The sequence below is a fragment of the Phacochoerus africanus genome, chromosome 4 (assembly GCF_016906955.1).
Source record: "Phacochoerus africanus isolate WHEZ1 chromosome 4, ROS_Pafr_v1, whole genome shotgun sequence".
Lineage (NCBI taxonomy): Eukaryota > Metazoa > Chordata > Mammalia > Artiodactyla > Suidae > Phacochoerus > Phacochoerus africanus.
The window spans coordinates 80,456,112-80,984,347 of NC_062547.1; the positions used below are offsets into that span (position 1 = coordinate 80,456,112).

The 528,236-nt window shown below is 48.7% G+C and overlaps 20 protein-coding genes, 1 non-coding gene and 1 pseudogene across 59 annotated transcripts; 11 read left to right on the top strand and 11 right to left on the bottom strand.

Moving 5' to 3' along the window:
• Window positions 1-9,112: 9,112 nt before the first annotated feature.
• On the bottom strand, window positions 9,113-19,592 carry B4GALT7 (beta-1,4-galactosyltransferase 7). 5 transcript variants are annotated; one of them, XM_047777958.1, is made up of 7 exons: window positions 19,449-19,592; window positions 17,497-17,652; window positions 15,114-15,476; window positions 12,072-12,297; window positions 10,695-10,778; window positions 10,325-10,429; window positions 9,113-9,794 (listed from the first exon to the last, which is right to left on the bottom strand). In XM_047777958.1, the coding sequence occupies exons 1-7, from the start codon at window positions 19,496-19,498 to the stop codon at window positions 9,639-9,641; spliced, it is 1,140 nt and encodes a 379-aa protein (XP_047633914.1). In that variant the 5' UTR covers window positions 19,499-19,592; the 3' UTR covers window positions 9,113-9,638. The 5 variants fall into 5 exon arrangements, with proteins under 5 accessions (XP_047633914.1, XP_047633913.1, XP_047633915.1 ...); XM_047777957.1 differs by having other exon boundaries at window positions 12,072-12,315; XM_047777959.1 differs by having other exon boundaries at window positions 10,296-10,429; window positions 12,072-12,315.
• Window positions 19,593-24,093: 4,501 nt separating this feature from the next.
• Window positions 24,094-27,996, bottom strand: TMED9 (transmembrane p24 trafficking protein 9). Its single transcript, XM_047777962.1, has 5 exons — window positions 27,779-27,996; window positions 27,513-27,613; window positions 26,662-26,787; window positions 26,158-26,304; window positions 24,094-24,976 (listed from the first exon to the last, which is right to left on the bottom strand). The coding sequence occupies exons 1-5, from the start codon at window positions 27,960-27,962 to the stop codon at window positions 24,827-24,829; spliced, it is 708 nt and encodes a 235-aa protein (XP_047633918.1). The 5' UTR covers window positions 27,963-27,996; the 3' UTR covers window positions 24,094-24,826.
• Window positions 27,997-29,372: 1,376 nt separating this feature from the next.
• On the top strand, window positions 29,373-40,126 carry LOC125124694 (transmembrane emp24 domain-containing protein 9-like). The gene is made up of 6 exons (XM_047774725.1): window positions 29,373-29,378; window positions 37,554-37,884; window positions 38,298-38,398; window positions 38,678-38,803; window positions 39,338-39,484; window positions 39,620-40,126. The coding sequence occupies exons 1-6, from the start codon at window positions 29,373-29,375 to the stop codon at window positions 39,767-39,769; spliced, it is 861 nt and encodes a 286-aa protein (XP_047630681.1). The 3' UTR covers window positions 39,770-40,126.
• Window positions 40,127-55,381: 15,255 nt separating this feature from the next.
• On the top strand, window positions 55,382-88,720 carry FAM193B (family with sequence similarity 193 member B). Of its 9 annotated transcripts, XM_047777968.1 has the most exons (13): window positions 55,484-56,713; window positions 61,986-62,046; window positions 65,303-65,368; window positions 65,637-65,676; window positions 69,708-69,950; window positions 70,767-70,998; window positions 72,618-73,005; window positions 76,269-76,470; window positions 77,391-77,630; window positions 84,125-85,148; window positions 85,299-85,374; window positions 86,467-86,564; window positions 88,335-88,720. In XM_047777968.1, the coding sequence occupies exons 5-12, from the start codon at window positions 69,837-69,839 to the stop codon at window positions 86,561-86,563; spliced, it is 2,373 nt and encodes a 790-aa protein (XP_047633924.1). In that variant the 5' UTR covers window positions 55,484-56,713; window positions 61,986-62,046; window positions 65,303-65,368; window positions 65,637-65,676; window positions 69,708-69,836; the 3' UTR covers window position 86,564; window positions 88,335-88,720. The 9 variants fall into 9 exon arrangements, with proteins under 9 accessions (XP_047633921.1, XP_047633922.1, XP_047633920.1 ...); XM_047777969.1 differs by lacking the exon at window positions 65,637-65,676; XM_047777967.1 differs by lacking the exons at window positions 65,303-65,368; window positions 65,637-65,676.
• A 3,792-nt stretch (window positions 88,721-92,512) lies between these two features.
• On the top strand, window positions 92,513-97,797 carry DDX41 (DEAD-box helicase 41). The gene is made up of 17 exons (XM_047777972.1): window positions 92,513-92,593; window positions 92,681-92,791; window positions 93,073-93,232; window positions 93,313-93,387; window positions 93,518-93,578; window positions 93,706-93,842; window positions 94,212-94,284; window positions 94,402-94,555; window positions 94,646-94,782; window positions 95,615-95,777; window positions 95,922-96,053; window positions 96,330-96,401; window positions 96,506-96,602; window positions 96,742-96,891; window positions 96,976-97,047; window positions 97,163-97,273; window positions 97,438-97,797. The coding sequence occupies exons 1-17, from the start codon at window positions 92,567-92,569 to the stop codon at window positions 97,572-97,574; spliced, it is 1,869 nt and encodes a 622-aa protein (XP_047633928.1). The 5' UTR covers window positions 92,513-92,566; the 3' UTR covers window positions 97,575-97,797.
• Window positions 97,798-97,913: 116 nt separating this feature from the next.
• On the top strand, window positions 97,914-104,412 carry DOK3 (docking protein 3). Of its 3 annotated transcripts, none has more exons than XM_047777973.1 (6): window positions 97,914-98,345; window positions 99,774-99,885; window positions 100,805-101,110; window positions 103,020-103,119; window positions 103,235-103,407; window positions 103,524-104,412. In XM_047777973.1, the coding sequence occupies exons 2-6, from the start codon at window positions 99,820-99,822 to the stop codon at window positions 104,196-104,198; spliced, it is 1,320 nt and encodes a 439-aa protein (XP_047633929.1). In that variant the 5' UTR covers window positions 97,914-98,345; window positions 99,774-99,819; the 3' UTR covers window positions 104,199-104,412. The 3 variants fall into 3 exon arrangements, with proteins under 3 accessions (XP_047633929.1, XP_047633930.1, XP_047633931.1); XM_047777974.1 differs by lacking the exon at window positions 97,914-98,345 and adding an exon at window positions 98,580-99,044; XM_047777975.1 differs by lacking the exons at window positions 97,914-98,345; window positions 99,774-99,885 and having other exon boundaries at window positions 100,967-102,085.
• A 7,706-nt stretch (window positions 104,413-112,118) lies between these two features.
• Window positions 112,119-131,766, top strand: PDLIM7 (PDZ and LIM domain 7). 7 transcript variants are annotated; one of them, XM_047777976.1, is made up of 13 exons: window positions 112,119-112,220; window positions 113,190-113,295; window positions 117,283-117,434; window positions 117,516-117,546; window positions 117,989-118,107; window positions 118,782-118,918; window positions 119,080-119,116; window positions 120,070-120,140; window positions 120,297-120,534; window positions 121,520-121,700; window positions 130,971-131,091; window positions 131,181-131,296; window positions 131,427-131,766. In XM_047777976.1, the coding sequence occupies exons 2-13, from the start codon at window positions 113,200-113,202 to the stop codon at window positions 131,511-131,513; spliced, it is 1,386 nt and encodes a 461-aa protein (XP_047633932.1). In that variant the 5' UTR covers window positions 112,119-112,220; window positions 113,190-113,199; the 3' UTR covers window positions 131,514-131,766. The 7 variants fall into 7 exon arrangements, with proteins under 7 accessions (XP_047633932.1, XP_047633933.1, XP_047633935.1 ...); XM_047777977.1 differs by having other exon boundaries at window positions 120,079-120,140; XM_047777979.1 differs by lacking the exon at window positions 117,989-118,107 and adding an exon at window positions 118,495-118,511.
• An 8,013-nt stretch (window positions 131,767-139,779) lies between these two features.
• On the top strand, window positions 139,780-154,912 carry DBN1 (drebrin 1). Of its 2 annotated transcripts, XM_047777986.1 has the most exons (15): window positions 139,780-140,027; window positions 144,569-144,624; window positions 145,234-145,346; window positions 145,506-145,580; window positions 145,658-145,804; window positions 145,946-146,023; window positions 146,290-146,441; window positions 146,527-146,590; window positions 150,669-150,728; window positions 150,824-150,947; window positions 151,736-151,873; window positions 152,209-152,379; window positions 152,773-153,488; window positions 153,791-153,890; window positions 154,042-154,912. In XM_047777986.1, exons 1-15 carry the CDS (start codon window positions 139,942-139,944, stop codon window positions 154,110-154,112), a joined length of 2,151 nt encoding a protein of 716 aa, XP_047633942.1. In that variant the 5' UTR covers window positions 139,780-139,941; the 3' UTR covers window positions 154,113-154,912. The 2 variants fall into 2 exon arrangements, with proteins under 2 accessions (XP_047633942.1, XP_047633941.1); XM_047777985.1 differs by lacking the exon at window positions 151,736-151,873 and having other exon boundaries at window positions 139,782-140,027.
• Window positions 154,913-155,215: 303 nt separating this feature from the next.
• On the bottom strand, window positions 155,216-164,850 carry PRR7 (proline rich 7, synaptic). The gene is made up of 3 exons (XM_047777992.1): window positions 164,725-164,850; window positions 155,995-156,650; window positions 155,216-155,785 (listed from the first exon to the last, which is right to left on the bottom strand). Exons 2-3 carry the CDS (start codon window positions 156,407-156,409, stop codon window positions 155,388-155,390), a joined length of 813 nt encoding a protein of 270 aa, XP_047633948.1. The 5' UTR covers window positions 156,410-156,650; window positions 164,725-164,850; the 3' UTR covers window positions 155,216-155,387.
• Window positions 164,851-169,281: 4,431 nt separating this feature from the next.
• GRK6 (G protein-coupled receptor kinase 6) lies at window positions 169,282-186,822 on the bottom strand. Of its 5 annotated transcripts, none has more exons than XM_047777989.1 (16): window positions 186,606-186,822; window positions 182,818-182,913; window positions 181,763-181,875; window positions 181,567-181,644; window positions 181,115-181,215; window positions 180,688-180,780; window positions 180,527-180,590; window positions 180,254-180,394; window positions 179,809-179,999; window positions 178,971-179,008; window positions 178,780-178,869; window positions 175,733-175,941; window positions 175,504-175,641; window positions 170,505-170,642; window positions 170,284-170,418; window positions 169,282-170,091 (listed from the first exon to the last, which is right to left on the bottom strand). In XM_047777989.1, the coding sequence occupies exons 1-16, from the start codon at window positions 186,655-186,657 to the stop codon at window positions 170,086-170,088; spliced, it is 1,683 nt and encodes a 560-aa protein (XP_047633945.1). In that variant the 5' UTR covers window positions 186,658-186,822; the 3' UTR covers window positions 169,282-170,085. The 5 variants fall into 5 exon arrangements, with proteins under 5 accessions (XP_047633945.1, XP_047633944.1, XP_047633947.1 ...); XM_047777988.1 differs by having other exon boundaries at window positions 169,282-169,619; window positions 186,606-186,808; XM_047777991.1 differs by lacking the exon at window positions 186,606-186,822 and adding an exon at window positions 182,021-182,252 and having other exon boundaries at window positions 169,282-169,621.
• A 200-nt stretch (window positions 186,823-187,022) lies between these two features.
• Window positions 187,023-204,295, top strand: F12 (coagulation factor XII). Its single transcript, XM_047777993.1, has 16 exons — window positions 187,023-187,122; window positions 194,606-194,723; window positions 195,381-195,509; window positions 195,866-195,923; window positions 199,832-199,931; window positions 200,588-200,658; window positions 200,934-201,044; window positions 201,178-201,309; window positions 201,447-201,551; window positions 201,704-201,869; window positions 201,977-202,191; window positions 202,295-202,526; window positions 202,806-202,942; window positions 203,037-203,186; window positions 203,728-203,876; window positions 203,967-204,295. The coding sequence occupies exons 3-16, from the start codon at window positions 195,453-195,455 to the stop codon at window positions 204,132-204,134; spliced, it is 1,851 nt and encodes a 616-aa protein (XP_047633949.1). The 5' UTR covers window positions 187,023-187,122; window positions 194,606-194,723; window positions 195,381-195,452; the 3' UTR covers window positions 204,135-204,295.
• Window positions 204,296-204,999: 704 nt separating this feature from the next.
• PFN3 (profilin 3) lies at window positions 205,000-206,025 on the top strand. Its single transcript, XM_047774462.1, has one exon. The coding sequence runs from the start codon at window positions 205,562-205,564 to the stop codon at window positions 205,973-205,975; it is 414 nt and encodes a 137-aa protein (XP_047630418.1). The 5' UTR covers window positions 205,000-205,561; the 3' UTR covers window positions 205,976-206,025.
• A 1,362-nt stretch (window positions 206,026-207,387) lies between these two features.
• On the bottom strand, window positions 207,388-222,764 carry SLC34A1 (solute carrier family 34 member 1). 4 transcript variants are annotated; one of them, XM_047777994.1, is made up of 13 exons: window positions 222,673-222,764; window positions 221,635-221,764; window positions 221,332-221,481; window positions 221,119-221,247; window positions 220,904-221,047; window positions 219,885-219,996; window positions 219,565-219,760; window positions 219,386-219,481; window positions 211,438-211,507; window positions 211,014-211,181; window positions 209,498-209,614; window positions 209,261-209,385; window positions 207,388-208,417 (listed from the first exon to the last, which is right to left on the bottom strand). In XM_047777994.1, the coding sequence occupies exons 2-13, from the start codon at window positions 221,741-221,743 to the stop codon at window positions 207,914-207,916; spliced, it is 1,920 nt and encodes a 639-aa protein (XP_047633950.1). In that variant the 5' UTR covers window positions 221,744-221,764; window positions 222,673-222,764; the 3' UTR covers window positions 207,388-207,913. The 4 variants fall into 4 exon arrangements, with proteins under 4 accessions (XP_047633950.1, XP_047633951.1, XP_047633952.1 ...); XM_047777995.1 differs by lacking the exon at window positions 209,261-209,385 and having other exon boundaries at window positions 222,673-222,731; XM_047777996.1 differs by lacking the exons at window positions 207,388-208,417; window positions 209,261-209,385; window positions 209,498-209,614; window positions 211,014-211,181; window positions 211,438-211,507 and adding an exon at window positions 214,933-216,070 and having other exon boundaries at window positions 222,673-222,731.
• An 11,070-nt stretch (window positions 222,765-233,834) lies between these two features.
• Window positions 233,835-249,422, bottom strand: RGS14 (regulator of G protein signaling 14). The gene is made up of 15 exons (XM_047777999.1): window positions 249,213-249,422; window positions 242,215-242,236; window positions 241,847-242,025; window positions 241,441-241,533; window positions 241,215-241,358; window positions 240,711-240,854; window positions 240,482-240,593; window positions 239,938-240,047; window positions 239,280-239,483; window positions 236,635-236,711; window positions 236,272-236,398; window positions 236,118-236,199; window positions 235,958-236,004; window positions 235,764-235,878; window positions 233,835-235,496 (listed from the first exon to the last, which is right to left on the bottom strand). The coding sequence occupies exons 1-15, from the start codon at window positions 249,255-249,257 to the stop codon at window positions 235,294-235,296; spliced, it is 1,704 nt and encodes a 567-aa protein (XP_047633955.1). The 5' UTR covers window positions 249,258-249,422; the 3' UTR covers window positions 233,835-235,293.
• Window positions 249,423-254,351: 4,929 nt separating this feature from the next.
• Window positions 254,352-295,459, top strand: LMAN2 (lectin, mannose binding 2). 2 transcript variants are annotated; one of them, XM_047778000.1, is made up of 8 exons: window positions 254,352-254,677; window positions 254,836-254,954; window positions 261,373-261,490; window positions 262,113-262,192; window positions 262,335-262,496; window positions 262,584-262,698; window positions 265,312-265,431; window positions 266,928-267,598. In XM_047778000.1, the coding sequence occupies exons 1-8, from the start codon at window positions 254,473-254,475 to the stop codon at window positions 267,086-267,088; spliced, it is 1,080 nt and encodes a 359-aa protein (XP_047633956.1). In that variant the 5' UTR covers window positions 254,352-254,472; the 3' UTR covers window positions 267,089-267,598. The 2 variants fall into 2 exon arrangements, with proteins under 2 accessions (XP_047633956.1, XP_047633957.1); XM_047778001.1 differs by lacking the exon at window positions 266,928-267,598 and adding an exon at window positions 295,343-295,459 and having other exon boundaries at window positions 254,458-254,677.
• On the bottom strand, window positions 268,164-271,293 carry LOC125123884 (heat shock protein HSP 90-alpha A2-like; annotated as a pseudogene).
• A 1,011-nt stretch (window positions 295,460-296,470) lies between the features above and the next one.
• On the top strand, window positions 296,471-300,537 carry MXD3 (MAX dimerization protein 3). 3 transcript variants are annotated; one of them, XM_047778003.1, is made up of 6 exons: window positions 296,471-296,662; window positions 296,928-297,033; window positions 297,698-297,727; window positions 297,858-297,972; window positions 299,794-299,977; window positions 300,052-300,537. In XM_047778003.1, the coding sequence occupies exons 1-6, from the start codon at window positions 296,593-296,595 to the stop codon at window positions 300,165-300,167; spliced, it is 621 nt and encodes a 206-aa protein (XP_047633959.1). In that variant the 5' UTR covers window positions 296,471-296,592; the 3' UTR covers window positions 300,168-300,537. The 3 variants fall into 3 exon arrangements, with proteins under 3 accessions (XP_047633959.1, XP_047633958.1, XP_047633960.1); XM_047778002.1 differs by having other exon boundaries at window positions 297,698-297,972; XM_047778004.1 differs by lacking the exon at window positions 297,698-297,727 and having other exon boundaries at window positions 300,052-300,300.
• Window positions 300,538-301,045: 508 nt separating this feature from the next.
• PRELID1 (PRELI domain containing 1) lies at window positions 301,046-305,652 on the bottom strand. The gene is made up of 5 exons (XM_047778012.1): window positions 305,362-305,652; window positions 304,553-304,778; window positions 301,979-302,092; window positions 301,782-301,860; window positions 301,046-301,570 (listed from the first exon to the last, which is right to left on the bottom strand). Exons 1-5 carry the CDS (start codon window positions 305,451-305,453, stop codon window positions 301,422-301,424), a joined length of 660 nt encoding a protein of 219 aa, XP_047633968.1. The 5' UTR covers window positions 305,454-305,652; the 3' UTR covers window positions 301,046-301,421.
• Window positions 305,653-305,678: 26 nt separating this feature from the next.
• On the top strand, window positions 305,679-307,948 carry RAB24 (RAB24, member RAS oncogene family). The gene is made up of 8 exons (XM_047778013.1): window positions 305,679-306,236; window positions 306,321-306,389; window positions 306,592-306,670; window positions 306,776-306,843; window positions 306,929-307,028; window positions 307,252-307,302; window positions 307,414-307,476; window positions 307,595-307,948. The coding sequence occupies exons 1-8, from the start codon at window positions 306,120-306,122 to the stop codon at window positions 307,657-307,659; spliced, it is 612 nt and encodes a 203-aa protein (XP_047633969.1). The 5' UTR covers window positions 305,679-306,119; the 3' UTR covers window positions 307,660-307,948.
• A 1,200-nt stretch (window positions 307,949-309,148) lies between these two features.
• NSD1 (nuclear receptor binding SET domain protein 1) lies at window positions 309,149-466,229 on the bottom strand. Of its 8 annotated transcripts, none has more exons than XM_047778011.1 (24): window positions 466,098-466,229; window positions 464,060-464,173; window positions 463,230-463,319; window positions 405,073-405,208; window positions 392,541-392,713; window positions 388,063-390,634; window positions 372,250-372,374; window positions 370,185-370,455; window positions 368,453-368,562; window positions 361,561-361,636; window positions 360,285-360,403; window positions 359,206-359,349; window positions 355,539-355,662; window positions 348,798-348,998; window positions 346,456-346,635; window positions 337,898-338,054; window positions 335,050-335,255; window positions 331,539-331,651; window positions 329,201-329,470; window positions 327,065-327,181; window positions 325,864-326,005; window positions 320,178-320,284; window positions 317,097-317,301; window positions 309,149-315,585 (listed from the first exon to the last, which is right to left on the bottom strand). In XM_047778011.1, the coding sequence occupies exons 2-24, from the start codon at window positions 464,087-464,089 to the stop codon at window positions 313,955-313,957; spliced, it is 7,299 nt and encodes a 2,432-aa protein (XP_047633967.1). In that variant the 5' UTR covers window positions 464,090-464,173; window positions 466,098-466,229; the 3' UTR covers window positions 309,149-313,954. The 8 variants fall into 8 exon arrangements, 6 of the variants coding, with proteins under 6 accessions (XP_047633967.1, XP_047633966.1, XP_047633965.1 ...); XM_047778010.1 differs by lacking the exon at window positions 466,098-466,229 and adding an exon at window positions 465,304-465,490; XM_047778009.1 differs by lacking the exon at window positions 466,098-466,229 and adding an exon at window positions 465,304-465,490 and having other exon boundaries at window positions 463,740-464,173.
• Window positions 466,230-472,034: 5,805 nt separating this feature from the next.
• LOC125126566 (U6 spliceosomal RNA) lies at window positions 472,035-472,136 on the bottom strand. The gene has a single exon (XR_007134675.1). It is a non-coding gene; the product is annotated as a U6 spliceosomal RNA (small nuclear RNA).
• A 25,694-nt stretch (window positions 472,137-497,830) lies between these two features.
• FGFR4 (fibroblast growth factor receptor 4) lies at window positions 497,831-510,090 on the bottom strand. The gene is made up of 18 exons (XM_047778014.1): window positions 509,939-510,090; window positions 506,730-506,873; window positions 505,758-506,021; window positions 505,585-505,665; window positions 505,298-505,464; window positions 504,614-504,737; window positions 503,769-503,959; window positions 503,505-503,643; window positions 502,698-502,891; window positions 502,445-502,590; window positions 502,237-502,358; window positions 500,886-500,996; window positions 500,607-500,797; window positions 499,819-499,941; window positions 499,662-499,732; window positions 499,287-499,424; window positions 498,618-498,723; window positions 497,831-498,519 (listed from the first exon to the last, which is right to left on the bottom strand). The coding sequence occupies exons 2-18, from the start codon at window positions 506,818-506,820 to the stop codon at window positions 498,376-498,378; spliced, it is 2,403 nt and encodes an 800-aa protein (XP_047633970.1). The 5' UTR covers window positions 506,821-506,873; window positions 509,939-510,090; the 3' UTR covers window positions 497,831-498,375.
• Between the last annotated feature and the right edge of the window lie 18,146 nt (window positions 510,091-528,236).

The following is a 528,236-nucleotide window of genomic DNA, read 5'->3' on the forward strand; positions in this document are numbered from 1 at the left end:
TGGATTGTGATGATCATTGTACAACTATAAATTTAATAAATTCATTGAGTAATTTTAAAAAAATAAATCAAATTTATGGTTACCAAAGGGGAAAGGGGGGATATAAATTTGGAATTTGGGTTTAACAGATACACATTATTATATGTGTGTGCTATATATTTTATATATAAAATAGATAAAGACCTACCTTATAGCACAGGGAACTATATCCAATATCTTGTAATAACCTATAATAGTATAATTGTGAAAATAGATAAAGACCTACCTTATAGCACAGGGAACTATATCCAATATCTTGTAATAACCTATAATAGTATAATTGTGGAAATGGCCTACATCTCTCTGCAAGGCAGATCTGTGAGGCCCTGAAAATCATCAGCAAGCTCTAGCAGACTTTTAGGTTAACACTGTTGACATGATGAGGTAATATGATGCTCTCTGAAGATAAAGATGCCCTTGTTCATAGTTTTGAAGCCTTTCAATAGTAACAAAAGCTACTACTTATTGGATACTTCTTATGTATCAAATGCCATATACTATACCAGATACAGATATTGTTTATTCTCAGCAGCCATGCAAGGGAGACAGGTATTAAATGTTCCACTTTATGTTTTTCTTTTCACAGCTGCACCTGTGGCATCTGGAAATTCCCCGGCCAGGGGTCAAATCAGAGCTGCCTATGCCTTGACCTATGCAGCCTATGTCTCCACCCATGCTGCAGCTTCCAGCACCAGAATGAGGCCAGGGATCGAGCTGGCATCCTCTTAGAGACAATATCAGGTCCTTAACCCACTGAGCCATAACAGAACTCCTGAAGGTTCCACTTCAAAGGTATAGAAACAGAGTTCTCTTGTGGTGCTGTAGGTTAAAGATCAGCATTGTCAGTGCAGCAGCTTGGTTTGATCCCTAGCTTACGAACTTCCACATGCTATGGGTTCAGCACCCCCCCAAAAGTGGAAACTGGACACTGCTGCATCCAGCGCTGCAGGGCAACAGGAGATCCTGGAAGAGGGACGGTGCGGCATACAAAACAAACAAGACTCTTACATCTAGAAAGTGGGGGGCACTCTGCTCCATAGAACAAAGGCGCCTAGGCTTTAGCACACACGATTTTTATTAGGGAAGGTGATGTGGGTTCATGAGCAAAATCAGGTGCAGGTAATGATAAAGCTCTCTCTTAGTTGTTCTTTTGCACATGCACCAAATTTGTTTGCACCAAATTTGTTTACTGCATCGTTCAGCAGTTTCAATGTTTTGCAACAGGAAACCAAAGTTCGGAGAGGTTCAGTAACTTGCCTGTGGTTGCAGTGAATTCAGGGTAGAGGTGGGATGAACACCCCATCTGGCTGAAGCCAAAGTTATAGTCCCAGGTTCCTGGCTGATTCAGCCCCAGAAATTTCTCCTCTTCCAGGTGAACCTCCTGGGCCCTTCCGTTTCTGCCTCCCCCACTTCCTGCCTTAGCTTCATTTCCATGAAAAGCAAGATGAATTAATTATGTGCTAATGAGTCTTCAGCAGCAGAAAATGAGTAGGTGGCTATGACAATGTGCTAGGAGAGTCTGTGTCTTCCGCCACTGGGGTGAGATTCCGGGACACGACACAGGAAGGGCAGTGCTGGTTGGTGAACATTTCTATTGAGGCCTTCTGATTTTGCCTGCTGTCAGGGTGAAAAGAAAACCTTCCCTGGGGCAGGGGCACTGTTGCTGAACCTCCTTCTCACTCCAAATTCCAGAGAGTAGAATAGACCATCCTCCTGCGTTATGGGCCCCAGGGCTGTTTGAAGTCTAAAGTCCCTGATAGGAGGATGCCAGAAAATGCATTCATGTGCCCAACTCACATGTAAGGCCAAACAAACTGAAATATTGGAGTTTGGAGCAGAGAAAGTTTTATTGCAGGGCCGTGCAAGGAGAGGGGTAGCTCATGCCCCCAAACTCCAAATTTCCTGAAGGGTTTCAGCAAAGCATTTTTTTTTTTTCTTTCCTGCACCTGCAGCATACAGAAGTGCCCAGGCCAGGGACTGAACTTGTGCCATAGTAGTGACCTGAGCCACAGCAGTGACAACATTGGTTCCCTTAACCACTAGGCCACCAGGGAACTCCCAGCAAAGCATTTTAAAGGCAAGGTGAGGGAGGTATGCACGTGCGTGATTAGCTCCTGTACAATTCTCTGATTGGCTAGTGGAATGGTAACAGGGCTGTGTCACAAGGGTTAACATTATCACTCCTTAAGGTCTAGGAAGTCTGGGGGCTATGTGCTCAGTCAGGGTCATCAAATAGTTAACATCTTCCATTTGGTGGAGGGTTTTCACATCTATAAAACAACTCAGGAAATGTGCATCAGATACTGTTATCTAGGTACTTATGAGAGATACCCAGAGAAGGGCCCATTGGGTCCCGCTCAGTTAGAAGGACACAGGGTGTCATAGCTATAAGGGAAGAAAAGTCACCTCAGGAGTCAGGTCAGCCCCCAAAGCACTTTGGACTTCCCATCTCCTTAAATTCAGAATTTTCACAGAATGTCCCACTGACCACAAGCCCGGGTAGGAACTGAGCATCTTGAGTCTCTCTAGGCTTCCTCCTGTCCTGGCAAAAGGACTTTCTGGGAAATACTTGATGTTGGGCCTGTGACCTGGGCTCTGCTCCAGCAAGTTCCCCGAGGGGAGGGAAAGGGAGCATTTCTCTACTTGGCTCAGTGCTAATTAGGAAAAGGGAAATGGCCACCCAGAACAGGTGCTGCTCTTCAGGGGACTGCAACGCTTGTTCTTAAAAAGGAAATTGGTACAAATGAGCTTAAATGAAGCAGAATTAAGGTTGGCAGGGAGCACTGGCAGCGGCTGGCAGACAGGTGAACAGGGCGGAAAGGGTGAGTGAACAAAGATGGAGCCCATGTGTGGGGGAGGGGTGGTGTCCACTCTTCAGGGCAGGGGGAGCAGAACATCAGCTGTTAGGGCAGAGGAGGCCTAAGCAACCGTGGCTGAAGCTGTGGGCTAGAATCTGCACCAGGGAATCTCAATTCAATTCTATAAAAACTGGGGGCCTATGGGGCAGCAGGTACCATCTCTAGGCGCTGAGGCTTCAGCAGTGAATCCAGGCTCTGAGCCCTGAGTGGTGCGTGTGTGTGAATGTTCCAAAGGGATGGGGGAAGAGGGGAGAGACAATAAATATGATTTCATTTTGTGGTAATAGCTGTGAAAGCGCTGAAACAGGGAGATGTGTGTGTGCCTGTGTGCGACATATGAACTCTTTAGCATGGGTAGTCAGGGAAGCCCCTGTGAAGGAGGGGACATTGGGATGGGTCATTGAGGACAAACTGCTTCCTCCCTTCCGAGGTAAAGGAAATACTCAGTGCTGCACTATCAGACAACAAAATTCTTACCTTTCAACTATATGAAACAATAGTTCTTTCTAATCCAATATCACAGCCTGAGAAGTCCACAACTAAACCTTATTTGTGGTGAGGGAAACAATTAAATTTGTGTGTGTATATACATACGTATATTTTTCTTTTATGGCCACACCTGCAGCATAATGAAGTTCCTGGGCTAGGGACTGAATCCAAGCCACAGCTGTGACCTATGCCACAGCTGAGACAATGCTGGATCCTTAACCCACTGCACCAGGTCGGAGATTGAACCTGCAACTCTGCAGCTACCTGAGCCGCTGCAGTTGGATTTCTTAACCCATTGTGCCACAGCAGGAACTCCAGTTGTTTTTTTTTTTCTGATTGCCTACAACATATGGAATTCCCAAGCCAGGGATCAGATGCAAGCCACAGTTGCAACCTATGCCACAGCTGGGGCAATGCCGGATACTTAACCCACTGTGCCAGCTCAGAGATCAAACTTGTGCCCCAGCACTCCAGGGGTGTGGCCAATCCCACTGCAGCAAGTGGGAACTCCCCCAGGTTTTTTTTGTTAATGGCCCAACCCATGGTATATGAAAGTTCTTGGGTCAGGGGTCAAATCTGAGCTGCCACAGAGATAACACTGAATCCTTAACCTACCACACCAGAGCAGAAACTCCTACACTGACTGATTTTTTTAATGTTGAACCTGTCTTGCACATAAGTTCCATTAGGTTATAGTATATAATTGTTTATATACATTTGGTAAATTAGATTTGCTAAGATTTTGTTGAGGATTTTTGCATCTATATTTTTCCTTGTGATATGCCAATTGTTCATATATTACGCCTTTTGAAATTGCCCCAGATATTCTGTTCTTCTCCCTCCCCCTCCATTCTCTTTGCATTTCAATTTGAGAATTTTCTTTCTTTTTTTCTTTTCTGTTTTTTGTCTCTTTAGGGCCACACCCAAGGCATATGGAAGTTTCCAGGCTAGGGGTTGAATCAGAGCTGTAGCTACAGGCCTTTGCCACAGCCACAGCAATGTCAGATCCAAGCTACATCGTGATCTATGCTGCAGCTTACGGCAACACTGCATCTTAACCCACTGAGTGAGGCCAGGGATTGATCTCCCCCATCCTCATGGATACTAGTCAGGTTCTTAACCCACTGAACCACAATAACAACTCAGTTTAGGAAGTTTCTATTGACACATCTTCAAGATCACTGATCCCTTCCTTGGCTTTGTTCAGTCTGTGATGCTCCCATCACAGGCATTATTCATCTCTGTTACTGTTTTTGCTTTTGATTTCTAGTATTTCCTTTGATTCTTTGAGTTCTACCTCTTTGCTTAATTACCCATCTGTTCTTGCATATTGTCTACTTTTCACATTAGAGCCCTTAACAGGATTCTAGTCATAGTTTAAATTAGTCCAAAATCTGTGTCACATATATTTTTTGGGGTCTTTTTAGGGCACAGCATATGAAGGTTCCCAGGCTAGGGATCAAATAGGAGCTATAGTTGCTGGCCTAAACCACAGCCATAGCAACACTAGATCCGAGCTGTATCTGTGACCTACACCACAACTCACAGCAACGCTGGATCCTTAACCCACTGAGCGAGGCCAGGGATCGAACATACATCCTCATGAATGCTAGTCAGATTCGTTTCCACTGAGCTATGATGGGAACTCCTCTGTGTCATATCTTGTTTGGTTTGATTCTTGCTTTGTCTCTCCAGTCTGCTTTCCCCCTGACTTTTAGCAGGCCGTGTAACACATGATTTATTGGATAAAGGGAGGTCTGTAAAGAGATCTTTTATGTGAGATCTGATGTTAAGTCTGGTTGGGAGTTGGACTGAGTTTCACATTTTCCATAGCTTTAAGTACCAGTGGCTTTAAATTCCTCTAGTGAACTTGGTGTTTTTCTCCTCTGATATCTTTGGGTTTCCCCAAGAACTTCTTAAAGTCTGTGCCTTGAAGCTCTTTCAGCTGTAATCCACTATTAATACACTGGGGCCCTGTTGCTGCATTGGTAAAATTTGGAAGGCGAAGCATTTTATCATTTTATGATTGAATCTCAGTCTTTAATTTAATCTCATCTTTGGCGGGGGGGGGGGGGGGGGGGAGGATCAGTGTGCCTGAACTGTGCCCTTCAGGGTGTCTCTTAGCTTTGTCCTCCCTCCCTTTGTGAGGCAGAAAGGCTAGAGGGGGCCAAGCTGGGTGACTGTCCTACCCTCCTGGGTAAGATAAGGCTCTGATAGTCCTTTTACCTGGAGAGTAGGCTTTCGTTAGGAAGATGGCTCTGGGCATATGTTTAAGTAATTTCTTTTCTCCTCCTCTTGTCCAAGCCAGGAGGAGATTTTTCTTGGTTCTTTACTGCACTGTCTCTATCCATTTGTCAAAATTACCGCTAAGTACTCTACAGTTTTGGCTCTAGCAGCCTCTACTCTAGGTCAGCTGATCTTGAATGTGATCTTATCTGTCTGTCTCTCTAGGTTTGGGGGACGGCAATTTGCCCTGCAACTTCAATTCTCTGATGGTCCAAGAGAAGGGGTTGCATTTCAGGTTGATTTTTTTTTTTTTTTTGTCTTTTTGCCATTTCTTGGGCCGCTCCCGCGGCATATGGAGGTTCCCAGGCTAGGGGTCTAATCGGAGCTGTAGCCTCTGGCCTACGCCAGAGCCACAGCACCGTGGGATCCGAGCCGTGTCTGCAACCTTACACCACAGCTCATGGCAACGCTGGATCGTTAACCCACTGAGCAAGGGCAGGGACCGAACCCACAACCTCATGGTCCCTAGGCGGATTCGTTAACCACTGTGCCACGACGGGAACTCCTAATTTTTTTTTTTTTTAATTAGAATTAGAATGATGACTGACAAGCTTTATATGTTGAAGCTGAAGCAAGAAATTGCTTTTCTTTCTTTTGTTTCTGTTTGTTTTTCTTTTTACATCCTCTCCTGGGGCATATGGAAGTTCCCAAGCCAGGGATCAAATCGAAGCTGCAAACGCTGGTCTATACCACAGCCGCAGCAATGCCTGATCCAAGCTGAATCTGCAACCTATGCTGCAGCTTGTGGCAACACTGGATCCTTAACCCACTGAGCAAGGCCAGGGATCAAACCCCTACCCTCACGGACACTATGTCGGGTTCTTAACCAGCTGAGCCATAACAGGAACTGTTTGGGTTTTTTTGTTTTGTATTTTTGTCTTTTTAGGGCTGTACCTGCAGTATATGGAGGTTCCCAGGCTAGGGGTCTACTTGGAGCTATAGCTGCCAGTCTACACCACAGCCACAGAAACACCAGATCCAAGCTGCATCTGCAACATACACCACAGCTCACGGTAACGCTGGATCCTTAACCCACTGAGCGAGGCCAGGGATTGAACCTGCAGTCTCATGTTTCCTAGTCAGATTTGTTTCCACTGTGCCATGACAGGAACTCCAGGAACGTTTGTTTTTAATGCTCTCAAGGCATGAAGGCTGAGATGGCAAAAGGCCATGACTGTCCATTTGGCCTTTTGTGAGAGTGCCAGAGAGCACCTCCTCTGTGAAGGGAAGGCCCAGTGGAGCACCATTGATCCTGGCTCCTACAGCCCCTAGGGCTCAGCAGATCCCCTTCCCTGCCTTCACTGTCTCATCCTGGCTTCATCATCTCATTTGGCCTAGGCTCTCTCCCTTGTCCTAATTCTATCCTATAGTCCAGCATGAATCCTCCCATCAAAGATCTTTCTGTAACACAGACCTAACACTGTATCTCTCCCTGCTGGAAAACCCTGCACCCATAGAATAAAGTACAAGTTGCTCAGTGTGGCCTTCACAGATCCTCATGGTTCACCCTTGCCTTTCCTCCACTGCCACCCGATTTCCCCAGTATTGGGGTACCAGTACCCTGAACTACTTCCAGGTCTCTGAACATAACATGCTCTCTCCGACCTCTCTGGAAGCCCTCCCCATCCTGACTACATATGAACTGACCCCCCCAGCAAGACCAGCCTCCTTGAGGAGGCCTTCCCCAAGCACCTTGTATATTCTTTATGCAGGGAGGCCTGAGCTGAGGAATAAGGTGGGGCTGAAGATTTGGGCAGCATCTGGCCTGGCCTGGGGCACCTTCTGGTGCCTGGATGATGGAGGTGGTGGCAGCAGCCATGGGAAGTGAGGGAGCACAGGGTTAGAGATATGCTCAGCTCCAGCTGAGTTGGCCAATCCTGCTTTTCTCCTGCTCATCCCATTCCCCGGTGCAGGTGGAAAGGGATGCCCCCCACCCCATCTTTTTTGTCTTCCTACCTGCCAGGTGAGCACAGGGCTTTGTTGTCACATCCACTTCCACCAGCTCCAAGAGGCCGGCATTAGGCCTTCATGTACCTAAGTCTAAGATGATGCAGTCAGGGCTGTCCAGGAGGCCAGCACACAGAAAGCACACAATCCCCCTCGCCCGGGCCTCAAGCTGAGAAAGTCCTTTGACTACCCTTGCACTGTAAGCAAGGCCTGCTTGCCCTTCACTGTACTGAGTGGAGCTGAATTGTTGGGGGAGGTCAATTTAGTATTGTAAGGACCCTTTCTTATAAGTTTAAACAGTGGAATCTGAAGCTCTTCACTCCTTCCACTCATCTCTGCTTAAATCCCTTGGTTTATGCTCAGGTTGTACAGTGTACAACCCACACAACTGCACACAGCAGCCCTAAGATCATCCTCAGAGGAGGAGCCTTTTTGGAGCAGAGCTGTTCAATCTACCTTCCTAACCTCAATCCCTTGCTCCAACAGTTCAAGGGTCCTATTTATTGTTTTTGTTTGTTTGTTTGTTGTCTTTTCTAGGGCCACACTCACGGCATATGGAGGTTCCCAGGCTAGGGGTCTAACTTGAGCTGCAGCCACCAGCCTACGCCAGAGCCACAGTAACACTGGATCTGAGCCATGTCTGTCACCCACACCACAGCTCACAGCAACTCTGGATCCTCAACCCACTGAGCGAGGCCAGGGATCGAACCCACAACCTCGTGGTTCTTAGATTCGTTAACTATGCCACTACGGGAACTCCAAGGGTCCTATTTATAGTTAAGCAAACTGGTCTCAGTCTCCTCTGACTTCTGCCCCAAATCTTTGACAATCAAATGCCTTGAAGGAGTGATTTACCTTTCAGGGCTGCTCCCTTCCCTCTCTCACTGGCCCTGGGCATCCTCCAGATGTTTCCTCCAAGATCACATCCCAGCTCCACCATCTTCCTTGGCTCCCTTCCTTCTATCTCCGTGGTATCTGGAGATCACTGGCCATCTCCCTCTTGCTATGGGAACACTCCAGGGACTCTCCTATTTCCCATCTTCCTCCTGCCTCAGAAACATGGTCTTCACTTCCTACCTACCCTCAGTCCAGTCCTGCCTACCCACCCTCAGTCCAGTCCTGTGGATCTATTTCTGTCCGTCTCAGTGAGGCAGGATGAAGCACCTCTTCTGGTAAGAGCCCACCAGGGTCTGATGGTGGTCAGACTGTCCAGAAGGGCAGTGAAACCTGGAGGGCAAGGAGAGGTGGCAGGGACCTTGGGTCTTTGGCTTCTCTTCCACCTGAGTTTCCCCTGGCCCTGTCATCCCCAGCCCTGCTCCAACTCCTTGCCAGCTTGTAACTAAGAGCTAATAACTAATTTATATCTTTTGCCCCATTTGCTTCCTCTCAGCCACAGGTGACAAACTGGTGGTTCAAAACTCATTTGGTTTGGCCTGCCACACTTTTTTAAAGTTTCAATTAGTTGCTATCATTTAAAAATTAACCAATTTCACTTAAGAATCCATAATTCTAGTTTCTTTTGAAAAATCAGAAGATCTGGCCATGCTTGGCCCACATTCCAGACAACCAGCCAGAGCTGGTCTCAGCTGCTCTTTCTATGGAACTTGCATGAAGTCTCTGCAGTCTTAACCCTCCTGATGACACTGGCCACCCACGTCAGTGGCCCAGCTTCTAACTGTATCTCGGCACGAGGCAGTCCAGAGGAAGGAACAAAAGCCTGCATATCACAGCACACGAAGGAGGGCAGGGCAGGGCGGAGAGTCCCAGTTGGGAACTACGTTCATCCCAGCCTCTCTCCATCACTGTTTATTGCCAGCAGCGTCCCAGGCACCCTGTGTGTGTCTTGTCCCGGCTCAAGTCTGCCTCTGGGGGCTGGGCTGCTGCAAACACATGGCTTGCTGTCCATTACTTCAGGCCACTCCATGTTCTACTGGAGCGGAGCCCGGGGCCTGAGGCTTTGTCTTGGACCTGAGTAGCAACGTGGCCTGTAGGCACAGGCTTCCTTCCTGTCCAGCCAACTCAGCCAAATGTGCACCAGGGAGTGGCAGCCTTGTCACAGTCCAACAGGATGTTGAGAACAGTGCAAGGGGCCCCGCCCACAGACAGGGCTGTTCTCGAATCCACACGGTACTTCACGGTGCTCAGGCCTCCCTCCCGGTCCACCTTGAACTGCTCCTGGGAAGGAAATGGGGAGAGGGCATGTACTTACAGCTCCATAGGTGCCAGCCATCCACTGATCACCTGTGACCTCATCATCAGAGGTCCTATGATCGTCACAGAAGAGGGAGGAAAGTAAAGCTCAGGGACAGGAAGGCTCTTGCCCATGGCTGTACCCCCTGCTCAGCAGGAGAGCAGAGATTTCCCAGGTGATCTTATCTGGCTCCTAGAGAAAAGGCTGTTCAAGGGATAGGGACTTCTGTGTCACTGGTCTGCCTGGGGATCTGGTACCTTCAGCTGAATACTGTCCCCACCCACCATATATACCGTCTGCAGAGACTCTGAGGTCTTGGCTGACCCACAGTGCCCAGGGGCTGTGGCAGCCACCAGAGCAGGGGACGGTGCCCAGGCAGAATGTCCAGCAATAGACCTGGGCCGAGCAGGGGAGGATGGGGTCACTTGAACTCAAGGAGAACTTGGTGAAATGCTTGGGCTGCCAGCTCCCCACGTACCACCTACCCGTCCCTGACCACGAGACCGGCCAGCACCTGTTTTTGAGCTGCGATGCGCTTCTGGTCCCTCTTCCTCCAGGCTGGGTCATGCAGGTGGCGAAAAGTCTTGTACCCAGTTGTGATTCCCGAGGGGCGGAAAAGCTAAGGAAGCCGAAGGAAGGTGGGTCAGGCTGCCTCTCCTGGTACCCTGGCCCTCACCACTCGTCCTCTGGGGTCCTACTGCCTGCCACAGCCCACAGGCAGGGGCCTGCAATCCCACTCTGCAGCAGAGGTGTGCTCATCGGGGGCGGGGCTGGGAGAGGAACCAGGGCTGCCATCTCCCAGCCCTGGAACTTCATCTGAGGGCAGAGGGGAACATCAGGGCACCCGTGATGGCTGAGGAGGTGGGGGAAAGGGGGAGCTTTACCTGGAGCCCAGCTCCTTTGATGCGTCGGTAGAACTCATCATCTTCGCGGCCCCAGCCCCAGAAGCGGTTGGACATCCCATTGCACTGACACAGAGAGAGGTAGTGTCACCTGCCCCATCCTCCAAGGGTGCCCTCTGGTCAGCTACCACTCAGCAGTTCCTAGCCCGAGGCAGGCCAGGCCAGGCCCCTTTTCCTCCTCCTCCCTGGCAGTTCTGTTTTCATTTTCTTTTATTTTTCTTTTTTGGCCACACATGTGGCATATGGAAGTTCCCAGGCCAGGGGCTGAATCTGAGCTGCAGTGGCAACCTACACCACAGCCGCAGCAATGCTGGATCCTTAACCCACTGCAATCCCTGGCAGTTCTGAGTGGACACTCACATACTTAGTTTCCACGACTTCTGTGGTATTGGGGAAATAGTTAGCATACCCCAGTCCCTCTGCCTGTTCTAATGGGGCCTTGAATTTTTATGAGACGAATGATTTCTCAAAAATGTCTGACTGGCGGGAGGAGACCTCTGGAAAGTTGGTGATGGGCAGAAGTGCCACCTCCTGCTCCTTTTCTGCCTGGCCCCATACTCCCATTTCTCCAGGGGTGGCTCTGCCTTGGCCTCTTCCTCTGTGTGGGAGAGGGACAGTGGGCTCTATAGCAGACATCTGGTTTTACCACCCAACTTTGGGGTTTATTTACTTTAAGCTGGCTTTAGCCACAGCTTGAAGAGAGGAGCAGGAGAATAGGGATGAAGGAGAACGGAGGAGCTGGGGGGAGGTGGTAAGTCCTGCTAAGCCACTTGATTCTTCCCACTCCACACCCCACCCCACAGTGACTGATTCAAGGCTGAGTCTGTGACTCAAGCCAGGCCAATCAAAGGCCAGTGTGGAGGAGCCGTGGGCCTCCTGACTGGGCTGTTGGAAAAGGGGGCTCCATCTTCCACTGGGCCTAGATGGATGCAGGTTGCAGCTAAAATCACCACCTTGCATCCTGAATGCCTGACAAGAAATCCAGTCTGGGGAAGGCAGAGCTGAGATGGAAGGTGAAATGGTGTCCCAGTGACACTGTCTGAAGCTGGGCAAGATGAACCTGAAGCCAGACCTTGCCCCCAGCCCCACCTAGACTTTTCCACTTTGAGAGCCAACGATCCCCAGGGCCTCTGAAGCCGGCCTGCAAGGGGGTTCTGTCCCCGCCGTGGTAGAAACATCCCTAACTGGCTTGCCCTGTCCTAGTCCTCTCTCTCGCCTCTAGCTGCTCCTGGGCTCCCTTGCTGGCCTTGCACAGGACTCCCCTGTCTGCTGGGCCCCAGGACTGCTGCCCCTCTTGCCATTTTGCCCCCACCCAGGGGTACTCCCAGGCTTTGAGCAGAGCCGGCAGACAGGCCTCACCAGCTGGTAGTGCTGCTTGGAGAGCAGCAGGATGCCGCCGACATAGGTCTTATAGTGGTAGAGCGGATGGAGCTCTGGAGAGGCCACATGGAAGGGCCCAGCCTCCGGGAAGCCATAGTCGAGCTCCTCGTTGAGAGGGAGCAGGTCCACGTCATGCATGGCGATGTAGTCCGTGCTGTTGCCGCTCTCCAGGAAGCCCGCATTGATGAGTGCCGCCCGGTTGAACCTGTGCAGGGCGCCGAGGCTGGGCAGAGGGCGGCGAGCTTGCCCTCGCCCAATCTCTGCGTGAGAGCCCATCCTCCATGGCACCCACCGCCTTCCAGTCTGACACCAACTTCAAAGTGGGGCTGCCCAGCTGCACATCTGTCCCTCCACTCATCTCATGAATGGCTGCTGAGTATCTACTATGTGCCAGAAACTGTTCAGAGCACTGGAGATACGGCAGTGAAAAATCAAAGCCTTGCCCTCAAGGAGCTGACATTCTAATAAGAGAATAAACAAGTAAATATGTAACAAGCCAGGCAGTAGTCAGTGCTGGAAAGAAGAGTAAAGTAGGAGGAAGAGGAGGATAAAGCCTGCTGGCGGGTGGAGGGTGTCCTTTTATGACGAGGTGGTCAGGGAGGGCCAGCAGAACAGGGTGACCCGTGAGGAGAAACCTGAAGGTCTGAGGGAAGGAGCCCTACAGAATCGGGAGGAAAGGGGCAGAGGGGAGAGGGACTGAGAAGGCCCAAGGCAGGAGCTGACACCAGTGAGTGAAGGGGCTGAGGTCAGAGGGTGACAGGGCCCTGATGGACTTGGACTTTGAGCCTGGATGAGATGGGAAGCCACTGAAGGGCTTAAGTGAAGGCATCATGTGCCGTGGCTCAGGGTTTAACAGGATGACTAGTTGGGGTGCGCAGAAGAGCCTGGAGGTGAGGGGTGGAAGCAGGGAGACAGGTTGGGAGGCTGTTACAACAATTTAGGCATGAGGTGATGATGCCTTCACTCAGGGAGGCAGCAGCAGAGGGGGAAAAGTGGGCAGACTCCAGAGGCATATTCTGCTGAAGCACTATACATGCTGTAGGGAGGGTGGAGCGTGACTCCAGGGCTTTCTGGTCTGAACACGGCTGGGAGCATGAATTCCATCCCCTAAAAATGGGAATGGGGCAGTGGAAGCAGGCCTGGGGTGGGTGGGAAATCAGGAATTCCATTTTGATCACGTTAAGCTTGAGATGCCTGAGACCACCAAGTGGAGGGCTGCTCAGGGGGCTGGCTAGATACGAGGGTCTGGAGTAGAGGAAAGACTCTGGGCTGGGAACACAGACTCGGGAGTCATCAGGTCAGGGTAGAGATGGGATTTGACGCCCTGAGTTGGATAAGCTCCATGGAGAAGGGATTGGAGCTAGAAAAGAGGGGGCCCATGCACTGACCCCTATGGAGCACCAAGGCTGAGACATCAGGGAGATGAGGCGGAACCAGCAAAGGAGGTGGGGAGGTGTGGTCAGTGAGGAAGCAGAAGCAGAGCACTAACCAGGAAGTCAAGCAGAATATTTCAGGAAGAAAGAAGTAATCCACCTGGCAGAGGCTGCCGGAGGAGCTACAGGATGAAGCCTGAGGATGGGGCTTTGGATGACTGAGGTGGGCTCAGTGGTGATGTCAACAAGAGCTGTTTCAATGTCATCACGAGGGTAAATGTCTGAGTGGAATAGGTTCGTGAGAGAGAGATGGAGGAGAAAAGGAAGTTTTGCTAGAAAGGGAAGCAGAGAAAAGGTGATACTTGTGGGTGATATGGGGATCAAGGGGAGGGGTCTCTTTTTTCTTTTTAGATGGGAGCTAGTTCAGGATGCTTATTGACCCGAATGTTCCAGGAAGAGGGAAAATTGATCATGAAGGAAAGAAAAGCGCCAATGGCTGGAGTGACATCCTTGAGTAGGAGAGCAGGAAAGGGACCCAGTGCCCTAGGAGTAAAAGAGTGGGCCTGGAGGGGCTGGGCCGGGTATCCGAGGCAAGAAGCAAGGATGCCTGCACAGAATCAGCAAAAGGAATCCAGGGGTGGGGACCTGGGCCAGTTCTCTTTCCAGTTGGTTCTATTTTCTCAAGTTGAAAGCAAAGTCATCAGCTGAAGGTGAAGATGGGGAGGAGGAGAGGAGTGGGTGTGCAAAGTGGCGGGGGTGGGGGAGCAGCTGACCGGAGGAATAAGAGCTTCTGGGCCAGCAGGGCTCAACGTCAGGGAGATGAGCAGTGTCTCCAGACACATCCAGCTGCCAGGTGCCTGTGTGGAACAGAGCCCAGGCAGAGCCCAGTTTTATCCAGCGAGAATTATGCCAGGGAGAAAGGGGAAGGGAGTTGAGGTGTATGTGAGGGACCATGAATCCAAGTAAGGTCAGGACAAAGTGAGGACAAGGAGGGAGGTGCACACTGGGAGGATTGTGGACTAAACGGTCTGGTGGGATCCAAGCATTGCTGGAGTCTGTCTCCCAGGGGAAGCAAGTTGGAGGGAAAGGAGGTGGGGATGGAGCGTAAGATGCTTGGATTGTGATCATGGAGGGTTGTGGTTTGGGGTGAGGGCAAGGATTTTAGGATAATGCCAGAGTGCGAACACCTTTAAAGCTGTGGCCTTGACCGTCCTTTCCCTGATCCCCACAGCCAATCCACCAGCAAGCCCCATCTGCGCTCCCTCCACATCACTTCCCGCCAACCCCTCTGCTGTGCAGGCTGAGCCCCCATGAGCGCAGGTGACTGCAATGACCACCCAGCAGGTCTCCCCACTCTCCCTCTTGTCCTGGGATGATCTAGTCCACAGATGGCAGCCACAGGGACCTCTGTAAAATGGAAATGAAATCAAGGGCCTCCCCAGCCCCAAACCCTACCTGCAAATTCCTGTCACCCTCTCCCCAGTGAGAGCGGTCGAGTACCTCCTGTCCTCTTGCCACTGCCCTGGATGGCCTTCACAGGCCTGGACCACCGGGCATTGGACTGCTGAAGGGAGAGGGTACAGGGCCCGAGAGGCCAGGGCCCCATGAGGCTCAGGTGAGCAGGGCTGGCTCAGCAGCTGGCCCCTACCTGAAATGATCCACCTGGTTGAGCACATAGATGTGGTGTTGGATCTTCTTCTTGCTTAGGAAGCGGTGCATGTGGGGCACAAAGACCAGGAGCTCCTCGAAGCGTTCTCGGAACGGCACCAGCACTGCCAGACGGTGGGGGCCCCACGACTCATCTTCTTCCCAGTGCTCTGGGGGCAGCTCTGGTGGGCAGGCCCGGGATGGGCCCAGGGTCTCCTGCCCTTGTCCCCTGGCTGCCTGGGCCACGTCCCCAGAGCAGCTAAGCTGCAGCCAGAGCAGAGAGAGGAAGCCCAATAGGAGACAGGCAACGAAGAGGTGGAAGACAGAGCATTTCCTGGGGAGGCCGCTGGGGATCAACCTGGACCTGGGACAAGAACAGGGAGTGGGTCAGAAGGGCAAGGCTGAACCGAGGTCATGTAACAGACACCTTCTTTGGCTTCCCACAAATAAGGCACACATGACTGGTCCGCCCCAAGCACCCAGGAATTAGTGCAGAAGCAACTTTAGTACTTTAATTCGTGCTCCTACCATGCATCAGAATCCTGCCTACAGCTCTAGGCCCAGCTTGAGGCACACTATCTCCAGGAGGCCCTCCAAGCACTCCCAGGCCTTGGAGCTGCCCCACTTCCTCGATGCTCTCTTACTGTCTGTGCCTGAGTCCTGGCTAGATCAAGAGGGCAGGGATGAGACTCCTTGTCCCTTGCACTTGCCCTTTCCCAGAACAATGGCTCATGATGGCAGGAGCCCCATCTTTGAGATCCCACCCACTTCCACTTCAGGGGAGATCCACCTTCTCCCCTGAAGGTTCACCCTCAGCAAAAACATTGGGTTCATCCTGCTTCTCACTTCAGAAAGCTCCCCAAAACAAGCCTGTGTGCTGGCATCAAGCCCCCTTGAAAAAATCACTATTTACTCTGGGATGATCAGGTCTGTCTCCAAACTAATGTCAGGCCCAAAACAACAGTGGTGGTTCACTAAATGTGTCTCAAAGCTTCAGTCCAAGGGGCAGCCCATGTGACAAGAGATGAGAGACAGAAGAGGGAAAGAAAGATGAGGGCCAGGAACACGCTCAGGCTCACTTCAGAAACTGGAAAAATAGTGGAATATCTTAGACTTTGAGGTAGTGCTGGGAGAGACTGCCCTTTGGGCTGTGAAGTACAAAGAAATGGATGGAATTCACCTGATTTCTTTGCCCCTCTTCCTTCAAGTTCCTGAGGACAGTGAAGGAGCTGAGAAATCCAAGAAAAGGAAAGCTCCTCTACTCTGAGGTAATCTGCAAAGCAATCTACTGTATAAGCTCTGAGAGTCACCAACTAGCTACCAGGTCATATAGACTCACCTCCTTAGTGCCCTTGATCCTTCCTCACCCATTGCCTCTATTTTATCTCAAGTCTCATCTGGTCCTTGCCTTGTTCAGACCCATTCAATATCATGGATGATCCTCCTTTGCTCAAGAGGTAATGGCCAAATTCCTTGGCCTCAAGGTCACAATCCTGTGTGACCCGGCCCATCTCCAGTTGCTCCTTGTTATTCACCCAGTGCTACACATAGGGAAACTCAAACTTTCTCCACTCACCAGATTCCTTCCTGTACCAGCCCTCACAAAGCCTGCTGCTTCTGCCTAAAATGACTTCCCTTATTTTATCTGCCTGGAAGCACCCCAATGATCCTTCAGGGCCAAACTCCAACACCATGGCCCGCACTGCGACCCCTGCTCCTGTCACATGGACATAAACTGAAATACATATATCCTCCTTTGTGTTCCCATGGTATCCAGTAGTGCCCTCTTTGAAGCCTTTATATATATATATATATATACATTTTCTTTTTTTTTTTTTTTGTCTTTTTGCCTTTTGTAGGGCTGCTTCCCGTGGCATATGGAGGTTCCCAAGCTAGGGGTCTAATCGGAGCTCTGGCCGCTGGCCTACGCCAGAGCCACAGCAACACAGGATCCGAGCCGCGTCTTCGACCAACACCACAGCTCACAGCAACACAGGATCCTTAACCCACTAAGCAAGGCCAGGGATCAAGCCCGAAACCTCATGGTTCCTAGTCGGATTCGTTAACCACTGCGCCACGACGGGAACTCCAAAGCCTTTAGAATTCTGAAATCATCTGTGTCCCTGCTTGTCTTCCCCATTGGTAATCGGATTCATATCTGTGCCCACAGCACAAGTCACACAGCAGAGGACTTGCTAAGTGAGTTATAGGAAGGGTTCAAGCATTCAGATCATGCTTGCCAAATACAAGAGCCAGATCAACTTCTGCCTCTCTCTTGAGGCACAACTGCCAACTTGGAAGCCAGCAGCCCTGAGACCAGGCTCGGGTCCCATACGCAGCAGAGAAGGGGCCTGGTAGGACACCCTCACAGGCTTCTGACTTACCCCCCGTTGTCCTGTGGTGGGGGTTTCCGCTGGGGAGGAGCAAAGGCCAATCCTGCCAGTGGCCTGGTAAGTCTGGAACCTCTACAGATTCTCTCTTTGGGTTCTTTCTTGGGGTGGGGTAGAGGCCAGGGAGAGGGACACTGGGCAATATCCCACCTTGGGGAAAGAAGCAGTGACCATTATCTGGGAGAATGGCATGGATTGGGCATTCCATGCACTTCCACATGCTGATCCCTCAGTCCAGCCTTTCCTTCCTCCCAGGATACATACTCATGGGCACTCTCTTCCTGTGCCCCAAACCATTGAACAACTGAATTTAGAGCCAAGAGTCCCGATTCCTCTGGACCTTGGACACTGAGAAAAGTTGCTCCTTGTGCCACCTGGTGGCAAACTTTAGATCTGCAGTCTCAGCTGCTCCCAGACCCAGGCCACTCTGGTTCTGGGGAGGCAGACTGGAAGAGGTTTTGTCTACATCATCAATCTGTGCCCAAGGCTAATGAGAGGCAGGTTCAAACCCATACAGACTGGTTCCAGTGCCATAATTCTTAACTGCTACAATAGCCTGCAACTGTTGCACGGATCTTTGTACCTGTGGGTCAAAAGTAGCACTGACATTGGTAAAGTTTTCTGGGAGCATGGTTATGTTCCAAAAGTTTAATGGAAGGAATTGGAAACTGGACATTCTCCTCCATTACCTTTCCTTTCTTCTCTCACACAAACCTTCGTGGTACAGGTTTGACTACTCAGCTGCTCTGGTGTCAGCACCTTCAAACTGCAAAAGCAACTGGAAGTCAACTGGCATCTCCTCTATGCCAAGCAGTGTCAAGAGTTTTACATATATGACTTCCTTTCATCCTCAGATAGACTTGAAGAGCAGATATTATGATCCCTGTTTCAGAGATGGAAAAGCTGAGGAGAAAGATTTAAGTCTGCTTCTGGTCACATGGCTATCAAAGAGGATTCCTGTCCAGGCCTAAATCCACAGTCCAGGCTTTCTACCATAGTCCTGTCTTCTCGCTTCAACACAAAGTCTGAAAAATCCCCAAAGATTAAAGAGTTGTGCCCACTCTATTCCAGTCGTTAGGCATCTGGCAAACTTAAGAGACATAAAGAAAATGAGGTGTCATTCACTCACTAGGTAGATCCACCATCATGTGTTCTAGTGAGCAGAATTTTGGCAGTTCATCTCAAAACTGAAGTGTGGGTGTCCTTCCAAATGTAAACGGCCAAATAGCTCTCCTCCACCCCCCATTCTGCTTTAGTGGTCATCACTAGCTAAGGTCTGGGTCAAGCTCACACCCAACACAAGGGGCAGACCACATTCAAGCACAGCTACACCGGAAATGAACTAACGTTGCAGTCTGAGGAGTGTTTAGTCTCCGCCAAGCAGTGGCCAGCCAGGCAGAGCATAGAGCTTCTGTTGGGTCTATTCTTCTGGGCAGTCAGAAAAGACTGGGGAAGCATGAGGAGGGAGGGTAGGGTCTACGGCAACGTGGATGTGATGCGGGATGCAGAGACCAGAGACGCAGAGACCAGAGAAAGACAGAACCTCTGAAACCAGAGACAGACAGAGAGACATCCACTGAGGGAGGCCAACGAAGCCAGAGACCTGCACGATGATAGTGGCCAGTGGAAAAACACAGAAACCCATGAGAGAAAGAGACTCGAACAGAGGGATAGAAACTCACAAAGGGAAGTCAACGGAGAAATACAGACCTGCTGCGTGAGGAAGACTTGCGGAGTGACGGGGACTGGTAGAGACAGAGACCTACACACAGAGAGACAGACACGCGAATACAGAGACAGCGGTGACCCACAAGGAGAACCACAAACCCTCAGAGAGCCCCGCAGAGACGGAGACGCGACGGCCTCGGGCTGCTGAATCCCGCGGGGCGGCCCGGAAAGGATCGGCACCCGGGAGGACGTGGCCCGGGCCGGCCACCGCCGCTCACCTGCCGTCCTCCCAGGGCAGCTGCGCCGCTTTCCTCCGGGAGGGGAACATCGTTGGGGGAGGCGGCGGCGCATGGAGCTCTAGCTCCCAGCCGGGGCAGCCCGGCCTCCCCGGCCTACGCGGCGCCTCCGCCTCCCGCCCCGCCCAGGCCCGTCCGCCCCGCCCCTGGGTCCGCTTGGTCCGCTGCTCCGGCCGAGCCGTGTGCTCCCCGGAGCTGCGACGTCAAAGGTTCCGCGTCCGGAGGAACACGTGAGCGCTCCAACCGCCTGAACTGCTGTTTTCCGAGAACCGCTTAACATCCCGAGAAACTGGGGCCCCAGGGAGGGCTCAAGTCAATGGTCTGGGACTGGACTAAGACCACAAACTTCCAAATCAGCGCCCTGGATCGCCTGCGTCTTCCTCCTCTTCCCAAGGGAGGGCAGGGAGCGTCTGAGCCGCGGTCAGCCCAGGTGCAACAAGCTTGGATGGGGACAGAGCCAAGTGCAGGGTTCATCTGGGGTTCAGGCAATACCCTAAGTGATACCCCAAGTAGTAGTTAGGAGCGGCACTAAAGGCAAATTGACTGGATTTGAAACCTGATTCTGCCAATTTGGCTGTTTGGGAGCAAGGCACAATATTTTGCTTCTGTTTCCTCACCTAAGTAAATTGTTCTGATCTATATGGTTACTGTGAGGATTAAAGGAGAGAAAATGCAAACACTTGGTACAGTGATGGGCACAATAGTCAACGCTATATAAATGACAAATGTCATCCAGGGGAGGAGTACCTAGGTGGAGCTGAGGTGAGTACTTAAGAAGGGCATAGGAGATAGATTTCCCATATCTGACCTGTCACTGTAATTTAGCCCTATGCTGGGCCAGCTTCCCTCCTGGGAAGAGAGAGTGGCAATGTTATTAGACTGTTCTTCCAGGCAAATTTTGTTTCCTAATAAATAGCTAACATGCATTGAGTTGTGACTATGTGCCAGTCATTGTTTTAAATTCTTTGCTACTGTCAGAGTTCCCATCGTGGCGCAGCATTAATGAATCCGGGTCTGATTCCTGGCCTCGCTCAGTGGGTTAAGGATCTGGCATTGCTGTGAGCTGTGGTGTAGGTTGCAGATGTGGCTCAGAGCTGATGTTGCTGTGCCTGTGGCATAGGCCGACAGCCATAGCTCCAATTCAACCCCTAGCCTGGGAACCTCCATATGCCTTGGTTGCGGCCCTAAAAAGCAAAAATAAATACTTTACTACTGTTAACTCAATCTGTTCTTGTGAGTATGGTACTTACTATGCCCACTTTTTTTTTTTTTTTGTCTTTTTGCCATTTCTTGGGCTGCTCCCTCGCCATATGGAGGTTCCCAGGCTAGGGGTCCAATCAGAGCTGTAGCCGCCGGCCCACACCAGAGCCACAGCAACTCGGGATCTGAGCCGCGTCTGCAACCTACAACACAACTCAAAGCAACGCTGGATCCTTAACCCACTGAGCAAGGCCAGGGATCGAACCCGCAACCTCATGGTTCCTAGTTGGATTTGTTAACCACTGAGCCACGACGGGAACTCTGTGCCCCCTTTAAAGATGAGGTAACTGAGGAGCTTTCTAGGTGGCTCAGTGGGTTAAGTATCTGGTATTGTCACTGCTGTGGCTCGGGTCACTGCTGTGGCACAGATTCAATCCCTGTCCTGGGAACTTCCACATGCCCTAGGCAAAAAGAAAAAAATAAATAAAAAATAAAGATGTGAGGAGTTCTGGTTGTGGCGCAGCGGAAACGAATCTGACTAGGAACCATGAGGTTGCAGGTTCAATCCCTGGCCTTGCTCAGTGTGTTAAGGATCTAGGGTTGCCATGAGCTGTGGTATGGGTCGCAGATGTGGCTCAGATCTGGCGTGGATGTAGCTCTGATTTGACCCCTAGCCTGGGAAACGCCATATGCCAAGGGTGTGGCCCTAAAAAGCAAAAAAATAAATTAAAAAATTAAAATTAAAAAAAAAAATGTGGAGTTCCTGTCTTGGCGCAGTGGTTAACGAATCTGACTAGAAACCCTGAGGTTGTGGGTTCGATCCCTGGCCTTGCTCAGTTGGTTAAGGATCCGGCACTGCTGTGAGCTGTGGTGTAGGTTGCAGATGCGGCTCGGATCCTGCATTGCTGTGGCTCTGGTGTAGGCTGGTGGCTATGGCTCCGATTAGACCCCTAGCCTGGGAACCTCCATATGCCCCAGGAAGCGGCCCTAGAAAAGGCAAAAAGACCAAAAAAAAAAAAAAGTGAGTTTCTGCTGTGGCACAGTGGGATTGGCAGCATCTCTGCAGCACCACGACACTAGTTAAAAAGATCCAGCGGAGTAGGTAACAACTAAGGCAGGAACGAAGGGAGGGGGGAAAAAAATTATGAGGGAACTGAGGTGGTTTGGTTGCACAAACTATGGTCTCAACAACTCTACTTCTGAGCCAACTTTACTATGGGTGGGAAATTATTTGTTCCCAGCAGTGCTCTTTCTTCTTTTAACCCCACATACAATCCACCCATCCCCTTCTTGCTGATCTCTCCTGGGGCACTGTACCTTATACCAGATCCTTGACAAGTTCAGCCTCAATTTCACTGATGACAAAGGCGAGGCCAACCCCTGCAGAGACCAGTCAGGTAAGGCCAATGTTGGAAGCAGGGAGATGGGACTGACCTGGAAAGCACGAGCCCCTCTAAAGGGGACAGTTACCCTTCAGGCCAGCTAATTGTTGTTGCATCAGGATGAGGCCCCAGTAGTATCAGATCTCAAGAAATCAAGTTTCATGTTAAAAATCCAGTTAACTTTTTTTTTTTTTTGCTTTTTAGGGTGGCACCCAAGGCACATGGTGATTCCCAGGCTAGGGATCCAATTGGAGCTACAGCTGCTGGCCTATGCCACGGCCACAGCAATGCAGGATCCAAGCCATGCCTGTGACCTACACCACAGCTCACAGTAATGCCAGATCCTTAACCCACTGAGAGATGCCAGGGGATCAAACCCACAGCCTCATGGTTCCTAGTCAGATTCATTCCCACCACGATGGGAACTCCCAATTAACTCACTTTTAACTGTGGCACCCACAGCCATGTTGGTAATTACTACCCTTACTATGATGGGGTGAGACTGGCACGTTCCTTCTGTGGTCTTTCTTTAAAAAAATCCACGACCCCAGTCTAATCCTGAGAAAAACAGCAGACAAGGTGCAATTGAGGGAAATTCTACAAAATATCTGACAGTATTCCTAAAAACTGTCAAGGTAATAGATGAGGAAAGTCTGAGGAAAGCTGTCACAGCCAAGAGGAACCCAAAGAGATAAAACAACTAAACTTGGTTTCTCCTAGATGGGATCCTGAAACAACAAAGACACTAGGTAAAAACTAAGGAAATCTGCATCAAGTATGGACTACCTCTATTGGTTCATTAATTTTTACAAATGTACCATATATTACATGATGTTAGTAATAAGGTAAACTTCACAATTTTTCTATAATTCTAAAGCTGTTCTTAAAAGTTTTTTTTCTAAATGTGGATGGACATCTAGGTGGCAACATGAGCTCAGACTACATTCTACTGGCAGTTCAAGTAGTCCCCAAACTTGTCTCCCTACACTTTTTCTTATACAATGTTGGATTAACCATCCTCAATTTTGTATTCAGGGGGTTCTAATACTCAGAACTTTGTTCTGGCCACGGTGTGCAGCAGCTTGATATGGGATCTCAGTTCCCAAACTGGGGAATGAACCCGAGCCACATTGGTAAAAGTGCCAAGTCCTAACCACAAGACCACCAGGGAACTCCCCAAAACTTTTTTCAATATGGGTAATGATGGAGTTTCCGTCCTGGCTCAGCAGAAACAAATCTGACTAGTATCCATGAGGACACAGGTTCCATCCCTGGCTTTGATCAGTGGTTCAAGGATCTGGTGTTGCTGTGAGCTGTGGAGTGGTTTGCAGACACAGCTCAGATCTCACGTTGCTTTGGCTGTGGTGTATAGGCCAGCAGCTATAGCTCTGATTCAGCCTGTGGCCTGGGAACCTCCATCTGCTTCAAGTGCAGCCCTGAAAAAAAAAAAAAAAAACAGACAGAAAAATGGTAATGTTTAAATCTCTTACCTGGGGTTCAGGCTCTTCTCTAACAAATCTTCCCAGTTTTCTCAGTAGTCCTCTCCTACAACTCCAGCTGTTTGCTTCTATTAACCCCAACCACCACATCTTGCCTTTCATTAGAATCCTTCCTCTCCTTCAAGGGCCTTGCTGAGATCCCATGCTAATGATAAGCCCATCAATGTCCTTACCCACCTCAACTCAGGGCCTCCTGTCCTTCCCACACCTGCAGCATTCCTCTGTTCAGTGCACGCTACCTTCTCTAACTCCCTTGCAGCACCACAATTCTGTCCACCTACTCTGGAAACAGCAACTCACAGGGGAGTTGGCACATAGGAAATGGTGTAGATTTGAGCACCAACCCCACAATCTACTTGTTTGATCACCTTGGGCAAAACCTCTACCCAATGCCCCTGGAAAGTATGGAGAGGATGGCAAGAATGAAGTTCACAGGTAGGGATGCATCTTAGAATGTGAAGTATTTTGCCCAGTGGAAAAACTTGACATTCCCTCAAGCACTTTGCCGTGTTATGGCCACGACAATAGAGTAATTTTACAATGGACAAGAAGTCAAATTTTTTTTATTGGGAAACCAATGTAACAAACCTAGACTTGTTGAAAATGAAATCAGTAACTAAGACTCTGCAGGCCCCATCCCCAACCAGCACCAAGGCCTATGCTTGGCCTGACCCCAGTTTTTCTACCCTTCAAAAGAACGACCATGTGAAAAATCCGGGGTCAACCTCAGGGCTACTTTCCCACACTGCAACCCCCTCTACCCCACCCTCAATTGACACTCACCCCCCGGATCAGCAGGCTGGGTCTAGGCCCAAGGAGGGAATAGTGAGGTTTCCCCGAGGGGCAGGGAATCACAGCTACACCCCAACCTGGTCAAAAATCCAAGTTAGCAAAGGAAGACAGAAGGAAGACTGGCTCGCCCACCCGCTCCCCTCCCCCCAGCCACCCCAGACAACAGCCTCACATCCCTGATCAGTAAGTAACACTGTGATTCTGAGGTGTCAGCAGAGCTCCCAGGGGCTTTACCAGCCCCTGGGAGATTACTGCAAAGGGCCCAGGGCCCAGGGGAGGGGGCAAGCATTTGCCCCACCACCTGCTCAGTATTAGCCAGCCAAGCTGCTGCCTTCAGCTTGTGCTGTGGCCTCTCTTCCCTCCAGAACACTCATGGCTGGGAACCAGTCCTCCTGCCAGAGAGAAGTCAGTCCAGGAGGCCCGTTCTTCCCAGGGAGTCCAGGAGGCCCAGCCAGGGAGGAAGGATGGCCTGGGAGGCCTGGGATGGCTACACCAGCTTCTTGGCTTCAAAGAAGCTCTTGAGGTGTCGCATCTGCCAGACGCCGATGGCTACGAGGATGAGGGTCTGCAGAATAGACCACCACAGCACCCGCTGGTTGGTGCTCTCGCTGGTCTGCCGGAAGCGCTCCTCTCGCCACTGTGGGAGGGGAGAATGGAAGAGGAGCCTGAGTTGAATGCGCCCCACCTGGGGCCACTAGAACTGCTGGGTTCCCGCCCCAGGGCCAACCGTCTACAGGTTTGAGTCAAATGCCTGCAAAAAGCCATCCCACTGGGATCTGTCTTTACCCTCACCAGCCAGATGACCTCAGATAGCCCATTTATTTCTCCTAAGTCTCTGTGCTCATCTGCCAGGTACAGGCCTCACCTGGCCCTATCCTGGTACCTAGGGGAGCAGTAAAATGGTTGTGGTACCACCCTATCAGAGCTGTCCTGGAATGTTCAGAAGTGGACTTGCTCCAAGCCCTCTGCCCACATCTCCCAAACTGCTCCTTTTTTTTTGCTTTTTAGGCCTGAACCTGAGGCATGTGGAGGTTCCCATGCTAGGGGTTGAATCAGAGCTATAGCTGCCAGCCTATACCACAGTTACAGCAACAGAGGATCCTAGCTATGTCTGCGACCTACACCACAGCTCACGGCAATGCCGGATCCTTAACCCACTGAGTGAGGCCAGGGATTGAACCCGCAGCCTCATGGTTCCTAGTCGGGTTCATTAACCACTGAGCCACAAAGGGAACTCCCCAAACCGTTCCTTCAAGATTGTCGGCACACGTTGCAAACTGGTGGTCCAGGGGTTGGATCTAGCCCATACATGTGTTTTGTTTGGTTCGCAGTGTTTTAACAACATTTAAAACAAGAAAATTCCACAAAAAAGCTCTGGAGCTCTAGCTCCTCTTAAAACCCAAGCCTAGCATTTCTGCAAGCAGCCCTCAGCTGACAATATGAGCTCTTCCTACTTAGATCACTATTCTACCAGTCTTTATGGTCACACATCCATTTACAGTACCTGCCTGGCTCCTGGTGAGTTTGAAACCCCTGGTACTGGGAGCACTGAGAACCATGGAAATAGCACTCTAGGTGTTGGTATCAATTCCTGCTCTGTCATCTTGTGTGTCTCCTAATTAGACAACGACAGCCTCTTAAGAGACTTGTCTTCTCAATTACAAAGTAGATTTAGTAATATTCATCCCATCTTTTGGACCTGCAATGGAGCAGACATATAAGTCCCTTGGGTTCATAATGATTTTGACATGCAACGCCAGGCTAGTCCAGTAGGCAACTTCTGGGGAGAAGCCCACTGCTGCTGGGCTAACCACTCACCCGCTGGTAGTTCTGTTCTTTCTGGATCTGCTCCACTTGCTCCACTAGCTGTCGCACTCGCAGTTGCAACTCACTCAACTTGTCTTTGGCAGCAATTTCTGCATAGTCGTTGGCATGTTCACCCACCTGGATGTCCAGATGAACTCTCTAGAGACAGACAAGGAAGATAAGGAGTATCAGGTAGCCCTGCTCTGTCTTCCTGTCAGGGCCTAACAGCTGGTCCTCCCACTTTTCTTCATTTGTTCATTTATCCAACATTGACTGAGGCCTTGTCAGTGTCCAGCCCCATTTAAGCCCACAGGCAAAAATAAGCTTTGGCTGATGCTTTGACCAAAGTATATGTGAAAAGCTCTGTGACCATTCCCTGAATATTCACTGGAAACCCAGTCTTATTAGGAGACACAAAACCTGACACAGTCATCTCACACCCCCTGTACCACTGGTCCCTAGTTCCCACCAAGGGATAGAGGCTGAAAGCAGTAAGTCCCACGTGGGTCCACTTACCAGCATACCTCCAGCAAAAAGGGAGAACTTTGTGGAATTGGAGTGAAGACAGATCTGGTGCTCACCAGGCGTATGGGAGGTGAAGGTGAACCTGCCTTCAGAACCATACTGCCGGGCCAGAATGACCTGGAGAGAAGGGGCTTCAGTGAGTATTATGGTAAGGATGAGGCTGAACAGTGCTTAAGTGCCTCAAAAGTTGACAGCTAGAGCCTCAGGCATCCCACAATACTGAAAGGTCCAAAGCTGCTTAGCAGCAGTTGCCAAAAACTTGTCTTCAAACTATTTGGAACAGGGGTGAGGAATCTGACATTAAGTTGGCATGTGATCACTCTTGGAAAGGGCTTTCCCTTATTCATAGCTCATACTCTTTCAACTCTTTTGGTGTGACTTTTTTTTTTAAGTGAAAAGTGACATCTGAACTTTTTTTTTTAAATCCTTATTTGTCAAATTAATAGCTGTTCATTCTTTTTGGAACGCTGTGTGAAACTTTTTGGATTTCTGTGAAATCCAAAAGTTTATATGCCCTAGCTTTAGAGTTGACAAAACTCTTTCCAGAACCACAATTAATCCACCCAACACATCTATAAAGTAGACGGATTTCCATTTCACATACCAGAATGGCTCGGGGAAGATAACTAACTTGGCGGAGTCATACATCGGTCACTAAGAAGTTGAGAGAAGTAGCCAGCACTACAGCAGCCCAAGCTTGCTCTCAAGTGAAAACCCAGGATCTTCCCGCAACACCAACTGTTTTTACCAGTTTAGCAGATCCGGAAACCAAGAGAGGAAGTACCAGCGCCTGCGCTCAAGTGCAGGGTGGAGGGCTCGGCGGAGCTAAGGAGCCAGCTCACCTTGTCTTCTGGGTCCTTCACCTCCACGAACATGCCAAGCCCGGGGGTGGCCGGCTGGTACTCCTCCCGCTGCTTGTCATACAGCTGAGTCCGGTAGTTTCCTGGAAGAAAGCAGGGCAAGACCAGTCAGAGGAGCGCTAGGTGCTGTCGGGACCGCTCCCACCAGGGCACGACGATGCCGGGAGCTCCCGGCACTGAGGTGACTTTCCCACACAACCCGCCCCAAGACCGCGGTCTTGTTGAAAACTCTCTCCCTTCCCCCGCACCTATAACCATGGTCTCGTCCGGAATCTCCTCAATAAAGCACTTCTTTTCCGTCTCCCCAATGTGGAAGTAGAGTGCACCTCCGCGGGCCGCAAAGCACAGCAGCAGCAGGAGGGCCCGAACGACCCTACCCAGCCGGGCTCCGGGACAGGGCCCGACGACCCACACGCACTGCTCCGCAGCCATCTTGCCCCACCTGCCCGCGCAGTCGCAGCGGGCCGCGCCACGTAGCCCTGCCGCCGCTGCCGCCGCGGGGCCTGCCGGAACAGCGAGTTCCGAAGGGTGGACTACAAGTCCCGAGATGCCCCCGAGGCCACGGCGCGGCAGAGCATGATTGGGGCGCAGCTTTTACATAGGAGTAAACTGGAGCTGCAGAATTGAAAATTTTTTTCTGCTGACCCTTGTCGCAGCCCGGCTACTGGTGATGATGATTTTTTTTTTTTTTTTTTAACCGATGATGAAACTAACGAAGTTTGAGTCGCGGAGCGAATTAGGAGCAGGGAGGAATATACACAAAAGGAAACAATACAAACATTTCCCTCCAGGAAGTAATGCAAAAGACAGTAAATTCAGGAAACGAGGGACAAAAATTATAAGGGAAATAGAAAAAAATAGCAAAATGACAGAAGTCCTTTTGTGTAAGTAATTATTTTAAATGTAATTTACTAAGTATAAATAGGAATTCCTGTTGTGGCTCAGTGGGTCTTTGTGAGGATGTGGGTTCAATCCCTGGCCTCATCCAGTGGATTAAATATCCAGCGTTGCTGCAAGCTGCAGCATAGGTCATAGATGCGGCTCAGATCAGGTGCTGCTGACTGTGGTGTAGGCCTGGAGCTGCAGCCCGGATTTGACCTCTAACCCAGGAACTTCCAGTTTTTTTTAAACTGTTTAAAAAAAAAAAAAAAAAAAGATTTTCCTACTGTGGCTCATCAGTAACAAACCCGGCTAGTATCCGTGAGGATGATCCCTGGCCTTGCTCAGTGGGTTAAGGATCCTGCGTTGCCAAGAGCCCCAGTGTAGGTCACAGACATGTCTCAGATCTGGCATTTCTGTGGCTATGGAGTAGGCTGGCAACTGCAGCTCGGATTCAACTGTTAGCATGGGAACTTCCATATGCTGCAGGTACGCCCCCACCCCCCTCAAAAAAATTTAAAGTAAAATAAAATTGACAGAATTGAAGAGAAAAATAAACTTCTACAACAAGGGATAAAAAAATAGACAAAAAAAAAAAAAGTAAGGAAACAGATGGCTTGAACAACCCAATAAGCCAACCAGATCTAACAGACATATTTAAAACATTCTAACAACAACAGAATACACATTCTTCCCAAGTGCATATTGGGCCTTTCTGAGGGTAGATAAAATATTAGGCATATAGTAAGATTAAATCTACTAGATTTTAAAAGATAGCATACAAAATATCTCCTCTGATAACAACAGAATGAAGCTAAAAATCAATAGAAGGAAAACTGGAAAATTCACAAATTTGTGGGAATTAGCATTTTTTTGTGAGTGTTTAGAGCTACTACTTTTTTATTTAATCATTGTGACTTGTGCACATATTTTATGCCAAGTCCTATGCTTGGTGTTAGGTATATGTTGGTGAGTCAAAAGCAGATGCATTCTCTGGCCATATGGCACTTACAGTCTAGCAAAAGGGACTGCATGATTGTAATTATAAACTTTTTTTTCTTTTAAACAACATTCTCAAACAATCAATGGATCAAGGAGAAATCACAAGGTATTTCTAAGAATATACTCAGAGATGACTGATAACAAAACACAATGCACCCAGATTTATGGGACACAGAAAGCAGGGCTAAGGAGAAATTTTACAGCTATAAATGCTTATCGATAAATAAGAAAGATCTCAAATCAACAAGCTCATTTTACAGCTTAATTAGAAAAAGAAAAACAAACTAAACCCAAAGCTGGCAGAAGGAAAGAAATAATAAAGATTAGAGCAGAGGTATATAAATTAAGGAATAGAAAAATAATAGAGACAATCAATGAAACCAAAAGTTGGTTCTTTGAAAAGATCAACCAAATTAATGCATCTTTAGCTAAATGGATTAAGAAGAAAAGAGAAAAGACTCATTATTGGTGTTCCCACTGTGGCTCAGCAGGTTAAGAATCTGGTGTAGTCTCCATGAGGATGCAGGGTTTTGGGGTTTTTTTGTTTTTTGTTTTTTGTTTTTTTGTCTTTTTTCTTTTTAGGGCCACACCAGCATCATATGTTGGTTCCCAAGGTAGGGATCCAATCAGAGCTGTAGCTGCTGGCCTATGCCTCAAGCCACAGCAACGCTGGATCCGAGTTGTGTCTGCAACTTACACTACAGCTCATGGCAATGCTGGATCCTTAACCCACTGAGCAAGGCCAGGGATCGAACCCACATCCTCGTGGATACTAGTTGGATTCGTTTCTGCTTGGCCACGACAGGAACACCACCCCTAAGTTCTTTAAGTCAGAGTCTCTACATTGAGAGCTGGAGTGGCAAGATGTAGACAATTCTTGGTGCATTCTGTTTCTGTGGCTGTGGAGAGAAAGAGAACAGTTTCTCTCCAGATCCTTCCTTTCCCGTCTTGTTGGAAAGCTCTCCAAGTGAGCATTGGACACAGTCAAAGCAGCAGATGGGCTCCCTATCCCAAATAGTTTTCCTAAATCCAGGGCCAAAGCTTAAAGGACACTCAGAGATGGCAGTCTGAACAGCAACAGAAAAAGAAAGTTCATGAGGGATTAAACAATATGAGGAAAATACAGAAGGCAGCAGAAGGAGAATATGAATGTGTAAGTATGAATATACAATGTGTTTATTTGTATGTGTGTGCTATTTGGGGCACAGGAATTTATCCCTGATATATATATATATATATTCAAGGGAACAGGGAGATTGGAAATCAAATAACATTAATCAGTGTTGATAGTTCTGAAGAACTTTTCAGTTTACTTTGATTCCATCCCCTTAAGGCAAAAGGTCCCTTAGGAGGAGATTCCCATCTCAGGAAGCAAACACTAGGACCACCTCTTCCACACACAGGGAGCAGTCCTGGGGTTCCCTTCCTCTTCTCCAGTGGTGGCAGTCCCCGTTCAACCAACAAATATTCACACAGTTGGGGCCTGTAAGCTGGATTGATTGACAGAGCCCTCTGAGAGGCAGGAAGCTCTGCCACATGGACTAGGAACAAGGGAGTTAAGCCCTTGTCTGAAGCATCCCTACGGGTGGGAAAACCTGAAGACAAGAGAAGGGAAGCAAGTCCATGGTCACACAATCAACTAATGATAGAGCCAGTCCAGAATTCTGAATTCTAGTTTGGGGCATGGGGAGGGATGGAGACCAGGACCCACCTTGAGTCATTTGAACCCATTCTTCGAAACCAGAAACCAGTCTGGGGCTTGCCAGACTGGGTTCAGCAGTATTCTGCCAGTGGCAGCAGTAGAAACCCAGTCGTCTTAGTTTCTTCTTAACCTGGGCCACAACCTGTTATAGGCAACCTGTGACACACCTTGCTCCTCACCCTCCCTCCATCCTGATCCTCATTTCCTGGCTCGTAGAGCCCTCAGAGTAGGCCGGATGAGAATGCTGCCTTGATCTTCTGGAGACTCAGTGGTGCAGACTCTGGTTGGGGGACAGTATTAACTATATTTTCCTTTTTTTTTTGTCTTTTTGCCTTTTCTAGGGCCGCTTCCTGCGGCATATGGAGGTTCCCAGGCTAGGGGTCGAATCAGAGCCATAGCCAGTGGCCTGTACCAGAGCCACAGCAATCCAGGATCCAAGCCGAGTCTGCAACCTACACCACAACTCACGGCAACGCCGGATCGTTAACCCACTGAGCAAGGCCAGGGATCAAATCTGCAACCTCATGGTTTCTAGTTGGATTCGTTAACCACCACACCACGATGGGAACTCCTAACTATATTTTCTTATAGTCTGTGTTCTTTTTTTTTTTTCTTTTGTCTTTCGAGGCCAGGGATCGAACCCACAACTTCATGGTTCCTAGTCAGAATCCTTAACGACTGAGCAACGACGGGAACTCCCTAGTCTGTGTTCTTGATGCTCTGGCATCTGCGGCCTCAGACTGGGAGGGCCTGTCCCTCCCAGGTTAGCCAATTCCTTAATATAGCAAAGGACTTCCCTCAGGGGTAGCTTTCATATGCAAACCAACCAATCCAAAACCCATACTCTCCTAACCACCATCTGTGTGTGTGTGTGTGTGTGTGTGTGACCCAGGCCGCTGCAATCAGGTCCTTAAGCCAAACCCTATTCACCACAGTGGGGACTCCTCCCAACCCCACCTTTGTTTACCTCTCACGTGCCAAGCTAATACACCCCCAACCCTAGTCACCTCAGGGCCAAGTATCAGACAACCTGTGGCAGCCCCTACACTACCAACCCTGCTGAAATAATTCAAACTAACCAATCACTCATTCCTTCCCATGAAAATCATAATAAAGCCTTTGACCCATGCTTTTCCCTCACACCTGCCTCCTGACCAACCCTGGTACTTCCCCATGTGGTCCTGCATAACCTAATGTACCCAGTCCTCTTGAGAACTGTAACGAATTATCTTTTCAATAGCAATCATCTCCTGATTTGTTGGCCTCCCCATGTCTGAATAGTAATAAGACCTACATTACATTTATTTACTTATTCATGCATTCATTTATTTATTTATTGGCTTTTTAGGGCCTCATATACAGCATAAGGAAGTTCCTAGGCTGGGGGCTGAATCAGAGCTGCAGCTTCAGGCCTACATCACAGCCACAGCAATGCCAGATCCAGATCCGAGCCGCATCAGTGACCTACACTGCAGCTTGTAGCAATGCTGGATCCTTAACCCACTGAGTGAGGCCAGGGACTGAACCCTAGTCCTCATGGATACTACTTGGATTTGTTACCACTGAGCCACTGGGAACTCTAAGACCTACATTTTAAAACAGAAAGAGAGGAGGGAGATGGGAGGCTCTATGGGGAGAGAGGGGAGAAAAGAGTGGAGAGGAAAGAGGGACAAAGGGGAAGTAAGGAAGTGTCACTGTCTGCATTTGCCATCTTCTTCCTCCCTCCACCTTGGTCTCCCCATCATGTCCCCTCCCTTCCCTTTCCCCTGGGTTTTACCTCACCATAGACAATAAATGATCTTTGAACCAAAAGAATGAGGTTTCCCATTTGCATGCAAGACTGAAGAGAAAGCCTTCATTCTAAGGAAGGGGTGGGTACCAGTTAGGAAATTTGATGGAAAGAGTAATGATTGATAGAATATGTCTGAGAAAGCTGCATCTCATGAAAATATTCATCTATATAACCTCTGGCATGAGGGGAGAATATATGTCTTGATGAGAATGGAACCCAGAGAGAGGTCATGGTGCCTCAACCAAGTCTGTGCATTTCTTTACCCATCCAGAAAAGATGTTTAGAAGGACTTTGAGGATGCCACAAACAGTTCATTGTGGAAAAGTGTAATGGTATTTTGGCTGGAGTAGAGTTGAGACTTAGGTGAGCTGGTATGTTGCATTTGGCCACACTAGAAGTCCTCTGAGTCCTGGGATTAATGGTGTCCTAATTCTCAGGGACTGAAGCACAGCCCAGCCACTCCCCTTGGTTTGCCCTCCTTATGGGAACCCCCACAGTGCAGGAGAGAGAACCAAGTTGGGCACAGAACTGTGGAATGGACTGCTTGAAGCCCTGATAGACTGGAGAGAAAAATGAGACCTCTGAAAAAATTCTCCAGGAGTGGAAGGATTCAAGTGGAAGGATCTGTGTGAGCCTAGGGGTGGGGTGGGGTTAAGGGGGAACACTGATTGGTTCCAGGTCCAATGTGATACTGTTCTTGATGTCCCTGGATTCAGCACATAACACACCCCTCAGTGTCTAGGTGTTCTAGGACAGAAAGCACAGGGAAAAGAACTCTCACAGGAAATTCTTCCGTGGAGATGGTCAAAAGGAACAGAAGGAGGTTTTCTACAGGCCAAGGAGGAAGAGAAATGTAGAGGCCAGTGGTCCAGAGGAAGGGACAGTGGCATGGTGTATCCTGGGGATGAGGTGGAGGTCACCAGCAAACCAACACAATCCACCCAGCACCAGAGCAGAAGAAGTGCACATGGAAGATTTGATTTTATGTGCAGAATATTCTAACTCTGATGCATCTTCACCCCCACCATTCCTAGCTTGAGAGGCCTAATGGGAATAATGAGGAGGGGACTTCACAAGAAAAATCAAGAATAGGGTGTAGAGATTTTGGCTTTTCATGCACTCATGATTCATCATTACTCTTCTTCCTTCTTTCTTTCCTCCCTCCTTCATCCTTGTCTTCTTCCTTCCCCCTTCCTCCTTTCCCTCTTACCTCTCTCTCTCCCTCTTTTTTTCTTCCTCCAACTTCTCTTCTCTATCCCCCCTTTTCCCTCCATACTTTCTTTCTCTTCTTCCTCTCTCCTCCCTTTCTCTAACCACACATCTATTGCATGGTCATGTTGTTCCTAGTTTTTTTTGTTTTGTTTTGTTTTGTTTTGTTTTTGGCTAGGCTTTGGGAAGCTTAGAGGTAACTACGTGGCAGAAACCTATCTCTCCCAGCTATCAACCCCCGGGACTTGCACATGAATGGATAATTATGATTCAATGTGGTTAATAAAGGCTCCAAGCAGCCTTTATTAACCACACCTGAGAGGACAGGAAACACCTGAGAGTGCTGCTGTGCTTGAGTCTTGAAAGGGTGAATAGGTATGAGGAAAGCGGAAAGGGGGGCAGCAATGGGAATGCAGGACATTCCCTAGAAAGGGCACAGAATGTGGTAGAGGGGGAACCACAGGGAGGGCAAGTCAATGCAGCTCCCCTGTGTCTCTTTTGAATCTCACGAGTGGCACCCAGGTTCAGTGGTCTTGGCAGCCAGTGTTGAATGAGATCACTGTCAAATAGGAGGATCCCAGAATGGTGGCCTCACCTTTCTTATATGCTCGGCCCTGTAATCACTCAGAAAATGATTTTATCATCAATGCAGTACTTTTCCTACTTGGGAAACCATGTCACTTTTCCTAATGTCTGGGTTCTTGGCTTTGAAATCTTGCTGTAAAGTCACTGGTGCACTATCTCCTCACATGCATATCACTGCAAGCCCTAATAATCTTCCACTTTTGTCCCTTTAGAGGACTCTGTGGACAGTCTGACTACTGGACCACTGCCATGGAATAGTACAGCTTCCTGTGGGCCATTGCTGGTCCAAGAGTGTTTGTTAAAGTTCTGTAATGAGAAAAATATAGAAATTGAGGAAGTGTTTGGAAACTTTTATAGAAATTTAACATATGTGACATCCAATCACATAATCAGTTTCATTTTTAATTTTATTTTTCAAAAGTACTGGTTCATGGAGTTCCCATCGTGGCTCAGTGGTTAACGAATCTGACTAAGTACCATGAGGTTGCGGGTTCGATCCCTGGCCTTGCTCAGTGGGTTAACAATCCATCATTGCCGTGAGCTGTGGTGTAGGTTGCAGATGTGGCTCGCATCCCGAGTTGCTGTGGCTCTGGTGTAGGGCTCCGATTGGACCCCTAGCTTGGGAACCTCCATATGCCGCAGAAGCAGCCCTAGAAAAGGCAAAAAAGAAAAAAAGAAAAAAAAAAGTACTGGTTCATGAGGGATTGGAAATTTTTAAAAAAACAAAATACTAGAGTTCCCATCATGGCTCAGCAGAAACAAATCTGACTAGGATCCATGAGGGCGAAGGTTAGATCCCTGGCCTCAATCAGTGGATTAAGGATCTGGCATTGCAGTGAGCTGTGGTGTCAGTTGCAGACACAGCTTGGATCTAGTGTTGCTGTGGCTGTGGTATAGGCTGGCAGCAGCAGTTCTGATTTGACCCCTAGCCTGGGAACCTCCATATGCTTCAGGTGAGGCCCTAAAAAAGACAAAAATAAATAAACTTCTAAAACAAAAACAGAATACCAAAACCAGTCCTTCACTGCAGGCAGCGATAGCAGTAATCATGGTTCAGGACCGTGGACAGCACCTTGTTCTGCCTGCCAAATCCTGCCTGAGTGATCGATCACCCCTGCTCCCAGCTCCTGGTGAATGCCCTTGGTGAACAACTAGTTCCCAAATCCAATGGGTGCGTTTTAGCTCTTGTATTAGTTGAGCTTTCTAAAGCATTTGCCTTTGTTACCTGCACATGGCATTTTGTTCAAAGATCATTCCCAATGAAGGAATAAAAAATGTTACCCTAGAATTACCAATAGGCCACACTACTAAAATGAGGGGATAATTCCTGGTAGCTAAAACATATTATTAATCTTAAAACACTGGAGTTCCCATTGTGGCTCAGGGGTTAACAAATCGAACTAGGAACCATAAGATTGCAGGTTCGATCCTTGGCCTTGCTCAGTGGGTTAAGGATCCCATGTTGCCACAAGCTGTGGTGTAGGTCACAGATGCGGCTCGGATCCCGCATTGCTGTGGCTGTGGTATAGGCCGGCAGCTAGAGCTCCGATTAGACCCCTAGCCTGGAAACCTCCATATGCCGCGTGTGAGGGCCTAAAAACTACAAAAAAACAAAAAACAAAAAAACAAAAACAAACACTATATTGACACTGCTCCTTTGCTTTTCAGTGGGCTCTTAGAAGGTGGGAGACAGGTCTCATTCATCTTCGTGTCCAATACATATTATTATTATCTTTTTTAAGGCTGCACCTGCAGCATATGGAGTTTCCCAGGTAGGGGTTGAATCAGAGCTGTAGCCCGTGGCCCATGCCACAGCCATAGCAACTTGGGATCCAAGCTGTATCTGCGACCTACACCAAAGCTCATGGCAATGCTGGATCCTTAACCCACTGAGGCCAGGGATGGAACCTGTGTCCTCATGGATACTAGTCAGATTCATTTCTGCTGAGCCACAGTGAGAACTCCTCCAACACATTTTACGAAATCTGTCCCAGATCTATTATCACCAGACACCTGATAGCGGAAGACTTCATCCACCACCTGGGTAGGTCTAATGCATTATATTGATATTTGAGTCTACAAGCGCTACTCAGGGCACCGTGAGCTTTGGAATTCCAGAGATTTGCTTTTCCTGGGTCCCATCTTGTCATGTTGGCCCCACTCTGCCACACTTTTCAGTTGTGTATTCCCTTTCCTTTTCCAGCTGCATTCCTGCAGCCTTTTTTCGTCCTCAGACTCACCCACAATCTCTTCTTTCCATCCCACTGGATGAAGGGCTCCACCTGTGCAAGCGGGCCTGGCAGTTCCTGCCCTCTCTGTGATTTGGCCCAACTTAGCTCCTCCCTCCGTGTTCCCATAACCTTTCCTCCCATAGTCCCTTAGCTGGCCTGCTGGCTGCTAGGCAATTCTAGGTCCCTCAAGCAGAATTGTTTTTGCTCCCCCCGCCCCCACCCTCTGCCTGCTCAGGGAGATTTTAACCATCCTTCAGAGCTTGAGTCAAATTTACCCCTTCCATAAAAGCCGAGACCTTTCTTACATCAGCCTCTGAACCCAAGCTTCTCTGCTTTCTCATTATGTCTCACCATTCTATCATCAATTCTGAATTCCTTCAGGTTCAGGTCCAAATCATGCCTGGACCTACCCACACTCTCAACACCCATCTTGGACAGCCACTCTACAAGTTTCAGAGGACAAGCCCCTTCCTCTCTTTCAGGCTCAGTTACTCCATCAAGACCGGGCTTAGGAGCCCTGCTCCCCTGGGTTTCTGCGCGCATTAATCAAGGGTAGGTAAGGAAAGCGCTCTAGAGCTCCTCACTGATAGGGTGGGGACTCGCGTGGCCCCTTCACAACGCAGGTCCGTGAGAACGCGCCTGGGGCGGGGCCACGCGGGGGCTCCTGGGAGTTGCAGTCCGTGGGAGAGGAATTCGCAGTCTCCGCAGCCCCCGAGCGGAGGCTTGCGGACAATCCTGGGAAGGTGGCGGGGGCCTACAGGGCGCGAGGCGCTGGGCCCTGGGCCCGCCCCAGGCGGGGATGGGACCGAGCGCGGGCAACCGGACTGGCCCTGCCGCTGCTGCTGGCGCTTCTGCTAGCGCTGGCGGGCGGCGGGGACGCGTTCTACCTCGAGGTCCGCGAGCTGGAGGAGAAGTGCTTCATCCAGGAGATCCCCGATGGCACGGTGGTCATAGGTGCGCGCGTGCGCGCGGCTGGTCCCAGCCTTGCCCTCCCCGCGCCCAGAGTCCTGAGAGGGGTTGGGGGATGAGGACTTGCGGATCAGCTCAGGCCCACACCTCTCCTCCGCTGCCAGGGGCTGGGCACGGGTGGAAAATGGGTGGACAGCAGTGTGACCAAAGCATCCTTTGCATTGCCTGTACCGCGGTTGGGGCGCTGAGGAGGCAAGTCTGATGCAGACCTGATGACAGCAGAAAATTGGGTCTGGAAAGGGGAGAAGAAAGGCGGAGGGCATGGTCAGGCCCCGCAATCAGACGCCCACGCCCACGTCTTCCTGTTCCTTCCCTGACCCCCCTTACTCCTAGAGGTCCTGGGCGGGCTCTTGGTTGTGGGTGTGGCTGGGAATGCATCCAGGCTGCCTCTCCATTAGGTAACTACAAGACTGAGCTATACGACCCCGCTGTGGAAAAGTACCAGCCTTCCCCGCAGTGGATCAATTTGTTCGTGTTTGTGAAGGACCCTGAGAACAAGGTGAGGCAGGCCTTGACTCCCTGCAGCACCCCTTCCAGACCTCCCTAGTCCTCCATTTCTCTCTGGAGGACTCAAGGAGGGCTCAAGGAAGGCCATGTGAACCGTAGTGTTGTGTATTGATAGTGCTGGGATCTGAGCTTTTCGAGCCCAAACTGGTGCCATTTCTTTCCCACCTTCCTCGCTGGTCTGGCCTATGGGGGTCAGGACCTGGGATACCCCCAGAATTCCTCTAGGTGTCTAATCAGCTTCTCTGTGCTCACTGGAGGCTGCTTTCTCTAGAACCTGCTGTCCCGTCAGTATGGCCCTCGGGGCAGCTTCACCTTCACCTCCCAGTCTCCTGGAGAGCACCAGATCTGCCTTCACCTTGAGTCCATCCGGTTCGCCCTCTTCTATGATGGCAAGCTGGTGAGTATGGCAGGGGAATGTCACCAACCCTGAAGCTCAGCGTCTCAGTCCCTAGGGTAAGAAGGATGCAGGATGGGCTTTCCATGAAGTAAACATACAGAGGATAGCTCCTGAAGAATGAGGGGGGACCCAGGAGGGAGTCCTCTCGGCTCCCTGCCAGCCCTAGGATAAAGACCAAGCTTGCTAATGTGAAATTCAGAGCTGTTCAGCAGCTGAATGCTCCTAGGCTCTTCATTGCCACCTCCCACCATTACAGGACTGATCAGAGCTGCCTGTCTTAAACACTGAGTCATACCTCTGTTTCTCTGCACATGTTGTTCTGTCCCTTCTGTCTTTTGGCTATAGAGCTCCGTGCATGCAGTTCTTTGATCTGGTGTTTTGGCACTCAGAACAGGGCTAGTCCCTGCATCAATAAGTGTGAGGAGCTGAACTCTGTTCACTGTTAGACCCAGACTGGGGTGTGGAAGCTGGGTTTCTGGCAGGTGAGTGGAGCTGAGCTTCCTGACCCCCTCCCTTGGCTCCCTTGTGCCCCAGGCCATTCACTTGGACATGCAGTTGGGTGAGCGCACCAACGATTATACGGAAATTGTGGCCAACGACAAGCTGAGTCTGCTGCATCTGCGCATACAGCAGCTGGTGGAACAGGTGGAGAAGATCCAGAAGGAGCAGGAGTACCAGAGGGTGAGGGGCTGGGCTGGCCCAGCTGGGACAGGGGATGTGTAACCTTCCAGGGAGTGACTCTTCCAGCTCTTCCCCTAGGGGCAGGGGGTCAGTTCAGTTCTAGCCAGGCACCTTTTCTGTTCTCCCCTCCCACAGTGGCGAGAGGAGCGCTTCCGGCAGACAAGCGAGAGTACCAACCAGCGGGTGCTGTGGTGGTCCATTCTGCAAACCTTCATCCTTGTGGCCACTGGCATCTGGCAGATGCTGCACCTCAAGAGCTTCTTTAAAGCCAAGAAGCTGGTTTAGATGGACTCCAGAGATCAGAGGCCTAGCCCCCACCCACTCCCCCTTCTGCTGGCAAAGGGAAGTAGCCTGGCCTGGCCTGCTCCTGGCTTCTCCCACCCCTCCCAACCCCACAGGGCTTCCTTGCTACTGGCAGGGGGAGAGAGGACCTCTTTAAACTGGTTTCTCAGCAAAGACTTGGGAGAGGATGGGTTTCCAGCTGGAAACACGTGGGTGGGAGGGGCTGTAGTTTCTTTTGTGGCTCATGTTGCTGAGCAGAAGGGGGTGAGTGTTCCCCCAACCCCCATGTTAAATAGAGTGGGTGACTTATCCCAAGAGTGAATATAAACTATAACTGTCAAACTTTCTGACCTAAACATTTATTGCCTCCTACTCTGCAATTCATTCTGCGTGTCCAATCAGATGTTAACATTTCAGGTCCTACATGCATTGGATGGGGTGAAAAGTGCTTTTACCCCGGAAGCCTTAGCAACATGTGGAAGCTTTTCCAGAAAAGTCCACTTAGGACCTATCTTCTGGGTAACCTGAGTGCTGATGGTGATCCTGTGCCTCCCTGTCTCTCTGGGCTCTGGTCAGGCTCATGCACTCCCTTTCGAATCACCTGGACTTCTGGGTTCTTCAAGGAGTCTGATGGGCACTTCTGTCTTCCTGCTATTTTTCAGTTGACCTATGTCTCTTTCTAGGATGCCATTGGCTGATCTTTTCAGGAGATCCCCAAGTCACTGTTCCCATTATATTCTGCATCTCCTATAACTTAGTCTTCACAGGTGGACACAAGAGGAGATGCCCCCATTGCTTCTGCCTGATCTAGTTCACATTCTACCAAGCCCTGTGTTGGCTGCTCTGTTGGAACTTCTCTCATGTGAATTTGACATTTTCTGCTATAAAGAAATTCACTAGTTGGCCCCATCAATAAAATCAAAGTCCAATCATCAAGACCATGGATATCAATAAGGGAGATTCCCCATGCAGAGGGGCAGGTGTGACAACCCTGGCCTCTTAGCCCCTGAGATAGACTCACCTTCCCCTAGGATACTCCTGAGGGATGACTGCAAGCCTCGGGGGTGCTGCTCACTTGTGTGTCTGGCCCCAGTTGGCCTCTGAAAGTATGAATAAGAATTAAGTTAAGGCTGGGGGCAGGGACCATTGGAGAGGAACTCCTGACCAGGGAATGTGACCTTAGGGTCATTTCCCTCATCTAAAGCTAGGGGAGGGGTTGGGGAGGGTGCTCTGCTCTCAGCTGCAAGGGAAGTAGAATGACCCAGATGGGTACATTCTTGCCCACAGAACCTGTGGTCTGACACCAAATGAGGAGGGACCTTGAGCATGCATAAGAATGATGCATGCTTCTGAGGAGAAAGCCTGGGCTAAGGGCAACATGTCAGGAATCCTGGCCTAATCCAGATGGCTGTAGATGGCTGCATTTCATAACTGGGACTCAGGATAGGAGTTAGCTGGGGGAAGAATGGTCTAGGTAGTGGGAATAGCACATACAGAAGCTCTCAGGCAAAAAAGGACATGGTTATTGGGAGAAGCCAAAAGAAGGCCAAACTATATCAAAATCCCAACTCCAGAGAGGCTATCTGCAGCCTGCTTTCCAAATTATGATTTCCTATCTAGGACCTGCCTCTTCCCCAGTGATTAACCCCAGAAGGACCACTCTATTTATTTATTTATTTGTTGTTTGTTTGTTTGTTTTAGGGTCGCACCCTCGGCATATGGAGGTTCTCAAGCCAGGGGGTCCAGTCAGAGCTGTAGCCACCAGCCTACGCCACAGCCACAGCAACTCAGGATCCAAGCCAAGTCTGTGACCTACATCACAGCTCACGGCAATGCTGGATCCTTAACCCACCGAGATAGGCCAGGGATCGAACCCGAATCCTCATGGATGCTAATTGGGTTTGTTAACCACTGAGCCATGACAGAATTCCAGGACCACCCTTTTTAGAGGGATCCTGTCTTCTGCTCACAGCTGTGAGACTTTATCCTGATGATTCAATAGGGAAACAAGTCACAGAAGAGCAACAGTGAGTACATGGGAGAGCTGCACACACACAGTAGAAGGGGGTTCCTTTGTGTCAACCTCCCCATCCATTTCAAAATGGAACCTTCAGTCACTCTGTGGAGGAAGGGACACGTGTCCCCTATTTAGAGAACAGAGCCAGCTAGTAAGGGACAGGCTATTCTAAAACCTGGCCAATTTGACTTAATTCTTTTTTTTTTTTTTTTTTGGTCTTTTTGGGGCCACACCCATGGCATATGGAGAGTCCCAGGCTAGGGGTCGAATCAGAGCTGTAGCCACTGGCCTACACCACAGCCATTGCAACACAGGATCCGAGCTGTCTCTGCGACCTACACCACAGCTCACAGCAACACGGGATCCTTAACCCACTGAGTGAAGCCAGGGGTCGAACCCGCAACCTCATGGTTCCTAGTAGGATTCGTTTCTGCTGCGCCACAACAGGAACTCCTCAACTCAATTCTTGGTGTTCTTTTCTCTATCCCAGCTACTTTTCTCCAGGTAGAGAAAAGACCTCATACAAAGAGGTAAGACTTACTGTCTCTGTTTTGAAAGAGCTGGATGTTTGAATAAGTATATTAGTTTCTGTGGCTGCCATAACAAATTATCACAAACTTGGTAAATTAAAACAATAGAAGTTTATTCTCTCACAGTTCTGGAGGCCAGAAGTACAAATTCAGGGTGTCCTTCCAAAGGCTCTTAAAGAGAATCCTTCTTCCTCTTCCAGCTGGTGGCTCCAGGAATCCTTTGGTTTTCATCTGTAAGACTCCAATCTTTGCCTCCACTTTCTCCTCTTGTGTCTGTCTCCTCTTCTATGTTTTATAAGGACACTTGTCATTTGGATTTAGAACTCACCTAGGTAATCCAGGATGATCTCATCTCAAGGTCCTTAAATAAATTATATTGGCAAAGACCTTTTTTCCAAATAAGTTCATATTCACAGGGTACAGAAGTAAGGACATAGGTATGGCTTCTGTGGAGCCATAATCCAACCCACATCAGAAAGCAACAAGTGTACACATGGTAAGGTCCTAAGTGATCTAACAAATAGGGTGCTAGGAGCTCTCAGAATTCAGGATGGGGTGAGACATGAATGGATGGATGGATAGATGGGAAAGGGGATGTCAAGGAAGTCTTTACAAAGGAGATATTGAGTACTTGAGTATTTAAGACAAGGAGTACTTGAGTAGACCACTAAAAGATGGAAAGGGTTGAATATAAAGAATGGGGAAAAGTTCCAGTTTGGGGAGATGGAGCCTATGAAGATGCAAATGCAAATTTGCAAAGGATTTCTTTTCTTTTTCTTCTTTCGGCTGCACCTTTGGCATGTGGAAGTTCCTGGGCCAAGAGATTGAACGCATGCCACAGCAGTGACCCGAACCACAGCAGTGACAACACCAGATCCTTAAGCCCCTGAGCCATTAGAGAACTCCCCAAAGGATTTCAATATAATTCAACATATAATCCAATAGCTATGAGTTATATAACACTGTAAGACAGAGACTTAGAAAAAGAAAGGAATCAAGAAAATAAGTATAGCATGAGTAGGATGAAGACAGGAGGGAAGTTAGATCAAACAATGGATGGGGAGTTCCCATCATGGCTCAGCGGAAGCAAATCAGACTAGCATCCATGAGGATGCAGGTTCAATCCCTGGTCTCGCTCAGTGGTTAAGGATCCAGCGTTGCTGTGAGCTATGGTATAGGTCATAGTAGACACAGCTCGGATCTGACATTTCTGTGGCTGTGGTGTAGACCAGAGGCTACAGCTCTGATTTGACCCGTAGCCTAGGAACCTCCATATGCCTTGGGTGCAGCCCTAAATGATTTAGAAAAAAAATTTAAAAAAAGGAAGGATGGAAGTGAATACATACTTACTACACGTTGAACAATCAGAAGTAGGCTGTTAACAGAGGCTGCAGACTGGTGACCTGCAAATGTGTTGTTTGTCCTTCACAGTGTTAATCTTTTTTCAGATTAGTTGACAACAGTAACTGCCATAGTTGGGATATATTTGGGACATACTGCATAGGCAAACTGGTTGGATGAAGGAGCTTGGAGCTGTTTTGCAACAGTTGACCTAAATGTGAGAAAATGATGGTTGTGCATATCTAGGAGGTGTGATAAAAATTATGAGGAAGGAATGGGCCTCTCTCCCTGGGGAACACTGCCTTAGACAGTTACTCACAGATGGGAGAGCATTTATGGAAGTCCAGGTTTCCAGAAGAGAATTCCAACACATGGTTGGAGCAGAAAAATACACATTTGGACACACTGGACAGGCTAAGGAACAGGTTGACTTTACCTGCATCACCTGCCCCCCCCCCCCCCCCCCCGCCCCAAACTGGCACAGTTCAGTGTCAATCATTTTCTGGCGTTCCCGTCATGGCTCAGTGGTTAATGAATCTGACTAGGAACTATGAGGTTGTAGGTTCAATCCCTGGCCTTGCTCAGTGGGTTAAGGATCCGGCATTGCTGTGAGCTGTGGTGTAGGTCGCAGATGCGGCTCAGATCCATTGTTGCTGTGGCTCTGGTGTAGGCCGGCAGCTACAGCTCTGATTCGACCCCTAGCCTGGGAATCTCCATGTGCCATGGGTGTAGCCCTAGAAAAGACAAAAAAAAAAAAAAGATTTTCTATTCTTTTTTCTCTCTCTCTTTTTTTTTTTTTGCTTTTTATGGCTGCACCTTCAGCATGTGAAAGTTCCCAGGCTAGGGGTCAAATTGGAGCTAGAGCTGCCAGCTACACCACAGCCACGGCAATGCCAGATCTGAGCCACATCTGTGACCTGTGCTGCAGCTCACGGCAGCAGCGCTGGATTCTTAACCCACTGAGCAAGGTCAGGGATCGAACCGCATCCTTATGGATACTAGGGAGATTCTTAATTTGCTGAGCCACAATGGGAACTCCAAGAAAAAATTTTCTTGACTAGTGATTTCTCCTGCAAGGTAAACTGAGAGTGAGCATCCAACTTCCCCAGCAGTGCAGGATCCTCCCAAAGAAGCCACTTCTCTTTTGCTCCATCCAGGGTACTGAATAGTGTGCTGTATTACTGAGGGGTCGGAAGAGGCTGGGAGAGAGCAGATAAGACTCTCAGAGGACATTAAAGGGATGTGTCACAAACTCCATTAAGAAGCCTGTCCACAAACCGCCGGGGACACTTTACCTTTAAACCTCCCCATATGGCCCAAGGGCACCACCAGGGTGGCTAGTTCCATAACTCCACCCTGTGGCTAGCTCCCTGTGTGCACTTCTGAGAGCAGTGAGCAAGCTCTGGTAGACAGTAGCGAGCATGTGTAGAAAGATGGCCTAAATTGGCTGGCCAGAGAGAGACCACAAATTTCAGCTTTAGCTCTACCCCTTGAAAAGCAAGAGTCTGTCAGCCTCTGGTCTGGTGCATTGCAGGATGGAGAGAAGGCATACAAGCTTAAGAATTCTGCCACAAGAGGGAGCAAGAAATGTAGACCAAGCATATCCATAGACAGTCTGAGGAAACTGCACTATTCATAGCGGGGCTGATGGAAAGTTATTTCTTTCCCAAAGTCAATGGGTAAAGGCTGGAGGAGGTGACTGCTACTTAACATGTGAAGACAAGATCAAAAGATTACAAGGAACATGAGGAGTTCCCGTTGTGGTGCAGCAAAGGATCCAACTAGGAATCCCTGGGATGCAAGGATGGTTCAACATGTATGCAAACCAATAAATGTGATACACCACATTAATAAAATTAAAGATAGAAATAAGGGATTCTGGGAGTTCTCGTCATGGTGCAGTGGAAACGAATCCGACTAGGAACTATGAGGTGGTAGGTTTGATCCCTGGCCTCGCTCAGTGGGGATCGAAGGATCCAGTGTTGCCCTGAGCAGTGGTGTAGGTTGCAGACACAGCTTGGATCTGGTGTTGCTGTGGCTCTGGTGTAGGCTGGCAGCAACAGCTCCAATTTGACCCCTAGCCCGGGAACCTCCATATGCCATGGGTGCAGCCCTAAAAAGCAAAAAAAAAAAAAAAAAAAATTGGGGGATTCTGGAGCTCTTGCTGTGGCACAATGGGAGCAGAAGCATCTTGAGAGTGCTGGGAAGTGGGTTCAATCCCTGGCCCGGCACAGTGGGTTAAGGATCTGGCATTGCCACACCTGCAGCTTAGTTTGTGGCTATGGCTCAGATCTGACCCCCGGCCTGGGAACTCCATATGCCATGGGGTGGCCAAAACAATCAGGAGTTTCTTTGTGACATGGTAGGTTAAGGACCCAGCATTGCCACTGCAGTGGCTTGGGTCATTGCTGCTGCATGGGTTCAATCCCTGGCCCAGGAACTTCCACATATCATGGGCGTGGCCAAAAAAATCACATGATTACCCCAACAGGTACAGAAAAAACATCTGACAAAATACAACATTCTTTTTGTTTGTTTGTTTGTTTGTTTGTTTTTGGTCTTTTTAGGGCTGTACTTACGGTGTATGGAGGTCCCCAGGCTAGGGGTTGAATTGGAGCTGCAGCCACTGGCCTACACCACAGCCACAGCAAGGTGGGATCCGAGCCAAGTCTTTGACCTACACCACTGCTCATGGCAATACTGGATCCTTAACCCACTGAGCAAGGCCAGAATACAAGTCAGATTCGTTTCCGCTGAGCCATGGCAGGAACTCCATAACATTCTTTAATGATAAAAACTCTCAAGAAATTGGGTGTAGAAGGAACATATCTCAATGCAATAAAGGCCATATAGGATAGCCCATGGCTGAAATCACAGTTAGTGGTCAAAGGTGGAAAGCATTTTCCCTAAGATCAGGAATAAGACAAGGGTGCCCCCCTCACTACTCCTATTCAAGATAGTACTAGAAGTCTTAGCCAGAGAATTTAGCCAAGAAAAAGAAATAATAAGCATTTGAATTGAAAAGGAAGAAGTAAAATTGTCTTTCCGGATGATATGATCTTATATATAGAAAATGCTAAAAGTTCCATACACACACACACCAAAAAACACGCTGTTAGAACTAATCAATGATTTCAGTACAGTGCAGGATACAAAATCCATATACAGAAATGAGTTGCTTTTTTTTTTATTTTTATTTTAGGGCTGCACCTGAGGCATATGGAGGTTCCCAGGCTAGGGGTTGAATCAGGGCTGCAGCCGCCAGCCTACACCACAGCCACAGCAACCCGGGATCTGAGCCAAGTCTGCGACCTACACCACAGCTCATGGCAACACTGGATCTTTAACTTACTGAGTGAGGCGAGGGATTGAGCCCATATTCTCATGGATACTAGTCAGGATTATTAACTGCTGAGCCAGGAGGGCAACTCCCAGTTGCATTTTTATTTTTTTTATTTATTTTTTATTTTTGTCTTTTTGCCTTTTCTAGGGCCGCACCCACAGCATATGGAGGTTCCCAGGCTAGGGGTCTAATCAGAGCTGTAGCTGCCAGTCTACACCAGAGCCACAGCAATGCAGGATCCAAGCTGAGTCTGCAACCTGCACCACAGCTCACGGCAACGCCAGATCCTTAACCCACTGAGCAAGGCCAGGGATAGAAACCACAACCTCATGGTTCCTAGTCAGATTCATTAACCACTGAGCCACGACAGGAACTCTCCAGTTGCATTTTTATATCGTAACAATTAAATATCTAAAAAAGAAACAAAGAAAATAATACCATTCAAAATAAAAAATAAAATACTTAGGAATAAATTTAACCAGGGTGGTAAAATATCTACTACACTGAAAACTATAAGACTCTGATGAAAGAAACTGAAAACACAAATAAATAGAAAAATGTCCTAAGTTCATGGATCATAAAAATTAATCATGTTAAAATTTCCATACTGGAGTTCCCATCGTGGCTCAGTGGTTAACAAATCCAACTAGGAACCATGAGGTTGTGGTTTCGATCCCTGGCCTTGCTCAGTGGGTTAAAGATCCGGCGTTGCCGTGAGCTGTGATGCAGGCTGCAGACTCAGCTCGGATCCTGCATTGCGGTGGCTCTGGAGTAGGCCGGCGGCTACAGCTCTGATTCGACCCCTAGCCTGGGAACCTCCGTATGCTGCAGGAAGCAGCCCCAGAAAAAGGCAAAAAAAGACAATAAATAAATAAATTAATTAAATAAAATAACATTTCCATACTGCTCAAAGCCATCTCTAGAGTCAATGCAATGTCTATCAAAATTCCAATGACATTTGTCATGTAACTGGAAAAAAAAATCCTGAAATTTGTATGGAATCACAAAAGACCCTGAATAATCAAAGCAATTCTGAGAAAGAAGAACAAAGCTAGAGGCACAACACTTCCTAATTTATTTTATTTTATTTTTTGCTTTTCAGGTCCGCACCCATGGCTCCCAGGCTAGGGGTAGAATTGGAGCTACTGCTGCCAGCCTATGCCATAGCAATAGCAATGTCTGCAACCTACACCACAGCTCACGGCAATGCTGGATCCCTGACCCATTGAGTGAGGCCAGGGACTGAACCCACATCCTCATGGATACTAGTTGGATTCATTTCTGCTATGCCACAACCGGAACTCCACACTTCCTAATTTTAAACCATACTACAAAGCTAAAGTAGGCAAAACAGTATGGCACTGACATAGACCAACAAAACATAACCAAGACCTCAGAAATAAACCCTCTCATACAGTCAACTAATATTTGACAAGACAGCCAAGAATACTCAATGGAAAAAGGATAGCCATTTCAATAAATAGTGATGGAAAAACTGGACAATCACAAGCTGAAGAATGAAATTGCAACCCTACCTTACACAGCTCACAAAAATTAACTTGAAATGGATTAAAGATTTAAACATAAGAACTTCCTGTTGTGGCTCAGCAGAAACGAATCCAACTAGTATCTGTGAGGATGTGGGCTCAATCCCTGGCCTCGCTCAGTGGGTTAAGGATCCCACCCTGCCATAAGCTGCAGGGTAGGTTGCAGATGCAGCTTGTATCCAGTGTTGCCTAGGCTGGCAGCTAAAGCTCCAATTTGACCCCTAGCCTGGAAACTTCCATATGCCACAGGTATGGCCATTAAAAAAAAAAAAAAAAAAAAAGGTTGAAGCTGAATTTGATTAAGCCTCTAGAATTCATTTCTCTTTGTCAAGAAATCAAGGTTAATGGAGTTCCCATCGTAGCCCGGTGGAAACGAATCTGACTAGCATCCATGAAGATGTGGGTTTGATCCCTGGCCTCACCCAGTGGGTTGGGGAATCTGGTATTGCCGTGAGCTGTGGTGTAGGTCACAGAAGCGGCTCACATTCTGCGTTGTTGTGGCTGTGGTGTAGACCAGTGGCTACAGCTCGGATTCAGCCCCTAGCCTGGAACCTCCACGTGCCACAGGTGTGGCCCTAAAAAACAAGAAATCAAGGTTAAAGTTAAGTGACACTCTAAGGAACAAAACAGAATTGGGTCTCCTAGAAGCACAGTTTTCCACCTTAGGATTCTCATGCAAGTGATCTCAAAAGAATCCTACGAGAAAGCGAGGGAGGCAGTACATGACAGGGGAAGGAGCTAAGGGAATGAGTGCTTTCAACTGAAGTCTAGGCTCTGCCTAATCTCCTGGAAAACTCTGGAACATGAACACTGCTATAATACTGTCCTCCCTCAGGCCAAGGAAGCTAGGCTTCAGTACCTTTATATCAGTCTGTCATTGGCTTCAGGACATGGTGAAGAAGGTGAACTCCGGCTGGCCAAAAGCAACTTTCTAGAAGCAATTCCGGCTGAGTAGAGGGTAGCTGTGAGCCCTTAGCAGCCAATATCCCCTGCTGCCAGAAGTTGGGTGTGCCAGGAAAGGAAATTTGGAATCTGGGCAGGGTAGCAACACCAGCTACCACACAAACAGATTAAGAGCCACTATGCAGAACGACCAGCCACAGCAACACAAGTCTGCAACCTACACCACAGCTCACAGCAAGCTGGGTCCTTAACCTGAGCAAGGCCAGGGATTGAATCCACATCCTCATGGATCCTAGTCGGGTTCGTTACTGCTGAGCCACGATGAGGATTCCTTTGCCGAAGTATTTTGCAGACACTGCAGGGGCTCCAAAGAGCACCAGGTGAGAGATGACTGTAACACACAGTGACTGTCCTCAGGGCCCTGTTCTTTTTTTTTTTTTTTTTTTCTCTTTGCTTTTTAGGGCTGAACCCCCAGCATATGGAAGTTCCCAGGCTAGGGGGAATTGGAGCTACAGCTGCTGGCCACAGCCACAGCCTCAGCAACGTGGGATCCAAGCCAAGTCTGAGACCTACACCACAGCTCACAGCAACACCGGATACCAGACCCACTAACCGAGGCCAGGGATTGTCCCTGAATCCTCATGGATACTAGTCAGATTTGTTTCCACTGCGCCACAGTGGGAACTCCCAGGGCCCAGTTCTTTTTTGTCCCCCCATGGTTGCACCTGGGGCTTATTCAAGTTCCCAGGCTAGGAGTTGAATCAGAGCTGTAGCTGCCAGATTTGAGCTGCATCTGTGACCTACACCACAGCCAGATCTGTGACAGACACCAAATAGCCAGATCCTTAACCCACTGAGCAAGGCCAGGGATTGAACGCACATCCTCATGGATACTAGTCGGGTTCTTAACCCACTAAGACACAACAGGAACTCCCTAAAGGCCCAGTCCTAGTGGAGAGTCTGTTTCCCCAAAAAGGGTAAATGCCCAGGACCTGGTCCAGCCGGGCCAGATCCCTGTTGTGACTGGGAAGGAGATGAAACAGAAAAACCCAGTGCTGATTTCAAATGGGAGCAAACTCCTTGCCAAGTGTTTTACAATCATGTCTCTTTATATAAAGTAATATTTCTGCTTTTCTGTAAGATAACTGTTTGCTACCAGTTTGTGGAGATGGCTGGAGTTTCTCCAAATTTGGAAGCAATGTTTGGCATAGTATGACTGAGAATATCTGCTGTATAATACAGCTATACGATACAGATGAAATTTGGTTTTAGAGGCATTCATTTACTTTTACTATCATCAACTGGAGTGTGTGGGTGGGGGATAGCCCTGTAAAGATTTTGAGCTGAATTCAGAAATCTACACATATTTAATTTTGCCTGCATTGTCTAGTCTGAGAGGGAATGATAGCTCCAAATCTTCATTCCTTTTTCCCAAGCACTTGCTTGTGGTCATTTTTTATTGGAACTACAGGTGAGGGAGGATCCCTTATGACCTCTTGTCTGCCTCTCCCCCAGAACCCACCAGAAGCAGCAAAGAAAATGAGAAACGGGAGTTCCCGTTGTGGCTCAGGGGTAAAGCATCCAACTAGTATACAAGAGGACGTGGGTTTGATCCCTGGCCTCCTCAGTGGATTAAGGATCCCAAGTTGCCGTGAGCTGCAGTGTAGATCTGAGCTGCAGTGTAGATCGCAGATGCGGCTTGGATCTACTGTTGCTGTGGCTGGCAGCTGCAGCTCCAATTTGACCCCTAGCCTGGGAACTTCCATATGCCAAGGGTGCAGGGGGGCAGCACTAAAAAGAAAGAAAGAAAGAAAAAAAAAAAAAACTTCTCATCACTAAGCCTTCAGTCTGTTTCCTTCCAAGTAACAGACTAAACCATTATCCAACGCCCAGGAATCAGTGTATCTTCATTCCAGGGCCTCTGGATGCACTTCCCTGTTCTAGGCCCCTCAGGCCTTCTCAGAGGAAGACTGGAAGACCTCAGCAATCCACTTCTGGCCAGAGCCAGCATAATGTGCAAAGCTAGCTATAAACAGGGCTTTCAATTCTTCTTCCTCAGTCAGCTTATCATAAACAACCCTCCACGAGACCATGAATATCAGTAGTAGGAGAGGAATGTAAACAATTTGCTCAGGCAGCCTCCTTGTGCCTTTAGGGTATGCTGGACCCAGGCCATATATGTCACTTCCTCTTGATGATAGAATGCTGCTGGTGACCCCTAATTTTATGGCTGGGTAGATCAGATAACATGGTAGCTCAGGTCATGTGGTCACTTGCTAGGCCCTAATTAGGCATCCAATTTCACCAGACCTCTGGGGCCAGCCAGGAGCTGTTTCTCAGAAGAAAAATAACTGCTGAAGGAGATAACTTTGATCCAAAATCCAGTACCTGAATATAAAGGCCAAAGGCAGAACTACCTACTCTGCAGCTTGATCCAGTAAGAAAACCTCTCCATGTATGGTCCCCCTTAAAGTTGTTGAATGACTCAGTAATAGGTAAAAATAATGTACCTAAATATGGCATATATTATACCCAACTCTAAAAAAGCCCACCAAGTACTGCACCTTTTTCTTAGGTTAGGAGTGTAATGTTCAGTAGATTGTCCTTTATTTGGGGCAGCATATCACAACACACCCCAGACCCACAGAAAGTTCACTGAGTAGATGACAGACCCCTAAATATTCATGGGGTTTATTATCTGCCTTCAGGCACACACACCATGCTTACTAAATCACCTAGGGTATCTACAACTTCCTGTCCTCAAGGTCCATCAGGATATTGTCATCATTGTCACAGTAGCTTGGCTGATATCCAATGGAATGGTGATTTGGACAAAAATTTCTGCAAACTCAGTGCATCCAAAGAGTGACCTATCCTAGAAGCAAGACAGTAATGGTTTACTGCCACTCCTGCCGGAGGAACACAAACTCCTCCTGAGGTTTGGTATAGAAGAAAAAGCATTGGCCAGACCTATAATTGTGGTTGAACAATTTCACCAATCTGTTCCAAGAATGGCCACTCTGAAAAAGTCCTTGCAGTTGGATTCCCTACCAGAATGAGTTTATTATAACATCTGGTCATTCTTTAGGACCATCTATCTTCCCTGTGGATGTATGAATGGATAAAGAAAATGTGATATATGTCTAGATAGAAAGATATCTGGGTGTGTATGAATATATAAGTATATACAAAATATATAGGAATATATAATAACACAAATATAAAGGAATATTATTCAGTCTTAAAAAAGATACTCCTGACATTTGCCATATGGATGAAACTGGAGGACATTTTAAGTGAAACAAATCAGTCACAAGACAAATATTGCATGATGTCACTTATATGTGGAATTACTATTATTATTATTATTTGCTATGTCTATGGGATATGGAAATTCCAGGACCAGGGATCAAACCTGTGCCACAGCAGTGATGATGCTGGATCCTTTAAATGCTAGACCACCAGGGAACTCTGGAATTTTTTAAAAAGCTAAGCTCATAGTAACAGTAAAATAGTGGTTACCAGAGGCTGGGTATAGGGAAAAGACAGAGTTTTTTTTGTTTGTTTGTTTTTTTGTTTTTTTTTTTTAAGTAGAATGGTAGTTGCTAGGGGCTGGAGGGACAGGAGAATGGAGAGTTATTATTTAATGAGAACAGAGTTTCAGTTTTGCAAGAAGAAAAGAATTCTGGAGATGGGTGGTGGTGATTGTTGCACATCAGTATGAATGTACTTAATACCAATGAACTCTACACTTAGAGATGATTAAGACAGTAAGTTTTATGTTACCCATATTTTACCACAATAAAAATAAATAACTGGGGAAAAAATACCATTTATCTTCTATTCTGGTGAAGTTCCCATTGTGGCTCGGCGGTAATGAACCAAAACAGTATCCACAAGGATATAAGTTCGATCCCTGATCTTACTCAGTAGGTTAAGAATCTGGTGTTGCCGTGAGTTGTGGCGTAGGTCACAAATGCAGCTCGGATCAGATCTGGCATTGCAGTGGCTGTCGTGTAGGCTGGGAAGCCTAGCCTGGGAATTTCCCCATGCCTCAGGTATGGCCCTAAAATGCAAAAATAAATAAATAAAAATTAAAAATAAAATAAAATAAAATAAAAATATCTTCTACTCTGGGCAACCTGAAGAGGTAATGTCGATATAGTGGGAATCACCTTGAATCTTTCAATTCTCTGATGGTGGTGTTAATGTGATAAGATGAAGTATTTTTTTTCATTTCCTTTCTTGGTAGGGAGAGCTCCAGGGCCTTCTTCCACTTATCCCTTGCTTCCCGGGTTGAGTCAACATCAGAACTCTGCCCTTGTTGATGGATGGATAGAAACTCTATATATAACCACCATATGGTTTCAGGGTACCACTGCCCCTGGCATGAGACAGACTGTCCTCAAAACTATTTTTAAAAATTTGTAATGCTGCAGGTGTGGCCATAAAAAAAAAATTTGTCCTATGTGCATGTCTTATATATTCAAAAAAGAAAGGGAGGGAAAATAACCCATTTTGACAACTAAATACATAATCATTTTATATATATATATATATTTTTTTTTTTTCCTGCTTTTTTCCATGGCATATAGAAGTTCCCAGGCTAGGGGTCCAATTAGAGCCACAGCTGCCGGCCTACACCACAGCCACAGCAATGTGAGATGGGAGCCGAGTCTGCGACCTATACCACAGCTCCAGGCAACGCTGGATTCTTTTTTTTTTTTTTTTGTCTTTTTGCCTTTTTCTAGGGCCTCTCCCTCGGCATGGAGATTCCCGGGCTAGGGGTCTAATCGGAGCCGTAGCCACTGGTCAGAGCCACAGCAACGCGGGATCTGAGCCGCGTCTGCGACCTACACCACAGCTCACGGCAACGCCGGATCCTTAATCCACTGAGCAAGGCCAGGGACCGAACCCTCAACCTCATGGTTCTTAGTCGGATTCGTTAACCACTGCGCCACGACGGGAACTCCAGGCAACGCTGGATTCTTAACCCACAGAGCAAGGCCAGGGATCAAAACTGCATCCTCATGGATCCTAGTCGGGTAAGTTAACCGCTGAGCCAGAAGAGAACTCCATAATCATTATATTTTTAAATGTTCCTTTGTGTACCACTCAAAATTCTTTTGCACACATACCATTTTCTTGGAAACACTGACCTAGTACGTACCCCAGTCATCTCATCTTTATCTCACTTGTAATTGTGTATTTCCCCACTAGACTAAGGAAGAAGTCAGGTCTGTGTCTCGCTGTCGCAAGCACCAAATGCTAGACTCTGAGTGGACCATACACTGAAAATAAAGACCTAGACAATCCCTTCGTCCCCTTCAGCTCAGGCTATGAACGAACCCATGAGTTCTCGCTACGATGTTGAGCAACCATTTCACCATCTGTAGCCTAGGTTTTCTCTACTGCAAAATGGGAACTATCATACCTGTCACACCATGTGGGTGCGAGGAGTCAGGTCGAGGCCGTGAAAGTAGCGCAGCACTACATAAATTATTAATTCACTCACCCACTTAACAGCAAGTTATTAAGCGCCCAGGGCTTGTAGCACTGCTACCACAGCGTACACACTCTCTCATTCCTTGGATCCCAGGGTGGGCGTTTCCTGACCAGGTTCATTCTCCCACGAAACTCCGGGTGGTGACCTTATTCAAAATGGCGCAGGCAGCCTCGAGGGGCTAGTGCGGCGGCGCGGACTCCGCGTGCCCTTTGACCTGCTGGCAGCGGCGGAGGGGGAGTCGGGCGCCGCCATATTGGCTGTTGTCCTGTGAGGGGAGCGGCGGCGGCGGCGGCGGCGGCGGCGGCGGCGGCGGCGGCGGCGGCGGCGGCGGCGGCGGCGGCGGCGGCGGCGGCGGCGGCGGCGGCGGCGGCGGCGGCGGCGGCGGCGGCGGCGGCGGCGGCGGCGGCGGCGGCGGCGGCGGCGGCGGAGCGAGTTGAGCGATTGAGCGGAGCGAACAGCAGCATGACTCGGAGGCGGAGCAGGACGAGCGGCTGCGCGGGCCGGCGCGAGCGGGCGCGGGCCGCGGGGCCGCAGAAGCCCCAGGCGCCGGAGCCCCCGCCGCCGCCGTGCCTGGAAGCAGGAGCGGGTGCAGGATCCCCGGAGGCGCCGGCCGAGCCCGACCGCGACGGCCCTAGAGAGGACGACGAGCTCCAACTGGCGCCCGTCCCCCAGGTAGGAGCGAGAGAGGCGAGTCTGGCTGCTTGGGCACTTTCACACCCCGGAACGGAGCTGGGACGGGCTTGGGGGTGGATCATCCTTATCCGGCCGGAGTCAGAGCCTTACTCCTTAGGACCAGGGCTGAGGCTTTCTCCCCCAAGTTGGGAGTGGAGCCAGCACCCTTATGTCCAAAGCTGAGGCACGGCCCGACCTGTCCTGAGGCCAGGCTGCCTACTCTCTCCCACCGCCTCCGGGAAACGTTCTGGTCGCACACCCACTGGGACTGCGCTTGGATCCTGGGGCCACAGCTCAGCCCTGTGCCCTTCATCTCCCCTGGGCCCACATGCTCCCCCACTCATAGGCTACCTCGGGGCGCTGGGACCTGGAAGGCTGCAGCCTCTTCCCTCTCCCCCTGGGAGCGGCTCCACCCCTTCCCCTCGCTGCCCCCTCGGCAGCTGTGCTCCCAGCATATGTCTCCCGAGGCCTCCCTCCTCTCCTTGCCCAGCAGAGCAGTTGCAGCCGACAGCCAGGCTGCCCAGAAGACTGTTTGGTGGGCCTCCTGCACAGAGGTGGCAACCCAGCAAAGCTGCTCTCTCCCCCTATACCCGCTCCCCCGCCCCGCCCCGCCCCGACCCCCAAGGCGGTCCACCCAGACCCTTGGATCCCTGGGTTTGGCGATCCTGCTAAGAGTGAGCAGGAGGAGGATTCTCCAAGGCTTCCAGCTTGCCACCTGGAAGAAGGTCACTTTCTTTTGAGCAAAGGAAATAATAGGAGGTACCCTGCCAGTGTTCACTGTGAAGCTGGGGCGGCGTGAGCCACAGTTGCTCTGGGAGGGTTATGGCACCTGGGGCTGGGTGGCTCTCCCTAAGCTTGCTCTGACAAAAGAGTTTTGAGTTGGTTTTTTGGCTGAGCCTGCCAAGAAAGGCAGGCTCCTGCAGGAGTCTTGGAGGGTCGGATGCAGCGCCGGATGAGGATGAGGCGTGGCGGAAGATGCGTTTGGCTCTGCAGACACTGCATCGGGCAGCAGGGGACTCTGGGAGGCTGGTGCAGCCAGAAGGCATGGCTCTTGACAGCCTTCTAGTAGAATCCCTGGAATTGTGCATGTGAGTGGGGATGCTGTTTGGGGTACCATTCCCAGAAAGCCTTCCCTGACCTCCCCAGTTGGGTGAGGTTCTCCCTCTGTGCCCACAGCCCCCTGTGCTCTCCTCTGGTAGCACTCCCTATTCTACAGTGAGACATTCTGTTGATGTGTCTGTTCCCGGCACTGAACTGTGAACTCCACAGGAGCACAGATCATGTCATATATCTCTGGTCTTCCACCCCTAGCCCTGGGCCTTGCTGACACGTAGTAGGAATAACTAGGTGAATGAGAGAGTGAATCCTTTGAGAACCTGTGCTTATCGTAACCCAGTTTTGATACTGGTCTCCTTTGTGTCTCAGATCACAGTAAGATTTTTAATTAATGAAGATGTCACCAGTTATTGAGTGTCAGAGGCCCTAACCTTCACCCCTACACCCTACCCTGAGCTGGTTGCAAGGGATTTGACTCTTCGGGTTGGAAGTCAGCTCGCCTGGTCTGACTTCCAACCCTGAAGGTGCTTCTCCCTCTAGCCTTTTCTTTCCTGCCTCTGGGCTCCCCTGAGAGTGCTGTTCTGCAGAAGGGGAGAGTGGAGAAGGGAGAGCCAGGGAGCTGTTGTCTTCTCTTCCATTCAGACCATAAAATGCTTTAGGGTCCCCTGCCATTTAGCCAGCTTGTAGTTTTCATGGCTGGAAAGTTTGGTTGATGGGTTAACCATTAGGACCCAACTTTTCTAAGAGTCATAAGCTTCATTGAGGGGATAGGTTCCCACTGTGTTCTTACCTACTCTACTGCTTGACCTGCCAGTTCGTTCATTCATTCATTCATGCCAGACATTTTACATACCTTCCCACCACCCCTGTGTTTTCCTGAACATTTAGCACAAATGTGATAAGTTAATTCATATAATTTTTGGTCTGCTTTTTCTATGTAAACTCTGAGAGTGCAGAAACCATGTTAGTTACCTTTGTACCCTCATGCCTGATGATTAGCAAATTTTAATCACAAATTTTAAATAGGATATAAATACTGTTATCCCATTTTTCAGATAAAGAAACAAACTCAGGGCAACTAAACATTTGTACAGATAATTCCTACTACAGATACCCTTCCTTCTCCACCCCCCCCCCCCCCCCCCGCGAAAAAGAGACTCTTGTGTACTTTGGGAGACCTAACAAGGCTTTTTTTTTTTAAACTGTAGCCACAATAAGTGAAACAAACTGACAGTCTTTCTTCTGATTGTGCCCTATTTTTTGCTATGGAAGGGGTTTCTGGATGCTAGAAGCAGGCTTTTGTGCCTTGGTCAGAAACACCCTCTGAAAGGATTGGCATCAGTCATTGCTTTGCCCAGAGGCGTGCCTTCGATGAGGATCTCTGGCTCCCACCACCACTGAGAACCCTGTCTTAGGTACTTAGAATGGGAAGGTAAGGTGAAATTCAGTGTCACCTGCCGAAGTGAAGCCACAGACAGCAAATAGGACCGCTTTTAGTCCACACACAGATTCTAATGCCCCAGGTCACACATTATTTTCTTTCTGTTTTTGCTTTGATTTGAGCTAATTGGCACCACACGTGCAAGTTCCCAGGCCAGTAATTCCAAGCCACAGCAGTGATATCTTGAATCCTTAAGTGCTAGGCCATCGGGGAACTCCTGAGCCAATATTTTTTAAATCAAAGGTTTCTCAGAGAATTCCATCTGTACCATCTCTTAAAACTAAAAATCTGGTGCTGCTGGGACCATATATCTGGGAGACAGTAATCTGCAATCTCTGAGTAATGTCTCCCCCCTGTAGCATATGCAGGACACCTGATCCGTTCCAGGCCCTGGGGTAGCTGGGAATGCAGAAGTGAATCAGTAGTCCCTTCTCACAAGGGGCTCACAGTCTAGAGAACATGTATATAGTAATTGCAATAAGGCTAGAAGAGCATTGCTTCCTCTCAGTTAAGGTTCATGGGCCACCCCAGTTCTATCCAATCCGCTTTGTTCATTTTCAGAACCTGTACACATTTAAATGGAGGACCTTGAGCTTAATTGGAATCCCAAAAGCTCTTAATTCTAATTGTTTAGGCCACTAAATTACATTGATACATTCACTAAGAACCCAAATCCACATTTACTTCACAAGAAGAGTAGAACAGTCACTTCCTTATTGGCAAAGAAAAACAAAAAACTTACAAAGCAGTTGAAGGAGGCGGTGAGACAGTATTTAATGTTATGGACTTGAGGTGAGCTTAATGCTCAGTCTCCTAGTCTTGTGACTCTGGGCATGTTTCTTTCCCTTGCTAAGCCTTTTTGGCAACTTCACAAGAAAATGTGAAACAACCCACGTAGCACCTAATGCTCCTCACATAAGAGCAGGAATTGGACGTGGTATATGGCAGGAGCCATTTGGTCAGTCAAAGCCTGAGTGTTTTCACCAGCCAGTTCTGCTGGCTGTCTCTAGGTCTCTTGGGCTACTCAGCTTGTAGACCAGGTGCACACTCAAGAAACCCCCCAGGAGATGTGCTATACTGTAAACTGGCAGTTGCTGGGGGTTGAGATCATCCTGTTCTTCCCATCTTGTCACTCCACAGCATCTCCTGGGACTTTGCCCAGTCTAGTTTAAAAGGACTCTAGCGATTTGGCTCTCCCACTGCTCAGAATTAAACCTGTCCGCTCAAGGGACTGGAGTAGATAATCTTTATTAAAATCATCTCATTATGTTTAATCCACTCAGCAAGCATTATGACCTCTGTGCTAAGGCCTCTGTTTGAGGCACATAGATGACTGAGATAATCTTTATATCCGGGTACTTCCCCCTTAAAAAATCACTGCCCATCCAACCTGGCCAGTTTCACTGTAGGTGCAAGGAGATGAGGGGAGATAGATCCCTCTCTCCTCTGGTTCTTTGTAAGCCAGTAGAGATTCACTATGTAGAAATGCCAAAGGCCTTTGAAGATGAAGACTTACCTGGTAAGAATTTAATTTTCTTAAAATGTCCCAGAGCTATAAGCTTAATATCTGATATCAGTTGTACTGTTAAGATCCTAACGCTGTATTTACTAAATCTAGAATTTTTGAGAGCATGGGCTATGTTTTAATTCATTTCTGGTGTACCTGTTATGTGTTCAATGAATGGCAGTTAAAGTAAATTATAATAAAATGTTAAGTTTCTAGCACTTTGTTCTTATCTGCCTACACTACTAAGCCAGGCTGACTTTCATTCATTCAGGCCAGTTGCACACCCACCATGCCCAGCCTTCTTCTTACCTGTCCTGGTGTTCATTTATTCTGTCAACACTCATGGGCACCTGGACACCTGATCTGTCTAGGCCCTGGGCTAGCTGGGAATGCAGAAGTGAATCAGACATGATCCCTGCCCACAGGGGCTCATGGTCTAAAGAATATACATATAATAATTGCAGTTGGACTAAGAGAACATCACTTCCTCTGAGTTAAGATTCAAATCCTAGATCCTAGTATGGACCTTTCAACCTTTTGGTTTATTTTTTCACATATAAAATGACAGTGATGCTGGGCTCACATCACAGTTCAGCAAGTACTGCATGTCAAGCGCTGAACACAAGTAGCTATGATTATTACGGATGCTTTGTTCTGAGGATGCACAGATGTGATAGCCTAGAAAAGGCATCTGGGACCTGAGGCTTCAGGGTCAAGTAGAAGTTCCTCCAGAGAAGGTGAGAGAAAGCGTCTAAACAAAGTAAGCTATGTAGACAAAGATCCAGAGGCGAGAACTGGTCAACTCATGGAGAAAGGCAAGGGGTCTAGCTGGAGAGGTTAGCAGGGTTCTTGAAAACTACACCAAGAAGTTTGGGCTTTATCCTGTAGGCAATGAGGAATCAGTGAAAGGTCTTAAGTAGGAAAGTGAAGATGATGTGCTTGGGTACATTCTCTCTGATAGCTTGAGAGGAAGTCATTCTCAGTGGTAGAGGCAGCTGGGATGGCTTGAGTCTCTTCCCCCTCACCCAAGCCTAGCTAATCTTCAGATCCCCTGTGCTTTGCTGGACCCTGTCCCAGACCTAGAGAATTAAGAGTCTCTAGGTCTGGAGTTCCCATCCTTGAACCTGACTAGCAGCCATGAGGATGTGGGTTCAATCCCTGCCCTCGCTCAGTGGGTTAAGGATCCAGCGTTGCCGTGAGCTGTGGTGTAGGTCACAGACGTGGCTTGGATCTGGCGTTGCTGTGGCTGTGGTGTAGGCCAGCAGCTATAGCTCCAATTGGACCCCTAGCTTGGGAACCTCCATATGCCGAGGGTATGGCCCTAAAAGGGAAAAAAAAAAAAAAAGAGTCTCTAGGTCTGGAGCCTGAGAGTCTATTATTATTGAATTGCCCCAGGCAATTCTGATGTGTGGCTGGGTCTGGGAACTTAGGTGCCTGAGATCTTCGAGGAGGCCTAGGTTATACTTTAGAGAATGGGGCTTTCTGGGGGAGGAGGGAGCTTTTCCATAAACAGGAAGAGAAACAGCCTTAGTGTTAAAAACTTTTCCCAGTTCTCCAGTTGTTGCCCTTATTCTCCGACTGCTTATCTTTCTTTGTATATCAAAGCACGTAAGTGCTGCCACCTTTCCTGAACCACTGGGGTGCAGTGACCCATGGGACGCAGGCCCTGCCCTTGAAGAGCTCACGGTGTTGTGGCAAAGACAAGTTTTCAACAACCAGGATACATGTGATAAACTATTCAAGGGATCTGTTAGGGTATCCCAGAGCAAACCACAGTTCATTTTGCCTCTGGACTTAGGAGAATTAACACCCAAATTGAGCCTAAAAAAGGAAGAGGCAGAGGGAGCAGCATGAATGAAGATGCGAGTGCTTTATGTATTGAGAGAAAGGAACAGATACTGTGAAAAGAAATGATTAATGGTTCTTTGTGGCAGAATGTGCAGAACAGAACAGGACTGCAGAGAGACATGTTTGTGTCCTTGGAAAGGCCCTGTGTTTGCACCCTTCAGTTACGTGCCCATGTTCCTTCCCTCTCTCATCCTTAAACTCTAGGTGGATGAACTTGGTGCCACCCTATAGGCCACCTCCCCTTTATTCCCTACCCAAGGCTCTTGGCCCTCCAGCTCCCTTTGTGGGTTCCCCCTCTGTTCTGAAGTGAATAGATAGAGAGAAGCTAAGGAAGAAAGAAGGGCCCAGAAATATTGAAGGTTCTTGTTAGGAAGTTGTAGCCAGAGATGTGGGCTGGGGGTTCAAAGAGGCCTCGACAGTCACCTGTCTAGTCTTCTGTCCTGTGCTTCAAGTAATAACTTTGGATGGGCAAGTCTCACTTAGTAAGTTTCCCTGTCATTTCTTCCAGGACAGAAGAGGAAAGAAACTAACGGGTATTGAGCACCTACTGTGTGCCAGGCTCAGGCCAGGTACTTTACATAATTTATTTCCTTCTTTCCTCACAACTCTGTGAAGTATGGTTTTATTCTCATTTCATAAATGAGGAAATTGAGGCTCAAAGAAACTTAATAATCCAAGATCATACTGAAAATGGCAGAACTGGGATTTGAGCTCACAACACTCTATCTCCAAAGTTCATACTCTTGCACCCGTGAGAAGCCTGTGTTGCAATTACAGAGTTGGCGGTAATAAGGTTTGCCTGAGGTTCCAGGTAAATAAGCAGCAGCTTAGCCTTCCTGTGGCTAATTGCATGCAGGAAGCAGGTTCAACAGACAAACTAGCCTTGGCGGGTAGAGGGCCACAGAGGTCAGAGAGACTCACTGCCCTCTCCTTGACTCAACTTGTACACCCAGCAAGAATTCTCTACAAACTGGCTTTATGGTATGAAACAACTGTCCTACCTCCTGGAAGGACCTGAGCCAACAGCCTGAAGTGGGAGTTTAGATGACAGCTCCAGGGCACTGAGGTGCGGTTGTATCAGCTCCCTAAGAATTAACTGCACCTCTGATTGCCAGCATAAGAATGATCTGAGATTCTCAGCACCGATGCCCTCTCATTAGTGGCCTGGAGAGATGCAGCCATGCCTTTTCAGCATGGTATGTTGGGAAAGGGGCTGGTTCAGCTGTGTTTTGGTCTCTATCCTTTGTGTAGAGCAGCTGAGACATAGCCAGATGGACTTTAGCATTCGTTCATTTATTCAGTGAATGTCTGCTATGTGCCAGGCCTTAGCCTATCCCAACCTAGGTTCCTGACACACTTAAATGGCCAAAGTCCACCCCCTGCCCCCAAAGAGCTCCCATTCTGTAGGGGTTTGGGAGTAGGTAGAGGATATATGTCTTTGACACAATGTGATGGATGATATAGCAAAAGAATTCTACGAAGCCTGGTTCAACAAAAGCTTCAGTAATCTTTTACCAAGGTCTTAGGGGATAAGTAGGAATTTGCTGAGGAGTAAAGCTGAGGTTTGAAGGGGCAACGTGTATCTGAGGAACAGTATGAATAGAACTTGTGGCTCTCAGGTGTTAAGCATGGAAATGAAATAAGGAGAGGTCCACTGAGGCCAAGTCTAAAGGGTGCTGTAGTAGGTGAGCTCAACCAGAAGGGAGCCTAGAGATTAACCAAGGTAGGAAAGAAGAGGTAAAGGAAGGAGATCCTCAGACTGGCTAGGCATGCAAGAAGGCACATAAGCTTACTTAAGTAGAGAAGCTCAATATCCTAATCACTTGTTTTTAATTTGTGTATTATTTTGTTTACTAATTATAATTGTATATTATCTTAATTTGTGTTCCTGCCCAATTCTCCAAAGTGAATATGATACCTCCTTGGAGTTTGGGAGCATTGACAACCCCTTGCACGAACCTGCCTGGTTTACACATGTGTTCTTAAGGCAGGAACTCGATTATTATGTTTCCCAGCACCTAGCACAATAGTTGGCACCAGGTAGGGGCTCTGAGAATGTTTGTTGAGTGAGAGAATGCATGTGTAGATGGAAGAGTGAGTGGTGGTGACTGGGCTGATCAGTTTTTCTAGGCTGAGGATTAATCATTTTCTCTGCTTTTGGGAGGGAATTTTAACTGTTGTCCTCTGCCTGCCTTGGTGACAGGGAGTCTCTTGGAGCTGGGTGACTTGAGAGTAGAGTGCTCTCTTGGGCCATGTCAGAATAGAATTTGGAAACTCGCAGGGCTGCTGGTTAGATATAGCATGTGTCTTGGAGGAATCCTCTACAAATACATTCAAACTCTTGGGAGAAAAAGGAATTCATGAAAGGAATGAGAACAGGTTTGATTCTGGAAATTAGATCTAGCTTTGAGAGCAGTCCTTGACAGCCATCTGGCCTGGTGACACTTAATTCCCAAACCGTGACCAGAAAGGCTGAGGTGCAAAATTAACTAATGGCCCTGAAGAGCTATCCAGATAAGCCAAGAACTATACAGTTGTTAATAATCACTATTGCTTGAAGGGTGCCTTCTGTGTGACAGGCATTGTTAGATGCTTTACATCAGTGGTTCTCAAAGTGCTTGGTCTTAGGACCCTTTTAAGCTCCTAAAAACCTAAGGACACAAAAGAGCTTTTTTTGGTTAATCTACTGATATTTACCAAATTAAGTATTAAAATTGAGAAACTTTAAAAAATATTTGGTTAGTAATTCATTTCAGAACAGCAGTATTAAACCTAGCATATTAACATAAATAACAACTTTAAGTGAAAAATAACTTTTCCAAAAAAAATGAGAAAAATGGCCTTGTTTTCATTTTTGCAAGTTTATATCTGCCTTAATAGAAGAACATTAGGTTCTGCTGTATGCTTCTGTATTCAGTCTGTTGCAATACCTTGTTTTGATTGAAGTATGTTAAAAAGAAAATCCAGCTCCACACAGATATGTAGCTGAAAAAGGTAAAAGTATTTTGATAGCCCTTCCAGATGATTGTTGGTATTCTTCTTTGCAATATGGAATCTGAGACCATTATCAATAAAGCCTTTATACTCATTTACGTTAAAATCTGTTGGTTCATCTAACATTTTGATGTTTTTTTTTAACCAGTGTATGATTCTGTAATATCATGCTTTGATCACTTGCAAAAATAGGTCCATTGAGTTTTATGCAGATCTTCCAAATGTTTTTTCATTTCATTTTATAATATCAAAAGACAGCATTTGATATCACTACGAGTTTCATCATAAAGTCTTTAAGTTTTGGGAAGCTGTTAAGATCATGGTTGTGTATACAAGTTTTCCAAAATTCTGATTTTTGCCTAAAACTTCTTTTTTTTTTTTTGTCTTTTCTAGGGCCGCTCCTGCGGCATATGGAGGTTCCCAGGCTAGGGATCTAATCAGAGCTGTAGCCACTGGCCTATGCCAGAGCCACAGCAACGCGGGATCCGAGCCGCATCTGCGGCCCACACCACAGCTCACGGCAACGCCGGATCCTTAACCCACTGAGCAAGGCCAGGGATCGAACCCGAAACCTCATGGTTCCTAGTCGGATTCGTTAACCTTTGTGCCACAACAGGAACTCCCTTAAAACTTGAATTTTATCACTGACCACAAATACAGTTGTTTTCCTTGAAGTGACAGGCTCATTTTGTTCATTTTTTTGAGAAAATGTTTGCCAGTACCCAAGTTTGAATAACCATAGGTTGTCAGTCCATCATTCTTTGAAGTAAAAATGGTATTCCATGAAAAAATTGGCTTCCCCTTCCTTTGATTTTATCTCTTTTTTTCCAGGAAAAACTAGAATGTCCTAGCATAATGCTTCTCAGATGAAGACAGAAAAGTCTTGGGCCTGGTCAGGTGAGGGAGCAGATACTGGTTTTAATGGCTATACATGCCAGTCCCCTGGGCTGGGAGTGGCCAGAGCCTAGGGTTCCCTTGGCTCCTTGACTGCTCTGGGGTTATGTGTGCTACTGCATGGATCCCCTGGGTGAATAACCCCACATTGTCCAGAGATTTGGGGTTTAATCAGAGAGTGAAGCAAAATTACCTTGGAGCTTTTTTGAGCAGGTCCTAAATCTAGGGAACCCCTAAAACCTTTCTTTTTCTCCCTCATCTTTTACCTAAGGCTAGACTGGGATCTGGACAAGCTCTGAATTTAAACTGAGGTAAGAGGGAATAATCAGCTTTTTGCCCAGGGTTTCTGGGTTTAAGAATCAGTGTCATCAGCCTTTGTGATGAAGAAACATAATTGGAGTTTTCATTCATTTAATAAACACTTATCATGTTCTTTGTGTGGAAATACTGTGCCAGCTGCTAAAACGTATAGCTGGAGAACAGCTAGTTGAAAGCCTGAATTGACTGCAGGGCCTAAGAGACCATGATTGCCAGGAATTTGGAAAATGGCAAGAGATTACAGTCAAAGGAACTATAAACCAAGAGCTTTTTTCTGCCAAAGCAAATATTTGAAAAATTTGGTAGTATTAACTGCATATACCATCTCCAAGGCTAGGGAGCCTCACCACCCTCTGGCAATTAAAGTGGAGATGAAAATGGCAGAGAGAAAAGTCCCCATGCTCCACTGGGAATTTTACTGAGGGGCAGGCACCAACGCTTAAGGTTAAGACAGCTTTGAGGGTGGCCCCCAGAACTGCCTGGGCCTAGAAAGTATCTGGTATACCAAATGCAAGACAGTGGATAAGCTGGTTTCCAGTATGGACTTACTAAGAGCATACTGGCCAAGGGGCTTAGATAATAGATTCAGTGCCTCCTGCATGGATCCCTTGAGCTAAGTGCATCTCTAATGTCACTCAATCCTCTGGGTTATCCTTATGCAGTGTAGATGGTATTATCTCTGCTTTAGTTCAGACTTAATTAGCTTTCCAGCACTGTGTTTCTTCCTTTAACTAGAAAGACAGCCTGCCCTGTAAATTCACTTCCATTGATGGTTAATCTTATTTATCATCTGTGCCATTTTGGCTCTTGGGGAAGTCAAGGTATTTCCACGAATGAGGAATCTCATTGTAATCCCCAAGGCATGCAGTCTCCCACTCTTCCATACTTGAGATTGGAACTATTTGGGTGGAGGTCCAGGGTGGGAGAGAGCCTTTTACTGTGGGAAACAATTTCTAACAATGTCTCACCAAACTGCCTGCCAGCTCTACTGCCATAGGGACACTTGACAAACATGATTTAGCCACTGTGTGCCCAGGTGAGCCCTGTGTTACACAGAGAAGAATCAGACATACTGCTTGCCTTCTAGGAGCACAGTCTAATAGAGGGGACAGAAGATGCAGGTAAATAAGTTAAGTGGAAGGCACAAATGCTGTGACCAAGACACAATGTGTTTTGGGGATATGGCAAAGAGAGGTGAATTGAATTATAAGAGGGAATCTCTCATCTAAGCTTAGATGAGATTGGATCCAAGCTGGGCCTTTTTTAAGCCCTGCCCATCTACTTATTGGTAAACACAGGGAAGAAGGGGAGAGGATCCCTTTTAGTGAAGGCATGAGATAGGAGAATTCAGGGAGTATTTAGGGAATTTAAGGGATGATTTCATGGAGTGGGGACAGAGATTAAGATGCCTAAAAGTCACCTTTAGTTCATTGCATGTGAGAGATTCTTGCATTCTTATAAAATACAGTGACTGTATATTCTGTATTTTCAACCTTAGTGCTGATTTTAAATATTATTTCCCATTTCTCCCACCATGTTCACAGTTAGTACCATATGTTGAGTAACATATGTGCCTGGCACTGGACTAGGTGCTTTATCACGATGCTCACAGCCAACTCTACAAATCAGGGCTTAATCCCATTGTATATATGAGGAAACAGAATAAGAAGAATTTGCCCAGCATTGTACAGCTATACACCTGGTAAATGATGGAGGCCCAGGATTAATGCCAAAGCCAGTGTTGTTTCTACTACACTCCGGCACCTTCCACAAGTACTTTGGCAATATAAGTACAGTCACACTGATCACATATTTAACTTGGAAGTATTTGTTTTCACTTAAAAAAAAAAAAAAACACTTCTTATATATTTATCTTTTACATTATACATTTGAGTTCTCAGGTGTACCTGCAAAACCATATATACTGTACTTTACAGGCCATAGAAAAAGTTTCAAGAATAATTTTACTCATACAAGATTTTCATTTCATGTAATAACTGTAGAATCTAACATTAGAATGAAGTGAAGCTCCATTGTGGTAAAATTACATGTCCTGGTGTTTGGCCTAAAAACACGGCCACCTTTGTATTTCTCATGGGGAAAGGGACTTGGACATTGGCTTCCCCTCCTCCTCCTGGAGTTACTATGGTACCTTGTTAGCTATGGGAGGTTTCCTGGGCACACATCTCAGAAAGGCCTACTTTGCCTTAACTTCTCTGAACACCATTCTTCTCTAGCAGCCTTTCACCCTCTCTGAGATATTCACCACCATGGATTCTAGAAGCCTATATCCTTTAGTAGCTGTCATTAAGCAGCTGACTTGCTCACTGAAATGTCCGACTGGCAGAGACGGTTTAGGCAGCAGCACACATGAAAGATTTCTCTCTCTCTCTCTCTGGTACTCTTTTCAAGGTCCTTGAATGTTCCCAAATGTTTCAGCTTGCTCCTGGTGCTACTGTTTGGTTCCTTTCTTTTTCTAGAAACCAGGGACCCAGGTCAGTGTAATTGTAACACTACAGATTTAAGGATACCCTGATGCCAACTTATTGTGAGAAGGTGATTTTATTCAGAAAATATGATGCCATTTATTGGTAGAATGAAAATGATACTCTTATTATTCCTTTGCTTAGGCCTCTGCAAATACCTGTTATCTAGTGGTGGGTAAATTTGGAAGGTATATCAGTTAACTATTGGATGCAACAAACCACCCCAAAACTTAGTGGCTTAAAGCAATACCATTTTTTTATTTGTCTCTGGGTTCATTTGGTTTCTGCTGATCAGGGCCAGCTTGGCTGATCTCAGCTGGGCTCACTTGTTTATCTGATCTGCTGGCCAGTCAGCTGGGAAGACTCAGTTTTCCCCTCACGTCTCTCACATGCTTCCACCAGCTAACCTGGTCATACTTACATGACACGGCAGAGGTGCAAGAGCAAGCAAGCCCAGCCATGCAAGGAAACAAGTAGAAATGCATACACACTTTTCAAGCTTATGCTGGTAGCATGTTTACTGGCATCCTGTTGGCCTAAGAGAGTGACATGAAAAAAGAAAGTGACATGACAGTGTCAGAGTGAGAAGGGACTTGAAGTTGCAGGATATATAGCAAAGCCATTAATTGGGGTCATTAAACAATCAGTTCCCAGTCAGTAACCCTCAATGTGACAGAAAATGTATAGTCATATTTCTAGGTCAAGTGTGTCCTAGGGAAAAAAAAGGAAAAAAGTCCAAACAATAATTACTGTATATTGGGACTATGCTGTGGGCACACACAGGGCTAGGCACTTTGCCAGTTTATGCACCAGCCCTCACAACTCTGTAGGAAATCAGATCTCAGGAAGTTCAATAACTGCTCAAGGTTACCCAGCTAATTTGTGATCAGGGAGGGATTAGAATGTGTATCAGTCTGACCCCCAAAGCCCAGCTTTTTTCACCACAACTCACTGCCTTCCAGAAGTAGCAGACCAAGGTCTGCCTTACCCTCCAACTTAGTTTTCAGTTGAGTTGCCCTTATACTAGCTCCTCCAAAATGCTGCTGTGATCCTGATGGAATTGTGTAGCTCTTCAGGAAACCTACATGTTCTCCCATCTGTTAACTGAAAGCATTTTTTCCTTCCAGGTAGGAATTGGCCTGTAGACTGCACTGTGGCCTCTCTCAGATATGCCACAAAAGGAAGGGCCATCTTCTTATTAACCTTCAAGATTTGGGGACATCAGGGCACTGGGGCATTTGAGCATGAACTTTGGAGTCAGCCACACTAGGATTCAAATCCTAGTTCAACCACTCACTAACTCTATAACCTTGGGCAACTTATTTAACTTCTTGAAATCTGTTTCTTCTTAAAAAAAGAAAGAGAGATGAGAATAATAACACCTAGTTTGCAGAGCTGTTACAAGGACTAAAATTAGGTAAACAAAGTGCCTAACCCAGTGCCTGCCACATAATAAATGACATCATTAGTATTGTTAACTTTATTTCTAAGCAGTGCCTTTCCCCCTCTGGGAAACCGTGTTTCTGTCTGTTGGACAGGTTCCCCCCACCTCCAGCCAGTCTGTGCAGACTTGCTGCCTGCTGTGTCACCGGGAACGCAAAGGCTGGGAAGAAGGCCCTTCCCAAAACGGACTGGTGTTGCAGGGTGAGAAGCTGCCCCCTGACTTCATGCCAAAGCTCGTCAAGAATCTCCTAGGCGAGATGCCTCTGTGGGTCTGCCAGAGTTGCCGAAAGAGCATGGAGGAAGATGAGAGGCAGACAGGTCGAGAACATGCAGTGGCGGTAGGTAACCGCTGAGAAGGGGTCCCTGAACACAGGAGCACTGCCTGCCCATGGAAGTCAGGCTGTTGAGTTATCCCTGCCCTGTCCTCTCAGGTGGCTCTCTCCCCAACCAGCCCCTGCACCCCTGCTGAGAGGCTGCTGGGCTGCATCCACACAGCATTAGCAGCTTGGGTTCACACTGGGGGAAGACAAGCAAGGCTTCAGGCAGCCCACAAGCCTCTGAGGACAGTGCACAATGTGAGGGCTGGCTCAGTGGCACTGGTAGATCAAGATCCTGCCCCTTCCTTTTGACCATGCTGTCTTCAGCTCTGTGGCAGCTCAAAAGCCAACCAGTATGGCATGGAAGGCAAAGATCAGTTGGAAGGTCTGCAGTGTGCCTCTGTTAGAAGGCCTCCAAGATGCCTGGGAGCACAGAGGTCAGACTCAAAGTGCCATCTCCTGAAACACAGAGGTCAGACTCCTTGTTTCTCATTCCCCTCCGGTCTCTCTCTTTTACCCAGAATCAGTTCAGCTTGAGGACTGCTGACTTAAAGACCCTTTCTCCCCATGGCAGCTCCCAGGACTCCCCAAAGGCCCACAACTGACAGGCAGTCTCTGCCCCTACCAGAATCTCCCACCATATCTGCACACTGGGACAGGCCCTCTTGGAAGAGGTCTGGCCCGAGAGTGCCGTTGCACCTGGAGCTGTGGGAATTGTGCTTTGGCCACGGCATGGGGGCCTGGAGGAGGAGCTGCTTCTGGGGAAGTTAAGGCAGGAGGGAGTCAGCTCTGATGTTCGCTGTTTTACCATGAGCCTTTTTCTTCCCCCTTCCCCAGATCTCCTTGTCACACACATCCTGCAAATCACAGTCTTGTGGGGGTGATTCTCATTCCTCTTCGTCCTCCTCTTCATCGTCCTCATCCTCGTCCTCCTCCTGCCACGGGAACTCAGGGGACTGGGATCCCAGCTCGTTCCTGTCAGCACATAAGCTCTCGGGCCTCTGGAACTCTCCACACTCCAGTGGGGCCATGCCAGGCAGCTCGCTCGGGAGTCCTCCTACCATCCCTGGTGAGTTTCCAAGCTCAGAGGAGAGCCAGGCCCCATAAGTGGAGAGAGCTGTGTTTCCCTAATCACTTTGTTCAAACAAATCAGACCAGTTATGGAGTCCCTGTTATGGGTTAAGAACCTGACTTTGTGAGGATGCCGGTTTGATCCCTGGCCTCACTCAGTGGGTTAAGGATCCAACATTGCTGTAAGCTGTAGTGTAGGTCACAGATGCAGTGTGGGTCTGGTTATGCCGAGGCTTTGGTATAGATTGCAGCTGCAGCTCCGATTTGACCCCTAGCCCAGGTCTGGCCCTTTAAAAAAAAAAAAAAAAATCAGTTATTAAAATAAGAAAAAGTGGAGCTCTTCTGGTGGACGCCAAGTGGGAAATCTAGCTCTTGACTGTCTCAGTGGGAATCCTTTCCCCAGGACTCTGAACTTGAAAAAAATGCTGCTGTCATTGGTTCTGATAGCTATTCCCACTGGATCCAGGAGGGGACCTGGTGAGTGTTGACCCTTAGGGAATTAGGACTTGGCTCACCTGACTCCTGCAGCGCACAGAAGGCCTAGGTGCTTTGGTCTTCCTAGGCCTCTTCACCTCAGGATGTATACTTTTATAAAAGCATGCACTTCCATCCACAAGAAATTGGCAAGTATGAGCCACCTTGATTAGTAACCAATTTCATGGCTATATATATATATTTTTTTTTTGTCTTTTTTATTGTTATTGTTGTTGCTATTTCTTGGGCCGCTCCCGCGGCATATGGAGGTTCCCAGGCTAGGGGTCGAATCGGAGCTGTAGCCACCGGCCTACACCAGAGCCACAGCAACGTGGGATCCGAGCCGTGTCTGCAACCTACACCACAGCTCACGGCAACGCCGGATCGTTAACCCACTGAGCAAGGGCAGGGACCGAACCCGCAACCTCATGGTTCCTAGTCGGATTCGTTAACCACTGCGCCACGACGGGAACTCCTCATGGCTATATTAAGCCTTTTTTAGACCGTGAGATGATGCTTAGAGACCCAGAGAAAAAAATCTTGGGTTATTGATGTACTGTATAAATATGAATTATTGTCTGCTTCTAAATGGAGGACCTGAATTCTTCAAAGGGATGCTGCCCTCAGAATTGTGAGTGAAGCAGTACATAATTCTAGTTGTTTTGGTGCAAAAGCCAAAAGCCTTTTCCCACTTGTCCTCTGAAATCGGGGGCCACCCAAGGGTCTGGCATACCCATGGCCCAGACTCAGAGCCTGGGCTTGCTCCTCTGCTGATTGCTGTAGATTTTGCCCTGGGCCTGAGGAATGTTTGTTGAGAAGCTGGTCCTATAGGGACACTGAGAGACAGAACATGTACCCCCTGTTTATGCCAGCAGAGGTGTTGCAGCCTTGTGGCACTCCTGGTGCCTTCTCCCTCAGGCCTGGGCTTCTCCACCCTGTCCAGACGCTACCTGCAAAGAAATCTCTCCTGCCCAAGGCACTGCTGGACTTTTTCAAAAGCTCATGGATCCACTGTGCTGAAAGGCTGTGCCCAGACATGTTCCCTCTGGTCACAGTAAGCAGAATGTGGCAATGAGCCCTTGGGCTTTCATTCCCAGAGTCTGGGCTCCCACTCTGATACCTCTCTCCCCCATCCACCCACAGGTGAGGTTTTCCCCATCTCGGAGCACCACCGGCACTCAGACCTCACTGCTCCACCTAACAGTCCCACCGGCCACCACCCCCAGGCAGCGTCGCTGATCCCATCTCACCCCGGATCCTTTGGCTCACCACCCCATCCTCACCTGCTGCCCACCACCCTGGCAGCACCTTTCCCTGCCCAGGTTTCAGAATGCCCTGTTGCCGCTGCTGCTGCCCCTCACACCCCAGGGCCGTGTCAGAGCCCCCACCTTCCCTCCACCAGCATGCCGCTTCTGAAGATGCCTCCACCATTCTCGGGTTGCAGTCACCCCTGTAGTGGGCACTGCAGCGGGCACTGCAGCGGACCTCTCCTCCCACCACCCAGCTCTCAGCAGCTCCCTGGCACTCACAGGTAAGTGAGCAACAGAAAGAGCAAACTCCCTGCCGACTTGAACTTAAGAGTTTTGCGAAACTTTGCAAAAGGGTACCTTTGGGGTGGAAGTTAAAGGGTAGACTCTGTTCATGTTTTTTCCATAGTTTTTCCAACTATAAAAGAAAATGTGTGGGAGTTCCTGTCATGGCTCAGCGGTAAGGAACCCAGCTAGTATCCATGAGGACTCTGGTTCAATCCCTGGCCTCAATCAGTGGGTTAAACAATCCGGCATTGCTGTGAACTGTTGCTGAATTGGCTCAGATCTGGCATCGTGTGGCTGTGGTGTAGGCCAGTGGCTACAGCTCCTATTCAGCCCCTAGCCTAGGAACTTCCATGTGCCTCAGGTGCAGTCCTAAAAAGACAAAGAAAATGTGTGGCTCAGTGGGTTAAGGACCTGGCATTGTCACAGCTCTGGCGTTAGCTACAACTATGGCACTGGTCCGACAGCTTCCTTGTGCCACTGGCACAGCCAAAAATATATATGTATAAAAGAAATATGTGTTTATTATTTTTTAAAAACTTGGAGGGAGTTCCCGTCATGGCTCAGTGGTTAACGAATCTGACGAATCTGACTATTATCCATGAGGATGCAGGTTCCATCCCTGGCCTTGCTTTGAGCTGTGAGCTGTGGTGTAGTTCAGAGACATGGCTGGGATCCTGGGTTCCTATGGCTGTGGCATAAGCCAGCGGCTACAGCTCCAATTTGACCCCTATCCTGGGAATCTCCATATGCTGTGGGTGCCGCCCTCAAAAAAAAAAAACCCCAAAAAACAAAAACTTGGAAAAATTTAGAAATTTATAAAAGAAGAAAAAATTCCTGGCAACCTAAAGATAAACTTTAATACTGCAGTATATTTTCTTCCTGATGTCTCTGTATATAAATAAAATGAGGTCCACATTCTATATATTTTTGTGTAGTTGTTTTCAACACTACACCATGATCATTTCCCCAGTTGAAATTCTTCAGAAAACTTTTCAGTAGCCATATAAGGTCTTACTGTATAACGCTAGCATAGTATATTTTACTATTCCTTTCTTCTTGGTATTTAGTCATTTCTAGTTTTTAGCTATTATAGACCAGGCTGTAATAAGAATCCTTGCACCCAAATCTGGTGCAAATCTGTGTTTGAGCCAGGAGTTCTGTCCTTAATAGATTCCTGGAAGTAACTCTAAGTACTGAGAAAGTTTATATTATCATATATATTTTTTATGTTATAAATTAGATCTGTGTTTATTGTGCATTTGTATTTTCCCCACTCTAAAAATCCCGCCACCCCAGTACAACCACTTCTAAGCAGTCTTCCCTCGAGTGTCTTTACCACATGGTGGTGGCGGCATCTGCACGATTTTTTTGTCTTTGGGCTTCACTTAGTACTGTTAGGTTCCTGTGTGGCTTCTGAACCTCAGCTTTAAAGGCTGGTGTATTCTCCATAGTGCACTTTGCTGTTCCCCAGTTACTGACCATTTAGGTCATTCTAACATCATAACGTGATAAATAATGTCCTAATGATATCTTTCCCCTTTATTTCTCTCCTCGGAATATATTTCTCAGAATGAAAAATATTCTCAGTTTAGAAGATTTTGGGGGGTTCCTGTCGTGGCTCAGTGGTTAACAAACCCGACTAGCATCCGTGAGGATGCGGGTTGGATCCCTGGCCCCACTCGGTGGGTTAAGGATCCGGTGTTGCCATGAGCTGTGGTGTAGGTCACAGACTCGGCTCGGATCTGGCGTTGCTGTGGCTGTGGTGTAGGCCGGCGGCTACAGCTCTGATTGGACCCCTAGCCTGGGAACCTCCATAATGCCATGGATGTGGCCCTAAAAAGACAAGAGACACAACACAGAAAAAGATTTCAGGGTTTTTTTGGTTTTGTTTTTTTGAGACAAGTTCTTAATAGACACTGCAAATTTGTTTTCCAAGGAGCTTTCCAAATTGATGTAACCACCAATTTTAGAGCACTAGGTCTGTTAATTTTGCTAGTAAAGTACATGAAGAGTGGTCTGTTGGTGTTAAGCTTCTCTAAGCACCATGATAATGGTTTCTGCCCTGGGGCACTCCCACTGCTGATGGCCAAACCAGGGCTCTGACTCTTCTGGCTCCCATTCTGGAACCTTGCAGGCCTGTCTTTTCCTTACCGTGGGAAAATAGTCTGTGTTACAAGATGCGCCCATGCTTCCTGAAGTCCAGAGGCAGAGCAGTTTAGTGGAAGAGGATGAGCACTCAGCCTTGTTTTCCTCCACTGCAAGATCTGCTTTGCGGACTTGGGGAATTGTTAGAAATAATACACTGAATATGGTACCTGGTGCAGATAATAGCTCTTAGAGTCTGTGGCCCCCAAAGCACATTTGCTTTTGTAACTTCAAGGCTTCACAGCTAAGACAGCTCTGTCCTGTGGTGCAGACTCATTTCTAAGGATTTTAGAGAATAAAAGGACTTTGACCTCCTTTGGATGTTCCAGGGAGCCATTAGCCCACTAATCTGTTCGGACACCCACTTTATTGAGCACCTTCTGTGTGCAAGGTTGTTATGCTACACACTGGGATCCAAAATTAGAAGTGGCAGAGTCCCTGTTTTTGGTTTTTTGGTTTTTTGGTTTTGTTTTGTTTGTTTGATTCCTGTCCTTTTTTTTCTCTTTTTGCCTTTTTAGGGCCACACCTGTGACATATGGAGGTTCCCAGGCTAGGTGTTGAATAGGAGCTGTGGCCACTGGCCTACACCATAGCCACGGTAACTTCAGATCTGAGCTGCGTCTGTGACCTACACCACAGCTCACAGCAATGCCGGATCCTTAAACCCACGGAGCGAGGCCAGGGATCAAACCTGCGTTCTCATTGATACTAGTTTCCACTGAGCCATGATGGGAACTCCTGGTTCCTATTCTTGAGGAATGCACACTGTGGTCTGAGAGACAGGTGGGCAAAAAGACCGAGTGTGAAGTGTGATGGACGGTAGAATAGAGATATACCTGGTGCCCTCAGAGTCCAGGAGGGTCACATGGTAGGTATGACCAAGGGAGGCTCAGGGAACCTTTCCAGAATGGTACCATAGATCTGGGCCCTGAGGGACATTGAGGGTGTTTGCCCTATTGTTGTGAGGTGCTGATGCAGTGTGACTGCTTTGGCCTTTGTGGGATGAGGCAGGTGAAGGGTAGTTGGGATGGTGATGGTCGGGATACTTCTTGGGCTCTTCTCCGCCTTCTCCTGCCCTGCCATTCCTCACCTTTGGGCCTTTCTCCCCCATCAGCAGGGACCCAGGGTGCAAGGGGCACAAGTTCCCCCATAGTGGCCTGGCCTGCCAGCTGCCCCAGCCCTGCGAGGCAGATGAGGGGCTGGGTGAGGAAGAGGACAGCAGCTCAGAGCGTAGCTCCTGCACCTCGTCCTCCACCCACCAGAGAGATGGGAAGTTCTGTGACTGCTGCTACTGTGAGTTCTTCGGCCACAATGCGGTGAGTGAGCCTGCCCAGGCCAGAGTGGGCTGGGGGCTGGCCAAGGGGAGCCAGAGGAGCACCTTGCTCTCCCTGAGGCCCCCTTGCTCATGGGGGCTGGTAATCACACCTGGACCCTGTGAGTCCTCGCACCTGCGCTCACTCGCTTGCTCGCTCGATCCTCACAGCACATTGGTGAGGTAGGGATTTCTCAACATTTTGCTACCTTTGCTCTTCTTGTGGTTTCTCTTAAGATTGACTTTCTTTCCTTAGGCAAAAAGAAAGCAAATGGCAGAGGAAGGCTATGATTCTGATGAGTATGTATACATGTATAATCACAGAGAAGTGAAGGCTTGTGCGTAAAGGCAGAGTGAAAGCAAAGGCTCTCAGTCCCCAGTGTGAAAGCCAACTGAGGGACAGGCCGTGAGCACAGATGGTGCCAGGAAGGAGGCTCAGAGCAGAGTATATGCTGTCTCTGGACAGAGGGAGAAAGCAGTTCAGAAATCTCATAAGGTGAAGAAGAAAGGGCTGCTGGCTAGGGGAAAGCAGTTGAGGACAGAAGAAATGGAAGTAGTTACCTTGCTGGTCACCTTTGAGCTAGGGGTTGTTATCCTCATTTTAGAGATGACAAAATTGAGGCTCACAAAAAGACTCAGTGAACCTGCCCAAGGTCATACAGCTTCCAAGTGACAAAGCCTGGGCTCAAACCTGCTTTCCTGGCTCCCAAGTCAGTATGCTCCCGACACTGCGGCGTGCCTCCCCCTCTCTCCGCCCACTGCTGCTTGGCTCCTGGCCTGGATGAGGGCAAAGCCATTTGGCCTTTGTGGCTGTGGTAGAAAGAACAGTTGTCTCGCTTCTCACCACATGTTTGGTGCCAGCGGGTGGGAGTGCTACGGGCTTCCAGGCCCAGGGTGTAACATCAGCACCTCCCCCTCCCCCAGCCACCCGCTGCCCCGACGAGTCGGAATTATACCGAGATCCGAGAGAAGCTCCGCTCGAGGCTGACCAGGCGGAAAGAGGAGCTGCCCATGAAGGGGGGCGCCCTGGGCGGGATCCCTGGGGAGCCCGCCGTGGACCACCGAGATGTGGATGAGCTGCTGGAATTCATCAACAGCACGGAGCCCAAAGTCCCCAACAGCGCCAGGGCCGCCAAGCGGGCCCGGCACAAGCTGAAAAAGAAGGTGGGTGTGGGGGGAGCCCAGCTCTACCACCTCTTCTCCCCGAGGAATCCCTTGTCCCAACCCCCAGGACTTCTGGGCCATGAATGGTGCTGGCTGCCAAAGGCCTTGGCATGGCTCACTGCTCTGGGAAAGTCTGAATGAGTTTGGGAGGCATCTGGGTAAGGGAGCCTGGGGACCAGTGATTGGAGGAAAAACAAGTCCTGGCGTCAGAAGCTGCTTGCTGGATTCCTCAAAGCCCAGGACTTGTTTCAGTCAGTCATTGATATATTCATTCAGCAGACACTTCTGCAAATACTGGGAGCCAAAACATGACGCAGTTAAGTTCTTATCCAGGAGAAGCTTAGTCCAGTGGAGAAACTGACACAGAACTGGGCAAGCACATTAGTATGTGACAAACATTGGGATGAGGGAAGCCTTCCATCCTACCTGGGCATGTGGGAAATGGCTATACTATGAGGCTGACTCAGGCATGAGCTAGGCATTAGGGAGTGGGTACAGATTCATTAGGAGGGCCCTCCTGGCAGCGGCCCTAACACATCCACAGCAGCTTTATGTAGCCAGAGCTCAAACCGAGGAGAGGCAGGGTAGAGAGTAGAGGTACGGGAAGGGCCTTCAGGCCCTGCTGAAGTGCTTTGATTAATTCCTACACCTGGAGCGGCCAGGGTTGGGAGATGGGGTTCACTGGAGGGGTTTAAAGAATGCACTTGGTCAGATCTGTATCCCAAGAGACCGTGTAGCAATATGGAAGGTAGCCTGAAGGAGTGATACTCCAGGCCAGAAAGCCAAGAGCTGGGACAGATGACTGATGGTGGGGCTGGAGCAGGAGGGATGGATTTTTCAGAAGACACAGGTGATCTGAATGCAGGACAAGGAGATGACAGAGTCAGGAGTCTCTCCCAGCTGTTTGCTAGGGTGACTGGCAGGGTGGCTTGCCTTTTACTGAGCAAGGAGGGGATTGGCAGAAGATAGGGAATTCACTTGGGGCACGTTGTCTTGGAGATTCTCATGAGACATCCAAGTGGAGGTAGAGATGTCGGGCTGCGATTTGCCAGCATGGAGACATAATTGAAGCCATGGGAATGACCCAGCCCGAGGGCAGTGTGAGTTCCTCTCAGGGGGCTGAGGGTAGAACCAGGTGAGCTATTCCCAGGGCAGCCCCAGGACTTCATGGCTCGTCCCCTGCTGCCTCATTACCTCTTGGCCTGCATGCCCCCAGCTGCGCCTGCACAGTGCCATACTCAGGAACTCAGCAGCCAGAGAGTGGCTTTGACAGCCAGCTAGCTCCAGGTCCTGGGTGGTCAACAGCCCTGGTGCTCTGGAAAGCAGCAGTGATTCTCCATCTTTTTCCAGCCCAAAGGACAAACCAGGCCCCCCTCCCTGCAGCCTGAAGTAGTAAACCAGAGGGAAACCACCACTGCCTTCAGAAAAGGGCCGTCACTTTCTGTCTTCCAGCCAGCATTGCATGGCCAGAAGTGTGCAGTGGGCAGCAGTGGTCTCTTTGGCCTCTCCAGGCCTCCTAAGGCAGTAGTTCCCAGTGAGGGCCCCCTGAGCACGCTGTGTAGCTCCCAAACCTGGTGTGCTTTTCATCAGTCTTTGTGCCTGGATAGCCTTTCTCCTTCACCTCTCCCCACTGCCCCTTTCCTCCTGACAACCTTCTTCCAAGCCCAGTTCAGGTGTTTCCTCCTTTGCGTTCTTCCTCAGGTAACATCTTCCACTGTGCTGTGGCTCTATCTCACACGTCTCTCTGGTCTGCCATTTATCATTCTCTACTTGTTGAAAAACTTCCTGCACAGCTGCTCTCTGCCTAGCCCAGTCTAGAGGCCAGGATCCAACATGAAAGTGGGCAGTTCCCATGTCCTATAACTAGTGATCGTGGTTGTTATCTGCTTATACATCAGCCTCCTCCCCAGTGCCCCTCCTCTACCTCCCAGACTTAACTGCAATCTGGCTGTCCACCAAAAACAGCTTCCACCAAGAACTGTCCATCCACTACCCACCTGAGGAGATGGATAAAGCTGGGTGTCTTTCTGCTCCTAATACCATTTCTAGACCATGACTCTCCTTGGTGAGAGAGTCCTTCTTCTTTGAAACTGACCCCTGGCTTTATCTACAACCTCCCACCACCACTCCTCTTCATCCACTGAAGACTATCACCTGTCCTTATTCCCTTCCAGGCCGGTCGAGAGTCCTGGGCCGCCATCTGCTCACTCTCCTACCAGTCCTCTCAGTTCCTTGCCCCATTTCCCTTCCCATAGGCCCACTCAGAGAAAACACAGTCCTGGGTTCAACCCCAACCTGCCTCTCCCCTTCTACACTGTGAGGAAGGCCCTGGATCAAATCCATCTGTGGCACCCAGGCTGAGAGGTCTCCCACATGCCAGAGCCTCCACTTTGCAGTGCTCCAGTCTTCTGATGCCTCATCACTTCCACTCACCACAGCGCCTTTGTCAGACCTCTGTTCTCTCCAACTGCCAGGCTCTTCCCACCCCCACCTGATTTTTTGGCAGATAACCTCAACTTCCTTTTCTAACGAGGATTAAAAGCTAAGTGGACAGGCACTCAGTGTCTTACTACCTCACCTGAGTCTTCCTTCTTGTCATGAGGGAAGAGCTGACTCTTTTCCTACCTAAGGCCTCTTCAGTCCTTCCTGCCTCCTTAGTCTAACACCAACTTCCTGCTGTGTGGCTCCAGTCTCTCTGGGCTGTTTCCCATCAGCAGTGCTCTCTTTTTTGAAAGCAGACAGTCCTTTGAGCTTATAACCTTTTTGATCACCCCAGTTACTTTCCTCTCATCACAGAAAAATGTCATCTGCATTTACTCCTATCAGCTCGGGGCAAATTGTCTTCCACTCACATCCCTCCACAGAACAGCCATCAATGACTTCTTTGTTGCCAAATCACTCTCTCCTGTTCCATCTTCTTTGCCATTTTGCAACATCTCACATTTAGTGTTTGTTCTCCTTTTCAAACATTGTTCTGGGAGTTATTGTGGCTCAGTGAGTTAAGAACTCTACTGGTATCCAGGAGGATGTGGGTTCCACTCCTGGCCTCGCTCAGTGAATTAAGGATCCATGGGCCGCTGCGTAGGTTGCAGACACAGCTTGGATCCCGAGTTGCTGTGACTGTGATGTAGCCCGGTAGCCACAGCTCTGATTCATCCCCTAGTCTGGGAGCTTTCATGTGCTGCATGTGCAGCCCAAAAAAGTTTAAACAAACAAACAAACCCAAAAACCTTGTTCTCATTGGCTCTTCCAACCTTGGCCAGGTGGGGGTATGGAAAGGGCAGTGAAGAGGTCATATTCTTCACATTTCTCACTTCCTCTCTGCGCTCTGTCCTGTCTCCTGTGCAAGCTCCTCTTCCTTTGCCTGGCCCTCCCCTTGAGGACAGCTCCTCAGGAAAGAGCCATCTAGATAGTATTGCCTCCCAGGTTGTTATGTCCATCTGTCTTCTCCCTGTGCTCCACAGCAACGTGTCCGGCTGCTGCTGGGCACTCCTAACAGACTCAGCATATCCCAGACCGAGCTTGTTATCTTTCTCCAAAGAGCCTGCTCTTCCTTCTCCATTGTCTATCTAGTTAATGGCACCGCCATCAACCCAATTGCTGAACCAGGACCCTGGGTGCCATCCTCCGGGGAGTGCATCATGGTAATTGAGAGCAGCGGGCCTTGGAATTGGACCCCAGTTTGAAACCTGGCTCTCCCACACTTGCTGTATGACCTTGGGCAAATCACTTAACCTCCAAGCTTCAGTTTCTTCCTCCATAAAATGAGAATAACAGTAGAACCTGACTCAAGGCTGTTGGGAGAATGAAAAGGAGTGATGCACAGAAAGGTTGGGCAGAGTGAACACTTGGTCGGTGTAGCTGCTGCAGCAGCAGCAGTGGTTGTCGATGTTGTTTTCATGACTCATCTCATTCTCTCCCCACCCATCACCAAAACTCCTGGCCATGCTATGCCCCAAGTAGCTCACACCATCCATTTCTCTCCACCCTCCCATCACTGCTTTAAAAAGCCTTCAGTGGCTGAACATTACCGTTAGGATCAAATCCAGGCTCAAGCATGGCCTGTGGGGCTCTTCAAGACTGCTTAGCTTGCCAGCTTCATCTCTCAGCCTGTCGCCATGGGCTTCCTGCCCACCCACCAACCCCCTCAAAAGAAATCAGTGCTCTAGCTGTCCCTCTGAATGTTTACATTCCCTAAAGAGTTTGCATATTCCCATTTACCAGCCTTTCTACTTGCACTTCCTTTTATCTAGAGTGTGTTCGTCTCACCCTTTCCAGGAAAATCCTGCTCGCCCATCAGTGCTCAGTGAAATATTACCCTCTCTGGGAGGCACCCCCTCATGGCCCAGTCTGGGTTCCCAGAACACTCTCTGCTTTTTTCCCCGTAGCTCTTGTCACTGTCACTCAGAATTAAACAGCCTGATTGCATATCTCTTTCCCCCCAGCAGACTCAATTCGGCAAGCAGAGACTGTCTCATGCGTGGCTGGATTCCCAGAGCCCAGCCCAGTGCCTCACAGAGTTGCAGGTCAAGAAATGATTGTCAGATGATATTGAGAGGAGTTCTCCTGTGGTTCAACGGGTTAAGGATATAGTGTTTACACGGCAGCAGCTCGGGTCCCTGCTGTGGCACAAGGTCTGTCCCTGACCCAGGAAATTCCACATGCCACAGGCACGGCCAAAAAAAAAAAAAGAAAAGAAAAACACAGGAACTTCTGGAGATCACTTCTGGGTGTGCTGTCCTGACTGCCACTTACTAGCATGTAATTGTGGGCCAGTTCCTTATTCTTTCCAAAGTCAAGTTTTCTCATCTGTAAATTGAGGATAATGACATAGCAAGGGCAGTTGTGAGAATTAAGTGAGACAACATGTGGGAAGTACCAGGCTCATGGTATGTAGCAGAAAATGTGTGTTTCTGTGCTTTCTCCTCCTCTCGCTACCAAATTATACGTGATTCCATCTGCACCAGTAGTTTTCAGACTTCTGCTTGGTAGCAAAACTCTTTTCTGCAATTGAAATCTTCCTTGGAACCTAAATTCCCAACAAGTAAAAGCAAAGCTGTTCTAGTGCAGAGGAGGGTCGACGTGAAGAGCCTTCCAGTTCTTTGTCCATCCCCATGGCCTCAGAGTTCCCAGCACAGAGCTGCTCCAGACTGAGTTTCTTCCTCACCTCAGCACCACAGTGTGAGGCACAGCCTTATTAGTGCCCAGGGAAAGGGACACACACCACTCAGGTGTCCTCATAGTGACCCCACGATCTATCTATATAGGTTGGTAGTTTTTCTCCCAAATTTACAAATGGAGATAGTAAAGGTTCAGAGAGAATAAGTGATTTGTCCAAGGTCCCACAGTTGTGGTCCTAGTCAGCTGCAAAGCCAGTATTCAAAGAAGATGAGAGAATAAGTAAGTGCACACCCACTGGGACATGGGGTCAGCCTCTTTAAGTTGACCTTGAGATGGTGGCAAGCCCTCTTTTCTCATTTTCTCCCACTCCATTCCCAGATCAGCTGGAATTAAGTAAAATGGTGAAGTCATCCAGCCCTTGGCCTACTTCTCACTGACTTTTGACATCTATCTCCTGTTTCCCTCTAAAGGCCTCCTGGGCCTGCTGGTGCCTTGAGGTTAGGCAGAGGGCTGGGCTGACTCAGAGCCCACAGACGTGTTTTCATTCTCCACATCTGACTCTCTCAGTGCTGAGTGGCAGGGTCCAGCCTCCCTCGCCCTCCTGGTTCTCACCTGGGCAAAGGAGCTACTTTTATGTCTTGCTGTTGGGGTGGGGCATATCGCTGTCCTTTGTATACCATTAGGCACACTTTAGGCATGTCCTTGACTACTTGAGGCCACCTCGGCAGCCAGTGGTCTTCCTGTGGGAACTTGGACCTCTCCACCAGCACCCACAGGCAGCATCAGGAGGGCACATACATTCCCAGCCACCCAGAGCAGTCTCATCTATCATGGCAGTCTCACAGCCTCATATCTTCCTTCTTGAAAGACCTCCATGTTGTCATGGCATTTTTCCCCTACTAGCTGCAGAATTGGAGAGAATGCCTCCATAGCAGCCGTCTTCCTTACATGCATCTCCACTTTTGTTTTCACTCCAGAATTACTGTTCCCATTTTGCAGATGAGTCCACTGAGACTCAGCAAGTGAGTGAATTGCTTAAGCTTATGCCTGGAAGGAAAGGTCCAATTAGGTGCATCCCTATCACTTTGAGTCCTAGCCTCTTAGGCCCTAGGACTGATACTGGGGCCCTGGATGAACAAAATGTAAAAAGCTTATCCTCTGTGGGTTGTGGGTGTAACTGCCTCCATCCTTGGGACAGGTACCTATCTAGTTATATTTGATTCTCACTACTGCAGGGTGGGTGAGTAGGCCCAGATTGCCAGGCCCTGCCTTTAGCCAGTTAGTGGCAAAACTGGGCCTGAGATAGATGTCAGGTGTCACATTGTGCCCGGCAGCTGCCAGGCCCATGCTGAAACTGCCTCTTGTATTGGCAGGAAAAGGAGAAGGCCCAGTTGGCAGCAGAAGCTCTAAAGCAGGCAAATCGTGGTATTTCTGGAAGCCGGGAGCTGAGGCCTGCCAGGGAGAGGCTGTTGGAGTGGCCTGACCGGGAGCTGGATCGGGTCAACAGCTTTCTGAGCAGCCGTCTACAGGAGATTAAGAACACTGTCAAGGACTCCATTCGTGCCAGCTTCAGTGTGTGTGAGCTCAGCATGGACAGCAATGGCTTCTCTAAGGAGGGGGCTGCTGAGCCAGAGCCCCAGAGTCTAATCCCCTCAAACCTCAATGGCTCCTCAGAGCAACGGCCTGACATCAACCTTGATCTGTCCCCTTTGACTTTGGGCTCCCCTCAGAACCATATATTACAAGCTCCAGGCGAGCCAGCCCTACCATGGGCAGAAATGAGAAGTCCCCACCCACCATGGACAGAGGTGAGGGGCCCCCCTCCCGGTATCATCCCCGAGAATGGGCTAGTAAGGAGACTCAACACCGTGCCCAACCTGTCCCGGGTGATCTGGGTCAAGACACCCAAGCCAGGCAACCCTAGCTCTGAGGAGCCAAGCCCACAGGAGGTCCCCGGCTGCAAGCAGGAGTTGCCTGAGCCTGTGGCCTCAGGTGGGAAGCCGCGGAAGGGCAAGAGACAGGGCAGTCAGGCCAAGAAGAGCGAGGTGAGCCCACCCCCCCAGTCCCTAGCCTGCCTTGAGGCTCCCAGTGCCAAGGGCCAGACCCCCAGCCCCAAGCAGCCAGGCAAGGCCCTGGAGCCTCCCAGAGTGGACAGCTGTGCCGAGGCTGGAGAGGGGAGCCGGGGGGCCCAACCAGGATCAGGCTGGGCTGGCAGCCCCAAAGCTGAAAAGGAGAAGGGCAGCTCCTGGCGAAACTGGCCAGGTGAGACAAAGGCACGGCCTCTGGAGCAGGAGTCTGTGCAGCCCCCAGGCCCAGCAAGGCCACAGAGCTTGCCACAGGGCAAGGGCCGCAGCCGCCGGAGCCGCAACAAGCAGGAGAAGTCAGCCTCCTCCTTGGGTGAGTGCACCAGCAACTGAGTGGCTGACCCCCCCACCCAGCCAGGCCACGGGGTGGAGGGCAGTCCTCACGTATGAGCAGCGTTGCCCTAAGAACATGACCCAGAGGCCTGGCCATGAGCGCTGAGCCCCCCTGGCTATGTCTCCCTAGACGATGTGTTCCTGCCTAAGGACATGGACGGGGCGGAGATGGATGAGACTGACCGGGAGGTGGAGTACTTCAAGAGGTGGGTGTGAGGCCGCCTGCTGTCCTGCTCGCAGTGGACTCCAGGGCCTCCCATGTGCAGGACTCTCAAAAAGGCCTCACCTCAGCCCTGAGCCCTTGGAGGGAGGCTTTCTCCAGCCCTCAGGCTCTCTCCCACCAGCCTATCTGTTAGAACGCTAGTGGCCAGGATGATTTTGCAGAATGGGTCACCTGGGACGGTGCAAGGGACAGGGAGCAGGAAGCATGTCAGGCCCTGTGAACAAGGGCTTGCTCCAGTTTTATTCACCTGCGCTTCCTCTGCTCTGCCTGGGCTAATTTCTGGGGGCAGAGGCAAATCAAACATAGTCTGTCTAGATGTGGGGAGAGAGCCATAAATATGCAATACAGTGATATGTGCTGTTAGAGAACTAAGAGCTTGGGGCTGGGGCTGGGGAATGGCCAAGCTGGGGTGAGGGCTGTTCTGGGAGAGGTGGTAACCAGGCTGAAACCTGAAGAGTAGGAATGAGTGGGCTAGGTAAAAGGGAAAGCGTTTGGGGGCAAAAGAAACATCATCCTCGGAGAAGCAGAAGGCATCCATCCCAGTGCAGCTAGAGTAAAGGACAGGGGGAGCGAGGAGGTTGCATCCCAAGGTAGTGTCACTCTCTTTGCACATCGTCCCCTGGGCTTGTGGGTGCCTCATCCAAGGAGCCCCATTCTGCTGGACCCCAACATCTGGGAGCCAGAGGCCTTGTACAGGACTGGCCTGGTTTTTTCAGGGGCCAGGACACAGGTCTAGAAGAGCGTCCAGGAGTTCCCATCATGGCGCAGTGGTTAATAAATCTGACTAGGAACCATAAGGTTGCGGGTTCGATCCCTGGCCTTGCTCAATGGGTTTAAGGATCCGGTGTTGCTGTGAGCTGTGGTGTAGGTTGCAGACGCGGCTTGGATCCCACTTTGCTGTGGCTCTGGCTTAGGCCGGCAGCTACAGCTCCAATTCGACCCCTAGTCTGAGAACCTCCATATGCTGTGGGAGCAGCCCTAGAAAAGGCAAAAAGACAAAAAAAAAAAAGTGGTCCAATGGGGGAGAGGAGGAAACTTCTGACTATGCTTCTCTGGCATCTTGAAAACCCAATAGGTTCTGTTTGGATTCTGCAAAGCAAACACGTCAGAAAGTTGCCGTGAACTGGACCAACTTCAGCCTCAAGAAAACCACTCCCAGCACAGCTCAGTGAGGTATATAGACCTCCCCTTTGAGTGTTGCATGCACCCCATCTTCCCATGCTCTGCCACCTTCCGTGCCCCAGCCAGGCCATTTCATGCTCTGGGGCACAGGGAGTTGGTCTAGGTGCTTGGCAGGCCTTGTCTCTTCTCCTGAGAGCCCTCCTGCCCATGTTCCTGAAGGGCTCTCCAGCACTGCCATCCCCTGGGGATCACTTCCCTTACTAGATGCCTCCCAAAGTGCCCAGGAAGCCATGGGCCTCAGAGGGCTGCCCCCACCCCTGATATTTTCCATCTCAGGGTTAAATCTCACTTGCCTGGCCTGGCTTCTCCATGCAGGCTACCAGAGGGCTTCCTAGCTGAAGCCATTTGGAAAGGGGCCAGCCCCAAGGGAGCAGTGAGAGGACAGCCAAGCTGGAACAAGGCCTTGGAGGTTATTTAAGCACAGGGGAATTGATGGGTCCTCTTCTCCAAGCACCACAGTTTCCATGAGGAAATTGGTAGCAGAGCTGCCTCCTAGAAGAAGAGCCTGGCCCCAGTGGGCTGTGGACTTCCCTCCCAGCCACCTGCACAGGTCCTTTTGTCTGAAATACTGACATAAAGGATGATGTTCCAAGCTGAAAACAGAAGACGGGGATGGCAGTGGGCTGAGAACCCTGGGCAGAAGAGAAGGCTGGCTGGCGGGCCTTAAGTGCTGGGCTTGGGGCTTAATAATAGCTGTGCAGTGCCACAGCTCACCCTAAGCTGCTTCCCTGGGATCAGGCCTTTTCTGGCTGGCAGCCACACAGTGGCCCTTAAGCAATAGGAAGCTGGGCGAGGTGGGCCGAACTTGGGTACCCCCTCTCAATAGGATGTTCTCACCTGTCCTCCTCTTCTTTCCAGTACCAGGGCAGCAGACTTCCTGGACCCTTGGCTGAGTACCCTAGTCCCTTTTTGGGTCAGGATCCTGCCACCCTTGACGCTAGCCCCAGCTTCCCAGGGGCAGCCTTCAGGGCTGGGCTCCCTCTGGCACCTTTGTAATACCCTAGAGTCAGGGCTGTCCTCAGACTCACCTCAGCCCCTCTGCTCTGTGGGCCTGGGCATCCCCATCCTTTGCCAGACTGAGTTGTCCATGCCCCCAGGAGCTCCTGCCAGGGACAGGGTACCCTGTTGCCTTTCTTCTCCACCTCCACAGGAACCAGGAGCTACACCTGGAGTTATACCCTCATCTGTTGCCCCTTCTGAGAGAAAAAGGGTCACACCTCCTCCCACAGCCCAATGCGCCAGTCACCTAGGAAACCTTCTTCAGCCTCCTTCATCCACTCTCTCTTGACTGATCTCTTTGTCAAGACAGGGCATGCTCCCCACCAGTAAATTTTCTCCTTTGACCTTCCCCACCCTCCTCAGAGTATGATTGGGAGCCCTGAGCGTGTGAGAAAGCAGCGCTGGCACTGACTCGGGACCTAGCCCAGGCTGTACCTGGAGCCCGAGGCAGGAGTCTGAGTGCTTAGGTGTCCTCTCATTCCACCCTGGCCTGCAGGAGAGGGCTGTGGCTCCTCAATGATTGTCCACCTTCCTTGAGATTTAGGATGAGGTTGAGGTTCAATGGGGCTGTCTTAACCTTTACCCTCTGTTGGAGGTGATCAAGAAAGTCTGTGTGGTGTTTTCAGCTCAGGGGATAATAATAGCAGGCAGCTGTTCTTGCCTCCATCTTATAAATTGGATCTGTGGAAACCCAGAGTCAGTGTGGGGGTGCTGTAGTGGGGGCTACTGCTCACCATATGGACCATGCTCTTGTTTTTTCAGCCCCTTCCAGATTGAGCTTCTTCAGGGTGTCCTGAGACCCCAGTTGCCGGCTGAAGGTCTACAGTTTTTTCCTCAACATCCCCATCCACCTGCCCAAGACCCTCCCCACCATCCCGGACCAACCAAAAGCTGAATAGATGCCGTGCATGCTGGGGCCCCTCGGGACCTCTGCAGAGCCGCTTCCTGGTGCTACGCAGCCTCCACTCAGAGCCCGGGGACTGGGCTGGCCTGTGGGCTTGGGGGCTGATGGTACTGTTGGCCCAACACTGCTCTCTTTGTGTTTAGTTTTTTGGGGGTTTTTTTGTTTGTTTGTTTTTTCCAATTCTTTACTTTTGATACTGTGAAGATCTTTCCTGCCGAAAGATAAAGCAACATTTGGACACAGAGTCAGTGTGTTGGTTTGCTTGTCTGGGTGGAGGATGAGGGTGAGGGATGGATTCAGAAGCATTGGAATCTGTCTTAGTCATTTACCTTCAAGAGCATGTGTCAACAGGTTGGCATTGTTTTGGCTTAATTCTTGCACCAGTGTTAAATAGGACTGCTTATCACGTTTTACAGTTAAGGAAACTAAAACTAAAACAGGAAAGTGACTCTACAGAGCTCGTCTGGCCAACTAGAACTAGAGTATAGGCCTGTATGACAGCAGCATCCGTGCCCTTTTCTTCTATTGGGAGGACTCAGGTATGGAAACCCTGAGCATCCCCTCCCCCACTGTCTCAGTTTCCCTCCCTACAAGATGGGACTTGGTCTCTAAGCAGCTGATGTGAGGAGTCATCAGGAGAAGGCTTGAGGCCTTTGTGGGCTCCACATGCACCTATAGCCTGGACAGTTGGTGTCTTCAGGGGAAGTTGGTGGTAAATGGATTTTCTTATAAATTGGATCTGACTTTCCAATGGGAATGGACCATGTAGCCTAAGTACTTGGTACTTGAGGGTTAGGAGAATAATTATGTCTTCTGTAGTGCAAACTACCTCATCTCTCCCTCCCCACCATGGATCTGCTTTGTGAATTCAGGTTTTAATATGACAGGCTTGCTAGAAATGCCTCACACACATTCAAATGCCTTTGGATCCCAAATCCTTGCCTCCAGTGTCATTTTTATCTACTAAAACCAACTCATAATTTGAGCTTATGTGGGGAGCAACAGTGGCAGTGGCCACAGAGTCACTAAGAGCCCTTTGTGAAGTGTTGGGACCAGATCAGAAACCACTCCCTCCTACCCCCTAGGTTGAGCCCCCCCCTCCCCCCTGCCAACTGCCCCCACCCAAGACTGGCAGTACCAGCTTCCTCTTCTAAAGAGGTGAAACAGCATTGACCAGAGGCTCACAATTCCTGGTTCCCTGGCCTTTCCTAATCCCCAAGGAAGTGTGGACACTTCCCTCTGAAACCTTTCTCTGTATACTTACTACCTGTGTTCCTCTCTCCCTTCAACTCTTGCACCAGGCTCTTGTCCTGCAGTTGAATTGTCACAGCTGTCTAAAATTCTGCTTCATCAGAGTTCCCATTGTGGCTCAGAGGTAACAAACCCAGTTAGCATCTATGAGGACTTGGGTTCAATCCCTGGCCCTGCTCAGTGGGTTAAGGATCTGGCATTGCCCTGAGCTGCAGTGCAGGTTTCAGAAGTGGGCTAGATCCCATGTGGCTGTGGCTGTGGTGTAGGCTGGCAGCTACAGCTCTAATTTGACCCCTAGCCTGGGAACTTACATATGCTGCAGGTGCAGCCCTAAATAAATAAAATTCTGCTTCATAATTACAAGTGCAGGTCTACTCAAGCAGCCAGCCACTTTACCTACAGAGAAAGACTTCCATCAGTGTCATTCATGGCCCTCTAACCCTGGCCTCTGCCTCTGGCACACTCCAGCCACACCTAATGACCTCTGTCCCCAGCTATGCCTAGCACCTTCAGACCTCCTGGTTTTAGCTCACTTATTTCCCCCCTTCTCAGATAATTCAGAATTCTTCATGAATCCTACCGTATCCTTCACATCACAACTAAAAAGCCACTTTGACTATGAAAATCAGTTTGCACTGCCTTTGTGCTAATTCCAAAAGTAGTAACTTTTGTGTCTTATGAGATTTCCTAACCTCAAGACCAGTTTTCTATCTCCCCTAATCAGTAAACTCACAAGCCATGTTTGTGTCTTGGTCATCTTTTATCTCCTTCGACACTGGGCACAATGCCCAGCACATACTCATATTTAGTATATGAAGGGGGAGTTCCTATTGTGGCTCAACAGGTTAAGAACCCAACATAAGGTCCATCAGGATACTGGGTTGATCCCTGGCCTTACTCACTGGGTTAAGGATCACTCATTGTTGCAAGCTGTGGCATAGGCTGGCAGCTGCTCCGATTTAACACCTAGCCTGGGAACTTCCATATGCCACAGGAGTGGCCTTAAAAGGAAAAAAATCATATATATGAAAAATCATATATGAAAATCATGTATAAGTATTTATGAAAAGAACAGCACTAACATGTCGCTCCTTTTAAAAAGTCCTCAGTGAGGAGTTCCCGTCGTGGCGCAGCAGAAAAGAATCTGACTAGGAACCATGAGGTTTTGGGTTCTATCCCTGGCCTCGCTCAGTGGATTGGGGATCCAGCGTTCCCATGAGCTGTGGTGTAGGTCGCAGACGCAGCTCGGATCTGGCGTCGCTGTGGCTGTGTGGCTTTATTCTTCATCACCGTGAACATAAGGTATCACAGGGAGGACGCCTAGCCTGGGAACCTCCATATGCCAGTGGGTGCGGCCCTAGAAAAAGACAAATAAATAAATAAATAATAAAAATAAAAGTCCATGGAGTTCCCGTCGTGGCGCAGTGGTTAACGAATCCGACTAGGAACCATGAGGTTGCGGGTTCGGTCCCTGCCCTTGCTCAGTGGGTTAACGATCCGGCGTTGCCATGAGCTGTGGTGTAGGTTGCAGACGCGGCTCGGATCCTGCGTTGCTGTGGCTCTGGCGTAGGCCAGTGGCTACAGCTCCGATTCAACCCCTAGCCTGGGAACCTCCATATGCCGCGGGAGCGGCCCAAAGAAATAGCAAAAAAAAAAAAAAGTCCTCAGCGGATAGTTCCTATTGTGGCTCAGTGGTAAGAAACCTAGTATCCATGAGGATGTGGCTTTGATCCCTGGCCCCGCCCAGTGGGCTAATGATCCGCAATGTTATGAGCTGCGGTGTAGATTGCGGAGGAAGCTCTGGATATGGCGTGGAGTGGCTGTGGTGTAGGCAAACAGCTGCAGCCCCTAACCTGAAAACTTCCATATGTCGTAGGAGCGACCCTAAAAAGAAAATAAAAATAAAAGGTCCCAATGAAGTTGAAATTACTTACCCTGACAGTCTCGGCCCTGCATGCTCTGGTTCTACCTTTCCAGCTTTAGCTCTGACTATCCCCATCTGATACAAGCCAAGTGATGTCTTTGTTCCCTGAGGAACTTGCACATGGCCAGAACTTCACTCCCACTGGACCCTCTATCACGAAGCCTCTCTCTTCCTCTCCTGCACTCCCAACTCTGAGACTCCACAGATCCAGTTCTCCTAGAAGACTTCTCTGGTTCTCCAGTCACTGTCTGAGCTCTGTTACAGCATTTACAATAATAATCGTTTACATACAGGTACAGGCCCTCAGAAACCACCGTCATCAGTATTTCGTTTATTCTTCATCACCGTGAACATAAGGTATCACACAGATGAGAATCCCAGTCAGGGCGGCAGCATGTGTTGAGTCATTTATTCTGCAAGCCCCACCCTGACCCCTGTGGCCCGTGAGAGTTAATGGTGGCTGGAGAGAGCGGGGCGGGATCCCAGCTGGCCCGGTCCCAGAGCTCCCTGGCCACGAGAGGACAGTGTCCGCTAGCGGGGGCGTACCAGGTAACGTCACGCCTTAGGCGAGGCTGGGCACCTGGCAAGACGCCCTCTTCGGAGTCTGCAGATTCCACGCTTCAAACAGGATCGGCTTGAGCCTTTAGCGCATGCTCCAAATTTTGCAGCGTCCAACGGTGTCTTGCCTGAGGCTTTAGCTCTCAGCCCTGGCAACAGCTGCGTAGCCGCCCACAGGGAACTGGGATGCCGCTCCGCCAGACAGGGACTCAGGAGAAAGTTTGTCCCTCTGCGCGATCCGGCACTCAGAGGTTGTTGCTAGCTGCCGACGTCTGCTTCTTCACATCTGATTGGATAGCATCATAGGAAAGGCGGGGGCGGGGGGGTTTGCCGTGGCGCGCATGCGTATAACAAAGAATGGAGGACTCCGAACCGGAGAGGAAGGTGGGAGCTTTCCTCGCTGGGGTCCGCGTGGGTTGCGAGTGGTAATGAAGTCGGGGAGTCTGGGCCTTGACTCGTGTGTATCTGCAGCGGGCTCGCACCGACGAGGCAACTGCCACAGGAAGCCGCTCCGAGGCGGAGGATGAGGACGATGAGGATTATGTACCCTACGTACCACTGCGACAGCGCCGGCAGTTGCTGGTCAGGGCCCTGGGTCGCGGGACGAATGAGGGCAGGAATGAGGGTTTGGCTGTGGCATGGGGGATGGCCCCAGGTCTGCAGAGTGAGGTGTCATTATACAGGAGCATGGTCCCCAGGCAAAGGGGGGAACTGGTGAGGCGACGTGATCTGAGGGATGGGGCAGCTCTGCACCTCGGGGCACAGGATCCTCTCCCAAGAGCCAGGATCCTGACACCTGCCCCTGGGTCCAATGCCCCACTCTGCATTGGACTCGGCTCTGAGAGGCGCTCGTGGACCCTCAGCTCCAGAAGCTGCTTCAGCGAAGGCGCAAGGGAGCTGCGGAAGAGGAGCAGCAGGACAGCGGCAGCGAACCCCGAGGAGATGAGGACGACATCCCGCTGGGCCCTCAGTCCAACGTCAGCCTTCTGGATCAGCACCAGCACCTCAAAGAGAAGGCTGAAGGTGAGTTGGGCAACAAGAGGGAGGCTCAGCTTGGTACATTGCTTTAGTGTCTTTCTGACACCTTCTGCTGCTTTTGTCAGCCCGCAAAGAGTCTGCCAAGGAGAAGCAGCTGAAGGAAGAGGAGAAGATCCTGGAGAGTGTGGCTGAGGGTCGAGGTATGGTTGTAGGCAGGTTCAGAGAGGAGATAGACTGCCTCTCCTCCTCCACCCCCAGGCATGTTATATCTCAAGGGGGTCTGGCCTCTGGGAAGCAGTAGCCAGCCCTTAGCCACATCTCTCTCCTCAGCCTTGATGTCAGTGAAGGAGATGGCTAAGGGAATCACATACGACGACCCGATCAAAACTAGGTACGTCTTTCTGGCCTGTGGAAAGTCAGTAACCCTTACTTGGGACCGTATTTGGGGGACACTGGCAGGGACACCCTAAAACCAGCTGTGTCCAGGGGCTCTCTTGACCCTTGCCACCCACCCACAGTTGGACACCACCCCGGTATGTTCTGAGCATGTCTGAAGAGCGGCATGAGCGTGTGCGGAAGAAGTACCACATCTTGGTGGAAGGTGATGGGATCCCACCACCCATCAAGAGTTTCAAGGAAATGAAATTTCCTGCAGGTACTTGGGAGCTCGGAGCAGTACCACACTATGATAGTGGAACATTTGTGCAGTTGCATCCTTGCCCTCACTGAGCTCAGCAGCTACATCTTTGGGTCCAGTCAGTGGGGATGGAGGGATTGGTCTTGATGATTCTTTTTCAGTTGGTGCAACTATACATATGTACTACTCTCTGCCGTTAGAGAATTTTAGTGAACAGGTAACAATGGCCTTCAACAGACCTGGCTGTGAACCCTGCCTCCACTTTACTTGAAGGCCTTGGACAAGCCTGTGTCTGTCTTTCTCTCTTAGTTTCAACATAGTGCCAGTTTTATGGGCTTTGGGGGGCCTGATGAGACACAAGGATGATGGCAGGGTTGTTTTCTGTAGCCATCCTGAGAGGCCTAAAGAAGAAGGGCATCCACCACCCAACACCCATTCAGATCCAGGGAATTCCCACCATGTGAGTGTGAACCTGCTGGTGTTGAGGAGGGTGGTGACAGGGAGGAGCGGTCGTTAGATGAGAGGCAGTCCCTTTATTCTACTGAACCTGACCCTCAGGTCTGTCTTCTCTCAATAGTCTCTCAGGCCGAGACATGATAGGCATTGCCTTCACGGGTTCAGGCAAGACATTGGTGTTCACCCTGCCCGTCATCATGTTCTGCCTGGAACAAGAGAAGAGGTTACCTTTCTCTAAGCGCGAAGGGCCCTATGGACTCATTATCTGCCCCTCGGTAAGATAGGCTGGCTGGGGTTGGGAGTGGGGGAGTGCAGGGCACCAACAGGGCCACCTCTGGTAGCAGCCACTGCCCCTGTACCTACAGCGGGAGCTGGCCCGGCAGACCCACGGCATCCTGGAGTATTACTGCCGCCTGCTGCAGGAGGACAGCTCGCCACTCCTGCGCTGTGCCCTCTGCATCGGAGGCATGTCTGTCAAAGAGCAGATGGAGACCATCCGACAGTGAGTATAGGCACCCGACCCCCAGGGCATCCCCAAAGCCCCTAGACAAGCTAAAGGACCCTTTGCTTTAGCTCCTCGACAGATCCTTGTGGAAGCCTCCTGTGGGCCCAGCCAATCTAATGGGGAGTCCCCAGTCTAATGGGGAGGCTGGCTGGAGTGGGACAGAGGGTTGTGGTGAAGTACTGTGGGAACACTGGGAACACAGCATATGGAATGGAGGCCTCTGCCAGGTCAAGGAGTCAGGGCCTTCCAGGCAGAAGGCACAGAGGTGGTGGGCCCCAGAGTGTCCAGGGACCTCAGGGTTGTTCAGCGTGGTCTCTCCAGGAGGCTGAGGTACTAGGGCATGGCTGGACCTGTGCACACAGTGCAGTCCCTGACAGACATTCACCAGATGTCTGTGGTTACAGACCGGCCAAACCCAGTCCCTGTTGCGTAGGCATTTGCTAGTCAGAGAAGATGCAGACATGGAAAAAATGAATTCGGTATAGCAGGAAAGTGAGCCCATTTAGGCCTACTCGGGAGCTGCAGGAGCATAGGCTGAGGCCGATCTGAAGATTCAGGACAGTCCTCCTGGGAGTGATCTGGGAAAAGGGGGAAGGGTGTGCGAGGCTGGGGTGACCACATGGCTCGAGAAGAGCTGTGGCACAGAGCTGACTACAGTGCCCTCCAGAAGAGCTGTGTGCTGTCCACAGGGAAAGGTGGTAGCAGTGACAAGGAAGGACAGGTGAGGAGAGACAGGAAGGAGGCCAGAGGGCAGAATGAGGTGGAGTGCCAGCCTCTGGGTAGGGCTAAGCAGGTGGCCCTGACTTCAGGATCTCTGTTTGGTCCCCAGTGGCGTGCACATGATGGTGGCCACACCCGGGCGCCTCATGGATCTGCTGCAGAAGAAGATGGTCAGCCTGGACATCTGCCGTTACCTGGCCCTGGATGAGGCTGACCGCATGATCGACATGGGTTTTGAGGGCGACATCCGTACCATCTTCTCCTACTTCAAGGTGCTCCTCCCCATCTGGCCAGGCTGCTCCTGCCACCCTCCCCCTGCCCACCACCTTCAACTCTAGAGGGCCCTGCACTGCCCACCCACTGTCCCAGCTCCCCAGCCCCTACTTGCCCTCAGCCCCAGCCCTACTCTTCCTCAGGGCCAGCGACAGACCCTGCTCTTCAGTGCCACCATGCCTAAGAAGATTCAGAATTTTGCCAAGAGCGCCCTGGTAAAGCCTGTCACGATCAACGTGGGGCGCGCCGGGGCTGCCAGCCTGGATGTCATCCAGGTGGGCACGCACTCCTGATGGCCAGCACCCGTGAGGGCTGGAGCTGGCGATGTTCCCTTGAGGCTGATTGGAGCCGGGTGAGGGGGCCACCTTGTGGGCACTAGGGGTTCCATTCATAGCCCTGGCCCTTAGCAGGAAGCCTTCTTAGGCTGCTCAGCCCTTGGCAAGGGGCTTCTGGTTGCCTTGTAGCCGGGACTGGGGGCCCGTCCTCTGTGGCAGGGCCATGGTTGGTGAGCCGGTTCTCAGGACCACCTGACCTGTTCCTGGTGGTGGCAGGAAGTGGAATACGTGAAGGAGGAAGCCAAGATGGTGTACCTGCTCGAGTGCCTACAAAAGACACCACCGCCCGTGAGTGCCGCCAGCTAGGCCGGCCCAAGGGCAGCATCCCCCGGGCAGGTCGTGGGGGCCTGAGGGAGTCAGCCCCGGTGTCTAGAATTGGTTTTCCCGGACAGGTGCTCATCTTTGCAGAGAAGAAGGCAGATGTAGACGCCATCCACGAGTACCTGCTGCTCAAGGGGGTCGAGGCTGTGGCCATCCATGGGGGCAAAGGTCAGAATGGCACATGCATAGGCATGGACCCTGCTGCCATAGCAGCCCCTCATCTTATCCCTTCCCCTGCCTGGCTGGCCTGCTGCTACTCCCCAGACTCCTGCTCTCACTCTAACAACTCCTGCCTGACCCTTCCCAGACCAGGAGGAAAGGACCAAGGCCATCGAGGCATTCCGGGAGGGCAAGAAGGATGTCCTGGTAGCCACAGACGTAGCCTCCAAGGGCCTGGACTTCCCTGCCATCCAGCACGTCATCAATTATGACATGCCTGAGGAGATCGAGAATTATGGTGGGGAGCTTGGGGGGTCAGGGGAGTGGGCTAGGCCCGAGCACCTGGGCAGCGGGCCAGAGGCTCTGTTCCCTCTCTCTGCAGTGCACCGTATCGGCCGCACCGGGCGCTCAGGAAACACAGGCATCGCCACCACCTTCATCAACAAGGCCTGTGGTGAGTCTGTTACCAGGACCACCTCAGCTGCCTTCCCAGTCCTCCACCTGTGACCACCCAGGTCCTGGCTACAGGGCCCAGGGCTGGACCTGATGGCTCCCTGCTACCCCAACAGATGAGTCGGTGCTGATGGACCTCAAAGCCCTGCTGCTGGAGGCCAAGCAGAAAGTTCCACCTGTGCTGCAAGTGCTACACTGTGGAGACGAGTCCATGCTGGACATTGGAGGTGACGTGGGGTGGGAGTCTGGTGGGGGTGTGAGGGGAACACCACGGGACAAGTCCATGCTGCCCCTCAGTGCACTGTGGGTCTGGTGGGAGGGCTGAGGTTTAGGGCATGGTGCCTGGGCCCATCACCTATGCTGACCCTTGGCCCATGCCGCATGCCCCCAGGAGAGCGTGGCTGTGCTTTCTGTGGGGGCCTGGGCCATCGGATCACTGACTGCCCCAAACTCGAGGCTATGCAGACGAAGCAGGTTAGCAACATTGGCCGCAAGGACTACCTGGCCCACAGCTCCATGGACTTCTGAGCCAGGTGTCATCCGCCCTTCTCTCCAAGGGGCCTCCATCCCTGGGGCTCCATCCGCCTCCCCAACACGCCAGCCCCATGAACAAGACATTGGCATCTTTGGCCCAGCTGGCCTGGGTTGGGCCAGGCTGGACCTGGCTACCTGCTCCCTCTGCTCCCCGGAATTACTATTTTTGCTCCCCTTTACCCTAGCTACCATTAAAGCACAAGCCTTTCTGGTCTCAGCCTCTGTTTCACCTCGTCTGCTCCCTGCTTCCTGGGGAGGTCTCACCCACTGACCTCCAGAGCCTCTCTGAGGTAGGGCCTTGGCATCTCCCACCAGCACCACCAATAGCCAGCCTGCTGGTACTCAGTGTGGAAGGAACTGCCTAACTGGGCCCCTCTCTGGGGACCGAGGGGATCTCCTCCAGGCTACCTGGACTCATGACTCAGGGAAGGACCACATTGGTGGACCAAGGGGAAATGGGATCAGGGTTTTTCTGATCTCTCTGGTTGGCTGGTATAACCTCCAGCCCTGCCCCAACCTCCCTCTTCTTGTCAGTGTCTCAAGCTCTGGGGGCTTTTCCCAGGGGCCTCTTGGGAGGCGACTTCCTGCCTCAGGCCCCTGCCCATGCAGGCTTTCAGTAGGGAACCCTCTGCTCCATTTGCTGAGGGGGAAGAAGATGCCACAGGATTCAGGCCACAAGCACCCACTGACCCAGCTCTGTGCCCAGCTATGAGTGGGGCTCAGGACCCAGATGAGCCAAGCAGACGCCCTCTGAGAAGTTCACAGGTAAGGGGACAGACAGGTCAGCCTTGAATGAACATGGGCTGTGGTCATGAGACTGCTGGCATATGAGCCAGGATTTCATCATCTGGCAAGGGGTAGGCAGAGAAAAGCGCTGGCAGCAGCTCCTCTGCGCCTGGTACTTCATGTATGAGGCCACAGGGTTATCCCAGCAGGACAGAAGTTGCTCAAGCCTTGGGCAAGTTACTTAATGTTTCTGAGCCTTGATTTCCTCATCCTTGAACTGGCAGTGAGAATGCAAAGGACGTGGTATCTGAGGCTGCTGGAGCTCGCGACTGCCTGGGCCACAGTGGGCACAAAGCCAGTGAACAGTGCCCTAGGAAAAGATTTCCTGCCTGAGAAACTACAAACCCCACATGTGCCACCCCCCGACCCCCCTGCAAAAGAAAACCAGTATTTCTCAACCTGTTAGATGTTCCTTGGCAAAGGTGGCACTGAATGAATGACATGAGGCTGTCCCCAGAATCCAGGTCCTCCCACAAGCCCTGGCCCCAGGCTCCCCCAGCAAGAAGCAAAACTTAAAAAGCGTGTGAGCTCTCTAGGGGGCCTGCTAGGGGTGTGTCACCCACGCTCACGTGGCTGGGGCCCAGTCATGGGGACTGAGGCCTTTGTGCTCTCAGACAGCGTGGCAGTCAGGGGAGGGCTCCTGGAGGAAGAGACCCCAGTGCGCCGAGCAGCCCAGGGGTGAGAGGTGCCCTGGAGGGGCCGGGCTAGGGGAGGTGGAGGCCAGAATGCACAGCACCTTGAGTGCTGGGCCAAGGAATCCAAGCTAGACCCAAGGGCACTAGGAGCCAGAAAATGTTTAGGGAGGGGAGACACAAGTAGGTTTGGGGTTGGTGGAGAGGTCCGGGTGGGCCCAGGTGGTCCCAGGTGGGGCCATGGTTCAAAGGAGAAATGCCAAGGCTGGCAATGGGCAGGGGCTGTGAAGATGGGGAGGAGCAAGAGAGTATTAGAACCCTTTCCAGGATAAAGACAAGCAGACTAACCAGGACTCCAAGTGGGAAAGCACAGAGTTTGCCTGTCTGGCTAGAGAAAGGTCCTGGAGGGCACAGGGTGGTGGGAATGCCAGGCCCCTGTGTACGGAAGAGCTCCTGCATGGGGGAGGGGTCAGAGCTCATGACTCGAGAGCCAGCTTGTGGTCAGATGTTCACACCCAGCTGACCTGGGCTGGGACGGGTCATCTGTCCTCGGGCGGGGGGGGGGGGTCTGAGGCCCCTGCCAGGCACTAGTGGGCACCTTGGGTCAGCTTGAACCCCAAGAAAGGAGTATGTGATACCCTCCCCCCCCATCCTAGCTCCTTTACTGCAGGCAGGGCTCCCCTCCCCCCAGCCCTGCAGCTGCCTCTCTGGACAGAGGGAGGGGGAAGTGGCCAGAAGGGGAAGTATAAGGAGTTCCCCTCCGGCCTGTCACCAGTCTCCTCAGGCCCTCAGAGTGGCGGCCCTGAGTCCCGGCCACGGCCATGGAGCCTCTAGAGACCCCCATCAAGGACGGCATCCTCTACCAGCAGCAAGTCAAATTTGGCAAGGTGGGGACCCTGGCTGCCAGGCAGCTGCCTAGGACAGGTGGTGGGCTTCTGCCCCTGCCCACAGGGACCTGGGAGGGTGGGGGAGGGAGTCAGGCTCTGGGAGCCAAACCGGGTGTGGGGGAGTGGGACAGAGCCTGTTCCTGTCCTCAGCCCAGCGTGGGGCTGAGGGAGTGCTTTTGAGACCCTGCCTCATTACAGACGGGAGCGAGAGTGGGGAGGGTCTAAGAATACAATCTTTGGGGCAGGGCAGAACCCAGGGGCTGGCTAATCCAACAGCCTTCCATCCCAACTACTAGTGAAACCGAGGCCCCCTCAGGAGGTCTGCGGGCTGAGCTGGAGGAGCTCCCCACCTCCAGGATAGAACCCCATCCTTCAGAAGAGGGCTCAGCTCCTCCCAGCCCTGTCCTGGGGTAGCAGGCACTGCACACCCTCAGCTCAGCTGCAGCTGCTGCCCAGGCAGATAAACCGTCTGTTTCCTTTGCTCGGTATTATTTGCATGTTTCCTTCCTTGCCATCATGAGACTGAGGCCTCCTGCCTGCCCCAGCCTTGTCCTGTGGTCCAACTGACCTTTTCTTTGTGGGGGCTGGGCATTAACATAACTGTCAGGTGCCATGCTCCAGCCACTAGATAACTTTATAGACATTACCCAGTACAAGTCCTAACCCTGTGTTCTCATGGCCTTTGGAGAGACGAGGACTCTAGTGCCTATGGGGATCACAGGAAAGCATGGGGTGGATTTGAACCCAGGATTGAATGACCCCAAGCACAGACTCTTCCCCTTGCCAGGCTGGCTCCAGAAAGACACCTGCTGCCTGAGGAGGTGGGGGAGGCAGAGGCCAGTGTGGGTGGCCAGTTGGCTGAGCTGCTTGTGCTGGGCTGAGCTGCAGGGAGCCCCTTCCCCATCTTTGTCTCCCGCAGAAGTCTTGGCGGAAAATGTGGGGTCTGCTGTATGCGGGAGGCCCATCAGGCGTGGCACGGCTGGAGAGCTGGGAGTTTCGGGATGGTGGCCTGGGGCCAACAGGTGACAGGTCTGGGGGGCCCAGCCGGCGGGGGGAGAGGCGGGTCATCCGCCTGGCCGACTGTGTGTCGGTGCTGCCGGCTGATGGTGAGAGCTGTCCCCGGGACACCAGCGCCTTCCTGCTCACTACCACGGAGCGAAGCCACCTGCTGGCTGCACAGCAACGCCAGGAGTGGATGGACCCCATCTGCCAGCTGGCCTTCCCGGTGAGCACGAGGCAGGCGGGCAGGGACTCTGGGGGCTGGCCAGGGAGACCACCTCACCCGACCTGGTTCATCTCCATGCTCACTCATATCCTGTCACTCAGCAAGCACCTGCCAAGCCCCTACAAGCCTGGGAAACAGCGCAAGCCCACATTACAAGTCTTAGATGACCACACGTGCTTTGGAGAAAATGAGAGGCTGGATGGAACCAGAAGTGACGGGGGACGTTAGACAGGATGGTCCAGGGAGGAGAGGGCACCTCAAGGACAAATAACCCCCCAGGCAAAGATCTGAAGACAGAGTGTCCTAGACCCAGGTCTGAGGGGTCTCCTAAACAGACGGAGCGGCATGGGCAAGGGCTCTTTGACAGGGAAAAGCCTGGTGTTCAAGAGGCAGAAGGGCAAGTGTGGCTGGAGGATAAAGGGGGCTGATGCCAGGAAGAGGCAACAGCGGAGAGTTTGGTGGGAGCCCAGCTGAAACTGCCTTGGGCCGGATGTAGAGTTTCTGGTTTTATTCCAAGGGAGTAGAGAAACCTTTGGGGAGTTGGACCCAGAGACTGAGCTTCACAGGGTCTGTGATGGACCAAAAGGAAATGAATGGCGGTTCCTCAAAAATTAAACATAGAGTTACCATATGACCCAGCAATTCCACTCCTGGGGATTTATCCAGGAGAACTGAAACAGGTGTTCAAACAAAACTTGTACAGGAATCTTCAGAGCAGCGTTATTCACACTAGCCCAAAGATGCAAACAACCCAAATGTCCATCAACTGATGAATGGATAAACCAAATGCGCTTTATCCATGCAACAGAACATCACTTGCCCATGAAAAGGAATGAAGCAGTGACACATGCCATGACATGGATGGACATCGAAAACATGCTAAATCAGAGAATCCAGACGCTAAAGTCTTCACATTGTATGATTCTATTTACATTAAATAGCCAGAACAGACAAATCCATAGCAATGGAATGCAGGTTAGTGGTTGCCGGGTGTTGGGGAGAGGGGAGAATGGAGAATGACAGCTAATAAGTACGGGGTTTCCATTTGGAGTGAAAAGGTTCTAAATTATACTCTTTCTTTTTAGGGCCCATGCCTGCGGCATGTGGAAGTTCCCCAGCCAGGGATCGAACCCATGCCACAGCAGTGACAATGCCAGGTCCTTTAGCTGCTGAGCCACCAGGGAACTCCCTATACACTTTAAAGTGGTTAAAATGATAATTTTTGTGTTGTGTATTTTACCACAACTCTTATTTTTTTGTAAAGGACAAAGTTCCTTGGTGGTCTAGTGGTTAGAATTTAGAGCTTTCATTGCTTTAGCCCGACTTCAACCTTTGGTCTGAAAACTGAGATGCCACATTAAGTCGCTGTATGCTGTGGCCAGGAAAAAAAAAAAAAAGGAAATAAGCAAGACAAGGAGACTGGTAGGGGGACTGCCTTTGCCTTTGACCCTGACCATGGCCCCATGACCAAGGTGGTCATGATGGAAATGCTCAGGGTCAGAGCCCAAAGGATGCCAGAGGAGATGGGGAAAGAGGCCTGGGGAGGAACATGTAGCCATTCACTCATGGGTCCCACTCTTAAACTCCCACGCCTTTACTGCTCCAAGCTGTCAGGGACACACCCATGCTGGCCCAGTCCCTGACCAACCTCAAGGGAGATGGAGGGCATCCTGTGTGCCTTCTGCTTTACAGCTCTTAGCACCCTCAAGGGGTAACTATTGGGGATTGCAGGTAAGGAAGCAGTCTCTGATAGATGCCCAGGGTCGTGCAGGGTTGTTTGGGGCTGAACTGGGACTGGTCACCAGTGTGCCCTTGCTTGTTGCAGAGTCCTGGGTTTCAGACCCCAGGGAAAGGATGTGGGAAGAGGAGCGGGTGGAACTCTAACCTCTGACCTTGTCCCATTCCCCAGGGCACAGGGGAGAGCTCCTCAGGATCAGGGGAGGCGGAGGCTCCCAAGAGGGACCGGGTTCCCATGGAGGAGAACTCCATCTACTCCTCCTGGCAGGAATGTGAGTTGGGAGGTACAGGGGCAGGGTCAGCCCCAGCCTACCCCGGGCTGGGATCTTGTGGGGGGCGCCGGACTCCGAGGGCTATGCTTGCGCCCTCACCGCCCCCTGCCTGCAGTGGTCGAGTTTCCGGTGGTGGTGCAGAGGACTGAGGCCGCGGCCCGCTGCCAGCTGAAGGGGCCCTACCTCCTGCTGCTGGGCCAGGACTCCATCCAGCTGAGAGAGCCCCCCAGCCCCCAGCCGCTCTACACCTGGCCCTACCGCTTCCTGCGCAAGTTCGGCTCCGACCAGGTGAGGTGCTGGGCGGCCGCCCCATCGGTCCTGAGGGGAAAGGCGGCGGGTGGCGGGGTGGCGCTGGGCGGCGGGTGGCCTCGCAGCCGCCGACGCCGCGTTCCGCCCATGCCCAGGGCGTGTTCTCCTTTGAAGCCGGCCGCCGCTGCGACTCCGGCGAGGGCCTCTTCGCTTTCAGCAGCCCCCGCGCCCGCGACCTGTGCGGGGCCGTGGCTGCCGCCATCGCCCGCCAGCGGGAGCGACTCCCGGAGCCGGCGGGGCCTCGTCCCTGCCCCCTTCCCAGGGCCACCTCCCTGCCCTCGCTGGAGCCGCCTGGGGAGCTGCGGGAGATGCCTCCGGGGACCGAGGCGCCCGGCTTCCGGAGGGTGCGCGAGGCCGAGCCCGGGCCCCAGAGCCTGCCCCCACTACTGGGCCACGCGGCCGCCGACGAGCCGGTGCTCTATGCCTCGGTGTGCAAGCGGGCGAGCGGGCCCCCGACCGCCGCCCACCACCTGTACGAGAACCTGTGCATGCTGGACACCGGCGGCCCAGAGCAGGAGGCCCAGGGCAGCAGCAGCATCCCCGCCAGCCCCATCTACCACAACAGCCAGGACCCGGGTTGGCCCGGGCAGGCCCTCGACCCCAGCCTGGAGGCTCAGTACCGGAGGCTGCTGGAGCTGGATCTGGCAGACCACAGCGAGGACGCCGGGGGCCTGGGCCATCCTGGCCTCCACTCCGGCTTCAAAGCCAAGCTGGTGACCCTGCTGAGTCGTGAGCGGAAGAAGGGCCCGCCCCCCTGCGACCGGCCCTGACTGAGGCTTGGCTGTGGCAAGAGGAGAGAAGGGCACTATCCCTCGAGTAGAGGGCGCACCCACAATGGACATCTGAGGACACACCCCCAACATTCACTCTGGCCTGGGCCCCTATGGCAAGGCAGGAAGCCGGGGGAGGACACCCTCACATGCCCCGCAGGGCCCCCAGTGTATAGTGTACAGATTTGCTGATAATAAAACCTTTAGGTTCCCATCTCGGTCCTACCTCATTGTCCACAGTCTGTACCTCCTGGCTAGGGCTCCTGGCAGTGGCACAAACTGGTCCACACGGACCCTCAGTCACAGGTGTTGCAGCAAACACCAGTCTCCTGTGTTCTGTTCCAGGAACACATGTGACCTGGATCTGACCTCTGCCACCAGTAGGCTCAAGTGCATTGGAGCAGGCGGGTGGAATGCAGATAATTATGACTCCATATGGTCCTGTGCAGCAGAAACGGCTCAGACAATAGGGCAGAAGGAGAAATAAGGCTTGTGGATAGGAGAGCTGCCCTCTGAATCGAGTGTGAAGGGGCAGGCAGGGCTTCACCAGGCTGAGGGTGGGCACAGTGGGTGCTGAGGGAGAGTCGGCCGAGGATGAGAGCCCTGACCATCTTACAATGAGGTCGGTCTCATGTGGAGTGGAGGGGCACCGTCAGACCAGAGAAGTGTGTGGAGGCTGATTTTTGAGGGTGTTGGAAGTCTGAGCTGGGGTGGGGGAGGAGCTGGTGGAAGGGACTTCAAAGATGTGCACATCCAGACACTCCCCGTTGAGACTCACAAATGTGCAGACACTTCAGGGGAATCCCTGGCCACAGTCCCCTCCTCAGCTGTCAAAGATAAATATCAAATCATACCAGGCATATGTTCATTCTTTTATCATGTGCCTGCTCTGTGCCCGGCACTGGGGCCCCAGCCATGTTCAAGACAGTCGCAGTCCTGTTCTCAATAGCCCACATTCTAGAGGGAAATAATGAGTCTCTTGAAGACTTTAGTGCCTGCCTTACTGTCCTCCCTTCATGCTACTCCTGTCAGCATCCCAGAGCCTCTATGCCCACAAGCATTGTGCCCTCCATGATCTGGCCTCCTGGCCCATTCACTGCAACTCTATGTCAGTCACTCATACCCCTGGCACATCCTGAATCTCATTTTTTCCCCCTCTTGTGGCCACACTTGCAGCATATGGAATTTCCTGGGCCAGGGACTGCATCCGAGCCACAGCTATCCTTAACCCACTTTGCCACAGTGGGAACTCCATCCTAGTCTTCATCTTTATGACAGCGACACTCCATTGTCACTTCACAGTAATCCGATCTTATTTCAAATGTCTGCCTCTGGCTACCTCCTCACCTCCTTCTCTCCTTCCAGCCTGCTTCCTCTAGTGTCACCCATATGGTTCCTCTTGAGCTACATTGACATTCAGTGACCCTTTTCTCACTATTTGCACTACTCCAGTCCACAATTCCATCCTTGCCCAGCTTGGATTCTGCACTCCACCAATGGAGTCAGACCCTCCAGCTCCCTTCTCCTTCCATCCTATTTGTCAGGCAAAGTGCCCAGGCTCAGGTGAACCCAAATCTCCTCTGTTCCCCAGGTATGAGAAATTCACATAATCTAGCTGATTGCTGTCTCTTTAATAGTGTGATCTCAAACCTCAGTTAGGTAGGCTCTCCAAGCTGCCCAGAGATTCTCAGTGGCTGCTTTTCTCCTCTGAGTCATGTGGAACTAGGGATCAAACCTGTGCCTCTACAGTGACCCAAGCCAATTCAGTGGGATTCTTAACCCACTGTGCCACAGCAGGAACTCCTCCCCAAGATTTTTTTTTTTTAATTTGATGTCTTCCCCCTCCCCTGCAGCATATGAAAGTTCCTAGGCCAGGGACTGAATCTGATCTGCAGCTTCAGCAGTACTGGATCCTTTAACCCACTGCATTGGGTTGGGTATTGAACCTTCACCTCTGCAGTGACCCAAGACACTGCAGTCAGATTCCCTTTTTTTTTTTTTTTTAATTTCTTTAGGGCCTCACCTGTGGCCCATTCCTGGGCTAATGGTTGAATTGGACTACCCCAGAAATGCGAGATTCAAAGCAAATCTGCAACTTACACCCACAGCTTGCAGCAATGTTGGCTCCTTAACCCACTGAGCAAGGCCAGGGATCGAATCCTCATTCTCACGGACACTATGTTAGGTTCTTAACCTGATGAGCCACAACAGGAACTCCTGCAATTGGATTCTTAACTCACTGTGCCACACTGGGAACTCCTCCTCAAGACTTTTATATCTTCTTCCTTCCAACCCTGACCATTCTCATTTCACATATTTACTGGCGAAATGGTGGCCAATAGATGTGAACACCCTTCACCTCCCAGTGCCTCCTCTACAGGAAAACCCACCTCTGCACCATCTCCCTTCTGCACTACAACCAGAGAGTGTCTGTCCCCATGGAGTTCCTATTGTGGCTCAGTGGGGCAAGAACCTGACATAGTGTTTGTGAGGATTTGGGCTCAATCCCTGGCTTCACTCAGTGGGTTAAGGATCTGGTATTGCCATGGCTGTGGTGTAGGCAGGCAGCTCCAGCTCTGATTTGACTCCTAGCCCAGGAATGTCCATATGCCTCAGGTGCGGCCATAAAAAGAAAAAAAGTGTTCCGAGCTCCTCTCACCTCCCAACCACTTGACAAATCCACCTCCGCCCTCTCTCTTTGACTCATTAAATCCAACGCCATCATCATTGTTTCCAGCCACACACAAACATGCTCTGTCATTTTATTGAAAGAAACCCTCCCTTGACCTCTCGTTCTCCTGCAGCCATCTCCCCCTTGCTTTGTTCCTCTTCACTGTGAAACTCCTCAAAAGAGTTGTTGATTACTCTCATTTCCACTTTCTCACCTCCCATGGTCCCTTTGGCCCTGGCCAACTCCAGTCTCCTGGTGGTCCCATGACTGCTCTTATCAGGGTCCTCAACCTCCTTGTCCCCCCAGATAAAAGCAGCCTGGACTCCGTTGAGCTGGCAGTGGCATTCTGCCACCTCCTTTCTTGGAACATGGTCCTCATTTGGCTTTCGTCCTCCTCACGGGTCTTTCCTTCCCACATTTTGCTGTCTCCTCCTCTGCCAGAGTTCTGCCCCGGGCTCTGGCTCAACACTAGTTGCCCATGGAATCACCTGGGAGCCTTTAAAAAATGCCCATGCCTGGGCCCACAACCAAGGGCTCAAATTCTCTCCATCCATGCGGGCCCCGGGCACCACTTTTTTTCAGTTCCCCAGGTGATTGTCGTGGGCACTCAGGTGGAGAACCACTGCCGTTAAGTGAGCCAAGGTGGTCTCAGGTCTCACAGATCATCTAAAGGCTGATGACTCCTAAAGATCTATCTTCAGCACAGATCTCTGCCCTGAGCTCCAGAGTTAGGAATTCTACTGCAGGAGTTCTGGTTGTGGCTCAGTGGGTTAAGACCCTGACATAGTGCCTGGGAGGATGTGAGTTCGATCCCTGGCCTTGTTCATCATTACATAACATTGGTTTTGGATCCCGTGTTGCTGGAGCTGTGGTGTAGGCAGGTAGATGCAACTCTGATTTGACTTCCACATGTGGCAGATGTGACCGTAAAAAGAAAAAAAAAAGAATCCAATTGCACACTAGACTTTATGTCTACAAGGCATCTGTGAATCTAATGTGTGAAGGGAGGTTGAGGGGAGGCAGGTTCTGTGGAGTCATGTCCCAGGGTGTCTGTGGCCACAGAGGACAAAGCCCGGAAAGATGTTGGCACCACAGAGAGGCAGATTTCAGCTCCACATATGGGAGAATCCTCCTGACAGGTAAAGTCTTCCCATAATCGATCAGGCTGCCACAGAGCAAGCTGCGGCCAGGAGATTCCATCAGTGTGCCTGCAGCAAGGACCTCTCAGCTCCACAGTGACAAGCCAGCCCTTGCCAACTCAGCAAATCCTAGGACGCACTATTACCCAGAGTCAGGTTCATGTCCAGAACTGGAACCCAGGACTCTGGGAACTCTGTCTAGCATGGGATTTTTTTTGTTTGTTTTTGTTCGCTTTTTGTTTTTGTATGTTTGTCTTTAAATAAAAACAACCCCAGGGAATTTATTGTCATGTGGTAATAACATAGGTTGATTAAAACAATATGAATATATGTTTTAGAACTGCACTCCTGGGAGCTCCTGTTGTGGCTCAGCAGGTTACAAACCTGACTAGCATCCATGAGGACTCAAGTTCCATCCCTGGCCTCGCTCAGTGGGTTGGTGATCCAGCGTTGCTGTGAGCTGTAGTGTAGGTCAAAGACTCGGCTCTGATCCCATGTTGCTGTGGCTGTGGTGTAGGCCGGCAGCTGCAGCTCCAATTCAACCTCTAGCCTGGGAACCTCCATGTGCCCCAGGTGTAGCCCTAAAAAGCAAAAAACAAACACACAAAAACTGCACTTCCAACAAAGCACACTCGAAAAAACAAACTGCCTTGCCTTTTCAGCAGTTTTTCACTTCATTGATCATTTCTAGTTGGAGACACTTTGGGGCAGAGGAATATTGTCTCCTTTTAGCATGATTCAACCCAATTGTTTTCTTTTTTTTCTTTTATTTTTTTTTTTAAGGACCTCACCCATGGCATATGGAGGTTCCCAGGCTGGGGTCTAATCGGTGCTGCAGCTGCCAGCCTACGCCACAACCACAGCAACGCAGGATCCAAGATGCATCTGCGACTAACACCACAGCTCACAGCAATGCTGGATCCTTAACTGGGCCAGGGATCGAACCCACAACCTCATGGTTCCTAGTCGGATTCGTTTCCTTTGTGCCACAATGGGAACTCCAACACAGTTGTTTTCTTGACTTTGTTTTAGAATGAATTTCTTCTGCATCATCTAACACAAGGTTCATGTACTCATCAAAACCAATGACACAGCCCTCTATCTGCAATTCACTTGCTCATAAAGCCACACCTGAATCTGAGATCTATTTTGCAAGTATCTGAAGATGAGGTTGATGGACTGCACTTTCTGGCCCTGGCCACGGTATGCCGTGGTGTAAGCTTACAAAGACCACGCTACCTCAAAATGCCTGGCATGATTTTTTAAAATTATAAATCTAAGCCTTTTGTGGCAATTTTTCTGAGTTTCCAACCACACTGTAGAAGAGAAATTCTGGATACCTCTAGGACTCTAGGGACCTGACTCTGGAGCTGCAAGTGTCCTGACCACTAGGGGGCACTGTGTCCCAGCCCAGGGCGGGCTCCCACCCAGGCAAGGCCTGTGCAGGGATGTCTGGTGGGTCCATCTACACCTGAGCCTTACAGGGCCCCAAGGAATTGGACCCAGGAGCTTTCTCTGCTGAAGGACTCCCAGGAGCCCCAGGCTACCACTTTTTCCTTTACTCATTTGCTGTTTCACTTTCTCAGTCCTTCCTTCATCTGTTCATTCATATCCACTGTGTGCAGGCACTGGGGAAATGGTGGACAAGACAGACAAGCCCCTGCTCTCATAGGACTGACACTCTAATAGGGACAAAGGCAACGAAGAAACAAACACTTAATATAATGTCCCATGGTAGTTAGTGCTATGGAGAAAAATAAAGCAGGATAAGGCACTAGTACGTGATGTGGGTGAGGAGTCAGGCTGCTGTTTTAGATAGGATGACCAAAGAAGGAGGAGGCAACATCTGAGCAGAGAACTGAGCACAGTGAGAGAGCTTGTTGTTTATTTTATTTTAGCTAAAAAAAATTTATTTTCTTTTTCATGGGTGCAGCTGCAGCAAATGGAAATTCCTGGACCAGGGGTTGAATCAGAGCTGCAGCTGCCGCCTACGCCAGAGTCATGGCAACACCAGATGTGTGCTGCTTCTGTGACCTATGCCACAGCTTATGGCAACGCCAAATCCTTAACCCATTGAGCAAGGCCAAGGATCGAATCTGCATCCTCAGAGAGACAATGTTAGGTCCTTAACCCACTGTGCCACAACAGGAACTCTGAGAACCTATTGTTTAGATATCTGGGAGAAAGTGTTTCAAGCGGAAGGAGCCACAAGTGCAAAGGCCCTAAAGCAGGAATGTACTTGCTGTATTGGAGGAACAGTGAGGAGGGCAGAATGGCTGGAGCAGAGTGAGCCAGGAGAAGGGGGGGAGGTAGTTTATTAGTGTCTGAAAGACTTTAGTTTTATCTTAGGTGCAACTCCATCCCACTGAAATGCTAGAAGCCGAAGGTGTATGGTGTGATTTCTGCTTTAAAAATACCACTTTGAAGAAGACTGGGGACTGGGCAAGGGTAGAAAGAGGGAGATCTGTTAAGAGACTGCTGAGATGTCCAAGCACGAGACAAGTAGCAAGGACAAACACGACAGCCAGGTGTGGAACAGAGTCAGAAGGTGGAATCTACAGAATCTGAGGTTCTCAGAGTTCCTGTTGTGGCACAGTGGGTTAAGGACCTAACATTGTCTCTCTGAGGATGCAGATTCGATCCTTGGCCTTGCTCAATGGGTTAAGGATTTGGCGTTGCCATAAGCTGTGGCATAAGTCACAGATGAGGAAGAAGGAAAACTTCATGATTTTTACTGGCCTAACCAGATGAACACTGTTTTTATTTTTTTTCCTTGAAGTAAGGAAGGAGTTAGGGAGGTGGGGAAAATGAAAGTTTAAATTAGGACGTAACTGGAATTCCTGTTGTGGCCTTGCTGTGGCTGTGGCATAGGCCGGCTATAGCCTGGGAACTTCCATATGCCCCTGGGTGCAGCCCTATAATGAGAAAAGGCCAAAAAAAAAAAAAAGTGAAAATTCTTACAGTTTATATTATGAGGGGAATGATGCAGAATAGGGGGAAATGTAATGATGATGGTGGAGGTAGGAGAGTAGCCACAGCCATGCCCTAGAAGGAGGTGAGGGGTGGATGCCCGTCCTGATCCCTGGTCAATTTCCGCCCACTGCGCTAGCGTTGGGACTGTGGGGACTGTGAAACCCCCACTGGAGGCGCTGCCCACTCTGGAGTGGGGTACCAGGACTATCTCGACAGTTTGGGGGTCAGCCCTCAACCTTCGGAGGGTCAGGGGGTAGGAGTGAGGGCAGGGCATAGGGTCGGGGCCGAGCCAAAGGCCTTTATACCTCTGTCTGCTGCCTTCGGTGGAGTGTTCTGCAAACTTAACTGTAAGCTCCCCCTGTGTCGACCTCAACTAACCCCACCTCCAAGGTTCACCCCCTCCCTCTTCCAGACCAAGTCTGTCCGATTTAGATATTCCTTTTGTGTGTGTGTGTCTTTTTGCCTTTTCTAGAGCCGCTCTCCGCAGGAGCAGCATTATGGAGATTCCCGGGCTAGGGGTCTAATCGGAGCCATAGCCACTGGTCAGAGTCACAGCAACGTGGGATCCGAGCCGCATCTGCGACCTACACCACAGCTCACGGCAACGCCGGATACTTAACCCGCTGAGCAAGGCCAGGGATCAAACCCGCAACCTCATGGTTCCCAGTCGGATTCGTTAACCACTGCGCCACGACGGGAACTCCCGATTTAGATATTCTTGAGCTATCAATGGCTGTGCCTTACGCCAAACTATGCCTATCTTCATGGTGGCCTGTGAGGCGAGTATTACTGTCCCACTTTCCCAGTAGGAATCTAGGGTTCAGAGATGACTCAGGTCCAGATCTGCCTGGTTTGCTTGGCGACTTGCTTTTCACTCGGCCAGCGGGAGGCGCAAGGGGATGGGCGAGCCGCGGGTTGGGCTGTCCAGCAGCCCAGACCCCCCCAAACCCTACCCAGGCCCCGCCCCATTAAGGGGACCAGGGAGAGCCTTGCCTTACAGCTCAAAGAGAGACGGGACTTCGTGATTGGGCGGAACGGAAGGATTCGGCGGGGCTTCCTACTGCCTGGGAGACTGCTCATGGGCTCAACTTTTGACGGAGGCGTGGCCACAGGCCACGCCCCCTTTCGCGGGCTCATAGCGGACGTCTGCGGCGGGGGCGGGGCCAGAACGCGGGCGGTGGATCCCAGCGCGGCTCTCTGGAGCCCGCTGCTGAGCAGCGCCCCGGAGGGGCCGAGCAGGTACAGGCGACTGTGCGGGGCGTTTCGGGCTGGGCCAGGCGGGGGGGGCAGAGGCCTGTTAGGGGCCACAGCGGGCACTAGGGGTCGTGGCCAAAGCTGCGCTTCCTCCGGCGTGCGGGAGCCGCTACCCCCGCCCCCGCCTTCCTGAGGCGAAGCCGGCTGCGGCGGGGCCGATTGGCGCCTGCGCCGCTTCCTGCCCCCGGGACTCGGCCAATGCATGGGGCCGGGGCGGGGAACGAGGGGGAAACCGAGTCACGTCAGGAGGGTAGTAGGCCTGTGGGGGAGGCATCACCCCCACTGAACTCTAGGATGAATTCCCTTCCTGTCCACGCTTTGAAGTCCCAGTCCCCACCGACCTACGCAGGGGCCGCGCACCCGCCCAGTTCCCCCAGCGCTCAGGGGTCCCGCCCTGGGTCAGGGCAGCTTCGACTGGTCCGGGAATGGCTAGTACCCGCTCCAGCCGCCTCCCTCCCTTCCCCTCCCCCTCGCGTCCCGAGCCCCCGTGTGTTCCCTCCGTTGGCTCTCCGCACAGTGTCAGCTTACACGCCTTATATAGTCCGAGCAGGCTCCAGCCGTGGCCTGCCTGCCGGGACCTGGGGGCGGGGGGAAGGAGGAACGCCGGCCCCGGACTGGCCTTGCCGTCTAGTTCCAGGCTCAAGGATGGCTTGGGGGGAAGCCAGAGCCAAATTAGCCCTGCGATCCACTCCTGGATGAAAAGAATCTCAAGGCTGGATTCGGGCTCCCCTCACCCACCCTGTCCCTTGGGGAAGGGGGGTTGCCGCTGCCTTTCCAAAGTGAAGCCTGCCAGCTAGCAGCCCAGCCAAACTTAACAAGTTACCCTCCTACCCTTGCCCTGGGTGTGCTCAGCGTCTGCTCGTGCCTTCCTGGCACTAGTCCAAGCCTGATGTCCAGAGCTAGGCCTGCCTGTGTACCCACCATGCCAGCTGCTCACCTTTTCTCTCCTCTCAGGAGCGGCACCATGGATTCCTTCAAGGTGGTGCTGGAGGGGCCAGCACCTTGGGGCTTCCGGCTGCAGGGGGGCAAGGACTTCAATGTGCCCCTCTCCATCTCCCGGGTGAGCCTAGATTGAGGGAGGGGCTCCCCCAGGGGTCTTGGGGTGCTCACATCTCCAGTGGGTGACAGAAAGAGCCTGAAGAGGAGTGAGCCACGGCCGGTAGGCCAGGAGGTGCCCAGGTCCAGATATGTGGGCACTGCCATGAAGACTACCAACCTAACTAGGGAGATACTAGGAGAGGAGCCCCCACACTTCCCTAGCACTGCACTGTACCTGATGCTGTTCCATGAAGCTCCTGTGGCCACCTCCAAGGCGGGATGCCCATTCTGAGGTCTCCAGGAAGTGTCTAAGCTTCTTGAGAGAGCAATGCTTGGAGCTAGGCCCCAGGCAGGGCTCTCTGACTGCAGGATCTCACTTCATTCTCACTGCCACCCAGGGAATAGCAACTGTCATCCTGTTTTTCCAGATGAGCTAACTCAGGACTCGGAGAGGTGAAAGGGCTCCTTCAGCAACTCCGTGGCAAAACAGGGATTGGAATTCAGCCACAGGGATGGCTGGCAGTCTGTGTGTGTGAGGGGTGCCTCTCCCCAGCCTGTGTGAGGACCTTCCATCCCATCCACTGGTCACATTCAGGATGGAGTGGCCTTTGACCCCAAGCAGGGGTTGGGATGGGTCTCTAGGACTCTGACTTCAGCTTCTGAGATCCTGTCCTGATGGGGGTGGAGCTAGGGGCCGGCTCCTCCCTGTGGCAGGGGGATTGCCTTATAAGCCCAAGAATGCAGCCCCACGCAGGGATGGCCAACTGTTGGCTGGAGTCTGCAGGGCTGAAAAAGGCTGGTCTGCTGGACCCCTGACCACATCAGTGGGCCCCTCAGCTCATCGCCCCCAGGCTGTGGCTCTAGCCATGGGATCAGCCATGGGACATGTAAAACAAGCTGCCTGCCCTGAGAGAGTGAGGCCAGCCCTTGGGCTGGTATCTCTCACTGTGGTGGGGGATGGAGGGTGGGTTCAGGAGGAGGTGGGGACTTCCTGCCCCCATATCCGCTTATCCAGAGAGGCCCACCCAGACTCCTGGTGGGCAGGCAGCTATTGGCAGGAAGCCCAAGGCAAGCACAGCCTAGAGGGGGCCGGAGGGTTGTCCAGGTGCAGCTGAGCTCGAGGGGGCTCCAAAGCAGAGTCTGTCGGAATTGGACTTGGTGGCCAGAACAGCTAGGCTGTCACTGTTCTCAGGGATCCTACCCTGGGAGCTGCGCTACCAGAAGGGTAGCTAAGGGCAGTGATCTCCGTACCACATATACCCACCCTGTACACAATTCTCGAGTCTCTCCAGCCCTGGAAACCTCCCCCTGTATACCCCTTCCCTGGGAAAGTGCTAGCCAGTGTGACTGGGTAGCTGTAGGCCTTGGCTTGGCCTCTGAGCCTCAGTTTCTTCCTTGGTGAGGATGGGCAACAAAGTAGCCTAGGGGATGGACTTTCAGATGTGGCCTGCTGGGGGCACCCTGAGCCCAGGCTCCCTTGTCAGCAGGCCCAGCATGTGGGTGGGGCTACCAGCTGAGCCCAGCCCTGGAGTTGGACCTAGGCCCTGGTGGGTGGGCGGGTGTGTGGGGTGGTCTTTTCTGAGCTGGGCCCTCCCTCTCTCCCTCTACCCTGACCCCAGCGTGGAGTGGGGAGGGAGGGGCTAGGGCTGGCTGTGGGCCCGAGCCTGGGAGATGAGGTAACGTCTGGGATTTGGGGGTTGGGCTGCTCCGTGGAGCCCTCAGGCTGACTCACCCCCCACCTCCGTGCAGTGTCCAACCCCCTGGCTTTTCCCCTCCCCGGTCCCTTGGGCCTCCTTGCTTCTCTCTTCAGACACACCCGACCCCCCACCTCTCTTCTGCTTCTGTCTCTACCTCTCAGACTGCTCCCCTATCTCTCCTGTGCTTCTTGTCCTCCTCACTCCAGAGGAGGAGTAGTCCCCAGCTCCCCAGCCCCTCCCTGGGAGCCAGCTGCTTCTGCCCACCCCATACCCCCCACCTCAGGCTTAGCTCACACTTCCCAGGACCCAATGTGGGGAGGGAGTGGCCAGACCTGGTTTCCCTTCTACTGACTCACCATGACCTTGAGTAAGTCACTTCCCCTCAAGGGTGTCACTTCCCCATGCCCATTGTAAGGGGTTGAATTGAACTGGAGGTAAGATAGGGGATCCAAACCCTAAACCCAGCCAGAGGGTCAGGGAGTCTTTCCAGCCTGAGTTGGGCTCCAGCCCTCAGCAGAGGTAGCCTGGTAGGGTCAGAGTCCTGGCACTGCCTCTTGAGTTGCTAGCTGGGTGACTTGCAGCAAGTTACTTAACCTCTCTGTTTTCCCATGTGTGAAATAGCTATATTCCTAGACTCTACTCCACAGGGTTGTTGGAGGATTCAGGATGTGGCAGTACTAGGTACTCAATAAAGTAGGTAGGCTGCTCTTCTAACTATTTAGCTGGTGAGCAAAGGGTCCTCCAGTTGTCTGACTCTTCTAACCTCCCAAGAATGAACTAGAGCCATCAAGCCCAGCTCTCCCTTCTTACCCTAGTGCCATCAGACTCTGCACTATGAGCCCTGAGCCATCTCTCTAGAACCTCTTACCTGCCTCAATGCAGTCTGAGCATCAGCCCACCTGAGGAACCTCCTGGGGCCACAGGCAGCCTGTACCCCTCAAACCCAAGGAGGTTAAGGAGTCTGTGAAGTGTGAATCTGCCTCCCAGCACGTCACCCTGAGCCTGCTCAATGCCAGGCCCCTTGCCAGATGGCCAGGCAGCCCTGTGAGCTTAGACAAATGAGCAGCAGTTCCACTCCTGCCTGTGTTGCTGCCACCAGGCTGGAAGGCAGGGAGAGCCCGGTTGGGTTCTTCAGGGTCACCTCTGTCAGGGCCCTGGGAAACACCCGACCCCGGGCCTTGATACTGCTATTGGTTCCTCCTAACCTCAAGGCCAGATCCTGGTTCCTTCCAGCATTCAAGTCCTTCATAAATCACCGGACTCTCTCACAGCATAGGCAGCCCATTCTACCCTCCTTTCACCAAAGCCCACCACTTCCCAGAAGTCATCTTGATGGTTTCAGGTCATGCTAGTGGTGACCCTTCCACTACTACTATTGCTCCTCATTTGCCACAGGAACCAAAGATTCCCAGCCCAGAGGCTGAAGGATTGTGGGGAGAGGGTGATGTGGCAGTCTGGGGTGACATATATATTTACAGCCCATGAAGCCCCAGCTAACACATTGAGCCCCATTCAGGCACTGATCACTGGGAACCTAGAGGTGATGCGACCTCTTCCTGGCTCTCAAAGGGTCCTGGTAGATCCCTGCACATGGCTCCAGGACAGAGTGCTAGGAATGTGAGAGGTCAGTGAGAGCACCCAGCAGTGGTCAGGGAGGAACTTGCCACACAAACAAACCAGAGGGCATGTCTGGTGGGTGGGACGGCCTGGGCAAGAGGCCAGCAGGGGCCTCAAAAGTCTGCGGTTGGAGCTGAGAAGCTTGGGTTTTAGCCTGAAGGTGGTTGCTTGTTGATGTCAGCAGTTTCTGGACTGAGGGGAGGTCCATGGAGGTGAACAAATAACTAAGCAGAGTAACTGAGTTGATGGTGAAGCTCATATGAAGCCCTACCCTCTCCTAGATCGATTTAGTATCGGGTGCTGCCCAGAATTTTTTTTATTTTTTTATTTTTTTTTATGGCCACACCGAGGCATAAGGAAGTTCCCAGGCTAGGGGTCGAATTGGAGCTGCAGCTGCTGGCCTACACCACAGCCACAGCAACACCGGAGCCAAGCCATGTCTGCAGCCTACACCACAGCTCACAGCAATGCTGGATCCTTAACCCATTGAGCGAAGCCAGGGATCGAACTGGCATCTTCATGGATACTAGTTGAGTTTGTTACCACTGAACTGTGATGGGAAGTCCCCAGAAATGTTGAATGAAGAGAACTCTGGTTTCTGCAAGTGGGGCAGCTTAGGAAGGGTAAGGTTGGTGGCTGTTAGCCTGAGTTTGGTCAGCAGTCTTGGGCTTCCATGACATTCCATCTCTCCTTAGCTCACTCCTGGAGGTAAAGCTGCGCAGGCCGGTGTGGCAGTAGGTGACTGGGTGCTGAGCATCGATGGCGAGAATGCAGGAGGCCTCACACACATCGAAGCCCAGAATAAGATCCGTGCCTGCGGGGAGCGGCTCAGCCTGGGTCTCAGCAGGTCTGTAGGCACTGAGCAGATCCGGCAGGTGGGGGCGCCCGTGGGTCCGGCCCGTCATCACCATTTCCCCTTCTCTTCTAGGGCCCAGCCAGCACAGAGTAAACCGCAGAAGGTAGGTGACGGGCCTGGGACATCTGGGCAGTGGGTTGGGTGGGTCTGGAGGTCTGGGCTGACCTGCCCTCCCTGGTGCCCTTGGTACCGCATCCCTGGCCATGAGAAGAGGGAGGAGGCCAGAGCTGGGGAGTAGGAACTGAGAGTTGGGATGGGGGCTGCCGCACGGTCAGGGCACCACGCATGCCTGCCTGGCTGTCCGTCCGCCTGCCTGCCTGGGCTGCAAGCCGCACTCGTTTGCCCGCCCTCGGGCCGCGTGGGCTGAGATCATTGCTCCCAAATGGGCCCCTTGAAACCTGAGTCGCCCCCTCCCCGTAGCCTCAGGCCAGATGTGTGGGGGTGGAGCTGGGGCGCCGCCGTCCTTTCCGAGCCAGGAGGGCGCCCCAGTCCGGCCAGGCCTCCTCCGCCCCCGCGCCCGCCCTGCCCGCTCTGTCTCCGCCCAGGCCCTGGCCCCTGCCGCGGACCCCCCGCGGTACACCTTTGTACCCAGCGCCTCCCTCAACAAGACGGCCCGCCCCTTCGGGGCGCCCCCGCCCGCTGACAACGCCCCGCAGCAGAATGGGTAGGTCCATCCTGCCCGTCCACCCACGCACCACCCACGCCATCCGTCCACTGCCCCACGCCCGCCGGCTGCCCGCTGCTGCTCCGTCTGCGCTGCGCCCCAGCCCGGCCGGAACCGTGCGGCAGCGACCCTTGGCGGCCAGGGTAAGGACTGCAGGCACAGGGCTCCTCCAAGAGTGTGGCTCCTGACCTGGCCACTGCCCTCTTGGGGGCTCTGAGCGAAGCAGTGCCCCTCACCGGTGGCCTGGGGTTGGGGTGTGGCCGGCTGAGCCTCAGACACTCAGTGCAGCCTTGCCCCCTGGCTACTCTGACCCCTTACCATCTTTCTTCCTCCCCTGTGTCTGTTCCTTTGTTCCTTTATCTGTCCATCTGTCCATTTCCTTCACAGGTGCAGACCCCTGACAAGTCAGTGAGCCCCCTCTGCCTGTCCCTCCTTTTCTTCCTTTTTTTTTGGCACTCTGGGCGGTGGCCCCTCCCCACCCTGGCTGCCCTCTCTCACCTTGACTGCCCTCCTCCCTTCCCACTTAGTTACCCCACCCCCCACCCAACAGGGCCCCTGGCCTTGCCCTTCCCCCCTCTCCCATCACCATAGCCCACATGTGCCAAATCTGGGGAGGGGCTGCCCCCCAGCTGCCCACCCCTAGCATGAGGTTCTGAGCCACACCCTCCCCACAGACAGCCGCTCCGACCGCTGGTCCCAGATGCCAGCAAGCAGCGGCTGATGGAGGACACGGAGGACTGGCGGCCGCGGCCTGGGACAGGCCAGTCCCGTTCCTTCCGCATCCTCGCCCACCTCACGGGCACCGAGTTCAGTAAGTGCCAGCCCAGGGAAGGGCAGACTCTCCTCCTGGCCACCAGTCCAGGCCTAGGCTCAGCTGGTGCCTGCTCTGGCAGCATGTGACCCCCTGCCAGGGCTCACGGCTGGGGTGGGCCTCTGTCTTCTCTTGGTCAATGCCTGTCTCTGCCCTCTCAGTGCAAGACCCGGATGAGGAGCACCTGAAGAAATCAAGGTAACAGGAGGAGCGCTAGTCCCTCTTTCTCACCTCCTGTCTCTCCCATTCCAGCCACCACCCTGAGGCTGCTCCTGGCTGCCCCTAGCCAGACTTCTTCATTCTCCTTCCTTCTGTCTGCCTTCTTCCCTCCCTCCCTCCCTCCCTTCCTTCCTCCCTTCTGTCTCTCCTTCCTTCCACTTCCTCCTCCTTCTCTCTCTGCCCCTCAGGGAAAAGTATGTCCTGGAGCTGCAGAGCCCACGCTACACCCGCCTCCGGGACTGGCACCACCAGCGCTCTGCCCACGTGCTCAACGTGCAGTCGTAGCCTGGCCCTCGCTGGCCAGCTGCCCTCTGTGCCTCTCTCTTTCTATTCCTCCACCCAGGGCACCCCACCTTGGTGCCTCCAGCTTCTGCCTACCTCACCCATCCCTTTCCTGCCCCTGGACTGAGCCTCCTGCTGGCCTGGCCCTGGCTACCCTCCTGGCACAGGGTCCAGCTCCATCTGACACTGCCTTCCCTCTTTGCCCTATGGTACTGCTGTCTGCCAGGTCTGTGCTGGCTTGGGCATGAAAATAAACATCCTCGGCCCTGCTTTCTCTGCCTCTGTCTTCTATCTTTGTGGGCTTGGTTTGCATTTGGGGTGAGGGGGTGTCAGATAAGTTCGGATCCAGTGTGGGCCCTGCCAGCCTGGGTCTCAGTGGGTGGGTACCCAGCAAAGAGGGCCCTGCCATCAGAAGGAGCCCCAAGAGCTGCCCCAGAGTCAGTGCCCTACCCTACCTCGTAGCCCTGTGCAAGTGGCCAGCCAGCTGGACCCCAGCTAGGAAAAGCTGCCCTACCCATCCCTACCCCAGGGACCTGGAGCCCAACCTGGCAGCGCATGCACCCAGGCATCTCCCATGGGGCCAGCAGGACCAAGGTGGGGTGGGAGGGGCCATGCCAGGAGTCTCAGCAAGGCAGGGCCTTGAATGGCAGATCTTGCAGCCAGGTGCCCAGGACAGAAGCCCCAGCCCCAGCCTCAGCTACACCCCAGGAACCCTGGCCTGGTGAGAGAGAGTGGGCTTGGCTTTGGGCCTGGGGAAGGGTGGGTAACCTCCAGGGGGACGGGGGCGGGCTCCTCCAAGTTGGCCCAGGCTATCCCCCTCGTCCTGTGGTGGGGTCCCTGGGCACACCCCCTGGAGCCACTTTCCTGGCCTTGGCAGGCCCTCCCACCCCCAGCCCCACCAGCCGCCCACCCTGGGCTGTGGACCCTGCATTTGCTGAGCGCTACGCCCCAGACAAGACCAGCACGGTGCTGACCCGGCACACCCAGCCAGCCACACCCACGCCTATGCAGAACCGCACCTCCATCGTGCAGGCCGCTGCTGGAGGGGGCCCTGGAGGGGGCAGCGGCAGTAATGGGAAGACTCCCGTGTGCCACCAGTGCCACAAAGTCATCCGGTAGGTGGCCCTGTTCTTTTCCTACCCTGGCCTTTCCTGACCTAAAGTCCAGCACTGGTGTCTTTCCAACCTTTGTTCCCCCATCCATCTCCCCACTCATCTCAGCTGCCCCTATACAAGGATAAGGATCTGATCCCCAGTTGGAGTGAGGGTAGGGGATCTGGCCTGAGTCCTTCAGTTCTGAATCCTGCATTACTTACCCCTGGCCCAGCCCCATCAGCCTCTGTCAGCATTTGCCCTGGTGAAAGGGTGGAAGTGCCAGCCACACAGCCAAGCTGCAGCCCTAGACTCGCTGCTCTCTGGGCGAGGAAGGGCCTGCCCCCTCCCAGCCCCTCCACCCCTCTGTCCTGCTCTCTCTGCTAAGCCTCTGCTCTCAGAGCAGACAGGCCAGAGGTCCCTCCCTCTCTGCACTGCTCCCCCGGGGACCAGCAGAATCAGCCAGCCCCCCTAGGATCAGCGTGTCAGATTCGAGACCCTTCTTCATTTTCATCTCTGGCCCTATGCTGCTCTCAACTCCTGTCAGCTCTTGGGCTCTGTGAAGCAGTCCCTTCTTCAGATACCCCCATTATCTGGGACCAGCAGGGTCCTCCCCAAGCCAGATGGAACAGGCAAGCAGGACAGGGAAGATACCAACTCAAGTGTCCACTGGTCTTCAGGGCTCCCGGGCTCTCCGGGCCTCCTGCCTCCCAGGGCACCAGTTCTTAGTTCAACTTTTCAGGCCTAAGTCAGCAGCTCCCACCCAGTGTAACCGTCCTCCCAGTTCTAACACTGCCCTTGTCCCTCATCTCCCATCATCAGAGTGCGGCAGCCTCAGTCTTGCTGTGTGACCTTGGGCAAGTCACCTCCCAAGCTTGTTTCTTCCCTATTTGGAGGTGGAGAGAATGAACCTTCCCTTTGAAGCTTCAGAATAGGCACTGGGTACACCCCCTGGGGCTCCGACCCGGTTTGCCTCTACTCCCACTCACTGCCCTCACCTCCCCCTCAGGGGCCGTTACCTGGTGGCCCTGGGCCACGCTTACCACCCCGAGGAGTTTGTGTGCAGCCAGTGTGGAAAGATCCTGGAAGAGGGTGGCTTCTTCGAGGAGAAGGGCTCCATCTTCTGCCCGCCCTGCTATGATGTGCGCTATGCACCCAGCTGTGCCAAGTGCAAGAAGAAGATCACAGGCGTGAGTGGGGCTGGTGGGTGAGTGGGAGGGCAGGTTCCACCCTTGAGCATTGGGGTGTGTTGTTGAGCAACTCCTGGGCCTGGGGACTCTCCCTGCAGGAGCCCTTTGGGTCCTGAGCCTAACCATCGGGCTGCTAAGTTAACTCCTCTTTCCATCAGCAAGGATCCTCTTAATAAATGACCTAAATACACTCAAAAGGGCTCAAGCAAGAAAGTTTTGGTGCAAATAATCAGAATGGTCAAGGGTCGCTCACTTCAGGTCCAGCTGAATGAAGGTGCTTGAGGTCTTCAGGAGTCTTTCTACCACATGCCTCTGATTTCATCTGTGTTGGTATCATTCCTGGTATGCTTTTCCCTGGAAAGTGGCAGAGGTGGTGGCACAGTGGCTCCAGGGTTATATCTCCCCAGGTTAGCACCACAAAGTAAACAAGAGTATCTCTGTGCTAGTTGATGCATCAAGAGTCCCAGCGCTGGGGAGTTCCTGTTGTGGTGCAGTGGAAATGAATCCGACTAGGAACCATGAGGTTGCCGATTCGATCCCTGGCCTCCATCAGTGGGTTAAGGGTCTGGCATTGCTGTGAGCTGTGGCTCGGATCCTGCGTTGCTGTGGCTGTGGCATAGGCCACCAGCTGTAACTCTGATTCTGCCCTTAGCCTGGGAACCTCCATATGCCTCAGATGCGGCTCTAAAAAGTAAAAAAAAAAAAAAAAATTTGGAGTTCTCTTCATGGTACAGTGAAAATGAATCTGACTAGGAACCGTGAGGTTGCGGGTTCAATCCCTGGCTTCGCTCAGTATGTTAAGGATCCAGTATTACTATGAGCTGTGGTGTATGTTGCAGATGCGGCTTTGATCTGGTGTTGCTGTGGCTGTGACGCAGGCCGGCAGCTGTACCTCTGATTCGACCCCTAGCCTGAGAACCTCCCTATGCCACGGGTGCGGCCCTAAAAAGCAAAATAAAAAAAAAAAAAGAGTCCCAGTGCTGGGAGTTCCCTGGTGACTCTGGTCACTGCTGTGGCACAGGTTTGATCCCTGGCCCGGGAACTTCCACATGCCATGGCTGCAGCCAAAAAAAAAAAAAAACAAAAGGAGTCTTCATTGCTAATGCTCATTGGCTTGGCTTGGCATCACATGCCCATCTCTGAGCCAACCCCGTCACTAATTGACCAGACCTGGGTGACATCCACCTCTGGAGTGAGAGGTCTGATTGGCCTCACCTGAACTGCAGGACTGGCTCCGTGAAATAAAACCTAAAGTGGGGAGGTAAATGCTGGTCAGGCCAAAACAAAGGATGGCTGCTGGGAGTTCCTGTTGGGGCTCAGTGGTCCTGTGCAGCAGAAACGGCTCAGACAATAGGGCAGAAGGAGAAATAAGGCTTGTGGATAGGAGAGCTGCCCTCTGAATCGAGTGTGAAGGGGCAGGCAGGGCTTCACCAGGCTGAGGGTGGGCACAGTGGGTGCTGAGGGAGAGTCGGCCGAGGATGAGAGCCCTGACCATCTTACAATGAGGTCGGTCTCATGTGGAGTGGAGGGGCACCGTCAGACCAGAGAAGTGTGTGGAGGCTGATTTTTGAGGGTGTTGGAAGTCTGAGCTGGGGTGGGGGAGGAGCTGGTGGAAGGGACTTCAAAGATGTGCACATCCAGACACTCCCTGTTGAGACAAATGTGCAGATGGAATTCCCATTGTGGCTCAGTGGTAATGAGCCTGACTAGTATCCATGAGGATGTGGGTTGGATCCCTGGCCTCGCTCAATGGGTTAAGGATCAGGCACTGCTGTGAACTTGGTGTAGGTCGCAGATGCGGCTCGGATCCTATGTTGCCGTGGCTGTGGTATAGGCCAGCAGCTGCAGCTCCGATTTGACCCCTAGCCTGGGAACTTCCATGTACCTGGGTGCAGCCCTAAAAAGCAAAACAAACAAAAGAGATGGCTGCTTTGTTGGGATTGCATTTAGCTCTGATAATGGAAAAACCCACTAACAGAGATTGAAACAGAAGGGGTAGGATTTACTTCCATTGCAGGAATTCCAGGGGTAGAATAGCAGCTCAGGGGTGCCTGTAGGCTTTTCCTGTCTCTTACTTCTGAAATCCTTAGCATGTGGGCCTATGTCCCCAGGTTTATTGTATCATGGTTGCCAGGTGAGTCCTCAAGCCCCAGACCTACTTTCTTGTTGCAGGCAGAAAGGAGAGAGAAGGGGCAGATGCTTTCCTTTTGACTCTGGAAGGAAAACCAGGAGCTTGCATCTTTAACTCAGTGGTTGAAATTGTTATCCTCTGAGCACCTGGGCTGTGGGGGAAGCTGACAAATCCAGTGTTTTAGCTTCCATCCTCCATAAGAGAGGAACGCAAAAGAGAGGAGGGTTATGACAGGCTTTTGAGAGGCTAATCCGTAGTATCTGCTGTTCCTAATGTATGAGAAAATGGAGACCCTGAAAGATGACTTCAGGTGCTTGAAAGGGCACAGGACTATTGATTGGCAAAGCCAGAAATTTAGGCTAAAAAATTTGTGATTCAAAATCCTATTCCTGAAGTTGTCTTATGGCACAGTGGGTTAAGGATCTGGCACTGTCACTTCAGTGGCACAGGTCACTACTGTGGCATGGGTTTGATCCCTGGCCCAGGAATTTCCACAAACCATGGGCATAGCCAAAGGAAAAAAAAAAAAAATCTTGGAGTTCCTGTTGTGGCTCAGAGGGTTAAGGACCTGACTTTGTCTCAGTGAGGATGTGGGTTTGATCCCTGGCCTTAGTAGGTTAAGGAAGGATCCAATGTTGCTGTAAGCTGCAGCGTACGTCACAGATGCGGCTTGGATCTAGTATTGCCATGGTTATGGCTGGCCACAGCTGCAATTCCAATTCAATCCCTGGCCCAGGAACTTTCTTCCATATGCGCAGGTATGGCAGTAAAAAGAAAAAAAAAAAATCATATTCTTCCCACCGAAGCTAAATATACAGCACAGCCTGGCTAGGTCTCCTTCAGGGCAACCTAGCTGCCACTGGAGCTGGGCTTGGGACTTGGGTCAGCACATGTCATGGGCTAAGAGTGATGCAGCATCTACCTTCTCCTACTCGTTCTCTTTATTATCCCCAGGGTGTCCACGCTGGGGACACCCCATGAAGAGACAGCCGTGGACCTGCCCCCAGGAACTCACACAGAAGAAGGGTAACAAGGGCTGAGCAGCCCGAGGAAAGGGGGGTGAGCAGGCAGCATGACAAGTTGAGGAGGTTCCATTTGTACCTGAATGAAAACTGAAGCCCAGAGAAGGGCAGAAACTGCCCAAGGCTACAGAGCATGAGGGCCCAGCCACAGCAGCCCCAGGCATTGCCGACTTCCAGTGTGGGCTGTCTTGCCACTCACGCTTCTCCCTCTTACTGGATCCATAAGCAGAGCTTCCAGATGTGACCAGAGAGTTCTGTGGTGTTTTTCATATTAATGACCATTACCTTGAACTCAAGTGCTGGAAAACTCAAAATAATGGCAGCTATCTCTCACTTAAGGAAGTCCAGAGGTGGGCAGTCTGGGGCTGTAGGCAGATCCAGGCTCCTGTATCTTCTTTCTCGGACATGCTCAGCATTAGCTTACTTAACCACTCATAGTCCAAGATGACTCTTAAGCCTCAGGCAAAATTTCCATGTTCCAACTAGCAGAGAGTTGAAAAGGCAAGAAGGAATGGAAGCCATCTTTAGAAGATGCTGCCACCCAACCCTTTTATTTCCATCCTATTGGCCAGAACTCAGTCACATGACCATGTTCAGCTGCAAGGGAGGGCGGGAAATATAGTCTATTTTGTATAGCTATATGCCCAGCAAAGAATGGGGGTTCTATCAGTAGACTGGAAGGGGAGAATGGATATTATCACAGTCTCTGTTTGCATTGTAGGGCACTTACTGTGTGGAGACATCCAGCTTCACAGTCATACTGTGAAGTCAGTTTAAAGTTGAGTTTTCTCATCTTAGCAGATGAGGACATTTTGGAGTGCCCAATGGGGTACAGTGGGTTAAGTATCCAGCATTGTTTCTGTGGTGGCGCAAGTTTGATCCCTGGCCCGGCACAGTGGGTTAAAGATCCAGTGTGGCTGCAGCTGTGGTGTAGGTCACAGCCAAGGCTCCGATTCCATCCCTTGCCCAGGAACCTCCATGTGCCATGAGTTCGGCCAAAAAAAGAAAAAAAAAAAAAACCAATGCAAAAAACAGATGAGGGAAGTTTTGTCCAACATCATAGTCATCTCCCCACCAGACTAGGCCACGCCCTATTGGACTTTTCTAGCAGGATGGGCTGGATCCCAGAAGCTTTCTTAAGCTGGGCATCTGGATTTGCTTTCCACAGATCAAGGCACAACTGTTTGCTGACGGCTCTGCCTGCCTTATACCACACTCTTATCCCACCCTGTCCTAGTTCTGAGTGGGCAGGGTTATCACCCAGACCACAGATGAGGTGCCAAGGCTTTCAGTGCCTGGCTGGCTCCTGGGTCCTAGAATAAGCCCAGAAGAAGGTAGCCAGCCCTGCTCCTACCCCAGCCCAGGCCAACAGTTCCACAGTGTGGCTTCCCCTCTGCAGGATCTCCAGAGCCTAACAGACCCCAGAGGGCCCCTTCCTCACCCTCCTATGGGGCAGGAGGCTAACCTTCCCAACTTGCCGTGGGCCTCAGGCTGTGCCTGCTCCTGGTACTTGGAACTGTGCCTGCTCTTGGATCTCAGAGTGGAACGCAGGGAGAGAAACACAGGGCAATCAGATTGTTTCAGCAGAGTTGGAGGGAAGCTCTGGGGGATGGGAGAGGGCATATTAGAGGGGACACATCTAGGGTTCCTGCTGTGGTGCAACAAGATTCATGGTGTCTCTGCAGTGCTGGGACGCAGGTTTGATCTCCAGCCTGGCACAGTGGGTTAAGGAACTGACATTGTAGCTGTGGCTAAATTGCACCTGTGGCTTGGATCTAATTCCTAACTCCATATGCCACAGGGCAGCTAAAAAGAAAAAAAGAGTTCCCATTGTGGCTCAGCAGTAATGAACCTGATTAGTATGCATGAGGATTCGGGTTTGGTCCCTGGCCCCGATCACTGGGTTAGGAATCTGGCATTGCTGTGAGCTGTGGTGTAGGCTGGCAGCTCCATCTCTGGTTTGACCCTTAGCCTGGGAATTTCCCATATGCTACACATGCAGCCCTAAAAAGAAAAAAAAAAAAAAAAAGGACATGTCCTGGTCTGGGGACCCTCTGGTGCTCTATGCTCTCAAGGCTCACCACTCACCATAAGCACCCCTTACTCCAGTGCTCCAGCCACGGAGGAGTAAGTTTTGCCAGTGTGTGTGCTGCTCCCCTCACTGCAGGGCCTTTGCACAGGCTGTCCTTTCTGCTAAGAAGACTCCTTAGTGTCCTCTTTACCTCATTCCTTCTCATCTGGGACACTAACGGCACTTCCTTGGGGCACTTTCCCTGACACCCACCCTCTCCACCAGGCCAGGCTCCTCACAGTTTGCTCGCTAGCCCCCAGGCCTCTTGTCTCCTATCTTCCCCAGGGGTGAACTCCATGGGCTGGGACCAGGGCTATTTGCTCACCAATAATACTGTGCCCTGTATATATGAAGTGGTCAGTAAACACTTGAAGGAGTGGATGCTGGAGTTCCCTGGTAGCCTAGTGGTTAAGGATCTGGTGTTGTCAGTGCTGTGGCTGGGGTTTGATCCCTGGCCTGGGAACTTGTGCACATCAAGGGGGTGGCAAAAAAAAAAAAAAAAAAAAAAAAAAGGGTGCATGGAAGTGGCCTTGTAAACAACTTAAAACTTGAGTAGGAATTAGCTTGGAAAAAGATCGGGGGAGAATGCTCCATGCTCCAAGCAGAGGGAACAGCTTGTGTCACAAGGCAGCACCCGGGGAGGGTGTGAGATGAGGCGGAAGAGGTGGGCAGGAGCTGTGTTAGAAGTTTGGCGCTGGGGACTAATGAGGTCAGATGTGCCTCCTTGGAGTACAGGGAGACAGCTGGGGGAGGGCTTGGGTCAGGGCAGTGAGGACAGGAGAGGCAGGCAGATTTAGGAAGCTCTGGGGGTAAGAGACATGGAAAACTGGCTCATGGGTTTTTCTGGATGCTGGCAGCAACCTACCTCCATGCCACATGCCCACTGGGCCCAACCCCAGGCTCCCCACACTCCAGCCCCAGCACCCCCCCTGCCCCGGTTCCATCAGCTCACAGCCCAGTTCCTTCCCTGGACCCCATGTCTGGTCCTTGAAAAGAAGCAACACCAGACAATGGGAAGAGCCAGCTTTGGAGTGAGCCAGACTTGGGCTCAAAACACATCTCTGCTGTCTATTGGCTGTGTGACCTGGGGCAAGTCACTTTCTCTGAGCTGTGCTAAAATGGGGGTGGCAGTAACTTCTCAGCTGGGGTGTATGTGAGATGTGACATTGCTCTTATAGAGGGCCACCTGAGAGCCAGGTGCTTCCCATGCTTATGTCTTGCTTGGTCCACACTGTTTTTTTCTTTCTTTGTTTCTTTCTTTTTCTTTTCCTTCCTTTCTCCCTCCCTCCCATTTTTCTTTTTTCTTTGTTTTTTTTTTTTTTTTTTTTTTGCTTTTTAGGGCCGCATTCACGATATATGGAGGTTCCCAGGCTAGGGATCAAATTGGAGCTGTAGCTGCTGGCCTACACCACAGCCACAGCAATGCAAGATCTGCCCCATGTCTGCGACCTACACCACAGTACAGGGCAATGCCAGATCCTTAACCCACTGAGCGAGGCCAGGGATCGAACCCACGACCTTATGGTTCCTTGTTGGATTTGTTTCCACTGCACCATGATGGGAACTCCCCTCCCTCCCTTTCTTCCTCTCCCTTCCTTTCTTCCTTCCATTCTTTCTGCAGTGACAAGGCCAGATCCTTAACCTGCTGAGCCATAGGAGAATCCAACTCCGTGTTTCCTTTTTTTCTTTCTTTTTCCTGCTACAGCTACAGCATATGGAAGTTCCCTGGCCAGGGATGGAATCTGAGCCGCAGCTGCCATCTATGCCACAGCTGCAGCAACACCATATCCTTAACCTACCTACTGCACCAGGCAGGGGATCAAACCTGCGCTACCTGAGACAACGCCGGATTCTTAACTTGCAGCACCAGAGCAGGAGCTCCCTATGTTTCATTTTTAAATTAATGGCCTATATAAAAAAATCAGATGTGACTTTAACACTGAGATTTCAGCCTGAGCCTTCCAGGCATGCCTGATGAGATGGTCAGCAGCATCCCTGCAGGCAGAGCAGGTACTCCCCCACCACACAGTCCCAACCCAACTTGCTCCTTTGTGGAAGGCACCTGGCCCTGGCAGGCACTAGGTTTGGGACCCCCAGCTTCCGATGTGAGGCCATCTTCACAACAAGTCTGCAGAGCTGGGATTAGGTTCCCCATTCATGAAGGGAAGGAGCCAAGTGTCAAAAGAAGGTAAAGTTATTGGCCAAGCCACCAGCTAAGCAGCAAGGTCTAGTGGGACCCACAGATCTGATCTGACCGCCCCCTCAGGGCTCCCCACTGCTCTCTGCCTCTGCTGCCCAGGGAGAGCTCAACCCACCAGCAAGCCCCTGCTCTGTCAGACCTCCAGTGAAACAAGTTAACCGAAGTCATGAGCACACTCACAGGCCAGGCACTGTTGGGATATATCAGCTAATAGAACAGTTGACATTTTGTGCTTTCCTTGGCCTTATGTTGGGGCAGGAAGAAGAATGGGGTGAAGCAGACAATAAGCAATAGACACAATAGGTAGGGAGCTCCCGTCTTGGCTCAGCAGTTAACAAACCCAACTAGCATCCATGAGGATGCGGGTTCGATCCCTGGCCTCGCTCAGTGGGTTAAGGATCTGATGTTGCCGTGAGTGTAGGTCGAAGATGCATTGGATCCTGCGTGGCTGTGGCTGTGGCTAGGCTGGCAGCTGTAGCTCTGATTTGACCCCTAGCCTGAGGAGCTCCATATGCCACGGGTTCAGCCCTAAAAAGACAACAACAACAAAAGAAAGGGAGTTCCCTAGTGGTTTATGGTTCAGTGATGTTCCTGCTGTGGCACAGTTTCAATCCCTGGCCCAGGAACTTCCACATGTCGTGGGTGCAGGCAACAAAAAAAAAGAGAGAGAGGGAGAGAATAAAAAGAGAAAAAGGAGAGAGAAAAGAGACACAATAGGTAAACCACCTGGTGGTATGTTCATATGGAAAAAGAAGTGCAGGTTTGAGCTATTGGGAAGGCGGGTTGGCGTATGAACTGATGGTGTCAGAGTGGGTCTCCTGGAGGAAGTGACATTTGAGCAGAAACTTGGAGAAGCTGAGGGCTGAGCCTTGCAGATATCTGGGGCAGAGCAGTCCGGGTAGAAGGACAGCTGGTGAAGCCCCAAGACGGTGTGCCTGGTGTGTCAACTGTGGGCGAGAGGCCCTGTGGGGAAAACAGAGGGACAGGCCAGACTCAGACTGCAGGCCTCTTGGCCTTTCGGAGGGCTTTGGCCTTTTTTTTTTTTTTTTTGGGTCTGCATCCTTGGCATATGGAAGTTCCCACGCCAGAGGTCGAACCCATGCCATAGCAGTGACCCCAAGCCACTACAGTGACAATGCTGGATCCTTAACCTGCTGAGCCACAAGAGAACTCCGGGGCTTTGGCTTTTGCTCAGAGAACTGTGAAGCAAGCAGGGATTGGAGCATAGAGAATGTGGCCTGGCCCAGGTTGCCGTCAGTCTGGAGCCACCAAGGGAGGAGCAGAAGCGGTTTTGTGCAGCAACCCAGGTCAGAGGTGCCGACGGCTCACATCCCACACCAAGGAGGCTGTGAGGGAGCTGCCTCATAGTCTGGTGGCTCAGTGTGTTAAAGATCCAGTATTGTCACTGCTGTGGTGTGGGTTTGATCCCTGGCCTGGGAACTTCTTAATGCCCAGGCACAAGCTCTCCCCCCCAAAAAAGAAGGCTCTCCGAAGTGGTCAGATTCCGGATGTATCTTGAAGGGGGACCCCAGCAGGATTTTGTGGTAGACCCGAAGTGGGGTGTGGGAGAAAGTGGGCATTTGGCTGGAGCAGATGGAGTTGCTGTCAACTGAGATGGAGACAGCTGTGGGGCTGGGGGAGGTTTGTGGCGACAGGGAGCTGAGGTTTAGATGTGGTGTAGTAGACAGCCACAGGGAAACCTCAGGGTTGGGGGCTGTGGGTGTGCAAGCAGTGGGTGTGCACATGTAACATTTACCATGAAAAAAGAGGGCCAAGCCTGCCTTCCTGGGTCCTGGGCTCTGGAGAGGAGGGTGCTGGGTGCCAGGTGACTCTCATTTCCTTCCAGGAGATCATGCATGCCCTAAAGATGACCTGGCACGTGCATTGCTTCACCTGCGCAGCTTGCAAGACACCCATTCGGAACAGGGCCTTCTACATGGAGGAAGGGGTGCCCTACTGCGAGCGAGGTATGGGGTGGAACGGGCAAGGGGGTGGGGCAGGGTGAGGGGGTCGGGCAGGGGGACATGCTGCGCCCCCTTCCTCGGTGTATCTTTAGACTATGAGAAGATGTTTGGCACAAAATGCCGAGGCTGTGACTTCAAGATCGATGCCGGGGACCGCTTCCTGGAGGCGCTGGGCTTCAGCTGGCATGACACATGCTTTGTGTGCGCGGTGAGTGCCCCTCCCCAGAACCCTGTTCTTCACTGGTCTCCCTCCCACCCCTGCCTCTGAAAACAGAGATTGGGAAAGGGCCTCTCCTGCTTCCCCCAACCCCATGTGACTGGACCTTGGCTGTCCCCAGATATGTCAGATCAACCTGGAAGGAAAGACTTTCTACTCCAAGAAGGACAAGCCCCTTTGCAAGAGCCACGCCTTCTCCCATGTGTGAGCCCCTCCCATGGGCTGCTGCCCACCCAGCCCTGACTGAGGGGTCGCTGGTTCTGGAGTCATTGCCCCAGATTTCTGGGTAGGGCTAGCAAAAGTCACCCCAACCCCAACTCCTGGCCCGAGCCCGGGGTTCCCTGGGCCCTGCCCCACCTCTTTCACCTCTCCTCACTCCCTCCACCACCACCTCACACTGGTGCTGGCCACACCGGCCCCTGTTCACATCCAGAGCCACAATAAACCTGTATCCAGCCGTGTCCCTTGTGTACTTCCTCCTACGCATCAAGAAAGGTGGGTTCTGGAGTTCCCACTGGGGCATGGTGGGTTAAGGATCTGGCATTGCTACAGCTGTGGCTTGGATTCAGTCCCTGGCCTGGGAACTTCCATATGCTGTGCGTGTGGCCAGAAAAAAAAGTGAGATCTGAGGCATGGAGCAGAGGGCTCACGGTCAGCAGGAGGTGGCAAAGGGGAATCCGCTCTGCTGGCCCAGGCGGGTGCAGCGTCGAGGAAGCCTGGTCTGGCCCTGGAGGTGAGGTACGTCTGTAGAGGTGGGATGTGGAAAGTAGTGCCCCAGAGTGAGGGCCCATCATGTGGTGCAGCCGGAGAAGGCGGGGCTGGAGAGGGCAGCCCTCAGGTCCTAGGAGGCCACACGTGTGAGGCCAGGAGTGGGAACAACCTCCTGAGGACAAGATGGGGGTGGGGAGACCAGGGTACAGGAGAGTTCAGGTTTGTGTGGTAGAAAGAGCCCCGAGAGCTGTGAGCAGGGCAGACGGAAGAAGGGAGACTAGGACAAAGGCCGGGCACCAGGGGAAGGAAGGAAAGCCACATGGCAGAGATGGAGCTCAGTGACAGTTCCCAGGGAGCCTAGAGCAGAGGCCTGGGCTGAGGGATGAGGAGAGGAAGGGAGATGAGTTTGCCAGGTGTCTGGAATATACCAGCCATTCCTTACATTGATCCTCCCAGGAACCCTGTGAGGTGTCTGCAGTTACTCTCATTTTACACAGGAAAGCTTAGGAGGCCTGATCAAGGTCATGCGGCCACTGAGCCACAAGCCACGCAGGAAGCCAGGCCCAAAGCTGGGTGCACCATCCTGGCACTGGCTGGCCCTGAGTGCCATGCTCCAGGAACACCCCTCAGAAGCTCACTTCTGGGAGTTTCCTTTGTTGTTCAGCAGGCTAAGAACCCAACTAGCATCCACAAGGATTCAGGTTCCATCCCTGGCCTTGCTCAGTGGGTTAAGGATCCAGCATTGCTGCAAGCTGCGGTGCAGGTCGCAGGAGTGGCTCAGTTTTGGTGTTGCTGTGGCTGTGGTGTAGGCTGGCAGCTGCAGCTCCAATTCGACCCCTAGCCTGGGAACTTCCATATGCGGCCCTAAAAAGAAGCTCTCTTCTGCCTGTTACCTCAACACTTGGAGGCTCTGTTTGTGGCCCCCTCTTTCTCTGGGGCCTCTTGTTTCCTCCTGGTGCCCTCCACTACTCCAGGGGGACTGTTATTTCTCGTCTTCCAAGCTTGGACTGGAGAGGAACCGAGGAGAGTTCCCAGACTAGGCCAGGACAATGCAGTGTGCGCAAGGCCGCCTGCCCTCGGGCTCCCTGGCATGAGGACCTTCAGCACGTCTGAAATTGTTGGCAGTCTCAACAGGTGCTTGGGCCTAAGCCCTTTAAGAGAAGAGAAGGGCCTCTCTGTTGTGTTTGTCTCAAGGACCCCTGGAGCATGAGGGCAGGGCTTCCTGGTCATTTTCTTGATGTCTTGCCCGAGCCTAGGATGGTGCCCAGCACATGGTGAATGCCAGGCTGAATGAGGTGGCTGTGAGATAGTTAAGAGACAAATTCAGGGAGCAGCTGAAGACTCAAGTCCAGGTTCACCTTGGGTTCAACTGGGGCAGATCCAGGGCAGTTATCACAGATGGTCATCATTGATTCCCAGAGAGGGGCCCAGGCAGGTCACATCAGAGGTAAAGCAGGTAGGATGTGGTTCTCTCTCAACCTAGACCTCCCTGGCATATTAAATGTATAATACCTTTCATTTCCACAAAGCAAAGTACTCTTTCCCACTTCTCTTGAACCATGAAACCCTCTCAGTCCATCCTTGGTTTCCATGGATACGAGCAAGCAAGAGCACAGGGGCGGAGGGTGAGTGCTGCTAGGAACCAACTGTGGGGAGCCTTCTGGGGGCAGCCCTGGGAATGCTGAGCTCTGGCCAGATCTGCTAGTTTACCAACAGCATCCAGAGATTCAGATTTTTATGTGAAATCTGGTTTTTCAATATTGGCAACTGAGTTAGATTTTTTTAAAAAATCCTATTTCACAAAAAATATTAAACATGGACCAAATCCAGTGTGAAGATGGCCAGGACCCCAGCATGGAAAAGAGACAAAGGGTGGGGATGCAGCAACATCACAGCACAAGGCAGAGAAAGCAGAAGGGGCAGCCAGAAGCAGAGCACCACAGCCTCCCGAGAGAGCTCAGGGCAGGGAAGCCCGGGTGGGGCAGGAGTGTTTCCAGAAGTCACTACGCATGTCAACCAGGCAGATAAGGCCAAGGAACCCCTGTGGCATTTTGCAACAAGGGGCTGTTGGCCAGACCAGATTAGCAGAGAGCTGGGGCCCCTGCCAGGCTTGGAGGATCAAGGGGGAGAGTGTAGAGAGAGTGTAGACAGCTTAAGAGGCCTGGCCATGGTGGGCCCAGAGGACCACTAGCAGCTGTGGTCAGCTGAGCAGCCAAGAGGGATGGAGGAGGCAGATGGGAGGCTCCTGCCTGGGGAAAGTAGTTGAAGAAGTTGGAAGGTGGATAAAGAGAGTAGAGGGAAGGGCAGAGAGTGGGGGATTGAATCCCAGAAAAGCAGAGCTGGCCTAGACGGGAGTAAAACAAGCATGGGGACATGCTCTGAGTGGCCATCTCTCTGCTGAGAACCACAGAGAGCAATTGCTTAGATAGCATTTAATCATCAAAACACACTCGGAGTTCCCATTGTGGCACAGTGGGCTAAGAATCTGACTGCACGGAGTTCCCGTCATGGCACAGCAGAAACGAATCTGACTAGAAACCATGTGGTGGCGGGTTTGATCCCTGGCCTCACTCAGTGGGTTAAGGATCCTGCATTGCCGTGAGCTCAGTGTAGGTCGAAGACACTGGCGTGGCTGTGGCTGTGGCTGTGGTGTAGGCCGGCAACTGTAGCTTTAATAAGACCCCTAGCCTGGGAATCTCCATATGCTGCAGGTGCAGCCCTCAAAAGACAAAAGACAAAAAGAAAAAAAAAAGAATTTGACTGCAGGAATTCCTGTGGTAGCTCAGCCAGTAATGAACCCGACTAGTGTCCATGAGGATGCAAGGTCCATCCCCGGCCTCACTCAGTGGGTTAAGGAACTGACGTTGCAATGAGCTGTGGTGTAGGTCACAGACACAGCTCAGATCTGGCACTGCTGTAGCTGTGGCATAGGCCAGCAGCTATACAGCTCCCATTTGACCCCTAACCTGAGAACTTCCATATGCTGCAGATGCAGCTCTAAAAATGCAAACAAAAAGAAAAGAAAAATGGAGTTCCCGTCGTGGCACAGTGGTTAACGAATCCGACTAGGAACCATGAGGTTGCGGGTTCGGTCCCTGCCCTTGCTCAGTGGGTTAACGATCCGGCGTTGCCGTGAGCTGTGGTGTAGGTTGCAGACGCGGCTCGGATCCTGCGTTGCTATGGTTCTGGCGTAGGCCGGTGGCTACAGCTCCGATTCAACCCCTAGCCTGGGAACCTCCATATGCCGCGGGAGCGGCCCAAGAAATAGCAACAACAACAATAACAACAACAACAACAACAAAAAAAAAAGAAAAGAAAAAAAAAAGAATCTGACTACAGTGGCTCTGGTCCCTGTGGAGGTTCAGGTTTGATCCCCAGCCACAGGATCCAGGATTGCCAAAACCATGGCTCAGATTCAACCCCGGCCTGGGAATTTCCCTATGCTGAGTGTGCAGCCATTAAAAAAAAAAAAAAAAAAAGGTGCTTAAGAGAGATGTCATTAAGAGATGGCATTCAGATGAGAGATCTGAGGGTCAAAGAGGGAAAGTGACCTGTCCAGAGCCACCTAGCTGGAATGGCCTGAGTCTGCTGCTCCAAGGATTAAAGGCCAAGGCACTCGCCACTGCACCCCGGCAATGAGCCGGCAATGAACAAGGATCACCGTGTTCCCAAGCTTGGGCATGAGGCTACGTGAGTGGAGGGTGAGGGTACTGGGAAATGTCTCTGTACCAGGCAGGCGAGGCCATTAGCGCTCTTGGAGCATGCAGTCTCCCCAGCCGAGGGGGCAGAGCCCATGCCAGGGGGCTGAGTGGGCAACTGGAGGTATAGCAGGCTGGGAGGGGCTTTTTCCAGCTCAGAGCGGCTTGAGCTCCTTTGAAGTCAGCAGGGAGACAGGCGGTGGAGTACAGGGTACACACAGGCAGGAACTGGATTCCGCTGCTGCCTTCTCAGCGCTGGGCCCCACATGGCCTTGGAACACTCGTGAGGTACACAGGGTCCTGCTCCCAGAGGGGAGCTGAGCTTGGGGGCTAAAGGGCCTGGCCCCGTTGCACACAGGGAGCAGCAGCTGTGGCTGGCAGTCCAACCTGAGTTGGCCTGAGTCCCAAGCCAAACCTGAGAGTAGAAGAAAGGTTTCTCCTCAGCTGGGGCCTAAAGGTTTGGGGGCAGCCCTAGGGGTCCAGAGGCTGCAGTGGGGCAAGAAGCAGCTTGCTGGGAGCCTGTGGAGAACTCAGGAGGCTGGGCCAGCGCTGGGAGACTGTGCAGTGTGGAAATGCCCAGGAGGGTCCCAGGACCAGCCTGGGTTCTCCTGCTTAGGGGCCAGGGGCACTAGAAGGTTTCACCCATGTCTCTTGCCAATGACAAAGATGACCACTACTTAGGGACTAGGTCTACTGGGAAGGGCTCTTTCAGGTGTAATTCAAACTCATTTAGCAAAAACGGGTAATTTGTCTCATTTAACTGAAAAGGTTAATGGCTTCAGACATGGCCAGATCCAGTACCCATGGGTGTGACAGTGGTATCCGGAGTCTCTGAGCAGCACGTGTTCTCTCTCTTTCTCTGCACCCCCCCCCCCCCGCCTCCCAAGCAATCCCTTTCTCTCTCCATCTCTCAGTTCTGCTTTTCTTAGTGCTGGCTTTATTCTCTCTCTATTATCAGGAAAAATGCCCCTCAGCCAGCTTCAAACCCACATCCTGCCAGCTCAGCTGCCCCACTGGAGACGTTTTTTTTCCCCTGTCTTTTTAGGGCTGCATCTGCCACATATGGAGGTTCTCAGGCTAGGGGTCGAATCAAAGCTGTAGCTGCTGGCCTACACTACAGTTCATGGCAACACCAGATCCTTAACCCACTGAGTGAGGCCGGGGACCGAACCCTCATCCTCATAGATACTAGTCAGGTTCGTTAACCACTGAGCCACAAGGGGAACTCCTAGATATTGTTTTAAATCCTCAAACAGACCCATGAGCTAGGTACCATCATTATCATCCCCATTTTATAGTTAGAGATGAAACAAGAAAGGCCAAGCAGTCTAAGGTCACATGGGTAGCAAGGTGAGAGCAGGGCTAATGTGGTGAAAGTGGCTCCTCCCTGCCCCAGTTCCCTGGTGCCAGGGGCAAGACCTGGGAAGTGCTATGAACACTGTAAAGATGAGGGGGCACCTTTTGAAAGTGTGCTTGCTAGGAACTTGCAGAGGCAGGGTGAGGGCAGAGAAGACTCCAGCAGCTGGTGCTGAAAGAGTCCTGAAACCTATGTGTCAGCCTTGAAGCCTTCCCTGAGAGGAACACAGAGCAGGAAGGTGGGTGTGGGAGGGAGGAGGTTGGGGCTTCTAGAAGGAAGAGGAAGGGGTTCTCTCACTCTCCAAGCCTTCATCCACACTTGCATTTCACTCTCACGATATTATCAAAGAGGAAATTCGGAGAGGGAAAGCATTTTACCCAAGGTCACACAGCAAGTGACCAGCTTCTGGATATGAATCCTCCCTCTCTCTTGGCTCTTCCAATTTGAGGACCCAGAAGCCATTGGACCAAGCTCCCTCTTTGGGGTGGGGTGGGGGGCTCAAGATCTAGGGTTGGGAGAGACTTGAAGGGTGATCAGTGCTGGGTAGACATGAAAGCCTGGGAGGGCCTCCAAGGACACACCCAGCACCCACCACCAAGGCTGAGCATGTGGGTTTCAGGGGCAACAGGCGGCTGATGGGAGGCAGGGTTGCAGAGGAGAAAGTGATCGGTGGTTGCCCTGCTCCCAACAGTTGACAAAACCCAAGACCACAACAGGGGCAATGAATTTGGCACTGTAGAGGTCACTGGTGCCTTTGGCTAGAGCAGTGCCAGGGCCAGTGCAGGAAGGTCAAGACAGATTATAGATAGACAAATTATGGGATAATGAGGATGTGGAGGGGTGACGGGCAAGAAGACCAGAAGGAGTGGGCTTTTGGGGGAATGCCAGCAGGGAACCTTCTTGCTGCCCTGAAAATAGAGAAAACTGGGCATGGGGCATATGGGGACTCTCTGCACTATCTTTGTAATTTTTCTGTGAATTTCAAACTGTTCTAAAATTAAAAGTTTATTTAAAAATATAGATGGCAAAGAGGTAAGAGTGGGTGTGGCTGGAGTCTGTAGGTGGCTGGGGGAGGCAGGAATTTGAGGAAAGGAGAGCGTGCAGGTAGGGCTTCTGCTGTTTGGATGTGAAATTGAGTGAGCTGGGGAGGGGGCTTTGGGTGGAGAGGTTCTGAGCTGGGATAAGTCAAAGGAAGCAGGAAGGGACTGAGGCCTGAAATCCTTCTCCCAGGTACCCTGGGAGAAGCCCCACTGTGGGGGTCTCCTCTCTCCCCAGAATCTTAGTGACTCTGCCTGTGACCTGCTCCAAGTGGGAGCCACGAAGAAACTGCCAGGGCCAGGGGTCCATGGGCATAATGGGTGCAGAGAGTTCTCCAGGCAGGGGCCTGTGATGTGTCTTAAGAGCTTTTTCCTACACCCAAACACTGTGACCCACTGCTGGAAACCAATGCACAATGCCCTCCTTCTCTTGACACAGCTGGTTACCCAACTCAGAACTCAGAGACCCAGCCCAACCACCTTCCAGATTGGACCAGGAGTTTTCTCAGGTTCTGTCACCTCCTTTGAGAAGATGGGGTGGAAGACCTTGTAGCTGATGGTAAAGGCTTCTGAGAGCTGCAGAGGGTTTCGGGGTCTCAGCTCAGATGGGAGCGGAGATGCTACAGGAGGCTCTGGCAGCCCCATTTCCCTGCAGAGGACTCTTCTGAGGCCCCAGTGTTGCCTGTGCTCAGAGCTTTGGGAAATAAAGGTGTCAGGAGGCTGGCCCTGGAGTGTCCTTGGAGGAGCCCTGCCCTGGGAATCTGGGGTTAGATGCTACTTCTGGAACTCGGAACCAACTTGGGATTCCTCTGGGAGGGCTGAGGCTTGGGAGGGAAGGCAAAGGATTTCCTGGGCTGGCCCCATCTGAGAGGGCTCAGGGGGTGGCTGGTAAGAGAGGGGTGCACAGCATAGGGTGGGGCAAGGAAACGGTAGAGGTTGGGAGTGCTGAGGTAAGAAACTGGGTTGCAGCTGGGAATGGTTTAGGAGGTAAGGATGGAGAGATGTGGTTAGGGACAGGGATCAGAATGGGAACAGCATAGGCTAGACGGAGGAGGGTCCGGCTAGGGATGGGGTCTGATGAATGGGTAAGGGGTGTGTGTCTAGCACTGGGTTGGGAGTGGGGCTGAAGCTGGGAGGGGAAAGAAATGGTCTGGATTTGGGGTGGAGATGAAGAGGGCAGCGGACAGTGATGAGGATTGATTAGGAACGGGCCTTTCAGAGGTGGGGATGGGCTGCAGATGAAATGGGTTAGGGCTGGGAGGTTGGGATGGACCAGGTGTGGGGACGAGGCTGGAGTAGAGATCAATTAAGGATGGAATGGGGCTGGGCCGGATTGGAATGGAGTGGATTTGGGACCGAAGCTGGGCCTGCACAAGGGGTTGGTGAGGTGGGGACGGGCTGCGTTTGCGTCTGGGGGAAAGGGGTGAGGGCCTCAGGCGGGCTGGAAACACCCTAGGTGAGAGTTTGGGACGTGGGAAGGACAGCCCCCGGGCGCAGAGGAGTAGAGCCGCCCCGGCGAGGCGCGCAGGGGCTACGGGCAAGGGGCGTGGGGGCGCCCGGGGCAGGCCGGGAAGGGGGGGCGGGCCTCCCCCTGGGCTGGGCCGGGGCGGCGCTAGGACCGAGCGCGCGGAGGGAGCGAGCCGGGCGGAGCCAGCGCCCCCCGCCCCCCGCCGGCCGGCTCCCCTCCCCCGGCCGCTGGCTCGCTCAGCTCGCAACGCTGCAGAGGCTCTGAGGCGGCAGCGGCGGCGCGGCGACTCCCTCTTTCCCTCCCTCCTTCTCCGTCCGTCCGTCCGTCCGTGCGTCTGTCCGTTCGGCTTCGGTCCGGCCCGCAGCATGGCCGGCGTCAGCTTCAGCGGCCACCGCCTGGAGCTGCTGGCGGCTTACGAGGAGGTGATTCGGGAGGAGAGCTCGGCCGACTGGTGAGCCCCCCGCCCCCGCCCCCCAGCCCCTTTGTCCCCGCGCTGCCGCCGCCGCCGCGCCTTTGTTTCCACCCGGCCCCGCCGCCCTGCAGCCGGGAGGGAGGGGGAGACCCCGAAATGGTGCAGCGGCCCGGGAGGGCTGGGGAGGGGCTGCCTTTGTGCGCGCCGGGGGAGGGGCCAGGCGGGGCACCGGCCGCCCCGAGCGCCCAGAGGCGGCCCCAGCCGCGCGGTGGGAGCGGTGGCCGGACGCGAGCTGGGGAGACGCAGGGTCCAGATGTGTGGTCCGGGGCCTCCTGGCCCTTCAGGAGCCCATCCCCCGCCCCCTTCCCTCCGCCCCGGACCCGGGGGACAGGTGTGCACCGGGCGGCCAAGGGCACCTTCGCCACCTTCGAGCGGGCAAGGACCGGGCAGGGACGGGGCGGGGACCAGCTATGAGAGCGAGTGCAGTCTGCCCGGCCCAGCCCGGCCCGGCCAGAGCACAAAGGAAAGCCAGGGCGGGGGGAGGAGCAGAGCGGGCTGGGGGCCGGGGCGCCCCGCCCACCGGGGGGCCTCTCAGAGTTGGGGTGTGATGGAAAGACGTTCATTGCCACATAGCCACCGCCAAGTGACTCCTGTTCCCTCAGGGGTCGAGGAGTCAGGGATCCACAGCCCGATGGGGATTGCAGGGACCAGGCGGCTGGGTTGGGACATGCCAAAGGGACTGAACTGCCTGCCTAGGGAACCAGGTGGGGTTCCCGCGAGGAAGACCCCAGGGGCACTAATGTGGAGGGAGTTCCTGGAGAAGGATGAGGGGGTGAGTAGATCCACTGAGCCATAACCCAGTGGCCCAGTGGCAAGGGGCTCTCAGCTTTCTGCTGGGGGAGGAGCTGGCCTGCCTTCTCCCCCTCGTGCCAGCTGTTGTCTCCCACTGGGCTATGGGAGGGGATAGACCACCTGCTCAGGGGATGGAGTCCTCAGTGTGGCAGGAAAGCCGAGGGGTTCCTCATTGCCCCATTCAGAAATCATCAGCCTCCCAAAATACTCTTCTCCTGGGGAAGGTGCCCATTCTGTTCCCTAGGCTTCTTCTCATGGCAGGCAGGAAACTGAGTCACAGAGTGAAGGCAGGTCTCAGGGACCTCACTTGGGCTGGCCCCACTCTCATGCTGAGAGGGCAGTAGGGTAGGGACATTGACCTGGGGGCTGGAGGAGGGGACAAGATGGCCAGGCGTCCATGCCACGCTACTGCAGCACTGGCGGGAGGCCAGGCCCGGAGGGATGGACTCAGGAGACAAGCAAGCTCTCGTGTCTTGCGGGTCAGTCACAGGAGAGGCCAGCACAGGCTAAGCGGGCAGGCGGCCCACCCGTTGTCCCAGCGCTGCCCCAGGGAGACTGAGATCATGGGAGGAGTTCAGGGCAAGTGGCCGGCTTGGCCTGGTGGAGGAGCTCGCCTTGGGATATGGGCTGTGCCTCTCTCAAGCTCACTTCAGAAGGCCCTCCTCTCCAGTCTTGGGGGGCTGCCTGCCACCACCCAATTTCCCCCTACCCTCCCCAAATCAGAGCTCCCACAACCACTCCTGGCCCACATCCTGCTCAGCAGAGTCCTGGGCTCCCACCCCACAGCAGCATCCATGTGGCCAAAGCCAATTATTCATCACTCGCGTGCGTCACCCCCCCCCAATCTGGGTTGTGTGTGGGACACACACAGATGTACACATGCACCCTCGCACATACACACATTTGCTCACTCCCAAGGGCCCAGATAAACATTTGGTAGAAAAGATGTGAGGATCATCCTGCAGAATAGGGCACTAGTGCCCCCAGCACAGAGCCAGGGGTACAGTGGGGTCTCAAGACTCAGGGGCAGACCCTGTACTCAGGCTGGAGGAGGGCATCTTGGGTAAAATTGCTCTCTGGACAGAGGCGGCTTGGCCCTGCCCTCCCTTCCCTTGCCTCTGAAGGGATAGATGGCTCATAGATGCCATGGCCTCAGAAATGGACCATTGCCCTGGTGCTGGGAGCAGGGGCTCCAGGAAGTCAGGTTGTGTAGTGAGAAGAACTAGTATCCTGGATGTGACCCTACTCACTGCGTGACCACACACAGCTCTCTGCTCCTCTCTGGTCCTCCTGAAAAGGGGGTTGGGTGCAGCCATATCTGGGATACCCAAGACCCTTCCAGTTCTGACATCCTGAGTGCAATTGTCCTGAGGAATCCACCTGCCCAGAGCCCCCCCCCATCCTCAGCTGACCCCCAGGATCTCCCTGGGGCTACTACATTCCAGCTCCCACCTCACCCCAGTCCAATTTGGCCCAGATGGTTTCTCAGAGTTTGTGTCACTATTGCAAACACCTGCTGGTATTGCTCTGTGCTCTGTGTTGAGAGACTGAGACCTCCACAAAGCTCACGGTCTAGGGCAGTGTCTGTCTCTGGGGGTTGGAGGTGGTGAGACATGTAGATTCCTGGGCTCCCGCATTCTGATTCCTTGCAGTTTCACCAGCTCCTGCCCACCCAAGGCTTAGGCCACCTCTAGTGAGTTTGAGAAGCACTGGTCTAGGGAGATCCGGGGCAGGTTCAGGATCTCTTCCCATCTCTGCTGGGGTGTGGCAAGTGCTCTAGGGGGCTGTGGCTCAGAGCAGGGCTTCCTGGGGAGCTGGCATTGGGGCCCTGAGGGCATGGGGTGGAGAATCAGGTCTGGCCTTCCTTTGAAGGGAACCACATATGCAAAGGCTCCAGGTTGGGAAAGAGCCAGAACTGTGCTGGGAATCAGGGAGCCATCCAGTGTGACCCAAATGTCTGTTGTGGATACAGAGGTCTGGCTAGAAAGGCAGGTGGGGTGGAGCTCAGCATCGAAGTCCTGCTGAAGTCTTTGAACTTAGCTGTGGTTTTTACCAGGTGAGGGCCAAAGCTGCAGGAGGGAAGAGTGGCTGGGAGTAAAGAATGGAAGGGGCAGGACAGGTGTTCCTGGGAGGAGCCAGGGTTCCTTGGAGAGCCTGGGAGAGGCTGACAAGTCACCCCAGGGAGGTGTGACGGCCAGACAGTGTCTGGGACCCAGAATCTTGAAGCTCTGCCTCAGTTTCTCATCTCTGGGATGGAGAGGGGCAGACCCTGCTTCTCTGAGGGCCCTTTGTTCTGCGTGGCGGGTGAGGGTGGCTGGACAGGTGGTGGGACAGCTGTGTTGAGAAGCAGCTGCCAGGGCTGGAGCTCAGGCAACAGTTGGAGCAGGAGCTCCCGGCCCCACAGCCCACCTGTGTCCCTTTTAAGAGGGAGGGATCCTGAAAAGGAGGAGTCTGGGGGGCCATTTATCTCCCGCAGTGACTTGTGCTGACCTCATGGGGCTGGGCCTGATACAGGCCCTCCTTCCTCCCTCCTTCCTCTTTCCTTTCCTCCCTCCTCCCTCCCTCTGTCTCCTCCCGCTTTCCTTCCCTCCCCCTTGTCTTCCTCTCTCCCCGCTCCTACATTTTCTCTTCATCCCTTCACTTCCGTCCTTGTCTTGCCTTCTCTTTCTGCCTCCTGTCCCTGTCACTCACCGTCTTTCCCATCTGCATCTCTCCAGTGCTCCTGCCTCCTCTCCTAGCCCCCTGCCTCTGCAGTAGGGAGAGGGGAGCTTGGGGGAGGGGCTGAGCCTTCTGCAGCCCTGAAACTTGGCCTTTCTTCCTGCCTCAAGCCTGTCCCCCAAGTGGGTCCTGGGGGGGAGGTGTCGCTGTCTTCCCTTCTGTGTAATGGATGCTGTGTCCCTGTGGCCTGTGGAGAAGAAGCTAGGGAGGAGGAGGAAGGAGGAAGGCTGCTAGGTCAGCTGAGAGGGAAGGAGACCAGTGGTCCCAGGAGGCCAGAGCCTTAGCCAGGGCGGAGGCGGCCTAGGGCTGGAAGGCCAGGAGAGCACAGCCCCCCAGGGGCCAGAGTCCAGGCCAGAGTGACCATGGTGACCTCATCCCCATTTCAGAGAGGCGGAGATTGAGGCTGAGGGCGTGTCCCCAGGGTCCTTTGTGTTCTGGTGAATGCAGCTGGGGTGGGCCAGTCAAGTGCCAATTGCTGGGTTGCCATGGTTACCAGGGGATGCCCAGAGCTTTGCAGCACCAGGTTCTCTCTCCCCGCCCCCCACTGTGGGGGGAGGGGCGATGGGTACTGAGGCACGCGCCAGGTAGGTTCCTGGCAACGGCCAATGGGGGATGAGGAGCTGTAGCCAGGGAACGGTAACCAAGGAACCGTCGCCTTGGAATCTCCATCTCACACCGCTGGTTGGATTGCAGGCTGCTAGGGCCAAGGCTCTGAGGATGCCATGCATGGGCTCGCTGGAAGTGAGGGATTGGGCAGCAGTTTCTCCCCTATTGCCTACCCGCCACCTGACCTGGCCTTCCTCCATCAGATCCCCAGGCTGTCCCCCACTGGGTTCCAGCCAGAAACAGTGCTTAGCCTTGTTGTCATGGAGACAAGGCTCAAGTGCTGGGCCAGAACCCCCCTCCTGTCCTGCCCCCTCTGTGTCCCTCCTACCCCCTAGAGCTATCTCCACCCAAAATTGGCTGCCTGGGCCCTGACAGTTCTCCGAGCCACCCCTCCCTCTCCCCAGGGCTCTGTACACATATGAGGATGGCTCAGATGACCTCAAGCTTGCAGCATCAGGAGGTAAGAATTCCAGCCATTCCTTTGCCTTCCTCTCCGCCCCCCTCCTCCGGTTGTTTTCTCCCCCACCCGGTTGTTTTCTTCCCCACCCGGCTGGCTCCAGGCCACCTCCCTGCCTGCGTCCGGCAGACCCACACTTGTCTGGCGTGAATGTCCGTCCTCCCATCATCCTGAAGATCCCCAGGGAGGGAGGAAGGGAGCCTTGTTTCCTGTTTGATTATGAGAAGACTGAGCCTCAGAGAGGGAGAGTCACTTGCCCAGAGTCACTCAGCTCGGCAGCAAGGGGCCTGGCAGGGATGGCCCAGATCACCTCACTTTCTCCAGAGCCCAAAAAAGGCTTTAATTTATCTCATCCACTGGGTGTTAGCACCACGTGAGACTTGATGTGTGAAGAACAAACACTTTCTCAGTCCTTCTTCAAGGTCCTGGGGGATTCAGAGGCAAAGCTCACACCTGCCTGCTGCCTCTTTCACACCAACACAGAACTCTGGGTCTTCCTGATCTCTGGTGGTGCCTTGGGGGCCTGTGAGAGGAGTCTTTGCTTAGGGTTCCAGGCCCTTCGTGGGGGAGGGGCTCAGGGGATGGGGCCTGATACCCTCCTGATTCCCCCAGATGGGGGCTTGCAGGAGCTCTCGGGCCACTTCGAGAACCAGAAGGTGATGTATGGCTTCTGCAGCGTCAAGGACTCCCAGGCTGCTCTGCCGAAATATGTGCTCATCAACTGGGTATGCAGCTGTGGGCTAGGGAATGGTTGTCCTCCACCCCATTACACCCCCTGATACTGCTGGAAAGAACCCCACTTGCCCCAGGAGGAGAGCCCGGGGCCTCAGCCTGCCACCAGCTCTTGTCCTTTCCCAACCCTCTCTTTTCTGGGTACTTTGCAGGTTGGTGAAGACGTGCCCGATGCCCGCAAATGCGCTTGTGCCAGCCACGTGGCGAAGGTGGCCGAGTTCTTCCAGGTACGAGTGCGGCCGGGGCTGGTGGGATGGTGGCAGGAGGGAACTCTGCTGCCATAACACGCCTTTTCCTGCTGCAGGGTGTGGACGTGATCGTGAACGCCAGCAGTGTGGAAGACATAGATGCGGGCGCCATTGGGCAGCGTCTCTCCAACGGGCTGGCTCGGCTCTCCAGCCCCGTGCTCCACCGACTGCGGCTACGCGAGGATGAGAACGCTGAGCCAGTGGTCAGTGAGCACCCGGGGCAAGCTGGCCCTGCCTAGGGCTCTTCCACCCAGTCCCCCTCAGTCTTTACCCTTTGCTCACGAGGGGGCTCCTGAGAACTCGGCTTGTGGGCTGCGCTCACACCTGGCTGCTTGACTCTGCAGGGCACCACCTATCAGAAGACGGACGCAGCTGTGGAGATGAAGCGGATTAACCGGGAGCAGTTCTGGGAGCAGGCCAAGGTGTGGACTCTGACCCCGGGGTGCAGGCTGAGCTGCCTGACTGCCCTGACCCCTTGGGGTAGCTCTGGCTTCTCTCCCTAAGTCCCTCCCTTCAGCAGCATGTCTGCATCCCTCATGCTTCCCCCGAGTGAAAGGATGAGCCCTTTTGGCCTTCCGCCCATGGGGCTCACCCCTGAGTCCTCAGAACCCTGGGCTGGGGATGGGGGGGGGGCAGGGGGCGCTGCCCAGGCTCAGGGCCTGCACTGCCTTGGCACGGGGGGCTGCAGAAGGAGGAAGAGCTGAGGAAGGAGGAGGAGCGGAAGAAGGCCCTGGATGAGAGGCTCAGGTTCGAGCAAGAGCGGATGGAGCAGGAGCGGCAGGAACAGGAGGAGCGGGAGCGGCGTTACCGGGAGCGTGAGCAGCAGATTGAAGAGCACAGGTGTGTCCAGCCCCGCCCAGGGCCCCGGGGCCCCAGCCTGTGTGCATGCCCGCCCTAAAGGGGTTCCCATGTCTTGTCATTCCAGGAGGAAACAGCAGACTTTAGAAGCAGAGGAGGCCAAGAGGCGGTTGCAGGAGCAGTCTATCTTTGTAAGTTCTTAGCCAGGGCTCCTGTCTCCTGGTCAGGGAAGTGAGGATGGTCCCTGTGTTCCTAGGCCTCTTGGTGGGAGGAGGATCAGCATCTTGGGGACAGTGCTGGACATGCTAGGCACCACTGCATGGGCATGGGGCGCCATGCAATGTCAGTGTCAGGCCTGGAACCTGATCGTGCGGGGCTCTGTTTCCTGGCTCTAGAAAGAGACCTCCTTAGAGAAGCTTATGCTCTAGGCTGAAAATCTACTTTGACTCAGACCATCACTGACCAGGCTCTTCCTTCGCCTCCCCGCAGGGCCCGAGGGGCTCAGGGTGGATTAGACATGCTTCCCGCACTTATAAAGCTTGAGGCCTGGTCCCTACACCAGAATGCTTAAGAGCCACTGAATGAATCTGGCCTGGTGCTCTGAGCATCTGTGTACACATATGCATAGTGTCTTCTTCAGAGCAGGCCCTTGTTCCAAGCATGCTGTCTGAACCTCCAAACATTGGGATGGCCTGTAGGGTCATCATGGGTTAACCTTCTCACAATCACATTGGCGTCAAATCTTCATGCTTTAAATTGAATTTTATATGTGAGAACTAGGTAAGGTCATTCAGAGCTGAGAATGGTGCAGTTCAGGACAGGAGATGGGCAGCACTCTTCTGGATTGGGACTTTGATGGTCAGCTGTTGGTCTGTGGGGACTCAAACTCCAGGGTCACACCCACAGGAGGCTGGGAGGAGGGGGTAAGACAGCCCTGCAGGCATCAGGTGGCTGTCATAGGTCATTCCACTCACATTAGCCCCTGGGGGCTGGAGAGGATGTGGTGGATTATAAGCTCCAGCGTCAGTCATTCGTTCAACAAACCCTTACCACCTGCCTTGTGCCGGACATTAGAAACACAGTGGAGAACAAAATAAACAAGGCCCTTTTAGAATTGATTGGTGAATTAGTGTGTTTGTAATTGTGGCAAAATGTGCACAACATAAAATGTGCACTTTTAAGCATTTTTAAGTGTATAGTTTTGTAGCATTAAGTGTGCTTTTATTGTACAACCATCACCACAGTATCTCCAGATTTTTTTTCATCATCCCATACTGAACCTCTGTACCCATTAAACACTAATTCCGCATTGACCCCTCCCCCAGCCCCTGGCAACTGCTCTGCTTTCTGTCTCTATTAATATGACTACTCTTAAGTACTTCGTGTGAGTGGAATCATGCAACTATTTTACCTTTTGTGACTGGCTTATTTTACAGCATAATATCTTCAAGGTTCATCCATGTGTCAGAATGTCTTTCCTTTTGAAAGCTATTAATATTCCGCTGTATATGTATACCAGATTTTGTCTACCCATTCAGAGCAAGGGCTTTTTGAAAAAACTTATTGTTGTGAAGAATTTCACACACACACACACATACACGCACGCACACACGCACGCACGCAAGTAGAACAGTACAGTGAACTCCTTGAACTGATTCCTCATCACCAGTTACCAGTATTTCAGGCAAAGGCCTAAGGTCTTATATCATTATCTTATAGTGTCATCTGGCCCTTCAAGTATGGCTCCTGTGACAGTGACCGTAGGTGTTCTAGCAGGTCCTTGTGGTGACCTAACAACTTCAGGTCCTTTAAAGAAGTTCTCACGTGAGAAACTTTGGGAATGTAGAATCTTAAAATGCTTTATCTTGGCTTAAGGAGCTATTGACCTTTCTTTGTTCTGATAAGAATTGCATTCCTTGGGACTTCCCTGGTGGCCCAGGGACTAGGACATTGTGCTTTCACTGCTGCAGCCCAGGTTCAGTCCCTTTATGGGAATTGAGATCCCACACCAGGCCAAAAAGAAAAAAAAAGAATTGCTTTCCTTATCCGAGTTCCCTTTTTACCTGCGCTTCCATTTATCTGAGGATGCTCCGGCCCAGCAATGCTGTAAACCTTTACGGTTAGTGTACTGATGTCCCTTTCATACCCCAGCGCTAATTTGCTTCTGTTCCTTTCGCAGTGTTGGTAGTTAAGGCTTTTGTGTGGTAAGCTGCCTCTGGTCCTTTTTCGTTTGTCTTTTTGTGTTTTAGGGCTGCACTGTGGCATATGGAGGTTCCCAGGCTAGGGGTCAAATTGGAGCTGCAGCTGCTGGCCTACACCACAGCCACAGCCACACCAACACCAGATCTGAGCCACATCTGCAACCTACACCACAGCTCATGGCAGTGCTAGATCCATAACCCACTGAGCAAGGCCAGGGGTTGAACCCGTGTCCTCAGAATTCCCGTCGTGGCACAGTGGAAACAAATCCGACTAGGAACCATGAGGTTGGGGGTTCGATCCCTGGCTTCGCTCAGTGGGTTAAGGATCTGGCATTGCTGTGGCTGTGGTGTAGGCTGGCAGCTGTAGCTCCAATTGGACCCCTAGCCTGGGAATCTCCACATGCCACGGGTGCAGCCTTAAAACCGAAAAAAAAAAAAAAAAGGAACCTTTGTTCTCGTGGATGCTAGTCAGATTTGTTTCCATTGAGCCATGACAGGAACTTCTGGTCCTTTTTTGAACGAGGCAGAGGAACCTAGTGAAGTCATACTAGGCTGGGGCAAAGGCTGGTGGGATGTACATTTTTGGGGATGGCAAGGAGCCTTACTGAAGACCTTTGGGAAGAGAGAGTGAGGTCAGAGGGAGGAGTTTAGATTCATTCCGAAGACACAAAGTGGTGGTTGGGCTGAAAACCCCCTAGAGGCTTTGGGTGTGGTGAGTTCAACTGAGTCAACAGGTACCATCTGAGGTGGGCTGGCCACTCACACAGGTACATGAGTTCTCATCCTGTATCATCCACAGAGGGTGGGGAGATGATTCAGAAACAGGAAGTTATGACACGGTAATCTGTGGTGTATGCTTGGAACTCCTTATGGGACCCAGAGAAGGAAATGACCTGAAAGGGCCAGGGGATCTCTTCTCCAGGAGGCAGTGCCCAAGCTGAGGTTGGAAGCAGGAAGAGTTGGGCCCGAGGTGGGGGGTGAGGCACGTGGGGAGAGAGATTCATGCCAAGGCACGGAGGTGGGAAATGGTACGTATGTTCTAGGAACTGTGACTACATGGTGCTGAGGACTTTATGTCTGCATCTCACAGGATGTGAGCAAGTGAAGGTGGCAGGGGACTGTTGGGGGAGGTGATGGACTAGATCAGGCAGAGAGGGGAGTATGGGCCAAGCAAGGGGCCCCATCTGTCTTTATTCCCAGGGTTGCAATCTCAAAACAGTGAAGTGGGCAGGTGAGGGGCAGTAGGCAGTGGTGGGGACTGGCGATCCAGACAGCACATGCCCCATATAAGGGCAGCTGCAGTACAGCTGTAGCCTCTGGCTGCTTTGGGGTACACAGGCCCATGTTGCCAGAAGTTCTGGCATTTTAAGAGAAACTGAAATTTTAGTGAGAAACCTGATTTTTTCTTTTTTTTTTCTTCTTTTTAGGGCCGCACTCATGGCATATGTGGGGCATATGGAGGTTCCCAGGCTAGGGGTCTAATCGGAGCTGTTGACCCAGCCTGCACCACAGCCACAGCAACGTGGGATCCGAGCCATCTGTGACCTACACCACAGTTTACGGCAGTGCCGGATCCTTAACCCACTGAGCAAGGCCAGGGATCGAACCCGCAACTTCATGGTTCCTAGTTGGATTCATTAACCTCTGAGCCATGATGGGAACTCGAGAAACCTGATTTTTAAGTGGTGGTGACTAATGTTTTGGAAAGGTCCTTTCAGGGTCTATAGAGAAGAAATGGGGAGAAAGAGAGCAAAGAAGTAGGAGACTAAGGAAGGAACTTTAGTCGTGATATCAGGATCTAGGCAGCAGTCTTGGATTGGGTGTGTGGTTGGCCAGGTGCTGAGGTAGGAGGTTGGAGAAAAGTTAGCTACAAGGTGGGGAGCTCTTCTGGATGGCTTTGGGTGCTCAGGGGCCTCTCTGGACTGGGGATGAGGCGGCTGGAGGCCTTGCAGATGGAGAGAAGGTGCTGTGTGACTGGGTCGTGATGGTGATGCCAGGTTGTGGGGGCTCTAAGAAAGCCAAGAACTGTAGGGATGGGGGCTCAGAATACCATCCCTTTGGTTTCCAGGGTGACCAGCGGGATGAGGAGGAAGAGACCCAGATGAAGAAGTCAGAATCGGAGGTAGAGGTGAGAGCTGGTGGGACGGGGCAGCTGAGTTTGGCACAGCTGCCTCAGTTGGGCCCGGCCTGGCCCTGACTTGGACCTTTTCCTTGTGCCTCCAGGAGGCAGCGGCCATTATTGCCCAGCGACCTGATAACCCACGGGAGTTCTTCAAGCAGCAGGAAAGAGTCGCATCGGCCTCTGCAGGCAGCTGTGATGTGCCCTCACCCTTCAACCACCGACCAGGTAGTCCCAGGTCCCACCCCCACCCAACCCCCACTCCTCAGGTTTTGGCCGTGAACCCCTTTGGAACCTTTCTTGGAAGGGAAGCCTTGCCCGAGGACGCCTTGGAGAAGGCAAGGCCATCGTCAATTGTGCTTCCATCCACTGCCCCCAGGCGGCAGGGCTGAGAAGAGCTCTGGTGGGGTTCACTTTGGGCCTGGGCTGGATAAGGGGTTGTGCTAGAGGCCATCTGGGCAGCTCTGACAGGGGCTAAAGCGTGCACCTCCCCCCCTCCCCCGCCCCGCCGCTGCAGGGAGTGGCCTGGCTGGGGTTGAACTAGGTCTTGTCTGAAGGGCTGTGGGTGCATGTGGGGTGGGCTTTTGCCCCGGCCTTGAGTTTGAGCAGCCAGGAGCCTGTACCCTGGGTTCCTGTTTGGATTCTCCCCATGTGGCTTCTGCGTCTCCCTGAAGCACCCCTCCACTCCCTCTCTGCTGCTCTTGAGTGTTTGCCTCATCCCTGTGCTTGGCTCTGTGCTGGGGTTCCAGGGGTGGGGCAGGCTGTCCCCAGGCGTGTGCTGCCCAGAGGCTGGCTGCGTTGTGGTGTGTCAGGCTCTTTGCTGTGCACAGCTGGTGCTGCTGGGAGTCGTCTGATGGCTTGAGGCTCTGGCCCAGCTTGGCTGAATGTGCGCCCTGGCTGAAGGCAGCTTGAACATCCAGGGCCAGCCCTGGGGGTGGGTGAGGCCTGGGGAAGGGGGTGGGGAGACTGACCCTCTCTTGTCCTCTGTCTCTCTCTCTGTCTGTCTCTCTTGGCAGGTCGTCCGTACTGCCCTTTCATAAAGGCATCGGACAGTGGGCCTTCCTCCTCCTCCTCTTCCTCCTCCTCCCCTCCACGGACTCCCTTTCCCTATATCACCTGTCACCGCACCCCAAACCTCTCTTCCTCCCTCCCATGTAGGTAGCAGCCCCAGGCCTCCATGGGGGGTAAGGAGGGCCCCTCTTCCCAGCAGCCCCCTGCCCTCACTCCCCCAGACTGACCGCTGATCTCTGGTGTTTGTCCCTAGAGCAGGTACCACCTGTCTCTTTCCCCTGGCCCTGAAGGGGCACTGGCCCTTAGGGGCCTGGTTTACAGGGTCTGGAGCTGTGGTCTGGCCCCTCGGGGGCCTGGGGAGCTCCCAGCCCCCACCCAGACTCCAGAGAGGAGGTGCTGGCCAGGCCCCAAGGTGGACAGTCCTGGTTCCACCTGGCTCCTTGGCCCTCACTGACTAGCCTGGGGGTTTGTTCCACAGGCAGCCACCTGGACAGTCACCGGAGGATGGCGCCCACCCCCATCCCTGCCCGGAGCCCATCTGACTCCAGCACGGCCTCTACCCCTGTCGCTGAGCAGATCGAGCGGGCCCTGGATGAGGTCACATCTTCGCAGCCTCCACCACTGCCACCCCCACCCCCACCAGCCCAAGGTGAGTGAGCAGCCATGACCCCTGGGCTGGGAACCCAGATGGCCATAGTAACAACTCCCAGGGATCTGGGCCACCCATCACCCAGACTGCACTGCCCTGAGAATGGTTGTGTGGGGGACCCCTGGTCAGACCTGCCCTCTGTGAACCTCAATGTCTCCCTGGAGTGGGGACTGGGCCTTCCTCTCAGTGCTGCTGAGTGGTTTAAAGACACTAGCAAAGGGGCAGCGGGCGCCAGTGGGTGCTAGAAGGCACTCTGCATGTAAGTCTTAGTGGAGGCCTTCTTTCCTGGAGGTGGCTGATTCCTCAGCCAGGGGGCAGGGAACTGTACTGGTGGCTGCCCAGGGCTCTCATCCTTTGCTGGGAGCTGATCATGTCTCTTTTATGCTTTGTCAGAGACCCAGGAGCCCAGCCCTGGCCTGGATAGTGAAGAGACGAGCAAGGAAGCCAGAGAAGCAGCCCCTCAGGCCTGGGCTGGCCCTGTGGAGGAGCCCCCTCAGGCACCGGAGCCTCCTCAGGGCCAAGGCAGCCCCCCGGAGGACTTGATGTTCATGGTGTCTACAGAGCAGGCCGTCCTGGCCGCCCCTCTAGAGCCTGCCATGGCTGGAGCCTCTGCAGCTGACACCCTGGTAGCTGATGCCATTGAAGCCGACACTGCCGCTGCTGACACCGCTGTTGCCAACACTGTCAGCCCTGCAGCTGCCAGCCTCATTGACCTATGGCCTGGCAATGGGGAGGAGGCCTCTGCACCCCAGGCTGAGCCTAGGGCCCCCACACCACCCTCGGGTGCTGAGGTCCCTCTGGCAGAGGTGCCCCTGCTGGACGAGGTGGCTCAGGAGCCACTGCCACCAGCAGGTGAAGGCAGTGCTAATCTTCTTAATTTTGATGAGCTTCCTGAGCCGCCCGCTACCTTCTGTGACCAAGAGGAGGAAGTAGAAGGGGTGTCGCTGGCTGTCCCTCAGGCTCCAACTCTGCCCTCAGCTCTAGAGGAGCTGGATCTAGAGCCGGATCGGGAGCCAGAGCCGGAGCCGGAGCCGGAGCTGGAGCTGGAGCCAGAGCCAGAGCCCCACCTGCTGACCAATGGCGAGACCACCCAGAAGGAGGGGACCCAGGTGGGGCTGGGGCTTCCTGGTGGGAGGGGCTTGAGCAGGGGGCTAACCCTGCCTTCCTCAGGCTTGCAGCAGTAACCCCGTCCCACTCTGACCCACACTGTAGGGAGTAGGGGGAACAGCTCTAGTTCATTCCCCCTGCCTGGGCCACTCTGTTTTATTCCCAAGGCAGGCATCTGTGTTTCCCTGGCAACCACTGATGGAATCACTGGTTGCTGGGTTGCTGGGGAAACGTGTTCAGACTTGGTAGGTCAGCCCTAGTCCTGCTGGGTGGGGCCCAGTAACATGGGGCTTTTCTCCTGCAGGCCAGTGAGGGGTACTTCAGCCAATCACAGGAGGAGGAGTTTGCCCAATCGGAAGAGCTGTGTGCAAAGGCCCCACCTGTGTTCTACAACAAGCCTCCAGGTAGAACTGGGAATGGGTGGAGCAGGGGTACTGCGTTTGGACAGGCAGCAACCCCTCATACACAGCTGGCACAGCTCCCTGGGGTTAGGGGGTCATGGGCACGGATCTGCTGGGCCACCTCCTTAACTTGTTTCCCTTTCCCACACCATAGAAATCGACATCACTTGCTGGGATGCAGACCCAGTACCAGAAGAGGAGGAGGGCTTCGAGGGTGGCGACTAGCGGTGGTGCCCGTCCTCAGGCTGCCCTCGCCAAGGCCTCACACCTGCGCTGGCCTCTGGCCAGACGGCCCGCAGTGCCTGCACTTGCAGCAGCTCCGCCTGGCACCCTCTGGACTCCGGCCCTGGCCGGGGACTTGGCCGCTTCCCTACCCACAGGGCCCAACTTTTACAGCTTTTCTTTTTTTTTTTAAAGTTGATAGGAGACTTGTACAGTTGACCGGTTTTCCTCCCGTTGGTAGTTGAGACGCTGTTGCAAATTCCATCCCCTTCCTGCCCGGTCCAGATTGTAGATCTTAGTCCTCCCTGGTCACTCAGCTGGCCGGGGTGGAGGCCTCACCCTGCTTTGGGGCCTGTGTGGGGGGATGCTCTGGTGGGAAAATGTTCCCCCCACCTCTTTTCCTAGTTTTCTGTTTCTTGGAAAAATATCACTTTGTATTCTCTGTCCAGGGCTTCAGATATTTTGCACGAATTTTAAAACATGGCAATAAACGGCTCGTGGGCTCTGGTTCCCTGGGACCCCCCCTCCCCACCCTTCTCTTGACCTCCCCACCTGGCCTGAAGGAAGTAGCAGGCCCAGCTGGGGCCCCTCAGCTTCCTGGCCCTTTCCTGCCCCCTCCTGCTGGGCAGGTCCCAAGCTGGAGGCCCTAGGCGTGATTCAGGTCAGGGCTATGGGTGGTCCCTCTTCACCTCCTCCCTCTTTGCTTGGGTTCCTTTTTCACGTTCAGTAACTGTTTTTTGGAAAGCACAAACTTCTGTAACAGGTCGTGCTCATGTCTGTTAATAAAGAAATCCAGATCCCTTCGGGCCTGCTGCTCCGGGCCTCCAGGGGCTGATCCGGGGTGGGCTGCCTGCCCTAACCCCATTCCCAGCTCTTCCCACATCTAAAGCTGCAGGGGGTGCCTTTAATCAAGACCTCATGGGCAAGGAAAGTGGGGTCTGAGGCTCCCGTGGGGGCCAGCCTCTGGTTTGAAGCAGGTTGACCTCAAGTTTAGTTCTGTATCCCCAGGCCAGTTTGTAGCTGAGAGGTGCATTTAGGTTCGGCCCCACCAAGGCCCACAGTTTGGCCACCAGAACCTTGGGCGTAGGCAGTGGGTGCCCCTCCGCTTGTACCAAACCAGATCACACACCTTTATTATCCTCAAAATGTAACAAACGGGGTAAGAAATCCCTCCCCCCAACCCCCCACTCCCACGTCTGCAGTCCAAGGGAAGCGTTTAAAAAGCCCCGCAATCAGGCCAGGAGTCCGCGGGTGGGGCCCGGGACGCCGGGCGCCCCTCTATACGGCTGTAGTCCTCCCGAACAAGGGGATGGAGACCGGCAGGCGCCAAGCTCCGGGCTCCAGTGGCTCTCGGCTGCTGAGCTCCGAGTCGGTCCAGCTGGGGAAGACCCGGCGGCCGCGGTCCGCCTGCAGGCAGAGCGCAGGGCAGGGCTGCGCGGGCCGCGGGGCACTGGGCAGATGCAGCGCCGACGTGTAGCCCCGGTCCAGGAAGAGCGGCTTGTAGCTGGGCGGTGGCTGTTCCTGTTTCTCCGCGCTGTCGCGGCGGCTCAGAAAGGGCGTGACGATCTTGCGGTAGAGGCCGCGCGTGTCCGTGAGCACCTCGCTGTAGGGCGGCGGCGGCTCAGCCATCAGCACCGCCTCTTCGTAGCACGGTGGCTTAGACATGTCCGATTCCGCTGCGGAGTAAGAAGCGGTCGGAAGGCGTGAGGCCACCTTGTCCCCAAACTCCGGCCGAGGCCTTGGCCAGCCGCCAAGCCCAGACCCCGTCGGCTTCCTCCTAGGGTCTCCGGGAGGCTGCCTAGTAGAAGCCCCACGGGTCATCAGCGAGCCTGCCCCCTCCCACCCTAGTGGCCCGGGCCGCCCCTTGGTAGAGGTTGGGACTTACCTTGGCGCGGGTAGCTCCAGGGTCGCGGCGGCACTGAGAGGTGCGGCTGCGGCGGCGGGTGCGGAAGCGCGTGGTGGTGTGCGTGCGGGTGCGCGTGCGGCTGCGTCGGCCCGTGATGCAGCAGCGGGTGCACGTGCACGTGCTGATGGCCGTGCGCCGGCGCCTCGAGGCGGCCGCGGTGCGGTGGTGGCGGCGGCGCTAGGCCCGGGGGGCTCCCGGCCAGACTACCCTCGAGCTCGAGGGGTTCCAGCTCAAGAGCGCGCAGGTTCTGCTCACGCAGTCGCTCCTCCTGGCGCCGCTTGAGGCGGCGCCGCAGGAAGCTGCAGAAGCAGCACAGTAGGACGATGAGACCCCAGATGAGCCAAAAACCGGCAAAGCACGTGAGGAACGTGTAGGTGCCCTGGGACATAACCATGGCGGCGACGCGAGCGGCGGTCCTCTGCTGCTTCACTGGACAATGGGCTCTTCTACGTGGCTCCGGGCCCGCGCCACGCTCCCAGGCGCCGCCAGCGTCACTCGGGGACCCGCGGCCGGGGGCTGCCCACAGCAGGGCTCAGGTCGTGCGTGCGCCGGCGAGGGGCAGCAGCAGCGGCGCCGGCTCCTTCCCATGGCGTCGGCAGGCGCGCTGACGGGCCTCACCCGGGGCCGCGTGGGACCTGTGGGACAGACAGGGCGCGGTGAAGGCGCGCTGCAGCCCCCGACGACTTCCCTGCCCGCTCGGGTGCCCCGCGCAATCCGGGGGAAGCCTCCTCTGCGGGAACCCCTGCACTCCGCGGGGCCCGGTGACGTCACCGAGGGGATGACGTCACGCCTTGAGGTTTCCCTGGTAGGGCTTTCCCGGATCTGAGCCCAGGCCGCCGCCGCCTCCCAGACGAGGTGTGTCCAGGACGGCCAGCAGAGGGCGCGCGAAGGCCAGGCTCGGTCTCAGTACGAGCGTGAGATTCGCATCCGTGGGCTTCAGGGTTCCCCGGCTCCGAAAGGGATTGAGAGGCCCAGAAGCAGACTGCCAAGGCGCTGAGGAGGAAGCACGGCGCGGCTGTGCGGCGGGCATAGGGTGGTCCACCTCCTAGAGCCCCACTAGCTGCCCTCCCGCGCCCAGCTTCAGCTCTGTGCATACACACCTGGCAGCCCCTGGCGTCTTAGGCCTTGTACCCGCTGCCACTCCTGGCTGCTCAAAGCGTGGAACATTCCGGCCTGCGCTGTGGCCTCCTGGTTGCCGCCACTATTGTACCGGTGGCTCCAGAGGGTGGTTCCCGCGGCTACTACTTACACCAGCCTGCTTTTGTCTGTGCCTTACGCTCCGCGGAGCGTGGGTCATCCCTCCTTTTCCTTTCCTCTAGGCGCCTCTGCCTGCTGAATCCCAGCTCCGTCTCTGCTTCCCGAGCCTCCTACCCATGCGCAGCCCCACTAGGCCCTGCCCTCCTAGCTCCAGCGGCCCTTCCCCCAATTCCTCTCCCTCTCCGTGGAGGGTAGGACAACTAGCTCAAATCATTGGTACCACCTGGTCCCAATTCACTCCAGATGGGCACCTCTAGTTCCACCTCCCCCTCTCCACAGCCATGGTTGAGAGGGGAGCCGTGCATCCTAAGAAGTATGTAGGAGGCAGCCCTGACTGCGGAGGGACAGTGGCAGGTGACGTTTCACCACCCCCTCAGAATAAAAATGAGTCCTTCTCGAATGCCTTATCTGCAGAGGCTTTCACACACAACCATTTGAAGTAACTGGAATTATTCCTGTTTTACAGCTTCTACACAATTAGGCAAGTGGCAGTGCCATAGTTTGAACCCAAGCGAGCCACAAACCCCTAGCCTGTGGTGAGAGAGTGCTGCTGTTTGAGCTACTTTGTGAATCTCTTCCAGGAGCCCCATGGACGCCCCCATCCTTAGTATGGCCAACGGAGCACACATGCATTCAGCTCTGGGGCCTGAGCCTCAAGCTGAGGACCCCACATGAGCTGAGTCAGACTGTTCCAAGAGCAGGCTGGGGGGAAGCCAGGCCACAGGGGCCACTCTACACTTCTCCTCAGATGGCTCCTGTCTAACTCCATGGCTGCTTTGTGCCATATGCCACTTGGTGCCCGTGCCAGTCCCTTTCTCCTGGGCCTGCGTTCTAGAACAGACAATGGCAGGAACAATAGCTCCACCCGCCTCCTCGACAACCCCACCATGAGGCTGCCATGGCGACGCAGCCCAGATAAAAACACGATGCTGCCAGTCACTGGGAGTTAATTAAATCTGTTGTTCTCCTTTTCCTGAGCCCACAGGAATTTTCAGGAATGCTCTGAGGGAGCTGGCACTAAGCAGGGGGCTCCTTGGCCTGCAGGCCCAGAACAGCTCTGGGTCAGAAAAACACTTCTGGGGCTGGAGGTGGTGGAGTTTAGCTGAATTAGAAATAAAAATACCAAAAGCTGTCTGCTGTGTGAGGCCTCTTTCTAGGCCCCTTCCATGCAGAATCTTATGTAATCCTCAACACCATCTTCTCGGGGGCGGGGGGGGGGGGGGTCAAGCCCGTTTGGTGGATGAGACAGGCTCAGAAAAGCAAATGACTTGCCCTGGGCCACACAGCTAATAAGGGGAAGAGCCAGGATTTAGCCTGAGTCTGAATCCAAAGTCGAAACACTTTCCCCTAAGTGAGGAGACGTAACTAGGTGCATGTGAGCATTCAGGAAATGAGAGCCTGGCAGCCATGGGGACACTGGGCAGCCTGGCCAGCTTGTAGCCCAAAGGTGCCTTCCTATTCCTTCCCACTAAAGTCCCAGGGCTTCTGGTGACCAGCCGTCAATTCAACAGGCTGTAAGGTAAAGGAGTGATGGAATGGCAGTTCTGGGGTTAACAAGGAGCAAAGCACAGGGACTGTGTCCTGAGGGGCCCAGTTCAGCTCAGTGGGCATTAGGATAAACTGGGATAGGCCAACCACAAGACCCACTGGGTGCCACTGTCACCTCTCAGCCTGTCTCATCTATCAGATGGGTACAACTCCCAATGAGAATGCGGTACTGAAGATCACGTAAGATTCTGCATGGAGGGTGCCTAAAACCAGCCTGATACATAGTAGACAGTCCTTGGCATGGACTTTTATTTCTAGTTCAGCTAAATCCCAGCCAAGAGGCAAGAACCACTGCCACACTTTGCTGACCAGGCCGCCATGGGTCTGAGAGAGGAAGGCTGCCTAAGGTCACACAGCTGAGCTGACCCTCTGACCCCACACTGGCTCTGAAGCCCGGTTTGGTGTGGAGTGGGGACCACAACATTCACCCCAGGGCTGCTGCTTCACCCTGGAGCTCCTGCAGGCCCAGGGGGAAGGGATCCTGCCCTGTGTCTGGCCCACAGGTGCCACTCAGTTAACATCTAATCCACAGCAGGTGCTCTCTATATAAACATCAAGGGATTCATTCAGACCTTTCCAAGTGCTTTTTCTGACCAAGCCACGCTTCTCAAAGCCTTTCCAAAGGGCTGTTCCTTTACCCTTCACACCCTGTGCATACTCCTGCCCAGGCCTGGGCAGCCCTTCAGATGCAGAACCTGCCTCTTGCTCACAGCCACTCACCTCCGCCCCAACACATGTCTGGTCCCTAGCAAATGCCACCTCTGACTGTGTGCTGGGAGCAGAGTCTTCAAAAGGACTCAACCTTAAGTCTGCCGTTTTGCAATTTGCTTTCTGTTTGTTTCCTCTTTCTCACCTGCTTGTGAATTATTTGGACACTTTTCAAGATTCCTTCTTGATGTACTTGTGGCATTTGTGAGCATATCTCTTTGGAGGGTTTTCTTAGGCCACACACTCAGCTGGGGGATGGGAGCGAGAGCTGGGGTGTGAGCTTCTTAACCTCCATGTTGCCTCGGTTCCCTCATCAGTGACCTTGGAGAAGAGTGAAGTAATCCATGCAAAGGGTTTGGAGATGCCCAAGAAACATGAGTGCTGCTGAGCACAGCTTCGGAGCTGGGGGTGCAGAGGTGCGCCTCCTCAAGGCGTGCTCTGCCCCAGAGTTGCACACACAGAGTTCTCTCAGTCACCCTGTGAACTAGGCGCACATCCTGCCCATTTGACCGATGAGAACACTTGGCTCAAAGAGATATGACCCCCAGGGTCACACGGATCTCTTACTCTGGGGTCTGATGCACTGCTGAGGGCACCTCCCACTCTGCTCCTCTGCATGAAAGACCTTGACGCCCTAACCTTAGACCCCACAGATTTGCTGCCAGTTTATTATCTCAACAAAGGGCCTGCCATTTACTCCAGCTGCCAAACCCTGGGGGTTTGTTTGTTTTTGCTTCTTTTTTGGCTGCCCCAAGACATATGGAGTTTCCAGGGGCCAGGGATCAGATCCGAGCTGCAGTTGCGACCTATACTGCAGCTGCAGCAACACCGGATCCTTAACCCACTGTGCCAGGCTGGGGATGGAACTTGCAACCCAGCACTGCAGAGACACCACAGATCCTGCTGTGCCACAGCAGGAACTCCAAATCCTGTTTTTGTTTGTTTTTTTTGTCTTTTGTCTTTGTTGTTGTTGTTGTTGTTGTTTGCTATTTCTTGGGCCGCTCCCGAGGCATATGGTGGTTCCCAGGCTAGGGGTCGAATCGGAGCTGCAGCCACCGGCCTACGCCAGAGCCACAGCAACTCGGGATCTGAGCCGCGTCTGCAACCTACACCACAGCTCAGGGCAACGCCAGATCGTTAACCCACTGAGCAAGGGCAGGGACCGAACCCGCAACCTCATGGTTCCTAGTCGGATTCGTTAACCACTGCGCCACGATGGGAACTCCCCAAATCCTGTTTTTAACTCTCAGTGCATTGTCTTCATCGGTCCACTTCCTTTGGTCCCCCTGTGTTGGCTTGGCCAGGCCACTGTCATCTCTCACTTGGGCCCCCATTACCACCCTTGCCACCACTCTCTCTCCGGCTCTGCTCCTGCCCAGCCTGCCACTCTCCACATTGCCTGTGGCCCCAGGCCCTCTCCGGACACAGCTGCAACACAGCCTCACTGCTCTTGCCCCAACACTTGCTCCTCAGCCTCTTGGCCTCACCTGTCACTTCTATGGACATGTCAGCCTCCAGCTACTCTCCCCGCCGCCCCAGGGCTGGATGAGAAGCCCAATCACAGAGTTCTGTTGTGGCCTATGTCCAACACAAGAGGCTGCATCTGTCTCGATCATCTGGCATGTAGTAGCTCAAAAACCACTTGTGGAAGGAGTAACTGGAGGCATGCAGTTATCTGTTTGGTCTTTTAGCTCTGAGACAAGGGAACATCTCAAGAGCTGGGTTGGCATCCTGTGCATTCCTGGGAAATGTTGGCCATTCCCCAAAATGTCACAGAGAAAGAAGCCAACACCAGTTTTCAGCCCCGGCAGGGAGGTGTATAAGGGAGCCAAGACCCATACCTCCATGTGAATAAAAGGAAAAGTCAGCATGGAGCATCTACTAGGGGCTCGGCAGTGGACACAGGGAATCCCAAACAACAGGGGCTCTGAGTCACAAGGGGAAGCCTTGGACATGAGGCCAGAGCTGCTGGTCAAGGGAAGGGACAGGAACTCAGGCCAAGGGACGGAGAGAGGGGGAGAGTGTGGCGAGTGGAATGAGGGTGGGGTAGGAGATGATGACTTCTCCCCTGTCCTGCATGTTTTGCATGTGCCAAGCCCCCTGCTAACCTCTTCAGGTTCATTTCCTTGGTCAGGAGGGAGCAGCTGCTATCCCCATCCTACAGGCAAGGAGCTGGGGCCAGCTCAGGCCCACATGGCTGGGGGCTTGTGAAGTCCAGGCCACTGCAGAGCCTGCCGTCTTGGCAGGAAGGGCATTTCAGGGAGGCACTGGTGACATTTCCACACTCCTCCCACACCAAGACAGAGGAACTGAAACCAGAGAGAGATGACAAGGACTGTCCCAGATGTCATAATTGGCCAGGCATGGAGCTGGCCAGAGCTTCATTTCCAGCAAGGCCAGTGTACTGGCTTTGCACCCTCACCTGCTGGCAGCATCTCTGTGACCCAGCCTTGGCACCGGGCCACAAACCCAGGGCTTGGGAAACTGCAAATAGGACAACAGAGACTGGGGCTCTAGTGGGTTGGGGTCTACTGTCCCCAGATCTGCCCCTCCAAGGGAGCTGGCCACACCTCAGGGGCAGGGGAGGGTGAACAGGAAGCAGAGGTAATGAAACCCTCTTCTGTGGGGCAGCCTGGTGAACACACAGGGCACTGAGCGGGGAGCCCTGGGTTCAAATCCTGCTTCTGCCCTGCCCCGGCTGTGTAACCCCATCCCGGTTAGTCCCAGGCCTGAACTGAAGTTTCTTCACCTGCAAGACTGAGATGATGAGACCTGCCTGGCTGCGCCAAGGGAGGAGCAGAACTGATGGGGTGTGAAAATACTTCGAGAGGAACATACACTGCTGCTCGTGACAGCCCAAATCCCAGCACCTTGCAGCCTCAAGAGGCTCAAATGTGGAAACCAGCTTGTGGTGCCACATCTACACAAACCTGGAGGTGGTCTGGCCAAAACTGCCATCTCTTTCCCATGGACCAGAGGCCTCAGCCTGGTGACTCTCAGGTTGGACACAGTTCATAGACATACTCTGTTGGTCCACAATCATTTTTTTTTTAAATATTACAATTAGTTGCCAACATTGAAAAACCAGGAGATTTTAGCTAAAAGTCTAGATTTCTGGCTCACCTTGGAAACTGGACAGGCTGGTCATACCAAGTTCACATTCTCACTTGGTGAACAATGACTAGTGTTCTGGTCCACCTGGGCCCTGGTGGCATTTGGGTTTCCAACCCCTGAGCTACACTGAGCACCCACAGGGGCCAGCACTGCATGGGCCCACCATTGCTAAATTCCTTCTGCTATAGCCAGGGCTGCAAGCTGACCAGGCCACAGAGCCCAGAAGCTAAGGATTAGGGCCTTGGGGGTCCCCCAGGTGACTGAGGTAGCCCTTACTGCTCAGCCTCCTCCAGAGAGAGAAGATGGAGGGAGGGAAGGAAGGAGGCAGCCCAGGAGAATGGCCCCTATAGAGCATCTAGGGGAACGAGAATCTGGCTGATTTTGCCGGAAGAAGGAAAGGTGTACCTAGGCCTAAAAGACGGGATTTCTTCATTAGAGGAAAGTGGAGGAAGGTTAAGGATGCTCCTTTAGAAGGCTTCACAGATCTTTTCTGCCAGGGTGGTAAGAGATAGTATGCAGCAAGCAAAGAGGGGCCAGGCCAGCAGAGAAACCTGCACTGGAAGCCTAGCTCCACTACTTCCTGGTTGTGTGACCTTGAGTAAGTCGCTTTACCTCAATGAGCCCTGGAGTCCTCCTCTCTAAAATGGGGATAATAAACTTACCTTGTACAATTGTAAGGACTAGGAGATAATGGATGCAGCGCACTCAACACAGGTCTCATACAGAGCAGGAACAGAAGGAAAGGAGCCTGTGAGTAATTGCAAAGGCACTCTTGTCTGTGGGAGACTCAGGCCTGACTTAGGACACCATCCATCTAGGGGCATCTTATGCCAAGGCCTCAAATGCCCAAGAATAATGGTAACCTCTGGTACCCAGGGCACCTCCCTGGATGGAAAAAGAAACCCAAGTGTGGTTGTGGTCATTGGGGTGTTGGGTCCAAGGCCTGTGGTCGGGGCTGGCAACTGCTGAGTCAGGCCCAGGAAAGCTGGCAGGAGGACCATTTCTCTCCCCAGCATGCTGCCCGCTGAGGGGAGGTTGGGAGGGGAGCCAGAGGTCATTTCCTCTGACTCAGCGGCCATTCTCCTCCCAGGGGAGCTCCCCTGGAGGACAGAGCATCTCCATGTGGTGTTGGCCTGCCTGCTGGCCAACCTGCACGCCACCCAGGACAGTCTGGGCTTTGTGCTCGGACAAGAAAGGGACACTTGTGATTCAGACAATGGGCCGGGGTGCCCCCATTTGGCCTAGGCTTCAGCTTCCTTGGGTCAGCAGCATCCTTTCCTCTGCTCCTGCCCACGCTGCTCGCGCCCCTCCCTGGAGAATGGTGGCTTGGGAAAAGGTGCAGAGACCAATCGCGGGCCCAAGCCGCGGTTTGGCATATGCTCTGGCCATTAGGAGGGATGCGAGCTTCTTTCCTCTCCCTAGGTAGGGAACATCGCCTCTGGGGCACCCAACTCTTGGGTCAAGTCGTTTTGCAGGCAGGGGATGGGGGTGGCGGTGGGGGTGGCGGGGTACAGACCCTGGACCTATGCTGCCTCCTCCTGCGGCAGGCCTAGGGGCTGGGCCGCCCCCACGTTTGCAGCCACCCCAAGGAGCCCTGCTGCGACGACTGCAGCCACGTGGGAGACAGCTCGTGCCCACGGGGCCGCTCGCCCCCCACCCCCACCCTCGACGGCTGTGGAGGCAGGCACACCCAGGCGGGCCGGAGGAGCGAAGTTCTCCCCACCGGGAGAGGGGTAGTCCCCTTTTCCTTGCGCCCCCTCTTGGGGTGGAGGAAGGGGGAGGGGGCGTCGCCGCCCCGCAGCCGCGTTGCCGGGGAGCGCAACCCCGTTGCTGTGGCAACCGTTTCCAAGCGAACCGGTGGCTGCTCGCGCCCCGCTCTGGGTCCTTGGCTCACTGGCGCCCTCCCTCTCCCTCCCTCCCTTCCTCCCTTCGGTGTGGGCTGGGGGAGGGGCTGGCCGGGGCGGGGGTCCGGGGCAGCGACCCGGGGCCAGGGCGCGGAGCCGGCCGCGGGGAGGGGCTCAGCCCCGGGACCATCTTCCGCCCGCGCTCCGGGCCCGCCCGGCCCGCCGCCGCGGTACTCACGGGCCCAGGCATCCTCCTCGAGCTCGTCCTCCTGGCTCGGGGCGAGCGGCGCGGGCCCCACGGACAGAGCCCCCGGCCCGGGGGAGGCGGTGGCGGCCCCTGGGAGCTGACTGTGGCAGCGAAGGCGGCTCCGAGCGCTGGGCTGGAGCCGCGGGGCGCGCGCACGGGCGCGTACACGGCGCGTACCGAGCCCGGCGTGCGCGCGCGCGGCAGCTGGCAGAGGGCCCCCACCCACTGTCACTCGCCGCCAAGGAGGCTGTCCCAGGAGCGAAAGGCGGAGGTCCTGGCGCTCACCTGCCACACCGAGTCTCGGCAGGCGCGGCGCCGGTCTCACCCTGCAAAGGGAATGCCCACGCCGCACAGCTCTTGGCAACAGGCTGTCCGGACCGGGCACACGCTGGCAGACCCGGTGCACACGATCGTGGGTCGCGCACACAAGATGCTGAGCCAAGCAGCTGAGACCGAGAACCTGATACACATACACACACAGCTCAACCCGGAGAGCAAGTGCACACGTGTCCAGGCCCTGGCCATATCCTGACAGTCACTGCACACCCGCAGTGGGCAGGGGTTGGAGCAGGCAGGCACCCCAATGTGGCTCCAACTCACAAATACATGGCCTACTCCCCCTGTGTCCCCATTACACACCACCACAAGTCTAGTAAGAAGTAGCAAAGGGAGAACCTAGTGCTGGATCCATAGCCCTGGCCTCCATGCGCTCTGCTCATCCTCAGGGAACAGAGGTGAGCTCTAGTGAGGACATCACTATCCAGGCCCAGTTTGAACTTGGGTGTCCCCCAGCCTCTTAACTGGGTTCTTCATTTCCAGTCCCAACTCTCCACCATACTTAGGGTGATCTTCCACCATCATATCAGCTGGGACATTTTTGGGGTTGTAAGTGACAGAACCCCAAAACATATGGGCTTTAGCCCAAAGGCATTTGGCTCACGTAATTGGGAAGCCCAAGGGTAGACTTTAGAGTGGTCACAATTGCTTTCAGCTGTCCCAGCAGTGGTGCGAGGGATGTATCGTCTCTCCACTCAGTTTTCTTCCGCTCACATCATTTTCAGGCAAATTTCCCCCCAGGTGGTTAGTGAGGATGATCCCACAGCGCTAGGCTTATGTCCTGCCACCCACCCCCAGAGGAACTGAGGATCCCAATTCTCCCCCCACAGTTCTAGCAACCCGCCAGGCTCTTTTGAATTGGTCTTAGCCGAGTGTCCATAGGTGAACCAATGAAGGTATGAGGAAGGGGATACTGGGTCTTCAGCCACATAGTATCTAGTCCTTTTTTTTGGGGGGGGCACCCTGATTTCTTAGGGGGGACTCATTGCACCCTATAGGTGCCATCGTGGTGGGTCTGTGAACCCAAGTGCCCTGCTCCCCCAAAGTACAGTGGGTAGGTTCCCAGCCTCACCCTTTGGACTCCTTGGGTTTGGAACTGAGCTCAGTGATGCAAAGACATAGACGTGACTGTAGTATCTTGCCTCTGGGCATTGTCCCCGATGAGAACGGGATCTTCAACTATGATCCCAAAGCTGCCTCAGTTCCTGTTCTTCCTGTCCATCAGGCCTTCTGTAACTTTTTAACACTTTCTAAGTTAGCTTTAGGACAGCTGTCACTTGCAACCAAAGATCCTTTACAGCCACACCTGGGTCTCATGCTCTGGGTGCATGTGTATGCAGGGGGTGCGAGCCCAGTCCCATCTAAATCACAAGGACCAAGAGGGCAGTTTACCCAAAGGAAACATGGGGTGCTTTATAGATGCTAGGCAAACACCCTGACACAACAACCTAAAACTCTTCAGGACTGCTCCTCATCCTAACACAGCCTTCGAAGCCCCCATGTCTGATCTTGCTTACCTTGGCTCTAGCCACCCCCTTCTTCCACCCCTACCCCACGTTCTGCCATCCTAAACCACTAAAGGCTCTAGACCGTCCATCTGTCTCCTCCCCCTGGGAACATCTGATTCTGTATCCTGGGAGGGGTACCAACTTAATACCTTTGTGACAAGCCCCCCCCTCCATTGGTGTTGGTCCCCAGCCCTGTGGCAGTCCTAGGCCTGCCAGCTCTAGAATCATCTCTGCCACAGTGCTGATCACACCAGGTCCCACTGTTCCCACGTCTGCCTGCCCACCAGACTGAGCTGCAAGTTGGCAGGGGGCCTCATCTCCATCTGGGTCCCCAGCTCCCATCATAGAGCTGAATGGGGAGGAGCTTGGGGAAGGCTTGTTGGGAAGCAAGTTCTGGGAGTTTCCTCTGCCAAGGATCCACTGTGGTAAGAACTTTAAGGTGGGCTGAACTCTAGCCAAGTTCCCTGGGTGCCTACCTAGCCCAAGAGGAGCCTGGTGGGAGGTCTAGACCCACCCATCTACCTAGCACTCACCCCTGTACACCTTCCTGGCATTAAGCCATGGCCTCTGCCTATCTTCCCCCAACTCCTGCAACAGAGCCTGGAGCACCTCAGGCCCTAACGTCTCATCGCCAGCTTCTTCATCTTCAGCTGGCTTTCTCTCTACCCAGTATCAGCCACTCACCAGCTGGAAAACCTGGGTAAGACCCTCTCCCTAACCTTATTCATTCGTTACTAGAAGCAATGGTTCATACAACATCAAAAGCTGGGCTGCCACTAGAGGCACCTTCTACTAAGTTGGTGCTTAGTATCTCTGCCTGCTCTTGAGAAAGTGGTCAGCCAGGCACCCACTCCCCAGTCAAGTCCTTCCAGTGACCCAGGGGCTTAAGGAGATAAACTGGCTGCTTAAGTGGATTCTAATAGCTGTCCTGTGAGGTGACAATTATCACACTCATCTTTTTTAGACATTGAAGGGCCTATGGAAAGCCAGCTTGAAAAGTGGCCAGGCTGGGACTTGAACCCAGAACTGTCCAACTGCAAAGCTCATGTGGCCTCTGTGGCACCAGGTGTCCAGCACAGAGGCAAGGAACGCTTATGGTGGTTATAGGGCATTCCTGGGGGCTGGGGCTACTGGGAGGCTACGGACAAGGAACAGGTTTGTGAGATCTGGGACACACTTGTGGTCAACGTCACCCCCACAGGTAGAATGCTCCCCAGGTCCTCCTTCCCCCAGGTGAATGTCTCCTTTAGGACCTAGCTCAACTGCCACCTTTAGAGAATCCTCCCTGATGCCCACATGGCCGGTCCCCACCTACCACTGCCACAGCCTAACTCTCAGCATCACCACTGTCCATCTCTGCCCAGCCACATTTCCTGCTTCGAAGGCAGAGCAGATGAGTGCTTCTAATACAAGTGCACTGCCCCCCCCCCCGCCCCCGGCAAAGCACACAGCAGGTGTCAGGTCAGACAGACTGGGCAGGCGTTCCTAACAGCCATTCCCACCTCACCTCCCAGGCTGCCCCAAACCCACACCTGGCAGCTAGGCCACCGTGGCCTTGGAGAGCACCCTGCCAGCTGAGCCTGCCTCTCCAGCACAGGCAGAGCCAGACCCGCACCCTAGTGAAGACCCAAGGCTTTTCCCTCAGGCTTCACCCCATTCAGGAAGCTGGTAGGCCCAGAGGGCACCAAAGCCTGGCTGCCTGAAGAGGTTACCCCAAGATCAGCCAGGGGGCTCTTAGGCCTTGCTGGAAGGGCAGCAGCCGCCAGCCCCATTTCCAATCCCTTCCCACTTCCAGCAGGGCCAGAAGACCCCCGGACCACCAGGGGCAAGAAAGAGGCAGGCAGGGGCAGCTGGCCAGGTTTGTGCTCAGACTGTATTCACAAAGAGACACATGGCAGCTTACACTGGACGAAATGAGTAATAAAAATTGGCTTTAAATATGGAAAAACTGGGGCCCTGTAATCCCATGCTACCCTAACACTGGGACCAGGGTGGCCATCACAGTCTGGGAAGGACCAGGGCTGGGGCCTGGGGGTGCAGGCACACAGCCTCAGCCTGCTCCCCCTTCACTCTCTCTCTCTCTCTCTCTCTCTCTCACACACACACACACACACACACACACACACACACACACACACACACACACACACACACACACACACACAGGGAGGGGTGGATTATTGCTGGGCACATGTGTTTGTTGTTATGAGGGGAGTCTGGAATGTTTGAGGGTTGGCCAGGGACACCCCTGCCCCACCTTCTTATGGCCTGGGATGGGGTGTTTCTGCAAGAGGTGCCTTTAGGGCAGAGCCCAGCACGAGGGACGAGGTGCCCCGGGAGCTGGAAGGCAGAGGCAGACCTATCTGGAACAGCCTGGGCAGTGGACTGAGGGGTCCCAGGGTCAGCCCAATCTCTGGTCACACTTTGGCACAGGCCTAGGGGACACGGAGGCCCCAGATCCAGCTCTGACAAGTGCTGAGAAGGAACAGCATTGGGCCCCAGAGGCGGGCAGCCTGAACCCAGGGCAGCAGGGGCAGGCACGAGTCTCACTCAGAGGTCAGCGGTGGCAAGCACAGTGCTGGGGGCTCAGGGGCCTGGCCTGGCCCAGTGTCACCCGTCCAAGCCGCGCCTGAGGAGCCTGGAGTTTGGCAGCGGCCCCTCCGCCTGCTCCAGGGTGGGTCTTAAGAACACTCTGGTCACTATATACATTCGTACAAAGACATAAATACAGAAAGCCCCGAGCTCCACAGACAAGAGCCGAAGGGACGCACCTTTGTCCCAGGGACAGCCCAGGCCTTGCCAAACTCAGCCAGACCAGGGGCTGAGGGGCAGAGGGCACTGGGGACTGCTTGGCTGCGTTCCCCAGGCCACGACTTGAGTGGACAATGGGGAAGACCACTGTGCAAAACTGTAAACAGCGCTCCGAGTAGCTGCTACCGCCAGCCGCCCGGGGGGGCCTCAGGCTGGGGGCTAGAGGCGGGTGGGGAGCTCGAGGCGGGCTGGAAGCTCTTCCTCGCTGTCGCTGCAGTTCCCACAGCAGTCCTGGAGGGCAGGGAAGACACGGAGGAAGAGAGGCAGAGCGGGTGCCATTAGCCACCAGTGCCGTCACCGGGCTGGTGCCGCCCGGGCAGACCGGGAGCTGCCCGGGCCGTGCTCTGAGGAGGGGGCTCCCCACGAGGGCCCTGGAGCAGCAGCTCCAGCCCGACATGTGTGGACATCAGTGCAGAGGCGGCTGACAACAGGCTGAAGTAAGGGGGACCAGGCGGACCCCGGTCTCGGCCAGGGCCCTCTCCCCTGGGACTGGCGGAGGCATGGCACGGGGACACAGATGGCTAAGCAAGGCTAGCAGCTTGCAGGTGCCAGGGTGCGGGGCACAGAAGCAGTGGGGAGGGGGGTGGGGAGCGGGCACCAGACTTCTTTCGCCCACATCTCGCCTCTGCCATGGAAGGGCTGCCTGTGGCTCCCCGAGGCCAGGCAGCAAGGCCAACCCACGGGGAGCCCACACTGCTCACCTCTGGAAAGAGAAAAGAGGCCGTGAGCCCAGCCAGGGGTGGGGGACAGGTGGGAACGAGGCCAGAGACCCTGGGCACCGCCGACACGGCTAGGGGATGCCCATTCCCCGCGCATGTGGGCACTGGCTCTGCCTCCCACCCACCGTCCCCTGCAGCCAGGCTGGGGGCCCAGGGAGAACACTGCTGGGGGTTACCTGGCGACTGAATAGCCTCTGCAGCAGTCCCTTCTTGGGAGGTGCGGGCGGCTGGCCCTTCCAGTCCAGGTCTGGGGGAACCGAGCCATCTATCCCAAAGACATTTAGCTCCTGGAAGCACTCGGTCTCCACCATCTGCCGCAGAACAGGCAGCTGTGAGCACTGGCCCCATAAGGGCCCGCCCCTCTGGAGCCCACCCCACTGGCTGGGCAGGCCCCCACCTCGTTCTGCCAGGGGATGGGCACACTGCCTGTGGCAAATTTCTGGTAGAAGTCCTGATCAGTGGCCTCCAGCTCCACACCCTTAACTGTGGAGAACTGTTCGATGTCCAGAACATCCTTGCAGTAAATGGCCTGGGGCTGAGGGGACAGAGGCAGCAGTCAGAAAGCAACGCCACCCACACCCACACCCACCCACACACCACAGGACAGCTCAGCCCTGAGCTGGGGCTGGTTGTGCCCAGACCCTTGCAGCTCTCTGGTTTGGAGTCAAAAACCCAGGGGTTCCATTCATTTCCTGAGCACAGCAGTTCCCTCTCTCTACGGCCCAAGTTTCCCCTCTGTAAACTGGGGACCATTATCTCACTGCTCCCTGGCTGACAGGGCTGCAGAGCTGAACTACTGCAGCCAACCAGCCCCTACAGTGCCATGTGGAATCAGTAACATGCACCCCTGAGGCTGCCTGGGTGCAACTGGGTGAGGAAGCGCAGGCTGAATCTCAGCTGACCCCATCAGCTGGGTTCCCCATGCAGGGCCCAGAGATGATGGGTCCTCTGGGATGTCTAACGGCTTCCTCCAACCCTCCTGCTTCATAGCCAAGAGAGGATTAGAACAGTCCTCTCACCTCCCTATAGCCCAGCCCCCTGCTGGGAGCCCAGCTCACTCCAGAAAGCCACTTCTTTTTCATCTTTACATCATTTCCCACAGTTAAGAATGTCAATTAAAACATCATCATGTAAAACGGTACAGCTGCTTTTTGGAAAACACTCTGGCAGTTCAAAAGGTTAACCAAAAGGTTAAACATAGCGTTACTATATGAGCCAGCATTCTACTCCTAGGTGTATACTCCAGATAAATGAAAACGTCCCATGAAAACTTGTATGTGAATGCTCGAAACAGCATTATTCACCATAGCCAAAAGGTGGAAACTACCCTAATGTCCGTCAACTGATGAATAAACATCATGTAACATATCCATACAATGGAATATTATTTAGTCATAAAAAGGTACACAGTACCAATAAAAGCTACAAAACTGCTGAAACTTGAAAACATGCAAAGTGCAAGAAGCCAGTCACAAAGGACTACATATTGTATAAGACCATTAATATGAAATGTCCAGAACAGGCAAATACGGAGAGGCATAAAGTAGACTAGTGGCTCTCAGGGGCTAGGAGGAGGAGGGGAGAATGGAGAACGACTGCTAATGGGTATGGGGTTCTCTGGCAGGAGGAGTGATGAAAATGCTCTACTTTTTTTTGTCCTTTTAGGGCCGGACCTGCAGCATATGGAAGTTCCCAGGCTAGGGGTCAAATTGGAGCTACTGCTGCCGGCCTATGCCACAAAAACACGGAATCCAAGTCACGTCTGTGGCTTACACCATAGCTCATAGGCACACTGGATCCTTAACCCACTGAGGGAGGCCAGGGATCAACCCTGGAACTTCATGGTTCCTAGTCAGATTCTTTCCCACTGTGCCACAATGGGAATTCTCTAACTTTTTTTTTTTTTTTTTGGCTGCACCCGAAGCATCAGAAGTTCCTGGGCCAGGGATTGAACCTGTGCCACACCAGTGACAATGAACACTAGGCCACCAGAGAACTCAGAAACTGTTCTAAAACTGATTGTGGTGATGGTTGCACAACTCTGAATATGCTAAAAGCCATTTAATTGCATACTTTAATAAAGGAGTGTGTTGTATAGCATGTGAATTAAATCTCAATAAAGCTATTAAAAACTATGTCATCATCAAGCATGCTTTTTCATCTGCTGCTTCTACAAGTTAAACTTACAGGAAAGGCCACTAAGGAACTTCTTTATCTTCTAACATTTTTTCTTTTTTTTGTCTTTTTGCTATTTCTTGGGCCGCTCCCGCGGCATATGGTGGTTCCCAGGCTAGGGGTCGAATCGGAGCTGCAGCCACCGGCCTACGCCAGAGCCACAGCAACGCGGGATCCGAGCCGCGTCTGCAACCTACACCACAGCTCACGGCAACGCCGGATCGTTAACCCACTGAGCAAGGGCAGGGACCGGACCCGCAACCTCATGGTTCCTAGGCGGATTCGTTAACCACTGCGCCACGACGGGAACTCCTAACTTTTTTTCTTAATGGTCACACTTGTGCCATATGGAAATTCTCTGCCCAGGGACTGAATCTGAGACACAGCTATGACCTAGGCTACAGCTGCTACAATGCCGTTTAACCAACTGCACCGGGGGAAGATTGAACTCACGCCTCCACAGCGACCCAAGCTGCTGTAGTCGGATTCTTAACCCACTGAGCCACAGCAGGAACTCTTCTTCTTCTTCTTCTTCTTTTTTTTTTTTGGTCTTTTTAGGGCTGCACATGTGGCATATGGAAGTTCCCAGGCTAGGGGCTGAATTGGAGCTGCAGATACCAGCCTACACTCTGAGTCTGCAACCTACACCACAGCTCACAGAAATGCTGGATCCTTAACCCACTGAGTGAGGCCAGGGATTGAACTTGAGTCCCTTATGGATACTAGTCGAGTTCGTTACCGCTGAGCCACAACGGAAAGTCCCTCCGTAACTTTAAATGAAAGACAGAGGGGCAATGGGATGATTTCGAGGTTACCTGAGATGATATGCGAGGGAAATAGTAAATTTGAGTGGCAGGGCCCCCCCACATGATGCAGTCCTGCAGAGGCAGCAGCCCCCTAACTGGTCTCCCTCGCCCACTCTCTTGCTCTATGTGTCCCCATGGACACCTCACATTCCCCAAAGACCCCCTGACACACTTAGCCTAAGACCAGGCACCCCCTCCCCTGCACATGCTCACCCCAACCACAGTGGCCTCTGCTGCTGTTCCACCTCTCAAAGCTGGTCCCCTCACCGGGACCTCAATGCCTGGCTATTCCTTCTCCCTGGAATGCTCAAACCGCAAGTCCTGGCGCGGCTGCCTCCTTCACATACTTTAGGCTTCTGCTTAACCATCAGCTCCTCAGACACCATCCTGTCTGAAAACACTCCCACCCCCACCATTCCTTTGCACTTACTGGTTTATTTTGCTGTGTCTTCCCACTAGAACGTGAAGGTGGGACTGGATCCTACCGACCCTATTTTTTTTTTTTCTTTTCTAGGGCCGCACTTGCGGCATATGGAGGTTCCCAGCTAGGGGTCAAATCAGAGCTGCAGCTGCTGGCCTACGCCAGAGCCACAGCAACACCAGATCTGAGCTGCGCCTGTGACCTACACCACAGCTCACAGCAACACTGGATCCTTGACCCACGGAGCGTTAACCACTGAGTCACGATGGGAAGTCCCTATTGACCCTATTAATTCTGAGATCTGGCACATATGGGCACCCCGATTTTTGTTGAATGAATAAACAATCACATGCATGATTGACAGCCACCCACCTGGCCTGGCCATCACCTTCCTGCCTCTCCCATGTTCCTGGTGAACCATCAGTCACAGGACCCAGCCTTCTTTCCCATGAGAGAAGGAAAAGCCGACGACCTAAGCTTGGCCAATCAGAACCTTCCCTGTGACTCTATACAGAGAAGCCTGAACTCAGCGGGAGAACAGTTGATGGGTTGAAGCAGAGCCAAGAAATGGAACCCTGGGAACAGTGTGAAACCCTGACGTTGGCCCCTACTCTGGGACCAATAAGCTCTACCACGCGCGTACGTCTGAGTTGGGTTTTTGCCACTTGGAATCTGATAACTTGAGGACATTTCTGCCAGTAGGATGCCTGACCCACTGAGATGCCCAGTAAATGAGGGAGACTTTCTACATGTGGGAGTGTCTGCCCACCAACGGGAGGTTGATATTGCCAGGTGCGAAGGGCAGAGACAGTCTGCCAGCCCAATGGCCCTACCAGCTGCTGGCAAGGCATCTTGGCTTTCCTTTGGGGAACTGAGCTCCCCCACTGGCAGTGGCTCAGGTGAGCATATGACCCAGGTGTGGCCGATGAGGGCCTCTGAGCAATCAGGTAATGAGCATCAGCCTGAGGTCTTGTTTTTTTTTTTTCCTTTTAGGACTTCTCTTGAAGTTATTGGGCAAGAGGCACTTTTTTGTTTGTTTTCTTTTCTTTTTAGGGCCACACATGGAAGTTCCCAGGCTAGGGGTCAAATTGGAGCCACAGCTTCCAGCCTACGCCACAGCAATGCCAGATCCGAGCCGTGTCTATGACCTATACCGCAACACTGGATCCTTAACCCATTGACCGGGGCCAGGGATTGAACCCGTATCCTCATGGATACTAATTAGGTTCGTTACTGCTGGACTACCACAAGAACTCCAGAAAACTGACTTTTAAGTGGTGGCAATTAATGTCTTGTAAAGGGCCTTTCAGGGTCTATAGATAAGAAATGGGAAGAAAGAGAGCAAAGAAGTAGGAGGCTAAGGAAGAAACCTCGGTTGTGAAACCAGGAGCGAGGTAGTAGTGTTGGGCGTGTGGTCAAGAGGCACTTTCACTGGGGTGGCTGAGCTGTTAGGCTGCAGGCCTGGCCCACCCTGGGGACAGCTGCCCAAGAGAGAAGGCTGCACACTGACCAGGAGGGAAAAAGAAGAGAATTCTTCCATTGTTGGAGCCCCGGATCTGGTATGTCAAAAGCCAGACCTATCCTGGAACTTTTTTATGAGCCAGTGAATTCTGCCTTATTGGTTAAGCCACTGAGGTTTTCTTTTTCTTTCTTTTTTTGGTGTGTATGCCTTTTTGGGTTGCACGTGCGGCATGTGGAAGTTCCCAGGTTAGGGGTCAAATCAGAGCTGCAGCCACCAGTCTATACCACAGCCACAGCAATTCAGGATCTGAGCTGCATCAGCAAGTTACAGCACAGCTCACAGCAACTCTGGATCCTTAACCCACTGAGTGAGGCCAGGGACCGAACCCCGCATCCTCATGGATAGTGGTTGGATTCATTATCGCTGGGCCATGATGGGAACTCCAGCCAGTTTTCTGACACTTGCACTAAAGGGGTCCCAACCAATCCTCCAAGAGCCCCTGGCCCCGGCCCAGGCTCGGCCCAGCACTCACATCAGGCTTGAAGGGCGGTTCTAGCATGCCAGCTCCCAGTCGCTTGAAGTTTAGCTTCTTGAAGAGGGGGTGCTCCTTTACTTCTCGGGCACCGCCCCCACCACACCCCAGGCGCTCAGCAGGGTCTTTGCAGAGGAGCTGCAGCAGGGCAGGAGCAGTCAGGGTAGCCCCAGGAGAAGTGCCCCCAGCCCCAGCCCTGGCTAGTTGGGCCTCCCTCTGGCTGCGGTACCTGGGAGCAGAGCGAGCGGGCCTGCGGGGAAAAGTGCTCCGAGTACTCCTCGGGCACCTCCTTCACCAAGCGCTCCACCTCCTCCCGCTTGATCTTCTTTTTCCTCTGCTGGAAGGGCGACTGGCCTGCGATCATCTCATACAGGAGGCAGCCCAGAGCCCACCAGTCTGGGCTGAACGTGTACCTTTCGTTCTTCACCACCTCTGGGGCTGGGCAGGACAGCACAGGTGTTAAGACTGGGCAAGAGGTGAATCGAGCCCTGGAGCCCCAGAAATGCCCGACAAGCACATTAAGGTGGGGGACCAGCTCAGACAACTGCCAGCACCAGCCAGGCAGCCACCACCACTGGGGTGAGTAGGAGAGCACACATCTCATCATAGGGAGGTACTGCGGCCCTGCAGGGAGCCAGGTCTTTTTTTTTTTTTTTTTTAAGGGCTGCACCCGAGGCATATGCAGGTTCCCAGGCTAGGGACTGAATCAGAGCTATAGCTGCTGGCCTACACCACAGCCACAGCAATGCGGGATCCATGCTGTATCTGCGACCCTATACCACAGCTCATAGCAACGTGGGATCCTTAACCCACTGAGTGAGGCCAGGGATCGAGCCTGCATCCTCATGGATACTAGTCAGATTCATTTCCACAGAGCCACAATGGGAACTCCGAGAAATCCATATTTTAACCATGAAGTTGTCTGGGTTATCAAATGTTGGCAACTAATTCAAAAAAAATTTTTAATAGGGCCACAGGTGTGGCCTATGGAAGTTCCCAGGCTAGGGATCAAACTGGAGCTACAGCTGCCAGCCTACGCCATAGCCAGAGCAATGCCGAATATTAACCCACTGAGTGGGGGCCAGAATTTGAATCCGCATTCTCATGGATACTAGTCAGGTTCTTAACACACTGAGCCACAACCGGAACACCAAATTTTTTTTTTTTTAAATGGCTGTACCCACAACATATGAAAGCTTCCGGGCCAGTGATTGAATCCAAGCCGCAGCAGTGACCTCTGCCGTGGCTGCAGCAATGCTGAATCCTTAATCTGGTACTGGTAATCTTGTACGAATCTGGGGATCAAACCAGTGCCGCCAAAGAGACAAGCCAGGTCATTAACGCACTGAGCCAGAGCGAGGACTCAAAATGGTTATTTTTTTTTAATGGCCATGGGCACCCGTGGCATATGGAAGTTCCCAGGACAGGGATCAAATCTGAGTCATAGCTGCCATTTATTTCTGCTATAGCTATAGCAATGCTGGATCCTTTAACTCACTGGACAGGGTAACCCACTGTGCAGGACTGGGGATCAAACCTGCACCTCTGCCGTGACTCAAGCCACTGCAGTTGGATTCCTTTCTTTTTAGGTCTGCAGGAAATTCCCAGGCCAGGTGTTGAATAGGAGCTGCAGCTGTTGGCCTATGTCACAGCCAAGGCAATGCCAGATCCGAGCCTCATCTGCAAACCTATGCCACAGCTTGCGGCAATGCTAGATCCTTAACCCACTGAGTGAGGCCAGGGATTGAACCCGTATCCTCATGGACACTGTGTCAGGTTCTTAACTTGCTAAGCTACAATAGGAACTTTGACGTCAGATTCTTAACCCACCGCACCATGGTGGGAAGTCCTCAAATGGTTTTAAAATCAATTTGTGGGAGTTCCTGTCGTGGCTCAGTGGTTAATGAATCTGACTGGGAACCATGGGGTTGTGGGTTAGATCCTTGGCCTCGCTCAGTGGGTTAGGATCCAGCATTGCTTGGTGGGTTATGGATCCGGCATTGCTGTGAGCTGCGGTGTAGGTCACAGATACGGCTCGGATATCGCGTTGCTGTGGCTCTGGTGTAGGGCAGTGACTATAGCTCCAATTAGACCCCTAGCCTGGGAAAATCCATATGCTGCAGGTGTGGCCCTAGATTAAAAAAAAAAAAAAAGACAAATAAAATCAATTTGATTTAAATAAAGATGCAGGCCAAATTAGGCCTACTTTGCAACCTCTGGAATTTAATATCAGAGAGAGGAAAAAGGCAACTCATTTGCTAAATACCGACTGCCTGGTCTGTGGGGATTTTTGCCTCTACTGCCTCTTTTCATCTTCAAGGCAACCCTGGGAGCAGATATGATGATCACTTCATAGTTGGGGACAGTGGGGCTGGGAGAAGCGGAATGTCTGGCCAAGGATACCTAACAAGGAAGAGGTGGAGCCCTAAGGAGCTCGGTCTCCCGGTCATGTGGTCCCAAGGAGAATACAGGGCCACATTTTGGCTCCCACTACAGATGGCACTTCTACCCCAAGTGTGAGCAGCTCTGGGGAGCCGAGGACTGGGACCATGGGAACAGGTGTGAGATCTTTCGTCCTTCACTGGTAGCCACCTGCAGGCCTGGGCAGTAGAAGAAGCTGTGAGGAGTTCCTGCTAAGGTGCAGTGGGTTAAGAATCTGACTGCAGTGGCTTGGGTCGCTGAGGAGGCTTGGGTTTGATCCTGGCACAGTGGATTAAAGGATCCAGCATTGCATAGTTCAAAGCTGCACTTCGGATTCAATCCCTGAACCAGGAACTTCCATATGCCTGAGTGTGACCTTTAAAAAAAGAAAAAAAGAGAGAGTTCCTGTTGTGGCACAGTGGAAACAATTCTGAGTAGCATCCATGAGGATGCAGGTTTGATCCCTGGCCTCGCTAAGTGGGTTGGGGATCTGGCATTGCCGTGAGCTGTGGTATAGGTTGCAGATGCAGCTTGGATCCTGCGTTGCTGTGGCTGTGGCGTAGGCCGGCAGCCATAGCTCTGATTCACCCGTTAGCCTGGGAACCTCTATATGCCTCGGGTGCAGCCCTAAAAAGCAAAAACAAAACAAAACAAAACAAATGGAGCTCAGTGAATATGCAGTGAGTGAATGCTGTGGATTCGAAGTGTGTGGGGCCTCAGCTGAGTCTTGGTCTTCTCATCCATAAAAGAGGAACATCAGCTCTTTCTATTCTGAGGCACAGGAGACTTCCAAACAGAAGGTGTGGGATTAGCAAAAAAACCAGGAGCCTAGGGGGCTGGGGGAGGGAGACTCACCCATGTAGCCCACGGTGCCCACACGGCCCTTGATCGTCTGGCCCTCGGGTACATGCACTGCCAGCCCCAGGTCAGAGATGCGGATATGACCTGGATGTGGGTGGAGAAGCAGGGAGGCCCATTAGACAGATGGACCAGGCCGCCCCCCCCCCCCCCCCCGCCCTCCCGACCCTGTGGCCCCACCCACCCACCATGGTCATCCAGTAGAATGTTCTCTGGCTTCAGGTCCCTGTGGGGAGAGAAGGTCAGGGTCAGATGCTGCTCAGTTTGCCAGGCAGCCAGATGGGACCATCCCTGCCCAGCTCACTTGCCTCCCAGAGTGGGATGTGCCGCAAGCTGCAGGAGCCTTCTGCTGCCAGAGGCCAGAGAGCCCTGCCTTCCCACCCGGCAGCCCCTACTCGAGGAAGCAGATAGAGGATCTATGCAGCCAGCACTCCTGCAACCCGCTAGGCAAGTGGAAGGCAGCTCCCTTGGGCAGGGGGTGGTGGGGGGCAGTGGTGAGAAGGATGGGGGACAGGGATGGGGGTAGGACTTCCTGGATATTATCAGCAGCCTTGCTCACCCCTAGTATCAAGGGGCTTCTGCCCTTCCTCCACTTTGGTGGCTGACTCTATACTTTTTCCATCTGCCAAATGGGGCTACTCATCCATCTCTTCATGGGGCTGCTGTGGGGCCCAAATGAAATTATCACCGGCTAAGCAGAGCTGTGTGCTCTGTATGCCGGGCTTTGTACACCTAACAGCATTATCTCATTCATTCCCTACAACCTGCAAGGCAAGAATTATAGTCTCTGCTTCCCAGGAAAAGGAAATTGTGTTGGGAGCAGAGAGCTGACTGGCCAGGGTCACACAGAGAGGGGTGACAATGCCAGGATTTGCACATGGGTCAACCAGACCCCAGAGCCTGGGTTCTGAGTCTAATGTGGATGTGGAGCCCCCAGCCAGGGCCCACAGACTTGCGCCCGCAGTGACAGCCCCAGCACACCAACATCCCTCTGTAGCCCCTGGCTGGGAGGGCCGTGTCCCATACCTGTATACGATGCGTTCCCGGTGCAGGTCCTCCAGGCCACAGCAGATCTCCGCTGCATAGAAGACTGCCCGCGGCTCTGGGAAGCCAGCCTGGCCCATGTGGTAGATGTGGAACTTGAGGTCGCCCCCGTTCATCAGCGTCAGCACCAGGCACAGCGCATCCTTGGTCTCATAGGCGTAGGCCAAGCTCACCTAGGGCCAGGGGGACCCAAGCTTTCAAACAGGGGCCATGGGCCATTTGGTGGTGGGACTGGTGCCAGCCACCCCCCAAATCCTTCTTAGTGCCACTCCGCAGGGCCCAGCCTGCTCCCCAGGCCAGGTGTCAACACCCCAAACCCACCATTCCCAGGCATCTCTGGGGGCAGGGTGGGAAGAGACCTTGGTCCAGTGAGTGGGGAAGGCAGCGTGTGGCCGGGAGAAGGGAGGGGTCTCCTGTCTGTACTTACTACAAACCTACTGTTCACTTTCTCCAGGATCTGCTTCTCATTGAGGGCCATGGCTTCCCCTTTCCGCTTCTTGATCCGCTTCTTCTCCAGCTTCTTGCAGGCATACATTTTGCCTGTTGCCCGCACCTGGCAGGCGCATACCTGTAGCCAGGACCAAATGGGGACCAGTTATGCCCTCCCTGGGGCTAGTGGGACTCAGAGCTGGGAAGGAGGTGGTCAGGACCCACCCTACCCCAGCCCTGCCCTCTGCCGGGCTCTGGCCTGGCCACTCACCTCCCCAAAGCCGCCTTTGCCCAGGACACGGTACTGCCTGAAGGTGTTTTTGGTCACTGGCTGCCTGTGGGCAAGGGGTCAGGGAGCAGAGGCTAGCTGAGCAGGGACCGTGAGAACCCCAGCAACCTGGCCCACACTAGCCCAGCCTTCAAGGAACTCACCTTTCCAGCCACTTCCACTGCAGGAAACGGTTGAAGTAGATGCTGTCGAGGTAGTCGGCAAAAGGGGCCACGCTCAGGTACTCATGGGTCAGCCTATTGAGAAGGGCCAGCCTGCCGGTCAGCCCCTGATTTCCCAGGTTATCAGCTTGATGGGCCAGGCCCCCCATTATGTGTATGCTCAGCTGGAAAGGCATCGTCCTTGGCCAACCCTCCTGCTAACCCACTTAGGCAGGGGGCAGGCATCCTGTGCTGAAGCCGTGGATGCTACAGAGAGGAGGCACCCTGCCCAAGGCCACACAGCAGGGGCAAGGCTGGGGTGAGAGGCTGAGCTCCTTCACCAGCTGCTGAACTGTTCGCAGCCTTCTGGGTCCACAGAAGCCCCCTCTTCAGGACACAGTGCTCAGCCTGTGGGCAAGGAGAGGCTTACCGGGTGAGCTCCTGGAAGAGGTCTTTGCAGGGCCCTTGCTCCAGCCGCTGGGCACAGTTAGTCACCAGTTGCCGGGGAACCTCGGGGATGAGGTCAGGACCCTGGGGACAGGCCACACACAGGTGAGTGCAGAAGGGTCCCTCGGCCAGCTGCCCACTCCAAGGGCAGACACGGCAGAGATCTCAGGCCTCTGCTAGGGGTGGCTGCAGCTGGCGGTGCATCAGCCTGCCCAGTTGCTGACCTTGGTTCCTGCCGCTCCCCTTGAGGCAGCATGAAGCAGAGCTGCTGGCAGGCTGCGGGGCCCAGAGCCCTGGCCCACCCTGCTGGGCTCCATGCCCACAGCGCTGCCCAGTGAGCCTGGAGCAGCTCCAGGGCACTCTCTGCCCAGAATGTGGTCATTCCTCTCCCCATCGCTGAGCTCTGCCCTCATCCCTCCATCAGTGCTCACTGACCGTGTGGCTCAGAAAATTCTGCATCAGCCGCCGCCCACATGCCTTCCGCTTCTCATCTGGGGTCACTTCATACTCAGCCTGCAGGGTGGGAGGCAGAGCAGCTTGGGGTTTGGGTGGAGCAACAGGTGTGGGGAGACAAGGCACACGTGGCCTGAGACCCCTGCCCACCCTCAATGTTGGGCTGGGCTGCACTCACCACCCCGTCCAGGAAGGCAGTGCAACGGGTCAGCTCGGGCCTCGTGGCGCAGAACTCTCGGAACAGCAGGCGCCCAATGGGCTGCCGCTCGCACAGGCTGTGGTAGTCACGCTCTGCAGGCAGAGGTGGGAGCCGCTGGGTTCCCGGACCTGGAGCCTGCTGGCAGGGCGCTCCTGTCCACACTGCCAGGCCCGGGGCCCCCACCAACAGCTTCCGGCCCCCCAGTATGGCAACCGTTATCTCCTTTAGAGCCCTCACCACAGCACTGAGGTGGCACTACTGTTATTGCCATCACAGCTTGGGACTCTGAGGCCCAGAGAGGCTAAGTGACTAGCCCAAGGTCACACAGCCAGGAGTGTGGCTCCAGGGCCTGGGTCCTCACTTCCGGCCGCTGTCTCCTGGTTCACACCACTTGCATACGTCACAGTGCTGGGGTTGGGTGCGGTCTGTGAGGTTCCGGCCCGGCCCGGGCCCAGCCCACACCTGCTGCCTGCCTGGCGAAAGTGTGGGAGGAAGCTGTGGCTTCCGGCAAGCTCGAGGCTAGGCCTCCGACCCGGGGATGGTACTCCCAGCCCACGTGCAGGCTGTCAGAGGGGGCCTGGGTCCTTCTGATCAAGGCTTTGCTGGGCACCCCCAGGACAGGGCTGGGTGGAGCTGAGCACAGGCCTGGGGTTCCCCGGGCAGTTGATCTGTGGGCTGACTCCAGCCCCCGCCACACCCTCCGTCCTCAGCCCTGCTCATCCGGGCCTGGCCCTCCCTTCCGCTGCTTCCCGCAGATGGCCCCAAATCTGACCCCGTCCCACCCTCCCCAACACCTACCCCAACCGCCCCCTGCTGTCCTGTGTGCTCTCTGCCCTCCACCCATCCCAAGCCCAGGAACTGAAACTGGGTTGGGTGGTGCAGCCTCAGTCTCTCCGCTCCCCGAAACCCCTCAACCCGGCCCTCCGCCCCAAAGCAAAGTCTCCAGGGGGGCTGCCCCGGCGCCAGCAGGATCCTCTCACCTCTGCATGGCACTGCCCCCCTGCCCTACCCCCCAGTCTCTACTCAGGCCTCACCAAGGCTGAGCCGCAGCTCTTCACACTGGCTGATGTGGGGGAACTGCAACATCTGCCGCCATTTCTTGCTTTTGCCTTTGCGATTCCCGCCACCGCCTGTCGGAGTAAACAGCAAACGGATGCTGGGTCGGGCACTGGGTCTCAAGTCCTGCTATGGCCTCCCGGCCACCCTCAGTGTGGTCCAGAGGCCTTCAGGGCCTGACCTAGGCCAAGCCCACTCTGGGAGGCACCTCAGGCCTTCCTTCCACATGCTCCAACATGTCCCCACCGGAGGACGCACATGGTCCCCTGGGCCTTCCTGCTAGGGGCTCCTGGGCTGGAAGAGCCAGGAGAGGCAATGGAGTCCAGGTGGCTGGGGGAGGGAGGAGTTCCAGGAAGCTCTGGCAAGCCTCAGCTGCTTCCTACCCGGTAGGACTTTCCCAGGTGGAGAAAGAGAAGGACAGGACAGTGGTGAGAACTGTGTAAGTCATGGCCCAGAAGGGAGACGTTCCAGGACATGGGGACCATGCCTGAGAGATGCCAGAGGCAAAGGGCAGCCTGGGGCCCAGGGAGGCTCTAGGCCTCTATTCCAGGCCCTGCACCAGAGCTATCACAGTCTCAAAGTGGCACCAGGAAGGCTGGCACTCAGGATGCCTACCCCTGCTTTCCTGGGTACCTGCCCCATTTTACCTAGCTGACCCCTCATCTGTAGCTGTTGAGACCAGGGTAGCAGTGCAAATGCCTACAGAGCCAGAGCCAAGGTATGGTAAATGGGAGACAACAGGGAGGGGTAGGGAGTGTGGTGAACCAGACTTGGCTTGCCGCTTCAAACAGGGGTAGCTGCAGCTGATTGCTTGACTGTTTCTAGGCAGGAATGCTGGCTCAGGGTGGCCAGCTCTTCTGACTTTCAAAATCAGTTGGGGGTCCAGGCTGTTATATGAAAGATTGGTTCCTGTATTTTAAAACCCACTGTAGCCAAATAAACACAACACATTAAAGAGCTAGCCAGCTGTGGCCTGTGGGTCATGGAGTTGAAAATAGTGGAAGGGGCCTGAGTCTTGAAATCTCACAGACCTGGGTTTGAACTTCCACTTTACACTTCAAGCCCATCGCTTGTCCTCTAGGGACCTCAATTTCTCCATGTGTACTTGAGGTCCAAAGCCATCTCCAGAGGTATTGTGAGGGTGACCGAGAGCCTGTCCAGGATCCAGCAGAGCTGTGGCTAGAGGTGGGCCCCAGCTCCAAAACTCAAGGGTGACCTCAAGCCACCCCTTTCCCTTGCCTGGCCTCAGTTTCCCCTGTGGTTTCCCCAGCTTTGTTTCCATCTGGCCTGGCCGAAGGCACGTGGTGCAGGAGGAGGAGCCATCTTCTAGGGAGAGGGCAAGGTTGTGTCCCCTGATGGGCTCTCTGACCTAAGCTGTCTGGAGGAGGAAGTCTTGCAGGGTACCCATTGGGAAACCTGCTAGCGGCTCTCCTGCAGCCCACACCCAGCATATGCCAGTCATTGCTCCACTGTAAGTGAGCAACAGACCCCCCACCCCCAATCCAGGGCAAGGCCTCCCCAGAAGGGGAACTCCTCCCCCACCCCCGCAGGTCCCTCACCCAACCCTCCATCCGCCTGCTACCCCCACCAGTTACTTCCTCCTCCCTCCTCCCAGCCACATCAAGGCAGCAGCAAAGAGTCACATGCAAATATCCTGTCCTGGAACTGCCACCAGAGTCAAGGGGGCTCCTCCCCACCCAGCCCGGTCCCCTCCCTGTGCCTCTGAGAGCCTGGGAAAGGAAGGGGGACTAAGCGAGGATTCGCACCCCCAGTGCCACCCCACTTCATCCTCACAGCAACTCTGCCAGACCCGGCCCAATCTTATGAGAAAACAGGCCCTCAAATGAAGAATCGATTTGTCCAAAGTCCCAAAGCCTGGAGGAGTCCAATCCAGCTCACTGGGACCACAACCGAAGCTCCTCTCCCACCACAAATGTGCGAGGCATCTCTCAGGTGTTCTCTGAATACATACAATCCCAAACCACTCGGAGCCTCAGATCACTTAGGAAGCTGGCAAAAGCCCGGCCCAAGCTGTTACCCAACTCACGAAGGGGTTCTGATGCACCTGGTCTATGGACCAGGATTCAGGACTCAGTGACAAGCGGGGCTTCCTTTAGTTTTCAGTTCCCATTCCCAACCCTTTCACAAAAAGAGTTACTGAAGTTCAGAGAGAAGAGACTTGTTTACAGCTACCCAGGTGGGAGGGGCAGAGCCAGTTCAGATATTCCAGCCAAGACATGGGTCCCAGTCTGGCTATAACCCCCTGTGCATCACCCATGGCCTGTCAGAAAGTGCCCACACTCTCTGGCCAGGCAAAGCACTGCTCTCAGTAGGACTGAACGGACTACAGCCCTGGGGAGGGAGGTCTGGCCAGGCTTTCCCCACCCCTCCTCCCTGGCTGGCTGGATGACAAGGCAGAACAGAATCAGCAGATGCCCCCAGAGGCTGGGAGGAAGGCCTAGCCCCAGGACTCGATAAAGGACAGGAGATAAGGAAGGCTCTGGGCACTGAGGACCCAGCCTGCTGTGCCCATTTCCAGGCAGCACCTCCCCAGGGTCAACCTGCAATGGGCAGGCAGGGGGCACCAGATGCTGTGCCAGTTGGGGGTTCCTCTGGTTTTCCTACAGACTGCGCTGGGGACATCCTATGTCGTAGGCCTGGGTCAACCCGTCTCATTGCATCCTGGGGGCTAGTCCCTGCGCCGAGCCTGGGTTTCCCACTTGTAAAATAGATCAGAAAGGTGAAGCAGATGGCTCTTTCAGCCTGGAAGCCCAGCAAAGAGTAGAAAAACTGCCCTGACCTCCCTGCCCTAGAGTTCCAAAAAGAAGTGTCTTCTCTGCTGGTCCCCAGCACCCTGGACAGGACAGGACATAGAGTAGGTGTTCAGTGATTACATTACTGAGGTGGTCAATGGCAGGTGAGGAGCAGACTGACCACAAGGCAATGGGGGCCAGTCTGGTCCTTCTGTGTCCCCAGGATCCTTATAGAGCAGGTGCCTGGTAACATCTGAAAAGCTCAGCAACACTAGGTTCACCCCGCCAGCTCCCTCTGCCAGGCCTTGCACTCAGTCCCACCAGCCCAGCATGCTCCCTTCCTTCAGAGCTCAGCTTCCAGTTATTTCTGTGCCCCTCTGCCCCACTAGTCTGGGCTTCCTGAAGGCAAAAACAGTGACCCATTCCCCTCTGTCCCCAGTGTCCTGAGGCACTGAGCAAGAGGACGTCTTGCTGGTAGTCTATGTGACCAGCTTTCTCCACCTCGGGTGGGCTATGCTACTGCAGAGTCTTAGTTAATTCATTCTCCAAACCTTTTACCCGTGCACTAACTTTGTGCCGATCCAGGCTGGGCGCCAGAGTTTGGGCCCGGGGCACGTGGGGAAGGCTGCCCCTTCCTGGGGCATCTTCTTACCTCTCACCTGGGAGAGGCCTCAGAGAGGCTCTCCCAGGACTGAGGTCCCACCCTTCCCTCTTCCCTCCTCTCTCCTTCCCTCACCCCCTCATACACACACGCACGCACACACACACACACACACACACGCACGCGCGCGCGCGCGCACGCGCGCCTTGAGGGCGGCGGCCTGACCCCCGCCCTTTCCTGGGCTCCGGCTCCCTGGGGGCAGGTGCGGAGGAGAAGGACCATGGGCCGGAAGGGCCCCTGTCTGAGCGAAATGCTGGGCGCAGAGAGAGCTGCCCTAGGGGTTCGGGCGACTAGGGTTCCCAGCGGAACTCGGAGGCCGCGCGACCGCGTTCTCCGCACCCGATCGCCTCACCTTCCCGGGCCTTGAGTAGCACCGTGTTCGCTACAATGTTCTCGAGCTCCATGGGCTGCGGCGCCGCCGGGCCCGCCGGGCCGCGCCACCGGCCGGGATCGCGCGAGGGAGCCGGGGCCGGATGGCGATCGGCGCGGCGCGGCTCGGCTCGGCTCGCAGTGACCGCGCCGCGGCCTCCCGGGCCTCCCCGGCCGCCGCCGCCCGCCGCGCACTCTCCGCCCCCTCCCGGGGGCCACCCCGGCGCCGGCCAGGCCCGCCCCGGCCCGCCCTCTGTTTACTTTACTCGGCCAATAACCGGGCGGGTGCTCCCCGCGCCGTCTTCCCATTAGACAACTTCTTCATCATCCCCCGCCCCCAGAGACAGGGATTCGTTCAAAGGAACAGGGGGGCGGGACTTAATACGTCACATCTTCCTAGTTGGTCTGCGATGGGGTTCAGCCTCTATGTTCGAATTTCTGGGCCTTCGTAGGATACCGAACTGCCAATTAGGGACGAGCCCTCTTCTGGGACAACGGAGGTGGGTCCTCTGGGTCACGCCCTGGACTTCTGGTACTTGATTGGATGAAGGAAGCGTCGGTCAGCCTTAGCACTGCACTCTGATTGGGCTGTTAGCTGTGGGTGTGGCCCGGGTCCCTTGGGCTCGCCTTGGCTTTTCCAGGGTTTTTAGGGGATGCATTTAGTGTTCTGGGCCTCCTCCCGGCCGGCCTCCTGCAGGTTCGGGCCGTGTATCCGGCCGTATACTTTTGGGTCGGCCCATCTTGAAGGGCGCACATCGGAAGCGGGGAGAGGCCCAGAGAAAGCTGGGGGCCTCCCTAGCTGCTCCTCGGCCTCCGTCCGGGCCACCGCGGGCGCCCCCGCCCTACCCCCACAGCCGGATGTTGTGATTTCTCTCCACCCACAGGGCCTCGCCCTCCCTCGGCCTCTGCTGCCTTATAAGGCAGCTCTACCACCCCAAGACGTAGGGACGAGCTCACACCCATTGTACAGGTGGGGAGCTGAGGTCTAGTGGCTGGCTCTAGGCAGAAAAGTTGGGAGAAAATAAGGCCGAAATTTTACAGCTGATCACACCTTCTAACTCAACATCCTACTCCCTCCACTCTCACTTCACACACCAGGAAATGGAGGCTTGCCCAAACTTGCTAGTAAGGCAGAGCCAGATTCAACTAGGCTTCTCAGATCCCTATCCATTCATTCATCCAAAAATACAGAGAACAGCACCTTGTGCCAGGCCCTGAGCCAGGTGCTGGGGAATACAGTAGTGCCAGTAAGATAGCCAGTCTCTCTGCCTACCTTCTAGGAGAGGGATAAAGATGATAATCCTATAAATAAACAAATAAGTGGGATGGTCTGAGGGAGTGGTAAGTGCTGATAAGACATCAAGACAAAATAGTGAGGAGAAATGATCTCAGGTTGACATTTGAATTGATTCAACCACGTAAAAATCTAGGGGAACAGTTTCAAGCACAGGCAACAGCAAGTGCAAAACCCTGAGCCTAGAGTAAGTTTGATATGTTCAAAGAACAGGAAGAAGGCCTGTATAGTTTCAAGGCCCAATAGTCTGAGATGAGATGAAGGAGCAAGGATTCTAGGTAGATCCTGGAAGGCTTTGTAGATCAATGATGAGGAGTTTGTTGTTTTCCCTAAATAAAATGGGGAGCCTTAGACAGGATGATTTATGCTTTAAAAAGATCACTCTAGCTAATGGACTTTTAGAGGGGCCAGGAGTGGAAGCACAGGGAGCAGTTGGGAGAAGACAGAGTGCGGCGGCTTGGAAGAAGGTGGCAGTGGAGATGGAGAAAGTGCATGGATTTAGGATACTCTGGGGAATAAAGATAAGTACCTTGAAAAAGGGAAATCCAGTGGCCAGCAGGACAAAGGGCAGGTACTTCACCCAGTGAAGCCTGCTGTGTCCAAGTGAGATCTAAGAGTTGAGTGAGAATGTATAGGTTTCAGAGGTAACATGAGTGGAGCAGGAAAGAGCCACTGGATGCAAGTTCATATTCAAAATTCTGTAGAGGAAGTTAGTAAGGGCTCAAGCATTTGGTCAGAGCACTGAAGTAGAGTTTCAGGTGCAAGGTGGAATGCGCTTGAGGGACAAGAAATGAGGCTCAGGCCTTGAAGAGGCCTGGATGAGGAAGGTCCTTGGAAGCTAGGTAAGGAGGTTGGACTTTATTTTGAGGGTAGTGAGGAGCTGTCCAGGGTGTGTTAAACTAGGGACTAACTTGATCAGAATTGCTTATTCCGTGCCACACTGTGGAGGATGTGCTGGAGTGAGGGTGAAGTGTTGGGAGAGAGGGGCTTGGGCTGACTTATAAACACCTATTGTTTTGGTGCCCAGCTTCTAAGCACCCCTCCCCTTTGGGAGGAAACCTATAAAATGCAGAGGCATGCCCTGGTTTCCACTAGGGAAATCAGAGAGGAGGCAGAACTTACTCTCCAAGGTCCGTGGTAGCTGGAGCATGTTTTCAATGCCTGCAAGCAGGTCTTTGAAATCCAAAGCAAGTGATTAACATAGAAGCATCAGAGGCCCATTTAGGGTTCATTAAGGTGGCAGTGGAAGAAGAAGGAGAGGTGGTCAAGCCAGGTCCTTTCTGGGGCCAGGGGATTCAGCAAGCGCCTAAGAACATCAAATCAATTCCTTGTCTGCCCAAGTTACCCAGAATTTTCTCCATTGTTTGGAGCCACGTGTCCTGAGTAAGAGAGGTGGGAGGTCCTTTGAAGAGGAAATATAAAAGAGAGGAATGATGCCCCATGCTGGGGCAGTGGCCAGGTTAGAGCTATCATGGAGCTGGGATAAATAAGACTTGGCGACTGATTTGGGGTGAGGAAGGGAAGGTATCACACATGACTCTCAGGTTCTGACTCTTCAGACCCATTCTCTGTCTTTGGACAAAGTGATCCTTTTTATTTATTTTTCTTTGCTTTTTAGGGCCATGCCTGCAGCATACAGAGGTTCCCAGGCTAGGGGTTGAATCAGAGCTATAGCTGCTGGCCTACGCCACAGCCACAGCACCCCGGGGATCCGAGTGGTGCCTGCCACCTACACCACAGCTCACAGCTCACGGCAATGCTGGTTTTCCTACCCACTGAGCAAGGCCTGGGATCGAATCTGCATCCTTATGGATAATAGTTGGATTCATTTCCATTGGGCCACAGCAGGAACTCCAAAGATGATCCTTTTTAAAGGGCAAATATTTCACTATTCATCTGACATATGCATATGCATTTCTAGGGTTTAACCTATAAATATAATTGCACTCAAGCAAAATAAGAAATGAATGTTCAAGGTTGGTCATTGCAGCATGGTCCAGAAATTCCAAATGTACTGATTGTACTTAATAGGGACTAGTTAAGATTTGGTCCTTTCCTGTATAGGAATACTATGTTGCTTTTTATTTATTTATTTATTTATTGTTAATATATAATTTTGAATGTTTATTTCTTGTTTTCTTTTTCTTTTTTTGGCCATACCCATGGCATGTGGAAGGTCCCAGGCCAGATGCAGCAATGGTGGATCCTTAACCTGATGTGCTCACCACACAGGAAATTCCCTACCTAGTTTTTTTAAAAGTGTGGGGGTCCAAAAATAAATAAATAGATAAATAAATAAAATTAGGGAGTTCCCTGTGGTCTCGTGGTTAGGACTCAGCACTTTTTTTTTCTTTTTACAGCTGCAGCAGCAGCATATGGAAGTTCCCCAGGGCAGGGGTTGAATTGGAGCTAAAGCTGCAGCCCATGCCATAGCCATAGCAACACAGGATCCGAGTCACATCTGTAACCAACACTGCAGCTTACAGCAAGGCCAAATGCTTAACCCACTGAGCCAGGGCAGAGATTGAAACTGCATCCTCACAGAGACAACAGCTCAGGTCCTTAACCTGCTGAGCAGCAATGGGAACTCAGCACTTTCACCAATGTGGCCTGGGTTCTATCCCTAGTCTGGGAACTGAGATCCCACATCAAGCCACTGCATACCATAGCCAAATATAAATAAAGAAAGAAAGTGTGAGGGTGCTCTTCATGAACTGATATAAACAATCTCCAAGATGTATTGTTTTTTGGTCTGTTAGTTTGTTTTGACTCTGCCTGAGGCATGTGGAAGTTCCTGCACCAGGAATCGAACCCGCACCGCTGCTGCAACTTGCACAGCAGCAGTGACAACCCAGACCCTTAACCTACTGAGCCATCAAGGAATTCCTTCAAGATTATTGTTAAATGAATAAAACAAAGCGTGGAACAATGGGTAAGGTTTCTACTGGTTGTATTTAAAAGAAAAAAAAAAAAAAGGTCAGGCTAGTTTAGATTATGCTGCCCTAACAGACAATCCCTAAATTTCAGTGACTTAAACAGAGTTTATTTCTCAGGTATACTCTGTGTCCAATGCAGGTTGTTGGGATGTGGGGAAGTTTCACTCAGAGTAGCCACTCAGGGACCCTGACTCCATCTCAATCTGAGCTTCTACAATGGCAGGAATACAAGGAAATATGATAAATCATATGGTAGCTCTTAAAGCTTGCACCTAATGGAGTTCCCACTGTGGCTCAGGGGGAAAAGGATCCAGTGTTGCTACAAACTGTGGTGTAGATTGAAGATGCAGCTCAGATCTGTGGCTGTGGCGTAGGTTGCAGCTCCACTTCGACCCCTCGCCTAGGAACTTCCATATGTCACCAGTGTAGCCTTAAAAAGAAAAAAAGGGGGAGTTCCCATTGTGGCTCATCGAAAATGAATCTGACTAGTATCAGTGAGGACACAGGTTCGATTCCTGGCCTCTCTCAGTGGGTTAAAGATCGGGCGTTGCTGTGAGCTGTGGTGTAGGTCACAGATGCGGCTTGGATCTGGTGTTGTGGCTGTGGCGGAGGCCAGTGGCTATAGCTCCGATTGGACCCTTAGCCTGGGGACCTCCGTATGCCACAGGTGCAGCCCTAAAAAGACAAAAAAAACCAAAAGGTTGCACCCGAAAGCGACATAACACTTCTGCTCATATTTCATTGGTCAAGGCAGCCATATGGCCACAACTAACCTGAGAGGGGTGAGGAGGTCCAACACTGTTGTGAGAGATTGCCTCTGGTGTGGCTTTAGTGACATTCATCATCATTCAGATATGGTGGAAGTGATGCACAGGAGGTCTGAGGCCAGGTCACCAAAGGCCACACAGCCTGGTTCTTTGCAATGCATTTTCTCCAGAAGCTTCTCTTGGAATGTTCCCTCAGGATCATCAACCGAGCTCTGATAAGCCCACGTTGAATAGACAGGTCACGTGTAGATCATGCTCTGCTATGGTTGACAGTTCCAGCTGAGCGCAGCCTTTCAGTTGTCCCACCCAGAGCACCAGACAGATGAGCAGAGAAGTCTCTGGGCGATTCCAGCTCCTGGGCATTCCCATCAACCCCAGCTGTTCAAGTACCCCCTGCTGAGGCCCCTGGCTTTGTGGTGCAGAGAGAGCCACCCCTGCTGTGTCCTGCCTGAATTCCCAACCCGGAATACTCATCAGAAAATAAGTTGTTGTTTTATGCCACTAAATTGGGAATGGTTTGCTATACAGAAACAGATTCTGGAATAATTTCTTTTCTTTTCTTTTCTTTTTTTTTTTTTTTTTTTTGCTTTTTAGGGCCGCTCCTGAGGCATATGGAGATTCCCAGGCTAGGGGTCCAATTGGAGATAACAACTGCCAGCCTACACCATAGCCACAGCAACACAAAATCCAAGCCACATCTGCGACCCATACCACAGCTCACAGCAACGCCAGATCCTTAACCTACTGAGCGAGGTCAGGGATTAACCTGCAACTTCATGCTTCCTAGCCGGATTCGTTGCTGTGCCATGATGGGAACTCCTCAGAGGCTCTAGTCTTGAGGCATAAGGGAGAGTGAAAATTCTTGGCTGCGAGCAGCGGAACATGACTCTAGCTACTTAAACAAAAGGAATTTTACTTTATGGGAATGCACTCAGTGGTTCATAGTATCATCTAGAAGGAATAGTCTTGGAAGTAGGCAGGAGTTAAGGACCACCAGAGAGAATCAGGAAGCAGGAATTATAGCAGACACTGTGGTTGTCCACTTAATGTATGTACTACTCCCCTTCCTTGTTTGCAGAGTACCAGTTCTCCTCCTGTGGGCACTTTACTTCACACCCCTCTGATGTGGCTCCAGGGTTGATTGGCCTAAGACAGTTATGGAGATTCCCTTACCTTTGCCAGAGATTGGTTTAGGAGTCTTAGGAGACCCAGTTCTGGCCATTGAGCCATGAGAGGAGATCAGCTTGAGATTTTTTGGAAGAAGGTTTCCTCATTTCTAGGAAGGATCTAATGGAAGGAAAAATCCCCCTTCGCTGGAGTTTGTACGTGATACCTAGAGCTGTGGCAGCCATCTTGTGACCATGAGGGAATCAGCCTGAAGGTATGCACACGGAGGACTATATAAACAAAAAGAGGAAAGAACTTAGGTTCTTTTTTTTTTTTTGTCTTTTGTCTTTTTAGGGCTGGACCCACGGCATATAGAAGTTCCCAGGCTAAGGGTCAAATCGGAGATTTAGCTGCTGGCCACAACCACAGCCACAGCCACACCAGATCTAAGCCACATCTGCAACCTATACCACAGCTCACGGCAACACTGGATCCTTAGCCCACCGAGTGAGGCCAGGGATCAAACCTGCGTCCTCATGGATCCTAGTCAGGTTCATTAACCACTGAGCCAAGACGGGAACTCCAGAACTTAGGTTCTTGATGATGTTGCTAAACTCCTGAAATCATTGTTCTTGGATTCCTTTCACTCTAGACCTCTTCTGTTGAGAAATGATAAATTTGAATTTCCTTACTGCTTAGGCCTGGTTTTTGTTGAAAGCCATCCTGACTTATGCCATGTAGCAAGGACTATCAGGTTGGGGTACAGCTGTGCAATACCAGACTTCCAACTCCAACTCTTTTCACAATCCCTGCATGGTCTGCTCAGGATTAAGAGTCCTGGGAGAGAGCACTCATTGGCCGCATTAGGTACCTCTGACTATGTTAATATAGGGAGAGAGTGATCTGGTCCTTTGGGCTTCCATAGTAGGAGGTGGTCACTGGAAGTTACCTTTTCCCACACAATGGGGGGAGGGATGACCCCCAACGGAAACTGGGAGACTAGAGGAAGAGGAAGGAGGAATAATGCTGAACATCCAAATACCCATGAATGTCCACATCTGGTCCCCACAGACCTCTTGGCTCATCTCACATTCCATACAAAGCACCCTGTGCTCACCAGATTCTTCATCTGACATGCTGCATTCAGGCTTCTGTGAATTTATAGTACTCACTCTGCCTGGAAGCCCTTCTCTCCCTTTCCCGTCTGAAAATCCCTATTCATTGTGCAGACCTGTTTAAAAGGCCCCTTCCATTTGAAAGGAATGCTGTCTTCTCATCAGGAGGAAGGAGCCAATACGGGGCCAGCTCTGGGCCTTGGACTGTATTCAGGTACAATCAAGAACTGAGGGAATTCCCTGGTGACTCACTGGGTTAAGGACCTGCTGTTATCACTTCTGTGGTGCAGGTTCAATCCCTGGTCCAGGAACTTCCACATGCCCTGAGTGCAGCCAGAGAGAGAGAGAGAGAACACTGGGGAAGGTGCTTTCACTTTAATGAGCTCATCTATCTATCTTATAGTTTGTTTCTTTTTTTTTGTCTTTTTGCGTTTTCTAGGGCTGTACCTGTGGCATATGGAGGTTCCCAGGCTAGGGGTCTAATTGGAGCTGTTGCTGCTGGCCTATGCCACAGCCACAACAACACGGGATCTGAGCCGTGTCTGCGACCTACACCACGCTGGATCCTTAACCCACTGAGCAAGGCCAGGGATCGAACCTGCAACCTCATGGTTCCTAGTCAGGTTCGTTAACCACTGTGCCACGATGGGAACTCCTAGTTTTAGTTTCATCATGGTCTTAATAGCTATCACATCAACTCTGGAAAACAATTGTTGAAATAGTGACTCTACCCTTGCTCTCCTATTGCTGTGTTTCTATTCCAGGAAGTCTTCCATGGTCTGCCTCTCTTCCAGCAGAATTAAGGGAGATTATCTTTGGTGGGCCTGACCTAATCAGAGCCCTTAAGTAATGGGGTTCTTTCTGGCAAAGGAAATTCTACAGGTAAGAGAGAATTGATGTGGGGGAGATTCTCTGTTGTTGGCTGAGAAGATGGAAGAGGCCCTATGACAAGAAATGTAGGCAGCTTCTAGATACTGAGGGCAGCCCTGGCTGATGGCTTGCTAAAAACAGGGACCTCAGTCCCACAAAGGCAAGGAACTGAATTCTGCCAATGACCTGAATGATCTTGGAAGGGGATTTTTCTCCAGCACCTCTAGAGAACTCAGCCTTGATCTCAGATTTGTGAGACCCTGAGCAGAAAACTGAGTCACCCAGTGCTGGACTTTTGACCTACAGATTGGTGAACAAATAAATGGGTATTGTTTTAAGCCACAAAGTTTGTGGTTAATTTTAGGGAGCAATAGAAAACAAATATACTCCCCCATGGACTACAAGTTTCCTCAAGTAGTGAGCTTCTGTTGGATTTCTTTAACTTCCTTGTTCCCCAATAGGACCTGGAACATAAGAAAGGCACCCCTTTCTTCCATCTCCACTATCTTGGAAAGCAGGGGAGATGCTGTTCCTTATTAGCTACTCCAACCCACCAACCCCCAATTTTCTCTTCCTTGGGGGCTTACTGAAGAAACTGCTTGGCTTTCCATAAATAGCCTGTGCCCCACCAGGCCCAGAAGGGCAACTTGACCAATCTCTGCTTCTCAGGCCTCAGGGACCTTTGACCAGTTCTATTGATCTGGACACCTGGGCAAGTGGTTGAACCAACCGACAGACGCCATGAGGGCTCTGCTGCTCTTGGGGATCCTGCTGGTGAGCCTGGAGTCAGCGCTTTTGGTAAGGGCTGTGGGAACCAGGAGGTTTGTCCTGGGATGGCTCTGGGGGTGGGGGAGTCCCTATCCCAGTCTTGGCCTTGGTCTATTCCCATGACCTTTTAGTCCAGGTGATTGGAAGGCCTGTTTGGAAAGATGAGACCAGCCCATAAGGCCCAGGTGGAAGGGAGAGAGACAGCTGGTGCTGGTGGATATGAGGACGTGGCCTACATTTCTTGTCACCTTGAGGAGACAGTGGGAACAGGAAGGATCCAGGCCTTCTGTGTTTCTGGGCTGTGAGAGGAAGCTGGGAACCAGCATGGGATCAGGGCAGGCCTTTTCGTCCTGGGTAAATTCCCTGCTCTCTTTTCTGCCCTGTAGATTCCACCTTGGAAAGACCCCAGGAAGCATAAGGTCATGGCGAGTGAGCACACAGTGGGTAAGTGGGCTGGTCCACCTCGTGAGAGACCCTTGGACAGGGATGAATACAGTGGGGAGCACGCTGATGATCAGTCTCCAGTCCTTGGAATGAGGATGGGGAGCCTGGACACTCTTTACTCTTGCCCCCAGAGTTGCCTGGCCAGCATTCCGACTTCAGGGCCTACTATGTGCCAGGTCTTGTGCGCATGCATGCTGGGGACCCAGAGAGTCAGCTATGGGCTCCTTGAGAGTGGGACTGGGGCTGTATCTGAGTGCCTTGATCCAGCACCTGCCAGACTCCCTCAGTTTCATGAGGGCCCTTGATGGACAAGGAGGGATTAAGAGCAGCGCCACAGAACCCCAATGCCTCTGAACCCCATCTGTGCCACCTATGTGCTGGGCAACTCTGGGCCAGTGACTTGACCTCTCCAAGCTTCAATTTCCCCATCTGTAAAGCCAGGCTGGTAAAAGTAAAACTCTTAGGATTGTGAAGAAGGAGAAATGAGTCATTAACCCTGGTGAGGCACTCAGTCTAGTATGATGCATGGCAAATGCTTAAAATATACTGGGGAAAAAAAGGAGTTCCTGTTGTAGCACAGTGGAAATGAATCCAACTAGGAACCATGAGGTTGCGGGTTCGATCCCTGGCCTCGCTTAGTGGGTTAAGAATCTGGTGTTGCCGTGAGCTGTGGTGTAGGTCTCAGATGCGGCTCGGATTCAGGGTTGCTGTGACTGTGGTACAGGCCGGCAGCTGTAGCTCTGATTGGACCCCTAGCCTGGGAAACTCCATATGCTGTGGATGTGACCCTAAAAAGCAAAACAAAAAATAAATAAAATAAAATATATTGGTTTTGGAGTTCCCCTGTGGCCCAGCGGGTTAAGAAACTGACTAGAATCCACGAGTGTGTGGGTTCGATCCCTGGCTTCGCTCGGTGAGTTAAGGATCCAGCATTGCTGCAAGCTGTGGCATGTGTCACAAGCTGTAGCACAGGTCACAAGTGCAGCTCAGATTCAATGTTGCTGTTTCTGTGGTTGTGGCATAGGCTGGAAATTGCACCTCTGATCTGACCCCTAGCCTGGGAACTTCCATATGCCTCAGGTGCAGCCCTAAAAAAAATAATAAATAAATAATTAAAAAAAAATATATATAGGCTTTTATTATCAAGCTCCCTTTAGATAGGGGATGTCTGCCATCTCGCCCCTGCCTTAGCTCCCCATTGCCTTTATCCTGCTAGGGCACTAAATATTTACCTAAAGTTGTGAACTAGATTGATCCTGGCTTGGTGGGATCAGACCCAGCCCCTTAACACGGCCCTCAGGCCAAGCACAGCCAGCACTCCACACACAGCCATACTGCACTCCTCCCTCTAGCCTGACCCAATCTAGCTGCCTGGATCTTGCCTAAAACCATCAATTTAGGGCCCTCCTCTGTGTCCATTCCATTTGCATCTTAAAAGTCCATCTCAGACCCTTCTCTCTTCCTTATCGTCCTGCTGATTTGGTCTTTAGTGCAAGTGCCACTGTGCTTTTAACAACAAAATAGCAGCTAATGTATACTGATCAAGTACTATGTGCCAGACTCTGTATGAGTGTTTTATAGACACGATTTCATTTAAGTTTCACAAGGCTTCTCTGAAGTCAATAGAGTCAATTCTTATTATTTGTGGTAGCCATGTTCTATAAAGTCACTAAGAACACTAAATTAGCTGGAATTCCCATTGTGGCTCAATGATAATGAAACCAACTAGTTTCCACGAGGACGTGGTTTCAATCCCTGGCTCGGCTCAGTGGGTTACAGATCTGGCGCTGCCATGAGCTGTGGTGTAGGTCACAGATGTGATTCAGATCCTGTGTTGCTGTGGCTGTGGTAGGCAGCTGCAGCTCCAATTCAACCCCTAGCCTGGGAACTTATGCCACATTTGCAGCCCTAAAACAAACAAACAAAACTCACTGAATTAGCAAAAATGGAACTGTTGTTCCTAGAGGAAATATAGGGTTAGCTTCTTGTGAGTTCTGGTCACAACATTTTCATCAATCTCATCAATATATAACCTTGTTTTCATGTGTGATTCTCTTTAATGACACTTTGCTTAATATATATTGTTTATTCATTGATATTGAGCTCACTGCCAGCAGCACTATTGCTCATGCCTGAACAAAGCTTACGTAACACACAAATATTCTCCTAAGGCACATCATGGCCCTCTTGCACTGGACAGCACTTCAGCACTCTATCTGGGGGTCATTTTCAACAGCAAAAGCATGTACCAAAAGCACACAATTTGGGGAAAAAAAAGTGTCACTAAATAGGGTGTGAAAATAACACTTGTTTATAACAGGAGCTGAAACAAGAAGCATGGTGTCACCTTGTTTGACCTTAGCTGGGAATGTGTACTTCAGGTGACTCAAATTTGTCACCACTCTGCACATGTCCACAAATGACTGTGAAAGCACCTTGAGCTTTGGTTTGAGGTTACAAATAAATTTCAGCAAGAAGGGCAGAAAATTCAGAATCTGAATAATGAGGCTCGACTATGATTTTTTAAAAATTATAATAGCAGGAGTTCCTGCTGTGGCACAGAAGGATTAGTGGTGTCTCTTCAGTGCCAAGATGAAGGTTCGATTCCTGGCCTGGCACAGTGAGTTAAAGGATTCTGTGTTGCAAGAGCTGAGGCGTAGGTGGCAACTGTAGCTTGGCTCTGACTCTTGGCCCAAGATCTCCATGTGTCTCAGGGTGTCCAAAAAAGAAAAAAAAAGAGTAAAAATAAAATTATAATAGAAATATTTTATTGTAAAAACTTTAAAAGCTACAGAAATAGAAATGAAGGAAAAGTAACCCCTAATCCATTATCTTCCAAAAACCACTTTTACAAATTTTGGAGATTTGTCTCTAGATTTCTTCTTTATGCCTATGTAAATATATTTGTACAAAAATAGAACCATACTAACATGCTGAGGGATTTTTGCTGCACCTGTGTCATGTGGAAATTCTTGGGCCAGGGACTGAACCCATGCCATAGAAGCAACCCAAGCCACTGCAGTGACAACACCAAATCTTTAACCCATGGCACCACAAGGGAACTCCCTAACATGCTGGGTTTTAATTTAAAAATTATGCACACCTTTCTGTATTAATAAATATATATCATTAAGTTTTTTTATTGTGGTAATATACATATGACATAAAATGTACTATCTCAACCTTTTTTAAGTTTGCTGTGCAGTGGTATTAATACACACATATTGCTGTGTAATCATTACCACCACCCTTCTCCAGAATTCTTTTCATCCTGCAAAACTGACAACCTTCAACTGTACTCTGTTTTATTCATTTACTTACTTATCTTCTTTTTAGGGCCATACCTGCAACATATGGAAGTTCCCAGGTTAGGGGGCCAGTTGGAGCTGCAGCTAAGGCCTATGCCACAGCCACAGCAATGCCAGATCCAAGACGCATCTGCGACCTACCCTGCAGTTTGTGGCAATGCTGGATTCTTAACCCACTGAGCTAGCCCAGGGATCCAACTCAAATCTTCATGGCTACTAGTCATATTCTTAACCCACTGAGCCACAATGGGAACTCCTGTACTCTGTATTATTATGGCCATTTTACAGATGAGGAAACTAAGGCTCAGAGTGGTCAAGTGACTTCAATATTCAGTAAGTATTCATTAAGTACCTACTTTGTGGCAAGCACTCTTCTAGGCCTGGGGGCTGCAGACTTGCCCAAGGTCACACAGGTAGTAGGTGGTGGAGTCAAGTGTCCACTCCAATATCTGACTCTAGAACCCAACTCTTAAGCAGGCTGTGGCCTTAAAGGCACAGTAATCTTTTCAAAGGTCTATGCTTCTCCACCCAGACCCCGAGGGATGGTACCTGGGCAGTGGGGCTCGGGGAAAGTCATCAAGGAGTATGTTATCCCTGCAGTTCTCACCGTCACGGGGGAGCCCTGTCACTTCCCCTTCCAGTACCGCCGGCAGCTGTATTACAAGTGCATCCAAAGAGGCCAGCGTGGCCCCCGACCCTGGTAAGACTACCTGGAAGGGGTTGGAGCAGGGGCCTGGGGGAGGTGGACTCTATCCTTCTTCCCAAGGAACCCTGCTTGGAGAAAGGGGGCTGTGATAGGGGAGGGCAGGCCAGCCCCTGGGCAAGGAAGCCTCATCTCTCTCTCTCTGTTAGTTTCAGGTATACAACAAGGTGATTCAGTTATGTACACTTTTTTTCAGATTATTTTCCATTACAGTTATTACAAGATACTGAATATAGTTCCTCATATTATATAGTAAATCCCTGTTATATAGTAAATCCTTTTTATCTAGTATATGTACAATAGTTTGTATCTGTTGATCCCATACTCCTCTCTACCTCCCTTTACCCTTTGGTAACGAGAAGTTTGTGCATCTGTTTCTGTTTTGTATATAGATTCATTTGCATTATTTTTTAGATTCCATATATGTGATATCATATTATATTTGTCTTAGTATGATATTCCTTAGGTCCATTCATGTTGCTGTAAATGACAATATTTCATTCTTTTTTATGACTAAGTAATATCCCATCACATATGTATGTAGTGTGTATATATATACATACACACAAATACACCACATCTTCTTAAACCAATCATCTGTTGATGGGCACTTGGGTTGTTTCCATGACTTAAGGTTTATGTCTTTCATGCAGGTGTGCTACAACCCCCAACTTCGAGAAGGACCAGCAATGGGCATACTGCCTGGAGCCCATGAAAGTGAAAGGTGCCACACAACCTTTGGGGTGGCTCAGGGCCTTTTCATTACCCGTAGCTACTCTCCTGGGTATCATCAGACCCTAAACACCTGGGATTCTGGGCCCACCTAGCCCTTTCCCTCCCTCCAGAGGGAAAGGTTCTAAGAGGGGCTGGCCCCATTTTGCAGGTTGGTAGACTCCTCAACTTTGGGAGGCCAAGCTCACAAGACAAGCAGGTTTGGGACTTGGCCCCTGTCTGTCTGACTCAGGTCCCTCACTCTTTCCCCCACTGTCCATCTCACAGACCACTGCAGCAAAGGCAACCCCTGCCAGAAAGGAGGGACCTGTGTGAACATGCCAAATGGCCCACACTGCATCTGTCCAGATCACTTCACTGGGAAGCACTGTCAGAAAGGTAAGGAGATGCTGAAGCTGGGGGCGCTGGGGAGCAGGGGTGGCCATGGGCCTACTGAAGAGGTCCAGTGGATTCCCAGAGGCTTGGCCTGGTCCAAAACCCTCCCGAGGCTAACCCATTGCTTTGTCACCAGAGAAGTGCTTCGAGCCCCAGTTCCTCCAGTTCTTTCAAGAGAATGAAATATGGCATAGGTTTGAGCCTGCAGGTGTGTCCAAGTGCCAGTGCAAAGGTCCTAAGGCCCAATGCAAGCCAGTGGCCAGCCAGGGTGAGTGGATTGGTGGGGAGATGGACAGGGAGGAGGGAGGAAGGTGGGGAAGAGAAGCCAGGTGGAGTGCCAGTTTAAGAGGCAGCTCTCTATGGGGCTTTGGGCCTGGGGGTGGGCCAACATGCATGTTCTCCCAGTCTGCAGCACCAACCCGTGTCTCAATGGGGGCAGCTGCCTGCAGACTGAGGGCCACCGCCTGTGTCGTTGCCCCACTGGCTATGCAGGACGTCTGTGTGACGTGGGTGAGTCAGGGTCTGGGAGAAGCAGAAGCCCCACCCCACAGGGGAAGGGCTTGTGGAGAGCAAGGAGGGAGACTGGAGGATTGGGTGAGAAGGCGGAAGGAGGTGGGAAACCAAACCATCACTTAGCTGCAGGGAGCCTTTACTCTCTCCAGACCTCAAGGAGAGGTGCTACAGTGACCGGGGGCTCAGCTACCGCGGCATGGCCCAGACTACGCTCTCGGGAGCACCCTGTCAGCCGTGGGCCTCGGAGGCCACCTACTGGAACATGACCGCAGAGCAAGCTCTGAACTGGGGACTGGGCGACCATGCCTTCTGCCGGTGGGCCGGGTGGAGCCAGGCTGGGCATCCCCCTCCGCCTCAGGGCCATTTGGGCTTCTCATGCTCTAACAGCGCCTCACACACCCCATCCCCAACTGTGGTCACAGGAACCCGGACAACGACACCCGCCCGTGGTGCTTCGTTTGGAGAGGCGACCAACTGAGCTGGCAATATTGCCGCCTGGCACGCTGCCAGGCTCCTATCGGGGAAGCGCCCCCAATCCTTACTCCGACCCAGAGCCCCTCCGAGCACCAGGACTCGTCCTTTCTCTCGCGGGAGCCTCAGCCCACGACCCAGACCCCGTCTCAAAACCTGACCTCAGGTAGTTGGGAAGGGTTAAGAAGTCGGCGCGGAGAGGGCGCAGGGCGAGCTACATTCCAACCGATGGTGGGTCTCCCTGTGCTCAGCCTATGTTCCTCCTACAGCCTGGTGCGCGCCGCCGGAGCCGCGTGGTCCTCTGCTCAGCGCGGGCCTGGTGGGCTGCGGACAGCGACTCCGCAAACGGCTGTCTTCTCTGAACCGCATCGTCGGGGGACTGGTGGCTCTCCCCGGGGCGCACCCCTACATCACCGCGCTGTACTGGGGTCAAAATTTCTGCGCAGGCAGTCTCATCGCTCCCTGTTGGGTGCTGACCGCGGCTCACTGCCTGCAGAACCGGCGAGTGCCCACGCGCTCAGTTCCCGGCCCGGGATCCCTAGCGCGTCTCTCCTCTGTGCCAGCTTCCTTGCTATACCCAAACACATGCCCTACCTCCCCGCGTCCCTGCTCCACCTTTCCCTCTTCTCCCTTTCAGAGCTCCCCAGGAGGAAGCTGAAACCCTAGGAGGGGCTCCCCAGAAGAAAGCTGAAACGCAAGAAGGGGCTGGGAAGAAGGGGTTTCCGGAGGATGCTTGTGGCCCGCAATGAGCGCTCTTCCTTTTTCCAACCCTGCCCGCAGACCGGCGCCGGAGGAGCTGACTGTGGTGCTCGGCCAGGACCGCCATAATCAGAGTTGTGAGCAGTGCCAAACGCTGGCAGTGCGCTCCTACCGCCTGCACGAGTCCTACTCACCCGAGACCTACCAGCACGACCTGGGTGCGTGGGGGCGCCCCGCGGGGATCAGAGGAAAGGTGGGCAGGGCTCCGAAGTCCCAGCATCCCGGGCTCACCCTCCTCCCGGGCTGGGTTAGCTCTGGTACGCCTGAAGGAGACAGCGGACGGCTGCTGCGCACACCCGTCGCCTTTCGTTCAGCCGGTATGCCTGCCAAGAAGTGTCGCCAGCTCCGCCGAACCCGAAGGCGCGCTCTGCGAGGTGGCCGGCTGGGGCCATCAGTTCGAAGGTATTAGAACGGCTGGGTCGGGAGGGAGACTTCTGGCCACCAGAGTAGCCAAGGGAAGCCCGAGTACCACCAGGGACAGATGGGGCTGACCTGGTGGGTTGTTCAGGGCCGTCGTCTCTGCAGTCTTCTACAAAGGCTTGGTTCACTGTTGGGGGGGGTCCCCAAATCGCTTGAAAAGTACCAGGAGAATCACACTTGATTTTCTCTAGGCACTGGGCTGCAAGGGCTAATTAGGACGCCCGACCCGCGCTGGAGCAGTGGGTGGGCAGGTTGGGGAGCAGGGTTTTGAGACAGTGGATGGGAAGTAGGGGTGGGGTTCCAAAGCCACCCTGCTTCCACCTGGTCCATTCACATCCCTGCTCCTCTCTGGCCTCAGTTTTCTCGTCTATGAAATGGTGTTAAAAGCAACTCCCTCCCTCTGGGGATTTCTGCGGAAAGCAGGAGATTAGCAGGGTTTAGAAGAGCCTGACACAGCCGGGTCCGTGGCCTGGACAGCGAGCGGAGTCGGGAGGGATGTGAGGAAGGCGCCCTTGGTTTGCAGGGGCGGAGGAATATTCCAGTTTCCTGCAGGAGGCTCAGGTGCCGCTCATTAGTCCGGAGCGCTGCTCTGCCACGGACGTGCACGGAGCCGCTTTCACTCCCGGCATGCTCTGCGCTGGTTTCCTCGAAGGCGGCACCGACGCGTGCCAGGTGAGCCCTCCGCCTGATTGGCGCCCTCCCCCAACCCGGGCAAGTCCAGACCCCAAGCCAAGGGCACTGAGCCGCGTGTCCTCGACCCAGGGTGACTCCGGTGGCCCTCTGGTGTGTGAAGACGAAACCGCAGAGCGCCAGCTCGTCCTGAGAGGCATCGTCAGTTGGGGCTCAGGTTGTGGCGACCGCCTCAAGCCTGGTGTGTACACGGACGTGGCCAAATACTTGGCCTGGATCCAGGAGCACACCACTTCCTGACCTCCCAGGGACTCGTCTTTCCCTTCTGGGCAGTTCTGGAATGGAAAGGTGGCTGGGGCGTGATTATGGACAGCAAGTATTGTGTTCTATTCCCCCCAGCGCTGCCAGCCCGGCTGGCTCCAGGAATGTCATACGCACTCAATAAAGTGCTTTTGAAGATGCTTGAAAGGCACAGCTAACTCTTCAGAGGCCCCTTTGGGAAATGCCAAGACTGTAAACCGATGCTCAACTTCTCCACATCCCCTCAGAGAACATGGAATCTTTTGATATCTTATACAAGATTTAGATTCATGTCCAGCTGACGTTTGCTGAGCCGCACTGTGTACCAAGCCCTATGCAGGGTGACTCCTTATACTAGTCTTTGTCTGAAACTCGTGTTTTAAGTTTGTCGAACAGGAGTTCTCAATCTCCACTGTACATCAAAATCACCTTGAACCTATGACCAACAGCCACTTCAGATCAATTAAATCAGTATCTCTAGGGATGGGGTCTGGGAGGGTAACAGTATTTTAAAAACACTCCCCAGATGATTCTATTTGTGGAGAGTTTGAGAACGGTGGTTGGAAGTACTTAACATTAAAACAGTTGTGTAGGGAATTCCCGTCGTGGTTCAGCTGAAACGAATCTGACTAGTATCCATGAAGACGCAGTTTTGATCCCTAGCCTTGTTTAGTGGGTTAAGGATCCAGCGTTGCTGTGAGCTGTGGGGTGGTCCCTGAGGCAGCTTGGATCTGGTGTTGCTGTGGCTGTGGCATAGGCCGGCAGCTGTAGCTCCAATTCAACACCTGGGAATCTCCATATGTTGTGGGTGCGGCCCTAAAAAGCAAAAAAAAAAAAAAAAAAGGTTGCATGGACCCTTAAGGCTGACATCGTGGAAGACCATCACTGCTGCCCCAATTCTCATTAGGGCAGTGGGTCTCAAAGTACGGTTCCTGGACGGGCAGCAGCATCTCCAGGGAACTTGTTGGAAATGCATAATCTCTGCTACATCTCACACTGCAGAATAAGAAACTCTTGAGTCGGGAGCCTAGCAATCTGACAGCTTTCCAGGAGATTCTAAGGCTCCTCATGTTTAGGAAACACGTTCTGGGGGCTGAAAGTTTACCAGGCCTAGAGGTCCGGCTGTTTAGACATGGCCCTGTTCTTTTTGTTCTTAAACTCATGTGTGCTGTGCTCGATGGGCCATTTAATTTTTATTTTTGAGGATTTTTTTTTTTTAAACGATTCGCTCCTTCGGGCTAACTTTAGAACGTCATCAGACATAGGATACCAACGCCACCCACCCCCCACCCCATTCTCCAGCACAGGTAGCCTCTCTGTGACATCGCCTTTATGTCAACGTCACAACCCCGCCCCTCAATACGTCATAGTAGCGGAGCAGTCCAGGAGGACAACCCGCGAAAGTCCACCGCGCACTCTGAGCCGGAATGGGCGACTGGAAAGGCTACATTAGTGCAGTGCTGCGGGACCAGCGCATCGACGACGTGGCCATCGTGGGCCACTCGGACAATCGCTGCGTGTGGGCATCGCGGCCCGGGGGCCTGCTGGCAGCCATCTCACCGCAGGAGGTGGGTGTGCTCACAGGGCCAGATCGGCGCACCTTCCTGCAGGCGGGCCTGAGCGTAGCGGGCCGCCGATGCTGCGTCATCCGCGACCACCTGCTGGCTGAGGGCGACTGCGTGCTGGACGCACGCACCAAAGGGCTGGACGGGCGCGCGGTCTGCGTGGGCCACACGCCGCGCGCGCTCCTAGTGCTCATGGGCCGGCGTGGCGTGCACGGAGGCATTCTCAACAAGACCATGCACGAGCTGATCCATGGGCTGCGCTCGCAGGGCACCTAGCAAGACTGCCAACCAGCCCCCAAATAAAGTCTGATCTGGGCATGGCAGACCAGTCCTCCGATAGCGAGCGACTGGCGGGGTGGGCGTGGGGTTGCAGATGAGGAAACCAGTTTATCAGAAGATCCTTGTAGAAGGATTACCTGGTGAAGTTGGAAGTTCACTCTTCCCAGTCTCCTGAGCCCTACACCAGGCCCTGCCACGAGTGCCCTGCCCCTGGCCTAACTCCTTAGGCCAGAGTCCAAGGGCCTTGGCACCTTCCCGGGGTACTAGGGACACCCAAGCTGAGGAAGGGGCGGCCTTCTCAAATCCTCTAGTTCAGTCTTGGGCATCCTTTCTTACAAAATTTTACACAAGTCTGTGCAGAACGAACCGTGAAGGAAGTCCCCCCACCCCCCACCCCCCACCACTGCCCAGGCTGGAGGCCCTCATACTTCTCACCCTCTCCAGGTGACTAGAGGAAGAACTAGCAAGGGTTATGAGTGGGTGGCAGAGTGGGCCTAGTAGCTTGGAGAGCAGCTTTGGGGCTCCAAAGCCCTTGCATCTCCCCCCACATAATTCAAAGGGGCTGCAGGTGGGGAAGGGGGAGGCACACGCTCCAGACCATCAGAGCTGAATCTGGGGCCCTACAGCCTTCCTGCTCCCTTGGGGGCCAAAGGCTCCAGAGATGTCCCTAGACAAGAGGGAGGAAGTTTAGCACCCCCTAGTCCTTGACCCTCCCCCTGCAGGCCTCAGCTCAGGGGGCTCTATAAATGAGGAGGAGGAATTGGAAAACTTGAGTGGGTTTAAATGAGGCCTGGTTTATTGCCCAAAGGTAGAGGATCAAGGTGGGAGTGTAAGTAGCTGGTCTCTGCTCCACCGAGACCTAGAGCATGGCCTCTCTTGCCCATCTCCACCTCCCTGTCCCTTCCCCCAGTGGCCCTGACAAGCCCTCACCTGTCACTTGTTTTCTGGAGAACTGATTTTATCCCAGAAGGAGGCAGAGAGGCAATGAGGTGGGTGAGTGCAAAGGCAGATAGAGACTGGAGGAGGGCAGCTAGGTGGGATTGGGGAATGGAGATGCAGAGAGCCTTCCTTATGCTTGGCCCTGTTGGGGGCTTCCTGGGAGTTTGAATTGTGGATTGGACTCATTAGGCAGGGCCAGGACGATTGCTGGGATGAGCTTACAGGCTGGCTCCTCCAGGACGTGGCAGACTATCTTTGGAAGGGGAGATAGTGCTGCCAAACCCCAAACCATTATCTCTCCTTCCCCCCAGATGGAAATCAAAGACTTCTAAGAGCACAGTGAGAGTTTGTGAGGGGGGAGTATTTTGGCCGCACCCAACAAATGTGGAAGTTCCTTAGGCCAGGGAACAAACTGGAGCCTCAGCAGTGACAAAACAGAATCCTTAACTACTAGGCCACCAGGGAACTCCCTCTTTTAGTTTTTTTTTTTTTTAATCAGGGAAGGGGAAGGGGGTTGTAGCAGTGATGCAGAAAACCTGGGGTAAAGGTGAGGAAAATAGCTTAATAGAGGAAGGAAGGTGGCAGGGAGGGGGTGAGAATTTAGGCAGTGACTCAGGCACCCACATCTATGCATGAGCAAACAGGTGCTGGTCACATACTCAGACTCATGCTTACTCCCACCCAGCCCAGTCAGAGTTGTGTGTACACAGGACGCAAGCGCAGGCCTCCAAATGCATGTGCAAAGTACTCAAAATCATACCCAGGTACCCTGCAGCTAGCACACAGCAGCCCCCCTGGGGGGTGCATATGGGCAGGCTGACACACAGGCTCACCCCAACATGCCCACATGTACATGTGCACTGACTCTCAGTCACACAAGCCCAAGCCTCCCAGGACCTGCACAAGGACAGGCACATGCCCAGAGCTCACAGACACACCCTGCTGCCCTTCCACCCAGGGCACCAGGCACAGGCCCTTCCCAGTCTGGGCCAGAGCCTAGAGACGGGTGGCATTGAGATGAGCAGGCATTGCGAGGCGAGGGGAGGGTGTGGCAGGGGGCAGCTCCTCCAGGAAGACTCTGGTAGGCAGTGGGGGTGAGCGGGGCTCGGGCCTGGCACAGCACAAGGTGGCACGGGCGATGAGGCGGTCCAGGGGCTGCAGGGAGTGCATCCACCGAGGCAGGAAGTCCCACGTCTGTAGCCACTTGGGCAGGTGCCCGGGGCTGCGGCTCTGCAGCATGTTGACAAGCACCACAAAGGCCAGCAGGGCTCCGAAGGGTGCGCCCACACCTACCATGGCCTGCCAGCCTGCCATGGAGATGCCAAACACCAGCGAGGGCAGCAGCAGGAAGCACAGGAGGAGATAGAGGACGGCGAACCAGCGGTATTTGGCGGTACGTTTCCCCAGCGCCTTGGCCATGCGGATGGGCAGGCGCATGCAGGGCACTGGGTACCACAGCAGGATGCCCGAGATGTTGAAGAAGAAATGGCAGAGGGCGATCTACAGGGAAGAGGGCAGAGGAGCTGAGGTGAGCACCGGGCTGTGTTTCTGAGTCAGGATCGAAAACAGGGCCTCACCTAGTGTAGGCGCAGAAAGTCAGCACTTGGGGTCTGGCCTGGCCCCAGTAAAATATTGAAACATTTCTAGACTAGTAGATAAATAACTGCTGCCCTGAACTCTCCACATTTCCCCAGTGACCCCTCTCAGGAATTCCCTAGCAGATCCTGCCCAGATCCAGCAGCTGAAAGAGTCATACTGGTTTCTGGTTCAGAAGCTCTGGCTCCCTGAGTGGTCAGTGCCCTGGCTTATCAGATATTCCTTTGCTCCTAGAACAGCAACCCGTTTGCTGTCTGCCCCCAATTCTTTTTCTTTTTTGGCAGTCCCATGGCACATGGAGTTCCCGGGCAGGATCCAATCTGAGCCGCAGCTGCGACCTACACTGAAGTTGCAGCAACACTGGATCCTTTAACCCACTGAGCCAGGCCTGCATCCTGGTGCTGCAGAGATGTTGCCGATCCTGTTGCACCACAGCGGGAACTCCTGCCCCCCAATTTTTGATCCCCCCAAACTGGGCACCCTCTTACAGCACCCCTTCCTCAGAGTGCAAATCCCACTGGCTCTTGTTCATCCATTGGCATGATTTTCAGTAATGTCTCCTCGTTAGACACTAGGGTTTTGAGGGGGCACTAGGTATACTTTGCCCATGGTTTCTAAGATCTGGCCTATCAGGTGGCTCCTAGTAGGGAGTCAAAAACTGATACCCATTGTCCTATGCTAGATCAGGCTCCAGGTGCCCGTCCCAGCCCTGTCCTGTCTCTGGCAGGGCTCCTCTCCCAGTCGCACCTGGAAAGCACTGGACAGCTTCTCCCGGGGGCTGGCCAGAGCCGCCAGGATGGCTGTGGTGGTGGTGCCGATGTTGGAGCCCAGTGTGAGCGGGTAGGCGCGTTCGATGCTGATTACACCCAGGCCTGGGGGCAGAGGGGAGGATATGGTCTCTCCAGCTCCCTCCTCCTGCCTTCTCCCTGCCAGCTCTGCTCCGCCCACCCCACGCGACGCTGCCTCCTTAACTTGGGGACTCACCAATGAGTGGGGTGATGGCCGAGGTGAACACAGAACTGCTCTGGACGACGAAAGTCATGCCGGCGCCCACCACCATGGCAAAGTAGCCTGTGGCCCAGGTGAAGGGGGCGGGGAAGTCTGTGAGGAAAACCATCCCAGGAGGGTCAGTGGGTCCTTGGGGAGGAGGTATCAGATGCCAGCTTCCAAATGGGAGCTTGTCGGTCCCCTGCTGAGCTGTGGTGGCTTCTCCTGGTTCTCTTTGATCTTGGATTAAAAGCCTGTCTCAGCCTGGTCCTATCGCCGGATTGCTGAGGCTGTTCCCTCTGCCCAGGACATCCTTCTCCTAAGTATATTTGTTCTCACGACTCAGCCTGAGTATTGCTGCTGGTAGAAAGTGCCCCCTGACCCCTGCTTTGCTTTTGCCTCCTCTGGCCTCCCACAGACCCATGGATGCCCCCATTCCAGCTTTTGTCACAAGGCCTGTCCCAAGAGCTCAAAATGAGGCTTAAAATGAAAGTCAGATGGGGGTCACCCCCCTGCCTGAACCCCCAGGCCCCCCCATTACCCTGGCTAAAGTCTGAGTTCTGAGCACAGCCTGCAGGGCCCTGACCTGCTCCATCCCTGTTAGCTCGCTGACCTCACCCTGCGTTGCTCACAGAGCTCCTGCCACACTGCTGGCCACCTTTCTGTGCCACAAGCCTGCTCAGCTGAGTCCTGCCTCTGAGCCTTTGCAAGTACTGTTCCCTCCACCTGAAAAGCTTTTCAGCCACCCGACTGCCTGCATTTAGGTCTCTGCTCAAATGTCACCTCTGCACAGAGGCCACTGACCACCCATTGAAAGTAGCCGCTTCCATACTCTATTTGCCACTTTTGTTTTCTCCTTGGTAGTTACTGCTCTCTTTATCTGAATTTATCCCCCCTCAACCTTTTTTTTATTGCCCATCTCCTCCTCTGGGCTGTGAACCCCCTGAGGGCAGCAGCCATCTCTGTGTGGCTCACTTCTGTATCCCCTGGCACCACACCATGCTTGGCACACGGTAGGGGCTTAATAACTATTAGTTAATTGGATCAAACACTGGCCTCTGAGAATCTCCTTAGAACCACCTGCTAGAATAGAACCACAGCTGGACGTGGCCACAGGTCCCCAGCTGTAAGCCTTAGGAGCCTCAGAAATGACTGGGCCCAGGAGTTCCCATTGTGGCACAGTGGAAATGAACCCAACTAGTATCTATGAGGATGTGGGTTCCATCCCTGGCTTCACTCAGTGCGTCAAGGATCTGGTGTTGCTATGGCTGTGGTGTAGACTGGCAGCTGCAGCTCAGATTTGACACCTAGCCTGGGAACCTCCATACGCCTCAGGTGCAACCCTAAAAAGACAAAGAAATCACTGGGTCCAACATCTTTGTTCACATGGAGAAACTGAGGCTCAGAGATGGTAGGGCTTTACCCACAGATTGCACAGCAAGTCAATGGCAGGACTTAGCAAGATCCAGAAGGGCCTCTCCTGGGGCCTGCCCACCCACTGCTTGGGGCTCACCGGTGTTGATAACCTTCTGAATGACCTTGGCCACCTGGCCCTTGAGCAGAGAGTTGAGCATCTTGACGAGGAGGATGAGGCAGGTGCAGAGGAGTACCAGGGAGCCAGCCAGCAGGATGAGCCCCACCGCCAGGTCAGGCAGCCCTGTGTCCACGAAGATGTGGTTGCCTGTGGATGGGTGGAGGTGGCTGTCAAGCTGTTGAGAGCTGACCTTCCATCTGGCAACCAATCCCCCACCCTTGCCACCCTCTTGGTCTCAGAGCCAAAGACCCCACCTCAGGCTCCTTCAACCTCTACATCAGAGCCTGACCCAGGCCCAGGAGCTGGGCTGGTTGGCATCTGTCCTTCTGGGGCTGGAAGCAGCAGTGGCCAGGCGGGAGATGGCCCTGCCATGCTGGACATCTCCCATGCTGCAGGCACTCACATTTCTCCATGGTAGCATTTCCGAGCATCCAGCTGGTGTTGGCCTGTGCCCTGGGCATGGGGGTGGGAGCCTAGATTAAGAGGAGAGTGACAAAGAATTCAGGAAAATGCAACCTGGGGTTAGGGCTAAGATGGGGGTAAGGGAGAGATGGGGATGGAGGAGATACGGGTGGTCCTCTCTGTTTTTGGCCATACCCATGGCATACAGAAGTTCCCTGGTCAGGGATTGAACCTGCCCCATAGCAGTGACTCAAGCCACAGCAGTGACAATGCCAGATCCTTAACCCACTGAGCCACCAGGGAACTCCCAGGTGACCCTCTTGACTACATGCCCTTGGATGGTTTACCTGTCCTCTCCAAGTCTCTTTCCTCCACTGAAGAAATGGGGGTGAAAATATCTGCCACAGGAGAATTTGGCTTTAGTCGATGCTTAGAATATTCTCCCCCGGAGTTTCCGTCATGGCTCAGTAGTTAACGAATCTGACTAGGAACCATGATGTTGCAGATTCGATCCCTGGCCTTGCTCAGTGGGTTAGGGATCCAGCGTTGCTGTGAGCTGTGGTGTAGGTTGCAGACACGGCTCGGATCCCAAGTTGCTGTGGCTCTGGCGTAGGCCAGTGGCTACAGCTCAGATTTGACCCCTAGCCTGGGAACCTCCATATGCCGCGGGAGCGGCCCAAGAAATAGCTAAGACAAAAAGACCAAAAAAAAAAAAAAAAAAGAATAGAATATTCTCCCCCATCAACCCACTGATCTGGCTCTCCCTGGGCCTGCAGGGGCCTCTTGATCTGGTGGCTTCTTGTCCATGTTTTCTTTCATCCTTCCTTGGCATGGGATGCTGTTGACCATGGCCTGCTTCTTCTGAACACTCTCCCTATCTTTATTACAATCCCTGCCTTGGTGACCCCCTCACCCCCTTTAGCATCCTTGGCCCATCCTCTCCCCTGAGCACCTAGCCTAAGTTCCACTTTCCTCTCTTCAGTTCCTTATCTGGAGGGGATGGGGCCGAGGGCCCAAGCCCCACATCTCTTCCCTCCCCCACCTACTGTCAGTAAAGACATGGGGATTCCTGGGGAGGCCCCTTAATTCAGAGGGTGTGGGGCTCAGGCTGTGTGTGGAGGTGGTGGGGAGTGTGCAGGGCCTAGAGTGGCAGCAGCTACTCAGCACCAGGCCAGGGATGCAGCCCAGCATGGCTGAAGGGCCCAGTGCTGCAAGAGAAACCACAACCCTGAAGGTTTAGATAAAATCTCCCAATTGTAAATGTTGGCAACCACGACATACTTTACAAGTCCGTGAAGGCCAGTCTGGCCTGGGGACCACTCATGTGTAGCCTTCTTGGCTTAAGGAGTTGTGGGGGTTTTATTTGTTTGTTTGTCTTTTTAGGGCTGGACCCACAGCATATGAAGTTCGCAGGCTAGGGGGTGAATCGGAGCTGTACCCACCAGCCTACACCACAGCTCATGGCAATGCCAGATCCTTAACCCCCTGAGCGAGGCCAGGGACTGAACCTGCATCCTCATGGATACTAGTCAGATTCGTTTCCACTAAGCCACAACAGGAACTCCAAGGAGTCATTTTTAAAAATGCAATTTGGGGAGTTGCTTCTGTGGTGCAATGGGACAGCCAGCTTCTTGGGAGCACTGGCATGCAGGTTTGATCCCTGGCCCAGCACAGTGGGTTAAGGATCTGGCATTGCTGCAGCTCCGGCTTAGGTTGAGACTTCAGCTTGGATTTGATCCCTGGCCTGGGAGCTCCATATGCTGTGGGGCAGGCAAAAACTGAAGAAAAAAAAATTAAATTTAAAAATAACTGAAAATACAAACTGGGGTTCCTTACTATTCTCCCAGGATCCCACCAGGATCCCAGCAGTGGAAGGAGAAAGCAGGCTGGGCTTTTTGGGGAGAAAGCATCTCACAAAGGAGGAATTAAGCCCTAGAAAGGGGCAGTTGCTCCTCAGGTCCCAGACAAAATGCGAGAGCCACAACTTCTCTGGGTTACCACACTCTGCCTCCTCTGGGAGCTGATGTGGGCCCTGGTCCCATTCCCCTGGGAAGTCTGCAGCCCACAGCCCTCTGACCTCCCTGTGTGCTGAGGGCAGGGGCTCAGGTGGGTACTGCGCTTGGATTTATAGCTCCTTTACATTTTATTCATTTTGTAGTTCCCTTGTGACTCAGTGGGTTAAGGATCAGGCCTTGTCACCACTGTGGTTCTGGTTTTCTGTTTTTGTCTATTTTTTTAGATCCGAACTGTGGCATATGGAGGTTCCCAGCCTAGGGGTCAAATTGGAGCTGTAGCTACTGGCCTACCCCACAGCCACAGCAACGCCAGATCCAAGCTGCGTCTGTGACCTACACCATGGCTCAGAGCAACATCGGATCCTTAACTCACTGAGCAAGGCCAAGGATCGAACCTCTGGCCTCAAGCATACTAGTCAGATCCATTTCCACTGAGCCACGACAGGAACTCCTGTGGCTTGGATTTGATTCCTGGCCTGGGAACTTCTACATGCTGTGGGTGCGGCCAAAACAAACAAACAAACAAACAAACAAAGAAGTAATTTATGTTATTTAAAAAATAGATAATAGAGATGAGAACTATTTATGGTGCCTGCTGATACTGGGGTTTGTTTCAGTGGCATGTAGTCCCTTGAGCAGGGCAGCGTGCTGATCCGTGCACCGAGGTGGCCATACAGGGCTTTGGGGTGCCCTCAAGCCTGGGCTAGAATTGCAGGTTGAGACACCAGGGGAAAATAGCCTCTGATGGGCTTGATTGGAAAAGACGAGTGGGAAAATGATAACTGGGGGAGAGCCAGGTGTTTGCTATAGGGCAGATCTGAGATCAAAACTTGCTGCTTATCCCTCTACTTTGGATAGGTCATGCCACCTGGCTGAGCCTGTTTTCTCCAAAGAAGGATATAAAAAGAGCTACTAACAAAGGTTACAGGAAGGAGTTCACATTGTGACTCAGTGGGTTAAGAATTCTACCAGTATCCATGAGGATGTGGGTTTGATCCCTGGCCTCACTCAGTGGATTAAGGATCCAGAAGTGCCTAAAGAAACAATGCAGATCCTGTGCTGTTGAGGCTGTGGAGTAGGCCAGCAGCTGCAGCTCTGATTTGACCCCCTAGCCTGGGAACTTCCATATGCTGCAGGTGTGGCCCTAAAAAAAGAAAAAAAAAAGCAAGAGGGAGGAAAAAAACACAGTTTAGGAGTTCCCGTCGTGGCGCAGTGGTTAACGAATCCGACTAGGAACCATGAGGTTGTGGGTTCAGTCCCTGCCCTTGCTCAGTGGGTTAACGATCCGGCGTTGCCATGAGCTGTGGTGTAGGTTGCAGACGCGGCTTGGATCCCGCGTTGCTGTGGCTCTGGCGTAGGCCGGTGGCTACAGCTCCGATTCAACCCCTAGCCTGGGAACCTCCATATGCCGCGGGAGCGGCCCAAGAAATAGCAACAACAACAACAAAAAAGACAAAGGACAAAAAAAACAAAACAAAAAAAAAAAAAACACAGTTTATAGGAGAAAATATGTGTGAGGCACTCACCACAGGGCTTAGATCGTGACAAGCCTTCAGTAAATTGTGCCTCCAAATAAGGATTAGACCCCTTCCCTCCTTGGGCCCCTCTAGCATCATGTGGTAGCATCACATGGAGTGTGTGTATAGCTGGCTTCCTAGGTCAGGATCAATGGCTCTTGTAGCCATGCCTGAAGCTCCTGGTCCTGCCCTGGGGTGGGGAGCTTGGTGGAGATAAACTGCCCTGAGCTGGGCCCAGGGGGTGTCTTGAGGGAGGGGTTTGTGGCACCTGGCGAGGCTGGAGGAGGAGGAGAGGAGCTCCACTGGGCTGGCAGTGACAGGGTATGGCAAGGCTGAGGGCTAGAACTTTTGGGTTGTGGAACCTTGACCTTCCTTCTGGGCTTGGGCCCTGGATGAGCTCACAGTGGGGAGTCTAGAGACCCTAAAGTGCAAGGAAGGGGGATGTAGAAACAGTGGAGGGGCAGGGAGGAGGCCAACTGTGTTGCCAGGGTGGGTGGACAGGATGGAGGGGAGGGAGTAGGCCCTGGAGCTTCCCTACCAGGCAGAGGGAGAAGTTAGGAGCTCCAGCCTAGATAAAGAGCTGGCAGGCCCAGGGTCTGGGGCACACCCTCAGGATGTGCCCATCCCTCCTGAGCCTGGGGGTAGGTGGGAGCATGTGGAGGAGGTGGTGAACTCTGTTGGAAGAGCAGACTTAAGGGGCCTCAGTCAGCCTTGGGATCAAACCCCAGCTGAGCCCAAACCCCAGCTGAGCCCCTCCAGCTGCGTGACACTGGACCAAACATGTAACCTATCTGGACCTCAATTTCCTCTTCTGCAGTATGAGGGCCATAAGGCTGCCTACTTCTCTCCAGGGCCTAGTTGTGAGGAATCTGGGAAGAGAGAGTTTGGGATTTATGTGCCTGTAGAGACAACCCAAATTAAGGAGGCACTTCTGGGAACTGAAGATGATGATTAAGCTCACAGAGGAATGTGGGCCCCAAGAATCCTTCTCCAGGAGAACGGGCAGGATATGGGCATGCTCAGCAGTCTTCCCCTCCAGAAGGGGTGTTCTCTGGTCTTTTATTTTTCTGGGAGCAAAGAAGCACCATGCTAGCAGCGCCATCTGCTGGTGAAGAGGAGAACTTTTTACAGCCACACCTACCACCCCTGGAGACTCTGTCTCCAAGTGGCTGTGGTCACTTGGTGGCAGTCACACCTGATATGGGAAATGGACACATCAGAGATGGAGACTCAGGAGTGTGGGCTCCAGATGCCACCAGAATTTTTGTCCTACCTTAATTAGTATAGACTTGGACAAGCCTACCTGAGCCTCTGTTTCCTCATCTGTAAAATGGGGTGATAGTCCTCAAAAGAAGGTTGTTTAGGAGTTCCCTGGTATCCTAGTGGGGTAAGGACCCAGCGTTGCCACTGCTGTGGCCAAGGTTCAATCCCTGGCCCAGGAAACAGGTTGTTTAAAACTGGCAGGTGGGATCTGCCTTCTCAGCGCAGTTGGCATCGCATGAGTCTCATCAGCCAGGTAGGTGGAGTTGACAATTCACAGGGTGACCACACAAAAAGGTAATTCCCAGGACAGTGTCAGGACCCCAGAGCATCAGGAATTGTTGGAACACTAACACCATCTCTGGTTTTTCTTTCACCATCTGGAAAACTTCAGCTTCCCAATCACATAAGTGCCCTGGACTCTGGTTTGGGTGAAGTTGGGCCCAGCTTGGTCAAGGCTGGAGGCAAGGAGAGCAGGTTGGAAGGGGCCAGAGGGAGACTCAGTGGCCAAAGAAAATTCGAGTCTTCAGTGCTGGAGGAGATGCCAATGCATGTGGCTGCATGAGCCACTTTTCCAGGGGATTGTCCCAGAGAGAGGGCCAGGGCAGGGAGTTTGAGGAAAGGTTTCCTGGGAGAGCTGGGATGAAAAACCAGTACTCAGGCAAGTGGTAGCAGTGGAGAAACAGCCCTGGCCAGGCGGGTTACTTCTGGTCGCTGGGCCTCAGGTTCCTCCCATGGAAGGTGGGAGCCCCGCGTCCATCTCACCATCATCACTGAGGATTCCATCTGGTGAGAGCCACAGCTATTTGCTGGTGCGTCCTGCGGGGGGAGGTGGCCTGAATGCAGCTGCAGGTGGGCAGCAGGGGTTTTGTAGGAAACGAGGATCCCCATGGCCCAGGAGCTCCCTCCACAACTTGCTTTCTGTGAAGATGAAAGCGCGTCACTTTGCTCTTTCAGGTTTTGCTCTGAAGCAGCATTTTGCTGATTCAGAGAGCTCGGGGGGAGCCCAGAGAGCTCATGAGAAGGGGGAGCTGTGTTAGAGGGGTCACAGAGACAGCATGAAAGCTTCCTGCATGGGCTTTTTGATGTCCCACTGCCTTGAATGCTCAGAAGGACTTAGCTGGAGCCATGTGCCACTGAGATGCAAAGGAACCTCGCAGGGCCGGATGAAATGATGCTCTCTGTTCACACTGGGCTAAAGTCCCAGAACATCAAGTAGAAAAGTGGAGAGGCTGTACTGTGCCCTGGGCTTCTGGTTTCCTGGTCTCTCCTTCAAATTGAGTTACTTCTCAAACATCATAATCAAGGGGAAGCCAATACTGTGGATTGTGGTTTGGATGAAGCATTTTCCTTTTTTATGGCTGAGTGAGAAAGTGAGTTAATGGCTGGCTTCCTTGTTAGCCTAGCGTAAAGGCCAGTCCACGAGTGTCCAGCTGATCCAAATGGAGCCTCATTCCAGGTGGTAGAAGTCAGGGAGCAGCAGGAAGAGTGTGGCAGGACAAGGAGACATAGGTCTGTGATGCCTCCGGGCGAAGGAGCCCATTGTCACTGCAAGTGGCTGCTGTGTCTCCACGGCCCGCTTGTCTTTCTGGGCCAGTTTCCATCTGGTCCTACTTTCCCAGGCATCTTTATAGCATTCTCTCCCTGCCCCTCCCACATTACCTGAGCCTCCAAACACGGCAGAGCTGAGCCACTGACCCCCCTGGAACCCAGGGGAAGAGAGAGCCCTAGACTGCAAAGCCTGTGCTCGGGGCCCTGAGGCAGTAGAACAAGTCCCGGAGAGTTTCTTAGCCCCTTGGAGCCTATTTCTCTACCTGTGAGACCAGAGAGTTTGTTCTTAAAATTCAATGTGGAACAGCCCTGATTTAATGGGTCTAGGGAAGGGCCAGATACTCTGCATCTCTAATAGGTTCCCAGGTGGTACCTGTGCCACTGGCCCACACTTTGAGAACCGATCTTTGGGCTAACTCGATGACATGTCAAATCTCATTGATCAGCAATGGCTGCTTGAAGCCAGTGTGAGTCTGGGAGGAGTAACAGTGTAACTGCTTTTTCTTCTTTTTTTTCTGGCCACACCCACAGCATGTACAAGTTCCCAGGCCAGAAACTGAACCTCTGCCACAGCGGTGATCCCAGTTGTTACAGTGACAATGCCTGATCCTTTAACCCTCTGCACCACGAGGGAACTCCGCCTGCCTTTTTTTTTTTTTTCTCTCCCCCTTTTTAGGGCTGTACCTGCAGCATATGGAAGTTCCCAGGCTAGGGGTTGAATTGGAGCTATAGCTTACCGGCCTACACCACAGCCACAGCAATGCCAGATCCGAGCCACGTCTGCCACCTACACCACAGCTCACGCAACGCCTCAGTTCTTAACCAACTGAGCGAGGCCAGGGATTGAGCCCGCATCCTCATGGATCCTAGTTGAGTTTGTTAACCCCTGAGCCATGAAGGGAATTCCTGCCTGCCTTTTGTCCATGAAAAAACTTCAATCAAAGAATACATTTAATCAGAGAAGTGAGAAAATGCAGAAAAGAGTCAAACAATACAAAATAATAGTTTAGCCATTAAACAAAGTCAAGGACCTTTAGTTCCTCCTCAAGGGCTAAGGTAATATTCTGAGCCATGTCCTTTGAGTTGTTTTGCAGATACTGAATCCCCACCAAGGGGAAGAAATTAACTGTGTCCTGCCCACAAGCACGTAGATCCCAGACAGGTTGGAACCAGAAGTTTGATGTTGCTTCCTGATTACCTCACCACCAACCAGTCAGAAGACTGTCCATGAGCTGATCACACATTCAACAATACCTCTCCCTTCCTCTGTCTTTAAAACCCTTTCCTTGAAAGGCTTCAGGGATTTCAGGCCTTTAAAGCACTACCTTCCCAGGACTCCTTGCTTGGTGCCCTGCAGAAGTTGCTCTACTTTCATTCATCAAAACCCGGTGTCATTAGTTTGGCTTTACTGCACATGGGCGAGCAGACCCAAGTTTGGTTCGGTAATAGCAGCATCTGCCATAGGCACAGTGTACTGCAGAAGTGCCCCTTATTTGTCCTCCCCAGGCGAAGTGACCCCCAAGATCTATGTAAAGCTTTTGAACAGATGATGATGTCAGCAGTCAGCTGTGTGAAGAGGGAGTTTTCTCACTGAGGCCAGACTCACCTGCATGGAGTCCGGGTGGCACCAGATCCTGATCAGACTGTGATTTCTCAGGGACTCGTCCCCCATGGCAATGCTGGTAATCACAGACTTGTCCAGCTGTGGGCAAGATGTTGGTAGAGGGAGTGAGGGTGAGGTTCCCCAGTCCCTCAGCCCCCGCCCAATGCCAGTCCTGCCTTCACCTGGATGATGAGCTTAGTGAAAGGCTCTGTGATGATCTTGAGCAGGTCAGGGGTGTCACGGCCACCACGGATGTTGAAGGAGGCTACCACAAGTCGAGTGACGTGGTGCAGGTACCCGGTGGCAGCTTCCAGGGGCAGTAGGACCACAACTGAGAGCCAGTTAAAGCAGTCGTGCACGGTGGCCCCCGCGAAGGCCCTGGGCAGGGAGGCCGTGTTGCAGGATAGGCTCAGAGCCAGGATGTGCTCAGCCTGGGGGCTCCTGGCCTGTGGGACCACCCTCCCCCTACAAGGACAGGGCCCTCACCGCTCTACCCCCTTACCGCCGGAAGTCAGTCCTGTCCCCCGCCTGCATCAGGGCCACGATGGTGTTGGTGACCGAGGTGCCGATGTTGGAGCCCATGATGATGGGGATGGCAGAGCTCACCTCCAGCACTGATAGAAGAGCATGCCTCCTAGCTAACTGTTCAGGGACTACCCACCTCCTGCCCCACCCCTCCTGCCAGAACCCCTACCCACATCCAGGCCCATGACTCTGCCCAGCCTTGACCTCACAAGTTCATGGGGGCACAGGCTGTGTGTTTATGTGTGTGCATGCTTGTGAGCCAATATACATACACTGCACCTGCATATGTGTAAACATGTGCATGGGTATGTGTCCACGAGGGCATGGGTCCTATATGCAAATAATATGCAAATGTGCTTGTGTGTGCTCATGTGTCAGCTTAGCTAGTGCCCAGTAATTCAATCCAACATGAATCTAAATGTTGCTGGGAAAGTATTGTGCACATGTGATTTGCCTCAACTGTTGATTGACTTTCGGGAAGGAGATCAACCTCAGTAATCTGGGTGGGCCTCATCCAATAAGATTAAAGGCCTTCAGAGTAAAACTGAGGCTTCCTTAGGCAAGAAAAAGTTCCAGCTGTGCACTGAAACAGCAGTTTCTGCCCAGGAGTCTCAGCTTGCCCTTGCTGACAACCTTCACTACAGATTTCAGACTTGCCCAGCCAGCCTCACATTCAAGTAAGCCAATTTCTTGCAATAAGTCATAGATCTGTATGTGCTTCCTGCAGCTTTGGTTTCTCTGTTTCTGTTCCCCTGATGGATGGAATGAGTTACTGTGTGGTGACATGAAAGTGCGCCCTCCTGAGGCTCTGTTCCTAATCCGCCATTCTTCCCAGCTCCTGGGATATCTCCTCCTGGCTGAGATTCCAGGCCATGCTTTGGAGGATGGAGTGCAAGATGCCAGAGCTGCCCATTGCCCTTTGGCCCCCTGTTCCCACTCCTGCCCTTCCCATCCCAGCCCCCTCCCTCTTTCCCTGGCCCTGGTGGGCCAACTCACAGCCAGAGGAGACCATGCTGACAATGATGGATGTGGAGGTGCTGGAGCTCTGCACCAGCACGGTCACCAGGATCCCCACCACCAGCCCCGCTACTGGGTTGGACAGGATGGCGTTGTCCTTGAAGATGTCGCCAGCCACCTTTCCTGGGGAACATGAGGCAGCATTGTCCGAGACTCTTCAGATCCCTTCCCTGGTCCCCCCACCACCACCCTACCTCCAGCCAGCTGGAAGGCTGAGCTGAGCACGTCCAGGGAGCAGACAAAGAGGTAGAGGAAGGCAAGCATCAGCGGCACCTTGAGGAGCATCGAGCCAGCCTGGCGCAGCTTCTGGGCCAACCCTGGCTCTGGAGACAGGCCAGCGGTGAGCACAGTGGCCAAAGTCTGAGTCAGTGACTGGCGGCCCACCTTCCCCCCTCACCCAGGCCCACCTGGCTTCTGTTCCTCCTCCAGGGCCAGCTTGGAGGGCAGCGGGTCATGGCGCTCCAGAACCTCCCCATAGGAGCAGCCGTGCTCGGTGAGGGCCACAGGGCCCAGGCTGGGGAAGGCATAGGCTGAGGTCCCTGGGATCCTGTGCAGGACTGGGGAGGGAGGCCGGTCACAAACTTCCTGAGGCCCCGTGTCACTTCGGAGGAGCGGGGAGGGGGGAGGGTGGGGGAAGGGGGGAGGCCTCACCCGGGATGTGGGCGACCAATCAAGGGCAGGCAGGGCCTCAGAGTAGGAACAGCACTCACCCTGCGGGCTGGGCACGTAGGCAAAGGCCGCCCCAGGCATCATGTGCCCCCCGCGGACTGGGAGCGGGGAGATAGCCGGGCCCCCCAGCCTCTCTGCGTAGGACATCATCCTGGGTACACTCTGTGGGCCCTGCACATCAGGGGGCCCAAACTGAATGACAACTGCTGTGTCACGGAAACACACACACACACAGCCATTCCCCCCCACATCCACACACCCATTCACTCATGTGCACAAACACCCATGGTGTGTGATCCCAAACACACACCCAGAAAAGCACACTCAGGTGGTTGTCACAGATTTGGGGATTCGTTCATTCAGTCATTCGTTCGTTCATTCATTCATTCAGCAAGTATTTATTTACTCTATCTCAGGCACTGAGCTCAACGCCAGGGTACAGCTGGCTAATACAGATGCAGCTCTGCCCCCATGAAGCTCAATGTCTAGTGGGGAGACACATGTCAATGAAATAAGCTCTCAAATAGACGGAACATGACAATGGGAACAAGTGTCCTAATGACAGACACAGGTGCCACCAGAGTGCTTCCTGGGGCCAAGAGATTCACCCTCACAAGTGAACTGCTTTCCCCATCCATTCCCACCCCCAAGCAATAAACAAATGTTGGTGGTCTTTTTGCCATGAATGAGGCTCAGACCAGGACTGGTTTAGTTAAGCAGGGCCCTCACCCTGTCCCCAAGTCTGGGAAGACCTCGGCTTGCCTTAGGTCCTCCTGAACTGCCCCAGGAGTTCTCTGCTATTGGGGTGGGAGTGCCCCAGTCTGCTTCAGGACCTCCACCCTCCACCCCAACATTATTCCAAGGGTCCTAGCTATTAGGGTTGGGGGCAGGTATGCAGAGCTGAATGCTGGGCCCTGGAAGAGCATGAGTCCTTTTCACTCTGGAGGAGTGAGCCAGGCTGGGATGGGACTAAGATGTGGTAGGGGACAGGGACAGAGGCATGGTGAGGACAGAGGTAAGGGGCTTGTTTTCACCTAAGTGTTGGGGATGGGTTTAAGATGTAGGGACCCTGGACTGACCTTGGTGTTCTGTGTTTCAGCTCCTGTTCAGCTGCTCAGGGAAGCCCTAGGAAGGGCTGGGAGGGACCAGGAGGGAACCTGGGACCCTCCCCTTTATACCCTCGGGTCAAGGGCAAAGTCCCTAGAACCCTAGCTGATCTCCCTCTGTTGCCCCAATTAACCTAACCCCCTAGATTCCTCCCAGTTAATTGCTAATCGTCTGCTCTGCAGGGGGAGTCTGTGTCAGGCTCTCTCCTCCCCCGCACAGATACTCAGCCTGAACTATGATCCAGATTCAGCAAGGAGGGCACTGAGGCATCCCACACCCCCAGGCAGAGACCCTAATATCAGTCAGGTGCCTTGTTCCGAGGGTCCCCTGAGATTTCATGGCTCTGGCCCGTTTTCCTTATTCTTGGCCTGACAGTGCTCCCCAGGGAATGGCCCAAACACCCTTGAGTCTTGCCTTCCATCAGGGTGTCTCTGGGTTTGTCTGTGTGACTTGAGTGGCATTTGGAAAAGAGGGAGAATGTGAGGGAGGAAGCAACAGAAGACACACCCAGAGAGGCTATTTGTGCTGAACTGTGGGACGTCCATGACCACAGATCCAGGATGTGAGCCTGGAGAATGTGAAGCCTCTGGCCAGATAAGGCAGGGCCTGGTCTGCACTTTAGAATGGTCTTGGGGTTGGGGGTGGGGTGGCGTGGTATGTGTCAAAGGGAGCAAGTCCAGGGTGGCACAGCAGGTTAAGGATCTGGTGTTGCCACTGTAGTGGCTCAAGTCACTGCTATGGTGAGAATTCCCTGGCCCTGGAACTTCCACATGCTTCGGGTATAACCGATAAAAAGGCAGGGGGTGGGAGGTGTGAGTCTGGAAGGAGAGATTGCTGATGTGATGGTCCAGGTGACAGATGATGAGGTCTGAATCAAAGTGGAAAGAAGAGGGATGGAGAGGAGAGAATGCATCCTAGGGATACTTGGTGTATCTTTTTTCTTTTTCCTTTTCTGGGCCATACCCGAGGCGAATGGAAGTTCCCCATCTAGGGGTTGAATCAGAGCTGCAGCTGCCAGCTTATACCACATCCACAGCAACACCAGATCCGAGCTGCCTCTGTGACCTACGCTGCAGCTTGTGGCAACACTGGATCCTTAACCCACTGAGCGAAGCCAGGGGAGGGTGGGAGCAAGAGGAAGTATGTAACGATTGGGTTTCTGGATCAGGAAGCCGATGATGACACGAGGTCTGTTGCAGAATTCCTGAAACCCAGACAGGAGGGTTAAGGAGACTTTTTTCTCTTTCTTGGGACCTTGGAGCCTGAGTTTGGGCTTATGATCACAGAGAGATGAGAAGGGGGTGCCCCTTCTAAGAGATTAAGATTTTATCTGATCAGGAGTTCCCGTTGTAGCTCAGCAGTTAACGAATCCGACTAGGAACCATGAGGTGGCGGGTTTGATCCCTGGCCTCGCTCAGTGGGTCAAGGATCTGGTGTTGCCATGACCTGTGGTGTAGGTTGCAGATGCAGCCCAGATCCCAAGTTGCTGTGGCTTGTGGTGTAGGCTGGCAGCTACAGCCCCAGTTAGACCCCTAGCCTGGAAATCTCCATATGCCTCAGGTGTGGCTCTAGAAAAGAAACACACACACACACACAAACACGATTTTATCAGATAAAAAAAAATCAAAAGCATAAAGAACTTAAAAAAAGTAGGGAGAGTTCCCTGGTGGCTCAATGGGTTAAGGACCCAGCATTATCATTGCTGTGGCTCTGGTCACTGCTGTGGCGGGAGTTTGGTCCCTGGCCTGGGAAATTCCATATGCTGCCAGCACAGCCAAAATAATACATATTTTATCAGATTCAGGAGTGGTGGGTCAACAACTCCTCCTGGCTCACCAGCCACCCTTTGATCCCTCAGGACCCCCTGAGCTATGGCCCTTTGCAACATCTTACACATTTTAGGGTCACACAGACCCAGCCTTCTCCATCAAAGAGGATGGACATTTTTGAATAGTTCCACCTTAAATATGAGTGCTTAATTCACAGAACTTTGGGGAGTTATCTACCTCATAGAGCTCACAATTGACTCTTTGTCAAAGTGGCTAAAAGCAGAGAAGAGGTCAGCCTGGGTTTTGATCCCAGTGCCACCACATTGTGGTCATAGCAGTTTAGGCCGCAGAACCCACAGGGGAGAGGGGTGGGGAGGAGGAGGGAGGGGCAGAGGTGCAGCTGGGATTGGGTTGGGGTGGAGTGACCATAAGTCCTGGCTTGCCCGGCCAAGTCTGCATTTATGACTGTTGATTCAGGGTTCCCTTTCACTCTGCAAAGTGCCCTTGTTTGGACAATAAAGCCATGTGGTCTTACGTCTGTTCTGGGAGATTCTGGGGAGTGAAGGCAGGGAATCAGCCACTTGGTGCTTACGAGAAAGGTCTCCATTCATAGCAAAAAGGAAAATAAAAACAATCCTGCTTCTGAGAAACATTGCTGTGATGTTTAGAACAATGACACCTCCTTTTTTAAAAATGAGTTGCCATCTTTATTTTATTTTATTTTATTTTTTATTTTTATTTTTTTCCTTTCAGGGCTGTACCTGTGGCATATGGAAGTTCCCCAGCTAGGGGTCCAATTGGAGCTGTAGCTGCCAGCCTATGTCACAGCCACAGCAATGCGGGATCCAAGCCGCATCTTCAAACTACCTCACAGCTCAGGGCAACACTGGATCCTTAACCCACTGAGTGAGGTCAGGGATAGAACCTGCATCCTCATGGATACTCGCCAGATTCGTTTCCGCCGAGCCACAACGGGAACTCCAACAACTCCTTTTTAAGAAGATTCAGATCTTTGACAGTTTTGAAACTTGCCTTCCTTGCCCTCATGGAGTATGGGGTTTAGCGGGAGAGGCATTTATCAGTCAAATGCATTGCAAGATATAATTGCAAAATGCTGTGGACACCCACCACTTCCGAGGATATTTGGTGGCAAGTGGGGTGGCCACTGCCCTAGCAAAAAACGTGGAAAACTTGGGAACTGACCACGGTTGCCTTGGGGGACTCCTGACAGCCTTGGAGATGGTGGCTCTCCATCCCCAGGCGGCTCCGCCCCTCTGATTCTCTCAGCCCAGGCCTGCTCACTGCCTGCCTCCTCCGCATCTGCGACAGCCTCTGGGTGTCTCCCTGAGTGGTGACTCCTGCCCTGTCTGCTCACCTGCACTTTGGCCACCGCCTCCCCCTGGCCTCTGGGCCAGGAGCCTGGAGTGTATGCATGGATGTGGGGGAGGTTGGTGGTGAGGTCTCACACTGAGAAAAGGCAGCCAGGAGGAGAAGCAGTTTTGGAGGAAAGATGCCAAGATCCGTCTGTACTGAACTGTGCCGCTGTGCCTGAGGTGCCTCTGGCGTGAGCAGTTGGAGCTGTGGGTCTGAAGCACACAACGTGCTCCTTCCCCAAAATGGGGCCTCCTGCTGGTTCCAACCTCAGTGAGCAGCTTGTGATCCAGACACAAAGCCAGACACTAAGCAGGCATTTTTTTTTTTTTTTGGTCTTTTGTCTTTTGTCCTTTTAGGGCCACACCAGCGGCATATGGAGGTTCCCAGGCTAGGGGTCTAATGGCAGCTGTAGCCGCCAGCCTAGGCCAGAGCCACAGCAACACCAGATCCAAGCTGTGTCTGCGACCTACACCACAGCTCACGGCAACGCCGGATCCTTAACCCGCTGAGCAAGGCCAGGGATCGAACCCGCAACCTCATGGTTCCTAGTTGGATTTGTTTCCGCTGCTCCACAGTGGGAACTCCCTGAGCAGGCATCTTTGACACGTGCTTCTCCTCCACCTCCTGATCTCAAATCCATCCCCCAATTCTCCCAACTCTCCTTTTCCGGATGCTCCCTAATCCCTTCTCCATCTCTCTAGTCCAGGCATCACCTCTCACCTGGGTTAGGGCCATAGCTTTTCTGTCCTTGCTTCCCCCAATCCAATCTCCAAAAATGCAGCCAGCTAGCTGTTCAAAACACCAATCTCATCTTGTCACCCCTCTCCCCTTTAAAACCTGCCCCTAAAAAAAAAAAAAAAAAATTCCAGTTGTGGCTCAGCAGTAACGAACCTGACTAGTATCCATGAGGATGAGGGTTCAATCCCTGGCCTTGCTCAATGGGTTAAGGATCCTGAGTTGCTGTGGCTGTGGGGTAGGCCAGCAGCTGTAGCTCCAATTCGACCCCTAGCCTGGGAACTTACATTTGCCACAGGTGAGGCCCTAAAAAGCAAAAAAACAAAAACAAAAAGAAAAAAACAACCAAGGAGTTCCCGTCGTGGCGCAGTGGTTAACGAATCCGACTAGGAACCATGAGGTTGCGGGTTCGGTCCCTGCCCTTGCTCAGTGGGTTAACGATCCGGCTTTGCGTGAGCTGTGGTGTAGGTTGCAGACGCGGCTCGGATCCTGCGTTGCTTGTGGCTCTGGCGTAGGCCGGTGGCTACAGCTCCAATTCAACCCCTAGCCTGGGAACCTCCACATGCCACGGGAGCGGCCCAAGAAATAGCAACAACAACAACAAAAAAGACAAAAGACAAAAAAAAAAAACAACCAAAAAAACCCACCTGTCCCTGCTAGCCTGAAGACCAGCATCCTGTCACAGCCTTGGGGCCCATTGTGACTTCGTTGCCTTGGCCGAGCCCAGAGGTGCACTTACATGTGAGGGAGGGCAGAGGAAGAGGGGCCCGCAAAGGAAAGCCAGAGGTGCAGCAGGGAGCAGGAGGAAAAGCAGATGACCCAGAAGCCAGTATTGCCCATGTTTTGAAATACACACCCTGGTCAGCATGACCAAATGCTGCTGAGGTGTCAGGAAATGTGAGAACAGAGCAGATTTAATGACCTGGGAGACCGGAGTCAGGACAGTGCTGGAGGAGGCGGGGGGCTTTCAAGGTGCTGAGAAGGAGCAGGAGGTGGGAACATTGGCTATGTGAGTGGGACAGGCTGACAGACACTGAATTTCCTCACATTAATGACAAGGATTTCCCCAAGAGCAGCATGACTGCTGAATGGAATAGAAAACGGTTCCAAGAGCAGGTGTTTGATCCAGAAAGGGGGTGAGCTGTGGAAGGCAGCACAACCACCTGTTTCCTCAATTTTCCATTAAGATCCATTTGCTCCTGAAATACTCACAGTTTGACAATAATCAAGGGAGGAAAAGCGAGCATTCCATATGGGCATTTGTCTTTCTCTTTCTGACTTACTTCAGCTAGTATGAGAATCTCTAGTTGCATCCATGTTGCTGCAAATGGCATTATTTTGTTCTTGTTATGGCAGAGTAATATTCCATTGCATATTTGTACCACATCTTCTTAATCCATTCATCTGTCGATGGACATGGAGACCAAGAGGTGGGGGGAGTGGAATGGACTGGGAATTTGGGGTGAGTAGATGCAAAGTATTACATTTAGAACAGATAAGCAATGAGGTCCTGCTGTATAACACAGGGAACTATAACCAATCACTTGTGATAGAACATGATGGAAGATAATATGAGAAAAAGAATGTATATATATATGTATGACTGGGTCACTTTACAGTAGAAATTGACAGAACATTGTAAATTAACTATACTTTAATAAAAAACATTTTTTAAAAAGAAAGAAAAACTAACATTCCAGACCATTTGTTCATGAACTGGATTCTTCCCCCCCCTTTTCAGAACCCCCCATTGGCCTGTGGAAGTTCCTGGGCTAGGGACTGAATTCAAGTCGGAGCTGCTATCTACGCCACAGCTGCAGCTACTTGGACTCCTTAACCCACTGCCCTCGGCAGAGACACCAATAATCCCGTTTTACCACAGCAGCAACTCCATGAACCAGATTTTTTTTTTTTTTGCCTTTTTGTCTTTTTAGGGCCGCACCCTCATATGGAGTTTCCCAGGCTAGGGGTTGAATAGGAGCTGTAGCTGCCAGCCTACACCAGAGCCACAGCAACGCAGGATCTGAGCCGTGTCTGCAACCTACACCACAGCTCACGGCAATGCCGGATCCTTAACCCACTGAGCAAGGCCAGGGATTGAACCCGCAACTTCATGGTTCCTAGTTGGGTTTGTTTCCACTGAGCCATGACGAGAACCCCTGAACTGGATTTTTTGAGGGGATCTGGTTAATGACCACAACAGGGTTCCTCATCAGCCTAGTTTAGAAATTCCTGCCTCTTCTCATCAACATATTTGTATATTCAACCAACATATAAGCCCCATGGAGGTGGCACAGTTCTGTGTATTTGGAATATGGCCAAGGACACTCCAGCCCAGCATGCAGTCAGCACAACTGCACACCAGCACAGCATAGACGTATATTGCACACCCAGATACACCCTCTCTGTATCTGTGCTCAAGGCAGATGCTCTCACCAGCAGTCTGGGTGACCAGGGGGTCACCTGTCACCTCCCTCTGGGGAATGGAGCAATCCCTCCCCTAGTCCTCTCGACTGTCTTTCTTGGAGAGCCTGAAATCCAGGCTGGATTTCAATCTAAGTTGCCTGGCACAGAGCAGGCAGGGCCCTGAGATATTTTCGCATCTGAGCCCCGCTTGCCAGAGGAGGAGCCCAAATCTTCATTAGCGCCTGTGGGTCCAAGGCAGCTGCGGCTAACTTGAGGATGCCTTGTCCTTGTTTGGGGGATAAGTGCCCTGTATAATGATTAATTCTGGTGGCCCAGGCACTGGTCACTCATTGACTGGTGAGGCCAAAGTCTGTGGCCAAAAGAGCTGAGGCTGCTTTGGGCTTTTCTCAGAAATCGCCTCTTCCCCCGCAGCCCCCTTCCTTATGTGGCTCCAGCCCCATGCCCTTCATGCTGGCATCAGGGACCGGGCCTGAGTGGGAGGCTGTGGACTTCCAGCAGGTGGTTCCAGGCTCTGGCTTCTGGGTTCCAGACCTGAAGCTCAATGATCTGGCTTCAGACTTCATGGCCTGGCCACCATGCTCTGGGCCTGAAGCTTGTGTCCAGCTTCTGGGGTCCTCCAGAAGTGGGGGGTCTTGGAGTTCCTGCTGTGGCACACGGGATTGGCAGTGCCTTTGGAGTGCTGGGACGCAGGTTCGATCTTCAGCCCAGCACAGTGTGTTAAGGATCTGGCGTTGCTGCAGCTTTGGCTTAAGTTGAAACTGCGGCTCAGATCACAACTGTGGCTCGGATCTGATCCCTGGCCCAGGAATTCCATATGCTTAGGGACTGCCAAAAAGAAAAAGAAAAAAAAAAAAGAAAAAAAGAAGAGGGGTCTGGTTCTCGCCTCCAGGTGGGCTCTTGGATTTGAGCTCCCATCTTGGGCTCCAGTTTTAGGCATCAGGATACCAAGCTTGGGGCTCTGGTTCTCAGCTCCAGGCTCCTGGTTCTGAGCCCTAATCTCCAGTTTCAGACTCCAGACACCAGACTGGGCTTCTGGCTCTTGGCTCCAAGTTCTGGGACTGGGCTTCAGGCCCCAGATCTAGGCTTTGTGCTCCAGACTCCAAACTCTAGGTTTGGAGTCTGTGTTCTGGGTTCCTTTGGCACCTCGGCAACCAGGCAGAAAGACAGTGGCCTCCATGGCTAGTGGGTTTATCCCTGCCTACCCATCTTAGCCTGTACTCCATCCTGGCAGCCGGCACCCTGGGCCGGCCTGGAGGTGGGATGCTAGTTCAATGGCACTTCTCTTTGGCTCTCTGCCTCTGCTCTATCCCCCAGGCCAGTTCTCTGGAGATAAGAGCTGAGATGGTTACAGAGCACCCCTCACTCAGACCCTGCAGGAGTTATAGGACACATACACATATTCATGTTCCCAGCTCTTCTTGGACCCCATGGTGGACATGAGTGGCGCCCCCTGCAGCTGTGCAGTGATCTGGGTCTGTGCTCAGCTCTGGCTGCATTTGATTCAACAGAACCCACCATGTGTGTTTCTCCCCATTGGGGCCTTCCTTTCCCTGTGAAAGCTGAATTCCAGCTTCTAATCCCCCAGAAGTCCAAAGTTACCTGACCACCCAGCCAAGTCCCCTCCTGGGTGCACCTTGCGCTCCCCCTTGGGGGGTGGTGGCTGCCCCCAGAGCTCCCACCCACAGCTGCGTCAGCACATGCAGCCTGGTTCCAGGTGCACAGCTGGCACCTCTACCTGCCCCCACCCTGGCCCAGAGCCGAGGTCACTGTGTACCCTGGGCTAGCCCTGTGCCCATCCTGTACTATCTGCTTCCCCAGCCCCAAGGCTGTCAAGATGGGGGTGGGGACAAGAGACAGGTGGCTTGATTCTCTCTTGGAGCCTCAAGGGCTTGGGCCCAGAGGTGTCCAGAATAGTCAGCAAAAGTGCCTTCTCTACTTCCTTCACACCTGGCACCAGGTACACAAGCCAACTCCCTGCTGGGCTTCCCCCCAGTGGGATGAGAGGAAGCAGGTCTGCTACCTTTCCTGACTGTCCAGGAGTCCAGTTCTGTGCAGTGGCTTTGAAACATGGTCCTGGGGATTGACCAGCTGACTGGGGCCTGGCCTGGCTGGGATGGTGAGGGCCCAGGGCTGCTTCAGGGGACATGTTGGGGATGGGCTCTTGAGGGAACGGTGGCAGAGGGACACACCCAGCCAGCCAACATGAACTGAGAGGGCAGTGGGCTGAAGCCCCCAAAGGAAGAGTTGGGTTCCACTTCTGGATAAAATGATGGCAGGCCAACAGTGACAAAGAAGTGGACTTGGGGGAGTTCCCGTGGTGGCTCAGTGGTTAACAAACCCTGCTAGCATCCATGAGGATGCAGGTTTGATCCCTGGTCTCGCTCAGTGGGTTAAGGATCTGGCATTGCCATAAGCTGTGGTGTAGGTCACAGATGCAGCTCGGATCTGGTGTTGCTGGGGCTGTGGTATAGGCCAGCAGCTGCAGCTCTGATTGGACCCCTAGCCTGGGACCCTCCATTTGCCATGGGTGTGGCCCTAAAAAGACCAAAAAAAAAGGGAGGGGGACTTGGGAAGTTCTTTGTGATATTGTAATTATTTTTAATTGCACTTTCTTTTTTTTGCCGCACTTGTGGCATAGAAGTTCCCAGGCCAGGCCAGGGATGAAAACTGAGTCACTGCAGTGACAATGCTGGATCCTTAATCTGCTTCACCACAAAGAGAACTCCTTATTGCACCCTTTAAAAAAAAAATTAGGATTCTTGCTGTAGCACAGTGAGTTAAGAATCTGATTGCAGGGAATTCCTGTTGTGGTTCAGCAGGTTAAGAACCCAACTAGTATCCATGAGGATTCGGGTTCGATCCCTGGCCTCGCTCAGTGCATTAAGGATCCAGCGTTGCTGCGAGTGGTAATGTAGGTTGCAGATGCAGTCAGATCCCACATTGCTGTGGCTGTGGTATAGCCCTAAAAAGAAAAAAAAAAAATCCAACTGCAGCAGCTTGGATGGCCATGGAGGCATGGGTTTGATACCTGGCCCAGTGCAGTGGGTTAAAGGATCCAGCTGTGGCATAGGTCACAGCTGCAGCTTGGATTCAATTCTTGGCCCAGGAACTTCCAAATGCCATGGGTGCAGCCGTAAAAAAAATATAATAAAAAAATTTAAAAATTAAAGCAAAGGCAAAAGTTTCTTTGGACCACTGCCCGCAGTCCTAGTTCCCTTCCCATCTCCCTGCCAATTTGGTATGTATCCTTCTAGAACATTCTCTCTCATTTTTGTACACTTGTAAGTGCCTGTGTGTTTGTGGTTTATATAAAGGTACCATGCCATATTCATTGCTGTGCTATCTTTTACCAAACAATAACAGGTCTTGAAGAACTTTCCACGGCAGGACTTACTGCACCCAATTCTTTGTCTGCTGTGTGGTATTGCACCTGCTGTTACCCCACACCCCACCCCTTTCTACTTTTGCCAGTTTTTCAGGTCACAGACAACCCTACTGGGGGGGGGGTCTCCTCGTGCCTGGATGTGAGTGATTCTCTGGTGGCACAGTTTTTAATTTTTAGCAGAAACTCCCAAACTTCCCCACTGCAGAGTAACCCTACCAATGTGCCCTCCTCTGAGCGGGCCTTGGCTCCCCAGTAGGGGATTCTACAGCATCCAGGCCCTTCCCAGTGTGTATCTCTGGGTCAGACAGTCTAGGCGCTGGTAAGGGGATGGTGATGCCCAGTGACAATTCCCTGCATGACCCTGGACAAGTCACTTCCCCTCCTGCAGCTCTGGTTTCATCCTCACCAGCTGTTTTGTCGTGAGGATAAAACAAGATAAAGGATGGAGCAGGCCTAACTCAGGGACCTTGGTAGATGTGAATTCCTCCTCCTGCAGGGGGTGACCTCTACAGAGGCTCTTCCACCTGGCCCACAACCCCCCTCTTCTTTTTTTGTCTTTTGTCTATTTAGCGCCGCACCCATGGCATATGGAGGTTCCCAGGCTAGGGGTCCAATCAGAGCTGTAGCCGCTGGCCTACGCCGCAGCCACAGCAGTGCCAGATCTGAGCTGCATCTGCGAACTGCATTACAGCTCATGGCAATACCAGATCCTTAACCCACTGAGCGAGGCCAGGGATTGAACCTGAGTCCTCATGGATACTAGTTGGGTTCTTTAACCACTGAGACATGGCGGGCACTCCCTGTGATTCCCCTTTCTCATGAAACAATCTTGTTTGTCCCTAGGAGTAATAGGCATCATTGCTGGGATTGAAGGAGGTAGTTTGTGGAAGGGTGGGCTTAGCCTGCAGGATATTCCAACTTAGGGAAGACACCTCATCTCTCATATGGTGTCCCCACCTCTCTATCGTAGGGCACACAGAAGAATGTCACAAGGTAGATGCGCCGGGGCGGGAAGTATGAGTGAAGTTCTGCAGCTGATCAGGGAAGGGATGTGGCCTAGCCTCCCTGCCTGCGTCTCTGGCCACAGACTGTAACCCTGCTGTGATGCAGCCCCCTGTCCAGGACCCCTACTGCCCTGCTGCCCTGCATGCTTCCCTGGAACTATCTGAGGCTATAGCATCCTTTGACACCCTGCTAGGCCAGGCATATACAGCAGTGACTAAGATGAACAAGGTCCCTGCCATTAGGGCATACACATCATTTTGTCAGCAAACAACTATAAATAAGCAAACAAGGTCATTACAGAGTGGGCTGTGTGTTGTAAGGGAAGAAAACCAGATAAAATGGTAGAGAACAAGGTTGGGGAGCACTTTTATACAGGCTGTCTTGGTCTGGTTGACTAGTACTATGTTCTGCTGCTATAACAGAAGTACCAGCAACAAAGGGGCTTGTAAACAAGAAAAAACTTTATTTCTCAGAGTTCTAGAGGTCAGAAGTCCAAGATCAGGGTGCCAACGTGGTCAGGTTCTGGTGAGGACCCTCTTACAGGTTTTAGACAGCAACTTTTTTCTCACGTTCTCTCCCCCAAATTTCAACGATGAGGACCCAGTTATAAGATAGGGGGTGGACGAGGGACAGCAAGTGCAGAGCTGGCCTGGGGAAGAGAGCCTGACCTGTTGAGGGTGGTCAAGTGGGCCCCTCACTCCCCAGGTTCCTTCTCAAGGCTCCTGCATTTCCTGGTTTCCTCTGTCACAGCATTCTGGGCACTTAGTGGCTTAGTCTGGCTTCTAAACCACTAAGTCTGGCTTCTCTGCCTGCAGGTTGGGGCCCTCAGTCTGGGGTCTTCTCTGCTCCCCCTTCCCACAGGGGCTCCAGGCTTCCCTGGCTGCCTCCTGGGTACAGAGAAGATTACGCAGCCAAAGCAGGCAAGGGGCAGAACTTCCCCCTGCCCCCCGCCACGAAGACCAGCGCTCTCCTCAAGGCCTTTGATGCATCCATAGGAGCCCAGCACCATGTCTACAGAGTCACACTCAGCCCCCAGCAGAAGCAGAGCACCGTGACCAGACACTGCACTCGGATCCAGAGATCAAGGAACAGCACAGTGACACCAACGGAGGCCTAGCTCTCCAGAAGGATCTACCCCTCCCCTGCCTTCCTCCCTCCCTCCCCCGCTTCCTCTTTCCCTCCCTCCTTCTCTTGGGCTGTTTCTGTCTCTGTCTCTCTCACACTCACACCCATGACTCTGTGCAGTCAGGAAGAGAGGTTCTGACAACAGGAAGCCAGGGGGCACATCCTGAGGTCCCCAAGAACTTCCTTGCACTGACCTTGGTGACAAAGGCAGTGCAGTTTGGGGGGTAGGGGTGGCGCACAAGGAACATGCCCCATGGCAGAATAATAATAATTATCATTATAACAATATACATTCAGGACAAATCTTGCTGTCCCAAGCCCACTGCCAAATCCTTAATTCCAGTTGTGTCTCTGTGGGTAGAGGGAGGGGCTGCCTGCCTGCACCCCCAGGCCTTGCTCATTCCAGCTCCTCTAGGAGGGACTGGCCCCTCCTCCTGCTCCCAGCTGAAAGCTGACACACGGTGGGGAGGCTGGCACTGCCAACGCCATCCCTCCGTGTTGGGCACACCTGCACTGAGAACTAGGCCCACCTCCCTGCTGTGGCGTGGCGGCGGGGGATGGGTGAGCAAGCCTGTAAGGGATCATGTGGTGGCCGCCGTGGAGTGTCACTCCTCTGAGTCCCCTCTCCACCCTCTCCCAGCTCCTCCTGCGGGCCCGCCCGTGGCAGGAAGGGGCCAGGGATATTCATGGCACAGACAGGGCATGCAGAGCGGGCCCGTGGCATGCTTGGCCCGCCAGGTGCCATGCAGCTGGCTTGGACTGCTGGGCAGCTGTCAGAGGGCTGAGTGGGCAGTGGAGTCTGAGGGGGCCCCCTTAGGCTGGGCCGCTGATTCAGTCTGTGCTGGGGCCTCCTGGGAGTTATTTCCTTGGACAGGCAGCTGCAGAAATTCTGGAAGCACCAGGTCCTCTTTGCGCAGAAGGCCCCTCTGATCATGGGCTCCGCTGCTCTGCACCCGGTTCAACAGCTCCACCAGGCCTGGGGATGGCCACAGAGTCATGGAGGGAGACCCACCTATGCCAGTACACCACAGTTCCACCACCCTTACTACGGCCACAGCCTCCATGAGCCCAGCCCCCCTTCCACCTTCTACCCCAGCCTTTCTGGTCCCTTAACCTCAGTGGATCCTGGTCCAGCCCCAGGGACATCCAGGCCCCTGACTCAGCACAGGCTTCTCTGATGCCACCCACCCTCGATGGTCCCCAACTCTTCGGGTCCCTAGCCCCCCCGTTATCCCCAACATACCTTCAATGTCACAGGTCTGCCGCTTCCCAGTGATACTACTGGATGTCTGGGCCAGTGAGTTCAGGGACTGTGAAGGGGGGTGGGTGGCTTTGTCCTGGATCCTGGGGGGGCCACCCTAAGAGAATGTGGGATCAGAGCCATAACCAGGAGGAGAGTTACGGTGGCCAAAAGAGGGCACCCCGCCCCTTGCTCACCTGGCTGCGGCAGGGGGGTAGGTCGCCAGCTTCAGGGATCTTCACACCTGCAACAGAGAGCGACACTGTTTTTGTTTGCCTTTGGAAAAGACCCTCCTCCCCCTTCCTCTTGGGCCTGAGCTGCCCTGGGGGACCAAGCCCCAAGGCCAGAGTCCCCTACCTGGGAGAGTGTCCAACACCAGTCTTTGGGCCGCCACGGAGCTCACCAGCTTCCCTAGATCCAGCGGCTGCTTCTCACCTGGCTGCAAGGACCGGTCAGCCCGCCCCTGCCCCTGCCCCTGCCCCTGCCCCTGCCCCACGGCCCTGCGGCTCACCAGGCGCAGCGCCACCTGTTGCGGGCTGAGGCCATGCTTCGCCAGGATGGGCTGCAGCGCGTCCTGCAGCCGCTTGGTGGGCTTGGCGGAGATCCGCACCACGCGCTCCAGCGCCGCCAACTCCAGCCTGCACGGGACGCTAAGCGCTGCGGGAGGGCAGAGAGCCCGCCCCACATCTCCCGCAACCCACCTGGGACCAGCCCAAGAGAGGACAGAGCCTGAACTGGGGAGGCGGGAAGGCTGGGGCCTTAGCACAGCGGGCGGGGTTAGCACAAATGGCAGGAAACAAGGGAAAACCGAAGCCTGAAATGGGACGCAAACCAGGGTCGGGACCCCGGACTCCGCTGGGGGAAAGACCCTTACTCGAAGGTGATCCTGTTCTCCAGTCGCACTTCCTGGTCCGCCAGCACGGTGCAGTCCTGATCCAAGACCAGGGCCTTCTGCGGACGACAGGCAGGGTGAGGGTCTCATAATCTCTTCTCCTCTCCCCTCCCCCTTCCCCGGGTCTGAGGGAACTCTCATTGTCACTTCCTCCCAAGGCCGCCATTGAGGCTCCCTAAGGGTCAGAGGGAAGGGCTGATGGACGGGTGAGTTGTAGAGATGCAGACAGAGTAAGAAACCAGGCTGGGGAGTTTCCGCTGTGGCTCAGTGGTTAACGAATCCGACTAGGAACCATGAGGTTGCGGGTTTGATCCCTGGCCTTGCTCAGTGGGTTAAGGATCTGGCGTTGCTGTGAGCTGTGGTGTAGGTTGCACACTCGGCTCAGATCCCGAGTTGCTGTGGCTTTGGTGTAGGCCGGCAGCTACACTCCTATTCGACCCCCTAGCCTGGGAACCTCCATATGCCGTGGGAGCAGCCCTAGAAATGGCAAAAAAGACAAAAAAAATAAAAAAGAAAAGAAACCAGGCTGGGTCAGAGCCTAGCTTGGCCAAGTCCAAGGAGAAAGGTGGTAAGGATGCTGGAGAGACTTGGAAAAGGAACAGTTATGGGAAACATTGGGAGGGGGCATGAAATGGTAATGGGGCTGCTTGGCTAGGGGGCAGATTTAAGTCCTGGATCATGTGGCCACCTCTTCCTGAGCCAGATGAGCACCTGCCTCCTAGAGGGCTGCCCCTTGTCCCTCAGGTGTGTGAAATCCAACCAGACCAGCTGCATGCATTTCCTCCCTCACCACCCACCTCTAGTCAGCCACCCTGGCCTTGTCCCCCTTTTTTTTTTCCCCCTTGCTTTTTAGGACTGCACCCAGGGCATATGGAAGCTCCTAAGCTAGGGGTCTAATTGGAGCTGCAGCTGCCAGCCTACGCCACAGCCACAGCAACATGGGATACAAACCACATCTGCGACCTATGCCACAGCTTGCGGCAACACTGGATCCTTAACCCACTGAGCGAGGCCAGAGATGGAATCTGCATCCTCATGGATGCTAGTTGGATGTGTGACCTGTTGAGCCACAACAGGAATTCCCGCCTTGTCGCTTTTTTTGACACTTGTCCACTTCTCTCCATTCCCACCTCCTAAGGAGACTTCTCGTGGCCTCCCTGCAAAAAGGGCTCTTCCCTCCAAGACACCTGTGAGGCCAGAGGATTTGAATCTCCGGCACAGTGCCTAGCACACAGTAGGTACATAAAAGGAGTTGTGATTACCACCTCTGGAGGCCCTGCTGCGCGTACCAGCCCAGGGCAGGGAGGCAGCCTCTCCCAGGCAGTAGGCCTGTGCTGTGCTGCAGGGACAGGTGGAGTGTGGGTGGTACAGTTATATTTAGCAGACATGAAAACCCATCTGGGTTGCGGAGGCTGCCTGGGCGGCCCAAGAGAGTGGGCAGTTTCTCCCACTGCTGCCCTCACACTCCATGCTCCAGACCCCTGAACGTGCCCTGCATTTCTTACCCACCTCTGCCTGGAATGCCCCCCACCCTAGCCCTGCCAAGCAAACTCCTCATCCTCATCAACTGCTGCCTCTTCCATGAAACCTCCTGGGACCAAGCAGAAATGCTTCCCTTGCCCCAGAAACTCTCTGGAGGTTCAATTCCTCCTCCCTGATCACATCCTGCTTGGCCCACCTCCAGCCTTTGGACCTGGAGGACAGAGCTCAGCCTGGATCCCTTTGCCCACCCACCCGACAGGGACTTAGGACTGTTTACTGGGTAAATGAAGCACTGAAAGATCTTCCTGGGAGCATCCTTCCTTTACAGCCCCGCTTACTAGATGCTTTGGTTTAAGGGACTTTTCCCCTAGACCCCTCTTTAAAGCTATGCTAGTTTGTACCTAAAGGAGTTTTTCACAGGTTGGGTGCAATTCGGTGTTCAAGGTGGTACAGGAAGTGAGGGCGCCCCCAAATGGCCATTTCTTTCTTTCTTTTTTTGCTTTTCAAGGCCGCACTTGTGGCATAGGGAGGTTTCCCAGGCTAAGGGTACAATTGGAACTGTAGCCGACTGCCTACACGACAGCCACAGCAATGCCACATCTGAGCCACGTCTGCGACCTACACTACAGCTCACGGCAACACCAGATCCTTAACCCACTGAGCAAGGCCAGGGATCAAACCCGCAAGCTCATGGTTGCTAGTCGGATTCGTTTCCGCGCTGCGCCACGACGGGAACTCCCAAACGGCCACTTCAGGGATGGTAATCCTGAACTGGGAGCTGGGGGTGGGGTGGGTACAGGACCAACGCCAGCAGTGGTTTTCTCCCACTCTGCCTCCCAGAGAACATCACATTGAGGATGACAGATAAAGCTGGAAACCCACGTGGGAATAGTGTGGGGATAGGATTTTCGTGGGATGAGAGCGGATATTTGAGTTGGAGTGAAAAATTGGTGTTGGGTTGATTTGGAGTTGGGCATGGGGGAGGTTGTGGCGGGGGCTGGAGTTAGGAAGGGGGTGAGGATTGGGGATGTGGTTGGAATTAAGAATAAAATTGGGTTGGGTGTCTTGGCTAAGCCAAGACAGGAATGGGGGTGGAGTCAGGATTAGGAAGGGAGTCAGAGTAGGAGACCAGGCTAGGTTCATACCTGCTCATTGCCCACCAGGTAGACCTTGATGTCAGGTAGAGAGAGGCCTCGTTTCTCACAGATGCCTGCCAGCATGTCACGGATAGTGAGGCCAGGTCGGGCTAGGGCCAAGGAGGCTGTGCCATCAGGCAGGTACACGCAGCAGTACTTCCCTGGCCGGCTTTCACTCTCACCTTCTGAGCTCCCAAGGCTCTTCCTGTGGCTCTGATTCACAGAAGGTGTCAAAGGAGGTGATGTGTTCACATGCAAGGACACACAGACAGGCACACAGACAGGTAAGCTCATGGGGGAACACACAGGCACACACATGCCCAAGGGCACACCTGTAGGCAGGCAAGATGTGTCCTTCTGTACGAATAGATGTATGCTCACCCAAGCATAGGGGCACCCAGAGATAGGTCCACCTGCTGACTGCTGCACACGTGCTGTATACACCTGGGCACCCACACATGCACACACATTGGCTCCAGAGGATGTACACTCATGAAATGCACAGGGCCCAATGTGGTGAGGACAGGAAGAAAGTAAGGAGGCTGAGGGGCTGGCTAGTGGATCAAGTGGGGAGATGAAGTAGGGCCAGTGACTGGGAAGGATGGCAGCCACACAAATGGGCCTGAGCAGTGGTCCCAGGCCACACCTCCCATGGCAGTCAACTCACTTCAGACTTGCTGCTGACAAAGGCAAGGAAGCCGAGGTCCAAGCTGGCGGAGGAGTTGAGAGATCCCTGAGACTCTCTGCGCAAGGCTGAATTTGCCGCTCCACCTTGTTCTAGGGGAGGGGGAGAATGAGCAAGACAGCCCCCCTACCCCCACTCATCAGCTGAGGCCTCTCCCCAGCCCAGCCAACCCTGCTGGAGTTCAGGGATCTGAAGTGGTTTGGGTTCCTGGAAGTTTCTCTACTGAGGGGGCTTCCCAAACTTCTGGCTCTAGCGTGGGAACTGAATCACCGAGGGAACCTGGGGGGGTCACAGGGACCTGCATTTCTTTTTCTCTCTTTTTTTTTTTGGAAGCATAGGCAGAAGTTCCCGGGCCAGGGATCGAACCCATAGCCACAGCAGTGACCCGAGCCACCAGGGAGCTCTGTGGGACCTGCATTACGATTTTCACAGACTTGAAGACTGCGGGACCAGTAAGAGGAAGGTGTTCTCAAAGCTGGTCCAGACGCCGCTCCCACTCATCTCAGTGGCCCGCTCCTGCCCTCACCCTTGCGGAAGGACTTGCGGAGAGGGCGGCCCCCAGGGCCCTCAGCCTGCGGCTGCTGCCCCAACTCCTCCACACCCAGCGGCAGCGACTTCCCAGGCTTCAGCTTAGGTTTCTGCAAGATAGAAGGAAGGCATTGGCAAAAGGCCGGACCCTAGCCCTCAGGCCGACCGTGGACACACCCCCACAGATCTACACCTGGCTGCCAGCCCCCACACCTCCCAGTCCGCACCTTCCTTGTGGCTTCAGGGCTGCCGAGGCGCGAGGATCCAGGTTCCCGCAGGGGGCGACCCTCGGCCTCCGCTAGGAGGCACTCGCGGTACATCGGGGATTTGACGAAGCGCGCATAGCTGTCGAACTTCATCAAGTTGAAGATCTGCGGAGCCAGCGCCGGAGGGGTGAGCCGGAGGGGGCTCTCTGAACGCCGCCACAGTCCCAGACCTGGCTGGCCTTCGGTCTTGGCGGGGTAGGCAACCTACGAGCGAGGCCCTACCCCCTCCAAGATCCAGACCCTGCCCCAGGTCCTCCTTCACCGCAGCCATCTGTATACCCTTTGATCCGCTCCCTGCCCCTACATTAGCTAAATCCTAGCGTCTGATTTACGCTTTTCGCTACCCGATCCCACCCTCCCTGCCGTTCAGACCCCGCCTCTGGATCCGGCCCCGCCTCTGCTCTTGGGCGCTCCCTTCCAATGCCACGCCCCCTCATCCCAGGCCATGGCCCCGAGACCGCTCACCTGAAGCTGCTGTTCCCGGAACATGTCCGGTCGGGGCTCCGCCAGCACCTCCTCGCCGAGCCAGGCCTGCCGGTCGATGTTCACCGGGCTCAGCGCCTGGCTGGACAGGAACTCCTGGTAGATGTTGCGGGCCTCCTGAGCTAACTGGGGCAGGAGGGACAGGCGATCAGGGACATGGCTCAGACCCTAGTCCCACCTTGATGCCTCAGTTCCTCCTTCTCCCCACCTGCTGGGTGTCGCTGGCTGGGATCTGCTGGAAGCGCTCGCAGGCCTTCCAGAAAGTCACGTTCTCGGCACTGAACTCCTTCTTCAGGAACTCCTGGGGGTGGGGAGAAGGAGGAGGCAGCCAGGGGATGTGGTCAAAGAGATTAGTATAGAGACAGGGCCAAGAAGCCAAGCCAGACAGATAGGGCCAGACAAACAGATGGGATCGGATCCGGAGGCACAGAGAGAAAACAAGAGGCAGAAAGAAGGAAACTTTCCAGCTGGGAGAAGAGCAAGAGAGTGCCAAAGAAAGGCTGGATAAGGCAGATGACAGAGGAGTCCCACTCTGGCCAGTCGGGAGCTCCCCCCACCCTTCCACCCGTGGTGGCCACTGCCATCCACCCTCCCTATCCCACCCCAGGGCTTACAGTGAAGTAAGCCAGGCCCAGCGGGTCCTGCAGCAGCCGCTCGAAGGACAGGCCCCAGCTGGCCACAGGCTGCTCCTCGGTGGGGTAGGGGCTGCTGGGGCCACTGGGGAGGCTGTGGATGCTGAGGGAGCTGCCTCGGCCCTCGCCCTGGCCCTGGGGCCCTGCCGTGCTGCTTAGCTCTGCAGGGGGGTGGACAAGTGCAGGTGAGCCTTGCGGGCTTTCCCAGCCCCTGGCCCCACCTCATCTGCAGGTACTTTCCCTGGAAAGACAGCAAGTGGCAGGGGTATCCCCACCCTGTTTCCACATATACCCCCCCAGTCCCCACCCTCACCCCCAGCCAGGCTTCTTCCACATACTCTGTCACTTACCTCCATCAGAGACAGCCAAAACCTACAAGAGACCCGAGATGGAAAGTCAGGGTAGAGCCCAGAATGGCTTCTCAAGGGACATTTCTAGGCCTGGCCTGCAGGACTGGAGCTGTGTTCTCCTCGCCTGGAGGGCCAGGCTGGCATTCTCAGCCGGGTCACTGCTGGCTCAAGGTTTTGCTCAGACTGCTCCAGGCTCCCCTTCCATCATGTGCCAACTTTTGTGTGCTGGGACTTATTGCCAGGTCTCCTCCAGGCACCCCTGGTTGACCCCCAGCATCCACCTTGTGAGCCTGGGTACAAAGCATGGTGGGGAGAAGCACAAACTTTTAATCTTGTCCCTGCCACTTCCTAGCTGTGACTCTGGGAAAATTAGTTGTCTGTAAATAAGGGATGATGATAATAGTATCTTACTTCCTGGGCCTGCTGGGAGGATCACATCAGTTTACTATATTTCCAGCCTCTAGAACACTGGCCAGCATGTGGCAAGTGCCATAGCAATGTTTGCCTCTGTCTTTGAGGAAGAAGGGCTGTCTCTGATGATTTCCTTATGGCAACTGCTTCCTCTTGGGAACACCCCACCTTGGGCAGGGCACAGGGTGCTTTTTTATAGGAGAGAGCAGTGGTTCTCAAATTTTAGTGAGCATTAGAATGTCGGGGGTAGAGGAGAACCTCCAAGGGATTCAGGTTCAGGAGCTCCAGGATGGAGCCTGAGACTCTCCATATCCATCAAGCTCCCAGGCCATGCCGATGCCACCCACTGGTTCTGGCCCACACTGTGAGCAGCTGTAGAAGCCAATCCCATCCTCCCCCACCACCCCATGTACAACTCCGGTTTCTCTGGGAATCCCAACCATTAGTGAAACAGAAAAACCCTCCTTTCAAAATGACTCTCACAGTGGTTTCCCTTGGCCTTCCTACCTTCCTATCAGCATCTCCAGCTTCCTCGTCATCTACACACGCAAGGTGGCCCCTACCCCTCCCTGACTTGTTCTGGGCCCTTCCTTTCTCCCTCCCACATCTCCGCAGCTTCAAACGCACATAGCCAACTTCCTGCTGACATCTCCGCCCAAGCGGCCCACAAGCCCTCCCAACTCAGCCAGTCCCAAATGGAAGCTACCTCTGCCACCACCAGAGCAGGACACGGAACCAGCTTCCCTGCATCCAGTTTTCCTTCCATCACCTGGGCTCCCAACACCAGGGCTTGACTCACCCCTTCCTCCCTCTCTCCCACCGCCTACACTTTCGCTCACAGGAGCTTCCACCACCTGTGCCTTCGTTCCATCCCCACTGGAAACAGGTCTGCAAACATCTCCTCCCTAGAAAGCCTCTCCCCCCTCCCTCCAGGCTGGAATCTCCTTCTTTGTTCCTCAGTCCCAACTGGGAGCCCCTGGGTCACCCATCTGTGGGCCAGAGCTGGCCAGCAAGTAGGTAGGGCATTATTAATATCAGAATTTTTTTTTAAACATTTCAGGGGTTTCCCACATTTAAGAGTCTGGAGTTTTACATGAAACCCCAGCTTTCTGCCCCAGCTGCCCTGAGCTTCTTCCCAGCATGGCAACCTTGGCTGGCACTAAGAAGCAACTGCTTTGCCTAGAAGGGGTTTGTGCTCTCCTCAGGTCTCAGGGGGCGGAGGGGGCCCTGTTGGATGTATTTATGTTACTTATGGAGGCAGGTCCTGCCCCAGGTTGTCTGAGTTCAAATTTGTGCTGTGTGACCTTGGACAAGGTACTTCACCTCTCTGTGCCTCACTTTCTCCCTCTGTATGGATGGGGCAAATAATGGACCTGACTTCAAAGGGTTGCTGTGATTAAACAAGTTATATATATGTAGAGAGAGAACTCAGAACACTAACTGGCATGGGGGAAATATTAAAGGAGCATTACTATTATTGTTGCACTAGTGGTGTCTAACCCTGCTCCAGCTTTTGGCTTTGCCAAGCCCTGCTGTTGAGGGAGGAGCACAGCTATCCAACTGTCAGACCCAGACCCGGATTCAAATCCTAGCCCTGCCCTTTTCTAGTTTTACAATCTTGGGCCCCTCCCTGAGCCTGTCTCCAGACTGGAGTGTGGGGATAATGCTGAGGAGGAGGGAAAGTTTGTGGGGAGCTGGGCTGGGCATGGAACCGCCCCACGCACCCTTCGGGGCCACCCCAGCCTCACCCTGCTGCCTCAGCACTTGCCCACCTGACACCTTCATCCGAGGCTTCTCCTTGGGGCTGCAGGACAGGGTCCCAATTCCTGGGGTGTGCAAGGGGGACAAGTTGAAGCCCTAGCTGCTTTCTCTTCTTGGCAGCTGCCTTCATGCCAGCACCTGCCTGCACCAGGTTCTTCTCCCCAGGCTGCTCTGTGACTGTACCCAGCCTCAGTGCCAGAGTCACTGTCCCCAGGCTGCTCTGTGACTGTACCAGCCTCCACCTAGGTCTCTGGGACCCATCCTGACCCCCCCCCAGCCCTCCATGGTGGCCACCTGGCCCCCCCTCTTCCCGCACCCACCCATCTCTCTCCGGCCCCCTTCCAACCCAGGGTTCAGCCACTCCCTTGCTCAGAGCTCTCCACCATGCCCCTCCTCCACTCTGCAGGCTTACAGTCCTATTTTGTTTTATTCTTTTTGTACCTTTTTTTTTTTTTTGGCTTTTTAGGGCCACACCTGCAGCTTATGGAAGTGCCCAGGCTAGGAGTCGAATTGGAGCTATAGCTGCCAGTTTACACCACAGCCACTGCAAAGCAGGATCTGAGCCACGTCTGTGAGCTCTACCACAACTCATGGCAATGCCGGATCCTTAACCCACTGAGCGAGGCCAGGGATCAAACCTGCATCCTCATGGATACTAGTCAGGTTCGTATCTGCTGTGCCACAATGTGTCTGCTGTGCCACAATGGATTGTGTCTTTAGGTGGGGCCAGGTCCCAGGTCCTCTCCTGGCCCCGCTCCTCGCTCTGGGAAGTAGAGCAGTTGCTGGGTTACAGCTGAAGCTCTGCCTGGGCCTGACTAATGAAACCCTTCAACCTCCCCCATTGCCTCCTCCTCACCTCCACCCTACACTTCATCAAACTTCTATTTTCCACACACCCCTTCACACTCCCGCTTCCTGCTTTGCTGTTTCCTCTGCTTGTTATCAGCTCCTGATCCCCCTGCTCCAGTCTCAGCCCGTTGACATCAGTCACCCCCAAACACCAGTCACCTGAATCCCACTGCCCACTCTGCCACTGCGCACCCATGTCTGGGCCTCTCCCCTGTCAGCCTGCTGGCTTCTGGAGGGAACCAGCCTGAACCCCCTCCTCACAAAACACTGTCTTTGCTCGGGTGCTCCCAAGCAGCCAAGAGGGCCCGAGCAACCCTTCTCCACCCCCAGCAGGAGGCCCTGGCCCTCGTCAAGGATGCTCTGTCTCTGAACCATCTCAGTGGCCTGCAGTTCTTCCTGGCCCCTCTTGCCCCACTAGATATTAACCCATGTAGTTGGGGCTGAGGCAGGATGGTGATCCAGAAGTGGCGGGGGGTGAGGAATGAGACCAATTCCAGATCCAACATTCTGGGGCAAGTAACTTCCCTTCTCTGGACCAGTTTTCCCCTGGGTAGCACGGGGGCTCAGCCTACCCAACCTCCTGGGGCTGCCGGGAAGAGGGAGCGAGGCCCCATTTGTGGCAGCAGCAGGTGTGCAGCTGTGAGAGCAGTGAGATGCTGCTGGCAGGGCTTGGATCTGCCCAGGCTCCCAGGTCTGGGGAAGTTGTGCTGAGTGGGGCTGGCCTTGCCCCACCCTGGCCTGCCTGAAGAGAAGTGGTGAGTGAATGGGAGAAAAGGGGAAGAAAGGATGAGGAAGGGTGTGGTGCCAATGGCACTCCCGACCCAGGTCTGGCCTCAGTTTGCCATACTTTTTTCTTTGGAAATGGGCCCTGGGGGAGCCGCGGGTAGGTGAAATACTACGCTGAGGGTGGCCTGACATTTGCTGAGCCCTGACTCTGTGACAGGTGTTCTCTGATGGCGACAGCACACATCCATCTTCTCCCTCCATCCTCACATCCCGACTTTGTCTGGCAGGTATTATTACTCCCATTTTACAGGTGAGCAACCTAGGCCCAAAGAACTCACACAGCTGGGAAGTGGCTGAGCTGAAATTAGTTCCTGACTCTGGAACCCGAGTCTCTGGTCTACTGAGCTGCCTCTCTGGATGGACAGGAGACATACCAGGGAGAAGGGAGGCCCAGGGCCTCACCCCTTGCAGCACAGATGGGAGAAACAGACTGGCGGGAAAGGGTCCAGGGTCTCCGGGTGAGTTCCGCCCTCTGAAGGGGTCCGACTGCGAAGGGAGGGCTGATTTTCTGAGCATCTTCTAGGCAGGGCCCTCTCTACCATCATCTCATTTCATCCTGGCTTGGGGATACTGGGGCCCCAAGATACTTTCTGGGTAAGCCTGCAGAAAACCCTGGCTGCCTCATTCTTCAGCTCGAGGCAGGCCTGTGCAGCCCCAGGCTGGACTCCAGGAATGTAGGCTGAGGTACAGTGGGCTCTGCCCACGGAGAATGATTAACTGCCCCTCTCCAGGCTTCAGCCTCTCCAGCCCTTGAGCTGTGTCCCTGTTCACACACCCTGTTTTCCTGCATGCATTCCTTTCCCCACGCTGTTCCCTCCTCTGGCTGGCACATCTTTTTAGGACATCGTCAATGCCAACCATGCAGGAAGTGAGTGGTGAAGTTAGTTCTCCCTCCCAGGTCTGCCTCCAGCTTTCTCTATCCCTGACCCCACCCTCCACTCTCACCCAAACCTGGATTTGATTCTGCTCTTCGTGCCTGTGCCTTTGCTGTTCTCCAACAGACCCAGAGCTGTTTGAGGGCCAGGGCTAGGGTGATGGGCCTGGGTCTTGATGCCCCGGATAGGGCCAGCACTGAGCGAGCCCTGAGGAGGGGTTGCTGAATGAATGAGTGAGTGACCAAGTGAAGGGGCGAGATTGGGGCTGTATGGAGGCATGTCTGGGAGGGGCTGAGAGCCATCTCTAAGTGACAGGTTTCATTGCAGCTGCCTGACTAGCTGAGTGGCAGAAAGATGAGGCTGACACATGAAGCTGCCTTGGCAGGGAACGATGGTGGTGGCGGGTGCGGGTGCCGGCAGGGGGAGGTGGGGGAGGACAGAGCCAGGCAGTTCTGGGGGGTGGAGGGGCCCTGGTACGGAGTCAGATTGGTCCGTTCAAACGTGAGTCCCTCTACTTGCCAGCTGCCCTCAGCATGTCATGTACTCCATTGATCTTCCGTCAAGAGGCAGCTCATGGAAGGAGACTGACAGCTGGCCCACAGATGCTGATGCCTGTTGTCCCTCCCTGTCTCAGCTGAGCATGGTCTCAGAAAGCTGCCCAATGGCCAGCAAGTGGCCAAGCAGTAACCCTTGGGATTCCAAGAGGCAGCACAGAGAGTTTAGAATGAGCCTGGGAAGAGCAAAGATAAAGCTGCGTGTGAAAGTCTCGGAAAGGGGCCAGGGCATCCGTGGGCTTGCCAGGGCTGGGGGCAGAGCTTGGGTGCCCTCCCTCCTCTGAATGACCTTCGAGCATAGTAGCTATGTGTTGACATGGGACGGGCAAGGGCTGGATCTGTCTCTGGCCCCCTCAGCTGCCCTGCTGTTCTGGGCACTGCTTGGAAGCATCTACCCAGCTGCCCTCTGGGGTGGGTGTGGGAGTGGGCATGTTCCCCCTTGGCCTGGATGCCCGGGGAGGAGTGAGCCAAGTGTCATGCCTCCAGAGTGGGAATGCGAGGCCCACCGGTGCTTGAACTTTCAAAGTTAGGTTGATGGTATAGATAGTGGTAGGGGGGAGGGATTGGGCCAGCTTGGAGGGGTTCATCTCTCTCCTACCCAATAAAGAGATGCTGGAGGAAGGGGTGTAGAGATAGGTCTTGGGAATTAGGAGGAGGAGCAGGGTTTGAGGTGGTGGCTCAGCTTCATGGTGAAGCAGAGTGTCCTTGAAGAGGGGCTGAGAATGAAGTGGGGGGCATTGGGGCTGACAGTTATAGAACCCCCACAATGGATCAGGGGCCTCATATTCATCATTCAGCTTAATCATCTAAACAAGCCTTTGAAATCCATTCCAAACTTCTCATTTTTATAGAGGAAGAATCTGAGGGTCAGAGAGGACCCTCTAGCCAGGGACAACTGAGCTGAGATTGGAAACCACATCTCTCTGGACCCACTGGCTTTGTCCCACAGTACTAGGCTGGGGCTGGGTAAGAAACTAGGACACTGTCTGGACTTCCCAGAGTTTTTAGGAGGGACTGGGGTTCTGCCAAGTGGGCTGTTGTCCTAGGGATAGAAGAGAAGCCCCGGCACAGCCTGTCTCATCTGCTGAATGAATAAAGAAGCTGAACTCTAAGAGCAGCTCTAACCCAGATGCCAAACAGCCAGGGAGAGGTTTGGGGGAGGGGGCAGCAGCCAGGGGCATCCCAGTACCCAGCTCCCCCTACCCTTCCTAGTGGTCCAGGAATAGAACAGACAGAAGCTCTATCAACTTGGCCTGACCCTGCAGACCCATCCCCGGCTGCCCAAGGGCTCCTAGTTCTGGCAGGAAGCCTTGGGAACAGGTCTAGGGGGAGGGCAGTGACCCAGCAAGGGCTGCACCTTACCTGACCTTGAGCATCAGGACATGGGGGGCGATATTGCTGAGGCCGAGTGAGGTATGGGAGCTCAGGCCAGTACAGGGGGTGTCAAGGGGCAAAGGCCATGCCCAGTCTCCCTGCTACCCCAGGTGATGCCAAAGTAGCAAGGAAGAGAGCAGTGGGGACTGGGCCAGAAGCCTCTCCTCTAGTCTCATCCCCAGGGCGGCCCCAGGTCCCCAGCAGAGCCATCTGGAAGGTCCTGTGGTGAGGGCGCCAGGTCCCACCACCTGCTGCTATCTGTCCCCAACTTCTCCCGCCCGCTGGCAGCACACAGGCTGTTGCCCAGCCCTACCGGGTGTGCCTCTCGGGCTCCACCCTGGGTGTACCCACCTCCTCCCCGTGGGCCTGGCCTAGAGCCCACACTCACCATGCGTCCGTTGGGGACGCCCAGGTGCTTGGGCTTCCCCGGCATGCCGCTGCTCTTCACGGGTCCCTGCCACGGGAGGCGCCCACCATGGGGACTTCGGGCAGCGCCGGTCAGAGCTTTCACGGTGATGGGCAGGCGGCGGAGAGAGCCCAGCTCCGCTCCTGCGGGCCCTCACATCCTGAAACACCAGCTCACTACCTCTTTTCTCTGCCACAGGAAGCGTCTCTATAGAAACCGAACCACAGAAAGAAGCAAGGTCTAAGAGAGCGAATGCTTCTTCCTACATTCACACACACACACACACACACACACACACACGCACACACACATTCACGCGCCCGCGCGCACATGCTGCCAACACACCCTTGGCAGTGCTCTACTCAGGCACCAACACAGAGCAGGGGCCTCTGTGTGCCCAGTGAGGAGCCCAGCCTGGTCCGGCCCAGACCGGGGAGCTCCATAGGCATGTCTGGGCACAGAAGTGCCCGTTCACACACCTGGGCAACTTTGTACACCCTGCTGGGGCTTCTGTGGACATGGGAACTTGTGCACCAGGACCTGAATGTCCACTCGTCTACATTACTCAGCACACACCTATCCCACACCTGCTGTGTGCTGAGCATGCACACACTCAGTGCCCCTCCCCCTGGCAGCTGGGTGCATTACTACCTCTGTCCTGAGACACCTTTGGGCTCTCCCTCCCAGGTCTATGCCCAGGTGTACAGACAAATGGATACATCTCATGCATGGTCACATACACACAAGATCCCTCAGGTGTGCAGGTTCTCCCTTGTCAGGTATACCTGGGCCTTCAGTCATGTGTGTGCCCAGTCCCTCGGACAGATGCATGTGACAGGCACACCTGCACAAGGCTCATATGAACCCAGTGACCTTTGCAACCAGGTGTGCACGTGCTTGCCCAGCTGGGCAGGGAATGGACCAGGTGCATCTGTGCCCAAAGATGTGTGTGTGCATTCATAGTCATTCATAAAAGTCCCAATTTTGTGAAGTACTGTTGACTGAAGAGGGGTAGTCTGCCTCCTCAGCCCTGGCCCAGTCCCAGTCCCTTTAGCCAGGGTCCTTATTGGTCTCTTTCTTTTTTGCCCCCCCCCCCTTTTAGGGCCACACCCATGGCATATGGAGGTTCCCAGGCTATGGGTGGAGTTGGAGCTACAGCTTCTGGCCTACACCACAGGCACAGCAATGTGGGATCCGAGTCACATTTGCAACCTACACCACAGCTCATGGCAACACCAGACCCACTGAGCAAGGTCAGGGACTGAACCTGCATCCTCACGGATACTAGTTGGATTCATTTCTGCTGTGCCACAGTGGGAATTCCCTTTCCCTTTTTTCTTTCTTTTTTTTTTTTTTTTGGCCATGCCTGTGTCATGCAGAAGTTTTTGGGCCAGGGATCGAACCTGCACTACAGCAGTGACCTGACCCATGACAATGATAATGCCAGATCCTTAACCCACTGAGCCGCCAGGGAAATCCCTGGCCTCTTTCTTACATATGTATGTACCCACTAAGACTTGTATTTTACTGAAGTCTGGGCTTTCCTAGAGCCCTGAAGTTACCTGGCACTACAGTTTGGGCCCCACTTTCTGCAAGGAAAAGGTGACACCCCATCTTTCGTATTCTGCCCTCTATTCCACACCCCCTTCCTTCTAGGGCCATGACCTGAAGACTTCAGAAGCAGAAAATAAGTGACTCTTCACCATAAATTCAGGTCCTTTTCCTCCTGGGCACATTGCTAAACTTTAATTTCCCAGGCTTCCTCACAGTCAGGTGTGGCTATGTGCTGCCTAGTTCCTACCAACTGAACGCGAGTGGAGTGATGACGTGTACCAAGGCTATCGGGTGCTCTGTGCCCTCTGCCTTCTCTCCTTCCCCTTTAGCTGGCTGGATACAGGAGATGATGAAGCCCTAGGGGATGGTGGAGCCGTAAGAAGGAAGGAGCCTGGGCCTCTGCATTTGTGTAAGAAGGCAAGTCCACAGGCACCAAAAACACAAGCTTTGGACAGTTAAGGGAGAGAGGAAAATTATCTTGTTCAAGCCATTGTATACATTAGGGTCTACTTTTTTTTGGTCTTTTGTGTTTTTAGGGCCGCACCTGCAGCATATGGAGGTTCCCAGGCTAGGGGTCTAATCAGAGTTGTAGCTGCCGGCCTACACCACAGCCACAGCAACGCCGGACCCTTAACCCACTGAGCGAGGCCAGGGATCGAACCCACAACCTCATGGTTCCTAGTCGGATTAGGTTCTGCTGCACCAGGAGGGGAACTCCCTTTAGGGTTTACCTGTTGTAGCAGCTAGTGTTATCCTAGTTAATACATCTTTTACCCAGTCCTAACTCACCTTTTTCTAGACACCTTTCTCCAGCCCACCTAGATAGAGGGTGGTGTGTGTATTGGAGGTTGCTTTGGGGCCTAATGCAATGCCAATGGTGGTCTTAATAAGGTGTGTGACAGTGTCAATATACCTGTGATGGGATGGTAGGGTGAGTGATGGGAGTGGAGATTGCCTGCCTGTCTGCTAGGCCGTGGATCCAGGCCTAGCTTCATAGGGGTTTTATGGTTTACAGACCATAATTACCTCATTGGATCCTCACAACCTCTTTGTGAGTGGTGCTCACTATTCCCATTTTACAGATCAAGAAACTGAGAAGTGAGTTGTCCAAGTTTACACATCGAGTTAGAGATAATCTAAGCTGTGAATGTGTGCACTTAGGGCGACAGGTGCTAGAACTGGGCCACCACCTGTCCAGGTACCAACAGCTCATCTTCTTCCCTGAAAAGGCCCAACCACATCCTTCCTAAGCACATCCCTTCCTGCTGCTGCAAAGATGCCTCTTTGTACCAATCCGCCATGAATGCCAGTTTCAGTTCTGACCACATCTTCACCCCAGGGACCCCAGCCAACCCTAGGATTTCCCATCTCTTAGCCCTTCGTTTTTGCCACCTCACAATCTTGATGTCACAGATCACTGTTCTCAACTTTTCTTTCCCTGGCTTCCCACAGGGGATTCATTACCTATGTCTGGTTTACCTGTGGGACTTCTGACCCCCCCTTCCCTGTGGAGACCTCCCTGGCCCAGGCCCCACCCTCTCTTATGTGGTCATAACACCTCCATTGTCTCCTTACCTGTTTCTTCCCTCTAGTCTCCTCTCACCAGAGAAACCCAGGTTGGTCAGTCCCATGCTTAAAGCCATCCCACTGCCTTCTGGGGAAAAGGCCATGCTCCTTAGCGGGGAATTGAAGCCTCTTTGAATTCTGGCCTCAGCCAAACTCTCCCCAGTGACTCCTCAGCCATTCCAAACCGCTTGTATTCCTTATGCTTTCAGGGGTCCCTCCTGGCCTTCGCATTTCCTGTTCCCTTTGCTCAGGAAGCCTCTCCCCTCTCTACTAAACTCCTACTTACTCATCATGACCCTTTTCCAGGTTCTAGAACAAATATTCATTCCTTCACCAATTACTTATTAATCATCTGCTAGGAGATCCCACTGTGGTGCAATGGGATAGGTGTTGTCTTGGGCATGCTGGGACACAGGTTCAATCCTCACCCCGGCACAGTGGGTTAAGGATCCAGCGTTGCTGCAGCTCAGGCCGCAACTGCAGCTCAGATCTGATCCCTGGCCCAGGAACTCCATATGCCGAGGAGTGCTCGCCCCCCAAAAAAGGAAAAAAAAAAAAATCACCTTCTATGTGCCAAGTACTTTGCTAGATGCTAGGGAATCATTAGTGACAATAGCTGACAAAAATTGCAGCCTTGGAGTTCCCACTGTGGCACAGTGGATTAAGCACCTGGCATTGTCTCTGTGGTGGCTACTGAGGTATGGGTTCAATCCTTGCCTTGACACAGTGGGTTAAGGATCTAGTGTTGCCATAGGTCACAGCTGTGGCCTGGATTCAATCCCTGCTCTGGGAACTTCCATATGCTGTGGGTGTGGCCAAAAACACTGCAGCCTCTTGGAGGCCTTGTGGAATGCCCAGGTCTTTGCAGAGACACAGATAAATCTCTGGAAGGGTGTACCCCTGGGAAGAGGAATTTTGTTATATCTATAGATATTTAGACATAACAAACATAGCTATATGACACACACACATATATAGCTAATTTTATAGCTAATTTTAAAAAGATGTCTCAGCACTTAATCCTGAATAAGTTCATTCATTCAAAAGGAGCAAGCAACCAACTAAACCACCCTTTGCTCTATAACAGGGGTCATTAACTCAACGGGCTAGAGGGGCCAGGCAGGTGCTGTAAATTAGTGGCCAGAATGGAGATTAGTTTAGAAAAGGAAGGAATTTCTATGAGGGCAGCTCTATGAGCCTGGTGTGGTCGGGTCTTACGATTTTTCCTTAGAAGCTGGAAATTTGGATTTTTAACGTGTATTTGTTTCCTGATTTAAAATAACAGTAGTTATGTCCTTATTGAAATACCATCAGCAAGAGCTCTATTTGGCTGTGGGCCACCAGTTTTCCACCTTTGATCCACAGTTGGCTTTCCTGGATGCTTCTTGTTGCAGCAGGCAGGCACAGCAATCATTTGGATATTAACAGGTCACAGTCATCACTGGGAAAGGATTCAGGTCTGCTCCTTCTGATGAAACCCAACTGGGCCTGAGGAACTGGAAGGAGTGGACGCCATCTAATAACAGAATTCTAAGTTGCTAAAGGTGTGGAGCTAGGGTGGGTGAAGCCAGAGATGGCTAAAGGCTCGCCTGGGATCACCCAATGAGTTCCAGGTGGCGCGGGAGTTGGAATTCAGGCCTCCGCCTTCAGTTCAGAATTCCTTTCTCCTCGGACTGGAAAAGGTTACTCTAGGGATCAGACCAGTGGCCAGAGATCAAGAGCTTTGTAGATTTCTACCCAGCCTGCACGAGAGGCCTAGAAAAACTACAAGTCCCAGCATGCCCCGTTCCACAGACGACCCTAGCGCTGCTCGCAAATCTTCCCTCTGCTCCAGGTTGGCACACAAGCCGAACGTGCTGTTCCATGATTGGTTGCTGTTCTTTTCGCCCGTTAAAACCCATTCCTGAGTCTAGCTGACAGGCGCCTCGCAGCCTCCAAGGCACTCTACTAGAATAGAGGTCTGCTCAGCAAATAAAGACCCCATTCCCTCAGCAGCGAGGCTTTGTTTTTGCTAGAAGCTCCCAGATAAAGCTAGGGTTGGAGCGCTTCCGGCCGGAGGCCATTAGATGGAACACCCGGAAGGCGGAAGTCCTAGGACGGAAGTGCCCGAGAGGAAAGGGGAATGGCGGCGGCGGCGGCGGCAGGCTGGTTTTGGCTCTGGGGCTGGGGCCGGCGGTGCCCGGGGAGGCCTGGGCTTCCCGGCCCCGGCCCTGGCCCCATTACACGTTTACTCTTTCTACTGTTGCTGGGGCCAGTGACTGCGGATATAACTGACGGCAACAGCGAGCACCTTAAGCGGGAGCATTCGCTTATTAAGCCCTACCAAGGTGAGGCCTGGGGCGGGAATGAGTGCAGGGTGAGGGCGAGGCCGGGTAGAGTTGGGGAACGGGTGCCTTTTTTCTGGTCAGGGCATCTTTGTGAGTTTCCTGTCTCTGGCAAATCTCGGCCTGGCCTGGCCTGTGTGTGCCCATGTCTCTGCCCACAGGGGTCGGTTCCAGCTCCACGCTCTTCTGGGACTTCCAAGGCAGCACCATCCTCACTAGCCAGTACCTGCGTCTGACCCCTGACGAGCGCAGCAAAGAAGGCTCTATTTGGAACCACCTGGTGAGTGGCTCCCAAGAGGCTGGGTAGACCATTAAGTAAGTTACTACAGACAGTCTTCAGCAGCCCAGACCTGAGCTTGGTTTGAAGGCCCGCTGCCTTCTCCATCTTGATCACACCTGCCAGTAATAACAGGTAATGACTTTTAGAGTTACCATGTGTCAAGAGCTGGGCTTGACACTTTGTACACCCTTCTCTGTTCATTGGTTCAAAAGCCATGTGAAGTAACTGATGTTATCTCCATTTTACTGATTAAGAACTTAACACTCTTGAAAGTGCCTTCCACGAAGTCACATAGCCAGTAAGTAGTAGAGCTATTGGCTGTCTGAACCGAACCCTCTCATTAGTGGGATAAATGGAACAAATAGGGTCTTTATTGGGTATTTTGTGTGTGTTAGGCACTGACTTTAACATGCCTTATTGCTTTTAATTCTCATAAACAAACTGATACAGATGGTTGTTGTGATTTTATGCAAAGCTAACACAGACAGCCAATAACATAAACAGTTAAATTCTTTTTTTTTTTTTTTTGATGGGCAAGAAATGGATTTATTAAGATAGGACGCTTGTGAGAGATGCAAGCGGGCAGGCAAGGAGGCTCTACAACAGTTAAATTCTGATCTGTCTCATGTCCAAGCCCAGCAATTCGCTTGCTACGCTTGACCCTAGCCCGGACAAAGGAGGAGCCCCTTAGAAATAGTTGCAGACTCAGTCCCCTTCCCCAGTGTTTGATTGAGGATCTAGTCAACAATAGTAATGTAGGGGCTGAACTTGTGGACAGTTTTAGTTTCTGTGACCTTTGGCGTAGAGGTTAGGGAGCCTCAGTTGTCTCTGGTGTGTCATACTTGGGCAGCGGCCAAGATCAGCTGCTGTGCAGACTCCACACGGAGGAAGTTCTGGAAAGGGGTGAAAGGGGAATGATTTGGGGCAAAGCCTACTCCTCCCCAGCCTGCTTGATCCCTAAGCTCTTGGCCGCTGTCCTAGTTTTCTCCATCACCCTGCTCTTTGGTCCCTTCTGGATGACTTCCCCATTTAGTTCTGAGAGCCCACGCTGTCCTTGTGTTGCTTTATCTGCCTGTTATCTCCTTGCCTTCCTGCTAGGGGCATCTGGGGCTTTAACTCTGATCCACAGAGCCTGAGGTCTCCGGTGAAGAGATAAACGTACGTTATGCATGTACAGCCTGGCCCCTGGTGCTTGGCATCTCTGGTCATTCACTCTTAATTTTGTTCTAGCTTCTCTGGCTGCCTTCTTGACTCAGGACCTTTGCACTTGTTCCCTCCATCTGGAACACTGCCTCCGGACTCTTCATGCCCGCTTGGTTCCTTCTCATCTGTTAAGACTTAGCTTTAGTGCCACCCACTCAGAGTATGTCAATAACTACCTTATTTCCCCCGAGTCACATTCTGTTATGTTATTCTGACATAGGGTTTTTGGATAACATTTTAAAATGATAATGTATCCTTGTATTTTTTCAAAGAAGTGAGTTCAGCGTAGCATTAGAAATTTTTTTTTTTTTTTAAATGAGGTACAAAGAGTGCCAGAACTGTTAGAAATTGATTCTAGGAGGTAGTTGGTGGTTGGCAGTGTCACAGGGCTGAGAGAATTCTGCACCTTGCCTTCATCAAATTTTCATAGTCTGGAATATACTTGTCCTGTCTTCCTTCCCCCACCTCTTTTTTCAGCTTCAGGGACCTTTTTTATTAGGCCCTGCAGGTATTCCTCAAAGAGTTGGAGTGATTCCTGTAATTCCTGAAATTGCTTGGAATTCTTAAAATTTTCTGCCCAGAGATCCCCCGCCCTGTGTTATTTATTTATTTATCGAACTATAGTTGTTTTATAGTCTTGTGTTTAGTTTCAGGTGTACAGCAAAGTGATTCATGTATATATATATAAATATTTTTCAGATTCTTTCCCCATATATGTAATTACAAAATATCGAGTATAGTTCCCTTGGCTATATAGTAGGTCTTTGTTGTTTGTTTTATATATACTAGTGTCTATATGTTACTCCCAAATTCTTAATTTATCCTTTCCCCCAGTACTTCATTCCTTTTTATGGCTAAATAATATTCTTGTCCCGGTGTGTACACTGCATTTTGTTTATCCAGTCATCTGTTGGTGGACACCTGGGTTGTTTCCACCTTTCAGCTATTGTGAATAGTACTACAGTGAACACAGGTGTGCATGGGTGAGTGTTGGGGGCACCTGCTTTCACTTGGTATATACCTAGGAAGTAGAATTGCTGGAGCATATGGTAACTCTGTGTTTAACTTTTTGAGGACCACCAGACTATTTTCCACAGCAGCCACACTATTTGACGTTCTCACTAGCAATGCACCAGGGTTCTAATTTCTTTACATATTCACATACTTATTTTCCATTTTTTCCCCCATTTTTATTTAATAATAGCTAGCCTAACAAGTTAAAGTGGTGTCTTGTGGGCTTGATTTGCGTTTCTCTAATGATTAATGATGCTGAGTATCTTTTCATGTGCTTATTGGCTATTTGTATATCTTCTTCTGTGAAAATATATCTGTCCAAGTCTTTTGCCCTTTTGGGGGGGGTGGGGCGAGGGGCTGCACTCACGGCACTCGCAAGTTCCCAAGCCAGGGATCAGAGCCGGGACACAGGTGTAGCCTATGCCACAGCTGCGGCAATGCCGGATCCTTAACCCACTGTGTCACAAGGGAACTTCCAGTTCTGACCTTCTTACTGTGTTTAGCCATGGGCCGAAAACTAGGTCTGAGCCCAGAGAGCACCTTCATTCTTGAAGGATATATTTGCCAAGTATAGGATCCTATGCTGATTGTTATTTCCTTTCAACTCCAGATATACCAGTCGGTTTGTCTTCTTGCTCCTAGTATTTCTGTTGAGAATTCTGGTATCAGGCTAATTATAGCTCCTTTGAAGGTGATCTGTCTTTTTTTCTTTCTGGTTGCTTTTAAGAGTATCTGGATATTGTTATTGTTCTCTTCCTACCTCTATCCTTCCATCCTTCCCCTCTTTTCTTTTTTTCCTTTTCCTTTTTTGGCTGTTCTGAGGCATATGGAGTTCCTGGGCCCGGGGTCAGGTCCGAGCTGCATTTGTGAGCTACTCTGCAGCTGTGGCAAGCCTGGATCCTTTAACCCACTGTGTTGGGCCGGGGGATGGAACGTGCATCCTGGAGCTGCAGAGATGCTGCCAATCCTATTGTGCCACAGCGGGAACTTCACTCCCTTCCTTTTTGTTTATTTATTTTTTTGCTTTTTCAGAACTGTACCTGCAGCGTATGGAAGTTCCCAGGCTAGGGGTTGAAGCAGAGCTGCAGCTGCCTGCCTACACCATAGCCATGCCAGATCCGAACCATGTCTGCGACCTCCACCACAGCTCACAGCAACGTCGGATCCCTAACCCACTGAGCAAGGCCAGGGATCGGACCTGCAACCTCATGGTTCCGAGTTGGATTCATTTCTGCTGTGCCATGACAGGAATGCCTGTAGTGTGATTTTTTAAAATTTCAGTTATCTACCAAAATTCTCAATCTTTTATCTCCTTGAACATAGTTACCTAGTTATTTAAGAGGCCAGTGTCTGGAGTTCCTGTTGGCCTCCCTTCCTACTTTCCTTCTCCCTTCCTCCTTCCCTTTCTTTGATTTTTGTTCATATCTTATCTCTTTATGTATCTGGTATTTTTGGTTGTGTCCCAGATGCTGTGTTTATAAGTTTTTTTGTTGTTAAAAATGTGAGGTTGGAGTTCCTATTGTGGTGCAGTGAGTTAAGAATCCGCCTATAGTGGGCTTAGGTCCCTATAGAGGTGTGAATTCAATCCCTGGCCTGGCATAGTGGGTTAAAGGGTTCAGCATTGCCACAGCTGCAGCTCAGATTCAGTCCCTGGCTTGGAACGTCCATATGCCATAGGTGAGGCAGTAAAAAGGAAAAAAAAAAATAAGTGAGGCCTTGATGAGTCTCTTTAGTGTCAGGGATTCTGAGGACTGAGAGCTGAGTTCTGATCCCCACAGACCCTTTCTCCTTCCTTCTTACTTCTGGCTTACAGTCTTTGTGGTGTCAACCCAAAGCAAGACTGGTTCACAGGCCTTCCACCCCCTTAGCGGGCCTTGAACTTGGATTCCTTGCCCATCTGTCCTTGAGAGCTGGTTCTCATTGCCTAACCATTGCCCCTTCAGAATCTGCAAGTCCTCCCGGGGCCCCTGCACTATCAAGACCCTGCACTTATTTCACACTGTGCAGGCTGGCGTGCGGGCACCTGCTAACCCGTGTATTCAGGGTCCAGGTCCCTGCAGCCGTGTTCCTAGTGCCCAGGCCTGGAACAGTGAGTCAGTGATGTACAAGCCAGATTGCCCATGGTGGGACGTGGAGTTTTTTGGTTTTTATTTTTAGTTTTTTCCCATTACAGAAATACTGTGTTCAGTATAGAAGATTCAGACATAGAAAGTCAGTATTCCCCTCCCAGAGTTAGCTTCCATTAATATCGGTTCATATTATGTTCATCTCTTCCTTTCGCTAAACATATACTAATTCCTCTCCTTTTTTTTTTTTTTGTCTTTTTGCCATTTCTTGGGCAGCTCCTGCGGCATACGGAGGTTCCCAGGCTAGGGATATAATCCAAGCGGTAGCTGCCAGCCTACGCCAGAGCCACAGCAACGTGGGATCCCAGCCGTGTCTGCGACCTACACCACAGCTCACGGCAACGCCGGATCCTTAACCCACTGAGCAAGGGCAGGGATCAAACCTGCATCGTATGGACACTATGTTGGGCTCTTAACCTGCTGAGCTACAACAGGAACTCCAGTTTCTTTGATAGCTTGATCTTGAAGTGTAAATGCTCATGAATCTGCCTCACTCCATTAAAAAGCTGTAGCAGCCAGATTTCCCCCAAGAAGATGGGGGCATCCATAGTCTCACAGGTTGTTTGAACATGTGTCTCTCTCCACCCTTGTCTGCATTGCTATTAATTGTCTCTTTAAGACTTGCCAGGAGTTCCTGCTGTGGTGCAGTGGGTTAATGAGTTGGCTCATCTCTGGCGTCACTGGTTCGATCCCTGGCCCAGCATGGTGGGCTAAGGATCTGGTGTTACTGCAGCTGTGGGATAGGTTGCAGCTGAGGCTCAGATTTGATACCTGGCCTCAGGATCTTCCATATGCCACAGGTGCAGCTGTAAGAGGAAAAAAAGAAAAAAAAAAAAGACATCCCAATCTGATAAGTTAGCAATGTCTTGTTTCTGTTTGCCTTTCTCTCTTTTTTTTTTTTTGTCTTTTTGCTATTTCATGGGCCGCTCCCGCGGCATATGGAGGTTCCCAGGCTAGGGGTCCAATCGGAGCTGTAGCCAACGGCCTATGCCAGAGCCACAGCAACGCGGGATCTGAGCCACATCTGCAACCTACACCACAGCTCACGGCAACCCACTGAGCAAGGGCAGGGACCAAACCCGCAACCTCATGGTTCCTAGGCGGATTATTTAACCACTGCGCCACAACGGGAACTCCTGTTTGCCTTTCTGAGAGGCCTTTGTTTAATTACTGGCTCACACACCTATCTGCAGACTTCCTCTAAGTAGAATCTTGTCAAAGTGATGTCGACACCATAGTTTTCAAGAGCAACTTCCTGGTGTAAGGCCTGGTTTCCTTGCTGTGGGGCAGACCTAGCTCTGCACCTGGTATTCCTGGGGGTGGGGAGTGAGCTGCCTTCCCTCACATCCCAGTAGCCCAGAGGTCCCAGCCTCTGACCCATCCAGCCCCTCACCCTGATGCATTTACCACCCTGGGGCTGGGCTGAGTCGGCCAGAAGCTGGAGGTGTGCTGGCTGAGACCTGGGGATTTGGCATCAGCCAGACCTGGGTTTGAGTCTGTTTGAAAACTCGGTTAGGAGGAAAGACAGTGGGGGTGGAAGGCCAGGAGGGAGTTGGAACAGTTTGTGTTCTGGGCCTGCAGGCTGTGGGAGGTGTAGACGACAGCACGAGTTTCCAAGTCAGACAGCCCTGGGTGTGAATCAGGACCATCCACCTACCTGCCGAGGACAAGTTATTTTGCCTTTGAATGTGTTTTCTTTTTCTGTAAAATATGTGACTCAAGTAGTGGTAGTAATCCTTCCACAAGAGCGCAGGGCAGGAGCAGTGGGGATGGAGAGAAAACAGGCCTCACGGGTTTGGCTGGTGTTGAGGAAAGTGAGTCAAAGTGTGAGAACTGGTTGGGAGAAGGCTGGGGCTGGGGCGGGTGGAGCCTGGGCCTCGGGCAGCCTTGGGACAGTGTGTGGCCTCCCTTGTCCCCACCTGGGAGGTCCAGCCACCCCCTCCCTTCCTGCTGAGAACACTGGGGGTTGGTCAGTGGCACTTGGGGCCCTGCTGCTGGCCCTGTTCTGAGTGCACAGGGTCCTTGCAGGGTCTGTACTGGGCTGTGTCCAGCAGCCCTCTCTGCTCTCTCTCTAGCCTTGCTTCCTCAAGGACTGGGAGATGCACGTCCACTTCAAAGTCCATGGCGCAGGGAAGAAGAATCTCCATGGGGATGGCATTGCCTTATGGTACACCCGGGACCGCATGGTGCCAGGTAGGGTGGCCTTGCACAGGTGGGGGCGTCTGCGGCCAAGGATCCTTCACTCTGCATCCTCCTGTTGGGGTGCTGCTGCTCCTCATCAAGGAACTTTGGGACCTGGGTGTGGCTGGGGGAACATCCTCTTAGAAGATGATCCTGCGGCCCAGCTCAGTCCCCTGTGTGGCCTGGTGTTCTGTACCAGCTGACCGCGGGTCTGCCATCCTACCATTTTAAAAAAGCAAAAGCAAGGAAGACTGTATGACAAGAACCATCTGTGGCCCACAAAAACCTACGGTGTTTTCTCCTTGGCCTTGGACGCTAAGTTGGTGACCCCTGGGTTAGGGGATGGTCCTTACTGACACCTGGTTTTTGCAAGCCAGGCATCCCCTTGTCACCTGACACCTCAGAGCACGTAGCAGGTGCTATTCTCTCAGTTCAGGTTTCAGACTTGAGTCCTCTCTGCCACAGCCCTTAGACCACCCTCCACCCCCCTCCCCATCCCCACTTAGAGATCCCCTCTTGGGAGAACCATGACGGAACAACCTCTCTTGGCCCCACCCATGCTGGCATTACCTTGTCCTTCAGGTACCCATGGGCAGCTCCAATTTCTCCTGTTACAGAAATTCTCTAATTCCAGGGCCTGTGTTTGGAAGCAAAGACAACTTCCATGGCTTAGCCATCTTCCTGGACACATACCCCAATGATGAGACCACGGAGGTAGGTCCCCGCTCTCCCACAGAGCAGGACAGGGCTTCTCCCTGGTCCCTGCTTTAGAGGAGCCTCCAGGGATGGGGCGGTTGGTGCCCTGCGGCCTCCCATGGCCTGGGCTGGCCGTGGAGTAACCAGTGTCTTGTCTTAGCGCGTGTTCCCGTACATCTCCGTGATGGTGAACAATGGCTCCCTGTCCTACGACCACAGCAAGGACGGCCGCTGGACCGAGCTGGCGGGCTGCACAGCTGACTTGCGCAACCGCAACCACGACACCTTCCTGGCCGTGCGCTACTCCCGGGGCCGCCTGACGGTGAGCAGGCGGGTGGGGGGCCCCGCGAGGGCTCGGGGAGGCGGACAGGCTGGCCCGGGCTGCCCTTGACCTGCTGGCTGGCCGTAGGTGATGACCGACCTGGAGGACAAGAACGAGTGGAAGAACTGCATCGACATCACGGGTGTGCGCCTGCCCACCGGCTACTACTTTGGAGCCTCGGCTGGCACCGGTGACCTGTCTGGTGAGCTTGTGGGCTGGGGGCTCAGGTCTCAGTCTGCTCTTTCCTGGTCTGTCGGGAACCTGTGACACAGCCGGTCCCTTTCCTCCTTGACCTTCCTTCCTTTGGTTCCATACTCGCCTGGTTTTCTTCTTCCCCATCCGTTTCCATGAGCGGTCCCTCAGCCATCTTCCCTGTCTGTCATCTGGGAGCTGGGGGCTTTGCCTCTGAAACGGTGACCCCTAACTTCCCATCTCCAGGTCTGTGTCACCAGCAGCCTACTCAGCACCCCCACCTGGTGCCCAGCAGGCCTCTCAGCCTTCACACACCCACAGCAGAGACAGAAACCACCTCTGTCCTTGGAGTTGCTTGGGTCAGAACACCTGGTGTCACTCCGGCCTCTGTCTTTTCTCTCACATGCCACCTCTCGTCCATTGGCGGGTCCTGCTGGCTTTGTCTCCACCCCCCAGCAGACCACTTCTCGCCCCTCCTTTCCTGCCTCAGGTCTGGGCCACCATCCTCCCTCGCTTGATGACAAGGGTCCCCTTCTCCGGGCCAGCCCCGACAGTCTCCTGGCACCGCAGCAGAGCCGCCTGTTAATGCTGCTCCTCTCGCCTCACTCAGAGTCAGGGCCACCATCCGTCCCTGTGGTGTCTGGCAGGCCCTGTGTGTGGCACCTTCCCACCCCATCCCCTCAGCACTCCCTGCTTCCCGGGGACAGGGCCCCCAGCCTCTCTTCAGACCCACTACCACCTCCTGCCTTAGTGCCTGGGCCTCTCCCTCGGCTCCTCCATGTCTCCCTCAGATGTCACTGTGGGGCCTTCCTCTTTTAAAGTCGTGCACACACATCTGAGCCCCTTGCACACTTCCCATCACTTTTCCCTTTATTTTTTTTCTGGTAGCACTTAACCGTCTTAGAACGGTTGAAAATGTGATTTATTTTCTGGTCAGTGAGGGGAACACAGAAGTCATGCCAAGAAGTCAGGGCTCTGTTTTTTTTGGCCCACAGTGAGTGCTGGAAGTTTTGGGGCACCGCCTGCCTGCACAGACCTCGCTGGGACACCAGCCTGTGTGGCACTTGATGGTGGCCCTTGCCTGTGGTCCTCAGTTCCTTCTCAGGGCCCTCAGGAGGCACCAGGCCCAGGGTGGGCTCCTGCCGCCCAGCACTGGGAAGCAGCATGGAGGACCAGACAGGGCTGTTGATTGTCAAAATAAACATTTCTGGGGCCTTTGAGCCAGCCTCCGTCCAGGAGCCTCCCCCTCACCACAGAAGGGTCTGAGTCTACTTGGTCCCCAGAGTGTCTGTTGTTTGGGGGTTTTACTTTAAAGCTTTTCTTCTGGAAATTCCAGTTCCACAAGAGGGGAGAAAGGCCCCTTGTTGCTGTTACCCAGCCTCAGTAATTACCAGCTCACAGCCAGTCATACTCGTATCTGAGGATCCACGACAGACCCTTCCCTGAGTTAGCTGGAATTCCATCATGACAGGTGTCATGAGAAGGTTCTGGGAGCAGGGCCAGGTCTGTGACAGGTGGGCGTTCTCTCAGGCTGTTTGGAGAGGCCCTGGGAAGGGTGAGGGAGGGAGCTGTGCACACAGTCGTGTCTGACCACAGTGGGTTGTGCACGCCAGCCTCCCACCAGGCACAGTGTGGGTGAAGGCACACAGGGTGTCCTTAGGTAGGTAGCGGTTTCTCTCCCCTTTCACACAACTGAGACTGCTGGGCATTTGGGAGCTGAAAGGATCTCGTCAGGTTCACATGCCCAGAGAGTGGAGGAGCTCAGACGGGACGTGCCATCTGACTCAAGTCCGTGCTTGTTGTTGGGCTTCTAGGGCCTGTGCAGGCCGGGTGTCGGGTACAGCAGGGTGCTGCCTGACAGAGCTGCCGGGTCCTTGCTTTTAAGCTCTTCCTTTTCTGGGCCCTTCCTTGGACTGCAGCTGGTTAGCTGAGCTGATCATGGGTCAGGCTGACCGGGACCCTCATCTTGGATCTGAGCCTCAACATCCCCACCTCAGAAACAGGGTGATTAGTTACTGTCAGCGTCAGGCAGAGGTTCTCTCCTGCCCATACCGGTTGGACCTGGGCTTTTCCCAGGTCTCCTCGGGTGCACTTGCTGACCATGTCTGAGGCTGAGCTCTCAGTCGCTGCCCCAGGTCACTTGTCTGCATCCAGTACTTGGGTCTCTGACAGGAATGTCTGGCGGCTGCCTGTCCTTGGGAGGATCAGGCTTCTTGACCAGCCGTAGAACAGTGTGTGGGTCCTTATCTGGGTCTGTTTTCAAGGACACTGCCTGCAGGCAGTACACCTTCTGCCTTGTATGTCCTATCTCGTTTAGGTGCCTCGGTAACCATGCACGATGGAGATTACCACCCCATTTACAGATGAGGAAACAGAGCCTCAGAGAAGGTGGCAGAGCCAGGATTAGACCAATGATTTCGATTTTAAAACCTGTGCTTTTCCCTCTCCATTCTGCCTCTCCCACATTTCCTATTGATGAGTTCTGGAGGTTTTCCAGTCCCTGGAATACTGCCTGCTGGGGGCTGAGCACTGGGTTCTTCTGGGGGGAGCTGGCGGGGGCTGTGGTTGGGCCACGAGCACTGGGCAGCTGCAGGGCCCTCACCAGCTAATTCTTGTTCTGCAGACAATCACGACATCATCTCCATGAAGCTGTTCCAGCTCATGGTGGAGCACACGCCTGATGAGGAGAACATTGACTGGACCAAGATCGAGCCCAGTGTCAACTTCCTCAAGTCTCCCAAAGGTACACGTGTGCAGCCTTCCTGGCTGGGGTCCAGACCAGCTTGGGCGAGTGTGGGGTCTGCCTGCCTTTCCCTGGTCCGGCTAGGCCCATCGACCTGCAAACAGCACTCATGAGCTGTATGTGAGCACCTGGTGTCTGTCCTTCTGCGTCCAGTGCTGAGATGGTGGCCATTGGAGCCAAAGGGATGGTTTGTTGGTGTGGGTGGCATGCAGGGCACTCTCACCGTCAGTGTGTGATGCCTTGGTGTGTGGCTTCAGTGAACGGCCTGGAAGGAGGTCCTGCCACTGCCAGGGGCCTGGATTCTCAGCTAGAAAGAGGTAAAGAGGCGAGATGTGAACTTGAGTGTAGGCAGAAACCCCAGTCTTGGAGTTCCCGTCGTGGCTCAGTGGTTAATGAATCTGACTAGGAACCATGAGGTTGCAGGTTTGATCCCTGGCCTTGCTCAGTGGGTTAGGGATCTGGTGTTTCCGTGAGCTGTGGTGTAGGTTGCAGACGCGGCTCAAATCCCGCATTGCTGTGGCTGTGGTATAGGCCGTTGGCTACACTCCGATTAGACCCCTAGCCTGGGAATCTCCATGTGCCGCGATAGCGGCCCAAGAAAAGGCAAAAAGACAAAAAAAAAAAAACAGAAACAACAACCCCACTCCTGAGCTCTTCCCAGGGCAGTAATCAACCAGCACTCCATCCTCATGGAGCGAGGGTCCTCGTGAGGGACGTGAGGCGCACACGCACGTGTGTGTGTGTGTGTGTGTGTGTGTGTGTGTGTAGAAATCTATCCACAGAGCCCCAAAGTCGTGTGGGGGTCCACCAGGGGGTGGAGCTCCGATGGAACCCAACATTCTGAATCAAGTTGTTTTTAAATGTTTTGGGGGTCTGACACATCCTGCTGTAGACCACTGTTTTGCAGCCTTTGGTTGAAGGCTTCTGCTTCTGAGGGCTTTCAGAGACATCTTCTGCTCCAACCCAGCCAGCAGTCCATGTGGCTGGCCAGGCAGGAGTTAACTCGTTTTCAGTCTGGTGGACCCAATGGGGTAGAGGGTCAAAGCAGGACAGGGGTTGGGGGCTGGGGGCCTCGGAGCCCCCCTAGGGGATATCAGATGCATGCAGGTGTGAGTGAGGGCAGTCTGTAGCCAGGGCCATGCTTCTCCAGATGGGACCTCGGGCCATTGCTTGGGGCTGGGGCTGGGGCTGGGCTGTGAAAGCAGACCTCGGCCCTCCACAGGCAGACTCAGGGTCTCAGGGAGAGCCCAGGAAGCCGGTGCTCACCAGCTTCTTGCAGCAGAAGGCACCCCAGGCCTTGATCCCTGGGGGCTGTGATCCCTAGGAACCTCGGCTTCAGTGAGACAGCCCCTCTGTCCACACCCCTGCCCCTCCGTGGTGTGGCGGGAGCAGGCCCCAGCTGCCATCTGCAGGGTGGGTATGGGAGCTGTCACCCTGCTCCCCCGTCTCCTGGGAGCCCACCCGCCCTCTCACTGCCCCCTCTCTCCCTCCCTCAGACAACGTGGACGACCCGACGGGGAACTTCCGCAGCGGGCCCCTGACAGGGTGGCGGGTGTTCCTGCTGCTGCTGTGCGCGCTCCTGGGCATCATCGTGTGCGCCGTGGTGGGGGCCGTGGTGTTTCAGAAGCGGCAGGAGCGGAACAAGCGTTTCTACTGAGTGGTCGGTGCGCGGCTCGCAGATGGGCCCCAGTGCTAATGTGAACTTTTTTTTTTACCGGGATTGTTAAAAGACAATTAAGACGATCTTATTTCTTAACCATTTCAAAGAAATAATTAAAGTATTTTCGTACATTTTGCTTCTTGCCCGGTGGGGACAGGCAGGGCTGGGTAATCAGTTTGATGCACCCTCAGCTGGGGGTGGCGGAGGCCCTGGCTCAAAGCTGGCCTCACAAGAGCAGGGGGCTGTGCCTGGAGCTGGGCCAAGACCCTGGCAGGTGGCTGTTGAACACTGGAGGTCCCCAGAGCACACTGGGACGGGTGCCTGAGGACCCGAATGGTGATCTTGTTCTGTGCTTTGTGTGGCCAAGGAGGCTGACTGGGGAGCCTGGGCCTCCTGGTCACCCTCCAAGCTTCTTCCCAAGGTTTACCCTCCAGCGCGGCAGGAGGAGCGGTGTGGTGGGGCCCAGAGTGTGACCGTTTGCTAAATAAAGTGAAATCACCAACCTCAGCTGTGTGGCTGTCCTAAGAGGCTTGTTTCTCTTTCCTTCAAATGACTTTGAGCCGGCCCTGCTTTCTAGCTGCTGTCCTCATCCCCTCAGGTTGGTGGCACAGCCCCAGGAGGCAGGTGGTCTTGTCCCTGTTTCCTAGGTTGCAAATCACAGCTCTTGGAGGTCAAGTGGAATTTGCCCAGTGTCGCACAGCTGGTGGCTTCGTGGGGTGGGACCTGTGCTGTCTCCATGTCCCCTGCGCCTCTGCACCCAGGGATCTGGTTTGGGGATGGTATGGGTCCCACGCTGAGGGTGTGAGCTTGGCTCAAGGCAACTCTAGGGGCTGGGGTGATTGGGAGGTGGGAGGATGGGTGCAAGAGGGCAGGTTGGGGTCAGTGGTTGTGTATTCCCTTTGGTGCTGAGAAGGGTCAAAAGCCATACAGGGAGTAAGGAAAACTGGCAGTGGAAGGAAAGTGCCACATGTAGCAGCCTCCGATCCTGCTGCGTCCATTCCTCCCCTGACCCCCTGACTGCCACAGTCTGGCATTCAGTCCGGTTTCTTCCCACACACATTTCAACAGGATTTCAGTTATCACTGACTTCTTTATCATCTTCCTTCTCCACATAAAGAGTAATGAGTGGGATAGCCAGAACATTGAGAGTGTTTTTTCACGATCTCCTTTATTGTTTTCTCCCAGGACTCTGTTTGGTCTCCTTACAGATGCAGAATAACCTTTGTGCCATGACCCATAGGTTTGCCTGTGTCAGCCCCACCTGGACTGTCCTGCAGAAGATTCCAGGCGTGCTGCTCGCTCTCTTTGATGATAACAGACACTTTCTCAGCAACTGGATCGGCAGAATAAAACCTGACACCAAACTCGTAGATCTGTACCAGCCTGCAAAGCCTCTGTGGACCCTTTGGTCTCAGACTTGCCCATAGCACCAAGGTTGTTGGGCAGATTGTCCTTGTCATCTTAGTTCTGGTATCTACAATAGCGAGGGTTTGGTCTTCTTTGTCTGGAATGAGATTAATGTGCAGCTCTTTCCCAGAGTCTGATTTACTGGGATCTATGAAGCTTTCATAGCCTCTTTTGTCCAGTGCATCCAATGAACTTGAAATAAGCTGCCTCAGAGAGTTCTTGATTCGAGTAGAAAGTATTATGGTCAGTGACATCAACTGGGCAGTTCTGCCTGAAAGGGAAACGTCTCAACCTCTTCCATCAACTGGTCTTGGGTCTGGGTTTCCTCCAGTATCTTGGCTGAAGGACCACACGGGCTTGTAGTGACATAGCACCAGGATGCAGAAGCAACTGAGCGTCGTCTTAAAGCAAATGCAAACCCTCGCTTCCTGTTGCAGCCAGGCTTTTTGTAATTGACATTATCCATGAGATTCTCATTGTAAAATGGTGTTCAAGTAGATGAGGTGAAGAATGAGAACTTATTTTCCCCTTGGTCTTACAGGCTCACACTTCAGGGGCTCTTGGTTGATCTACTTTTAACCATCTTCTGCTCGGTGTTTCCTGTGAGGATACAGCTTAGGTGTTGAGAGGTGGTTCACTAGCTCACAGCCACTGAGAGGTGTCGCCTGCATTTCCCTCACATGGGTCTGGGGGACTGTTCAGAAAGGTGGAGGAGTAACATAATCCTCCTCATCAAAATATTTTATTGAGCACTTTCCTCAGAACACTTTCTTTAGGAGTTCCCTTGTGGTGCATTGGGTTAAGGACCTGGTGTCATTGTAGTGGTCACCATCGAAGGGAATTTCCTCCCAGACTGCCTTTTTTTTTTTTTTCCCTTCTCTTTTTAGGGCCACACCTATGGCATATGAAAGTTCCCAGGCTAGGGGTCAAATTGGAGCTGCAGCTGCCGGCCTATACCACAACCACAGCAACCCCAGATCTGAGCTGCATCCATGACCTGCACCCCAGCTTGTGGCAATGCTGCATCCTTAACCCACGGAGTGAGGCCAGGGTTCAAACCCACATCCTCATGGACACTTATCTTGGGTTCTTAATTTGCTGAGCCACAGTGGGAACTTTGTGGGTTGCTCTTTGTAGCCTCAAGAGTTGTGAGTTGGAGCTAAATTTTTTTTTTAAAAAATTGTATTTTTATTTTGCTTTTTAGGGCCATACCTGTGGCATATGGAGGTTCCCAGGCTAGGGGTCCAATTGGAGCTGTAGCTGCCGGCCTAAGCCAGATCCGAGCCACGTCTGCGACCTATACCACAGCTCATGGCAACGCCGGATCCTTAATCCACAGAATGAGGCCAGGGATTGAACCTGCATTCTCATGGATGCTAGTCAGATTTGTTTCTGCTGAGCCACAGTGGGAACTCCTGGAGCTAAATTTTAATCCAGCCCTAAATTAATTTTTTCCCTGTGCAGCCTTGAGCCATCTGATTCAGGATTTTGGTAAGGAGACTCTCCCTTAAATCCACTCATAGAAATTTAAACCTGCAATGCAAAATAAATGTTTTTAGGATGCAATATAATTCTTATTTATTTATTTATTTATTTGGCCATGCCCATGGCATTCGGAAGTTCCCAGGCTAGGGATCAAACTCAAGCCACAGCAGTAGCCTGAGGCACAGCAGTGACAACACCAGATCCTTAACCCACTCTGCCACAAGGGAACTCCTCAGTCTAATTCTTAATAACTTGAATTGCTTGTGTTTATGTTCATTCCTGCATGTGATTTGAGAACAAATTTAATATCACCCAGACTATGCGTAGCAATTCAAGTTCCCTTAAATAAGCTGACTCTCTGTTTAAGTGAGAGGGTGTCACCCCCCCAACAGACAAGGGAGTCGTGCCCCCAGAAACTGAAAAAAGATGAGACATTTTCTCAAAGTAGAAACTTATCATCTGATTACAAATATAAGTTTTCACCAAGGACAGAAAAGAGCTTGCTAAATACAGGACTTCCCATCATTGGCTCAGCAGGTTAAGAACCCAACATAGTGTCCATGAGGATGTGGGTTCAATCCCTGGCCCCACTCAGTTGGGCTAAGGATCTGGGGTTGCTGCAAGCTGTAGCCTAGGTCACAGATGCAGCTCGGATCCAGTGTTGCTGTGGCTGTGGTGTAGGCTGGTAGCTACAGCTCCAATTCCACCCTTAACCTGGGAACTTCCATATGCTGCAGGTGTGGCCCTAAAAAGAAAAAAAAATTTACTAAACACAATCATGTGGGTTAATTAAAATAATTTACAGGTTATTATCAATCCTGCTCTGTGCTTATTTAAAAACATCTCAGATAATGTATGCAATGATTTCCAAATCAAATATGCCAAAGTCCACAGCAGCAACAGACATGGCCACCCTTCCGTGATCCCCAGATCTGCTCTCCAGTGGCAGTGATTTTCAACTTTCTTAGCTCTTTCTCCTGGCAGAGACTCAATTATATGCTTGTTTTGTCTTAAATTTGTAAGCATTCAGCATTATATATTCATTTCCTTGTATAATAGTTGAGGTTTAGCTCTTTTATATCCGCCTTCTCTCCAGCCTCCAAATGTGATTATGCCTCTATTTTTAGCTAAATAAGTGATCATTATCACGATGAAAATGTATTCCACTCTCGAGCCAGGTAGAGCGCCCCAGTTACAGCACCCTGATCGTGCGGCTTTGAGCTTTTCCTTGAGTTGACATATACCTCACTTTTAACTTGGATTATTTCCCACCTACAGATCCTCAGTTCTTCCTGAAGCCCCATCCCCATCGTGCTGTCTTCGCCTCCTTTCCTGGGTTCTTCCCCTCTAGCCCAGGGTGGCCTTGTACCTGTGCCAATTGCCCAGGTCTTGGCTCTTTGCCCTCCTGGCTTGGAGGCAGGTCTCCAGGGCCTCATTCTCTTCCCAGGCACAGATTTTGCTAGAATCTAAATTCTGGGGGAGTTACATGAAATTTTAGATAGATTGAGATCATGACAGTGCTGTGGTTAGACATCTGGCTGTGCTTGAATCCTTCCTCCATCCTTTTCCAGATGTGGGAAAGGAAGAGACCAAGTTCAGCTCCTATGTGTCTTGGTGTCATCTTTTTTGAGGGGTAGGGGGCTTGCCTACAGTCTGCAGAAGTTTCTGGGCCAGGGAGCAAACTCATGATACAGCAGTAGCCTGAGCCACAGCAGGACACCAGATTCTTAACCTACTGAACCACCAGGAAGCTCCTTGGTGTCATCTTAAATAGGGGCTCATGTTAGCATCTGCCTTAGGATTGCTGAGAGTAGTGAACTCATCACACGAAGTGATGTCTGTCTGCCACAGACTGAGCCCCGAGTAACTGTTGTTATAAATTATTTTCACGTTGGAGTTTTCTGTTGTGGTTCTGTGGTTAAGAACCCGATATAGTGTCCATGAGGATGGGGGTTCGATCCCTGGCCACGCTCAGTGGGTTAAGGGTCTGGCATTGCTGTGGCTGTGGTGTAGGCCAGCGGCTATAGTTCTTATTCAATCCCTAGACTGGCAACTTCCATATGCCACCATGTACAACCCTAAAAAGAAAAAACATTAAAAAAGACTTGTGAATTTTTAATCCCTGTGACACCCCCATCCTGCATGCAGGTGGTGTTGGGGCAGCTCTCCTGGCTGTCCCACGAGCCTTCCCAAAGGTTCGGGGGCAGAACCCAGCCTGTCTGCTTCTGTTCCCTGCGCCTTTTCTATTTCCTTGAAGCTTTTCAGCGCTAACGCTTCTATTCCCCGGAATGTTTGCCGTTTTCCCTACTCTGGTCCACCCCAGGATCTGCTGACTATTTGTAGAGCAAATTTCATGGCCACCACCCCAGACCACACAGATGAACACTGGTGTCTTATTTCAGTTCTCTTTCCTTGAGTGCTGTCCACTTGAGTCATTTGCTACCAAATTCTTGGGCATTGTGCTTTACTTCTGAACAGGGTCATCCTGTGGGTTTGGGTTTTTTTTTTTTTTTTTTTTTGCTTTCATTTTTCTGTTAATCTGTACTGAATTTGTAGAACTTTCAAATTATGGGATCTGACAGTACAGTTTCTGGAAATTTCGCTCAAAATTATGGGATTTGAACACTGTGTGTGTTTTCTAGTGATCTTTTTTCCCTTTTTTTTTTTGCTTTTTAGGGCTGCACCCATGGCATATGGAAGTTCTCAGGCTAGGGGTCAAATTGAAGCTGCAGCTGCCAACGTACACCACAGCCACAGCAACTCAGGGTCTTTAACCCACTGAGCGAGGCCAGGGGCGTCCTTGTGGATGCTAGTTGGATTCGTTTCCACTGCTCCACAATGGGAACTCCTTGCTTTTTATTGATTTTAATGGGGTTTTTGGAAAGAGGAGATGTAGACACATGTGCCTTCCCTCAGGGTCTGGTTTGTATTCTGCAGATGATCAGCTGTGCTTTTCCTTGTGGTGTAAAATAGTCCAGTTCTGGAAATAGGCCTGTGTATTGGGATTGTACGGTTTGTTTTTAGAAGTGGAGCTTGATATGTCTGTGTTAGATCAGCCTTATTCTGTTGCTCAGATAATCTATAGTTTTTGTGGTTTGTGTGATGAACAATGAGAAAACTCAGTTGAAGTAATTTTTAGAGTACTTTTTTTTTTTTTTTTAGGGCTGCACCCATGGCATATGGAGGTGCCTAGGCTAAGAGCCCAATTGCAGCTACAGCTGTCAGCCTATGCCACAGCCACAGCAACTCCGGATCTAAGCTGCATCTGCGACCTACCCCACAGCTCATGGGCAACGCTGGATCCTTAACCCACTGAGCTAGGCAAGGGATCGAACCTGCAACCTCATGGCTCCTAGTCGGATTCATTTCCGCTATGCCACAACAGGAACTTCTAGAGTACTGTTGGTATTTTTCTTTTAAATCAGTTAATTTTAGGTGCCTAATGCTTTATTTATTTTTTATTGGCTGCACCCACGGTGTTTGGAAGTTCCCAGGCCAGGAGTTGAACCCAGGCCACAACAGTGACCTGCGCCACAGCAGTGACAACACCAGATCCTTAACCTGCTGAGCTACCAGGGAACTCCACTGTTGGTTTTTTTTTTTTCTTTTTTTTCCTTTTTTTGCTTTTTAGGGCTGCACCTGCGGCATATGGAGATTCCCAGGCTAGGGGTCAAATCGGAGCTACAGCTGCCGGCCTATACCACAGCCACAACAACACTGGATTCGAGCCACATTTGTGACCTACACCATAGCTCACGGCAATGCTGGATTCCTAACTCACTGATTGAGCCCAGGGATCGAACCTGCGTCCTCATGGATACTAGTCAGATTTGTTTTTGCAGAGCTATAAACTCTACTGTTGGTTTTTTTTTTCCTTTGTTTTCTGTCCTTTATTTATTTTTATTTATTTATTTGTTGTCTTTTCTGGGCCTCACCCACAGCATATGGAGGTTCCCAGGGTAGGGGTCTAATCAGAGCTGTTGCTGCTGGCCTACCCCATAGTCACAGCAACGCAGGATCTGAGCTGTGTCTGCGACCTACACCACAGCTCACAGCAACTCAGGATCCTTAACCCACTGAGCAAGGCCAGGGATCGAACCCGTAACCTCATGGTTCCTAGTCAGATTTGTTTCCGCTGCGCCACAACGGGAACTCCTACTGTTGGTATTTTTGATATATTTTTATTTGTACAAAGCACTTGACCTTTTCTCTTGCCTAGCTCGAGTTTTTAGTTTACCAGGCTGTCCTTGTACAAACTGGAATGAGGCAATCTTTGAATGATGTATTGTTCTAAATGAAAACAATCAGTACTAAGGAAGACTATCCATTGGGAGATCATATAGATTACAGGCTAATAAATTATCAGGGGAGATCAAAATAAGATACCGATTCTTTGAAAATATGACATATTGACTTGCCTTATCAATAAAACTACCCAAGTTAGTGGTCAAATGTTAAGTCACTTTACTTAAAAAAATTTTTGAAAATGTATAGGAGTTCCCGTCATGGTGCAGCGGAAACAAATCTGACTAGGAATCATGAAGTTGCAGGTTCAATCCCTGGCCTCACTCAGTCAGTTAAGGATCTGGCATTGCCGTGAGCTGTGGTGTAGGTCGCAGATGTGCCTTGGATCTAGTGTTGCTGTGGCTCTGTTGTAGGCCGGCGGCTACAGCTCGATTAGACCCCTAGCCTGGGAACCTACATGTGCTGCAGGTGCAGTACTAAAAAGCAAAAAAATTTAAAAAATGTGCGTAACATTAAATTGACCATTTTAACCATTTTTCAGTGTACAGCTCAGTGGCATTAAGTTGTGCATTCAAGACTTGCGAACTCAGTGTTGTCACTGCAGTAGCTTGGGTTGCTGCTATGGCACAGGTTCAATACCTGGCCCCAGAACTTACACATGCCTTGGGTGCCAGGAAAAAAAAGTAAGCTGTGCATTCACAATGTTATGCAGCCATCACCACCGTCCATCTCCAGAACTTTTTCATCATCCCAAACTGAAACTCTGCACTCTTTTCCCCCTACTTTAGCCCCTGGGACTCTGTGTTCTACTTTCTCTCTCTGAATTTGCCTGTTCTAGATACCACATTTAGTGGAATCATACGCAATTTGTCCTTTTTGGTCTGGCTTATTTCATTTCACATATTTTTAGGGTTAGAGTTAGGGTTAGGCTTTCAGTGTCATCAATGTTAACAAGTATCATCAGGGCTGAAACTGGAGACTCATACTAAGTAAGCCAGAAAGAGAAGGGCAAATACCACATGATATCCCTTATATCTGGAATCTAATATACGGCACAAATGAACCTATCTATAGTAAAGAAACAAACTCATGGACATGGAGAACAGACTTGTGGTTGCCGGGGGGGGGGGGGGGAGGGAGTGGGATGGACTGGGAGTTTGGGGTTAGTAGATGTAAACTGTTGCATTTGGAGTGGATAAGCAATGAGGTCCTGCTGTGTAGCACAGGAAACTATATCTAGTTACTTGTGATGGAACATGATGGAGGATAATGTGAAGAAAAGAATGTATATTTTTGTATAATTGGGTCACCTTGCTGCACAGTAGAAATTGACAGAACATTGTAAATCAACTATTTTTTTAAAAAAGTTAACAAGTCAGAATATGATGACCGGGAGAGTTCCTGACGTGGTTCAGTGGAAATGAATCTGACTAGCATCCATGAGGACGCAGGTTTGATCCCTGGCCTTGCTCAGTGGGTTAAGGATGTGGCGTTGCCGTGAACTTTGGTGTAGGTCGTGGATGCTGCTTGGATATGGCGTGACTGTGGTTGTGGTATAGGCTGGTGGCTACAGCTCCGATTCAACCCATAGGCCTGGCAACTTCCGTATGCCTCTGGTGCACCCCCCAAAAACAAATAAAAGAATATGATGACCAAGTAATGCTCCATTTTATGGATGGACCACATTTTGTCTATTCATCTGCTGATGGACACTTGGGTTGTTTCCACCTTTTGGTGGTTGTGAATAATGCTGCATTGAATGTGGGTGGCAAGTACCTGGTTGAGTCCTTGCCTTCTGTTCTTTTGAGGTGTTTAACTAGGAGTTCTATGGTAATTTTGTGTTTAACTTTTTGAGAAACCTCCAAACAAGTGCTGGCTTTGTCGGCATTGTGCTGTAACTGTTGGCATGGGCCCACTCAGTCTGCCCTCCTTCCTACAGGATGTTGCTGGATAGACAGGACTGGTGACCACGCTGTGCCCAGCCGTGTCCCTCTCTCCCAAGGCTGGATGCCCTCCCTAGGCGCACCTGTGGAGAAGGTGCCTGCAAAGTGCCTCAAGAAACTGGCCTGCTGCTGCTTTGATGGCCTGTGAGGTCCCAGGCTATGGACAGTAAGGAGGTCACCTCCTGAAAGTTGGGCTCAGTGGTGAACCTTGGGAGCCCAAGAAAGATGATGCCCCTCCAGTGAAAGGTTATGCCCATGATAGCCGGTAGAGACTAGTGTGATAGCCCTTGGTTCCTGAACTTAAGGTGGAGGAACCTTAGAAAATACTCCAGCTTGATGGAAGTTGGAAAAACTACGACTGTGGGGGCTTTAACAAGCCCCAGCCTCAGTGCCAAGGTCGAGTTTTGTCAGCTGCCCATTGAGGCCCTAAGTATTAAAGAACAACTTTTGTTCCACCACCATAGGGAAGACATCCCCAATAGCACTGCATATTAAGGTCATTATGTAAGTTCAAAGAGTTCCCATTGTGGCTCAGTGGGTTAAGGACCCGACATAGTCTCTGCGAGGATGCAGTTTTGATATCTGGCCTCGCTCAGTGCGTTAAGGACCCAGCGTTGCTGTGAGCTGTGATGTAGATCACAAATGCTACTCGGATCCTGCATGGCTGTGGCTGTGGCATAGGCCGGCAGCTGTAGCTCTGATTTGACCCCACATGCCGAGGACTTACATATGCTGAGGGTTCGGCCTTAAAAAAAAAAAAAAAGAAAAAAAGAAGCCACTTGCACACAAGCCCTGACTGCAGCCAGAGCTTTTCAGGGATGGGGAGGACCCAGCCTAGAAACGCATTTGAGACCAACCTAGGAGTACCCATTGTGGCGCAGCAGAAACGAATCTGTCTAGGAACCATGAGGTTGTGGGTTCGATCCCTGGCCTCGCTCAGTGGGTTAAGGATCTGGCGTTGTCTTGAGCTGTGGTGTAGTCTTGGGAACCTCCATATGTCATGGGTGTGGCCCTAAAAAGCAAAAAACCCAAAACCAAAACTAAACACAAAAAAACCAACCTAAACCCCAGCACTTAATATATGTTCCCATCCCTGCCAAAAGCAGAGTATGGCCAAAAGGGGGAAACCAAGGAAGGCCCTGACCATAGCATGTGTTGGACCCCATCTTTGTTTTGGTTTGCTGCTCTGGGTTGGCTCTGCCACCTTCAGGAGAGAACAAACAGTACAGGGGCACAGCTCCCAGAAAACCCAAAATGTAATAGATGAGATTGACCAACATAGTCCTTAGAAAAACCACAAGTTCACAGATCAGTAACCAGCCCAAGCTGCACCCAGCTGTCCTGAATGGACCACCCATGGGCCTCACTAAATGGACCATTCAGTCTTCTGTGTGGATTTTGATTTTTGATCTTTTGGCCTCTGTAACCCTTGTCTTTGTATTTTGTTCTGGAGAAAGTCTTAAGAGAAGCTCTTCTCTCTGGAATGAAAAGCATTAGTCCTATGGTTCCCATTTGCCCGGCCCAGGGAACCACTTTTTAAACTCTTCCAGTTGTTTCTTCCAACCCAGGAGCATAGTAGCAGGAGGATGGAGCTCACAAAGAGGCAGAGGCCTGGGAGCACCTGGCCCAGATGGGAGCAGAATGACACAGGATTCAGGTTTGGGGCTCAAGCCAGGGTAGACTTTGGGGCAGCATATCCTGGGGGCAGAAAGTTTGAGAGGAGAAACGTGTTAGGTTAAGGAAAATACACTCCAAATATATTTGGCTTTAAGATTTATTAAGGCATATTTATGTAACAAGATGACCTTAGAAATAGTCTGTATGAGGAGTTCCCATTGTGGCTTAGCAGGTTAAGAACCTGACATAGTGTCCATGAGGATGTAGGTCCAATCCCTGGCCCGGCTCAGTGGGTTAAGGATCTGGCGTTACTGTGAGCTATGGTATAGGTTGCAGCTGGAGCTCGGATTTGACTCCTAGTCTGGAAACTTCTCTAGGCCGCAGGTACTGCCATAAAAATAAAGAAAAGAAATAATCTGTATGATATGCTTGGAGAAACAGATTGAATAGATTTGTGAGGTTATAGTTTGGTCCATGAACCTGTTTTCTGTTGCTGCCACAACAAATGCCTGCTGACGTAGTGGCTTAAACAACACCAGTTTATTTCTTCCAGTTGGGTAGGTCAAAAGCCCAAGCTGGGCCTCCACCCACTGATATCAAGGCGTCACCAGGACCATGGTCTTTTCTGGAGGCTCTGGGGGAGAGTCCTGTGCTTGCTCATCCAGATTGCTGGCAGAATTTGCTTCCTTGTGGCCGTAGGGCTGAGTCCCTGTTTGCTTGCTGGCTGTCTCCTGTGGGCGGTCCCCTGCTTCTGGAGGCCACCCCTATTCCCTGGGTCACAACCTGCTTTCTCCATCTTCAAAACCAGCAACAGGGGTTCCTGTTGTGGTTCAGCAGGTTAAGAACTTGGCATAGTGTCCAAGAGGGTGCAGGTTTGATCTCTGGCCTTGCTCAGTGGGTTAAGGAGCTGGTGTTGCCACAAGCTGCGTTGTAAGTCGAGGATGTGGCTCAGATCTGGCGTTGTGGCTGTGGCATAGGCAGGCAGCTGCAGCTCCGATTCAACCCCTAACCTGGGAACCTCCATATGCCAGGGGTGTGGCCCTAAAAAGCAAAAAAAGGAAAGGAAAAGACAAAATGTCATTATTTGCAAATGATTTGATCAACAATATGGAAAAAATAAAATACAGAATTTCCAGATACAAGATCAATTTCTTTTTTTTTTGTCTTTTGTCTTTTTTGTGTTTTTTTGTCTGTTGTTGTTGCTATTTCTTGGGCCGCTCCCGCGGCATATGGAGGTTCCCAGGCTAGGGGTTGAATCGGAGCTGTAGCCACCGGCCTACGCCAGAGCCACAGCAACGCGGGATCCGAGCCGAGTCTGCAACCTACACCACAGCTCACGGCAACGCTGGATCGTTAACCCACTGAGCAAGGGCAGGGATCGAACCCACAACCTCATGGTTCCTAGTCGGATTCGTTAACCACTGCGCCACGACGGGAACTCCCAAGATCAATTTCTAAATGTCAAAATCATTTCTCAACACCAGCAACAATCAGAAGAGATAACATAACAATAACAATAGCAAAAAAGAAAAAAAAACAAAAAAAACAAGAACCCTATATGCCAAAAAGCATTAGAAGTTTTAAACTTTCTTAAGTATCATTGAGGTTAGAGAGTCTAAACTTTACACTGAGTAGTTCCCATCGTGGCTCAGTGGTTAACGAATCTGACTGGGAACCATGAGGTTTTGGGTTCGATTCCTGAGGGAAGGAAGGATGAAGAACCATGTGGGAAAGTCTCAGACTGCAGCCTGTTTCCAAGAGAGGTTCAGTCCAGCACTGCAAGAGTTCTCAAGCCAAAGGGAGATTCCCACCTCCCTTATTTTTTTTTTTTCCTTTTTAGGGCCGCACCCTTGGCATATGGAGGTTCCCAGGCTAGAGGTTGAATCGGAGCTTCAGCTGCCGGGAACTCCAAGACTGCTACCTCTTGCTCAAGTGGGCTGCCTTCCTAACCTACCTTGTGCTCAGGCTTTGGCTCAGGGACATGTGGCCTTAGGGAAGGCACAGTGGTGGGTCTGGGGGGTACAAGGCTGGGCCATGTTCACACCTTCCAACCAGCACACATTGACAGCCTCCACATTCCACCTGTCACACCACACAGATCTGCAGCCTCAGGAAGACCTCTTCCATCGCTTCTCTTGGCCTCTTGTTAAGACAAGCAGGAGGAGTTCCTGTCATGGCTCAGTGGTTAACAAATCCGACTAGGAACCATAAGGTTGCGGGTTCGATCCCTGGCCTTGCTCAGTGGGTTAAGGATCTAGCATTGCCGTGAGCTGTGAGAGTAGGTTGCAGACGCAGCTAAGATCCCACGTTGCTGTGGCTGTGGTGTAGGCCAGCAGCTGCAGCTCCGATTAGACCTCTAGCCTGGGAACCTCCATATGCCGCGGGAGCAGTTCAAGAAATGGCAAAAAGTCAAAAAAAAAAAAAAAAAAAAGGCAGGAAAGTAATTTAGAAAAGGAAGGTTTATGAGACAAACTGTAGTCACCATTGCTGCAGTTGGTCTCAGGGCCACAGCTGGCTTCCACCCTCATCTTCTGGTATCCATTCTTTTGTTTTGGCCACGCCCAAGGCATGTGGAAGTCCAAGGGCCAGGGGTCAAACCTGTGCCATAGCAGCAACCCAGCTGCTGCAAATGACCACACCAGATCTTTTTTTTTTTTTTTTAATTTTTATTTATTTATTTATTTATTTTTTGTCTTTTTGCTATTTATTTGGGCCACTCCGTGGCATATGGAGGTTCCCAGGCTAGGGGTCGAATTGGAGCTGTAGCCACTGGCCTACACCACAGCCACAGCAACGCAGGATCCGAGCCGCGTCTGCAACCTACACCACAGCTCGTGGCAACGCCGGATCCTTAACCCAGTGAGCAAGGCCAGGGACCGATCCCGCAACCTCATGGTTCCTAGTCGGATTCGTTAACCACTGCGCCACGACAGGAACTCCTTTTTTTTTTTTTAGTGATTTTTATTTTTTCCATTATAGCTGGTTTACAGTGTTTGTCAATTTCTGCTGTACAGCAAAGTGGCCCATTCACACACACACACACACACATATATATATATATATATATATATACGTTCTTGTTCTCACATTATTCTCTATCATGTCCTATCATAAGTGACTAGATATAGGTCCCAGTGCTATACAGCAGGATCTCATTGCTTATGCACTCCAAATGTGATAGTTTGCATCTGTTAACCCCAGACTCCCAGTCCATCCCACTCCCTTCTCCTCCCCCTTGGCAACCACAAGTCTGTTCTCCATGTCCATGAGTTTCTTTTCTGTGGAAAGCTTCATTTGTGCCTTATGTTAGATTCCAATTATAAGTGATATCATATGGTATTTGTCTTTCTCTTTCTGACTTAATTCACTTAGTATGAGAGTCTCTCGTTCCATCCATGTTGCTGCAAATGGCATTATTTTGTTCTTTTTGTGGCTGAGTAGTATTCCATTGTGTGTGTGTGTGTGTGTACACTGCATCTTCTTAATCCATTCATCTGTTGATGGACATTCAGGTTGTTGCCATGTTTTGGCTATCACAGTGCTACAATGAACATACAGGTACGTGTGTCTTTTTCAAGGAATGTTTTGTCCAGATGTATGCCCAAGAGTCGGGTTGCTAGATTGTATGATAGTTTCGTGTTTAGTTTTCTGAGGTATCTCCATACTGTTTTTCATAGTGGTTGTATCAATTTACATTCCCACCAACAGTGTAGGAGGGTACCCTTTTCTCCACACCCTCTCTAGCATTTGTTGTTTGTTGACTTGTATCCATTCTAAACTGTCTTTATCCTCAGCCATAGCCTTAGCAGATCTTGAGGCTTACCTGGTGGTGTAACCCAAATATTCATTTCTGAGCCATCTGGACTTCTGGTAATCACACCTTTCTCGGGCCAGGCTTGCTGCCTGTGAACATAACTTGGACCCCGTCCTCAGGGGTTCTGGGAGAGCTGGACCCAGATATTCCTGTCCTTTCCCCTGTTTCATTTAATGTTGAGCCACTGGTTTCCAGGGATGGGCCCTGAGAGCCCATTGGGTCAGAGGACAAATGGCCGCAGTAGTAAGCAGACAGCGGCAGAGAGGTTTTGCAACCCAAGCAATGACATTTACAGGGCGTCCTGAGGAGGATACCCTTATGCCCATGAATGGCCTGTGATGCAGACAGGAGTGTATAGGTGGAGAATCTCCCACTTCTCCGCAGGACAGGCCAGAGTTTTGACTCTGCAAAGCTCAGAGGGAGAAAGGGAGGTGGTTTATCAGGTGCCCCAGGAGCACATAACATCCTAGACCATAGGCACTTTTTTTTCTTCTTTCTTTTTTCTTTTTGCTGTTTAGGGCCGCACCTGTGACATTTGGAAGTTCCTGGGCTAGGGGTCAAATTGGGGCTGCAGCGGCCGGCCTACACCACAGCCACAGCAACGCCAGGTTCAAGCCATATCTGCGACCCATGCCACAGCTTGCAGCAACAACGCATCCTTAACCCACTGAATGGGGCCAGGGATCAAACACATGTCCTCATGGATGCTAGTTGGGTCCTTAACCTGCCTGGCCACCACGGGAACTCCAGTAGGCATTTTCTATAAATGACTCAGTTGGCCCCACCCATGGTCAGTGCTGCCCAGCCCATGGATCAGATCAGACTTGTCCCATGGCACCAGGAAAGTAGTCACTCCTTTTTGAGAAGCTGATGTATGTGGTTCCATATACACCCCAGGCACTCTGTCCTGGACCCGACGCTTCACCTGCTTGGAGAAAGATGTTGAGTGCCCGTGGGCACTCAGTCCCAGACACTTGATTCTGTGGCCTATGCAGCAGCTTGAGGAGGACTTAGTTTTCAGCATGCAAAGTTTAGGTTGGGAATCCGTAGCAACACCCTGCAAAAAGCAACGTGAGGCAGAAGCCAGCAAAGGGCAGGCTCCTGGCCATGGGTGCTGTCTGGTGGATCCCTTAGTAAGCAAAGAGCAGTTTGTAACCATTCCCGCTCACTGCGCCAATTGCTGTAAAGGTTCCTGAGATTTGTTTTCATCAGATTTGGTAAGACACACAGACACAGAAATGATGGCCATAAAGGAAGAAGTCGATACTCACAGTTCCCTAAAAACTGGAGAGATGCCAGGCCATGAAGGGCCACATGGGGAAGTACCAGGGTTAGTCAGGAGGCAGAGAGAGGGAGGAAGAGGAGGAAGTGTGGGCAAGAGACTTTATTGTGGTTTCTGCAGGAGGGAATGTGTGAGGCATGGTAATGAGGCTTAGAATTGGCTAATTGGAATAGTTTCATTGGGATATAGGGGCTGACCCGAGCTGTGTGGGAACTGGCTCTGGGGTGATTAGGATAGGGGGAGAGTGACCCAGATTGTGAGGGTGGTGGTGTGGGCTCTGGGTTGGTTGGAGTATGAAAAGTGTGCTGGTGGGTGAGTCACTTGCTGTCTCTGGGAATTGGATGAGCACGTGAGGTAAGATGAAGCTTTGATTCCTTCAGGGCCTTTGGGCTCACTATAGTGCAAAACTGCACTGTGATTTGTTACTGAAGGCAAAAGTCAATAATGAAATTTAGAAATGACAGAATCAGGAGTTCCTGTTTTGGCACAGTGGAAACGAATCCGACTGGGAACCATAAGGTTGCGGGTTCGCTCCCTGGCCTCGCTCAATGGGTTAAGGATCTGGCATTGCCACGAGCTGTGGTTTAGGTCACAGACTTGGCTCGGATCCTGTGTTGCTGTGGCTGTGGCTGTAGGCTGGCAGCTGGAGCTCTGATTCGACATCTAGCCTGGGAACTTCCATATGCCTCAGGTGCGGCCTTAAAAAGCAGGAAAAAAAAAAAAAAAAAGACAGAATCAGCTGCCAAGAAGTTGGTTCACTGGATGCATAAGGAAATTCAGAGTAATAAGAAGTAAGTAAAATACATTCTCCCTTGGTTATTGTTATCTGTAACAGCTAAAATGAAAGCAAGAGAGCGGAGTTCCCATTGTGGCTCAGCAGTAACGAACCTGACTAGTATCTATGAGGATGCAGGTTTGATCCCAGGACCTTACTCAGTGGGTTAAGGATACGGCATTGCCATGAGCTATGGTGTAGGTCGCAGATGTGGCTCGGATTCTGCGTTGCTGTGGCTGTGGCTGTGGTGTAGACCGGCGCTGTAGCTCTGATTCCACCCCTAGCCTGGGAACTTCCATATGCCATGGGTGTGGCCCTAAAAAGCAAACAAACAAACAAAAAACCAAGAGGGAATGTTGGGGCAGATCCTGAAGATCCTGAGATTGGGCCACACTTGGTCTATGCTAAACACTAGTCTCAGGGCCACTATGAAAGGGAAAAGTGATGCTGAAACAACAAACAGTGGAATGAGTCATGAGAGAGCAAGGGAAAGAAAAGGAGGATCGTGGGGCTCATTCCAGCGGCATGATTATTAAGAAATGGGGAGTTCCCATCGTGGCGCAGTGGTTAACGAATCCATCTAGGAACCATGAGGTTGCGGGTTCGGTCCCTGCCCTTGCTCAGTGGGTTAACGATCTGGCGTTGCCGTGAGCTGTGGTGTAGGTTGCAGACGCGGCTCGGATCCTGCGTTGCTGTGGCTCTGGCATAGGCCGGTGGCTACAGCTCCGATTCGACCCCTAGCCTGGGAACTTCCATATGCTGCAGGGGTGGCCCAAGAAATAGCAAAAAGACCAAAAAAAAAAAAAAAAGAAATGGGATGGGAGTTCCCTTGTGGTGCAGTGGGTTAAGGATCTGGCGTCACAGCTGCGGCTCTGGTTACTGCTCTGGTGCAGGTTTGATTCCTGGCCCAGGAACCTCCTCATTGTCGTGGATGTGGCCAAAAAAAGAAAAAGAAGAAATGGGATAATGTTTATGGGGTCAAAACATAGGTCATAAACCAGCACTCTTGGAAGTTTTGTGGACTGATGAGAATCCCGATATTGAAGGGCCCTCAGCAAGTCTGCTTTATTTACCCTCATTTGGAGGAATTTAAAAAGCTGGAAGGCAAAGGTGGCTAGAGGCCTCTAGTTACCTGGGGCAATGGTCCTGCACTATAATCAAGATAAGGACAGACTACTACTGGGGACTCAAGGCCATGTGAACTTGAGGGAGTAAAATGGTCAGAGGATGCAGAAGAGACTTTGCTGGGACTCCTTGCTACAGGACCCCCATGCACCGTAATTCCAGAATCTATACATGAAGTTCCAATGGCGCTACAGCTAGATTGGGAGGATATAGGAATGCAGGGGTCGACGGGATGAAGAAAGTTTGGATGAAAATTGGAAAGTTAGAACCGACTTTGTGAAGTGATTGCATCTGTTTTACCTGAATATATTGTGGGGGTGGACTTTGTGTCTGATTGGGGAAGGCTTCCCCATAAGCACTGTACGAGAGAAGGCGTGGAAGTCTGCCCTTCCAGTGCTGATTCGACGTGCTAGATGGGAACCAGTGAGATTGCCTGAGCATGTACAGGTTAATTTGCTCTAGGACAGCCCAGTGTGGAGTGCAGACTGGAGCTGTGAGTGCCACCTAGTGGCAACTTCTGAGATATGAGACCAGAAAATTCTCTTTGAGAGAAAATGAGTACTAACCAGCTTGCTATTGGATTTTGAAAATTCCCCAATGACTGAAAGACATAAAATAACTTTGAAAATAGAAATACCCACAGTGTTATGAGTGATGTTGGAGAAATGCTGTGATCGGGAGGCTAGTGCCCAGGAGAGTGGAAATGGTTTATACAGTAATGTGCTACCTGTGAAAGAGTAGCAGTACTCACTCTTTTCCCCCAGGGCTAACTCTGTAACTATCTGAGGAGCTGCTGGATCCTGTAGCCACAGGGCTAATTGGGGCAGGTGCCCTATGAACAGCTAACACCCCCCCCCCCCCGATCAACAAAGAGCTGCTTGGTTAATGGACTGCAGTTCTGCAGGGAGTGGACAGCTTCCTGTTTGGAAGCTCGCCACTCTGATAGGAGAAGGTAAAAACAAATCAGCTTAGGGGGCCAGATTGCATCTTTCCTAGCAGTCATGGAAGAATTGAACAATGGTTAAAAGCCCCTATAGGAATTTCCTGGTGGCCTATCAGTTAAGGACTTGGTGTTATCACTGCTGTGACTCTGGTTACTGCTATGGCATGGGTTTGATCCCTGTCCCAGGGAACTTTTACATGCTCTGGGCATGGTGCCCCCCAAAGCCCCTGTATTTGGGTTTTTACCAATTCACAGACAGTGGCTAGTGGCCTAGCCATGTGGCCCAGCAGAGGGCAATAGAAAACTGGCCTGTGAACAGGATGCCTCTGTGGGGCACTGCGCTATGGAAACCACTGTGGGAATCTGAGGGGTGCATTTAAGGACATGTGACACTCATCAGAAGAGTCCCTTCGGAGTTCCCGTCGTGGCGCAGTGGTTAACGAATCCATCTAGGAACCATGAGGTTGCGGGTTCGGTCCCTGCCCTTGCTCAGTGGGTTAACAATCTGGTGTTGCCGTGAGCTGTGGTGTAGGTTGCAGACGCGGCTCGGATCCCGCGTTGCTGTGGCTCTGGTGTAGGCCAGTGGCTGCGGCTCCGATTCGACCCCTAGCCTGGGAACCTCCATATGCCACGGGAGCGGCCCAAAGAAATAGCAAAAAGACAAAAAAAAAAAAAAAGAGTCCCTTCTAGATTTAGAAGAAGATTTGAATTAGCGAGTAGGTTTCCTGGTTTTGCTCACCTGAGGTGGCCACCTGGGTATGTGAAACATGTGAACACTGGGGCTGCAGCCATGCAGAGCTGGGCTGTGTCTGCACTCAGTCCTTTTGCACCCTCCGGGGCACAGAACGCAAACCAGGACTGTCTGCCAACAGGAGAGACAGAGGCTAAGGACAAACTCCCCGGGGAGGCCTCATGTGTAGCTGTTAAGTCAGGCTGATGCGGGTAAACCTGGAATTGGGGGACAAACGGGTCCTGACAGGAGCAGATAGTTATTCTGCACTGAGCTCTGGAAATGCTCAGGCTATAATAAAAGGATTGAAACAGAAAATACTAGAATGATTTGGACTGCCAGGTCCCATGTCCTCAGACGAAGGAACACTTTTTTTTTGGCTTTGTCCACAGCATGTGGAAGTTCTTTGGCCAAGGATCAAACCTGCACCACAGGAGTTCCCGTTGTGGCTCAGTGTTAACGAATCTGACTAGGAACCATGAGGTTGTGGGTTCAATCCCTGGCCTCGCTTGGTGGGTTAAGGATCCGGTGTTGCCGCCAGCTGTGGTGCAGGTTGCAGATGTGCCTTGGATCTGGCGTTGCTGCGGCTCTGGCGTAGGCAGGCAGCTACAGCTCTGATTCGACCCCTAGCTTGGGAACCTCCATATGCCGCGGGTGAGGCCCTAGAAAAGACAAAACAAAACAAACAAACAAAAAAAAAACAATCTGCACCACAGCAGCAACCCGAGCCACTGCAGTGACAACCCGCTGAGCCACACAGGAATTCCCAGGAACGCATTTTATAGCCCATAATGTCTAATAGTGGGCAGAGAACTACCATCCTCAGAGTTACTTTGATGGAGAAATAAACAGACAATTGAAACTTTTTTTAAATTGAACTTCAGTTGATTTACAATATTGTGTTAGTTTCAGGTGTATGGCAAAGTGGTTCAGTTATACACACACCTGTTCTTTTAAAAAATTCTTTTCCGTTATGGGTTATTACAAGATACTGAATATAGTTCCCTGTGTTAACACAGTAGGACCTTGTTTATCTGTTTTACATATAGTAGTGTATATTCCCAAACTCCTTTGTTTGTGTGTGCTTTTTAGGGCTGCACATGCAGCCAACCTATGGAGGTTCCCAGGCTAGGGGTCTAATGGGAGCTACAGCTGCCGGCCTACGCCACAGCCACAGCCACAGCCACTCCAGATCTAAGCCTTGTCTGCAACCTACACCACAGCTCATGGCAATGCCGATCCTTTAACCCACTGAATGAGGCCAGGGATCGAACCTGTGTCCTTATGGATGCTAGTCAGATTCGTTTCTGCTGAGCCACGATGGGAACTCCCCAAACTCCTAATTTATCCCTTCTCCCCTTCCCCTTTCATAACCATAAGTTTGTTTTCTCTGTCTTGTGAGTCTGTTTCTGTTTTATAAATAAGTTAATTTGTAGCCTTTTTTAAGATTCCACATGTAAGTGATGTCATATGATACTTGTCTTTCTCTTTCTGACTTACTTCATTAGTAGGATAATCTCTTAAGTTCATCCCTGGTGTTGCAAATGGCCTTATTTCATCTTTTTATGGCTGAGTAGGATTCTCTTGTACGTATATCCATTTTCTCTATCCAGTCCTCTGTCAGTGAACATTTAGGTTGCTTCCAGGTATTGGCTCTTGTAAATAATGCCGCAGTGAACATTGGGGGCGTGTGTGTCTTTTCAAATTGGAGTTTTTGTCTTTTCTGGATAGATGCCCAGGAGTGGGATTGTTGGATCATATGGCTACTCTATTTTTAGTTTTTGAAGGAACCTCCATACTGTTCTCCATAGCAAGAGAATTTACATTCTCATCAACAGTGTAGGAAGTTCCCCTTTTTTCCACATCCTTTCCAGCATTTATTATTTGTAGACTTTTTGATGGTGGCCAGTCTGACCAGTGTGTAGCGATACACATTGTAGTTTTGATTTGCTTTTTTCTCTCTTAATTAGCGGTGTGAAACCTTTTTTTTTTTTTTTTTGGTCTAAAACGAAGAAAATAAAGGTGTGAAGGGCTGGCTTACATGCCATCATGAGTGTGTGTGCTCACTCTCAAATGAGGGGGCCAGTGGATGGTGCTCACGAGATGAAGTCCTCTGCTTTGGGGAGCGGGTATTTGCAGAAGAGGGGTTGGGAAGGATGCTGGTATAACTATACTTTTGTCTCTTTCCTTCCATCACCTCAGCCTTTTTTGTCCCACCTGATGAGTTGGTCCTGGCACCAGGGCTGCACCTGCCGGTGCCAGAAGCAGCGATGATCCCTAAGAAACTGTAACTATACCTTCCAGGCTTTATGTCAGGCTTCCTAAGAGTCTGATGGGGTGGGTTGTGGTTTTACCCCATCTGGCAGAACTTGGGCTGACAGTGGATGCAGCTCTATTGCTTAATGATCAGGACAACCCACCAGCTCTGCACCCATTTGTTTAACCCAACCCCTCAGAGGCCTGAGGGAGGGCAGGTGCTAGACTAGACATGTATTTCTATTGGCAGTCTGGGCCAGCACAGAGGCTGAACCCAGCACCCTTTCCCACAGTGGGAAAGCTAGAGTTAAGAATGGAGAGGAGGGAGTTCCCGTCGTGGCGCAGTGGTTAACGAATCCGACTAGGAGCCATGAGGTGGCGGGTTCGGTCCCTGCCCTTGCTCAGTGGGTTAACGATCCGGCTTTGCGTGAGCTGTGGTGTAGGTTGCAGACACGGCTCGGATCCTGCGTTGCTTGTGGCTCTGGTGTAGGCCGGCGGCTACAGCTCCGATTCGACCCCTAGCCTGGGAACCTCCATATGCCGCGGGAGCAGCCCAAGAAATAGCAACAGCAACAACAACAACAACTACAACAACAAAAGACAAAAAAAAAAAAAAAGAATGTAGAGGAGGAATGGTAGCTGAGTGTAAAGGTGAATGGTTAATGCAGTGAGAAAAATCCATTGCTACACTGGTGCCTCCAGACAGGCTCTGAGTGAGAGGTTATTATCTCTTAGCTGCATTACACCAGAGGGCTGAAAGTGTGACAACATATGTTGTAGAGACCACTCCTGCTTTTGGAGCCTAAAAAAAACTGAACGGAAGTCTGCAAACCTGAATGACATCATCACTCTGGGAGACATTTCTGCCACTGGACTAATTTTTTTTTTTTTTTTTGCTTTTTAGGGCCACACCTGGGGCATATGGAGGTTCCCAGGCTAGGGGTGCAATCGGAGCTAAAGCTGCTAGCCTATACCACAGCCACACAACGCCAGATCCGAGCCATGTCTGTGACCTATACCATAGCTCACGGCAACACCAGATCCTTAACCCACTGAGTGAGGCGAGGGATTGAACCTGAAACCTCATGGTTCCTAGTTGGATTCATTTCTGTTCCTCCACGACAGAAACTCCTGGACTAATTGTTAATGGCTGAGTGGGGCTCTGGTCATGTGCCAGAGGCCTTCAGGTCTCCTCTCCTGCCACACTGCGATGGGGTGTAACACTGGTCTTGTTAAAATACTGATGTTCATAGTCAGGTGTATTGGGAAGTTGAGGTAAAACTCCCTCAGGAAGTAAAACAGGTGGAAAATGACAGGCCTGAGGGAGAACTCGATTCACCCAATGATCAACTAATTTCTCTGCTAAATAGTTCTGCACAAGTTTATCATAAGATACAAAGGTGAGGAGTTCCTGCCATGGCACAATGGATTAAGAATCTGACTACAGAAGTTCCCTTTGGGGCTCAGCAGTTAACAAACCCGACTGGGATCCATGAGGATGTGGGTTTGCTCCCTGGCCTCACTCAGTGGTTTAAGGATCCAGCATTGCCATGAGCTGTAGTGTAGGTCTCAGACTTGGCTCTGATCTTGGTTGCTGTGGCTGTGGTATAGGCTGGCAGCTGCAGCTCCAATTTGACCCCTGAACTGGGAATTTCCATGTGCTGCAGGTGTGGCCCTAAAAAGACAAAAAAAAAAAAAAAGAATTCGATTGCAGTGCTTTGGTTGCTCTAGAGGTGTGGGTGGGTTTGATTCCTGACCCAGGGCAGTGTGTTAAAGGATCTGGTGTTGCTGCAGTTGTGGCTCTGATTCAGTCCCTAGACTGGGAGCTTCCACATGTCATGGGTGTGGCCATAAAAAGGAAAAAAAAAAAAAGATGCAAAGGGGAAAATGAGTAATTGAATTAGTACACAAATATGAAAATGTATATACTGGCTTTATAAGACAGGTGAGTTTTTTTTTTAAAGTCTCTCCCTACCTGGACACTGGCTCCTCCATTGTTGGGCAACAGGATCATTTTGCTTTAAGAGTCTTGGCCAAAGGCAAGAGGTGACCTGTGTCCTAAAGAATTTAACTTTGTGGAGTTCCAGTTGTGGCTCAGCGAGTTAAGAACTTGACATAGTGTCCTTGAGGATGTAGGTTCTATCCCTGGCCTTGCTTAGTGGGTTAAGGATCCAGCATTGCCCCAAGCTGCGGCTCAGATCTGGAGTAGCTGTGCCTGTGGTGTAGGTTGGCAACTGCAGCTCCAATTTGACCCCTAGCCTGGGAATCTCCATGTGCCGTGGGTGCAGCTATAAAAAGAAAAAAAAAAATTTAGCTTTGCCCCCAAAGAAGTCTGACTTTTGCCCTCAGATCCTGGAGATGTTTTCCCTTGGGCTAGCCAGAGAATAAGGCACAATTTTGGGTGGGACCGCACCTTAGGGTGGGGACAGGTCACACCAGAATCACCACACAGGTGATTTAGGGTGAGGCTTTGGGTCATATCAGTTGACCTGGAAACTGAGCTCAACCAATCAATCATGTCTACGTAATCGAGCCCCCAAAATGGAATACTGAGGCTCACAATAACCTCCTGGAGTTCCCACTGTGGTGCAATGGGATCATTGGCATCTTGGGAGTGGATGCAGGTTCGATCCCTGGCCTGGTGTTGCTGCAGCTGTGGCTTTGGTCACAACTGCGGCTGGGATCTGATCCCTGGCCCCGGAACTCCATAAGCCTCGAGGCAGCCAAAAAAAAAAAAGATTAACCTTCTTAGTGTGCAGTACCCTGTGTACATTGTCACATGCTGATAGCAGGGAAGTGCCATGTTCTGATTACACTGGGAGAAGGAGCTGAGGTTCCGCTTTTCATACCAGACTCATCAACTTCTTCCCTTGGACAATCTTAATCTGTATTCCTTCCCTGTAAGAAACTGTATAATATAATTTATACAGCAGATGTAATGGCTTTGAGTGGGTTCTGTGGTCTGAGCAAATTAACATCACTAACAGTGGTTTTGGAAAATCCCCTGAATTTGCAGTTAGTGTCAGAAGTGACGGTGGTCTTGGGTGGACTGTATTCCTTCTAACTTTATGGCTGGTTAAACTTCTCACAAAGCTCAGGTGAAGAGGAATCTGAATAAGCCTCTCCCTCTTATTACCAGATAGGTAAAGTCTTGGACTCTTAGGAAGATAAACAGAACAAAACAATATTACTTTGATATGGTTATACTCCATTATATTTCCCTTTCCTTTCCTTTCCTTTTTTTTCCCCCTGGCTAGGCCTGTGGCATGTGGAAGTTCCTGGGCCAGGGATCGAACCCACACCCCAGCAGTGATAATACCAGATCCTTAACCCTCTGAGCTACCAGGGAGCTCCCTTCCCTCACTTTTATATTCTAGAATCAATAAAAAATTATAAGACACGAAAAGCAAGAAAATGTGCTTTATAAGAAAGAGAAGACAGGGAGTTCCCGGCGTGGCTCAGTGGTAATGAACCCGACTTGTATTCGTGAGGACATGGGTTTGATCCCTGGCTTCCCTCACTGGGTTAAAGGATCTGGTGCTACCTCAAGCTGTGGTGTAGGTTGCAGACGTGGCTCAGATCTGGTGTTGCTGTGGCTGCAGCATAGGCCAGAAGCTGCATCTCCAATTTGACCCCTAGCCTGGGAACCTACGTATGCCACCATGTGGCCCTAAAAAAAAAAAAGACAAAAAAAAAGGCACCAGAGGCAGCTTACCACACAAAAGAAAGCCTTAACTACCAACACTGTGAAAGGCACAGAAGCGAATTGCGCTGGGGTATGAAAGGGACATCAGTACACTAACCATAAATATCTATAGCATTGCTGCGTTATGATGACGGCTGTACAACTATAAATATAATAAAATTCATTGAGTTAAAAGGAAGGAGTTCCTGTTGTGGCGCAGCAGAAACGAATCTGACTAGTAACCATGGGGTTGTGGGTTTGGTCCCTGGCCTCGCTTAGTGGGTTAAGGATCTGGCATTGCTATGAGCTGTGGCGTAGGTAGGTCTCATACTTGGCTCGGATTTGATGTTGCTGTGGCTGTGGTGTAGGCCGGCAGCTGTAGCTCCGATTAGACTCCTAGCCTGGGAATCTCCATGTGCCTCAAGAGCGGCGCTAAAAAGCAAAAAAAAGAGAAAACAGAACCCATAGACGTGTCCCCCCCCCCAAAAAAAAAAAACCCCATGTTGGAATTAACAAACAAGGACACACAACAACTATTATGAACATATGGTTCTTACAGATACAATTAATTATAAAACCAGGTCAGATTGAGCCCTAATCCAGTGACTGGTGTCCTTATGTGAAGAGGGAAGTTTGGGCATTCCTGTCATGGCTCAGCAGTAACAAATCCGACTAGTAACCTTGAGAATGCAGGTTCAATATCTAGCCTCGCTCAGCGGGTTAAGGATCTGGCATTGTTGTGAGCTGTGGTTTCGGTGGCAGACGTGGCTCAGATCCTTGCTTTTCCATTCGGCCCCAACTCCCACCTCCCCTCCCAGTGCAGCTCTCCCCTGCAGGGAAGAAGGTGAAAGGAATCTGGGGAACAGCAGGAGCCATCTCCTCAGGCATCTTGTCCACAGTGTGGGAGAGGATGGAGAGCCTGGGGCTGAACCGGGCAAGGTGGCTGGGTGGGGGACTCCCTTCTCCCCTCCCACTCAGGACAGATGCAGGCTCTGTCCCTCAGAGCCCAGTGGTTTCTGACAGAACCTGCACTGAAATGTAGGCAGCATACCCACAATGACTTTGGTGGGCAAGGCTGAGGGGTAGGGAGCCCGCAGGGAGTCTACAGGGCTTCAGCATGCAGCCTGGACCATGCAGGGCCTGGGGGTCTGGGACAGAGGTTCTCAGACTGCTCACTGCTGAGGGGGCAGGAGCACTGGAGGTCTCTGCCCAGTCCTGCCCCAATGGTGCCTTCTCAGCAGGGCCCAGAAGGGCATCCAAGGGCTTGGGCAGGAGCCCCATTGTCCCCACATGCCCTGCTCCCTGGGAGGGACTGCTTTCTCTTCCTCTGGCCAGGGCCCTGGCCCCATTTCATGGGAGGTCTGAGGCCATAATGGTTCCATAGCTTGAATCCTACCCTCCTAGGATAGAGTTGAAAGTCTTCAGCTCCCCGCCCCCCCACCGCCTCACTTCCACAACCTCCAGTTGGAACGGCTCTAACTCTCCAAGAGCTCCCTTCCTCCCTCTGCAGGGAACTCTCCTCCTTCGGAGTATCCACTCTCTGCATCCTGCCCCTACTCTGAGGCTGGGCTACCTGGATCCGGGTTTGTGCCTCCACTGTGTGGATGCTGCCTTTAGTGAAATAAAATTGGAAATTCATTCATAAGTCTTGTAACACCTTTCTTCAGGCATAATGAATTGGAGGTGGGGGTTTGGGGAACCCATCGGCCTGTTCTGGGCCCTGCCAGCCTCTCCAGTGTCAGCCTGCACCACGCTCTTGGATCGCTTTATACTGGCCACGTGCATCGGGCTTCTTTCCATCTGCACACATTCCTTTCAGCCTCAGGGCCTTGGCACCTGCTGTTCATGTATCTGGAAATCTTGTCGCTTGGCCTGTGCGCCGTGATCGTGTAGTAGTTAGTACTCTGCGTTGTGGAATGCTCCTCGGTTCCTCCTCCTCCTCCTAAATGTAGGTAACTCCTACTCACCCACTTCCCCCAGAAAAACCTTCTCTGACCTTCCTGATTAGGTCAAATGCTCCTAAGGACATGCACTTACATTGTATTTTTCCTGTGAGGACCTGTCAAAGTGTATCTCTACTGTGTGATGACTGTGTCTCTTCCCCCCTCACCTATGAGCTCTGCAGAGGTGTGGACTATATCTGGTTGTGCCCATCCTTGTATTTTCTAGGCCTCAGTACAGTGCCTAGGGTCCAGCAAGTGCTTAGCAAATGTTTCATGAGTGAATGGGTGGGTGAAGGGGTGGACAGTCCCAAGCAGCAGTTCTTTGGTCATATCAGTAATTTCTCTGGGAATGACCCTTAGAAACTTAAACGTTTTTTTCCTGGAGTTTCCATTGTGGCTCATTGGTAATGAAACTGACTGGTACCCACGAGGACTCAGGTTTGATCCCTGGCCCAGTAGGTTAAGGATGCGGCATTGCCAGAGCTGTGGTATAGATTGCAGATGAGGCCTGGATCCTGAGTTGCTGTGGCTGTGGTGTAGGGATCAATTCAATTTGATCCCTAGCCTGGGAACTTCCATATATCGCAGGTGTGGCCCTAAAAAGACAAAAAGTATTTTTCTCAAGGATCTGAGGACTGACTGCCATGTGCCATGTGTTTACCCAGGACTGTCTCTTTTTAAAGAATCTAGGGATTTCCTGTTGTGGCTTAGCACTAAGGAGCCCAACTAGTATCCATGAGGACGCAAGTTCCATCCCTGACCTTGCTCAGTGGGTTAAGGATGCTGCCTTGCTGTGGCTGTGATGTAGGCCTCTAGCTATTGCTCTGATTTGACCCCTAGCCAGGGAACTTCCATAAGCCGCAGGTGTGGCCCTAAAAAGCAAAAAAAAAAAAAAAAAAGAATCTAGTTCCTACTTCTCCATCCTCTCCTTTTCCGGGTCACAGACCCAGCCCCAGCCTGGCGGTAATGCTCCACCCTGTAACAGCTGCTTTCATCTTCAGGTCTCCACCCTTAGGCTTCACCGCCCCCTCAGGTGTGACGACACCTCGTGGTGCTACCCATAGAAGTCACTGCATCTTCTTCAGGAGGCTAGAAAGTCACGTTAAAGAAGGGCCCATGGACTCCGAGTAAGGCGACCAGGGGCCCTGTGGGAGGAAGAAGCCTGCATCAGGTTGCACCAGCCTTAAGACACCAGGAGCGTCTACAAACTGCACACAGCATAGGCATGGGTTCAGATCCTTCAAAGACGCTGTCCCAAGGCTTCTCGATCCTACAGGAAGGAAGGCATTTCCCTGAGAAGTATTGGTGACAAGAAGAATTGGTGTCGGCTCCAGAACCCAAGGACTCCCTAGCAAATCAGTTCTCAAGTTGGTACCCTTCTGACGTTTTCATAGCGACAGTAGCTTCCCTGCAGATGAGGGGTTGGAGGAGCCGGGAGACTATTCCCATCCGCCACAGTAGGAAGCTGAGGCCCAATGGGCATTACGGGGCAGATGGCAAGCAGGCAAAGGTACAGACCTGGGAGCGCAGAAGCCAGATCCGCGCCCCTCTTCCCTGGCGCTTGCGCACTGCGGGCCCCATTCCCCGCTCAACTCCGCCCCCCTCGCTCGGGTTTTCAAATTTGAAACCTGCTCCTTTTCCCGCCCGAACATGTTGACCAGCGGCGGGAGAAGGCGGAACCGCGCGCAGCCAATGGTGGCTCAGAGGCCCCCCAGCCCCGCCCCGAAGGTGAAGACAGCTGGCCGCTGGAGGCAATGGGCAAATGAGTGAGGGCGCCCGTCGGGCCCCGCCTCCGCCGTGCCCACGTGCAGCGGCGGAGCCAGGGGCCTCCCAGGGATCACCCGCCCCCAAAGCACCATTCTGTGTTCCGGCCTTTCGCCACCAGCACGGGGCTGGGAACTGAGGCCTAGAAACGCAAGTAACAGACGTGGAGTTGCTGAGCGAAGCTGTAGGACGCAGCAACCCTCCAGCCCAGGAGTTTGTCCAAGGGTCGGGCCTGGAGCTGAAGCTTGTAGCAGCCCTACAAGTCTGAGGGGGCGGGCGTGGTCGCTTGGGGTGGGCCGAGGTTCCCCGGCAAGTTTCAGGAGGGTGGGGCCAGGAGCTGGGCTGTCCCGGGGCGGGGCGGGGCGTCCTGGGGGGCGGGGCCGAGCGCCTGTGTTTGTTGCGCCGTGTCAGTTACATTGTAACAAAAGTGGTGCAGCCGCTCCTCGGGCCAGCACCGTAGGCCCTCCCGCCGCCAGCTGTCGCGGACATGGAACCCGTGGCCAGCAATATCCAAGTTCTGCTGCAGGCGGCCGAGTTCCTGGAGCGCCGCGAGAGAGGTGAGGAAGAACCCTTGGTTCTACTCGAGGCAGCGACCTCGTTGACATGGGCCTGGGCTGGACTTGGCTCCCAACTTGAAGGATGCATGGCTTTAGGGCAGTAGTTCTGGGGCACCCCTCCCTCACCTCAGAGGCGTCGGGCAGTGTGGTGGGAGGGCTTGGCGACATGGCCCTGTAGCCAAAAGGCCCTCCCTGATCCTACTGTGCCAGGGCCGCCTGCTGGTGTTAGCCCCAGCCTGACGCGGGCGGGGGTTCTCTCCCGCAGAGGCGGAGCATGGCTATGCGTCCCTGTTTCCGCACCGAAGTCCTGGCCCGGTTCACAGGAGGAGGCGGCAGTCCCCCCAAGCTCCTGGCGCGCTGGACAGTGGGCGGTGAGGAAGGCTGGGGACAGCGGGGACCTGGGGTGGGGGATGGGCGCCGGCCCTCTTCGGGCCCCTCCACTGCCCACTTCGTCCTTGTTGCTTGAATCTTCTGGGTCAGGTACCCTCCTCTGGAGGCATTCAGACTCCTGCTGTTTCTCCCCTCCTCCCCCGCCCCTTAACACTCTTCGTTCAAGGACTCTTTCTCTGGTGTGTTAGGAACTGTAAACCAGACACTTCTGGGTCTTGCGTCCCCTCACACCCTTACACTCCACACTCTTACGTCCCCAAGCTTACTCCTTTTCTGTCTTCTCAACCCTTTGCACATGCTGTTCCCCCCAGTTGGAATGCCTCTCTATCCACTACCCATTTTGAGTAACTTGTGTTGCTGGGCTTAGTTCAGTTGTCACCTGTGTCCAGGAAGCCCTTCCTGATTGCTGCTGGGGTTCTGATTTGGACCCCACAGTCACCTGGACAGGCCTCTGTCAGCATTTGGCCTCCTTACTCTCTCTGCCTCTGCCTGGTGACTCAGGTGCCTGAAGCCAGTACGAGCTCCCCACAGCGGGCTGGTTTGGGGGACACATCTGTAGTGAATTTTGAGCCTCTGGGAGCCCTGGGAGTGAGGGTGTGGGCAGTAGCTGACGCCCCCTCACCCCATCCTCCCTGGCATTGGCAGGTCTGTGCATAACGAGTTGGAAAAGCGCAGGTGAGTCCCAACCCTGCCCTGACAGCACCAGGCCCCAGGAACTGCCTCCCTCTGGCCTTCCCTCCCCTGCTGTCCCTCATCTGGCCAGCAAGTCTGGGCTGGCACTGCCCTCTAGACCCCTTCCCTGCAGGAGGGCCCAGCTGAAGCGGTGCCTGGAGCAGCTGAAGCAGCAGATGCCCCTGGGGGCTGACTGTGCCCGATACACCACACTGAGCCTTCTGCGCAGGGCCAGGATGCACATCCAGGTAAGGAGCTACCCTGGCACCCTGGGGCCAGCTTGCCAGGATGTGTGAAGCAAGGCAGTCGGGAGGGGCCGGGTGGAACTGAGGAGAGAGGTCTGAGGTTGTGGCCCAGCTTTGAGACATGGGGCTGTTTTCTCTGTGCTTTTAGTTTCCAAATTTGTTAGGTAGGAAGAAAAATAGAAAATAATTCAGAGGATTGTTCTGAGGCTTTAAGCAAGTTCTTCCAATAAATGTTCACTTGTTATTATAGCAATTATTACTTGGATCCCAACTGTGGGACCCTGGACGAGTCACGTAGCCTCTCTGGGTTTCATTTCCTCCTCTGCATGGGAGGCATTCTGTGACGGGTCATGTGTAAGGGTCCCTCAGAAGGTAGAGAGCTGGTTCTCACTCTTCCTCTCCCCCATCCTTCAAGGCCTCCTGCTCTGGGCAGTCTTTCCTAACCCGGTTTTGGGAGGCAGCTCCAGGGGCTGGGAGGGAGAAAGCCCTGAGAGGACACCAGTGAACCATCTTCCAGGGGCCCTCGCTGCTGCCAGGACTGAGCTCAGTGCCCCCTAGTGGACGGGAGTGGAGTGTGCTGACTAGAGCACAAGGCAGCCCTGCACGGTGGGGACTAGAAGTGCCTGGGAAGCAATAGAGAGAGGCCTTTTCCAGCCCTCTTAGCTCTTATGACAGAGGGAGTAATGGAGGCGCAGCCGAACTGTTGAGAGGCAGAATCAGAACCCAAGCCTGGGTCTCCTGACTTTCATTTTTGCCTTCAACAAGTGAGCACCTACCTGCTCTGCCAGCCCTGGCAGAGACAGATGGAAGTGCTGTGCAGCAAGTAAATCAGTGTGGGCCTAGATGCCCACATTCCTCTCATTGTGGCTGAAAAACACCGGGGCTGAGTAGCAGGCTCCAGTTTCTCATATGGAGTTTGCCTTGCTTGGTTCTCAGAGGGGCTGATGTGTGATGTGTACTTAGATGCTGACTGGCCTGTGGGCAGGACCTAGGGATTGCTCCTTCCTTGAAGCCTTGTCACTCCTTTCCTGGACTCCCTGCTTCCTGTTTTGCCTCCACCTGGCCCTAGATTCTTTGCAGCACATAGTCTGACCAGGTCTATCTCCTGCTGAAAACTTTCCATGGCTTCTGACAGGACAGTTTCAGTTTATTACTTCCTATGAAACTCAAGTCCCTTCACAGTACAGGTCCTTGTCACTGGTTTGCTTTTTTGGTCTCATCTTTGCCCATTCTCCACCAAAAAAGCTGAACTCTCCATGTGCTTCCCATTTTCCCTCTGCCTGGATGCTTCTTCCTCCCCAGTTTTTGCCTGGGCAGCTCTTACGTGTGGCCAAAAGTGAGATCTGAGGAGCTCCCTTGTGAGGCACTGGCTTAAGGACTTGACATTGTCACTGTGGCTGCTGGGGTTGCTGCTGTGCAGCAGGTTTGGTCCCTGGCCTGAGAACTTCTACATGCTGCAGGCATGCCCCCCACAGGAGATCTGGCAGCACTGGGCCTGTTTCTATGTGGCAGTAATTAGCTGGAAACTGGAGCAGCCACCAGTGCCTGTTGCTTGACACCAGCATTCTCCTTCTTCACGTCGCTTGACTGGGCCTGAGGGGCCTTTGAGATTGTGGTGCCCTCCCAGCCGCACCCATCTAGACAGAACTCCCTGGGCATTTATGTGGGACAGGAGGGTCCAGCTTCTTGCAGGATGTGGGGCCCAGATCTGGTGAGCCTGAATGGAGCAGGTGGTCACCACGCAGCCAGTCTGATGTTGAGTGGTGTTGGGGTGAGGCCTGAACCCCCAGGTAGCCAACCCCAGCCCCTAACTCCTGATCACAGAAACTGGAGGAGCAGGAGCAGCGGGCCCGGCGGCTCAAGGAGAAGCTTCGAAGTAAGCAGCAGAGCCTGCGGCAGCAGCTGGAACAGCTCAGGGGGCTGGCGGGGCCGGGTGAGCGTGAGCGGCTGCGGGCAGACAGCCTAGACTCCTCAGGCCTCTCCTCCGAGCGTTCTGACTCAGACCAAGGTAAGTGCCCTGAAGCGGAGGGGTGGAGTGGGCTGAGCAGCCCTGGTCTCCTGACTGGCCCCCTCCCTGCACAGAGGAGCTGGAGGTGGACGTGGAGAGCCTGGTGTTCGGGGGCGAGGCTGAGCTGCTGCGGGGCTTCAGTGCCGGCCAGGAGCACAGCTATTCACACGGTGGTGGCGTCTGGCTATGACCTTCGCTGCCGGAGGGGCCTCTATGCTCAGACCACCCTTGGCTCTGCCCAACTGGAGTCCTCGCCGAGCCTCCAGGGCTGCTGAGAGTCGCCTCCTGTTGGAATGGACTAAATGGACCTTGTGTGGGAACAGGTGCTCCCCCTACCCTGCTGCTGGCTGCCGGCAGCCCCCCCTAGGACAGAGAGCCCTGCAGGGCAGGTGGCTTGGGCCCAGGCTGCCCTTCCAGGCATTTTTAGTAGCACTTGGCTCTGCTGTCCATGGGGGCAGGGAGCCTTTTGGGCCCTCACGTTCCTTCCTAGACAAGGGCCCACCCCTGGCCTTTGCCCCACATGTACTGTTCAGTGTTTTCATTAAAAGCCCCTTTCTTAACTTCCTGTCCATGGTCTTGCCTGATGAAGATGGGGGAGCTCCTAGCCACAGACAAACCAGAAAAGAGGAAATGAGATCCGCAGCCACCAGACACTGCTGACCACACTAGGCAGTGCCCCTTTGCTCCTCACAGCTTGGAGGCTGCCTCTCCCCACTTCACAGTGGGAACAAGACTGAGTGATGTGACTTGCCTGAGTTTTCAAACCAGGAAACAGTGGATTCAAGAGTCAAATCAGGAGTTCCCGTCTTGGCGCAGTGGAAATGAATATTAGGAACCATGAGGTTGCGGGTTTAATCCCTGGCCTTGCTCAGTGGGTTAAGGATCTGGCGTTGCCGTGAGCTGTGGTGTAGGTCAGAGACGCGGCCTGGATCTGGTGTTGCTGTGGCTGTGGTATAGGCCGGCAGCAACAGCTCCAATTGGACTCCTAGCCTGGGAACCTCCATATGCTGTGGTGTGGCCCTAAAAAGACAAAAGACAAAAAAAAAGCTTTCTGACTCCAGACTGGGGTTGATTAAATTCAACAGTATTTATTGAATGCCTGTTATGTGCTAGATTTTGTTCCAGGTATTTGGGACACAACAGAAAATAAAACAGGTCCCTGCCCTCATCGAACTTATAGTCTAGCATTTATGACACCTAGACACCATGACCATGGGCCAAGTCACTGCGCCTCTGCCTTCAGCCACGTGATGCAGGAATAAGGAGGCCCAGCTCAGATATGGGCAATTGGCCTGGTGCGTTGGAGATGCCAAATGGGACAACACCCCCAGCCCACCACCCAAACAGCCAGGCTGGAAGTTGACTTTTAATAAGTACAATGGGGAGAGGGCACAGGGACTGGGGCCAGTGGTCTGCTGTGCTGTCGCCCCAGGGCCTGGGCTGGCTACACAAACTGCTGCTGCTGCTGCTGCTTCTTGGTGGCTGCCTTGCTGGCAAGGTCCTTGGCCTTCTCTGTAGCTGCCAGTGCCGTCTCTTTGGCCTTCTCCTTGGCTTCCTTGGCTGTTTCAACAAGGGTTTTGGGAGGGGCCTCACCTGGAGCAGAGGGTGGGGCTGGTTCAGAGAATGCCATGAAGACCTACCTAACCACCCCCGGGACATTCACCTCCTCTGCCTCAGGCTCTGCAGGAAATACTCAGGGTCCAGAGGAGTTGCAGGCGGGGCTCAGAATAGGGTGTGACAGCCCCAGCCCAGTCAGCGCAGCTAGGACTTGACCCTGGCCTCTGCCTGTGCCCAGAGCGCTCACCTTGCAGCTTGGCCAAGATGTATTCAAAACCCTTCATAGTCTTGGTCACATTGCTTTTGAACCGGGCGAGACCAAATTCCTGGCAAAACATGAGAAGGGGAAGGATTCTGGGCTGCCCAGTGACCCCTCAGCCCCAACCCTAGGTCAAATGCCCTGTCCCCCAGAGCCCTGATCCCCCCCCCCCCAACACTGCTCACCTGCACAGCTCTGGAGACACCAAATAAGCTAGAGGAGACCCAGGCTTCCCGGCGGATTTCGGTCCAGCTGTTGTTATCAGAGTTCACACGGTAAACACATCGTTCCTCCACCACCTGTACAGTCAAGTCAGTCACAATAGTGGGAGTCTTTCACTTTGCCAGCTCGCACATAAATCTGATCCCCATTTATTCCTGGGGAAGCAATAAAGTGAAAACTGATTCCCTTTCCTTACTGTATTCCCAAGCTGCACTTCAGGAAGAGAGTAAGATGATGAAAAAAGTAACTTCGCTCTCTAATATCCTCTCCTCTGACACTTCAAACTAAAACATGGACTTTCGGGAGTTCATGTCCTGGTGTAGCGGAAACAAATCTGACTAGGAACCATGAGGTTATGGGTTTGATCCCTGGCCTCGCTCAGTGTGTTAAGGATCCAGCGCTGCCATGAGATGTGGTGTAGGTTGCAGATGTGGCTCCGATTAGACCCCTAGCCTGGGAACCTCCATGTGCTGGGGTGCAGCCCTAAAAAAAAAAAAAAAGAAAATATGGATTCTTGAGTTCCCATTGTGGCACAGCAGAAGCAAATCTGACTAGGAAACACGAGGTTGTGGGTTCGATCCCTGGTCTCACCCAGTGGGTTAAGGATCTGGCGTGGCTGTGGCCAGCAGCTACAGCTCCGATTTGACCCCTGGGAACCTGGGAACCTCCCTATGCCGCAGATGCGGCCCTAAAGAAAATAAAAAATACGGACTCTTGAAATCAGCAGAGGGCCTTCCAGCTCCACCCTGGCTCTTTGTCTTGTTTTTTTTTTTTTTTCTTTTTAGGGCTGAACCCGAGGCATATGGAGGTTCCCAGGCTAGGGGTTCAATAGGAACTACAGCTGATGGCCTATGCCAGCCACACGGGATCCAAGCAAGGTCTGCGACCTACACCTCAGCTCACGGCAATGCCGTATCCTTAACCCACTGAGCAAGGCCAGAGATTGAGCCCTCGTCCTCATGGGTACTAGTTGGCTTCGTTAACTGCTGAGCCATGACGGGAACTCTTTTTTTCTGGTCTTTTTATCTTTGTCCTTTTACATCTAGATATGTGCAGTGTTTTTAGCCTGCCTTCCACTCACTTTGGCTCTTGAGCTCTTGGCACTTCAAATAAAAGTGAAAATCTGGCAATCACCACAGCTCTCATCATCAGAGGAGAAAGTGGACCTATACTTCCAAGAGAAACACTTAAAAAACATCGCTCACAGCTGGAATGACAGAGATTTCTCAGGGCTGGGTCTTGGTAATTTACAAAGCACAGAGATAGTGCCCTCCGGGCAGTCAGCTGTGAGGCCTACAGATAACTCTGGGGCGGAGAATTAAGGTGCCTCCTCACTTGGTGACTTTATAGGATACTTCCCCTCTCTGAACCTCACTTTCTCTTTGTGCAACAGATAGTAATACCCACCTCCGTGTGTCACTGTGAAAATTAGCTGAGAAAGAGAGAGTCCTCTGAAAGCTTCCAGGGTATTCACATGTAAGAAATTACTGTAAAGCTCCTTAAACTAAACCTCAGGTTTTGGAGTTCCTGTCGTGGCACAGCAGAAACGAATCCAACTGGGAACCATAAGGTTGCGGGTTTGCTCCCTGGCCTTGTTGAGTGAGTGGGTTAAGGATCTGGTGTGGTGTGAGCTGTAGTGTAGGTCAAAGACATGGCTTGGATCCTGCATGGCTGTGGTGTAGGCCGGCAGCTGTAGCTCCCATGGACCCCTGGCCTGGGAACCTCCATATGCTGTGGGTGCTGCCCTGAAAAGACAAAAAAACAAAACAAGAACTCGGCTTTTCAAGCCTTTTTCTTTTCTATCATTTTAGGGGCCACACTTGCAGCATATGGAAGTTCCCAGGCTAGGGGTTTAATCAGAGGTACAGCTGCCGGCCTACACCACAGCCATAGCAACAAGGGATCTGAGCCTCGTCTGCAACCAACACCACAGCTCACGGCAACGCCGGATCCTTAACCCACTGAGTGAAGCCAGGGGTCGAACCCACATCCTCATGGGTACTAGTCGGATTCATTTCCACTGTGCCACAATGAAACTTCCTTTTTTTTTTTTTTTTTAACAAAGCAAGAGATCAAAAGCGTGTGGAGCCCTCTTCTTCTGAAATCCATTACATAAGATAGATAAAAGACTCCCCTAGTCAATGTGGGGCAAGAGCCCCAGGTCCTCTCCCCTCTGAGGCAGAGCCAAGCCAAGGCACCATTATGGTTTGATGGATTCCTGTTTGAAAACCCTGCCTCTCGCTCAGCATCACTCCTGTGACCCAACCTATACACTTGTCAGAAACAGTATGAATGCTCCACATTTAGTACTTACAACAACTCTGTAAAACAGGTGCCCCTCCTCCACTGTATGAATGAGTCAAAAGGCAGGTCCAGAGAAGCTGACCAGCTCAAAAGACAATTTGAGTTTGCATTCTAGAGCCATCACTCCTCAGGAATCCATATCTACTTGGATTGCAGAAACTCCTTCGTGGCTCCCTAGTCACATGTACCTGCAGCTCTCTACTTTTGAGGGGACCAAGAGAGAGGGGTCTCACCATCAGCCGGGCGTGGTTGATGTTCCAGGTGAAGGTGGTCATGGTCTGGTTCTGTGGGTCCACGATAGAATCCTCCAGGATGTACACTGAGTGAGCAACATTGGCAGGAAACAGTCGCTCAGCCCAGCGGGGCATCCTGTTTGTCTTGGTCAGGAGTCGCCGGGACAGGAGCTTCTGGTCAGGGGTCACTTCCCGGTGCACTATGTCTTCCGTCAAGACATGTTTGCTGCAGGTGTCAGGGTGAAGGTGACCCTCAGAAGGCTGGCCCTAAGAGACTGCTTGTTGGGGTTCCCATCTGGAGCCTCCAAGCCCAGAAACGCCATGCCTTTCCCCAGACCTGCTGTGTGACCTGTATTGTGGCTCAGACCTAACTATGAGCCTATCCCAGGGCAAATTCCAACTCCCGCCCCTTCGCTGACCTGGATTTCGGGGCCTCCCAACAGGGCTGGACTTCATGATTTATTGCACCACTGGAGAGAGTCACAGGCAGAATAGAAGGCAAACGCCCGGACTTCCAACCCCAAGATCCCTCCCCAACTCCTGTGCCGCCGCCTTTTCCTGTTTCACCATCCTGCGATGAGAGAACCTTAGACTTGAACCTCAAGTAAACCACTGCCCAGACCCAGCCTCCTCCTAGTATCTTGCAGGCCTAGCCTAGCCGCTTCACCGATAGGGTCGTTTTGCCCTAAACATGGCCCCGGTTCCGGCGATGCCCCCACCTCAGACTCGAAGTCGAGTCTTTCCTGGCCCCCTACAATCCAATCTCCAAAAAGCAAGGTGGGAGGGTACCTCTTTATAGGGCCACGTACCTATAGGGATTCGGGTACCGCTGCCAGAAGGCAGCAAACACTTGGTCCCAGGAACTCCGGAGCACGCTCTGGCCCAGGAAATACTTCACCATCGTCCCGGCCGGGGCGGGATCAGCACCCGCGCAGCATCAGCCGTGCGGCGCCCGGGGGGGGGCACGCGGAGGCTAGGCTGGAGCTCTTTGCCCGGCTACCAGGCTAGGAGGTCAGTCACCACTGTGCCGCGCCCAACCAGCCACAGCCGCCGCCATGAGGAATTATCAGGCTGCGCGCCACTTCCGGCGCAGTCTCGCAGACTCCACCTCTTCCGGCGCCTGCCCATGTGACCCAGAGGTTCCGCCCCTACACCCCCTCCCACCCCGCGCCGGAATCGCGGCGCTGCGGGCTGGAGGCTGGTTTAAGGGTCCTCCAGCCTCCGTAGGGAATCCGTGCCCCAGCGGCCTTTAAGCCAGGCGGGCAAGTGAGTCGTAGCGCAATCGAGCGAGCTGGGCGGCGGCGTGGCGCCGTTGAGGGCGCTACCCCGCGCGCTCCTAGGCCGCCCCGGGTCCTGGGCTCCTCGAAGGAGGATCAGCGCCCGGGGCTGAAGAGCGGGGGCGTAGGGAGGCTCTGCCGTCTTTCAAGCTCGTAGCGGCGTCTGGAGCCGGAGGTTGGCGCCTGGGGTCGGTAACTGAGTCTTGGGCGCTGCTCGCCGGAGCGGAGATCCGGGTTTGCCCCCTGCCCCCCGCTCAGGACCGAGACGCGGGTGAGGCGACCCTGGGAGCATGAGCGGGCAGCGCGTGGACGTCAAGGTGGTGATGCTGGGAAAGGAGTACGTGGGCAAGACCAGCCTGGTGGAGCGATACGTGCACAACCGCTTCCTGGTGGGGCCCTATCAGAACGTGAGTGCGCCCGGCTGGGCCCCCGGCGGGTGGGAGGGGGCTAGCCAGCACCCACGTCCCTCATCGTTTCTTTTCTGGTTGCAGACCATTGGGGCCGCCTTCGTGGCCAAGGTGATGTCCGTGGGGGACCGGACGGTGACTTTGGGTATTTGGGTAAGTTCTCTGGGCAAGTTGTTCTAGGAAAACCTATTCCTAAGGAGGCGTACGTTCTGTCAGTAGGCTGACTTGTAGCCTCTTAGAGGCCATTTCTCTTCTCTAGACCCCAGCTTAAAAACGGGGGTCTGGAGGATGTGGTATTAGTTTGCAGTCTTGATCAGTAACTCAGGCCAGCGCTGAGCCTCCCCCTGCCCTTCAGGACACAGCAGGCTCTGAGCGCTATGAGGCCATGAGCCGAATCTACTACCGGGGCGCCAAGGCTGCCATCGTCTGCTATGGTAAGGAGGGGTTTGGCCTGTTTCTGGAATAAGTGGTGGGTGCCAAACTGGCCTTACAGAGCAGCCCCTGACCCTTGGTTGTGTTTTCCTGTGTCACATACCAAGACCTGACAGACAGCAGCAGCTTTGAACGGGCAAAGTTTTGGGTGAAAGAACTGCGCAACCTAGAGGAGGTAGGTGCCTACACCTCACCAGACCAGGCAGGGGCTAGGGGCCTGGTGGTCCAGGGGAAGGACCCGACCTTGTTTTCTGCTCCAGGGTTGTCAGATCTACTTATGTGGCACCAAGAGTGATCTGCTGGAGGAGGACAGAAGGCGTCGACGTGTGGACTTCCACGACGTCCAGGACTATGCAGACAGTAGCTGTTCCTTGGTTCCTTGGGTGTGGGGGAAGGAAGTGGCTGCTTGCTTGGGTCAAGAAAATAGGGGCTGCCTTGGCTACCAACAGCAAGATCCCTGTGGGAAGCCTTTCACTGACCTTGAATCTCTGGGGTCCAGAAGATTCCCTGTACTGCTGGCCTTCCCCTTTGTCAGTGCGCACCCAGTTCTCAGGTATGAAGCTTCAGTCACTTCTCTTTACAGATATCAAAGCTCAGCTCTTTGAAACATCCAGCAAGACAGGCCAAAGTGTGGGTGAGTGTTGGCCGGGACTCACAGCAAAACAGGCAGGGGCAACAAAGGAGGCAGAAAAGAGCCTAGAGTGCTGGGTTATTGGTCCTCAATGATCACTCTTTTTCCTGCCAGACGAGCTCTTCCAGAAAGTGGCAGAAGATTACGTCAGTGTGGCTGCCTTCCAGGTGATGACAGGTGTGTCATTCCCTAGCCCTGTGGAGACTTCCTCTAGGCCTACTGCATCTGGCTCCCTTCATGAGTTACCTGATCCCCCAAAAGAATGATGCTCAGCTGCCACCTCTCTCTTTGACAGAGGACAAGGGAGTGGACCTGGGCCAGAAGGCAAACCCCTACTTCTACAGCTGTTGTCATCACTGAGTCACCATTCACCTGGCCTGGGGGAATTAAAGGAACTCCCCCAGAGATGCTGGACCTAGCTCTTGTCTGGGCTTGGGTGATCAAACGTCTGAGCTACCCCGGGGCCCCATGGCAGCAGAGGTGGCACCTGCCTGTGCTGGCCCATGGAAGAGAGGCAGCATTGGACTGACTGAGGGGCACAAGGAGGATAAGGGCTGATTTGGATCTCAGACTTCTGCCCTGGACAGCACGTGTCTACAGATTAAGTGGCTTCTGATTTGTAAATAAAATCAATGCACTGTGAATCACACTCAGCCCCCTTCCCTGCTGTGTGGATTGGGTGTCAAGACACCTAGCACTTTCTGGGGCCACCTGGCTGGCCTCACTTCCTATATTAAGGCTCATCCCGCTCTTATTTTCTTTTGTAATCCAAGTACCTTCACCCCTGGGTTGCAGCTGTGATAATGAAGAAACAAAATGGCCCTTTCCTATTCTTGGCGGCAGCAGGGGCGGGGTGGGGGTGACAAAGAAAAGCTGGGGTTGGGCAGTGCAAAGCTCCCAATTCCTTCTTCATCCTAAGAAGAATAAGGAAGGCACTGAAGTGGTATTCAGAGATCAAAAGGTCAATCCCTTCTACCTCAGGCTCTGGCTGGCTCTCTGGCATCCGTCATGACTAGGTCCATGAGGACTAGGCCCATGAGTCATCCCTGTGGCTCAGATCGTAAGATTCCCAGCAACACCCTACAATGTGGCTTAATAGTAGAAAAATCATAGGCTCTGCAAGACTAAGGAAGGTCTTATGGATCCAGATTGGGATCCAACACAGCTACTTAGAAAAAGGACTTAAATTTGGCCAGTGTTTCTGATCTGTAAAATGAGATGACCGCTACCCAGTTCAAAGACGGTAAAGATATGAATAAGAGTAACTGTACGCTAAACGCTTGTCTTCCCATACTCTTCCTTGGGACAGCTGAGTTCAGGACTAAGTCAGAAGGGGAAACATACTCCCAGGGTTCCTTTAAAGCATATTTTTAGTACAAATACTTCTGAAGGATCAGATGTTATTGTAGACAGGGCTGACCCTTCCGGGTATGGGAGGCTCAGCCCTTGGCCTTTGCTTTCCCATTTTAGGCCTGGGCCAGGTCCTCTGCAGTAACCAGGACCTAACTTGGCCAAGACAGTCAGACTCGCACTCAGTGTTTTGGTTCCACTTCCTTTTTAAAAACCAATTCCTCAAAATATCCTTCCTTCGTGGGTTATGGAGGCTTCCTGTGTAGGGACTGAAACTGACACCAGCCACTCCCCAAAGGAGGCAGACATTCTGACAGCTTTGGCTGCTGGAAGGTAACCCACACCACTCCCACTGGATGCTTGGAGGAAGAGCTCAGCTCTGTGTCCCCAATTGGGAACTACCTCAAGGAACGGCTTTTGCTCTCCTTCCAAACCCATCCTCCCTCATGTTAGGCTACATCTCCCACGGACAACAAAACAAAACACAGGGCAAGGGCCATAAGAGTAAAGTTAAACTTTACTTTACAGTAATTTTTTTCTATATACAAAGAATTACAGTACATGTTTATGGGGACTCCTAGCACAGGGCTCCCCTCTTTTTCACTAAGAGTTTCACTTACAGCTGACAATCTATGGGGATAGTGGGGGGGACAAAAGTGATGGACCTCAGCTCTAACCCCCTCCACCCCTTTCTGAAAAATATAAAGATAGATCTTCATTGTCAGCTTGTTTCCTTGCCAAGACTTAAAAAGCTGCTCTTCCATGAGCTCCTGTGTGCTGCACTTGCCCATCTTAAACACTCTCACCTACCACGCACACACAGGCACAGCACCCACCTCAGACCTGGAGACCGCCTGTTCTCTGCCCCTACCCTGGAAGTCGAAAGCACCAAAACCACTTATTTCTGTTCCTACTCCCTGGGCTCACCTCCTGTCTGCAAAGCTTTGCCGGATTTCCAGGGTGTTAGACCTGAAGCCTCAATAGCCTGATGTTTTGAGTCATGGGAAAGTAGCTCTAGAGAGGGTACACAAAAAAGTTTAACCTGTGCTGTTTTTGCTTATGTTGATAGGAAACATTTCTTCCCAAGCTGTGGATTTCTAATTAAAATAAATTCTTTCCACTTCTTTAAGAAACATTACCCTTAATCTTCATAAGCAACAGAGGTGCTCCCATGAGAGTGGAAGAGGTAGAGAGGGGCAGAAGGTAGCCTAGGGAGACCCCACACCTGGAGCTCTCTACCAACTTGTTCAGGCAATGTGGACAGAGGCTATGGCCAACGTGACACCAGCCCTGAGAAACTCAATGTCCATCCTCATCTGGAAACAGTATCTCTCTTCCACCTCTGGACTGTGCTGTGCCACTTCAGGGTTGGGTGCAGGATACACCAAGGCTCTACCTTCCCCTCCTCTAAGAGAGCCTCAAGGAAACCGGTCTACATAAGATCTCCTCTTAAACGGGAACCTGGGTTTCTCAAGTCACCAGTCCCTCAACCCTTGGCAGTGCTTATTTATACCAGGAAATTAGCACCATCGTTACTTTTTGTGTGTGTGTGTACAAAGCAATTACCTATTCTTTTTTTCAGTTTATACTACAGCAACCTCTGGCCCTGCTGCACTAGCCCCAAGAAGCTCAGCTGAGAGCTAACTGGCCACAGCCGATGAAAGTCTCATGCAGCAGCTACCCAGCTCTAAATGATCTGGAATGTCTAATGCATGGAACAGCCCAAATACCATTCAGCAGGAAATGGGACTTGTGACAGCTCCTTTCCTGTCATGATCTCAGAGAAGTCAGGATAATGGATTACTCTGACCTCTTGGCTGGCAAACCCCAAGAGGATGACAATATCCCCCCAAAAAAGCCTTAGGGGAAAACCCACTCTGTAGGAGCCGAGAGAAAAAAATCTATCCATGTTTAGTGCTCTCCTGATTCTTCTCCACAGGGGAAGCTGCCAGGACCAGACTTCCTTCCTGCCACTCTGTTCTCATGAGGCAACCTAGGAGTCCAGCTCCAGTGAGTAGACGCTGCCAAGCCTGGGAGAGGATCACTGATGCACTTCATGCCCTGACTGTAGTGTGAGGTGGAGGATGTGAAGAATAAAATAATTATTTTCATCAATACTAAAGATGTAGGTTTGGTAGTTGTTCAGAAGAGGATCAATATAGTGATTTAAATCACTTCAAACTGAGTAACTTCAGGAGGAAGCAGACATTTAAAACTTGGATGCTTTTGTAGCAATGACAACTATTTTGCTATCAGAATGAGTCTGCTCCACCAGAGAAGCAAATGAGGTTTGAATTCAAATTTCAGCAGTTTCTAGCTAGGAGAGATAATTAGTTCTCTAGCTACCTAAGGAAGCTATGGTTTCCCCCTCAGAAAGGCTTCCTGGGGAACTGCCTTAGAGACAGACTCTCTTGAGATCCTGATTTCCAAGCCTTTGGTGAAATGCCAAAATACCATCCGACACAAAGATCAGGAGTTTCCAAATCTAAAAGTAAAGATTTCCTTTTAATTGCCAGTTCACACTCCCTGGAGAGAACATCTCAGTACATGCTCCAGGAGAACCCCCTAAAGCTGGCAAGGTTACTACCCCACACATTGTCATGCAAGAGCCTCACTTCCCAAAAGTCCTTCTGACTCTGCATATGACTGTGCAGTGAGTGACTGCTTTTAGGATGTTAACAATCTAGTATCAGATGCTATCAGCAGACCCAAGAGCAGACCTTACAGGCAACCTAAGAGAGTCTTTCAATGGCCCTCATGAAAGCCTGGCTGTCTATCCATCCATTTAAATAAAGAACTACCTCCCTCCCCTAAACCAAGCACAGTTCAGAAGTTATTTCCTAGGCAGGTCTGGAAGGAAGCTTCCAGTGAATGGTGGAGAACGGAGAAAGATTGAAATAAAACCACAAAGTGGCCCCACCTTTCCGTCACTTCTTCCTGTCCTGTGAGACACATCTAGAGTGGCTGTCAATCAATTACCTACCAAAGCCTACTTCAGGATCAAATTTCTCCATGTAAAAATTTTACATAGCCTGCACACCCTCCTGCAAAAAAATAAAAATAAAAAAAAATTCACAGTTTATTTCATGAAACAAAGAGCTACGGTAATTTAACACACAACGTAGTGAAGAGATTCTGACAGTGCAGTGCGGATATCTTTTTCTGATCACAACTACAGATGATAGGAGAAAAAAGGGCACAGGACTGGCACCAAGCAAACCCTACTCATACAACCTAAGAGATTAGGGAAAGGGACCTACGAGCTGCAATTATATACTTATTATTCTCACACATGATAAATACTTAATATAATGAACTTTAATGTTCTGGGTGGATTTCTTTAAAAATATCTTTTCCATGGTTTAAAATTTTTAAAAAGAAAATAAGATGCTTTGTTTTCTCTTCCTCTTGAACAAAGAGCTTTTCCTCTCTGATGCTGTGGGAAGAGAGGATGAAAGGGGAGAACTAGGCAGGTGGAATCTACAGAGGAGATTCCGAGGTCTAAGTGAGATGCAGGAATAAGGCCCCTAAACTTGGGGCAGCCCTGCCCAGCCTCATGCCTCTGCCTGAGTTCAAATGTCTCAACCCCAGAGACAGACTTTGGGAAATAAAAGCAAATTCTTTTTTAAATCTTTATATAAAGCGCAAATGCTTCTATAACAACTATTGTTCCCTCCTCAGAAGTGATGGTAGTATCCTCAATAGAAACTCACAAGGAGGAAACTGGGACAAATACAGCATCCTGTTGAGGGTGTAAAAGCCATAACTGAGACAGAATGGCCGGGAGACATTTAGGCCAGGAGATGGCCTATTGGCTAAAGCTGCTGGCTAAGTTGGCAAAGCAGAGAGGTAAACATGTTTGGTCTAGGGACAAAGGTGGGGGGGGTGAATGGGAAGGAACTGGCCAAACAGGATTTCCTGTTGGCAGTCAGTGAGCTGGGTGAATGGTAGGGCAGGGTAGCACCAACAGATTTCCCAGCCCTTGGGCCCCAGCTCAGGGCAGCAGTAACAGATAATCAGCAGTTATGAGGAGTCATCTTTTGACTGGACATTGCTCTAATTGCCGTATCTTGCCAGTCACAGGGGAAGGGTTCTGGCTTGCCTTTTGAGCTCAGTCAGCAGGCAGGTGCTCTCAATACAGAGCAGAGCAATTCTCAGGGAGAGGGTGATAGAATCCTATCATAGGGAGATAGAGAAGAAAACTTCCTCCATTCAGGTAGGAGGGCAAAGGATCAGGAGAGAATTAATTTCTCATCAGGATCTGGCATTCTCCCTGAGCTGGTGATGGATCTAGCCCAGAGCTTGCCAGAGATTCCCTAGGTCTACTGCCCGAGACTCTGAAATCTGAAAGCACCTGAGTGTTTGGGGGACGGGCATGGGGTAGGTTGATGTAAAAGGAGGAAAATCTGTAGAAAAGAAAGGTAAGCTTGCCAATTGCCTTCTTCACTGAGGGAAAGCTACATCCTCAAAGAGCCCAGCCCTCCAACCAGCTACTCCACCAAAGACAGATCTTTGGACTTGGCATAACCCAGACAGAAGCACAGTGGCTTCCCAGCCAACAGCCCCACTTGGCTTTGATGCAGCCCCTTCCTGCCCATAGAGAGAACCTCTACATGAGCATACATGCACATGCACACAGGCACACTCGACCAGGAGGCATCTCAAACCACCACTTCTGGGGCCACAAAGACCATTATAAAATGAGCCTGGAGCCCCAGGGCCCCTCAAACTTCCTGTTACTTCCTGGTCAAAGGTTCTTAAAAACAACCTGGGAACTCAGACAAGCATGTTAGGCTCACAGAGAGCAGGTCTTATTTATCTCTGTGTCTCCTGCCAGTGACTAGCACCAGGTCTAGCAGACATGAATGCTCAATAAATCACCACTGATTTGAATGGATATCATTTCCTCCCAAGGGTTCAGCAGGTACCCTCAGTGGGCCTCTGGAGGGATAGAGAAATAGCTTTGAGGGCCCCTCTACCTTCCAACCTGACCAGCGGAATCGAATCCCATGCTTGACTCCAGAGTGGACTTTTTATTTCAAGTTCACCATGAGTAAAGGTTTGGGGAAAGAGATCCGAGTCTGTCTGTCTCCTCGGCTGGGGCCCACTGGATTTTCATACATGGTTCATACAACCACAAGCCCCCACTTGCTAATATCACAAGAGTTCTGAGTGTTGGGATATAAGTAAAGAATAACAGTGGAAAAGTGTTGTGGGGGGGAGGTGTCTTTTTTAAGAGGGAAAAACATTTCCCTTCCCCAAGAACCCTGGGGCAGCTGGTCTGGTCATGTGACATTTACTGGTATTATTTCTGTTCTGACTCTGCACACTTATGACTGGAAGGAGCCTGGTTAAGAGCTGGAAGTGTATTTTGCTCTGGTTTAGGGTCTTGCCCTCTTCCAAGGGACCAGCAAGTCTGTGCCAATGTCTGTGTGCTCCCAGAGGACCAGCAAGACTGTGCCAGTGTCTGTCCAGCCACCATGGGCCAGAGCCCTGGCCCTGGTGAGGCCTTTCCCAAGGCCCAGGGATTCTGCTCCGTGGTTGTCAATTTCTTCTCTTCAGTGGAGAGGGAGGATGAAGTTTTCCCAAGAGGCCTGAAGGACTGCCCACTCTTGGCAGCAAGTCCAGGTAGTTGCTGGCCTCCAACCAACTGCTTCACCTGCTTCACTAGGCCTGGTGCTTGGCTGGGAGGCCCTGTGGTCTGCTCAGCCCCTGCAGGTGCTCTTCCTGAGGCCTGAGTTGTTGGCTCATATAAAAAAGCCTTGGCAGGGGGCTGAGAAAGAAGTCTGGCCTGGGTGAGTGATTTAACAGCTTGCCAGGGGTGTTCCGGAGGGGCCGCTGCTTTGCTTGGTGGCAGAAGGACAGGATCTGATACACTGCTTCTCTCAACAGCTCGTGGCATCTGTCCCAGACATTTGCTGGCAGGCCACGAGGTCGACTCCAACACTGGCATCTTCTCATCGGCCTGGGGTATGATGTCATGGGGAGAAGCTGCCCGTTCCTTCTGGCGAGGAGTTAGGTCTATTAGATCCATCACCAAAGCAGCTCTATTTTTTGACTGAGTATTCTGGTCCACAGGCCTTAGTGCTTTTTCTTTTGCTACCAGGGTCTGGACCACAGCTGATAGTACTTTGTCAGGAGGTGGGAGTCTCTGAGACAAAGAGGCATGGGATTTGTCAGGGGGCCTGTCTGAAGACTGGGGTTTGGGACCGCTGGTGACTAGCAGTCTGTCTGGCGGTGGAAGTCTCAGGCCAGTAGGGACTGGGGTTTTCTCTAGTGACTGGGGCCTTGGGCTGGCAGCACCTATGGATTTATCCAGCCTTGGGTCAGCTGTCCCCAGGGGCCTTTCCAGTGGTTGGGACCTGACTGAGGGTGAGGAGCTTGGACTGATCACTGGAGAGGGTTTGTCAGATAGTTGGGACCTTGGTCCTGCCAGGGCAGGTGGCCTGTCCATTGGCTTCTGGCTAGATACCAAGGATTGGGATTTGGTCCCAGACCCAGCAAGGTCCCGGACCCTATCAACAGGCTGGGGCCTGGAGTCAGTTCTGTCAGGAGGTCTTTCAGGCAGCGGTGGCCTCTGACAAGTCCCTGCCAGAGCTTTTTTGGACAGCGACAGTGTCTGGTTGGTGTCAGCAGATGGCTTGTCCGACATCTTAGGCCCCTGAGCAGCCACTCCTGACGATGGCTCTGCCAGGTGAGTGCTTGGGCCTGGAGGCAGCGGTACTGGGGGAGGTACATACTCACGGATCTCCCCAGGTTCCAGAGGGTTGGGCCCACATGGATCATGCTCAGTACAAGACAGACGCCCATCCAATTTGGAGATAAAGAGCATCCCTTCCCGATGCTGCTTGCAAAAGGAGCTGGGGCACATTTCACAGAAGGAGGCTGCTTCCTTTCCACAGATGTCACATTGATGCCAAGGACACTCCCATTTCCCTGAAAACACAGATATGAAAAAAAAGCTTAGAAAAACAAGGCATGCATATGAAATGTGTCATGGCTCTGGAACCAAGGCAAAGGAGTGATTTCAAAAGGCTGCCTTCTACAGAGAGCTCATGCTACTCACCCACCTCCTCTACCCCAGGATCTGAGCTTCACCTACAGCAAAGTTCATAAAAATAACAGGGAATTATCAACTAACAACTGAGTAGCAATTTGAAAACAAGCAGGAATAAATCCTGATTTTTATGACTATTTCCAACAAGAAGAAAAAACCCTCCAAAACACAAAGCCCCTCTTAGATATAATGTGAAGATACTACTTTAATATTTTTACAAACTTTAAAACTTCAACTCTAAGGGGAAAATCTCAGCCAATTAAACTGCTTATTTGGTTATTACTAGAAATAGAGAGCAGATACACAAAGGTGAAAAGTGGAAACAGATTTACCTTTACTAAATGTTAAGTCTGGAAACTAGCACAAACTACCTGTGTTGCCTACACTGAATCACCAGGAAAGACCCAAAGCCAACCAAAGTTGCTCTCTTTTATCCCCATTTCCTGATACTCAAGTCTCTGCCATGGACAGTGTTTCCATCCCAGCTCCTTCCAAGTAAACTATGCTATATCTTACTCCTGGCTCAGAGGCAAGATCAGTTCTAAGGCAACTTGTGCCAGCTATGGCCCTGAGTGATTGCTTCTGAAACAATTCCCTGCTTCCATTTCCTGGCACTGAGGTCAGTGTTATGGCCTTGCCTGCACACTGCCTCAGTTTCTATTATTTCATTACCCTAGCAACCACATATTGAAGGAAAGCTAATTTGGGGACAAACTCCTCTCACTCCCATTCCAAAGTTCTCTATCTGCAATTCCTAGAAGCAGGCCACTAATGATGTATAACGCAGAATGTTTCTCACTTTTGTCTTTTAAAAAAGATGAGATTACCAAATCCTTAAACTTCCCTAATGTAAAATCATTACCCTGAAGATCAGTGATGATTTCTCTAGCCACAAATTCCTGGGTACCATATTTATCCATACAGCTTCTCTTGATTTTACTGAAACAACTGAGTCTTGTTCAGAGGGGAGGGGGCTACAGTGACCGGAAACCTCCATTTTTTCTCAATCCATCTTTCTCTAGAGAACAAACAGGACTTAGTGGGCCTGAAGTCAGAAAACCTGGCTTTTGATAGATTTCCCCCATCTATATGCTCTAAAGTGACAAGTCAACTAAAAAAAAACCTGACTCAGTTTCCTCATCTGTATCATGGGAAGGTAAAAAGTACTCATCTTTAGGGGTTTCCAGGAGGATAAAATAACATGAAATGCTTGACATGCAGCAAGTTAAGTTCCTGTTCCCTTCTCTATAACCTAGGATTCTTAGCCTTTGTTGTCATTTATTTAAACACGGACCATACCAGCCCTCAACACAATGCATGAGAAGATCTCAAAGGGCTCTAGAATTCTAGCAGAGAACAAGGAGCACAGCAAACGGATTTTGGCACCAACCTGCTGGTCGCTTGGTTAGATTGAGACAGTCTGCATGGTAAACTTTTGGGCAGCCTGGTTTCTTACAGGAGACGAGCTGGCCAGCATCCCCACAGCTGAAACACTCATCTTCTCGTTCTTTCGTGACTTCCCCCTGGGTCCTGCGCTTCCCCTGTTGCTTCTTCTTGAATTTCTTTGACTTTTCCTCTGTGGCAATGGGTTGATTCTACAGGTCAAATATTGAGCAGCTTAGCATTTTGTCAACGCATTAGTTGTATGATCATGACCAAGTTACCTATCCTCTCTGAGCTTCAGTCTCTCCGCTGGGCCAAGGCCTGAATCTAAGCTGCAACTGTGACCTAGGTGACACTGGCAGCAATGCTGGAACCTTTAACCCACTACACCAGGCCAAGGACCAAACCTGCACTTCCACAGCAACCCAAGCTGTTGCATTGCACTACATCAGAAACGCCAGTAAGTTTTATTTTTATTCTTTTTTTCTTTTTTTTTAGGGCTGCACCTGGGGCAAATGGAAGTTCCCAGGCTAGGGGTCATCGGAGTTACAGCTACCAGCCTACACCACAGCCATAGAAACGCCAGATCCAAGCCACGTCTGTGACCTACACCATAGCTCACAGCAACACCGGATCCTTACCCCACTGAACGAGACCAGGGATCAATCCTACATCCTCATGGATACTACTCGGATTAATTCCACTGCACTGCAACAGGAACTCCAGTTTAATTCTTAGGTTTGTCTAATTTCAAAAATAAGGAAGACTTGTCTGGATGTGTTACACACATTTCTTTTTTTTTAATTTATTTTTAAATTATTGTTGCAAAGTTGTGCCAATTTCTGTTGTAACTCATTTAATTTATTCAATGAACCTTCACTGAACACTTAATATGAGCCAAGTGCTAGGAAGACACATAAAACTAATTTGTGGTCTATGACCATGACAAGCTAGGCATTTTTATCGAAGTCAGTTTAGGTTCATATCCACCACTCCTCAAGACAGACCCTGGTACAGCCAGCAGGTCTACTCTGTGCTCCTTGCAACCTACACTTGGTTACCAAACTTCATGGTTTTCTTTTCCTTTCTTTCTTCTTCTACTTCCTTTGTGTGTGTGCCCACACCTGTGACATGCAGAAGTTCCCAACCAGGGATCAAACTTGCGCCACAAAATTGACTATGAAGTGGCAACATCAGATCCTTAACCCACTGAGCCACCAGGGAATTCCCCTCATGGTTTTCATCACATTATTTATCTTGAACTAGAAACAGCTAGAACTAATCCAATTTACTGTCAGCCCACAGGGATCTCTTCCCACTTCCAAATTTCTGCTCCTGAATTTCTGATTAATGTGTGAAATACTACACAGACCTTAAAAATATAGAAATTGGCATCCCCAGTGTACCTAATTCAATTAAAATCTGTTACTATTTTAACTTGAAAGGACTAAGTCAATTGGACATCTTATGGAACAAGACCATTTAACCAACTAACAAAACAAGCAAAAAACAATATAAATTTTCTTATTTAATAATTAGTGGGTATTCCTTATGTATTATTGCTCAAAATGATTGCCCTTTTGAACTATGGTTTCTATGCTAATTTGCATTTTTTTCAGTTCTTAATGTTGACTTAGAATCAAAAAAGCATGAGAAATACCCATTTGGAGTCACTATGTCGTCTACTTTGCATAAAAATTAAATGTCAATGTTCAGGGTGCTATTACTTATGATAGATAAATCTCCCTTATAACACACTTAAAATCTTAAATTCAATATCAGGTTCTTTGATACTTTAAAAACGCAAAGAGAGAGATTCCAGCTTGGCTCAGCAGTAACAAAACCGAATAAATCCCATGAGGTTGTGGGTTCCATCCCTGGACTCGCTCAGTGGGTTAAGGATCCAGTGTTGCCAGGAGCTATGGTGCGGGTCGCAGACTAGGCTCAATCCAGCATGGCTGTGGCTGTGGTGTAGGTTGGCAGTTGCAGCTCCAGTTTGACCCTTAGCCTGGGAACTTCCATATGCAGCAGATGTGGCCTACAAAGACACACACAAAAAAGGCAAAAAGAGGAAGTTCCCATGTGGCACAGTGGGTTAAGGGTTCTGCATTACCATAGCTGTGGTGTACATTGCAACTGTGACAGGGGTTCGGTCCCTGGCCTGGGAACATCCACAGGCCACAAAGTGTGGCAAAAAAATAAAAAAGCAAGAGAAAGAGACTGAATAGCTTATTAGGATCAGCTGAGACCAACTTACTTTACAGCCTTTTTAGCTTGAAAGATGTCACCAAAGAAAAGTGAGACTGCCAACACTTCAGCAATACCTAAAGACCCTCTCTAGTGTAACCAAACTGATCATCAAGTGCTTCAACTGCCAGTGGCTCTACTGACAACTACAAAATGTCATTCTTTTTTTTTTGTCTTTTTGCCTTTTCTAGGGCCACTCTCACGGCATATGGAGGTTCCCAGGCTAGGGGTTGAATCGGAGCTGTAGCCACCGGCCTACGCCAGCCAGAGCCACACCAACGCAGGATCCGAGCCGCAACCTACACCACAGCTCACGGCAACCCACTGAGCAAGGGCAGGGATCGAACCCTCAAGCTCATGGTTCCTAGGCGGATTCGTTAACCACTGCGCCACAACGGGAACTCCCAGAATGTCATTATTTCAAAGAGACATCTTGGGAGTTCCCATTGTGGCGCAGTGGTTAACAAATCCAACTAGGAACCATGAGGTTGCGGGTTCAATCCCTGGCCTTGCTCAGTGGGTTAAGGACCTGTTGCCGTGAGCGGTGGTGTAGGTCGAATATGCGGCTCAGATCCCACGTTGCTGTGGCTCTGGCATAGGCTGGTGGCTACAGCTCCAATTAGACCCCTAGCCTGGGATCCTCCAAATGCCGAGGGAAGCGGCCCTAGAAAAGGCATAAATACAAAAAACAAAAACAAAAATAAAACAAAAAACAAAACCAAACAAACAAGAAAACCAGAAATCAAAGAGAAATCTTCTTAAAATAAAGACTCAGTCCTTAGCCACTGGTTAGCAAGGGAGGGCCACCTCATTACCCGCAATGCAAATGTTTGGAAGGTACCTTTGGCCTTACACCCAAAAAGCCACTGCAGTTCGGGGCTCCACATTTGCAAACAGTCTTTCCATTTCCAAGACATTCTAGGTTGTAGTTGAAGGTAAGTTCAGTGCCTGCATAAGAGACAATGACAATATTAATATCTGTGATTTTAGCTACATTTCTGTATTAATCACAAAAGATACTGACTTATAAGAGAACAGATTAATTTTTTTTTTTTATTTATTTTTTTGTCTTTTTGCCATTTCTTGGGCTGCTCCCACGGCATATGGAGGTTCCCAGGCTAGGGGTCGAATCGGAGCTGTAGCCACCGGTCTATGCCAGAGTCACAGCCATGCTGGAATGAGCCTAGTCTGTGACCTACACCACAGCTCACAGCAACGCCAGATCCTTAACCCACTGAGCAAGGGCAGGGACCGAACCCGCAACCTCATGGTTCCTAGTCGGATTCGTTAACCACTGACCCACGATGGGAACTCCCCAGATTAATTTTTAAAAGAATAAAAAGACATATTAACTCTAATCCTATCATATTAATAAAAAATTTTTTTTTGGTTTTGTCTTTTTAGGGCTGCACCCGTGGCATAAGGATGGTCCCAGACCAGGGGGCTAATCGGAGCTGCAGCTGCCAGCCTGTGCCACAGCCACAGCCTTGCTAGATCTGAGCCTCGTTTGTGACCTACGACCACAGCTCACAGCAACGCTGGATTCTAAACCCACTGAGCAAGGCCAAAGATCGAACCCGCAACCTCATGATTCTTAGTTGGATTCGTTTCTGCTATGCCACAATGGCACTCCTTAATAAAATTCTTACATAAATAAATTCTAATCCTGCAATGTAGCCAGCTAATATAATTTAATAACATGAAAACTTATATGACTTAATATTTAAAGTAACTTTTTACTTTAGAGGTGTTAATTATCCTAAGCTATTTTTTCATTTTTTTCTAACCACGCAGATTCAAAATATATTCTTTCATAACCAAAAACCAACAACAGTATACTGTACATTGATGGGACCAGGCACTGGGAAAGCAAGTATGAAGGAAACCTGTCAGTTTGTACCAAGGTAAGCACATCTTCCCAAGCAGCACTCAAGGAGATATCTCAATACAAAATAATACCAGAGAGTTCTAGACCATAGACCTAATAAGCCCTGGCTTTATATCCCAGTTACAATACAATCTGTGTGATGTGAGCCAAAGACTTCACTTGTTAAGTGCAGAAATAACAATCTCACAAGCTTATTGAGAATGACACAAAATGCACACAGCAATAATATGTAAACATTAACAGATGTACAAATTTAAGGTACAAAATGTTGGGAGTTCCCTGGTGGCCTAGTGGGTTAAAGATCTGTTATTGTTAATGCTATGGCTTGGATTACTGCTACGGTGAGGTTTGACGCTTCGCCTGAGAACTTGCAAATGCCGTGGATACAAAAAAAAAAAAAGTTCCCCTTCTTTTGTTTTAAGAGTCGCACCCGTGGCATATGGAGGTTCCTATAGGGGCTAGGGGTTGAATTGGAGCTGTAGCCGCTGGCCTACACCACAGCCAAAGCAACACCAGATCCAAGCCACGTTTGCAACCTACACCCAGCTCATGGCAACGCTGGATCCTTAACCCACTGAGAGAAGCCAGGGATTGAACCTGCGTCCTCATGGATGCTAGTTGGATTCGCTTCTGCTAAGCCATGACAGGAACTCCCTAAAGTCCCCTTTCTGATACAAGTATATTCATCAAAATTGAGAGCAAATAAATCATATAAACATTCAAATTCAAAAAGTTAGGGATGCTGTATGTATAGCACTGGGAACTGTATCTAGTCACTTATGATGGAGCATGATGGAGGATAATGTGAGAAAAAGAAGGTATATATGTAGGTGTGACTGGGTCACTAAGCTGTAACAGTATAAAATTGACAGAATACTGTTAATCAACTATAATGGAAAAAATAAAAATCATTAAAAAAAACTGCTCTAAAAAAAGAGAAACATAACATATAGAATTTTATACACGCATTCAAAGATGTTGTCTCTGAGTGGGGGTAATGTTTACTGTTATGGTAAAAATGATAACAGAATGGGAGAAAAATATTTGCAATAAAGTGACCAATAAGGGGTTAATCCCCAACATACACAAAGAGTTCATGAAGCTAAATTAAAACCAAAAAGACCCAAAAAATCACCAAGCTCATGTAAAACTTGGCCCATCTGCAATATGCCAGCAAGTATGCATCCAAGTTCAGAGAAAACATAATCTAAGGTTTAAAAATCAAAAAATAAAAATCAGTAAGAAGGAGTTCCCATTGTGGCACAGCAGAAACAAATCCTTGAGGATGTGGGTTCAATCCCTGGCCTTGCTGAGTGGGTGAAGGATCCAGCACTGCTGTGAGCTGTGGTGTAGATCACAGATGTGGCGTGAATCCTGAGTTGCTATAGCTGTGGTACAGGCTGGAAGCTACAGCTCTGATTCGACCACTGGCCTGGGAATCCCCATATGCTGTGGGTGTCGGCCAAAAATAAAAAAAAATTAAATTAAAAAACCCCAACCCCAAAAAGGACAGACATCTAAGTAGACATTTCTCCAAAGACAACATACTGATGGCCACAAGGAACATAGAAAGAAGTTGATCATTATTAGAGAAATTCAAATCAAAACTACAATGAGGTATCACCTCACACCAATCATAATGGCCATCAACACAAAAAGTCCACAATCAATAAATGAGGAGGACAGTGTGGAGAAAAGAGAACCCCCCCCTATGTAAATTGGTACAACCACTATGGAGAACAGTATGGAGGTTCCTCAGAAAACTGAATATAGAACTACCACATGATCCAGCAATCTCAATCCTAGGCATATATCCAGACAAAGCCATTATTCAAAAAGGTACATGCACCCTAATGTTCATTAGAGTACTATCTAAAAGAACCAAGACATGGAAGCAAGCTAAATGTCCACTGATGGAGGACTGAATAAAAAAGATACAGGACATATATATGATGGAATATCACTCAGCAATAATAATGAAATAATGCCATTTGCAGCAACACAGATGAACCTAGGGATTATCAACTAAGTGAAGTCAGTCACGGTAAGACAAACATCATGTGATATCACTTACATGTAGAATCTAATAAAAAATAACATAAAGCCAAAAAACAGTGTACAAAGTGGTAACTGTCCAGTCAAAATTATAAAAACACGGAGTTCCCATCGTGGCACAGTGGAACTGAATCTGACTAGGAACCATAAGGTTGTGGGTTCAATCCCTGGCCTTGCTCAGTGGCTTAAGGATCTGGCGTTGCCATGAGCTGTGGCATAGGTCGCAGATGTGGCTTGGATCCTGTGTTGCTGTGGCTGTGGCTGCAGGTGTAAATCTGATTTGACCCCTAGCCCAGGAACCTCCATAAGCCACAGGTACGGCCCTAAAAAGCAAAAAAAAAAAAACACAAAAAAACAAAAAAACTGTCAAAACCTGGCAAGATTTCCTACTGCAAAATGACATTATTTTCTGTCATTGAGACTAATCAATATATATAGTTTTCCATCTAATATTGTAAAGAGATTATTATTTATTTGCATAAGCAAATTATAAAGGGGCTGGCTTACATTTGGAGTCCAGATGGTACTAGAATCACTTGTGACCTGCCTGGTGAAAGGCTTACATTAGGAGGGGCCTACAGAAACCAAGACTAACTAACAGCAGGGTCATATCTCACCTGTAACACCCACTATGAACTTACTGGACTGAATGATGGATAATTCTATGTACATTAATTAATAGTATTTAAAAATTTACGAGCATAAGAGTTCCCATCGCGGCTTAGCAGTAACGAATGCAACTAGGATCCATGAGGATGCAGGTTGATCTCTAGTCTTGCTTCAGTGGGTTAAGATTTTGGTATTGCCATGAGTTGTTGTGGTATAGGTTGCAGATGCAAGTCAAATCTGACATTGCTGTGGCTGTGGTGTAAGCCAGCAGCTGCAGCTCCCACTCAATTTCTGGCCTGGGAAGCTCCATATGCCTCACATGCAGCACTAAAAAGACCAAAACAACAACAACAACAAAAAAAACAGAGACAGAAGAATCAAAGAGATAGAATTGTGGTTGCCAGGGGCTGGAGGGAGGGGTAAATGAGGTACTGTTTAAAGGGTATCTTTAGTTGAGGAAAGTAAAAAGTTCTGGAATGGACCTTGTGATGGTTGCAAAACAATGTGGATGGAGTAAATGCCATCAAAAAGTACACTTGAACAAATGGCTAGGAGTTCCCGACGTGGCACAGCAGAAATGCATCCGACTAGGAACCATGACGTTTTGGGTTCAATCTCTGGCCTCGCTCAGTGGGATGAGCAAGGATCCAGCGTTGTCATGAGCTGTGGTGTAAGTCGCAGATGCAGCTTGGATCCTGCATTGCTGTGGCTGTGGCTGTGGCTGCAGCTGTAGCTCTGATTAGACCCGCAGCCTGGGAACGTCCATATGCCTCGGGTGTGGCCCTAAAAAAGAAAAAAGAAAAAAAAATGGCTAGAATGATAAACTTTATGGGCAGAAGATCTAAACAGACAATTCTCCAAAGACACACAGATAAGCAAAAAACACATGAAAAGATGTTCAACATCACTAATTATTAGAGAAATGCAAATCAAAACTACTATGAGGTACCACCTTACGCCAGCCAGAATGGCCATCATCAAAGAGTCTACAAACATGGAGTTCCCATTGTGGCTCAGTGGTTAATGAACCCTACTGGTATCCATGAGGATGTGGGTTTGATCCCTGGCCTTGCTCAGAAGGTTAAGGATCCAGTGTTGCTGTGGCATAGGTCAGCAGCTGTATTTCCATATGCCACGGGTAGAGCCCTAAAAAGACAAAATGACAAAAAAGTCTACAAACAATAAATGCTGGAGAGAGTGTGGAGAGAAGGGAACCACCCTCTTACATTGTTGGTGCAACCACTATGGAAAACAGTGTGGAGATTCCTCAAAAAACTAAAAACAGAATTACCATTTCATCCAACAATCCCACTCCTGGGTATCTATCCAGAGAAAACCACGATTCAAAAAGACATATGTACTCCAATGTTCATTTCAGCCACTATATACAATAGCCAAGACATGGAAGCAACTTAAATATCTGTCCATCAACAGAGGAGCGGTTAAAGATGTGGTACATATACACAATGGAATATTACTCAGCCATAAAAAGGAATGAAATAATAGTATTTGCAGCTACATGGATGGACCAAGAAATTATCATGCTAAGTGAAGTTAGTCAGACTATGAGACACAAAAGTCATATGCTCTCACTTACATATAGAATCTGAAAGGGACAAAATGAACTTATTTGCACAACAGATCCTGATTCACACACTTTGAAAAACTTATGGTTACCAAAGCCATCGGTTGGGGGGTGGGGTGGGCTGGGCGTATAGGGTAGAAATGCTGTCAAATTGCGTCATGATGATCATTGTATAACTATAAATATAATAAAATTTATTCAGTTAAAAAATGATAAACTTTTTTATGTATATTTTACATAACCTCAACAAAAAATACCTAGTACATGCCACATACCACCTAGAAAGTCTTTTATGTATCCCTAGGAGTTTGTTAACTTCATTTTGGATTACAGAATATAATAAAATCTGAAATCCCATTCCTAGCTCCAGAATCCTTAAATGATTCTTACCTGCTTTAATGTCACTCAGAGCAAAAAGACCAACACGGGTATCTCCATTTACGGACCACTTCTGTGTTTCACAGTTGGGCTGGCAGCAATGATTCATGAACCGAGCATAGTTTCCTTTGGGACCAGCATCAATAATCCGGTCCTAGAATTCCAAGAGATGATGTTCATCAGACCTCCTAAGACTCCATTATTACTGATTAAAACTAGAGTATTCTCACTAACAAGCTGGAGTTCCTATTTGTATTTTATTTTCTTCTCTTTTTTCTTTGGAGTTCCTATTTGCCAAGTTTGACTCTCCCCGGAGTGATTCTCAGCACTACTATCTTTGGAATAGCACCTTGGAATCTGTTAGAAATGCAAATTCTTGGGTTGCACTTCAGATATACTAAAGCAGAAACCCTAATTCTCAGAATGTTGTGTTATAATAAGCCCATTAGATAATTATAATATATGCTGAGGTTTGGGGACCACTGTTCTAGAAGGAGTAGCTTAGTTCTGAACCATCATAAATCATCTAAGATTTTTAATAATGATTTCAAGCCCTCATGCCAAACAAAGATAAGAATATCTTGAGGTAAGGATCTCACAAATCATAAAGATACATCTTGATAATTAAGTTTCATGCCAAGAACGATATATTATAAAAGCTAATGGGGTGTGGGGGACTTAGCAGAACCTAATATTCATGTACAAAGAAGAAACTCAGTATACACAGAAGATAAACACATTAGGATATTGGAATTAGAAAATAAATACTAATTCTAGACACCAATGAAATCCATCAGAAATTCCAATGACTGGAAAACTGCGTTCTATAGTCAACTTATATGCCCTTCTCAAGGAACTAATTAAATAATAACCAAAGTTTCTCAATCTGTAAAATAAAAAGTAAAAATTATTATTCATTTTTCTGGCTTCAAGTCTTAACCTGTAGAAATTACACTGAAAGACATAATGACTCACTTATGTTGGACAGTTGAAAAATGTTACCAAAAGCAGCTTTACTGCCTTCTGTCATGGATGTATAGCTAGAAATGAGCAACCTTATTACCTAACCTCCAAGTCCCTGATAAAGCATTTCCTATGAACATGGGAGAAAGACACTGTTTTGGGCAGTGTGTGACATGCCTAAAAACATAAAACTATGACAACACTAACTCACAATCTTACAACAGTGGAAAAAGCACTTTCTATTACTTACTTTGTCTAGAGTTAGCATATAAAAATTAGTGATATCGTGTTCTTGGGCATATCGGATTCGAGCTCTGCACTCTTCTTCATCTATTAGCTCACCCACATATTCATTCACAAATTCACCCTGGAACAAGAAATAGCTCTTGACTTAAATGGTAAAAAGTAAAACTATGTTCACATTATACCTTATTTTTAAAAAATTAATGAAAATAACAGATCAAAAGCAATTCCTGTATATTTAACTAGTCACTTAAACAAAAGTTTATTCAAGAAATAATACAAACAACTATATGACAAGGAGAACAATCTCCCAACTCCTACCAAAGCCAACAACAGAAAATGGGAAACACTTAAGATCAACCAAAATGGAAGTAAACTAATGCTCCACTATAAAGGGGATATGGATGGTTGATCACTTTATCTGCCAAAGAACCTAAAAGTCAGTTCCTTTAAGCTATGTTCATTTTCCCTGGGGCATGCCCTGTCTACTGTCCTTCCACATATGTCAAACCACTGTCCTCCTGACTCACTATAATATAACCATACTGGCTTCCAATCATGCTTTCCCTTCTACCTGTGGTTCCTGAACACTCAACTGGCCTAAACCAACGACTGTCTCTCTCTCTCATCTTTGTTTTATTTTTTGTCTTTTTAGGGCTGCCAAGTGAGGCATATGGAGGTTCCCAGGCTAGGGGTTGAATCAGAGCTATAGCTGCCAGCATACACCATAGCCATAGCCACAGCCACGCCAGATCTGAGCCGCATCTTCGACCTATACCACAAGTCATGGCAATGCCGGATCCTTAACCCACTGAGTGAGGCTAGGGATCGAACCTGCATCCTCATGGATTACCAGTTAGATTTGTTTCTGCTGAGCCACGACGGAAACTCCCCCTCTCGTTTTTTAATGGTGGCACCTGGGACATATGGAAGCTCCTGGGCCAGGGATCGAATCGGAGCAACAGCTGCTGGTCTATGCCATAGGCTGTGGTAATACTGGATCCTTAACCCACTGAGCGAGGCAAGGGGTTGAACTTGCACCTTCATCGATACTAGTTAGATTCTTAACCCGCTGAGCCACAACAGGAACTCCAGTCTCAATTTAAAACATTCTCAGAGACAAGCTAGTTTCAGGCTTTTTGCCACGGTAGGTAATTATTCGATGTCTCTCCCCATATAGAATAAAAACTTTATGAAAGCATAGATCATGTCTCTATTACTGAACACTGCATCTGCAGTGACATACCAGGCACACAGTAGATAAAAAATAGCTACTTAGAAAATTTTACTGGAGTTACTGTTGTGGTGCAGTGGTTAACAAATCCGACTAGGAACCATGAGGTTGCGGGTTTGTTTCCTGGCCTTACTCAGTGGGTTAAGGATCTGGCTTTGCCATGAGCTGTGGTGTGGGTTGCAGACATGGCTTGGATCCCGAGTTGCTGTGGCTGTGGTGTAGGCCAGTGGCTATAGCTCCAATTAGACCCCTAGCCTGGGAACCTCCATGTGCCACGGGAACGGCTCAAGAAAAGGCAAAAAGACCAAAAAAAAAAAAAAATTTAAAGCAAACTTTAGTAAAATACTTCAAAAAGCATAACCAGAGTAAGATTTACACCATTAAAATGACAAGTATAATTTTTTTCTACTCAAAGACGGTACAACATTAGAGAAGGCCTAATCCTCTTTCCCATCATGTTCCATGAACCCAAACCTTTGTTAATGCAGCAGCTTGGGTTCAATGTCTGGCCTGGGAACTTCCACATGCCATGGGTGCAGCCAAAAAGTAAGAAAAAATTCAAAAAATAGATTTTATTTTATTAGTAAGTGATGAATCTTTCTGTATCATGCTCTCTGTATCCTCTCTCAAATATAGGCTCTAGAATTTTCATGAAAGAGCAGACAAGGCCAAAGTATGAGAATTTCCTTCATTTTTTATCATTCTCCTATAGTAAACATGATCAATACTTGAGCTTTAGAAATAAAGGAGAGCCTCTAGATGAATATGGCAAGACATAATAAAGTTAATTGTTACATACCATGTTATTTCCCTCCCTGATCAATTTTCTCATATTCATCAAGAATTACTCATGTAAGCAATTGCAAAGAAATAGGAAAAATTCTGAAAATTAAGAAAAGTTTTCTTTACCTTTTTAATATCTGTTTTTGTCCTGAGACCCCAGCCCCTCTGTAATGTGCGAAAAATTTCAACCTCTGGATACTGGCGCTTAGTAAAGCACTGGTTTTGGCAGCGCCCTCCAGCAGGACATACTGTGGGGTGGCACTCATAGAGTAGCATGCGGTTTATGCACTCGGAATCTATCCCACAGGGGTTCTCATCAGTAGCTTTACAGTTGCAACGGGGAATTTCAGACAAGTCTGCAGTGAAGATCTGTACCCTGCCAATAGGACGGTTAACCTGGAGAAGAAACACACATTATAGTATTGCAGGCAAGTCAACATAAGACAATTCAAGACCTATGAAAGGCAGATTTCTATTCCTTAAAGTTGCATGCCACATTTTACATGATTTTGAACTACCAAGATTTAGCAGGATTATTTACAATAGCTAAAATGTGGTAAAATAATGGATTATGAAGCCAAAAAAGGGAAATTCTGACACATGATATACAACATGGATGAACCTAGGGGACATGATGTTAGAGGAAGTAAACCAATCAATACAAATACCAATTTTTCTTATATATAGAGAGAAAGTAGAATGATGGTTGTCAGGTGCTAATAGGAGGGAAAATGTGAAGTTATTGTTTAATGGGTATGGATTTCAGTTTTACAAAATGTAAAGAGTTCTAGAGATGGAAGGTGGCAAGGGTTGAATGCATTTAATACCTTTGAACTATATGCTTAACTAGGGTTGAGGTCAAAAATTTTATGTCTGTATTTTACAACAATTAAAAAATTGCAGGCAATAAAGATTTAGCCAACTTGACATAAAGCCTCACCTGATAAGCAAAATACAAATACCACAAATTTTAAAAATATCATTTCCAAAAAACCTGTAATTTCAAAGCTGGTAGGCCAAGTAAATTGTAAACTGGGTTTCTCCTATTGCCACATGGTGGCGCCACGTTAGCTCTTACATTAAAATATAATAATAATCACCTTAAAAAAATTTTTTTTCTTTTTCTTTTTAGGGCTGTATCTATAGCACATGTAAGTTCCCAGGCCAGGGATCAAACCCACATCCTCACAGACACTATGTAAGGTTCCTAACCTGCTAAGTCAAAACAGAAATTCTTCAATCTGAATTTCAGATAAACAGTTTTTTTAGTTTAAGTATGTGCCATGGAATATTTGGCACATACTTAAACACACCAGACTCTAAAAATGGTGGCAAAATTGATCTCCAAGTGAAGACGTCATTTTTTGTTTGTTTGTTTTTGTTTTTAGGCTGCATCTGTGGCATATAGAAGTTTTTAGGCTAGGGGTCAAATTGCAGCTGCAGCTCCTGGCCTATGCCACAGCCACAGCAACATGGGATCCAAGCCACGTCTGTCACCTACACCACAGCTCATGGCAACACCAGATCTTTTACCCACTGAGCAAGGCCAGGGATCAAACCCGAATCCTCATGGATACTAGTCGGATTCTTAACCCACTGAGCCAAAAACAGCAACTTCGAAAACCTCAGATTTTAGAAACACAAGGAAAAAAAGTAAGTACACAAATAAAGCATCTAATGACAGAGAGAGAGACAGAAATACAGCCTTTGAATTAGGAATGATGTTGTAACAAACATTCTGCAACAAAAACTTGGATGATCTCATTTTGTTAATAGAGCTTAAGGTATTCTCTCATGTGGCCTGACACTTGAGCACCAAAAGCAACTTGAATAAAAGCTTTTTAAAAAGAGTTTTCAGTAAATACTAAAGTGTCTAATAAATTTATTCCTTACTATTTCTTTATCTTTACTTCTGTAAACTATTTATAAATATGACAATGTAAAAAATACAAAGGGCCTACTGGACTCAGATGATAAATAGTGATGACTCCTACCAGATACACAAGTGTTAGGTACACCTAACATGAATCCTTGTGACCTTAGGAATCCTAGTTATACTAGTCACCTAAAATATCTTTACTATCAGCCACTAGAAGATTTACCATGTGTTGTATTGTTCACACTGCCTCAGGGACATTTATTATTTTTTATCATAGCTCTTTGGTCCCTTTCAAACCACAAGATGTTGACTCTGTGAAAAGAACCAATTCTAATCCACTTGTATGAAAAGACTTTCCAAAGAAAGCAACAAGACTATATCAACAAACTACTGATTTTATAAAGTGCATACAAATGTGCTGGAAATGTTGCTCTGGCACTTTCTTCTTAACTTCCTTTAAGCTCATACCTCAACTAAAAGCAAATGTGCTTGTGCTTCCAGTTCATCATGAACAGAGTGGCAAGCAGGCAAGCTTTCTGTATACAGGGTCTATCCGAGAGAGGGTCTCCTGAGGTCTTTTCTCACCTTTATATGTTTATAAGGTGGTGGCTTCTTGTCATTCTTTCGATCTTCCTGAAGCTGTCTCAGCTCTTTTTGGGCCTTTAACTCCTCAAACCTTGCTGCAGCTTCCTGAAGAGCTAATAAAACACACAGCAATATCATTTCATCTCTGGGTAGATATTTACTTCCCTTTTTTCTCCTTTAAAATTGGAGAAAATTCATATTTTAGACAAAAATCTAAGAAGTATATATGATTTCTATTTTCAAGTAAGTTGTAGTCCCCAGGGTATTCAGCTATGGCATTAAAATAACATATAATGGCACTATTCAGACTATCAGCTTCAGAGGAAAATTAAAAACAAAACAAAAAACCACACAGGACATCTCCTAACAAGACTGTATCTAATCAGCAAAATCACTGTCTTTAAGCCTGTATCTTTCCTCAGCCCTGAGTTTTCTGCTTCAACAAATAATGTACCTCCTATGTGTCCAGGAATAAGGTGGAAGAATTCAAAGTTGAAGTTTTCCTTCCCCTCTTGCCTTCTCTAGACTACCTATGCCACTCTTGCTAAAATTCATTCTATAAATATCAACTATTAGCCTAATGATACAAAGACAGTTCTTCAAAGCTAATCTGCATTCAATTCATGCATTTTAAAAGATTAAAACGTTAAAAGATTGTACTATGTTAAAACAAAATTTTAATTCATTATTCTTTTTTTTTTTTTTTGCTTTTTAGGGCCATGCCCAAAGCATATGTAGGTTCATAGGCTAGGGGTCCAATCGGAGCTATAGCTTCTGGCCTAAGCCACAGCCACACCAGACCCCAACCTTGTCTTTGACCTACACCACAGCTCACGGCAACGCTGAATCCTTAACCCACTGACTGGGGTCAGGGATTGACCCCACAACCTCACAGTTCCTAGTGGAGTTTGTTTCCACTGTGCCGTGACGGGAACTCCTTAATTCATTAGTCTTGATTCAGGTTAAAAACTCTGAAAAGAGGGAGTTTCCGTTGCCGTGAACCATGGTGTAGGTTGCAGATGTGGCTCCCATCTGGCGTTGCTATGGCTCTGGAGTAGGCCAGCAGCAACAGCTTGGATTAGACCTCTACCCTGGGAACCTCCATATGCCGCAGGTGCAGCCCTCAAAAGACAAAAGACAACAAACAAACAAACAAACAAAAACTCTGAAAAGAACTCCAAATTTTCATTTTTCTCTGAGTCTTTCCCCATGCTCTGTTAATTCTTTAAAGAAAATCTCCCCTCTAATCCATCCTTTTTTCTCCATGTCCCTGTCACCATCTAGCGGAAATTATGTCGCCTGAAGCTGTTCTCTCCTTCCTTCATCCTATTATTCGACTGTGCCCTACCCAGTTTATCTACTTAGTGTCTTTCTAGTACCCATCATCCTCTCCACACCATGCAGTTTCCTGTGAAAAGACTCTCATCATCTCTGCCTGGAGCTATTAAAAACATTCATCTCATTGACATTCCTTTCTACAGTCCTGATAGTCTACTCAAGTTGAGATTTCTAAAACTGCTCTGACCATGTAACTTACCTACCTATTCAGTAAAACAGTCCAGTGCTCCCCAAATGCCATGCTTTAAACTACACCAAATACTTGGAGATCACTAACTAATCATGTTAGATGTGATGTGTGTTTTCATATATACTATCTTCTTTTTTCTTTCTTTTTAGGACTGCACCCATGGAATATGGCAGCTCCCACGCTACTGGTCAAACTGAGGCTGCAGCTGCTGGCCTACAGCAACATGGGATCTGAGCCACATCTATGACCTATACCACAGCTCATGGCAATGCCAGATCCCCAACCCCACTGAGTGAGGCCAGGGATGAAGCCCACATCCTCATGGATACTAGTCAGGTTTGTTACCACTGAGTCACCATGGAAATGCCCTATAATGTCCCCTTGTTACAACATTTTAAGCTATTAACTTCTTCACAGTCAGTGTAGGGATTAAGACTTTGGATTCTGGAGCCCAAACACTAGAGTTTGAAACCTTGCTCTATCACTTACTGGCACAGGCACCTTAAGCAACAAATTTAATTTCTATATGCCTCAGTTTCCTCATTTACAAGATAAAGATCATGGTATCTAACTTAGAGGGTTGCCAAAAAAATTTTCGCAGAAAACAAACATTGAACAGGATCTCACAAACAGCAAATGGCAATTATTATTACTATGGGTCTTCTTCAAAGCATCACTTAAACAAGAAGCCATCCATGACCTCCAAACCTCAATACCCAGCACCATTTTGCTTCCTCGTGGTCTGCTCCCATAGAATACCAAGCACACGCCTGCCACAACAGCAAAGAATGGCATTTCGACGACTGTTATCTGTATCCAATGCTCCCACAAAAGCATGTGTTTCTTGAAGGCAGAGGCAGCCAGCCAGTCCAGGTTCAAGGTACACAAAGAACAGAATCCCAGTGCTTTAGCAAGCTCAGACTTGGAATATTCCCTGCACTCCACCTTCTCCCCCACTTGTGGTGTTGGCCATTTCTGAGCAGACAAAGAAGTAGATCATCTGGTCCCTGACCATCTAAGACTAGAAGACTCAAGATCCAAATTCCTATAGTATTAGTATTGATAGCTCACATCTGCACAGAAGAAAGCTCACTTACTGGTAATAGGTAAGTAAGGACCCTTGAAATAACATGAGGCAAACAAAACCTCTGTTGAACTTTTTCTTCACAGATATCATTCATATGCTCCATCCAGGAAGTTTCACTTGCTTAGAATCCTTTCAACTCAACCCATGCACAATAATATCTTATACTTCAATATTATCCAAATATATTCAAATTTGAAAGGTTCCCAAAGCAACCTTTACTCATTTTTATAGTAAGAGAAACTGAGGTTCATACATGACTCAACCCCTTCTGGCCTCAAATGTCCCTACTCTTTCATTGCTAGTCTAGCTTACAAAAACCTCTTTGAATCAGAACATTTATCCTCTGCCCTTCCCTATCTAACTTTGCTGTATAATTTTTCGGTTAATTTTATTTCTTCCCAAAAAACTCAAAAAAAAAAAAAGAGAGAGAGAGAGAGAGAAAGAAGGGAGGAAGGAAGGAAGGAAAGACGAAAAGAGAGAAAGAAAAAAGAAAAGAAAGAAAACAAACAAACAAAAAACCCCAACATTCCCTGGAACAAATGTGCCTCTGTTAGAGATTATGGCCCTTGCCTAGCAAACTGCAATGTTTATTGTACAAAATAGTCCCAAAGCTCCAATACTTACTTGATGAGATGCTGAAAAAACAGAATTGATAAAACAAGAAATTTCCCTTAAGGAAATTCTAGTTAAGAAAAGGTTAGGTTCAAAAACAATGAATTACATGAGTTAATATCCACGCAAAATCTTGTAGCTTCAGCAACATACTGCTCCCAGAGGGTAGAACAAAGCTGCTAATGGAGCGAATGTAAATACTAGAACATACAATTCTACCAGACAGCAGATACTCTGGCAATAGAGGTCTGTGTTGGCCTGAGAAACAGAAGGGTTAAAGTTACCTTTTTTATATGTCCCGTCCACTCCTTTGCCCATTTTATCCTTGCTGCTCACATCTCCTTCCATGTAAGGAAAGACTCGGGCCTGGTGAGTCCACAGATAGTCATTAGACCCAAAGAAGAGCACAGGAAACTCTCCTACATCATGTCTCATCTTGTCAATATTGGAAGGTACAGCGCGAGGATGGCAGATCTCAGCTGGCCACCACCTGGAAAAGTTGAAAACAAAGAAGAGAACTTGTAGAAAGTTGCAAGGCATTAAAAAACACATTCTACTTTTGGGACAGGAATAAGGAATAACAATATCTAACCCACACTGAAGTCTGACCCAGGGCATCTTACAATCTAGAGAAGAAACAAGACCAAAGCCTAAATTTGCCCACCCTCACAGACATGCTCACATATAGGCATACACTCCCTTGACTCAGTTATTCTACTTTAAGGAATATATAAAAGGAGATAATTAGAGATATGAACAAAGCTTTATGACTATAATTTCCATTGCAAAATTATCTATAAAAATGAAAACACGCGAGTTCCATTGCAGCTCAGTGGTAACAAATTCGACTAGTATCCATGAGAATATAGGTTCAATCACTGGCCTTGCTCAATGGGTTAAGGATCCAGCATTGCCGAGGCTGTGGTATAGGTCACTGATGTGGCTTGGACCCTGAGTTGCTGTGGCGTGGGCAGGCAGCTATAGCTCCAATTTGACCCCTAGCCTGGGTACTTCCATATGCCTGGAGAGCAGTCCTTAAAAAGACACACACATAAAAAGAATGGAAATCTAGAAGCAATTTCAATGCTCACATTAAGGGATACAAGTAGCTATGGTACACTAACTACATGATGAAATACAAACTAGTCTTTAAGAAGGAAACCTATCAACAATTATTCAGGGTATAGAAAAATAACATGAAGAAATGACCTCTCAGGGGAAAAAAAAAAGAAAAAGAAATGACCTCCCCACTCCAACCTGCCTGGCAAAGCAAGTACATAAATTAGAACAACCACTTTTAAGAAGACAAACTGGCAATAGCTATGAAAGCTGGAAACCTCGACTAGTCTATTTGAGGACGCACTAGAGAAGCTCCTGTGCCTATACACCAAGAAACCCTGACAAAAATGTTCAAAGTCCAAACATGAGAATGGATAAGTAACTAAACCACATTTTATGATTATATAAAAGAATATTTTTTGGAGTTCCCGTCAGGGCTCAGAGGAAAAGAATACAACTAGGAACCATGAGGTTGTGGGTTCGATCCCTGGCCTCGCTCAGTGGGTTAAGGATCCGGCATTGCCCTGAGCTGTGGTATAGGTCACAGACGCAGCTTAAGATCCTGAGTTGCTGTGGCTGTGGCATAGGCTGGCAGCTGTAGCTCCGAATGGACCCCTAGCCTGAGAATCTCAATATGCCACAAGTGTGGCCCTAAAAAATATAATAATAATAAATAAAAAAAAAATTTTTAACAGTGAAGTATGAATGATGTAGAGCACCGCACTAACCATAATAAATGCAAAGAGCATAACAATGAATTAAAAAAGCAAGCTTTAGGAAAATACAACAATTCTTTTATTTAAAGGTCTAAATCATATAGAACATATATGTGGTAAACCTATTTAACTAGGCAAAGAAATAAAAAATACAAAATGCAGCACAGTGGTTACTTCTGAGGGTGGGAGAGAATTGATTCAGAAACAGTATGGAGGGAGCCTCCACGGTGGCAGTGAATTGCTATTTTTTTAATTGGGAGGTACACGCAGGGAGGTACATTTAAAATGCTACATATTATAATATCTTTTGTACATTCCATAGCCAATAAAAGTAATTTTAAAAATCAAAAGCAAGATACAAAACTGGATACAAACAATAATAAGGTCAACTATTTTGCTTTTTTTTCTTTCCCCGTAGGGTTGCAACCACAGCATAAAGGAACTTCCCGCGCCAAAGGTCAACTTGGAGCTGCGGATGCGGGCCTACGCCACAGCCACAGCAATGCCAGATCCAAGCTGCATCTGGGACCTACTTCACAGCTCAGGGCAATACGAGATCCTTAACCCACTGAGTGAGGCCAGGGTTCAAACCTACATCCTCATGGATACTAGGTGGGTTCATAACCCACTGAGCCACAACAGGGATGCTGGGCTAGCTATTTAGAAGGTACATGTATTGATATGTCTGTAAGTAAACATGCCAAAATGTTATCAATGTATCCTTGTGTGTGAGATTATGGGTTTTTCATTAATAAAACTTCTACAGACAATAAATATTATTCCTATAAGTATAAAACATAAAGCAAAGTTTTTTCTTCTTTCATAATGGAAAATTAACAGGGGAGAGGGTGATGTTTGTATAATCAGATAATTTTTAAAAGAGTTGTAGTTCCAACAGGCAAAAATAAATACATAACCTATACATTGAACATTTAATCTGTCTGAGGCAGAATTTATATGTGTAGCCATTTCCTGAATTATATACTCATGGGAAGTCCCTTTTTCTTCCCTGTTATTCCTCATCTATAAAGTTGGAGAACTTGGAGTTTCAGTTGTGGATCAGTGGAAACAAACCCGACTAGCATCCATGAAAATGTGGGTTTGATCCTTAGTCCTGCTCAGGGGGTTAAGGATCTGGTGTTGCAGTGAGCTGTGGTGTATGTCGAAGATGTGGCTTGGATCTGGCATTGCTGTGGATGTGGTGTAGGCTGGAAGCTGCAGCTCTGACTCAACCCCTAACCTGGGAACTTCCATATGCCACAGGTGCTGCTCTATAAAGAAGGAAAAAAAAAAGTTAAGCACAAAAAACAGGGGCTGGTTAAAGACTTGATTGCCAGTCTTCTTCATATTTACTCACCTGTATCGTCCAACTTTTACCCAGACAATTTCCCGGTAATGTGGCTTCTTGCCTGCCTTACAATCATTGCAATACCAGTTTCCTTCAGGGATATCAATGTTCAGGCATTCACGATGAAAAGCAGCAGGGCAAGAATCACAGCACAGAAGGCTGCCTCCTATGAGAATCAAAAAATCTACACTTAGAATCATAAGGCTGTGTATAAGAACTCAGCTGAAATAGCTTTTGCTCAGTTCCTAACCAATTATTTATCTCCCTGTCAAGGGCTTAGTAATTTAATTAGTTATGCAGGAATACTTTTCTACAAGAGTATTCCCTCTCCAATGTACCTGAACCACATCCCTGGGGGTTTATTAGATGCAAAGCAAATCATGAGACTGACAAAATTATGATAGGGAAACGCAGGCAGAAATAAACCTTTAAAAGTAGTGTATATGTACACACACACACACACACACACACACACACACACACACACACGCACACATGTGCATACAATTCTTTCTCATCACTAAAATACAAAACTCTATAATGAGAATATCAATGATACATAATGATGCCAGTATAAAGAGCACAAGCCTCAACTGATGTCAGATTTGAACTCAAAGATCATGTAATTTTAGGGAATTCACTTTCTGTTGCTAAGCTTTAATGTCTTCAGTGGTAATTGTTCTCTAAAATAAACAATAAATAAATAAGCAAAAAACTGCCTAGTAGTATACTCTCATAATAACTATGGGCCCTTCATAGGAAAATCTTTATAAATGCATAAACTTAATACATAAAAATATATCATACTAAAATGACTGAAATGTGAGAACAAGAAATTAGATACATGTTTCTTGGTAATGCACAAATAAGATTTAGCAGTAATAATGACAGCAAATGATACTACAGGATATAACAACTATAACATTTGTGATGTTCACTGGTGACAAATACCATAGGTACCTGCTGCCTAAACTTCACTCAGATATTAAGATCGCCCCACTCAAAGTTTTCAGATATCAGGTGAACTATATATACTATGGTGATGATGAATTTTTCACTTCATAAAACATTATTCCTCAAAGTGACTCAATTTACATGTCTGAATTCTCATGGTTGCAGATAATAAAGAATTTCAGGTAAAGTGAATTTGGATTTGGAGTTCTTTGGTGGCTTAGTGGTTGAGGATTCGACATTGTCACTGCTGTGGCATGGGGCCAGGGAATTTCTACATGCTAAGGCAAGAATAAAAATAAAGAAAACTCACATTAAAGGAATATAATAAATGCCTTATTTATCTTATTCAAGAAATTAGCATGCTTCAAATGTGCTAGACACAAGCACGTAAGATACTAAACAGTTAGTGAGAGATAAAGTCTTAAGGTATATGCCCATGTACATCCTGATCTCTTTTTCCTCGAAAAACCCTATGAAAAATATAATTTTGTGGGGAGTTCCCGTTGTGGCTCAGTGGTTAATGAATCTGACTCAGGACCATAAGGTTGCAGGTTCGATCCCTGGCCTCACTCAGTGGGTTAAGGACCCGGTGTTACCAGGAGCTGTGGTGTAGGTTGCAGACTCGGCTTGGATCTGGTGTTGCTGTGGCTGTGGTGTAGGACGGCAGCTACAGCTCCGATTAGACCCCTAGCCTAGGAACCTCCATATGCTGAGGGAGCGGCCCTAGAAAAGGCAAAAAAAAAAAAAAAGAAAGAAAAAGAAAAAAGTAATCTTGTGATACTATCCTTCTACAATATCTTTTATGTTTTTTTCTTTTTCCCCAATAGTCTAGAGAAGGCTCATAAAATAGGCTTTGGTGTATTTGTTCTGTTGGGGTCAGTGTTGTGCACTTGAAACCTGTGCATTCAACTAGGAGCTCTCCTTTCACCTCATGTGGTTATTCTTACACATTTTGTGGATGAGTCAAATAACCTTAGCATGAGACACTAACAGTGACATAAGTTTAACTGCCTCAATAATGGAATACCTTCTATAACATTCCTCTGCTTAGTTATCAGCTGAGTAACAATCTGATTGAGGACACAATGCCAAATACAGGGTTGAGGTAGAAAAATCCGCCTTTTTTTTTTAAACCGCCACTCATAACAACTAAGAATACATCATGTAAAATAGGACATGTGAATCAGGCCTTCAAAGAAGGCATGAAAAGAATGTGGTCAGAAGAATTACCAGTGAAGACAGGCTAAAGGTGGCAAACACAAGAGTTTTGAGGGAAGGACATGATGGAATATGTGCTAAGGGAGAATATAAAGAAAGAAATCAGGGAGTTCCCATCATGGCTCAGCAGAAATGAATCTGACTAGTATTCAGGAGGACGCAGGTTTGATCCCTGGCCTCACCCAGTGGGTTAAGGATCTGGCATTGCCATGAGCTCTGGTGCAGATCAAAGACTGGGATCTGGTATTACTGTGGCTTATGCTAGCAGCTAAAACTCTGATTCTACCCTTAGCCTGGGAACTTTCATATGCCATGGCTGTGGCCCTAAAAAGACGACAAAATAAAATAAAATTGAAGTATAGTCAATTTACAGTGTTTCAGATACGTAACAACATAATTTAATTATACATACATATATACACATTTTTTCAGATTCTTTTCCATTATAGGATATTAATAAAAACCTGAGTATAGTTCATTCTCTTAGTCAATAGGTCCTTGTTGTTTATCTATTTTATACATATTAGAGTATATCTGTTATCCCCAAACTCCCAATTTATTTCTCTCCTCTTTCCTTTTTGATAACCATAAGCTTGTTTTCTATGTCAGTCTATCTCCATTTCATAAATAAGTTCATTTGTATCATTAAAAAATATTTCACATATAAGTGTTGTCATATATTTGTCTCTGGCTTACTGCATTTAGTATGATAATCTCTAAGTGAAACTATAATGGCATTATTTCATTCTTTTTTTTTTTTTTGGTCTTTTTGCTATTTCTTGGGCCGCTCCCGCGGCATATGGAGGTTCCCAGGCTAGGGGTCGAATCGGAGCTGTAGCCACTGGCCTACGCCAGAGCCACAGCAACACGGGATCCGAGCCGCGTCTGCAACCTACACCACAGCTCACGGCAACGCCGGATCGTTAACCCACTGAGCAAGGGCAGGAACCGAACCCGCAACCTCGTGGTTCCTAGTCGGATTCGTTAACCACTGCGCCACGACGGGAACGCCTCCTATTTCATTCTTTTTTATGGCTGAGTAATGCTCCATTAATACATACACACCCCCCCATTTTTTTATCTATTCATCTGCTGATGGATATTTAGGTTGCATCCATTTACTCCTATAAATAGTGCTGCTATGAACATTGGGGTGCATGCGTCTTTTCAAATTAAGGTTTTCCTCTTCTCTGTAGGAAATCACAGGAGTGATATTGCTGGATCATATAACTATTTCCAGTTTTTTAAGGAATGTTCATACTGCTCCCCATAGTGGCTGCACCAATTTACATTAATACCAACAGTGGACAAGGGGGTTGACTTTTCTCCACACCCTCTCAGCATTTATTATTTATAGACTTTTTAATGATGGCCACTGTAACTGGTATGAGAATGTGATTTTGGTTGCAAATTTTGAAGAAAAATTTTCCTCAATTTTATTAAGATATACTTGACATACAATATTGAATAAGTTTCAGGTGTACGATTTGTTCATTTAATACATTTAAATATTGTAAAATTATTGCAACCATATGATTAGCAAAAAACTGCATTATATAAGTATCATTTCTTTTTTGTGGGAAGAGCACAGAAGATCTACTCTCCTAGTAACTTCCAGTATATAATCACTATGATGTACACTATTAGATTCTCAGAAATTACTCATCTTCTAACTAGACATTTATACCCTTTGACCAACATATCCTCATTTTCTCCAACCCCTGATAACTACCATATACTTTTTTTTTATGAGTTCGGCACTTAAAGACTCCATATAATTGAGATCATACAGTATTGTCTTGTTCTCTTTGAGATATTTCACTCAGTATGATGTGCCCAAGAACTGTCCATATTCACGCAAATTGGAGGATTTCCTTCTTCCTCGTGGCTGAGTAATATTCCATTATGGGTTTGTTTATATATTATCACATATATACATAAATATCACATACTCTCTACCCATTCATCTACTTTTTAAAAAACTAAAAAAATATTGATCTATAGCTGACTTAAACATCATGTTAATTGCAGGCATACAGCATAGTGATGCAGTTACACATACATATATACATACACACATACATATGTGCATGTATATATATTCTTTTTCAGAATTATTACACTATAGCTATTAGAAAAATACTGAGTATAGTTCTCTGTGCTATAAGATAGTTAGGTCCTTGTTGTCTATTTTCTCCTTCTTCTTCTTGCTTATTAGGGCCACACCTGTGGCATATGGAAAGTTCCTGGGATGGGGTCAAATTGCACCTGCAGCTGCCAGCCCACACCACAGCCACAGCAATGTCATATCCGAGCTGCATCTGCAACCTACACCACAGCTCACGGAAAAACGGGATCCTTAACTCACAGAGCAGAACCAGGGATTGAAGCTATATCCTCATGGATACTAGTCAGGATTGTAACCTGCAGAGCAACACCAGGAACTCTATTTATTCTCTTTTTAAAAACTTTTACCATATTTCTAAAACTACAGTTGGTTTACAATGTTGTGCCAATTTTTGCCATACAAGTCATACATACGTATGCATTCTTTTCTTTTTTTTTTTTTTTGGTCTTTTCTAAGGCCACACTCCTGGCATATGGAGGTTCCCAGGCTAGAGGTCAAATCGGAGCTGTAGCCACCAGCCTACGCCAGAGCCACAGCAACGTAGAATCTGAGCCGTGTCTGCAACCTACACCACAGCTCACAGCAATGCCGGATCCTTAACCCACTGAGTGAGGCCAGGGATTGAACCCGAAACCTCATGGTTCCTAGTCAGATTCGTTTCTGCTGTAACATGACGGAAACGCCATTCTTTACATATATATGCATTTGGATATAGTTTCCTGTGCTATAAGGTAGGGAGGTCCTTGTAGATTGTCTATTTTATATATAGTAGTGTATATCTATTAACTCCAACCTCCAATTTAAACCTCTCCCATTCCTCTTTCCTTTTTTGTAACCAGAAGATTGTTTTCTCTGTGAGTCTCTTTTGGAAATAAGTTCATTTGTTATTTGTTATTTTTTTTTCTGCCTTTTTAGGGCTGCACCCGAGGCATATGGAGGTTCACAGGCTAGGGGTCCAGCAGGAGCTACAGCTGCCAGCCTACACCATAGCCACAGCAATGCAGGACCTGAGCCTTGTCTGTGACCTACACCACAGCTCATGGCCACAGCTCATGGTATCCTTAACACACTGAGCAAGGCCAGGGATCAAACCCACAACCTCATGGTTCCTAGTCGGATTCGTTTCTGCTGTGCCACGATGGGAATGCCTGTTATTTATTTTTTAGATTCTACAACTAAGTGCTATCACATATTTCTCCTTTGGCTTATTTCACTCAGTATGATAATCTGTAAATCCATCCATGTTGTCATAAATGCCATTATTTCATTCTTTTTAGGACTGAATAATATTCTAATAATTTAATAACACTCCATTGTAATAATAATACTCCACTGTAATATTAAAATTATTGTAATAATTCCATTGTAATACTAATATTCCATTACTACATCTTCTTTCTTTTTTTTTTTAATTTTTTTGTCTTTTTGCCTTTTCTAGGGCCACTCCTGCAGCATATGAAGGTTCCCAGGCTAGGGGTCGAATTGGAGCTGTAGCCACCGGCCTATGCCAGAGCCACAGCAATGCAGGATCTGAGCCGAGTTTGCAACCTACACCACAGCTTACGGCAATGCCAGATCCTTAACCCACCGAGCAAAGCCAGGGATCGAACCCGCAACCTCATGGTTCCTAGTCGGATTTTTTAACCACTGAGCCATGACAGGAACTACACTACATCTTCTTTAATCATTCAACTGTGGATGGATACTTAAGCTGCTTCCATGTCTTGGCTATTATACACAGTGCTGCTATGAACACTGGGAACATTGTATCTTTTCGATTTATAGTTTTCTCCAGATACATGGCCTAGAGTAGGATTGTGAGATCATAAGGAAGCTGTACTTTTATTTTTATTTATTTATTTATTGCTTTTTAGGGCTACGCACAGCGCACATGGAAGTTCCCAGGTGAGGGGTCGAATCAGAGCTGCAGCTGCTGCCCTATGCCACAGCAACCAGGGATCTGAGCTGTGTCTGCAACCTATACCACAGAACACAGCAACACTGAATCCTTAGCCCAATGAGTGAGGGCAGGAATCAAGCCCACATCCTCATGGATACTAGTCGGGTTTGTGACCTGCTGAGCCATAAGTGGATCTCCTATTTTTAATTTTTAAAAGATACTACCCTTCATAGTAGCTGTACAAATTTACATTCCCACCAACAGTGCAGGGGGGTTCCCTTTTCTCCACATCCTGTCCAGCATTTATTTGTAGGCTTTTTGATGATGGCTATTCTGACCAGTATGAAGTAAGTTTTAATTTGTATTTCTAGTTTTGATTTGTATTTCTCTAATAATTAGCAATGTTGAGCATCTTTCCATGTCCCTTATTGCCATCTGTCTTCTTTGGAGAAATGTCTCTTTAGATCTTCTGCCTATTTTTTGATTGGGTTGTTCATTTGTTTGTTTGTTTGTTTTTGGGGGGGGGCATACTGAGCTGTTTGTATATTTTGGAGATTAATCTCTTGCCAGTTGCACTGTTTGCAAATATTTTTCCCCATTCTATGGGGTTGTCTTTCATTTTGTTTATGGTTTCAATTGTGCAAGGGCTTTCAACTTGGGTCTCACTTATTAATTTTTCTTTTTATTTCTAATACTCCAGGAGATGGAGCCAAAAAGATATTACTGTGATTTATGTCAAAGAGTACCCTGCTTATGTTTTTCCTCTAGTTTTATGGTATCTGGTCTTAAATTTAGGTCTTTAATCCATTTTGAGTTTATTTATTTATTTGTATGGTGTTAGAGAATTTCTACTTCATTAATTTCATTTCATTTAACCATTTTTGATAAAAACTCTCCAAAAAGTGGGCATAGAGGGAACCTATATAAAATAATAAAAGCTATGTATTACAAACCCACAGAAACATCATACTCAATGGTGAAAGTATTTCCTCTAAGCTCAGGAATGAGACAAAGATGGCCTCTTCTTTCTTTCTTTTTTTTGGGGGGGTCTTTTTGACTTTTTCTAGGGCTGCACGGGCGGCATATGGAGGTTCCTAAGCTAGGGGTCCAGTCGGAGCTGTAGCCTCTGGCCTATGCCAGAGCCACAACAATGCCAGATCCGAGCCAAGACTGCAACCTACACCACAGCTCAGGGCAATGCCACTGATAGAGGCCAGGGATAGAACCGGCAACCTCATGGTTCCTAGTCAGATTCATTAACCACTGTGCCATGACGGGAACTCCACCAGTCTTGCGATTTTAATGGATCTTTTATATATGTATGGTTTTCTTTTGTTTTTTTTTCTTTGGCTATAACCACTCTATGCAGAAATTCCCAGGCCAGGGATAGAACCTATGCCACAGCAGAAACAGTGCTGGATCCTTAACCTCTGAGCCACCAGGGAATTCCAAGACAGATTCAGAGAGTGATTAAGATATCACTTAACATAAGATATAAGACAGAGTGGGAAGGTTGTACTTCACTTTCGGTTTATTATTTTTTACTGTTTTCCCCCAGCTTTGATTATATAATTAACATATAATATTGTGTAAATTCATCTTTTATTATTTTTTTGCCTTTTCTAGGGCCACACCCGCATGGCACATGGAGGTTCCCAGGCTAGGGGTCTAATCGGAACTGGAGCCACCGGCCTATGCCAGAGCCACAGCAACGAGTCTGTGACCTACAGCACAGCTCACGGCCACGCCAGACCCTTAACCCACTGAGCAAGGCCAGGGATCGAACCCGCAACCTCATGGGTCCTAGTCGGATTTTTTAACCACTGAGCCATGACAGAAACTCCAATATTATGTAAATTTAAAGTGTATAATATATATGTATTTGAGATATATATGTGAAATGATTACCAAAGCTAGACTAGGTAACACATTAAACAATGCACATTTACAATTTTGGGTGGAGGGTGAGAACATTTAAGATCTACTCTTCTAGCAACTTTTAAATATTTGATACAGTATTGTTAACTATAGTATATTATGACCTCCAAATTTACTCATCTTATAACTGCAAGTTTACACCATTTGACCATATTCCTCCATTTTCCAAGAAAGATCTTGTTTCCTCTTACCTTTTCTTTTAAATTGCTTCAATTATCACTTTATTAAAATTAAGTCATTCAAAATAACAAAAATTAAACCTCGCCATATTGTTTATTCCACAGTACTTCTATGTTATCAATAATTAAGGACATCACTTACCATTATTTCTTCTAGTGGCAATGTGAAGAAAATTATATTACTGTTGCAATTAAAATACTGTATTAATCTCTTTTTAGACTATTCACACATTACGAAGTTATGTCTTACCTTCTGAGCATACAAAACACCAGCTAACATTAACATGCTCGTGGTTTCGGCAGCCTCGCCTGGGGGTAAAGTGATTAGGGCAGATGATACTATTAGATGCAAGAATCTTTGACCCAGCAGCCAGGCAAAAGTCATTAGCATGGTATGCCACTGGGCAGCGCACACAGCGCATCAGTCGACCTAAAAACATGACAAGCAGGAAAACCAGTAAGGGGCAAAGGAAAAAGATTAAATTTTGTATTAGTTATTCAAGTCTATTTGCTAGCACTGAGAAAAATGTCACAAATAAAAGGAAGCAATACTAGATTAAGAGATCTTAAAAACCCAATTGACTATGAGAAGCTTAGACGGGGTGTGTGTGTGTGTGGCAAATGACCTTAAGGAGTAAGATCCAACAACAGTAAGCAAGTCTGCCTCAACAAGGATAAGCCCTACTAAAACCATTCTCCTGAATCCTTAGAAAGTGGAATCAGATGCAGACTGGTGGTGGTGGTGGTGGTGATGGTATGTGTTAAATATAAGCAGATTAAAAGACTAGAGACTTCCCTGATGGACTATTGTTTAAAAGTCTGGAATTATCACTGCTGTAGCTTGGGTCACTGCTTCAGTGGGGGTTCAATTCCTGGCCTGGGAACTTCCACATTTCACGCCCCCACCCACCCCCAAAAAAGACTAGATGATAGAAAATACTTATGCTTGCTTTTGCTGACTGGCATTCTGATTCTTAAAGCCTTTCAGGTGAACGAAGCTCTCTACTACCCTCCAACCTCCCATGAGATAGAGCTACTAATGTACTTTACCAACTAAAAACAATTACCAAACCATCTGAAAGCAATTAACAATATCAACTGAAAAGGGGAAGGTTGCTGATAGTTAAACTGCAATTCTGATCAAGCAACTTATTATACTTAAGACTAACAAGATCTATAGGGCCAGGGAATCATCTTAAAGAAGGTACAGCTAGTCTGATTAAAAGAAAAGTCAACACTTCCACCTGCCACATTTTACCTGCTCAATCCCCTCTGGGAGAAGGGGGGCTTGTTGGGCATAAAATCATTTAATAGTAGAGACACAATATTTGGCTTTCAGTGAAATCTAAGAAACTCACTATAAATGAAGAAAAAGAAATGATTGTTTTCATAATGGAAATGGGTTTATTAGAAACGAGTTTACCTGCACCCATAGACACTTCTGGAATCCTCAGCTATAACCCTAACTATGAAGCAGGAAAAAAAATTACAGGATAGAAGCTTCCATTTAAAAAATAAAACACGGAGTTCCTGCTGTGAACAGTGGGTTAAGAATCCAACTGCTAGAGCTGGGGTTGCTGCAGAGGCACAGGTTTGATCCTGGCCTGGTGAAGCAGATTAAAGTATTCAGCACTGCTACAGCTGCAGCTCGGATTCAATCCCTGGCCCAGGAATTTCCATATGTTGCAGGTGCAGCCATAAAAAAACCCACAAACAAAAAAACCCAAAGCAACGGAATGCCTGTTGAGGCTCAACAGGTTAGGGACCCAATGTTGTCTCTGTGAGGATGTGGGTTCAATCCCTGGCCTCACTTAGTACATTAAAGATCTAGTGTTGCTGCAAGCTGCGGCATAAGTCGCAGATGTGGCTCAGATCTGGTGTTGCCATGGTTATGGCATAGGCTTTAGTAGCAGCTCCAATTCGACCCCTACCCCAGGAACAACCATATGCTGCAGGTGTGGCCATTAAAAAAAATTTTTAAATAAGGAGTTCCCGTCCTGGCGCACTGGAAACATCCAACTAGGAACCATAACATTGTGGATTTGATCCCTGGCCTCGCTCAAAGTGTTAAGGATCCAAGTAGGTTGCAGATGGGGCTCGGATCTGGCATTGCTGTGGCACAGGCCAGGGGCTACACTCCAGTTGGACCCTCGCCTGGGAACCTCCATATGCCACGGGTGTGGACCTAAAATACAATAAATAAATAAATAATAAAACAAATCAATATAAAACAAATCCCTCAATTCTGCCCCACATGCATGACTGAATGAGAGTACATCTGACAACCAAACATAAAAGGGCCCAAAAGAGAATACACTCTGGTCTAATGGAGGAAGACATCTGGCAGAACACCTTTTTATATTAAATCTGACGTGAATTCCAAATATTTAAAATTACCACACAATGCGAGAGAGCCATAAAGCACATGTAAAAATATATGGTGACTGCCAAACTTTTTATTTATCATGTAAAATGCTAGTACCTTAACAAAAGTTAGAGGCTACAAAAAGACATGCCAGATTGCATTTGGAAATATCCACTGCCAATGAAAGTGAGGTTCTATAGTTAGATTGGACCCACAGAAACCCATACCTTTAGATGCAGAAACATTGGCCGGATTTGCAGCATGGCAGGTTATACATATGTGAAGGGAGCACCGGAAGCCCTTGTTCTGCATGACAGTAGGTGGGTACTTTTGGACACACTCTTCATGGTAAAACTTTCCACATAAGGGCAGAAGGCACCTTTTAACATCTTCTCCACTCTGCTTGCATACAAAACAAGTATGTATTCCTGAGAAATAGAAAGAGTCAAATTAATACCAATTCAAGAATTCACTCAACACTAAAGCATTAAGATAAAAGTGAGTATACAGTTCTGAACCAAATTCCAACATGGGGAGGGGGGAGATCTCCCATACCAAAAAGCCATTCCCTGACACCAGCTGGTGTCCTACAATTCAACTCCATTCTGACACTATCTACCTGGAGATAATATCAGATCCCATGCTTTAAGTAAGGATTCAGTCCAGACTTTCAGATACTAGTTGTAAACTCAAGGTTGTCATCTGTACTTCTGACCGACTGGCTACATATCAAAGGATCCCAAGACACACACACCACCTCCCCACCACCGGTTTGATTACCTTGCTAGAGTGGCTCAGAGAACTCAGAGAAACATTTTACTTATGAATCATCAGTTTATTATAAAAGGATATATAATTCAGGAACAGGAGTTTCCATCGTGGTGCAGTGGAAACGAATCCAACTAGGAACCATGAAGTTGAGGGTTCAATCCCTGGCCTTGCTCATTGGGTTAAGGATCCGGCACTGCCATGAGCTGTGGTGTAGGTCACAGACGCAGCTCAGATCTGGCAGTGCTGTGGCTGTGGTGTAGGCCGGCGGCAACAGCTCCGATTAGACCCCTAGCCTGGGAACCTCCATATGCCGCAAGAGTGGCCCTAAAAAGACAAAAAAATACACACACACAGAAAAACACAATTATCACAATGAGGAACTTTATAACAGACTGATCATGCAGACATGACCCTACTGAACAATATTAATATCACGATAAAGTGGAAACAATGTACACTTGGTGATGTGATGTGAAAGGAAGTACACATCGACCACAGAGTATTCTTACTAAAAGAAAACTGACTTGACCAGATCCAGCCTCTAGAACTAACTGTAAGTTTCCAGGAAATATGCAACATAGAGAAACAAGTTAAAGGGACCCATCAGGGATGCAATCAACCAAATTTAGAATCTACAATATTTAGTTGGACAAATGACCCAATGGTCTCAAGAAATAAGCAACATTAAAAATTTGGGTGAAAGGCCCCTGAAATATGTGCAGTTATTTGGATTTATCTATGAGGTCTGTCACATAGAAGTGATAGGTAAGGTCTGGTTCAGCACAAGCCCAGAAGGGAAACCACGTGTGGATACTGAGCACACAAAAAAAGTAAAATATTTTTCAAATTAACATATACTGACATATTTTGAATATGCTGAGTTAAATAAAACGTGTTTTTTGTAATAAAAAAATTGGGTGAAAATAGAACTACAGATTAAGAGAAATTTAAGAGATGAATTTTTGGTTTGTTTCTTTTTTGTCTTTTTAGGGCTGCACCTGCACCCTGGGCCAGGGGTCTAAACAAAGCTGTAGCTGCTGGCCTAGGCCACAGCCACAGCAACAGCAATGCCAGATCCGAGCCACATCAGTGACCTGCACCACAGCTCATGGCAATGCCGGATCCTTAACCCAATGAGCAAGGCCAGGGATCAAACCTGTGTCCTCATGGATGCCAGTCAGATTCGTTTCTGCTGAACCAAGATGGGAACTACTGAATTTTTTAAATTAAAAAAACAAAACACTAAAATGATATATTTTGAGGCAAAGTGAGAAAATTTGAACGTGGGACTGCGTAGCTGATGACACGTAGGAATTACTGTATTGCTACACACTGGATTTTTTTTGTTTTTTCTTTTTAGGGCCACACCTGTGGGAAGGTTCCCAGGCTAGGGGTTGAATTGGAGCTGTAGCTGCTGGCCTATGCCACAGCCACATGGTAGCCGAGCCACATCTGTGATCTATACCACAGCTCATAGCAACACCGGATCCTTAACCCACTGAGGAACACCAGGGATCAAACCCAAGTCCTCAGGAATACTAGTCAGGTTCATTAACCACTGAGCCACAACAGGAATTCCTAGATATTTTTTTAAAGTTGTAACTGTCAGACCTCTTGAAATAAACAGGTAAAATGAGGCAGAAACTTGATAATTATTGAAACTAAGCGATGAATACATTAAGATTCTTAACCCAGTTCTCTCCACTTTTGTATATGTCTGAGGATTTCTGTACTAAAGTTTATGAAATACTGTAAATCAACTATAATAGAAAAAATTAAAATCTTACAAAAAAAAGTTTACGAGAAATAAAAAAAAAATCTACCTTTCTCTGAGAAGCAGTATGATGTAAGGGAAAGAGCCCAGGCATGAGAGACAGACAGACCTGAATGTGAATCCTGCCTTTGGCAGTTGCTGAAAATAGGAACTCATTAAAATAACTCAGCTCATCTTTATAAACAGTGAGATCAACCAGTTAATAATGATTTTAGGAAAAAAATTTACATATCTGAAAAGAAGCAATCTATTGCCTGATGCTGAATAACTGGCAGGCAACAATGAACTGGAATAACCTAAATTATGGTGTGGTCACCCTCCTATAGAAATATACAGGGTGAGCCACAAGAACTAAGATATGACTCCTTTATTCTCTACTCGTCTTTACTAAAACTAGGGTAAAATTTTCTAACCTTAAAAAAATAATAACCTCTCTTTACCTCATACGATAAAACTAATTCAATATGGATTATAGATCTAAACTGGAGGCCTAAATCTATAAACACAAAATCTTTGTGACATTGGGTTAAGCAAGACTTCACAATCAGTTCCCACTGTGGTGCAGTGGGTTAAGAATCTGATTGCAGGGAGGTCCCGTCATGGCACAATGGAAATGAATTCGACTAAGAACCATGAGGTTGTGGGTTCAATCCCTGGCCTCACTCAGTGGATTAAGGATCGGGTGTTGCCATGAGCTGTGGTATAGGCCGACAGCTATAGCTCTGACTAGATCTCTCACCTGGGAACCTCCATATGCCACAGATGTGGCACTAAAAAAAAAGGTCAAAAAAAAAAAAAGAATCTGACTGCAGGGAGTTCCTGCTGTGGCTCAAAAGGTAGCAAACCCGACTAGCATCCACAAGGATACAGGTTTGATCCCTGGCCTTGCTCAGTGGGTTAAGGATCTGGTGCTGCTGTGAGCTGTAGTGTAGGTCACAGAAGCAGCTCGGATCTGGCGTTACTGTGGCTGTGGCAATGGCTGACAGCTGCAGCTCTGATCCAGTCCCTAGCCTGGGAACCTCCAAATGCCTCAGGTACAGCCCTAAAAAGCAAAAACCCAACCAAACAAAAAAGAATCTGGGGGTTCCAGACACTGTGGAGATGGGTTTGATCCTTGACTCAGTGCAGTGGGTTAAAGGACCTAGTGTTGCCACAGCTATGGCGTAGGATTCAATCTCTGGCCCCGGAATTTCCATATGCCACTGGAGTGGCTGTAAGATAAAAAGAAAGAAAAAAGTGCAATATCATTCACCATTGGTGAAGTATTAAAAGCCACAATGACTTACCACTACACATCTGTCAGAATGATTAAAATTAAAAAGACTGACGATACCAAGTGTTAACGAAGATATAGAAGAATTAAAACTCATCCACTGCTGATGGGAATGTAAAATGGTACAAATGTTTTGGATGTTTCTTAAAAAAAGTTAACTCGACCATATAATAAAGCCATTCTACTATAAGATATTCACAAATGAGAAAAGAAAATGAATCCATACAAAAGATTCACAGTGCTTTATTTATAATAGTCCAACCTAAGGACTATCCAAATGTACATCAAAAGAGGAAGGGAAAAACAAATTGCTATACAATGGAATACTACACAGCAAAAAAAAAAAAAAGAAAAAGAAACGAATTCTCAATATATTCAACAATGTGGTTGTATCTCAAAATAACTATGCTGAGTGATGGTATCAGAGGGGTAGGTACACACACACACACAACCCTCAAAACTTATCAAATCACACATTTTGTGTAGTTTATGTCAATTACACCTCAATAAAGCTGTTTAAAGAAAGAACGTAACTACTGAAACAAACACATCAACACAGATGAATCTCAAAAACACAATGCTGAGCTAGACACAAAAAACAACACACAGTTGACTACATTATTGTTATTATTATTTTTGCTTTTCAGGGCTGCACCTGCGGCATGTGACATTCCCAGGCTAGAGGTCAAATCTGAGGTACAACTGCTGACCTATACCACAGCAACAGGGGATCTGAGCCTTGTCTGTGACCTACACTGTAGCTCACAGCAACACCGGATCCCTGACCCACTGATTGAGGCCTCACGGATACTAGTCAGATTTGTTTCCTCCGTACCACAACGGGAACTCCCAGTCGATGGCATTTATATAAATAGGAGTGGGACTGTGAAAAGACTGACTGGGTCTAGTCACCAGGGAACATTCTGCACGATGGAAATGTTCAAAACCTTCACTTTACATGGTTACGTGGTTACATGGGTGTATGTATTTTATTAAAATCTATCAAAATCCATATTACAAGGGGTATAGTTTATAGTAAATAAACTATACTTCAATGAAATTGATTTACAAAAATTCTTCTTCCTTAGATCAGCCTGATTCAGAGAATATTACATCATAATAAAGATGAGACTAGCACAAATGGCAAGAAGAACCAAGAAGATAAGGATATTAGAGATACATACATATCTAAAATTTGCTTCTAAATTTACAGGGCTGGATGTACTGTACGGCACATAATGATCAAAAGCCCAACTGTACAAAAGACAAAATAACCCCATAACCATCTTGTCTTACAACTTGGTTCCTACACTGGTAGAAGTCATGGCAGAACTCAATCTGACATGGCTATTTACAGATACAAGTTAATTCTGTCTATTTCCCACAAGTGTGAGTCTAAGCCTACACTCTTCCCTTCAAGTTATAAACAACTACCTTTTACCACCATTCTCACCAAGCCAAGGAAAAGCTTCTTCAGCATTCATCTCTCTCACAATTACAAGTTACATTCTTTTTATCTTGTCATCTCTTCAATATTATCCTTTCCTTTCTCTGTGACTATACTCCACCAATTATTCACCCTCCTGTTTACAGAGATTTATTTCCCCACACAATTAAATTTTAATCTTCAGCCTACAAACATTCAAGATGGTCTTCCTCCTGACCCTGGAACAGCCTCCCTTCAGCTACTGCTCTATTTTGCAATGAAGTCATGCTTTGGAAAGAAACAGTGTATCACCACCCACTCACCTTTCAGTCAGGTTTAGTATTGTACCTTCTAGTTGCCAAATACAATCTCCCTTTTTCACTCCAGAACCTCTGCTGATGTGCCTCTGCTGATGACACTCCATTCTCATGGCTTCATAGACATTCTCTTTTGACTACCTCTTCTTCACTCTCCAGTAGTGCCCCCCCTTTTTTGGCTATACACCCAGCATTTGGAAATTCCCAGGCCAAAGATCAAACGCAGACCACAGCAGTGACAATAGCAGATCTTTAATCCACTAAACCACTAAAGAACTTCCAATAGCCCCTTTAAAGTCAGTATTCCTCTACTATTATCATTAGCCTTCTTTATACTCTACAGAAATTTTCTTTTTGGGCAGCATCATCCATAGCTAAGGTTTTAATGACTTATGACTGTAAGATCTTTATTGCCAGCCCTCAATTTTTTTAAACTTTTAAAATAGTGTAACATCTACTTATTATTCTGAAAAAAAGAACAATTCCTTGGCATAGCTGTGAGGTGTTTTACAGGCTGTGACAGTTTTGATCAATGTGTATATTATAACTGTCATAAAACAGCTTTCTCTCTTTTTGGTAAATAGTTTTATTGCCATGTAATTTACACACAAAAGTGTACACTTTTTTTTTTTTTTTTTTTTTTACTTTTTAGGGCTGCACCCATGGCATATGGAGGTTCCCAGGCCAGGGGTCTAATCGGAGCTGTAGCCACCGGCCTATGCCACAGCTGCAATGCCAGATCTGAACTGCAACAGCAACCTACACCACAGCTCACAGCAATGCTGGATCCTTAACCCACTAAGCAAGGCCAGGGATTGAATCCGAAACCTCATGGTTCCTAGTCGGATGCGTTTTGGCTGTAACATGACGGGAACTCCAGAAAAGTGTAAACATTCTAAGTGAATAGTTTACAAATAATTATGAAGTGAACACACTTATGTAATCACCACTGAGATCAAGAAACATATGGTATTAAAAGTAACCAAGAAGTCCTCCTTGTTACAATCTATCTATGCCTTGTCTCTTCCCTAAAATATCTTAAAGGCCAAACATTCTGACCAAAGCTTCCTACTCCCCCCATATATTTCATATTTTCTTTACTGGACCTTCTATCCTTCTCCTGCACACAACAATTTTTATTTCTCTCTTAAAGCCAAACTCAGATACTTTCTTCTCTGCACTGATGCATCTTTGTTCACAAAGCATTTATGTTCATAACATTTTTTTCATGACATTATGCTGTACATTCATTATTCACTTGAGCATGAGCTACAGAACACCTATCTCTGTGTCTGTGCGAACCAGCCCAGTACTGCCACAAAATTGTGCCTCCAATAAATGACTTTTTCCTAAAAAACTTGAAACTCAAATCTTCCCTGGAAGAAGACTTTTCTATATCTACTTTACCTGTGCGACATTCATTGCAGATAAATTTTCCTCTGGGCATTTCAGTTAATCCAAGGCACTCCAGGTGGAAAGCCCCACAGCACTGAGCCTCACATAATAGCAGCTCACCCAGTTTCTCACAGTTCTGTTAAGAGAAAGAAAACAGATCTGTCTAGAGAAAAGGATTTTAAAACTCTCAAGCAGCAAGATCCTCATTAAAAAGCAAAATTAAGAAGTAGCTTTCCCCAAAATTAAAAATGAAAAACAAAAATAAAAACAAGACAAAAGAAGTGGCTTTCCCAGAAATAAACAAAAATCCCACCCATCACACAGCCAATGTGTAATGATTACCTCCTCCTCTACGCCAAGTATCACAAGGCCCCTGACTCCCACCATTCTTATATTCTGAGGATATGAACATACACGTAAATAATTTTAAAAAACCTAAAGATATTAGACAATGTAAGTATTTAAAGAATTCAAATAGCAACTTTGGGTTGGGTGATTAGGAAAGGCCTCTTACACTGAGCTCTGAATGCCAAGTTAGCCATGAGATCTGTAAAAAGGACCAAGAAGGCAGAATCAAAAGAAAACCATTGTCATGAGAGTAAGGTGAACAAAGTCAGAAGTGGTAGAGATGAGGGAGTTCTCAACATGGCTCAGCGATAATGAACCCAACTAACATCCATGAGGATGAAGGTTTGATCCCTCGTCTCACTTGGTGGGTTAAGGATCCGGTGTTGCCATGAACCTGGGTGTAGGTCGCAGATGCAGCTCAGATCCTGAGGTGCTGTGGCTGTGGTGTAGGCCAGCAGCTACAGCTCCGACTCGATCCCTAGCCTGGGAACTTCCCTAAGCTGCAGGTGCGGCCCTAACACCCGCCCCCCCCCCAAAAAACCCCTATGAAGTGGTAGAGATGAGGTAAGAAAGAGGCAGGCAAGGGTCTGAGTGTGTGGCCTTATACACAGTTCAGATTTTACTCTAATTGCAAAGGTATGCCATTACAGAGCTATTACCAAGGGAACACTGAAATTAGGTATTCATCTAGAAACACGTCCCTATGACTGCTACATAGGAAATGAATTCAATAGTAGAAATATGAAAAGAGAAGCAGAGATGATCAAGGAAGCTACTACAATGGTTCAAGCAAAAGATACTAGCCAACTGGAATTAAGTAATAACAATATAGAAGGGCTCTGATTAAGATCTGAACAATTACGGAAGAAAGAGCCTTAAGAAATAAAGATCTAGGTCTGCTGCGTTGAAAAGACTGTAAAATTTATGAAACTTCTGCAAATTCTCAACATTTGTTACTTTTCACCCCGTAATATCCTGATTTACTTCCCCATAGTGATTTACCAGATTTTTACCATGCTAAAAATGAAAAAAGTCTTGTTCTGTAAGACAAGAAAGGGAGAGAGAGGACTATGGAAGTCTAATAGCTTCAAGAACCTAAAGAAACAGAACAGGTCTTAGCCACTAACATCAAAGTCTAAATAAACAAGTAGGAGAACTTGGGGATTAAAAATCCAGAGGAGGCCAAGGTAATCTGAGCTACTTTTACGTTTGGCTCTATTATCTACTATTCATACATAAAAATTGACAAATGCCATAAGAGTTACATACATTGTTTTATAAATTCAGAATGCCAGTTATCTTGTTGTGGCTCAATGGAAACAAACCCAACTAGCATCCATGAAGATGTGGGTTCAATTCCTGGCCTCACTCACTGGGTTAAGGATCCCATGTTGCTGTGGCGTAGGCTGGTAGCTATACCTCTGATTCAACCCCTAACCTGGGAACATCTACATGCCGTGGATGTGGACCTAAAAAGACAAAAGAAACAAAAACTTCACTCTAAAAAAAAAAGAAAGAGAATGCCAGAGACATCAACTATCATGTAGAAACAAATTTACCTTCAGCACTGAAATAGAAAAATTGTAATTACACTACAGTATACACTGAAGAATGATTTTTTTGGGGGGGAGGGGTCTTCTTAGGGCCATACTCACTGCATATGGAAGTTCCCAGGCTAGGGGTTAAATCACAGCTGAAGCTGCCAGCCTACACCACAGCCATAGCAATGAGGGATCCAAGCCACATCTGTGATCTAAACCATAGCTCATGGCAACATTAGATTCCTAACCCACTGAGTGAGTCCAGGGATCGAACCTGAGTCCTCATAGATACTAGTTGGTTTCGTTACCACTGAGGCACAATTGGAACTCCATAAATAAATTTTTCAAATTAACCAAATGTTACAGACTATTTATTTGTCTTTTTTTTATTTGTTGCATCTGCGGCATATGGAAGTTCCCAGGCTAGGGGTCAAATAGGAGCTGCAGCTGCCCACCAACGCCACAGCCACAGCAATGAGGGATCCAAGCCACATCTGTGATCTACATACACCACCCATGGCAACAATGAATCCTTAACCCACTGAGCAAGCCCCAGGGATTGAACCTGCGTTCTCATGGATACTAATCACATTCGTTTCTACTGAGCCACAACAGGAACTCCCAGACCACTTCTTTCATTGGGATGACCATGTACTTCAGCCTTCAAACTGGGACACTTGAGAGTGGAAAGAGGCACTATTAATAAACTATACAAGCACAACAGATTTAAAAAGACTAACACTGTTTGGGAGCAGGTCTGAAAATGATCAACCTTCTTTATATAGTAGTGAAAGTGAATAGACAAAGAAACGGAGTTGAAATTACACTGAAATAACACTCTGGGCCAAGAGTAGTTTTATTTTTTGGTGGTTTCAATTAGGGGGGAAAAACTAATATTTCCAACTTTTTATATTCCAGTTTTAAAGAATTTACAAAAGTAAATGAAACATGGAAAAAAAAGAAAAAACAAAAAACAACAAAACAAAATCAAAGCATCCATTTAACTGACTCTTCTCCCAAGCAAGATAAAAGCTCTTTAACATAAGAGCCACATTTCACAGAGAAGCAAGACAACAAGTAATTAAGACTCTAAACCCACATCACCTCGGTTTGAATTCAGGCTTTACTGGGTGACTACACACTAGCTACTTAAATTTCCTGTGCCTTAATTTCCTTATCTATAAAATACAGATAATAATGGTAATCTATCTTATGAGATTGTTATGATAATTGACATATTTACAAAGTGACTGGAAAAACACGTGATATATAGTAAAACACTGCATAAATGTTTATCAAATAAATAGAAAAATATAGATGGTATGTTCTCTAAAGTCACTACTTTAAAGCAAAGAAGCACAAATCTCGATTCTCACACTATGAAAGACGCAGGAAAATTATCTTTTAATGAGCAACCACAGATTCACCTCTTCCATTACAGACTTACTTCAAGGCATCTACCCATAGACAACAGTAAATTTCCCTTCTCTGTGGAGAGAGGGAAGAATTAAAATCTTTAAAGGGAAGTGATTCCACTGCAATCATCCAAGAGAGAATCTTATAATAGCCATGCCCATGGCATGCGGAAGTTCTCAGTCTAGGGATTGAAACCGAGCCACAGCTGTAACCAGAGCCAGAGCGGTGACAATGGCAGTTCCTTAATACACTGAGTCACTAGGGAACCCCAAGAATTTTTAATCTAACTATGACTGAGTCATCAAGAGATTGGAGAGGACATCTCTGAAAAGATAAGCATGAAATGAAAATGCAAGTGGGCAAACATTATCTACCTGACAAACATTCTCCTTGAGTGCAGCGCCTCCTCCTCGTTCACCCTGCAGTTTTTTGGATGCAGGCATCCCATGGTCATTTTCTACACCCTCCTCAATGGTCTCCTTGGGGCTTGCAGCTGTCCTGTGTGCCATCAGTTCTCCCTTGCAGAAAAAAAATAATATCCCACATCTGTATTATTGATGTCTCCTCCATTTGACCCCCTCCCTCTGAGCTGCTATTTGTCTAGCCATTAAGCACTTACAGATGTTCAGCCAATCACGCGGGCGGACTGCATGCAATGTTAGTTCTAACCCTGCTGTGATTGGGCGGGTAGTGGGCGCCTCATGCCCTGCCACTAACTGCTCTGAGGCTGTTCCACTGGAACTTTTTGAGCTGTTCCATTTTAAGGTTTCACTAAGGGAGAGAAAACATTCTTAAGTTTATTTGATTACTTATTTGTCCTTCCAAGATCAGTGTTTCCTAAATAATGCCCCCCTTGGGCATTCTATTCAAATTATCCTGGAAAGAAACACTATGTATCATCGCTTGTGATGCTAACCTGACCTGTTCTAGTTCATTTTTAATCTGAGTTGGAAACCTAGGGATAGCATCAATGACTACACTGATGCTCTGCAAGGAAATGGCTGTAAATCTATCTTTGTTTCCTAAAAGTTGTTGTTTATAAACATTACTTTAAAATTAAGCAGTTGGTGGTCTCGATAAATAGGCAAATGAATTTTTCCCCTAATTGTAGCAGCCTCAAATTTTAAAGGGCAATATCCAAATTCATGTGGATCATATAATGCTCTCTAGCTTTAGAACAAATTTACTTCATAATGTAACAGTGATGTGTTTCATCTGATACCTAGAGCATGGGGTGTGACCTTTTAAAAAAGATCATACCCATAGATGCCATTCATGCTTTGACTTATTTCTACTAGAATCAGGGTCTCCTTTTTCTGCAGGATTCCGTATCACTACTAGCTGTTTCAATATAATACCATTTTAGGTAAACTTAAGGGAAAGAGGGATATGGACTCTACTATGAAAAGCAGCTTCACTTTGGAAGGTCGAAAGATAAAGAACTGAGTAATACCTCGGAGCTTGGAGGTTCTTTTGATGAGCTGTCATTTTTCACTTTTTTACAATGCATCTTGACTGTAGCATGTCTCTGTCGTTTTCGCTTCCTTGGTTTATCAAATAGCTTGGTAGCACCTATGACAGGAATAAAGGTGTTACCTGAAGGCTGATCATGCACATGTCCAATAACTCCTATCCTCAACTAAAAGGCATTTCATAGAATTACGGAATGTTAGAGTAAAAACCAATCTTAAAACCCGTTTAACTCTCCAACTTTATTTTGTTTTTAGGGTTACAGGTGTGGCATATGCAAGTTCTCATGTTAGGGGACAAATCGGAGATAGAGCTGCTGGCCTCTGCCACGACCACAGCAACCTGGGATCCGAGCCGCATCTAGGACCTAGACCACAGCTCATGGCAACATCAGATCCTTAACCCACTGAGTGGAGCCAGGGATAGAACCCGAAAATTCATGGATATTAGCTGGGTTTGTTTCCACTAAGCCACAACAGGAACTCCTCATTCACCAACTCTATAGATGGGAAAACAAGGGCAGAGAAAAAAAGGGACTTACCCTGAGTATGTAACTAGTTCAGGAAATGGTCACACATACAAAATCTGCCTCACACAGATTAAATGATAACTGTATAGGTTATTTATTTTTGGCTATGCCACAGCGTGGAGAAGTTCCTGGGCCAGGAATTAAACTCACGCCATAGCAGATACCAAACTGACAGCAGTGACAACACCAGATCCTCAACTTAACCCACTAGGCTACCAGGAAGGTCTCTGTATAGGTTATTAAAGCAATTTCATTTCACATGAAATGAAAAATTTTTATATCACATGATTGAAATGAAAGACTTTCTATTTCCAGGAAGGATTTCGATATCCTATAGATGAGGAGGAAATGCATTTAATAGTCAAGAAAAGACACTAAAACCTGGCCTAAAATTAAATACAATAAATTATATCACTTTCTGGCTTAAAGAAATAAAAACAGATTCAAAACCAAGAAGGCAATGATGTAGTTTAGAGAAACACCTAATAAGAAAATTGAGAAGCTCATTTTCCTCTATTGATCCTAACACTTTCTAATTTCAGCATAAATTTACGAATGAATTAATATAATTTTCTAGTGTTGTGTAGTTTTAGGAAGCATATATTGGGCAAACAAGTCTTAGAATTTGCAATTTCACTGGTAACGCTTAGTAACTTTTCTTGTTAACTGACAAGGTATATGTAACACTTAATTTTGCAATACATTTTTTTAAACTCTCAAAAATACTTACCTCCAGCAAACTCTTTAGAACGAGATGTAGCACATGATTCAGTAATGTCATTCTCCAAGTGACCAGCTTCATAACACTACAAATAAGTAAAATGCATCATGTTTTACAAAGGAATAGAAAATAAACCCTTCATATTATGTGCCAAAAGCTGGCTGTCTATTGTATACATACAGAATTTTGACTGATTTCAAGAAAATGTCTTTTCCTCAAAGAGTAATATTCTTTATCATGACTGTAAATCAAAATTTAGTGGTAACAAAAATCAATATAATGGGTGCTGTTCTTGAAATGAAGTTCCCAAAGTTTGAGGCCAAAAAAAAGAAAATGCAGGAGTTCCCGTTGTGGCTCAGTAGTTAATGAATCCGACTAGGAACCATGAGGTTGCGGGTTCGATCCCTGCCCTTGCTCAGTGGGTCAAGGTTCTGGCATTGCCGTGAGCTGTGATGTAGGTTGCAGACGCGGCTCGGATCCCGCGTTGCTGTGGCTCTGGTGTAGGCTGGCAGCTACAGCTCCGATTTGACCCCTAGCCTGGGAAACTCCATATGCCGTGGGAGCGGCCCAAGAAATGACAAAAAACAAACAAAACAAAACAAAACAAAAAAAAGAAAATGCAGCTGTGAATCTGAGTGTTCATTATATACATTAATAAATCTTAAGACTACACTTTCCTTACATTCAATGTAGATCAGAGTCTTAGAAAGTCAAATAAAATGAAGGAGCAAATATTAGGTATCTATTTAAATGGAACAAAAGACTAGTAGGCAAACCCACAAAAGAGATTCACATAATTTAAACAAAAATACAATTTATCATATGTTTAGTCTCTTCAGGGCTGCACCAGCGGCATACGGAGGTTCCCAGGCTAAGGGTCAAATTGGAGCTGCAGCTGCCAGCTTACGCCACAGGAACCTGGGATCCGAGCCATGTCACCACAACTCACAGCAATGCCAGATCCTTAACCCACTGAGCAAGGCCAGGGATCGAACCTGCGTTGTCATGGATGCTAGTCAGATTCATTTCCACTTAGGCACAGTGGGAACTCCCACCACCTACGTTACTTAGATAACCAATTTATACTTCATTGTTTAACACTCACAGAAAAGCTGTGATGCAAAAACAGTAAGAATGTTTCTCAAACTAGGATCAGAGAACAATATAGAAAATATTCTCATTTCTGATGTCATCAATTTTCGTGAATTAAAATAGAAACAGTATACATGCATGCATGCACATATGCATACACACGCATACACACACACACACACACACAGAGACACAGAAAAATCACACTATATGCATAGGAATCCATCTGCTCTGCCTGGAATAAAAAAAGGCCGCAGAACATTGAAAGTGCCTTGGAAGACATAACAAATATTACAGTAACTTAATTTTATGTGTAATCTGGTATGAATATGCATTAAGCTAGTGTACTTTTTTCTTTTTTTTTGCTTTTTTATTTAGGGCCACACCTACCACATATGGAAACTGTGGGTCGAATTGGAGCTAACTACCTCAACAGAAAATCAATGATTAATCCACTTACAGACAGGGGGTGGCCTGCCCAGAATTCCATGAGCGTAATCTATCCCACAGATGGAGATGGAGTTGAATCATGGTTTCAACCTGATGACGGAATATACTTCAGAGTAACCAGGACTTTAGGGAGTCCCCATCATGGCTGGATGGTTAACAAATCTGACTAGCATCCATGAGGATGCAAGTTTGATCCCTGGCCTCACCCAGTAGGTTAAGGATCCAGCATTGCCATAAGCTGTGGTATAGGTCACAGACACAGCTCGAATCCCGAATTATGTGGCTGTGGTGTGGCACAGGCCAGTGTTAACAGCTCCGATTCAACCCCTACCCTGGGAACCTCCATATGCAGCAGGTACAGCCCTAAAACAAAACAAAACAAAACAGAGTAACCAGGATTTTAACTGTGAAGCTGACTAGATCAGATGGCAAAACTAACTTCTAAGAAAAGAGGTCACTTTTCTCCAGTATGGATCTAGTTATTACCAATAATCCTGTTTTCTTCTAGTTCTAATGCCAAATCTAATGCCTAACTCTCTAGCAAAAAAAGCTAAAATTCTACAGTGGCAGAGTTATTAATTATACCTAATACTTAAAGAGACCAAAATTATGAGAGATAGAGAATTGGCATTGTTAGAGATCTCTGACAAATGGTGCTGAAACAATTGGACATCCACTTCAAAACTCTTATCTCAAAAACTCAAGATATATATATCAAATCCACACCAGATAACTCCTAAAAGAAAACATGGAAAGTACATCTGTGCCCATGCGGTAGGCAAATATTTATTGACATATATAAAATATAAATCACAAAGAAAAAAAAACCTTTAAAAATTCCTTCACATTAAAGACATAACTAAGAAATGAATAGGTAAGCATCAGAGTGCAAACAATATCTATGGTACATATATCTGACAAAGGACTCATACCCCAAATATAAAAAGTACTCTTAAAAAAGATGAAGAGTCCAATAAAAAAACATAAGTGTGCTTAAATAGTTGTTTTACAAGATAAGATACATGAATGGCCAGTAAGCACATACATTAGGGAAATACAAATTAAAACCATAATTAAATATTATTTCACATCCACCAGAATGGCTAAATTTAAAATGACTGACAGGAGTTCCTGCTGTGGAGCAGTGGGTTAAAAATCTGACTGCAGCAGTTTGAGTCACTGGAGAGGCATGGGTTCAATCCCTGGCCCAGTGCAGTGGGTTAAAAAGGATCTGGTGTTACTGAAGCTGTGGCGTAGGTCACAGTTGCAGTTTGAATTCAATCCTTGACCCAGGAACTTCCATATGCCATGGGTGCGGTCGTAAAATTAAATGAATTAAATAAATATACATGTATAATGACTGACAAACCAAATGTTATTAAAGACATGGATCAACTGGAACTCTGATATACTGCTGGTGGAAATGTGAAGTTTCATAACCACTTTGGAGAAGTGTTTTGCTGTTTCTTTAAAAAGGAAATATTCATGAGCCAGCAATCCAACCCCTAAGTATTACACTAAGAGAAACGAAAATATATGTACCCAAAAAGACTTAAGAGAGAATATCAATACCAGCCTTATGATTAATAGCCCAAAATGAAAAAAACTCAAAAATGCATCAAGGGGAGAAAGGACAAGCAGGTTGTACATGGAATACCACTCAGGAATAAAAGAAAATGAACTACTTAAACTGCATCCTTTTGGATGTTTCTCAAATCCATGAGCTGAATAAAAGAAGCCAGTTAACAAAAACAATATACACAACATTCAAGAACAAGCAAAACGAGTTCCCATGTGGCTCAGCGGGTTAAGTAAGAACCCAACATAGTCCTTGAGGGTGTGGGTTCAATCCCTGGCCTCGCTCAGTGGGTTAAGGATCTGGTGTTGCCATGGCTATGGCGTAGGTCAGCAGCTGCAGTTTTGATTCTACCTCTAGCCCAGGAACTTCTATATGTCACAGGTTCAGGCATTTAAAAAAAAAAAAAATTTTTTAAAAGGAGTTCCTGTCATAGCTCAGCAGTTAACCAACCCAACTGGCATATGTGAGGATTCGGGTTTGATCCCTGGTCTTGCTCAGTGGGTTAAGGAACCAGCATGGCCATGAACTGTGGTGTAGATTACAGATCCCAAGATGCTGTGGCTCTGGCGTAGGCCAGTGGCTACAACTCTGATTGACCCCTAGCCTAGGACTAGGGGTCCTAGGCTAGGGGTCAATAGGGCCTCGAGTGTGGCCCTGAAAAGACAAAACAACAAAACAAAACAAAACAAAACAAAACAAAAGGAGCTCCAGTCATGGCTCAGTGGAAACAAATCCGACCAGGAACCATGAAGTTTCGGGTTCGATCCCTAGCCTCATTCAGTGGGTTAAGGATCCCGGGCATTGCCATGAGCTGTAGTGTAGACTGCAGAGGAGGCTCGGATCTGGCGTTGCTGTGGCTGTGCTGTAGGCCAACAACTACAGCTCTGATTTGACCCCTAGCCTGGGAACTTCCATATGCCGCAAGTGCGACCTTAAAATCAAAAAAGTTACAAAACAACAAGCAAAACTAATCTATAGTGACAAATGTTAGAAAGTTTTGCCTCTGGAAGAGAGGAGAATGGAAAACTGAATGAAAAGGAACAGAAGAGAACTTTGGGGGGTGATGGATATAGTGCACACTTAGTTTGGGTGGTACCTATGTGGTATATACAATTGTCTAGAGCCATTAAACAGAACAATTAAGATTTGTGCATTTTATTGGCACAATTTAAATCTCAACTTAAAAAGAGTTCTGGGATACAACTGCATATATAAACTAAAATTAAGTACATCTACTAAATCATGCTTTTTATCCCCTCAGGAAAAAAAATTAACCCACAAATGTGACAAATTAAATTTCACATTAGAGGAAGTTCCCGTTGTGGTGCAGTGGAAACAAATTTGACTAGGAACCATGAGGTTGCAGGTTCGATCCCTGGCCTCATTCAGCAGGTTAAGGATCCAGGCGTTGCCATGAGCTGTGGTGTAGGTCGCAGACGTGGCTCGATCTGGCGTTGTTGTGACTGTGGTGTAGGCTGACAGCTACAGCTGCAATTGGACCCCTAGCCTGGGAACCTCCATAGGCCTAGGGTGTGGTCCCAAAAAGACAAAAAGGAAAAAAAAAGAAAATTGCATTTGACAGAGCAAGGTTTTGCAAATTACCACTATTTTAAAAAATCTTTAATACAATTTTAAAAGGTTATACTCCATTTAGTTATTATAAAACAAATTAACCATTTTTTATATAGCCTAGTCTCAAAATATTGAAGACTCATCTTATTCCTTCAAATTATTCACTTACGTATGTCAATTAAAGCTCCATAAATCTGGGGAGGGGGAGAATCTTTCACTTACTTGACCTGAATTCTTACTTTTATTGAAATTTGGATTGTCTTCCCTCTAGCAGTAAGAACAACCAACCTCCCATGACCCACCTTGTACAATACCGCAAAATTTATCATCTGATTGCAAATGTCCCTTTCATGTACAAAACATTCAACTGAATCACAGCTTCCCTGGTTCTTTCCATCTACCTCTTTCAACAATATGCAGAGTGGCTAAGATTTGAAATAGTACAAAGCCAGGAGAGAAAGTACTGCAGAAGATTATCACAGCCTTATTAGAGTGAATGTAAAGTACAATGAAAGGATAATGAGTTGGAGACATATTGTCATTGAAGGTTGTACAAACTGCAGACAGAATTCAGAGAATAAGAGATGAATCTAAGAACAACTGAAAGTCCATGTCATAAAACTGCTTTGAGAAGAATAAAAGAATTAAAGTACATAATGTGGCTTTTTAAATAAGGTAAAAAACTAATTACATTTTACACTTACATAGAAATCCAGTTGTGTGAATATCTAACAAAGAAACTAGGGCCCTTAATATAGAATTAAAGAAGTTTGCTGGAGTTCCCATCATGGCACAGTGGTTAACAAATCCGACTAGGAACCATGAGGTTGCGGGTTTGATCCCTGCCCTTGCTCAGTGGGTTAACAATCCTGCGTTGCTGTGGCTCTGGCGCAGGCTGGCGGCTACAGCTCCGATTAGACCCCTAGCCTGGGAACCTCCATATGCCGCGGGATCAGCCCAAGAAATGGCAAAAAGACAAAAAAAAAAAAAAAGTTTGCTACAGCTAAGGAAATTTTCTAAATACTCAAATTTATTTCTGATATGATTACAATATGCATTTTTTCTTTAAAGAAAAAAGTATTTTTATTTTTTTTGTTGCTTTTTAGGGCTGTACCCAAGGCATACTGAAGTTTCCAGGCTAGGGGTTGAATCGGAACTGTAGCTGCCAGCCTACGCCACAGCCACAGCAACACCAGATCCAAGCAATGTCTGTGACCTACACAACAGCTCACGGCAAAGCCGGATCCCTGACCCAGGAGCGAGGCCAGGGATCTAACCCACATCCTCAGGGATACTAGTCAGATTTTTTTCTGCTGCACCACAAGGGGAACTCTGAAAAAAGTGCTCTTAAATAGGAAATCTATGCAATGCACAACCTGAATTTCTAACATATGCCCTAAGTCACTCCTCAAAGATAGAAGTAGAATGTGTCTTAAGGTATCAATATCCAGCTATCACCCATTAGAGAAATAGAAAATAATTTTTTATTTCCAACCACAATTTAATGATGCCTTCTTGGGTAATTAAAACCAAGACTGCAATACTTAAGAACAAATGTTTCTGCCTCAATTGTTGCTGAGCTGGGTATTTCCTGAGGTGTTATGCAGACAGGACCATGGGATAAGAACAGGTTTGTGGCTAAAAAGTAAAGTAGAAGTCATGTAAGGGGTTTTGAGCCCAGAAAAGAAATTATAACAATAACAAACTTTACTGAAACTCAAAAGCTTTTTTCAGTTTTTCAGTCTCCTTCTTAGGGCCATACCCACAGCATATGAAGTTCCCCGGCTAGAGGTCAAATGGGAGCTACAGCTGCCAGCCTCCAGCACGGCCACAGCAATGCTGGATCCGAGCCACATTTGGGACTAAGCATCTGTCGAAGCTTGCAGCAATGCTGGAGAGCCTTAACCCACTAAGTGAGGCCAGGATTCAAACCCACATCCTCATGGATACTAGTTGGGGTCTTAACCAGCGCGAACTACTTTTTTCATTTTCATTTAAAAAGAAAATCTAAAACCAACTGATAGACATGTCCACACAATGCAAAATGGCCTCTTAATGTAGGATCTCATAGATCAACCAAGTATATTCTGACATCTATAATTTCCACATATATGTGCATTCATGGTATAAGTATTAGTAAAAGATTTATTTTTAAAATCTCCTATTTATTGGTTCAACCCTATTTTAGAATTGACTAAAATAACATACCTTTTTAGGAAGGCCAAGATCCCCTTTCTTGGGCATAAATCCAGGGTCTAAATCATTGGATTCAAGAAGTTTCTTAGTTGGTTTTCTCTGACGCTTACTTTCATAATTTCCTGAAATGCATGTATCTTTTCATTAGATGATTTATAAACTGGGCATAAGCTAATTAAAAAAAAAACACCTATATGGCACGCAAAAATTATTCATCATATTTTTAAAATGTTTTTCTCCTCATCTTATGGGGGGGGAGGCACAGGGTAAAAATTTATTTACTCTAAAATATTAGTTAACAATAAACAAGAAAATAGCTCTCATTAGACATAAACTAATGTGAGGATATTCTTATGTCAGCATATACGTGTGTGTGTGTATATATGTATTTATACAAACATATACACACACACACACACACACACACTCACTCTCTCTCTCTCTCTCTCTCTCTCTCTCTCTCAAGGAGAAATCAAAAGGGCAAAACTGCCTTTAGAGGAACTAACTGGTGGTAAGAATTAAAGAAGAAGTGAAGTAAAGTAGAACCTGAATTCTGGGCATAAAATGGACCAGGATTAGAATTTTTGTTCTGCTCCTAAAGAAATAAAAGACATTTATTTTGTAGGACTGCTCTTAAGGACTATATAAAAGCGCCTAATAATAGAGTTTGGCGCATAATGGGCAATGAGATTATAAGTACTTTTATTATTCTTTTATTTTTCTTTCTTTATCAGCCATACCTGTGGCATATGGAAGTTCTTGGGCCAGGGACTGAATCCGAGCTGCAGCTGCAACCTATGCCACAGCTGAAGCAACGCGAGATCCTTAACCCACTGCGTGGTACAGGGGATGGAACTCACAACACCAGAGACAATGCTAGATCCTTAACCCACTGCATCATAGTGGGAACTCCTCTTTATTATTCTTTTTGATTCTGCCTTATTTGATTACAAAATTGGGACACTTTTTTTGTCTTTTGGCCATGCCTGTGGCATGTGAAGTTCCCAGGCCAGGGATCAGACCCAAGCCACAGCAGTGACAATACCAGATCCTTAACCTACTGTACCACCAGGTAATTCCTGGGATACCTTTTTAAGAAATAACATCACAAGCTATTGTTGGGAATGTAAAAAAGTTACATCTGAAATTTTCCTTGGCTGACTACAATACTCAATAGTCAGAAGGTGAATCAGAGACAGTAACGTTTAGATCCAGTTGTCACCAGGTGACATGTATATGAAGAATAGTAAAGTGGATTGGGGGAAGGTATTTAACTTCAAGGGAATATGTATACTTAGCTGCTTACTATCTATCAGGTAAATTTCATTATATATTACAATTTGCATTTTATACATGAGGAAACAAGTGCAGAGGTTAAACAACCTTCCAAGTAACATACTGGTGAAGTAAGTATCTGAAGTATAACTTATGTGTTGACTTCACTAGTATGCAGTGCCCCTCCTCAAGACCCTGTTATCCTGTGTCTTGATTCACAGGCGTTGATTCAGTCATGAAGAGCAATAACAGAATAAGGAGAATAGTTTCTTAAAAATATGTCTTAACAATGTACCACCAATTCATGGCTAGTAACTACATCCAATTAGCCAGTACTTTAGGGATTTCCCAGGATCAAAGTGGGGAGTTTTGTGCAGAGGTACACAATTGGCTTTCCACCAAAACATACTAAAATCTCCTACTTCCTTTAGTCATACCCACTACATACTGAGGCCCATCCCCATCTTACCTGGTGTTTTAACTAGCAATTCCTCAGACTCAAGGGCAGGCCGTGGAGAGACTTCCGGAGCCACAGGCACAGACAAGGTCAGCTGTGGCAACTCAGCATGTCCACCTCCAACTTCTGACTGAGCCAAAGGCCCTTCCAAAAACGGAGCCTCCCTTTCAAGAACTGGAGGCTCTTCTTTGGTTGAAATCAAAGAATTCTCCTCCACCTGTTTGTTCTGAGCACTAGATCGACATCGGGCTAAAAGGCTTTCCTCTTCACAGCGGGAACTTACCTAAGAGCAAAAAATAGAAATACAATCTGTAGGCCAAAGTTGCTTCAATGTAAGTGTCCAAAAGAATAATGCACTTAAAAAGAAATGAAATTCTGACAAATGCTACAAATGGATAAAACGTGAAGACAATGTTAAGCTAATTGAAATAAATCCGACACAAAAGGATAAATACTGTATGATTCCACTTACATGGGGTACCTAGAATAGTAAAATTCATAGAGACAGAAAATAGAATGGTGGTTGCCAGGAGCTAGGGGTAGGGGGAAATGGGAAACTGTAAGTAGAATGAAGCTATAAAAATTAATTAATGCCATTGTGATAATCCAAAAAAGGAAAAAAAGACTCACAATATGTCATCAATAAAAGCAGCTAATAATAAACTCCTGCTGTTGAGTTGATAAATTAATGGGAAAGAAATAAACTCTTATCATGACTTTCACGTATTTAGAACTATAAAATGAGAGACTGTAGATAATACAGGTAGAACAATAAAATCTGAGTTTCGTTAGTTAGACCGTTATAACTACCACTTAACAGCTTAGTGTCACCTATGACAAAGCAATTACACAAATCTAGAAGGTAGATAGGTCTAAAGGTGTCACTCACTGCTTTAATAGTTAAGGTCATGAAAAACGGACTGTCCAGGATTTAAAATGATTCAAGAAATGTAACAACCAGGAGTTCCTGCAGTGACTCAGCGAAAATGTATCTGACTAGTATCCATGAGGACACAGGTTTGACCCCTGGCCTCATTCAGTGGGCTGAGGATCCGGCATTGCCAATTCAATCCCTAGCCTGGGAACTTCCATGTCCCATGGGACAAAGACAAAGAAGAAAAAAAGAAATATAACAACCAGATATAATGTGTAGTCCTAGACTGGTTATTGGCTTGAATGAACTAAATGAAAAGGTTAGGAAGTAACTGGGGAAATCTGAACATGGATTTGTTATTAGATAAAATGACCTATTAAATGTGACAATGATAAATTTGTTACAAAGAAAAATGTTCTGGAGTTCCCTTCATGGCTCAGCCGGTTCGATTCCTGGCCTCGCTCAGCAGGATACAGTGTTGCTGTGAGCTGTGGTATAGGCCAGCAGCTACAGCTCCTATTCAACCCCTAGCCTGGGAATCTCCATACGCCTCGGAGTCAGGCCTTAAAAAAAAAGAAAAGAAAAGAAAAATGTTCTGTTTTTTTATAGATGCATGTTATTTAGGGATATAAAGTCAAATATCTCTAATTTTCTTTAAAATATTTTGAGTTTAAAGAAACTGAATTTAAAAATAAAGCAAATAAGCTATTATAACATTTGTTTACATAATTAGGATCAGAATATTCTTTTTTATACCCTGTATTTTTTTACTAAACATTTTTTGAGAGGCCATGCCTTGGGTTCCCAGACCAGAGATCAAACCTGTGCCACAGCAGTGACCCAAGCCACACCAGTGACAATGTAGGATCCTCAACTCATTGACTCACCAGAGATTCCTTTACTAAACATTTTATCATAGCAATATTCCTAAATCATTAAATATATTTTGAAAGCAAAGGGAGAAAATACTATATATATATATATATATATATATGAATACTATATACAGACTCACTTACACATTTCCTATATAACTAGTATACGCTAAGTACTGTGTCAGAAAGAAAGTGGAGATAGAAAACTGGAAAACAAGATCCCAGTTAAGGAAATTATTATCCCATGAAGATAAAATATGGTACTGAAGGCAAAATTACAGAATCCTAAAAAGGACTGATGAAAAGTTGTTGAAATGTTGGAGTATACCTTGTGCACCTGTTCCTGTACCTTCTTTTGTTTTTTCTTAGGAGCAAAAATCTGATCATATTCTTCTGTATACTCCAGAAGCCACTTGCTTGGCTTCCTAAGGCGCTTCTTCTCTGACCGCACAGCTAAAAGAGGGAAGTTCAGTATTAACCAAAAATTAGAGGTAACCCAATTTTTTAATGCAACCACCCCGTACTGCCAAAGGTAGAAAAACAGGAAAATCTCAAAAAACACTCTGACTTAAGCTCCAAGAGCCTAAAAATAATTTGCTATGGCTTATCCTACACAAAAAGTTGGGAGGAGGGATACCTTTGTTGCTCTATACACACATGAACAGCCCATCTGATCTTAAGGAAATTAAGTTGAAACTAGTACCCTATGGTGACAGACAGAGCTAACATTAAAATATAAATTCTAAATTAGGTAAATACATTAAAAAACAACATGAATTAACATTTTAAATAACATCACTTTGTATTATGCAGAATACTTGATGAATATTCAGACAGAACATTTACCTAATCAACATTTACCTAATCAGCACTACCACATGAATTTCAAAAGCATTTTGCACACACTTCATATTACGGTTATAGTGAGTTTCACATTAGAAACATCAAAAATATTTATGGAGTTCCCACCATGGCACAGCAGAAATAAATCACTAGAAACCATGAAGTTGCGGGTTCGATCCGTGGCCTTGCTCAGTGGGTCAAGTGGCTCTGGCGTAGGCCAGCAGCAACAGCTCCAATTAGACCCCTAACCTGGGAACTCCATATGCTGTGGGTTTGGCCCTTAAAAAGACAAAAGACAAAAGACAAAAAAAAAATTATGTATACTATTAACTCAGTAACATAAAAAGAATGTGTGCTATGCATACCACAGACAGAAAAGATAAAAATATAAAATTCGGGGTACTTGCTTTAAAAAAAAAAAAATTGCCATGTTTTATGTCAAAATAGTAATTTATCATGCCATTTTTCATTGAATTAATGGTGAAATATCTATTATAATTTCCCTATAAAACTTTGTCGTAGTTTTAATACACTTAACATGCTATAATCATTTTACTATACTGTAAATAATTTGGCTACAGAGGCTTATAATAACTATAGAACACAGGATACAGCCTACTCAAGAGGCCAGAGGTATTTCATGATATGATGACCTTAGAGAAAGTTATTCTTGCCTCATTTGAATGTGGCAATATTGTGCTCTCTCAATAAAAGGAACACAAAAATAGAGACAAAAAGAAAATGTCATAGGTTCAGCAAGCTTGGCAAAGGCTCTTACTCCTTAGCCCCTATGGAAACAAGCCATAAAAACCTTCATTAGGACCAGATACAGAACAGAAGAGAATTTGTTTTTACTAATTCTAACTGATGTAATTTCATATTAGTAAATATTAGTAATATACCATTTATTTAATGAAAAATCTGAAAACTGAGATCCACACAAAAACCTGCATATATAGATTTTTTTTTAGGGCTGCACCTGTGGCATAAAGAAGTTCCCAAGCTACGGGCTGAATTGGGGCTACAGCTGCTAGCCTATGCCTCAGCAACACAGGATCTGAGCTGCCTCTGTGACCTACACCACAGCTCACAGCAGTGTCAATCCTTAACCCAGTGAGCAAGGCCAGGGATTGAACCTGCATCTTCTTGGATCCTAGTCAGGTTCGTTAACCACTGAGCACGAAGGGAACACTGGATTTTTTTTTTTTTTTTAATGGCCACACCCACGGCATATGGAAGTTCTTGTGTCAGGGATGAATTTGAGCTACAGCGGCAACCTATGTGGGATCCTGAACCTGGCCAGGGATCAAAAGCATGCCTTTGCAGTGACCCAAGTCACTGTAGTAGGATTCTTAACCCACTGTGTCACAGTGGGAACTCCTGCACATAGATTTTTATAGCAGCTTTATTCAAACTATCAAAACCTGGAAGCAACCAAGATGTAGATGAATGGATAGATAAACTGTATGGTACATTTAGACAGTGAATTATTATTAAGCACTAAAAATAAATGAGTTATCAGACCATAACAAAATAGATAGGAACTTTAAATGCATATTACCAAACAAGCCAATCCTTTTTTTTTTTTTTGTCTTTTTGCCATTTCTCGGGCCGCTCTCGCGGCATATGGAGGTTCCCAGGCTAGGGGTCGAATCGGAGCTGTAGCCACCGGCCTATGCCAGAGCCACAGCAACGCAGGATCTGAGCCACGTCTGCAACTTACACCACAGCTCATGGCAATGCTGGATCGTTAACCCACTAAGCAAGGGCAGGGACCGAACCCGCAACCTCATGGCTCCTAGTCGGATTCGTTAACCACTTCACCACGACGGGAACTCTCAAATAAGCCAATCTTTAAAGTCCACATACTATAGGATTTGAATTACATGACACTCTGAAAAAGGCAAAACTAGTGGTTGCCAAACTAAGGTAAAGACTATCAGGAATGAAAGAATATGACCTTTTGGATACTGGAAGGAAATACTAAAAGATAAAAAACTATAAAAATCAATGGAATGAGTAATCAGGCAAACCTCATTTCATGGTATGCAGTAAATATGAAACTAAACAAGAGTTAAGAGATACTACACATCAATTCCAACCATAGAACTATGACGTACTGTGCAGAATGGAGATAAATTGTTCATATGGGACAAGTCCAGCAACAGCTTTAGACTACACCAGCTAAAATGACAAAATACCCAAAAAGTTGAATCAACTCCAAATGTTCACCAAGTGATGAATGAAAAGTAAAATGTGGTTATCCAAACACTGGAATACACTAAACAATAAAAAAGGACAAAATAGGAGTTCCCTGATGGCCTAGTGTTTAAGAACTCAGGGTTGTCATTGCCTAACCTGGGTTGCTGCTATGGCTCAGGTTCAATCCCTGGCCAAGAAACCTGCATATGCTGCAGGTGTAGCCAAAAAAGAAAACAAAAGAAAGTAATTTTAAAAAGATAAAAAAAGTTCTCACTGTGGCATAGCAGAAACAAATCTGACTAGTATCCATGAGGACACAGGTTTGATCCCTAGCCTCGCTCGGTGGGTTGGGGATCCAGCATTGCCATGATCTGTGGTGTAGGTAGAAGATTTGGCTCAGACTCCCTACTGTTGTGGCTGTGGCATAGGTCGGCAGATATAGCTCCAATTAGACCCCTAGCCTAGGAACTTCTAGATGCCGCAGGTGTAGTTGTAAAAAGCAAAAAAACTAATTTTTTTTTTTTCATTTCTAGGGCCTCTCCCACAGCATATGGAGGTTCCCAGGCTAGGGGTCTAATCCGAGCTGTAGCTGCCGGCCTACGTCACAGCCACGGCAACGCGTGATCTGAGCCGCGTCTGCAAACTACACCACAACTCAAGGCAACACCAGATCCTTAACCCACTGAGCCACGACGGGAACTCCCCCAAAAATTAATTTTTTTAAGAATAAGAAAAAAAAAAGGACTCTATGTATCTTAAACTCCCTACCCTCAGCTCTTGTCTCACCTCATACATGTTAAAAGGTCTGGCCCAGCACTCAGGAACTAAAGACTAAGGCAGGACACCAAGGACCAAGGGCATTAGGCCTGAGGTAAAGGACTCAGAGCATTGGAGATAGTTAAGGGTGGAGGACTGCAACACCCAGGGTGGTCCGTGTGGGGGCCCAAGGCACTGGATGTAATAAAAGTAGGGCAAAGTTTGGAAGCAGAGGGGACAGATGAGCAGTGCCAGCCATGTCTGAGACCTGGGTGCCCAAGGAGTTAGGTGCACAGAAAAATAGGGTCCTCATGACATGGGGGGGGGCAGGAGCGGCAGTGTCAAACAGTGGGTGTGTTCTAGGCACGAGGTACTCTGGGTGTGGGGTTTTCTGGCATGGGATACAAAGAAAGACAGGGTGCCCAGTTACAGGATACAGAGGACATGGGGGCATGTCCTCCAAGGCACAAGGCACCCTTGGTGAGGATGTCTTGAAGTGCGATGTAGGATGAGAAAGCACCCTGGGAATAAGAAGTATGACATCTGGGTCAGACATGGGTATTGACGTGCACATGGTGCTAAAAACACAAGATACTCATACACTCCACAAAGGATTAACCACAGATACATTACATTAAAAGACCAAGACACAAAAGTTCTCATATGGTATAATTTCATTCATACGAGATGTCCACAAATAGATATAGACTAGCCGTTATCTGGGACTAAAAGTATAAACAAGGACTAACTGTAAATGGCATAGAGGGATCTCACAGGGGTGGTGTAAATACTCAAAAACTGACTTATGGAGATGGTTACACAACTCAGTGAATTTACTTGTACACATAAAGGATGTGTATAACTGGGATACTTCCATATGCCACAGATGTGGCCGAAAAGAAAAACAAAAAGCAATAACTACAAAAAACTACCTTAAAAGAAGCAAAGCACTGAAAAAACTGTAAAGAAGTACAATACAAAGTAATGGAAAGTAATAAGAAAATAAGTAGAACACAAACTGATTTCGTCCTAAGGGCCTTTGGGTGATTCAAGAGGGTGAGGCAGAAGTTTAAAGGAGATTAGACTTGGGCCCAAAGAGCTCCATCCTCAGATTTACAGGTGAATCAGAAGTAAACATATCTTAATTAAACTCCAGGAGACCACCAGGAGAGGTGCCTTGGAACAAAGCAGAAGGGGAGCAAAGTGGGTGAACAAGTCTTTGAGAAATTGTGACTGGTCCTTCTGTGGATTTGCAGCCTGGGGGGGCCTGGAAAATTCAAACTCCCATAAGAAAACTGTAATTAATATATCATGTTGGAGTTCCCGTTGCGGCTCAGTGGTTAACGAATCCAACTAGGAACCATGAGGTTGCAGGTTCGATCCCTGCCCATGCTCAGTGGGTTAAGGATCCGGCGTTGCCATGAGCTGTGGTGTAGGTCTCACACGCAGCTCGGATCCCATGTTGCTGTGACTCTGGTGTAGACCGGTGGCTATAGCTCCGATTTGACCCCTAGCCTGGGAACCTCCATATGCCACGGGAGTGGCCCAAGAAATAGCAAAAAGACAAAAAAAAAACAAAAACAAACAAAAAAAACCCATCATGTTAATAGAACAATGTTGAAATAAACAGGAATGATCATCTCGATAGGCTCTGAAAAACTAAATAAACTAGGTACAGAAGGGAACTTTCTTAACCTGAAAGGCCATCTATCAAAATCAGAGCTAACTGGTATTAAATGGTGAAAAAGCAGATGCTTTCTCCATAAAATCAGCAACAACACAGGGATGTCTGTTCACTCTACTTATCTTCAACAATGCACTGGAGGATCTAGCTAGGGCAATTAACCAAGAAAAAGAAAAGGCATCCAGATTAGAAAGGATGAAGTAGAACTATCTCTGTTGCCTGAAGACATGATCATGTACACTGAAAATCCTAAGGAATTCAAAATAAAATGACTAGAGCTTAAAAAAACGAGTTCAGCAAAGTTACAACATATAAAATCAATACAGAAACTCAATTATATTTCTACAAACTATCAATGATAAATCCAAGAATGAAATTAAAACAGTTTTATTTATAACAGCATCAAAAAAGATAAAATACATAGGAATAAAATGAACAAAAGAAGCTCACAACTTACACACTAAGAACTACAAAACATCACTGAAGGAGATGAAAGACAACCTAAATTAATGGAAAGTGTTCTCTTGTTCATAGTCTGGAAAACTTAATATTGTAACAATGGCAACACTGCCCAAACTGACCTACAGAATCAGTACAATCCCTAACAAAATCCCGTCTGGCTTTCTTGCAGAAATTATAAGTTGCCTCTACAATAAATACAGAAACGCAAAAATCTAGAAGAGTCAAAACAATCTTAAAAACAGACAAAATTGGAGGACTTGCACTTTCCAATTTCAAAGCTACAATAATCATAAAGATAGATTACTATAAAGATAAAGATTTCATAGTCCTGGCATAATGGCAGACATATGTATTAATAAAAAAAAGAACAGAAAAAAGATCATCACATTTATGGTCAAAAATTTTTCAAATAGGGTGCCAAGATCACTCAACTGGGAAAGAACAGACCATAATTGGTGCTGAGACAATCAGATTAGGCAATGGTTATTTAGCTATGGCACCAAAAGCACAAGCAATCAAAGAAAAAACAAACAAGATTACACAAAAATTAAGAATGTTTGTGCTTCAAAATGTATCATCAAGAAAGTAAAAGGCAGAGTTCCTGTTGTGGCTCAGTGGTAATGAAACTGACTAGTATTCACAAGGACTTGGGTTTGATCCCTGGCCAGGCTCAGTGTGTTAAGGATCTGGCATTGCCATGAGCTATGGTGTAGGTCAGCAGCTATAGACCTGATTCAATCCCTAGCCTGGGAACTTTCATATGCCAAGGGTGAGGCCTAAGATGACAAAAAAGAGAAAAAGAATGTACAAGGTGAGGGAATCCCCTGGTGGTCTAGTGGTTAGTCCTCAGAGCTTTCACCTCTGCAGTCTAGGTTCATCCATGGTCTGGGAACTGCAATCCATATCAAGCTGCTGCAAGCCATGGCCAAAGAGAAAGAAGGGGAAAAAAAGTAAAAGCAGATCCATAAAAAAGGACCAAGTATGCAAATCATATCCAATAATGGACTATTATCTAGACCATGTAAAGAATTCTTACAATTCAGGGAGTCCCCGTCATGGCCCAGCGGTTAATGAGCCCGACTAGCATCCATGAGGATGTGGGTTCAATCCCTGGTCTCTCTCAGTGGATTAAGGATCCGGCACTGCCATGAGCTGTGGTGTAGGTCAAAGATGAGGCTCGGATTCTGTGTTGCTGTGGCTCTGGAGTAGGCCAGAGGCTATGGCTCCAATTGGACCCCTACACTAGGTTCCTAGGTTCCTCCATATGCTGCGGGTGCAGGCCCTAAAAAAAAAAAAAAGAATTATTGCAATTAAAATAGCCCAATTAAAAAATAGGCAAAGGATCTATAGTCACATTTCTGCCAGATTTACAGCTGATCAATAAATATATGAAAAGATGTTCAACATCATTAGCCATCAGGGAAATGCAAATCAAATCCACAATAATGGGGGAGTTCCTCTGTGGCTCAGTGGGTTAAGGACCCAGTGTTATTGCTGCAGCAGTTTGGGTCACTGCTATGGTGTGGGTTTGATCCCTTTCCTGGGCACTACTTACATACACCGAGGGCACAGCCAAAAAGAGAAATAGCTAAAAAGAAAAAAAACAAAACAAAAAAATGCCACAATAATGACACCTTTGCCAAATATTTTGCCAGAAATGTGGTTGTTTTATTCCAAAAAAAACAAACAAAAAAACACCACAATAATACACCTTTGCCAAACATTCTGGCAGTACCTCAAAACTTATATGTACCAAATAATCCAGGAATTCCACTCCTAGATATATATCCAGTAAAAATAAAAACATACCCACAAAAAACATTGCACACAAATCTTTAGCACTAAGATGGATTAAAAGAGCCAATTCAGGAGTTCCTGTTGTGGCACAGTGGATTAAGAATCCAACTGCAGCAGCTCAGTTTGCTATGGAGGTGCAGGTTCAATCCCTGGCCCAGGAACTTCCATATGCTGTGGGTACAGGGATAAAATACAAAAGAGCCAATTTATCTGTGATTACTACTCCCAAAGCAAGCACAGCTGAGCTCCCCCTTAAGGCTGGAGGTTGGGGTGGGGTGACCAACATTCCAGCTTTTCATAGGGCTACCCAAGGAGCAGGTTTCTGTCTAACCTGACTGTGGGCACTAACAGAACACAGATAGTTTGGACTCTTGGGGCACTAAAAAGAAAGGAGAGAGTGGACAGCATGTTGTAGCACTAGAGGGTCTGCGACAATGCAGAGAGACTCCAGCATGGCTTAGTAAGATTGGGAGATGGCACTCAACTGGCTTCTCTCTACAAAGTGAGAAAAGAGAATTGAGGGAGCATTTGGCAAGCCAGATACTTAGAAAACTGCCCAAGGGGCTGGTATCTGTCTTGTCTGCTTCCGGGAAGTGATGGAGAGCCAGCATGCTTCAAATGCCTGTGAGCCACAGAGAATGAAAGAGAATAAAGAAGCTTGTTGCAGGAACAGCTAACCTGCAGTACTGCAGAAAAACACTAGAGAAAGCAAGAAATTATGAGCTCCTGAAAAAGAACTGGACAATTATCTCTAAGTAGGAAATAACAAAACACAAGCCCAGAGAAACTCATCCTCCAAAAATAGTTTCAGAGGTCTCCAAATCTGAATCTCTAGCCATGCTGATTGGTAAGTCTTCCTCTATATGAAGCCAGTCCATAAAGACTGAGAAATGTGGTTGTTTATTCCAATTCGAATGCACAGAAATCAGGGGGGAAAAATCGGGAAGCACATGAAGAAACAAGGAAACATAGCCCAAAAGATCAAATCAAATCTCCAGAAACTAATCACAAAGTAACAGAGATCTATGATTATCAAAGAAGCAAAAAAAATTGTATTACGGAAGCTCAATGATCTACAAGAAAACACAGAAAACTAAAAGAAATCATCAAACAACATAAACACATAAGAATATCAACAAGATAGAATCTATAAAAAGGAACCAAACAAATTCTGGAGCTAAAGAATACAATAACTGAATGGAAAAATTCACTAGAGCAATTCAAAAACAGGCTAAAGCACAGGACAAAACCCAGCAAACTCAAACACAAATCATTTCAAATTATCAAGTCAGAGAAGCAAAAATAAAAAAGAACGAAGCAGACTAATACACACTTTATGGGAGTTGCAAAAGAACAGAGAATCTGAATAAGTTGTGGCCAAAAATATCCCAAATCTGAAAAAGTAAGCAGGGCATCCAAAATCAGAAGTTCGGGATCTCCAATCAGGATGAATTCAAAGAGGCCCACACTGAGACACGTTATACTGAAACTGTCAAAAGACAAAGACAAAAACCTTTTTATTTCGTTTTAGAGCCGCACCCGAGGACTTCCATCATGGCGCAGTGGAAACGAATCCGACTAGGAACCATGAGTTGTGGGTTCAATCCCTGGCCTCGCTCAGTGGATAAAGGATCCGGCATTGCCATGAGCTGTGGTGTAGGTCACAGACGCAACTTGGATCCCAAGTTGCTGTGGCTCTCGTGTAGGCCGGCAGCTATAGCTCTGATTAAACCCCAAGCCTGGGAACCTTCAAATGCTGCAGGTGCAGTCCTAAATAAGACAAAAGACCAAAAAAAAAAAAAAAAAAAGCCACACCCGAGGCACATGGAGGTTCCCAGGCTAGGGGTCAAATGGGAGCTATAGCTGCTGGCCACAGCCACAGCCACAGCCACGCAGAATGCAACCTCTACCACAGCTCACAGTAATGCCAGATCCTTAATCCACTGAGCAAGGCCAGGGATCAAACCTGCATCCTCACAGATGCTAGTCAGATTTGTTAACGGCTGAGCCACGACAGGAACTCCGAGAAAATCTTAGAAGGGAGAAAAATAACTAGTCAAGGACAAGGGGGAAACCTCAGGTTGGATTATCACTGGAAACCTTATAGGCCAGAGCAGAGTGGTATGAGGTATATTCAAAGAGCTAAAATTAAAAAAAAAAAAAAACTTCCAACGAAAAATACTCTATCTGGAAAAACTGTCCTTCAAAAAAATATGAAGATGAATACCAAAGAGCATCCAGCAAGCTGAAGCAAAAGGACATTAGGCAGTAATACCAAGGCATATAAAAAGAGCTTACAGAGATAAATATTTAGACCAATATAATACTGTTATACTATAATGGTGGTGTATAAAGCACTTTAAGTACTGTATTGAATTTAAAAGACAAACATATAAAAATTAACCATAAAACTATGTTAATGGATACATAATATATAAAGATGTAATTTGTGACACAAATCAATAACAGTGGGAATGGGAAGATTTTGCAAAAGAGTAAAGTTTTTGTATACAATTGAAGTTACATTGTTACCAGCTTAAAACAGATTGTTGTACCTATGAAATGTTTTATGTAAGTCCCATGGTAACCACAAGGAAAATGTCTATAGAAGATAAAAATGAGAAAGGAATTCCCACTGTGGAACAACAGGATCAGCAGTGTCTATGCAGTGCCAGGATGCAGGTTCAATCCCTGTTTTGGTGCAGCAGGTGGATCTGGCATAGCGGCTACAGCGATGGCCTGGATCTGATCCTGGGCCTAGGAACTCCACATGCCATGGGTGGCCAAAAAAAAGGTGGTTGGAGCTGGGGAAATCAGTTTATCAATACAAAAAACAAAACAAAACAAAACAAAGAAATACAAAGAAAGGCTGCAAGGAAGATGAAGAGGCACAAATTAGCTGCAAGACAGAAAACAGTATCATCAAGTCCTTCCCTGTCAATTACTTTAAATGTAATTGGGTTAAACGCCTCAATCAAAAGACAGGATGGCAAAATGGACTGAAAAAACAAGATGCAGGAGTTCCAGCTGTAGCACAGTGGGTTAAGAATCCAATTGCAGCAGCTCATGTTGCTGCAGAGGTGCAAGTTCCATCCCTAGCCCAACCCAGCGGAGCAGGCCCAGTGTTGCCGCAGCTGCAGTAGCGAGGCAGATTCAATCCCTGGCCCAGGAACTTCTATACGGCCCAGGTTTGGCCTTAAAAAAAAAAAAAGAGAGAGAAAGCAAGATGCAACTACACTGCACCTGTAAGGTACATCACCTTAGATGTAAACACATATATAGACTGAAACTGAAAGGATGAAATGGATATTATATGTAAATGAGAGCAGAAATGGCCATACTTGAAAAAAACAGACTTGAGCCAGAACTACAGACCAAAAAGGATATTAAAGAATCAATTTGCCAGGAAAATAAATATTTATAAACACATTTTAGAAAATAATCATAAATAAAAAATAAACATGTATGTAACATTAAAGTATCCAAATATATAGTGCAGACACTGACAGAACTGACATTAGAAACAGACAGTAAAATAGTAATAGTAGAGTTTATTATTCAGCTTTTAATAATGAAGAGACCAGAAAAAGATCAATATGAAAACAGAACTTGAACATCACTATAGCCCTCCTGACCTAACAGAAAAATATATATTAACACTCAACTTTAGCAGCAAAATACACATTCTTCTCAAGCACACAGGGAATAGTTTCCAGGATATATATCACATACTAGACCACAAAACAAGTCTTAACAAATTTGAAAATACTGAAATCATACCAAATATCCTCTAGTCACAATGGAATGAAATTAGAAATAAATAGCAATAGGGAAATCTAAAATTCACAAATATGTGAAAACTAACACTCTTGAACAACCAATGGGTCAGAGAGGAAATCTCTCCAAATGAGAACATATTCTAAGACAAATGGAAACAACAAAATATACCAAAACTTAGGGAATGCAGCAAAAGAAGTACTAAGAGATAAGTTTAGAGCAGGAAGCACATATATAAAGAAAAAAAGATCTCAAATCAACAGCTTACCATTACACTCAAAGAATAAGAAAAAGAACAAACTAAACACTAAGTGAGCAAAAGAAAGGAAGTAATAATTATTAGAACAGAAATAAAACAATTTTTAAAAATAAAAAAATAAAAATAATCAACAAAACTGAGTTTAAGATGAACAAAATTGACAAGCCCATAGCTAGATGAAGGGAGAGAGGGCACATATAACTAAAACTAGAAATTAGAGCAGACAGTTAACTGAAGCTACAGAAACAAAGAGAATTTTAAGAGACTATTATGATTATGTGCCAACAAGTTGGGTAACCTAGAAGAACTGGATAAATTTCTGGAAATATACAATCTACCCAGACTCAAGCACAAAAAAAAAAAAACAAAAACAAACAAAAAAAAACCAGAAAACCTGAAGTAGTAAGGAGATTAAATCAGTAACCAAAAAAAAAAAACTTCCCAAGAAAGAAAATTACAGGATCAGAATTAATGCCAAAACCTCTCAAAGTCTTCCAAAAAACTGAAGGAGGTGAGAGTGACCATTTCTCTGATACCAAAGCCAGACAACACACATTAAGGAAGGAAAAAACAACAACAAAAAAAACAAACAAACAAAAAAAACCACAACAGTATCACTCATGAAACTACTGCAAAAATTCTCAACAAATTAGCAAGCTGAATTCCAACAGCACCACATAAAAGAACTACATGCCATGACCAAGTGGGACTTATCCCTGAGGTGGTTCAACATAACAACAACAAAAATTTCAATAAATATAACACATTAAAAGATTGAAGGAACAGAATTCCCCAGTGGCTTAGCAGGTTAAGGATCTGGCATTGTCACTACTGTGGCTAGGGTTCAATCCCTGGTCCGGGAATTTCTGCATGCCACAGATAAGGTTGGGAAAAAAAAAAAGGAAGAAAGAAGATCACCTGATCTGGACTTCCTGTTGTGGCTCAGCAGTAAAGAACCTGACTAGAATCCATGAGAATGCAGGTTTGATCCCTGGCCTTGCTCAGTGGGTTAAGGATTGAGTATTGCATTGAGCTGTGGTGTAGGTCTCAAATGCAGCTTGGATCCTGAGTTGCTATGGCTGTGCAGCTGCAACTCTGATTGGACCCCAACCTAGCCTGGGAACTTCCACAGCCACAAGTGCAGCCCTTTAAAAAAAAAGAGAAGAAAGAAAGAAAGAAAAGAAAAGAACACGATCATCTCAGGTGATGAAGAAAGGGTTTGACAAAATTCAACAATATTTCCTGATAAACACACTCAAAAGGGAGTTTCCTGTTGAAAACTAGTGGTTTAATGGTTAGGATTTAGCACTTTCACCTCTGAATGTGTTCAATCTTGATCTGGGAACTGAGATCCTACACCAAGCCACTGCAGAGTGCAGGCAAAAAAACTCTTAAATAAAAAACAAAAACAGGAATTCCTGATGTGGCACAGTGGCTTAGGCACCTGGTGTTGTCTCTGTGGCAGCTCAAGTTCAATCCCTGGCCCAGGAACTTCCATATGCCATGGGTGTGGCCAAAAAATTAAATATAAAACTAAAATAATAATAATAAAAAACACTCATAGGAAGTTCTCTTATGGTGCAGCAGGTTAAAGATCCAACATTATCACTGCTGTGGCTTGGGTTCAGTTATGGCCCAGGAAGTAACAAAGGCCAAGGGTGAAGCCAAAAGACACCAAACCAAACAAAACAAGGGAGTTCCGTCATGGCTCAGTGGTTAACAAATCCGAATAGGAACCAGGAGGTTGCGGGTTCGATCCATGGCCTGGCTCAGTGGGTTAAGGATTCGGCGTTGCCGTGAGCTGTGGTGTAGGTCGCAGAAGCGGCTTGGATCTGGGGTTGCTATGGCTGTGGCGAAGGCCGTCGGCAACAGCTCTGATTAGACCCCTAGCCTGGGAACTTCCATATGCCACGGATGCGGCCCTAAAAGGACAAAAGACCAAAAAACAAAAAAAACAAACAAAAAAACCCACAAAAATCAACAAACTACGAATAGAAGGAAATTAGCTAAAATAAAAGTCACATATGAAAATCCCACAACTATAAAAAAGAACAACATAATGCCATTTGCAGCAACATGGATGGAACTAAAGACTCTCATACTGAGTGAAACAAGAAAGACAAATACCATATGATATTACTTATAACTGGAATCTAATATATAGCACAAATGAACGTTTCCACAGAAAAGAAAATCATAGACTTGGAGAATAGACTTGCGGCTGCCCGGGGGGGAGAGGGAGGAAGTGGGAGGGATCGGGAGCTTGGGGTTATTGGATACAACTTGGAATGGATTTACAAGGAGATCCTGCTGAGTAGCATTGAGAACTATGTCTTGATATTTATACTGCAACAGAACAAAAGGTGGGGGAAAAAATGTATACATGTAAGATGAACTTGGTCCCCATGCTGTACAGTGGAAAAAAATTAATAAAACAAGAAAAAGAAAAAGAAACAAAAAATCAGCTGTTTCTACACACTAATAATGAACAAAAAGGAAATTAAGAAAACAATCCCACTTACAATAGCATAAAAAAAAACACTCAGAAATAAATTCAACCAAGTATGTGAAAGAGTTGGGTATTGAAACTATAAAACACTGCTGGAAGAAATTAAAGATATAAATAAATGGAAAGATATCCTGTGTTCATGGATTCAAGAACTAAATATCAACAAAATGTCTATACTATCCGAAAGTGATCTTCAGATTCACTGCTCTAATCAAAAAATCCCAATTTTTTGAAGGAAAAAAAAAAAAAAAATCCTAAAATTCACATGACATCTCAAAGGACCAGGAATAGTCAAAACAATCTTGACAAAGAACAAAGACAGGAATTCCCATCATGGCTCAGCAGAAACGAATCTGACAAGTATCCATTAGGATGCAGGTTTGATCTTTGGCCTCGATCTGTGAGTTAAGGAACCAGTGTTGCCATGAGCTGTGGTATAGGTCGCAGACGCAGCCTGAATCCCATGTTGCTGTGGCATAGGCCAGTGGCTACAGCTCCAATTTGATTCCTAGCCTGGGAACCTCCATATGCCATGAGTGCGGCCCTAAAAAGACAAAACAAAAAAACAAAAAAAGTACAAAGAGGCCTCACTCAATCCATTTTCAAAACATTACAAAGCTATAGAAATCAAAACAATATGGTATCACCATAAAAACAAATACAAACATCAATGGAACAAACAGATTTATCCTTACTTGGATGGGTCAAATTATCTTTGACAAGGGTGCTAAGACTATACAGTGGGAAAGGACAGCCTCTCAATAAATGGTGTATGACAATGTGCATATAGTTGATACTGTAATGTATAAACTTGTTCAGAGGATAAATTCATGTTTTTTTTAATCACAATAAAAACAAAGTGTTGATACATGCTAAGTAAAAAAAAAAACAAAAGGCCATATATTATATGATTCCACTTATATGAAATGTACAGAAAAGGCAAATCTATAGACTGGAGAGAAATGAAATGAACCTGATAAAGGGTCCAAGGTTTTCCCCCGGTGTGATGCAAACATTCCAAAATTAATCATGTTTATGTTTGCACAATTCTCTAGGTATATGAAAATCCACTGAAGTATATGTACCTTTCAAAAGGTAAATTTTATGCTATGTAAACTATGTTTCAGTAAAGCTGTTAGAAAACAGAATCTCCTGTGGTGAACAACATTAAAAAATCTTTCGTTCAAGGAAAGTCAGTTTTATCCTCAATAACAGTATTGTATAATACTTAGAATCTGGAAAGATTCCACTGTTTTCCTCCTGCCACTAAGGTAGGATACACTGGTACTTCAGATTTTTAAAAATTTATTCTCAAAGCTCACTCCAGAATTGATGCAAGACATCTAAGGCTTTTAAATAATTACTACAGAACATTTTCAGTTTTTCAAAAGCACATGTCCCCTTTGTCTACATAATAGGTGGATCTTCCTTAAGTTGTGGTCCAAGAGAGCTTAACATTCAATAAAATCTACTTGCTCTCTGTAAACTAACAATTAGATTTACATCTTAGTCTCAGATCATTTCAAATACCAACAATACCAAATTAAGTCCCCAAAAGTTCACAGATTTAAAAGGTAGGAAATGGAGAGCAGGAGCAAAATCTTGAGACTTACTAAAGCAAAAGAAAAAAGAAAAGAGTTTCTTGATTAAGTATAATTTCTAAAAATATATGGAAGCCTGGTCTTCAAAATTCATACCCTCCTACATAAAGCCCTTTCTTCACTTCAAATGATAATCATTCCCTCCTGATTTACACTTACTTAGGTCTTTCATGAAAACAGACCAACTTCAGAAGAGCATCATTTATCATCACTTCTTCTAATCCCTTTCTTTCACCGTCAGGAGTCCTTACCTGGTTCTGGGAGCTCAGGCTGAGGAGTCAAACTGGGTATTCCTGGCTCCTTTTCCATCTCTTCAATGCTGGCACTGGATTTATCACAAACATTCAACCTTGGCTCAGCTGAATCTAAGCAGTCAGCATGACTTGGATCTGTCAGGGCATCCTCTAGTATGTTTGTTGAAGGAGGAGGAGGTCTCTGATCTGGGAGAGCATCTCCCTTCTTTACAGGGTCAGCAGGAAGCAAGACCCCAAAGGCACCCTCAGAGTTTTCTTTCTCCCTAAATCTGTTAGTGCGCTTACGAGGTTTGATTCGCCTTTGGTTTAAACGTTGCCACCGCTTTTTAGGCACCGCTTGATTTACACAATTGAGTTCGTCATTCTCACTGTTCATTTCAGAGTCTAGCTCTGGGCCTTTTACGTTTTCAAAAGAGGGGCCTTTTTCAGGAATTTTACCAGGGTCAGAATGGTTGACATTATTATCAAAACTAACACTGGAAAAATGGGCACCATCTTCACTTGTTAAATGGCCCTTTAATGGAAGGGGTTCTTCTTTACCAGGGCTTTCTGCCTCACCTCTGGAGGAGCCATTCTCTGAACCTCTACTCTCTCTCTCTCTCTGCAGTGCAGCCTCAAGAGTCACAGCTGGAAGCCGGTTCAGTTTTCTTTTGCGCTCTGTCTTTAAGGCTTTACGGTTCACTGTGTTCCTTCCCACCTGTGCTGAAAAACCATCTCGTAATTTGGATGGCTTTGATCGCCCACAGTTGCGCCTAGTAACACAGTTTGAACGACTTTTGCCAGAAGCAGGGAGGTCTCTCTTACCAGACACTAAGCCAGGTGGGGAGCCAGATAGCTCCCCAGACAGTGTAGAGTCACCCCCTGTAGGGCTAGGACGGACTGGATCCTGAGTGCTATCTCCATTTTTTTCTGAATTGTAGGTGGAGCCTCCTGAAACCAAGACTTTAGAAGCCCCCACAGGACTACTGGTAGAACAGTCCCCCAGACCAGGACTTCGATAAGAGACCAAGTTTTGAGCAGTCATTAATCGTTGCTCCTTGGTCTTACTATCATGCATATCTTTCAACATCATTAGCAACGTACTGAATTTGTAGTCCGGTTCAATAGGCATATGATTCTGACCAGAGGCAGAAGAAAAAAGTAATGGTTTTGATGGCTTTGATGTTCCAGAGTCACTGACATCTTCACTTAAGGATCTATAAGAGAGTTCTTTCAACTCTGATAGAACATGTTTCACCACTGCTGTTTCTATGTCATTAGAATCCCTGGTCTTCTCATGCATGTTGCTCAGTAGTTTTAGCCCATCCATTTTCCCACTTTTGGAAATGCTGGCCAAAGGAGAGCCTTTGGTATCAGAAGAGCAGCATTTCAAACTGCAGTCCTCATTTGCAACTGGAGGTTCTCCTACAACTGGGTTTTCTTTATGTTTGCACTTGATACTACGGATCTTGGGCTGTTTGCTTTTTGAATGTAAGAGAGCTTGATTTGTAGCCCCACCTTTTATTAGCGAGTTATCACTCGAAATGCTTGACGGTGTGTTGAATTTTGGAGAAAGACCATCATTTCTAAAATCCGATTGGGGTTTTCGGACAAGAGTTGACACTTTAAGATCAGCGATATTAACCTGAGACGTCTCAGTTGCAGGTTCTGCTATCTTGGTACAATCTGTTAAATGGTCTGTATGGGAGTTAGTAATGAGGGTCTTCTGCTTTGCTTTTACCTTAGTGTTTGTGGCAGGATACCTAGAATACTTTACCTTTTCATTTTTCTGCACAGGTAACATGTTCTCTGTTCTATCAAAAGTATCTGTAATTTCAAGGACACTGTTATCAGACTCTGAACTATGATCTATGGGATCCAGATCACTGCTTCCATCATCAGAAGTGGTACAGATACTAATGGAATCACTTCGTTTTTCTTCATCACCTGCTCCAATATAGCAGAGCTGCACTTTTGAACTACACACCAGACTTTGCTGAAGTTTCTTCTTCTCCCCAGAACGTTTAGAGATCAAGGCACCCTCAGACAAACCCAGTAAAGAGTCACAATTTGAAGTCTCAAATTCTTTCTTTGCAGTGTTTTTTGCACAAGAAGAAAATAGGAAACTTCCTGGGGCAGTACTGGACCCTGTGAGGCTATTTGCTATCCGGGAAAGTTCATTAGAGGCTTGCTTATCAGATACATCCCCAGAAATAAAGTTTAGGCCAAGGTTCTCTGGAATCTTTCCCCTCCGTTCTTCCTTATGTGCTTCAAATTGCATGTGGCCCTTTTTCACACTAGTCCTTTTTGGATTATCAGAACTCTTTCTGGCTCGAGATTTAACACAAGGCTTTTCCTTTTCATCTGCAGAATGTTCAGAGTCAAAAGCCAGAGATTTCAAGCACCCATTAAGCAACAGATCATGTTCTGACTCAGGATCATTTGTACAATCCTCAAATGGCATATCCTCCTCACTGTCCAACTTGATTGAACTGGTGATACATTTTCGGTTCTTCGACTCTTTGGGAACATCATACTGCTCAGCAAGACCAACACTGGCTTCCCATTTACTCAAAATTTTCTGAGGAACCTTAAAAAGAAAAAGATTATCACTTATCTAAGAAATTGAAGGGGAAACAAGGAGATGATCAGTGAAAACTTCACAAATCAGAAACTTTTTCAAGCCTCGTATTTCTCTGAGGCCCTTTTAAGGGACTGTCAGGTGGTTAACACCCATAGCTAACCCAGAGCTTAGCTAATGGGGATTCCTCAACACTACTTCTACCACTAAAATCTATCACTGGAAAAAGATCAATCCCATAAACCCTCCATTCTCCTTATCATTAAGGCACAAAAGAGTTGACCATAAATTAGACTACAACATTATATTACCAACCAACATTATATTTCTAGTTCAAGGAATAACCAGACCACTCTTACATACCCCTCCACACCTTAGAGTAAAGATTTCCTTCCTGACTTATGAAGGCCAACCACTTCCTCAACTACATAAAGGAGAAAGCAAAAGACTAAAGAAGATGAATGTGGAAAAACTAGGACTGGAGAAACGACTAGGTCAGACGTACTCTTGAAGACCTGAAATCTGAAGTTCTGGTTAGCACCAGGGCCTTGGCTAATCAAGATTCTTCTATACATGTGATAATCTAGATTATAACCAAGCAGCCTTCTGGCTCAATCATGTAATCCAGGCACATCATTAGACCCTAGATATATAACAAATTACATATACTCTTTTCTTGATTCCACACAGAATTTGAGGCTCTGAGAAATATACCTAATTTCAAGATTCTTATTTCCATCCCTGGCTTCATAAAACAGATGTTCATCAAGGTTCTAACTATCAGTTAATGTCCACAAATACTTTAATGCTTGTGAAAGGGATGTTCTGCTGAGCCTGTAAAAATTTGGGTCGCTAGGTTGGTAGCCTTGTCTTATAACACAACAAATTGATCACCTGGTTCATTTTACACACACACACACATACACATTAATTCTCTGACTATAACCCTACTACATCAATGTTCTAGAACCTGAAAGCCCAAGGAACACCTCTGAAAAGGGGGCTGGTCAATCTACATAATTAAAGGCTTGACACAAAAACTCTGAAACCATCCCACCACCAACTACGCAAAGTATTAGAAAGGATACAGTTAGCCTCCTTCATCCCAACAACAGCCCATATTAGACGTTTCAGAGCATCAACGTTATAACATATAAAATATTTATTTATAATCCTCACAAGAATGCTACAAGGTACATATTATCACATTAGCTTTAGAGATGAAGAAACTCAAGTTGAAAATAAGGACTGCACACTGACTCTAAATTATTCTACTTGTGATTTTTATAAAATAGTCTAAAAGTATTTATACACAGAGAAGTATGAAACATCAATCGAAGAGGAACTGTATCCTCTTCTAGAATTGACTAGAATAGCAAAAGAAATCAGCCAAAATTTTACAAAGCCAACTTTAACACAACATTCAACAAATGAAACAAAAACAAAAACAGCCAGGTTTGAAAATGCAATCTTAAGCATTAACAAATAACAACCACACACAAAAGCTGAAACAACAAAACAAAAATGTTTAAAGCCTGATCTTTTTTTTCCTGATCTTTCTCATTTTTAAGAGAAATTAGTCCCGAGAGTGAAAAGTAGAACATTTAATTTTGATAATCATTTTCTTTTTATATGAGATGTACCCAAAGATGACTAGTCATGCATCTTGTATATAATATCTAAAGGACATAGCAAAAGTTAACTGAAATCATTTCTCAAAAATTTTAGTATAAATATTTGGAAGGCTCCATCTAATCCCTCCAAAAAACCATGCTTTCTGTCAATTTTCTCTACAACATCCTATTAACATAGAATGTAATAGGTTCCTTCGCTTGAACCCACTGATCTCCATTCCCTCCCTCCCTGACTACTCCTAGGAGAAGATAATTTGAGAGGCTTTAAAAAAAAAAAATACCTTATGCCTATATCCTTTTTCTTTCTGCTTCCCTCTTCTTCTAAGGACAGGTAGCTCTTCAAATTGATGTCTGCCTTCGAACATGACAATTGCTTTTCCAGCCACCCAGGCTCTCTCAGAAGGGTCTCCGAAAGCCTCCACATAGTACTGTCGATAGGGCCTCCTGTTAGAAACTAAATAAATATAAAAACCACAGTGTCATTAATTTTAAAAGATGGCCATTTATCAAGAGAATACCCACATCACTGTTGCCAAAGAAACTTCTTTCACTCAAAAAATAAAAAATCAACAAGCTAAAAAAATCTACAGAAGAAAAAAAAAAAACCTCATAAGGAGTTCCCGTTGTGGCGCAGTGGTTAACAAATCCGACTAGGAACCATGAGGTTGCGGGTTCGGTCCCTGCCCTTGCTCAGTGGGTTAACGATCCGGCGTTGCCGTGAGCTGTGGTGTAGGTCGCAGACACGGCTCGGATCCAATGTTGCTGTGGCTCTGGCGTAGGCTGGCAGCTACAGCTCCGATTATACCCCTAGCCTGGGAATCTCCATATGCCGCAGGAGCGGCCCAAGAAATGGCAAAAAGACAAAAAAAAAATCTACAGAAGAAACTTTGATATAGGTCAGACAAGAAGTAAATTTTAAATTTAAGTCATGAAACAAGAAAATGTTAAATGTTTAATGAAAGAATTCAATGGTTTGGTACACTGACATGCCATATATTCCAGAGGTTAGAGGTTGATTAGCTAATCACATAACAAATGCCTAGTAACAACCAAGTTCCTTTTACCATCAATCTATAAAGTTTTATACTACCATTTCCAGAAATTACAAAGGGCAGATAATAAGCTGCAGCACCACAAATGTAATAATCAACAAGAACCAACCACCAACTCTTAAAATATAAGAGAAAATATAAGGAGGAAGAAATGTTTCAACACCATGCCATGTATGATGTGCTAACCTTTATGACACAGTTACTTTGGGTAAGGCACTGCACTAGGTGCTTTGCATGTATTCTTCACAACAACCAACTCTAAAAAGTAAGTAGTATGATCCCCATTTTATAGACACAGTAATCTCTAAGCCCAATGACTGCAGAGAGGGCAAATTCATAGTGAAACATAAGCTTTACAGGGAAAGTGGAACTTGATATTTCAAAACATAGAAATGAAGAAAAGAAGAAAAATAAAATCTCAACAGCAAAAGAAATCCAGTTATTTCAGTTTCTTTCTTTTTTATTTTTTGGCCATGCCTACAGCATGGGATAACTCCTGGGCCAGGGATCAAACACCAAGCAACATAAGCTCCTACAGTGACAACACAGAATCGTTAACCCAATGCATCACAAGAGAACTCCTACTCTGTAGTTTCTTGCTTATCCAAAGTTCTAGGCATACAAATTACCAAAAATGCAAACCAAATACAAACCTCACTCAGGAAAAAATTATAATCAAATTTAACTAGTATATGCATCTTCTGTCACAAAAGAAGTAATAGTCAAGGCTACACAAGGTGTAATTATTATTGTCTCTTTTTAGAAAAGGAAATCATCTTATGTAAAAATTCACTAATTCACACGGAATTGGTGTGAATTAAATTCATTGTACATTTGAAAAATAACTTCTATGAAAAAACTGAACTCCTTAGTCTCTACCTACTAAAATAAATGCTTCATTAGAAACCACTTATAGGAGTTCCCGTCATGGCGCAGTGGTTAACGAATCCAACTAGGAACCATGAGGTTGCGGGTTCCTGCCCTTGCTCAGTGGGTTAACGATCCGGTGTTGTTGTGGTGTAGGTTGCAGATGCGGCTCAGATCCCGCGTTGCTGTGGCTCTGGCGTGGGCAGGGGGCTACAGCTCCAATTCGACCCCTAGCCTGGGAACCTCCATATGCCGCAGGAGCAGCCCAAAGAAATAGCAAAAAAAAAAAAAAAAAAAGAAAAAGAAACCACTTATACGGGAGTTCCCATCATGGCAAAGCAGAAATTAATCTGACTAGTATCCATGAAGATGTGGGTTTGATCCCTGGCCTTGCTCAGTGGGTTAAGGATACAGCATTGCTGTTAGCTATGGTATAGGTCATAGACACGGCTCAGATTTGGTGTGGCTGTGGCTGTGACTGTGGCATAGGCCTATGACTGTAGCTCAGATTCCACCCCCATGCTGGGAACTTCCATATGCCGAGTATGTGGACCTAAAAAGTCAAAAAAGAAAAAAAAATCACTTATAGGAGTTCTCTAGTGACTCAGGCGGTTAAGGATCTGGCTCCAGTCGCTGCTATGGCGTGGGTTCAATCCGGGCCCAGGAACTACAACATGGCAAGGATGTGGCTAAACACACACACACACACATTTGAAAAGTAAATCATTCTCTCATAAATAAGTAAATTCAACTAACAAAGACTGAACATTTATGATGTGTCAGCACTATAAAGAAGACTGAAAATATCTCACTGCCTGGTAGGTAAGAGATATACAATATGAATAGATTATGGTAAAACAGCATGATAATTGCAATAACATGAACATTCACTTTTTAAAAAGTGGAGATCATTAATTGGAGGACAAATGGGACACCAGAAAAAAATTTTAAAGGTAAATAGTTTGTTGAGCAGAGAATTCCAGTATGAATGCCCAGAATCCTCAGGACATTAAATGAATAAAATAAATGAAACAACTATTTCTAGTAGCTTAGAACACTAAATCATAAAGTGGAAGAAAAGGGAAACTAAGCAGGGTAAGCAACTGTCAGACGTAAAAGAGCTTGGATGCCATGTTAACAGCCTGACCATTATTATCCTATTCGTAAAGAACCTCATTTAAAGTGAGGAAGCACGAGATCAGTTTTGCATCTCAGAAAGATAAATCTCCTTGACTTCTGAATATGAAACTCAGGGGACCAGAGATAACCAAAATAGTGTATATTCAAAGACGACTAGAACTTAAATGAAGGTAGTAGAGCAATGGGAATTAAAAGAATAAAATCTGAGGAGTTTCCACTGTGGTGTTGTGAGGTTAAGAATCAAACTGCAGGAGTTCCCGTCGTGGCGCAGTGGTTAACGAATCTGACTAGGAATCATGAGGTTGTGGGTTCGGTCCCTGCGCTTGCTCAGTGGGTTAATGATCTGGCGTTGCTGTGAGCTGTGGTGTAGGTTGCAGATGCGGCTCGGATCCCGCGTTGCTGTGGCTCTGGCGTAGGCCGGTGGCTACAGCTCCGATTCGACCCCTAGCCTGGGAACCTCCATATGCCACAGGAGCGGCCCAAAGGAATAGCAAAAAAAAAAACCAAAAACACTAGATATGGAGTTCCCACTGTAGCACAATGGGCTCAGTAGCATCTCTGGAGTACACTGGGAGGCACGTTCAATCCCCAGCTCAGCATAGTGGGTTAAGAATCTGCAACTGTGACATAGGTTGCAACTGGCTGGGAACTGATCCCTGACCTGGAAACCCCATATGCTGCAGGGTGACCAAAAAAGAATAAAGGGTGGTGAGAAAGGACTTAGATACATAACAAAAAGTCAAACAGAAAAGACACTTAAGCACTAACCTTCACAGCAACATTATTCATAATAGCCAAAACATGGAAACAAAACCAAATGTCCACTGAAGGATGAATGGATGAACAAAATTTGATATACACACACACCCCCCAATGGAATGTGGCCCTTAAAAATGAATGATATGTATAATACAAAAGAGAAGAACCTTAAAGATATTATGCTAGGTGAAACAAGCCAAAGATGGACAGAGACTATATGATACCACTTACACCAAGTACCCAGAATATTCAAATTCTTAGAGAAATTACAATAGTGTTTACCAGGGACTGAAGATTATTAAATGGGTACAGTTTCAGTTCAAAACTATGAAACAGTTCTGGAAATGAACAGTGGTAATAACTGCTTAAAAATGTGAATGCAAAACAAAAAGACCACTTACAAAATGAGACAAAAAACTTTCAAATGATGCAACTGACAAGGGCTTAATCTCTAACATATACAAACAACTTATACAACGCAACAGCAAAAAAGCCAACAACCCAATAGAAAAAAGGGCAAAAGACCTAAATAGACATTTCTCCAAAGATATACAGATAGCCAACAGACACATGAAAAAATGCTCAACATCACTGATTACTAGAGAAATGCAAATAAAAACTACTATGAGGTACCACCTCACACCTGTCAGAATGGCAAAAACACTACTTTGGAAAGATACTTACAGTATGGAGGTATTTCAGAGAACAAAAGGTAGTTCCCATCATGGCTCAGTAGTAAGGAACCTGACTAATATCCATGAGGACTCGGGTTCGATCCCTGGCCTTGCACAGTGGTTTAAGGATCCAGCATTGCTGTGAGTTCAGGTGTACGTCACAGATGAGGCTCAGATCTGTTGCTGTAGCTGTGGCTGTAGCGTAGGCCAGCAAATATAGCTCCGATTTGACCCCTAGTCTGGTAACTTCCATATGCTGTGGCTGTGGCCCTAAAAAGACAAAACAAAAACAAAAACCCAACTACCGTATGATCCAGCAATACCACTCCTGGGCATCTATCCAGACAAACTTTCAATGAAAAAGATACATGCGCCCCCTATGTTCACTGCAGCACTATTCACAATAGCTAAAACATGGAAACAACCTAAAGGTCCATCGATAGATGAATGAATTATGAAGATGTGATACTTATACACAATGAAGTACTACTCATCCATAATAAAGAACAAAATAATGCCATTTGGAGCAACATGGATGGAACTAGAGATTCTCATAGTAAGTCAAGTCAGAAAGAGGACAAATACCATATGATATCCCTTATAAATGGAATCCAAAATATGGCACAGATGAACCTATCTACAGAACAGAAAGACTCACAGACATGGATAACAGACTTGTCATTGCCAAGGGGGAAGAGGAGGGAGTAGGATGGATTGGGAGTTTGGGATTAGTAGATGCAAACTATTACACTTATGATGGCCACCCTCCTCTAGCACCCCCCCCACCAAAACACTCACACATACAGAGATCAGATCAATAGTTACCAGATATTAGTAGGCTGTAGCCGTAGGCCAGCAAATATAGCTCCGATTTGAGTGAACTGAATGCTAAAATCAAACCACTCAGTCATCATCCCCACTGAATGACTGAGCTCCCAGAACATGAGAAGCCAGATTCTTATTCTCTAGGTAGGAGACAAGTGACTGTATGCCCTCTGAGGAGTCTCACCAAGCCAAGAAAAAAAATGGAGAAGGTACTGACAAGGAACTGGGAGGGGGTAAGTCACCCTACAAGGAAATTGCTCATATGCTCTTTAGTCCTCATTCTTGAACACTGATTTGAGGGAAGCTCAAACATAAGAAAATAAGGAACAAAGATACAAAAAGCAAAGATGAAAAGGTACCTGAAACAAACAGACTATGTATAAAGGAGAAAATATCTCAAAATGTATCACTGATTATCCCCTGAAATACACAAGATACTGTGCTCATGAAATAAGATGCAGGGAACAAAAAGGAATTCTTGGAAATTAAAGGCAGAATGGCATAAATGTAAAACTGGAAAAAAAAAAAGGTATTGAAGACAAAGTCGGAGTTCCCACCTTGGCTCAGTGGTTAATGAACCCGATTAGTATTCATGAGGACTTGCGTTCAATCCCTGGCCTTGCTCAGTGAGTTAGGGATCCGGTGTTGCCGTGAGCTGTGGTGTAAGCTGAAGACATGACTCGGATCCCACGTTGCTGTGGCTCTGGCATAGGATGGCAGCTACAGCTCTGATTTGACCCCTAGCCTAAGAAACTCCATGTGCTGTGGGTGCAGCCCTAAAATGACAAAAGACCAAAAAAAAAAAAAAAAAAGAAGACAAATTGAGGGAAACTCCTCATAAAGTAGAAAAAAACAACAAAAATTAAACAAAAAAGATGAAAAAATTAAGTCCAATGAAGGAAAGTGAATATCTGAATAAGATTTGTGGAAATAAAGGATGGGGAAAAAAAATGTTCCAGAACTGAAGAAATTATATTTGTACATCACAAGGGCCCACTAGCTACCCACTACAAAGGATGAAAACAAACTCACAGCAAGGTATAGTCTGTAAACCACAGGATCAGAACAGTCACTAAGCTTTCAGAGAGGGACAAAAGTTACATAAAATAGAGCAGAAATTAAAATGATCTTTTTTTTTTTTGTCTTTTTGCCATTTTCTTGGGCCGCTCCTGCGGCATGTGGAGGTTCCCAGGCTAAGGGTCAAATTGGAGCTGTAGCTGCCGGCCTACGCCAGAGACACAACACGGGATCCAAGGCTCGTCTGCAACCTACACCACAGCTCACGGCAACGCCAGATCCTTAACCCACTGAGCAAGGCCAGGGATCAAACCCACAACCTCATGGTTCCTAATCACATTTGCTAGCCACTGAGCCACAATGGGAACTCCAAAATAATCTCATTTTAACAGAAACTCTAGATGCTAGAAGACAATGAAGCAATGCCTTCAGAATTCCAAGCAAAAATGATTTTCAGCCTAGTATTTTTTACAGCCAAACTGTGAAGTAAGTGTGGGAAAAGAATAAAAGATATGTTCAAATAAGGCAAGTCCTGAAAAAATTTACCCCCCAATACTCCCTTTTCAGGAAACCACTGAAGGACACACTATACATTTAAAATGAATAAACTAAAAACAAGGAAGAGGTGAAATTCAACACAAAAGAAAATCAAAGGCAATCCCCAAGATAACAGCTGTTCTCCAGGCACAGAAGGTAACTTACATAGATTGAAGGAACAGAAAAGGCTCTAGGTGATTCTTCCTCAAGATGATGAAAATGACAAATTGTGGATTAAACAGATCATGTGGAAGAATAAAAACTGGGAGAGTTTTACTATGAATCATTAATAAGTACACAGAATACTAGGAACCCTCTCCCTCATCAAAATACATACATACACAAACACACACATGCACACACGCATTTACACAAAAACGGGGGGAAAAGTTATGAGGTCAAAATAAGCACAGGATACTACACAGTTAAGCTATTTATGATGCCAACAGAATAATACACATGCTCAATTCTTAAGCAAATTACAATATGATAGGGAAGACAGGAGGATGCTGGAGGTAAGGGTGGCAGGCCAGGCAGTAATCCTTAAGGATACCACACCAAGTCTCCAATCACAGCCACCTCATCCACCCCTAATGCTAACACTTGAAAGATACTGCTTTTCCCCTCCCAGGCCAGTTCCTCATTGTGATATAAATTCCATCTATTTCGTCCCTTCTCAGAATTCCTGTTATGTTTCCATCTTAGATCCTTTATTTCTCCTGTCTGCAGTCACTCAATTGTCACACAACTGTACGAATATCCCCATTTAAAAAAAATCCTCCCGGGAGTTCCTGTCGTGGTGGAGTGGTTAACGAACCCGACTAGGAACCATGAGGTTGCGGGTTCGATCCCTGGCCTTGCTCAGTGGGTTAAGGATCCGGCGTTGCCGTGAGCTGTGGTATAGGCTGCAGATGCGGCTCGGACCTAGCATTGCTGTGGCTGTGGTGTAGGTCAGCGGCTACAGCTCCAATTTGACACCTAGCCTGGGAACCTCCATATGCTGTGGGAGTTGCCCAAGAAATGGCAAAAAGACAAAAAAAAAAAAAAATCCTTCTGAAACCTGGAGTTCCTATCCTGGTGCAGTGGAAACAAATCTGACTAGGAACCATGAGGTTTCAGGTTTGACTCCCGGCCTTGCTCAGTGGGTTAAAGATCCGGCGTTGCCATGAGCTATGGTATAGCTCACAGATGTGACTCAGATCTGGAGCAGCTGTGGAGTAGGCCAGCAACGGTAGCTCTGATTAGACACCTAGCCTGGGAACCTCCATATGCCTTGAGTGCTCCCCCACTCCCAAAATGGCAAAAAAAAATCCTGAAATTTGTATCTCTCTCCAGTAGTATCTCTGCCTTTGTCTTTACTTCCTCGAACATGTCAAATCAAATTTCAGCCATAATAATACCACCATCTGATCTCTAGGCATCAACCAAATTAACAAATACTTCATTTGTAAAAGTACTTTAGTCAGTAATACCATAACTCTCCTGATTTTTCTCTTTCATCTCTGATTTGTTCCCATTTCTTTTGCAGGCTTAGTCTTCTCCACACAGACTTACAATGTTGGCTTCTTCAGAGCCACTTTTTTTCTGACTGTGTATTTTGTCCCAAGGCCATCTCATCCATGGTTTCAACTAATAACAATAACTAGATGTCACCTCCAAGTTATATATGTTCCAGTGTTCTCAGTAAATGGCAACACTATTTATGCACTGGTGAAGCTAAAAACTTGGGATCCATCCTAAGATACAGAAACCTCAGAGCCTTGTGATCTCCCTCATTCCCCATTTTCCATCCATTACCAAATCAGAGAGATTTTTATCTACAGAGTAGTTCTTTATTCCCTATTCACCACAATCACTGCCATGACCCTTTTAATTATCTCCTCAGATTTATTTGTGCCCACCCCCCAAGTCATTTTCCACACTGCACTCAGAGTGAACTTTAACAAACTGATCAGGAGTTCCTCCGTGGCACAGTGGGTTAAGAATTCAACACAGCAGCCTGGGTCACTGAAGAGGTCGAGTTCAATCCCCAGCCCAGCACAGTAGATTAAAGGATCTGGGATTGCCACAACTTCTGCTCCCATGACATCCACACCTTTGATTCAATTCCTGGCCCTAGTACTTCCATATGCTGCAGGTGAGGCCATTAAAAACAAACAAACAAACAAACAAACAAACTGGTAGTTCCCATTGTGGTGCAGAGAAACAACCTGACTAGCATCCATGAGGAAGCAGGTTCATTCCCTGGCCTCGCCCAGTGGATCAGGGATCTGACATTGCCGTGAACTGTGATCCACAGTAGGTCGCAGACGAGGTTCGGATCCCAAGTTGCTGTGGCTGTGGTGCAGGCTGGCAAGAGTAGCTCCTATTTGACCCCTGGCCTGGGAACTTCCATATGCCCTGCGTGCGGCCCTAAAAAGCAAACAGCAAAAAAAAAAAAACCCACACAGATCAGATCTCACACCTCCCTCTGTTCATAGCCCTTTAATGGTATCCTATTGTTCCTAGGAAAAAATACAAAATTTTAAATGAAATCTACAAAACCCTGAATGATGTGGCCCATATCTAGCTTTCTCCAGCCTCATACTGTACCACCTTCCATCACTGTATGGGTTGCAGACCTCTCTGGGGTGCAGCATGTGTACTACTTTCTGTGGTTGGAACCATCTTCTTTTTTCCCTAGTTAATTCCTCCTACTCATTCTCTCAGGTCTCAGATCAAAGGTAATTTTACTAACAAAACCAGCCCTGACTACCCCTCACACCAGAAGTCCAGGTTAGTGTACCCCCACTAAATCACTATTGTACATCAATATTTATCCTTGAATATTTATCCTCAGACAAGTCACTATTTGTCTGGTTATCTGCTGGTGCCTTGTCTCTTTAACTGGAGTCTAATTATACACAGAGGAAGCAAAAATGAAGTTTTGCCAATTACTGGATGCCAATACCTAGCACACTACCTACAGAATGCACTTATTATTTGTTTTTTTATGTCTTTTTGTCTTTTGAGGTTCCCAGGCTAGGGGTCCAATCGGAGCTGTAACCTCTGGCCTACGCCAGAGCCACAGCAATGCCATATCTGAGCCGCACCTGTGACCTACACCACAGCCCACAGCAACGCCTGATCCCCAACTGAGGGAGGCCAGGGATCGAACCCGCAACCTCATGGTTCCTAGTCGGATTCGTTTCCACTACGCCACGACAGGAACTCCTATTATTTGTTGATACTAAATGTTATATACCCAACTAAAGTGTTGATAATAAATGTTATATACCCAACTAAAGAACACCATAATGAGTAAGAAACAAGTAGTCGCACAGGCATAGAAAAGTAGAGAGGGAGGACTAAAAGAATTCTCTTACTAGTAGAATTTAAATGTCCAAACAAGTCACAAAGTCAAATATGATTTTCTTTAAATAATGAGCTATATAGATCTTTAGGTTCTTAAGATACAAACTATTCTATTTAGAATGGATAAGCACTGAGGTCCTGCTGTGTTGCACAGGAAACTATATCTAATCACTTGTGACAGAACAAGATAGAAGATAATATGAGAAAAAGAATATGTATGTGTGTGTTTGTGTGTATATAAAAATATATATGTATTCAGGGGTGTGTGTGTGTGTGTGTATATATATGTATACATATATGATTGGGTGACTTTGCTGTACAGCAGAAATTGATAGAACACTTAATCAACTATAATTTTTAAAAAGAATTATTTGGGCACTCTAATATTCAAAATATAAAATCAAATCCAGAATTCCACTGTGGTTAATTATCCTACAGACAGATATGTATACATGAAACAGTTATTCTTTAGAGCACTTTTATGTATACACACAAACACATATGTATTTGTATACATAGCTTTTCAAACTAAGATTAGAAACAACCTAAACATCAGCAACGGGAGAATGGTTATATAAAGCATACCATATTCAACAAGTGGAAAACTAGGCAGCCATTAAAATAAGAAAAAAAAGAACAGGACATTTTCAATGCACCAATATGGAAAACTCTCCAAGTGAAAAAATGGAAAAAACTGTACAATATGCTCTAAGCATGCTACTTTTATGTTAAAATCATGGTTCCTTTTTTTGTGTGTGGGGGGGTGTCTTTTTATCTTTTTAGGGCCGAACCCATGGCATATGGAGGTTCCCAAGCTAGGGGTCTAATGAGAGCTACAGCTGTCGGCCTACGCCAGAACCACAGAACGCCAGATCTGAGCTGCATCTGCGACCTACACCACAGTTCCTTAACCCATTGAGCAAGGCCAGGGATCAAACCCGCAACTTCATGGTTCCTAGTTGGATTTCTTTCCGCCATGACCGGAACTCCTATGTTAAAATCAAAAGGGGTAGGTAGATGAAAATATATAGTTGGGTTTACATAAAGAAAGTCTAGGAAACTTTCCCCTGGCTCAACAAGTTAAGGATCCAGTGTTGCTACTGCAGCAGCCAGGGTCACTGCTGTGGCAAGGGTTTGATTCCTGGCCCAAGAACTTTGACATGCCAAGGGTGCAGCAAAAAACAAACAAACAAACAAAAAACTATCTATAAAGAAACAATAATAACAATTGATTACTCTTTGAAAGGAGAGGTAGAGGAGTTCCCTTGTGGCACAGCCAGTTAAGAATCTAGCAATGTTACTGCTGCGGATCAGGTCACTGCTGTGGTATAAATTGGATCCCCAACCTAGGACTTCCACATGCCATGGGCACAATGGAAAAAAAAAATCCTCAAAATCTCCCCCTTGGAGTTCCCATTGCTGCTCAGCGGGTTACAAACCCAACAAGTATCCATGAGGACTCGGGTTCAATCCTTGCTTAGTGGCTCAGTGGATTAAGGAAGGATCTGGCGTTGCCGTGAGCTATTGTATAGGTTGCAGAGGCAGCTCGGATTCGACCCCTAGCCTGGGAACTTCCACATGCCGTGGGTACAGCCCTAAAAAAAAGTTTCAATTAATTAATTATTTGAAAAGAGGTAAATGGGGCTGATCAAAGAAAAGGAGGGAATAATTTGATTTTCTGAGTCTCAGGCATATATGACCTATACAAAAACTAAAATACATATATTAAAACTACAATAAAATCAGGAGTTCCCGTCATGGCTCAGTGGTAATGAACCCAACTAGTATCCATGAGGACATGGGTCTGGTCCCTGCCCACGCTCAGTGGGTTAAGACATTGGTGTGAGCTATGGTGTACATCACAGATGCAGCTCGGATCCTGAGTTGCTATGGCTGCGGTGTAGGCTGGAAGCTACAGCTCTGATTTGACTCCTAGCCTGGGAACTTCCATGTGCCACAGGTGAGGCCCTAAAAAGACAAAAAAAAAAAAAAAAGATAAAAACTACAATAAAATCACAAACCTAAGATAGTTAAAACAGTTAGAAAAAAGGGAGCTCAAAATGAAGTTTCAGTCCCATTTTGCTGTGTTTTAATGTTAAGACAAATAAAATAAACAAAAAATAAACATAAAATTCAAAGTGAAAAACCAAATAAGTAACAAACTATAAGTCACCAAAGATTTAAAATTCAAAATAACTTATAAGCCTTTTCTTTTTGCTTTTAGTTTTTTATTTTTAATTTTTTATATGCATTCCTTATAACTGTTTTAGCTTTAAAACTTTAAAAAAAATGATACAAACCTGAACACTGATGTAGAAAAATATAAATATACTGAAAAGTTATTCTGGATAATGTAAACATTAGATAATCAGCCTAATACTTTCCTGGTATCTAGAGATAGAATAGTTGAGAATTTTTAAGTCACAGAGTAAAATAAAACCTTTAAAAAAAATCCAAAAAGATAAAAAATGTTAATAACAATTATTCACAAAAATGTTCAAAGTTAATAAAGAATTATTACTAAAGGCAACTGCAAGTTTATAATTCCATAGTGTATTTTATCATATATTATCACCTATAAGTATTACCTTTCATTTTTGAGTGTGTATTAATCAATGGATCTGAACAAATCCTGCAGGGCCACCATGGACGTCTCTTGAATTTTGCCCAGATGAGATCTCCAACTTCATACTTCAATGGCGTAGCCTTTTTCTTGGGTTGACACTTTAGACAGACAAAACATGGGGCATCAATAAAAATTAAAACTTTCTAAAACAACACATCATCTTCCCACTAGCCTTCCGAGAAACCATTACCTAAAGAATACTGGATGAAACACTCCAGCTTAGCAATTACAAAAGAAGTACAACTAAATTATTTTGTCTTAGCTGTTTATAACACAGCCCTTTATACAGTCAACAGTAGCTCTCAATTTATATTTCTTTTATGTAAGTAATCTACTTACACTTTGGGAAAATAAATAAGCTATTTCAATTTTTAAAGAGTTGAAAAATGAAATAACAGATAAATTGAATCATCAACAAGGAAAAGATGTATTTGCCCTACATCCTTGGATCACAACACAACATAGAGGGATTATAAAAAGATATTTTAACAATGTCAAGAGACTGTGATCCCACTACAATGTTATATGTCAACTATTATCTCAATAAAACTGGGAAGGCAGGGGGAGACTGTGGTCCTTTCTATAGGTGATACTCCTCAAACACAGACATTCCTATAAATTAACAATAATGGACCTAACAAAATACTGAAAACAACAGGCTAGATAGATTCTTGCATGTCAGTATAACTGGCCTAGATTTTACCCAGGACACGCAACAGAGGCTGCATCCAGAATAGTTCACTGCATATCTCTAAGGGACACCATTCGTGAATTCACACCAATACAGTATGAATCAAAAGTCCCTGGACTTGTCCAATGCCCAGACACTGGCTGCATCTTTTCTCCAAAAATAATATACCTAATTGATCTGCAATCCAAAATCTTCCATCTCAGCTACACCCATGCTCATGCCTTTAACATCCAACATCCCATCAACAATAAAGTTCTCCTGCCCTGAGAGGAAGACAGCTTTGGGTTTAGTAGGACTGAGTTTCCCATTTGATGAACCACACAAAGGCAATCACATGCAATGAGCTATTTCTGGGTAGCTAAGGCAGAAGAAGAGGCACCTAAGTGGGAGTTCACCGTTGTAGCTCAACAGAAACCAATGTGACTAGCATCCATGAGGACGGAGGTTCAATCCCTAGCCTTGATAAGTGGGTTAAGGATCCTGTGTTGCTGTGGCTGTGGCGTAGGCCAGCAGCTACAGCTCCAATTCAACCCCTACCTAGGAACATACATATGCTGCAAGTATGGCCCTAAAAGGACCCAAAAAAAAAAAAAAAAAAAACAGGCACCTAGAGGAGTAGACCTCAGTGACCTCCTTGACCTCTCATTATTGTACCTCAACTTTCCCCTCTCCATTGACTTCTTCCCAAAAGCATTATATTCATTCGAGGATTTAAAGATTCAATTCCCAGGTATTTATCAAGCATCTTTGCTGCTTGAGTTCTAGACACTGATGACACAGCAGTAAATAAGTCCTAACCTCTTGATACTTCCATTCTAGACAGAAGGAACCAACCCTTACAAACAACATGATACTGAATTTCTAACCTCCAGAACGCTGGGACAAGTTTCTGTTATTTAAGCCAATCAGATGGTGGTACTTTATTATATCAGGCCCAGAAAACTAATACATATATATTACCTTGCTTAATCCTCACATTACTAAATTATATTGTATCTATTTCACAGGTTAAAAAAAAAAATGAGTGTCAAAAAGGTTAAATTCCAATTGGAAAGACTGGATTCAGACCCACATCTAATGAATTCTAAAGAACACGTTTTTTGCACCACATCTCATTGTTTTTCTTTAAGTATGAGTAAGTATGGGCAGAATTTGTTTTCAAAGTGTTTAAATTAAATCTAAAAAGCAGTTCGAAGTTCACTGATGGCGAAGTGGGTTAAGGATTCAGGCATTGTCACTGTTGTAGCCCAGATCAAAGCTTTGGCTCATGGACTCAACCCCTGGCCCCAGAACCTGTGCATGCAACAGGTGTAGCCAAAGACAAAAACAAAAATAAATAAATAAAAAGCAACTAGGTTCAAAATCTCCTTTTTTTATTGACAGTAACATGTCATTTCACGTTAAATTCACCTATAAAAGCTTGTCACTGTCATTTTTAAAGGAGTGACACATCTCTACAATCACAATCAAAAACTGGTTCTTGAACCAAAAGATATGATTAAAAGACATTTCCAGTAAGATCTTTAAGTACTTTCACTAGGAGATCCCACTGTGGCATGGCCAGTTTAGGATCCAGCATTGTCTCTATGGCAGTTTGAGTTCAAATCTCCAGCCCAGTGCAGTAGGTTATAGATCACAGCTGAGTCTCAGCTGTGGCTCAGATTCAATCCCATGGCATTTCCATACAAGCCGGGGTGTAGCCAAATGGGAAAAGAAAAGTACTTTCACTAATGAATTTCCATAAAAAGGTCCAAATCAGACCTTTAATGCATTTCATTCTTTCTTTTTTTTCCTTTTTGGCCATACCCACAGCATGTAAGTTCCCAGGCCAGGGATCGAATCTATGCCACAGCAGGGACCTGAGCAGTAACAACACTGGATCCATAACCTGCTAATAAGCCTGTAAGAGAACTTCCTATAATGCATTTCTAAGATAAAACAAGCTCAGGCGGTGCAGGTATGTTCCTAAGTTGCATTCTATGTCAACTGAATTTTACCACAGGATAATTCTTGGATACCAGTATATTTTCTAGCATATACAAAAGTTACAGTTAAGTGAACTATTCAAAATCAGCCAAATTGAAAAAGAAAAAGAAAAAAAGGCAAAACATAGTAAAATAGTATTTTTTCCCTTTAATTTTTAAAAAATTTTGTGGTATGGAGTTCCTGTTATGGCTCAGCGGGTTATGAACCTGACTAGTATCCATGAGTGATGTGCGTTCAAGCCCTAGGCTCACTTAGAGGGTGAAGGATCCAGCACTGCCATGAAAAGTGGTATAGGTTGCAGACCCGGCTTGGATCCCACATTGCTGTGGCTGTGGCTGCCAGCTGCAGCTCCAATGTGACCTCTAGCCATATGCAATAGGTACAGCCCTAAAAAGCAAAAAAATTTGTGCTAAAAACCTTTTAACTGAGATTATCCTTTTAACAAATTTAAAGCATATAACTGAGTTCCTGTGGTGGCTCAGTGGTTAATGAATCCAACTAGTACCCATGAGGACTCAGGTTCAATCCTTGGTCTTGCTCAGTGGGGTAAGGATCTGGTGTTGCTGTGAGCTGTGTGTAGGTCACAGACGTGGCTTGGATCTGGTGTTGCTGTGGCCGGCAACTGTAGCTCCAATTAGACCCCTAGCCTGGGAACTTCCATGTGCTGTGGGGTGTGGCACTAAGAGGACCAAAAAAAAAAAAAAAAGTACAGTGATATGGACCTTAGGTTAAAGAACCTGGGGTGTGGGGGCAATCTAGTACTTTCATGACAATTATCGGAGAACTTACTACAACTCTAAGACTCAGTTCCCATTTTAGTTAACAACAAATGGAGTTGCCTGGTGGCCTAGCAGTTAAGGATTGAGTGTTGTCTTTGTTGAGACCTGTGTTCAGTCTCTGGTCTGAGAATTTCTGCGTGCCAGTAACATGGCCAAAAAAATCAATTATAATTGCAATAAAATTAAATTCACATAAAAAGACAAGGGCAATATACAAGACAAAAATGTATCTAAAAATGTATCAAGATAATGCTTGATTTATATGATATCTAAAAGCTACTCCTGGTAGTTCCCTTCTGGCACATAGGTTAAGGATCCAGCACTGTCATATCTGCAGTGCAGGCTGCAACTGTGGTGCAGGTTTGATTCCTGGCCTAGGAACTTTCACATGCCACAGGTGTGGCAGAAAGAAAGAAAGAAAGGAAGGAAGAAAGAGAAAGAGAGGAAGGAAGGAACAAACAAACAAGTGTTGGTAAGGATGTGAATAACTTAGAACCTCTGTGTACTGCTGGTGCAAAGGTAAAAATGGTACAGTCACCATGAAAAATGTTTTGGTAGTACCTCAGCTGAAAAGAGAATTACCATATGATACAGAAACTCTACTTCTGGGTATATATTCAAAAAAAAGCAGGATATTGAAGAGATATTTGTACACACATGACTAAAGCAGAACTATTCACAACAGCTAAAATGTGGAAACAATTCAAGTGTCCATCAACAGATTAATGGATAAACAAAATGTGGTTTAAAACATACAATGCAATAATATTCAGCCTTAAAAAAGAAAGTGACTCTGACATATACTATAATGTGGATTAACCTTGAGGATATTAGGAGTTCCCATCGTGGGACAGTGGAAACCAATCTGACTAGGAACCATGAGGTTGCGGGTTCGATCCCTGGCCTTGCTCGGTGGGTTAACAATCCGGCATTGCCGTGAGCTGTGGTGTAGGCTGCAGACACGGCTTGGATCTGGCATTGCTGTGGTTCTGGCGTAGGCTGGCAGCTGTAGCTCTGATTAGACCCCTAGCCTGGGAACCTCCATATGCCGCAGGTGCAGCCCTAGAAAAGGCAAAAGACAAAAAAAAAACCTTGAGGACATTAGAGTAAGTGAAACAAGCCACTGTATGGAAGTTCCCCAAGGGTTTGGTAGATTAGTAGGTTAAGGAGCTGTCATTATCACTGCTGTGACACAGGTTTGATCCTTGGTCTGGGAACTTCCACATACAAATATATTCTTTTTTTGGCCATATCCACAGCATGTGGAAATCCCCAGGCCAGAGATCAAACCATGCCACAGCAGCAACCCACTGCTGCAGTGACAATGAAAGATCCTTAACCCACTGGGACACAGGGGAAACTCCAAAAATAGAAAATCTGAAGAGACATTCCTCAAGTAAAGACTGAAATAGAAGTCAAAAAACTGTCCACAGAGAAAAAGTCAGAGGTTTTTAGGTGTTCACTGGTGAATTCAACAAATACTGAAGGAAAACTAATACTAATACCTCACAAACTCTTCCAAAATTATCCTAACTCATTCTATGAGTGCAGTATAACCCCATTATCAAAATCAGACAAAGATATTATCCTCCCAAAAAAGACTAATATCCCTTAAGAATATAAACACAAAAAACTCTCAAATGAAATCTCCCAAAACACAAAAAGGATTATACAAGACCAAGTGGGATTTACCCTTGTTATACAATGTTAGTCAAATATATGAAAATTAATCAACATAATACACTACAAAATAGAATGATTTAAAAAAACACATGATCTCAATAAACACAGAAAAAGCACATGACAAAATATTTTATCAAAAATTCATGATAAAACCATTCTAAAACACAGAGATACAAAATCTGATATAGGACATATATGAAAAACGTACATGTAAGAACATACTTATTAATGGTGAAAGATTCAACGTTGTCTCCTAAGATCAGGAGCAAAACAAGGATGTCCACTCTTGCCACTTCTTCTGAATATTGCCCAAGTGTACCACAAATTTAAAATGAACTAAATGTTGGAGTCCATTTGACCAGAAAGGTAATTTTTTAAATGTTATATAAACTCTAGGAGTTCCCGCTGTGGTGCAGTGGGTTAAGAACCTGACTAGTGAGTGGGAGTTCCCATGATTGCTCAGTGGTAATCTCTGACCCTCTCAGTGGGTTAAGAATCTGGTGTTTGATCTCTGACCCTCCCAGTGGGTTAAGGACTTGGTGTTTCCATGAGCTGTGGTGTAGGTCACAAATATGGCTCTGATCTAGCATTGCTGTGGCTGTGGCGTAGGCCAGCAGCTGCAGTTCCCATTCTACCCCTAGCCTGGGAACTTCCATATGCCACAGGTGTGGCCCTAAAAGACAGAAAAAACAAAACAAAAAGAATGTGACTAGTGTCCATAGGACATGGGTTCAATCCCTGGCCTTGCTCAGTGGGTTAAGGATCTAATGTTGCTGCCAGCTGCCATGCAGGCTGCAGATGTGGCTCGGATTCTGTGTTGCTGTGGCTGTGGTATAGGCCAGTAGCAGCAGCTCTGATATGAACCCTAGCCCGGAAATATCCATACGCCATACCTGTGGCCCTAAAAAGGAGAAGATATGGAATTGCTGCAGGTGTGGCACAGGTCCGCAACTGTGGCTCAGATCTGATACCTGGCCCACAAACTCCCTGTGTCTCAGGGCAGCCAAAAAATGCGGGGAAAAAAAAAGTTATGCCTCCAGTAACGTAGCCTCAAGATTTGGAAGCAAAAACTGACAAATGCAACAGAATTTTTCCAACAAAATTGTAACCATAATGAAGATAAACCTCTCTCAGTAATTAACAGAATAAGCAAAGAAAAAAAAAACCCACTAAAAGTTTAACAAATTTCAAAATCAAGAACAACAATCTTGGAGTTCCTGTCGTGGCTCAGTGGTTAACGAATTTGACTGGGGACCATGAAGTTGTGGGTTTGATCCCTGGCCTCACTCAGTGGGTTAAGGATCCCGCGTTGCTGTGGCTGTGGTGTAGGCCTGCAGCGACAGCTCCTATTAGACCCCTAGCCTGGGAACCTCCATATGCTGTGGGTGCAGCCCTAAAAAGCCAAAAAGCCGGGGGAAATAAATAAATAAATAAATAAATAACCCAAGAAACTTGAGGAGTTCCCAGCCTAGTGCTCAAGAATCTAGCATCATCACTTCTGCATGCCATGGGCATGGTCATAAATAAATAAACAAACAAGCAAATAAATAAATGTGACCTATTGCATACATATAAACTACTACATTCTAATTTTAGAATATACAGTTTTACAAGCACAGTGAATATTTAAAATATTCATAATGTATTAGGCCATAAAATGTATCTCAACTGATCTGAAGGAATTAAACATTTGAAACATAACCTCTGCTCTATAATGTAATTAAGTCAGCTATTACAAAAAAAACCAGAATTTTTCTATTTGGAAATTAAGAATTATATATTTTAAAATAATCCTTAATTCAAAGAATAAATTGTAACAATTAGAAAACATTTTGAATTGAAATGTTTGATGATGAAAACTGAATGATGAAATACCACATCATAAACACCACAGAGAACTCAAGATCACTCCTTTACGCCTTAAATACTACAAAGATGGGAGTTTCCATTTATTAAAATGGAGAGGACTACAGGAGACACAGGTTTAGGGAATTTGGTTTTGAATAAGTTATTCATAAAACTCCAATTTTGGATTTCTCTTGTGGTGCAGTGGGCTAAGGATCTGTCATTTTCACTGGACCAGCTCAGGTCACTACTGTGGTGCAGGTTTGATCCCTGGCCTGGGAACTTCCACATGCAGCAGGCACAGCCAAAAAATTCTTTTAAGAAATCAAATTTCAAACTTCACAACCTAATGAAAGTGCCAAGAAAGCACATCCATATAAGATTCTGGAGTTCTGAAGATCAAGGATTGGGAATCATGATGATAAAAGACCAAGAAAGTGAGTACAGTAGAGAAAGGCACCTAAGAACTGAGTAGTGAGGAGTAGATTTAGGTAAGGATTCCTTTTAAGCTTTGCTGGAATTGCTAGACCAACAGATTCCTCAAAACTCTTCATACTCTCTGTTGAGGGAAAGGAGAAAAAAAGGGACAGCAAAGTTCTTAGAAAAAACTTAACACTGATACTAATCAATTTTAGTACTCCCTCTTGGGAAGCAACATGGCAAAACTTTGACACAATACTGAACATTCTCGGAATTCCATCCTAAGAAAATAATCCAAAAGAAGGAAAAAACTACAGGCTATAAACACATTTTCATTGTTTCTTTAACCATACAACAAAAGATAAAAACTAACTGAAATTATAAGATGCTAAACAAACTTAGAATGACTTGCTGTTCTATTAAGCAGTCATTAAAGATTACTATGGGGGAGTTGTCCTGTGGCACAGCAAGTTAAGGATTAGGATTAGGCATTGTCACTGCTGTGGCTAAGGTTTAATCCCTGACCAGGAACTTCCACATGCCCATGCCATGGGTGCTGCCAAAACAAACAAACAAACAAACAAACCCTATGGGAATCCAGAAAAATATGTTCAAAAAAAAAATACAAAACCTTGGGAGTTCCTGTCGTGACTCAGTAGTTAACGAATCTGACTAGGAATCATGAGGTTGCGGGTTCGATTCCCGGCCTTGCTCAGTGGGTTAAAGATCTGGCGTTGCCGTGAGCTGTGGTGTAGGTTGCAGACGTGGCTCGGATCCTGCGTTGCTGTGGCTCTGGCGTAGGCCAGTGGCTACAGCTCCAATTCAACCCCTAGACTGGGAACCTCCATATGCTGTGAGAGCGGCCCAAGAAATGGCAAAAAGACAAAAAAAAAAACTTTTAAGGATGTTATTACCACTTAAAAAAGGAAAGTATGCATAATAAAGGAATTTACAAATTTTAATTACTAGGTATAAAACTCTGGGGACTAGGTTTCCTTTTTAAATTTTCTCTAATCATGTAATTGTTTTATGCAAGTCAGTTAAAAATACATAAAAAGTAAAACCTGCCAAACAGGTTTTTAAATTTCTCCTATTGCTCCTCTAGTCATTTCAGGATATACTGTTTTAATAATACTAACAAAACATGGAGTTCTTGGGGCTAGCATCCATGAGGATGCGGGTTTGGCCTCACTCAGTGGGTTAAGGATCCGGCATTGCCATGAGCTGTCGTGTAGGTTGCAGATGTGGCTCAGATCTGGTGTTGCTGTGGTTCTGGTTTAGGCCGGCAGCTGTAGCTCTGATTAGACCCCTAGCCTGGGAACCTCTATATGCCAGGGGTGCGGCCCTAAAAAAAAAAAAAAAAAAAAAAAAACCCTCACACATCACAAAAATCACCTTTTAAAACCACTTAAAAGTACCCAATTCCATGGTTTTTAGTGTATCTTGCCAAATGTTTTAAAATATATTTTAATACATAATTCTTTGTAGGTAAAGATAAAATGTATAGAAATGCACTAAGAGAGAATCTCCTAGCAATAGTGAGATGAGTGCATCCAAAAAAAGCACTATAATCCTGAGTTGCCTTGAAAAAAATGTGAAAGTATTTTATCTACTTGCCTCATTTGCATCATCTGTAAAATATGAACAATAACAGCGCCTACTCCATATTGCTACTAGAAGTACTAAATAAGCTAATATGCAAACATACTAATATATAAAATGCAAATTGCTGGTAATGTGCTAACACTGTGACTTACATGTCAAAGCTTGTTCTTCCTATTCTATTCAAGCCTGATTCTACCCACAGTTGCAACATTCTTTTTGGTGGGCCTGCAAAAGTTTCCAGGCGAGGGATCGAATCTAAGCAAGAACAGTAACCCGAGTAACAGCAGTGACAATGCTGGATCCTTAATCTACTAGACCACCAGGGAACCCATTTTACTTTTTTTTTTTGGCCATACCTGTAGCATATCAACAGACGTTCATGGGCTAGTTATCAAATCTGAACCTGACAACACAGTTCCTTAACTCAATGCAGCAGGCCAGGGGATCAAACCACGAGATTGCAGAGACAATGCCAGACCCTTAACCCAATGCTCCACACCATTGCAGGAACTCCCCATTTTACTTTTTATCTTAATTATTAGTGTGAAACTGTTATTTTGAGAGAGAGCATAGTGTAATGGTTAAAAACATAGGCTCCCTGAAATCATACTTCATAAAGTTATAGAGTGCCTAACATATAGTTACAACTCAAAAAGCAGCTGCTGGACTTCCTGTCATGGTGCAGAGGAAACGAATCCTACTAGGAACCATGAGGTTGTGGGTTTGATCCTTGGCCTCGCTCAGGGGGTTAAGGATCCAGTGTTGCCGTAAGCTGTGATGTAGCTCGCAGACATGGCTAGGATCTGGCCTTGCTGTGGCTGTGGTGTGGGCCGGCAGCTGCAGCTCCAAGAAGACCCTTAGCCTGGGAGCCTCCATATTTCAATGGTGCAACCCTAAAAAGCAAACAAAAAAAGCAGTAGCTGTAACATTGTTACTGTATTTCTTTGAAAAGATACATTTGATTGCAATTACTTTAAGAATAAATATGAGCTCTGGTTGTGGCTCAGAGGGTTACGAAACTGACTAGAATCCGTGAGGATGAGAGTTCAATCTCTGGCCTCTCTCAGTGGGTTAAGGATGTGGCATTGCCATGAACTATGGTGTAGGCTGCAGATGCAGCTCAGATCCCACGTTGCTGCAACTGTGGTGTAGACTGGCAGCTACAGCTTCAATTCAACCCCTAGCCTGGGAACTTCCACATCATGGGTGTGACCCTAAAAAGCGGAAAAAAAAATTTTTTTCATTACTTAATTTTTTAAAAAGAGAGGTAAAACTGAGGCAGATCAAAGAAAAGATGGGAATAATTTCATTTTTTTGAATCTCATGCATATATGATCTATTCTAAAACTAAAATAGATATATTAAAACTACAATAAAATCATGAGTTCCCGTCATGGCTCAGTGGTAACGAACCCGACTAGTATCCATGAGGATGCAGGTTCAATCCCTCGCTTTGCTCAGTGGGTTAAGGATCCAGGGTTGCCGTGAGCTGTAGCGTTAGTCACAGACAAGAGTTGCTATGGCTGTGGTATAGATCAGCAGCTGCAGCTCTGATTATACCCCTAGCCTGGGAACGTCCATATAACAAGGGTGTGGCCCTAAAAAGGCAAAAAGAAAAAGAAAAAAAACCACAATTAACAGAGTCCCCTGGTGGTGCAGTGGGTTAAGGATATGGCATTGTCACTACTATGCCTCTGGTCACTGCTATGGCAGCGATCCTTGGACCAGGAATTTCCACAAGCTACGGGCACAGCCCAAAATAAAACAAAACTAAAAGCTGTGTCAAAATAGTCAGAGAGGAAAAAAAAGACTAATAGGACTTCCCTTGTGGCACAGGATCTGGTGGTGTCACTGTAGCAGCTTGGGTCCCTGCTGTGGTACAGGTTCAATCCCTGGCCCAGGAACTTCCACATGCTGAGGGTACAGCCAAAAAAACAAAAACAAACCAAAAAAAGCAAAAACAAAAACAAAAAACACACACCTCTGATGCTTATTAGTCAATCGAATCAAGCATCTATCACCTATCCAAACAGTATCCAAGGTCCTCCATAAATTGATTTCAATGTGCACACCCTACCTTACTTCCTACATAATCTTTTTTCCACACCTTCAAATCTAAATAGAGTGTAATTTGCACTAACTATTTCCTCATACTGAATTCCTCTTGCCTCAGGGTGCCCTACAACTTCATTATGCCATGTCTAAATTGTCCTAGGCGTCCTTCAAGACCCAAGTTGAACAAACCCTTCCCTCCTCAAATAACCTATTTCCACAGCATCTTGCCTTTTGCAAAGCAAATTTGTTATCTTGCATGCTAATTACTTCAGAGACACAGCTATTGCCCCTGTTACTAAGGACTTATCTTGGATCACTTTTAAGGAAACTACAACATATAATAAGAAAATTTAGACACAAAGTCAATTATCAAACCTCAAAAATGCTTTCAGATCATTTCTTTTTCTTTTATGCTTAACTTTAACTTTTTTTTTTTTAATGGATGCACCTATGGCACATGGAAGTTCCTAGGCCAGGAACTGAATCCAAGCTGTAGCTGCGACCTATGCCACAGGAGCAGTAATTCCAGATACTTTAACCCACTGCACTGGGCCAGAGATCGCACCTGCACCTCTCCAGTGACTCAAGCCACTGCAGTTGGATTCTTTTTCTTTCCCCCTGTTATTAACATTTTATTTTAGTATAGTACATATATTTAACACAATAGGTGAGTGCATTCAGATTCTTAACCCACTGTGCCATGGTGGGAACTCCCCTGCTTAAATCTATTAAGTTATAATATCATACAAATCATTTAAAAAATGAATGTCTTCTCTGAAGGATAAACTATTCCCAAACAGAATGTGAAAGACAAAGGGACCAAATGACTTGTCCAAGACTATGAGATAAGCACAGTAAGAAAATAAATATCTATACTATTCTGTGAATTTTGGGGGGAGGCACACCTGCGGCATATGGAAGTTCCCAGGCTAGGGGTCCAATTGGAGCTGCAGGTGCCAGCCTAAGCCACAGCCAGAGCAATGCGGAATCTGAGCTACATCTGCAACCTACACCACAGCTCATGGCAACGCTGGCTCCTTAACCTATTGAGCAAGGCCAGGGATCAAACCTTGTCCTTATGGACACTAGCCAGGTTTATTACCACTGAGCCATGACAGGAACTCCCATTCTATGTACTTTTAATTCACTAAGTTTTTAGGTCTTAATTCCTCATGTGCATTACATTACTTATAATTAAATGAGGAATTATGTAAATATAACCAATGCCAGCATAACAGAGAAGCTCTGTAATATACTAGAAATTCATGGGCTTAACTCGTACTATGCCCTTAACCATCCATGAAATTTTGGAAAGTTATTTTACCTCTCTGAGCTTGTTTCTTCGCCTGTAAAAGTAGAATATTGCCTCCAATTTTGTAGGAGATTATTTCTAACATTATTATCAATCTAGTACAAGACATCGAAAACAAATGATAATTATTTTCAGTCAGCAATTACAACAATTCTTCCACATTACAAGAATTGTGGTTTTCTTTCCCAGTCTCAACCCAAAAGTGCAAAGGAAATGTTCAACTCTGGTATGATAAAGTAAATTACTACTATAAGCATTTATATTACTCGCGCCTCATTCACAGCCATGTACACTCACGTGTGTATTCTAGTTGTCAAAGTTCTTTTAACATCCATTACATCAAATGAATCTCAAAAACTAGGTGACAGAGGCAACACAGATTTTAGTATCCCATATTTACAGCAGACAAGGAAATAGAAGCTCAAAGTGACCTTGTTGCAAGTCTAGAGGCCTTTAGCAAAGAGGAGGGATTTGAGGCCAGTATCTTCTGACCCCTAGTTGCCACACCAACTATAGAACAAAGAAGCGAACTAGAGTACTTTGAAGTTTCCTCCCACCAAACCTCTCTACCTGGTAGATGGGAGTCAGAGCTCAGTCTTAACTTTCACTTTCAGTGAGAAGGAAAGCCAGATCTGAGACCCAGGAAAGAAAATCTAGCAAAGAGTAGTTAGATAAATGATTTCTGGCAGCATTACAATTTTAGCAATTTTAGCCTGCAGCAATCTAAGACAAAAGATGAAAGATTATTGCGTAAAACTTGTTACTGAGTAAGAAATGACCCCTGTTTAATGGCTAGATCCCAGGAACAACACATCAAAGGACTCGAAGTCTTGGAAAAGGGTAGCAGCAGAAAAGCATGGAATTGGTCCAATTAAAGCTGAAAAGCAGAACGGCTTCTATGTTGGCTGTGGAAACCAATAAACTGAAGATCACATCGTAAGACTGAGGCTAGAGGGACTATCAAGTGAAAGCCCAGCCCAGCCCAGCCCAGCCATGAAGCTGCTCACAGAGGGCACCCTACTTAAGAGGTAGAACAGAAACATGCAGGTCAAGGCATTCCAGCTAGTCCAGGCCTTTGGCTTATGCCTTAAAAATTCTCAGACCCCATAGTTCCTGTTGTGGCTCAGCAGTAACGAATCCAACTAGTATCCACAATGTTGGTCCAATCGCTGGCTTCCCTCAGTAGGTTAAGGATACACCATTGCCGTGAACTGTGGGGTAGGTCGCAAGACGTGGCTCAGATCTGGCATTGCTATGGCTGTTGCAAAGACAGGCATCTGCAGCTCCAGATTTGACCCCAAGCGCAAACTTCCACATGCTGCACTGTGTACCTAAAAAATAAAAAATCTCAAACCCACAATAAAACAGGCTTGGTGAAGACAAGACAGTCATGAAAGAGTGCAGCCCTCTACAACATCAGGAGGCTTAAAAGAGGGAGGAGAGCTATACTCAGTCCTAACCCAACAGAAGAAATTGTTCTATACATTGTGACTATATGTAATATTGGAATGGAATGATTTAAACATTAGTTTGACCCGCAACCTCAGGTTCCTAGTTGGATTGATCTCTGCTGTGCCATGATGGGAACTCCCTGCCTTTTGCTTGTCAATTAACCATGCAACAAGATTGAGACAAGTCCTTGCAGCTAACAAAGATTAAAGCAACTGTGACAAGTTTTTGTGACTCCTTACCTCAGTACTTGTGAAGGCACCTGTCCTCTGACCAAAGCAGGAGTTTCTCTTCTCCCAGGACCTTGCCTGACACCTGTGCCACTGTCCCATGCAGTGTGTGGTGTCCAGAACAGCTCACTCAGCCCACGTACCTATGGCCTTGCTATTCTCAGGGTGCCTGACACAAGGGGCTTATACATTAGTGTCGTACAACCAGCTCACTTAGTGGCAGTCACCTTTAGGCTAAAGCATCCAAATTCCAGGGAATACTCATGTTAGTTGGTGGATGTTGGAAAGCATTGGAGGAAAACACAATTAGGACTGTTGATGACTTATACACTGTTGGTAAGACTGATCTCAAAATATGTACATTTATCATAGTATGATGATGGTGGTGGTGGTTAGTGCCACATTCAAGTAAAAAGAGTTCTATACAGTATGTTCAATAAACAAACAAAAATTAGTTCGGGGCTATCCTTGGGTTTTTAATCTGGAAAATTTCATTAACAATGACCATAGACATTTTCCCTACAACAGAATATCTAGTGCCCAACCACTGCAACATAAATCAATTTTATTCTGTATAGTCTTTCTGCCCATACATTTTTCTTTCAATGTCTGAGAACCTACTATGCACCCAGCAATTCTCATTTATTATTACATCATATAACTTGTTGGGTATGACCTGGGGCTTATCTGTCCTCTGACTTCTGCTTTAGAGTCCGTGCCTTTTAGGGATTTTTTTCTGAGTGCTAGAAGAAGCAGATCAATAGTTCTCAGCCCTAACTGTACATCAGAATTACCTTGAGGAGTTACAAATGCATGAGAAAGTCTCACTCCCACAGGCCTAATGCAATTCTCCAGATTAAAAGCCTAAGGATAGCCCCAAACTAATGTGATTCAGTACACACGGGGTGAAGCTCTTGAAACCTAATTTTTCAAAAGCTCCATGGGTGATTCTGACGAACAGCGAAGGCTGAAAACAAATCTATCACGTAGCTAGTTAGTATGTGATTATAATTACAGGCCTAAGTGAGTTTGTTTTGGGGGAAGGAGTAGAAAGGATAAAACATGATAATCAAAAAAGAGGTATGATCCTGACACAAGCCAAGAAGTACCTGACCATACAATTCCAATGTAAGTCACACGGGAAAAAAGGAAGCATTTATTTGATAACCCAAGTATGAGAACTGCTAAGAGCATTCATATATTGTGTCTCTCTTCTAAAACTCATAGTGACAATTCTGCAGTTATTAACTTCTACCTCCTTATTACAGGTGTAAAATCCGAGGCTCAGAAATTGGAAGTGAGCTGCCCAAATGCTGACAGCACTGTGTGTGTGCTCTGTTCAATTGTCTGTACTCTTTCCACTAAGTCACAACACAGAAAAACAAAATAAATACAGCCTTTAGTATTGGTAATTGTACACAATTAGTGACCTTACTCTCTGATTCAATGAGCGAATTCTACTTATAAACTCTCACTGGAGTTCCCGTCATGGCTCAGTGGTTAGCGAATCTGACTAGGAGCCATGAGGTTGCGGGTTCGATCCCTGGCCTTGCTCAGTGGGTTAAGGATCCGGCGTTGCCCTGAGCTGTGGTGTAGGTCACAAATGCGGTTAGGATCCCGCGTTGCTGCGACTCTGGTGTAGGCCGGTGGCTGCATCTCCGATTAGACCCCTAGCCTGGGAACCTCCATATTCCACGGGAGCGGCCCTAGAAAAGGCAAAAAGACAAAAACAAACAAACAAAAAAACTCTCACCAAGCCAATGTTCCTCACACACCTTTACACTATAATTCAACTAACAGAATATGCCCCAATCTCTTCAAAAAAGACTCATACACATCTATGCTCCTTATAATACTTCTTTACCTGGGTCAAAACTAATCAATGCTGTTATAAAAGGCAAGTCACCAATGGATAGCACTGAACTTGAGTCTAGAGTTAGGTTATGTTTAAAATAAAGATGACTTCAGGTGTTCCCGTTGTGGCACAGTGGAAACGAATCCGACTAGGAACCAGATTTCAGGTTTGATCCCTGGCCTCCCTCAGTGGGTTAAGGGTCCGGCATTGCCGTGAGCTGTGGTGTAGGTTGAAGCTGTGGCTCAGATCCTGAGTTGCTGTGGCTGTGGTGTACGCTGGTGGCTACAGCTCCCATTTGACCCCTAGCCCGGAAACCTACATTTGCCGCAGGTACGGCCCTAAAAGGACAAAAGACCAAAAAAAAAAAAAAAAAAGATTCCTTCAGAAAAACACAGTAGAACAATTTGAATGTAGCCTTTTGCAATTTAAAAAAAAGGAGCAATTTGGGGGAGTTCCTGCCATGGCACAGTGGGTTAAGAACTTAACAGGAGCAGCTCAGGGTGCTGAAAAGGAGTGGGTTCTATCCCTGATCCCCCACCCAGCACAGTGGGTTAAAGGATCCCACATTGCGGCAGCTGCAATCTGCTGCTCGAATTCAATCCCTGGCCTAGGAATTTGTATATGCTACAGGTAATTTAAAAAAAAAAAAAAAAAAGAGCAATTTTTTTTTTTTGGTCTTTTTGCCATTTTTTGGGCCACTCCCGCAGCATATGGAGGTTCCCAGGCTAGGGGGCCAATTGGAGCTGCAGCTGCTGTCCTACACCAGAGCCACAACAACACGGGATCTGAGGCTCATCTGCAACCTACACCACAGCTCACGGCAACACCGGATCCTTAACCTACTGAGCAAGGCCAGGGATTGAACCAGCAACCTCATGGTTCCTAGTCAGATTCAAGTTAACCACTAAGCCACGACGGGAACTCCCAAAGAGTAATTTTTTTTCGTAGTAACCTAAACTTTTTTTTTTAGCTGTACCTGAGGCAAGCCAAAGTTCCCAGGCTAAGGATCAAATCCAAGCCACAGCAATGACACCAGATCCTTAACCCACCAAGCCACCAGGGAACTCCACATAGAAACATGAATTTTACATGTACTTTTCTTTTTTTTTTTTTTTAAAGGCCACACCTGTGGCATATGGAAGTTCGCAGGCTAGGGATCGAATCGGAGCTGCAGCTGCCTATGCCACAGACACAGCCGTGCCAGATCCAAGCCGCATCTGTGATGTATGCCACAGACTGCATAAATGCCAGACCCTTAACCCACTAATCGAGGCCATGGATTGAACCCGCATCCTCACGGGTTCTTAACCCACTGAGCCACAAGAGGAACTCTCTATATGTACCTTTAAAAAAAAAAATGTTCTCCACACTGCAAGAAAACAAAAAGACTAGGACAACAGACCTCCTCTTCCTGTGTCTTTTCCTATCTATAGCCATGCTGTCTTCCCAGTCTTAATACTGCACACACCCCCATCCCTCTCAAACAATAGAGGCCCAGAACGATTTTGGCACAGGCTGTGCTGCTCTAAAAAACTAGATGTGATGAATTCTGACCCTAACACTTGCTAACTGTAAATTCAGACAAGTTACTTAACTTCCTGAACCTCTGGTCATTAGTCCTTAATTTGTAAGACGGAGATAATATGTAGAAATAAATGTCTACTGGAATTGGCGCAGTTCCAGTATAAAAAAGGTGCCCCCCAAATGACTGACATATATTACTTCTTTTTCTTTTTTGACATATATTACTTCTGAAATTCACCAACAACTCATGTTTCAAGTAACCATAACCTCAAGTCAAAAATAAGCTTTTGGGAGTTCCCGTCGTGGCGCAGTGGTTAACGAATCCGACTAGGAACCATGAGGTTGCGGGTTCGGTCCCTGCCCTTGCTCAGTGGGTTAACGATCCGGCGTTGCCGTGAGCTGTGGTGTAGGTTGCAGACGCGGCTCGGATCCTGCGTTGCTATGGCTCTGGTGTAGGCCGGTGGCTACAGCTCCGATTCAATCCCTAGCCTGGGAATGTCCATATGCCGCGGGAGCGGCCCAAGAAATAGCAACAACAACAACAATAAAAGACAAAAGACAAAAAAAAAAGCTTTTGGAGTTCCTGTCGTGGCTCAGCAGTTAACGAATCTGACTAGGAACCATGAGGTTGCGAGTTTGATCCCTGGCCTCGCTCAGTGGATTAAGGATCCAATAAGTGAGGTATAGGTTGCTGTGAGTGAGGTACAGGTTGCAGACGTGGCTCAGATCCCGCATTGCTGTGGCTCTGGCATAGGCTGGCAGCTACAGCTCCAATTAGACCCTTAGCCTGGGAATCTCCATATGCTGCAGGTGCAGCCCTAGAAACAACAACAAAAGACAAAAATAAGCTTTAGTTTTCCAGACAGTTATGCCATTTCAAGGTCTCTGTGACTCACCTCTGCCAAGCCTCTGAAGTCTCTCCAGGGTTGCCTCAGCAGGGAGAATACAAGAAAATGACTCACAAGGACAAGAAGTTAGTTTATTTTTTGTACTCTTTTTTTTTCCCCTTTGAGGGAGTCCTATTTGGAAACTATATAATAAACCTACAAAAATAGCACTTACATTTACTCATTCATTCACTCAAAAAATATTTACTGACCACTAGGCTAGGTAGGCCCTAAGGCTACAGACATGATTAAGACATAATATCTCCCTCAAAACACCAAGTCTAGCTCAAGATTTGAATCTGTTCTCCAACTACACAATAATATACCAGCCTTAATTCGAGTGGGATGGTCAAATATGGAGCTTGACCTTCAAATAAATAGTGATAAATAGTGATAAACAGCGATAAATAGTCCAGGTCCTCATAAGATTCTACAGTAGTGTTCTTTCCCTAGCATCAGCAATTATACAGTTAATTCCCTTCTAGTTCATCCATAAAATGTAATAATACCAACCTGATATTAGTTCTTAGTTTTGTCAGAATTGATCTAAGTACTCAATATATAGGTTGTACCACTTCAATCAAAATGCCAGTCAAATGAAGCCAGTTATCAGAACAATACTTCCTAATGAATTAAAACCAATTTCAAAGCAACCAAACTTAAGTTAATCTGTTTACCATGATTACTAATTACAGATTATGACTGAGAAATTAACTTGTTAATCACCTGAAGATATAAAATCATAATCACTCATATCCTTCCTCATAATTACCCCAAAATAATGGCTTAGTTTAAAAACATAATTAGGTATAACATTATACCTGGACATTTAAATAACTACTAAAAGAAGTATCCTTCTAAAAAAGCACTAGAGAAGTTCCCATCATGGCACAGAGGTTAACAAACGGGAAGAGTATCCATGAGGACAAGGATTCGATCCCTGGCCTTGCTCAGTGGGTTAAGGATCCGGTGTTGCCGTGAGCTGTGGTGTAGGTATTAGACACCGATCAGATCCCTTATTGCTGTGGCCGTGGCGTAGGCCGGCAGCTGTAGCTCTGAATTGACCCCTAGCGCTGGGAACCTCCATGTGCCGCTGGGAACCTCCATGTGCCGTGGGTACAGCTTTAAAAAGACAAAAGAGGAAAAAAAAAATAAAAGCATAAGGTATAACATTATACCTGGACATTTAAATAACTACTAAAAGAAGTATCCTTCTAAAAAAAGCTCTAGAGGAGTTCCTGTTGTGGCTCAGCAGGTTAAGAGCCCAACTAGTATCCATGAGGAGGAGGCAGCTTCAATCCCTGGTCTCACTCAGTGGGTTAAGGATCCAGTGTTGCCACAATTTGAGGAGTAGGTAAAAGATGCAGCTCAGATCTAGCATTGCTGTGGCTGTGGCATAAGCTGGCAGCTGCAGCCAATTTGACCCCTAGCTTGGGAACCTCCATAGGCCCCAGTTACAGCTGGTTTTTTTTTTAAAAAACAAAAAAAGGAAGAAGAAAAGCACTAGAAAAATGATAGGACATTTTCACATATAGTTCGAAATTACAGTTGACCCTGACAGACGACAGGGGTCAGAGACACTGACCCTTGGACGTATGTAGTTGAAAATCCATGTTTAACTTTACAGTCAGCCCCTCTATATCCATGGTTCTGTATCTGTGAATTCAACTGTGGACCGTGCAGTATTACAGTACATATTATTTATTGGGGGAAAAAAGTCCCTATTATAAGTGGATCCAGGAGTTCCTGCATAACAGGATCAGCAGTATCTTGGGAGCACTGAGACGCAGGTTCAATCTCCAGCCTGGCACAAAGGGTTAAGGATCTGGCGCAGCTGCAGCATAAGTTGCAATTACAGCTGGGATCTGATCCCTGGCCCAGGAACTCCATATGCTGCAGGGTGGCCAAAAATTAATAAATAAATGGATCTATACAGTTCAAACCCATTAACTCTTCAAACGCTTTTCTTCCAATCTTATTAAGAATTAACCTTTTTTTTTTTTGCCTTTTCTAGGGCCGCTCCCGTAGCATATGGAGGTTCCCAGGCTAGGGGTCCAATCAGAGCTGTAGCCACCGGCCTATGCCAGAGACACAGCAACTTAGGATCCAAGCCGCGTCTGCGACCTACACCACAGCTCATGACAACGCCAGATCGTTAACCCACTGAGCAAGACCAGGGATCGAACCAGCAACCTCATGGTTCCTAGTCAGATTCATTAACCACTGCACCACAACTGGAACTCTGAGAATTAACCATATAATTTTAAACACATTTAAAAATACACAGCTCACAGTGGTTAACGAATCTGACTAGGAACCATGAGGTTGCAAGGTTCGACCCCTGGCTTTCCTCAGTGGGTTAAGGATCCGGCGTTGCCATGAGCTGTGGTGCAGGTCGCAGACGCGGCTTGGATCCTGAGTTGCTCCGGCGTTGCCATGAGCTGTGGTGCAGGTCGCAGACGCGGCTTGGATCCTGAGTTGCTGTGGCTCTGGCGTAGGCTGGCGGCTACAGCTCCCATTGGACCCTAGCCTGGGAACCTCCATATGCCATGGGAGCAGCCCTAGAAAAGGCAAATAAATAAATAAATAGCTCAATCTAAGCGCTAATTTTCTGATTCATAATTAACAATCAGTAAAATAGTAATTTTCCACTTAGTCTATCCTCAGGAATTTTTCTTAAAAATTTTTATGGAAAATGTCAAATATATATAAAAGGAAGAGTACAAGGAATTCCTATACAATCATTATGCAGCTTCAACAAACATTGGTTTACTTTGTCCATTCATAACCTCATCTATTTCCTACCTATTTCCATCCCTCAGCCCTCATACCTGGATTATTCTGAAGCAAATCCCCAGATGTCATACTATTTTATTCATAATGTTCTAGTATGTATCTCTAAAGGAATTTTTAATTAATATCAATTATTTATTAATAGACTATTCTAAAAACAAGAATAATTTCAGAACAGCCCAAACACAGATGATTCACTTTCTATCCCCCTTGCTCTCCTCCACATGTGAGGTCACGCTTTGTCCCCCTCTAACAATGTTTGGTTTTCTTTTTTAGCTGCACCCACAGCATGCAAAAGCTCTGAGGACAGGGAATAAACTCACACCACAGCAGTGACCTGAACCACTGCAGTGACAATGCCAGATCCTTAACCAGTTGAGCCACAGAAGAACTCCATCTAACAACATATTTTACATTTATTGGTTTAGGTAATCTCTGTGGACTTGTCAAACAAAATCTTATGGAAACTCCGTCCCACAAGTAGTTCCAATTGTGTTCCTCAGAGAGAATGTTCTGGAGAGTCCTTCTGGGGCTGCCCAATCAAGTGAGAAGAAAACCTGCCTGCCTGCTCTCTATCCCAAATTAAAGCAGCTCCATCTTTTTTCTGTTCTATACTGGTGTTCTATAGTATGAGAATTCATTTGAAGCTAAAAAGTAAAAAACACAAAATCAAGTCCAAGTTCTTAAGTTAACAAAACAAATTTCTTCCTGATTTGACCCCTATTCACCTGCATCATACAATTTTTTTCTTTTTTAGGCCACAACCGTAACATATGGAATTTCCTGGGCCAGGGATGGAACACAAGCTACAGCTGCAACCAAGGCCATAGCTAAGGCAATGCTAGATCCTTAATCTGCTGCACCACAGTGGGAGCTCCTGCCTCATATAATTTATACTTTGCAGTTACATAAATCTCATGCTGTCATACCTCCCAGGCCTCAATTCTGCTTGTCCATTTATGTCTCCTTCCCTCTTCTGGCTGATATTTACTCACACCAAGATTTGGCCCTAAGAAGCCTCTTCTTGAGTTTACATTATCCCCACTTATTAAGCGTCTGCATTCCCCTGCGCAGATGCTTAATAAGTACAGGTAATGTAAACTTATTACTTCAGACATTGTATTGATTTTAATCTCTAACAGTCTCAAGGACAAGGACAATATCTTATTTCCATTCTTTTTTTTGTCATTCATTTTTTAAACTCCAGCACTTATTAGGTATTCAAAAAAAGTCTACTCAGGAGTTTCTGCACAGTGGATTAAGAATCCGACTGCAGGAATTCCTGTCGTGGCTCAGTGGAAACAAATCCAAATAGGAACCATGAGGTTGCAGGTTCAATCCCTGGCCTTGCTCAGCAGGTTAAAGATCCGGCATTGCAGTGAGCTGTGGTATAGGTCGAAGACACGGCTTGGATCTGGAAGCTGCTGTGGCTCTGGTGTAGGCCGGTGGCTATAGCTCCGATTGGACCCCTAGCCTGTGAACTTCCACATGCCACTAGCACAGCCCTAAAAAGCAAAAAAAAAAAAAAAAAAATCAACTTCAATGGCTTGGGTGGCTGTGGAGGTGTGGGTTCCATTCCCAGCGCAGTGTGGAGGGTTAAAAGATCAGCCACTATTGCAGCTCCATAGGTGGCAACTGCAGCTGGGATTTAATACCTGGCCTGGGAACTTCCGTATGCCACGCGTGTGGCCATTAAAAAAAAAAAAAAAAGTCTACTCTGGAGTTCCCGTTGTGGCTCAGTGGTTAACGAATCCAACTAAGAACCATGAGGTTGCGGGTTCGATCCCTGCCCTTGCTCGGTGGGTCAAGGGTCCGGTGTTGCCATGAGCTGTGGTGCAGGTTGCAGACACGGCTCGGATCCCGAGTTGCTGTGGCTCTGGCATAGGCTTGGCAGCTACAGCTCCGATTAGACCCCTAGCCTGGGAACCTCCATATGCCACGGGTGCGGCCCTAGAAAAGGCAAAAAGACAAAACAAAACAAAAAGTCTACTCAAACACTATCATCAATAAAACTTAAGACAATACAGAAGCTCAGTAAGTATTTGTTAAAACTAATAATTTATCCTACAGACAGACATACTCAATTATGGAATGTGGTATACACAAAGTTAACTGCTACAATAGTATTTATAATAGCAAAAGATCAGGAAACAAATTAAACATCCATCACTAAGGGAGAAAATTAGGACATATGCATACAATGATCTATACTGTACCCATAAAAATGAATGAGGCAATTCTTTATGTACATATACAGAATGATTTTACAACAGGTGGAAAAAAGTACGGTGCAAAAGTAGTATAGCCTGTTACCGTAATTTTATACGAAAATGAGGGTGGAGACATATGCATTTGCTTGCATATGTATAAAATATCTCAAAGGATAACACACAAGAACCATAACTGATTACCAGGGAGGGGAACTGGCTGATTAAAAGACTTTTCACTACAAAGCTTTTAAAATGTAAGGCATATATAAGTATTATAAATTTAATACATAACGTCATTTAAGCAGGAAACAAAAAAACACTGCTCTAAAAATCTTAACTGAAATAAGTATTTCTTTAGAAGACATCTTGAGAGAGAGTGAGTCTAATTAGAGCAGACAAGAAAATCTGAGCATTGGCATAATGAGTTTTCTCTTGAGACCACTGTTGGTGCAGTGAGTTAAGAATCCGACTGCAGCAGCTCAGGTCACTTGGCAAGTATTGCTTCGATCCCCGGCCTAGCACAGTATGTAAAAGTGACTTGGTGTTGCTGCAGCTGCAGCTGCAGCTGCAGCTCAGAATCAATCCCTGGCCTATGAACTTCCATATGTTTCCTCTTACCCTGGTCAGTCTAATACTGAATTTAAAAAAGAAAAAAGAAAGGAAAAGAAATCTGAATGGCAAAACCTCAGGATGCCCAGGATTTAATCATAAGCTCATAGACTTTTGTGAAGTTACTGAAACTACTCTGGCTTCCTTTAACCTTTACTCAAGCCTGTTGTTCTGCTGCCTAAAATGCTCTTTCAATTCCTTTCTCACATACTCACCACCACCCTCCCAGCTCCTTTATCTGCACATCGCTTTCTTAGGGAACACCCCTAAGTACCAAACTAGATCAGGTCTCCCCATGATGTATGCTCAAAGTTCCCTACACTTTTCCTAAATGTCAGTTTAACTGCAGTTACTAAGTATTGTGGAGTATCTTGTTTAATGTTTGTCTCTCCCACTGGACTGGGAGATGCATAAGGGCAGATCATGCACGTTTTGCTCATCACTATATTCCCAACACTTAAAATAGAGCCTGGCACATTGTTAATGCTCATATTTGTAAGCAATAAATGAATAATGAAAGACCAAAAAAATAACTTAATGAGATATTGTAAAAGTTTTTATCTTCTACTTCAGTCCTCACAACACGAGGCAACTTTAAATACTAAGTACGTGTGGGTAGGAAAAGAGAACATTCAATGCAAAGGGAACCCTTGGATGCACAAAGGTGCAAAGCATCTGCACAAGTGTCACGCATATTTATAAACTACAGCCAATGGGCACTTAGTCCTGCATTTGCCAGTAGTGTACTATGAATATCCTAGAAATTTAACTAGTCTCCTTCAGTGGTATATGATTTGATTCCCACACAGAAGCAGGAATGTCAAAATACAAAGAGCAAAGAAAGCTAGCTATAGTATGTGCTAAGAGGCTCCTGATACAAATATGTAGAGACCAGAAAAAAGCTTCACAGTTTATCCAAGTTTCTTAGATTCTCACCCAAGCTTATCGGATTTATGGAAATTCTGTATCCAAAGCTTCTGGTGAACAAAAATAGGCTCAAACAACATTTTGAAGGATGAAGAGCCAAAAGGTCTTAAGTCTTCTGAGCCAATTAAGTATACTAAGCTAATTGACGACATATATAACTTGAAAACCCAATGTTTGTGGGCTAGTGCTTAAATTTTTAAAGTAAAATCTTGACAATTTAAAATTTGGGATCAGGCTTAATCTCAGGTCTAGAGGAAAAAAATATTTCTCAGAACTTGCTATGAGCCAAGCCGTTTCACATACACTATGAGAGAATCACAAAAATGGTTCATAGGCGGGTACTACCTCCATATACTACTGAGAAACCCAAAACAGAAAATTTCCAATGGGACACTATTAATTCCTGAGCTCTATTCTGACTGATCCTCAAAGTCTGGGTATCCACTATCTTGCTCGCTCCAAAAAGTTGGGCCTGGGCTCCGGACTAAGTTCTAGAGTTAAAGAATCATGAGGTCACAATCAAAGGGATTTTCTCTATTATGATTTTGGCTGCTCCCAAGCCATGCAGAAATTCTTGGGTCAGGGATTGAACCCATGCCACACCTGTAACCAGAGCCACAGCAACGACAACGGCCAAATCCTTAACCCACTGAGTCATGAGGGAACTCCCCAACACAATCTTTTTAGATTTAGACTATAGTAATCAGGAAAAGTAATGACAAAACAAGCCTAATTTAAACATTTCAGGAGTTCTCTTGTGGCACAGCAGGTTAAGAATCCTGTGTCGTCACTTCAGCCGCTCAGATCGCTGCTGTGGCACGGGTTTGAGCCCTGGCCCAGGAATTTCCACATGCCACACACATAGCCAAAAAAAATAAAAGATAAATAGGAGCTCCCCAGTAACAAACCTGACTAGTATCCATAAGAATGCAGGTTCATCCCAAGCCTCACTGAGTGGGTTAAGGATCTAGCATTGCTGTGAGCTGTGGTGTAGGTCCCAAGTGCAGCCTGGATCTGGCATTGCTGTTGCAAAATCCGGCAGCTGCAGCTCCGTTTCAGCCCCTAGCCTGGAAACGTCCATAGGCCACGGGTGTGGCCCTAAATAAATAAATAAATTTTGGGTAAATGCAAACAGTATTTTTGATTTGCAATCATAAAAACTAATAGAATAATTTAGATTTTTAACATTGTGATTTTCAAGACACTGAAATGAAAAGATAGAATTTTCTAATTTGAATGTTCACATCACAAATAAGCTTTGCTATAAAAAGCAGACAAGATATATCACTTGCCATTCTGGAGATTAATTTTTAAACTTTATCCTGCATGTTATTATTTTAAATGACATACAAAGTATCCTTTTCCATGTGGTTTAAATGGTACACTATCTAGTACAGTCAAAGCTTTAACCTTCCAAGAATAATCTCTGAAGGAGACTTTTATTTTAATGCCATTATTTTCTTTAAGTCATACGCAGTCAAAGTACTTTCTATTCACCACAGAAAACTAACCCTCACAGTTGATGACACAGCCCCAAAACAAAATCAATAAATAATATATATGTACAAGCTATACTTGGAGGAATCAAAGGCAAATAACTGTTTTGGGCAGTGGAGCCCTGAGTATATAACAATTTCCTACAACTGATTCAGTACTTGCCAAGTCCCTACTTATTTTAATATACATCTCTAAAATAGAAATCTCGCTTTCCTCTCTCTGGAAGAGGACCAGCACAAGAAATGACATACATATTTCTCTAACAGAATATTCATTCTTTCCTCCTAAAAATATTTGTTGCTTACCTACTTATCAGAAACTACGGTAGGCCTCAGTGATACAAAAATAAAGACAACACAATCCCAAGCTTGAAGTTGTAAGTTTACTGGGGGATACAGGACAGAAAAAATAATCAAAACATATTATGAAAAATGCTATAACAGTATAATAGGAACACAGAACTTTTTACCCACTTTTCTGAAAACCAAGAGTATTAAGAGAACAAGAAATGCTAACCAAATGACAATATGAATGTCAAACTACCTGTAAACATCCTTCCCATTAACCATAAAAGTTTTTTGTAGTTAACTACTAAATTACTGTTTTCATTCACTAAAATTTAAAATACTATATGTGCTTATGAACAAAATAATATTTTTAATTACACAGCAGAACTTGGATAAATAAGTATTTTCCTTACAAAGTCATTTAGTAACTCTTGGGATAACATACATAGGAGAGTAATAAAATTTTTTCTTTTAAGAGCCAAATAGTAAGTATTTTAGACTCTAAGACACATTCCTTTTCCCAACTAGTCAACTCTGCCATTATAGACGAAAGTAGCCATAGACAGCAAATAAAAGAGCCAAGTTCCAAAAGAAATTTATATATGGTCACTGAAGTCTTCATTTCATATTATTTTAACATGTTATAAAATATTTTCCTTTTGATTTTGTCTTACCCATTCAAAAATGAAAAAAATATTCTTGGCTCATGGGCTGTAACAAACACAGGTGGTAGTCAGATTCAGCTGCAGTTTGTCAGAAACTGCCACTAAGAAGTTAACTCTATACATACTACAAAATAAAAACCATTCATATTAACTCCAAGTCACAGGCAGAACCTAAACCCTTATCTTCTAATTTACCTTGTTTACTAAATTCAATCATTACTTGATTTTACCTAAGAAAGGCAAGATCTGAAGACAATTATATAAAATAAACTCTAAAAATATTTTGAGCAAAGGCTGTCAGAATCAAACGTTTCTAGAGCAATATCAGAAAAAAATGAGGGAATAGGGAATTTCAAGGGCAAGTCTCTCCATAAAAATAGCACATGAACAGGTGAAAAACTATTACAAGCAACTCAGACCTAAAGAAACTACTAAAAAGGTCTGTAGGAACCAGGCAAATGCTTAATCAAGAAAAGAACAAGGTCAAAAAGAAAGAAAGAAAGAAAAGAACAAGGTACCTTGGAAAGGTAAACATAAATAGCACATGATCTAGCAACTCCACTCCTGAGTAACACCCAAAAGAACTAAAAGCACGGACTCAAACAGCTATTTGTACACACACTGTGCGGAAAGGTAAAAATAACCCAAATGTCCATCACAGATAAATGGACAAATAAAATACAGTATATCCATATACTGGATGATTATTTAGCTATAAAAAGGAATAAAGTTCCGAATATGTTACAACATGGATAAACCTTCAAAGTATAATGCTAAGTGTAATAAGCAAAACACAGACACAAATGTTTTATGTTTCCACTTACATGAGGTATCTAGTAGAGGAAAATTCATAGTGAACTCTCAATAACAGAATAGAGCTTACCAGGGGCTGAAGAGAGAGAACAATTAGACTTAACTGTTTAAAGGGTACAGAGCTTAAAGCTGGAAATTATGAAAATGTTTTCAGTATAGATAATGGTGATGGTTACACAACATTATGCATGTAATTAAAACCACTGAATTGTATTCTCATATATGAATAATAAATTCTTTTATAACAAAGGGTCTCCACCCCCCAAAAAAAAATCAATGTAATACACATTAATAGAACAACAACAACAACAACAACAACAACAAAAAAGCATTTAACAAAATCCAACACCGTTGGAGTTCCCATCGTGGCACAGCAGAAACAAATCTGATTAGGAACCATGAGGTTGCAGGTTCAGTCCCGAGTCTCACTCAGTGGGTTAAGGATCTGGTGTTGCCCTGAGTTGTGGTGTAGGTCGAAGACGTGGCTCAGATCCCACGTTACGGTGGCTGTGGTATAGGCTGGAAGCTACAGCTCTGATTGGACCCCTAGCCTGGAAACCTCCATATGCCACGGGTGCGGCCCTAAAAAGACCAAAAAAAACAAAAAACAAAAAACAAAACAATCCAACACCCTTTCATAATAAAAATTCCTAACAAACTAAGAGTAGAGGTAACCTCCTTAACCTAATACAAGACAATTGTGAAAAAACACAGTTAACATCATATTTGATGGTGAATGACAGACCAAAAACTTTCCCCTTAAGATCAGGAACAAGGTCAAAACATCTTTTTTTTTTTTTGTCTTTTTGCTATTTCTTGGGCCGCTCCCGCGGCATATGGAGGTTCCCAGGCTAGGGGTCCAATCGGAGCTGTAGCCACCGGCCTACGCCAGAGCCACAGCAACGCGGGATCCGAGCCGTGTCTGCAACCTACACCACAGCTCACGGCATTGCCGGATCGTTAACCCACTGAGCAAGGGCAGGGACCGAACCCGAAACCTCATGGTTCCTAGTCAGATTCGTTAACCACTGCGCCACGACGGGAACTCCTTTTTTTTTCAAAACATCTTCACAAGTGCTATTCAACACTGTACTTCAAGTTCTGGTCAGAGTAATAAAGCAAGAAAAGAAAAAAAGGCATCCATTTGGAAAGGCAGGAGTAAAACTACCTCAATTTGCAAATGACATAATTCTACACACAGAAAATTCCTTAGGAATTCTCACACATACACACACACACACACACACAATACTAGAGCTAATAAACAAATTTAGCAAAGGAAGTTCCTGCGTTAAGGATCTATGCTATCACCACTGTGGCAGAGATTTAATCCCTGGCCCAGGAACTTCCATATACCAACAACCAGGTACCTCCTCAAACCAAAAAAAATTCACAGGGTACAAGATCAACCCCTAACCCCTTAACTATTACTTTTGTTTTTATACAAGAGCAATGATGTTGAAAAAAAGAAAATGGAAAAAATTCTACTTTTCAATAACATCCAAAGGAATAACAGCGAAAGAATTGTACATTAAAAACAAAAGACTGCTAAAAATAAAGACCTAAATGAAAAGACATCAATGTTCACTGATCAAAATTCTTAATTTTGTTCAATACTCTCCAAAGTAACCAACATATCCTATGCACTCCCTATGAAAATTCCAAAAGCTTCTTTGAAGAAATGGAAAAGCCAACTCTCAAATTCACAAGGAGCTACAAGTGAATAGACTATCCAAAACAATACTGGAAAAAAAGAGTAGAAAGACTCAAGCATCCTGATTTCAAAACTTAATACAAAGCTAAAGCAATCGGAATAATGTGATGCTAGTATAAGAACAGAAATATAGATCAATGGAATAAAATTGAGAGTCCAGAAATAAACTATCACAAATACGGTCAACAGATCTAAAAATAGCACCAACACCATTCAAGGAAAAGGAATAGCCTATTCAACAAATGATACTGGAGTTCTCATCATGGCTCAGCGGTAACGAACCCAACTAATACCCCTAAGAATTCGGGTTCGATCTCTGGCTGCTCAGTAGGTTAAGGATCCAGTGTTGCTGTAGCTGTGACATAGGCCAGCAGCTGCAACTCCAATTCAGCCGCTAGCCTGGGAACTTCCATATGCCTCCAGCGTAGGCCTAAAGAGAAAAAAAAAAAAAAAAAAAAGCACTGAGACAACTGGATCATCACATGCAAAAGAATGAAGTTGGACTCCTTCCTCACTCCATATACAAAAATTATCTCAAAGTGCATCATAGCCTAAATATAAGAACTAAAACCATAAAACTTAGAAGAAAACATAGGGTTAGTAAGTCTTCATGACCTCAGATTTGGTAAAGGATTCTTAGATTTGATACCAAAAGGACAAGCAGCAACAAAAAATAGACAAATAAGACTTCATCAAAATTAACTTCTGTGGGAGTTCCCACTGCAGCTCAGCAGTAACGAACCCAACTAGTGTCCATAGGATATGGGTTCAATCCCTGGCCCTGATCAGTGGGTTAATGATGCAGCGTTGCCGAAGGCTGTGGTATAGGTTGCATATGCGGCTTGGATCTGGCATTACTGTGGCTGTGGCAAAGGCCGGCAGCTGCAGCTCCAATTTGACCCCAGCCTGAGAACTACAATGTGCCTTGGGTTTGGACCTTAAAAAAAAATGAAAACTTTTGTGAATCAAGTAACAATATTAAGAATGTGAAAAGACAACACGTCAACTGAGGTAACATATTCGCAATTCCTAACTGGTAAGGGCTTAATATCCACTACAGATAAAGAACTCACTCAAAAGGGCAACCCTGATATTAAAATGAGCAAAGGACGTGAACAGACATTTCTACAATGAAGATATGCAAATGGCCAAAAAGCACATGGAAAGATAGTTAACTTATATGAGCGAAGAATGCAAATCAATACAAGACACCATTTCACAGCCATTAGGCTGGCCTTAATCCAAAAAACGGAAAACACGGGGTTCTCGTCATGGCTCAGTGGTAACGAACCCAACTGGTATCCATGAGGATGTGGGTTCAATCCCTGGCCTTGCTCAGTGGGTTAAGGATCCTGGGTTGCCATGACCAGCAATGTAGGCTGGCAGCTATGGCTCTGATTCAACCCCTAGCCTGGGAACTTCATATGCCATGGGTGTAGACCTAAAAAGACAAAAAAAAAAAAGATAAAAAGAAAAAGAAAAGAAAGCATCAGATAGGTGAGAATATGGACAAATAAGAACTTTAGAACATTGCTGGTGGGGATTTAAGATGATGTAGCAACTGAAGAAGAGTTTGGCAGTGCCTCAACAAGATAAACATAAAATTACCACGTGCCCCAAAAATTCTACTGCTAGGTATATAGTGAAAGGTAATATGAGGATATAGCTACAAAGAGACTAGTACACATATAGTGACATTATTCACAAAAGCCAAAAAGAGGGAAGAAACCAATGTCTATCAATCAATGAATGAACAAAAATGTGGTATATTAATACAATGGAAAATTCTTCAGCCATAAAAAGGAATGAAGTACATACTATATGGATGAACTATGAAAACATTATGCTAAGTGAAACAGGCCAGATACAAAAGGCCATATATTATATGACTTCATCTATATGAAATATCCAGTATAAGCAAATATAGAAACAGAAAGCAAACTGATGAGTGCCAGGGGGTAAGGTGAGAGGTATATGGGAAGGGACTGCTTAATGGGTTTGGGGTACTCACTTTATTTGACGTGATGAAAATGCTTTGGAACTAGATAGAGGCAGCAGATGCACAGTATCATGAATATACTAAATGCCAATGACACTTGAAAATGGTTAATTTTTGCATGTGAATTTATGTCAATTTTTATAAAAAGCAGAGGGAGAATATTGGGAGTATGCAAGGAAGCAGGCCTAAGTTCAGAAATCATGATTTTGTGTCTTAGTTCTAATATTTAATTTTAAAACTTTAAATAACATTAAATGTGGATTCAAGATAAGTATATACCCAAGAGAAAACATACATCCACACAAAAAATTTTATATGAATCTTAATTCCAGCATTTATAATAGTCAAAATGCGGAAACAAACCAATTGATGAATGGATAGCAGAATGTGGAATATACCCATGCAATGGGATATTAAATCACAAAATAATGGAGTACTGGAGTTCCCGTTGTGGTGCAGTGGTTAACAAATCCGACTAGGAACCATGAGGTTGCGAGTTCGGTCCCTGCCCTTGCTCAGTGGGTTGATGATCCGGCGTTGCTGTGAGCTGCGGTGTAGGTTGCAGACGCGGCTCGGATCCCGCGTTGCTGTGGCTCTGGCGTAGGCCGGTGGCTACAGCTCCGATTGGACCCCTAGCCTGGGAACCTCCATATGCTGCGGGAGCAGCCCAAATAAATAGAAAAAAGACACAAAAAAGAAAAAAAGAAAAAAAAAAAGAACGGAGTACTGACATTTGCTATGGCATGGATGAACCTTGAAAATATTATGCTAAGTTAAAGAACTCAATCACAAAAGACCACATATTATGACTTTACTTATATGAAATGTCTAGAATAGGAAAATCCTCAGAGAAAACATAAACTGGCAACTACCTAGGGCTGAGGAGAGTGACTGCTAATGGAGTAATGAAAATTGTTTATAGTCAGATTGTGGTGATAAATGTGGTTTATCTTTGATAAAGATATCAAAGAGCTAAACATAAGAGCTGAAACCATGAAAATCTTAGAAAAAACACATCAGTAAATCTTCATGGCCTAAGATTTGGCAATGGATTCATGGGAAAAACACCACAAGCACAAGCAAAAAAATAGGTAAAGTAGACATCACCAAAATTAAAACTCTTGGAAGGTTCCCAAAAGGATCTGGCATTGCCACTGTCTGCATCCTTTTTTTTTTTTCAGGGCCACACCTGTGGCATATGGAAGCTCCTGGATTCGTCTAGGCTAGGGGTTGAATGGTAGCTGCAACTGCCAGCATATGCCACAACCACAGCATTGCAGGATCCGAATCTCATCAGCAACATACAACACAGCTCATGGCAATGCCAGACAGATCTTTTAACCCACTGAGCAAAGCCAGGGATTGAACCTGCATCCTCATGGATACCAGTTGGATTTTTAACCTGCTAAGTCACAACGGGAACTCTGACACTTGTCCTTCTATTCATGTTTTCAGGACAAATTAACATGTAGACTTGAGAAAAATTATCAAATTTCTCTCATTTTTAATCTCCCACTCACCAAAGTCCACTAAAAATACATTGTGTAATGAACAGTACCTTTAGTCCCTTGCAACAGGGGAGGCAGCATAACAGAGAGAAAATGCTCGCAAGCCAGATGGCCTTGACTGGAATACCAGCCCCATCACTTGGGAAACCACTTAAATTTCTCTAAGCTTCCATCTCCTAATGTCCCAATTTTAGTATATGTGATACCAAAGCAAGCACTCCATTTCCTAATGTGTAAAACTGAAATAACAGTTGTGCCTAGCAACTCTGTGGTCTTGGTGTGAGGATTAAATGAGATAACACTTATTAAGTGCTTAGTACAGAGCCTTGCTGCCCAGCATATGGTACTCAATATATGTTAACTATATTAACAATAGCAACAAATACCAGCCATGTGCTAGGCATTAATTTCCAAAACATCTTATAGATTAAGAAACTGAGATTGGCGTGACTCAGTGGAAATGAATCTGACTAGCATCCATGAGGATGCAGGTTCGATCCCTGGCCTCGCTCAATGGGTTAAGAATCCAGTGTTGCTGTGAGCTGTGGTGTAGGTTACAGACGCAGCTCAGATCTGGTGGTGCTGTGGGTGTGGCATAGGCCAGTGGCTACACCTCTGATTCAACCCCTAGCCTGGGAACCTCCACATGCTGCAGGTGCAGCCCTTAAAAAAGAAAGAAAGAAAGAAAGGAAATGAGGTTGAGGAGTCTGCTTGCAGCCTAGCAATTGATTGGTATTGCCACTGCCTGGCACAGGTTTGATCCCTGGCCCAGGAAATTCTGCCAAAGGCCCCCTCCTCCGGCCCCCCAAAAAGAAAAAGTAGAGAAACCGAGTTTGAAAGGTGAGGTCACTTGTCCAAGGTATACAAAAGAGTCAAGTCTGGCCTCAATTGGAGATCTGTCCAACTGCAAAGTCCACATTCTTTCTACAAACCCAAACTGCCTTTCCATATACGGATTCTTATAATTACTTTTAATGGGATTTAATCTATGCTATTCCTAGTGAGTAGCAGCCAAAATTAAAAATCAGTAACAGGTTAATAAGAGATATAAAATTCAGAGTTCACCATCAAATACAAGCAGAAAAAAAAAGGAGTTCTCATGGTGGCACAATGGAAACAAATCCGACTAGGAACCATGAGGTTTCGGGTTCAATTCCTGGCCTCAGTCAGTCAGTTAAGGATCCAGCATTGCTGTGAGCTGTGGTGTAGGTCCCAGATGCGGCTCAGATCTGGCATTGCTGTGGCTCTGGTGAAGGCCAGAGGCTACAGCTCCAATTAGACCCCTAGCCTGAGAACCTCCATATGCCGTGCGGGTGCGGCCCTAAAAAGACAAAAGACAAAAAGCAAAAAGAAAAAAATATCATTTCAATCTTTAAAACAAAAATATTTAGGAAATGGCCTAGACTTTAACCACCTCCGTCAATGTTATCCCTCCCTACCCCCTCCTCCCAGCCTACTCATGCCATATAGACTCCTTATTCTTCCCAAAACAGCAGCTATTTCATCCTTGGAATCCTAAATCATACTCCTCTCAGCATAGCACACTTTGCCCTGCCTTAACTTCCACTATATTCCCACCTTATGAATGCCTGGCACATAAAAAAATAACTGGGTGATGAATGAAGAATGTCTCAACTGTTTCAATGTTAGCAATTTCCAAGTTGCGAAGTTTAAACTGTACCTTTAAAGTCACTTTTAACTGATAATTTAAAAGGAACTATTATGAAAATAATCACACAGAAAATGAAGTGAAACTCATTCATTCTATTAGAATAGTATTACTTGATACAAAAATCAGAAGACATAAGACAACTACAGACTAGTATCCCTTATGCATAAAGATACAAAAATTCCCAAGAAAATATTAGCAACCCTAATATACCAACAAATAAAAAATATTTTATACCATGTACAAGTGGAATTTATCCTAGGAATGTAAGGATGGTTCAACATATAAAAAGTCAACTAATGTAACACTTCATACTAAGGAATGGAGGGGAGGGAGTTCCTATTGTGGCTTAGCAGTAGCGAACCCGACTAGTAACCATGAGGATACAAATTCAATCCCTGGCCTCAATCAGTGAGCTAAGGATCCGATGTTGCCATGAGCTGTGGTGTAGGTCACAGATGCAGCTTGGATCTGGCACTGCTGTGGCTATGGTATAGGCCAGCAGCTAGAGCTCCAATCAGAGCTCTAGCCTGGGAACCTCCATATGCTGCTGGTACCGCTCTAAAAAACAACAAACAAACAAAAACTAATGAGATGAGCAAGACTGCAAGATACAAGATCAACATACAAAAATCCATTGTATTGCTATACACTAACAATGCACCATCCAAAAACAACAATTTCGTTATAATAGCATTAAAAAAAAAAAAAAAACCTTTAGGAATGTTTAAAAAGGAGTATAAGAACTGTACACCGGGAGCTCCCATCGTGGCGCAATGGTTAACGAATCTGACTAGGAACCATGAGGTTGCGGGTTTGGTCCCTGCCCTTGCTCAGTGAGTTAACGATCTGGCGTTGCCGTGAGCTGTGGTGTAGGTTGCAGACGCGGCTCGGATCCTGTGTTGCTGTGGCTCTGGTGTAGGCTGGCGGCTACAGCTCTGATTCGACCCCTAGCCTGGGAACCTCCATATGCCGAGGGAGCGGCCCAAGAAATAGCAAAAAAAAAAAAAAAAAAAAAAGAACTGTACATGGAAAACTATAGAACACCAATGAAAGATAATAAGGAAAACCTAATCAGGCCACTCTCACCTTCTGAAGAGGACTGCATTCTGCCTATGGAACATGTACCTCTCTAAACCTTTCACTTAAAAATTTTTTTAAAAAAAGACTTAAATGAATGAAGAAACGCTCCATCATCACAGACTGGAGACAATATTACTAAGATAATGATAAACCACAAAATCATCTACAGATTCAACAAAATATCAAAATTCCAGTTCCTTTTTTACAGAAATTGACAAGATAACCTTAAAATTTGTATGAAAATGCAAAGAATGCAGAATATCCAAAACAACCTTGAAAATAAAGAGCAAATTTAAAGACTCACACTTTTTTATTTTAATCTTCCGTCCTTTTAGGGATGCACCCACAGCATATGGAGGCTCCCAAGGCTAGGCATCTGATCAGAGCTGTTGCAGCTGGCCTATGCCACAGCCACAGCAACACCAGATCCAAGCCACATCTGTGACCTACACCACAGCTCACAGCAATGCCGGATCCTTAACTGACTGAATGAGGCCAGGGATCGAACCCGCAACCTCATGGTTCCTAGTCGGATTCATTTCCACCACGCCACGACGGGAACACCATGGACTCACACTTTCTGATTTCAAAACTTATTGCAAAACTGTATCAATCAAAAACGTGTGGTGCTGACATAAGGATATATTATATAAACCTGCAGAAGAACAACAGAATTTGCAGAACAGAATTAAGAGTCCAGAAATAAATCTGTATATATTTTCAACTAGGATGCCAAGACCATTCAATAGGAAAAGAGTAGTCTTTTCAACAAATGGTACTGAGACAACTGGATACCCACATGAAAAAAAAGCTGAGACCCTACCTCACATCATTTACAAAAATTCAAAATGGATCAAAATTCATTAAAAAAAATGGATCAGGGAGTTTCCGTCGTGGCGCAGTGGTTAACAAATCCGACTAGGAACCATGAGGTTGCAGGTTTGGTCCCTGCCCTTGCTCAGTGGGTTAACGATCCGGCGTTGCCGTGAACTGTGGTGTAGGTTGCAGACGAGGCTCGGATCCCGCGTTGCTGTGGCTCTGGCGTAGGCCGGTGGCTACAGCTCCGATTCAACCCCTAGCCTGGGAACCTCCATATGCCGCGGGAGCGGCCGAAGAAATAGCAACAACAACAACAACAACAACAACAACAACAACACCAAAAGACAAAAAAGACCAAAAAAAAAAAAAAGGATCAAAGATCTAAATGTAAAAAATTAAAAAAATACAAAACTCTTAGGAAAAAACAAAGGAGTAAATCTTCCTGATCTTAGATTAGGAAATAGTTTCTTAAATCCTATACCAAAAACATAGGCCCCTCCAAAATAGCTATATTGGGCTTCATCAAGATTAAAAACCTTTGGGAAGGTCCCACTGGGGCTCAGTAGTAACAAACCTGACTAGTATCCATGAGGATGCAGGTTCAATCCCTGGTCCCACTCAGTGGGTTAAGGATCCAGCGTTGCCATAGCTGTGGTGTAAGTCGAAGATGCAGCTTGGATCTGGCATTGCTGTGGCTGTGGTGTAGACTGGCAGCTACAATCCCAATTCTACCCCTGGCCTGGGAACTTACGTACACCGTGGGTGTGGCCCTAAAAATAAAAAACTTTTTTTAAAAAAGATTAAAAAGGAGTTCCCGTCGTGGCGCAGTGGTTAGCGAATCCGACTAGGAACCATGAGGTTGCGGGTTCAGTCCCTGCCCTTGCTCAGTGGGTTAACGATCCGGCATTGCCGTGAGCTGTGGTGTGGGTCACAGACGCGGCTCGGATCCCGCGTTGCTGTGGCTCTGGTGTAGGCTGGCAGCTACAGCTCCGATTCAACCCCTAGCCTGGGAACCTCCATATGCCGTGGGAGCGGCCCAAAGAAATAGCAAAAAGACAAAAAAAAAAAAAAAGATTAAAAACCTTTGTGCTTCACGGATGCCACCAAGAAATCGAAAAAAAAAAAAAACCAAACCCTCAGAATGGCAGAAAATATTTGCAAATCATTATCTGATACAGGATTTATACCCAGAATACATAAGGAACTATAACAACTCAACAATAAAAAAGACAGCCGATTATTTTTGTGCTCAAAGCATGTGGAAGTTCCCAGCCAGAGACTGAACCCTCACAACAGCAGTGACCCGAGCCACTGCACTGACAATACTAGATCCTTAACCCCCTGCACCACAGGGAAACTCTAAAGACAGCTAATTTTATTTTATTTTTTTTAAGGGCCACACCTGCAGCATATGGAAGTTACCAGGTTAGGAGGAGTTGAATCAGAGCTGCAGCTGCTGGTCTATGCCACAGCCGCAGCCAAGCCAGATCTGAGCTGAGTCTGCAACCTACACCACAGCTCACTTCACTGCCAGCTCCTTAATCCATTGAGAGGGGCCAGGGATCGAACCAACATCCTCATGAATACCAGTTGGGTTCATTACCGCTGAGCCACAAGGGAACTCATAGAGACAGCCAATTAAAAAAATAATAATTATAAAAATAAAGACAATTTTTTAAAATATAGGCAAAAGACTTAGAACCTAGACTCTACAAAGTAACTATACAAATGATCAATAAGCACATAAAACAATGTTCAACATTATAAATTTAAATCAAAACCACAATGAGATAACACTTATCACTCACTAGGATGGCTAAAATTAAAAAAAAAAAAAAAAGTTGGGAGTTCCCATCATAGCTCACCAGAAACGAACCGGACTAGTATCCATGAGGATGCGGGTTTGATCCCTGTCCCCACTCAGCAGGTTAAGCATCTGGGGTTGCTGTGAGCTGTTGTGTAGATAGCAGACAGGGCTCTGATCCCCCATTGCTATAGCTGTGACATAGGCTGGCAGGTGAAGCTCCAATCTGAGCCGTAGCCTGGGAACTTGTATATGCCACAGGTGCAGCCCTTAAAAAAAAAAAGTTGGAGTTCCTTGTTGGCTCACCAGGTTAAGGATTCAGCATTGTCACTTCTGTGGCACAGGCTGGATCTCTGGCCCAAGAACTTTCAAAAACCACAGAAGTGGCCAAAAACTAAATAATTTTTTTTTAAATACCAAGTATTGGCAAGAACTTGAAGAAATTACAACCATCATACATCACTAGCAGTACTATAAAAGGATACAGGACAGCAGAGTGGTTTCTCAAAATGTTAAAGAAATCACCGGGAGTTCCTGCCATGGCTCAGGGGTTAACGAACCTGACTAGCAGCCATGAGGTTGCGGGTTCAATCCCTGGCCTCGCTCAGTGGATTAAGGATCCAGCTTTGCTGTGAGCTGTGGTGTAGGTCGTAGACACAGCTCAGATCCCATGTTGCTGTGGCCCTGGCGCAGGCTGGCAGCTGCAGCTCTACTTCGACCCCTAGCCTGGGAACCTCCATATGCCGCAGGTATGGCCCTAGACAAAGACAGAAGAAAAAAAAAAAAAAAAAGGAATCATCAAGTGACCCAGCAATGCCACTCCTAGGAATATACTCAAGAGAACTGAAAACACATGACCATACAAAAAAACCTGCATGCAGTTGTTCCTAACAGCATTACTCCTAACAGGCAAGAAAGTGGGAAGAAACAAACCTCATTAAAAAAAAAAAAAAAAAGTTCCCACTGTGGCACGGTAGGTTAAGGATCTGGCATCATCTCTGTGAAAAGTGCAGGTTAGATCCCTGGCCTGACACAGTGCATTAAGGATCAATCCACAGTTGCTGGACCGGGGGCACATGTCATATTCAATCCCTGGCCGGGAACTTCCCCCATGGCGCATGTGCCCCCCCAAAAAACCCCACAAAACAAAAATGCTCATCAACTGATGAATGGATAAACAAAAGATGGTATATAACATAATGCAATATTATTTGGCAATAAAATAGAACCAAATATTTTACAGTAATACAACAACATGGATAAACCTGAAAACATTATTCTAAATGAAAGTCAGACACAAAAGGCCACAAACTGAATGTTTCCATTTATATGAAATACATATCCAGAAAATAAACACATATCCAGATAAATTCAGCAACTGAATGTGGTTGCCAAGGACCAGGGGATGGGAAAATAAGGGGTGATTGTTGGCTAGTGTTTCTTTCTAGGTAATGAAATGTTTTGGAATTAGATAGCAGTTTTGATCATTCAACTCTGTAAGTACCGTAAAGCCACACTCAGTCGTACCCTTGGTTGTTTGTTTGTTTGTTTGTTTGTTTTTGTCTTTTTGCCATTTCTTGGGCCACTCCAGCGGCATACGGAGTTTCCCAGGCTAGGGGTCTAACCAGAGCTGTAGCTGCCAGCCTTTGCTAGAGCCACAGCAACGCAGGATCCAAGCCGCGTCTGCGACCTACACCACAGCTCACGGCAACACCGGATCGTTAACCCACTGAGGAAGGGCAGGGATCAAACCCGCAACCTCATAGTTCCTAGTCGGATTTGTTAACCACTGCGCCATGACGGGAACTCCCGTACCCTTGATTTTTAAAATGTAGTACTATGCTTTTCAAATTTATAAGTAATACAGATATTCAACGTTGAAATACTGAAAAAAATTCTACATGATATAAGTATAAGATGTTAGGTTGATTTTTCAAAGTCCACGCTTTAAACAACCAAAAATACCTTTGGAAATAAAGGAAGGGAAAGGAGAAAGGAGGGAGGAAAGAAGAAAAGAAAAAACATTTCCCAAATTCTACATTATTTAGGTACGAAATAAATGTTTACTATTTCTTTTCCCCCTCAGGTATAAGAAATAACTTCATTTAAAATCCCCACTGATGGAGTTTCTGTCATGGCTCAGTGGAAACAAACCTGACTAGTATCCATGAGGATGCTGGTTCAATCCCTGGCCTCACTCAGCATGCCAAGGATCCAGCACTGCCTTGAGCTGTGGTGTAGGTCAGACACGGCTTGGATCCATCATTGCTGTGGCTGTGGTATAAACACATCTGCAGCTCCAACAGGACCCCTAGCGTGGGTACTTCCATATGCTGCAGGTGCGGCCCTAAAATAAAAAATAAAAAGAAATTAAAAAAAAAAAAAAGAATCCCCACTGAGGAGTTCCCTTGTGCCACAGTGGGTTAAATATCTGGTAATGTCACTTCAGGCAGCCCAGGTTGCTGCCACGGCACAGAGTCAATCCCTAGCCTGGGAACTTCCGCTTGCTGTGGGTGCAGAAAAAACAACAACAAAAAGAATCCACACTCATGTTCCATGTCAGCATAATTCACTATGACCAAAAGGTGGCTACCAACTGATGAATGGATAGAGAAAATGTCATATATACATACAACAGAACATCTTTTAAAAGGAAGAAAATTCAGTTCTTGTTTGGCTCAGTGGGGTGAGGACCCAATGGTGTCTCTGTAAGGATACAGGTTCGATCCCTGGCCTCACTCAGTGGTTTGGGGATCCAGTGTTGCCACAAGTAGCAGCACAGGTCACAGGCGTGACTCAGATCTACTGTTGCTGTGGCTGTGGCATAGGCCTGCAGCTGTAGCTCTGATTCAACCCTAGCTTAGGAACTTCCATATCCCCTGGGCACAGCCAAAAAAGGGAAAAAAAGGAGTTCCTGCTGTGGCTCAGTGGTAACAAAGCTGACTAGGATCTGTGAGGATGTGGGGTTTGATCCGTGGCCTTGCCCAGTGGGTTAAGGATTCAGCATTGCTATGACCTCTGGCGGAGGTCGCAGACGTGGCTTGGACCTGGCATTGCTGTGGCTGTGTAGGCCAGCAGCTGAAGTTCTGATTCAATCCCTAGCCTGTGAACTTCCATATGCCACAGATTCGGCCCTAAAAAGAAAATATAGGAAGAAAATTCTTTTTCTTCCTGCAACTGCAGCCACAGCCACAGAAGTTCCCAGGCCAGGGATCAAACCTGCACAATAGGAGTTCCTGTTGTGGCACAGTGGACTAGGAACCATGAGGTTGCGGGTTTGATCCCTGACCTTGCTCAGTGGGTTAGGATCTGGTGTTGCCGTGAGCTGTGGTGTAGGTCGCAGACACAGCTTGGATCTGGCATTGCTGTGGCTCTGGAGTAGGCCGGTGGCTACAGCTCCGATTAGACCACAGCCTGGGAACCTCCATATGCCGTGGGAGCGGCCCAAGGGAAAAGCAAAAATACAAAAAAAAAAAAACAAACCTGCACCGTAACAGCAACACCACAGCAGCACTTGCGGCCAGATCCTGGGCAACAAGGAAATTCCAAGGAAGAAAATTCTGACAGGCTACAACATGGATGAACTTGAAGACATTACACTATGTGAAATAAGGCAATCACGCAAAGATAAATACTGTATAATTCCATTTACACGAGGTATCTAGACAGATCAAATTCAGAGACAGAAAGCAGAATGGTAGTTACCAGGGGCTGGGAGGAAGAGAAAGTATAAAGTTGTTTTAACAAGTTTAAATTTTCCAAGATGGAAAGAGTTCTGGAGAACGGTTGCACAAAATGTGAATACACTTAATATTACTCAACTATACACTTCACAACAGTTAGGATGGTAAATTTTACACTATATATATTTTACCAAAATTAAAAAGTGATACAAAGAATCCTCACTAGATAACCCTCTGTGGCTCAGGGGGTTAAAAATCTGACTGTAGTAGCTCATGTCACTGCAGAGGCAAGGCTTCCATCCCTGGCCCAGTGCAGTGCATTAAGAATCCCGTGTTGCCACAGCTGGGGCTTGAATTCAATCCCTGACCTGGGAACTTCACTATGCCACAGCTGCAGCCATCAAATTAAAAAAAAAAAAAAAAAAAAAGAATCTTGATTGAAATAGGCACATTCACATATTGCTGGTTGGGAGTACAGATACATTTACTCTTTTGGTAGTATTGGCAGTATTTCTCAAAATTATAAATATATTTGACCCACAATTTCCATACCGGAGATTTACCTTACAGATTTACATCCATACATTCAAAACGACTTATTATGTATAGTCACTCACTTTCAGCAAGAGTATTTATTTGAATGGAAAACGCCCATACACTCATACAATAAAATACTATCTAGGTGTAAAAAAGAATGAGAAAGGAGTTCCTGCTATGGCACAGTGGGTTGAGAATCCAAATGCAGCAGCTAGGGTCTCTGAAGAGACTGTCCCCAGCCCAGCACAGTGTTTTAAAAGGATCCAGCATTGCTGCAGCATGCCCCAACTGTGGCTCAGATTCAATCCCGGCCCCAGGAACTTCCGTGTGCCACCAAAGAATGAGAAAACAATGTTCAAAAATGGAAAGATTTCAACAACATATTAAGTGGAAAAGCAATATTAAGTGTGCACAATCTGCTATCTCTGTCATTAAAAAAGGAGGGAAGAGCCAAAGGAATTGAAAGTGTCAAGTGAGCAGATAGGTACAAGAGTACTTCATTAGTTATCTTTCTATATTTTTCAATCATATACCTAATTCAAAAATTCAATTTGAAAAAACAAGGTCTATTAGCTTAGCTTAAAAGTAAAATAAAGTGTATTTTATACTTTGTAAACTTAAGCTTTCTCTTTTTTTTTTTTTTTGGTCTTTTTGCCTTTTCTAGAGCTGCTTCCCTCGGCACATGGAGGTTCCCAGGCAACACGGGATCCAAGCCGCATCTGCAACCTACACCACAGCTCACAGCAATGCCAGATCTTTAACCCACTGAGCAAGGCCAGGGATCAAACCCGCAACCTCATGGTTCCTAGTCGGATTCGTTAACCACCGCACCACAACGGGAACTCCATCTGTTTTTAATTAAAACTATTCATTTCTTGTTGTGTGGGCATGGTAACCAGCCACCCTAGATGGCCCCCAATGATCCATGTTTCAATATATTCCCCTCCAAAACTATATCCCCTTGGATCTTCTTACTAGGTCTCTCCTCTCTTGGATCACTCACTCTAGCGGAAGCCAACTACATACTGTGAGCAGCCCTATGAAGGGGCTTACAGGGCAAGGAACTGAGACCTCCCATGAACACCCAATAACCATGAGTGAGCCATCTTGGATGAGGATTCTACAGCCTTCAAATGACTGCAGCCATGATGGACATCTTGCTTATCATCTCGTGAAAGACTAAGTCAGAACCATCTAACTAAGCCACTCCCTGATTCCTAATGCTACATGAGAGACTGCTAAATTTGAGGGTAATTTGTTAGGCAGAAGAGATAACTAATACAAAGGCAAACATTCCTTATAAGAATTCTTTGTAAGAATGTGTTTTCAAGAAAGATATTAAAGACACTATAAAAATTATCATCAGCATTGTGCTGGATATTAAAATCTCTATTAGATCTATAAGACTAGAAGACAGGATTTCTTCATTAGCACAAGTGTGCAAAGTTGGTTTATCAAATATACAAATGCAAAATAAGCTTCAGGTTTCCTCCAAAACACAAATTTGGTAATATGAAAAATGAAACCAGCTCTACAGCTATAGAAAATCATTAACTAAAATGAAAAACAGACTGAGAATATTTATACCCAATAATATAAACAGACAACAACAGCTATAAAACACTACAACTAGACAGATAAGTCAGCAAAGGATATAACACAAAGGCCATAGAAGCAAACAAAGAAATCGTTTTCAACAATAAAGTTGTATTAAATCAATCCTGTGGTAGCATTATGCATCTATTAAATAAAGTAAAAACTTACAACACCAACGCTACCAAAGTTGGCTTGCTATCAAAGGGAGGAAAATACTATTCATATATTATTTAGAATTGTGTAAAATAATACAGTACTTTTGGAAAGCTATACATAAGTAGGTATATACATCTGAGACAAAAAAAAATTCAGCCCACTGCCCTGATAATTACACTATCAGCAGCTTATCCTAAGGAGATAATTCCACAGACAGTACTAAGAAATTAATAAGGTACCTATCAAGACTTTACTTACAACTCTAATATCTACTCCACCAAAAAACTAATTTTGGTAGTTTAATTACCTTCTGCCCCACAGCTCTACTATGTTAAAAAAAAAAAAAGTACTTTAAATGTAGAACTGTATTACCTCTCAGCCAACTGCTCCGCAATTCTTTAAAGATCATGGCACCATGGAAGTGCTTTCACTTGATATGATAATTATAAAAATAGAGTCGGAGTTCCTGTTAGGGCACAGCGGAAACGAATCCAACTAGGAACCATGAGGTTGTGGGTTTGATCGCTGGCCTCACTCAGTGGGTTAAGAATCCGGCATTACCACGAGCTGTGGTATAGGTCGCCGACACAGTTTGGATCTGGCGATGCTGTGGCTCTGGCATAGGCCGGTAGCTGTAGGTCCAATTGGACCCCTAGCCTGGGAACCTCCATTTGCCGCTGGTGCAGCTCTAAAAGGAAGAAAGACAAAAAAAAAAAAAAAAATACATTGTCAATTGAACCAACTACAATGTTAAAGAAATGCCTTTCGAGTTTCCACGTGACACAATGGAACAGGCGGCATCTTGGGAACACTAGGTCGCAGGTTCGATCCCAGCACAGTGGGTTGTGGATCCCATGTTGCAACAGATGTGGCATAGGTCATGACTGTGGCTCAGATCTGATCCCTGGCCCAGAACTCCACATGCCACGGAATGACCAAAAATCAAAAGAAAAAAAAAAAAAAAAGAAAGAAATGCTTTTCAATACAAAATTCCAATAACAATTAGCAAGCATTAATGCCTATTATTTTTACTGGGTACAGATATAACTTGCACATTGCCTACTTTCACCAGGGATCCCAAACAGCTCCAATTACTGCATCAAGAGAAATTAGAGATGACAAGGGGAATACACCCTCATAATTTACAAAGAAAGACTACCTTCAGATTCTTCCTGGTATATGAGGGGATATCATATAACCAATAATTATTTTTAATTTAATCTAATGTGTAAATATATTTCTTCTTGCTCCAAAATGGAATTTATCTTTCCAGCAATCTTTAACACAGTATTATGGCATTTTATGTAAGGTCATTGGAGATGTGAAAAGAACTTTAGAAGCCTTAATAAAGTAATTTCATCTTGTAACAGTAACAAACACTAAAATCTGTTCTGATTTATTAAGGGGAAACCACCAATGTATGTGATTTTACTCTTTCTCTAGTAAGTAATCCAAAAGTAGAAGCAATACTTAAAAATTATGGTTTGGGAGTTCCCATCGTGGCGCAGTGGTTAACGAATCCGACTAGGAACCATGAGGTTGTGGGTTCGATCCCTGCCCTTGCTCAGTGGGTTAACGATCCGGCGTTGCCGTGAGCTGTGGTGTAGGTTGCAGACGCGGCTTGGATCCTGCGTTGCTGTGGCTCTGGCGTAGGCCGGTGGCTACAGCTCCGATTCAACCCCTAGCCTGGGAACCTCCATATGCCGCGGGAGCGGCCCAAGAAATAGCAAAAAGACAAAAATAAAAAATAAAAATAAAAATAAATAAAAATAAAAAAACCTAAAATAAAGAATGTAGATCATCTAGTATAAATAAAGAACTCTCAAAACTCAAAATTTTTTTTTAAAAAATCAAATAATCCAATTAGAAAATGGGGAAAAGACATGAATACACTTCACCAAAAAAGATATACAGCCGGCAAATAAGCATGCAAAAAAGATGTTCAACGTCATTAACTATCAGGGAAATGAAAATTAAAACCATAACAAGATATCATTACATAACTCTCAAAATGGTTAGAACAAAGATAGTGACAACACCAAATAATGGTGAGGATGAAGAGAAGCTAGATCACTTATTCACCACTGGTGAGAAAGTAAATAGCACAATCACTGTGGAAATCGACTTGGTAGTTTCTTATAAAAGTAAACTTGCCAGTACCTCATAATTCAGCAAATACACTCTTAAGCATTTACCCCAGAGAAATGAAAACTTATGTTCACACAAAATCTGTATATGAATGTTCATAGCACTTTTACTTCTAAGAGCCAAAAGCTAGAATCAACCCAGATGTCCTTTTTATTTCTTCTTTTTTTTTTAGGGCCGCACCTGTGGCACATGGAGGTTCCCAGGCCAGGGGTCAAATCAGAGATACAGCTGCCGGCCTATACCAAAGCCACAGCAACGCCAGATCTGAGCCTGTCTGCTACCTACACCATAGCTCACGGCAACGCCGGATCCTTAACCCACTGTGTGAGGCCAGGGATCGAACTGGCAACCTAATGGTTCATGTTGTATTCGTTTCCGCTGTGCCACAAGGGAACTCCAACCCAGATGTCCTTTAACAGGTGAATGGTTAAACAAACCATGGTATATATATATCATAGAACACTACTTAGTAATAAAAAGGAACAAAATATTGACATACTCAACAACTTGGAACAATCTCCAAGGAATTACTCTAAGTGAAAAAACCCAATCCCAAAGGCTATATACATATACCATATGATTCCATTTACATTTTTGAAATAACAAAATTTTAAAAACAAAGGACAGATTAGCCATTGGCAAAGTTTGAAGAAGGAGCTACCAGGAAGATGAGTATAGGATAAAAGGGTCTCAGGAGAGATCCCTGTGGCACTGAAAGAAACTGTTCCACAATTTGACTGTGGTAGTGCATATGCAAACCCACAGAGGTAATAAAAATGTAGAGGACTTGGGGGAGTTTCCTGGTGGTCTACTGGTTAAGACCCAGTACTTTCACCATTGCAGCCCAGGTTCAATTCCTGATCTGGGACTAAAATCCCACATCAAGCCGCTGTAAGCCTTGGACAATAAATTAAAAAAAATTTAAGCGCAGAGAACTTAATATAGTACATACACACAAACAAGTACAAGTAAAACCAGAGACATCTGGAATACATCCTTATGTAGATGTATAGAATTTTCTTTTGAAATATTTAAAAAAACAAACAAAACTGAGCTCATCTAAATAAGACTGGTAGATTATACCATTGTCACTATCCTGCTTGTGGTATTAGATGTTTTGTAAAACATTACCATTGCAAAACCATGCAAAATATTCATGGTATCTCTCTGTATTATTTCTTATAACTAACTGCATGTAAGTTTACACTGATTTCAAGTTTTTAAAAAATGGAGATTTACCTACATGCTCATATGAATATATGTCCTTAACTTAATAACCAAGGTATTCAATAATATGTATATCAGGCCACTTGCATAACCAAATGGATAAAAAAAAAAGTATACAGACACAAAGAAAATTCTAATACAATATTAAGAGTGATAATGAAGGAGGATATAGGGATGACAGAAATAAAGTTCCTTTTTGTTAATGTTTCATTTTTAACTTTTCTTTTACCATGAATTTTTACTACTTTTCTAACTAAAAAGATCCATAGCAACTTCTTTAAAAGGTTATAAAGTTTTGGGAGTTCCTGTCATGGTGTAGCAGAAACAAATCCAACTAGGAACCATGAGGTTGTGGGTTTGATCCCTGGCCTCGCTCAGTGAGTTAAGGATCCGGTGTTGCCATGAGCTGTGGTGTAGGTAGCAGACGTAGCTTGAATCTGGCATTGCTGTGGCTCTGGCATAGACCGGTGGCTGCAGCTCCAATTTGACCCCTAGCCTGGGAACCTCCATGTGCCGCTGATGTGGCCCAGAAAAAAAAGACAAAAAAAAAGGTTATGAAGTTTCAAAAATTGGAGTAGCCTCATGGCTCAGAGGGTTAAGGACCTGATGTTGTCACTGCTGTGGCTATGGTTCAAGCCCTGTCCCAGGAACTTCCACATATTGCAGGCACAGCCAAAAATAAATAAAAGTTAGAATGACCAACCAATGAAAATAAAACCTGAAAAGAGGTGGGATCTCCTTTCATTAGGCTCCCTGAAAAACCATGGAAATGAAACATTTTTATTTATGACAAAGGACAACCAAAGTTACACTACTTAATAGTTGGGATACAGAAAAGATACTGATCCTAAGGCCCAAATTAAATTCTCTTGATTACCAAATAAAAAATAGATCAAATTCTCTTGACTATTAAATAAATATAGAACGGTCAAAAAAGTAGTTAATGCCTTTATCTTACCAACTAAGCAAGAAGAGTTTGGAAGGAAAAAAAAAGCAAAAATGAAAAGATAGGATGCCCAAAATTCACAACTAACTTTTCCAAATGTGCATTTAACTCTTGACATATAATAAAAATAGGCATCATATGCTCAGCACCTACTTCAGAACTAGCACTGTGCTGGCCACTTCATATAATTTTACCTTGTAACATCTCAGTCATGCGAGGCTGCACAGTATTCACTCGATTTAGAGATGAAGAACTGGGTCTCAGAAATTAAAGGTACTTCTACTAAATAGGTAGCAAAATACACTCTCAAAGGGATCTATCCAACTTAAAAGTATTATGATTTAATATCCTTAATTAAGAGATTAAAGGAAAATGAGAAAAATGAATGCCTGAGATAAAGGGATCACAAATTCAAAGCTCTTAGAAACTCAATGTATGAGGAGATAAAATCTCTTTAAGTTTTAAAACTTGGTACACTGAGCTCACATCCTCCCTAACTAAAATTTACTCCCCTCCCCAACTTCTATCTCTGTATTAATGCTGTTTTTCTTTCTTTCACTCCATAAATATGTAAGTGTAATATAAGGAAGACACCAGGCTACACACTGTGAAGATGCAAAAAGATGAATCAGACCAGAAAGAGAAAGGCATGAGCCAGGAGAGGGTAAGGCAAGGCTCCACTAACAGTTCAGTTTGGCCGAACCCCAGGAGGATGTCCTGGGTTTAACAAGAGATTTGGGAAGGTCAGGATGAGGTCTTATCAAAAAGGCTTTATTTGTTAGTCAAATGGGGTGAGAAAGAGACACTGAAAGTAAAGCTTTAACCAGAAACCTAGTATTTGTCCTTTTGGAAGCCAGAGGAAATATTGTCTGTCTCTCCAGAGAGACTGGAGAGAAAGACTTTATGAACACCAGTGATAAACATCATAGTAGGAGTTCCCGTCGTGGCGCAGTGGTTAACGAATCCGACTAGGAACCATGAGGTTGCAGGTTCGGTCCCTGCCCTTGCTCAGTGGGTTAACGATCCAGCGTTGCCGTGAACTGTGGTGTAGGTTGCAGACGCGGCTCGGATCCCGCGTTGCTGTGGCTCTGGCGTAGGCCGGTGGCTACAGCTCCGATTCAACCCCTAGCCTGGGAACCTCCATATGCCGAGGGAGCGGCCCAAGAAATAGCAACAACAACAACAACAAAAAAGACAAAAGAAAAAAAAAAATCATAGCAAAATGGAAATGAAGAAATTAAAAAGGGAGTTCCCATTGTGGCTCAGTGGTTAATGAACTCAACTAGTGTCCATGAGAACACTGGTTTGATCCCTGGCCCCACTCAGTGGGTTAAGGATCCAGCGTTGCCATGAGCTGTGGTGTAGGTAGCAGACAAGGCTTGGATCCCATGTTCAGGTGGCTGTGGTGTAGGCCAGCAGCTACAGGTCCAATTCAACTCCTAGCCTGGGAACCTCCATATGCCATGAGTGCGACCCTAAAAAGACAAAAGACAGAAAAAGAAAAAAAGAAAAAAACGAGCAATTTGTACAATTTAGAAATAGCATAAAAATTCAACTCTAGGAGTTCCTGTTGTGGCACAGAGGTTAACGAATCGGACTAGGAACCATGAGGTTGCAGGTTCGTTCCCTGGCCTTGCTCAGTGGGTTAAGGATCCGGCATTGCAGTGAGCTTGTGGTATGGGTTGCAGACACGGCTCAGATCTAGCGTTGCTGTGGCTCTGGCATAGGCCGGCAGCTACAGCTCCAATTCAACCTCTAGCCTGGGAACCTACATATGCCAAGAGTGCGGCCCTAAAAGGACAAAAGACGAAAGACCAAAAAAAATTCAACTCTATAGCATGGTATACAAGACCTATATTTATACTTTATCTTCTGAAAACCCCACTCTTCTCAGATCCCTATCAATTTCTTGTCACTTGCATACGTTATTCCTTCTACTTAGGGTCTTATCTCTGCTCAAATTATATATAACCCTCTGTGAAGTTCTTCTGGGTTACTCCAGGCATGCCTTCCTCCACAATTTCACAGTGCTGCCCTATACCTACTAGACCATGCGGTATTTGGTATTGCCATTGTTTACACTTGTCTAACCCACAAAGTAAAGTTCCTCAAAAGCAGATGGAGTACCCGTCATGGCTCAGCGGTTAACAAATCTAACTAGCATCCAAGAAGACACAGGTTGGATCCCTGGCCTTGCTCAGTGACTTAAGGATCTGGCGTTACCGTGAGCTGTGTTGTAGGCCACAGACAGGGCTCTGATCTGGCATTGCTGTGGCTGTGGCATAGGCCAGAAGCTACAGCTCCGATTTGACCCCTAGCCTGGGAACCTCCATACTTTGCGAGTGCGCCCCCCAACCCCCAAAAAAGCAGACTATGTCTTTCCACAGGAGGCACTCAAATGCATTTTGAAAAAAATAACTCCAAGGTTTCCAGCCTTGAGCAAAACTGGAGGATGATACCATTAAGATGGAAGGAAGAGCATGTTTGACAATAAAAGATAGGGGTTAAAGGTAAGTATGATACAAGTGGAAGAGGAACTTAGTTGGCAATTTGAGTTTCTTAATCTGAAGCTCAGAAGTCATGTTAAGAAAGTTTTCACACAGCAGAGAAGCAATAAAGTGAATCAATGAAAGCAGAGACTCTGGGGAATGAAGAAGAAGAGAACAAGCAGTCAAAAAAGGACTGTTTAAAGGAGTGGTGGTCAAGAGTTCTGATGTGGCTCGGTGGGTTAAGGATCCAGCAGCCAAGGTCACTGCTGTGATACAGGTTTGATCCCTGGCTCGGAAACTTCTGTATGCCGTGGGTGCAGTCAAAAAAAAATTTAAGGAGTTCCCGTCATGGCGCAGTGGTTCACGAATCCGACTGGGAACCGAGAGGTTGCGGGTTCGATCCCTGCCCTTGCTCAGTGGGTTGACGATCCGGCGTTGCCATGAGCTGTGGTGTAGGTGGCGGATGCGGCTCGGATCCCGCGTTGCTGTGGCTCTGGCGTAGGCCAGTGGCTACAGCTCCAGTTTGACCCCTAGCCTGGGAACCTCCATATGCCGCAGGAGCGGCCCAAGAAATGGCAAAAAGACAAAAACAAATAAATAAATAAATAATAAAAACTTAATTTAAAAAAAAAATTTTAAGAAAAAAATAAAGGAGTGGTGGTTAAAACACTACACATCTGGTAGGATAAGTACAGAGATGTCATTTGTGACTTTTGAAAAGATTAGAGAAGCCAATCAATCCACAGAGCTTTAAGGATATAAACAAGGAGTCTCAGTGTGGCTCAGCGACTTAAAGATCCTGCATTGTCACTGAGGTAGCTCTGGCTCAGGTTCAATCCCTGGCCAGGAAATTTCGCATGCCACGGGCTCAGCCAAAAAAAAGAGAGAGAGAAAGTAGGTAACTCTTGAAAGAAATTCACCAGTAAAAAGTAAAGAAACTGAAGGGGTTGCAGGATAGAGAAAGATAGGCAGATGTCACCCTGGTTTTAGGAGAACAAGTGATTCAATGAAGGTTGAAAATAAAGATCCTGGAGGGAAAGTGGAAAGAGTAATGAATAAAACCAGGGCCTCCAGTAAGATGGACAGAGTCAGATAAAGTGCAGCAACTGAGAAATGTGAAGATAGGAGGGAGTAGAGAGTTGCTAGGATGAGGAGGGAAAAAGAGAGATTCCCCTGAGGAATCATTTGTCTCAGGCACAACACAACAAGCCTTGGACATCATGTGCATTTATTTAACTCTCTCCTTCATTCCCAAAATCCAACCTCTAATTTTGCCTCCTATCCAGGCAACCCTAAAAGGGCTGCCAATTTCCCTCCTGTGAAACAATCTTTTGGATTTATCCCCTTTCTACTGCTGACTTTGCTAATTCTAATTTTTAGTCACTACTGCAACAGATTCCTACATCCTAACATTGCCTCTACTCTCTCCCAGCCAGTTTTCCAAACAGATTTCATCATTATCATTTCTCAACTAAAAATCCTTACTGGCTCTCAGTTTCTGTCACATAAATACCAGTGTCACAGTCTAGATTTTTAGGCTTTATTACTTGAGGACAGCCATCCTATCCAACCTTCTGAAAATACTATGTTCAGGAGTTCCTGTTGTGGTGCGGCGGAAACAAATCCTACTAGGAACCATGAGGCTGCAGGTTCAATGTCTGGCCTTGCTCAGTGGGTTAAGGATCCGGCATTGCTGTGAGCTGTGGTGTAGGTTGCAGATGTGGCTTGGATCCCGTGTTGCTGTGGCTCTGGCGTAGGCTGGCGGCTACAGCTCTGATTAGACCCCTAACCTGGGAACCTCCATATGCCGCAGGTACGGCCCTAAAAAGACAAAAGACAAAAAACAAAACAAGAAAATACTGTGTTCATTTAATTCTTTTATCCAAAGTACCCTTCTAAAGCTAACCAAACTCAACCCAATTGACATCAATTCAAGTCCCACTTTTTTTTTGGTCTTTTTTTAGGGCCACGCTCTCAGCATACGGAAGGTCCCAAGGTAGGGGTCAAATTGGAGCTGCAGCTGTTGTCCTATGCCACAGCCACAGCCACGCCAGATCTGAGCCATGTCTGCAATTAATACCACAGCTTACAGCAATGCCAAATCTTTAATCCACTGAGAGAGGCCAGGGATCGAACCACATCCTTATGGATACTAGCAGGGTTCTTAACCCACAGAGCCACAACAGGAACCTGTAAGATATCTTTTTTTTTGTCTTTTTGCCATTTCTAGGGCCGATTCTGTGGCATATGGAGGTTCCCAGGCTAGGGGTCTAATCGGAGCTGTAGCTACCGGCCTACGCCAGAGCCACAGCAATGCCAGATCCGAGCCGAGTCTGCGACCTACAGCACAGCTCACGGCAACGCCAGCAATGCCGAATCCTTAACCCACTGAGCAAGGCCAGGGATCAAACCCGAAACCTCATGGTTCCTAGTCAGATTCATTAACCACTGAGCCAGGAGGGGAACTTCAAGAAATGTTTTTAAATGGCCAACAATCTCTACTGAAACATCCATCTCATGGACAACATGTCTGTCTCCACCCAAGGAAGCACTAACTAGTATTATAGTGCAAATCAATCACAAGGTAAAAGTACAAACAAATCTGACAAAAAGAGGCCGTTTTTCTTAAAGTCTATGTAAATAATAAAGACAAACCACCCCAATTACATGTTAGGGAAAACTCTCATCTAGGTCAACCATTAGACGTGACAACTGACAAGGACAGCAGAACAGAAGCTCCAAAGAGTGATGTGATGAACATCAAAGGATTAAGAAATGTTAGTGAGTGACACAGTGAAGGGAAGTTAAAATAAGTCTGCCAATATTATGAACACATATGGTGTCTAATACCTCAACCTTAATAGAATGCTAAATTAAAGTGTTAAAAACAAAACAAGATTGGGAGTTCCTGTTGCAGTAGAAATGAATCTGACTAGTATCCATGAGGATGTGGGTTCGATCCCTGGCCTCGTTCAGTGTGTCGGGGATCCAGCATTGCCATGAGCTGTGGTGTAGGTCACAGATACAGCTCGGATCTGGCACTGCTGTGCTTGGGGTAGGCCGGCATCTGTAGCTCCGACTGACTCCTAGCCTAAGAACTTACCTATGCTGTGGGTGTGGCCCTAAAAAGCAAAAAAAAAAAAAAAAAAGTTGGCAAAATATCTTAATTCTTGAAGCTAGGTAAGGAGTACACAGAAATTCAATTATTTTCTCTTCTTTGGAATTTGTCTGAAATTTTCTGGTGGATATTTTTTAAAAGAGAACCCTTAACACAACACTGCAAATCAACTATACTTTAATTTTTAAAAATTAAAAGAGAACTCTAATAAGACTAAGTAAGTCTTTAAATAGTTTTACAAAAATTTATCCTCCTTATGACCATGATAAGAAAATGAAGCAAAATAAAGTATGGCATCTCCCTATCGATTCTGCTGGCCAAAATTTTTTTTTGATCATGCTCACAGCATGTGGAAGTTCCCGAGCCAGGAATCAAACTTGTGCCGCTGAATTGACAACACTGGATCCTTAACCTGCTGAGCCACACAGGAACTTACAAATTTTTTAAAAATCTATTTGATTCTTATATTATAACAAATAGCTGCCATCATAATCAAAATTTTAATAAAAATTTAAAACATTTCAAAATTCTTAATTTTACTCTTCAATACAAAATCCTAAGTAAACCTTTCTCTCCTTATGAAATTTTAGTTCTCATTTTAAGTGTATTCATTTTTAGTTGTCCTCTTTAGATAAAAGATGTATAACATGTACATCGACCATGATGGAGGCTGGCTACATCTGGATCCCCAAATTCAGGAATACTGCCATAACATAAATTATCTATCTTCATATTTATCTCCATAAAATAAGTGAAGAAGAGTAAAAAACAACTGCTACAAATCAGCCTAGTGAAAAAAATAGGAGTCACTTCAGACCCAGGCAAGAGTGTTGGAGACCTTCAAAAGTCACTAAAGAAAACCAAGAGTACTCATAATTCTATGGCTTCATGGGTTTCAGTCTTGTCTCCAATAATCTCAAATGCCTTAAAGGTTGATCTATGTCTTTTATGGCATCTGTTTTTACTACAGAGCTATGAAGACCCAATGAGACAATACAGACCAAAACACTTAATAAACTGTAAGTTATTGCTTGTTTTAACTTGGAGCTCTGGGGACCAATCTTCCTTCAAGATTTTTTTCAAGCACCTACAATGTACAAACCACCGTATATGTACATTGCCCGAAATTAGACAGTATCAAATAAATATAAAAGCACCAGGTCAGGATTATTACCTATGATGACAACCATTTCACATTACTGTATGCAGAAAAAAATAACTGAAGAGTATAGGAAAAACTGAAGAGCCTGCTCATTTATGACAGAGGACAAAGTCTGCTGGTAGCTAGATGTACAAAACAACTAGCAATGTGATGTTGAATTATGTGTATTTCTCTAACTCCAGAGGGCTTAAAACCCTAATATAACTACTTTTACTCTCACCAAAAAAATCTTATTCTATCACGATATTACTAACAGAAAAAAAGACAAATAGCATTTGTTAAAGATTTTCTAAAATTTCTAGCCCTGAGCATAGGAGCAAATACAGAGTTTAAGTGCTCTATACCTTCTGCATCAACTAATCAACCATGAAAAGTCTGAATACATCAATAGTGTGTGGCTACACAGCTTTTTTTTTTTTTTTTCTTTTCCGCTGTCTAGGGCAGCACCCATGGCGTGTGGAAGTTCCCAGGCTAGCAGCTATAGCTGCTGGCCTACACCACAGCCATAGCAACGCCAGATCCAAGCCACGTCTGCAACCTATACCACAACTTGTGGCAATGCCAGATCCTTAACCCACTGAGAGAGGCCAGGGATCAACCCCATCCTCATGGTTACTAGCCAGGTTCATTACCACTGAGCCACAATGGGAACTCCCTGTATTATTTTTAATTAAATCTTTCCCAAGCTTATTCAACTAAATTTGCGTTTTGCAATTGACTTCACTTTAAATCCTCAGCTAAAAAATATCAAAGGCAAAAATCAAAGCTATAGATTTCATTCACAACCTTGAATTAAAGTCTTAAAAGAATAAATTAAGGAAGGATACTTGCTTCTACAAGCCCATAATCTTTGAGCAATTTAGTTTTTCTACCTGAAACAACTTCTTCTACATGTATACAAGGTAACTCCCACTTCAGATGCACAACATACCTTCAAAAGACTCCAGTATTTTCAACTGTTCTTAATAGAACCAATACTCCACTGACATCTTTGATAGGAACCAGATAAATTAATTTATATTTGCATGCTTCTAGAGAAACATTTATCTCCACTGTCAGATCTAAGTTTTTATGTAGATACAAAGACAAAACTATATACATGTAAAATAAATTTCAATGTGAATCCAAGAAGGATTTGTCTGAGTTGCCAATAGACTGCCAACAAAACCCATCTACCCTAAAAAAATATCTAGGACAATACACTCAAGATAACTACCAAAACAAAATTTTAAAATCTGCAACTGCCAAGCTAAGAAATCAAGGAGTACATTTAAGATATGAATCAACAGAAACAAAAGTGACACACCCACATTCTCACTCTAAAGAACAGCAGGGCCGTATGATAAAATGAAGGTTTAATGCAATCAAAAAGATCACCACACGCCATAAATTGTTTCTGATTAAATCATAGTATTTCAGAGGCACTGTTAAGGGGTAAAGGGGTCCTCTCTGATGACAATACAGGTGACCATGACAATATTTCTGGGCAGAAACAAAACCAGAATCAAACATTTAAAGCTGAAAGGAATCTTTTGACAATCGAGTTGGTTCAGATTTTAAAGGTGATGAAAGTGAAGCTAAGAAAAGTTACCTCTGTCATTTGGCTAACTAGGGAGACTCAAATTCTGCATAAGATCAAATTGAAAAAAAACTTAATCATTTACCGCAATCTAACAATAGTATTATTGAGTAACTCAAATTACATTTTTTTTCCACTTCTATAACACATACTATACATATATATACAAAACTTAAAACTACAAAACGTCCAAGACTTCCTGATGGTGGCAGTTATCTGTACAACAGGTAGTTCAGAAAAATTACTGATGTCCAAGAAGGCCTTCTCAGCTACTTTGAATGTGTACCCCAAAGGCACTGCAACCTGTAGCAAGGATCACCCCAACAACTAAAAGATACATGCCATGCCTTATGCAGAAACAGGACTCCAAAATAACTGGTTCACCTGTACTCATGACCAGTAAGCCAAAGCCAAGCACCCCCCCTTTAAAAAAAAAAAAAAAAAAGCTAAACAAATGTATACCTCCATCTATCTTGAAAATTTAAATCTGAACTCAATCAAACGCCCTTATAAGTTTAACTCTTAGCCAGTCCTCAATGGAGTTAACTGGGAAAATCAGAAAAGGACCAAACTCATACAAGAAATTCAAAAATCTAAGTAAAAATTTCCCAAAGAGCTTATCATTAGCAGTAAGCTTTCCAAAAACCAATTAGTTATTAGCAACCAAAAACCAATTATTATTGGTTTTTATAACTTCCCTTTAAGTTGCCTGTATATATACATTTATGTATATATTTAAGTTGTACCAAAAACTGCTTACAAATGGCAATTCCTGTGAAGTAGATGATGATGAAGTTCCAGGTAATTCTAGCATGTTTCCTAATGTACTGGTACTGGAGTCTGGATCATCCTGAAAAGATAAATTTATTGAGTTTAATTGCTCTTCTATGGTAACCTTTGCATCTCCTAGTGAAAAGGGGGCTGGGAGAAGGGATGCTTTTTCATTGCTGCCGTCCACTTCATTTCTTTGCTTATTTTTCTGTGTTTCAGTTTGAGGAGCTAATGCCAAGAATGGCGGTTTGACTGCACCGTGTCTACTCTCTGGTGTGCTGTCTTGTTCATTTCCCATGGCCACGTCTACACCATTCTCTGATTTAGGCTCATAATTGCAGGTGGCATTGGTCTGAGTTTCCTCAAAGATCTCCTCTATACTCTCATCCTCTGTGACTGGCTGTTCTGGGTCCATTTCAGAATCTATATCTGCATCGTCCACACAAGTAAAATTCTCAAAGTGCAGAAAGCCATTCTTGACAGTCTTTGTTACTTTTACCTGGAGTTCAGGGGAGTTATTACAAGAGGGTTCCTGTTTCATAGCAAGTGCTGTTGGACCACCAGGACTCAAGGAAGTGCAAACAACTGGCGACTGAGCTCTTGAATCACTTTTTTCAGGGTCTTGAAAGGATTCTGATCCATCAGCAGACCCATTTAAATACTCTACATTGATCATGGAGGCCAAATCCTGTAGTCTCCGCAGTGGAATGTAACAAGATGGAGAATCTTGTCCATAAGCATTTTGGGATGTTCCACTGGCAGTCGACAACTGCATAGTACACCCATTAAGTGGCTCAGAAAAATTGGATTGACCATTACCGAAAGGGCTGTCCTTGTCTTCAGGGGCATCTAAATTCACTGGATTGGAAAAGGGCAGCAGACAATTTCTTCTAGATAGTTCACAGGTCTGATCCATCCTGGGCCAGCATCAACCTGGAATCCAAAAACACGGCAATTAATCTGAGTTTACAAGCCATTGACTCTTATCTTCAAAATGGCAGCCACTTCTCAAGGCCTAGTGGCCTCGATGCCATTCTTGCGGCACTTCATGGGCGGAAAAAGTTCCCCAGCTGACGATGGAAAAATGGCTTCGGGTGAGCCTCCACAAACTCCATCTTCCCAGAGCTGGGGAGATCTTGCCACATGGAAACAGCCCGTCCCTTTTCCCTGCACTGCAGATTGGTGGACAATTGGGCTGATCTAAAATTAAAATCCCTTTGGCAGTAGAAATTTCCAAATCTCAAAGTAGAATCGTCCTCCCCTCCCCCGTTGGGGGTCCAACGGCAGGATCTCCCGAAGGGAGGGGGGCTGTAGGGATCGAGTGGGGGCTCCCGGAGGCTACACAAAAAGGTTACTACCCCCCCATCCTTCCTGACTCGCTCGGGCGCAGCGGTCACAATAGCGCTGCACCCTGCGCCCCAGCCGGCGCCGGAGCCTTTGCAGCGGCCGTGCTGAGGCCGTAGGCAAGTCGGCCGAAGCGGGTGCACAACGAAGCTCGCCTTCCTGACGGCAGGCCTGCTCGGTGCACGGCTGCAGGGCCCAGAGGTCGGAACGCGGCAGGGGGAGAAACGGAGGCAGCGGGTGAAGCCGAGTCAGGGCAGCAGCAGCTGCTACAGCTTGACAAACATGGCTGCTGCCGACGCCGCCGCCGCCTGCCCGGGCCGCGCTCCTTCCCGGAGGGCCGGCAGCACCTCCTGGCCGAGCCGATCGCACTCATCAATATTCAGCAGCAAGCAAAGTTTGCTGCAGGAGAGCAGCCGGCCCCGTGCCCCCAAGCCGGCTACCTGAGGGGAGGCGCAGGCCGAGGTGCGCGCGGGAGGCCGGTGGGGCACAGGCCGCGCGGGGAGGAAGTTCGCGGCGGCCCGGCCGGCTAGGCCTGAGCCCCGCTGGTAGTGATGGAGGGGGAGGGGGCCTGCGGCCGCAATGCCGCCGGCCACCAACCCTGAGCCGCACCCGGCCCTCCCCCGCGCCCCTCACCTCACGGCCACCACCATCTTCCCCGCCCGGCCGCCTCCTCCCTCCTGCTCGCGCCTGCCCGCCGCCCACCCCAGCGCACTAGTTACCGTGCCCCGCGCCCCCTCCCGGGCCGGCTGGGGGGAGGGGGTGACCCTCATTACACTGGGGCGCGAGCGGAGCGGTGGGGAGAGCGCGGAACCGCTCGCCGCACCCCCCTCCCCCCGCGTCTCTCTTCAGGGTAGAAAGCAGCTAGCGCGACCTGCCCCGGCCTATTCCGCCGCCGCCTCCTCCTCCTCACACCCCCACCGCGCGCGCCCCCGCGGCGGCGCGTGCGACCGAGCGCCTCGCGCCGGCCCGCGTGCGGCTGGGGCCCCGAGTGCGCGCGCACCCCTTCCCCCACGGCGCGCGCTCCCTCGCCTCACTCTTCGGGGTTCAGGGCGGGTGAAGTCGGGCTCGCGAGCGCGTCGCCCAATCAGCGGAGCCGCCGCTGCCGCCCCCTCCCCTCCCCCTGCGCGCCCGCTTGCGGCCCGGGCCTACGGGCCGGCCCGGCAGTCCGGGCGGGGCCTGAGGCGGGTTCCCCAGAGGCCTCGCGCGCCTCCCCAGAGTGTCGGGGCCTGCGGGCGTCGTGGGTGGCACTCCAGTGCCCTCACCTACCTCGGGGCGCTGCGCGGGCCCCGGGCTGCATACAACTCTAGCACCCTACCGGTCTCGAGCCCAGCCCCGGCGGCACCTGGCCGGGCTGGGGCCTGTCTGACCGCCCGCCAGACCCGCTCGGGCCCGCGTCAGTCCCGGCCTCCATCTTAGGTTACAGCCCGGGTTCCCCATCCACTGGGCACCTGCCCTCAGCCCGCTCGGCTCGGCCCGAGGCCAAGGCAACCCCCCCTCCTGCCGCAGGGCTCACCTGGGGGCTTGGGATGGGGTCTTCGAGGCCTCAAACCCCGAACAGGCGCGGCCGCAGGTGAACCCCCTGCCCGGCCGCACCCCAAGCCCACACCACCACCACCACAGACCAAGCTGAGCAGGAAACAAAATGGAGGCAGTAGCTCGGGTCTGCCTCCCCGAGCCAAGCCTGTACAGCCCCAGGGCTCCCTCCTGCCGCAGGCCCGACGCCCGCGAGGCAGGGGGCTGGCTCCTCTGGGGCTCCAAAGGCAGCCGCCCTAGAGCTGCGCAGACAGGCCGGGGACTCGGCCCTGCGGTCCCCACGGCCCCTCACCCACCACTCCTTCCCTTCCCCCTCCTCCCCATTCCTCTCCCTCCCCCTGCCCGGCCGTGCGGGGTGAGCGGCTCCCGGGAGCCGGGTCGGGTCGGGTTACCCGCCCGGGCACTGCCCGCCCGGCCGTGGCCTCGGCGGGGGAATGAGGCCGGGCGACCCCCGCGCTGAGCCCACCCCCCCGCACCCGAGCCGGGCAGCAGCCTGACAGCTCTCCCGCACCTCGGCCTGCCGCCGTACGGCCCCCTCCCAGTGAGGCCAAGTCCCCAGCCTGGGCACCGCCAGCACGAAGCTCCCTCACCACCCCGGGGCCCAGGGGTCCTCGCTGCCTCGGGCGGGGCAAGGGGAGCGCTGGGGGAGGGGTCCACTAATCCCTGCACCGCCTCCGGTGCCTAGTCCCGGTCTAGGCCTGGCACTGGGACCGGGACTCGGTCCGGGGGTGCGGGCCAGCGTGGGTAGGTGCGTGCGCACGGGGCAGGGGACGGAGGCTGGGGGCCCAAAGGGGCCGCGCCTCGCACCGCAGACGCTGCAGTTCTCTGCACCAAGGCAGATGGCCCTCTCGTGGCACCTCCGCCCGGCGCAGGCCGTCTGCTTCACAGCCCTGCTCCCGAGAGAGCGCGCGCCTCGCCCCTGCGGGCCGGGCATTACGACCCCGCCGGAACAGCGCTGGGAGGTCAGACGCCGGGTTGGCCCTGCCAAGCCTGGTGGCCTAATCCCTGGCCTGGGGCGCTCTGCTCTCGGGCGCCTGGCACCTCGAGGCCTGCACCCAGCGTCCGGAGCCCCGCAGCACTGTCCTAGCGCTGCTGCAGCGCGTCCAATCACCAAAGACCTGCAGTGGCAGGTGAGGGAACCCCAACAGCTAGATCCCGCGACGCCGGCCCCCCCAGGCCCTTCCCCCAAACCGATCCAACCCTATCGCCCCCGGGGCTTGCTCCCTGACAAAAAGCTCACCTCGGGACCTATCAGGTACCTAGAGTGCTAAGCTCATCCTTGCTGTTCAGAGAAAACCACAATCAACTGCCATAAAAATTCCACCTCCTCCAGAAAGCCTTCTGTGATTAGAGTTAACTCCATCTCAAGGCTGAGGGCGCCGCCCTCGAGAGCCACGTGACTATCATTCCTCCCTGGGCTTAGTAAATGTGCGTAATTATTGCCCCAGTGGAGTGTTTACCTGCCGTCTCTTTCTATCTGTTAACCATGAGCCCACCTGGGAGAAAGGCCACTTTTGGCACTACCTTGCGCTGTACTGGTTTTGGCACAGGGCTCCATAAATTCCATCCTTCAGCCTTACCCAACCTTCACCCTGAAACCCGGCACCAGTAAGCTTGGAGTTCAGGATGCCCCTTGCCTCCTGCTCTCCAAGGCCCACAGACCAGCCAAGGAGGTACACAAGAAAACAGGTCCTTACCACGTCTAATTGCTGAGATGCAAAACCTGCCAAGAGAGCAAGCAGGCTTTCTCGGAGGGAAGCTGCCCCTGGAACCAGAGTGAGGAGAGCACTGTGACCCCAGAAGGGCTGCCTTCTGTTGAAGAGTGAAGTAGCCAGGTGCAAAGTCGGGTTGGCAGTGTTCTGTGAGCTAGGACCAGCCTAAGAGCTGGGTCTAACCCCCAGGGTCCCACTCTAGAGACCCACCCTTCTGCTAAGGAGTGATTCCTGATAATCCCTTCTAGGCAGTTCAGTGGGGGAGCTCTGACTGGTTGTCTTCACACCTAATTTGAGCCAATCATTTCTGACAATTACCCCCTGCCAATTGCCCCAATTCATCCAGGTTACTCTCCACTCTTTACTTGCCCACAACCATCCTGACTGTGGGAGCTGACACTTGAGCCAGTTGATTAACAGCCCCAAGCCTTGGTTTCCTGAGGCTTCTAGTGCAAAAAGGTGCTCTGAGGATCCTGCAAGGTAAAGGTAAGGGTTAGGAGCCTGTATAGCACTTGATGAATGCTGAAATGTACTTCACTGCTTCATTCAGCAACCATTTCCTGCATGCCAGGCAGTATTGCTGGGTGCTAGGGAAACAAAAAAAGAGAGGTGCCTGCTTTAAGAAGCCCCATGCCTTAGGAAATAAATAAAGGTGCTAAAGTGTGAAGAGGGGCAGCAACAGTAGTTCCTCCCAGAGCTGACCTCTAGACATCACTACCCTATAGGAACCCCTCTCTCCAACCTCCCAGGCCCCATGGCAGAGAAATAGGGATTAAAAGAGTACAACAGCTGGAGATGAACAGCTTACTGACAGGTCTCATGGAAAAGACTGGAATCCCAGGGAAAGCCTCTTGGACTTTCCTGGGTGACCTCAGAGGTTCCTTCCTGCCTCTTAGAGTAGAATTTAGCTGCAGAGGTCCCATCCACAGCAGCCCTCTGTAGAGCCTCCTCATCCAGCAGGCCCTGGCCAAGCACTTCATGTGTGCCAGCACTGGGCTGAGAGGACCCAGAGGGCCCCATCTTCTCATAAAGACATCGGCTCCTGAAGTGGGGGTAGAAGGGATAGGGCTGTGGCCTGCCCTCCTTGTCTCAGCACAGGGAACTTTTCTGGGCCTCTGCCTCCCATCTTTAACACAGCGATTAGAATCAGTAAATGCTTGCTTAGTCTATGCTGTGTCCTAGACACCATGCTGGGCACTTGACAGGCATGAGTTCCTTTAACCCTTTGGTAGCCCTATGAAGAAATGAGGTTCAAAAGATTAAGCCCTTCAGCAAGGTCTCAGACCCCTGTCACCTGTTGTGATCACCCTCATATCCCTTGCTCTTAGCCAGCACACCTTCCAGATACTGTCTGTGAGAAGGCCCAGTACAGTATCTTGTCTACCAGGGCTCAGGAATTTGAGTGGCAGGCAAAGTGAGATTACTCTAGCCTCAGTTTCCTCATCTGTAAATTACCATGACTGATAATTCCTACACTGCTGAGGAAGATTCAATGTACAGTAACTCCTTTTTTCTTAGAACTGCCCCCCTTTCATTCGTTAATTCAGCAGATATGTATTGAGTTTTCCTTCGGAGCCTTGTGGGAAAGTCGGAGAAGTCCAAACAAGGTAGAGAGCTTAGCACTAACAGAGAAGCCAGAGGTGCTGGGGGAGATTGGGGGGGTGGGCCTCAGGGACAGTCGGGGAGGCCTTCCACAGAAGTGACATAAAGACAGAGTCCAGAAGGGAACAGCTTGGAGAGGAGAGGATGAGGTAGAGTTTCCAACCAAGGAGTCCAGAGAAATACCAGGCTTTGGAGGAATTGCCCCCAGTTCATGGTGGCCAGAGACTAGTACAAGGAGGGAGTGGCAGAGGTGATGAGTGCAATCATAGGCCTCAGAAGAAGATGAGAGAAGCGTCTCTCTTTTTTTTTTTTTTTTTTTCAGTCTTTTTTGCCATTTATTGGGCTGCTCCCACGGCATATGGAGTTCCCAGGCTAGGGGTCTAATCAGAGCTGTAGCCACTGGCCTACGCCAGAGCCACAGCAATGCCAGATCCAAGCCGCATCTGCAACCTACACCACAGCTCATGGCAACGCCGGATCGTTAACCCACTGAGCAAGGGCAGGGATCAAACCGGCAACCTCATGGTTCCTAGTCGGATTTGTTAACCACTGCGCCACGACAGGAACTCCAAGATGGGGGAAGCTTCTTGATCAAGTTGAAGAATTCAGGCTTTATGTGGAGGGCAGCAGGGAGCCACAGGAGGTTAAGAAGCAGAATTTCTTCTGTATAGTAGAAGGGTTGCTCTGGCAGCAGTGTCCAGAAGAGACTGCTACTTTCTCTAGAAATACAAGGGGCAGGAGTTCCCGTCGTGGCTCAGCAGTTAACAAATCCGACTAGCATCCATGAAGACACAGGTTCGATCCCTGGCCTCACTCAGTGGGTTAAGGATCTGGCATTGCCGTGAGCTGTGGTGTGGGTTAAAGACACAGCTCTGATCCAGGGCTGCTGTGGCTGTGGTGTAGGCTGGCAGTTGTAGCTCCAATTCAACTCCTAGCCTGGAAACCTCCATATGCCTCAGGTGCAGCCCTTAAAAGACAAAAAAAAAGAAAGAAAGAAAGAAAGAAAGAAACACAAGGGGCTTGCCTTGAATATGCTAAGACTGTCTTGTTCTAGTAACAGTTGTGGTTTCTCTTCTTTTGTGCCCTTCTTCCCCACTGGACAGGAGCAGTATCTGCTTTCTAATGAAACAGCCAGGTTTGGAGGACATATTGAGATCTTTGGTGCTTGGTCCCAAATACTGCTGTAAACAGCACAACCATCCCTTATGATGGGTCCCGGAATTGTTTCTTTTCTGTTACCCATTACTCACAGCAATACCAGATCCTTAACCCACTAAGCAAGGTCAGGGAGTGAACCCACAACCTCATGGTTCCTAGTGGGATTCATTAACCACTGAGCCAAGACGGGAACTCCCAAGACCAGCACTTCTGACGGCCTTGATTCCCAGGGGAGGAGTGGGAAGTGGAAGAATGCTGGGCCCTGGGGGGATGCAGTCTGAGGAAGGGGAAGGTCTGCAGCCTGTGGCCAAGACAGTGGCTGTACCTTCTGCCTGCATAAGGGTCACAATTTTACTTCCACCCACCCATTGTCTCCCTGTAAAAAGAGTATATTATCCTCTATTTCTCAGATGAAAACTAAGATTGAGAAAGAAGCAGGGCTTGTGAAAAGTCTGGCAAGTGGTAGTAGAAAGGCTCAGACTTTATACCCATTAGTCAAATACGAAAATGAGGTCAGGTGAGATAAAGGCAGAGATGAGACTCTGGGGCAAGGGTTTAGTAAAGTGGATGGTCTGGCAAAAAAAAAAAAAAATTTTTTTTTTTGGCTGCACCCATGGCATGCAGAAGTTTGTGGGCCAGGGAGCTAACCTGTTCCACAGCAGGGACCTGAGCCACTGCAGTGACAATGCCAGATCCTTAACCTGATGAGCCACATGGGAACTCTAATCTTCCAAAATTTTTTTATCAAGTACCCCTTTAAAGAATTTCAAGGAACTCCTGGGTGGCTTAGAGGGTCAAGGATCTGCCATTGTCACTGCAGTGGCCTAGGTCGCTGCTGTGGAACAGGTTCGATCCCTGGCCTGGGAACTTCTGCATACCTCAGGTGCAGCCCCCTCCCCCCCAAAAAAAAGAATTTTCAGAGAGAACATATATAACCCACTCACATTTGAAAGTTGGCATCTAATTGTCAATAATATATTACAAATAATTAATTTTTGGTGTACTCTATGTATGCTTTATTTTTTTTTATTTTTATTTTTTGTCTTTTTGGCATTTCTTGGGCCGCTCCCATGACATATGGAGGTTCCCAGGCTAGGGGTCTAATCAGAGCTGTAGCCACCAGCCTATGCCAGAGCCACAGCAACGCAGGATCCGAGCCGCATCTGCAACCTACACCACAGCTCACGGCAACACCAGATCGTTAACCCACTGAGCAAGGGCAGGGATCAAACCCGCAACCTCACGATTCCTATTCAGATTCGTTAACCACTGCGCCACAACGGGAACTCCATATGTATGCTTTAAACACATCTTAACCAAAACCTTGAGGCTGTAGATTCAGCCCTATCAATTTAAAGGAAACATCTCTCATGTGGCTAAAATGGCAAAGCCAGGCCCCATCACCAACTCCTTCGGCCAAATCAAACTCCCTTTTTAAAAAAATATAGTATATGGAACGCTTTAGGAATTTGCTTATCATCCTTGCCCAAGGACCGTTCTAATCTTCTCCATGGGTTCTAATTTTAGTATATGTGCTGCTGAAGCAGGCAGTCAAACTGACTTCCAATTGGAAAAGATTTAACTCCACTTCTCAATTAAAACCAGCAGGTTCACATGTGTCCCCATGATAACCATCCCCCTGCCAGGTTGATTCTAGGACTGACAGACAAGGCCAAAGCCTTGCCCTGAGCTTACTGAAGCAGGTGAGTCCTTGGGAAGCTCTGAGGTGCCCCACCCAGGGAGATTCATTTGCGTGAGACTGGCTTTTCTCTCAGGAGTGGGAAGCCTCTGAAAGAAGAACTGGAGAGAGGCATTTTCTCAGGCAGATCAAGGAGTTGAGATGGAAGTTAAAGGTCTGGGAACTTGCACCCTTAACTCAGACTATATTTGGAATAATCTGGAAAGTCTTCACATCCCCCAGCTGAAGACCTGAGGCAAAAATCCATGATTGTAAAAACAACCATGCTCAGAATAGTCCAGAAAATCTTCACATCCTCCAGCTGAAGACCTTAGGCAAAAATCATAACTTGAAAACATGTGGCTATGTAGAAGAGGACACAGCAGCTGCTAGAGACTGGCTAGGAGGGCTTTTTCTAAAGGCAGAAGAGACTCCAATCTTGTGTAAACCATTCCCCCTCAGGGCCTGTGTTCCTGGGTCTGGAAGACTCCACTCCCAGCTCCACCAGGACTTTTTTTTTTTTTTTTTTTAGGGTCACACCTGGGGTACATGGAAGTTCCCAGGCTAGGGGTCAAATCAGAGTTGCAGCTGCCGGTCTACACCACAGCCACAGCAACAGAAGATCCAAGCCTCATCTGTGACCTACACCACAGCTCACGGCAATGCCAGATCCTTAACCCGCTGTACCACAAGGGAATTCCTATTCTTTTTTTTTTTTTTCCCAGCTACTTTGACACAGCTTTTACTTTTGTAAAAGGGAACACGAGTATATGGTCTGTTGCGTCTGGTTTGTTTCACTGAGCATGTTTTCCAGGTTCATCCATGTTGTGGCACGTACTGGTACTGAATTCCTTTTCATGGCTAAATAATACTCCAATCCATGCTGTGGCCCACATTTCCTCTTATAGTTGATGCTTTATCATGATGGTTTCACTTTGGGACTATTACAAACAATACAAACATTCCTGTACAAATTTTCATGCAGACTTATGCCTTCACTTATTTGGGGTATATAATTAGGGTTGGAATTCCAGAATTGCTGAGTCAAATGGTAACTCCATAATTAACTTTTTCAGGAATTTTATTTTTTTTTAACTGTGCCCCACAGCATGTAGAAATTCCCAGGCCAGGGATCCAACTCACACCACAGCAGTGACCCAGGCTGCTGCAGTGACAATGCCAGATCCTTAACCTGCTATTCCACATGGGAATCCCTAAGGATATATATATAGGGTTTGTTTGTTCGTTTTTGTCTTTTTAGGGCCACACCTGTAGCATATGGAAGTTCCCAAACTAGGGGTCCAATAGGAGCTACAGCTGCTGGCCTACACCACAGCCACAGCAACGCCATATCCAAGCCACATCTGCAATCTGCACTGCAGCTCAAGGCAACGCCAGATTCTTAACCCACTGATAGGGGCCAGGGATAGAACCAGTTGGGTTCGACTAGTTCGATCTTCATGGATACTAGTCAGGTTCGTTACCGCTGAGCCAAGATGGGAACTCCCTAAGGATTTTTTTTTTTTTTTTTGTCTTTTTGCTATTTCTTGGGCCGCTCCTGCGGCATATGGAGGTTCCCAGGCCAGGGGTCCAATCGGAGCTGTAGCCACCGGCCTACGCCAGAGCCACAGCAACGCGGGATCCAAGCCGCGTCTGCAACCTACACCACAGCTCACGGCAACGCCGGATCGTTAACCCACTGAGCAAGGGCAGGGACCGAACCCGCAACCTCATGGTTCCTAATCGGATTCGTTAACCACCGCGCCACGACGGGAACTCCTGTTTTTTTTAATGTCTATCCAGATTCTTTGCACTTTTATTTATTTATTTTTGCTTTTTGTTTAGGGCCACATCCATGGTGGTATATGGAAGTTCCCAGGCTGGGGATCGAATCAGAGCTACAAATGCTGGCCTATACCACAGCCACAGCAATGTGGGATCCGAGACACATCTTCCACCTACACCACAGCTCATGGCGACACCAGATCCTTAACCCACTGAGCAAGACCAGAGATCGAACCCTCATCCTCATGATGCTAGTTAGTTTCATTACTGCCGAGCTACAACAGGAACTCCCTGCACATTTTAAAAATTGAGTAGTTGTGGAGTTCCCATGTGGCTCAGTGGGTTAAGAACCTGATATCGTGCCTGTGAGGATGCGGGTTTGATCCATGGCCTCACTCTAGGGGTTAAGGATCCTGCATTACCATCATCTGTAGTGTAGGCCAGCAGCTGCAACTCTGATTCAACCCTTAGCTTGGGAACTTCCACATGCACAGGTTCAGCCCTAAAAAGCAAAAAACAAAAACAAGGAGCTCCCGTTGTGGTGCAGTAGTTAACAAATCCGACTAGGAACCATGAAGTTGCGGGTTCGATCCCTGCCCTTGCTCAGTGGATAAAGGATCCGGCGTTGCCATGAGCTGTGGCATAGGTTGCAGACAAGGCTTGGATCCCACATTGCTGTGGCTCTGGTGTAGGCCTGTGGCTACAGCTCCGATCAGACCCCTAGCCTGGGAACCTCCATATGCCACAGGATTGGCCCCAGAAAAGGCAAAAAGACCAAAAAAAAAAAAAAAACTTGAGTAGTTTATCTTTTTTGTTGTTGAGTTATAAAGGTTCTTATGTATTCTGGATACAAGTCCTTTTTTGGATATAAGATTTGCAAATTTTTTTCTCATTCTATGGGTTATCTCTTCACTTTATTTATTTATTTATTGTCTTTTGTCTTTTTAGGGCTGAACCCATGGCATATGGAGGCCCCCAGGCCAAGGGTCAAATCGGAGTTGTAGCCGCTGGCCTACACCACAGCCACAGCAACACAGGATCCAAGTCGTGTCTTCGAACTATACTACAGCTCAGGGCAGCAATGGATCCTTAACCCACCAAGTAAGACCAGGGATGAAACCTGTATCCTCAGAGATACTAGTCGTATTCATTAACCATTGAGCCACGATGGAAACCTCTTTTCACTTTCTTGATAGTATCCTTTGAAGTACAAAAGCTTTTACTTTTTTAATTTTTATTTTATTTTTTATTTTTTGTCCTTTTAGGGCCACACCCACGGCATATGGAGGTTCCCAGGCTAGGGGTCTAATCGGAGCTGTTGCTGCTGGCCAATGCCAGATCCGAGCCGAGTCTGCGATCTACACCACAGCTCATGGCAATGCCGGATCCTTAACACACTGAGCAAGGCCAGGGATGGAACCCACAACCTCATGGTTCCTAATTGGATTTGTTTCTGCTGTGCCACGATGGGAACTTCGAAATACAAAAGCTTTTAATTTGATGAAGTCCAATTTTTCTTTTGTTGCTCTGCTTTTGGTAATATCTAAGAAACCAGGTCTAATCCCAATCAAGAAAATTTATCCCTGTTTTCTCTTAAGACTTTTAAAGTTTTGGCCCTTACATTTAGGACTTTGATACATTTTGAGTTAATTTACTATAGTGTGAGGAGGTAGGGATTCAACTTAATTCTTTTGCTTGTGGACATCCAGTTGTCCCAGAACCATTTATTTTTTCTTTGAGGGCCATACCCATGGCATGTGGAAGTTCCCAGGCCAGCCTCTAGCACAGCCACTGCAACACCGGATCCAAGCTGCGTCTTCGACCTATACCACAGTTCATGACAACACTGGATCCTGAACCCACAGAGCAGGGCCAGGGATCCAGTCCACAACCTCATGGATACTAGTCGGGTTAGTTATCGCTGAGCCATGATGGGAACTCCCTAGTACCATTTTTTAAAGAGACTGTCTTTTCCCATTAAATAATGGTCTTGGCACCCTACTTGAAAAATCAATTGACCATCGAAGTGTGGGTTAATTTTTGAATTCTCAATCGATTCCATTAATCAATTGGTCTATCTTTATGCCAGTATATACAGTCTTAATTGTCTGGGTTTTTTTTGTTTGTTTGTTTGTTTTTTGTTTTTTTTGTCTACACCCCCATCTTTCTCACTGTCTAGAATGGAACTAACAAGAGTTTAGAACTTATTCACTGCTGGGTCCTCAATGCCTAGAACTCAAGCAGAATAGATGCTTGATAAATACTTGTGGATTGAATGAATAAATCCTCGAATGAGCATGATGCTTTTGAGAAGAAGTCAATGGAGAGGGGAAAGCTGAGGGTACAATAATGAGAGGTGCCTGAAGTCAGGAGGTACAGGGTATATGAATGGGGTCACAGGTGGATGGATGGGTCACAGAGCAAAGGAGAAACCCCTTATCCTTTGAGACACGTTGGGAAAGGTAAGGGGCCTCAGCTATGTTTTTTTTGTTGTTGTTGTCTTTTTGCCTTTTATAGGGCTGCTCCTGTGGCATATGGAGGTTCCCAGGCTAGGGGTCTAATTGGAGCTGTAGCCGCCGGCCTACACCACAGCCACAGCAATGCCAGATCCAAGCTGTGTCTACAACCTACACCACAGCTCATGGCAACGCCGGATCCTTCACCCACTGAGCAAGGCCAGGGATCAAACCCATAACCTCATTGTTCCTAGTTGGATTCGTTAACCACTGAGCCACGATGGGAATTCCCCCAACTATGTTTTAAGTGGGAAGGGAAGGAAATTGGGAGAGGTTCCACCCAGTACCTCTGTTTTCTCCAGAAATAGGAAGTGAGAGGGAAGGGAGGGGCCAGAGGCTCAAGGAAGTGGAGGACAGCTGGGTGACCTTGCAGCCCGAGCCCAGGGTACGGCCTAACCAATGGGCACAATCCACTCATGACTAGATCCCCTCTAGGGTTCTAAGGCAAAAAGCTTACCGGAAAAGGGTCAAGGGGTAAGGTTCTAGAGAGAGTGCATATGAAGTCATGGCCTTGGGGCCCAGGCTGGTAGAGGCAGGAAAGAAGCCATAGCACAGGGCCCCTGACCATAACGACATTTCCTAAACCGTAAGTGCCAGCCACCACTGGACACACATAGGATAGTGTGGAGTGTTGAGGGGAGGTCAGGCAACACTACCTCCTGTGGGTGACTTCTCAAGCTAAAATGACCTGAGGCAGGTCACTGGGCCAACATGGTTGGGGTCAGGGCAAACAGTTTGGGGGTTCATGTGAGGCCCAGCTAAGTGAACCCTCATGCCTGGCCCCCTCAGTGAGTTTGGCTGGTCTCTAGACTTGTCTACACATTTTTTTTTCTTTTTTTTTAGGGCTGTATCTGGGGCATATGGAGGTCCTCAGGCTAGGGGCTGAATCAGAGCTCTAGCCACCGGCCTACATCACAGCCACAGCAACTCAGGATCTGAGCCGTGTTTTCAACCTATACAACAGCTCACAGCAACAATGGATCACTAACCCACTGAGCGAGGCCAGGGATTGAAACCATGTACTCATGGATACTAGTCAGGTTCATTAACCTCTGAGTCATGACGTTTTTATCTCAGATTTGTATGTTCTTGAGTTTTCAGAAGGTCTTGGGAGATTTTTTTTTGTAATTTCTTATATTTTTTATTTTAAACTTATGTCAAGAGCTCTTTTAGATCTATTTACTCATAGTTTTAAGAAGATCATACATCAGGAGTTCCCTGGTGGCCCAGCAGTTAAGAACTCAGCATTGTTACTGCTGTGGCTCTGGTTAATGCTATGGAGCAGGTTTGATCCCTGACCTGGGAACTTCAGCATGTCATGGGTGTGGCTTAAAAAGTCATATATCATTTTTGTGCATTCATAAACAGAAAAATAATAGTGAAATAAATTGAGTATTATTCTTTTTTTTTTTTTGCTTTTTAGGGCCGCAGATGTAGCAGCATATGGAGATTCCCAGGCTAGGGGTCGAATCAGAGCTACAGCTGCTGGCCTAGCCCACAGCCACAACAATGCCACATCTGAGACCTATACCACAGCTCACAGCAACGCCAGATCCTTAAACCACTGAGCGGGGCCAGGGATCGAACCTGCATCTTCATGGATACTAGCTGGGTCCATTACCACTGAGCCACAACAAGAACCCCTAAAACTTCTTTACATTTAAATGTAGACTACTGAATCACTTTTTGGTTCAGAATTGTTGACATCCATGTTAACTTGCTCATTACTGTTCCTTATGTCATCAGGATCACTTGTGATTATGGCCTTTCTTAAAAGTGCTTTACTGGGAGCTCCCGTTGTGGCACAGTGGAAACAAATCCAACTAGTAACTGTGAGGATGCAGGTTTGATTCCTGGCCTCGCTCAGGGGGCTGAGGATCCGGCGTTCCCAAGAGCCGTGGCATAGGTCACAGATGTGGCCCAGGTCCTGAGTTGCTGTGGCTGTGGTGTAGGTAGGCAGGTGTAGCTCTAATTTGATCCCTAGCCTAGGAACTTCCATACGCCATGTGTGCAGGAGTCCTAAAAAGAAAAAAAAAAAAAAAAAGCTTTACTGTTGTTTCCAGGATTTTAATTCAAACCACTGACACCCATTCTCTAATGTGGCTCCTTTCTTATTTGATGAAGCTCATACATTATTTTTTCCTCAGTAGAATGCCTTAATTGCATAGGATTGATTTTTTATTTTTATTTTGGAAGTTATATTTTTATTTATATTTATCATATTATATATTATATTTTATTTATATATCATACCTATATATATATTTATCATATTTTTATTTTGGAAGTTATATTATACTTGGAAGCATGTGGAAGTTCCTGGGGCTAGGAATCAAACCCATGCCATGGCAGAGACCCAAGGTGCTAAAATGACAATGCTGGGTCCTTAACCCTCTGAGGACAGACTTTTTTAATAGCAAGGTCTTCAAACATGCTTTTATGAATTTGGCTTTTCTGTTCTCTAACAGTATGTCAAATTGAACTCATAGCTTTTCAGTTTTTGTTTTTTTCCTCAAGGCTCAGTTCTTAGAAGATATTCTTGGAGGATATAAAGGGACTATGCTACAAAGCCACAGTCATCAAAACAGTATGGTATTGGCACAAAAATAGAACTAGAGCTCAATGGAACAGAAGAGAAAGCCTGTAAATAAACCCACACATCTATGGTCAACTAATCTATGACAATGAAGACAAGAATATACAATGGAGAAAAGACAGTCTCTTCAATAAGTAGTGCTGGGAAAAATGGACAGCTATATATAAAAGAATGAAATTAGGACACTCTCTACCATACACAAAAATAAACTCAAAATGGATTAAATGCATAAAAATAAACTCAAAACAGTCTAAATATAAGACTGGATACTATAAAACTCTTAGAGGAGAACAGGCTGAACACTCTTTGGCATAAACCGCAGTAATACCTTCTCAGATTCACCCCTAGAGTAGTGAAAATAAAAACAAAAATAAACAAATGGGACCTAAATAAACTTAAAAGTTTTTGCACAGCAAAGGAAACCATAAACAAAATGAAAAGACAACCCACAGAATGGGAGAAAATACTTGCAAATGAAGTGACGGACAAGGTATTATCTCCAAAATATACAAACCTACTGCAGCACAATTAAAACAAACAAACAAACAAAAAAAAACCCCGAGTTCCCATTGTGGTTCAGCAGGTTAAGAATCCAACTGGAGGAGTTCCCGTCGTGGCGCAGTGGTTAACGAATCTGACTAGGAACCATGAGGTTGCGGGTTGGATCCCTGGCATTGCTTAGTGGGTTAAGGATCCGGCGTTGCCGTGAGCTGTAGTGTAGGTTGCAGATGCGGCTCGGATCCAGCATTGCTGTGGCTCTGGTGTAGGCCAGTGGCTACAGCTCCGATTAGACCCCTAGCCTGGGAACCTCCATATGCCTCGGGAGTGGCCCAAGATTATGGCAAAAAGACAAAAAAAAAAAAAAAGAATCCAACTAGAATCCTAGAGGATGTGGGTTGGATCCATGGCCTTGCTCAGTGAGTTAAACATTGCTATGAGCTGCAGTGTAAGTTGCAACACAGCCCATGTTGCTGTGGCTGTGGCGTGGGCCAACAGCTACAGCGCCAACTCCACCCCTAGCCTGGAAACTTCCATATGCTGCAGGTGTGGCCCTAAAAAGCCAAAAAACAAAAACAAAACAAAACAAAAAACCTGCAATCTAAAAATAGAACTACCAGGAGTTCCTGTGGTGGCTCGGTGGTTAAGGAATCCAACTAAGAACTATGAGGTTGCGGGTTTGATCCCTGCCCTTGCTCAGTGGGTTAAGGATTCAGCGTTGCTGAGAGCTGTGGTGTAGGTTGCAGACACGGCTCAGATCCCAAGTTGCTGTGGCTCTGGCGTAGGCTGGCAGCTACAGCTTCGATTCGACCCCTAGCCTAGGAACCTCCACATGCCACAGGAGTGGCCCTAGAAAAGGCAATAAATAAATAAAATTTAAAAAACAGAACTACCATCTGATCCAGCAATCCCACTCCTGAACATCTATCAGGAGAAAACCGTAATTCAGAAAGATACCTGTACCCCAAAGTTCACTGCAGCACTATTTATAATAGCCAAGACCTGGAAGGAACCTAAATGCTCATTGAAAGAGGAATGGATGAAGAAGATGTGGTACATATAATACAGTGGAGTATTAGCCGTAAAAAAGAATGAAATAAAGCCATTTGCAGTAACATGGATGGACCTGGAGATTATCATACTAATTGAAGTTAGACAGTGAAAGACAAACATCATATGATATCATTTACATGTGGAATCCTAAAAAGGATAGAAATGAACTCGTTTGCAGAAGGGGACAGGTGGAAGGCAGGGAGGGAGGGACTGGGGGTTTGGGATTAGCATATGGGCACCGAGGTATATCGAATGATTAGCCAATGGGGACCTACTGTATAGCACAGAGGACTCTACCCAATATCCTGTGATAATCTAGGTGGTAAAAGAATCTGAAAGAGAACTGATGTGTATGCATGTATAACTGAATCACTCTGTTGTACAGCACAAAGAATCACAACGCTGTAAATCAACTAAAGTAAAACTTTAAAAAAATGGGGAAAAAAATCCCTACCTAACTATTAAGACTCTGCATGCTGTAAATCCCACGATTTTGTATACTCTGTCCTTCGACGGTTTCTGTAGGTTAAATTTACCCTGATCAGACCAAGAGGAGGGATCACGAAGTTGGAAGACTAAAAAAAGCATACAGGCACATTCCTGTGGAGAAGAAGTTTACACTCTAGTAAGAGAACAGGAATAAAAAGTAGCCTTAACACAACGCCCTGTGAAATGAGGGATGTGAGTTCCTCAAGGGTAGCTATATCGACAACTGTAAAAAATGTAACCAATGTTTTTGGGAGCTCACCACGTACCAGACACTGGGCTTTACAATCCTCACAAAAACACCGCAGTAGGGATTAGTAGTGCTATTTTACAGATGAGACTGAACAGTATTAAACACCTGTCGTAGGTCACATGATGCCTGGAACTTGGATCTGTCTTCCTCCAAATCACCACCTTAGACCAGTCAAGATCAAGGGACAAGGATGAACACACCCTGGCGGAGCCGCAGAAGCCAAGAAGGAGATTTAGCAAAAGGACTCCGGGTCGTGGCAGCGGGTAGGCAGGAGCCGGGCGGGGTTGGGGTAGGTCGGGCCTAAGCCTCCGAGTTCCGCAGATTGTTCCGCAGGGGCCGAGAGCCGTTGTACCCAGGCCACCAGCACTGCCGCCAGACCCCTAGGCAACTCAGGCTTCCGCTCCGGGCCACACGTGGGGCCCCGTTCCTGGGAGAGAGCATCTGATTGGTCCGCTCGGTCAGGTGGCTCCCGCAGGCCAATCAGCAGCAGCCAAGCCGTGGACCGCGCGAGCTGTTCTGCCCGCGTGGAGCTTCGGAAATGGTGATTTTATGCGCTGGGCAGCGCTAGGAAAAGGCCACCCATACCTGGTAATATCTGGCTTGCCCCAGATGTCTCCAGGGTTTGCACTGGCCTTTTGCGCCTATTTGTCTGAATTCGCCATTAGCCTGGCCCCGTTGCTCAGAGCTAGAAAAGAGGACTGGGCCGGCCCTCCTCTTGGGCCCTGAGTCCCGCCTTAATGCTTCCTTCAGCTTTTGTGCATCTTTCTCATTTCATTCCTCTGGAGCTGCAATACTTCCTGTCTTCTTGCGCCTTCCCGGCAGCCCACAAACGGTGCACTTTCTCCCTCTGTTAAAAGAAAGATCTGGAGTTCCCATCGTGGCTCGGTGGTTAATGAACCCCACCAGCATCCATGAGGGCGCAGGTTCAATCCCTGGCCTCGCTCAGTGGGTTAAGGATCTGGCGTTGCCGGTGGCTACAGCTCCAATTCAACCCCTAGCCTGGGAACCTCCATATGCGGGAGGTGCAGCCCTAAAAGACAAAAAGAAAGACAGAAAAGTCTTTCAGCTCAGCCCTGCCTCTTCTCTCCTCTGCTCACCATGGCCTCCCTTTCTCATCTCTTCACTGGTCCCATTGGCTTCAGATCACCAGCAGTCCCACTCTCTGGTGGCATTTCAAAACCTTTTCTGCTCCACTTTGCAGCATGTGACTCTGTTGACCCTTTGGAACCAACAGGGTTTCCAGAAGCCCCCACTTTTTTTCCCCCTTCTTTCTTTTGGCCACCCTGCAGCCTGTGGAGTTCCCAGGCTAGAAATCAGATCCAAGCCACAGCTGCTACTTAAATCACAGGTGCAGCAATGCAGGATCCTTCACCCACTGTGCTGGGCCAGGAATTGAACCTGCAGCCTGGCGCTGCTAACGCCGATCCCTTTGTGCCACAGCAGGAACTCCCAGAAGCACCACCCGACACACTCTTGTCTAGTCCCTTCCTACCTCTTTCCCAAGCCCTTCTACATCCCGCCCTATCATGAGCATGCCTCCCATTTTTCCTGTCTGGCAGACAGAGGCTCAGTTTGCTGATTGTTTGCCCAGACTCCCTGAGGATCTCGTCTGGCCACTGGCGCCCCCTAAATGCCAGTAATTTCTGAACCTCAATCTAGCTGAAAAGAGCTCCAGACTCACTATCTGCATGTCTTATGTGTACTTAAGGTAGATATTTCATTCATTAAATACTTATTAAGGAGATCCCTTGGTGGCTCAGTGGAAACCAATCCAACTAGGAATCATGAGGTTTTGGGTTCGATCCCTAGTCTTGCTCAGTGGGTTGAGGATCTGGCATTGCTGAGAGCTGTAGTGTAGGTCGTAGACGCAGCTCAGATTCTGCCTTGCTGTGGCTGTGGTGTAGGCCAGCAGGTGTAGCTCTGATTGGACCCCCTAGCCTGGGAACCTCTAAATGCTGCAGGTGCTGCTCTAAAAAGAAAAAAAAATGCTTATTAAGCTATATGGGCTTATTTACAGCATAAGTATTTTATACCTTTTTTTTAGCCAAGCTATGACATGTGGAAGTTCCCAGGCTAGGGGTTGAACATGTGCCACAGCAGCAATCCAAGCCACTGCAGTGACAATGCCAGGTCCTTAACCTGCTGAGCCACAGGGGAACTCCTATAGTGTATTTTAAAACACATATTTATATATAAAGTAAGTATATAAGCTTATTGCTGTGTGCCATAAGCTTGGGAGTACTGTGTCACCTGTGACCAGCACACAGTGGCTGCCTCATTACTATGTGCTGAATTCACGTAGGAACAAATGTCAGCATAGTGCCTGGTACAGAGGGGGTGCTCACAGTTAGCTGCCTCACCCATCAGCCCAGCTCCTCTCTACTCCAGGGCTGGGAACTGTCCTATTACCTCACCTCCAATGCACAAGTGACATTAGTGAGGTAAATGAGAAAGAAGAGGCGGGAGATCCCTTCTTGACTCAGCAGTTAACAAATCCAACTAAGATCCATGAGGATGCAGGTTTGATCCCTGGCCTTGCTCAATGGGTGAAGGATCCAGAGTTGCCATGAGCTGTGCCATAGGTTGAAAACGCAGCTCGGATCCCACGTTGCTGTAGCTGTGGCGTAGGCCAGGAGCTGTAGCTATTTGACCCCTAGCCTGGGAATTTCCATATGCTGTGGGTGCAGCCCTAAAAAGCCAAAAAAAAAAAAAAAAAAGAAAAAGAAAGAAAAAAAAGAAAGAAGAGGAATTCCCACTGTGGCACAATGGGATCAGGGGCGTCTGCAGCACAGGGATGCAGATTCAGTCCCCAGCCTAGCACAGTCAGTTAAGGATCTGGTGTTGCCACAGCTGTGGCATACGTCACAACTATGGCTCACATCTGATTTCTGGCCCAGGAACTCCATATACCGTGGAGCGGGCAAAAAAGAACTCCCAGGGCAGTCTAATCTATCTACTCCACAAGGCAGTGCTGCCCAGGAATAGGGAAAGAGAACCAGGAGCTGCCTTCTAGAACAGACAGCTGCCACAGCCAGAAAGGGAGACATACAGACCATGTGATGATATGGGTCCAATTGGGCTTCTGTGGGCCCACATTTCCACCTGTAAGTTGGAGATATGAATAGAGCCTATGTCATAGAAATTTGTAAGGATTCTCCCTCAAGCTCTTACAGGCACCTAACAGGCACTGGTACTTGGCCATTTTTTGGCTGCAAGACAACCGGTAAATAGGACTTTCCTGGTGATGCACTATGCCACCATGTGACTAGATGGGGAATTACACAAGGGAGAGGTTTTAGGGCTGGAGAAGGGCCCTAGATTTGAGTTTTCTGAAACCTGAGTATTTGCTCCCTGCTGCTCTGCTGTCTAGGCTCCCTCCAGCCTCTAAGGTCAGTGCTGTCACCTGTGGAGGGGAAATCATCCCACCCTTGGTTTAGGGGACTGGCTGCGTCTTCTCTGATTCTAGAATTTTAGTGGTTCCTACCTGTGTCCTTTAAGGCTTTTCAGAGTTGGTGCCCTTGACACTTGCTCTGTGCTTGGAACTCAGGGCTCCAGACCTGCTTCGAGATGCTCTCTCTGTTTTCTCCTCCCTTCTCATCCCCTCTGGAGCTCCCTTTGTCCTCCCCCTGATTCAGGACCCTGGGGCACATTTCTCCAATGGGCATGTTAAAATTGCTGGGACTGTATTCATGTGACAGCAACCATTTATTGATCACTTACTGTGTGCCTGGTGCTGGGGCCCTTATGTGCATTTATTCCATATACTCTTCACACATCCTGCTGTGGTTGCTATGGTTACCCCTATTTTGTACAAGAGGACACTGAGGCAGAGAAAGGTAAAGTGACCCACCCATCAGGTGATAGAACCCTGCCTATAACTGCTAGGACAGTTAGGATGGTGGAGATGGCAGACAGACCTTAGTTCAAATCCCATCTCCTTACTTCCCAACTTTGAGCCCAAGCATCCTGTCTTCCTCTAAAGTGAGAGGGCAGCTCCCACCAGGCACAGGTGCTGGCTTCAGGATGCAGGTAGTGTTTGGGATGAGTAATGAAGAGGGTATTGCAGCCGGCAGTCAGAACTGGTATGAAATATGCTGGGGTGAGTCTGGGTCCCTTCAAGGAGGCTAAAGGCAATGACTGAGAGCCCTGAGGTCTCAGGGGTCCAAGCTCCCATCAACTCTCACTTTTTTTTTGTTTTTTGGCCTTGCCCACAGCATGCAGATGTTTCTTGGCCTGGGTTTGAATCCTCACCATAGCAGTGATGATGCCGGATCCTTAACCTGCTAAGCCACCAGGGAACTGCCATTGACTTTCACCTGTGTAGCCCCTCCTGTTCTCCCCACTCTAGCCTCACAGTGCGTTTCTCACTTGGCAACCTTATGGGGGCCTTTCCAAATACACATTTGATTGTGTCCTTTGCTGCTGAAAATCGTGTCCTCCCACTGCTCACTGGGCACTCAGCCCATCACCAGTGCCCATGAGCCATGTGCGGTCAGTTGCCATAGCCCTGCCATCTCTGTCACCTTTTCTGGCCTCTGGTCCCCTCCCATCTCCTTGATGCCACCTTAGACCTTTGCACATACTGTTCCCATGGACTGAAACACTCTTCTCTCCCCTCTTTGCCTAGTTAATGTCAAGGTGCTAGAAGGTCTCCTTAAGGGGGGGGGGTAGTTTTAAGAGCTGAAAGAGGAATAACTTCTGGGAAATCAACCGGTGGGGGTGGGGAGAATGTTCCAAGAAAAGAGAACAACCTGTGCAAAGGGATGGAGCTGCACTTCTGGGAGGAGGGGGGACAGGTAGGGATTGAAACTAATAGAAACAATGTGTGCCTAAGGCCAAGGCGAAATCCTTCTGTGCTTTGTGCTTTGCTAAGGAGTTTGGAGTCAATCCGACCCAATCCGGAGGGAAGTGGGAGGGTTTTGAGCCAGGGTAGTTACAGCGATTCCCCTGGAGAGGGTGGAGACGGCATATCAGCATCGCTCTGAAAAACAGAGTACCAGGAACTGAGCCACCGTCCAGGACCTCTCTTCACAGGATCCCTGCCCACAACCTCTATGCCTCCAGCCGGAGACACCCCCTCTGCCCCCTGGAGAGGCTAAAGCAAGACGCTGCATTTCTTGTGGCTTCCAGAAGGTGGCACCATCACCCAAGCGTATCCCCTCTACTCTGCTCCCAGTGCTGGAGACCCCCTCTCAGGATGCAATTACAGGGCAGTGACCAGAGAGGAAAGAGTGAAGAAAGTAGAGGAGCGGGCCGAGGAACCAAGGCACAGGATGGGTGTAGGGGTGGTGCTGGCTCTCTGTTGATTTTTTTCAGGGTCAAGCAGAGTATGTTTGTTGGTCGTAGATTTTCACCATTGTGTGCCCCACCCTCCTCCTTGCAGCCCCTCCTCAGGCCTCTGAAACACTCACAGGGACCCAGCCAGTTCACCCAACTTCTGGCCATTGCCCAAGAACCTCCAAGTTCTTGAACACTGTTCCCTCCCTCCCGCTCCCCCCACCCCCATCGCCTGACCACAATGGGGGCCTGCAATGCAGCTTGTGGTGCAGGATGGTGCTGGTTCCAGACCAGAGGATGGGAGAGGAAGTGGACTGTGGGTCGATGTTCATTATTTCTCTCACCTGGGGAGAGCATGTGTCTACTTTGGAGGTGCTGTCTCAGTTCCCAGCTCTAACCAAACCCTGCAACAGTCCCCCGTCTCCCCACATCTACACTAGCAGCACCTGACTCTCTGGTCTCTTCACTCCCCTGGGAATGAAATCTGCAGCCTGCAAGGCACTCAGTGGTGTGGCCTAATCTGGCTCCCTGTTCTCCCTCACTCTGTATGTGCTCAGATTCTCCCCACTCTTGCCTACCTCCAGACCTCTGCTAGACTGTTCCCTCTGCCTGGAATGCTTTTCCTCCCATTCACCACAAAGTTGAGCACGCCCCTCCTTCAATTCGAATATCACTGCCTCTTGGGGCCCTGCCCTGGGTAGGATCAGAGTCCATTTTGATCCCCCTTGTAGACACAGCTGCAGCCAGTCAACCTTCAGAGTCTGTGTTGATTATAGTCAGCGCTTTCTTGGGTGTTTATTTAATGTCATCTGTCCCCAACTCTAGATTTCCAGCTCCTCAGAGCAGGGGCTTGTCTTCATCACAGGGTATAACCACCGACTAGAAGACTAGAATGGTACCTGGAATATAATAGGTACTTGATAAATGTTTGTTGTTTTAGTGTGCCTTCCAGCCCTCTTCTGTCTGGTTTCTTCTTCAGCTTGAGCACCCACGTCATCACCTCCTCCAGAAAGCATCACTGACTCCTACCCCGGGTGCACACTGCTCCTGGCCTTCATGCCTTTGTTTTCTTTTCAATTCTCTCTGAGCCTCTTCCCCACTCATATCACCCCGCCTCCCAGGCTGCCACACTAATGATTTTTGTGTGTGTTCTTGTAACTTGTGTTTCTCTGTGTCATCATTTCTTTCATGCAAATGGCTTTGTGCTTCAGAGCTCATTCCATTTGTTGTTTTTTTTTTAAAGTAGTGTTGTTTGGAGTTCCCGTTATGGCTTGGCGGTGACGAACCAGGCTAATATCCATGAGGACGTGGGTACGATCCCTGGCCATACTCATTGGGTTAAGGATCCAGTATTGCCATGAGCTTCAGCATAGGTCACAGATGTGGCTTGGATCCCACATTGCTTTGACTGTGGCGTAGACTGGCAGCTACAGCTTTGAACTTCCATATGCCTCAGGTATGGCCCTAAAAAGACAAAAAAAAAAAAAAAGAGTTGATTTACAATGTTTTATTTCTTACCCTTTCCACTCAGCACTAGATTTTTGAGGGTCCTCCACACACGTAATCCATCCACCTGCCAGTGATGGACTCCAGATTGCCTCGGTCCCCTTCTCCATCCTTTCCCACGTGGTCATGTATGAAGATTTGGGCAGGGGGGACTGACATATTATATTCAGGATAGAATTGTTAGATCATAGAGTATGTGTTTATATAACTAGCTGAAAACTCCTAGGTGGCTCTGTGAGAGCTGTTCCCACAGTCCACGTGGGTCCCCCACATCCCTGCCGGCACTTGACATTCTCCAGCTCACTGACTTTTGCCAGTCGGATAAGTGCAAAATGAGAGCATCTCTTGCCTTATTCTTGAGTTTTAGGGTCTCCTCATAAGCTTGCTAACCTCTGATTTCTTTGTTTTTTGGTTCTTTTGTCTGTTCTTTTTTTTTTTTTTTTTTGGTCTTTTTGTCTTTCTAGGGCCGCACCCACGGCATATAGAGGTTCCCAGGCTAGGGGTTGATTGGAGCTGTAGTCGCCGGCCTACGCCACAGCCACAGCCAGCCAGCCAGATCTGAGCTGCATCTGCAACCTACACCATAGCTCATGGCAACGCCGGATCCTTAACCCACTGAGCAAGGCCAGGGATCGAACCCGCAACCTCATGGTTCCTAGTCGGATTTATTTCCGCTGCACCACGATGGGAACTCCTGTTTGTTCTTTTTTATGTCCATACCTACGCATATGGAAGGTCCTAGGCTAGAGGCTGAATTGGAGCTGCAGCTGAGGTCTATGCCACAGCCATAGCAATGCCGGATCTGAGCCGTGTCTGCAAACTACACTCTAGCTTGTGGCAATGACGGATCTAAGGTGAGGCCAGGGATCATACTCAAGTTCTCACAGAGACAACATTTGGTCCTTAACCCACTAAGGCGTTAAGAGAACTCCTGGTTCCCTTGTTAATCGCCTCATCATTACCATCTCTGTTGCCTTTTTTTTTTTTTTTTTTGTCTTTTTAGGGCTGTGCCTGCGCTACATGGAGGTTACCAGGCTATGGGTCCAATGGGAGCTATAGCTGCCGGCCTACACCACACCCACAGCAATGCTCTATCCAAGCCACATCTGCAACCTAACCACAGCCCACGGCAACGCTGGATCCTTAGCCCACTTAGCAAGGCCAGTGATTGAACCCACGTCCTTATGGATACTAGTCGGGTTCATTAACCACTGAGCCACAATGGAACTCCTCCCTGTAGCATTTTGAGATGTCATTTTCCTATGGGTTTGCAGGCCCTCCTTAGATGCCCCATGCTGTCCTTGACAGTGTGGAAGAATGCTGGCTTACAGGCGGATGCCCGGAGCCTTGATGCTCTAAGGGTAGTCCTGGTCCTAAGTCTCCCCACCTCCCAGGTTCCCAGCCCCACATTAATGGCTATCCCTTGGTGGACACTGTGGTGGTCATCACTATGGTCCTCTCGGGAGGCTCTGTGTGTATTTTGGGGGGACTGTCCCAGCTCTTACCCGAGCTGGGAAGCTTCTTTGAGATAACCTCTCCAGCCTGGAATATGAATTTTGAATCTGGGAAATTCATTCAACGTGTGTTCATTCTGCAAACATCTAGGGAGCACTTATTGTGCACCAGACCCCGTTGTCCAACACGCAGGTACAACGGTGAACAGGACCCTTCGGCTTCTCAGTTCCCTTCACGAGGTGGCATCCAATAACGAGTGAGCAAATAAGATAATTACAGAGCAAAGCAAACAAGGGGCTAAAAGATGGAATAACGGAAGGAGGACTTTAGCCAGGGTGGTCAGGAGAGGCCACTCTTAGGAGATGACCTTTGTTCTGACAGCCATCCAGAAGAACCAGGGGCCAGCATTCTAGGCAGAGTCCCAAAAGTGCAAAGGCCCTGAGGGTCTCATGAGCTTGCGGTGGTGGAGAAACAGAAAGAAGGTCACTGGGGCTGGAGACTAGCTGGGGGAGGGGTTTGTGAGGCATCTGGGCAGTGGGCAGGGGTCTGTTGAGGGGCCTGGGTTCAGCCTGCACTGGTGTGTGAAGCAGTGGGAGGGCATAGGGGGGCAGTGTGAGGGGGGACATGGTGAAGAAGGGGTTGGCCTTCCAGCTCTGAAACCAGCTCTGGTACAGCTCTGAAACTGGCTCTGGGACAGCCTGAGGTTTGGGCCAGGCAGGCTTGGAAGCTGGTGAGTCCTCAGAGAGGATACTTCTCTTCTCTGGTATTTTTTCTTTTCTTTTTTTTAGAAAAAAAAAATTCAGTATTCAATTTTTGTGGATAAATAATGCATGTATTGGGTACAAAAATCAAAAGAAACAAAGGTCCCCTCTCTCCTTTGACCCCAACCACTTGGTTCTTCTCCCCAGAAACAGCTATGGTGACCACTTGCCCATCCTTCCCAAGCAATCGCTTTCCTACCACCTCTGAGTGTGTTTCATGTGGCTTTGTTTCGAATTTTCCCCTCAGCAAATATAAGGTGGAGCAAATTCCTGGTCAGGACACTTAGAGCAGCCCCTTTGTGAAGGCTCTAGAACTGTCCTGTCAACACACAGCGATTTGTTTATTTATTTATTTTAGGGCCACACCCGCGGCGTATGGAGGTTCCCAGGCTAGGGGTCCAATCAGAGCTGTAGCCACCGGGCTACACCACGGCCACAGCAACGTGGGTTCAGAGCAGCATCTGCGACCTACACCACAGCTCAAGCAGTGTTGGATCCTCAATCCACTGAGCAAGGCCAGGGATCAAACTCATATTCTCATGGATACTAGTCAGATTCATTTCCGCTGCACCACAAAGGGAATTCCTACACAGCAATTTAAACTTACATTTTAAGTAATTAAAATAATGTAATCACTCCCTCAGTCACATGAGCCACATTTCAAATGCTCAATAGTCATCATGAGTCACGTGGCTATTGTGTTGGACAGATAGACAGGTCCCCTGCACAGTGCTGCTCTAGAGAATTCCGTGCTATCCATCATTTATCTCTAGCCTGTCTGCCTTCAGGGGTGGCTTAGAAGGGGCCACGCCCATAGAGGCAGATGCTCCTCTGTGTAAGTGCAGTGGGTCCCCAAAATGATAATAATCTCAGTCCCCCAGGATGCCCCAGGATCCAATAATCTCAGTCCCCTTTTGCAGAGTCGTAGAGTTTGCTGTCCAATATGGATCCTGGTGTCACAGCCCTGCCAGCCAACCTTCCTCTCCTGAGACCAGATTTCTGAGGGGCCTCAGCTGTTAAAGCAAAGAACCTCCTTGACCAGAAGCCTCATCATCATCCATACCAGGTCATTCAGTCATTTGACAAACCTTTGGCCTGCCCTGCACTGGATCTGACTTAGAAGTGGAGCCCATGAGGCCCCTGGCCTCAGTGATACAGAGAGAGCCATAATGGGTCATTCTAGTTGTGCATAGAGGCAGAATGCCCTGGCTGTGCTGTGAGATTGGCATGAGCTTCCTGGAGGAGGTGATAGCTGAGCCCAGGTCTGAAGGGAACTAGGGTGGCCTGGAGGTTCCAAGAGCTGCAACAAGCCCACAGCCATATGCCACCGGGCCAGCGGGTGCGATCAACAGGAACAGGTCAGGCTGAGCGCCAAAGACCAGCACAAGAACATGAGGCTGGCACTGGGGGGCCCGGAAGGGGCTGACGCTGTGGAATGTCAGTGGTGACTGGGTTGCAGAGGATGCGGGGAAAGGCTGGGTGAGTTCAGCTGTCGGCGATTTCACGCCACCTCCTCAGCCACTTCTTGGGGACAAGCCCCGGCCGTGGGGCCCAGGTGCCAATGAAGGTCAGATTTCGGTAGCAAGAGAATAAAAGATTTCCTCCCAAGGTGGGGGGGGGCTCTCTCCACCAGAGAGAGCTGCAGCTGCCTCACACACATACTCTGGGATTAGGCTAAATCCTACAGCAGGTGGAGGGCTGGAGGGGTCTCCCAGCTAGGGTCCTGGAGTGTGGGAAGGGGCAGGCAGTGGCTGCATACACCTGAGTGTGTCTGTACCAGGGAATGGGTCCTCTGTCCCTTCACACATCATTGTTGTGCCTCAGTTCTGGGAGGTGCTGTCCTGGGTGGGAGTTGGGGGGCGGGGCAAGGAGAGTAACCACTAAACTGGATCAAGGGCTGCAAGGACACAGGGAAGGGGTGATGCAAGAAGACTCAGAAAATGGGGGTAGTTTCCCCTGGGGAGCAGAGAGAGTGGGTACAAGGGGTTAGTTTTTCATTGAAATGTGTGCTGTTGAAGTTTTTGTTTCAATTACTTAAACCATGAACATGTAATGCCTCTTTATTTTTTATTTTTCCTTCTTCAGCAGCACCCACAGCATATGGAAGTTCCCGGGGCCTCCAGATCATTAACCCATGGTGCCACAATGGCAACTCCTGTAATGCCTCTTTAAAACACGATTTCCAGGAGTTCCTGTCGTGGCTCAGTGGTTAACAAATCTAACTAAGGGCCACGAGGTTGAGGGTTCGATCCCTGACCTCACTCAGTGGGTTAAGGATCCGGCGTTGCCCTAAGCTGTGATGTAGGTCACAGATGTGGCTCGGATCTGGTGTTGCTGTGGCTCTGGCGTAGACAGGCGGCTACAGCTCCGATTAGACCCCTGGCCTGGGAACTTCCATATGCCGCAGGTTTATGGCATATGGCAGGATTTACCTCAAATCTACCAAATAAATTCTGCGGTGGGAACCCAAGCCCCCCCCCAGGCAATTCTGAAACATGGTATAATTTTAGGACTACTGACCTAAAAACTATCAAAGCAGGAGTTGCCATTGTGGTGCAGCGGAAACAAATCCGCTAGGAACCGTGAGGCTTTGGTTTTGATCCCTGGCCTCACTCAGTGGATTAAGGATCTGGTGTTGCTGTGAGCTGTGGTGTAGGTTGCAGATGTGGTTCAGCTCCTGCATTGCTGTACCTATGGTGTAGGCCAGCAGCTACAGCTCCAATTCGATCCCTAGCCTGGGAACCTCCATATGCCACAAGCGCGGCCCTAAAAAGCAAAAAAAGCAAAAAAAAAAACAAAAAACAAAAACAAAAAACAAAACTATCAAAGCAGGGCTTGCCTCCTGGGGATCAACAGGTTGTGGGAAGGTGACTTTTGTGAACATCCTTCTCTACAGCAATGAGAGGCTCTGAATAAGGGGGCTCAACGTGAAGGAGGGCCCAACTAGAAATGAGGTCTAAGTGAGATTGAAAGGGTGGGTGGGGGAGGTCCCCTGTCGGATAGATGGTGTTTCTACAGCACTAGGTTCAATCCCTAGCCCAGCACAGCAGGTCACAACTGCAGCTCAGATCTGATTCCTCACCTAGAAACTCCCTAGGCTTCAGGGAAGCCAAAAAATAAAAAATGATAAAGGGTGAATGGGGCTTGGCCAGGTGAGAGGGGAAGAGGAGACTCCCCAGGAAGGAACAGTCTGAGTGAGGGCCCTGAGATGTCAGGGATGAAGGCCATAGGGCTGGACCTCAAAGTGCTGGGCATCTGCACTTAGGTATCGTGAATGCACTTCTGTGCATGGACATTCCATTAGCGGATGTCTCCTGCTTGGTGGAGATCCAGAGTCTCTTTTGGCCCTCAGAGGGGGCTCCAGGAATGAGCTCTGTAGTGGGAACCCCTATGTAGCCAGTCACTTCCTCCTTCTGAGCCTCAGTGTCCTCATCTGGGCATTGGGGGCAAGAACGCCTTCCTGGGAAGGCAAGGAATGAGATCATGGCAACCCAACCCTGGGGGCCATTCCCTCTTAAACCCCATGCAATAATAATAATAGCCAATTTGTTTTTGTTTTTGTTTTTTGGGGGAGAGCCGCACCCTCCGCATATGGAGATTCCCAGGCTAGGGGTCTAAGCGGAACTACAGCTGCCAGCCTTCAACACAGCCACAGCCACAGCCATGCCAGATCTGAGCCACGTCTTCGACCTACACCACAAGTCATGGCAACACCGGATCCTTAACCCACTGAGCGAGGCCAGGGATTGAACCCACATCCTCATGGTTCCTAGTCGGGTTTGTTTCTGCTGCGCCCCGATGGGAACTCCAATAATAGCCTTTTTTTTTTGTCTTTTTTTGCCATTTCTTGGGCCGCTCCCACGGCATATGGAGGTTCCCAGGCTAGGGGTCTAATTTGAGCTGTAGCCACTGGCCTACGCCAGAGCCACAGCAACGCAGGATCCGAGCCGCGTCTGCGACCTACACCACAGCTCACGGCAACATCAGATCCTTAACCCACTGAGCAAGGCCAGGGACGGAACCCACAACCTTATGGTTCCTAGTCGGATTCGTTAACCACTGAGCCACAACGGGAACTCCCCTGACTGATCTTTTATAACCACTCTCCAAAGCATGTTGTCCTGCCTGTGAGGGGCTCAGAGAGGATAACTTTGGTCACAGTACACCCCCCACCCCCATGAACACTCACACACACACTTTGTGGCCAGCCTGCCCCTCCCCCCCAGGCCCTGATTCCCTCCTGTTTCTTGGCTCCAACTTACCAGACCTGAATTGCTGTCTGTTGCTCTTACCAGATCCCTGACTGGCAGAGTCCAGAGGTGACCCAGTGCTTTTTCTACAGTCTCCCAAGGCCAGTGTCATGGCCTAAGAAGACAAAATGAGAGGGTCAGGCCCCAGATGCTGCCATGCTGTCCAGAGCAGGCTTGGGAGAGGGGAGATGGAACAGCAAGCAGCAAAATTGCATGAGGGAATTAGTAGCATCTGTCCCATTCTGACATGGGACATCAGGAATGTGGAAAGGGCCCAGCAAGCACGTGCCTGCCAGGGATGCTGGCAGGGAGGGGGCACAGGGTGGGCAGCTGAGCCCCTCTTGGTCCCCAAGACCTACCAGGCAGCAGCTGCTCCTGTCACTCTGATGAGTCTCGCATGTACACAGAAATGGCCAGGAACCTGAGTTGGAGGGTGGTCAACTCAGCTCTTTCCTTAGACCCCATTCCTTGTGACCCTTGGCCCACCACATCCTCAGTTTCTTTACCATTGAATTGGGGAGTTCTCTGGTGGCATAGCAGGTTAAAGTTCTGACGTTGTCACTGCTGTGGCTCAGGTCGCTGCTGTGGCACAGGTTTGATTCCTGGCCCTAAAACTTCTGCATGCCATGGCATGGCCAAAAAAAAAAAAAAAAATTTGGGGAAACTAATTTTTATCTGGCGAGGTTGTGGTGTGAGAGAGTGGTGGGTGGGTGAGCCTCACGGGCAGTGGTGGGCAGGGCAGTGGGCTCACGGTGGGAAAGTGGAAAATGATCATCTCCTTGTCCTCACACACGACTCTAACCTCCTAGCTCTTTACTTCCCCAGGGAGCCTCTGAGGGATCTGCCTCTCCCATGATCAGCTAAACTAGTAGAAACGTTCACTGGCCAGTGATCCCAGTGGGAGACTGGAGCTCAGTCAGAAAGTTAGAGGAAAAAAAAAAAAAAAAAAATATATATATATATATATATATATATATATATATAAAAGGAGTTTCCATCATGGCACAGCAGAAACGAATCCAACTAGGAACCATGAGGTTGCAGGTTCGATCCCTGGCTTCGCTCAGTGGGTTAAGGATCTGGCGTTGCTGTGGGCTGTGGTGTAGGTCACAGATGCGGCTCAGATCCCACGTTGCTGTGGCTCTGGCCTAGGCTGGTAGTCACAGCTCCAATTAGACCCCTAGCCTGGGAAACTCCATATGCCATAGGTGCAGCCCTGAAAAGACAAAAAGACCAAAAAAAAAAAGAAAAGAAAAGAAAAGAAAGTTAGAGGGGTTCCAGGGAGCCAGAGGTGTTCTTTTTTTTTTTTAGCCATGCCTGCAGCATGTGGATGTTCCTGGGCCAGGGACTGAAACTAAATCACAGCAGTGACTATGCTGGATCCTGCTGGGCTACCAGAGAACTCCCAGAGAGGGTTCTTGAGTGCAGAAGCATAAGCCAAGAGCTGATTATTATTATTATTACTATTTGCTTTTTAGGGCCGTGCTCATGGCATATGGAGGTTCCCAGGCTAGGGGTCCATTCGGAGCTGTAGCCACAGTTGGAGCCTACGCCACAGCCACAGCAATGTGGGATCCGAGCTACGTCTGCGACTGACACCACAGCACATGGCAATGCTGGATCCTTAACCTACTGAGCAAGGCCAGGGATTGAACCTAAAACCTTATGGTTCCTAGTTGGATTCGGTTCCACTGCACCACAACAGGAACTCCAGGCAAGAGCAGATTTTGGAAGCTGCCTGTGGAGTCACCTGCAAGGGCCTGGGTGGGAAGGGGATGGAGGAGATCTTGAGCAAAGAGAGGGACACTCAGGGCCGCTGCAGAGGCCAAGCACAGCTCTCAGATAAACAGTCAGCATAACCCACATGAACTCCACAGGGCGTCCTTCTGCAATCATGTGCTCATCCAAGACTCAGTTCATCCTAAACCCTAAGTCCTGGGAGGTAGGCACCCCACTCGTATGGGTAAAGAAATAGATGATCAGAGAAGTGAGAGCACAGGCCTTGGGACACTGGAAGTGGCAGGCTTTGAACTTCCCGGCTCCAAGTCCACTGTTCTCTCCAGTCATTAGGGAATGGGGCTCCTCTTGGGTTTTGGCTTGGTGCCTTCTTTTGAGATGGGGGTCCTGAAGGAGGTGCAATTTTGGGGGAAGAAGAGTAGTTCAATATGGGACATGGTGAGTCAGAGAGGGCACAGTGGGTGTGCCAAGAGACCCGGCGTAGGAAGAGAAGCATGGCCACAAGCTGCTTCTCCGTCTTTCAGGGTGGCCCCAGTTCCAAATCCTTAGAGCCAATCCTTTCTGCCTGGAATGTTCTTTCGGCCGCCCAAGGCTATGGGGGCCATGCAGGCAGCCTCCACAGAGGGTCTGTCCTCCAGGACAAGGCAGGAGAGAGCACCAGGCACTGGGTCAGGTACCTCCTCCTTGTGGTTCAGGGCCTGAAGAGCAGCAGTAACCGCTGGAATTGAGCCGGGGAAGGTTCCAGGCTCAGAGCCCTGGAAAGCTGATCCCTCTGCCCCTCCCCCCCCCCCCCCGCCAGGGGTGTTTGAGAACAGGGCTATGATGGCCTCCCCAGGGGAGGACCAGGCAGGCAGAGACAGCTGCAGCCCAACCAGGCGGCAACCAGCTGCTGCCTGGGAGACTGGCCAGGGTGGGGCGGGGCGGGCACAGCCCCCGCAAGCCCCCTGGCCTAAGCGGCAGAGCGTGGGAGCGGGCAGCAGCAGCCTCGAAGCTGAGTTTCAGGCTTTCACACTGTGTTAACGGTCAGCTTGGTTAATGCTGAGCAGATGGGGGAGGGGTGCTGCCAGCTCCCTTGGGGACAGTCCCAGGGCACGTACATGTGCAGAGGGTACAGGAGTCCCACCCAGGGGATGGTGCCGTGGGGACGACTCTGCCTGTGAGCACTCGTTCACACCATCATGTACACAAGATGGTGCCGGTAAGACGGACCAAGACAGAGGTGCACACAGGCTCCTGGCCTCCTGCCTCCGCTGCCCTGGAGGTGGATGTAAACCCAGGGCCTGGCATGGACCCCTTAGTCTGTGTCGCTCAGGCAAAACTCCCAGCTCTGGGATCTCTCCACCCTGTTCCACCTTCATCCGCTGCAGGGAAGACACCAGGCGCACAGAGGTTTATTTCAAAAAAATAATTTATAAAAGGCTATTTGCTTCTGTGTTTTTGGCAGGCTTCCAGCCTCTCAGCTAGCACAGGGGCCAATGCTCCTCCACCAAGATGCTGGCACAAGCAGCAGAGGGGAGGCTGGGGAGGCCTGGGGAAATAAGGTTCAGAGGCCAGGACCTCTCTTGATGTAGGGAAGCAGGGAGATTTAGGACAACCCTGCAGCCAGGACCGACGGAAGCCCTGGAACAAGGATGAAGCATCAAGGCCCATGAGGCCAAGCAGAACCTCAAAAGCCAATAGAACACTACGGCCATGACTCTAAGGCAAGGGCAGGGCCTTGAGACGACTTGAATTCTGGCTTGAGAAGCTGAGGCCGGAGCAGGAAGTCTCAACTAGGGAGCCCAGGACCAGAGACGGACCTCCCCAAAGCAGAACCAGAAATCTGGGACAGTACCCTTAAATCAGGACCTGGGGCTGCCAAGGTCAAACATCACCAGGTTGCGGCTGAGCCGGGAGACCCAAGGCTGCCAACTGGTACAACCTGGTGTCAACCGCTCACGTCTGCACCCCAGGGAAGAAGGAGCTGGGTCCCAGGGGCAGGGGCTCATGGCTGAAGACCGAGTCGCTGGAGGAGCAGGAGCTGCTGGCGTCCCCACCGGCGGGGGAGTAGGGTCCAAAGGTTAAGCGGAGGTCAAGGTACTATGGGGAACAGTGCTGGTTAGCCCTGGTAGTCAGGTTGCAAGAGGCCCAGAGGGCAATGGGCTGAGGGAGGTCAGGGGATAATAGGGGAGCAGTACCTCTTCAGAGACAGCCAGCAGGACCTTGTCCAGTGCCTCCACCAGCTGCTTGAAAGTGGGCCTCTGAGAGGGTGCTGCGTGCCAACACTCACGCATCAGCCCATACCTGGGAGAGGTTCGGGGGAAGGTCAGAAGGAGCCCCAGGCTTGGGTGAGGGGAAGACCTCACAGTCCTGAGTGGGAGGCGTGATGAAGAGGTGGGGTTTGAGGAGTTCCCCTTGTGGCTCAGAGGGTTAAGAACTTGACTAATATCCATGAGGATGTGGGTTCATTCCCTGGCCTGGATCAGTGGGTTAAGGATCCAGCATTGCTGTGAGCTGCTGCATAGGTCGCAGATACAGCTTGGATCCCGCGTTGCTGTGGCTATGGTGCAGGATGGCAGCTACAGCTCTGATTCAACCCCTAGCCTGGGAACGTCCATATGCCACAAGGTGTGGCCCTAAAGAAAAACAATAATAAAATAAAGTAAAAGAGGTGGGGTTTGATGCAGGCTAAGTGAGGCCATTCCATGGAAGGGTGTAGAAGCCAGGCCGGGAACTTTCTCGCTGGGCTGAGGAAGAGGCGGTGAGAGTGAGTTAGTGCTGACTACTCCCTACGGCCAGACCCTGAGGCCAAGGTCGGGGCAGAGGATGAGGACTGGAAAGTGGGGGAGAATGGGGTGAGGTCTCACAACTCTGGAGGGCAGTGTGGGGGCCGGTCCATCCGATGGCCCTCCCGTAGCAGCGAGAACAGCTCCTCCACGGGGATGCCAGGGTACGGGGAGCCCCCGAGGGTAAAGATCTCCCACAGCAGGATCCCAAATGACCACCTGGAGGCAGAATCCGGGTTCAGCGGGGCACAGCTTCACTCCCTACCTCTGGGACTAGGGTGGGGACCCCATAGGTATGACCCACCACGGGGGTGGGGATTAAGGGTTCATTTTTAGAGTCTGGACCCTTTCAGGTCTGTCCCAGGGCTGTGTGACCCTGGGCAAGTGCTTTGCCCTTTTTGTGGGGCAGGACAACGAAGGCTGGCAGACACCCCCTCCAGCTTCTAGGAGACTCACACGTCACTCTGGTGTGTGTAGACTCTGTCAAACAAGGCCTCAGGTGCCATCCACTTGACAGGCAGGCGGCCCTGGCGGGGAGAAGGCACATTGCTGCTGAGCCTCACAGGTGCCGGTGATGCCCCGCCCCACCCAGCTCTGCCCAGTCTCCCCTCACGTTGCTTGTTTTCTTGTAGTAGTCAATATGGTGGATGCCTCGGGCCAGCCCAAAGTCAGCGATCTTCATCACATTGTCCTCAGTCACCAGCACGTTGCGGGCAGCCAGGTCCCGGTGGATGCACTGAGGGCAGGGCAGGGGACTTCGGTTTAGGGATCACCCACCCATTTTACAGATAAGGACATCAAGATTTAGAGAGGGGAAACCAGGAAGTTCCCCGGCGATCTACTGGTGAGGATTTGATTTCACCACTGTGGCCTGGGTTCAGTACCTGGTCTGGGAACTGAGATCCCATATCAAGCAACTGCACGCCATGGCCCCCCACCAAAAAAACAAAAAACAAACCAAATCAAAAAAGAAAAAACCAAAGAGGTGAAACCTAGGCCAACTAACTTCAGGGCCCACACCCTCTGTCTTGCATTGTCTCTTCCTGCCTATAGGGTAGAGAGCATGTGAAGAAGGAATGGGAACACACAGTGTCAACTGTGCATAGATGAGGGAGACAGAAGGACCTAGGGACACTTCCAGTAGCAAAAAAGAGACACAAGGAAGAAGTTGGGGACATTTAATGCAGGGCATGAGGAGTTCCCTTGTGGTGCAGTGGGTTAAGGATCTGGCATTGTCACCGCAGCAACTGGGGTCGCTGCTACAGCTTGGGTTTGATCCCTGGCCTGGGAACTTCCACATGCTGAGGGCGAGACCAAAAAGGAAAAAAAAAAAAAAATGCAGGGCATGAAAGGGTGGCAATGGAGCAGTTGGAGTGGCCAAGAGCCTTGCACTGACTGTACCTTTTGTGACTCCAGGTACTGCATGCCTCGGGCCACCTGATATGCGCAGGAGACCAGGGCAGGGAAGGAAAGTGGTCCCTCACTGCTCCGAGGCCCATCAGGGCTGAGGTCAGGGCCTGGGGGGCGGCGGGCCCGCAGGAACTCCCGCAGGTTTCCCTTGGCAGCACACTCCACAATCACGTACAGGGGCCCTATGGAGGCAAGGAGGGGACAGGGACACTGCTGAGGCTGTGGTTCCCGGCTCCAACCATCCCTGCTCCTAGCCCTGCCCCGCCCCACCTTCCTGGGTGCAGACTCCCAGCAGATTGATGATGTTCTTGTGTCGGCCAATCAGCTTCATCACCTCCATCTCAGAGACTAGGTCAGCCAAGTCCTTGTCAGAAGCATTGTCTGCAAGGATGACAGCCAGAGTGACAATGAAAGGGAGGCTTTGGGTTGATGATAGGATGTGGAGTCCTGGACCAGGAGTCAAAAAGATCTGGGTCTTGAGTTCCCTGGTGGCCCAGGGGGTTAAGGGTTTGACATTGCCACTGCTGTGGCATAGGTTCTGTCCCTAGCTTGGGAACTTCTGCAGGCCTCAGGTGTGGCCAAAAAAAAAAAAAAAAAAATCTAGGCCTGAATCCCTGCTGGGCTGTGTGGTCTTGTAAAAGTCTCTTAACCTCATCTTTGAACCTCAGAATCTTCTCATATGACATGGGACAGTGGATCGGGCCCTACTCTCACAGTGGATCGGCAAGAATGCAACGAGATCAAGGATCTAGAAGTGGTAGGCCTGCCAGTGAGTGGGGGCAGGAAATAGGAGAAAGGGGGAAGATTTCTGAATAGGAAGGAAGCCCTGTCTGGAGGGCTTGGCGTTCGTCCCTGCATGGGGTGAGAGCTCCTGGGGGCGGGAAGCAGGCTGGCGCCCTAAGGTCTGTCTGACCAGGGCCTGGCGTCCATCAAGCCTGGGAATTTAGGGAGCTGTCAGTGGGGGCACAGCTTGGGGAGGCCAGGAAGAAGCTGTTCCGTTCCAGCTTCTCTTGAGAAGGGGCTGAGGACCAGGGGCTGAGCCCCCGGACCTGACCTGTGGCCCCAAGTCAATGACATACCCTCCCCACCAGAACTTGCAATGCACATTTCTCAATCGCTGCCTCCCAGAAAGTGCCAGGTGGCCCCAGCTGTGCAGAGAGGAGTGGCTGGGGAAGCAGAACACAGTTTAGGCCGTTTTTACAGAGGGGGCTGGGAGACAGCAATGGATCTCAGGTGTGTCCTGAGAACCTGGGGGGCTGCTGCCTGGGCTTGTGGACACAGGGGACCAGGAGGAAGCTGAGGATGTAACTTGCGGGGGAGATTGTGGGGGAATGAGGTGGAGGCCTTCAAGGCTAACAAGGTTTCTTGAGGTCAAGGCTGACATGGGGTATGAAACCCATCACCCCAAACCCTTGTAGTCATCACCATCCCAGTGGTGATGACTTTATGCACCAGGCACTTTGCATGAACCTCAGGCTGGGAGGCAGGGACCATTATTTACCCCATGTGATACATGAGGAAACTGAACCTCAGAAGTGACTTGTCAGGGTCTGCAGCAGAGTTGGGCCCTGTCCATTAGTCCCAAGGCCACAGTGTCTCTCCCCCAAGCTGCCATACTCACCCTTAAGCATCTTGACAGCCACGGTGCTGGCTTGATCGGGCCGGGTGGGGTCCATGCCAAAGGCCTCTGCACATACCACCTGCCCGAAGCAGCCCTCACCCAGGGGCTTTCCGAGCACCAGCCTGGAGATGAGAGAGATGAAGCCTCCATCACCAGGGCAACATTCCTGCCCAGAGTCTGATCCCTATCCTCAGCCTGCACGGCATACCTGTCCCGGGGGAACTCCCACAGTGGGTCGAGAGGTAGGTCTAGACTCACGAGGCCAGCGAGCAATGGGGGGCCGCTGGAGGAGAGACGGACACCCCGCACCAGAGACGAGCTTGACTTGGCTGAGGAGCCCGACTCCAGGGAGAACTGCAAAGTGAGAGAGTCGGTGGGTCTGCTGAAGCCTGGCTGAGGGTGGAAAGCAGGCCAACAGCCTGCCTACAGAGACAGGAGGTGGGGGACAGGATGGCCGGTACCTGTCGTGCCAAGGGGAAGCGGGAGAGTTTCTGCACGGTGGCGGGCTGCCGGGGGTGCCGGCCGTGGAGCACCTGCCGGCGATACAGCCCGGCCAGCAGCAGAAGCACAAGCAAAGCCAGAGAGCCTGATGCGTACAGGATGACATCCGTGTACCTAGCCTCGGGCCCTGCTGCCGTCCACGTGAGGTCCTCTTCTGCCCACAGACAGATACACAAAGACAGATACCTAACCAGTCGGTGGTCAGATGGCTGACCCACCCCCTCCCACCGAGACCCTCATAGGTTCCAACACACAGAGACACACACCAAGAAAACTGCATTTAGGGAGTTCCCACTGTAGCTCAGCAGTAATTAACCCGACTGGTATCCATGAGGATGCAGGTACCATCCCTGGCCTTGCTCAGTGGGTTACGGATCCGGAGTTGCCGTAAGCTGTGGCTTGGATCTGCCGTTGCTATGGCTATGGCGGGCAGCTGCAGCTCCAATGGACCCCTAACCTGGGAACTTCCATATGCTGCAGATGTGGCCCTAAAAAACAAAAACAAAAACAAAAACAAAAACAAAAAAGAAAGAGAGAAAAAAGAAAATTGCATTTATACCCAATCCCACATACCCACACCCCAGAGGGCCACACAGTCACCTGTGAACACGCCCAGAGGGACTGCTATGTGCAGAATCAAACTAACAAATCCACACGCCACATCCCAAATCCAGACCCCACAGGCCAAGGAAGACCAGCAGGTTCACAGACCAGTGCCAGACCACAGCAGAATCCCACAGCCTCTCCTGGCCCCCGTAGAAACTCACCTGGCAACACCGTGAGCCAAGCTGACTGGTAGGAAAGGCCGATAGAGTTGCCTGCCAGACAGGTGTATTCACCTGCGTCCTCGGCAGACACATTCCGAAGGTATAGGACCTCCACCTCTGAGCTATTGATGTCTGCTGTCTGGGGGACATATTCAGGGGTCACAGCAGGGTCTGGGGCCACACTGTGGCTGGAAAGGGAGCTGGGGACCACCACCCACTCCCCACAGGAGAATGGTAGGGCTCAGGTGCTGGTAGGGACTAGACCTTTAAGACTTGCACATAGGGGAAGCCGTCGGCACCAAAGCTGCTGCCGTTGATGACAATGTGCTTCAGCCACTGGATGTGAGGCTGGGCATCGCTGTACACTTTGCATAACAGCTCCACGTCGCTGCCCACTACAGCTGTGGTATTGGCTGGGAGCCCCGCCTGCAGGATGGGCCGGTGCGGGGACCTCTCTGGGGGCCAGGCCGGGATGTCAGCCCTGACTGGTGGCACCACTTCCAGCCTCCCCACAGCTCAAGAGAGGGACCTTCCTGATACTCAGCTCAGACCTTGTTCCTCCCCTTCTTACCCTGTTTAAACCTTCCATGATTCTCCACTGCCTTTGCTGTCAAGGACAACTTTTTCATCTATCACTCAAAAACCCTCTAGGCCTGGCTCCCTGCTTAAATGCCATACCCCAAGCTCTACCTGCCCACAACTGCGTTGTATTCTCCTTTTTTTCTTTTTGGCTGTACCCACAGCACACGAAACTTCTCAGGCCAGGGATCGAACTTATGCCACGGCAGCAACCTGAGCCACAGCAGTGACAACACCAGATCCTTAACCCACTGAGCCATAAGGTAATTCCTGCATTGTATTCTTTACGTCTAGGGCCTTTACCCAGTCTGTGCCCTCTGCCTGGATGTCTTTATCAGTTTCCCTCTCAATGACCTTTGCTCTTCCAGGTGTGCATGACCCCCCTGTGCTTCTTTGGACCCATCTGGGCACTTTGAGGAGCTTGAATGCGTCATCTAAGACTAAATCCATCTTGTCTGTCAGACTGGGTCCCATCTGAGGGCAGGGCAGGACTCCCACCCCCACACCGCCTCACCCCCTCGCCCGCTCACCCAGTACATCCAGCAGATAGCTGTAGCGGATGCTGCCCAAAGAGTTCTCCACGAGGCAGGTGTATGTGCCACGGTCCGAGGGCACCACGCTTTCCATCACCAGGCTCCAGTGCTGGTGGCGCAGCTGGGGGCAGGGGAAGTGTCCACAAAGGGCCACTGAACCATGCCCATCCAGGGGACCAGGGCGTGAGGAGGCTAAATCCTGCCCACAGGGGTCTTTGAAAGCTGTCTGGGCTCTGGAGAGGCCAGGTCAAGGCCAGGGACTTTGGGACAAAGAAGGCTCCAAGAAGTATCTAAGCCCTGGGTTTAAGTCTTTGAGTTTTAGCTTTACTTCTTCCAAGCTGTGCCACCTTGAACCAGCCTTTGCTCTCTCTGAGTCTCTTCCTCTGAGACTACAACCTAGAGCTGACCCTGCAGGGTCTCTTCATGAGGATGAGTTGCTAAAACATACCGATACCTGCCGATCAGTGATCCTTCCCACTTTATAAATGGAGTCGCTAAAGGTGAGAGGTTAAGTCACTTGCTGGAGAGTGGCAGCTCTGGTGGACAACCAGAGCTGTCCAAGTCCACAGTCTAGTGCTCCTTCTGGGGCCCCACAGGTGCCTTCCTCATTAGGGAAAGAAGTGCGGGTTTGATTTGAGGGGACCGATGGAGAGCAGATGGTCTTGGCACCCAGAGACTCACCCGAATGCCTCCAATGCGATTCTCCCCATGGAAGTCCTGTCCATCCTTAAGCCAGCGGATGGTGGGCATGGGGTTGCCTGCCGCTGGACAGCGGAACTTGACAGTGTTCCCAGCAGGCACTGCATGTAGTTTCTTCTCCATGCGCTGGGGGTGTGTCCAGTAGGGTGCTGGAGGGGAGGAGAAGGGAGAGCTCAGGGTCCCCAGGAGGACCACTTGTTTCTACACAGGTCGCTTCTCAGTGACTAGCCAGGAGGTAGGGAAATGAGTCCTTGAAGACTCATACTGACCTTGCTGGGCGTAAATGTGCCCATTCGAGGGGCCACTGTGGGTCCTGGGGTCCTCATCACCGTTGCTGGAGGTCATGGAGTCTATGTCAGGGACAGAGGGAGGCAATTTGAGGTCCAAGGTAGACAGTCTCTCTCCCCAGCTCTCTCCCTTAGCCCCTGCCAGACCCTCTTACCATCCATAACCAAGGTGACATTGTGTAGGACAAGCATGGAGCCTCGTGCCAGGCAGAAGTATTGGCCAGCATCCTCGGGTAGGAAGCTGGCAATCTCCAAGCGGCCTCTCCAGCCTCGTACTCGGCCAGCAGGTGCCAGGCGACTGCCCTCCTTGTACCAGTGGCCACTACGCTCAGCCCGCCCACAGCATAACCGCACAGACTGCCCAAGGACCACAGTCAGCTCCTGCTCTTGCTCCTCCGGGCTGGGGGCCAGGCAGGGCTCTGTGGGCCCAGGACAGAGGTCAGTGAGCCCCATAGCCCTGACTGAGTCAGCCCCCTGCATACTGAGAACATGCTGCACACACTGGGCACAAGCACCCTTCGACATGCTGGACACCCAGTGCTCCTTGACCTTCACACAACCACATGCTACAGGTGCTACACGCAGGGATAATGCCACACCTCTGGTGTATATCACACACACAGTGCGTAGCACACATGCTGGACAACACATGCCACTGCCCAAGAAACACACACACACACACACACACACACACACACACAAGGCACATGCTATAACTGCTCTATGCATAGCTATAGCTATGTATAGGGCACACGCCACCCCTCTGGAGCACATCTCACTCACTGTGCATACACCACACATGCTGCCTGGGCCTCCCAAGCCACACACCTAGTGCACAGAACATACACACACCTACACACCCACACACACAGCCAAGGGGCTCACCGCCAGCTCTGCAGCCCAGTTCAGGGCCTGCACCCTGCAAGGCCAGTCCTCTCTTATGGACACAGAGATGGATGGACACTTGCTGGGAGCCAGCCACTGAGACTCAATGGTTGGGTCCTGCCCCGCTGCCACCTCCTCAGGGCCTGGGCCAGGATCCTCTCCAGCTTTGCTCAGCCAGCAGCCCCCTCCTGATGCCCACTCTTTTCTACCCCTGCCACCCTCTCCTGTTTTCGAGGCCATACCCAGCTCCGTTTCCTCAGAGGCCTCAAGAGACAAAGCTGGAGCCCCAGGCACTGCCAGCAGGACCCCCAACAGGGCCAGCAGCAGCTGCATCTCCTTCCTGCTACTCACAGGGACCCAGGCTGGGCCTCTCTCCGACTGCCTTCCTGAAACAGAGAAGGCAAAGAACTCCTGCTAGATGTGCACCTTTGCTGGTGCTATGCCCCTGTTTTGCAGGTGAGGAAACTGAGACAGGAAATGGCCTGAAGGCTTGTCCAAGCCCCCAACCAGGCAACAGCAGGGCAGAGACTAGAACCAGCTCTGCTACTGCCAGAGCCCAAGGCTTCCCCACAGTAGGTTGTGCTGGGGAGGGGTGGGGATGGGGGGCATTTGGGCTTCCTGCTCTCCCTGGGTCCTGCTGAAACCTTGGCACAAGTTCACAGAAAGGGCAGTTTTGGGATTCTTTCCTTAGAGGGAAGCAGAGAATGGAGATATATCTTCTGCTCCCTCTCAGCACACATAATTTATTTTTTGCTGAATAAATGAATTTATTACTGAAGAGCCAAAAAAAAAAAAATCTGAAATATAATACAAGGCCAAATATCAGCATCTGGATGTTATCTGATCTGATCCCCACTCTTTAGCGCATTGCTGACATTTCCATGACCAGCTTTGGATACCTCCAGTGGCAGGGCACTCACTACTAACAAGGCAGTACATTTTATGGCAAGTGGAAGCTCTCTCTCTTTTTTTTTTTGTCTTTTTAGGGCCACACCCATGGCATATGGAAATTCCCAGGCTAGGGGTCGAATCAGAGCTACAGCTGCAGGCCTATACCACAGCTCACAACAAAGCCAGATCCTTAACCCACTGAGTGAGGTCACAGATCAAACCCAAGTCCTCCTGCATACTATAGTCAGGTTTGTTACCGCTGAGCCATGACAGGAACTCCTTTCTCTCTCCCCCCCCCCCTTTTAAGGCCACACCTGTGGCATATGAAAGTTCCTGGGCTAGGGGTTGAATCCAGGGCTAGGGGTTGAATCCAGCCATAGCAACACCGGATCCGAGCTGTATCTGTGACCTATGCTGCAGCTTGTGGCAACAGCAGACCCTTAATCTACTAAGCAAGGCCAGGGATCAAAACTGCATCCTTGCCAACACTCAATATGTCGGGTTCTTAACCCACTAAACTACAAAAGAAGTCCTCTCTCCTGCAAGGCATGCAGAAGTTCCCGGATCAGGGATCAAAGCTAAGCCAGAGCAGCGGCAATGCTGAATCCTTAACCCACTGAGCCACCAGGGAACTCTCAGAAGTTCTTTCACACTCTGAACCAAAACTGCATTCTGGAGATACTTCTGTTTTCTGTGCTTCCACAACTCCATCTGAGGCAACACAAGCTCTTGTAAAGGATGTACACTCTAGTGTCTGACAGAGCCAGGATCAAATCCTGACTCTTACCAACTTGCAAGTCCCTGTCCCTCTCTGGGCCACTCTCCTCCCAGGACTACTTTGAGGATAAAAGAGAATGTATGTAGGAGGTGGGCACACATAATGTTGGAATGTTCTCTTCTCCATCCTCCTCCCCATGATTGTCACCCTGGGTCTGCCCTTGGCCAGGGCAGTCACCTCTCTCTGTGGTGCTATTCACCTCAAGTGTGATGTACACACACACACCCCATCCAATTACCCTCCTCCAAATGCTACCAAGGATGTCTCCATCCCCCAAGAGGAACACTCAAAACCGAACCTCAGCCAGGGCAAAGGAAGAGGGTGACCAGTGTAGTTCCAGGGGTCTACCAGCTATCACTTGGGGCTGGGTAACAGGTGGCGCTGGTGTTTCTAGATCTACCTTGCCCAGGAGTTCCATCGCACCCTCTCTACTTAGCCTCTTTTCCCTCTTCAGCTCTGCTTCTGAGGCAAGTGGCACTCGGTGTGTTCTGGCCAAAGTTATTATCTCCCGCTTCAAACTGCTCCTTCCCTGAGTTGCCTCCAACAACTGGGGCATCACTTTCCAAACGCCTCTCCAGTCCATCCCTCTTCCCCTGCTTGAATCTAGAGCATGCCACGGTCATCTCTAGCTTGGACCTTTGCAAACATCTCTCTGGGTTCTCCAGCAGGGCTTCAAAAATGACAAGTCTGGGAAGTTCCCTGGTGGCCTAGTGGTTAGGACTCTGTGCTTTTCACCACTGTGGTCCAGAGTTCAATCCCTAGTCTGGGAACTGAGATCCCACATCAAGCTGATTAAAAAAAAAAAAAAAAAAAGTCTGTCCCACCCCAGCTTACAAGCCCTTAATGGCTGTCTATGTGCAGCAGGACCCAGTCCACACTGTTTATCCAGCATCCTAGGCCTCCCTCCATGCCCTTGTCCCTATCTTTGGCTGCACATTCTGCTACTTCAGTACTGTTAAACCATTAGTTTTCAAAACTGCACGTCTTCTCTCTTGCCTATACCTCCGTGCTCCCCATTTCTCTTTTCCACATAGCTCAGAAGACACAATTTCCACTATCTCTGTGCCCATCACTGGCTTCCACTGCCCTTCCTCTGTGAAATCCCCTCACCCTGCTCTGCTCTGCAGAAAGGGCGGCTCTCTGGGTTGGGAGTGGAGTGGGAGGTCCAGGGATTTTTATCCCACCCCCAGGCTACCCTGACCTCAGAACCTTAGTCCAGTCACAAGCGGCCTCTGACCGACGGCCCAGCACGTGGGGCCGAAGGGCCTGACTCTGGCACAAATAGTCCTGTGTTCTCCAGCCTCTCGCACCCAAGCGCTGGGGGACCCTGGACAAATGACTGCACCTCTCAGAGCCACAGCCTCCTTATCTCTACCCGGAGCCCGCACTCAGGTGCGGGACAGAGGGACCAGGGCGCTCTTCCTCCTCCACCCCTACCCAGCCTCGCTGGGGGCAAATGCCAGTCACGGGTCCTGAAGGAGAGCTACAGAGACAGCCGGCCCGCCCCCGCCCCGGTGGGCAATGAGTAACCAGCTCCGCGGCCCGGGTGCTCTTTGGACAGAGCGGGACAAAAGGCCCTGTGTGCGCTGCGGGTTACTGATTTACCGTCCCCATCAACCCCCGCCCCCCCAACCGGCTGAGCGGACGCCTAGGTCCTCAGTGCTGGGAGGGGTCAGCTCCCAGTCCCGCCGCCGCTCGCCCCCTGGCGGCTGGGAGCGCAGCCTGGTCCCGGCTCACCTCGAACCTCCGTGGACCCGCTTCCAGCACAGGGTTCCGACTCACCTGGGTCCTCTGCAGCCCGGCTCCCAGCTTCCACCAGCCCCGACCCCTGCGCCCAGTGGGGATGGCAGGCTCAGCCCGGGAGCTGCTCAGCCCCGGGCGGGAGAGCCAGGAATGCACCCGCGACAGCGGCGTGGCCGCGGGGCGGCCCCGCGCCCCGCCCACCTCAAGTTTCGCCTACTTTGGGCTCCTCCCCTCCTGGACCAGCTCTGTCCTGACAGAGACTGGGCCGGGAACAGCCCAGTGCCCCGCCCATCTCAGGCCTGGAGGCCTGGCCCCTCCTGGACCAGTTCCTGACAGCGGGTGGCATGGCGTCCCGCCCACCTGGAGATCAGTCCTCGAACCCATCAGCGCCCAGCGGCCTACGGGGCGGGGGGGGGGCAATCCTAGCTGGCACATCCCTTCCGATTCTGCCTTTATTTGCCTCACCCAGGCCAGGCTTCCAAGTTCTAGTCCATTGCTCCACCTCCTGCACTTCATCCCTCTGGGGACAAGACCCAGCAGTCCTGACCCGCCATTTCCGTAGACTCTGGCTTAGTCTGGCTCCTTTGTCTTCTGCGCAATTGTCATACAGTAGCTAGTAGACCTACCCAGCTTGTACCCCCATCCGTTCTCTGAACAACTTTCAGAGTGATTTTTTTTCTTTTTTGGCCGCCTCCGGCCTGTGGAAATTCCTGGTCCAGGGATCGAATCCATGCCACAGCAGCGACCCAAGTCACTGCAGTGACAACGCAGGATCCTTAACCCGTTGTGCCACAAGAGAACTCCCAGAGTGATATTTAAAATACAAATATGGGAGTTCCTATTATAGCTCAGCCATAACAGTAACCTGACTTAATATCCATGAGGACAGGAGTTGTATCGCTGCCCTTGCTCAGTGTGTTAAGGATCTAGCGTTGCCTCAAGTTCTGGTGTAGGTCGCAGGTGTGGCTAGGATCTCAGGTTGCTGTGGCTGTGTTGTAGGCTGGCAGCTGTAGCTCCCATTTGTACCTCCGTACGCTGTGGGTGCGGCCCTAAAAAGACAAAAGAAAAAGAAAAGAAAAACAACACAAATATGACTATATCAACCACAGCCACCACTTTAAAACTTTCCAAGAACTTCCTATAGAGATTCTTGGCCTGACCTGGCCCACCCACATCTTCAGATAAAGTCTTCATTCACTTCCTCCTTGCTCCCACCCCTACCTCTGGGCCTTTGCAAATATAGTTCCTCTTCCTGGAGTGATCTTTCCCTCTAGATCTGGTTAGTTCCATCTCATTCTTAGGTCTCATCTCACTTCCTCAGAGAAACACTTTAAATTTTTCAGGTTCCACTTCCAGGTCTTTGCTCCTGTGAGCATGGGTAGTGAGAAGGGAGTGAAGTAATTCAGAGCAAAAATTGCAGGACTCAAAGCTCAGCACCTTCACACATGGACTTATCAAGTTACTCCATCCCTGTGTCTTGATTTCCTCATCAGTAAAACAGGTAGAATGACAGTATCATCCTCAAGAAGTTGTCACCAAAAGCAGATATGTTTTCCTCATATACTGTTGGTAGGAATGTAAAGTTGTGCAGCCACTGTGGAAAATGGTATGGAGGTTTCTCAAAAAACTAAAAGTAGGAGTTCCCTTTGTGGCTTAGCAGAAAGGGAACACAACTAGTATCCATGAGGTTGGGCATTCGATCCCTGGCCTCATTCAGTGGGTTTACGATATGGCATTGCCATGAGCTGTGGCGCAGGATAGCGGCTGCAATTCCAATTTGACCCCTCGCCTGGGAATTTCCATATGCCTTGAGAGTGGCCAGAAAAAGCAAAACAAAACAAAACAAATGAAACCCTAAAAGTAAAACTACCATATCACCTAGCAATTCCACTCCCACTCCTGAGTATATAGCTGAAAAAACCAAAAAGCCTAATTTGAAAGTATAAACGTACCTCAATTTTCATAGCAGCATTATTTATAATTGCCAAGAAATGAAAGCAACTTACGTGTCCATCAACAGATGAATGGATAAAGATGTGGTGTACACACACACACACACACACACACACACACACGAAGACTACTCAGCCATAAAAAAGAGTGAAACTTTGCTATTTGCAACAATATGGATGGATTTGGAGGGTATTATGCTAAGTGAAATAAGTCAGGCAGAGAAATACAAATACTCTATGATATCAATTTTATTTGTAATCTAAAATACAAAACCAGAAGTTCCCATTGTAGCTCAGCAGTAATGAACCAGGTTAATATCCATGAGGAGGCAGGTTTGATCCCTGGTCCCTCACAATGAGTTAAGGATCCAGTGTTGCCCTCAGCTTCAGTGTAGGTCACAGACATGGCTTGGATCTGGCGTTGCTGTGGCTGTGGTGTAGGCCAGCAGCTGCGGCTCCGATTTGACCTCTAGCCTGGGAACTTCCATAGGCCGTGGGTGGGGTTCTAAAAAGAAACAATAGGAAAAAAAAAAACCTAGTGAATATAATGAAATGAAACATATTGCACAGATATAGAAAACAAATTAGTGGTTACCAGTAGGAAGAGGGAAGTTGGGAGGGGGCACGAGAGGGAGAGGGGATTTAGAGGTACAAATTATTATGTATAACAAAAATAAGGAGTTCCCGTCGTGGCACAGTGGTTAACGAATCCGATTAGGAACCATGAGGTTGCGGGTTTGGTCCCTGCCCTTGCTCAGTGGGTTAACGATCCGGCGTTGCCGTGAGCTGTGGTGTAGGTTGCAGACGAGGCTCGGATCCCGAGTTGCTGTGGCTCTGGCGTAGGCCGGTGGCTACAGCTCCGATTCGACTCCTAGCCTGGGAACCTCCATATGCCGTGGGAGCGGCCCAAGAAATAGCAACAACAACAGACAAAAAGACCAAAAAAAAAAAAAAAAAGAACTCCAGCAAAAATAAGTTACCAGGATATATTGTACAACACAGGGAATATTCTACAATGACTGTAAATGGAGTTTAACCTTTAAAAATTGAGAATCGTTATGTTGTACACCTGTACCTTAAATGATATTGTATATCAACTATACCTCAATAAAAAGAAGAAAAAAAATACATGTTCTTATGTGTAAGTCTTTAGAACACTGCCTGACATATAGCACTTGCTTTGTAAAGTTAGCTATGGTAATTTAGGACCTGTATTTTCCTCATCACATAACTAAACAGTTATTTTTGTACATTGAAGGCAGGAACCATCTGCAGAGCATACCACTGGGTCTCAAGTGCCTGGCACACAGTTGGTGCACCCCACATAGCTCCACCACGCCTCTCCCGGCTCAGGTTGGCCTCGCCTGCAAGCACCACTCTCCAGAGTATCTTGTCAGTGGCCAAAAATTTCAGCCGACTTTTGACCTCTGCCCAACTCTTACCCGAAGCCCAAGCCCAGTGCCCCTCCGAAGGCTTCTGGAGGAGAAAGGAAAACTTTCCGCTGGGGTCTCAGGCTCAGTTCCCGGTTAGCCCTGTGGCCAGTGGCGACGGTGCCCAAAGGGAAGGAGCTTCCTTTCCCATTGTTATGCGGAGGAGGAGTCTAGCTCTCTCCACCCTTACTCCAAGAGATAGAGGCTTTGCCTTAGCATAACTAAAAGGCCCATTAGAGTGACTTTTCTCCTTTTCCTTCTCAAACAGAAGAATGGTCTCCTCCCAAAGATAAGTCAGAAAATAGCTGGTTATCTTTTAAAAACTGTTTGTCCTGATTTCCCTCTTCCAGGGCCCCTCCTTGCTGGAGTACTGGGGAAAGTTGAGGATCCTGGCTCTGGGGGTGCCCAGCAAATGGGAGCTTCTGGCCCAGAGGGGCCTCATCCAACCTCCCGGTCTCCTGGAGAGACTCAGCTCCCCACCTCTGGTCCTTTGCCGGCTCCTCAGTGACTGTGGTTGGGGGCGGGGGAGGGGTAAGTTTGGACCCCACACAGCTTTCATTCAACTTCTAGGCACTTTCCAGGGTTATCTGAGCCAAAGGGAAAATAAGGCTTTCATAGTCCAGGTTGTGCAATCTCCCAGTCCCCTGAGATGCCCAAGTCCTTTAGACTGACAACCCTGCCCCCGCCTCCCACCCCCCATCAGCACACCCCTTGCCTGGCCCCCCTCCCTCACTCACAACCTCTCATGCTGACCTTCTGCAGAGACTGATACATTCTTTCAAGGTCATTCATTCCTTCATCCATTCACTCCTTCATTTGCCCAGCCTTTATCAAAGGTTCATTATGTGGGCTACACTGTTTTAAGTCCGGGGGTAAAGCTGCTGACATCGTAGAGGTGAGAGATAGATAAGTAAACAGAGCGCAAAACGAGACATGCGGAGGGTGTCTGGGAGAGGAATCCAAGCCTGTCTCCCCTTCACGGTCTCACTCCCTGGCTAATAATCTTCACCAGTCACACTTGCGATCTCTCTCAAAGACTTTCGAGCGTGCTCGCACTCATGCGATCACGCGCAGGCGCGCGCGCGCGCGCACGCGCACACACACACACACACTCCTAGCAGGGGGCTCAGGAACCTGCCAGCCTACGATCCTGCCTTTACTCTGCCTCTGCCTTATCCAGAAAATGGGTATATCCCAATTTCGTTTTCCTTGGGGGTGTTGGAGGAAATGAATGAGTTAAGAGAGGGGAATGGGCTTGTAGGCCAGGCAGCAGGCTAAGTTCGGTGTCATACATTAATTATATCCTTTAATTGATCCTTCCCCCAAACCAAATGCGAGTAGGACTCCTTAGCTCCCTTTTGTGGGTGAGGAAACAGAAGCTCAGGCAGATGGAATGACTCGTCCAAAAATCACATAAGCAGAGAACGACAGAACTGAGGCTTGAACCCTAATCTTTTTTTTTTTTTTTTATGGCCGCACTAGTGGCCAGAGATTGAATCTGAGGTGCAGGTGTGGCAATACCAGATCCTTTAACCCACTGTGTCTGGCAGGGAATCGAACCTGTGCCTCCGCAGTGACCGGAGCACCACAGCCTGATTCTTAACCCATTGAGCCACAGAGGGAACTCCTTGAACCCTAATCTTTTGGGAGATCTCAGGGTGGCTCGACCCAGAGCTGGGATTGTCAGTGCTAAAACGTTAGCCCACTTTCTGACTCCATCCTTACCTGTGACCTGGAAAGGTGGAGATTCTCTTGAAGGTGAGTGCATGTAGGGTCTGGGGCTGGGTGTCACTCTTCTGGCCCATTTGGCCAGTACTTGGGGGACACCTATGAAGTACCAGGCCCTAGGCAGGGGTTGGCAGGCTCTGGATTCTGGAGTGCAAGTTTGGGCCAGGAGGGACTCCTGAGGCCAGCCCCCCCCCCACCTGCCTGGGAGCAGAGTTGGGGGAGGGGGCAGACATTGCCTGGTGCCGACCATGTTGTTCTTGGATGGCAGCCGGGCTCAGGGAACACTGGGGCTCTTGTGCAGAAGGGCTGCCCTGAGCCCCTGCCCAGGCCCCACTCCAGCACAGGCCTGGCCCCATCCTCTGACCCAGTCCTATGCTTTCTGTTCTCCTTTCCTTCATTTCTTTCTTTTAAAATAATTTTTATTTTAAGGAAGTTTTAAAATCTAGAAAAAGCACCCAGGGTAATCGCATACAGTTGCTACTCAGAATTGACAATTACTATTATTTTACCCTTTTTTTTTCCCCAAATTTTTTCTCTTCAGGCTTCTCCCACAGACTCCAAGGAGGTCTAACTGGTTTTGCCAAAGTGGAGCTGACAATGACAGCAACAGGCGTTAGCGAAAGGCTGCGTGTTAGAGCCACACAGATGAGGGTTTGAATGCTGAGAACTTTGTGACCTTGGGTAAGTCACTCAATGTTAAGCCTCAGTTTCAGTTTCATAAAATAGGAATAACAGCTCTTCTGTGAGGATTGAGAGTGATAATGGTGTTCCTAAAGCCTAACGACAGCCCATATTCAGGAAAGAGTGGTCAGTATTGTCACTTAGCAACTATGGACCTAGGAGTTCCTCTTGTGACTCAGTGGGATAAGAACCTGACTAGTATCCATGAGGATATGGTTTCTATCCCTGGCCTCGCTCAGTGGGTTAAGGATCCAGCATTGCTGCAAGCTGCAGTATAGGTCGAAGATGTGGCTCAGATCTGGCATTGCTATGGCTGTGTGCTGAGGCTCTCCCTGGGGTAGTCCTGGTACTTTCCAGAATCTCGGCAGCACCCCTGGTCCCCACATCCTTGGTCTCAGATACCATGGGCTGGTGTCCTGTCTTATTAGGACAGGAGGTGTCAAGGGGGACTCAGTTTGCCAGACTCAGGTCTCTATAGAATATATATCCCCTGGGTCTTGGCATAAACAATTGTTTGCAGGAGTTCCCGTCGTGGCTCAGTAGTTAACGAATCTGACTAGGAACCATGAGGTTTCAAGTTCGATCCCTGACCCTGCTCAGTGGGTCAGGGATCCGGCATTGCCGTGAGCTGTGGTGTAGGTTGCAGACGAGGCTCGGATCCTGTGTTGCTGTGGCTCTGGCATCGGCTGGTGGCTATAGCTCCGATTTGACTCCTAGCCTGGGAACCTCCATATGCCGTGGGAGCAGCCCAAGAAATGGCAAAAAGACAAAAACAAAACAAAACAAAACAAAATTGGTTGCAGAAGGGAGGGGGCCAAGATAGCTGGAAGGTGGCAGAGGCTGGGCAGGAAGCATTAGAGGCCTGGTGGTTTGAAGGGAATCAGGAAACAAGCCCCAGATGGACCCTCATTCTTTTCTACTTGGCCTGATGGCTACTTGGACCATGTAGGGTTTCGTTTGGGCACTAACAATAGAAAACCTAAATTACAAGAGCTTAAACAAAATGAGGGAGTACCTGTTGTGGCTCAGCAGATTAAGAACCTGACTAGTATCCATGAGGATGTGGATTAAGGATCCAGCATTGACATGAGCATGGTGTAGGCGGGCAGCTCAGCTCCAATTTGACCCCTAGCCTGGGAACTTCCATGTGCCACAGGTGTGGCTCTAAAAAGAAAGAAATTTTAAAAAGAGGGTTTATTCATCCCTCAGGTAACCCCAAGACTGGAGGTGGGTGAATTGGGTCTGAAGTCATCAGCATCATCATCTCTTCAATTCTTTAGATGTTCCCTTCATAGTTGCAGCTCCTGCCATCACATTTGCGTTCAGACAGAAGGAAGAAAAAGTTGCAGTTAGCTGCAAAGGAGGCTGGGAAGTACATATATTCATTCTGGTGGACACATTGTCTCCCCTAAAAAAAACCAGGGTCTATTGGAGTTCCTTTGAGGCTCTGAGGGTTAAGGATCTGGCATTGTCACTGCAGCAGCTCAGGTTGCTGCTATGGTGCAGGTTTGATCTCTAGTTTAGGAACTTCCATATGCCGAGAGCAGGAAAAAAAATTATTGTCATAAATATTCCTAAGATGAATGTATGAATAGAATTAAAAAAATAAATAAAATAAACCCTCTCAAATCTAGGGTCAATTGAAAAGGAGTGCCTGAGCATTGGGCAAGCACTCAACAGCCTCTGGCATCACCCATCTCATCAGCCTCACCATGATTTGTTTAAAACACAGACCCAACCAAATCACTCCTCAGCTTCAACTATTCTCTCCCCACCATCCACTGGTGTCCCCAGCTCCTCAGCCAGGCACTCAGGATCCTTTAAGACAGGCCTCTGTTGTGATCTCCTCTCTCCTCTCCCCTCCCCACCCCGGGACACCTGCTCTATTTTCCAGCTCCGCTGAGCTCCAGGGAAACCCTCCTGAACAGGCCTGATTCTTCACACTTTGGTGCCTTTGCACTTGCTGTTCTTGTTGCTGGGACTGTCTTTCCTGGATCCTGCCTGTCTGTCCCTTCTCCTTTCCCTCCAGTCATTCCACCAGATGCTTGCCATTCAGCTCTCTGGACTCTCCACAGGTATTCCTTCTGCTCTGAGACCCTTCCTGACCACTCTGAACTGGACACCTAAACCCATTTCCTCTCTTTGGAAACAGCTTCTTAATTTTCTTTGAAGTCCTGGCCCTCTCCTACTCCAAATCCACGTGAGGTTTGGGAGGAGCCAACATTTTTCTCCCCAGCTCCTGTGGTGGGCATGGGCCCCTGGACCTGGACAATCAGAATGTTCCATCCCCAGCCTATTGTGACTGGATTAGGAATGAGCATATGACCCAAGCAGGGCCAGTGAGAATCAGTCTGGGCCTTTTATGGGGAACTAACACTCAGACATTACCGAGGTATGAATATGGAAGCTTAGAGCTGCTTGAGAAAGCCTGCTTGTGAATGAGGCCAATACAGGAAATAAGAGGGCCAAGAGATGAAGCTTGCCTGGATCCAGCCATGTCTGAAGCCTAAATTACCTGTTTGAACATTTCATTCATGTGAGCCAAATTCTTTTCTTTCTTTCTTCCTTCCTTTTTCTTTTCTTCTCTTTTTTCTTTTCTTTTCTTTTGTCTTTTTAGTGCACCCGTGGCATATGGAGGTTTCCATCTAGGGGTTGAATTGGAGCTGTAGCTGCTGGCCTACACCACAGCCACAGCAATGCCAGATCCAAGCCACGTCTGTGACCTACACCACAGCTCACGGCAACACCGGATCCTTAATCCGCTGAGCGAGGCCAGGGATCGAACCCACATCTTCATGGATGGTAGTCAGATTTGTTTCCACAGAGCCATGATGGGAACTCCCCAAATACTTTTTTTTTCTTAAGCTAATTTGACATAAAAAAAGAAACTTGGAGTTCCCTGGTGGCTCAGCAGGTTAAGGATATGGCATTGTCACTGCTGTGGTTTGGGTTACAGCTGTGGTATGAGTTTGATCCCTGGGAAGTTCTGCATGCTGTGGGCATGACCAAAACCAAAACAAGGCCCCCCCATACAACTCTTGGGGTTCCTGCTGTGGCACAACAAGATCAGTGGTGTCTCTGCAGTGCCAGGACTCAGGCTCCACATCCTGGCCTGGCACAATGGGTTAAAAGGATACAGCTGCAGCATAGGTTGGAACTGTGGCTTGATTCTAATCCCTGGCCTGGGAATTCCACATGCCATGGAGCAGCCAAAAAAGGAAAAAAGTGTAGAAAAACACAGCAAAACCCAACTCTTTATGAATAAAAGGCTTTTAAATAAATATCTTCCCAGCGGAAATTGTTCCTTCCTCCTTTGTGTCTCCATCATCCTCTGCTGGCTTTTAGGCCATACCACTCATCTATTTACACATCATTAAATTCATGTCACTACCTCTATTTGTTTAAAACCTTTCAATGGCTTCCCATTGTTTTTATTTATTTATTTATTTATTTATTTTTATTTATTTACTTTTTTTTGTCTTTTTGCCATTTCTTGGGCCGCTCTCGAGGCATATGGAGTTTCCCAGGCTAGGGGTCCAATCGGAGCCGTAGCTGCCAGCCTCTGCCAGAGCCACAGCAACGCCGGATCCGAGCCGCGTCTGCGACCCACACCACAGCTCATGGCAACACCAGATCGTTAACTCACTGAGCAAGGGCAGGGATCAAACCCGCAACCTCATGGTTCCCATTGTTTTCAGAATAAAGACCTGTTATGCCTGCATAACAAATTATCCCAAAACTATTTTTTTTTTCAAATTGCCCCAGAACTATTTTTTTTGTCTTTTTAGGGCTGCACCAGAGGCATGTAGAAGTTCCCAGGTTAGGGGTACAATCGGAGCTGTAGCCGACTGCCTACACGACAGCCACAGCAATGCCAGATCTGAGCCACATCTGTGACCTATACCACAGCTCACAACACCAGATCATTAACCCACTGAGCGAGGCCAGGGATTGAACCTGCGTCCTCATGGATACTAGTTGGTTTCGTTACTGCTGAGCCACAATGGGAACTCCCAAATTACCCCAAAACGTAATGGCTTAAAATAACAAGTGTTTGGTTGGCTGTTGGAGGGGGACCTCCACTTCTCTATATTTGAGCCTTTCCCCAAGACTGCTTTAGTGTCCTCAGGACATGTCAGCTAGTTTCCTTCAGAGCTGGTGATCCAAGATAGTCTGACTTTGTCAGTCTTTTACTATTTACTCTCAGTCACTTTGTCATTTCTACCTTATTCTTTTTTTTTTTTTTTTTGGTTGTGTCTGCAGCATGCAGAAGTTCCCAGGCCAGGGATCAAAACTGCACCACAGCAGTGACAAGGCTGGATCCTTAACCACGGAGCCACCAGGGAACTCCATTTCTACCTCATTCTGATGGTCATAAGTGAGTCACTAATTACAGCCTACACAGGGTGGGGAGTTGGCAGAGGGAGAGGAAATTAAACTTGACTTCCTTTTTTTTTTGTCTCCTTGTCTTTTCTAGGGCCACTCTCACGGTATATGGAGGTTCCCAGGCTAGGGGGTCCAATCGGAGCTCTAGCCGCCAGCCCATGCCAGAGTCACAGCAACGCGGGATCCAAGTCGCATCTGCAACCTACACCGCAGCTCACGGCAACACTGGATCCTTAACCCAGTGAGCAAGGCCAGGGACCGAACCCGCAACCTCATGGTTCCTAGTCGGATTCGTTAACCACTGCGCCATGGAGGGAACTCCTAAACTTGACTTCCTGAAGAGAAGAGTATCAATTTTTGAACCAATACAAGATCAGATCTTACCTTGGTGTTTGTTGTCTGAGCCCTTTTCTAAAGTTGACCTCTGCCAAAAGGAGCTGAAAATGCTAGTTCTTTCCCTGGTTTCTCTTCCAGGTAAAGCCCAGGTTCTGCCAATTTACACCATCCCCTCCAGAGAGCCAGTGATATGCACAAGTGGGGCTTGGGAGGCCCAGGAGGAATGTTCTCTGCTGGGGGCTGTGGTGACAAGACCGAGCTCCTGGGCACAGGGCGGTGAAACCTGGTCCAGTGTCCAGACTGGTTGGGCTAGTGGCACAGGCAGCAGCATCCAGTGCTGGGTGCTATGGCATCCAGTGGATGGGGACAATGGTGTCTTTTCTGTACCTGTTCTGTGATGTGATATGGGCAGGATGCTAGTTGTGTAGCCTGAGCCTAGTTCTTTAGTGCTCTTGGTAGTTTCATGAACTTGAACCGGCTGGAGTTTGTTTCTGTTGCTCTCTGCTGAAAATCTCGATATACTCTGAGGGATGTGGCTTCTGTAAGTCTCTCTCCTTACCTGTTGACACACTCCCCCTCCTTCAAGGTGACAAACATCTTTTTGCCTCAGGGTCTTGGCACATGCTGTTCCCTTTGCCTGGAATATCACCTCCCTACACATCCACAGCCTGATTCCTATTCAACCTTCAAGTCTTTACATGAATGTCACTTCCTTGGGGATACCTTCCCTGCTGCACGCTGCCTCCCAGGCTCAGTCCTATTATATGCTCTGGCCGCATAGGTGATTTTCCTTCCCAGCACTTTATCACAATTGTAATGAGTCATTCGTACCCATGAGGTCCTCTAGGACAGGGATTGTGTCTCATTTCAGGATCCTGGCACAGACACAGTGGGCACTGGGGAAAAATAAATTCCCTTTTTCCCACTCTCCAGGGACCTCTCTCCTACCCTAACAGCCCTCTGTCAGGAACTACACAGCTCCTATCAAACTTCCTGGCCCTTGGGGAACATTTTCATTCAGGTACAAGTAACAGATATCCCAACTCTAATGGACTTAAGCAAAAGAGTAAATAGTGATCAGTGCTTGCAGTTTTTTTTTTTTTTTTTGGCCTTACCGGCAGCACATGAAAGTTTCCGGGCCAGCAATAGAACTGTGCCACAGCAGTCACCTGAGCCACTGCAACACTGGATCCTTAATGTGCTGAGCCACAGGAGAACTCTAGCTTTTTTGTTTTTTGTCTTTTTAGGGCTGCATCTACAGCATATGGAATTTCCCAGGTTAGGGATCGAATTGGAGCTGTAGCCATCACCTTACGCCACAGTCACATCAACACCAGATCCAAGCCGCATCTTCGACCTACACCACAGCTTACGGCAACATGGGATCCTTAACCCACTGAGCAAGGCCAGGAGTTGAACCTGTGTCCTCATGGCTGCTAGTCGGGTTTCTTATCTCTGAGCCACAGCGGAACTCCCTAACTTTTGTATTTTTAAGTCAAGGGGTAGACAGTTTGAGGAACAGCTGGATCATGACTTATTCTCTCTGAGGCTTTTTTCCCTAAGGCTCCTTTCTTCAGCAGATGCTTCCCAAAAGGTGACCAAGAAGGCTAAGAGCTCTGGGTCAAGACCTTCCCATTTAGCAACTCCTTCCCAAAGCTTCTAAAAAAAAGCCAGGAGGGTAGAGATCATTCCCGCCCAGACCACAGAAGTTAAGAGTGGGATTCCTCCAAGAAAATCCTATTATAGGAAGAAAGGTAAATAGATACCAGGAGGCCCGAACAAGGTATAGTTAGTGATCCTTTACTGTGCTATAAACCATCCCCAGGCTTAGTGAGTTATTTATTTATTTACGTCTTTTTTTTTTTTTTTGGTCTTTTTAGGGCCGTACCCACGGCATATGGAGATTCCCAGGCTAGGGGTCCAATTGGAGCTACAGCCTACGCCAGAGCCACAGCAATGTGGGATCTGAGCCATGTCTGCGACCTACACCACAGCTCATGGCAAAGCCGGATCCTTAACCCACTGAGCGAGGCCAGGAATTGAACCCGCAACCTCATGGTTCCTAGTTGGATTTGTTAACCACTGAGCCACAATGGGAACTCTCAGACTTAGTGATTTAAAACATTATTTTTCCTCATGATTCGGTGGATTAGCTGGGCTCAGCTTGGCAGTGCTGCTCATACTTCTTGAGATTGCCTATGCTGGCAGCTCCACTTAGATTGGAAGGGTCTAAGATAGTCTCCTTCACATATATGGAGCTGGCTGCTGGCTTCTCTCTCCATGTGGTCTCGTCTCCATGGGGTCTAGCTCAGGCTTTTCATGGTGGTGGGAGTGGAAGCTACAAGGCCTAAGTCCCAGCCTTGGAAGTTGCACAATGTCTCATTACTGCATTCTCTGAGCAAAGCAAGTCTCAAGGCCAGCCTAGATTCAAGGGGTTGGGAAATGGACTCATCTTGATGCCTAGAATGACAAAGTCACATTGCAAAAGGTCACAGACCCAGGGAGGCAATCATGAAAGGCCTTTTTTTTTTTTCTTTTTTCAGCCACACCTGTGGCATTTGGAAGTTCCCAGGCTAGGGGTCTGATCAGAGCTGCAGCTGCTGGCTTACACCACAGACACAGCAATGTGGGATCCAAGCCACATCTGAAACCTACACTGCAGCTTGTGGTAAAACCGGATACTTAACCCACTGAGCGAGGCCGGGATTTAACCCACATCCTCACGAAGAATATGTCAGGTTCTTGACCTACAGAGCCACGGTGGAAACTCCTTTTTATTTTTTATTTTTTAATTTTTTTGTCTTTTTGCCTTTTCTAGGGCCGCTTCCTATGGCATATGGAGGTTCCCAGGCTAGGGGTCTAATCGGAGCTGTAGCCGCTGGCCTACGCCACAGCCACAGCAACATGGGATCCGAGCTGTGTCTGCAACTGACAGCTCGCAGCAACGCTGGATCCTTAACCCACTGAGCAAGGGCAGGGACGGAACCCGAAACAACATGGTTCCTAGTCGGATTCGTTAACCACTGCGCCACAACAGGAACTCCTTTTTAATTAAAAAAAAAATTTTTTTTGGTCTTTTTTTGCTATTTCTTTGGGCCGCTCTCGCGGCATATGGAGGTTCCCAGGCTAGGGGTCGAATCGGAGCTGTAGCCACCGGCCTACGCCAGAGCCACAGCAACGCGGGATCCGAGCCGCGTCTGCAACCTACACCACAGCTCACAGCAATGCCGGATCGTTAACCCACTGAGCAAGGGCAGGGACTGAACCTGCAACCTCATGGTTCCTAGTCGGATTTGTTAACCACTGCGCCATGATGGGAACTCCTAATTAAAAAAATTTTTTTTTAAATTGGTGCACCTGATACTCCACAGCTGGAGCAATGTCAGATTCTTTAACCCACTGCACCTGGCCAGGGATTGAACCTGTACCTCTGCAGCGACCCGACCCACTGCAGTTGTATTCTTAACCCACTGACCACAGCGGGAACTCCACGAGAGGCTATTTTTTTTGGTGTTTTTTTAGGTCCGCACCATGGCTGGAGTTTCCTAGGCTAGAGGTTGAATCAGAGCTGTAGCTGCTGGCCTATACCACAGAAACAGCAACATGGGATCTGAGCTGCGTCTATGTCCTACACCACAGCTCATGGCAACACCACATCATCAACCCACTGAGCAAGGCCAGGGATCGAACTTGCTTCCTCATGGATGATAGATTCATTTCTGCTGAGCCACAATGGGAACTCCATGAGAGGCCATTTTTGATATGACCTACTCTGCACCATAATTTCCCTGTCCTTTCACTCTCTTCCCAACCTGGATCCTTTGACCTCCATAATGACTAGGGGCTCACCTGCTTCAAGAAGTCTTTGTATAAAATCCCAGCAATGGTCCCTACCAGCCCGTATCCACTTTTATTCACTTATCCATTCATTTGCTCAATCACGAAGCAGTTATTAAGACAATCACAGTCCTATGCTAAGTACCAGGGACCCAGGGTAGTGAATAAGATCCAGTTCCTGCCCTCACAGAGTTTCTAGTCTAAAAGAAGATACAGGGAATTAAATAGATCATAACACAGAATATTAAGGGCAATGCTAGAGGGCTTCTGGGAGCACAGAAGGGCAGCCAACTCAGCCTTGGGGATCAGTGATCTTCTCAGGATGAGTAGGGATCTCCAGGTTGATAAGGGTAACTGGCGCGTGTATTAGGCAGAACTCTTTTTTTGTCATAGAAACCCAACTTAAACTGACTTAAAGAAAAAAAGGAATTTATTGACTCATAAGTAAAAAGCCCTGAGAGTGTTAACTTCAGGCATGGGTGGATTCAGATGCCCATTAGAAATCAGTCTCAGAGTTCTGGTCGTGACTCAGTGGAAATGAATCCAACTAGTATTCATGAGGATGAAGGTTTGATCCCTGGCCTCGCTCAGTGGGTCGGGGATCTACTGTTGCTGTGGCTGTGGTGTAGGCCAGTAGCTGTAGCTCTGATTTGACCCCTATCCTAGAACTTCCATATACCTTGAGTGTGGCCCTAAAAAGCAAAAGCAAAAAAAAAAAAAAAAAAAAGAAAAGAAAAGAAAACAGTCTCTCCTCATCTCTCAATTGTTTGCTTAATTATCAGGCAGATGATCCTTATGTGTTGGCAAAGATGGCTACCCACAGCTCCAGACTTATGATTCTGATGGCCCAGGTCTGGGCCACAAGTTCACCCCTGGAACCAGGTGTGGGTCTGCCTCTCAGAACTACAGGATCTAAGAATAGAGCAGAGATATTACCTGAGCAAAAAGAGTAAAAGAATAGCTGATGAGCAGGCTAGACATCAGGTGTGCTACTCAGGCAGGTAACTAAATTACAGCCCTTAGAGGTGCCCGAAAGAAGGACACCAGTCAGGTGTGCTAAGATTTGGAGGTCCTATCTCTCCATGGCAACATCTCAGTTATATAAGCTTTGCAAGACTTTGCCTCTGAGTTTCTCCTGTGATATTTAGCCTTTTCAAGTTGTCTTGAGGGCCAAATGGAATATCAAATACAGGGGCTCAGGAGGTCATCCTATTCTCTTTGGTATTAATAAGGTCCTGGGGCTGGTTTACTTTGCTCAGCAAAAAAGGAACTCTCTCCACCTAGTGGCCAGGGGGGCCATTGCAGTATAGAGTTGACCCATTTACAGGACTCCAAGATTTCCTCTGGGTTTTGAAATTCTTGGACGGACCAAGCAGAATTTGTGGAGGACAGCGAGCCTGGGAGTACCAGGACAGGGCTGTGTCTATTCTCTCTGTAATGCAGGCTTGGCACAGGGCAGAGTAGGTGAGGTTGTTAGGTGGACAGATGGTGAGAGGGAGAAATTGTTTTTCCTATTGTTTATGACAGTATTGACTGTCCATTAGAAGGCCTTGTTAGGAGTTGAAACAGGCTGCTGTGAGGGAAGGGCTCTCTCTCTCTCTCTCCTTTTTTTTTGGCTGTGTTTGTAGCATACAGAAGTTTCTGAGCCAGGGAATGAACTCCACCCACAGCAGTGTCCTGAGCCACAGCAGTGACAACACCGAGTCCTTAACCACTAGAGAATTAGTGCACCAGGGAACTCTGGGAAGGGCTTTCTTTTTTCTTTTTTTTATGGCTGTGCCTGTGGCATATGGAAGTTCCCAGGCTAGGGGTTGAATTAGAGCTGCAGCTGAGGACTGCCACAGCCACAGCCACACCAGATCCGAGTTGCATCTGTGACCTATGCAGTTGCTTGTGGCAAAGCCAGATCCTTAACCCACTGAGCTAGGCCAGGGGTCGAACCTATATCCTCATGGAGATGGCGTCGGGTTCCTAGACCACTGAGCCACCATGGGAACTCCAGGGAAAGGCCTTTCTTTTTTTTCTTTCCTTCCTCCCTTCTTCCCTCCTTTCTGCTGCACATGTGGCATATGGAAGTATCAGGGCCAGGGACTGAATCTGAGCCTCAGCTGTGACCCTACACCACAGCTGCAACAATGGTGAATCCTTAACCCGCTGCGCTAGGTTAGGGATCTTACCAGCTCTGCTGCAGCAACATCACTGTATCCTTAACCTGCTGTGCCATAGCGGGAACTCTAAGAGCTTTATTCTTTACAATTTCTGGGAAGAAACCCTAATTGACCATCACTACACCTTCAGGACTCTGGCTGGGAATGGCAATTTCTTCCAATTTTTACTTCACAGAAAATATCAAGGCTTTCAGGTCACATGAGGGTGGTAGCAGGCCTCAGACCAATGCCCAAAGACCCAGACCAATGTCCTCCATGACATGCTTCCTGGCAGCTATATGGGTACATAACACAGTTCTGTGTGCATCCAGCTTTGAGGCAAGAGCTTTACATGCACGAATCCATTCATCTCCTTAGGTATCACTGGCTGCAGAGCCTGGGGTGCCTTGGATAAGCCAAGGTTCTGTATCAGAGGAAAGTGACTTCTTGCTGGACCCCAAAGAAGAACCACCCTTGACCAACATATTGCCTTCTTCTCCTCTTCAATCAAATTGAATCAGGAGGCTGAGCCAGATACCATCTGCCTATAGATAGACTCACCTCCCCAGGGAGACGGAGAGCTTACTTCAGGCCAATAATAGAGCAGTCCTCATTTACATAGCACTTCTCATGTGTCAGTCACTGTAGTTGTTTCCTATGTTATCTATTTTTTCAATTCCCATAATAAACGTAAAAGGTAGGTACTAATGTTTCACCCTGAGGTACAGATCAACGAACTCACCCAGATCTCATAGCCCTGCAGTGGCAGAGCTGGGGTCTGAGCCTTGGCTGCCTGATTCCAGAGCCTGAGCTCTTTGCTGCTGCAACAGACTGCCTCTCCTGGGCTGATGCTTCTCCCTCCATGAGAAACACCCTGGCCATCAGAAAATGCAATATCATCACCTCACTCAAAAGGCTGTTACACAGATCAAATGCTAGTTTCCTAACTTCTTCAGTTTTTTTTCATACCTTCAGCTGAGTCAGTGCCTGCATCTCATGCTCCCACAACACCCTGCATAGCCCTCTGACAACTGTCACAATGATCTTTAACAGTATGTAAGCTCCCCGAGGGCAAGAGAATGGCTTCATTCCTGCTTCCCTAGGGCCAACAAGGTTGGGCATACTGCTGGCAGGGACTCTGACTCCAGACTAAGAAGACCTGCAGATCAAGGGCTCATAGCATGGCGACCCATGCATCTCTCTGCCCTTCACTTCCCCATCTGGTGGATGGGGCTGACTGGGACATCCTGGATGGGGTAGAAGGGCTCTGGACAAATTGCTGAGGCAGTCTAGGCTTTGGAAGCTGAGCACTGTGTAGGGCCTTTCCCAGCTGGTGAAGAGCAGGTGTCGGAGAACAGTTTGCTGAGTGAAGAGTAGGAGCTGAGGCTGCCTGGGCACATTCCTCACATCTGGCTGTCTGAAACCAAGGGTGGATAAAGGGCTCCCGATGTCATCACATGAACTCCTTCCCCAGCTCATTTCTAGGTCATGGAAAAGGTTCTTCTTCAAAAAATCACCAGGCCTATGATAAGTCCTGTGGAACAAACCTACCACTGGGTTAGAGCTGAGAGGGGAAAGGCCATTGCTCCTTAGGTATCATCATTAATTCATTCAATAAACACCATGTGACACACCACTCTGTACACAAGGGGAATGGAGATGAGCGAGGCTAGGTCTCTGCCCTGAAGGAGTCAGCCTGGACAGAGCCGTATCGGATACAGCTTCCATTGTGGCCTGCCTGTCTGTCCCCTTTCCTGTTCCCCTGCATTCCTTCTCCACACAGCAGCCACATGATCATCTAGAACAAAGCGGATCCCCAGCTTCAACCTTCTAAAGACCT

Bases quoted from the DNA above. Each gene is read 5' to 3' on its own strand.
- PRR7 (XM_047777992.1), bottom strand. From the start codon at position 156,409: ATGGTTATGTCCCAGGGCACCTACACGTTCCTCACGTGCTTTGCCGGT. The intron at 155,786-155,994 runs GTAAGTCCCAAC...CTTACTCCGCAG, and splicing joins CTGGAGCTACCCGCGCCAAG to CGGAATCGGACATGTCTAAG.
- DBN1 (XM_047777986.1), top strand. From the start codon at position 139,942: ATGGCCGGCGTCAGCTTCAGCGGCCACCGCCTGGAGCTGCTGGCGGCT. The intron at 146,024-146,289 runs GTGTGGACTCTG...GGGGGGCTGCAG, and splicing joins AGTTCTGGGAGCAGGCCAAG to AAGGAGGAAGAGCTGAGGAA. The intron at 151,874-152,208 runs GTAGGTAGCAGC...TTTGTTCCACAG, and splicing joins CCTCTCTTCCTCCCTCCCAT to GCAGCCACCTGGACAGTCAC.
- SLC34A1 (XM_047777994.1), bottom strand. From the start codon at position 221,743: ATGATGTCCTACGCAGAGAGGCTGGGGGGCCCGGCTATCTCCCCGCTC. The intron at 221,482-221,634 runs GTGAGTGCTGTT...CTCCCTCCCCAG, and splicing joins CTACGTGCCCAGCCCGCAGG to TCCTGCACAGGATCCCAGGG. The intron at 221,248-221,331 runs GTGGGCCTGGGT...GCCTGTCTCCAG, and splicing joins GGAGGAGGAACAGAAGCCAG to AGCCAGGGTTGGCCCAGAAG.
- LOC125124694 (XM_047774725.1), top strand. The intron at 38,399-38,677 runs GTGAGGCAGGCC...TGCTTTCTCTAG, and splicing joins TGAAGGACCCTGAGAACAAG to AACCTGCTGTCCCGTCAGTA. The intron at 39,485-39,619 runs GTGAGGGGCTGG...CCCCTCCCACAG, and splicing joins AGGAGCAGGAGTACCAGAGG to TGGCGAGAGGAGCGCTTCCG.
- DOK3 (XM_047777973.1), top strand. From the start codon at position 99,820: ATGGAGCCTCTAGAGACCCCCATCAAGGACGGCATCCTCTACCAGCAG. The intron at 103,120-103,234 runs GTGAGTTGGGAG...CCCTGCCTGCAG, and splicing joins CTACTCCTCCTGGCAGGAAT to TGGTCGAGTTTCCGGTGGTG. The intron at 103,408-103,523 runs GTGAGGTGCTGG...GCCCATGCCCAG, and splicing joins GCAAGTTCGGCTCCGACCAG to GGCGTGTTCTCCTTTGAAGC.
- FAM193B (XM_047777963.1), top strand. From the start codon at position 55,416: ATGACTCGGAGGCGGAGCAGGACGAGCGGCTGCGCGGGCCGGCGCGAG. The intron at 69,951-70,766 runs GTAGGTAACCGC...CCCCTTCCCCAG, and splicing joins GTCGAGAACATGCAGTGGCG to ATCTCCTTGTCACACACATC. The intron at 85,375-86,466 runs GTGGGTGTGAGG...AAAACCCAATAG, and splicing joins GAGGTGGAGTACTTCAAGAG to GTTCTGTTTGGATTCTGCAA.
- NSD1 (XM_047778005.1), bottom strand. From the start codon at position 464,156: ATGGATCAGACCTGTGAACTATCTAGAAGAAATTGTCTGCTGCCCTTT. The intron at 390,635-392,540 runs GTATTTTTTTTT...TTTCTTTTTAAG, and splicing joins AAAAAGGATATAGGCATAAG to GTTCCTCAGAAAATTTTGAG. The intron at 338,055-346,455 runs GTAAGACATAAC...TGATTCTCATAG, and splicing joins GTGTTTTGTATGCTCAGAAG to GAGGCAGCCTTCTGTGCTGT.
- MXD3 (XM_047778002.1), top strand. From the start codon at position 296,937: ATGGCTATGCGTCCCTGTTTCCGCACCGAAGTCCTGGCCCGGTTCACA. The intron at 297,034-297,697 runs GTGAGGAAGGCT...TGGCATTGGCAG, and splicing joins GGCGCGCTGGACAGTGGGCG to GTCTGTGCATAACGAGTTGG. The intron at 297,973-299,793 runs GTAAGGAGCTAC...TCCTGATCACAG, and splicing joins GGGCCAGGATGCACATCCAG to AAACTGGAGGAGCAGGAGCA.
- F12 (XM_047777993.1), top strand. From the start codon at position 195,453: ATGAGGGCTCTGCTGCTCTTGGGGATCCTGCTGGTGAGCCTGGAGTCA. The intron at 195,510-195,865 runs GTAAGGGCTGTG...TCTGCCCTGTAG, and splicing joins GCCTGGAGTCAGCGCTTTTG to ATTCCACCTTGGAAAGACCC. The intron at 202,527-202,805 runs GCGAGTGCCCAC...CCCTGCCCGCAG, and splicing joins GCTCACTGCCTGCAGAACCG to ACCGGCGCCGGAGGAGCTGA.
- TMED9 (XM_047777962.1), bottom strand. From the start codon at position 27,962: ATGGCTGCGGAGCAGTGCGTGTGGGTCGTCGGGCCCTGTCCCGGAGCC. The intron at 26,788-27,512 runs GTGAGCTGGCTC...CCTTCTCTCCAG, and splicing joins TGAAGGACCCAGAAGACAAG to GTCATTCTGGCCCGGCAGTA. The intron at 24,977-26,157 runs GTGAGTGGTTAG...CCCCTCCCACAG, and splicing joins AAGAACAGAACTACCAGCGG to TGGCGAGAGGAGCGCTTCCG.
- LMAN2 (XM_047778000.1), top strand. From the start codon at position 254,473: ATGGCGGCGGCGGCGGCGGCAGGCTGGTTTTGGCTCTGGGGCTGGGGC. The intron at 254,955-261,372 runs GTGAGTGGCTCC...CTCTCTCTCTAG, and splicing joins GCTCTATTTGGAACCACCTG to CCTTGCTTCCTCAAGGACTG. The intron at 265,432-266,927 runs GTACACGTGTGC...TCCCTCCCTCAG, and splicing joins CTTCCTCAAGTCTCCCAAAG to ACAACGTGGACGACCCGACG.
- RGS14 (XM_047777999.1), bottom strand. From the start codon at position 249,257: ATGCCGGGGAAGCCCAAGCACCTGGGCGTCCCCAACGGACGCATG. The intron at 240,594-240,710 runs GTGCGGACTGGG...TCTATCTTGCAG, and splicing joins GCCCTGAAGCCACAAGGAAG to AAACCTAAGCTGAAGCCTGG. The intron at 239,484-239,937 runs GTGAGTTGACTG...TCTGTGAATCAG, and splicing joins TTGTCAGCAGCAAGTCTGAA to AGCCACAGGAAGAGCCTTGG.
- PFN3 (XM_047774462.1), top strand. From the start codon at position 205,562: ATGGGCGACTGGAAAGGCTACATTAGTGCAGTGCTGCGGGACCAGCGC.
- PRELID1 (XM_047778012.1), bottom strand. From the start codon at position 305,453: ATGGTGAAGTATTTCCTGGGCCAGAGCGTGCTCCGGAGTTCCTGGGAC. The intron at 302,093-304,552 runs GTGAGACCCCTC...TTGACTGTACAG, and splicing joins TCAACCACGCCCGGCTGATG to GTGGTGGAGGAACGATGTGT. The intron at 301,861-301,978 runs GTGAGCAGTGTT...ATGTTTTGCCAG, and splicing joins GTGTCTCCAGAGCTGTGCAG to GAATTTGGTCTCGCCCGGTT.
- RAB24 (XM_047778013.1), top strand. From the start codon at position 306,120: ATGAGCGGGCAGCGCGTGGACGTCAAGGTGGTGATGCTGGGAAAGGAG. The intron at 306,390-306,591 runs GTAAGTTCTCTG...CCTGCCCTTCAG, and splicing joins CGGTGACTTTGGGTATTTGG to GACACAGCAGGCTCTGAGCG. The intron at 307,477-307,594 runs GTGTGTCATTCC...TCTCTTTGACAG, and splicing joins TGCCTTCCAGGTGATGACAG to AGGACAAGGGAGTGGACCTG.
- FGFR4 (XM_047778014.1), bottom strand. From the start codon at position 506,820: ATGCAGCTGCTGCTGGCCCTGTTGGGGGTCCTGCTGGCAGTGCCTGGG. The intron at 502,591-502,697 runs GTACCGGCCATC...CTCACTTTGCAG, and splicing joins GCTTCCCCTTGGCACGACAG to TTCTCCCTGGAGTCGGGCTC. The intron at 499,733-499,818 runs GTGAGGGGAGAC...TCTCCCCGCCAG, and splicing joins ACTACAAGAAAACAAGCAAC to GGCCGCCTGCCTGTCAAGTG.
- GRK6 (XM_047777987.1), bottom strand. From the start codon at position 186,657: ATGGAGCTCGAGAACATTGTAGCGAACACGGTGCTACTCAAGGCCCGG. The intron at 180,781-181,114 runs GTAAGCCTCTCC...CCTTCTCAATAG, and splicing joins CTCTTCCAGGAGCTCACCCG to GCTGACCCATGAGTACCTGA. The intron at 175,642-175,732 runs GTACCGCAGCCA...GCCCTGCTGCAG, and splicing joins CCCGCTCGCTCTGCTCCCAG to CTCCTCTGCAAAGACCCTGC.
- DDX41 (XM_047777972.1), top strand. From the start codon at position 92,567: ATGGAGGACTCCGAACCGGAGAGGAAG. The intron at 96,054-96,329 runs GTGGGCACGCAC...TGGTGGTGGCAG, and splicing joins CCAGCCTGGATGTCATCCAG to GAAGTGGAATACGTGAAGGA. The intron at 96,402-96,505 runs GTGAGTGCCGCC...TTTCCCGGACAG, and splicing joins TACAAAAGACACCACCGCCC to GTGCTCATCTTTGCAGAGAA.
- PDLIM7 (XM_047777976.1), top strand. From the start codon at position 113,200: ATGGATTCCTTCAAGGTGGTGCTGGAGGGGCCAGCACCTTGGGGCTTC. The intron at 117,547-117,988 runs GTAGGTGACGGG...GTCTCCGCCCAG, and splicing joins CACAGAGTAAACCGCAGAAG to GCCCTGGCCCCTGCCGCGGA. The intron at 118,919-119,079 runs GTAAGTGCCAGC...CTGCCCTCTCAG, and splicing joins CCTCACGGGCACCGAGTTCA to TGCAAGACCCGGATGAGGAG.
- B4GALT7 (XM_047777957.1), bottom strand. From the start codon at position 19,498: ATGTTCCCCTCCCGGAGGAAAGCGGCGCAGCTGCCCTGGGAGGACGGC. The intron at 17,653-19,448 runs GTGAGCGGCGGT...TCTTTCCCCAAG, and splicing joins CTGCCCTGGGAGGACGGCAG to GTGGGATATTGCCCAGTGTC. The intron at 10,430-10,694 runs GTAAAGCTCCCC...CGGCTTCCTTAG, and splicing joins TCAAAGGAGCTGGGCTCCAG to CTTTTCCGCCCCTCGGGAAT.